Source organism: Leuciscus leuciscus (assembly GCF_965113295.1).
Source record: "Leuciscus leuciscus genome assembly, chromosome: 2".
Classification (NCBI taxonomy): Eukaryota; Metazoa; Chordata; class Actinopteri; order Cypriniformes; family Leuciscidae; genus Leuciscus; species Leuciscus leuciscus.
Window position 1 is genome coordinate 48,769,186 of NC_138726.1, and position 576,716 is coordinate 49,345,901.

The 576,716-nt window shown below is 37.4% G+C and overlaps 10 protein-coding genes and 2 long non-coding RNA genes across 36 annotated transcripts; 8 read left to right on the forward strand and 4 right to left on the reverse strand.

Moving 5' to 3' along the window:
- The first annotated feature begins 37,825 nt into the window (after positions 1-37,825).
- ntrk3b (neurotrophic tyrosine kinase, receptor, type 3b) lies at positions 37,826-162,693 on the forward strand. Of its 4 annotated transcripts, XM_082157497.1 has the most exons (18): positions 37,828-38,376; positions 55,254-55,328; positions 64,069-64,140; positions 92,257-92,325; positions 101,322-101,476; positions 102,350-102,492; positions 102,580-102,721; positions 107,872-108,177; positions 108,886-108,900; positions 110,277-110,326; positions 110,420-110,522; positions 137,319-137,507; positions 146,158-146,288; positions 149,563-149,735; positions 152,678-152,921; positions 157,352-157,390; positions 159,065-159,223; positions 161,012-162,692. In XM_082157497.1, the coding sequence occupies exons 1-18, from the start codon at positions 38,129-38,131 to the stop codon at positions 161,195-161,197; spliced, it is 2,499 nt and encodes an 832-aa protein (XP_082013623.1). In that variant the 5' UTR covers positions 37,828-38,128; the 3' UTR covers positions 161,198-162,692. The 4 variants fall into 4 exon arrangements, with proteins under 4 accessions (XP_082013624.1, XP_082013623.1, XP_082013626.1 ...); XM_082157498.1 differs by lacking the exon at positions 108,886-108,900 and having other exon boundaries at positions 37,826-38,376; positions 107,872-108,192; positions 161,012-162,693; XM_082157499.1 differs by lacking the exon at positions 157,352-157,390 and having other exon boundaries at positions 37,833-38,376; positions 161,012-162,688.
- On the forward strand, positions 85,386-344,857 carry mespaa (mesoderm posterior aa). 2 transcript variants are annotated; one of them, XM_082157730.1, is made up of 3 exons: positions 85,386-85,397; positions 341,316-342,294; positions 342,916-344,857. In XM_082157730.1, the coding sequence occupies exons 2-3, from the start codon at positions 341,683-341,685 to the stop codon at positions 343,006-343,008; spliced, it is 705 nt and encodes a 234-aa protein (XP_082013856.1). In that variant the 5' UTR covers positions 85,386-85,397; positions 341,316-341,682; the 3' UTR covers positions 343,009-344,857. The 2 variants fall into 2 exon arrangements, with proteins under 2 accessions (XP_082013856.1, XP_082013855.1); XM_082157729.1 differs by lacking the exon at positions 85,386-85,397 and having other exon boundaries at positions 341,109-342,294.
- On the reverse strand, positions 219,369-292,243 carry LOC309488859 (uncharacterized protein). 9 transcript variants are annotated; one of them, XR_014202288.1, is made up of 39 exons: positions 292,103-292,243; positions 280,280-280,323; positions 277,300-277,456; positions 272,923-273,210; positions 269,831-270,014; positions 268,285-268,480; positions 265,633-267,442; positions 264,497-264,579; positions 253,032-253,095; positions 249,991-250,112; positions 247,646-247,917; positions 246,717-246,764; positions 246,047-246,106; positions 244,519-244,705; positions 243,236-243,338; positions 242,024-242,063; positions 241,829-241,937; positions 239,744-239,906; positions 238,392-238,459; positions 238,233-238,284; positions 238,006-238,150; positions 237,411-237,559; positions 236,914-237,060; positions 235,951-236,198; positions 234,434-234,559; positions 234,229-234,346; positions 232,633-232,884; positions 231,693-231,769; positions 230,448-230,629; positions 230,153-230,235; positions 229,332-229,508; positions 228,991-229,143; positions 227,906-227,967; positions 226,490-226,534; positions 226,243-226,293; positions 224,764-225,201; positions 221,736-222,027; positions 221,296-221,413; positions 219,369-219,997 (listed from the first exon to the last, which is right to left on the reverse strand). XR_014202288.1 is itself a non-coding variant. In XM_082157280.1 (38 exons), exons 2-38 carry the CDS (start codon positions 280,310-280,312, stop codon positions 221,355-221,357), a joined length of 6,798 nt encoding a protein of 2,265 aa, XP_082013406.1. In that variant the 5' UTR covers positions 280,313-280,323; positions 292,103-292,243; the 3' UTR covers positions 219,369-221,354. The 9 variants fall into 9 exon arrangements, 8 of the variants coding, with proteins under 8 accessions (XP_082013406.1, XP_082013405.1, XP_082013401.1 ...); XM_082157280.1 differs by having other exon boundaries at positions 219,369-221,413; positions 237,411-237,514; XM_082157279.1 differs by having other exon boundaries at positions 219,369-221,413; positions 226,243-226,290.
- Positions 292,317-315,823, forward strand: sv2ba (synaptic vesicle glycoprotein 2Ba). Its single transcript, XM_082157565.1, has 15 exons — positions 292,317-292,360; positions 292,951-293,056; positions 300,028-300,273; positions 304,288-304,968; positions 306,704-306,884; positions 307,610-307,761; positions 307,931-308,064; positions 309,251-309,340; positions 309,528-309,641; positions 310,070-310,158; positions 310,631-310,795; positions 311,430-311,563; positions 311,683-311,886; positions 312,724-312,883; positions 314,653-315,823. Exons 4-15 carry the CDS (start codon positions 304,506-304,508, stop codon positions 314,834-314,836), a joined length of 2,070 nt encoding a protein of 689 aa, XP_082013691.1. The 5' UTR covers positions 292,317-292,360; positions 292,951-293,056; positions 300,028-300,273; positions 304,288-304,505; the 3' UTR covers positions 314,837-315,823.
- On the reverse strand, positions 332,936-334,736 carry LOC309491477 (serine/threonine-protein kinase pim-3-like). The gene is made up of 6 exons (XM_082160832.1): positions 334,578-334,736; positions 334,393-334,487; positions 334,119-334,169; positions 333,656-334,031; positions 333,359-333,535; positions 332,936-333,168 (listed from the first exon to the last, which is right to left on the reverse strand). The coding sequence occupies exons 1-6, from the start codon at positions 334,588-334,590 to the stop codon at positions 333,080-333,082; spliced, it is 801 nt and encodes a 266-aa protein (XP_082016958.1). The 5' UTR covers positions 334,591-334,736; the 3' UTR covers positions 332,936-333,079.
- A 78-nt stretch (positions 344,858-344,935) lies between the features above and the next one.
- LOC309483411 (uncharacterized protein) lies at positions 344,936-385,553 on the reverse strand. Its single transcript, XM_082149241.1, has 40 exons — positions 385,413-385,553; positions 381,717-382,449; positions 380,465-380,607; positions 375,184-375,323; positions 374,966-375,092; positions 374,741-374,895; positions 374,550-374,663; positions 373,250-373,393; positions 371,978-372,043; positions 371,800-371,865; positions 371,542-371,717; positions 371,375-371,451; positions 369,609-369,742; positions 369,468-369,523; positions 368,622-368,769; positions 368,456-368,547; positions 368,254-368,364; positions 366,003-366,170; positions 364,463-364,603; positions 364,277-364,358; positions 364,005-364,153; positions 359,763-360,425; positions 358,715-358,857; positions 356,277-356,416; positions 356,015-356,141; positions 355,738-355,892; positions 355,531-355,644; positions 352,054-352,197; positions 351,886-351,951; positions 351,712-351,777; positions 351,424-351,602; positions 351,130-351,337; positions 350,953-351,008; positions 350,710-350,857; positions 350,475-350,566; positions 347,795-348,021; positions 347,371-347,758; positions 346,169-346,309; positions 346,009-346,087; positions 344,936-345,424 (listed from the first exon to the last, which is right to left on the reverse strand). The coding sequence occupies exons 2-40, from the start codon at positions 382,304-382,306 to the stop codon at positions 345,272-345,274; spliced, it is 6,168 nt and encodes a 2,055-aa protein (XP_082005367.1). The 5' UTR covers positions 382,307-382,449; positions 385,413-385,553; the 3' UTR covers positions 344,936-345,271.
- Positions 385,554-408,282: 22,729 nt separating this feature from the next.
- igf1rb (insulin-like growth factor 1b receptor) lies at positions 408,283-495,274 on the forward strand. Of its 2 annotated transcripts, none has more exons than XM_082157372.1 (21): positions 408,283-409,287; positions 413,820-414,374; positions 463,353-463,653; positions 464,944-465,083; positions 465,163-465,307; positions 467,596-467,804; positions 467,911-468,037; positions 468,140-468,393; positions 469,760-469,927; positions 470,321-470,525; positions 474,896-475,176; positions 475,269-475,402; positions 477,355-477,520; positions 477,620-477,719; positions 477,930-478,000; positions 478,100-478,329; positions 478,450-478,557; positions 479,482-479,641; positions 480,690-480,819; positions 485,204-485,338; positions 491,356-495,274. In XM_082157372.1, exons 1-21 carry the CDS (start codon positions 409,206-409,208, stop codon positions 491,822-491,824), a joined length of 4,170 nt encoding a protein of 1,389 aa, XP_082013498.1. In that variant the 5' UTR covers positions 408,283-409,205; the 3' UTR covers positions 491,825-495,274. The 2 variants fall into 2 exon arrangements, with proteins under 2 accessions (XP_082013498.1, XP_082013499.1); XM_082157373.1 differs by having other exon boundaries at positions 464,947-465,083.
- LOC309489229 lies at positions 450,853-453,600 on the forward strand. The gene is made up of 2 exons (XR_014202369.1): positions 450,853-450,982; positions 451,973-453,600. It is a non-coding gene; the product is annotated as an uncharacterized lncRNA (long non-coding RNA).
- Positions 495,275-495,986: 712 nt separating the features above from the next.
- lrrc28 (leucine rich repeat containing 28) lies at positions 495,987-509,395 on the forward strand. Its single transcript, XM_082157674.1, has 10 exons — positions 495,987-496,109; positions 496,639-496,863; positions 496,981-497,021; positions 497,351-497,388; positions 497,480-497,617; positions 499,605-499,811; positions 500,632-500,734; positions 502,646-502,815; positions 503,351-503,510; positions 508,099-509,395. The coding sequence occupies exons 2-10, from the start codon at positions 496,696-496,698 to the stop codon at positions 508,166-508,168; spliced, it is 1,095 nt and encodes a 364-aa protein (XP_082013800.1). The 5' UTR covers positions 495,987-496,109; positions 496,639-496,695; the 3' UTR covers positions 508,169-509,395.
- A 1,387-nt stretch (positions 509,396-510,782) lies between these two features.
- mef2ab (myocyte enhancer factor 2ab) lies at positions 510,783-539,960 on the forward strand. Of its 5 annotated transcripts, XR_014203095.1 has the most exons (13): positions 510,790-510,990; positions 519,313-519,458; positions 520,106-520,290; positions 524,134-524,337; positions 529,517-529,651; positions 532,258-532,435; positions 532,723-532,782; positions 533,746-533,888; positions 533,996-534,022; positions 534,829-534,946; positions 535,061-535,187; positions 538,608-539,109; positions 539,149-539,960. XR_014203095.1 is itself a non-coding variant. In XM_082160825.1 (12 exons), exons 3-12 carry the CDS (start codon positions 520,237-520,239, stop codon positions 538,915-538,917), a joined length of 1,305 nt encoding a protein of 434 aa, XP_082016951.1. In that variant the 5' UTR covers positions 510,783-510,990; positions 519,313-519,458; positions 520,106-520,236; the 3' UTR covers positions 538,918-539,960. The 5 variants fall into 5 exon arrangements, 4 of the variants coding, with proteins under 4 accessions (XP_082016951.1, XP_082016948.1, XP_082016949.1 ...); XM_082160825.1 differs by having other exon boundaries at positions 510,783-510,990; positions 538,659-539,960; XM_082160822.1 differs by having other exon boundaries at positions 519,295-519,458; positions 538,608-539,960.
- Positions 539,961-541,259: 1,299 nt separating this feature from the next.
- Positions 541,260-565,616, forward strand: mctp2b (multiple C2 domains, transmembrane 2b). Of its 8 annotated transcripts, none has more exons than XM_082157405.1 (22): positions 541,260-541,415; positions 548,075-548,602; positions 549,791-549,853; positions 550,656-550,776; positions 555,210-555,352; positions 555,457-555,533; positions 555,614-555,734; positions 556,617-556,784; positions 556,922-557,052; positions 558,614-558,794; positions 558,942-559,035; positions 559,141-559,243; positions 559,625-559,727; positions 559,850-559,951; positions 561,003-561,077; positions 561,177-561,296; positions 562,290-562,403; positions 562,694-562,735; positions 562,854-562,963; positions 563,334-563,443; positions 563,603-563,700; positions 564,698-565,616. In XM_082157405.1, exons 2-22 carry the CDS (start codon positions 548,159-548,161, stop codon positions 564,764-564,766), a joined length of 2,589 nt encoding a protein of 862 aa, XP_082013531.1. In that variant the 5' UTR covers positions 541,260-541,415; positions 548,075-548,158; the 3' UTR covers positions 564,767-565,616. The 8 variants fall into 8 exon arrangements, with proteins under 8 accessions (XP_082013531.1, XP_082013534.1, XP_082013532.1 ...); XM_082157408.1 differs by having other exon boundaries at positions 563,334-563,418; XM_082157406.1 differs by having other exon boundaries at positions 558,614-558,785.
- Positions 565,179-566,845, reverse strand: LOC309489206. The gene is made up of 2 exons (XR_014202365.1): positions 566,149-566,845; positions 565,179-566,026 (listed from the first exon to the last, which is right to left on the reverse strand). It is a non-coding gene; the product is annotated as an uncharacterized lncRNA (long non-coding RNA).
- Between the last annotated feature and the right edge of the window lie 9,871 nt (positions 566,846-576,716).

The following is a 576,716-nucleotide window of genomic DNA, read 5'->3' on the forward strand; positions in this document are numbered from 1 at the left end:
CACGACGGCGGAAACGTGTAACCAATGGATTTCTCTCCAAAGACTCACCACCCAAAGGTGTGTGGTAAGCCACTGTAGCCGCCACACAAACCTTTAAGGTAATGGGGGATAACCCTGCAGAAAACTGTTCCGGCAGGAACTCTAGCACTTTACCAAACGGGCAGTTAACTGAGTCCAACTGATGATTCTCACACAATGAAGTGAATACTCTCCACTTCAGCGTGAAAAGTTTTCTTCGTGGAGGAAGATCTGAAGTGAAGTATGGTGTCCACAACCTCAGTTGAGAGACCCAAGTCTATGTGGCCAAACACACAGCTTCCACAACTCTGGGCAGGGGTGAAAGATTAAGCCCCCCGCCTAAGACAGAAGGTCCCTCCTGATCGAAATCTCCATAGGAGAGAGGAGGGTATTATGGTCAGAGAACCAAACTTGGGCTGGCCAGAACGGGACTACTAGCAACAGACGGGCCCCGTCCCAATGGATTCTCTCCAGAACTCTGGGGAGCAGAGCGGTCAGTGAAAAAGTGTACAGACGTAACCTCGGCCACGTCTGCACCATGGCATCTAACCCTAGAGGAGCTGAATGTATGAGGGAGAACCAGAGTGGACAGTGAGTCGTTTCTTGAGACACAAAGAGGTCCCTCCATATCTGCTCCACCAACACAGTGTGGAGATCGGGAAAAAATGATAGGCCCTGACATGGAGGTTGAGATTTTACTGGCAGGAAGCATTCATCCAGTTTGCTTTTAGGAACATCCTGCCTCTCTGCCAGCCAGTCAATATTTAACTTGGCCACGGCAGTAGTTATAACCTCCACAAGCTCCTCGTAGGCAGGAAAGTGAGGTGGCAAATCCTCAACTTCTCCTGCAGTGATACTGAGCACATCCAACTCCTCAGAGCAGGACAGCTGCAGCACCGGGCTCTCACTCCACTGTGCTTCAGCAACAGTGTGACCCGAACCACGAGGACTGCGAGCTTAGGCGCTCTCCTCGAATAGCACCACTCCAAAACAAACAATGGACAAATTGTTTGTATCCCCACCTGTAATGTATAGAGGGCAGGGAGAAACAAACGATTTAAACTGTTGTTTGCTTGCCATACTCCAAGTGCTTGGACAGACAACAATAAATAGACAAGGACAATTAAACACAGAGCGCTTGCTGAAGGCACAGAAGCTGACATTATTTGGTATGGGCGCTCTTTGTAGCTTCCTGGTCATGGCGTCACCCCGCCTGTGACGTCCCGCCATTCCATTGGACTGATTTCACATGTGCTTCAAAAAGCAATCATGCAGAGGCATCCCCACAGCCTCGCTACTGTGACGCAGAGCGATTTCCCTCGAAAGGGAACTGCTTTCTCTGGATCAGCGGTAGCACAAACGTAACGTGTGCAGCTCTAAGTTGTGTTCCTTTGCACTTTAATCTGTTTGAATAATTTGTTTACGTTATACAATTTTGTGTACAGTTTTATTGTTAAAGGTCCGTTTTGTCATTTCAAAAAGTTACTAAACTTGTTATTAAAAGGACAACACTGTATTTCATTGTATATCTTTTCAACCTGTTTTAGCGTAATACAATACTGTGATAAAAGCCCCTATCCCCACACTTACGTTTGTATTAAATTCAATATAATGACATAAATATTTTAAGGTATTACTATTGCACCGGTACACGTTTCATGTACAGTAAGCTAAAATATGGCATTTTGCGACTGGCAAATTGCAAAATGTGATTTTCACAGCGATACCATAGAAGACCAGGTTCCCCAAAGAACTTTTCAGTGAACAGTTCTTAAAAAAAAGTTTCATTAGTGTGAAGAACGTTTTAAAAAATCTGAAGATTTTTTTTTAATGTTCTTCACACTAATGAAACTTTTTTGAAGACCACTATGAAGAACCTTTTGTGTAATGTAAAAGTTTCCATGATGTCCCAAGGTTCTTCATGGAACCACAAATGCTCATAAAGAACCTTTGTTTTTAAGAGTGCATGTACTATTATGAGAATGATGAAAAATAATAATAATAAAAAATAATAATAATATATATATATACATATATAAATTATATATATATATATATATATATATATATATATATATATATTTATTATATATAACTAGATGATTAGATATGTAGCCGAGTAAGGTGTACCTGTGAATGCAAAGAAATGGTAATCTCCTCTTGGGCCGAATGGCACTCCCAAATGGTATTCAGTATTTCTCCCTGCACAAAATGTGCTGCTTCTTTGACTGTATAGTGACAGAGGGTTGATTTCTGTCTGCTCAGCACTTCAATAACATTTCCATTCAGTGGTTTAACACTTAAGAACTGCAGTTTGCCTTCAATCAGGCATTTCCACCATAGACATTTCGTGACCTTAACCTGCACAAAGGAATGTTTTATTCCCTGCAGGCTCTGCCATGGCTATACTTGCCCTGTGTAAGATGTTACCTCTACATGTCTGTGTAAAACCAGAGATACACTGCTCATACAATTATATTCCCTCTTAATATAGGGCACCAGATAATCAGGGTTCAGAGCTAATGAAATAGTCACGTCAATATTTGCTATATTTCTCAGACACTGAATCAAATGTTAGAGATGACTCATAGAGACATCAAAAATGGACAGAGTGGCTGCTTCCTCTCTTTTATGTCAATTGATTGTATCTTCACTGCAAATGGAGTGACAATATTTCCCTTTCATCGTCTTGGCTGAGCGACAGGAAGTTGCTCAATACAAGGCTTTGCTGTGTATGACGCATTTTCACAGTAACGCAGCAGAACTGAATGGAGTCCTTGAAGGTGTCGTGAAAACAGTTCGTGAGTGTCAGGGGAAAAGTCAGCAGCGCTCTGTGACTACTTGATGACTGTCAAGGCCTCTGAAACACCTGTGAAATTAAACACAAGCCAGGGCCTCTGACTCATCCACATGTAGACAACAAGACACAGCATTCGTTCATTTAATGAATGACCAAAAAAAATATTTTTTTTGAGAGGCCACCATTGCCAGTCTTGCACCCTGGGAAAAATAAGATAACCAAGTAGTTTTTCTTAATGTAAGACATGCTTGTCAAAAGGGTTTTTTCTTCTTCTTTCAATTAATGTATAAGGTAACCTGGGTTCAAATCCTGACCTCTTCAAAAATAAACTGAGCAAAACTGGGAGGGTGGATGTTGGCAAAATTTTGACTTTAAAGCCAGTGATTAAATCAATTGGAAGGTCTAAATTTAGGCCTGGTTTCACAGACAGGGCTTAGATTAAGCCAGGATTAGGCCTTAATTCAATTAGGACTGTTACACTGGAGGTTGCAGCAGAGACAAAACTGGATCTAAGTGCAGCAGTCTTTCATTAAATAAAAAAAAACTCTTTACCAAATGGAATGTCAGGGTCTGGAACAAGAACAAAATCAGGAACAGAGCAACCAACAAAATGCAACTTTAAAGGGATAGTTCACCCAAAAATGAAAATTCTGTCAGTAATTACTCACCCTCATGTTGTTCCAACCCCGTAAGACTTTCGTTCATTTTCGAACACAAATTAAGATATTTTTGATTAAATCTGAGAGCTGTCATACCCTTCCATAGGTTTCTAAGGGATTGAAACTTGCCAGCCCTATTAAAGTTATTAAAATAGTCCAAGTGACTACAGTGGCTCAATCTTAAGTTTATCAAGTGACGAGAATACTTTTTGTGCGCAAAAAGTAAACAAAAATAACGACTTTATTCCACTATTCATTTCCTTCTCTGTGGGCCTCGAGTGAGTTCACGTAGTGTAATAGCGCAGCGCTTCTGTGTTGTACGTAAATCATCACACACATGACCAGCGTCGGCCAATAGTGAGCCTACGTGTGACGTACAACACAGAAGCGCTGCGCAGTATATTTAGTATATTTTAGCAAGTTGCTTTTAGTTAAAACTGCTTAAACTTGCATTTTAGTCTGGGACTAGACTTAAAGCTTGTCTGTGAAACGGGGGGCTAGACTTTTAAACATGAATGAGTGATTTCTGCATACACTTGTCCAAGGTTATTCTGCCTAAATTATCCAAGATAAAATGTATTGGGAGTTGCATTTAAAATCCACATGACTCCAAAAATGACTTAAAAAAAATAATAATCATAGTTCATCTTTATTTCTCTCTTCTATGTTTGCTGTTGGAAAAAAGCACAGTATTTTCTGTAAAATGGAACAATGTAGAGTAACCAGCAATGCCACATTCTTGTGGCTGTAAATATGCTTTCAGCGATGAGGAAAATCTTTTGCAGCTCCAATGTTTGACAATGGCAAACTTTTCAGATGCTCATTTATGCAGGACCACAAGTTTTTTTTTTTCAGCTGAATGGAAAAAAAAATGCATGTGAGAAACATTTGGAAGCTTGACTGCCAATCTTTATTTACTTATTTATTTAAAAGAACTGCACTGTAGAATCATACTGCACAAACAAGATTGACCAATGCTATTGTCATTCTAAAGTGACTGGATGTGGTTATAAACATAGCTACTAAGCACAACTGTGAAACACAGTGATGAAAAATACAACGTTTAGTCTAATTCAAGTTGAAAAAATATATATATAATTAGCACACAATGATGGTGTGTCACATGGCTTAATGCGTAAAACATCTAACTTAAGCTCAGAAGATTGCAGGTTTAAGGTTGCCACAGCGACAGTTTAGCAATACTTTCTACTGTATATCACATTATAAAATCACATTATAAACAGGAGTGAGAGTGCCATAATTATTGCCAAATGTGATTTTCTGCCTTATGAAACCTTTTGTACTCCTATTTATTGAACATTTGCTCATCCACAATATGTAGCAGCAGTGATGATATTTCTAATTTTGTGACAACACTATATATAATGTGAAAATATTTGTGAGATTGTGCTTGTGTAAAAAAGTAATATAACTTGTAAATTAAAAAAAGTGTCACAAACTGCTCTGAGACAAGAAGGTTGAGGATCCAAACTCAGTGTTTATTAGACAGGGTAATCCAAAGGTGTAATCCAAATCAGGGCAAGGGTCACACACAAACAAGCAATCCAAACAATAACAGAAAAGGGCTGCCTGAGGCAAGGAGAGAAATCCGAGGGAACAGGCAGAGAATCAAGGTAACCAGGACACAAACACGCTCAGAATTGCAGTACAAACACTAAACAAGAAATAGTGATGTTACATTTGACACTGAAGCTTCAAAGCTCGTATCGAGTAGCCTACGCAGCGCAATTTCTCATGAAGCTCCGTGTCGGAGCGCGTATTGTTTTCAAAGAAACACGTGATCAACGAAAAACTAAGCCTCACTTTCTTTCCAGTCATGTGAATGCTTCACTTTGCGTGTCGGAATGTTTGAACCCAGATCACTACTCTACAGGTTTTTGGAAGTTTAAGTCCATTTACTAACATTTTTTTAAATATATATAAATAAGCCTACAGCCTATGTTACGTTATATTCTGACACTTAAACAGCATAGAAACCATAAAATAATTAGACCAACATTTACTTGCATCAAGCAACTCTGTTGGTGTTTTTATAATTAGTATTAATATAATTGTTACATTTATTTTATTGCTACACTTTAATATGTGAATTATATTATCAGAAAACTGAACATTTAGCATTGTCAGACTTTTATTTGTAAATAAAACAACAGCGCTGCGCACTCAGCTGCTCATAAACATGGCTGCAATCAATTTGACCTGCCACAAAATGGCGCTTTTTCGACACTCTTGATGCTTCGAATCTTTTCCAGAAACATCCAGGAGAAAACGTACTCGGTTACTAACGTAACCTCGGTTCTCTCTAGAGAGGAAACGAGTACTGCGTAATATCTTACGCTAGGGGAAATCTCTTTTCCGCGAGATACTGAAGCCAAAAAATTATCCTTAATTTTGAAATAATGTAAAACGCGTTGCGGCAGCATGCAGACATAGGCGAGACAGCTCGCGCGCCTATTGGCTGCCCTGCGGCAACTGCAGCAGCCTATCGATAAGGCCCTATCGTGACGTCATCACCAATGGGGGCGCTTCGCGCCCCATACGTCACGTCCCGCCGAAACGGGCGTGGCCTGGGGCTATAAATATAGCATCGAAAGGCTAGCTTACCGGTTTTTCATCGCCGGAGCGAACCGGAGCGTGCGCAGGCACGGCAAGATACGCAGTACTCGTTTCCTCTCTAGAGAGAACCGAGGTTACGTTAGTAACCGAGTACGTTCTCTTACGAGAGGTACTCTCGTACTGCGTAATATCTTACGCTAGGGGAAACAGTGTAAAACGCCGTGCATGCTATGATCCAGCACCAAAGTCCCAAGGGCAGGTGCCCGGGCTCATGTAGTACATGATCATAAGTGACTCACAGAGAGCCCAGGAAGAGTGGCTAGAATAGCATCATTCCTGTAATGCAGCATCCTATAAGAACAGTTATAGTGATGGTATTTACTCAGTCAGGGCGACCCCGGCCTGGACTGATGAATATAGTGGGTCTTACACATTGCCCGTAGAGCTGCGCGATCTAAACGAGCGTTGCTCGCGCTATTTTGGTATTCTGGGCCGGACGTACTCGGGGCAGACAGTACCGATTTCTAGACTGAAAGCAGCTTAGCTTGCAGAGCGGGAACCTCTAGGTTATAAAACCTTATAAATGTAGACGGGGAGGCCCAGCCTGCCGCCATACAGATATCTTGCAAGGCAATCCCACTAGACCAAGCCCACGACGAGGCCACGCCTCTCGTGGAGTGCGCTCTGACACCCAATGGGCACTGCAAGCCCTTAGAGGTGTAAGCCAGCGCTATAGCATCGACTATCCATCTGGATAGGCTCTGTTTCGAAACGGCGAGTCCCTTAGAACGTCCGTAGAGTGAAACAAAGAGCTGCTCCGTCTGTCTGAAAACAGACGTGCGGGACACATAAGCCCTTAGCGCCCTGACTGGGCAAAAGAAGCTGGCGTCCTTCTCCTCGTTAGAGACCGGCAGGGCAGACAGGGAAATTACCTGGGCCCTGAACGGTGTATTGAGGGATTTTGGAACGTACCCGTGCCTTGGTTTGAGTATGACTTTCGAGTCATTTGGCCCAAACTCCATACACGTCGCGCTCACTGAGAGCGCTTGTAAGTCCCCTATGCGCTTCACTGAAGCGAGAGCCAGAAGAAACACCGTTTTGAAAGACAAGTGTTTGATATCTACTGACTGGATAGGCTCAAATGGGGCACCCTTCATGGCCTCCAAGACCGTAGAAAGGTCCCATATGGGGACTGAGGGAGGTCTGGGAGGATTTAACCTCTTAGCTCCTCTAAGGAACCGAATGACCAGATCGTTCCTTCCTAGTGACTGACCAAGCGTTGGTTTGGAAAACGCTGCTATAGCCGCCACATAGACTTTGAGCGTGGATGGGGCTCTGCCTTCATCCAGTAGCTCTTGTAGGAAGGAGAGAACCTCCGTCACTCCACAGTCCAGGGGTGAAAAGCCGCGTGCTGTGCACCAGCTGGAGAACACTGACCATTTTGAGGAATAGAGCCGTCTCGTAGAGGGAGCTCTAGCCTGCATGATCGTGTTTAACACTCCCTCTGGGATATCAGAGGGTACCCGTTGATGGCCCACGCATGTAGGGACCAAAGCTCCGGGCGAGGATGCCAGATCGAGCCCCTGGCTTGAGAGAGGAGGTCCCTCCTCACTGGTATTGGCCATGGGGCAGTGCTCGTCAGCTGCATAAGAACTGGGAACCAAGCCTGGTTCTTCCAGAACGGAGCAACCAGTAACACTGAGCATCTGCTTTCCCTGATCCGCTCTAATACCTGAGGTATGAGCGTGATGGGGGGAAAGGCATAGAGCGGGCAGCGGGGCCAGACGTGGGCCAGCGCATCCCTGCTCTTTGAGTAAAATTCCGGGCAGTGAGCGTTTTCTTGAGACGCAAACAGGTCTATCTTTGCTCTGCCGAATGTCTGCCACAGCAGTTGGACTGTCTGCGGATGCAGTGACCATTCTCCTGCTGGAACATTGTTCCTGGACAGTCTGTCTGGTCCCACATTCAGGTGGCCAGGCACATGCGCTGCTCTGAGCGAGCGCAAATTGTGCTGAGCCCATACCAGGAGGCGTTTCGCTAACCTGTATAGGTTTCGGGATGTGATGCCTCCCTGGCGATTTATGTAGGCTACCACTGACATGTTGTCCGAGCGGACCAAGACGTGGTGTCCTGCTATTTGGGGACGAAAGCGCCTCAGCGCGTTGTCGACTGCCATCATTTCCAGGCAGTTTATGTGCAGAAGCTTTTCCCGTTCTGACCACTGGCCAAAAAACGGTCTGCCCTCGAGCAGTGCTCCCCATCCCGAGGTGGAGGCGTCCGTGGACACCACCTTCACACTCGAGGAAGTCCCCAGGCTTACACCTGACTGGTACCAGTCGGTCGCTCTCCAGGGTATCAGTGCTGAGACGCATTCCTGATCGACCTTGAGACGAAAGAGACCTGAAGTCCATGCTCGACGCGGTACTTGCGCTTGTAGCCAGAACTGCAGTGGGCGCATGCGAAGCAGACCCAGCTGGAGAACTGTGGATGCTGCTGCCATGAGACCGAGCATCCTTTGAAACTTCTTTAGCGGGACTATAGTGCCGCGGCGGAAGGTTTCTGTCATGCGCTGAATAGTCAATCTGCGCTGTAGCGATATTTGAGCTGTCATTGACAGCGAGTCCAGTTCTGTGCCCAGGAAAGATATTCTCTGACTGGGAGACAGTGAACTTTTCGCCCAGTTGACTTTGAGACCCAGATTCTCGAGATGTTCGAGTAAAATGGTTCTGTGTTCTATGAGCTCCGTATGTGACTGAGCTAGAACCAGCCAATCGTCCAAGTAGTTCAAAACTCGCATTCCCCGAAGTTTCAGGGGAGCGAGGGCTGCGTCCATGCACTTCGTGAATGTACGGGGTGCTAGGGACAGGCCAAACGGTAGGACTGTGTATTGATAAGCCTGGCCCTCGAAGGCGAATCTCAAAAATCGCCTGTGACGTGACGCTATTTGTATTTGGAAATACGCGTCTTTCAGATCTATTGACACAAACCAGTCCCCGTGGCGAATTTGCGCGAGGATTTTCTTGGTTGTGAGCATTCTGAACCTGCGTTTTGAAAGCGCTACGTTCAGTTGTCTTAGATCTAGAATGGGTCTGAGACCCCCGTCTTTTTTCGGAACCAGAAAATATCTGCTGTATAGCCCCCCTTCGCTCTGAGCTTGAGATAAAGGCTCTATTGCCCCTTTGCTCAACAGCTTCGCAATTTCGGTACGAAGTACACTTGCTACTTCCTTTTCTACCGTGGTTTCGACTCGCACCGCACAACGGCGGGGACGTCGAGCGAACTGTAGCGAATAGCCTCTTTTTATAATGTTCAGCACCCATTCTGATACACCGGGAAGCTTTGCCCACGCATGTGCGTGCATAGCTAAGGGTTGAATGAGATTGGAGCTCTGGTCGTGACATAGTGGCGACCGGGGAGCTTCGGTATGCTGTATTATAGACACCGCATTTGCAGCGCTCGAGGCGGGGAGTGTTTTGATCACAGCGGGCGGTTCGCCCGCGCTCGGCTCTCTCACGGCAGGTAGCTGAGAGACGGCGAGCGTGGGGGAAACCGAGGGATTCGTCATGTCTGTGAGTGAATGTGGGCGCAGGACAGCGGGCACATTTGCACTGAAAACACCATCGACCTGAGTCGGTTGTATGTGTGTTGGTTTCGTTTTTACAGAAACCAAGAGACATGCAGCGTGTAGTGTTTGTGGGCACTGGGACGTGGGCACGTTCACTACATTCTGTGCGCAATCGACATGAGTCGATTTTATGTGCGCGAGCCCTGTGGGGCGGGCTGTGTCTGTGTGTAGGAATGGGCACTGGGCAGTGGGCATTTTTACTACACTCATAACACCGTCGGCCGTGGCCGGAATACCAGAAAATACGCTCTTTACAGGATTTATCTGGGTCGCCGTGAAAACGGCGTTTGTGTACAGGCAAGCGGGTAATGCAACCGACTTGTTTACTGCAGAGTACACTGGAACAGTCGCATGTAATGGAACTGGACGAGCGGGAAGTTTTGGTGGAAACCCGGCCGCAGCGGGGCTTGAACACCGTCGTTTTCCTAAGCTGGCTAGGAAGACTTTTAGGCCTCGGGCTTCATCTCAACCTTCGGCCGAGTCCCACGCTGTGGGGGGCGGCGGCCGGCAGAGCGAGAGCGTGGTCTCTGGTCCCGGGCCTGTCGACGCTGTGAAGCGGCGGCGGGGGGCGGTGGCTGCGAGCTGCGAGCAGACGGCTGTTTAGAGCGGCCTGATGCGGAGCTAGAGCGCTTTGGCAAAAAGTGCTTCATGGCCTGCGACGTCTTTTGTACCTCAGCGAATCTGTCCGCGAAATCTTTGACGGACGATCCAAAGAGGCCAGTAGCAGAAACGGGGGCGTCGAGGAACACAGAGCGCTCCGAGTCCGGCATTTCTGAAAGCGTCAGCCAGAGGTGTCTCTCAGCAACGGTGAGAGAGGCCATGTTCCGCCCTATGGCCTGTGCAGCGGATTTCGTAGCGCGGAGTGCGAGGTCCGTAGCGCTCCTTAAATCCGCCACGTTGATTGCTTCCGTGCCTTCCTCGTCCAGCTTTCGGAGAAGGTTAGCTTGGAAGATCTGGAGAGTGGCCATAGTGTGTAGCGCTGATGCAGCCTGCCCAGCGGCGGTGTAAGCGCGACTGTGCAGGGTGGAAGTAGCGCGGCAGGCTTTTGAAGGTAGCGCCGTCTTAGTCCGCCGTCCAGCAGAGGGCGGGCAAAGATGGGCTGCTACCGCCTCCTCCACTAGAGGGAGAGCGAGGTATCCTCTGTCTTTGGCACCGTCCACCACGGAGAATGCCGCCGAAGCAGAGGAACGTAGCCTGGCTGAAAAAGGGGCGCTCCAAGACTTTGCCAGTTCTTCATGAAGCTCAGGAAGAAACGGGGCGGGTCTTGAGGGCGTGGAAACGCGGTCCCCTTGCAGAAAACAGCCGTCCAGACGGTTGCGTGTAGGCTCGGCGGGCGCGGACCACTCGAGGCCGAGGCTCTCTGTGGCCTGTGTGAGCAGACGCATCAGCTCAGCTTCAATGCTGGCCCGTTTTCCTGACGACTCGCGGGCAGAAGAAGGGGCGAGGTCCACAGAGCTCGCCCAATCCTCGCTGTCCGAAGCCAGGATAGAGCAGTTGTCCTCCTCGAAAACTGCCGCTTCTTCCTTGTCATCTCCGCCGGAAGCGGCGGCCAGCGGCGGCCACTGTCCGGGAGTGAGAGACTCGAGAGAAGCAGACGGCGAAGCTGGCAGGCGCACCGGCGAGCTTTTCTCGGTGGGAGGCTCAGGGATCCGCTGAGCACGGCGCTTTTTACGGCGCGGCGTCGAAGCGGGGGGTGCAGGCTCGTGGAAAGTTGCCATGCGAGTCCTCAGAGTCGCCATAGGCATAAGCTCGCAGTGAGGGCATCCGCCGTCAGCGAGCGCTAGAGCCGCATGTCCTTCACCCAGGCAGGAAACGCAGATGACATGGCGGTCCCCGTCGCTGAGTGGGGCTCGGCACGAGCCACAGGATGGACGAGACATCTTGAAAAAGACGCTCTGCTCTTTTAGAAAGGGAGTGTGAGTCGCGGCGGCGAACACACACAAAGCAATGAAAGGATATAACGCCGGATAGCGTAGCAGGAACGGTGGTTGAAGGCGGCGCGGCCAGCGACTCCAGGTACCGAACTCGTCCCGCTGAAATGCTGTTTCCACGGCGCGGCTTCTTCTCTCTGGATCCAGCGATGCGTGAGCTCCGCTGAAGAGATGAAAAATCGGTAAGCTAGCCTTTCGATGCTATATTTATAGCCCCAGGCCACGCCCGTTTCGGCGGGACGTGACGTATGGGGCGCGAAGCGCCCCCATTGGTGATGACGTCACGATAGGGCCTTATCGATAGGCTGCTGCAGTTGCCGCAGGGCAGCCAATAGGCGCGCGAGCTGTCTCGCCTATGTCTGCATGCTGCCGCAACGCGTTTTACATTATTTCAAAATTAAGGATAATTTTTTGGCTTCAGTATCTCGCGGAAAAGAGATTTCCCCTAGCGTAAGATATTACGCAGTACGAGAGTACCTCTCGTAAGAGAACCTCAGTGCTTCACAAGGCTTCATTTGCCCATCCCTAGTGTGAAAACCAGGCTTATATGGGGTGAACTAAACAAGGTAATGACATACAGGTGAATGTGATCATGGCTGATTAGTCTGGGCAAAGGATTATGGGAAATGTAGTTTGTGGATGTGTGGTGATTGTCCGGGTTGGAGTGCCCTCTGATGGTTATCCCGGGCACTCTCACTGGTGATCGTTACAAAAAGAATCAGCTAAGCTAAAAATCAGCAGCAAAAACTGTTTTCAACATTGATACTACTACTACTACTACTACTACCACCACCACTACTACTACTACTACTACTACTACTACTAATAATAATAATTGTTTCTTGAGCAGCACATCAGCATATTAGAATGATTTCTGAAGGATCATGTGACACTGAAGACTGGAGTAATGATGCTGAAAATTCAGCTTTGTCCTCAAAGGAACAAATTCATTTTTTTTATTCTATTAAAATAGAACAATTATTTAAAATTGTAATAATATTTCACAACATTACTGTTTTATTCTGTATTTCTGATGAAATAAATGCAGCCTTGGTGAGCATAAGAGTCTTTAAAAACATTAAAAATATATAAATGTTTACAAACTTTTGACAGGTATTGTAATGAATGGACTTTTTTTCTTTCTTTTTTTGGACAATAGAATGGTTTGAAATGTGTGTATGCTACCCTTTTTGCTGTTTAAAGAGGCCATATTATGCCCCTTTACAAAGTCTTGATTTAGTTTTTTGGGGTCTACTAGAATAGGTTTTCATGCTTGCATTTTCAAAAACATTATTTTTCACATATATTGCATAGTTGCAGCATCTGTCTTCTCAGTCTGTCAGTAACGCTCTGTTTAGTTCCTGTCTAGCCCCTCCTTCCGAAAATCACAATGTTCTCTGATTGGTCAGCTGAACCTGTGTGTTGTGATTGGTTAACATGTTTTGGAAATGTCACATCCCTTACCATGACTTCAAGTTTCAACACCCTACAACTCAACCAGGCCCTGCCGCCTTTATTTTGCATAATCTGGTTTACAATAACAGGGCATTAATAATCATGTAATACCTGAATTAATAGTTACTTCAACATGAACTCATGAACTCATGATAAGTGAAGATATGAACTAATCATGAACCAATGAAGAGTGATCCTTAACTACGACAGGAGTCATATTGATTTATGCATGAATAACAGCAGCCTTAAACATGTTAGTACATGTTTGATAGTTAAGGCATTAATTAACGTTTAGGGGTAAACTGAATCAATCAGGCTCTGTAAGAATAAATAAGAAGTTATCTAAATTTGAATTAAACAGCTTTGTGACAAATAATTGGAATGGCACATGATTATTTAGCCATTAATTACACAGATCCGCCTAGGCCCTAACCAAACGTGGACAATAGGGGGTCAGCCCTATGTTCCCACAGCCCTATGTTCCCACGGCCCTATGTTCCCACATTTCTAAGAATTTTTTTTTTACTGAAAATTTTGAAAATTAGGCCCTATGTTCCCACAGCCTTATGTTCCCACAACCATATGTTCCCACAGCCCTATGTTCCCACCGTCCTATGTTCTCTCATTTAACTATGTCCTCTATGAAGGGTAGGTTTTAGTGCTTGTGCTGGTACACGGATAGCCCAATAACATCCCAGACAAGTCTCCCTCCTGTGAGGGGTAGGTTTAGGTATGTTAGGGTTAGGGTTAGGGTTAAGGCTGTGGGAACATAAGGCTGTGGGAACATAGACATGCTCCTGAAATTCCTTTTAGGCCTATGTTTAGTAATAGCTACTTTTCTTCCTGGAACTACATAATGTAGGGTTTGTTTCTGGTGGGACACTCATTAGTGGCGTACTCGGCGCTCGCTCGGCACATTAGTTGTGCTTCATGGTAATGCTGGCATTTTAATCTCATAAATGTTGACTGCTTTGATTAACAGAATTAATAATTAAAGATATGTTTGCATGTATGTTGTATGTTGTATTTGGGAGTTTTCAGGAGGTTATTTTCAATAATTAACAGTATTTTTAGTTGTTTAAATGTATATGCTTTGATTAGCATCATATGCCCTATTTTACATGTAAACGTGCCTTATGTGTGTCTTTACAGGTATGTTTGGGCTTTTTTTTAAGATGGGGGCACATCATTACTAACCATACACTAACATAAAGTAATGGCTTGTTAATGCATGACTCTGTCATGGCTTTACTTGATGGGGCACATCATAATTAATTCACTATTAACTACTTACCAATTTCAGCTCATGATTTATCATAAAGCTACTATCAAATACACATGTACTACAACTAGTATTCAGCCCAGTTAAGTGATGTTGTGTGGCTTTTCAAAAAGTCAGAGAACGGAGGTACAGTATCATCACGGCCTGCGTTTGGATGGAGAGTGAACTGTACTTATCCCAGCAAACATTGCCCTGACCTTAGTTCATGTTTCCTGTTTGGCTATTTTTCTGGGAACCGATTCCTCTGGAACTGTTGTAAGTCACAGTAGGTTTAGTTTGATGAGAAAAAGAATATCACAAAACAGATTAGGACCTTTTAAGATAAATTATTAGTGTATTTAGTATTTTCTATATTTGATGAGGATCAGTGAAATTAATGACAAACTAATCCTGTGCCTTTCAGTAATGTTTATGATGAAGCTGCTGATGTCAATTCATGGGTTTCATCAGGTCCCTTTCCACAGGTGTATAAAATCAAGCACCTAGATTATGAATGCAGACTGCATTGTGCTTGATTAATACACCTGTGGAAAGGGACCTGATGAAACCCATGAATAGTTTAAATTATGACTAATAAATTGTTTAAATGTATTTCAAAGTCAAAATATATATTTTTTTATTCTTATGGAGCCTGATTGATTTAGTTTACCCCTAAATGTTAATTAATGCATTAACTATCAAATATGTACTAACATGTTTAAGGCTGCTGTTATTCATGCATGAATCATTATGACTCCTGTCCTAGTTAAGGATCGCTCTTCATTGGTTCATGATTAGTTCATATCTTCACTTATCATGAGTTCATGTTGAAGTAACTATTAATTCAGGTATATGTATATGTAAAGTGTTACCCATAATCGTTAATAGTCAAGTCAAGTCAAGTCAAGTTTATTTGTATAGCGCTTTTCACAATACAGATTGTATCAAAGCAGCTTCACAGTATTAAATTAAAATAATACAACAAAGTTTGTTTCAAGAGGAATTTATTGATTGATAAAATTAAATTAAATATCCCCAACTGAGCAAGCCAAAGGCAACAGTGGCAAGGAACCGAAAAACTTCATCAAGTGACCTAATGGTGTCCTAAAACTCCATCAGGTGACCTAATGGAGAAAAAAAAAACCTTGGGAGAACCCAGGCTCAGTCGGGGGCCAGTTCTCCTCTGGCATTTATGAGCTAGAGGCCGGATTGTAGTTTGAACTGTAGGATTATATGAATGCCTGGCTGAAGAGATGCGACTTTAATCTAGTTTTAAACTGGGAGAGCGAGTCTGAGCAACGAACAGTATCAGGAAGACTATTCCAGAGTTTTGGAGCCAAATGTGAGAATGCTCTCCCTCCTTTGGTGGTTCTGGATATCCTAGGTATGACCAAAAGCCTTGAATTTAGTGATCTTAAAGAGCGCGATGGATTATAGGGTGATAGAAGATCCGTTAAATAGACTGGAGCTAAGCCGTTTAGGGCTTTATAGGTCAGTAGCAATACCTTGTAATTAATACGGAACTTTATAGGTAACCAATGCAGTGATGATAAAATCGGTGTTATATGATCATATTTTCTTGATCTAGTAAGAACTCTAGCGGCGGCATTTTGGACTAACTGTAGCTTGTTTATTGAGGATGCAGGACAACCAGCTAGTAAAGCATTACAGTAATCCAGTCTCGAGGTCATGAATGCATGAACTAACTTTTCTGCATCAGAAACTGATAGCATATTACGTAGCTTAGCAATGTTTCTAAGGTGGAAAAATGCTGTTTTTGTAACATATGAAATATGATTTTCAAAAGACAGGTTGCAATCGAGTATGACACCCAGGTCTTTTACTGTAGAGGATAAAGTAACAGGACATCCTATGATGTTAAAGTTGTATTGTGCGAGGTTTTGTGGGCGGTTTTTTGAACCGATAAGTATTACCTCTGTCTTGTCTGGATTTAATAAAAGAAAATTACGGGTCATCCAATCTTTTATATCTTTAACACACTCTGTCAATTTGGAAAATTTTGCGTTTTCATCCGGCCGTGATGAAATATATATTTGAGTGTCATCAGCATAACAATGGAAACTAATTCCATGTTTATTCCAATAGGCAGAAATTATTTAAATGAGGAATATTGTGAAATGCACATTCCCGGAAGAAAACTCAAGGCGTTTCAAGGAGCTCAGAAACTGTGCACTGATATAGAGAAAAACTCCCTTTGAAAATGTAAAAAAGCATAATAGTTCCTATTTAATGTTTTGTACTTCATTGTGGTTTGTTTAAATTTTGCTGAAGATCCAATAAAAAGACTATGGGCTCTATCTTGCACCCAGCGCAATTGACTTTGTACACCAACGCATGTATCATTCCTATTTTGCACCCGCGCACAGCGGACTTTTCCCTCCACAGACGCACGTGGGTAAACTAGCAAATGCATTTGCGCTCCCGGGGCGGTTTAGCGCAAAGAGGAGGCGTGTTCCGGCGCAAACGTTCCCTGGTGCTATTTTGCAGGTTTAGAAAACAATTCCGCCACTAACCAGGAAAAACCTAATCTAAAGTCAGTGGCGCGTTGCGCATGTTATTCATGTGATATTTTAAGGGCGCATGCTTGGCCATAATCAATGTAGCGTGTGCACAACGCGCATACACTTTGCTTATCTCATCTACACACAGACGCAGCAGTTCTCATTTTTAGAAAACCATACATTATTACAAGGAAAAATATTAACACACGAGGGAAATCATTGTTGTGTCCATGAATATGTGAAAAATTAGGCATAAATCTAGCTAACACATTTACCCAAATTATTATACACCTGTTTAACCAAAGCTAATTTGGGTGTGTTTCTCCCATCCCCAATGTCACTTCTCTGTGTTTTACGGCCCTGACGAGAACGTCGGTCTCCCCGGCTGTGAACCGCTCTTGGCGCGCGCCTGGCAAACCCGCCGTTATAATATCAATCCGCCATGGAACAAGTCTTAAAGGGAATGTGAGATGTCGCTCTGATTGGTTTATTTCACGTTACGCCCAAACCACACCTATGAATAATGAAGCTACTTCAGACCAACCCATTTTAGATTTGCGTCGGGCGCAAGAGTCATTTATCCCGCCGGTATAATAGCATAATAATAATAGTATAATAATAGATCGTTAAAATAGGGCCCTATAAATTCTATTCATTATCAGTTTCCCATTGTGACAACCTATATAGCGCAACAGTATGTTCTGCTGTTGAGGAGTCATTATGTTTAATGAACTGTAACTTTTTACCTGGGCAACATGGTGGAAATGGCTTTTTGCCCCTATTTTGTGGATATATGCATACTAATGAGTAAACATGTTTTGCAACATAATGTTTCAGCTATAAGTTTATGGTAAGTAATGTGGTTATGTATAATTGAAAAAGAGTCAGTATACATAATGCATAATGTAGATATGGAAGACTGAGATGAGAGATATTTTCCTCTCTGTTTGTCTCTCTCTGTCTTTACCTTTTCTAAAGTGCAAGAGTTGAGAAAGGTGACAGAAAACATCATTCACACATGGTCTCCAAGCTAACACAGATGCTCTCACCTTCATCACTTCTCTCATACACGTCTCTTCTCTCACATATCTCTCCTTCTTTTAATGCTGTAGATCAGCCCTATCTTCACCCCCACACTATTGCTTTACCATTGTGTGACACACACAATAACTGTGTGAGACGGCACTTTCATCTCTCGTTATTTCCTCTTACTGACAAAAAACACCTGTACCTGATGTTCTTGTGGCAGTTTTTTTATTTCAAAACATGTTCAGAACATGAAATGGGGATTGCAAATAATTATTCTGCTCTTTTTATATGCTTTTCACACATCGTCACTGCCAGCAGCAATATTTATAGCAGTTGTAATTCGAATAGGCATAATTTGAAAGATTAATATTACTTAAAAAAATACTCTATTTGTATATTTTCTGTTGAAATTATGACTGTTTGCTTGTGCAAAACTTGCTAACACAATGCCATTCCAGTGCCTGGTCGCATAAAGCACCTTAAGTTTTTTCCTTAACTTAAGTATGAGACTTAAAGGGATAGTTCACCCTAAAATGAAAATTAAGTCAGAAATTACTCACCCTGGTGTTGTTCTAATGGCGTATGCCCTTCTTTCCTTTATGGACCACAAAAGGAGATTTTTTTTCAAATGTCACACTTGCACTCGTTGTATTTTCCAGGTGTTCTGTACAATATGAAATTTAATGTATTATTTATGGAAAATCCTGACCTTGGCCACTGGTCTTCAATGCATGGCTATGCGACGTGCGCCTTCATGTGACTCTTTTAGTGCCGCAGTTCACTCTGTAAATTTGGGAGAAATCAAGATTTACAACAAATGCGACACAAAATACAATCCATGTACTGTACCTTAATGGTAGTAGAATAGTTTCAAGTGGAGTTACGACCAACAAAATCCCATGGACTTACTTTGCCACTACTTTGCTTAGAAAAGTAACTCTAAAAAGCAAAAGGAGTCAACATATGTCATATGTGATAATAGCACAAATTAAGAAAATATGCTAAATTACATGGCCACAAAACTTTGATTAGTGTTAATGAAAAGGTGTGGATCTCTCTCAAGCATTAAACTGCATATCGGTCGGTGAGCTGGAAGCCTTCCCGCTCTTGGCTAACTGCCTAGATTGCCCATCTCAAATTCTGAGGCCCAAAGTTCAAATCCACCTAGGAGCAACAGCATGATCCACCCCATTAATTATTCTAAATTAAATATAGCATAATGATCACAAAATCGTGCTGGCTTATGACTGAAAACTGAGGTACCTTGTAGTTTTATTTCTCTGGGGAATATTAAAGGTATATGCCATGCCATTTTTCTATCTGACAAATTCTCATTGCATTGCATTTTCAAACTGCACAGCCTCCAGCTTCACTGCTCATATTTATAACTTAACTTATAGCTTATTAACGGTTATTAACTTTAGCAAGTGAAAATCCTTTCCCTTTCAGTCAGTCACGTTCAACGTTACGTCAGAACGGTAGCTGCCGAAATGGGATCTCGCCAGGGAACCCATTCATCTTTGAGTGTAACTAAATGAGCCAATGGACATTGGTGTGCGAGATTTGCACACGCAAGTATAAATACAGAAGTGCTTCACCAGCTACACCATCACTTCAGTGAGGGCGCCCTCTACAAGGCACGTCTACGTTTTGAAGTGGAACCTGTTTGTCGAATGGTGCTCTTCCCACCGAGAAGACCCCCGGAAGTGCCCGAATACAGCTGTGCTGTCCTTCCTGCAAGAAGTGTTGGAGCAAAGTCTGTCTCCCTCCGCCCTGAAAGTGTATGTTGCCGCTATTGCTCACATCACAATGTGGTAGAAGGTAAGTCTGTGGGAAAGCATGACCTGATCATCAAGTTTCTGAGGGGTGTGAGAAGGCTAAATCCTCCTCGCCCTCACCTCGTACCATTGTGGGATCTTTCCCAGGTCTTAGAGGCCGCTGCAGTCAGTAGAGCTTAAAATCCCGTTTCTTAAGACAGTGCTCCTTCACCGCGCTGGCTGCGGTCAAGAGGGTAGGGGACCTGCAGGCGTTTTCGGTTGACGAATCGTACCTGGAATTCAGACCAGCTCATTGTGTTGTGTTTTTACGAAATGCACACTTTGGGCCCTATCTTGCACCCAGCGCAAGTGACTTTGTACACCGACGCATGTATCATTCCTATTTTGCACCCGCGCAAAGCGGACTTTTCCCTCCACAGAAGCACGTCGGTAAGTTAGGAAATACACTTGCACTCCCGGGGGCGGTTCAGCGCAAAGAGGAGGCGTGTTCCGGCGCAAACGTTCCTTCATGCTATTTTGCAGGTTTAGAAAACAATTGCGCCACTAACCAGGAAAAAATAGTTTAAAGTCAGTGGCGCGTTGCGCATGTTATTCATATGCTATTTTAAGGGCGCATGCTTGGCCATAATCAATGTAGCCTGTGCACAACGCGCACTTTGATTCTCTAATCTACACAGAAGCAGCAGTTTTCATTTTTGCAAATCATACATTATTACGATAGATAGATAGATAGATAGATAGATAGATAGATAGATAGATAGATAGATAGATAGATAGATAGATAGATAATTTATTATAAAAGCATACATCTAGCTTACACATTTACCCAAATTATCATACGCGTGTTTAACCGAAGTTAATTTGGGTGGGTTTCTCCATTTCAATGTAACTTCTCTCTTTTACGGCCGTGACGAGAGCGTTGCTCTCCTTGGCTGTGAACCGCTCCTGGCGCGCGTCTGGCAAATCCGCCGTTACAATAGCCATGCGCTATGGAAAAAGCGCCTCTGCTCTTAAAGGGAATGTGAGATGACGCTCTGATTGGTTTATTTCACATTACGCCCAAACCACACCTATGAATAATGAAGCTACTTCAGACCAACCCATTTTAGATTTGCGCCTGGCGCAAGAGGCATTTATCCCGCCGGGAAAATAGCAACAGTGCCGAGACCCGCCCACAAAGTTACTTGCGCTTTGCGCTTTGACACTTGCGTTTCAGATCGTTAAAATAGGGCCCTTTGTCTGTTATGGAGGCCAGCAGAAGGGAAAGGCTGTCTCTAAGCAGAGGTTGGCCCACTGGATAGTGGATGCAAACGTGACTGACTGAAAGGGAATGTCTAGGTTACATATGTAACCCCCGTTCCCTGAAGGAGGGAACAGAGACGTTATGTCCCGCCACTACAGTTGCCTGTACCACCAAAATGAGATCGCACACGCTTACGTATTTATAGCTGCGTTGCGGGGCAGGGCTTGCGATGCAAATCTCGCACCCAATGTCCATTGCTTGTTTAAATACACTCGAAGATGATTGGGCTCCCAGTTCGTCAGTTACCGTTCTAACACCCTTCAGGGAACGGGGGTAACACACGTAACCTAGACGTTTTTCATACTGTACATCAGGGGTGCCCAACCCTGCTACTGCCTATCGACTGTCCTGCACAGTTCATCTCCAACCCTAATCAAACACATCTGCCTTTAATTTTCAAGCGATCCTAAAGACCTTAATTGGTTGCTTCAGGTGTGTTTGATTAGGGTTGGAGATAAACTGTGCAGGACAGTCGATCGGCTGGAGCAGGGTTGGGCACCCATACATTTATTGTAAATAATTACCCTACCTGTCAGGAGACACAGATTGGAGAGATCGGTAAGAATAAACAATCAAACTCTTTATTACACAGTAAGGTGGAGATGGCAGAGTGAGGATCCACACACACACACACACACACACACACACACACACACACACACACACACACACACACACACACACACACACACACACACACACACACACACACACACACACACACACACACACACACACACACACACACACACACACACACACACACACACACACACACACACACACACGTTAAAGGGATAGTTCACTTTGAAATTACATTTTGGTATGTTTTAGCTTACCTCAAGGGCATCCAAGATGTAGGTGTCTTTTTTTCCGCAGTAGTTTCAATTTTGATATTTTTAGGTCAAATAAATATTCTACGGTTTCGTTCCAATGAACTGCAGTAGCCAAGGCGACTTCTATTGTATATATCTATACCCGCCCGCGCTCTCAGATCACTTGGACATGGCTGTGTATAAGAGGTAAAAACGATATAAATACTGTTCATTTTCTCACACAAACTGCTCGTTTCGTGTCTTAGGCCATCAATGTGTACTTACGATGGGGAATTGTTTAATTTGGACGATGGGGAATTGTTTTAATTTGGACTCTGTGCATGCTCTTTGAGACAGTGACCATCGACCTGCATTATATGACTGACAGACAAGAACGGTTTGACCTAAAAATATCAAAATTGAAACTACTGCGGAAAAAAAGACACCTACATCTTGGATGCCCTTGATGTAAGCTAAAACATACCAAAATTTAATTTCAAAGTGAACTATCCCTTTAACAGTCACTGAGGAGCAATGGTAACTTTCCTTGTCTTGCAGGTATTTCAAGTGGGAACTGGGGAACAAGAATGAACAGGAACAAGGAGACTGAAGAGGAGGCAGGAATGAGGAGCAGGACAAAGAGGTAGGTATACTCCAGGTAAGTCACAAGCTAAATGATAGCAGTCTTCGCATTAAATGAGACCAAACAGTGTGTGTATGTGTATGTGTGTGGAGTGTCCTTATATCGAGAGCTGGTGTGATAAGTTGATTGATGACAGCTGGTTATGATTGTCGAATGTGTGCAGGTGGTGGATCAGGAAGAATTCTAGAAGAGGTAGTGCTGAAGGTGACCGGCATGGTGATTGGAGATTTTATTTTAAACCATCTCAAACGTTTAAGCATCTTAAAAAAGGTTAAAACTTCCTTTCATCTAAATTATCGCTTTCAAAGATTACACAAACTTATTCAGAAGAATATTATGAGAGATATAATTCACACATTTTTGTGTGTGAGTTATTTTGATAGTCGTCAACATAGCTATCATTAATTTCATATTCTGGCATCTAGGTCATCCACTTGAAACAAAATCAAAATGCATCCCATCGCACATGGTGTCTGTCACTAATAATAATAACGTATAGGGCTGAACTGAACTCATATGATGCAATTAAATGTCTGAATTGCTGATGATGTATGAAATGCCTGACGATATATAATAATGTCTAATGTGCTGTTGTTGGACAGCTTTTGAAGCTTAGAGAGTTTTTCCTACCTTTCAACTCACTCTTTCTAACTTGTCCTTGAGCTGTATTTTCAGACAAGATCAAACAACTATCAGGATCCAGGATAAAGGTCTTTGATGTGGGAAGAAATAATGAAACTAATGGCACCTTTCTTTGTGAAAGCATAGAATTAAAAAGAATATTCCTTACCTGCATAAAAAATTTACCAAAAAATTCCCCAGGATGTGTCAGTTCAGGTTTTATTTTTAATTTTCGGGAGAAATGTAATTAAGTCATAATCTAATAAAAAAGGAATATTCATTTGTGATTTGTATTTAACTTATGGATAATTTGAGGCAAAAATGTTTCCCAGAAGTTCTCTCTGCGATTTTCCAGTATATTTTTTTAAGGGGAAAAAATATATAGACATGAACAAATGGTGTCATTTCGGAGTGAAACTGTATTCGCAACTGTTCATGTTCAATTAACTTCAGATTGTCTTAAATGACACATATCTGAAATCATTTGAAAACTAACACAGATGCTGTTTTCGAATGTCATTTGCCTCCTCCTGGGTAATGTGGGGATGCTACATATTGTGTTTCTCTATAGATGTCTTCCCTGTGAGAAGGGCAACAAATTAAAGGAGAACTCTGTAACTCTAGCGAACTCTAGTCACTTCTTCGCTGATTTTCCCTTTTGTTGTCGCATGTTTTCCCCACGAGCTCCCCCTACAGCTGTGGGGGGGCGTATATTTCACAACACAGTCGTAAAAAACTCACTTGCGGCGGCCTCCTCCCCCTCTCTACCGCTGCTCATGTGCGTTTGTTTTGATCGGAGCAAGCCAACTGTATCGCGTGGAGCTATGTCTACCGAGGTGAGTAATCTGGTAATACATCATACATGCGTGTGTGTTTATGTCGAATTGCCGTAAAGCAATTTGTGTTTCGCGCTCGTTCTCGTTCTAGTTCTCGCTTCTCACGAGACTTCCAATTTCACTTTGCCGGGACGGCAGTGCGCAAGTTGCAAGGTTGGTTTTCCGCCTGGGAACGCTGGGGGGAGCGGGGAAAGTCACCAATATCACCAGAACAGGTTGTTTAACCATCCAAATGATTTCTAGACAGTTTTATTAAGTTAAAAAAGTTACCAAGTTCTCCTTTAAGTCCAACTTTTTCATTGTGACAAACCTTGTCGGTGATCTTTAGTTGACATGAATGTCGTCAAGTGCTGATCCACTGCAGTTCTGTTGTTTGTGGTTCTGAGAAGTACGCACAGCTTTCTGTTTATTACCCTTGACTGACCCTCTTTTAATGAACAGTTTAGAGACTGTTAGTATCTAATTGGTGGTTATAGAAGATGGGGAAACTCACATATTATGTATGTTGTTTATAGCACTGATGGAAAACAGCATATGTCCAGTACCGTTCAAAAGTTTGTGGTTGGTAAGAACCACAGAGATCAACAGTAAAAACAGTAATATTAAATTAACTGTAATATTAAACCAGTGTTTGGATTTATAGGCAAATGCTTAAGAGTCAATGATTGGATCATTGCTGCAGTGATTATTATGTTTCTAGCATGCATGTTATATGTTTGGCATCAGTTCTTCTAACCCTAACTGATGGAGTGTGTAGCTTTTTATTTCTTAAACAACCATGTAGGAAGACTTATCATGGCCATATTCCAGGATGACAATGTCAAAATTCATCAGGCTCAAACTGTGAAAGAATGGTTAGGAGGGAGCATGAAGACTCATTTTCACGCGTGAATTGGCACATCTGAGTCCAGACCTTAAATTCACTGAAAGTCTTTGGGATGTGTTGGAGGAGACTTTACAGAGTGCTGGACTCTTGCATTGTCAATTCAAGATCTTGACCAAAAATGTATGCAACTTATAACATCATAACATTTATTTTCCATCATAAATTTTTTTTCATGATTCTTTGAAAGTTCAAAAGAACAGCATTTATTTGAAACATAAAACTTTTGTTACATTATAAAGCCTTTACTGTCACTTTTGATCAATTTAATGTGTCCTTGCCGAGTAAAAGTATTTCTCAAAAAAATAAAATAAAAAATAAATCTCATTGATCCCAACCTTTGAATGTGGTCTTGGAAGAATAAATAAACATACATTGAAATACTTTAAGGCAAGTATGACTGGTTTACATATAAAACATATATCGTTTTTTTATAGACCAAAAATATAGTTTCTTCATTAAAGAGGACCTATTATGCTTTTTAACATTTTCAACTTTCTTAGTGTGTAATGTTGTTTGAGCATGACAAATCTGCACATTTACAAAGCACAAAGTCACTCCACAACGGTAAACACCGTTTCTGAACTCCCTGAAACGCCTCAGTTGTAGTTTTGAGTTTTCGTCCGGGAACGTACACGTCACAATATTCCTCATTTGAAAAATTCATGCCTAAAGCATATGCAAAATAAAGGGGGAAAGGACTGGTTGAGTTGCATTAGTAATGTGTTGAAATTCCTGGTTATGGTAGGGAATGTGACATTTCCCAAACATGGTCGAAGCAGTTGACCAATCCCAACACACTGGTCCAGCTGACCAATCAGAACACATTGAGCTTTTTGGAAGGAGGTGACTTCGTAGAGACAGGAACTAAAAAGAGCGTTACCAGGGGGGCAGTGTTTCGGAAAACATTGAAGCTTCCCCGGGCGCCGCCATTGATTAGCGGACCCCCACCTGCTGTTAGCATTCCATTGACTCCCATTCATTTTGGCGTCACTTTGACAGCGAATAACTTTACATCTGAGGCGTTTAAAGACTCCATTTGTCCATTATTTATTTCGAAAGAAACACGAAAATGTCTAAAAGGCTCCATTACCTTGTATCTTACGTTATGGCCCCATAGATGCAGTTTTTGTAAAAATAGGCTAACGATTGCGTCATAACCACGCGACTCTCTGTCACACAGTAGAGAGAGATTACCGTATGGACAGGAGGAGAAGCTCACGGGCAATCGGGGGGACGTGGAGGCAAAATTACAAAATAATTAATCAGAATACTTAGCAAAAGTTTCTCCTGCTCCTAGCTCATGGACACCTCCTACTCACACTCTCCGTCTCTGCAAGTTTCGGAAGGGAATGATTCAGATTTCTCTTGGCACAGCTACTAGAAGACAGACGGGGTGCTCACGTCACATCTACGTCGTCAAGCTCAGTTTGAGTCTGCGCAGTACGCTCGACCATCAGGAAGTTAGTGCTTCTAATTGACTTCACTTTTCTCCGTTGAAACTATGGGGTCGCTGTGTCCAGTTTATATACTGTCTATGAGTGTTACTGACAGGCGCTGCAACAATGAAAATATGTGAAAAATAAGGTGTTTTTTGTGACATTTCACATGCATTGCCACTCATAATTCATCTTGTGCCAACTGTACTTCAGAATTCCATCTGGCTGAACAAAAGGGTTGTTATATAATTTATTATCATAGACACTGGTACGGTGACCTAAAAAACTCAGTCGCTGTCTCTCTCCCCACTTCTGATGAATCCATTTTTAATTAAGGGTGACAGAATAAAGGTCCCCTGATACCATCTTTCCCTACTCACACTTTTGCTTTGTTGCTCTGTGCCTCCAACAGCAGTATGAGCGTAAAAGTTTGCGGTCGAGAGCAGCGATGGTTGTTTTATTAAACTGCTGCTGCGCTGACAGGGGGAATCAAGCCTCCTTCAGTATTGTCTCGCTTGACCATCTGATATATTCTGAGGCTGCGAGACATTGATTCTACAGTGCGCCTAGATCATTAGCTATCTCCCAGTATGACGGAGACTCGTCTCCCAGGGGGAACCTACTGGGAAAAAAGACTGTTTGATGAAGTTCCTGGTAGAGAACTTCATAATGGCATCTGTAATCCCTCAAAAGTTGTCTGACTCATAGGGATTTTTGATTCTTTAGACTAGAGCAACACCTCCCTCCAACCCAATACAAGCTTTTGATGCAATACAAGGCCAAGTCAAAGCGCTATACTCTAACTGATGTTTGATGAAAGTGGGTTTTGCTTCCATTAAATGAAGTTTTTTTCAGAGAGCACATCTTGCCTAAAATAGGCAACTGTATCGCACACTCTAAGTTTTTTTGGCACCTGTGAAAAAGAGTGAACAAGAAAAGCTATCATAGTTCTTAGGGCAAACAAAAGCTCACCCCAATCAAAACAACACATTCTGTGCACGATGATTGCTTTCAACACCTCACCATCCACAATGATCTTGTAATAATCTAACTGTGGAGAACAACAAAGCCAATTTGATTCCCATTAGCAAATTGCATATTTACCTTGGGTCCCACCTGACACTTTCCATGATCAGGGTGAAAAACTGGGCTTCTTTTTCAAACAAGGATGAAAGGAGGTGATAAGCCTTTAGAATGTTTAGTTTGTCTTGTGTTTTGTTTCTTTCATCTTTTCACATTACATGTATGGTTGATAATTTTTTCGTTCAGTAACCTTGGTGACAGGCTTGAATGGTTTTGCTGCCATGCTATAGAAAGGGTCCTGTTGAAGTCACTTTTTTTGAGGATCACATATTTATGGAATACATTTTGTAATGGGACATTCGTTTCAACAGGTTTTATGCCAAAAAAGGCCTTAGTTAAAGATTTATGACTTTAATTGCTTATAAAATTCCCACCCATTTGCATTACACAGTTTTAACATAATAAACTGATATTTGTCATTGCATAAATGAAACAGGTACAGTAAGAACAGAAGATTTCTACACAAAACAAAATCAATAAAAAAAAGCATAGTTTATTATTAACTATTTGCAAATATTTTATTTTATTTAAATATCATTTTATTCATTAAATTACATATTTAAACAAATCATATTTTAATATGTGTGCATAAATCTGTTCATTTTGAAAGTATTACATTTATTCAGTTAATTCTATTATCATTATAAACATTGTTAACCAAGCATTATTCAGTTATATTCAGTTAAACTGGACTTATTTATGATAAATATATAAACCTGGCATTGTGTATTTAAACCAAATTGAATTTATTAGTACTATTACGGAAATTCTACCTGTTTCGTTTATAAATAACTGACAAATATGCATTGCATTAAGTTTATTAGTTCGTTTATGTTAAAACTGTATAATCCAAATGGACAGAAAATGTTGTTGCAGTACAAACAAACAAACAAATAAATTTAGGCTTAAATATTTTGAGTATGTACATCCAAAATATGTTTACTTTAGTTTAATTAAACTAAGTAATATATATATATATATATATATATATATATATATATATATATATATATATATATATATATATATATACATTGATCTGTATCCAATTATTTGTGTAGCATGCTACATATATAGGCTATAAACAATATTTGCAACACGTTTTAGACTGCTTGTTTGATCAGCATTCAAATCACAGTTCAACCAAAGATCAATAAATGTCTCAATTATTAAAAGGGCAAGATCTTTGTGGTTTAAGTCATGTAATTGCAACATCCATTATATGTTGATAAAGGAACATATTGCTGCCTTTTTACCTGAGGCTTAAAATCTGATGCTAATACAGATGGAGATGGTCCTAAAGATTGATTAGATAAACTCTCTGTCAAGACAGAATAGCAGTTTATAATGACAGACAGTCCTCAAACAGGTGATTAGGATGATAATGTCTAAGCCGTAAGACTGCCACATTAAATGGAGAGGCAATAATATATGGCAACATTTATGTTCAGAGAAGGACAAAGGAGGTATGTTTCTTGACAGGTAAATGGAAACTAAAAGGCAGGAGGAGAAATATCTTTCTTTGAAGATGCTAAAAGGAATTAACAATTCAGTTGTGAAAAAGATTTTAAAGCTTTGAGAATGTTGTTCTTGAATCTTTTGAATGTTGTGCTTTGAAATACTTTAATAAGTTTCATTGAATGCACTGCAAGTATGCACCCGCACGCACAAACACACACACACACAGAGAGAGAGAGAGAGAGAGAGAGAGAGAGAGAGAGAGAGAGAGAGAGAGAGAGAGAGAGAGAGAGAGATGGTTTGCAAAGTCACATTTTTAATAGAAAGTTGACTAAATTGAATAGTCATATACTGCACAGCGTAACACAACATTCAGTTATGATTTTGCTGTAGCATCTGGTTCATAAGCATCACTGAAATATTTTCACAAATGAAGGCCCTGTTCTTGGGGATGTTGTCATGAAACAACTTTAAACTGTTATTAAATATCAGATATTGAACTGAATTATTGGCTGAAATCTGCAGTCAGCTCTATGGTTTATTAAATAAGCAGAGTACTTAAATAATTTAAAGACAATCACAGGACAGTTTAAATGTTGCTCATATTGGAGAGACACACTGATCTAAATAGGCAACATTTCTACACTGACATATGTAGCACGTCGTGCTCAGAATTAATCATACCCCTGGTAAATATGATAAAAAATGGCTGTAAAAAATATATCTGCATTGTTTATCCTTTTGATCTTTCATTCAAAAAATTGGCAAAAATCGAACCTTTCATTTAAGTAAAATAATTGAAAGTGGGGGGGGGGAAATCACATTATGAAATAAATGTTTTTCTCCAAAACACGTTGGCCACAATTATTGATACCCCTAGAATTTTTTTATGAATAAACTATCTCTGAAGTATATTTCCATTAATATTTACCTTTTTTTTTTAGCACACCAGGGTGACTAGGAACATGAAATTGTCCAGCTATGACTTCTTGTTTCACAGAAGTTTAAATATAAGGAAACACAAAGGCCAAATTGCCTTAATCATCCGTCACACTGAGTAAAACCAAAGAATATAGTTCTGATGCGCAGCAAAAGATTGTTGAGCTTCACAAATTAGAAAGTGGCTGTAAGAAAATAGCTAAAGAATTGAAAATTCCCATTTTGACCATCAGGGCAATAATTAAGAAGTTATAATCAACTAAAGATGTTACGAATCTGCCAGGAAGAGGACGTGTGTCTATATTGTCTTAATGGACGGTGAGGATGAAAGTTTGAGTGGCCAAAGACTCTTCAATAATCACAGATGGAGAATTGCAGAGATTAGTTGAGTCTTGGGATCAGAAAGCCTATAAAAAAATAAAAAAATAAAACAACCCCCACATCCCCACATGTTGTTTGGGAGGTTTTCAAGAAAAATGTTCCTTGCTCATCCAAAAACAAACTGCAGCATATTCAGTTGTCAGACACGACTGGAATTTCAAACGGCACAGGGTTCTGTGGTCAGATGAAACAAAAAAAAAAACTTTTTCGCAGCAAACACGCTAGATGGGTTTGGTGCACACAAGGATAAAAAGTACCCCATGTGTACAATTTAAAGGCACACTGTGTAGAAATTGTGTTTTTGTCAAACAGCGACCCCTAGAGTCGCTGTGGAATACTTGCACTGTCGTAAATACCCACCCCCACCCTGTACACCGGTACCTGTTCGGTAGGATAGCAGCGTCGGGCATGGAAGAGGCACAGCTAGACTCCAAAGATATTGACCAGGTAATGTTTCACGATTTCATACAAATATTAGGCTACTGCATACTGCATAGTCTACTGAACTAATGATGATTGTAATAGGATAATAATAAGTTTATGTCAAGTGTTAGACTACTTTATAATAATAAAGTAGCCTACCGCATTTGCTGGCTTATAATGTTTTTACATGATTGCAGCTAAATCACAAGTAAATAGTCTATAGTCTAGGCACTGTATAATTTCAATTGTGTTTTTTGATTGTAATGTAAACATTACAAAATGCCAGATGACATCAATAAAGTTAAATGTACGTCGCATTATTTCATAACATTGGCCGTTATGATGTCATTAGACATGATTATTGCAATTTATCATAATAGTTTGCAAATTGTGCTCGCAGGGAGAGGACGAGGAGGACGACGAGGGAGACGCCTTTCAGTTTATCACTCTCCCTTTTCCTCTTCCGAGTCTCCTCTGACAAAACCTTTGACTTCTTGGGTTTCGCTGCTGCTTCAGCCATGACAAAACATACGCACGAAAGCAAACGCTGGTTGGTCTCTCACGTCCGAATTTGAGGAAGTGGTGGGGGAAGTGACGTATGCCGTAAAGCAGTCAAATTTTGTAGTTCTTTTTGTGCTCGGGTTACTACCCGAACCCTGAAGTTACGTAGTGCCAGTAAAAGCAATACAGACCCTGTCAGGCTATGGCAGACGTGTCATTCAACCTATTGTAAGTCGAGGGTCTTGGATATATATTATGAAGGTTGAAAAAATACATAGTGTGCCTTTAATATACCATTGATCTTTAATGTTGTGGGCATATTTTTCTGCTGGAGGTCCTGGACTTCTAATTCAGAAACATGGCATCGTGGATTCTATCAAATATCAACATAATCTTATAATGGGCCGTGGTTGGATCTTCCATCACGACAACGATCCCAAACAAAATCAACATCAAAATCAACACAAAAATCTGTTAGGGAGCACAAAATGAAGCTTCTGCCATGACCGTCCCAGTTCCCTGACCTGATGAGTGGAGTGAACTGAAGAGAAGAAGCGCCAACATGGATCTGGGAATCTGATTAATTCTGAGCACGACTGTATATATATATAGACCGCATACATAAAACACCCTCCTCTGTCTGGTTTATTATTACATCAACAAATTTCATGATGTTCTTTATTATAATATTGCAACGTTCCTTTTTTGCACGACATCTTGTCACTTAAGTATCAAATTAAAGGTGCTCTAAGCGATGTTGGGTGACGTCACTTCTTGTTGACGTTCAAAGTATTGTCAAAGAAAACGGAGGCTAGCTCGACCCTCCCTCCTCCTCATCCCGTCCCCACTCTCCCCCCACCCCCCTCCCTTCCGTGCTTCCTGAAACAGTCATGAACCATTTAGAAAAACCATTTACCCACCTGTCCAGCAAAAACAGAGCCACCTGAATGTCGGATTGGAAGCCCTTCTGCCGGCAGAGTTTTTGCCACCTTTTGAACGCTTTTCCGATGTAAATTTGGGACTTCACGCGTTCCTTCTCCTTTTCCCGATTCTTTGCTATTTGTTCATTGGAACGTTGTCTCTTTGGTCGTGTGTTGGCCATATCAAAATTCTCAAGAATATAAATGTTTAATGTTAGTCATTGTCGTTGTCTAGGACATCTCTCCTCTAGCTAACTTCCCTCTTCATGCTTCTCTCTTCTCCACTCCCCACACCCCCCTTCATGTGCACGCGCACTAACCCCCCAACCCCCACCCCCAAATCATTCTTGTCTGTGATTGGCTGGAACACTATTTGTTATGTTTGGTGGTCCAGGCTGGGCCAGTTTGTTTTTCTTGCCATTTGTGGAGCCTGGGCTGTCTACAGAGACCACGTTTTTTTACATTGTGTTCAGGGGACAGGCAAGCGGATAGTGAGGAGATGTTTGCTGGATGTGACAAAAAAAATGTGGCCTAAAAAAACGTGTGACATCGCTTAGAGCACCTTTAATGTACAATCGATATGAACAATTATTATTTTTTTTTATTTTTTTTTTTTTTTTTTTTTTCTCTCTGGCCATACAAGCCATAAAACAAGAACATACAAACAATTTCATGTAACATGTAACATAACATGTATCAGTATTTAACCAAAAAAGAAAAAAAAGGTTTAGGCTGAAGCTAACAGCTTATAGCGCCTATCCTTCTCACTTAACATAACCAACAGACGTTTAATTTACTCTATAACATCATAGTATAACATAGAGTGCAAACAAACTCATGATTTATTTTACTTGAATCACCCAATAATATACGGCACATATATTAATTATTATGCTTGCTTGCATTTTTCTGTATGCTTTATATAGTGCAGCTTATTGGTATTATTATGATCCCTACTGAGGACAAATCAAGCATGCAGTAATGGCCATTGACAGATCTGAATTCAAACTAATTCAATGTTCACACTGAAAACAGTTAATCATTGATCTTTAAATAATTAGTCTGTATGCACAAATCACTCAAGTATATATAAAAATACATAAAGACATAGAAATGATGTTGTGGTGTTTTGTCAAAACCTGAATGTAGGTAAACTTGACAAGCAACTCATTTTCTTTTTTGTTGTGATATCTGTCTCAGTTGGTTTTGACATATCTATAAGTGGTGGGATGCTGTGCTGACAGGCTTAAAGGCTGAACTGAAAGTGAGCCTTGCCCTTGTTTCAGCAGCCGTTTTGACAGCTCCTCATAATTACCCTCGGGCATTCTGTTTCCTCAGGTATAGCTCTAAAAAACTAATGCACTTACACTGTTGCCTATTTATTCCTCATCAACACTGATATTGTGCACCATGAGGTGTCTTAAAAACCTCTGCCATTTGCTGTCATCACATGATAAGGTAATCATAATATTGCATTTACCACTTTAAACCACAATAATTAATTCAATCTTTTTAAATTCCAAATGTTCACATGTCTTAGTTTTAATTGGTCACACTGTAACCTTGCATGAAAAATTTGTGCATGAATGGTTCAAAATAATGTCAGCTGATTGCTATCAGGTCTTTATAATAAAGGCATATTCAGCAATATCAGTGCTCTTGTTTTGTAATCTTTTATATTGTATTTGTTTCAGTTCCTGTTTCCTGTGCTTTCTAGAGCTGCGTCCGAAAGCTCAGGCTGCTGACTTGTTGCCTCAGGCGGCATTTGAGCATGACGGTACCTTGCTGAAACTGATTTCGGACAGACTTCTGAGAAAGCGTTACGGTTTAATGATCTACAGCAAAATAGAGAGAGCTTTGGTGATAACTAAGCGAATATTGAATTAATACAATAGTGATTTCTCACTAGAAATTGCATCACAAGTGGAAAACATTGGTCAAAAACACACAAACTGTTACAGAATAGAACGCACAGGATAGTGCGATATCAAAAGCAGGGAAGGATACATCTATGCTGCCTTAAAAAATTGATCAGATGAAAGCATCTCAGGAGGAGATATTCTCTTAATTCTCTTAATGAGTAATGGGTGTGTTTTGGGCGTAACGTGCAATAAACCAATCAGAGTCTCATCTCCATGGCGGATTCGCTATTTACATGGCGGAATTTGCAAGCGGAAAAACTGAACGATCCTCTAGCGAGGAAACGGATCTGCTCGTGCGCGAGGTTAAAGCGCGCAAGCAGACCATCTACTGGACAAAGTGTACGCGCGTTGTGGACCCACCTATAGGCGCACATTACTAAAGTCTGGTTCACACGGCAGGATAATTAGGCAGATTTTAGCCCCGATTCACCCCTTCCGACAATCTTAAGGATGCTCCGATTATCGTAAAATAATCTGATCAGATATTCCTGCCGTGTGTGGTGTGTTAAGACTGCTCTCGTCTGCTCGGAAGGACGTCGGGACCGCTCCGATCTCAAATCGGGGATATCCAACATGTTGGATTTTTTTGGCCCGATTTCTCCTGTGGTGTCCCCCGGGGACAAACGAGCACGCAGCTGGATTGTGGCGTGTAGCCAATCAGAAAGCGAGGCGGCGAGGAAGCACCGGGAAACAAAATCAAAACAGCCGGCGGCATGGCGCACCAGAAAGTCCGGTGGACGTCGGAGATTTTCTTTTGATAACGTTTTTTTCCGGTTAAAAACAAACTAAAAACTATCGCCACTGCATCCTCTTCGTCCGCCATAATTGTTTACTCTGAAGTCACGTTTGATCTCGAGGGATTTTGCGAGATTTCCCGTCTGACCTGGGAATGCTCGGGAGTCAAATCGGTTCGTGTGTGATGTGTTGATTTTGCCGTGTGGCTGCGCACCACACACTGTACGACCAAAACTGTTAGACCCGTGATTTTTTATCGCCGTGTGTGGGGTCTCTCAGGTTTGGAAAATCTGCCGACAATTTAAAAATCGTCCTGTGTGAACCAGGCTTAACACGCTCTGTAAATAACAAAAATAATAATACTGCGCCATTGACTTTAGACCGGGTTTCAGTTGGTCAATGGCGCAGTCTATTTCTGGTGCCTCAAAATAGCAACGCACCAACAATGCGCCAGAACACACCTCGTTTTCAGACCAGCACGCCCAGGGGCACAAATGCATTTGCTATTTAAACAACATGGCGCAGGACATGAAAATGATAACTGCATCAGGCTGAAACTAGCAAGAAACACTTGAGTCGCACCTGGCGCTGCATTGTGCCAGGTGTATGATAGGGCCCGTTGAGTTTTAAAAAATTACTGGTGGATCTTTTGGTCCCACGACATAGTGTTTACCCAGACCACGCACACACGCAGACACACACACACACACACACACACACACACACACACACACACACACACACACACACACACACACACACACACACACACACACACACACACACACACACACACACACACACACAAACACGTTATATATATAATATAAAGCCTGTTTTAGTGTATATTATATGACACGAGCTGCAGAAGTCAATTTTCTAGAAAACAAAAATGTCTTTGTGTGTTTCAATTGCTCGTGAGGGCTATTTTTGAACCTGGCTGTTTTAGCATTGATTGCTCTGAATTACTTCTTGGAAGGCAGTGCTTAAAAGTTGTAATGATCGGGATGACCAGGTCACTGATTATATTGACTGTCCTTTTCCTGGATTTTAACATGAAAAGGTTCGGGAAGAGCAGGCCACAACCAGTGTCCTGCTGATCAGATAATGTGCTTTAGTCTAGCTGTGGTTCTCAGACCAGCACCAGTCCGTTTTAGAAGGGGTGTGAATGGATTCAATGATGGGAGGAGGAGGAGGAGGAGGAGGAGGAGGAGGAGGAGGAGGAGGAAGAGGAGGAGGACAGCTTGCGCCAGCGCAGACCCTCTTTTGGCTTTAAAAAACTACTTTTAGGATTTACTAAAGACATGCAGTAAAAAAAATTGAGCTGAAAAGATGTGGACAATTATTTTTGTGGCTGACCTTATTGCATATGCATTTGTAGGAGTATCCCATTCATATGCAAAATGTATGGGAGGAGAGTTTTTTAATGAATCATGCAAGGTGATTTACTAAGGTTTGCGCTAGTCAATTTACAGGTATTTGTGCCATTATTTACAAAAAAAGCACGTCTCTTATACCAAGCGCTAATTTGTGCTGCTCTTGGTAGATTGCGTTGGTCATTATGGAAATGATCCAGCTGTGTCTGTGTTCTTTAATTTGCGCGTTGTAGATCACTTGCAGAACTTTCCACTCCAATCGGCACTTTTTGAAATTGCTCTCTCATGTAGTAAATCTGGCCCTTAAGATCTACAAAACGCATCATGATTCAGGAATGTCAAAATGCTGTAACTTGAAATGCAAGACAATACACCATTAAAACAAAACGAGATCTTAGCTGTGAGAGAAAATTTATCAAGTACTCAAATATTTAGAGGGCAACTCAGAATCCATTTGCCATAACTGTTTATTTGAAAATGTGCGTGAAGGGTTTATTTTAAACTAGGATTTCACTGATGTTGTTATGCATTCAAAAAAGTCTCTTTGGGATTTAAAATGTATTAAAATATGCATTTTCCTTAGACTTGTCTTGCTTGCTCTGTTTACATATAGTCTGAGTAAATGAGGATGGTAACCCATACTTGGAATTTGTCCTACATTTAACCCATCCAGTGCACACACATTATGTTTAGTAAGAAGTCAACAAACACACACTGCAAACCGTGGACACACACCCGGAGCAGTGGGCAGCCATTTTTGTTGTCTCACCCGAGGAGCGACTGGGGGTCAGGTGCCTTGCTCAAGTCATTGAGGCAGTATTGATAATCAAACCCGCAACCTTCGGGTGACCAGTCTGACTCTCTAACCATTAGGCCACAACTGCCCCCTGAAGCTATTTTTACAGAACTAGAAGCTATATATATCTGACTTAAACAATAAAGTGACTTTTATTGATGTATCTCAATAGTCCCGCTGATTCAGTCACATTGTAATAAAAACGTAAAAATATCTGGCCAGCAAATATAGAAAAAAAGACTACCTTTAACATGTGTGTCTACAGTAAAATTGTGTTTCAAAAAAGTTAAAATGTTCCCTGGACTGAAAACAACTTGCAGCTACTTTTAAGACCTTTTAACATTTGTTCTAGTGCAATGACTTTCCATTGCAAGTGCATTAATATTATGATTTATGCTTGTTTGTTTGTTTTTTTATAGATTTAGAGTGCAAATTGTTGTGTGTAGTAATTGACAGCAAGCCTGTAAGCCACATACACAGTTGAACTTTCTTCAACCCGAACACTCCTTGAACCTAAAAAAAAATGTGCTTCATGTAGTAAGCTACCATAGAAATGAACAGTTTTTAAAATATATATATATATATATTTTTAAGAACTATTTGTTTCAACATGTGTGAAACTTCTCTAATGAGGAAAGTATTATTGAATGAACCTTTCAAATATATTTTTAGTTTTCTATTTTTACAGCATATGAAACACAACGTCCACCTGACATTTAGGAAAACATTTAGGAAACCCTTTTTAGAACACAATTCAACCTGGAAGTCAAAATCTCGTTTGAAGTATATGCCAGTGTGGTTTTATAGGTTATATATTATGTCGATATTTAAATAAATAAATGACAACGTCCTCATGTGACAACTAGCCCCGGCCTTCTCTACTTGACAAATCAATTTACTGGGTAGCCTAGTCTGCTACTAAAAATATCAGGGACAGAAAAACAACGGAAACAAGGGAAACCCATCACTAATGAAAGAGGAATAAACTACACTCGATTTATATATTTTTTTTCTGCGCAAGTCTTACATAAAAGCCTTTGTTGGTCGGAAATCGGATTCCTCCTCCTCTTGCAGGTGTCAGTCTTAATTCTGTCCAGTAGGTGGGACTTTATACTCGTCATCCGGAGCATCGCGCTTTCAGCAGTACTTTCCTCCAGCCTGGACACTGAGAGCATCTCTATGATGGACTGTGGAACGGAAAGTCGAGGCGAGTTGTGGCATTTGCTCTTGTTCTTTTGATAAGGCGATTAGATTACGAGCCCAACCTCATATGATGTTCCCAGGCGCGCGCACTCTTATGTAGCCAACGCATTTAGATATTAAACACTCATCAGCGACCTTCATCATCACCATCCTCGTCAGCCCTGGAAGACGTCGAGTCGTTTTGGACCCAAAAGTCATGGATATATGGTTCTGTTCAGCGGTTCCTGTGTTCACCTGGAGGCTTTTCTTTCTTTCAAGCATCTTCCAGGGTTATTGGAGCTCCATGCTCGATTGTCCACCAACATGCAGCTGTTCGCCCACTGAGATCTATTGCAATAAGTCCGACAGTGGAAATTTCTTCCCTTTACTTGCTCTACAAGATCCGGCGGGCAATGGCAGTAACAATAATGACATTGAAGAGCTCTTCAGGAACATCACGTCCATGTAAGTGGGTTTCTGTGCGTCCCTCTCCTATACTGCGCAAAATAGATATATAAATATATATCTCGCCACGACTTCCTCCTAGTAAAACTTGGCTTCTTTATCAAATCTGCATTATTGTTTGAACTTGTATTATGTATTATGTATATTTCAAAACTAATTCGATTATTTAAAGATTCACAATCTAAAGATACCATTTTTTTTTGTCCTTAAAGGTTTTACGAGGTATATCATTTAAGAGCATAGCCTATTATCAAACATTTTGCAATGATGCTATTGCTGTTTTGACATTTTATGTCGTGCTTCTGCATTAATTAATGATCATTGCATGTAAGAACCTGTTTGCTTTCTCATTGATTTAATCAATGCAGCTAAGTCAGTTTTTCATATTATTGAATGAAAAATCCTTAGGAAACGTTCAGTTTGATATGACTGTGTGATTAGTAACCTTAGACATTGGAAATGGTAGCCCATATGTCCACACTTCCCTCATTGCTTAAAATAGATTTTTTGTAAATATTAATATTCAGGTCTAAACATAAATCCATTGTTGTGACATGTATATTATAGAAGAGATTGTAGTGATAATATAACACTAGCGATGAATGGTTTGAAGTGAACAGCAGTGCACCAACAGGTTACAGAGATTTCTTTCATTCAGCACTCTGGACAGCTCCTACAATCTCCATAGTGCTGGGTGATTCTATTTACAACCTTGATCTGTTATAAAACTTCTATATTTATATCAAACATGAGAAAGAGATAGCTGTCTGTTTCTCTAGCTGTCGGTCTTTCTTGCTGTCTGTCTGTTTGTCCTTTTCATGGCTGGCTGTACCGTGATACATGACAGTGTGCGTGTGTTTGCAGTGAACACATGATTTATTTAGTTGCTGTCTCAGAAAATGGAGGGGATCCTTCAAAGTTTCAGTTTTTCAATCAAAGTGTCTGTTTTTCAAATGTGAAATTCAGTATAAGAGTAGGTGTTTCTTTCTTTCTTTCTCACAAAATGCTTTCATTTTATCATTAAGATTGAGTCTGTGATTAAATGAATTTTTTTTTTAATTAATAATATTCAACCTATTTCTAATGCAGCTATTGCAATTATAGGAAGTATTCTCTCAAGTTTAAGCTACCTAATGTATATTTTATTGCCATACATGTATATGAAACACATTTCAGTTTTTTTTTTTTTCAAAAGAGGACACTTTTGTGTCTTTTGTGATATTCTTGTGATAGCATTTGAAACTCATCATATGACTTACAAGCACATCATCAAGTTTTATGAGGCCTTTTTTGTGTTAAGTAGGTCAGGACTGCCATTTGAGAATTAAGAAGAACGTCAGGGTTTGGCTCTTTAATGTGAAGAACCGTAACTATAGAATGGCACTGACACTGTCTCTCCCCTACATGCAGCTCATGAAGTATTCATTGAAGTTGTCCTTTAAAGGAAATTTGTGCTAAATTTTTGTTTGTCTCTCTTGTAATGGTTATAATAGGGATTTTTGTCGGGGAAGCTGATCGTAGAGCCATCTGCGGGGGCCCCACTTTTACTGAGGAATATAAATGAAGTACTTTCCGAGGCAACAATCAAAAGACGCATTGATAACCTGTGGGAGCTAAGGAGGTTCAAAAAGGAAGTGCTTGAGATCTGGAAACGAGGCTCGGGTTGAGTTGTTTGAGCTTTTGAAGTTTGTTTCTAAGGTGATTGTATTTTAATTAGCTTATGATGAATCATGGAGACAAACGATAGTTGTGTTAGACGTACTGTATAGAGAGAGAGAGAGAGAGAGAGAGAGAGAGAGAGAGAAACTGCAGAATTGTTGGTAGCCAGAAGCTGTTTTTCTTCAATATTTCACCACAATCTATCAGACAACTTTGATAAAAGTCTTTGATTTCCAAAGAAATTCATAGTGTATAGAATAATAGTGATTCCATTTCAAATCAGGGGAATCTCATGAGACAGCTCTTCTTTTTTTTGTGCATTATTTTCTGACAATTCTCATTATCGCATTTAAAAAAAAAATTCTTATTACTTTAATGTGAATTTATATATCAGTATGTATTTATCAATGCAATATGTTTTTATACAATATGGTAAAAAGAATTTCTAAGTACACTACAGCAGTAATGAGAATCTAATGAGAATCACTGCTGAGAATAATGATAATTGCACAATTCTTTTTTTTAAATAAATAAAACATCCAGACACATTATGGTAATGATTATTTTGAGGGAAATGTGCTCAATTTTCATGAAAATAATGAAATAATGACACACTGCAAAAAATCTTAATGGTTTTAAAAACTGGCTTCATTTGCTTAATGCAAAATATAATATTTTCCTTTTTCATTTAATATTACGGAAAAATGTGACTGCCCGAAGTTTGCCTCTACCAATTTATACTTGACACTGGAATGTTCAAGGCTCCTTGTTTAAAAAGTGATAATACATGCACAATGACATGGAATATTCCATCCTTACATACCAAATTAATTGAAATGAATGAATAACTTTTAGCTCCTTTTTCTTTCCTAGGCTAGTATAACTAAATATGATGGGAAAGAGTTTAGGATAAGAGGAGAATGCATTGGTGCTCTAGTAACAGTGGGGATTTGTTTCTGAACCGAGCTTATAGTTCTTTTTAAAGTCTGCTTTTTCACTATTATCAGCAAATGTATCCCTCAATGTAATGTAATAAACCGTTGATTTACAATGCTGCTTCTTTAATTGGAAATGTGCCCATGTCAAGCTCTGTCTGTGTGTTAATGTTGAGGTTTCTAGGTCAAAACTAGCTCTGTTCTTTATAATTAGAGAGTCTTCCGATAGCTAAAGTTCATCTGAAGGAGCTGCAGTGCGTAATGCACCATAATGCATAATTATGTTGCATGATATGGATATAGAGAAGCAGAAAGAAACAAGATCTAGATCTTCTGTTCAAATTGAGCTAAGTTAAATCTTATAAATATAAATCTTAAGGCAAAATACGTGAGGCAAAACATGTCTCAATTTGACTTGCCATTCGTTTTGAATATAACAACATTGTTCATTGTTTCTCTAAAGAAATCGTTTTTAAAGAGATTACTGAACTACATTTTTTGAAAATGTTATAATGTTCTTTGAGTTCCACTTATAATGTTAGCTAGATTTGTACATTATAATAATAATAAAAAAAACATCCTAATTTAGAAGTAATAGTCTATTTTCTATCCAGTTTTTGATACTCTCTTTGAAACAATCTGTTTAGATCTGCGTGCCGTATTCAAGACTTGCAAGTAAACACCCACTACTATGATTGATTAACAGTTTTTCATATTAAAATCAATTCCAATGTCTTTGCCATTACCAAAAAGAGGAATATGCGACCCTAAAAAGGACAGAATGCTCAAGCATATCGTTTTTTTCTCGTCATAGTCGTGATGTTGCCATTACAGTTCGGTACAGAACTGTAATGCGCTTCGACGCACTCAACTTACACCAAGCACAGTTATTGCTGGAAGTTCAATGGTTCGCAAAGTCAACGTCCCCAATGCCAGAACTCTCTGTTGTCCTGGAGCAGGGGTAAGGGATTTAATTGCAGCATTTCCTACAATTAACAAGCAACTCCCTAACACAGAATGTTTTGTTATTCATATCGGCTCTGATGACGTCATGGAAAGAAACTCACAGAGTCTAAAGAAAGATTTTATAAATCTACTTGGCCTTATCCAGGAAGCAGGGATACTACCTGTTGTTTCCGGTCCTATTCCTTCTCTTCGTACAGAAGGTGAGAAATTCAGCTGTTTGTGGTCTCTCCATGTGTGGTTACAAAACTACTGTCAAGATAATGGATTTCCCTTTGTGGATCAATTTGATTCTTTCTGGGGAAAATATGAACTTTTTAGTCGTGATAGGTGTCATCCAAATGAAAAAGTGGGACACCCACTGTCTTCTCATATTGACTTCCTTCTGAACACTATCGGATGAAGGGACATTGCTTGGACATCTCAATCAAAGGTGGATATTGACATTATTAGCTGCTCATTAATTAACACATTAATGGTTAGATGTGGTACTACAATTGCTAACACTCCTAATCCTGGGCAAGTAATCCCTACCATCATTTAAAAGCGCTTTTTTTTATAGACCTACAGATACATTTGGGTTTTCTAGTTATGTTAGGCATAATAACCTCATATCAACCTAGTTTGTAAGCACTTGTAATCTGCCTGGCTAGCTCCTTTGCAAACATCATATTGCCCTTCAGATTTTAAAACAAGGCAAGGGCTTGGGTTAATGCACATTAACGTTCAAAGTATCATCCCTAAACTTGACATGCTAGACTTGTGGGTAAATGATTCCAAACCTGACATTTTAGTGTGCTCTGAAACTTGAGAACGTATCCCTCGGTGTTAAACATGCCAATTTGAATGCTAAACGGACCAGGATTAACAAGGAAGATTTGAGTTCTGAAACTTACAGGATATTTTTTATAGTAAAAGGATCTCTTAGATTTCTCAATTCATCATGACCCTTTTAATCATTTCCATCGTAGTTTCTCTTCTGTTGCCTGTTTTGTACCATGGCTCAAGAATCAGTGCAAGGCGAGGACAGAGAGTGAAAAAGATGTGACAGTTCAAATTAAATAAGCAAAATATCTCATTAAATAGATCACATCATCTGGTAACTGAAAAGGAAGAAAAAGGAGGGCACACTTTTTTTTAACTAACTTTTATGATTTTTAGCCCTGGTGTCTGTTTCTCAAGGCAGTACAAAACGAAGTAATCGCCGCAGCACCAGAATGACAGCAGCGCAGTGCCACAATGCCACTCTTTTAGACACCGCACAGATTTCGTCTGCCACCACAAGACTTCTTTCATGGCGGCATTATTCCACCATGAAATATTGAACACTTTGAATCCATGAACAAAATTCCTTTGATCCTCCTTTTCTAGGTCACATAAAATCCTACAAGCCACAAATTCCTTACCAACACAACTATTTTTAGATCCAATTTAATTAATATTTTCTCTCTTTGAAAGCTTAATTTGTGCACACTATGCTAGTAATGATTGTGTTTTAAGCTAATAGGGTAAAGACCTAGTCTGCAAAGTTTTGGATGCGGTCCACAAGACTGTATATTACAGAATGCATCATGGTCCTACCTGCTGCATAACATGCTGGAATAGATTTCAGCTTCAGTGTGGCAAAACCTCAGATGTACAGGTTCATATAATATCATGAAATGGAATCTGTCAGACATTCACGCTTTCCTTTTTTTCCCCAGACTATGAGCCAAGTAGATATGGAGATTGAAATTGAAATACAGCAGAAAGATTTTAAATGGAAAATGTCCTATCCTATTAAAAGTGTGTACAGTTCTTGTCATGTGCAAGATTCTCAGAGGGCTTGGAATATGTGTAAAATAGATGTATGAGAGCGTCGCAGAATCCGATTTGACATATATTACATGAAAAGACTGCTGTCACTGTCACCGTGTTTGATTTTATATAAAATGTCTTCGTTATTATAATCCAGCCTCAAGCACCGTTCTTAGATTACTTATTTTAGTTATGCGTCTGTATACTGACAGGTTTCAAACCTGTCCACTGCCAACTTATAACTGGCAGTGTCCTGACTATAAAGCAACATTGTAAGTAAATAATTTGAAATGCTCTACAAAACAAGCAACTCTTACAAATAGCTCTCCTCACACAAAGTGCACAAGAGACTCACACATGGTTTAAGGTATCACTTTGATACTCCAGTAAGCATACAAATAATGCATAAGAAGCATAAAATTGTGCATAATTATTGGACTTTTTAAAATCATTTTTAAATATAACAAAATGATAATGTAATTATATATATATATATATATATACACACAGTATACAGTGCTGGGTAGATTACTTAGAAATTGTAGTCAGTTACTCACAAAAATTGTAGTTAGTAACATAATCCATTACATTACACATTTAAGGTAGTATAATCAGACTACTTTTTGATTCCTTTTAGATTTCTTTTGAACTAACTCGTGTATCTCAGTTTTCAGTGATCGGCTCATATAGAGGCTGGTCTGTGTGTGCAATTCCTCAAACCTGGAAGACCTTCTGAACGTATATACTGTAAGCATTAGGCTTTTTTAGAAAGGAACATTTCAAAGATAAAAAAAAAAATAGTAGGGAGAATCTATGAATTATGAATAATGTACTGCCATGGTGACAATAATATGTGATCATGTAATCAATAAAAAAAGTTTTTCATAAAAACGTATCCAAAATCTTGGGAATATGATTACGGAATCCAGATTACATGTATATATAGTTGGGTCATTAATGTTAAAAGCACCCATTTTGTAAGACAACCTTTGAAATAAGGCATTTAGCTGTTGACTACAGTATTGTATGTGTTTCCCCTCAATCCAGCTCAAAAGGATCAGTGTAAGCAGACATATATATAAAAAAGGATTAATTCTTGCAGGAAGCTGCTTTTATGTGTCCCACAGGGACCACAATGAAAACGCAACACTTCCGAAACACTGTTGCAAAATGTCTCCCAATGAATATTTGTCCTTACTTCATTTGAATCAGAAGTTAGTTAACACTTGTTGTAAGCGTGGGAAACTAGAGGAAGTCAGTGTAAACTTGTTCGTGCACACACACTACGTTTACTATCCCAGCCGGCGGGCTGCAAATTATGATCAACAGCATGTATGTGCTTGGACCCCAGATGGGATGTGCTTTAAACACTTTATTTTCACAGCCAAAAGTTTCCCAGATTTGCATGCTGTATGTCACTTTGGGCTTCTTGCCAGTACAAAAGGGAACAGTGATCCAGTATTTTATTTAAAAGCTTCTCATACAACAATGGGCTGCTAGAATACTCATCAGGGGATATGCCATGTATTGCTCAACTCAAGACAAGACATATTGAGTGCACAAAAGAAAGCTCTACATGAAATAGTACTAGAAGACTTGTTGACAGACGTACCTGCTCTGAACGCCCTGCTGCTGAAGTTTTGCACCATGGAATCAACAGCAAGCCATTGGCAGCAGTTATTCCAGGATACATATTTTTTTTAATTGTTATTAATGTGGTGGCCAGTGACAATCTAGGGTGACACACAATAAAGACTGTAGCAGTGATAAGGTTAAACCAATTAGTTATAATTTTCACGTCCTGCGCCACGTTGTTTAAATAGCAAATGCAATTGCGCCCATTTGTCACACCTAATGGCGCGAGTGCAACTGGCTTTTAAAGGGAATGGGAGATGAGACTCTTTTTGGTTTATTGCATGTTACGCCCAAAACACACCCATTACTCATTAAAAGAATAGGGACAACCCGTATAGACCGACCATTTTTCCCGTTGTTAAACTTGCGCCGTGCGCTTTAGACCATGCGCTTAGATCGTTAAAGGGGTCATCGGATGCCCATTTTCCACAAGTTGGTATGATTCTTTAGGGTCTTCATGTAAAGTTTGTAACACACTTTGGTTAAAATTCCTCAATGGTTATGTAAAACAACACCCTTTAACCTCCTCAAAAACAGCTCAGTTCACAGCGACCCGTTTCGGTGCATGTCTCTTTAAATGATAATGAGCAACTGCTTACCCCACCCCTCTCTTCCATGGGGGGTGTCGACACAAAGTGCTGCCTTGGCGGACAGTATACAAATGGCAGAAATATGCTAATACGGGACAGTCCGTCAGTGGTTGTGGGCGAAGCATGAACAATATGACATCATATTGATCAGGAAATCCAAACGGCTTGATTATTGAGAGTGTTTAGACTTTTTGAGGATTAGAAAAAATGGAGTGAATGGATTTTTTTTTAATTGGTGGTTGTCCACACACTGCAAAGACACATTAATATGCAAACACCATATAAAAGTGAATTTTGCATCCGATGACCCCTTTAAAATAGGGCCCTAATACACATATTGACAGTCTGTTGGGTAACTTTTAATTTAAAAGTGATGTGCAGCTTTTAAAATCAGCATTTACAGTTTTATAATAACAAATATATATATATTGGTTTATCAGAATGTTGATAACCAAACAGTTTTAGTTCCCTTTGACTTCCATTGTATGGTTAAAAAATAAATAATGGAAGTCGGCAGGAACCGAAACTTTTTGGTTACCAACCTTCTTCAAAACATCCTCTTTTATGTTCCAGAGAAGAAAGTAATACAGGTTTGGAATGACATGAGGGTGAGGAAATGATTTTGGGTGAATGAACAATTTAAAGCCATACTCCAGTTATACAAAAAGTACAGCATGCTCTCATGTACTCATTTATGTTAAATTAGCTGGACACGCTTTTACAATTAATGCTTTGTACTAGTGCATAGATTTGTATGTTATGGCTTCCAGGCTGTAGGGTCCCTAGGAAATTGTTTGGGGCCTCTGTTTAGGTTTGGACACACACACACACACACACACACACACACACACACACACACACACACACACACACACACACACACACACACACACACACACACACACACACACACACACTTAATCACAGGCACACACAGGCACACACACACACACACACACACACACACACACACACACACACACACACACACACACACACACACACACACACACTTATTCACGGACTTAAATACGTAATGTGTTAGACAAAACATGGCAACAAAACCTAGAAAACTCATTTATCCCTAAAAAATAACTCTTTCAGTTCAGTTTGTGACTGTAATATTGTTACCCAGGGAGGGCACCTCAGACAGTCTCACCGGTCTGTTCAAAGACAGTGAAAATAGGTTCTGCCTCTGTGTTTCTGTTTGTTTTCTGCCATGCTGAATGCTACTGTCTCCTGTGTCACACTCTGTGCGTCCCAATGACTTTCTGTCCAGTTTTCCTTACCTTGCCTTTCTCTGGCCTCTTGCAAAACACTCATTGGCTACTTAATTAGGTACAACTTTCTAGTAGTTGGACCCCCTTTTGCCTTCTGAACCGCTTTAATTCTTCGTGGCATAGATTCAACAAGGTGCTGGAAACATTTCTCAAGAGTGTTTGGTCCATATTGTCATGACAGCATCACACAGTTGCTGCTGATTCGTCGGCTGCACATCCATGATGCGAATCTCCCGTTCCAGCAAATCTCAAAGGTGCTCTATTGGATTGAGATCTGGTGACTGTGGAGGACATTTGAGTATAGTGAACTCAGTGTCATGTTCAAGAAACCAGTTTGAGATGATTTGAGCTTTGTGAAACAGTGTATTATCCTGCTGGAAGTAGCCATCAGAAGATGATACACTGTGGTCATAAAGGGATGGACTTAGGTAGGCTGTGGCATTTAAACGATGCTCAACTGGTACTAAGGGGCCCAAAGTGTGTCAAGAAGATATCTCACACACCATTACACCACCAGCAGCCTGAACCATCGATTCAAGGCAGGATGGATCCATGCTTTCATGTTGTTTATGCCAAATTCTGACCCTACCATCTGAATGTTTTACTGTATTTTTGATCAAATAACTGCAGCATTGGGAGACTTCTTTCAAAAACTTTTTTAAAAATCTGACCCCAAACTTTTGAACTGTGTACGGCATGCTTTCAACAACATGCAAAAAACATAATAGTGAGAACATATTTATAGTGTGTAAAATGTCTTCTTTTTAATATGTGCCCGTCTGCGGAGTTGATGACCATCGCTGTGTTTTCTTCATACATTCCCCCCACCAGAGAGCAACATTTTTGCCTGTTTTCCCCTGATAAGTGCAGAAAACCAAAATTGCCCACTACTCTGTGTTAAGGAAGTCATCTCGTGCAGGTTTTCCAAACAAGTGCTCACTGCAGCCTTTGGCATGGCAAGTGACATTGGCATTCCAAAACCAGGAAGATATTGCCGTCCGTGCCATTATTGCTTCTCTGTCTAATGCTCTCTGCCTCATGGGACCTAATTATGCTCATTTTCATTTTGGCTGAAGCTCAGGAGTGGATGAGGGTAGAGATGTGCAGAATGTAGATACAGCACAGAAGGGGTTTTGTTGTGCCTATATTTAGACTGCCAGTTCTGGACATGAATCATGAAGCTGCGAATGCTGCACACAGTTAATCTGAGGCACATTGATACATGGCCTAAATGCATGCCTGCCTAGACACGGTTAGTTTGGGAAAGTTAAGTCTTACGCACATTAGCTTCGATAAGATGCCCGCAGCACTTTGGATCAGAAAAACTTAATATGGAGGAAATCTCCTTGAGAATGTGTAATTGCTCTGTTGCTGGTCAGAGTTAGACGTTTTGGAATGAACACTTTTGGAATAAGGAATAGTTCACCCCAAAATGAAAACTTTTGACCTCTATGTCATTCAAAATCTTTTTTTCTACCATGGAACCCTAAAGGAGAACGTTTTTTTTCTTTTTTTTCCTTCAATACAATTGCAAAAATGGGGACTAAAGCATTCAAAAAGGATGCAAATGCACCATAAAGTCTCATAAAAGTAGTCTATTATAATGTATAGAAAGTAAGTCCAGTCGTATGGAATAAAAAAAAAATGACATGGGTGATTAAGGACAGCAGAATTTTCTTTTTGGGTGAACTTACTGTTAAATTATGGCGCTTGCATTGTCATTTGTGTTTTCTTTTAAAAAGAGCGCTCATTTCTAGGTAAAAAAAAATTGTTCAACATATATTCCGTAAACACACATTTTTCTAAGTGATAAAACGACAACATGTGAAGATGTCAAGAATGTTGAAAGGCATTGCTAATAGGTGTAGTGAATAGGAAAAATGAGGCTGAGACATTTGCACATTTTTAAAGGTCACCGCTATATGGGGAAAGTATAATTGCCCTGTGTATACTAGAGATGAAACATTATCATGATTTTACCTCAATTGAACACCTTTCCAAAGGAAGTCAGACAAATTGATCAGAGAGCTCAATATTTCAATGCTTTTATAAGTCTAATGTGAGCAAAGAAGTCAGTACAGATTTCAATCATTTCCCGTTCTCAAGCCTTTCTCACAATATCTGCCAGTGTCTTCAAAAGGTACTTTTGGCAAGCTACAACCTAATCTTAAGTTAAAATTCTTGTAAATTATGTTTTATAAATAAAAATAAAATATATAACTGTCCAATGATATCATTTATAATTTAATCACAGATATATTTTTGCATCTTAGGAACAACATAGCAGTGGTCTGGCAACCACCTTCAAAACCCTATCACAGGCAAACAACACTCATTTCTTCAGAAAATATAAATGGTTATCACATTATTTTACACAATGTACGTACTATAACAGTAAATTTTAGATGCAACAAATCCTGACCCTATTGTACATGCAGTTAATTATTATTATTATTATTCAGTACTTCTACACTATAACAAGGACACCTTCAAATAAAGTGTAACTTATAAATGCAACTGCTTGTAATTAAAGCCTTTCTTTATCCTGCATACCTCAGCTGCAATGTAACAAATGCTAACAAACCTCAGAAGTGCTGCCTCACATAATGACAAATATTTCTACCATTTAACATGCAAATCAACATCCAGGCACCTACGAATGATTTATAGCTTGTTAGCGGTAAAGGTGAGGCATGTTGTATTTATACATCAGAAGTGTAAATCCTGGATTGAAACCTGAAATCAGCAACAGATGGAGGCCAGCTGTAATTTCATCGACTAGATCCATTAGAAATAAGGCATGTTGTACACCTGTCTCTGAATAATTACATTTATTCAGATGTTATGTGGGTGTAGAAGGAACAGCAGTAAAGAATAAGTGAAGAGTAAAACTGTTTACTGACTCAAGCAGTCATGCTGAAGAGTAGATGTGGTTGCTCTAATTGCTATTACAGTATTTAAAATAGTTCATAATCGTACTCATCAGCAGTCCAGGGCCCTATCATACACCCGTTGCAATGCGGCATCAGACGCAAGTGTTTTTGCTAGTTTCAGCCCGACGCAGTTATAATTTTCACGTCCTGCACCACGTTGTGTAAAGAGCAAATGCATTTGTGCCCATCTGTTCGCCCGTGTGGACACGAGGTGTGTTCAGGCGCATTGTTGGTGCGTTGCTATTTTGAGCTGCTAACTGAAATTTATATTAAACAGAAATAGATTTTTTTGTTTTTTTGTTATTTAAAGGGCGCATTAGTAATATGCTCCAATAGGTGGGTGCACAACACACGTACACTCTGCTTATTACATACACAGGGACGGGCAGCAGCCAAAAAAAAAAAAAAGGATTACAATGTAAAAGATTATTATTGTGTACATAAAGATATGGTGAAATCCGGCTTGTCCAGTAGATGGTCTGCTTACGCGCTTTAACCTCGTGCTCGAGCAGATCCGTTTCCTCTCTGGAGAAGCATTTAGTTTTCCGCTTGCAAAGGGAATGGGAAATTACACTCTGATTGGTTTATTGCACGTTACACCCAAAACACACCCATTACTCATTAAGAGAATAGGGCCAACCCTTTTAGACCATGCACCGGGTGCGCCGACCACTTTTCCCGTCGTTAAACTAGCAAAAGTGGATTTGGCCATAAGTGCACTTGTGCCTTGCGCTTTAGACCATGCGCTTTGATCGTTAAAATAGGGCCCTTGGTTTTTAGCCTTTCAGGGTTCTTTACTCAAAGCCTGGCTCTGAGAAGAAAAGGAAGGTGTCGATCAATGCCTTGAGAGCACACCTGAGACAATCTGCTTTATTAAGTGTTCTTCCATTAAGCTATATGTACTTGTGCTGTAGATCATTTAAACAAAGTCATTAATCATGCCCAGGCATGAGTGTTGAGAAGAATGGAGGGAGAGGAGATTATGGAGAAAACAGCCATGAACTTGCACACAGCCTGAGAGAGGCTTTTCATCACACGCTGAAATGAAATGGGCACAGAGCCTTTGACTGATATTTGAGTGATTCACATGGTTTAGGGTGTGCATCTGTATAAACACTGTGCATAAACTCCAATGCATCTGGATCACAACAATGCCATCCAGACTCAGTTATAGATTTCTATGCATCCAGCTAGAGAGGTCTGATTAACGAACAGAATGTTTTTTGTTTTTTTTAAGGAGTCAGAATTACTGATTTACATATGTAGATGTTAGTCTAACTGATTAATGTATTATTTATAAATTAGTCAACTAAAAGGGATCAATGCGTTTAAACAGTATATGTGTGTGTGTGTGTGTGTGTGTGTATGTATATATATATATATATATATATATGGTAACACTTAACTATAAGGTTTCATTTGTTATGTTAATATATTAATTATCATTAAAGCAATACATTTTTAACTGTATTTGTTCATCTTTGTTAACATTAGTCAATAAATATCCAGCTGTTCATTGTTTGTTCATGTTACTTCACAGTGCATTAACTAATGTTAACAAATACAACTTTGGATTTTAAAATCCTCCTGTTGTCAATAATTGCATCCTTTAAAACTAATCTTTGATCACCAAAATGACATATTTAAAAGTTTTTTTTCTCGTGAAAAAAATTCTTCATGCCTTATAATATCTTGAATGCAACACTACACCTTGCTTGCTTCATTTAATACGCGGGTTTATGAATATGCTAATTAGCCCCGCCTCCACTCGGTCACATCAGTTCAGAGATTCACTTAGCCGAGCCAACTGACTGAGGTAGGCTATAAACGCTGCACAATATCGCTCTTTACAACGTCGGACACATAACGGTAATTAATATGATTGGCCTTTTGCTTGACTATGTTATCAAACAGGTATTAATGTGCTGCTAATGTTACACAAACTATATTCCCGTTCGCCATTTCAGTCTGCCTTTTAACAATCATCACGCTTTGAACAACTCAGAACGTCAGTGGAGAAAGGTATATAGTTCAACATATCAACAAACACAAATACCGGGATAACCTGGCATCTCTCGAGACTCCCCTGCTAGTTCGCTGTTAATGATATGCCAAAGCCCGCCGGCACTTTAACGTGATTGGTTGTTTGCGACATCAGAAACACCAGCGATTTTTCACTGTAGTTTGGAGAAAATACTCAACAGTGCTGTTGACTTGTGAATTTGCACATGGTTTGTCTTAAAGCACATGAAAAACACCACATAGACATATAGCCTACAACATAAAAACTTTATTTTCACCACAGGGGGACTTTTAACAATGTATTAGTAAATGTAGAAATTATTATTAATAGAATAATACATGCTATAGAAGTGCACTTCATTTTAGTTCATGTTAACTATTGAATCTTTATTGTAAAATGTTACATTCATTTTGTTAATTATTTCATCATTTTAAACTGCTTTAAATTGACTAGATTTAAAGGACATCTTTGTAAACTATTTTAATAACAGGTTCACTTGCAGCCAGGATAAAAAACCAGTGATTCTCAACTGGTTTTAGGCATCGTTCAGTGGTGGGCGTCAGCTGTGAAGCCCATCCTCAATCAAAGCTCTTTGTGGAAATGAGTGACCTGAAGACACTGTGTAAAACCAATGGGCAGTAAAGTAGCAGGGCCTCTGTTGTATTACATTAACTGCAGTGCGACTCATTTGTAAAGTGTCACTCTCTCCAATGCTGTAAACAGAAACATTAAATCTACCTGATGGACTGAGTTGGACTGTGCTTCTAGGGGTTTTGTGGCATTGTCAGGGTGTGTGTGGATCTAGAAGCGTGTATTCTTGTTTGCTTTTGTCTGTGGCTGTGTTCTGTCAGCGGCACATCCGTAATTTCTCCTGCTTGGAACATCTTTCACTTCTATCCAGATTCTGTTTGTTTTAGCTGGCAGATAAAAAGCTTGCGGAATAGGAAATAAAGGCAGTGCTGCATGCCCTGGCATTAACTGAATTTAAATGGAAGCATGGTTTCAAGCATATTCTGACACTGATAATGGTGTTTCAGTGACATGGTAGGGGAGGCGAGGGATATTTGTGTAACACCTTTGTTTCACTTAGATTTTAGTATTTATTCAGAAAAGGTTTAGCCTGAACTTGATTGAACTGAATGACACCCCTAGGTTTTATTTTTAATGCAAATTCATTTATCTTGTAAATATCTTTTCTTTCTTTTTTCTTTTTTTTTTACCATTGTTTATTTATTCAAAGTGTTTAAAAAAGATTATAAAATTCCATGTAAACATGGTTTTCCTGCATTGCTGGGTGTTTATAATGTGCCCATTTATGATCATTATCATTGTTGTGCATGAAAACACATTTACTATTGCTAATACTTTGAACAAACCTAACCCTAATATATGAAAATATAACTCATCCTGCACTATACCTCAAATCATGCGGCTTGTTCAGCAGAGGTTTTCTATTACTTTTCCAAGAAATCAATTCTTTTTCCCCCCTGGTGGACAATAATTTATTTATTTGTTTTTTAGATTTATTCAGAAAATGTTTAGCCTAAACTTTTAACATTTTTGCCTCTTTAAAAAAAAGTTTAGTTGTCGTTACAGTTACAATAAGTTTAAACATATCTATGAATTAAAGGGTTAGTTCACCCAAAAATAAATATTATTTCATCATTTACTCACCCTCATGTCATTACAAAGCCGTAAGACTTTCATTCACCTTCAGAACACAAATGAATATCTTTTTGTTGAAATCTCAGAGATTTCTGTACCTTCAGTGACAGCTATGCAACTACCAGTTTCAAGCCCCAGAAAGGTAGTAAAGACATCATAATAGTAATCCATGTGACTCCAGTGGTTTAACCTCAATTTTATGAAGTGACATGATTTGTTTGTGCAGCAAAAGATAATTTATCCACTTTATTTACAAAAGATTAACCTCCAATGCACGTTCACAAGAGGACCAAGACGCATATGTTTTGTGTTGAGCAGACGCTGTTGTGTGAATGCGCATTGGAGACTAATATTTGGTCAATTATGTTAATTTTGCTAAAAAAAAAACACTGGAGTCGCATGGATTACTTTAGTGATGTCTCTACTACCTTCCTGCTTGAAAATAGTAGTTGCGTAGCTGTCTATGGAGGGACAGAAAGCTCTCAGATTTCATCAAAAATATCTTCATTTGTGTTCCGAAGATGAACGAAAGTCTTACGGGTTTGGAACGACACAAGGGTGAGTAATTAATGACAGAATTTTTATTTTAGTGTGAACTCTCCCTCTAAAGTTAGATTCTACTGAACTCAAAATATACCAAGGACCAAGATATACTTATAAAATACTTTCTACGTAGTTGTAACAGAAAAGGTCAAAGCACTAGAATGTGCTTTAAAAAGATTTCTGTGATGGCAAAGCTGAATTTTCAGCATCACAACTCCAGTCTTCAGTGTCACATGCTGATTTGCTGCTCAAGAAACATTTCTTATGATTATCAATGTTGAAAACAGTTGTACTGCTTCATTTGTTTTTGTGGAATTGAGCAATTGAATGAGTCCTTGCTGAATAAAAGTATTTTAAAAAATCTACAGACCCCACATTTTTGAACTGTTTGTGTAAATTATTTTGTAAGAAGAGAGGATTAAATTGTGCTTATTGTGAGTTTTATTACTGACGATACATTTATTTAGTGTTACAATGATCCAAGCTCTCCCATATACAAGTTTACTTGTGTCTGGTAATTCTCATGGTATAGCCTACATGATACTTATCTTTGTGTTTCCCATGTTATATGCATTTGACCTTACAGTCTAGGGTAAAACAAATTGTTTTGCTAATTATTTCACAGTGTGGTTTGCAAGTAATCACACCCTTAGGCCATCTGCGTAACCAACACACTAATGCCTCTGAGAGGAATGTTTCAAGAGTGCTCGCGGACTGTGATACATTTTTCAAAACTCCAGGGACCTTCCGTTGGGTTCCTGTCCAAGCCATCAAGTGGAAAAACACATATATCTTGGTTGAATAAATTGGTGGTAATGGTGCTGTTTTCAATATTTTCTCTCTTTCTTTTGTAGACACATAGAAAATTGGACTGGATTGCAGATTCTTAAGGATGTTGACATGGAACTGTACACAGGACTCCAGAGACTGTGAGTATTCAAAAACAGGTCCCATTGAGGTTACATGCATTTTACACTAAAGTCTGGTGCACACTGCACGATTTGGGTCATCTGAGACATGTTTTGGGAAGATGTCTTTAACCCTTAGGGGTCTAAGGTGTTTTTGGGGTCCTTGAGATGTTTTGACATGCCCTAACATTTGTGCTTTTTTCAGTTGCTTATAAACATATTATTGGCAAAGGTGTCATTACCGTGAACATTTCATGGTAATTGAAAAAACAAGGCCAATCTGAAATAAGGCCACAAAACACATACTAAATATGTGTCCACAAGACTTTTGACTATAATGGACTAATATCTTTTGCTATTTTATTAAATAGTTTTCACATGTAAATCAACAACAATTACAATTTGAACAATATTTCAAGTGCAATCTTTCTTTGTGAAAAGCATACATTTTGTCATACGTATTTCAAAGTTAAGGATTCATTAGTTTGAATTGGAACAAACTCTATTATATCATCTTAATTGATAATTCAATATACCTACTTTATTTTGACAAAACATCCCATACTATATATTTAACTTATGAGCAGAAATTGGCGAACAAAAGCTTATTCGATGTGACAGTAGTCTATTTTACTGTAAAAACTTTATAATCTATCCAAAACTAGAAACGGAATCTTGTCTAAACATTCATATTTCGTCTGTAACATATCGTTTTTATGATATATTAATATAGGGCATATAAATGTTAATTTGAAGTTTAATACGTTGCTTATACAAAGAAATATTATTTTTAACATATTTCAGTCGATTTTACTCATCTCAGTATGGCAATATAGTTTGGGAAAAGCTAAACTAGTAGATGTGTTCATGTTCATGTAAAAATAGCATGTTGTAAGTGCCTGTAATAAACAACAGTGGCATCTGTGCCGTTCATTCACACATGCAATTCAGGATATTGCGATTAGAACAAAGCACTTAATAATAAAGAACTTACTATTCACAATCCTTAGCTGGTTCCGTTGCTCCTCGAAATGAAACCAAAACCAGCACTTCTGAGGTAAATTTTTCCAAGATTATCGTACTATTACGCTATTATTATTCCTCACAGCGTCGCAAGACAATGTAAAGTACATGAATCTGATAAAACTTGATGCGTTTTATCGAGCTGATGTGGGCGTTTACAGGTTTGCATGGATTGCCTCAGATCACTTGCGTTTCAATAGTGCGTGCTCTCAGTAGGCGTGTTCACATTAGCAGATAATAGGCTTGTTCGACTTCATGCAGCTCTGCGCAGACCGATTGGCAGCTGACTTGAAGCAGTGCATGCCGGTTAGAAATTTTGTCTGACTTGATACAGCGCCGACGCCACGTGACTGTACGTATGCCATCAAAGTACCGCGAGAGCGATTTGAGAGCAGCCGCAGGACTCAGCCAGCGCAGCTTCTCGAGAGCGGCTGCACAAGCTCTGATGACACAGCTGTTCCACGATTGGCCGGATTCACCGCATGACAACAATCACGTGTGTTTCGTGTTTATTCTCACGCCTATAGTTCCACTAATGCTCACAAATCAGTTTTTTTATTTATTTTTTTACATATTTTTATTGAAAAACATGGAGCATAACAAGAACATTTCCAAAAAACAAACACAAATCAGTTTTTTTTATAACAGTAAACACTCTTTTCATGTAGTTGCGATGTTATATTGTGTCATGTTCATCAAAATAAAACTGATTAAAAAACGTAGACTCCACTTCATTGATAGTAGCCTAGCTGTTACAGGAGAGGCTTCCTCTCCGCTTCCTCCGGATCACCAGAGGGAGCTCTCACCAGAATACTGACTGTTACTATTTGGACTACAATTCCCATAGGCCCTCATACCTGGGACTGATTACACACACACACCTGCAGTTCATCACACAGACACTATTTCAACACTCCACACACACCCCACCATTGTGAAGTCTTGATTTGCCATGGTGATCATTTCTTAGCGTTTCTACTGTGGACTAATATTCTGTGTTTGGATTGTGGATTGGATTGTGATTGTCAGCTACCTGCCCGGACCTCTTGCCTGTCCTTTTGTACTGTGTATGTTTGCTGCCTACCTCGACCTTGCCTGTACCCAGAGCCGTCGCAATGGGGTAGGCAAGGTAGGCAGCTGCCTAGGGCCCCCAGCTGAAGGGGGCCCCCGATGGCCGCACGGTCGTTTAGGTTGTGTATCTGCCCTCGTCAAACAGTATCAACCACTGTAAACAAACCATCACAGTGAGACAGCGCAATCACTCTCCAGTACTGCTCCGTGAGAGGGGCCCCCCAAACTAGAGGGATTCCTCCTATGCAACGACAAACACTATGAGTGCCCTAATCACTGTAATGTTGAAGTGACATCCACCGTCGCGCACCCCCCATCAGGTCCCCCACTAGCTGTCAGTAACAGCGCTACGCGGGCATTTAAATTTAAAAATGTCATCATGAAGCGCTCATACCCTTCAGGATTTTCCAAAAGACAGAGAAAGAAAGAAGAAAAACGCCAAAGACACAGCGGCAAGTAAACCATTATTATCTCCAAATACAACTGTCTGACGTGTTTTCACATCTCTGCGAACATAAACCTTGACATCAGTGACCAAACACAACGGTATGTGAGGGTGAAAAAGTTCAACTAATAGTCATACACAACTTTGTTCTGTTTGCAGAATTTAAGCATAAAATACACACTAGACAACTTCTCGCCCCTTCACTGTTGTAGCTACAGCGTTCGAAAACTTCCTTTGAGCCAAATCCTCTTGATGCACGAGCCCAGATTACGATCGCATGAGATTTTTTGCCATGTATAAAGGCAAAAGCTAGAGAAGTGTTGTAACTTACTCTTGACGGCTGTCTGCCCGCGGCTGCGGTCACCGGTAAAAACTTTGTCAATTCCAAACAAAATGAGCTGGTCCTATGACTCCCATCCCATGCAGTTAGGTCCAAACAAAATAATCCATCAAGTCCGGTTACATTTTAGGTGTACGCAGGCTATCAATTTCCGTTGGTGATGTTTCTATTCCATCTGGAGAAAAATGCCCTTTTTCCTTCTCGTTTGTCCTTTTATTCTTCTCCATCAACACATCTCAACACTTTGTAGGCTACCGTACGCAACAGGTAGTTTTGCGTATGACGTTACTGTCTGTGGCATTATGGGAAGTGAAGTTCTTTTCCTGTAAAGTAAATATCGAATCCTCCACACTTCACTTTCATGATATGCTATGAGAATAACAATAAACGTATGGCTATTCATTTTTTTTTTTTTTTTTTTTTTTTTTGTTGCTTTATTAGGTGCTTTGCTTAAATTTCTTAAACACTTTGTGTAGGGTACTAGAGAGTAATTCATGACTGAGGATTCGCTGAGTTATAGCTCATTTTCGGACACGTTTCAGAATGGACTTCACTGACAGAGAGTTCATGTCATGTTAATTTTTCTTTATTTGGCAAAAAGCACAACACTTAGTTTTTATTGTGAGTAGACACAAAACAAATAGACACTTAACAGGAGCGAATGATGTATAACACTTATATGTAAGATCAAAATCAACAGAGTATTTTGAGTCTCTTTTGCACTGATAAAAAAAAAAGCGAGCCGACCCCAGGGGGTTAAAGAGAATGGGAGATGAGACTCTGATTGGTTTAACACACGTAAATCCCAAAACACACCCATAACTCATTAAGAGAATAGGGACAACTCTTTTAGACCATTTTTCCCGTCGTTAAACTAGCAAAAGTGGATTCGGACTAAGTGAACTTGCCCTTTACCCCGGAGTATTTAAAGTCTATTTTGCTGCTATGTGAAAAAACCCCTGCAAAAAGCGTTTGTTGACCCCAGAGGGTTAATCTTCAGTTCCCTTTTCAAGGGAACGCGCGCTGTATCAATGACGCTTTGAGAACGCCTCTGTGTGATTGCATCTGAAACAAGTATGTCAAGTAGTCCATTGGCAAGACGGGATGTCATGGCCGGGTAAAGCCAGGATAAAAGCACATCCGGAATGACCGCCGTTAGCTTCTGTGCCTCAGCTTCTGCCAAATATATCTCGACTGGTCCTGCAGATTATATAAAAAAGGTTACAGAATCCATTTTGGTTCTCGTCCACTAGATTCAGTGGGACTCTACTGACGTTAGTACATCCCGAACAGGCTTTGGTGGTGGAACAAGAAGTAAAATCTCTATTAGCGAAGGAAGCTATAAAACGAGTTCACAAAATGTGTAGATGCAGCTCTGGCGCTGCTTCGACTGCAAGGAATTTGCATTTTGAACTATATAGATGACTGGCTTATTCTAGCACAGTCGGAGCACATGGCGGTTCGGCATCGAGATGTCGTTCTCGCTCACATTCAAAAGTTGGGGTTGAGACTGAATGCCAAGAAGAGTGTGCTTTCTCCAGTTCAGAGGACCACTTTCCCTGCTGTGGTATGGGATTCAGTAACGACGCAGGCCGTCCTTTCACCTGCTCGTGTTGCTGCAATCCTCACAGCCTTAAAAGAGATAAAGCTTGGCTAGTCACTCACTGTGAAACAGTTTCAGAGACTGTTGGGTCTGATGGCAGCTGCGTCCAAAGTGATACCTTTTGGCCTGCTGTACATGAACCCTTGCAGTGGTGGCTCAAGATCAAGGGGTTTTCCCCAAGGGGGAACCCACTTCATTTGATCAAGATTATCCACGGCCTTGGTTATATGGAGGAAACCTGGGTTCTTGTCCTAGGCTCCTGTGTTAGGAGCTCATTGTCATCATGTCATGCTCACGACAGATGCTTCTCTCACAGGCTGGGTAGCGGTAATGGAAGGCCGCTCAGCTCAGGGTCTTTGGAGGAGTCATCATCTCTCTTGGCACATAAATTGCCTGGAGATGATCGCTGTCTTCATGGCATTGAAGCACTTCCTTCCAGACCTTAAAGGCCATCATGTGGTTGTCCAAACAGACAACACATCTGAGGTGTCTTACATAAATCACCAGGGGGGTCTGCTTTCGCATCCACTATGCAAACTGGCACACTAGATCCTCCTGTGGTCCCTAGGGATCATGCTCTCTCTGAGGGCAGTATACATCCCGGGGTACCAGAATGTAGGAGCAGATATCCTGCCGAGACAGGGGCTGAGGCCTGGGGAATAGAGACGTCACCTTGAGGTGGTGGAGCGTATATGGGAGGTTTACGGCCAGGCGGAAGTGGATCTGTTTGCGTCTCAGGATACGATGCACTGTCCACTTTGGTTCTCCCTAACACACCCAGCCCCCCTGATTCTGTTCTTGAGGGACCTTCTGTGTCAGGCGGGAGACATGATTGTGTGAAACCTGTGGGTTTGGCCTCTGAGGGGGCCCAGCTCATAGACTAAGGTCTCTCAACTGAGTTTGTTACCATACTTCACTCCAGAGCTCCCTCCATGAGGAAACTTTATGCTTTGAAGTGGAGAGTTTTCACTTCAACAGTGGGATTCAGTAAACTGTCCAATTGGTTCAGTGATGCTATTTTCTTCTGGAAACAAACTTTATTGCATTATTTTCCTGTTATCTCTGTAAAGCTGCTTTGAAACAATCTGTATTGTAAAAAGCGCTATATAAATAAATGTGACTTGACTTGACTTAAAGAGAGTAGATCTTCAGGCCTTGTCGGTATCCCCCACGTGCCATGAGTTTGCACCAGGAAGTATTCCTTTACCCAAAGCCAGGCTTTGTCCCTAAGGTGCCAAACAATGTACCACAGTCTATTGTTTTGCAAGCCTTCAGCCCTCCTCCTTTCGGAGATCAGGACCAGAAAAAGCTTAACCCTTTCTGTGTCCATTGAGAGCACTGGATACTTATGTCCACAGAGCTGCCCTGTGGAGGAAAACCGATCAGCTATTTGTCTGCTTTGGATCACCTAAAAAGGGGTCCCCTGAGTCCAAATAGACAGTTGGCAGATGGATAGTTGAGGCTATTCATCTTGCTTATTCATCTATGCCTTTAGCTGTCAGAGCTCATTTAATTAGGAGTATGGTGGCCTCCAAGGCCTTAATTTCGGGTGTCTCCCTTCAAGACGTTTGTGGTCTTCTCCTCTCACATTCATAAGGTTCTACAACCTGGACCTGGGCGCTGCAGGCTTTTGTAAGCATGGCGTTTGGCTATTATCATTCTCAAAGCGTCATTGATGCAGTGTGAGTTTCCTCGAAAGGGAACGTCTCAGGTAACGTATGCAGCCATAGTGTTTTTATGCTTTCCTGGTCATGACGTCACCCGCCCGTGACGTTCCGTCTCGCCATTGGACGAGTTGACACACACATGCTTCAGGCGCAATCATGCAGAGGTGTTCTCAAAGCTTCACTGACACAGCTTCTCGTTCCCTTCTCAGGGAACTATGGTTACATACGTAACCTGAGACGTTTTGTTTGTTAATGAGGATGTCAAAATATGAGAAGTTTGATCGCACAGTCAACACTGTCTATCGTGACTAATCTTGAGACTAATATCACACAGTCTAACTTACAAGACAGTTGATGTCACACAGAGACCTCGCTGGGGTTGTATCATAAATTTTGTGTTGTAATTTTTTTATATTTTAAACAATGGTGAAAATCACAATTTATACATTTATATTGTAATTGTTTTGTTATTCTGAAAGCTTTAATATCTCATATATGAAGATAATAGATATTAGGTCATATTTAAGTATATGGTATTTTATACTCTTCTGTTTAAAAGTTTTGGGGTCAGAAATACTTTTCTATTATGATTTTCACAAAGGCTGAATTTATTGGATATATATATATGTTACATTTAGTTTTTTCTGTAATTACAAAGCTCAATATATATATTTTTTCTTTTCTATATTACATTGTTCAATGTAACTGTTTTTCAATATCACATGATCCTTTCAGAAATCATTCTAATATGCTGATTTTATTATTATAATTATAATTTATTATTATCATTTTAATTTCTAACTGTATATATATATACACACACACACATATACTTTTTCTATAAGATGAAAAAGTCTGGTGGGATGAAATAGACTAGACATCTGCTGCGAATCCAGACCTCCCACAGTGTTTCATCACTCCTGCTTCTGATCTTCTTCACCTATGCCAAGTCCTCCCATCCTTTTCACCCCATCCTCTTTTCGTCATAACCTCAAGACAGTTTTCCTCTCCAGTCCTCTTGATCCTTCAGTAAGGAAGCCAAGTGGACTATTCCCAGCTTCCCATTTGCATTTTTCTCATTAACATTGCTCTCTCTTCTGCTGATGGTGGGCTCTCCTGGTCCCACCCACTCCTGGGAACAGCACTGATCTACAGGCCTCTACATTACCGTTTGAGGTTTCACTAATGGTCATTCAGCTTAAAGCACAAGCATCGTAGATTACATTGTTGCATAAGCAAACACATGAATGCAAGACATGTCTTTGGAGGTTTTGGTGGGAATTAGTTTAGTTGAGTCATACAACATCTCATCCCACCTGTGGGTTTTGATGGGCTATCTATCTATCTATCTATCTATCTATCTATCTATCTATCTATCTATCTATCTATCTATCTATCTATCTATCTATCTATCTATCTATCTATCTATCTGATTTTTTCCATCCATCCATCCATCCATCCATCCATCCATCCATCCATCCATCCATCCATCCATCCATCCATCCATCCATCCATCCATCCATCCATCCATCCATCCATCCATCCATCCATCCATCCATCCATCCATCCATCCATCCATCCCTTGAAGGGATAGTTTAACCAAAAATAAAAATTGTGTCACCATTTTCCATTCTTATGCAGAACACAAATCTGACCTTTCCAAATATCTATTTTGTGTTCAAATAAACAACATTTGAAGTGCCAGGCTTTTTAAACATTTTAAAAATTCAGCCAAACTTTTCTAGTTCAAGCATTGGTAGGAACCGCTGACCTGCTCGTAAGGATTTCACTAGCGCATGCAGAAGAACCATTGCAGCCTTGCCGAAATGAAATATCTGCCTACACTCGTAATCCCACCCCCACAAGTTCATGGATGTCACGTGAAGGACCATTGTTTTTAGGCTTTTAAGAGCTGAATGGTTAAGAAGAAAAATGGTATAAACACAGCCAACATCCTCCTTATATCTTTCTCATAATAGAGATGGATAATCGTATTCCTAGAAATAGTTTACTATAGAGCCATCATCATAATAAAACTAATTCTGTACTGATTACTGTTCACCGGATAAGGGTGTTGTGAGTGTAATCACTTTTTGCATTAAATTCCTGTAATGAAAAGGATGCAGTCATTACCAATTAATGCCACCCAGACTGTGCACAAAGTCTTTAGGATGCACAATTCATTCCAGCTGCCGCTGCGGCTCAGCGCTATGAAATTGGGGACCCTGATGATACCATTATTCTAATGACACTCTCTGAAGAGATGGGAAAGATGGCAAACTGAGATTGCTTCTGCAGTTTATCATCATAAACGATGTATATCAAGCTGCAAGGCTCTAATGAACTGTTGGCTTTCTCAGGTTTGAATGATCGACTTGCAATGCCAGGTGCAAATGACCAACAACAGGGCCCTCAGTCAAAATTACTGGATGAACCGCGCTGTATGGAGGCTGAAATAAATGTTGGTGGTCTTACCTTGGGAAAATGAATTTGCACTCATCATTGCTGGATTGATGCTGGTCATTTGTGGCCAGCCAATGACACCTATCATTCACAGATGTTTGAGAAGAATTATGCATTTTCATACAGTAGTATCTCTCTCTGTTTTTCAGGACAATAATGAACTGCAATTTACGGACAATCCAGGCGCGTGCATTTGCACAGAACCCTCACCTCCGCTACATGTGAGTAAAATGTCTTCTATAAGTGTGCTTGTGTCATGAAGGAGTTATTGTTACTCTCTGAATGAATCTTTTAAGTGAATTAATCATTCTTGTTTACTTCCATGCATCTGTAAACAGTGTTGAGCAAGCTACATTTGTATTCACACCAGGAAAGTCCGATAGTTCACTTGCTTTGGTCCGGACCAAATACAATGTTGATTTTTTTTGTTTGGTACGGTTCGCTTTCACACTGCTCTTTTTGCAAGTGAACCAAAATTTGTAAACAAAACCACACGTGTGCTAAGGTCGTCCATTCATTGGACAGGAATTCTCAAGCAGGGAAAAGCTGGAAGTGCAAAAACAGGCTCAGCATGGAGATATTTTGTAATGCAATATTTGTTCTTTTACTGATTTGGTGTTATTCTCTACAAATTCAATATGAAGAAACGAATGAGAATCATATGATACAATGTCATCTATACAATGTTGTAATTAGGATTTTGAGAAGACGACGATGTGCTGCAAGACGGTTCCGGCAGAGAGAACATGCTTTTAAACCTTTTAAGCGCGATAAGACAAAAGAGAACGCTCTGTCTATGAATGTCCTGATGCACACACAACGCGCAGAAAGACGCGCAACAGTATCGTGAGCACAGACAGTGCGCCGGAATCGAATTCTCTTTCGTGCTTGAACGAACAATAACACACACCATTATGCCAAAATGTCAGTTTTGTTAAGTATCCTCATAAGAGCAGTCAAATAAAGTCTTAAAGGTGCAGTGCTTTCTGCAATTGGGTCGGTTCATGTTCACACCATAAACAAACTGTACCAGAGTTCGTTTGGAACCGTACCGAGACCACCTCTTCAGCTGGGTCTCGGTTCGGTTGTTTGGTCCGCACCCGAGTGCGATTGCTGTATTCACCCCTGCCCAAAAGATCCGCACCAAGGGAGGAAACAAACTTGAGTTCGGTTCAATCGAACCAAACAAGGCAGGTGTAAATACACCCTAAATGAATCAATGAACAAATCAAAAGTAAAACTCTTTTAGTCTTCTAATATTTTTTGATCATTAAAGGTAGTTCAATTAGAAATCAACTTGATTAGATATTTTTTCCATATTTTACACAATGCTGGAAATAGCATTCCTATCAACCAATCAAAGCATAGCTAGTCATAAAATCAGAGGACAATTATTGGTTACATAGAAACAACAAAGGATGTTGTTCCAGGTCCATGTGTGCTTCTTGCATAAATAATGTTAACCCTTAAATGTATGAATGTTTCGCCAATCATTATTACATATTCGGGTCTTTTGCGACTCGGATCTGTATCTAACATAGATGGATCTCTACCTGTTGCGATAATATAAAACTCTCCTGATGTTAGAGTAACAATTACAGAAGATTGAAATAAAGCATATTTTGTTACCCTTTGGAGCTTGGAAGAGTTCAGTTTTAGCAGATGTTTTATACCCCTGTCACTGTCACTGTCAGAGCTCATTTCCCAGTACATTCAGCATCTGCCAAATATTCGTGATCTCAAACATATTCTCAAAAAATATAACTTTCAATATCTTCAAAATCATTTTGATCGCTGACAGCTTCTTCACCAGATCCACCATCAAGTGAAAGTGACACTAATATTTGATTGTATTCAGTACTTGCTCTGCAGTAAACTGTAAACTAAAAAGTTTCGCTGATGATACATCCTATTCTTTTGTTTTCTGCCTGCGGTAACTATGAATTATACTGATCATTGTGAATCAGACATTGCCACTTTGTGCAACAAAGGCGAATAGCACTTATTCAGTCATCAAAGATTCAATTAATGTTGTGCAGAAAAAAAACATACTTACCTATAACATTTTTACAAACAAATGAATGGGAAAACAGGCATTCTTTTATATATATTTTTTTTTTCTTGTTATATTGTTCATAATGAATTGATTGAGGAATACTAAGGTTGATGTCTAACTTTAAAAAATGACTGAGGGGTATAGTTGTGAATGACATCCCGGGTCACTAAAGACCCGAGGTATGCGTTTAAGGGTTAAAGTTGCGAATGTTATTGATTGGTTGTTGATTGGATGGAGGCAGATTGGCCCGATGAGAGCTAGCAGTCTGTTGTAAGAAATAGGTGAGGTTTAAGTGGACTAAATTATTGGAGAAGTGCAGTATACATCAGCAGAGAGAAGTCTGTTGTTTCACTGGAAAATCAAGCCATTTTGATAAAAAATTACAGAACCATTTTCCTTTTAAAATGAAGCATGCACGGATGAATAGTTCAAAGTTAGATCAATAACCTGCATTTAGAAAAAAGAAGGGTGCATTTTTATTTCACGTCAACTTTCATGTCAAGTTTTCTGCTGATCATTTTTTACTTCTGAAATACAGGTGCCAGTTGGAGGGCATATCTCTTTTGCAGACCACAGCTTTTACTTTTCATGTTAGCTAACATTTATTTTAACCTTTGCACAACTAATGGATGGAGGTGCTTTGTACCATAGCTAGGAGAAACCATCATGATATTCTCATTACTACATTTTTTTTACCATTTGTGACAGTAAGCAAAATATCTAGCTGTGACCTTTGGGGTCTGTGATAGTCTCACAACCAGAGAAATGCATGGATTTCTAGAGTATGCGATAATGGTCTCAATTACAGGCAAGCGAACAGACTAAGGACTTCATGAATGTGCTTAAAGATCCTGTGTTCATCTAAAGCACAAACCGAGCAGATGGACATGCTAATTGTGGGGTCATTAAAAAATATGGTCAGGAACTTCAGTAACAAAGATGTTGACTGCTTATGTCTTATTTAATTGTGGCTCTCAGATGATTGAAGTGGTCGTTTTTGAAGTTGTAATAGCTGATGGAAATAAATCACATTCAGTAATGGGCAGCATTTTCAAAGACAAAACATTGATTAAGGCGATGTGGAGTAAATGAATTACTGTACTGTACTTGAGACGTATGAATGGCAAAGCTCACATATAGCTTTCTGCAGGACTCCGATAATTTTTAATAATAATAATTTCTTTAAAGTCCCTATGAAATCAAAATGGATAATTCTAGTTTTTATGGAATATTGCTGTATTTAATATAAAGGATTTATCTGAGAACATATATATATTTTTCAATTAACGTGTGCTCATAATCTTTAATAAAAATAACTTCCTCTCCCACCTGCAGCAACATCTCTTCTCTGATGATGTGTGAGAGACACCTGCCACTCACATGATACAATAATACGATAATACTCACAGTAATATGACATCTAATATAAAAGAAATATTTTGCATAAAGGAAATTAAGCCTATTTTAGCATTAGCATTATTAGTTTTTTTATTCTTTGTATTAAAATATTATTTTCAAGCCAGCAATTGGTAGTCTTTTTCATTTTTGATTTCGAGGTAAAATTTTTGTGAGATTCATCCCAGAATGAATCTGCAATAACAATATACATTTTAAGTAGGTTATTTTAAATTTGGGTTTGACTGAGAGCACGCTCCTTAATCTCAACCAAATTTCCGTAACAATGAATTCCCCAGCTCCTAAAGAAAAACGCTTGTTAATTCCACACATTGACTTGAATAAACGTTTTGTTTTTTATGTGTCCTAAACGTCCTGTGTGCTGAATGACGGTGCGCCGTCTGGGTGGCCAGACATTGTGTCTCCACAGCCCACATATCAACAGGGGCCTAATAAATTTGAAGGGCCCATTGTAGGGGAGGAGGAAAGGTCATATCCTCTAGGGAGGGCGGAAAGTCTCTTCCTCATTAAGTCTTTCTCCTCTACGTGATTCTCCTGTTCCAAAATGTCACTTTCTTCACCAGACCCCCTCCTCAGACATCTCATTCAATTATAGGGCCAAATATTATGTGCTCATTTTAACATGACTCACATCTGCACAATAATATTTCTAACAAAATGGCTTTACTGTAGGGCTGAGTGATCTTATGTGTGATATACAGCAAGACATTGCAATATTATAATATAATACAGTCCAAATGTTTTTTTGTTTTTTTTTGTCACATTTAATCATACTGTACTTGCTGTTTCAGTACATGCATGTTCTGATTTAGCCGAGTTAGACGCGTTCCAACATTTTGTTGATCCTGGAACAACAATTCCTGTCCGAAAATTTAATCATAACCTTTTTCCCTCCCCCTAAAACTAACCCTACCCATAACTTATCCCTAAAATCAGAGGGAAATTATCAATCACACTGATAGAAGAACCTAACCCTGGTTTTAAGCATAATCTTGACATAAACTGTAAACATGTCCTTCAAATCTGATTGTTTGATTGAAATGTGGTTCAAGGATCAGAAAACGTTGTTTATCCAGGAACATGAAATCAGGTTCGACCCAGTAGTATGTATTTGTGGATTATGTGAAGTATACGTCCAGATTTGTGATACAATGGCATAACTATATATTTTTTTCGATAAGGCAATGTAGGGAAGGCATTGTTATTTTAAGTTGTTGTAAGTTTTTATTTTTTTATGTACAAGTCTGCAAATATGATAATTTAACATAATACTAAAATGTTATTTAAATGAGTGCTTGTTGATGCCTCATTCTTGTGGAAATGTGAACTAAATTTAGAAAACTCTATTGCATATATTCAGTGAGGCTTAAATGATTTATTCTCAGTTTCAAGTTTCTTTCACTTTAACTATAAACATGCATTTTAATTGTTAGACACTAGCTTGTCGCTGAACTAATTATCATGCATTGCACATGCTGCCATGTAAAGCACTCTGGAGCCAACAACGCAAACAGCAAGCAAGTAAAGTTAGAAATATTACATTTAATAGGACAGTTAGATGCATTAGCTACTTCAGAAAGAGGATTAGCCTACATATGCAAAATATAACACACACTATGGAATATTAAAGACAAACAAAGAAGTGGTTTGGCTTGCCAGGACAGCAAAGGGAACTAAAAATACCCCACGCTCAATCCCATTACCAGATTCTGATCCTGATGAATTTGTACAGGAGTCAAAAATGCACATTATACATTAGTTGACATTACATTAACTGCCTAAGAAGGCTCTTTTTTTTTTTATTCATGATGTGAATAAAATGTATGATAACTTTTATGAAATTTTGAAATAGTTTATTACTATTTATGAAAATACTAAAAGTAAGCTGGACAAAATTAATGTTAATTTGAGCAATTTTATCAAATTATAATCTGGTTTATGAAATTTATGACGCCATATGTGATAGTAAATGACCTTAAAATCAGTACTTTCAAGTTGCATTTTCAGTATAAAACCCATGAGATTCCGCACTGATCCTAAAAGCTTTTGCCCAGTGAAGCCTGATTTCTTTTTGTGGTCTTACTTATTTGTTGTTTCTTCTGGCAGATCACTTTACTCCATCCATCACTTACTAACCAGGGAATGACATAACTGCTTTTTTTGGCTCTAAATGTTTTAGTCAGACTAGTCCATTTGGCAGATGCAGCATGTATTGTTCATTGAGACAACAGTGGCGGTAAAACAGTCTATTCTTATTGCATCTATTTACAGTTAGTGCCCATGCATGCTACAGTGTATATCTCAAATACGAGCTGCTGTTTGCTCAAATACTGCAGCTGTGTATGATATGAATGAGGCTTTTATTCTAAACTCCCAGAAGTCAAATATAACATGCCGATCAGATTGGAACTGTTGATTTTGGCTCTTGTCGTTTTTTGTGCAAAATGTGCGTCACAGAATCTACAGATTTGAATGTAGATTTTAGAGGCTGTGAATGTTTTTCAAACATCCCCATAAGATATGCAGAACACATAGCATTTAGCCTATGTGGGGTGATAAGCTAATAGCTGTGGCACAGAGTAAGAATTTAAAGGGGTTTTGCTTTTGCAGACCTTTTGTTTTGTTACACCACATCTGGATAGGCTTGGGAAGCACTTTGTCTTTCTTTGTAATTTTACAACATGTCATTCTTTATTATTTTTCTTTTTAAAGGTCCCGTATTATGCCTCTTTTCACAAGATGTAAAATAAGTCTCTGATGTCCCCAGAGTGTGTATGTGAAGTTTTAGCTCAAAATACCCAACAGATCATTTTTTACAGCATGTTTAAATTGTAATTTTTTGAGGCTCAGAAAAACGCGCTGTTTTAGTGTGTGCCCTTTAAATGCAAATAAGCTGCTGCTGCATGGCACAGGGGGCGGAGCTTCACGAGCTCGCGCTCAGTCTCTCAGGACAATTTCATCTCACGGAATGATGATAATATCAGAAACTCTCAGTAACGGTGTTCATTTCGAGTCGGACAATACAGAGTCAGAGTGCTGTATAGAGATGGAACAATAGTTTAGTAGTTTAATTACGGTTATAACGTATTTGTCATCTGCTTGTATGTATCCATTATTAATAGCCTACAAGTCTGCTGTTTCGGACCAGGTCCGAATGATGATCAAACATATAACGTTACTGATGAGTTTAATAAAGTTTATTGTACATCACACAAAAGATGAAGCGTCAGTTTTACTTCAGAAAATCACCGTAAGAGCTGAGTAAACACAGTAAGTTATAAGAAGTGCGCAAGTACATAAACGAATTTCGGTAGAGTTGAGGGAGCATTTTCTTTGAAAACAAAATAATTCCACCTCGTCTTGGCTGCCTCGGATTTCGGGAGTAAATAGAGAGAGAGCTATGTGGATTAATACATCCAGCCAGCCACACAACACCTACAACGCTTGGGAGACATTCTCGTCAGTGCAGCAGCTGTGAACGCGATCAGGGCGGGTCTATGTTGAAACGGCAGTGTCTGTCAACACTCGTGGGCGGGGCCTGTGCTGTAGTGACATCACTAAAACAGCATTCTGAAAACAGGTTGTTGGGAGACACTGCTGATGATTTATGGGGATTAATAAAAAAGGAGTGAGTGGATTTTTATCACTATTGGCTGGTTGTGTACACACACTGCCAACACACATTTATGTCCAAACAGCGTGCAAAAGTGAATTTTGCATAATAGGGGACCTTTAAATACATTTTATGCATTTTTTATGAATTTATATTTACGATGTTAAGGTCCTTTCACACGAAATGCGATTTTTCAGCACAAATGACAAGCCATACACTGTAAAAAGGTTTTTAATTTTGCAATTGTTATTAAAGAGCCCTTAAGAGTCAAGCTTTTTGTGCATTTTCATTAAATCAAATAATTTTGAAATTTCCATCCTCTAACTGGGCTTACCAAGTATCCAAATGTGTAGTTGCTGTGTAAGAGTGGGTGGATATGCTTTAAGTTTTTCTTTTTCAGATCTGCTAAATTCACAGCAAGCCTTGATAATAATAAACGCTATTTAATAAATATTATATCATTTTAATGAACATTATGTTATGTTATGTTATGTTATGTTATGTTATGTTATGTTATTATGTTATGTTATCATCACAAGAACACACTTTGCCTTTGTAAATTTGTCAATAGAATCCAAAGATGCTTTCTAGCCACTATGATTCCAATATGGCAGGTATATGACACACAAGTCAAAGTTATTGTTGTCTCTGCAGGCTTAAACTAATGTAATTCTTCCCCCAAGATTTCTGTCTTTTAAATAAGATTAGGGCGTATTGCTCCACCCCAGCTCACATGCTTTGCTCTGTCAGCAGGTTGGATTTTGACAGACAGTTTCGGGCTCTCGGCCTGACACTGTGTGTACATAGGTAAAGACAGCCTCTCCAAGCCGCTGTCACTCATTCCAGTCCGAAGCGTTTTATCACAGCCGCGAGCTCAAGCTCATCACTGTCTGCTCAAACTCCAGGGGATTGTAGGAAGATGTCTTCCATTCACACCCTGTTCACTCACGGTTGGGGTCATCTTGCTTTAGCCTGCTTTCTCAACAACTGCTGATAGTTGATTCTGCAGCACACCATAGGATCTGTTTCATCCCAGACGATGAAAAAAAGAAAAGAAAGTTTGTTGGTGCACTGAACATTGTTCAGTCTCAGTTGGATGGCCCGTTTAACATAATTGCAGAAAAATGTGAACAAAAACTGAACTCACAGTGACATTTATTCAAGTTGTTGTTTTTGAGATGTTTCAGGCAGTGAGCTAAGTTGTTTACATGACTGGTTCAGTACAGCAAATTTGCACATATAATTACATTTTTATTTACATCTTCATTTTTTCCCACAGTAACTGTGAGTTTCTCTGCTTATAAGAAACAATCAGGCTTTTATCGAATCATTGGCCGCAGCTGCATTTGTCTTCAGTCTTTCTAAATCATTTCACTTTCTTTAACATGCAAGCTGAAATTTAAGTAATAAATAATAAACTTAAATCTAAAACTGATATTTAAATGTAAATGTGAAGCTGAAACAATGTTGAAGTTGAACCAGAATGATTGTCAGGCTTACTGGTTGCACTAACATTTTCCCGTCCTAATTATATGATATGTTCACACTGTCAGTTTTTGGGATTGACAACCGCATTTACTTACAGTTGTGAATCTCGAAATGTCCCGTTCACACAGCAACTTACAGTAGTGTCTCAAATACTGCAACGGGAGTCAAGCCTGTATTCTTTTACCCATTACCATAGTGACATTGACCAAAGTAATATCAAAGATTTCATGCGAAGTCCATAAAACTGAAAAAGCTTATCACTTTTGACATGAAAAGAGTCCAATCGAGCCGCGAGTTCATCCATCAAATCTTCATAAACCGACAGCCGCTTCTATAGAGTGGAAGTTGCTAAGGCATTTAGCAGAAAGTTTTGATGCAAATCGACCCAAATTCATGTCCGCCTTTAGCCGAACTTGCTCTACTCCCTTTCCCCTATCAGATCGGAAATTTATTTTCAATGAAAAACTACGAAAATATTCTAAAAATGGAAATACATTTTCTAACGTGTGTTTAATTATAAAGTGTTTATCGGTTAGGGGCAGGTGTAGGGAGGACTTTATTGTCCCAATAAGGCGGCTTCCATTTAATAATTTTAATAAGTATAATAATTTACACTCTATGCTATTAGAGTGTAAATTACATAAATTGCATGGTGCAATGAGCAGAAACTGCTCTTTGTAAATAATTGGAATCTGTTTTGGGAGCGTCCTAGGCTTTTCCGTGCTGATGGCTTACACCCAAGCAGATTCGGAGCGGCTCTTCTGTCAGATAACATCTCCAAAATGTTAAATACCCTTTGACTAGTAACCAAAAGTCCAAATCATAGTCTCTGCTGCACCAATTCAACTGATATAAATACTAGTGTAGAACATTGCATAGAAACCGTGTCTATTCCTCGTTTAGTGAGATCAAATAATAAATCTAATGCAGGATCTAGGAAAAATCTAATTGTTATTAAAACAGAAAATGTTGCTATTAGTAAACAAAAACTATTTCTAAAGCTAGGTCTTCTAAACATTAGATCACTCACACCTAAGGCAGTTATTGTAAATGAAATAGTCACAGATAATAGCTTCGATGTACTTTGCCTTACTGAAACCTGGCTTAAACCAAATGATTATTTCGGTATTAATGAGTCTACTCCTCCTGGATACTGTTATAAGCATGAGCCCCGTCTGATTGGTCGTGGCGGAGGTGTTGCAACCATTTATAGAGATATTCTAAATGTTACTCAGAAAACGGGTTATAAGTTTATTTCATTTGAAGTACTTGTACTAAATGTTACGCTCTTAGATGTTAGAAAAACATCCCTATTATCTCTAGCCTTGGCTACCGTATATAGACCGCCAGGGCCTTACGCTGATTTCCTAAAAGAGTTTGCAGATTTTCTCTCAGACCTATTAGTCAATGTCGATAAAGCATTAATTGTTGGAGATTTTAACATACACGTAGAAAATCCAAATGATGCGTTAGGAGCTGCGTTTACAGATTTATTAAATTCATTTGGGGTCAAGCAAAACGTCACCGGACCAACACATCGTCTTAATCATACACTCGATTTAATTATATCACATGGAACCGATCCAACCGATATAGATATCATTCCACAAAGTGATGAAGTCACTGATCACTACATGGTAACTTGCATATTACGTACTGCTGTAATATGTCATGCGGCGTCGCGTTATCAACCAGGCAGATCAATCCTTCCATCCACCATAGATAATTTCTCAAATTGCTTATCTAATCTGTCTCAGCTGCTGCCTGAACCCAAACAAACAGATGAACTAGAAGAACTAACTAGCACTATGAGCACCATTCTCTCTAGAACATTGGATGTGGTTGCACCTATTAAATTAAAAAAGGTCAGAGAGAAAAATAAAGCACCATGGTATAACAATACTATGCATGTTTTAAAGAGAGAACCCCGTATTTTAGAGCGTAAATGGAAACAAACTAATATAGAGGTCTTTAGAATCGCGTGGAAAGACAGTATGTCACGTTATAAAAAGGCCCTAAAAGCGGCCAGGGCTGAGCACCTCCGCAAACTAATAGAAAACAACCAAAACAATCCAAGGTTTTTATTTAACACCGTGGCTAAACTAACAAATAAACAGACGTCACCCGAACAAAATATCCCGTTACAGTTCAGTAGTAATGATTTCATGAACTTCTTCACTGAGAAAATAGAAAGCATCAGAACCACAATTGTAAACGTTCAATCTTCAATCGCGCCTTATAATTCAGCTTCAATTATCACCCTGCAAGAACAATTACAGTGCTTTACAACTATAGAACAAAAAGAGTTAAATAAACTTATCACTTCATCTAAAACAACAACATGTTTATTAGATCCTATACCAACTAAACTACTGAAAGAAGTGTTACCTGTAGTGGAAGAGCCTCTCCTCAATATTATTAACTCGTCTTTATCTCTAGGTCATGTTCCAAGAACATTTAAACTGGCAGTTATAAAACCTCTCATTAAGAAACCACAATTAGATCATAATAATCTAGCAAATTATAGACCCATTTCAAATCTTCCATTTATGTCTAAAATATTAGAAAAAGTGGTGTCTGCTCAACTGGGCTCTTTCTTGCAACAAAATGATATCTATGAAAAGTTTCAGTCTGGATTCAGACCGCATCATAGCACTGAAACTGCGCTCGTTAAAATCACAAATGATTTACTTTTAGCTTCTGACCAAGGCTGTATCTCAATACTAGTTTTACTTGATCTTAGTGCTGCGTTCGATACTATAGATCACACAATACTCTTAGATCGACTACAAAATTATACTGGTGTTCAAGGACAAGCACTAAGCTGGTTCAAATCATACCTATCTGACCGCTACCATTTTGTCTATTTAAATGGAGAAAAATCGATCATAACTCCAGTAAACTATGGAGTGCCGCAGGGATCTGTATTAGGCCCTCTGTTATTCTCAATATATATGATGCCACTTGGAAATATTATAAGGAAACATGGAATTAGTTTCCATTGTTATGCTGATGACACTCAAATATATATTTCATCAAGGCCGGATGAAAACGCTAAATTTTCCAAATTGACAGAGTGTGTTAAAGATAAAAAAGATTGGATGACGCGTAATTTTCTTTTATTAAATCTAGACAAGACAGAGGTAATATTTATCGGTTCAAAAAACCGCCCACAAAACCTCGCACAATACAACTTTAACATCATAGGATGTCCTGTTACTTTATCCTCTACAGTAAAAGACCTGGGTGTTATACTCGATTGCAACCTGTCTTTTGAAAATCATATTTCATATGTTACAAAAACAGCCTTTTTCCACCTTAGAAACATTGCTAAGCTACGTAATATGCTATCAGTTTCTGATGCAGAAAAGTTAGTTCATGCATTCATGACCTCGAGACTGGATTACTGTAATGCCTTATTAGCTGGTTGTCCTGCATCCTCAATAAACAAGCTACAGTTAGTCCAAAATGCCGCCGCTAGAGTTCTTACGAGATCAAGAAAATATGATCATATAACACCGATTTTATCATCACTGCATTGGTTACCTATAAAGTTCCGTATTAATTACAAGGTATTGCTACTGACTTATAAAGCCCTAAACGGCTTAGCTCCAGTCTATTTAACGGATCTTCTATCGCCCTATAATCCATCGCGCTCTTTAAGATCAATAAATTCAAGGCTTTTGGTCATACCTAGGATATCCAGAACCACCAAAGGAGGGAGAGCATTTTCACATTTGGCTCCAAAACTCTGGAATAGTCTTCCTGATACTGTTCGTTGCTCAGACTCGCTCTCCCAGTTTAAAACTAGATTAAAGTCGCATCTCTTCAGCCAGGCATTCATATAATCCCACAGTTCAAAATACAATCCGGCCTCTAGCTCATAAATGCCAGAGGAGAACTGGCCCCCGACTGAGCCTGGGTTCTCCCAAGGTTTTTGTTTTCTCCATTAGGTCACCTGATGGAGTTTTAGGACACCATTAGGTCACTTGATGGAGTTTTTCGGTTCCTTGCCACTGTTGCCTTTGGCTTGCTCAGTTGGGGATATTTTGGGGATATTTAATTTAATTTTATCAATCAATAAATTCCTCTTGAAATAAACTTTGTTGTATTATTTAAATTTAATACTGTGAAGCTGCTTTGATACAATCTGTATTGTGAAAAGCGCTATACAAATAAACTTGACTTGACTTGACTTGACTATTAGTGCATACCGTTTCATGTACAACAACGAGGAATAGTATCTGCCCCTATTTATAAGCATAAATAACATCTAACTACCATTTACACTTATTGCATAGTGTAAATAAAATCTAACACTATTTTCACATAGCATAAAATGGAATATCGCTAAGAAAAGGGTGCTGTTTTCACTTAGTGTAATCTAGTTGCTATTTTCACTTAGTGTAAATAGCATCTATCCTTATTTGTACTTAATGCAAATAGCATCTATTGCTACAGTATTTGCACTTAGGTCAAATAGCTGCTGTCTTTTAAAAATCTTACTAAGCCCAAACTTTTGAATGGTAGTGTATCTTAAGGGCCTGTTTATCAGGTCACTTCATGTGCAGGGTGAAGTGTGAAGGGTCACTTCATGTGTTTTTACTGATCAGATATCTGTCTGATTTATCAAAACGACTCCATTTACACCTGGTCACATAAATGTGTTTTCGCAAAATGGATATAAATCCGATCTTCAATTCCCGCGCTATATGCAGTTCATGGAGTTCAAGTCACATTTTATTGATCATCAGCTAATTTCAAAATCAAAAACCACAATAGAAGAGCGGCAACAGCACTGGTAAGATCATTTTGTTTCTTTATTTTTAATGAAGATGATTGTGTTTTAAGCGTCTACGACTTCCTTTCCCTTTGATTTGCGATAGTTTGTAGCCTGGTTAACGTCAGACCTCTTTCTCATTGAGACGTGGTCTGGGAACCACGTTCATTTTCTCGTATTTGAGGCGTGGCTTACGAATGCCCAGAGCCGTTTATTGGACGCTACGAATGTCTATCAAATGCGCCTGTACGTAGCTCATAGCCAATCGTTTCAATTATACCAGATGACGTATGTAGAGCGACAGAAATTCGACGAGGAAGAAGAGGAAATAAACTTGCGTTCTAAACTACTTAGAACCATGCTTAGAACACTATCTAAGGCTGCATCGAAAGGTAACTTCGCGTCTGCTGCCATGTTAGATCCATAGATATAAACAAACTGCTTCGGTGTGTCGCATAGACGTCGTCATCGTCTTGCTGCTCCCTCCCCGTTCTGTGATTGGTCCCCTCGCTGAGGCGAAAATCTAGTCCATGGAATCCAGGCTGCCTAGCAGCGTGAATAAAATCGCGCTGCGCACAAGGCAGCATGGGGAAACCCAGGCTAGATAGTTTGCACATTGGCTTGATGAATAGATGCATGCATCAGCAGCGCCAGCATATCTGGCTATAACATGACATATAGCCTATAACACGCTCTCACACGTTTATTTCTTAGCATTGTTGGGAGGAGTAAAATTTACATATGTGGTTTCAACAACCAGATGCATTTAGACTTGTCCAGTTTCGTCTGGAATGCGGCCCAGACCACCTCCTGGTGTGGTTTGAGCGATCGGATTTAAATTCGTCTCGAATGCGTTTCAGAGGGCATTTACACCTGGTCTTTTCGCAATCGGATAGCTATCCGATCACAGAAAACGTGTAAACAGCCCCTAACAGTCTAATCCTTTCTGCCATCTCTCGGTCTATACTGTGATACAGCCAAACCCTATTTTGTATCTTCAAATACACTATCATAAGGTCAAAGCTTGTCAGGACAGATACTAGAGGGTCCAGCGAATGACAGAGGTGTGAGGGGCACTAATGAATGCCGAACTGTCACTGTGCCCAGGCCTGGCAGAATGCCGACACCTCACAGCAGCTCAAAGCTGTCATCCACGGAGCTGCCGTGCCCCGACACCTGGGCCCGCCACCTTCAGCTGCTCTGATGAGTTGAGAGACAGGGGCAGATGGCAGTGTTGAACTGGCACAGGGTTACGGTGTTTGGAGCAAAGCTGCACGCCCCTGCAAAACTCAATCAGTGGGCTGCCTTGATCTGGCCGATCCGCTGGAGATTTGGTTTTCCTAACGTAATTGGACCCTCTATATCCTAGAGATCAACCAAAAGCATGGAAACAGATACTTAACACTATACTCTTTATCATGCTCACTAATGTTGCATTTATTTGATCAAACCTACAGTAAAAAAACTAAAAAACAGTAACACTGTAAATATTATTACAATTATACGACGACGAACCAGAACAGGACTGCAAACACAAGGAGAATAAATAGGGAGCAAACAAGGCGGTAACGAGGGAGGACAGGTGGGGCAAATGAACCAATAATCGAGCATTGAACTAGACAGAAGTGACAGAACCCTGACACTTACCATAGTAATAACAGTAAATTATGCATAATTACATGCAACTAACCCTCAACCTGATCCTACCCTAATCCTATAGTAAGTACATGTAGTTGCTTATATTACTCAGTACTCATATATATAATTACACTGTAACAGTGACACCTTAAAATAAAGTGTAACCCTGTTTTCTATTTTAATATATTTTATAATGTAGAAGGCAAAGCTGGATTTTCACCAGCCATTCAAATATGCTGATTTGCAGCTCAAGAAACATGTCATGTTTCATTGTGTTTCCCCTCTGACCTAGTTTTCCCGTGGGTTTGATTTACTCATTAGATTCACCTGTTGCCCATCAATTAGCTGATTAGTTCTTTTTGTTATCTTCGTGTATCTATACCCTGTGTTCTCCCTCATTCTCTGTCCGTTCTCGTCTATGTTATGTTGAGTTAGTGTAAGTTTCCTGTCTGATCTCCAGAGTTTGTCGTTAAATACCATTATTACTCTTCGCCTTCATCTTCATGAGTTTTCACTACCAACCTGTGACAAAACATTTCTTCTTATCATCAATTTTGAAAACGGCTGTGCTGCTTAATATTTTTGTGGAAACCATGATACATTTTCTTCTGCATTTTTTGATGAATAAAAAGTTTTTAAAAAGCCTTTATTTGAAAAATATATATTTTTTAACCCTATAAATGTTGTTGCTGGTTGTTTTGAGTAATTTAATGCATTCTTGCTTAATTTCCTAAAAAAAGAAATACAAAACTCTGTCATGAAACTCTAGATGGCTCATGCTAATAGGTCCTTAACTCGAACTGCTTGCAATCACATCATTCTCTATAGGGCACAGCTGATTGGTTCCTACAGTATTAGTAGCCAGTGAGCTCGCTGCTCAGCCTTCAAATACTTGGTTAGCATTTGCCTTAGCAGTTCACCACGCTTTCAGAAATCCTCCATCTTCCCCAGCTCCACCTGTATAGATCTACTAAGGGTAATTCATGTCTGCTATATTGTACAGCAGCAGCATGCCCTACTTACTCACAGCAGCGTGTCGTGTATGTATTGGCTGTTTCAAGTCCCATACTTGCTTTGCAGTATTAGCAGCGTAGCAGATCTATTCCGCCAAGACCAAATATATCAGCATTGTCATAACCATTTCCGTGCCAAACACTCTGAGAGTTGTCATGTCAGACATTCAGTTATGCTATTGTTCTACTTTGAACAATTTGCAAAAAACAATTTGTTATGGTTATTATTAATACATGTACATGAACATCAGTGTCTTTTCTAAAATAAATAAGACAACTCCATGCAATGTGTTACAGTGATTTCACCACAGTTAAGGTTTAATCTTGGTACAATAACTGTAAAACATGACTTCTCGTGGCTTTACTGCCTGGCAAAAAAAACAAAAACAAAAAAAACAACAACTAGAATTCAGCTGTGGACTATAAGGGCATTGAATAGTGATGGGATATGAAATTATATCACACTGCCCACAGAGTTTCCTGTTTTAGTTATTGGCAACATATCTGCCAAGCTGACCAATATGGTAAAAAAATAAAATATATCTGAGACTTGAAAATGCCAGTGTCCCACTGTCTGAAGCCTAATCTGACAGGAGAACTCTGGCCTGTTAGGCCTCCATGGGCTTAAATTAGATCAGTCAGATGAGCAGATACATGCACAGCATGAGAATAATGTTGTGTATAAAACCTGCACCTTTGGGATGCATAGTACTACATACTGCACATATGTCCAATCCTTTAAGATTTAAATCAAGCTAAACTGTAGTATCCGGTGCAAATTTTAAGAGCAAATTTTTTTAATACAGTAAAAAATATTTTTTAAGTCCTCACTGTGGTGAAAATGTTGTTTATATGTCTATGTGGTGTTTGTTTTTAATGTGCTTTTAAGACATTCATAAGTCAACACCATTGCTGAGTATTAAAAAAAGATGCGAGTTTGAAATCGCTGGTGTTTCTGAAGTTCACAAACTACCTTGTAACCAATCACATCAACATGCCGGCGGGCTTTAGCATATCATTAACAGCGAACTAGCAGGGGAGTCTTGAGAGATGCCAGGTTATCCCAGTATATTTTTTTGTTGATATAAAAAAATCTGGTAGATTTAGCAATATAGCGGGTGTATGTATATTACGGTGTTATGAACTATGTGCTTTTCTCCACTGACGTTGTGAGTTGTTCAAAGCATTTCTGATGATTGTTTGAAGGCAGACTGAAATGGTGAATGGGATAACATAACATTAGCAACACATTATTAGCGGTTTGATAACATGGTCAAGCAAAAGGCTAATCATATTAATTACTGTTATGTGTCAGACATTGTAAAGAGCGATGCCATTGGCGGGGCTAATTAGCATATTCATGGATTCACGTATACTAAATGAAGCAAGGGCGTAGAGTTGCATTCAAGCTATTTTAAGGCATGAAGAATTTTTTCACGGGAAAAAAACTTTTAAATATGTCATTTTGGTGATCAAAGATTAGTTTTAAGGGATACAATTATTGACTACAGGGGGACTTTAAGATATATTCAAAAAAACATCTTATGTTTAGATAGATAGATAGATAGATAGATAGATAGATAGATAGATAGATAGATAGATAGATAGATAGATAGATAGATAGATAGATAGATAGATAGATAGATAGATAGATAGATAGATAGATAGATAGATAGACTGATTGATTGACAGACAGACAGACAGACAGACAGACAGATAGATAGATAGATAGATAGATAGATAGATAGATAGATAGATAGATAGATAGATAGATAGATAGATAGATAGATAGATAGATAGATAGATAGATAGATAGATAGATAGATAGACTGATTGATTGACAGACAGACAGACAGACAGACAGACAGATTGATTCTGCTAGACAGAAAGGTTAGCAGAGAGTTCTTGGTCTTAAAGCATCTGGCTCCTATGTTTTTCTTTGCACTATGATGAAGGAAGTCTTAAATTATAATGATCATTGCACAAAAAGTTTTAGGGGCCAAGAGTCTGTGTACACACCCCAGTTATAATAGCTGCTACACCCCTGGCCTTACTGCCCACCGCTAGTGCAAAAAAAGCAGAAAACATTTTAGCAAAGTGTTGGTTCCTTTGCAGGCCTTCGGGAGCTTGAACATGCAACTCTTATAGACAAGTCGTACTTTTGCTAGTGGTGACGGCTGATGAGACTCTGAATGGATTCACGACTGTAATAGGTGAGCTATTGAAAGAGACAGCAGAGAGGTAGTTTCACCTGCTGGGTGCACAGACCACCTGGAGGAATTGAAACACAAGCGATTATTTGGTCCGGCTGCAGTTGCAGCTTGTCCCAAGTGTTTTTGTTCATGTCCCAAGTGTTCTTGTTCTCTATCCTTCCTTATTTCCCCACCTGGGCTTCTATATTTCCTCTCTTTTCAAGCTTCCCCTGCCAGGATGATGCCTGAAAGCATGATGTCCCATCTCATGAATCTATTTCCTCTACTCATTGTGCAAACACTGAAAACCAGCGTCATCAAAGCCAGGCAATCAAAGGGGACTATAAGCTATTTGTGGGGCAGCACGTCTCATGCAATGCAGCTTTTCCAGTTTTCTAGTTCGAAGACTTGCAATATGTTACATTTAAAGTACCTTTCTTCTTGTTTCTTTTTGTCCAGTGCCACAGAGCATGTAAACACTGATGAGATAATTTGGTTATTTCATAATAGTATACACAACACCGGTGCAAATGACTGATTCAGCCTTTAAAAAAAGGCATTTTCTACAGCAAAGAGCAATTGGACAGCAGTTACACTCAACAAGGCATTAATATAGCCATTTTAAACTATTATTGCACTTGCATGCTTTTCTATGGAACTTCTCAGTAATTAACATGAGCGTGTTGACATGAAAATAACACATTTCTTTAGCAGCACCCACTTGTGTCTGGGAAAATATTTCTGTTTTGGTTCCTGTTGTTACTTACAAGGGTTGAAAACATTTATTCCCTTTAGTCGCTCAATATTAGTGAGTTGTGGCCAGTGTTGGTTGTAATGCTAAGTAATTATTGTAATTTAATGAATTTTCCCTAGAAAAACTAAAGAAAGGGATTACTCTGTAATTTAATTACAGTTATTTCTTATGTAATGACATTGAATACTGTATAGACTTTTGAACAATTCTTTATAAAACAATATTGGCAATTTAACGTCCATTGTCCACAACAATATTTGAAGACCTTACTCGCAATTTCAACCCAAAATAAATATTCTAGAGTTCGGCATAACTAGAATGATGTATATTTGTTTTTAAAATAACTAAGAAATATCTATTTGAATGCTTCTTTTGTATTATTTTAAATAATTTGAAGTAATCTTGAGGCCCCCTTGGAAGTTTGTTAGGGCCCCTGGTTAAGAACCACTGTTTTACAGGAATTTTGAGCACTTTTTAGCTTGGCATTTTTCAGCTACAGTAAATCACCATAAACCAGCTGAGATCAGCAAATCAGTTTAGTTTGATTTAAAGATGTTTTTAGTGCTTGTTGTCACTTTAATGTTTCATGTTTTGAAATTCTGTGAAGTCTGTGAGACTCATTTGATTGCTGCCAAGTTTTCCAAAGTTGCTTCTTAAGAGAAAAGAGGGAAATCTCTGAACGCTGCTCACCCCATAATGTCGTAGACAGTAAAGAGAATCCTTTACTAAACTATAACTGATTAGTATACGCCAAAAATAGAAGTGGCTTATACTTTTTTCTGAAAGCCAAACGTTTTAGGAGTCGTAAGCGGTGTTTTAAATTTAAAGCAGGTATCTGCTGTTGTGAATAATAGACGACAGCGTGACTCAGCCTCGTGCAGAGAGAGAGAGAGAGAGAGAGAGAGAGGAAACTGAACAGGGTGGGCGGCACTGCATCTCCACCACACGGCTTTTAAAAGTTAGCTTTAGCCAAGCCAAAAACAGATATGGCAGAACTCCACCTCAGCCCTTGAACCAGAGCTGAGCAATTAAGCTCCTGGTTGGTATTTTTTCCCTTCAAACATGTCTTTCCAGCGATTTTTTTTTTTTTTTTTTAAACAAAATACAGAAACATTCAGCCAGTCTTTAAATGTGCACAGCTTAACACCGTTTATGACTCAATCTGTGCTTACACGGTCTGTAACCTTTTCATGATAGATTGATTGATTTGAGGAGGTTTGTACAAGGCTTGTAAGGATGTCTTGCTTGCTAGATGTTATAAGGCTGCTTTATGAGAAAAAGAGATAGTCAAATGAATAAAATATTGTGTGTTAGAGGTAGCCTAGATTCAGTATAGGTCTGACAACTTATTTCGCCTACATTGCTTTCCATCTATCATGGTTTAAATAATTTAATTGTAAGCAGGTAGTACAAAGTTTGAATCTGGCTAAGGTTATGTCCCAGTCCTTTTCGCATTGTTTGTTGCTTTACACTGCCATCTCCAATTAAAGGTAAAAAGTCCATGGTATATACAGTATATACTATAAAAGATTATATATAAAATTATAAAAATCAATTGTTATACAATTTTATAGGGTTGTAACAATATATCGTTATATTAAAATTTTAAATTAAAATTGTAATATTTAAAAATATTAAAATGTATCGGTGATGTGAACGATAGGCTATGTATCGAGATATAGAGTTAATTTGATTCAAGAATCAGCTTACTGTATAACCGTACGGTATAGTTCACCCAAAAATGAAAATTCTGTCATACTTACCCTCATGTTGTTTCAAACCAGTGAGATTTTCATTCATCTTCCACAAATGAATATATTTTTATGAAACCTGAGACATTTCTGCCCCTCCATATAAATTCCCCTTAAACTTAAAAGATCCAAAACAGGTCATAAAGGCATCGTTAAAATAATAAATCGAGCAGTTTAATCCAAGTCTTCTGAAGAGACATGATCGCTTTATATGATAAACAGATTTACTGATCAACACACATACTGTAGTAACACACGAATGTTCAAATGTTTGTGCATGTATGTGTTTAACATAATTCAGTATTTTCAGCTTCAGAATAATGAATATTTTTATTCTGGTGTCACTATTTGCCCTGTGCATTGGGGTAAAGGACCAAATCCAATCCTAGCATTTTAATAAACAGTAAATTTTTGTCAACTTTTTACCATATGTCTTAGAAGTTATAATAAAAAACCTTGTCTTTATTTTGGCGTAAAAAGTATCTTGATACGTATCGTGAGTTCAGTATCATGATAGTATAATGGCATGAGTGTATCGTTACACCCCTACAATTTTATACATATATGCATTTTTTGTATTAGTATTCTTTTAGTAATTGTAGTGCTTTTCTTATTATCGTTTAAGTATAATTTTTTTTCTTGTAATATTTAGCTTCATTTCGATTAGCGAAAACAATTTAATAGTTTTAGTTAACAATAACAAGTCTGCTGAACACTCAAAATGTTTGCATATATTTAATATAAATCATTTATTTAAACAATGATTTTTTAATACATGTATGCATTTGTATAATTTTTTTTATAGGCATGTATTATTCAACAAAAGGCAGTAATTATATAACCATGTGTCATTTTAATATTACTTATTATATACTATTGTAGTGTTTATTTTGAATTAGCTTTTATATCTATATTTTCAGTTGAATTTTTGTTTTGTTTTAGTATTTGTAGTGGTTTGTATTTTTTTATATAGCTTTCATTTATTTTTATTACAGTTTTAGTAACTTATTCAACTTATTTTATTTCAGTTAGTTGCCAACATTTCTAATTTTCATTTAAGTATACCTCATTCTTCTAATACAGTATATTAAGCTGAATTTAAATGAACAAAAAACTATTTAATAGTTTTAGTTAACAATAATGAATCTGCTGAACACTAAAAATTATTTATATATATTTCTTATTCTGTTCTTTTGTTTATTTAAACAAGAAAAAAACAAAACAAACTGTAGTTCACAATCATGGCCTCGGTTTCCTGTTTTGAACAGAGTATTCCACCCCCTCAAGCGTGTGGTTCTTGTTATAATCACTGAATCACTGTCCTGCCTCTCAATCCGTGATTAAAGAGCAGTATTGCAATCGTACCCACACTGACCCAGACGTAAACAGTTGCTTCAGAACCAGCAGCAGAAGATCTGTGAGTGGCATTATGATGAATCATAAACGGCCTCTTTATATCACTGATTGTTGAGAGGTTATATACAGTCTTATTTTTCTCTGAATTGCTGTGGGAGTATATTCGTTTATGTATTTTCTTTGCATTAAGAATAATGCTGTGCTCACAATAGTCTGTAGTGTATTTTTCCTTTGTGGCAGTTGTTTACCATTTTAATGTCACATGATATTTTCCCGATACTTCATGTTATTACAGTATACTCTTTATTGTTAGATTTTACATTTGAACCCGTGAATTTGCATGTGCTGACGTTCTGAGATCAATGCTTTTCCGTCAAACGGAAAGAAAAATGTATTTCGCATTAGGAGCGCAGAATTAGAAAATGCAAATGTTCTCACACATAGGCATGATTATTTTGGTATCTCTCTCCTAGACTGCTATTTTAAATTTTTCATAAATTCAGTGTGGCTCTTGCACAACTGGTGCCAAATTAATTTATTTCCTAATTCATTAACTACCATCCGCCCTGTTCAATTTGCACTGACATTTTTCTTCACAGCGCTGAAAGATGACCTTTAAAAGAGCAGCTCCTGAAATATGCAGGTGGCTTTGCACAAAACACCTAAACATTTAGATTTACATTGAAGGCATTTATCAGACTCTTATCTGGTGTTACTTGCAGAAGTGTTCTGGTTTCTTTTGTGAGATTGCTGCTGTGGTCTAAAGAAAACAGGTGAGGAAAAAGTTTTACTTTGTTAAGATTATGTTATTAATGTGTTATGTTGCATCATTAGTAGGCTAGTACACAAATCTAGTAGTAAAATCTTTTTGAAAGAAGTCTCTCTGCTCACCAAGGCTGCATTTATGTGAATAAAAACAGTAATAACAGCAATATTTTGATCGTGAATTATAATTATAGTTTTAAAAATATGGCAAAGCTGAATTTTCAGGATCATTACTCCAGTCTTTATAGTGTCACATTGTCCTTCAGAAATCATTCTGCTCAAGAAACATTTATTATTTTTATTATCAATGTTCAAAATGGTTGTGCTGCTTGATATTTTTGTGGAAACTGTGATACATTTTTCATGATTTGATGCGTTTAATTGAAATATATATTTTTTTTTTATCTAATGTTTAAGTCTTTACTGTCACTTTTGATCAATTTAATACATCCTTGCTGAATATAAGTATGAATTTCTATATAAAAAAAAAACTTTTGAAAAGCAGTTTGCTGTTTATTAGTCTATTTCAAATACTGTTATGAAAAGTATGCGACAAGATTGTGTAACCTTACACCCTAATTTTATTTGAATCAAATTCTGTGGCAGCAATGTAGCCTATGCATTATTCAGCATAAGGAAATCCCAGAATGCATTGCGACAGAAATGTAAATTCTAAATATAGTTAATTGAATACTAAAGAAAAAGTGTACACTTGTAACCACTTGGCTACGTCACCCTGAGTTGTGTTTTTTTTTTTTTTACTTTATCCAGGCATCAATAGAGGGTTCATAGCAGAGGAAATGCATATGAATATCTGTCCTGGTTGAAGATCAGCTGGGCTGCAGCATTCTCCATGTGCTGCAGACATTTTATTGCTTACACTGGGCTGTGGGCCAACAATGAGTTGCAGTAATGAAGATGAGACCAGACTAAGGCCTGTACTGTAGTAAATCTCCTGTCCAACATACAGGAATAGAGATCTAGTGTTTTGAATTCACAGATTTGTCATTATCTTAAAGGGGTCACATGATGAGCAATATCATTTTCCTTGATCCTTTGAAAGAGATTAGTTTGATGTACTATGAGCATATTCACAACTCAAAACTCAGAACTCAAAAACACTGCTTATTAGGGGTGTAATGATACCCTCATGTCATGATTCGATACATACTGTATCATGATACTGAACTCACGATACGATAGTATAGCGATACTCCAAGACATATGGTAAAAGGTTAACAAAGAAATTACTGTTGATCAAAAAACTAAATTTGGTATTACATTGGGGGTGTAAATGAATAGGCGTGGACTTGGTGCTGGTAACCCAATGCACAGGACAATAGTGACACCAGAATAAATATAGTCAAGATTCTGAAGCTGAAAATACAGAATTATTTTAGACGAATAATCTTGCACTGTCTCTGACTAGATATATTTAAAATAATGTAGGCCACATTTGACTGGTAACATTTGGCAAATGACATTTGGCATTTTCAGGACCCACAGATATTCCCCCATTGCATTATTATACATTATATTCAACATTATATAGTACTTTGATGTAGTGCTGATACTAATCACACATTTTTTCCTCACACAGAAATTTTATTTTACACAATACATATTGTCACTATCCACAATACATATTATGATACATTGTGACACGGTATATTGTTACACCCCTATTGCTTATCGAAATTAATCAGCAAAATTGTCTTTTTTGAATTTAGCAACTTTCTGATATCCAACAGGTTTGTCAATGCATGACTGTTCGCAGTTATATGTAAATGTTGATTTGTTGTGCAGACATTTGGCTTGACTGGTCATGGTGAGTTATAAGGAGAAATCAGTAGAGATGTTGTTATTCCTAAACAACGAAAAGTCTGCCAAACCTTGCGCTATTCCTAACTGTGTGTAGCACCTGTTGCTCTGCATATCCTTCTAAACAATCCCATTGTTAGAAACGAGCAGCTGAAGTTTATTTTTAACAAAGTGCTTGATCGTTTCAGTCTGACTTTATCCATTTATGCAGTATATTTCAGCTTGGATTGTTTTGCAATTCTGTCACAATGTGCATGGCTTCCCAAAGAGGCTTTTATTGAAAGATGAGACAGTTAAAAACTATTTTGGATCCAACAGCTGAAAGTAAAGTTTTTCTTAAAGGCACAGCAGCAAAAAACAAACAAACAAACAAACACACACACACACACACACACACTATGGCGCCACAGAGATTCTAGCTTGTGTTAGAATACGAAAAAACATTTTAGCACAAAAAAATGACACTTCAGTAAGCTTCACCTTTAAGTAACACCCACAAAGATGTGCAATTACATAGATTGACTTATGCAACACATTTTAATAAGACTCCATCAGAAGCTCTTGAGGCAGGAACTGAATGGTTGAATTGCTGTGAGTTTAAAATGAAAAACAGACTAATACTCAAAGGCTTCAGAAAGAGTGTAAGTGTGTGTTTTTAAGTGTGTGTTTTTGAGTGTGTGTTGTGGGTGGTGACACTTTAAAGTGCACAGCAGCAACAAAACCCCTCCCCCTGCATCAGAGAGCTTGTTGCTATGGTGACGGGCTTTGGCAGCCAGCAAAGCTTGTTATAAAACTCATAAGAGTTTCAGTGACCCTAAGAATACGCCAGTCGTCTAGTCAAAATAGCTTATTAGAAATTAGTTTATAGACATGCATCCATCACTCCGGCCATCTAACAGCTGTGTGTATCTCTAAAGAGCAGATCTCTGAGGAGAAAAAAAAAAAGCTTTGTGGTTGCTAGGATGTTGCTTACTGGTCCAAGTCAAAAAGAGGCCACACACAAGATGATTTATTTTGTTTCAGTGAAAAACGCTGGCGAATAATGCGCGCCGATATTCGTCCCGGTGTGTACGGGCCTTAAGTCTAAGGGATTTTTTCCTGTTTATGCAATCTGCACAATTTTAGGGATCCGTAGCATATGTCGCATGATCCTTCAGAAATCATTCTAACCTGTGTCCTAAACAGATTCCATGTGATAAGTTTCCAGCGAAGAGAAATTTGTCTGTCCACATCAGACGCGACACGACTATGAAATGACAAAATCAATCTTAAATCACAGCCACTGTATACCCTACGAAATAGATAAGTAATCAATTTCAAAAGTATTATACCACTTTAATACTTATAAAAATACATACTGAGTGACTGAAACAATCATAGAATACACTTGTTTTTTCACCGTTTGTTTCCTTTCATTTATTTTCAAGATCTGATGGCTATTTTCACGGTGGCTTTAAAGGTCACACAAAATGATATTTAAACTCACATCAAGTTTTTTTAGCAATAAATAAAGCGCATAATCAGTAGCTGAGATTATCATTGTCGTACTCCATGCTGTTGTTCCAGCTGGAACATTGCAGAAATAGAAACGGGCCCTAAAATAGAATCGTCACGTATTGCCGTTGCTGCTGGTTAGGATAAAAACTCTGATTAACGTGGAAAAACATACATTTGAACACGTGTTGCGGCGTCAGTCACGTCTGGGTATATACTAATATACTAATTTATTGCTCAAGTAACATTCCATATAATATATCAGTATTGAAAACAGTTGTGCTGCTCAGTTTTTTTGTGGAAACCATGAATTATTATTTATTTTTTTCATGAATAGAAAGTTAAAAAGAACAGCATTTATTTAAAACAGAAATCTTTTGTAACAATATAAAAGTCTTTATTCTCACTTTTGATCAGTTTAATGCATCCTTGTTGAATTAAATAAATAAATCTCATTGGCTACAAACATTTGCACTATAGTTTGCATTTTTGGCAGTCATTTTATCGCTGCTTATTTTAAATGAAAGTACGACTTTTGAATCATTTAGCCAGATGTTTTGTAAAGGATACAAATATATATATATTTTTTTTTTTTTTCACTGAGTTTACCAATAACAAACTTATTAGTTTTCTCTACTTCGGAAAATATAACTGCTATTAGTTCCTTCTGAGTGCTTCCTTCAATGTATTATTTTATATATTTGAGTCAGGCTGAAACATATCATTTATAACCATATTTTGCACAGAATCTTCAAAATATACATTAACACAAATTATTATATTACCAATTTTGGCCAAATATGGATGCTTAATATGATTTAAGTTGAATTACAGACCTTCAAATACTAGTTCTGTGATGTCTGTTCCCTTTTTTTCTTCCATATCATGGATGTCCATCTTTTTTTTAAACCAGTAGATTTATTTTAATACCCCATACCGCATATCATGCCTTCAGCTTTGTTGGTTAAAAGCCATTTACAAGTCCCAGACCACCTCTTTGTATTGAATTTGTTGGCTTTTAAAACCTGCAGTCTTTCATTGCGTCTACTGAATTTGTAGACGGCGAACTGCTCAAGTTCTCTTTATTGATTTGGCTGAGCGGCCCCTGCAGCTGCTCCTTTTCTCTCAGCTCCTCTTGGCAGTGACGGAGGCTCTCTCTGATTTCCTGTTGCATAAAGTCCTTCTCTCTCATGTTAACTCTTTCGTTAATGTCGTGTTTGACAGAGCTTGTTCACTGAATTAGTATTTGTGTAACACGCTCATTAACTATTAAGGTTTGCAGGCTTTTTATTCGAGTGCTTAATTATTTTTAGTATGTAATGTTCAGTATTTGTTAGTATTTTACAATATTCTGTAGAAGTAAGCTGTATTTGTTCAGTTTACTTGAAAAAATGAGCTAAAGCAACACAATTGCTGAACAGTTAGATTAATTTTTTTTTAAAGAAGTCTCTCATGCTCACCAAGGCACGCATTTATTTGCTCGAAATATGTAATTCTTCTGGTTACCATTGTGCTGAAGAGTAGAGTTTGTGCTTACCTGGCCACATGTATGATTCATTACTCAATGAGTAATAGCTGTGCTAATAATAATACTTCTTACTTGCTGTATTTGAATGCAAATGTGCTATGTGAGTAATAGAAACTATATATAAAACATACATAACTGAAACATTAATTAAACACTAAGTTCAACATGTTCAAACGTGTCAAAAATGAATCAACTAATTTCCACTAACTATACTTGCCTTAAATTTTAGTAAATTCTGTTCTATTCTATTCTGTTCTGTTCTGTTCTGTTCTATTCTATTCTATTCTATTCTATTCTATTCTATTCTATTCTATTCTATTCTATTCTATTCTATTCTATTCTATTCTATTCTATTCTATTCTATTCTATTCTATTCTATTCTATTCTATTCTATTCATATTATGTTAAGGTCAATATGCAATCAAATTGACATGCTTCTAGTCTTAATGTATTGATTGCGTGTTGATTGAATTTGCTTCACCTTTCTTTCTTGTCATGAATCGCTGATCTGATCTTTTTCTCAATAAATATCCAGTTTCACTCAGAATTGCCACATTTTATAAGTAAAATGGGTCGTAACCTTATTTCATGTTGATTTGTATTGATTCATGTGTTCACAGGTTAATCGTAAATCACTATCCCTCTTTCTTTTTCTTTTTTTTCCCCCCACAGAAACCTGTCCAGGAACCCTCTGACGACACTCTCTTGGCAGCTTTTTCAGCACCTTCAACTGGTCGAACTGTAAGTTCATCCTGCATTGGTTAACAGCATTTCACCAATGTGAGATAAATCACACACAAATCACTGTATAAACACAGCAAGCAATAATTCCTCAATCTATGATAGATCTCAAAACTCTCTCTGCATAGATTTTCTGTGATAAGCAGCACTCGCCTGCCAAATTGGACGCTGAAATGCAGGCTTGATTATCAATTGCATTGCTGTGTTCATTAGAAATGTTTTCAGCACGTTACTGTTGATTAATTTGTTTGTGCACCCCCTGCTCTCCCCCCTCGAATAGACTTGTGTCTCTGTCAAAGCAAAACTTCTCCAGTGATGAAGCAGAAATACTGTTTATGTCTGCGAACAGTGGAGTTGCTCGTGCTGGTTAATTAAGACATGGCATTGAAATGTATTGGTCTTGTCTGCTGAGAGCCTGACCTCATTTTCTTGTTTGTCATGAATATTTGAGCAATCTACATGTACATAAAGAGATGAGTTTGTTTATTGATTGTGAGCGGCGACGTGGTGCTGTCGCGTTTTGTTTAAAATGATAAAACAATTCAATTATTTTTCATTTGACACGTCCTGTCCTCGTTCTTTGTTGTGGCTGAACACAACTTGCAGAGCCACTGACATATGTCCTGCTTAATTTTTTATTACGCACATTTTTGGCCTTTCATTTCAGAATGTGTTAGGGGATTTCGACTGTGTGCAGTGCTGTCTTTTCCTGTCCTCGCTGATGTGGATATTGTGGATGATGATATAAACAACGCATGTCATTCGTCCAAATCTGTCCTTTGGAAAATTTGAAATTAATTGTAACTGTTACGGTGAATTAGGCATATTTTCCAGGTGGGGTGCTTTAGAGATCATTTCAGCTCAGTTCAGTGCTGAAATGTAAGATTAAATTCAGTACTAAAATATGTGTTCAACTGCATCTAAACATGCCATTTTTTGCCAATATCAAAAGATTAACCTGGCTCATACTGTTTTGTGTAATTCTTTGATTTTGGGTAAATTACAGGAATAATCTATGGAAACTTAAAAGTTATTGCGACTTTTTAATTCACAATTTTGACTTTTTTTCCCCTTGGAATTCTGAGTTTATATCTCACAAGTTTTCCCCAGCGATTCAGATGAAAGGAAAATCATAATTGCAATATAAAAAGTCTGAAGTGCCTTTTTATTTTGTTATTCCATGGTGGAAAAAAACAAAACAATTGTGAATTTCCCAGAAAAAAATTATGTCTGATGTCTGACAGAATAAAAAAAAATAAAAAAATTGTGAGATATTTTTTATTTTATTTTATTCCGTGGCATTAACAAGCTTTCATAGTAGTCTGTAAATGTCAGGGAAATTATAAAATAAAGACCTGGGCCGGGTTTCCCGATAACGATGTATCTTAGCTCTTAAGAACGCTCTCTACGTGCAAGGTTACGAACGCTCGCAGCAATTTCACGAGCGTTTCCCAAAAATGCACTTAACATGAACGCGCGAGAACGCGTTTTACGTGCTACTTACGAGTCGCTGACCATTCGCGAAGTGCTGAAATGTAACCTTATATGGAATCGTATTCTGAACGTTTAGCCTTAATTATTAGATTTAACCTAATAATCGTCATCTGTGGATTAGCAATCAAGACAAGTCTAAAGTCTACATTCAGGCGGAGATAGCCTACTGACAAAATGTATGAACAAAAAAAAACTCCACAAAAACAAGAAAAGATACCTTTCAAAAAAGATAATTTTAGAGGAGATAGAGCGAAACAAATATATTATTTTTAACAGATTTAGGACACCATACAAATAAGGAAAAACAAAACATCTGGGTGGACATTGCAATCTAACTGCAACCCGGGGTGTTCAAAGATCAGGGAAGGTGGTCTGCAAGAAATGCCCAATGCATGGCTGGTTTTCGTGCACGTCAGCAAGTCACTGACAGATTAATTTTTTTATTCATCCATATTTTGCCCAGTCTTTGAAGCATTTTTCCCACATTACTTCGTTCTTTTATGATTTTTTTTTCTTTTTCATTCATTTAATTTAGATGTGTATTTTTTCTTCCTTTTTTTTAAATTTAATTTATACATTAATTTAAACAAAAAACAAGTACAATAAAGTGTACAATAAAAAAAAGTACAATCAAAACCTTATATTTGTACTCACTTTGCAGTGTAATCTGTTAAATCTAGATAAAAGTGTAATCTGCCGGTTGTCTTGCAGGTGACCTCATAAATCTGTCTTCTTACGATGCACTTGGGGATTTACGATTACTCCAGAGCACTCGTAGATCTACAATGATTTTTAAGTGCTACTTAAGTTACGATGCTTTTGGGAAACAGACCGTAATATTAAGATCAGTCGTACGATCGTTTTTACGAACTACTTAGGCTTACGATGCTTTTGGGAAACGCAGCCCTGGACATTTTGTGGAAATCTTAATGGAAATTTCTAGAGTGAATGAAAATCTTTGTAGTTATTCCACTCAGCTCTTTTGTTATTGTTTTAATGAGTGAAATCTCTGGTATTATTAAGAATCTTTATTTATTAATGATGAATGGCGTGAAGTGAGAATTCATAAAGGACATCACTGTTGTAGTGTATACAATACATCATATCTTTACTGTCACAAGCATCTTCAAAACAATGACCGTATACTGACAGCTAAAATTAAACAGGACATATACATATGCTGTTTTTAAGTTTGCAATGTTAAAGGGATAGTTGCAAGACAATAATTACAGATTTTAAAAGGGATAATTCACCCAAAAATGATAATTCTGTCATCATTTACAGACCTACATATTGCTCCAGAAGAAATATAAAATTAAAATGTCTTGGTTGTTGTTTTCCATTTAATGGAAATCAATGGGTCCCAATGTTGTTTAGACCCCAACGTTCTTCAAACTATCTTCTTTTGTGCTCCGCAGCAGAAAGTCTACAGGTTTGGAACAACATGAGGGTGAGTAAACGATGACAGAACTTTTATTTTTGGGTCAACTATCCTTTTAAAAGTCTGGGATTATTAAAACAATATGCATGATGTGTCCATTTGAAATTATGTTTCTGAGTTCTCTTGCTGCTCTGTATTATCTGAGAGTGACATTCACCACTGGCATGATGTGTCATCAAAATGATTGATCATATGGTTAAACTGCACTTAAAATGAAAATGAAAGACTGCATTGCAATATATCCGACAAAGTCATTGTCTTCAAGGACACTTAGTACACAAACATTTGCAGACTTATTTAATTAGCATAAGTTCTTAGTGTCTCCTCTATCAGAGTAAGTACTTCCTTTTTACAAAGGAAGTGACATCAAGATGGGCTGGCGGTTATAAATTATAGCTCACTATTTTTTAGACTTTAGTTTTGACAGCATTACTAGGATGAAATGACAGTTCCTTTTATTAAAAAGTATATGACACAAAATATGTATTTACTTTGCTCAAAGGGTGTGTTTTTTTCCCACTCATTCAGCAAAACATTCATTATTGCCAATTAGATTAAAAAAAAAGTAAAATTCAGAAATGTTTCCATAGATTTTCACTATAATGTAGGAGCAGATGAATATTTATCAAAAACTCCAAAACTAAAACTAAGTTTTAGGCCTGGATATGTGTATATATATATATATATATATACAGTATACACATATCCAGGCCTAAAACTAACTTGTTGCCATACAGACTTAATCAAATTTACCAGCCATAAATATTTTTTACCGGCCATGAAACCGATTTGAAAATAAATGAATGTAAACAAAGTGAAAATAAATGCAATTTATCCAGTTGTTGTTCTTTTCTTTGTCATTTTTTCCATTTTCTTCAATTCCAAAAGCATTTTTATATAAAATATTTTGGATTTATCTATATATATTTATCTATATGTGTATATATATATACACTGAACAAAATTATAAACGCAACATTTTTGTTTTTGCCCCCATTTTTCATGAGCTGAACTCAAAGATCTAAGACTTTTTTTATGTACACAAAAGGCCTATTTCTCTCAAATATTGTTCACAGATCTGTCTAAATCTGTGTTAGTGAGCACTTCTCCTTTGGCCCGAAAACCAGTCAGTATCTGGTGTGACCACCATTTGCCTCACGCAGTGCAACACATCTCCTTCGCATAGAGTTGATCAGGTTGTTGATTGTGGCCTGTGGAATGTTGGTCCACTCCTCTTCAATGGCTGTGCGAAGTTTATGGATATTGTCAGGACCTGGAACACGCTGTTGTATTCGCTGATCCAGAGCATCCCAAATATGCTCAATGGGTGACATGTCCGGTGAGTATGCTGGCCATGCAAGAACTGGGATGTTTTCAGCTTCCAGGAATTGTGTACAGATCCTTGCAACATGGGGCCTTGCATTATCATGCTGCAACATGAGGTGATGGTCGTGGATGAATGGCACAACAACGGGCCTCAGGATCTCGTCACGGTATCTCTGTACATTCAAAATGCCATCAATAAAATGCACCTGTGTTCATTGTCCATAACATACGCCTGCCCATACCATAACCCCACCGCCACCATGGGCCACTCGATCCACAACGATGACATCAGCAAACCGCTCACCCACACGAGGCCATACACGCTGTCTGCCATCTGCCCTGTACAGTGAAAACCGGGATTCATCTGTGAAGAGAACACTTCTCCCAAGTGCCAGAGGCCACTGAATGTGAGCATTTGCCCACTCAAGTCGGTTACGACGACGAACTGCAGTCATGTCGAGACCCCAATAAGGACGATGAGCATGCAGATGAGCTTCCCTGAGACGGTTTCTGACAGTTTGTGCAGAAATTCTTTGGTTATGCAAACCGATTGTTGCAGCAGCTGTCGGGGCGGCAGGTCTCAGACGATCTTGGAGGTGAAGATGCTGGATGTGGAGGTCCTGGGCTGGTGTGGTTACACGTGGTCTCCGGTTGTGAGGCCGGTTGGATTTACTGCCAAATTCTCTGAAATGCCTTTGGAGACAGCTTATGGTAGAGAAATTAATATTCAATTCACGGGCAACAGCTCTGGTGGACATTCCTGCAGTCCGAATGCCAATTGCACGCTCCCTCAAAACTTGCGACATCTGTGGCATTGTGCTATGTGATAAAACTGCACATTTTAGAGTGGCCTTTTATTATGCCCAGCCTAAGGCACACCTGTGCAATAATCATGCTGTCTAATCAGCATCTTGATATGCCACATCTGTGAGGTGGATGGATTATCTCGGCAAAGGAGAAGTGCTCACTAACACAGATTTAGACAGATTTATAAACAATATATGAGAGAAATAGGCCTTTTGTGTACATAGAAAAAGTCTTAGATCTTTGAGTTCAGCTCATGAAAAATGGGGGCAAAAACAAAAGTGTTGCATTTATAATTTTGTTCAGTGTATATACAGGTGCATTTGTATAGGTAAGTTTGAATTTATCCTTATATATACTGTATATATACACTCACCTAAAGGATTATTAGGAACACCATACTAATACTGTGTTTGACCCCCTTTCGCCTTCAGAACTGCCTTAATTCTACGTGGCATTGATTCAACAAGGTGCTGAAAGCATTCTTTAGAAATGTTGGCCCATATTGATAGGATAGCATCTTGCAGTTGATGGAGATTTGTGGGATGCACATCCAGGGCACGAAGCTCCCGTTCCACCACATCCCAAAGATGCTCTATTGGGTTGAGATCTGGTGACTGTGGGGGCCATTTTAGTACAGTGAACTCATTGTCATGTTCAAGAAACCAATTTGAAATGATTCGAGATTTCTGACATGGTGCATTATCCTGCTGGAAGTAGCCATCAGAGGATGGGTACATGGTGGTCATAAAGGGATGGACATGGTCAGAAACAATGCTCAGGTAGGCCGTGGCATTTAAACGATGCCCAATTGGCACTAAGGGGCCTAAAGTGTGCCAAGAAAACATCCCCCACACCATTACACCACCACCACCAGCCTGCACAGTGGTAACAAGGCATGATGGATCCATGTTCTCATTCTGTTTACGCCAAATTCTGACTCTACCATCTGAATGTCTCAACAGAAATCGAGACTCATCCGACCAGGCAACATTTTTCCAGTCTTCAACTGTCCAATTTTGGTGAGCTCGTGCAAATTGTAGCCTCTTTTTCCTATTTGTAGTGGAGATGAGTGGTACCCGGTGGGGTCTTCTGCTGTTGTAGCCCATCCGCCTCAAGGTTGTGCGTGTTGTCGCTTCACAAATGCTTTGCTGCATACCTCGGTTGTAACGAGTGGTTATTTCAGTCAAAGTTGCTCTTCTATCAGTCGGCCCATTCTCCTCTGACCTCTAGCATCAACAAGGCATTTTCGCCCACAGGACTGCCGCATACTGGATGTTTTTCCCTTTTCACACCATTCTTTGTAAACCCTAGAAATGGTTGTGCGTGAAAATCCCAGTAACTGAGCAGATTGTGAAATTCTCAGACCGGCCCGACTGGCACCAACAACCATGGCACGCTCAAAATTGCTTAAATCACCTTTCTTTCCCATTCTGACATTCAGTTTGGAGTTCAGGAGATTGTCTTGACCAGGACCACACCCCTAAATGCATTGAAGCAACTGCCATGTGATTGGTTGATTTGATAATTGCATTAATGAGAAATTGAACAGGTGTTCCTAATAATCCTTTAGGTGAGTGTATATACATACAGTATTATTAACTATTTTATTTAAAAATGCTTTTAAATGAAATGGATGCTTCATCTCTGCAATGGAAGAAAAGGCAAAAAAAAGAACAACTGGATAAATAGCATTTATTTTCACTGAATATCCTTTGTTACCAAACAAATTTGAACTTCACTGAACAAATTGCATGTATTATGGAGAATAATGGAGTAGATTGGTATCAGTTATGTTGCTGTGGTGCTGTAATAATGGTGTAATCTTCAAAGCTTGATGAGATTCACAGGCATTATTGATTTTCAGACCCAGTGAATCCATCCTAACAGTCATTGTAATATCATATCAGCCCATGGGTTTGGAAAAATCATTTAGACTTTATCCTTTAGTACTGGTTCTCAACTAGTGGGTCACAGGTATGGTCTGATGACAGCTGGGGAAATACATTTGAATGTTAATTTTTTTAATAATTTTTTTAAATATTTTATTTTAATTTTGGAAGTATGTTGGGTCTCCACTTAATGCAAAATCTGGATTCTGAAGCAAAACCAGTTTAGACCCGCTGTGTTAGAGCACCTCCGTGTTTTGTTTTATTCTTCAAATGGAAATGATCCCATTAGATTCAGAAGAATTTCTTTGCATTTTACAATTTCATTCCTCAATAGCTTTCAGGTGCACACACACAACTAAACCTCATCAGTGTGCATAATCATGTTATAGGCTGTCAATCATCTTTGATGATAGTCATGCCCCCCCGTTGGCCGCCGCTGGTTTATTCTTGGCAGCGAAAATGATGCCTGAGTTTAAGCTCAAAGCACATATAATTACTTAGAAAAAAAAACACGTCTTTTTTGTTGTAGTTAGACTCAGTTTCACATTTCTCTCAGAAATACATTCTTTACATCACTTTGGCCATTGTAACTGTCGGCTCAATCCATGTCGTACAGATGAATTTCTTCCTGTGGATGACCTGACTCTTGGAGGTTTGCAGAAAGGGATTTGCAAAATAATGAAGGGCTCTGAAAACATACAGTAGTGTATTTCCTAACCCGAGTATACAGATTAATGGACTAAAGTTTCACGCTGAGATCAAAGCCTGTGGGTAATGATATACAGTTCATCACGTTGTGAGCGCCTCATTTTTCTTTCCATTCAGCTACTGCGACTGTGTTTTTCAAGAAGTGAAATGTTGTATTGTTCCAGTAATCTATGTCCGCTCAGCTTTGTCAAATATCACACATACTCATTTGTCAGCATAATGTGCAATTTTTAGAAGAGAAATTCTATTATATATTTTTATAATATATTATATATGTAAATATAAATATTTAATAAATATAGAAACATGCTATGTCAGGTCAATGATTATATTTTCTATGCACATCAAATAATGATGCACCCAGGACTGGAACTATATTTTCACTACCGTAGAAAAGATTGAGTAAATAATTTTTTTTGTAATTTTTTTTTTTTTAAGAAGTCTCTAATGCTCACCAAAGCTGAAAAACAGTAATATTGTGAAATATTATTACAATTTAAAATAACTGTTTTCTATTTGAATATATTTTCAAATGTAATATATTCCTGTGATGGAAAAAGCTGAATTTTCAGCATCATTACTCCAGTCTTCAGTGTCACATGATCCTTCAGAAATTACTCTAATATGCTGATTTGCTGCTCAAGAAAGATTTCTTATTATTAGCAATGCTGAAAACAGTTGTACTGCTTCACATTTTTGTGGAAATCTGAATTGGAATATACTAAAAACAAAACAAACATCTGGAGGCTATTCAAACTTGCCTTCAGAGAATGCCTTTTTTAAATTTTTACTTATTTTTGCTTAAACTTTACTACATTTACTGATCTCATAAATACATAACTGATGTTTTAGTAACAATCTACAATGTCGCTGCTGGGAATGGGAATTCAGATATTTTTGCAGTTGCCAGTTTTACAGCTTTGAAATGTAAATGTCTGTGCTTTGAATGTTGTTTATGTTATGCATCATGTATGTGACATCTAAAAATATGCAGCTGACAAAATGGTTGTGTGCAACGCATGTCATGCAAGGCTAAATAAATAGTCATTTAGCAGGCGCTTTTTTCAAAACAGGCAACAAAACAGTCCCTCTGGAGCAGCCCATGGTTTTGTGTGTTACTCAAGGGATTGATGGGGATTGCTTATGGATCTCCCCAAGTGGGAAGCCTACCTTTTAGTAATCATCCTGGGTTACTATTTCACACCACCCTGGAGATAGTGTCACAAAACTGTTGTTTTCAACCAGGGCAGACAAAGATTGACTGATTTTGCATGCCTAGCTCTGAGTTTGGGGATTGTGTAACTACCGTTAGCTGTGTGTTGTTGACGCAGGAGGTTGGAGGGAGTCGTCTTCGACTGCGGCTGTGAGATTCGATGGATTCAGCTCTGGCAGCTGCGAGGTGAAGCCGGCCTGCACACCCAGCAACTCTACTGCAAGAACGGCGCATACAAGATTCGCCTGAGATCAATGAGCATTGCCCACTGTGGTAAGACATCTTTCTTCATAAATAATACAACTGTAGGCCAAGCATGCAATACGAATTGTTATATAAGATTATATTACTTGTATGATGCAATGCTTATCTAACATTATGATACAGAATTGGGGGGAGTGGGGTAAGGTTTTCGAACAATGTCCTCGTATATTCAAGGAAATTGTAGAAGAGTTTTGTCATGCAAACATATTTGGATACACATCAAAACATCATGCATATTTTTGCTAAAAACATTTGTATGCCAAAAAAACAAAAAAAAAAAAAAAACATGAACTGCCAGGATATAAACCATGCATATTTGGGGGTTAAGGTTCACCCTAAATGATTACAATAAGCATTTTAGTATTACATTATACATTTTTAGTTGTGCTTTTGTAAATTATTATTTGATTAAAACATTTCTATTGATCTTTTATTTATTTTTACTTCTGTTTTAGTCATTTTAGTACCTTAAACCTATTTATTTGCCAAAGTAAGTTTTTCATTGAATTTTAGGAAATTATAGCAACACTGATGTAGATGCTTTTATAACATAGCAGACACCCTACTATTTTACCTTAGAGGAAAACTGAAGTAAAGAGCAGCACAATATAGTATAAATAATAGTATATCATCAAAAAACATGGCATTATCTTACAAATAAATTATATGCTAGCTATAGCTTACAGTACACTAACTGTTACGCTTTGGTATTAACAAACAAAATGTTTACACAATATACCATGTTAATTAGCTAATTATGAACTGGTGGTAAAACATGGTAAAAAAAAAAAGTATGTTGTTGCCGATTTAGTATTTTGCCTTAAACTATTATTTTAAGAAAGCAATGAACGCATAGACTTAAAAGTCCTTGCTCTGATCTAGACCTGCCAGATATCAGCGTTGCCCACAGTAACCTCACTGTGTTGGAGGGCGATAACGTGATGCTCAGCTGTAACGGCTCTGGTTCTCCGTTACCTGAGGTGGACTGGACTGTGAACGGCCTTCACTCCATCAACACGCACCAGGTGAGCGCCATTCATCCCACACCAAACAAACTCTCTAACCTTATTTTCAATCTAACCACAGCATAATGTTTCTCGTCTGCCCTCCAGTCGAATGTCTACTGGCCCAACATTCACTCCATCAACCTGACGCTGGTCAACGTGAGCAGAGACGACAACGGATTTGTTCTGACCTGCATCTCTGAGAATGTGGTTGGGATGACCAATGTGTCCCTTCAGCTGGCTGTGCTATGTACGTATATTTCGCTTGTTACAGGTTTTCATGTCTCATACTTAATGGTGTTTGCTGTTGCTAATACTGAAATATGTTTAATTATGCAGCTTGTTGAGGCAAGAAATGCTGGTACTTTTAGCAATCAGGGACAGGATTCACAAAACATTCATACGAATAAAATTATTTTTAACTGGTATCTCCTTATCTCCCCCCTAGTTAATATAATATTAGTTAATATCTAACTAATTAGATATTACAGTGTAGCGACATATACTGTAATACGTATTAGCACGAGTACAGTGACACCAATCATGGATAATGTAAACAGGGATCGGTCATGATTATGTGCCACAGTGTGACATGACTTTTTTCATGAATCCAGCCCCAGACTTTCACCTGGCAGATGATAAAACATGGCACACCAAAAAACAACAACAACAGATTTAGAGACCAGAAATTATCCACCCTAAATTCTCTAGCCATTCAGAGCACCTTGGCAACTACATTGCAATGCCCTGCCAACCACCCATTGCACACTATCAGCGAGTTTTGTACAGGAAAGCATCACTCAGATTTCCTTCAGAAAATGTGAGGATCTAGTTCTAGCAGGTTTTCATATCTGGTTCTTTTTGTTGAGGTAAAGTGAAACATCAAGGGAAAATAAAATTAAGTTATCTTTTAAAATCTGCTGCAGAATTTATCACTTTCAGCTTTAATAAAACACACTGAAGCTTTTCATATAACCACTGCAAAATAAGTTGAGTGTACTTTATACTAAAATAAAGTGCTAAGAATGGCTTTATTTTATGTACAAAATGAGAAGTCGAAATATCATTAGTGTTTTCTGAATCTACAGCAACTCACCACAAATATATGTATTTTTTTTTACCTAGTTAAGAGCTTGTGAATTATATGCAAAGACTGTTGCAGAGATATAGATGAACACAACTGTTGTTTATTTGTTGTTCTATTGGCTTATTTTAATGAATTACTTTACCTGATTAGCAAATCAGACTGAATCAAACAATAACTGAATCAAGCAATGTTCAAATGCAAATGTATAAGTTTTATGAAACTGAAAGTGCCGCTATTATGCCCTAATTTTGTTTTGGAGGACTCCTACAATAGGTTTACATGCATTCAAGGTCAAAAAAAAAAGAAAAAAATCACCTCTTGCACATCACCTCTTTTCTCGACATGTCTAAAAACAGTTCGTTCGAAGATTCAGTGTCTCTAAACCCCTCCTTTCCGAAAGCCTACTCTGCTCTGATTGGTCAGACGGCCCAGTCTGTTGTGATTGGTCTACCGCTTACAGAGCGTGTTGGAAACCAAATGTCCATTACATATCTGAATTTCAGCTCTGGAGGCTTCCTTAGCACTTGATACACAATGATACGAACAGTAACGATGGCATTGGTTTGATCATATCAATTTGAGTCCTCATCCTTTTGAACGTTCATGCAAAGTGGATTTGCTGCGCAGAAAACAGCATCTCCTCGACATGTCGACAGCACAAGCCAAACTCTTCCAGTCTCAGCTACAGTTTTTGAGGACGGGTCAAAGTAGACGTTGTTCACGGGCAGACAATGAAGACCATACGCTGGCGCAAATTTGTTACAAACCTACATTCACGAACAGCTATATTACACACTACATGAAAGGAAATATTCGAAAAAGCATAATCGGGGCACTTTATATCAAATATTAACACTTTAGTTTATGGTCCAATTCTCACTATTAACTAGTTGCTTATTAGCATGCATATTACTAGGATGTTGGCTGTTTATTATTACTTATAAAGCACATATTATTGCCTTATTCTTCATAACCTTATTCTACATCCCTTAATCCTAGCTAATACCTAAACTTAACAACTATCTTACTAACTATTAATAAGCAGTAATAAGGAGTTTATTGGCAAAAGTCATGTTAGTTAATAGTGAGAATTGGACCCTAATCTAAAGTGTGACCAATCAAACTAGTATTTGGAATTATACAGTTTAGTTTCAGAGTTTTAGTGTACTAAAAGGGTAGCATGTGTAAAATTCTGTAGAAAACACTGAATAATTGTTATTCAAGTGCTTTTAATTTGAATGTAGGCTGTGAATTTTTGTCATGCTTATAAATGCATTTACTGAAATTGTTGCAAACTTTAACGCAGATAACACCATACTCTACTCTGAAAGAAAAAAAAAAACTGTATGGACACATTTAAAATAGAACAAGGTACTAAATGTACTGATACATCAATTAACAGCTATGAACCTGCAAGACTTTGTGTTAATTTAATCAGAGGGTGTGCACATATTTAGGGATTGCGTTAGGTTGTGATGCATAAAAATAGATCTCTTTCCCTGCACCGTGTTAAACTGGGTTAAACAGGTACAAGATGAGAATCAACCAGAGGATAAATGTAATCTACAATATCTCTGCAACTTTTCCTGGTTTTAATAGGAATGGAGGATTTTTCTCGCTGATGCCGTTAATGTTTTAGGACTCAGATATGATCTGACACTCAGGCATCATTATGTTCATTAAACAGCACATGATTTTAAGACATTGAGTAGATGAAAAGCATTACATTTTATCACTCTGCTGACTAATGACTTTGACGTTAAATTGAAATGACAGCAGCAAGATATAAGGCTCTGAGTGGAAAAATTGTCAAGTTTGGTATTAATAATCAAGTACAGGGTCTTGCCTTTATTAAGGAAGTGAAAGGAATGATTTCTGATGGTTTATTATCCCTTTATATAGCTAATTATATTTTATTTATATTCCATTTTATCCTGTTAATTTTTGTTGTCCCATTACATTTTCTAAAGTAGTAAATAGTAATTATGTGTGTGTGTGTGTATATATATATATATATATATATATATATATATATATATTATAATTTGCCATATTTCTTTTGACACATTTATGTATGATATTGAACACCATGTATATGTATATGTATATATATATATATATATATATATATATATATATATATATATATATATATATATATATATAAATAAAAATGTTGTATTTATTAACATTAGTAAATGTACATCCATCCGGTTGTTATCGCAGAATAAACCCTGACAGGGTGATCAGGATCAACACACGAACTGGAGGAGTCTTGCAGGAGTCCTGAAGGTTTATTTTGCGATAACAACCGGCTGGATGTACATTATCCTGCTTATTACGTGGCTACTTGCCACATAAATAATTAGACATGAAATATTGATTTCGAAATATGAGACGAAATATTTTATTAGGTCTTTAAACGCAAAGCTTCCGTGGAGAGAGCAGTTGCTATGTTCAAACTAGACAGACATTTAAGGGATAAGGTACAGTCATACCACTTTTGCCACATAAATAATTATGGGAATGAGAGATATTGATTTAAGATGAAACTTTTTTTTAAATTGTACCTGTTTGTTATCTTATAATCCATTACAGTGTACAAAACAATCATTGCATTGTTATCGGAGAATAAACCCCGACAGCGTGATCAGGTGATCAGAACTATCATGAACAAACAATGAACGACTGTATATTTATTAACAAACATAAACAAAGATTAATAAACGCTGTAACAAATGCATTGCTCATTGTTAGTTCATGTTAGTTAATACATTAACTGATGTTAACAAATAAGACCATATTGTAAAGTGTCACCAGAATAATAAGAATATATATATATATGTATGTATAAGAAATCGCAATTGGGAGCAGTGTCAACAAAGCCAAAAGGTGAAAAGTGCACCAGTTTAATTTTTACATTCCGATCAAAAGCTTTGGAATATGAGATGCACATATGGGATGCACATCCCTCCCGTTCTCTTTCTCTCTCCTGGTGGGATTGCAGCAGGACTCCCTAAATGACAGGCCTCATGCAGTAGTCAGAGCAGACAGGCCGAGAGCAAGGGTGCTGGTGCATGCTGATTCTAAAACACATGTCATCTGTTTAGGCGGGATGTGTGCCGAGCCGCTCTACAGGAGGGATCTATCTCTCGTCTAGTCTCATCATTCAGCCAAGCACAAATCACTTCGGCGAGAGAAGGCAGCTGACAATAATGATGCGTTCTCATTTGAATGACAAACAAACGCGCAGTGTCGGACAAGACATTTGCATGTGGTTTACCTTTGAATAGTGTACAATAATATACAGTCTGTGACAGCAAGATTACGAGATGTCCCTCTGTCAATTTATGCTCTGTCCATTTTTCATTGAAAACCCAATTTATAAACATAAAAGTGGGCCAAGTTTTACTGGTTCTGCTTTTTACTTGACAGCAACTCCATTGTTAAGAAATCTATGCATTTCACACACACACAAAAAAGTCTTTCTTTGAGTCTATTATATAAAAGGAATGGAAACTTACATTAAAGTGGTAGAATTTTTATGATTTACTCACGTCTTTGTTGTTGTAGTCACTTTCATGTTGCATTTATTATTTTATTTTATTTTATCTGTGACTGTGAAACATAAAATAAGATGTTAGGCAGAATGCCTCATTTACTTCTGTTTTCCATACAAGGAAAGTGAATAGAGATTTATACACACAGGCTTCTTATAAGTTGTACTGTACTCTATATTCATCTGAAGTAATTTGTTCACACTGCACCCGATTCTGATCTGTCTTTTTACATCTGACATTATCTGTTCACACTGTAATGAAATTACATGAAACTACAGGTAATGAAATTAGATCAGCTTGGTGCCATAGTGATGATGCCAAAGATATAAGAGAGTCACTGTGAAAAGAAATCTAGCCCCTGCTCATGTCTATAAATGGCATCTCAGCACAGTGTTGAAGTTGGAGGAATAAAATGCATATAAATATGTAAAATATATGTATTTATATAATATTTGTAATTATAGTTATTTATATAATTTATAACTGTTTTCTATTTGAATATAGTTTTTAAATATGTATATATTAATACTGCATATATTACATTTCGGCATAAATAGTGCACATGTAGCATCCTACCTAATAAAAGGCAAAAAAAAAAAAAAAAAAAAAAATTATGTGCATTTCATAACTAGATTGGATGCCTTGTTTTTAGTGTTCTTCCCTTTTTCTGACAGCAGATTACCACAGGTGGGAAATCTGTATTTCACTGATTCTGTTCTGTATCTGTTCCATTTTTTTCTTTTCTCATATCAGTTCCGCCAGTAATCCTGAAGCTGGACGAGCCGGAACGGCGCCATCACACCTGCATCGAGTTCACCGTGAGGGGCTTTCCCCATCCCACACTGCGTTGGTTCCACAAGGATCGTGAGATCCAGCAGAGTGAATATATCCGCATGGAGATGGAGTACTACCAAGATTACTTGGAAGGCTGCTTGACTTTTGAGAACCCGACGCATTACGACAATGGATACTACACCCTAGTAGCCACTAACCCCCTTGGGTCAGTTACCAAAACTGTCCACGGCTATTTCCTTGAGCCACCGTTCAGTGAGGATGACGGTAAGTCTGCACAATGTAATTTATCATTTATCAAGGTTTCATTTATTAAGGTATGAATTTGCTCTGATATTGATTAATTTAATTCTGATACACCCTGATATGTGTATATATACAGTACCTGTCAAAAGTTTGTTTTTGAAAGAAGTCTCTTATGCTCACCCAGGCTGCATTTATTTCATCCAAAATAAAACAGTAATATTGTAAAAAATATTATTACAATTTAAAATAATTGTTTTCTATTTTAACGCGTTTAAAAATGTAATTTATTCCTGTGATCAAAGCTGAATTTTCAGCATCAAAAGATGTCTATTTAATAAATCCTTTAATAAATGTAACACATAAATGTAATAAATGCACTGAAGACGAGTAATTATGCTGAAAATGATCTAAGGGATAATGTAGAGCGGGGCGGTTGTTATAACAATAGCTATAACAACCACCTCGCTCTACATTATCCCGCTTATTACATGGCTACCCACCAAATAAATCAATAATTTGACACAAAATATTGATTTAAAAAGGAGTTTATTGTTATACTTAGCAGCGCTCTGTGATCAAGAAATAACAGACCGCATTCTACATTGGAATTCAACCAAGCCATGTAATAAAAATAAAAAAATAAAAAATAAAATATATATATATATGAACCATTTGTATGTATTTACAACATTTTCTTTATTTTATTTTCTCCTCTTGCTGTTCTTTTAGGAATAATTGAGTACAGTAAGTACCTCTTTTTTTGACATAATACATATAAACAGACAAAAAAAATATTGGTCACATCTCATGTCCTTTATTATGTCAAAACATATATATTTTGTTTCAGATACACTATAATCTATGATCTTAAATACAGCATTGAAGGAATTGATAAGATAAGATACATTTTCAAGAGTTATCTCATACACTAGGTCTTCTCAAGTGCACCCAAAACACAGAACTTATCAAACAAGAATGTATTATGTGCTCGATGGTGTTTTAAGCCCCCAATGGCTCCTTAGAGGCAGCTAACCCTACCCTCAACCTTAAACCTACCCATCCCCTCGCTGCCTGGAAGGCGCCGTTGGGGGCATAAAACACATTGCGTAGTAACGGTGTACCATGCAATACTTGAAGTAAAAAAGGACACCCCTAATGACAGTTCACTGAGATAAACGGAAGAATAGCCATCATGAATTGCATCATGTATTGGACACGTATATATGGTATAATGGTATAATTGTTTTTGAGTTGGAGGACGGCTCATGCTTTGTGTGTATGATGTGAGCCCTGCTGCACCTCTGCCATTACGACAAAACCCTCTCTTACCAAACAATGTAGCTTTCAGGCAGCATCATAAATGTAGCCAAGAAGTGACAGAAAGTTTTCAATATATAGGGGGGAGCAGGGATAGTTGTAATAGAGGGAAATTGTCATTGGGCTGAATAGTTATTGAGTCAAAAGTCTAATTAAATTAGATTTATTTCTTTAAATTAGGATATTACGAAGCTGTGAATCACATTGGGATACATTTCGACGAGAGTACTTTTTATATACAGTATAAAGATTTTATAAACAATTTATTACTTATAATATATATTGGGCAAAACAATGGTTTGATTTTCAGACCACATTTCAAAAGTAAACTAAGAAATATTAAAAATGCAAAAAAGTGTGACAACTAGCCACACTCTCCTCTGCATTAGTGTTATTTTCGTATAATTTAATTAATATTATAGTTTTTAATATTTTGAATCAGCCTTTTTATATATTTATATTTTTAGTTTAATTTTAGTAATTAGTGATTGATTTTAGTGATTTTTTTGTGTGCTTTTGTTGTTTTTTTAGCTTAATATTTCTATTTAGCTTTCTTTTTTTTTCAGTTTTAGTTATAGTAATTTTAGTAGTACAACTTAAAAAAAATTTATTTTCTTTTTTCAGTTGATAAGGCAGCACTTCTAATTTTCATGCAATACTATATTAAATTTAAATTCAGCTTTATTTCAATTAACGAAAACAATTTCGATAGTTTCAGTTTTAGTTAATTTAATAATGCTCTACATGAATGAAAGCATTTTTTGGCCTCCTCAATTGTGCAATGTCATTTCTATGTCCTATAGCTCCAACAGCTGAAGATGAGGCCAAGAGACCTGATGAAGATTCATTCGGAGTAAGATGTTCTTTCTGTTCTCCTATAATTTCGACTGTGCTTTTCAGCAGACGTTGCTGTGTCATTGACTGCTTTATTGCTTTTTTCCTGTAGATGTCGATTGCTGTTGGTCTGGCTGGCTTTGGTTGCGTCTTCCTCATTGTGATTTTCGTCCTCATCAACAAATATAGCCGACGTAACAAATTTGGGATAAAAGGTATGAATAGATTATTCTGGTAGATTTTCTTCATGTTGAAATGCTTCTTGAAGGCAACATTTAAGTCCATATTTTGATGGATATTTACAATGGATTTTTGTCTAGATGTTTTATCCATAGGTAATTTATCCATAGGTAATCCCGATAGTTTCCCTATCGGGATTAATAAAGTTTTCAAATCAATTCAATTGATTGGATCATAAAAATTGTTCTCTATATAAGACCGGTGCTAGGATGGGAGTAATTGAAAAGTAAGAGGTGAAGACGGATGGAAAGGAAAGTCAGTTTAGAGCAAGCTAAAGACAGACATTTGTGTCTTAATGTGTCTTCAAGTAAAAAGGGTCCATTCTGATTTCATGTTGACTTTTATTCCCAGTGGCAAAAAGCAAAAAAAGAACGAAAAATAAAATCACCCCTTCTCGAAGCAGCACAATAGATTTCCTCAGTCTTTCAGTTGTCAATCACCTTGGTAACATAATAGTTCTCGGCTTTGGTTTTGGGCTATGTTTAGTGCCTGCTTTTAAACAGTGGTCTGGCACATCATGAGTCAGATAGGGTTTGGTTTGTGCTGTGTGGGTTTATGTGAATAGAATTTGAGTTGAATGCATCCTCCAGTCTCAGACCTTGGGGAGGCAGTTGGCGGAAATGCCTGTGAGTGTTTCTTTGGTTAGCTCGACTTCCTCTGCTAATATTCTAGTTAATATCACTGTGGTTCAAGTGTTTTCAGAGTTTGTTGTAGGGGTGGGCAGTACCATAAAAATTAAAAAAAGAGAAAAAAAAAGACATATGATGATGTGACAACAAATGGAAGGTACTTTTCTTTGTAACTGAAGTCGAACATAATGTAAAGCTGATTTTGCATTGATGCCAATGGGATTTTTTATATTAATCATATTTTTCAAGTTATGAATCTTAACTTAAATGGATGACTTAGTTCAACCAAAAATACAATTCCTGTCATCATTTACTCACCCTCATGTTGTTCCAAACCTACATAGATATAGGCCTGTGACATAACATTTCAATCATTTTTTGCCATCCAAATAATGGAAATTATATTGCAGTTATATTATATGATATCCAACTATACCATCGCAATTATATTCTTCTCCCAGCATTGACCTCACTTCACTCTGCCTTCCAAATTTCGAATAATGACTGTGTGTCTGAGGCAATATGTCAAAGAGGAAACAAATGACAGAAAATTATTTTATGTTTCCCATCCTCATTGCAGACCTCATATCCATCATCGCTTTTTAAAGATTGTGCCCCTAAACCAATAAAAACACGTTGCTCTATGCATAACCCTCTTGACCCAAGACTCCCTGCTCTTTTCTCATATATGTAAAACAGGAAAATCAATTTTTTTGTGACAGTACTGTGAGAGACAGAGTAGAGGAGCTTCGTTCAATCCGAGAGGAACGGCTAATTTTGTCTCATGCTCATTATTGGCAAGGTTGAAGAGGCATAAAAGGATTGACACTCAAAGGGTGACGTAAATACAAGCCCTTTTCAGAACGCTGGCCCTCCCACAATACACCACTTGTTCTGTTTTTCTCTTCAAATCAGCTGGAGGTCTTAGGCAGCCATTACCTCAGATTGAGCTGTATTGGATTTTTGCCTCACTCAATCATTCTGGAGGCTTTTTTTGCAGTTGGAGTTTGATCACAGACTATTTTGGAGCAGGCAGTAAAATCTGATTTTGTGTCTGTGTGTGTGTGTGTGTGTGTTTTTTCCTTGCTTTCTGTGTTTGGACCTTTAGATTTCTATGAAATCATCAGATCATAAATGGATGTTGTGCTGCACAACGTCTGATTGATTTCGCTTGCCTTTCAGGGCACTTCTGCAATTGGCAAAGCTTTATAATCTGGCTGTCTTCACTTCAGTGTTTGGTTGAAAATGCAAGTTTGTAGAGTGGTAAAATTCGAGAGAGGTATAATTTTTGCGGATTCTTAATTTAATTCTTAAGTTTTCTTAAGTTATTCCTGTATGAAAATGAACCTCATTTGTTCTTGTGGAAGCTCAAACGTGCTGCGTTACAGGAGAGTGAACCTCATTGGTTATTGTGAAGCTCAAACGTGCTGCGTAACAGGAGAATGAACCTCATTGGTTTTTTTGAAGTTTAATTGTGAACTTGTAAGTTTATTTCTATAACATGACCGTATTCCAACATTATGGCAAGAAAGCGCAGCGTTAATGCTTAGCCTGCCAGGCCTGCCTGTTGCTGCCATTGTAATGATCATTTTATAATGATAAGATTTACCTGATAAGATTTTGGCCCTATTGCACTTACAGTAGCAGTGCTCAAAAAGAAGCAAAATTTTACTCAATTTCTCATTTTTCTTTGAAAAAGAAACTCAAATTCTTTGAGTTTGTCGAACCACTGTGATACAAACACAGACTATCGCCTGTAAATGATTCTCACAACCTTGTATTAATCAACAACTGTTGAAATAAGACCTCAATGCCTGCATTTTTTCAGTGTGAGGGGCAACTTGATAACATCTTGTCTATTTGTATTTTTCATACATTTAAAAAGGAAGCTTTGGTCTTTGTTTGAACAATTTCCTGGTTCTGTATAGAGGGAAACTTCTGTTAATCAGTTCCTGTCCTCTATCAATCAAAATGCCAATAAGAAAATAATTGATTTCCATTACCAAGAAGAAAGTACACAGGAAATGTTGTTTCCAAGCATTTCTTTTTACAACGTTTCCGCTGGGGATATTTAAGATGTTTTATTGAATTGAGTTCCATATAATGCATTAATTTCCTGTCTCAGGACATGATTTTTTTTTAAAGAGAGCTTCAGGCTTGTGTCTTTACTGGTCATTGTTTTATCTGAATTATAATCAGACATTTTGTCCAGTCTCAGATCTGTAATTTAATCAGCTTGCTTCATCCATGATATAGAAGTGACATTGCAGATGCATCAGGTCTCATTCACTAACTGCGTACACATATGGTTGTGTGTAAAACCAGTGCGCTATGGATTATTCAGAAATATTGATCCATAAATTAGATTATTAATGTCTAAATAACACAAAAACAACTGACAAAAGAAGAGTAAAAGAACTTTTACGTGTCCTGTTTAAATGGCTAATTTACGTCTCTGAAAAACACAAAATTATGCCAAAATGCCTTTTTTGTCAAGTATAAAGCACAGTTAAATGACTTAAATGAAGTCTTAAATGTATGTAAAGAGTTGTGAGAAAATAAGATGTGCGTCAGATCCGCGACATGTGCCTAACGTCTTAAAGTGTCAGCAGCCTATTAAACCTGCTGCTGTGATGTCTGTCATTAATGATAATCAAAAGGAAAAAAAAGACAGAAAAAAATCTAAGTTTGTAGCTTTAAGAAGTATTAATCTATATTTAATTCAGAATTTATGCAGTGAATACTGTGTTTGAAGTGTTTGATAACTGTATTCCATATCTGTATTTATTACATGGCTTGGTTGAATTCCAACAGAGCGCTGCTAAGTATAACACACCGTTGCCATGAAAAACAGAGCGTTGCTATGGACGCAGGTTTCTAACCGTAGAGACGGAACGGACTATTTTCTTTAGCGGAAGCAATACAATAGTTTTTAAATCAATAAACTCCTTTTTAAATCAATATTTTGTGTCAAATTATTGATTTATTTGGTAGGTAGCCATGTAATAAGCGGGATAATGTAGAGCGAGGCGGTTGTTATAGCGAGTACAACCCCTTCAGGCTGATTCAAGACCTGATCAGCCTGTCGGGGTTGTATTCGCTATAACAACCGCCTCGCTCTACATTATCCCTTACATATCCTACCTGATAGACCTACCTAAAAATCTTAAAGCACTGTTTACAAGGTTACATGGGTCAAAAACAATGAAAACAATAACTTTTTGTGCATTTTTACAGTGTAAGTAAAAATCTGAACTGGTCTGACTGGGCCAATAGAAAAAATTGAGTAATTGTGAACCGTATACACACACACACACACACACACACACACACACACACACACACACACACACACACACACACACACACACACACACACACACACACATAATATATAAATATAATAATATAAAAATACATATCTTATATTAACAAAAACTTGTTAGATACGATTAATCGCAATGAATCGATTAGACAAGAACTAATAAATAATCTTTTTTTGTGAATACTGTATATGTGAATACTGTTTTTTTGTATTATAAGTAATACTTAAGGAACATATTACAATATTATAACAAATGTCATGACCCCTTTAGATTCTAAATAAAAATGCTGCATGCGCTCTAATGCTAGTGCGCATTTTTTAAAGAGCGTAAGGATACATTTTCAGTGAGTGAGTTTGTGCAGAAAGTGCTTATATGTAGATGTTTTGGATGGGTATTATGGTAATTACTAACTGTGGGTATGTGCTACTGCATTAAGAATAATCCGGATTCATCAGGATATGATGCTGTGCTTTAGGGCTTCTGTTTTTAATAAATAATACATCCCAAATAACAAATAATAACACATTTAAAAGTTAAAATATACTTTCACTTTCCTGCAACACTGCAAACCAAAAAGCTTTGATGTCAGGGATGTGTTCATCCTACATTGTACAAATGTACAAATGTTACCTCATTGTAAAGTATAACAAAATTGATTATGCTCACGAAAAGGCAACATTTATTATTTGATAAAAAAAAAACTGTAAAAACAGTAATTCAGTAATAATTGAGAAATATTACAATTTAAAATAACTTTTCATACATTTTAAAATGTAATTTATTCCTGTGATGCAAAGCTGAACTTTCAGGATCATTACTCCTCTCTTCAGTGTCACATGATCCTTCAGAAATCATTCTGCTCAAGAAACATTTATTATTATCAATGTTGAAAACAGTTGTGCTGCTTAATATTTATGTGGAAACCATGATGCATTTTGTTTCAGGGTTGATATAAATTTCATTTATTTGACATGGAAATCTTTTGTAACATGATAATAGTATTAACTGTCACTTGTAAACAATTTAATGCATCCTTGGTGAATAAAACTAATAATTTATTTTACAAAAATCTTACTAAACACAAACTAATTGGTTGGTTACATCCTAATGTCACCATCAGACATCTGAAATGGCATGAGATTTTTGCTTTTTTTTTGCTTTTTTTTTTTAAATTGGGGAGGAAGACTGAGTTATGATGACGTATGATCTTAACATCACTAACTGCATGTGACAGGGTTTATTTTAGCTTCACCGCAAAAACCCTCCCCTTTGCTTCCCCTCCATGCTCTTTGCCCTGATAGCTCACCTGCCTATTAAGATCTTATCATCGCTGTCACAAGGGCTTAAACCTTCCTCGGCTACATTACCGCACTAAGCCAAGGGCTGTTTGGCACACATCATCAAACCCAAAGATTTCACGCCTGACTCACCTTGCCCCAGCGAATGAAGCAGTGAATGGAGCCACACGTAGAACAACAGCTCACATGTAAAGACACCCACAAACATGTCTGAAACAACCCTGAAATGCAGTTTATTTGACAGACGGCTACGTACTGTACAAAACGCACTTTGAAGCTGTCGCTGATATGGAACAATAACCATTTTCTAATGTTGAAACCACACCAAGAAACAGCTGCCCTTTTTTTTACCCATCCTTGAAAGTGAAACAGGGTCATTCAGCTCCATTTTTTTTTAATTCTGAAAAGCACTTCAATCCATTATGATTGAGGTTTAAAATGATACTTTCCCCATTGAAGTAATACACTGTGCTTTTTCAACCACATTTCTGCCCTACCAGCGACCAAACAATTATCTGTAATCACATCATTTTGGTAATAAAAATGAACACATGCCCCTCTTGAGATGGAAAACACCTCTGTTCCAAAAAATCCTTGCTCATCTCGTATTTTATCATTGTTTCAGGTTCATTTGTTGCTTAAGTGATCCCTAGCTCACACAATGCCAATATGAACCCATTATGCCTGACTATAGCAGTGTTTGGTATTGTAAATGGTGTTCGCTAAGGCATTTGAACAAACCTGAAACCCTAAATATTAAACTTTGACACATTACTGATCCTGCACCGTTTGCACTACAGACATGAATGATACCTCAAATTGTGTGGCTTAGTGAGGAAAGATGTGTTATTCCTTTTTTAAGTGATCAGTCTTGCATTATTTTCCATAGCGGACTATAGAACAGGTGAAAAACCCCATAGACTTGCATTGAAGGAGGGGTTTGAGCCATACTGTATATAGAGACCATCATTTGAAATTGGATAGTATGCAACCACCCAAAACATCCTATATGCATCATGGATGTGAGCTGAGCTCTGCATAGACACTCACATGTTTTCCAGAAAATTGTAATTTCAGGGTTGTGCAAAATTCAGAATTGAATAATTGTCTAATTTCAGTTCAGAATATGGAATTTGAATTGAATTGCCACTATACATAGGAAGTTGAACTGGCATTTGAATTGGGTTAGGGTTAACCCTTTCACACGTAAGTTTAAAATATTCTGGCTGACCCCCCAGCGTGAGTTTTTCAAGGCGACCGTAATTTAGAATGTGTCACTTTATGGTTTCCATGGTGACGCGTCATTGCTTGTCACGTGACACACCGCAGCAACAACAGAGCTGAATGAATGATGATCTGCTTTTATGTCATTTTTCCTTTTTTATTCAAAATATTCACAAATTTGTTAGATATGACATGAAATATCTGATATTCCGATTGTCAAATATACTGTATGCAAGTGGAAGTGTTTTGTTTAAACAACTGTATAACGATCGCGTTAGTTGAGCTGTATGCGCGCCGCCATCTTAGTTTGTGTCGCAGACGCAGTTCAGAGAATCGGATCTGTTGGATTTACAACACGTCCACTTCTCCCGAAATACATAAAAGTTAGTGCCTGGTGAACTGGGAGAAGAATAGAGTAAACTTTAAAGTTACTTACACAATGTGTATCTGATATGAATAAAACGTGTCTAATTATAATGGAAAGGATTATTATTGCCTCTTCCTTTGACGTCAGTTTGTATTTTACAAACTCTAAATGTATTGTTTTTTTTAGTACTTAAATGTCTGAAACCTAAAATAAACATTATGTGATTGAAAACACTGAAAAGTTGTGATATATGACCGCTCTGAGCGCGCCTGTCTCTGGCTCAGCGCCAGCCAATGTGCGAAAGCACATTTGAATTTAACAGTTGATCACTTCAGGCACTGACCGTTCTAATCACACCGGTGTGATCGTACTCTCCAGGGACCAGCCTAGACTGATCACACCGGTGTGATCGTACGCTCCAGGGACCAGCCTAGACTGATCACACCGGTGTGATCGTACTCTCCAGGGACCAGCCTAGACTGATCACACCGGTGTGATCGTACTCTCCAGGGACCAGCCTAGACTGATCACACCGGTGTGATCGTACGCTCCAGGGACCAGCCTAGACTGATCACACCGGTGTGATTGTACGCTCCAGGGACCAGCCTAGACTGATCACACCAATGTGATCGTAAGCTCCAGGGACCAGCCTAGACTGATCACACCGGTGTGATCGTACGCTCCAGGGACCAGCCTAGACTGATCACACCGGTGTGATTGTACGCTCCAGGGACCAGCCTAGACTGATCACACCGGTGTGATTGTACGCTCCAGGGACCAGCCTAGACTGATCACACCGGTGTGATCGTACGCTCCAGGGACCAGCCTAGACTGATCACACCGGTGTGATCGTACATGCGAAAGGGTTTTAAACAACAGGAAGAAGAATTAACTGAATTGTTATTCAAAGAAATTCAACACAGGTGATGCATTGTGGGTAATGAAGTGTTCTTCCACTAATGTCTGTCCATCCATCCATCAATCAGTCGTATCAGTTTATCCACATGTCTTTCTATGTCCATCTGTATCCATCCGTCAATCCATCAATCTATAAATATCCATCTATCAGTCTATTCATCTGCATGTCCATATCCATCCGTCAGTCCGTCTATCCATCCATCCATCCGTATCATTCTCTCTGTCCATCCATCTATCACTCTATCTAACTGTCCGTCCATCCATATCATTCTGTCTGTCCATCCGTCCATCAATCTATCCATCTGTCCGTCCGTCCGTCTGTCCATCCACCCACCCACCCATCCATCCATCCATCCATCACTATACAGTATATCTGTCAGAATGAGAGTCGTAGATCCAAGTGCAAGTAAGCAGTTTATTGAAGACAGGTTGAAACAGTGATTATACTCAAAACACCACGTATGGCAGGAGGGCGACCAGGATACAAATACACAGGAAATAAACCAGCGCGGATGCAGACTGATGACTGGATGAAGAGAACTCCAAACGATCTCCAGAAGTCTGGAAACACAGAAGAGATCGAGAAAATAACTCCGTAAGGAACTCAGGCACCGGAACTGGTTAAGAGAGCACAAACAAGAGTGACGAACCGACACCCAGCAATAATCACTCCTGCTAGATATAGGCAGCTAACAACAGAAGTAACTTACTGCAGCTGCGGACTGATTAAGTGATCAGCTGGTTACTAAGCAACAAACAAGCACTACACACTCAGACCCCACACCCACAACAACCAACAGATACACAAAATAAACACATGGATCGATGAACTGTGACAGTACCCCCTCCCCTAAGAGTGGGACAGGTAGTGGGACTGACTCAGGTGCTCCCTCCTGGGTAGCACTGGTGTGCAAGGGGACTGACTCAGGATCACCCTCCTGGGCTGCGCTCTCAGGAACAGCGGACTCGGGAACAGCTTCCTCTGAAGCTGGCTCAGAAACAGCACTCTCTGTAGCAGACTCGGGAACAGCTTCCTCTGAAGCTGGCTCGGAAACAGCGCTCTCTGTAGCAGCTTCAGGAACAGCGCTCTCTGTAGCAGCTTTGGGAACAGCTTCCACTGAAGCTGGCTCGGAAACTGCTCTCTCAGCAGCGGACTCTGGGACTGAGTTCACAGGAGTGGATACTGGGACCCGCTCTCTCAGCAGCGGGCTCTGGGACTGAGTTCACTGGAGTAGGTGCTGTGACCGTTCTCTCAGCAGCGGGCGTGGGGACCGCCTTCACAGCAGCGGGCGCGAGGACCGCCTTCATAGCAGCGGGCTCGCATTCTGTGGTCACAACAGGTTTGGCAGAAATTTCTAGGGACTTGACAAGATTTATAAGACATTCAGAGAAGGCCTCTGGGTCTTGAGGGACAGTGGACGCCTGCTTCCTCCTCCTCCTCCGTCTACGAGACTGCAAGACGGTGGCATCGAGCTTACCGCCTCTGGGGGCGCTACAATCTCTGCCAAGGGCATGGCGGCCATCTTGTCTTGAGACACAGGCGTAGGGTCAGCCATCTTGTCAGGAGACGCAGGCGTAGATTCAGCCATCTTGTTTGGAGACACAGGCGGAACTGGTGTATCCCACTGGCTACGATGATGTAGATGTCTTATGAACCCCCAAAAGTCCAGGATCTCCAGCCCCTTCATCTCCCACCGAGGCAAAGGGTCATCAAGGCAGTCATTAAAAAAATGCTTTAGTGCTGCATCATTATAATCCAGCCCCACAGACATGGTCCAAAAGAATTGGGCAAAACCCCCCACCTCAGAGCCATCCTGGCGAAGAGCAGTGAGACCACGATGACGAGCCATTCTCTCCTGCATGTTAGTAGGTGGCAGGATCTTGATGCTCATTCTGCTGAGTCCTGAACTGGCCAGTACATTCTGCAATTCCCCGTGCTTGCTGGATCCATTGATGGTCGGTTCGTTCTGTCAGAATGAGAGTCGTAGATCCAAATGCAAGCAAGCAGTTTATTGAAGACAGGTTGAAACAGTGATTATACTCAAAACACCACGTATAGCAGGCGGGCGACCTCGATACAAATACACAGGAGAGGATGAGTGATATGAAAAAACCCAGCGCGGATGCCAAACTGGAACTGGATGAAGAGAACTCCAAACGATCTCCAGAAGTCTGGAAACACAGACGAGATCGAGGAAATAACTCCGTAAGGAAACTCAGGCACCGGAACTGGGTAAGAGAGCACAAACAAGAGTGACGAACCGACACGCAGCAATAATCACTCCCGCTAGATATAGGCAGCTAACAACAGAAGTAACTTACTGCAGCTGCGGACTGATTAAGTGATCAGCTGGTTACTAAGCAACAAACAAGCACTACACACTCAGACCCCACACCCACAACAACCAACAGATACACAAAATGAACACATGGATCGATGAACCGTGACAATATCTCTATCTATCACTCTATCCAGCTGTCTGTTTGTCCATCTATCCATCCATCTGCCCGTCCGTCTGTCTGACTATTATTACTTGCTCTGCCTCTGAAACAAGTCTATGTTTTTTAAACTTTTAAAAACTTTCAAACATGATTGACAGAATTTATTTGGTTAAAAAGTTTGTTTTCAATTCAAAATTAATTTCCATTCATTTCAATTCTGTTTCCTTACTTTGGAATTACAATTGTGTGTCCCGTTTGTTTCCTCAATTCAAATTAAATTCAAAGTCAGGAGTTTAAAAAGCATTCTCCTTTCAGTTATGAATTACACATAACCATGGTAAAAATATTTTTTGGTAATATGGTCTGTGTTTGTAGTAACCTGTGGATGCGCTATGCTTCTCTGTGATTGAGCTGCTGTAAAGAACCTCTTTTCCAAACATAAGTACTACATAGTAAAAACACTTAGCCTCTCAGTGCCGTCCACCAGACAGATACTGCCCATCTCAACTCTATTATATAGGGAATAGGGGACATTGATAAACGCCCATTCTCTCCCTCTTAAGGCTGTATGAAATGGAGATGAAGGTGTGTGTCATGCATAGATGAATGGTCATTATCGGCCCCCTAAAGGCAATGCACTAAATCAATTCCATGCCATTGAAATGGCTCAGTTCCTTTTGTCGTAACACCATGTAACATGATAGAAGCTGTCGTGGTCTGGACATGCTTTGATTTGGGGTGAGAACATGTAGATTATACAAAAAATTGTTTGTGTGCCGTTAATTATGAACTGATGAGATGTAATTTTTGCAGAACATTCAGTCCATTTAGTCCAAGGACAGAATTCTAATTACAGACATGTTTCGATTTTTTTTAGGGTTGTGTTTCTGGATCATTCTAGGTGAGGAGAAGTATTCAGCTAAAACTTGGCCCAGAAGAGAAACTTTAGATTAGATTAGAGCAAATACTCCGGAATGAGATCAGTATTTCTAGTTATTGTGCATGTCATTTTAAAACATTAATATTATAGCTTGCTCTGCCTCTGAAACAACTTTCATCACAATCACCTAGCTATATTAGATACAGTGAGAGGTGATCGACTGAAAGGTGTAATGCAATCCAAAGTGTGCTGCAAAATGATATGCATTATAAATAAGAAAAGGCTCTAAAATAGTCTCTGAATAAAATGTGGAGACGTGTTGCAAAAATTCCACAGTGGTCGATCAGATAAAGTGGTCTTCCATGGCAGTTGTGTGCTTTTGAAATATTTGATAGGATGGTTTAATAAGTGTTTCAGCTCAATTATTTTTTAAAATCCTTTAGAAATCATTCTAATTTGGTTCTCATTTCTTAATGTTATCGATGTTGAGGAAACCTTTGAGGAAACAGAGATACATCTTTGATGAATTGAAAGTTAAAAAGAACAGCATTTAATTGAAATATATATGAAATATATATGTAAATATGTACTGTGTGCATTTATCCTGATTATCTACACTCTATATCCTATTCTTCCAAAGACTCTCTGTCTGACCTGTGCAATACGTTTTTGAAAACATGGGGGCATTTTGTGCATTAACTTTAGCGGAACTGTCATCTATAATAGGCAATTTCTGTGATCGTCATGGTGTGTTGTCACGGTTGTCACAGGAGAGGGGGACGTGGTAGTGAAGAGTGCTGTAGGGATGGAGAAATCATTTCTTTTCCACACCGAATCAAGACTGTGTTTCCCCCTCACCAGTGATCTGCGTCCATTGATAGGTCACTTAATTTAATAGAGGCTATACAATGCTTATAACATCACCAGTGTGAACGCAACCGTCGCAGTGCAGAATCATAGAGTCTGTGTTAGTTTACACATCTTAAGCCTTGTTTATTATTTTAGATGTAAAATGTGAAGGTCGATTTGCATTTCTTAAAGGAATCAGATTTCAGTAAACAGATGACAGAAATAAGACCAACTGCAATTCAGAATGCAGATATTAAATAAAAAAATATATTATATTTAAATACTTAATATTCTATCAATATTCAATCAAAGTCACTGGGACATTTTCTAACTTTCTTCTTTACTTTCTTAAAAAGTATACGACTTGTAGTAATTAAATATAGATAAGACATTATAAATTATTTATAATTATAAGTTTGAATGGAGCCTGTGTGTTATGTGGTTCAGGCTGACTTAATAACAGAAATTTAGATCAAAGGAATATGAATACAATGTTTCATTTCAAGCAGTTATATAATACAATGCAACTTAGATGTACATTTTTGACTTGTTTGCACTGAAATATTACTTATTGTTAGCACAAAAAAAATTGTTGTATTGTAGCCATGGGAGGTCATGCATTATTATTGTTTTCTGTTTTTTTTTTTAGGCACAAAACATGTAATTAGCAGCTGTCAAACATAATTTTATGAGCATGCAGACTCCGTTTGGCTGGAAATGAAATTGTCCACGTTCAGAATCACTAGTGTGTACGATGATAAAGTTGTAGCCTCGTTCTCAAGTGCCAGACAGTGATTTTAAAATAAACTAACACTTTTACTTAGTAATTGAGAAAACAACTTTTGTAATTTACACTGTAAGAAAAAAATAAAAATTCACTCAAAAATTCCTTGTAAATTTCACGATTGAAATTAATTAAACATGGAAATTTCAAACTTTGTTTTATTTACAAAGTAATTTTTTACACTGTAGAGAGCTATAGAGAAAATTAAGTCTTGATAATGACAAAACAAGAACAAAATAGCAATAATGTGTGGCATCTAAGGGGTTCCGAAATGAATGACTGTAATTAGTCAGCACCCAAAAGGCCGAAGTTTAGATGAGTGTTCGCTTCTAAAAGACTTCTGTTCTCATGTCACAGCTTTTCTAACTTAATCTGTCGTAATGCTGCTTTTCTGCTCTAGTGGGAACAAATGCAGCCAATTTTTACTCATTGAGCATGATAATTAGCAACAATTGTAAAAGTAATTTCCCAGATTAGGCAACCTCGACAGAGCAAGGCATGCCTATTAGCCTAAAGCCGGGTGCACACTGTATGATTCTTGCCACGTTTTTCTCTTCTGAGACTAAATTTGCTGGTCACATAGTGTGGCATGCTCACCAACGGCTGATTAATTGCCTTTGTGCTGAATCTTGTACATTCTAAGAAGCAATAAGTGTAAAGGACAGTAAAAATTTTTTTTACAAAAAAATCCCCCACTGTGCACCCGGTTTAAACTTAAAAAATGAAGTGCATGGTTGCTCTTCTTGGAATAGGAGTTCATTGAGTTAAGGCCATCTGACCAACGGGTCACCTTCATGGGCATGTGTTGTGTTTATTTCATTAAAGAAAGTGAATTATATTGGAACTTTATCAGTAATACTCTAAATTCCAATTCTGAATGTATTGCTTTCATTGTAGATTATTTCATGGTGGCTGAATGCAAGAATGTTGCTAGTGTGAGCCCTAGAAGATAAGAGCCATAAATTATCACCATTGTGCCTTTGAGTAAAGCACTTAACCCCAGTTGCGCCAAGCTGATTGTTGCTGTAGTAAACATACTGTAGGTTGCTCTGGATAAAAAATCTTCTAAATGAAAATAACGTAATTTTTTGGTCACCAGGGTTAAATTGCTGTCCTGCCAGACTGGATCATTTGCGCAATTTATGGCGTATTGTGATAATATTGCATTGTGGGATCCTTGGCAACTCCCAAACCTTTTTTTTTTTTTTTTTATTATCAACAGGTTCTCTGTTGAAGGCATGCGAAGAATCACGTATCCCAGACATTAGTCAAAGACACTGTCATTCATCCAGTTGATCTGCTGGAGAAACGCTTGTAGCCTTTGACTGTACATCTCAAAAACACCGTCTGCCATGTTCTGAGTACCAGCATCATCCCTCAGAGAATGCGTCATGTTCACTGTAGATGAGTGGGCGAATGCAAATCAGTCTTATTTCCAGCGCTCCAGTGTTTGTTAAACAGCACAGAAATCACTGCACTCTTAGAATCACACACTCCGAAAATAGTCTATAATCGTTTTAATCCCAGATGTGGGAGGAAGTTGCTTTTTTAAAGATCACAATTTGCTTTTGAAAAATGTCAGCACACACTGTGTGTCTGAGAACTTAAAGCTCTCATCTTCCTCTTATGTTGATCAAACAAAAGGAATATTCTTAGTGTCAGGTTTTTTTTTTCTTTCTTTGGCCTCTACCAAAGCAAATTCTAACAATAGGGAACAGTTAAATGTGACCAGGGACGTGCCGAGAGTTGCTCAGTCTATACTGTGTATATATATATATATATATATATATATATATATATATATATATATATATAAAAATGGCAGTTTCTTGACCTAACAGCCTACATTTTACATACTAGGCCTGTAGATGGAGCTTGGACTTAATTTAACCAACTATGATAGTTTCATTAAACACTAAATCAATATGCAGTACATAAATAAATGGAGGAAATTGATCACTAACCATTAATGTGACTTCTAGTGCTGCATGGTTTTGTGGAGAGCTTTGTTTTCAATTCACATCCGATTTTTAATTGACGCAAATCACGCAATTCATTTGTAAAATGAGACTAACTGCAGATCCAGATCTCTCCAAAAATGCAATTTCTGGACTGTAAAGAACGACCCTTGTCTTTTTTCTTTTTAGCTACTTCATCTTTGTAAAAAATAAAATAAAAATGAAAACAGATGTTGGCCATGTAGTTTTCAACCAATTTTTGGATAAGACCAAGTACTTCACATTTTCCAATGAAATTTGAGCATATGCCACATCATGATTAGTTCCTGTAATATACATGACAAACAGCTCATCAATGAATTATGTAATCTTTTTTAAGGGGTCCTATTATGCCCTTTCACGGAGTCTTGATTTTGTTTTAGGGGTGTAATAGAATATGTTTTCATGCTTGATTGTTCAAAAAACAATATTTTTTATATACTTTTTCACATATTACAGTATCTCTCTCCTAGTCAGAACAGGGATGTGTTTCCCGAACAACGACATAACTCGCTGCTTAACTACCATAGTACGATGCATCGTTGAAGAAATCAACTAGCTAGTTACGACTGTTTCCCGAAACCGTATTGTCGCAAAGTGGTCGTTCAACCACGTTGGTTTATGACATCATGCACGTGGTGGAGTAATAACTTCTTTTAATGAATCTGTTTGAGATCGAATTAACGGTAGGTGTTTTGCTATAAATTACAGACATGGCATCTGAGGACTATTTCTCATATTTCTCAGTTATTTTGCTTTATTTCCAGATTCAGTCATAGGCTCGTTCTTACATAGTAGAGCACGTTCACACACATGCACTCTTCAAAAACGCTGCTTTAAATCTCATGACAAACTAAGACGTAAATGGCATTTGTATGTATTCTAAATAAAAGACACAGGTTGTACTGAATGTCAGCTTGCTTATTTTGCTCAAGATAAGGATGTATTAAGTCCACATGTCATGCAAACTAGAAACTATGCTTCTAACCACAGCTCGAGAGCTGTCGTTCCAACCACACAACTTTGCGATGCTGTTTGCGAATGTTCGTTAGAACGATGGTTTCGGGAAACACTGACTCGTTGAACTATGCTGATAACGACGGAACTTGCGAACATAGTTGGCTAATGATGCTTTTGGGAAACGCACCCCAGACCGATTTCGATGAAGCCCTTCCTTCCGAAATACGAAATGTGCTGTGATTGGTTACCTGGCCCAGTGTGTTGTGATTGGCAGCCCTTAGCGCGTGTTCGGGAAATGTCCCACCCCTCCATAACTGCGAGTTCTTCTCTAGTGGAAATATTGAGGATGGCGTCAATTTCAAATCAATTCAAGCCCGATTCAGACCCTGACAATGTTATTGAAAAAGAGGATCGTCCAGAACAAATTTCGTGCACAGACTTTGCAAGCACGGATTTCACAGGACGTTTCAGAGTGGTATGTTTTGTGTAATTTTCGTATACATTATAGATACGATGTTATCCACCATTTAATCATGATATTTGTCGGAAAACTAAGATAATACAAACAGTAATCGATCACTAAACCATGATTAATTCTCCTAAGGAGCGGTGATCCGTCTAACAAAAGTGAGAGCTTACAGAAGCTACAGTAAGCAAGCTGTTCTCCATAAAACGCACACGTTTGGGTTTTAATGTCCAGGAAAAGTGTTTGAAATACATTTTAACTGTCTAAGTTCATCAGCCCTAGGAAGGTCAAACAAAGTTTTGGAAACGGGGTGGACAAAAAACTATTTGACACAACGACAACACTGTCTTCTCTAATGCAGCTCAACCAGGCCTCGTCCCCTTTTTGCATATACCGTGGACGGAGGAACATTATGACTTCATAAGATCCGGAAATATTACGTTGTAGTTCAAACGTGCCGTTTGTTGTAGTTCTTGAAAAGGGGATCCTGTTAAATAAAATATCTTTGAGCTTGGTAAACATGCTTTTTTATGCTCAAACAGCAACATTACACACTTACTAAAGTTGAAAAAGAAGAAAAGCATAATAGAACCCCTTTAATATGTAATATGGGAATTTTGTGAAATGTGAAATGTCGAATTGAATCGACATTAGTATTAACTGAGAGAGCCATACAGTATGGTCCGCATTTCTTGATCGTTTTTGTAAACGGACTGTGTGGCCACAGTTATGAATATGCAAGTACTGACTTAAACATCTTGCAGCCTATTTTATTTTTACCGTGAGCAGAATAATTACAACAGCAACAAAAGAGTGAATAGTGGTTAGCAAGCAAGTGGTGTCAGAATGCCCATCTGTCAGTCAAGTCCAAAAGAAGAAGCAAACCCATAGCGGAACGTTATGGTATTGACATCTCAAGTCATTGACTGACAGATGCGTAAAAATAAAGAGAAATTTTGAGCGATTCGTTAATTTTATATTATGTATTACTTGTCCTATTTGGTCCACACTCTGAGTGAAAATCTAATTGCCCCCTCTGGGACATGAGGTTTCTGGAAATCACTTAAAGAAAAAGCATGAATCATGTTGAATCCTCAAGAACTTGATGAATCAGACTTGTTAGTGTTTGCAGAATGGCAGCAACTTTAAGTGGCACAAAAAAGCTGCCCACTAATGTTAATCACAGGCATTAGCAGACCGTCTTTCTGAAGACTAGTACAGCAATCACAGATGGACACATCCTAAACAAGAGATACAGATGCACCTTTTGATTCGATACTAAATGACTTCAAGGGAAGCATCGCAAAATCAGGAAAAGGTTTGGAACTTCAAAAATGTTCCTATCATTCAGCAGCACACTGGTTACTGGAGGATATTCTGCCTCATGTAGGAAAGAAACCGAAAAGGTTATGGACAGAATTTATTGAAATTCTAACAAGAGCTGTTTGTTTTCTCTCAAACAGTGATAAGCCTCAGGCAGCATTCGGTGCTCCAAAGCCCCCTCATTGAGTATTTATATGGCATCTGAAAGAGCAGGAATTAAGAAAACACAGTGTGAATGTTTGATAACTGTAGGAATGATTTAAATGCATCAGATGCTCTTCCCTTTGACTAAAGCATAACATTGAAGTTTGTCATTAGTGTTGTTTAGAATAGTGCTGCTTCTCATAAAACTGTTATCCTTAAAGAGGTCATATTGTGAAAAACACTTTTTTTTCTCTTGATGCTTTAAACTAAACAGTTTGATGGACCAATTAAAAAGTAAACCTGGCTATGAAAGAAACCTGACTAACATTTGAAGGGCATTTTATATATATATATATATATATATATATATATATATATATATATATATATATATATATATATATAAAATGTGCTTCTTTCTTTTATTTTTTTGCGTTCACACATACGTCACCCGCGCACACTCACACATAGAATGGAGATTGTGCTGCTTACACACAGAAACATTCAGGAGCACAGAAACTTATCAATGCTGTCCCTGCGACTTTAAGTAATTAAATATCTTCGCTACTGAATCGCCACATTATATCTCAGCATCGAGAGGGTAACATCGCTGTTTTTAAGTAATTAAACTCACAGCTTCATTGTTAAAAGAGAGAGAGAGAGAGAGAGAGAGAGAGAGACGCTGAACAGACGTGGGAACAAATCTCTCTCTCAAATAATTAATTCAAATAAATGCTATAATTCATTCTTTGAAATACATGTAATCTTACGCACTACTTTATCTCTATGTCTAATTCAAAGCGGGCAGAATGCTGGATCTAACGAGCCGTAACTGATGAAAATAATCATCAATTTTACCCTTCTGGTCAAATATTGCACTGCAAACATCAAGAACAGCTTTAAGTTGTCAATGCTGGCAAATGACCATGGTATATGCGTGACAATCCACAGATAGCTGTGTATTCAATGGTCGCGGAGGCACCGCAGGTTCTTAATAAATGTTTTATTATATCAATTTCTTCAATAATGTAGCATCTGCAAACATTTGTTACTCCAGTAATTCACTATAAATAGCTACATGAATCTAAATTAAATATTTGTCATATTTGCCTTTGATGAGGAAAAAGAGTGTTGACAGGGGAATCCCTGTGTTCTAGACACCATAACAGGGTCACAGACACGACATGAAAACCAAAATGCTTTTATTTTTTAACAAGTGTTGAATTATTAAATGAAGCGTTTTTTGCACTTTCTCTCTTTTTGTTCTCAGTATGAACTTGTTTATTCCTGTAGAATTGTCACTTTGTTCTTTTGATGTGATTAATACAGCTGCACTATGATTTAAGATTTGCTGTGTGTGTGTGTGTGTGTGTGTGTGTGTGTGTGTGTGTGTGTGTGTGTGTGTGTGTGTTTGAGCGTGTTAATTCCTGTAGAATTGTCACTTTGTTCTTTTGATGGGATTAATACAGCTGCACTATGATTTAAGATTTGCTGTGTGTGTGTGTGTGTGTGTGTGTGTGTGTGTGTGTGTGTGTGTGTGTGTGTGTGTGTGTGTGTGTGTGTGTGTGTGTGTGTGTGTGTGTGTGTGTGTGTGTGTGTGTGTGTGTGTTAGACTTGTGCTCTTGGACTACAGTGGAATTCTACCTAGAATTAAAACTGGAGAGCTAAAAAGAAATGCTGATGTGATGCATGTTACGTAACCGTATGCGACTTGAAGAGAATCAGAACATAATTACATTCTTGCCTCCAGCACAGTGTCTGATTGAAACCATTATGCTAACCCAGATTTTAGGTGACAGTGGCTTACCTCTGTGATTATCTGTACTGCATATTTAAGATTAGCTGTTTTGTACCTCAGCTCTCTGTTTGCCGCGGTTTTCGCAGATGTATTTCCTAGACACTCAGGGTTGTGATTGAACCCACGTTGGTGCTTTGGTCTGGGGAGCTTCAGAAGATTAGAATTGTCAGTGGTTATTGATGTGATTTCCTTTTCATCAGGCCGCATAGATGCAGTGAAGAAACAAACTTGGCACCCTACATTCATTTGTCTGTAAATTCATTTGGATTCACATACAAACTATCCATAGAAGGTTACATGTATTATCTTATTGGGAGCTTTATAATTAATGGTTTTCCATATTAATTCACCAAAATAAATATATGAGTAACAAAATACAGATATTTTATATGTTTTTATATTTAAACAGTTTTAGCAAAATACAGTTCACCCAACACTGGCAAGTACTCCAAAATGTTAAATGTTGGATAAGGTATTTGCTTTAAACCTTTTGTGTCATCAGTTGTTGGCTCTCTTGACTACATTATTGACTGGTGGTTGTGTTCTTGACTAATTGAAGAACCTGATTGAGATTGGTTAAAATAAAAAAAGGCTCCATTTATTGCTGCTGAAAGGTCCAGGTTCTGTCATTTGTCAGATTCTCATAGAAGTTTACATTGATTACCATAGTAGCCAACAATAAACCACACACTCAAGTTAATGCAACCCATAAATTGAGATTGATTATCAGTCTTAACCATTAACAGAAGGTATGGTTATGTTTGGAATCCAATTGTAGCATACTGCACATTATAAAATGGATAGTTCCAGTCCTTTATTCTGATTGGTTGAGCCACGTTCGAAGCATCTGTACAGTAAATTGCTCTACAAACATACAAATGTGACTTCATTCAAATAAATGTTTATGGACAAACCATTTTATAAAAACAATAAGCCCTGTGAAGCCATGGTTTACTGTTTTAGAACAGTTAATATAATGCACAGATAATGTAATATATGCTTTCAATTTGATAAAATTGTATGTGAAACAAAATGCATGGCCATGTTAAATTCAATGAGTGGCATCCAAATTATTTCAGTAATTCAGCAATTTTTTATTTTATGAAATGAGTCAAGAAGGACACAATTATGTTTTATGTAAACATACTTTATCATTAGAAAAATGTAAATAAACCATTAAACACGAAAGTATTTTGTAAGTAAGCCTCCCTGTCAATAATTTTATCCCTTAAAACTCATCTTTGATCACCAAAATGGCATATTTAAATGTTTTTTTTCCTGTGAATTTTTCTTTAATCATGCCTTGAAATAGCTTTGATGTAACTTGCTTCTATGAATATGCAAATGAGCCCCACCTCCACTCACTCATACAGGGTCGTCTACAAGTCGATGTATCAGGATGATAATGCGTTTTGTGTATCGCTCTCTACAATGTCGGACACAGCGGTAATTAGTATGATAATGTATTGCTAATGTTACACAAACAATGTTCCCATTCGCCATCTCAGAGTCAGACAGCTGCCTTTTTTATGCCTTAGAAATGCTTTGAACAATTTAGAACGCCAGTGAATTAAGGCATATAGTTCATAATATCGTAATATACATCATATACATAATTCACTCGCTATATTGCTAAATGTACACAATTTTTCATATCAACAGAAAAATATACCGGGATAACCTGGCTTCTCTTGAGACTCCCCTTTAGACCATAGTTAATGATATGCCAAAGCCCGCTGGCACATTGACGTGATTGGTTACCAGGTAGTTTGTGACGTAAGAAACACTGGCGATTTCAAACCGCGTCTTTTTTTCAGTGCAGTTTTAAGGAGAAAATACTCAGCAATGGTGTTGACTGTTGTATTTGCACATTTGTTGTAAAGCATATTAAAAACACCACAGACATATAAACAAAATTAAAAACTTGTTTTTCACCACATGGGGTCTTAAAAGACATTTCTCCTTGTATAGAACCTTTTTGGCATAAATGGGTTCCTTAAAACTGAGTCAAGAACCCAACCACTGAACCTATTTTTTCTAAGTGTGTAGTCAATGTCACGCCATTAAATGAGTGGTAAATGTGCTATCTAGAATTATACAGAATTATAACAGATATCTACAAAACCTTTAATAGTTTGCTTTATCAGATCATTTGCAGCATTTAGAATCAATATGTTGGCGACATTTGGTCCACATGCAGCCTGTAGCGTCTGCTCATTTGAGTACAGTATGAACTACAGCGCTAACACTGAACAGGTCAAATCTATTTTCGCTGCATCTGGACTTGCCACTGTGTGTTTTGAATATGGCTTGTTGAACTGAGTTCTCTTTGCACTGTTGGATCAGTGAAGTCATGGGGCCTCAACATAGCCTGATCGATAGCAGTCTTACTGTCAGTATCTGAATGATCACATGTTTCTGTGTGCTCCCTGCGACTCTGTAATGAAAGGTAAATAATTAATGGCATCTGTTCAATCGTGGGCCACCACTGACTGCCCAGGATGATGCAACGTTATCCAATTTTATCCCTCCTCCCTCTGTTTAAATGGTTGGAGTCTGACTGATGAAAGTGGCTCTTTATTTTTTCATTGCAGTTCAGTTCAGGAGATTGTGTGCTAGTGTAGGACAGGAATCAAGCTGAGCCAATGCTTGTATGGTGCTTGCTTAGCTTGGTTACATTGTGAATTACTCATGTTGAGTTGTAGTTTTTGTTTCTCAAGTTAGTCACGTCTACTACGATTCTGTTTTTTAGTCTCTTCAATACAGTTGCAGAATGTTCTTGACCATTAAGTTTAGAACATTCTGCAACTTATTTTTGCTTACATTTTGTTTGGGAACTGATGTGGTTGTACAATACCAAGACAAACTAAATTTTCTGCATGTATATTTTTTGTTTCCCATGACAAAGATTCATTCCATTCATTTGTAAGTTAAGCCTTTTTTTGGGACCATTAAGTTTTTTTTTCTTTTTTTTTTCTTTTTTTTTCTCACTTTTATGACAATTAATCCCATTCTTTCAAAATCATTTTAATCATTAATATAATATAATATAATATAATTAATTTAAGAATATGTTGAAGTGAAATATATATTATTATATGAAATATATTATATGAAATAAATATAAAAAATATATAAGATGGGAGGAAAAATTGTTTAGCAATGCTTTTGCGTTCTCTTGCAAATATTTTGCATTCTCCCAAGAAACTTACACAAGTACACAAATGTTTTTGCAAGGGAACGCAAAGGTTTTGCAAGCGAATTCAAAGTTTCTCATGGAATTGGGAATGCAAACATTTTGCGAGCGAAACTTAAAGTTTCTTGGGGGAATACAAAACATTTACGAGAGAGCAAAAGGCATTGACTTATTATTTTTCCTCCCATCTCATAGTTTTTCTCCACCATGCCCCCTTAGGGGCTCAGTAGAAATGTGCTAAATTGTCATGAAAATAATGTCACAAAAATTGTAAGTGGTCTTAAAATGTGCTTAACTTTCTTAATGCAATAAATAAATATTTAAAGTACGCATGTATTTTAAAGGGCAAAATGTGATCTTGATGTTTTGTGAGATGTAGCCCATTAACATCAGTGGCTTAAGACAAAATTTTCTTATAAGATGCATGGTAGGTTTAGCATTCTTGTTGAATAAAATATGCTCCTGCTTGTCTCCCAAAGATGTTTGTACAATCGTAAATAAAATAAATGATCGGCCCAATGGAGAAGTCATACATTTTCTATAGCCTACTTCGAGAAGGACCATCAATAATGGTATTCTGTATTTCTCAGAGTGAGATTTGACTGGGAACACCAAGAGTTACAGTGAAATGTTTAAAATCGAACTCTCAGATTTACTTTGAGCCAAGAAGAAACATTTCTCACTAGGACCCTAAATGTCAAACACAAAGATGTGTGGTTCTGTTCATGGAGTGTGTTTACTTCAACCTACGCGTTCTGTCTCAACATGAGCTAGTGTACACAATGAGTAGAGACTTCATTAATTCAGAGAAATGCAGAAGATTGCACAACTTCATCAATCTGACATTAATGTACATTTACATTTAAAGTCCCCCCTGTAGTCAATAATTGTATCCCTTGAAACTCATCTTTGATTACCAAAATTATATAATTAAACTTTTTTTCCTGTGAAAAAAATGTCCCCTTGCCTTAAAATAGCTTAAATGCAACTCTACACCCTTGATTCATTTAATATACTCGGATCCATGAATATGCTAATAAGCCCCGCCTCCACTCACTCACACCAGCTCAGAAATTCGTGCGGCCAACTTACTTAGGTAAACGCTGCTGGTAAAGGTATCGCTCTTTACACCGTCGGACACATAACGGTAATTAATATGATTAGCCTTTTGCTTGACTATTTTATCAAACAGCTAATAATGTGTTGCTAATGTTACAAAAACCATGTTCCCGTTCGCCATCTCAAGAGTCAGACAGCTGCCTTCTAACAATCAGCATCCTTAGAAACCCTTTGAACAACTCAGAACGTCAGTGGAGAGAGGCATATAGTTCATCATAACATCATAATATACATCATAATGATATGCTAAAGCCCGCCTGCACATTGACGTGATTGGTTACAAGATAGTTTAAGACGAAAGAAACACCAACGATTTCAAACCACGTTTTTGAGACTGTCTTTGGATCACTGCAGTTTTAAAGTCCAACTGAAATCAAAATGGACCCTATTTACTTTGTTAGCGCATATTACTAGTCTTGTGGTGAACAATTAATCCGTGCAAGTTAAAACACAGAAAAACATTTTTTGGCTTCGTAATCTTTAATCAAAATCTGAAAATGCCCCTCCCCTCTGCATTGGAGGACCTTCCCTGATGACGTAGGTTTGACGGCTTGGTTTGGGAAACGCTTAACCACTCCCCTCAAATCGTTAGTCTGTAATGAGCGAGAGATGGAGAGGAGGAGCGCTAGAGTAAAACCATGCCCTCTGTTCAATATTCCTTTTCACTGGGAAATACGTCACAGCACTGGAGAACAGTCGTTTGCAACTTCCGGTTCACGCGGACTTTAAAGATAAAATACTTAGCAATGGTGTTGACATACGTATAAACAACATTTAAAACTTGATTTTCACCACAGGGGGACTTTAAGACATTTAGTAGATACTCTTATCCAGATTGCACATAAGAAACTGTTTTGGTCAAACATACTATAGGGAAAGCTGTCTTTTAAAAACAAACAAGTACTAAGGCTTAAACCTTACGCCTTATAAGGTTTTAGCCCTAGTAAAACCCCCATACAAATAAACAAGCCATGTTACTTGTGAATGTCACTTTCGGTCTGGAGTTTGTGTACTGCCTGTGGCTTTGCTGTTATGGCAAGACTTCACACACCTTGCACCTAGGGTTGTATTTGTGAGGGTTACACCTAGCAAGTCTGGGCAATGCTCCATAACACTGAGACAGTCAAGGTGAGAAATAAAAATACATTTTCAGGTCTCTTCAACTGCTACTGACACAAGAGTTGGTGAGATTTATTGATTCGCAAAAAAAAAAAATATATATATTTCTAATGTTATCCTGTTGAAATTCAGAGGATGTTACAAATTCGGTTGAAAAACCTAGCGAGTTGCCTACATATAAATAATGTAACCTGTTAGCTAATGTAAACAAAAGAACGCTTCAGTGTGCCTGTGTCCTCCCACAGGTTAACAGGTTAAAATAAAAGCATCTTGTGTGTACATAAGGCACTGTGATACTAATAATATCTGTAGTACACATCTTTGTACATCATGGGCACAAAGACTTGAGGGGTCTTTGAAGATAACTTAATTTGACCAATTTGCATCATACTGTATGTATCCTTCAAAGGGAAGGCAATACCAGAATGCATTCTGACTAGCTAAGTGAAATTTACTCCAAGATGACTAGTGGAGGTAAATCTCAATCTTATAAAAAGTGAATATTTTACCCAATATTCTTGTTTTTTTGTGTGTGTGTGTGTGTGTGTGTGTGTGTGTGTGTGTGAGAGAGAGAGAGAGAGAGAGAAGAGTCCTATAGGGATGACATAGTTTTGTTAGCCAAACCAGAAGTTGGCATTACCCTGGTCCCTTGTAAAAAGCCATTGGGATTTTTTTTTCCATTGGCTTTGGGTTATTGCTGAAAACAAGCGATGTGACTAAAAAAGTTTATGATGCTTACACCTTTTGTTTATCAAGAAAATCTTGACAAGTTAACACAGCTTTTACGGATTTTAAAGCCTAAATACATATCGCCAGAATAAAAAAAGCTAAAGTTAGGCTATAAACAAGCTACACCATGATCACGTGACTACAGTGTCACAAACACATCCGGCAACTCTTACTGTCTCTATTTAAAATCTTAAAGTTGGAAAGTTTGAGTTAGAATAGTTTGACTATTAGCGTGATGACGTTTAACGTCCCCGGCACCCCCTGAAGACTCATTTATTTATTAATTTTCATACCTTATTTTTAGGCATTTAACTAAAAACCATTAAAAAAATTTAAAAAACGTTTTACCCATGGCACGATGGAACAGGAAGTTATTTCTGGGTTTTCGCACTCATCCCTGTATACAGCAAGGCAGCTTACTAAGTTTTGTGGTCACACTTTAGATAAGGGTCCAGTTCTCACTATTAACTAACTATTAACTATGACTTTTGCCCCAGTAGCCACCTAATTGCTGCTTATTAATAATTAGTAAGGTAGTTGTTAAGTTTAGGTATTGAGTAGGATTAAGGGTTGTATGGTCATGCATGAATAAGGCATTAATGTGTGCTTTATAAGTACTAATGAACCCGTTTTGCTATTGAGATTTTCATTAGATTTTCAGTATTCCAAGTATTCCGACAAATAGGATTCGGATAATAGAATTTCACATCAAGTATTAACTGACAAGTGCCTAGCTTGGAATTAATTCAGTGAAATAATGCTCATTGGGTGGGTTTACAGATTTTTGTCTTAGTGTTTGAACTACCACATAAAGGTTTTTAAATATTTGAGACCAATGTGAAGTACTTTAGTCACTCTGTATTGATGATTTGCTTGGTTGCCTATGTTCAAACTGATCCCCTGAGTGTGCCTGTGAACAAACAACTGGTTTGAGAAGTCATGTTTTAAGTTGGGCTTCTTGAAAATTGTATGTTTACCGGCAGTTTCCTTATTCTTCAATTGAGCTCAGTGGTTTTCTCCCCCAGGTGGCAAATATCAGATGATTTCAAACCACTGTCAATTTCACAATAAATAAATGTAAACTTGATGAAAGTGTTTAGATGTCTGCGTAGTCAAAGACTGATTTGGATCAAAGCCATGTTGAGGTAGAATATCTTCCCCTCGTGCTTGTACATTTATCATAATTTTTTTCTTGTTCTACAGGTCCAGTGGCAGTCATCAGTGGAGAGGAAGACTCTGCAAGCCCTCTTCATCATGTCAACCATGGTATCGTCACACCTTGCTCTCTCGATGCGGGACCTGACGCAGTCGTAATCGGCATGAGTCGTATTCCTGTCATCGAGAACCCGCAGTACTTTCGACATGGACACAACTGCAACAAACCAACCACCTGTGAGTGCATGTCTCACTACTTGTTGATGTGCTTCATTTGGTTCTAAAAATACAATTCAAAGTTGATGTGAAATCAAATTTGACCCTATTTATACAACCAGTTTGGGGTCAGAAAGATTTATTTTTTATTTTTTATTTTTTTTTAATAAAGAAATTAAAGGAATAGTTCACCCAAAAATGTAAATGATTCCAAAATTGTATTATTATTCCACAAGCCATCCTAGGTGTTATCAACCCGACTCCAATGGGTTAATAAATGCCTTCAGAAGCGAAGCGATTTGGTTTTTGTAAGAAAAATATCCATATTTAACATTTTACAAACAGCCATACGCACGTTCACGAGAGCGGCAGATCCACTGACATTTTTCTTTAAAACGTATTGTTTTAGACTTCTAAATCGTGACCGGTGTTTTGTTTTCCTCTATCTCTATCATCTCCACTTCTGTTTTTGTCAATTCTCACCTAAGCTTACGCTACGCCTACTGTACATTATATCTCTTGGAAATAATGGTGATGGAAATAATTCCTGCGTTTACGAAAGAACGCTAGACTTGACCTTTTAACTAGCCCGCAGTATATCCTCATTATATAGCGCAGTATATGGGTTACTAAGAAGATGTTTGAATAAGCACAAAAGTGTTAAAAATAGAGGACTTTTGTATGCCCTGAGCTTGCACTTATTGCAGAGTGCATGGAAACAAATGCCAACTCCATTGTTTGTATAAATGGCCATGAATGAATACGCAGAGCTCCTGCTAAGATTTATGAGATCTTTTATATATTTATTTGCTATTTTTGGGGCCCGTTGTGACCGAAGAGTTGCGCATTGACAATTACTTTTCTTGGAGCAAATGGTGTCTTAGTTTAGCCCTTTAATGTAATTAATTGGAACAAATATACTTGTCACTTTACATAAGTGTTTTTGTTAGCCAAATTTAGAGGTTAAAAGGGGGCCTGACTGATTTATGGCACGTAGTATCGAATATATGGGGACACAGACTTGCACACATCAACACACACACAGTCTATTTATATTCAAGGCACAAAACAGTGGTCTATTCACAGGGTGCACTGACGGCTATGAAAAGGAATCCAAAAGGCAGAGGACAATCACATTTTGCCCTCATGAATAAATTAACTCTTTATGCATAATGGATGGCATAAAATCTTTATAGCTGTAGATACATAACCATCATGGCCGTGCCCATATCTGATGAGTGTGTGATATTTAAATGACAGTTAGCTGCTTAAGAGAGCGTATATTTTTACTTCACAGACTCTGAGAAAGCTCTGAGCAACTAGAAAGCTCTTTATGTGTTAGCTGTATAAGCTGAATCATTTATATAAAGATACACCTTATAAAAATGGTCCAAGGTTCAGCTCATGATTTTTTTATAGAGAGAACATAAAATAGAAGAGCGATGTGTTTCAGACCAGTTTCACCCAGTTGATACTGGGTTTACATTGGTAGACATGACTTATCACAGTCCACATCTATAAAGAATATGCAGTAATGAAAAAGTTCAGTGGTCCGTGAGAAAGAAATTGAATATGTATAGCATAAATAAGACAATGTCTATTTTATACATTTTCCATTGTGATATTTATCAATGTTGTTAGAATATTTGTAATATCTAATATCATTTTATTTTTATTCAATATTTTTAAATATTTAAATATATTATTTAAACACTAACATTTTATTCTGCATGTTTTAATTCATATATTTGTATTGTTTTAGTTAACTGTTATACATTATATGAGAATCTAATATTAGGAAATACACAAGAACTCAAATGTAAAATGTCTGCACATTGTGGTAATTTGTGGGGAAAAATGTTTTTCCTTGCATGATTACGGTTTTATTTGTAGACTTCTGTATTTGAAAGGATGCTGTTGCACGGTTTCAAGTAAGCAAGACCCTTGAGCCATGACATGCTGACTTTTCAGGAATTCAAAAGATGACTGACTCACAAAAGCAATTTTGCAATTACAATTGAGTTCTGCTGCATTTACTTACTTACCTTTTCAAACCAACATGAGTTTATTCCTGAACTACATACTATAACATCTCAGTTGATGGTTAGGACATAGTTTTGCTTTACCTATATATCCAAGATCCAAGAATAATCTCTAGCATCCCATTTGCACATGGAGACCAAGTGTGGACTTTTCTATGTCTGTTTGAACATTTGTTCAAAAAAAATATGAATGAAACTTTGCGTTTTTTCAAAAAAACGTTGCGTTTTGCCATGTGGATCACATAGAATTATGTTAATAATTATGTTAATAACATAACACATTTTATTTATTTATTTATTTATATAGAGCAAGGAAAATTATCAATTTTGAAGGGGCGGCTTCTTTAGGGCTTGTCATTAAACGGCCTCTGTTATGATTGGCTAACGTCACTGGATAGGAAACATCATCAACGTCCACTCGCTATTACATTTAATGTGCCCTTGTTATTACACATGTTACATGTATTTACTATAGTTATAACTATAAATTACTCACTACAAAAAACTAGACTACACCACTGACTCAATTCCATATAGAAAACTGTCATTTACAGACAAAGCATTATGAAAACATTTACTTTTGTGATGCAGCTGCTGTCAGATCCAATACAGTTGGCTGTTTCATCTTGCCTCGCTTACAAAACAAAATGCTCCGAACTAACATATAATAATCCGACGTGTTCTGGGACACCATTAAAAAAAAAATCCACTTGTTTCTGATGCTGGGATCCTTCTGAAGTCTGTACAGAGACTCAAATGAACTGTTTAAACTGGATGTGACAAAGCGAATGTTCTTTCACTCTTCCATTTGTCTTGTTGATGACAGACTCAAGTGCGTGGAGTACGTCAGAAACTGAACCCAGTATCCAGTGCAGACAGCGTCAGTGATTTTAATAGGCTGAATTTGCAATATGTAGGTAAATGCCAGCAATTAAGTGACTGAATGCAAGTGGGCGGAGCCTATGGTGCGATTTAAGTTTCTGACGTCACAGATCCCTCAATATCAAAACGAGACTTTTTGTACTCTTTTGGGGTACACAAAAGCTAGTACTTTTGGAGCTTTGGAGCTTAAATAAGTGCTTTGCTCATAATGAAGAGGACATTTAGGCTATAAAATTTGCAGGGTGTTTTAATGGTACAAAGACCTCTTATATGTCAAAATAAAGGCAAATTTGATTTCTCATGCCATGGCCCCTTTAATATTGAAATATTTGCTGCTGGGGTTTCTGGCTTAAGTCATGGGAAATACAGCTGGATCGCGTGCAATAGACTGAAGATCATTATTCAGGTAGCAGTATTCCTAGAGGAAGTGAGTGGACTAGCATTTACAATGAGGTCCATGTGTTACAAAGGCTATAAATACACGATCGTGACTGTGCATTGCAAATATATAAGATTGTATATAAGATATACAGAATAAGATGTCCCTCAATTAAAACAAAAATCATAAATGATAAACACATTTGCCTACATAGCTATAACTTAATATGTTGGAAGTTTAAGCGGTCACATATGAATTTGTTGCAAGAGCAAAACTGCAATTATATATACAAGAGTGAAAAGAATGACCTTCCATTTTAAATAGCCTGTCTCAAAGATGCAGTTGAGGAGAGCAATTGTTTTATCGTACTCCTGCAATATCTGTCTATTTCTCCCGCTTCATCAGATTAGCGGCAAGGGCTGCTGATATTTGTATCCTGCAGTGACCGTGTTTTGTGTCCTGTTCATATTGAACTACTCGGGACATCTGGAGAATATATGTCTATGCCGATGTCTCCTGTGTACACCGTCATTGTTCTGGACACAATTACTTCGATTGCATTGTTTCAAGGTAACATTTGATGACAAGCTGAATTTATCAGGCTAAAGTGTGAGAGGACAAAGGCATCCGCTCAGAAAAAGGGCATTGTAAATGAATGCATGCCAGGTTTAATGGAGCTCTGAATGTGCACACCTTCACAAAGATTTTGATTCAAGCGATCTATTGTTACTGCTCATAATTGGACTACCATCTCATCCAGCCTAATTTGAAGTTCAATGAAGGCGGACACGACACAAACCAGGTGCTTGATAACAACTGATCAGCTATATTTGTGAATAGGTGTTTTTGAGAATTTTTTTTTTTATGTTCCTTTTGTAGTTGAAAATGACATTAATTACATTGGTGAACTTTTTTGAGTTTCAGTTAAATGTAATACTACTTTCAAAAAATTTCAAATGTGCATTTAATTTTTTATGTATGCAGTCTTTTTTTAGTTGAAAATCACATTAATTGCATTTGTGAATTTCCTTGAATTTCAGTGTATATTTCAATTTTTACTTCCTTAAAATAAAATGCTCTGCATCTTGTTTTTTCTCAGTTCAAATTCAGGACTTGAATAAGAATTCGAAAAACATTCTCAATTTACTTCTAAATGGTGTTCGGCCCTGGTCCTGATTGATTAACATTTAAATCCTGGCCAAATAGTGTAAATATGGGTGGTCATGTGTTCATGGCTAAACACTACAGTGAGTCTTTTAGAGTAACCTATTTTTTACTGCGCGTTTTGCTATTTGAATTAATGGTTTGCATGGAATAGAGACAAAGTTCTGATTCATGAATGTCAGCATTTGTCTGCACACACTCTCATATTTCAAAATATGAAAGTTTTCACTACTTTCATGACCCCTAGTATATTTTGTTTCTGAACACACTTGAATATGGATAAGTTTCATTAAAAGCAACACAGAAATGGGTTTAAAGGAACACACCGACTTTTTGGGACTTTAGCTTATTCACCGTATCCCCCAGAGTTAGATAAGTCCATACATGCCCTTTTCATATCCGTGCGTTCTGTAACTCTGTCTAACGCACCCACCGCTAGCCTAGCTTTGCACAAATACTGGAGGTAAACGGCTCCAGCTAGCATACTGCTCCCAATAAGTGACAAAATAATGCCAAAATTTTCCTATTTACATGTTGTGATTTGTATAGTCACAGCGTGTACAAATAACAAGGTCACATGAGACATAGCCATCTTCTAACCGTATACATACTGGGAACTATATTCTCAGAAGGCGAAGCACTGCTACTTCTGCAGAGTGATTTGCTCGCAGCACCTGAGAAGCCCCGTGGTGAGGAGCAGAGAGTTGGAATAAATCACCTTTTGTTATTTGTACACACTGTGACTATACAAATCACAGCATGAGAATGTTGGCGTTATTTTGTCACTTATTGGGAGCAGTATGCTAGGTGGAGCCGTTTACCACCAGTCTTTGTGCTAAGCTAGGCTAGCGGTGGGTGAGTCAGACAGAATTACGGCACGCACGGAGATGAAAAGGGTATGTTTGGACTTATCTAACTCTGGAGGATACGATGAATAAGCTTAAGTCCCAAAAAGTCGGTGTGTTCCTTTAAACAAAAAGCGAAGAAAATCGCGTTTTTGTTAAATACTACATCCAGATCGGATTCAGAATGATGATCAAAACATAGATGGCGTAGATCATTAACTCAACCAAAGCTTCCACAGACCTGTACCTCTTCATGGGTTTTTTCATTGGGTAACGTTAAGAAGTTTTGATTTATAAGCTGTTGAATGTTTGATGATCTCGTTAGATCACACGTGCATAAGTAATGCTTCAATCGCTTGTTTCTGCTTCTTCTTCGCCTGTGTATTGATCCAAAGATTCTGGACTCTTTTAGAAGATTCCCCCCGGTTCTTTCACAATCGCTTTCCAGTCGCACCATTTGCACCAACCTAAGGAATGTCTGTCAATGATGGGGAAAGAGTTAATTGACCAATCTTGATGAACAGCACTATTTCTAATCATAGAGTTTTACTGCTGCAAACACACCTGCCTGTGCGTCTTTCCTAATTTCAGCCTTCAGGGTTTGATACATGTTCAGTCAGAATGAGGAATAAATAAATGACAGTGAGTCTTGGGACATTGCCTTTTTAATTCAGAGGCTTTCCACAACAAGATTGGGGTAAATAGGTTATGGGGGGAGCGGGGCTTGCCGGTTGGGTGGGGAGCTGAAGGTTAAGTTAACCCATCCAAAACTCCTGTGGCAGGTGCACATGTAATTGTTCGCTTAGAGGATGGGACAAACCCAGCGGACCACTTAATGAAAGAGCGAGTGAATATAAATGAGTTTTTGGGGACAGGAAAGTGCTCCAGACTTGACCTGATTCTGCTTCAGTCTGCTAGATCCCTGCATCTCAAATCTCCGAGCTTTAATAATGATAGTAGCACCTGATACCTGATACTGTCAGTGGCTCAAGTGTCACTACGATTTTGTTGCCCTTATGGCAAGGTGTTACATTGAATTGAATATTTTCCGTTTCAGTGACAGTTTGTCAATAAATTAAATATTTTAATTAACACAATTTGAAACCGATATGTCTTACAAAAGTATTAATTATCCACATTGTAATGCATCAGAAAAAATGCATTTTTCATTATAATAATTATAAAACCACAATACTTATCTATTAATGCAACAATAACGTTTTAAATGGTCAAACACTGATGTACTTGTTGATCATATGCTGTGATGCATCATTCTCTTTAAATGTTAAACAATAAATGTGCACTAAAAAGTATTATAATGTATTATTGTGCATTAGAAATGATCAGACTATATTAACTCTGGTTACAACTATATAAAAAGAACATTCAGTTGATTATAATGTGCATTTAAAGGCATTTTATTAATGCATTACCTATACACACAGGCACTTCAATTAGCGTTACCAATTTTTCAAATCATTTTCTGCAAGGATCTATGTTTACCCAGAACATGCTGATGAATAAAAACAGGATAAGTACAGGACTACTTGCGCTCTTTTATTGCAGACCACGCTGCTTTGACTCGGAATGGCATGAACTAATGACACAAACATAATATTTATTCACAATATCTCTTGTGTGTGGCTTCACCATAGCAACCACTACAAGTTCACGCAGTCGAAAAAAAGAATTTGAGCAAATGATTTCCTTTAAAAAAAAACTATAACAGCACTATAACAGGCTATTCAATATGATATTTTAACATCATGTGTGAATAATAGTCTATGGTTTCTTTTGTGTAATTCATTCAGAAACATATATCTACATTAACTCTTCACCTTTATCAATGAATTGTTACGTGTAGGCCACTGAGTAGATGTCTTTATGTGAATTTAAAGAATTGGATATAGATTTTTTTTTGGTCTTTTTTTCATGCCTTTTTGTGGTTGAGCATTTTGCTTTTAAGCTACTTTAAATTCACTCAAATAATTGAAAATGACAATGACAATGGCAAAGCATTACAAGTCCCAGGTGAGTTCCAAACAGATGGCAAAAAGAGACCTTTTACAATTGACTCTCATTTGCATCACACTCGTTTTGTTTTGAAAAAGAGAACTCAGAGGAGACAAAAAACATGCAGAAAATATCCAGCTGTGACTGTGAGCAGCAATTCTAGAACACCATCTGCACAGGAACTGACCTTTTACACAATGTGAACAACTCACGATTGAAGCCTTTATTTACACTTGTACACGTACGCGTAAACAACACGCACAACGGGCGCATACAGATAACCTGTCACTCATATTTCATTTGGCTCTGTTTTCCACACTCGTTTTTGCCACCTGTTCCCAAGGGACATTGTCTCTCATGATGATATTATTGGGATAATTGTATGCCTGGACCTTTATCATCATTTTTTTATCATATATTATAGACATTGATGTGCTTCTTTTTTTGTTCATTAAAAAAAAAAAGTAATTTCCAACCCTAATGCTGCTTTCTGCTGAAAACAAGACATACTGTACAACAACTCGTAGTGATCACACCTACAAAAATACACAATAGAAGAACAACAAGTCCATACTATAATGCTATATCCCCATTCTGCCATACGATAGCTTTGTGTGTGATAATAGCATACAGGTTTGGAATGACATGAGAGTGAGTGAATAATGTAAGAATTTTTATTTTTTAATGAACCATTCCCAGTGTTGTACTGGCTAACTAAAACAATTCAAAAAAATTGTATTGAAATGAAGCATAAATAAAATAAATATTAAGTATTAGATGAAAAACTTAAATAAAATAAGTTTAATGGGTTAAGTTCACCCAAAAAAAAAAAATTCTGACATCATTTACTCACCCTCATGTCGTTCCAAACCCATAAGTCTTTCGTTCATCTTTGAAACACAATTTGAAATCTGAAATCTGTCCCTCCATTGACAAGCTACACAACTACCACTTTGACGCTTCAAAAAGTTCATAAAGAGATCGTAAAACTAATCCTTGTGAATTGAGCAGTATAGTCCAAATTTTCTGAAGAGACACGATCACTTCATATGATGAACAGATTTATTTTAGGCTTTTATTCACGTTCATCATTCATCAACTCACACATCTGTTGTGGTAAACGGAAGCTCAAGCATGTTCGCTTGATGTGTAAGGTTCTCCTGCAACAACCAATGAGGCTTGTTCTCGTGCGTCGAGCAGGTTCAGTTGAGGTGACTATTTCTTTAAGGCAGTATCCTTTCGCAATCCATTTTCATATTGCTACACCACTGTGAACTTATGGCCCTGACACACAAAACTTTAATAACCATTATGGTTTTCTCTCTCTTTCTGTATTTCTCTTTCAGATGTGCAGCATATTAAACGAAGGGACATTGTTCTGAAGAGGGAGCTTGGCGAGGGAGCTTTTGGGAAGGTGTTTCTGGCTGAATGTTACAACCTCAGCCCCACCAAAGATAAGATGCTGGTGGCTGTGAAGGTGAGGCATGATTTTGCAGTTAAAAGCACCTTCTTCTGGCTTTTCTTTGCTCTGACTTCTCTAAGAATAGATGCACTTCTCCTGTGCACTATATTCCATTACCAGGAGTGTGCATTATGAAAGTAAATGCACCTTCCTGGCCTTATTGTGCACAATTCATCAAAAAAAAAAAAGTTTGTCTTCAAAATCTTTGATCAAAATGTAAAACTTTTTTCTCTGAAACAGCTGTACGTTCAACTAGGTTTTGTCACACCCACTTTTGACAATCCAGATCTGTTCTCAATAGATAAAATCAAGCACCAGTAGATAAGATCAATCTTTTTCTTGTTTAATCTGAAATAATTGTGAATGCCGTTGTTCGTACACAACCATTTAATTGTGCATAGTCAGGATCAGTGTTTAGGAAACTACTTTGCAGACTTACAAGTGACTCATTTAACCCCATGAAGCCTACTTTATCACATTTGACTTTTCGATGGGTACATTTAAAAAAGAACGATATACTAAAAGTTTTTTGGGGTTTTTTGGGGGTTTTTTGTGCACAGATAACAACGCTGTCATAACGATCCCCATTCAAACTGAACGAAAACACTGTATTATTCATGCCAGGTCAGAAGTTGGCGACGTCACTTTGTAAAAAAAACACTACGCGGCTATAGACTGAACATGTAATATGCATGTGTATGACATCACCGTTTTCACAAATTCAAGTTTGTGTCATTTACACGGTAACAATAAGGGTATTGTTTTCAAAAACTTGCACTTTGAAACATGTTTTCAAAAATGTGCATTTTCAGGCCCCCAAAACGCCATTGTCTTCTAAAAACGTATGGCCCCTAAGGCATCTAAATTGTCAACATGGTCAAAACCTGTTGTACATAGTCTAGTAAATCATTCTGTCATCTGATTGATAGTTTATGGCCTTTTAGTATAATTCTAGTAATGCCCCCCTTCAGGTCGTGGGTCATGTCTGTTTTTTTTGTGTTTTTTTGTGAGAATAACCAAATAGATTTTTAGCAATATTTCAAGATGTACACTTACATGAGGCATTCCAGGAACATATACACTACCGTTCAAAAGTTTGGGGTCAGTAAGATTTTTTTATGTTTTTAAAAGAAGTATCTTCTGCTCACCAAGGCTGCATTTATTTGATAAAAAATATAAATATTGTGAAATATTATGACAATTTAAAATGACTGTTTTCTATTCTGAAAACAGTTTTCTATTTTCTGTTTTCTATTCTGAATTCTATTGTAATATATTTTAAACTGTAATTTATTCCTGTGATCAAAGCTGAATTTTCAGCATCATTACTCCAGTCTTCAGTGTCACATGATCCTTCAGAAATCATTCTAATATGATGATTTGATGCTCAAGAAACATTCATTATTATTATCAATGTTAAAAACAGTTGTGTACACATTTTTTTCAAAATTCTTTGATGAATAGAAAGTTCAAAAGAACAGCATTTATTTAAAATAGAATATTTTCTAACATTATAAATGTCTTTACTGTAACTTTTGATCAGTTTAACTCATCCTTGATGAATAAAAGTATTGATTCAAATAATTCAGCTGTTTTAAATTGGAATAATATTTCACAATATTACTGTTTTTGTTTGTATTTTTAATCAAATAAATGCAGCCTTGGTGAGCAGAAGATACTTCTTTTAAAAACATAAAAAATCTTACTGACCCCAAACTTTTGAACGGTAGTGTACTGTACATCTCTCAATCATCATTTTATTGCACTGCAATTATTTTTTGCCTCCCACAATAAAAACTACAGAGTTTTGATCATAAAACTAAACATTAAATATAATTTGAATAAGACATTGTTGGTAGATATAGAGGGTCAAATTATATTTATATGCCTTTTATGTAAGTAGTCTGCTATGCTGTTATAAATATCTCATTGATTTGCATTATATTCATCTTACTTTTTGCCAATATAAATATAAAAAAAAAAAAAATTTTTTTACTATTATTTCATATCTCAGGCTTTTATATTACTGGGTTAAAGTATTTTCAAAATAAATTAGATCACAGGTTCACTTGCAACAAGGATCGACAAGGTTTGTGTCAAGCACAGTGTGTTTAAAATAAAAAACGAACCATTAAATGAACTTAAATGCTTTATTTTAAGGACATTTTGTTTATTTCAAAACCATCTGAGAACTGGCCTAGAATGACTTAAGGCCAATAATATCATTTAACCACTGGAAAGCAATCTCCACATCTGAACTTGCTCTTCTAATCCAATGTACTGCCTCACCAGAGCCCACTGATACTATTACATCATAAAGATAACTGAAGATACTGTGAAAATGCTTCAGTATCATGGGGATACTTATGAACCCGGGGCTGTCAGGCCAGTTCCCCCAGTAGAACGCTGCGACAGAAAGACAGCACGGGAGGACTGTGTTTAGTGCATGACGCTAACACATCCCCTGACAGAATGAGTGCTTCACCATCTGTGTCATATACGCCATTCTCTGTCGATGTCTCCCTCTGCTTGTGTCAGAGAGATCAGGGGAATTCTGTAATTAAAATCAAATTGCATCATGTGCTGTTCAGGCAAGTTACCATTTAATTGCTAGGAGCAGGACTCACAATGAAAAGGCTAGTAGCGATTTGGAGGGCCTATAAAATTGTTGTTTTTTTGTCATGGGTTAATGAAAATGCAAATAATATCCAGCAAAATAATACATTGGATTATGATATATTTTTCTGTTTGTGTTAATATTTTATTTGAAATGTAAATTGTTAATTCCCCAATGAACTTAGCCCTTAAGGCTGTGACACACCAAGCTAACGTCAAAGAACTAGCGTCGACAACGCCGACTTTGCTGCATTTGGGTTAAAAATCTGCTCTTAGCATGTGCGTTCTGCACGTGTGTGTAAGGAAATAACTGTATATATCAGCAGGTATCAATGGTCTATATTACTAAAACTAGCCTAACAGTGATGGCCCATGTGGATGACCATCGGCTTGGTGTGTCATGGCCCTAAAACATGACACTGTTATGCCAAGTTGTGTCCCTGAACCACTTTTGTTTTGAGAAGTCATGCTATGGCCTTTTGTTGTACATTTTCATCTCATTTCAGTTCATGGCAGACATCCTGAAATGCAATTAGGCATATTAGTCTAACCTTCGTCTCATTTCTCCTTGGCTAGAGGACAACTTGAGTAAAAACGCGGCATCCAGCTCTCCCTCGATGCATTTGTTCTTGTCTTTACATCTCCTACAGTAAAAACACTTTCTATCTCTCAGACTCTCAAAGATCCAACCCTGACTGCCAGAAAAGACTTTCAACGGGAGGCTGAGCTTCTCACCAACCTGCAGCACGAACACATTGTGATGTTCTACGGCGTGTGTGTGGATGGCGACCCTCTCATCATGGTGTTTGAATACATGAAGCATGGAGACCTCAATAAGTTTCTGAGGTAGTTATTTTTCATGTTATATAAAGAACAATGAATGCTAAAGAACTAAGCTTTGTCTCAAAACTCAGATTACCTACCAGGTTAGCTTTTAATGGGAATTATACACCCTAGGTTCATTAGAAAAACATGCCTCTAAGCTCTACCTAAATTTTTACACTCCAAAAGTAAACCTGCACAATACACATACAATTCACTGTAGTTTCCAGCTCAAATGAACATTAGAGGTAGTAAAATGCCAACAACTTTTATTCTTTTTCACTCAAATTATGATTACAGGGACAGATTATAATTTCAAGACTTAATTTTGCGCGGTTCCTTGCACAATACTAGGTTATGATCTTAAAATGCTTTTACCATAGCTAATGATTTGTAAACTAATACATTTTGAGGTTTGTATCACATAACCATTTTCAGATAACACTGATAGTGTTGTGAAACATGCAAGAAGTGACATACAGTAATATTATTTTGCAGAAATGCCGCCACATGCACTCATTTTCAATGACCCTAGGTTGGAATTATAGGTGCACTCTCTAAGCAAAGGCTGTCTGAAATTGTAATTAGTCAAATTATTTTAGCTCCTAAGATACCTAATTTTGGCCAAAATATGTTGGATTATCACATGTATCCTCAATGAATCATCTAATTTCATCATGCGCAGCAACAAGCAATGAAAAATTCCATTTAATATGGACATGCACATGAGACTTAATTGAGTTCTGTTATTGTCTCATATTTCTCTTAAAATCTTTTTCAAGTATTAGGCACATAAGGTTGATAATCATTAAATGATGCAGTTTAATTTCGGTTACAATGCAGTTTATGTAGACAGCTGCATTCAATATTGAAACAGCTCACTAGGTTTTGAAACACAAAAATAGCAGTTTAGGATTGAAGTTCATTGCATGCACGTCGCATGGACTGAGGCCATGCAAATTGTAATTTGCAGGGGAGATCTGTGAAAATATAAAGGCCGACAGAGTTCTGGAGTGAGATGATTGTCTTGTGGGAGCAAAGAGATGGGTGATGATAATAAATTAGTCTTTTGTGCAGTGAGAATTTTTTCTTACACTTATGCAGATGGCCGGACTAGCATTTCAAGAAAATAAAAAAAATGATGAAATTCTTTTCTGAAAAGCTGCAATGATAGAAGTCTGGTTGATTTTCATGGACACTAAAAAGATTTTGGCAGCAGACTCCAGGCTTAATGCAGATGATATGCGTGTTGAATTAAAAAGATTTAGCGAGAACTTCATGTAAAGCATACTAGAAAAGTCAGTGTATATAATTTGGGGAACATTGCATAACAGCTTTGGTTTGGAAAGTTTTTCTTCCTCCATTCATTCGCTCCATAAACATTTCAAAAATATTCTCCAGGAATATGTTTTGATGTAACCAACAAATACTGAATTGAATCCCAACTTGTGATTCAGCTTAGAGTTGGTTGTTTGGTTCATGACTCCCGAGCTTTGATTAAAATAAAGAAGGTAACACTATTTTGATGGTTCACTTTAGACATTTTACTAACTATAAGTAACTTTGCAACTACTTCTCATTAGAGTATTAGTGGACCGTCTGCTTGATATCTGATCAAACTTATTTTGATGCTTCCCCAACAGACATTCTACTGACTATACTTTGCAACAACATGTCAACTTATTTAACTAACCCTAACCATAACCTAACAGTCTACTAACAGTTTACTAATACCCTAATGAGAGTTGACAGCGTAGTTGCAGAGTTACTTGTAGTTAGTTGTAGAATGTCTAAAGTGGACCATTGAAATAAAAAGTAACCTAAAAAAGTATTTGAAATGGTGAAGACTATGTATGTAATTGAATCATAAAGGATGAAACATTATAAAACGAATGACTAAGTTGGTGATTATACACTACCATTCAAAAGTTTGGGATCTGTATGATAAAAAAAAAATATATACTATGTTGATACTAAAAAATATTAATAAATGCTGTTCAAAATAAAAAAAATAAAAAAATAATGTATCATGGTTTCCACAAAAATATCAAGCATCACAACAGTTTTCAACATTGATAATTATAATAATTGTCTTTTTCAGCATATTAGAATGATTTCTGAAGGATCATGTGACACTGACGACTGGAGTAATGATGCTGAAAATTCTGCTTTGCATCACAGGAATAAATTACATTTTGAAATATATTAAAAAAGAAAAGTTAAATACTGTATTTCAAAATCTTACAGATTTGACTTTATTTTGATCAAATACTGCCTTTGTGAGTATGAGAAACATCTTTAAAAATTAAATAAATACAAATTTTCCAAAATGATGTTAAAATCACTCTGACTTAGCCGGCTTAATCACCTCTTTAGAATGTTGTTAAAGTTCTTTATTGAGAAAATGAAAAGGATTCTTTCTCTTTTTTTCCGGAACCAGACTGTTGCATTCTAAAAAAGAGCTCCCACTTGGATTGTTAGCCCCTGATTGTTAGTTCTTCAGACATACAGTTGAAGAGCTCCCTGCTGAAGAGGCACTGACCAGAAGAGAAGCACAAATTACAGTCGAGCCCTTTTCAACATCCACCTTATGCAAATGCTGCTGCAATCAGACAAAAATCATTTTCTCTGAGTGAAGAGAAAATCGAAAAAGTTAACTGAATAGGTGATTTTATTTCTCCACAGTTAAAGTCAAAGCACATCTTTCTTTGCCTTGACTTACTCACTTCAAATCAGACAGCTTTACAGGATTAAAGGATTAGAGGGGGAATTATTTTATGGAGCAATAAGGCGGTGCGTTTGAACATTTCGACCCTTTGCCCTTTTACATTGATCCATAATCAATTTTCCCTGCTCGAATCCTAAATGTAAGTAATTGCAAAAACCTGGACGTAGCTCAGCACTGAAGGACAATTACTGCCAAGACCAACAAGTGTAACCAACATGACTTTCACCCCACATTTCAGAGCCCATGGTCCAGACGCCATGATCCTCGTGGACGGCCAACCGATGCAGTCGAACGGGGAACTTGGTCTCTCGCAGATGCTTCATATCGGTTCACAGATAGCGGCAGGCATGGTCTACCTGTCCTCTCAGCATTTTGTGCACCGCGACCTGGCCACTCGCAACTGTCTCGTGGGTAACGGCCTGCTTGTGAAAATTGGAGACTTCGGGATGTCCAGAGACATATACAGCTCTGATTACTATCGAGTAAGTATCACAACAGTTTAATTACGTTTTAATGTTTGCTGACAAAAACTTTTTATAGCATCATTGCAAGTCCATTTCTGGACTTAAAGTCCACACTTCTGGACTGTCTAGTATAGGAAGTATAGGAATGTCCTGGGTTCTGAATGATCTCTATATTGCCACCGAAAATAATTCTTTTTTTTTTTTCTTTTTCTTTTTTTTTCATTAAGTTAAAAACAAAAACTATGGTCACACTAAGGCACCTTCAAATTAAGTAAAATCCATGTACTTGAAAAAACGCTTTTTGTTAAAACACTTACATAGGGATAGACGCACAAAAATGCACATTGAAAATTCCATCATTTACTTACCCTGATGTCATTTACAGTACAAACCTGTATGACTTTCTTGACTATTTAGAAAAATGTCTGTGTCTCAAAATAACATTGGACCCCATTGATTTTCATTGTATCGACAAAATTAGCGAAAGCATTCTTGCTTTACACGAGTTGAAATATTGTAGCATAACTTTGAAAAGAAAAGCAAGCGATTTTAATCACATTAGTCTCACTTTAACATATAATGTTTACGTTTTGTATATTTGAATGTTTATTGCATTACCTGATAACTTCCATTGTAAGTGTCAAGACTATAACCATCATTTTTGCTTGAATTTTTCTTTTCTATTGATGGATTAGTTTAAATTATTTTCTGTGGTAACATTAACATTAACATTATGACAAGATGCTGTTTATAGAGATTAAACTGAGGCCAGTTGCATAAATCGCTAAGAATAGTCTTACATCTTAGTCATAAAATGTTTTCTTCAAGACTGTTACATAAAAACGTACAGTATAATGGTTTAATTTAATAACGACTGACTGCACCTTGACTAACTGCTATGGTTAGGCATAAACATCCTGGACAGAACATTTTAAGTCTTTGGTAAAATGATGTTCCATTTACAATCCCATCAATAAATAGCACAAACGAGGGAAGATATTTTTTGGAATACCAATAGCCATCTATTAGATCTAGTTAAATGCAAGGACAACAAAATCTCGGAGAGATTGGACTGTGGAGAGTCTTTGCATTCTCACGGAGGCCAGAAACATCTTTATCAGCCGCACATGCGCACACTTATGCACAGTCTGCAATATTGACAAAGCAGAGGGATTATGAAATTATTACTGCATTGGACACGTTCACTGTGTCAAGTGATTATAAATAGCGGATCCTGCCAAGCACGTAATCCACACATGGCGAGTCATATTGACGTTTGTTGTCCTCTGGGGCTCGAGCGTCTGGCCACAGGAACGGAGCATGACTGGAAGAGAGATTGAGGTACTTTCATCAGTGACCAATTCAACCGCCTTCGTCAAGATGTTATAAGTGGCACATCGACTTCCTGCCACCTAATGGCTTGCCGAGTATCTTTTTGCATGAGATGTTTTTGATAACTCTGTTTAGAGCCGCTGATGGTTGTAAACAGATTCAGGGAAAATGACAGCACATGAATAAGCTGCAGATTGTCAACGATTGTGTCTTCACCACAAATAACTGATGACACACAGTAAACAAGTGACATGGACAAGTCACCCTGTCACTTGTTTTTGTTTTGTTTTTTTATAGACAACTAATGTCAGTTTCATCACTTTCATACCCATATTCACACAACATGCCCATATTTTCTTTATGAATTGTAATATCTGTTTCTACTATATATTTAGCCAAGTGTTTTAAAGGGTTGGAGAAATCTTTTATCGGTCATGGATGCATGAGTCTGCTTCCCCTGATACTAAGTATAAAATTGTAAATGCCCAGAGACTAGCTCTAGCAGGGCTGTAATCCATTCTCCAGCATGCTTCTTTGCTCTTCATACCCATAATCCAATCTAGCCCTCTACCACTGAGCCACAGACTAGCCAGTAATCCAGTTTATAAACTACCAAAATAAAGATAAAAACATGTTGCCTTCTTCCTGAAACCCACTCCATGCTGACAGAACGGAAATATGGTCAATCAGCAGAGAGATTATTTTTTTCTCCATTTTCAATCGTGTATTTCCTATTGGGCTTATCAATTTTTTACCATGACAGGCTAATTGCTCTAGTCTCAACCACAAAGCCCAAGGTGATACAGTGAATTGTGGTTTGAATGATTGCTTAACCAATTTCAGTTGCTCATCTTAATGAGGGATTTGAAAGTAATTTGCATTATTTAAGGATCAGGACGTGTGCGTGTCTCCTGTAAGTCTATTATTAAGATCACTGTTACTCGGCTAGTTTAAATTGTGAATCAACAATTCACACGAATATTTCCAGTAACTCTTAATACCATTTGAACTACTAATTATGATGAGATACGTGTATGTCATCACTCATCATGTACTATAACATAGCACAACTTTGTTGTACTGAGGTACATTTTGCTGTACATTTTTCAAATTTAACTCTGAATGGCAAACAACCGTGCAAGACACTAGCCGCGTTTCCATTACAGATTTGCGCAAAACTTTTGCGATATTTTCTAAATGTCGATAAAAAATGACAGCGTTTCCATTAACCGATGTTATGCAACTGAAACGTATTTTTTTTCTCTCGCGATAAGTCGTTCCAATAATTATGGCAACGGATGTTGGTAGGTTTATATATCCCAGCCACCGCACCATTATTTTTAAGTGAAGGAGATGTAGGCATGTTATCCAAGCATTAATAGCAAGGAAAGCCCCTTATACTTGGGAGCGGCCAAGTATGAAGTGTTTCTGGGGGTTTCTCCTTCCTATCTGCTTCAAGGTCTTTGATTGTGGCATTTCCTTGTGGTTTAGAATCCAGTATTCCAGTAATTCTTTGGTATTTTATGAGATTAATAAAGAACTCTGTCTCGTAGTCTGTCCAAACATACCACGCCATATATGTCAGGTGACTTGTAAATGTGCAAAAACGGTTTCCATTGCAGAGTACTGCAATTTACTGACATGAGAAGAATCTGTATAATACAGCTTTTTATTTCACTACGTCACTAGTTTGCTGAATTTTCTTTAAAAGAGAACATATCAGAGCTTAAATGACAAATAGAGCAATGATTACTCATTAAGGCACTCTATTGGATTTCTGTAACAGGACATTCTTTATACAGTATAGGCCTATTGTAAATTAATTTCATACAGTATGTATAGCATGTCTGTCATCTTTTTGTTCATTGACACACACAACCACTCCCAGATACAGTACAAAAGTGTGATTTCACGTGTCATTGCTTTATGGCGTCACTACACAATTCATAACGTGACGCTATTATGTCTTGTTGCAGAGTAACTATTTGACCCTCTTGAGTTACCAGTTTGAGATGTGTAATGTGCTCCAAGAACCAAGTTAGAGTCAGGATCTAGATGCAGATAAAAATGATGTTTAATGGCTCAAAACAGTCATTCATGGCTTGAGCGTAGAACACATGACAAAGAGGCGTAGAGCTTCACCATAGCAATGAACCATGAAGGGCACGTTCACACGAACATTAGCACAAACTAACATTCAAACAATAATCCGTCCAGGTAAGAAAGAACACCGTGGTTAAATAACAGGTCTAATTAGATAACACTGGACACCTGAGGCTAATTAGCAAACAAAACTACAAAAGACCATGAACAGAACTACAAAAGGAACATGAACTGACAATTTTCACAATAAGAGACATAACAAAGCACAGGTTCCTTACATGATGTTACTGCATTAAGAACTTCCAGAAACTTCCTGTTCACCCTATCGTTTCGCATCCTCTCCTGACTAGCACTTGCAATAAGAGCAGTAAAAATACAAATAAACTGACTCAGACCTTTACAGAGCACAGGCTGCAAGGATTCCGATAAGATATTGACTATATGCAGTGGACAGTAGTCACAGGAACCTACTTGGCTAATTTCTAATGTGGCGGTAGACATTCATTTGTCTGCTCTCTGCCAGCCGGAAGTAAGATCAATGTAATGGCAAACAACAGAGGGAATAGTAATTACAAAGAGAACTTCACGCTGAGCTGGAAGGGCTCCAGCAATACCCAGCAGTCTTCACAGGCATTTCATGCCGGCACAACGTGATGAATGTAGTGGAATTGACGTGAATAAGAAATAGATTTGAGAATAAGCCATATTAATCGAAGCTGAGTGCATGCACAATTAATGCATTATTGTTTAGTCAATTTGGCTCAACTAGCGGAGGACTTAAACAAGGACATGAGATCATTATTAAAGCTAATAATACCAATATATTATTTGCTTTAAAAATACTAAGGATTTGTTCTGTTTATTTGTTACACTCTCACATAGAAAAGTGTTACAGAGTGGGTCGGGATAATCGATAAGCTGTTTTGTATTGTTTTTAAGTCTTATTCTGTTACACACTGTAAGAGTTCCACATGAGCAGTGAAGAAGACTTTCTGTCTGTTGCTTTCATTAAGGACCGCTCAGATGGTCTGTCAACTATGGCTGCAGTAAAAGTAAGCGATTTACATTTACATTTACATTTAATCATTTAGCAGACACTTTTACCCAAAGTGACTTACAACTGAGGAGAACAATACAAGCACTCAAACCAACAATAGAGCAACAATATGCAAGTCCTGTGACTAGTCCCAGTTAGTCTAGCACAGTACACATATATAAAGATATAGAATAGTAAATATTAGTATTAATGGGTCAAGTGATTTTGCTTACTGCACCATTAAAAAATTGGAATCAATACCCAAACAAAGATTTTTGTGAATTTGTTAGATGTCTGGTGTGTACGTGTACGTGTACGTGTACGTGTACGTGTATGTGTGTTGAAAACAATATTGTGTTTGTACATAGTCTTGGCTGTGTAAATCGGGTTACGATCAGTCCTTTCGGACCCGCGTTAATGTTGGAAAAACTTTCCAGTTCTGGAGAGACGTTAGAGAGCGGGAATGCCTAAAAAATTGCTCTGATGTGCCAGCTGTGAGGGGTATGTTTCTTTTGGGTAAGGGTTTGTTTGTTTTGGGTGTCGATTCCAAAAATCAACAGTGTTTCTCAGAAATCGCTTACTGCATCTTTAACCCCCTAAGACCAGCTCCCTAGTGGTGAGAACTCCAAAATAGGCGACTACACACAATATAAATATACATGTTTTGCAATCATAAAAAGTTAGGACACAAAGTCTTCTGTCACTTCCCAATAAATTTTGTTTGGGTTTTGAGCACTGAATTTGCTGCATTTAGTCTTGACTATATTTGTACCAAGGTTAGTTATATTTTTGCCACCCAATTTGATAGATTTTTGAGCACAACCTCATCTTTCCAAGTGACATGTGGTAAGATTTGGCTCATAAAAATATAAAGTGTGGCAAAAGTTGAAGCTAAATGTGCACTAAATTTTGAAATATGAACAAAGTAAAAAATAAGTTTTTTTTGCGTTTTGCAGAGCGTTATATATATATATATATATATATACTGTGTATATATATATATATATATATATATATATATATTTACATGCACCTCCGTTTAAAAGTTTGGGGTCGGTAAGATATTCGATTAACTTAAGTCTGAGTTAAGATTGCTTAAAACTGAGTTGCCACTCAAGAAACATTTCTTATTATTATCAATGCTGAAAACAGTTGAGCTGTGCAATATTCTTGTGGAAACAGTGACATTTATTTTCTTGAATAGAATGTTTCAAAGTAGAAATGTATGTAACAATGTAAAATTAATTGTCATTTTTGAGCAATTTAATGCATCCTTGCTGAATAAAAGCATTAATTTCAAACATCTTTTCAACCCCAACTTTTTTAATGGTAGTGTATATTTAGTGTTCATTCGTGTACAGTAGGTGTATGTGCTCTATCATGCCCTCAGTAGGGTCTGCGTAACATACACACACACAAAACAGTGTCTCTCCCCTACTCAACAGTGCATAATCTGCTTGAACTTACTGAAAATATACACAGAGACAGGTAATAAATAATTCGTCACAATGCGTTATTGTGACGTACGTATGTACTGTATCTTGTTTAAGTTATTCAAAAGAGCTTTTCATACCAAGTTAGAGCTAAAGTAGTAGGCTAAGCTGTTAGCTTGATTACATAGAAAGGGAAACGTCATCCATACCACGTAAGATGTGTGTGAGCAATGCTTGATGTGTAATCTGTCTTCTAGGTGGGAGGTCACACCATGCTGCCCATTCGCTGGATGCCTCCGGAGAGCATCATGTACAGGAAGTTCTCCACAGAGAGTGATGTGTGGAGCTTTGGAGTCATTATGTGGGAGATCTTCACCTATGGGAAACAGCCATGGTTTCAGTTATCCAATAATGAGGTAAATGTTCACATGGCGAAAAGGAGCCATTATTAGAACGTCAGTGTGAATATGACATTTTAATATGACATCATGTTAGTGTGATCTTTACTGGAGGGGTGTCATGTCATGCTGTCAGAGATCAGGTTAGCAGCTAACAGTACATCTAGCCACACAATCAGTCGTTTCCTGCTGGTATTAAGAATCGAACCTGTGACCTTTGGGTTACAAGTCCGACTCTCTAACCATTAGGCCACCACTGCCCAAAGTGGTGATTTGTCTCAATTGCATCATCATGTGCTCCTATTGGTTTTTGATTTGACTGTTATCGTGAGAGAGAAGCCGCACTGCATGACTTCTGACACTGGCAGAATTTCGTCTGAGGTAAAAGTTGATCACAATGATAATTAATCATTTGTGGGCGAACTTTAAACAAGCGATCAAAGACTTCACAAAAGGATTCACAAAATTGTCAAATCGTGGCTCAACAGTGTGACCCAGGCTTAACACGGAGGGCACGTTTACACAACAACAATATGCTTAAAACTGAGAAGTTTTTCCTTTGAGTTTTCCGCGTACAGATGACACCATTGTCAAAACGATTCCCACGGATCCGCGAAAACGACTAAAAACCCTGTATTCTGCTGCCAAGCCCATTAGATGACGATGAAACACTATAGACTGAACACGTAATACGCATGTGCATGATGTCATCGTCTTCAGATATTTGCATTTTTGTTGTTTACATGGAGACCCTTTTCAAAAACGTGCACTTTGAAACCCGTTTTCAAAAGTTTGCGTTTTCAGGCACCCAAAACGCTGCTGTCGTGTAAATGAACGGTCAAAACTCATAAAAAGTTTTTAGTTTTTTAGTTGAAAACGGTGTCGTGTAAACAGCCCCTGAATCTATTGGGAGTTTATTGTGTGTGAATTATGGGAATGGTACAAACAAGGACTTTGTCTCAAAAATCTCACCATTGTTTCATAGAATTTTGCTGTATCGGGCTGGGGTGCGTTTCCCAAAAGCATCGTTGGCCAGCTATGGTCGCAACAAGTTCCGTCGTTATCAGCATAGTTCAACAAGTCGTTTTTTACCCAAAACATAGTTCCAACGAACATTCGCAAAAACACATTGCGAACGAAAGCTCTCGAGCTTTGGTTAGAAGTTTACCACAGTGGTAAGAGTTTCTTGTTTGCATGACAAGTAGACTCAAATCCTTATCTTGAGCAAAATAAGCAAGCTGACATTCAGTACAATCTGTATATTTTATTTAGAATACACGTCTTTTAGTTTGTCAAGAGATTTAAAGCGTCGTTTTGAAGAGTGCGCGCGTGTGAACGTGCTCTACTATGTAAGAACGAGCCTATGATTGAATCTGGAAATAAAGCAAAATAACTGAGAAGTATGAGAAATAGTCCTCAGATGCCATGTCCGTAATTTATAGCAAAACTTCTAGCATTAATTTGATCTCAAACAGATTCATTAAAAGAAGTTATTACTCCACCACGTGCGTGATGTCATTAACCAACGTGGTTGAACGACCAATTTGCGACAATGCGGTTTCGGGAAACAGTCGTGACTAGCTACTTGATTTCTTCAACGATGCATCATACTATGGTAGGATTAAGCAGCGAGTTACGTCGTCGTACCGGAAATGCACCCCTGGTCGGGATGCTCAAACAACGAGTCATAGAGTGCAACATTACTAATATTTGACCCTGCATATGAAATAGCATAAACAAATTGCTTGTATCATCTCTAAATCAATTTCAGACATTTGCTCATTTCTGTGTCTCTCTCTTTTGCAGGTCATTGAATGCATTACTCAAGGTCGGGTTCTAGACAGGCCTCGCCTGTGTCCTAAGGAGGTGTACGACCTCATGTTAGGCTGCTGGCAAAGAGAGCCGCAACAACGACTAAACATCAAAGACATTCAGAAAGTCCTTTACGCTCTGGGAAAAGCCACACCTGTCTACTTGGACATCCTTGGCTGAGACTGGTGCAACGCCTCTCACCAGAATCGAACACAATCCAGGAATAACCAAACAAGCCCTTTTCCCGCGTCGGCGCTCCACTGTAAAAACACCAACACGTCGGAGATGGACTTTAAGTGCCTGCAACACTTTTTTCAATACACTGGGTATACATAAAAAAGTAAAAAATATTTAAAAACAAACTTTTACATTTTGTTTACTGGTACAGTATATAGTGTACAGAATTATTCTACAAAGACAGAAAAACGTTTCCTAAAAAGTGGTGGCGAAAGCAGAATGTTGCCTTTGATTGGCAGCACTGTGTTTGAGAAATGATTTTCAGTGTTTCATTTTATAAGCATATATACACATATATGAATATATTTTTATTTATTTTGTTTCATTTCGAAGGTAAAGTATGGGTGCCTGTCACGTTTAGTGCTGTTGATATATTATCTTTTCAAGACGGCTGCTCTTTGGTTCTGCTCTGCTTTAACAGCTGGGATATTGTGAGGAAAGCCTTATTATGTTTTGATTATTTTCCCGCTGCTGCAGTCAGCATCTTTCTCCTTTATTTTTTGGTTCCTGCAACTTTGATTTGATGATCTATTGCTCTTAAGCGGGCGACTTGGAACCTTTAGAACACTAAAGCGTTGATATATTTTCATCGTATGTGATTGTATATACTGTACATTTATATTCTCGTCAACCTGTTAACTTATTTTTATGTGTTTTGATTTCTTTTTTGACACAAGGGTTATTTTGTGACTTACTCTTCAGAAAGGGTCAGCCAGGAGAGAACATAAATATCACACAGTATCTTTAAATGAGCACTTGGCGGCTCATTATTAAAACAGGGTCTCTAATATTGTTTGAGGGAAAACACATCACGGTCTGTAACCATGCTGCCGTACTTTTTCTGATCACCAAAACTGAATGTGGTAAAACAAGAACTAAGCTCGATGTCAAAGGCTCGATGTCACTGAGATCCTAAAAGGACACCTGTTTGAATTAATGTTTCGCAATCTTCATAGCATTTGATAAATGCCATCGCATCTAAAGTTAACGATTTCATGTTGTTGTCTGTAGCTAAACAGTTCTATGTTATTCCAGGGGCTGTTTCTCTGAGATGCTTGTCGATACGACACCAAATCTTGTTGACAGCAGGATTTCGATGTCAACGGATTCTCTTGCCTCTTTGCAGTACCACAGATATTTGCAAACGACATATTCAAATGTATGTTTAGATTAAGTATTAAATAAATATCAGAACCTTGTCAGATGAAGTCTTTTCTGTTCGTTGTGTTTAGGCAGTCCATTGTTTGTTCAAAGATTTGTGACATAACCTAGTTTTGACTCTACCTGTCAAGAAATCCATTGTGACGCCTGGATATGCCTCATCTTCTGCTCTTGAGGCAAAGGAGAGAGGAATTGGTTGTGGCCAATTGAGCATTGGGAAGTGTGAATAACAGCCTTGGTTGGTCCACACAACTGATGTAGTGCCTTGCTGGCTAGCAGTTATCTGAGGGAAAAGCCTGTGGGTGCTAACGTATTTTAATGTGGCCATTTCTTTGAAAGATTTGAATAATTCCTTGTAATAAAACAGACATTTTAAAATACGCAAATTGGGCAAATCATATCATGTATTCAGCAGTGCATTTAGTTTATTCATGTTGAAATTAAGGCCATTCGCAATGGCTGTCAGGCTTAACAATTAAGCACGATCCAACCATTAGATGTAAAATATGCTCGCATGCCTGAGATGGAAAAATTGTATGCTATAAATGTAATGTTGCAAGTTATGCAATTACCATATTTCATTATACTTTATATATGTTAACACTTAATACATAGCAATCCAGGAATATAGCATGTCCATCTACAAATATGCCTAGGTCATATATTTCACTCAAAAATGACAATAAATAAATAAATAATATTTTGCTTTAAAAAAATTAAAATAAGGATATGATTTTTGAAATAGCACTGTAACATTTCATGACAATTAAGCACATGCAACCTCCAATTCTCATTAATATAATGTGGAACATATACATGCAATGCATTTATTCATCATGGTAGTTTGTTATATTGATTTTATTATATTCTGTTAGGGTTTAACCCGAATATATGTGTTTGTGTATAAAATTATTGGAATATCTGCTTGTCATGAAAATGTTACAATGCAGACTATCAATATTGGGTTAATTTTCAGCCTCTTAAGGCTGTAAATAAAAATGTTTTGCATTAAAAATAAAGAAATAATTACTTAGTTTGGTGTGAAATGTGACCTGGACATTTCATTCATGGACATGGACAATATGGAAGGAGCATGACAAAGTGCAAATTAAAGGATAAAGAAAATACTTGTAGTTCCTCATACGGGCTTAGTCTGTAAATATGTTGCATCCTTGTTCTGAAATAATTTAACCATCACAGTTCCCACTGGATAACAAGAGATTACTCTAGCTACTGGATCATTTCTCCATCACAAATGATGATCGTATGGCTTTTAAAGTGATAGAATTTGACACTCTACCCCTAACTGGAACTCTGTATGTATGAGCCACTCAAGCTTAGCTGGATGTGATTGCTTCAGGCAGATGAAGATGTTGCCTGTCAATGGTGTTATCATAATGAAGGATGGGCTTTCAGGGAACATTGTAAACCCTAGCTGTTTCAGTTCCTTAAAGGGATAGTTCAACCAAAAATGAAAATTCTGTCATCATTTAATCACCCTCAAATTGTTCCAAACATGTATGAATTGCATACTGCTGACAACAAAAGAAGATATTTTACAGAATGTCAGTAATCAAACAGTTGATGGACCCCATTGACTTCCCTAGTATTTTTTTCCTACTTTGGAAGTCAATGGGGCCCATCAACTGTCTTGTTACCAACATTCTTTAAAATATCTTCTTTTGTGTTCAGCTAATAAAGAAATTCATACAGGTTTGGAATAAGTAAATGCACAGATTGAGCACTAAACCTACAGGGGTTGGACAATAAAACACTGGCCAATTTAGTGTATGAGTTTACACACCTATATATATGCGCGGCCTGGGGGCCAATCTTCACTTATTTTACATTCCATTAGTTAGAGCAGAGTGTGAAGGTTGATTTAGCAGAGCAATAGCACAGCTGTACATACAATATTGCAATCCACACAACATAATGGGAGACATAGAGTTCAAAATAGGACAAATTGTTGGTGCATGTCCCGCTGGCTCATCTGTGACGGGGACAGCAAGTCTTTGTGGTGTATCGAGGGCTATAGTATCCAGGGTAATTAACGCCATACCACCACACGAGGACGAACCACATCCAACACGCGTAACTGTCAACGCAAGAAGAAGCTTTCTGAAAGGGATGTCCAGGGGCTGACCCGGATTGTATCCAAAAAACATAAAACAACAGCTGCCCAACTCCACCTCGAGTCTCCTGTTTCCATCAAAACTGTTTGTCGGGAGCTCCACAGAGTCAATATTCATGGTCGAGCTGCTGTAGCCAAACCTTTGGTCACTCATGGCAATGCCAAATGCCGGTTTCATTTGTGCCAACAATGCAAATGTTGGGCTGTGGACAATGTGAAACATGTATTGTTCTCTGATGAACCACCTTCACTGTCTTTCTTAATTCCCACATCCGTGAGAGTTACGGAGTGTAGAAGCCCTAAAGAGGCTTAACAGCCAGACTGTGAAGCACAGTGGTGGATCAGTGATGGTTTGGGCTGCAATATCATGGTATTCCCTACTGTGCTTGACTACAGAGCCATTCTGGAGGACCATGTTCACCTAATGGTTCAAACATTGTACCCTGATGGGGGTGTTGTGTATCAGCATGATAATGCACCAAAACACACAGCAAGACTCGTGACAGAATGGTTTGATGAACATGAAAGTGAAGTTGAACATCTCGCATGGCCCTTCACAGTCACTAGATGCAGTATTGGCTTCACAAACGCAACAAAATGTGGATTGTAATACATTTGAGTTATTATTCTACCCTTAGAACACTCTAGAATAGTATTAATGAAATAATAACAGGTATGAAGCCAGTATTGAGGCAGCAATTGGAGGCAGCTCCTTTGACTCGGGCCAATATGCAACTTCTGCACAGTCAAACTCACGTTTTCACCAAAAATGTAATTATGATATGATAGTCAAAAACATTCTGAATCAAGTGTGACAAAGGTAAACACGATATCAAGAAAGATAGCTGACAAGCCTAACAAAATGCTTCTCCATCCAAAATCTCCAAACTGTTTAGCAGCGTTGTAGTTTTCAATTCTTAAAATGTTGACATAAAACATGAGTAATGCTGAAAACTGTCTGCACTTCCACCTCACAATCATTACACCCTTTCATAGGCACAGTGTTAAAAGTTTTAGAGCATAGCATTGGCAGAAGTAACCAGTTGATGCATATCATATGATCATATTTAATGCTTAGTTTGGCAGGTGAAAATTGCTCTCAAGAGAACAACCCCATTTAGAAACAATATATCTAGAGATTAGTGATGATAGAATAGTATGAATTATTGCACACAGTTGCACTGTAATCAAGTGTGAAATTTATTCAGTGTAACTCTTTCTAGAACTGGTAAATAAAGGGGCGGGTCTTGGAATTATTCTTATTTTTCGAATCAAACCAAGCAAAGCCAGTGACTGATCCGAATATGGAAAATGGGAACAAAGGGAAAGTCACGTTGGGGAACTATACGTGTATGTGGTGCTTGCTCATATCACCCCAGAGCAATATCCAATTCCGACGACAGGTGTTGACACCTAGATTAACCTTGGTTTGCAGAGAGTCAGGCTGCCGAGAGCTTATTAGAATGCACTGGGGATGGGAGCTCCACTCCAGGGCTGTAACCCTCAGGGGCTTTGCCTGCTGTGTGTGTCTGACAGCTCGACTACATGTCTGCTCAGTGAGTGTGTACCATCTAAAAGAGGACGTGTGGACTGCGGCAACATCACATTACTGCACGCACAACCATGCACAATCACCTTTTAACCCTGTGTTCCTTACGTGTGCATGCCTTCACTCGTGTGATTTAAAATAAAATATAAAAATGCATTGCTCATTTGCTAACTGATTTGATAAATGGACCCTTTTCACATTTCTGGGGTTCTCAGAAGCGAAAGTCATCATAGTTGGATAAACTTCTGGGGGCGGGGGAATGGGGGGTGGGGGGCATCACTCCCTTACCTGGACTATCTTGCCTCCTTAGTCAAGATGAATGTGAAAATGGATTGTAATGAAGAAATAGAATATAATTTTTTTGACTCTGCTGGGGCAGGCTCTGAAATGACAGCAAATATAACTTTTGTATGCCCTTTGCTCCAACAGCAAAAGTTGAAAAACAGCAACATACATACCATACATACATACATGCATAAATAAACTATAGCATTTCCAGTTGACGCTGTGGTGCTTCCAATTTGGGTTGCTGCCTCGTCTTACATGGCCAATTACCATCTACAAGATCTCACTTTCCCATGCCGAGTGGCTGGAGTGGCTATCATCTACAAAGATGCCTTAGCAGTATAGGCCTGTATGGGAGTCTTTTCTCTGGCTAAATCAAGCCATGTGGATGAGTATACAGTAAATGTGCCAAAGCTAGACTGGAGATGACACTCAAGGAGTCTCGTGACCCCTTTATAAGAAACTTGTTGACCCTAGCAACTGGGAGGACATGGGATCCAGCTCTGGAAGTAGCAGAAGCAAATGCGGCCCTCAGACACCGGGACATTGTGGGGCAAGTCCAATATGGCAGGGGGGACTTGGTTTGGGAACAACAACACCCACATGGCAAAAGGCTACACTATATGAACACCGGCAACTGATGGTGAAGGAGGTGTGCTGCTAGGAGGAAGCAGCCAGATGTGCCAGAGCGGTCTCACAAGCCCAGCAAGGCAGCTGGATGAGGTGGGATGGCATAAAATCACATGGAGTGACCTGTGGAACATGGACACGAACAGGTTAAGTTTCATCATCAGGGCCACACATGCTGTGCTGCCCTCTCCAACACACCTACATCTTTCGAATGGAAAGGATCCAGCCTGTCGCCAGTGTGCAGCTCCAGCAACCCTCAAGCACATCCTTGTGGGTTGTGAGAACAGCTTAACGCAAGGGAGATACACTTGGCGTCATAAACAAGTATTGAGGTGCTTGGCTTCAGCACTAGAGGACAAGAGGGTTTCAATCAGCGCCATTTCCCAAGATGCCCAGACTGCCTTCCCGCAATTAACACCTTTTATCCGGGAAGGAGAGAAACAGTGCACTAAGCCTTGATCTCCTGTCTCTTGCCAGCTGAATATTGCTAGGTACTGGGAAATGTGTGTCGACCTAAACCAGAGACTAACCTTTCCATCTGAAATCATAGTGACCAGTCTGCACCAAAAAAATTTTTTATTTACTACCAAGGTAATATAACAACGTATAGTGTTATCCATGTATTTTTTATATAAGTGGAAATATGAAAAACTTTTCTAGATTTGCAATGTTGATAACTGTGGAAATGCACCAACACAGACTGTGAAAAGGGTCCATTGGAAAACATTGGATTTTCTAACAATGAATTGTACCACCACCACAAGCTTTCTGTTTGCACACAGTGTTTGCTATCACACAATTCACTACATTTTGTGCTGAATGCAATTTGCACAACGCAGTTGATGTTGCTGGTCAGTTCGCAGTCACTCGGCTCTTTAAAATGCTGAACATTTGGATTTGATGCTCGGTTATTGCACTCTTCTCTGTTATTTTGATCTTTTGATGAATTCCCACTGCCATGATCAATAGAAATCGTAAATATTACATTTCATTTACTCCCTGCTTTCCGTGGGCAACAATATGATGCTAATTGCGCTGAGTTCTGTGAATGAGACACGATCATAATGAGCCTAATTAACATAAGATTTGTGTTTGTGCTGAAAAGAATGATGACTTCATTTAAATACTATTTCAGTGCATTTAGCATGTCACAGCCATGAATGTGATTTGCTACTTGCTGTTGATGATTGTTGACTAGCAAGGGGTCAATGTTTTCCCAGGTATTTTGGCCCGCTGGCCCCTGCTGGTAGACGTCCTTATTACATATCTGGCTGAAAAGACCATCGTTTCTCCATTGCACATTGGCCATGTTTTCTGACCAAATAAAGTTGTGCGAACAATATTGCAGATGTCTTTCCAGTGATCAGTTGTTTTTGGAGGGTTCTTAAAAGGGTGAAATAGACTTTCCCTGTCTGCTATAGTGGTTTGGACTGTGTTGCTATTCTGCTTTTCCTACATACATTTTCCTACAATTATTATATGAAGATGTGGCCTGACGGGTTTGGTAACAGTTTTTTTTGCATTCTAGCCCTGGACAATGATGTATTACAGCTTAATTCAGACTGGAAATACAATGATTTGTTGTCAGACAGAAGCATGGTGCCCTTTACATCTGATCTCCACAAACAATTTATACTGACTGTAAATAGCTTAATTGGCCTTTTGATCAGAGCGGAAACCAAACATTCCTTGTCATTTCATCTAAAAGTTCTTCATGGCTATCATGGACTACTTTCCATCAATTACGCACCAAGGATGAATTATGTGCTTAAAAGCTGCACTTTCTTTATTCCATGTTATAAAGCTTTTAAGTCTTCTTCTGCTTTTTTAGTTGAGAATAATATATTATGCTGTAATTGACAGATTGAGTCATTTCAAAAGCTACAAAAACATGTACAGTACTATTTTTTCATATTTCAAAAGGCTGAACATTATGTAACCATTAAATGCATAAAACTAAAACACATCAATAGTTCATGTACAGACATGAGTAAAAAGTTTGAATATACGCTAACTATTTAATAAGAATTATGAGCAATAATATCACTGTAAACCCTAACACTCAAAATAATTAATTGGTTTGAGTAGAGCCAACTTAAATTAAACAAATTAGTTCAAGAAAATTAACTTTTATGAGTATTTAGAACCTTCTTTTTTCTTTTGAGTTCACAAAACTAACATTTTAAGTAATCTAAATTTTGTTTCATTATTTTGAGTTTTATGAACTTGTTTCTTTTAATTTAGACTAACTTAAATTTAACGGAAACTGGGCTGGGATTTCTATTTCCCGTGCATGCTTTCATGGCACTCAAAAGGGAGAGTAAATGCTAAAATTAAGTGTTCTGCTTGCTTAAACTTTGAATTTCTTAACTTAAACATTTTTATGTAACTGATTGCCTCAATTTTTTTTTAGTTCTGGCAACTTAATCATGTTTACAGTTAGCATGCACAAAGTAATGTTTGTTAATTATATATTATAAAGTGTCACATGAGCATCTGAAATATCATAAGCTGTTTTTGCTCCAAAGTAGGATTCTCATTAATATTAAGTAATAGCTCATCTTTAAGAAACTGAACCTTGACATATATTGTCTGTGTCTTTAAACTGTCATTTCAAGATAAAAATACATGCATCGCAGCTTTACATACTCACAGTAACTGCTGCACAAAATGTGTACTATGTATAAATTTACATATACTTATCTAAAGCTGTTTACATTTAAAGCATTAAGCTGATGCTCTTATTCAGAACAGCTTACATAAAGTACTTTATATAAAGTGTGAAAGTGAGCTCACTTCCCCAGTGTATTTCAATAGGCTTCTGTCAGGTATCAGCAACCTGTTTAGCCTCCAGTGCAACCACAATGCTGGATTCCTATGCATGCCCATTATCTATACACGTTCTTCAAACGGCCAGTTCTGTGCTTTATAGAATCCCCGAATGCAGAGTCTCTCACAGGGATGCATAGCAGATTGATCAATGTGCCTGTCACATCCACTGCCTGCACGGATCTATGTTTCTTAATGTAATTAGCTGGGCTTGACTTTATGTTGCCTGTCAATCGCAGGACACCGTGTGAAGGTCAAGTTCTCCTACAGAGGTGGATGCAGACAGACGAGCATGTAAACAACTGCAGTATATGCCTCCAAAACATTTTTCACATTTATTATGCATGTTTTAAAAATTCTGATGCAAGATAAATTGGTTCTTGCCTTCTTCCTTTTTAGACTTAGATTCTTGTTTGAGGTTATGCTGTTTTTTTTTACATTTAAAATCATCAAATATGTATGTTCAGTCTGATTGTAACCATATTTTCTCAAAATGAACCGTAATTTAAATACGATAAAATGACAGCAAAATCCCATGTTCTTATACTGACCCAAAACTACTTAACAACCTAGAGCACCATAAAAACTGCATAGCTATACCCTCACTGTGAAAAAAAGTTGCTGCCTTAAATTTTTAAGTACAATCAACTTGGATGTTTAAGTCATTAAACTGACTGACTTATTTTGATGAGTTAAAGCAATGTAAAAAATGTATGTTATCATAACTTATTGATCATATCATTTTTTACAGTGCTGTGGTGGTTTTATTCATCTAATCTAAAAAATTAGCCACCTCTTATTTTTAACCATTTTGAAAGCAAAATATCACTCACTTAATTTCAGCAATGCAGACAGACAGACTGTAAACATATGCTATAATGTATAATATAATATGTAAACATTAACACATTAATAGGAATGTATGCTATACCAAATTTATTGATAAATTTATCGAAAATTTATTGATAAATTAATAAATGTTTCAGGCATAAATACATCGTAACATCCAGCTAAAATGTTGCTATGTACTATCGTTAAATTGTTTACATAAAAAAAAGGAAAACTACCAGCCAAATAATAATACTTAAAAATATTTTTACATTTGGGGGTAAGCTGATAATGTTAATAGTTGGTACGTTTTTATAATATAATATATTTGGTAATAACAGTGTGACTTTGAAAAAGTCCCCCAAAATAAAATTGTATACAACTTTCCAAATTGTAATTCATTAAATATTTCTTTAATGCAAGAGCAGTTTCATTAAATAATAAAAAATTGACTGAAAATGTGTACTTGAAGCTTATTCTTTCACAAGAGATTCCCACTGAAGCATTCCCTCAGATTTAATGTATATAGCCACTTGCATCCCAGACAAATTTGAAGTTCGTTTCTACATTATTGTCAAACAGCATAACGGTGACTATCAAATGTAATACTAAATATTCACAGTATGTTACACACTTACTCACATTTCAAATACTCAAATAAATAAGAATGCTGTACAAAGTCAGCGGTTTCCTGATCGCCCACTCCTGCGCTAGTGTGAATGACAGCACGTCTTTGGGTGCAAGTCCTTTTAAGCATTTCCTTGGATTTCTGTCAAAGCACTGTATCTTTGACAAACAGAACAGGGCGACGAGCCACAAAGGTTGTTTGGATAACAGAGCAACATCCGATTCCCGTAGATCTTCTCTGTAGCTCACTCTCGGAGCTGTCAGAGGCGGTGAGACGAGTCGGTTCAGCTGGCAGAGGCCTTTCACCTTGAAACTCGAAGGGTCAACGTGCATCACTGTCGTTAGACAACATTAAATGCATTCTTTCATATACACATGCAGTTCTCTCTCGTAAGTCACTTTCATTGTAGCTACTGTGGGAAGATGTGCGTCCTTTGATGGGGTTAAAATAACGGCTTGGAGCTAAAGCACTTTTTCATGTTCTTTCTCAGAGAGAAACCTGAATAAATGATACCGGCACAAAGACATTTCTACTAATAAAAATGTGCTTTTCTATTTTCATCGGAACATGAATAGTAATACGGAGAGCTGCAAATGCATGGTGGCAGTGGAGGTGAGCTAACTTAGCCTTTTAGTAGAAGGGTGTGGGGTGACTAAAGGTAATCGTAGTCTGGAGAAGAATAAAAAAAGTCTAGAAACTTTGATTGTGCATAGATAATGCATTGCATCACCTTGATAATGCATTGTTCATGCATTGCATAATTTGTATCACGTTGATATCAAACAGTATAAGCTGTCGGAGCCGTGTCCTTGTGGTTAGCATGCACATTGAACTGTGTTCATGTTGAAGTTCATGTCTGTTTATGCTGGAGAATTTAATTGAATATATATATATATATAAAAAAAAAAGTAAAATGATTTATTGCCACACAAGCAAGGTCAGAAGATTTCACTTCCATGACTTTCACATGATGTCATCATAAAAGCAGTGCTATGAGTTTATTATAAGTACAATCTCAAGGGATCAGAGTTTGGCTGATTATAATGGTCTTGCTGAAATATGCCATACACTCTCTGGGGGCAAAAACATTTTCTGATTCAATTGTAAGCAGCTTGTATAAATGGTAAGCGTATCATTATTGCATTTCAAATGTTTTGCTAGGGCCCAATTTTCTGGAGGGCTATTAAAAGTGAACTCTTTTTCCCAGTCTGCTGGCTTAGTTGCTAGTGAAGGGGTGTCGTCTATCAATCATTGTCATGACGTCATTAGTCACATGACTTTTACGGCGTGATTATTTTGCCTCCATGCAACGTATTTATTTTTCTGACAGTAACCATTCTGTTGAACTTATTAATTTCTTTGTTTTGAATTGCAAATTTTGATATTACTAATCAAGGTTTTACTAGGCATACTAGAAACTTCCAAGCTGGTCTGTTGAGGCAAGTCAGAGCTAAACTCTGCAGGACAGTGTGCCTAGAACACTTTGCCTAGATTTGATGTCTTTCTTGCTGAAATTTCCACACTGTAATATCTCTTAAACTTATAAGCATAGCAAAATTCTTATGGACTATGATCTTATATTTCTTACTGATTGAGGTTTCCTTTGTTTACCTGTTTTATGGCCTATTTTTCCTTCCCTATTCCTTTTAAGTTCTTTGTATACGCAATAATGTTTCTTCTCTGCAATAAAAATATAATACTAATAATGCCTCCTTAGATACCTCATTTTGACCGAACTCTCATACATCCTTTGAGAAGAAAGCAATCCCAGAATGCATCGCACCAAGCTCAGTGAAAAACAAAAAACAAGATGTTAGAAGAAGCGAGAGAAATTTAAATGACTGTAAATATACAACAGCACTGGGACTTTATTTGTATCACTCCACTTGTGTTTGCATGTTACACACTGTATGTACTGGTATGTGCAATAGTGATGGCGATTACAGTCACTTTTTCTACATGTTACAGTTACATCGTTAGTCTGCATTTGTGAATTATTAATAGAATCATTCACTGAACCGGTTCACTGAGGAAATGAAACATTTCCTGTTGCTTTGTTTGGAAATATCATCGTTGGCAAAAATGTACAAAGTAACTGTGTAGATTGTTTTTAAAATGTTATTTAAATGAATATTAACTTCTGGTTTATTAAATAGTCATATTGGCTATTATGTAAGAATTTGTATGTATTAATCGAAACTTAATTAACTAACGTAACTAATGAGACCTTATTGCAAAGTGTTTCCTATTGTTCTTTTTTCATTCTTTTGCACTTTATTCTGTTTTAAATATTTGTTTACTTAATACATTTTTGTCTATTGCTTGATTGTTTTTAAATGTTCAGTTATTTTTGTTGTAAGGAAAAAAGTTAACACTTTTTTTCAACTTATTTAAAAATCATGATAATACTGTATATTGTGATAAAAGCTAGCAATTATTGCAGTGTGAAAATGTTATACCCTCACATGCCTAAATGCTGCAAAGGTATTTCCAGGTTCTTTTTACTTCTAAGCAAAGAATGAAAAATAACTTTGCCGTGAGTATATGGTGACATTGAATCACGTTCAGTCTCTTGTGCTTTATGTGTGCAGTTCACTTAAAGGTGCTCTGCGCGATCCCGGGAGTCGAAACTTCTTGTTGACATTCGAATTGTTGTCAAACAAAACAGAGGCTAAATAGACGGAGGCTCCTCCTCATCCCGTCTCCTCCCTCCTCCCCTCCCTTCCGGCATAAAGGAAAGTCAAAGTAGTCACAAACAAAGTGAAGTTTTACTGATACTTCATTCAATGTGTAATGTCCCCAAGTTAGATAAAGGGTTTTATATATTGCAGAACAGAATGCAGAAAAAGAGAAACATTATCTTAAAATCGTTTCGCCACCTGAGGTTATAACTATAGCTCCCATACAAGGACGCAATAATAGCAAGATAACGTTAGCTTCGCGTTTCCCAGTGAGCATAAACAACGGCGGCGTCATAAACAAATTTAGTCAAAGTTGTCAACAGCCTATAAATGAACATTCAAATTCATAACAAACAGTGGATGAAAATAACCATTCACACAAATTGTCGCCCTACGTTACTGTGAATTTGCTTGATCATTTACAATAGAGATTGATCGCTAGCTGCTAGAAACATAACGTTATATGTTGTATTCACCAAAGTTAACGCTGACTGCATAGTTCTAGCTAATTGACCTTTCGCCGAGCCCCGCCCCCCTTAGTTACTGTTGCTACGTCCGACAAACAAATGGTCAAACACGACCAGCGCGACAGATTGCCATGACGGAAAAAGGTATACCCGTGCGTGTCAGTGACCTTTTTTGGAGCAATACCTCCGCGATATCCTCCAGATCGAGGCAAAAAGGGTTACAGTATGCAGTGGAGGGATATATTATAATATAAAAATACGCAATGAAGGAGACACGACTACTATCTACGTCTCTATCGAGGCTAATGCTTACCGGTGTTCATATCATTTGTGATTATGACAAAGAACAAGGAAACAAGTGTTTAAAAGCATTGTAAGACACTTACTGTTGTGTTTTTGTGTGAAAGAAAAAACTGTCTCTGAAAATAAAAGTGCTGTCAGCAATAATTTCTTATGTGTGTTTTTTCGCATAACACGACTAAAATTTTAAATGCTGCAAAACACATGGGAGTTATATTCCCGATGCTGTAGTTTATTTGATCAGTCACAGTATATCATTAATCAAGCTTAATTTGACTTTTCAACTACAATTAGGCAGGGAGAACTGAAAGATTTTACAATCTTTTAGCAATAACTTAGGCCTATATCATTGACAAAAGTATGTGGTGCATTTTCTTCCAAAAATGATTTTCTTTCTCAAATTCATGCTTCAAGTTGACAAAGCACAATAAACGAAATCACACAATAACTGTTTAACCAGACATAGCCTTAATTTGCATCTAACGTTAAATAACTTTCATTGATTGTCTTTCATAATTCACTTACCATAATATTTATTAGGGGGACAACAGATCACAAAAATCGCGGTTGAGACCATAATATTTATTAGTGGGGCAACGGATCATAAAACTCGCGGTTCAGACAATATTATGTTTTTTGAGTTACAGATAGGATCGTTTTTCAGATCAGAAAAACAAAACAAAGTAGCCATCGATACCACAGCCAGCAGACGTATTTATGCTTCGTAATGTTCGACACATTTAACTGGGAGTGGGGCCGTCCACACTGTTTTATCCATTGTAGGCACCGCTCACGTTGTGTTTTCGGCTTTGGGAATGGAAAGAACACAACTCCTCCAGACAATCTCTCGGGGTATGTAGTGTCCGATTTACAAACGCCATGGGCGCACGCTTCACAATCTTGCTAATGTTTGTCGGACCTGCTCACATAGTAACGGTTGCTATGATGTGTGATTGGACAATGGCCGTTTTGGGGGAGGGGCCGGCGAAAGGTCAATTACATCCTTGTGTTGGTTTGGCGAACATGAACGTCAGTTTAGAAAGAAAGATGGATTTACCTGTTCTGCAAAAACAGAGCAACTGAATGTCGGATCGGAAGCCCTTGTGCCGCCGGAGTTCTCGCCACCTTCAAAAGGTTTTTCCGATGTAAATTCGGTACTTCGTGCGTTCCTTATCCTTGTCCCTCTTCTTTGCAATTTGTTCATCAGAACATCGTCTCTTTGGTCGCGTGTCGGCCATAATTCAAACTTCCCTCTTCATGCTTCTCTCTCCTCCACACACCCCCTTCATGTGTACGCGCACTAACCCCCCAAACCCCACCCTCAAATACTTTTTGTCTGTGATTGGCTGGAGCACTGTTTGTTGTGTTTCGTGGTGAGGGTGAGCCCAGTTTGTTTTTGTTGCCGTTTGTGGAGCCTGTGGTGTCTAGAGAGACCGCGTTTTTTTACAGTGTGTTCAGGGGACAGGCAGCTAGCGGATAGTGAGGAGATGTTTGCTGTATGTGACAAAAAATGTTTTGGCCTAAAAAATGCGTGGCATCGCTTAGAGCACCTTTAACAACCACTGGTTTCACTAATAACAAGGTTTCTGAATTCTAATAGCCCCTTTAAAGCAATATCACACTTGCAATATCACACTCTCTCTCAAAAAAAGCCTGAAAACAAAAATACACTTATGTATAATCTCTTACCATGGCCAGTTTAGTGTCTCTGAACCTCCTTATGGAACTCAACTCAATTAAACGTTGATATACGACTTCAGACATGCAGCATTTTCCCGGACATATAAGTGTTACTGTAATGTGTTGGAAATCAGTATTCAGAAAAGCACCCCTGGTTGACTCTCTTAATTAGACCAGTGGCTGAATCCTAGTGTTTCCTTCGCACAGTCAATATCTCACAGTCATCTGTTACCAACCAATCGGTCACCCGAGCCACCACACTGTAACTAATTGACTAAATATCTTTAATGTCAAACAGGTACTCAACTAATTGACCTGTGGTGGATTCATCAGCGATTACATTTTTTCCACTAATTTCACACCAAGATGAGCACAAGAGAAATGAAAGTGTATTTTTTGGCTTAATCCAATTTTGCAGATTAGTCATGTCTCTTTCCAGTGTGTCAGAGGCCACAGAAGGCCCGTCTCAACAGGTAAATAGAATGAAATGTCTAACATTTTAGGAATACTTTAAGCAACTACTCATGACACACAACAAAAAATGCACCCGGAACAGATACAGTATGTTGGATGGGTGATTTATATGCGAGACACTAGCGTTCTGTCAAGAGGGAATGTGAGCATCTCGCATATAATTAACCCATCCAACGTATCTGTTCCGGGTGCAGAAACAAGCCTGAAGCCATATTTAGAATTTTGTGTTTGAACTATTTAAGCAGTTCTGTATATTTCAGTGGCATTGTTGGTGGAGAGTAATTAGCTGGTGAAGTGGATTTACATATTGCAGAGTTAATGAAAGTTATTATGATTGTAATGTTTGAAGCGGATGTCAAAAGATTTAAAGGGAAGATTTAAAAACGAGCGGTCGGAAGAGAGAAAGATGTCAATTTTACCGTCACTCCAACAGGCGCTGTATCAGAAAAACCCTCACAGCAGCATTAACAATTTTTTTTTGTAATATGATGCAAAGGTAATATAATACCAAGTTATAAATGTACATTGCACTATGAAAGTTGGAAAGGATGAGTAAAAGATTAAGTGTGCTTAATCTAATCTGATACCCCATCACACCTTAGTTAATCTGATGGCTTCAATCATTCAAAAAGTTTAAAAAGTAGAAATTCATGATACATCACCCACTTTCACATATTTGATTGCACTGATATAAGGAAAAACAGCCCTAAATCTATGTTCTTACTGTGGCAAAAAAAAAAAAAAAGGTTTGTCTAGGTAATATTAATCAAAGTCAGTGTATTTGTTCAAACTCACTCATCAACTAAAGTGGACACTCATCATCCTCACCACAATGTTCCTGGAAAGTTCAAATACATTGTGAAAACTCCATCTGCATATACAAGACCTTATCTCTCTCTCTCTCTCTCTCTCTCTCTCTCTCTCTAACATTTTTTACATTTTCTTTCTCAGATGTGCATTTTATCATGTGCATGTCCATAAGTTAAAAAGGCTGACATTTTCATCATGTGGAATGTTTTTGTCCCTGCAAAATTGCACATTGCTTTAAGATCAGAGTTAGAATTGCGATCACTCAAACTTTGACACGCTGACGGAGAAATAAATTACAAGGAACTAGAGAAAGATTTTTTCCAAGCACAAATGACTAAAACATATCTTGATAAATGCATTTAATCTTAAAATACTCCATGGTTAGATGAGAAAGTTCTGAACTGAACCAAGAGTTTTTGAAACGTGTCACTCACTCAACCAACCAACCAATCAGTTAATCAATCAATCAGACTGTCTTACCATTTTAGGGGACGTTTACACGACACCATTTTCAACTAAAAACAGGAAACTTTTTATGCATTTTAACCGTTCATTTACACAACAAAAGCGTTTTGGGGGCCTGAAAACACAAACTTTTGAAAACAGGTTTTTAAAGTGCATCGTCTCCGTGTGAACAAAAACGCAAAATCGGAAAACTTACGTGTTCAGTATAGTCTTATAGTGTATAGCTTCTTTTCAAAGCAACATCGCCAACATCGACTACTGGCCTGGCATACAGAATACAGCGTTTTTAATTGTTTTCGTGAGTCCATGTGAACTGGGATCATTTTGACATCTTTGTCGTCAGTACACGGCATTAACATTGAAATCAGAGACATCTGAGTGACACTGTGTAAACACAGAGTTACCCAAAGAGCACCTTGCACCGGTAACCTCTAATGGTTCTTCAGCCTCTATGTCTTCAATAAGTTATACTAAAGTGGTTGTGTAGCTCAGAATACACGGGCATCTCTCTCATCTGGGTAAATATATAATTCAAAGCAGACATACCACAGAGTACATAGTGAGGGGGGAAAAGTTTAGTGAACTTCATATCTGTTTTTCAAAAAATAGAAAAAAAAAAAATATATACACATATCCATATACACACACATACATATATATATATATATATATATATATATATATATATATATACTGGGACAAATCCTGTGGTGTGGTTGTGTAACAGTATGATGTTAGTAGCAAATGTGTTTCAACAAACACTGGGTGGGTATTTCTGCATGCCCTAAAAACTGTACAATTAGATGAACACCTCATGAAGAAAAGGATTATCAAGGGTAAATGTTAACCAATAAGTTGTCTTATGGGAGTTACTCTAGCAGTATATAGAGGATGCAAAAAATAGATAAACTGACAGTGGCTCAATATACAATGTACTAAAAGTAAGACTGAAGATCAAGAATTTCAACAGTCTAGTTGCCAGAGCACATCTCTAATTAATACTTGCATAATCACATTGACAAATGAATGTAAATTTAAATCAATTTACAGTGCATTAATTGCAAGTACAGTGTCATGGGGTTAAGTGACTGACTGAAGGGCATAATATTCTTTACAGTGTAAATATGATTGAATTTCCTGCACTTATTAACCTTAACCTGTGTTTAAAAATGCAACCCAAGCCCTTAACCGTTATTAGCATCTGATTTCAAGTGTGATTTACACCAAAAGTGGGGCTAGAGCAACAAAAACAACAACAAAAACCCAGCATTGAAAATCTAATAGACTTTTAATCAGTCATTAAATTATTGTTTTTGTTTGAAAACATTTGCACTCATGTTGCCTTTCATGTTCATTCAGACATGCATTTGGAAGTCATAATTATAACATGACGTGCATTCACATGAATTTCGTTGGAATTAAAGAGGCTGACTGTAATTTCATTTAAATGACTATTTCTGAAAGTTACATGACTGGAATGATTAGTTCAAAAACAGATTATTTCAGACAGGAAAGTGTTCAAGTGACCTGTAAGTGTTCAAGTGAGCATGAAGTGTTTTTAAATCAGTGTTTTTGAACGAATCATGTTTTTTAATCACTGATTCATTCAAGGAACAGAACAAACAAGAGTCTTCATGAGTGAATCATTGAATCATTCACTCAAACAATTTGTTCAAAAACACAGATTCATACAGGAATGAAAGTGACTGACTATTCTTCAGTTTTATGAAATCAGTTTGTAAGACTAGTAATCTTCAAGTCTTCCCCTTTCGCTAGCACAGAAATATTATGCCAGGTTTAAAGACATTGATGTCAAACCATATGTTCTTGAATGTTTTGTAACAGCACGATATTCCAGTTCAGGAATGTGGAATGCTTCAAGTTCTCACACAAAGCTATTATTTAGCTTCAGAAGACTTAACATAGCAGAGGAGTAGACTACATTTAAAGTATTTTTATTATCTGAACTGTCCTTGTATGAGGACTCTTCAAAATATTGAAGTTTTTGCTCCACGGAAGAAGTATCTCACATGTTATACTCACATGAGAGAGGCTAAATAGTCTTCTTTTTTTGGGCTTAACTTTAAGTTCTGCATTCCAATCATTTGTGAAAGACAGACTCCATACCCTCAAACAGACTGTGTTTTCACACTACACTGAATCTGCTAAATAAGTCCCAGTGTGTCTTGTTAGCAGTGCTGCACACCTGGAGACATTACCACAGTGATGAGGGGTTAGCGTAGCACTGCAGAGCCTCAAAACGTGGTGACCTCATTACAATGTTTATGATAAAACATCACGTTTTTCACAGCCGCTAATACTATGTGGTCTTTTTATGTCATTAATTGAATGCAATTTGTTTTGTTTTTTATTATGCAAGAGTGTGTTGCACTTTAATTAATCAAAATGTAGTCCCTATGTGGTACTTATGAGTAATAGTAGAAAACCACCTTTTTAAAAGCGCATATTTTAAAGGTGCTTAGAAAGGAACTAAAATAAATTGTGGCACGAGGTCAACTGTTCCCTGGTGGTCCTATAAAGTTTGAGTGTGAAAAGCAGTGTGCTACTGTCTTAATGTCAATAAAAAAATTGGGATAAGGGGTTGTCAATGAAGTGGAACAATTCCATATGTATTTTGAACTCAACCCTTTGGCAAAACCACCTGACTGGAGCTTTTCATTATATATGACTGCTATAGAAGTTGTTTTTTTTTGTTTTTTTTTGCAATACCTTTCACCCTCAGGCACTGCAGATGACAGGGCCTTCTATATTGGCCGTAGGCAGTGCTAGAATAAATGACTCTATGTGGCAGCCCATGAAGTCTCGAGGACTATGGAAGCTGTAGTACATACAGTTGTGCCAGAATCCTCAGCTCTGACTCAACTGCCATTCTGATCAATCAAGCAATGCCACAGGGTTAGACACCTGGTTATGTACAGTAACTCTACCACAATTCCTACCACATGAGGAATCCAATTCAATTTCCTCAGGCAACTCATACTTTGTCTTCTATTTTCTTTAAAAAAAACATTCTTCTCTACTACTGAAAGGCACACTATGCAGTTTCCGTTTTTGTCAAACAGCGACCCCTAGAGTCGCTGTGGAGTACTTGTATTAAACGTTACTGTCGTAAATGCCGCTCACGCAGAGCCGTCTCTGCACTTTTCCGACCGCACTTACTTCGTTTTCTTCGTCGACTCTGCCATGATTCACGTCTGAAATGCGTGCTAGTGTCTTCCATAGAGGCTGCTTCATATGTTGTTGATGTATGTGACGTCGTGCCGTAAAGCAAGTCGTGATTCTCGCGAGATTTGTTGGGGTGGCGCGCCACTGCCAGCGGCGTCATCAAAATGCCCATCTTGGCAAGAATCCTTGTTATCATATCAGTTATGTCTTAGATCAGGGGTCGGCAAGTAACTTTGGCCGCGGGCCAATATTTTTTTTAGCCATTAGATAGCGGGCCAGCTATACGGAGTATTATTATTTATTCGGGACACACACATACACACCTAAGGTTTAAGGAGGTTTAAGTTTTTTTTTTCGTTCCGCTCCCACAAGGTTCTATTCAGCAACCGGCTTAAAATACACTCTGTAATGAAGTAGGCTATTTTCTGCCAAACTATTTCAAACATCCTTGCAAAAAAAGAATGTTGTTGACTGACAATGGTTTCAGTACCAAACAGCTCCTCAGAGCTAGGTGTACAGGTGGTCAGAATGAAGTGCGGATACACTGTCAAAAGATGTCGGGAGTGGGCTATTGTCAGTCAGACCGCCCGCTCCGTCCATAGTATAGGTACACCAGAGTTCCGACCGCTACCGTCTTTATACTTTAAAATTTAATCCCGCGACGCATGATTCCTTATGGGCGTTTCACACAGTATGCGGCAGTGAACCGTTTGTCTAAATCCGTTATTCATTTTTTCTATTTTTGATCTGAGCGCACAATCAGAAAATCGGAAAACGAGTCGTTATTCGTTTTTTCATTTTAGTTCAAGAAATAAATAAATGGAAAAACAAGTCGTTTTTTATTTTTTATTTTAATTTGAAAAAACGATTGAATGAATGATACACCATTGATACTATTTGTAAACCGTTATTTAAAATAAAAATAGGCTAAAAAAAAAAAAAAGGACTTCCAAAATAATCCGGCGGGCCCGAAAATATTGCTGGCGGGCCAGTTTTGGCCCGCGGGCCGCCTTTTGCCGACCCCTGTCTTAGATGAACGTAAACAGTTGAGAAATAAAACGCATCTGTAACAGCATATTGGATCAGTACATTAGCTCTTAAAGTGACAGCAGCCTAATAAACCTGCTGCTGTCTGTGTCTATTGCTGTTTGATTAAGATTAAAAACAAAGTACAATTACTCATAGTTACAAATGTTATTGAGTCAAGAGCAATAAGGATTAATCTACATTTCATGACTGGTTAAAAAAAAAAAAATTCTTGCTGGCAAATGTTCTCAAGTCACTGTCCATTGGCAGGTGTGGCAAAAAGTTAGTTTTAGGCCCTGTCAATTAAGTAACAACATCCAGCTTCAAAATCAGAGTATATTCATAATTATAAATTTACTCTGAATACAATAGGCACAAAAAAAACCCCCCAAAAACAACAACTCTAATTTCTATAAATGAGACGAAAACAGTGTTGAACAGCAGTGTACTATTTCACACACACCAAAAAAATATGTAAAATGTCTTGAAGAGATTCCAATGAATCGATGAATCTGGGCTTGTTTTACAAATCGATCAAAAAGCCAAGAACTCAATATGAACTCAGACATGTCACATCAAACTTTAAATTATCTGAGCTATGTCATACAAATTCATGTATACAGCTTTGTACTTCTTGCCCTCCTCAGACAGGTTTTCCCCCGAGGAGGTCAGGTAAATTTGTCTTTCACAGACTTAACTTTGTGATTTTGCTCATTTGAATCACCTTAGCAAAAAAAAAAAAAAAAAAAAAACTCTGAAGCAAATTACCTATTGTTGTTGTTTTGGCAAACTCCCCTGAGGGGTCCTCTGACAATATAACACTGGCGGCATAGAGCATTCTTCCATACTGTATATCAATTTATTTTGACCTAAAATTTATTTTGAACAAAACCTAGTGAACATTTTATTGTGCTGTCTGGTGAACCTTTTGACCTTTTTCCAACATTCTGTGTAAAATAATAGATGGTGGTGCAAGTACTGCTAGCATTCCATCCAATGTCAAAATAAAATAATAGAACAAGCACCTATATAGCAGCATCAGATATGATTTCCCCATTTCCTTCAATTATACACATATATAAATATATAAGTCTTATTTATTTTACTTAACAGACATCTTTTGTTAATAATTGTAACATAAACATTATTTGAAAAATGAATCCTGTCCAAATATTGCCTTGGATTGGGCTGTGTGAAGATCGCTTCCAAATGATCCTGTCCAAAAGCTCTTTCCTTCCTTCTCTCTCTCTCTCTCTCTCACCCACTTCAATGAGGGTGATCAGGGTACCATCCATCTCTCTTAAGCAGCCATAAGGCCTTATTGTCGCTTACTCTGTGTCTCTTGCTCCATTTCTCCCCTTCTCTGCCCCTTTCTGAGCTGATATTGTTTGATGTGGTGTGATAAATCATAGTATTCCACAATCGGGTGTAAAGTGATTCGAGTCACAATCAGAAGGTGTGTAATCAATAATGTGTGCCACACACTGTCTCACGGGGGTCAGCCGTGCAGCTAGAGAGAGCTGAAAACTTCATTTCTGAAGTCTGCACTTAGACTAGCAGTCACTGAAGCGCAAACACATCACTGGATAACCACAACATCAATTTTTGTGTAGTACTCCTGCGTTCAATATAACCACCATTACATCATTTTCTTTTCAGCTTATTTTGTAAGTTACAATACTGATTTAGTGCATAAATAAAATAAATAAAATAAACTTAAAACGCTAACTAAACGTTTTAACTAAACTGTCAGTTTAACCAATTTAGTAACCAAGGTAAAAAAAAATTAAAAAGTGATAAAATCATGCAAAACAATAGACATCTAAAGCCACATTTGTAAAATCAAATATATCAATAGCCTACATTATTGCAAATAAAAAACTTTTTAAATCCTGCATCAAAAACAACTAAAATCTACTTCCTTTGAAAATACTTGCCACACAGACTGGATATTGTTAACCAATGGACAAATTGCGATTTGGAAATTGCTTCAGTTGAAGGCATTTTTAGTTAACACAATCATTTAAAAGTGTCATTTCTCTGCAATACTATATCAAATCTAATAATATATTTGAAACATAAGCCTTAACATTAACCTTTAACCTCTACATTCCAGTCAAAAAGAATCCAATTCTTCCACAATCCACTGCAAAATCATATTCAGGTCTGGCTGTATTCTGGTATGAAACAAATTTCCACAATCCAATGAATGCCCAAAAGAATAAAAAAAAAATCATTTATTTCTCATTGATTCTCCTATTTCACTTGGAAACATATCACATTATTAAATGGGTTGGCCAAGGTCAGGGTGATGCATGATGAATGGCTAAGAAAACGGTCATAACACTGAAGAGCAGAAATTACATTCTATGACTTATTTACTCAAATATTATCTGATGTCATGCTGGTTCAGAGTGCTGCCATACAGTGCCATAGAGTGCGTTTTGTAACACTAAAGTCAAGTCAAGTCAAATGTATTTATATAGTGCTTTTCACAATACACATCATTTCAAAACAGCTTTACAGAAAATCATAATGTTAATAATATCTAAATATCTTCGTGCCTTAAAGTCACATTTGCCAGATTGCTGGGCGATAATATAGTTTACATTTTGTTTATATACAGTATATTCGCATAGCAAATTTTAACTGCTTGATTGCTTGTGTTGTATGTATGTGGATAAAGTTGTAGATAATTCATATCCAACTTTATATGAAGAGCAGGGTGGTGATACATTTTACAATGAGATAAAACTTTTTTTTTTTTAAATCAGGCAGTTGATATTTGCTTCACTCCATTCTATGGAAATGATAAACATTTGTAATTATGATTCACAGTGTTATGTTAAACTGTCACTTTATTAGTATGGTTACCACATGCACTTTATAGTTTCTTGAAACTTAATGAAGCACTCAGTCTTGATAGACACTAACAAGACAATGAGAATTGTTGAGAAGACAATTGTTTTCTTAAGAAATATGATGTTACATTAGAGTTTATTATACGTAACCCCGATGTTCTGTCAGCTGTCATGTACTTTTGCACGTTTGGAGACAAGGAAAGCAAAACATGCAATAAATGTTGTGGGTGAGCGTGGTTGCTCAAAGCGTTGTCAGCTACTCATCTGTATGACTTCATGCTACACAGTCTGCCACCTCTTTGGCAAGATCCATCAAAATAAAGCGCCGGCACCTCTTTTGACATCTAGAAATGAAGGTAATGTTCTGTCTGTGCCTCCCTTGGAAACACATGGCATGGTATTACGGGTGATTTGTCATTGTTGGCAGGTGTTTTATGCAGCACTCAGTGGACCCGTAGAGCACCATGTTCTCTGACACACGCCAGGCAGCGCCTCAACGCTCAACTTGTTCTTCGTCTCTTGTTCTGTGCCAAAGCATTTCAGACCCCGTTTGACGAAATTCTCTCAGTGCAGTGGCCCCGGAAAATGGTGCCCTGAGAGATGGGACTGTGTCTGTGGTAGCTTGATCCTTTACGCTTCTGTTGTCTCTTTTGGAGTGAATAATTCATCTAAATCTTACAAGTGATTCTTGATCTGTTGACAAACCAGGACAGTGGAAAGATTTCGGTTTCTCCAAAGTTCCAAAGATAACATAGATAAGTCATTACTTGTCACAGCATTTGTATATTGTTGCCCTATTCTTGATTTGACTGAAAAAAGCATCTGCTAAATGTAAATGTAGAAATCAAATATGTAAATAATTGTTTCATATTGTTTAGCATATTACTTCAAGATAATATTAATTTGTAGTTTGATTTCTTAGGATTTTCTGTGCAATAACAAGTTCACACATTGTGTTTGATGGTCAATGTCAAATTTGTGTCCTGAAGCAAAACCATAAAACATCACTGTGCATAATTTAAATACATTATGCATAATTGCATATTATAATATTTATTAAAAATGAGTGTCACAATTACTTTGAAATCCAACCGAAGGGCAAAAAAAAAAAAGACAGACATGTTTGACTTGACTTATTTTTTTAATAATTTAAAAGGTCAAGACTTATAACACGCAATGTATTCACAATTTTGTCTTTGATGTGCATTTGAATTATGCCACCATCTTTCCATGGACAAAAAATACATATTATTCAGAGCCTTTTTGCTTAATGAGGTTTCAGAAATGTTGACCTAAACTTTGACCCAAAGCCCTAGTGCTTCCAATTACGAAGTGTTTGCTTCTGGTTTAGATTGTTGAAAATGATGCGTGATGCGACTAATGAGCCATTTGGAAAGAGTTTGTCATTAAAGAAAATATGAATAAAAAGCCTCGCTGCTGAATAATATGAACGAGATAACCATTCACTGCCAACCAATCGCTGTCAATCTCAATATTTTAATATGGTAATCTGTTCTATTTTGGCAAGATGCACTTCTGAATACAGTTTAAAGCCACGAGAGGCTAAAACATGCTAAGCTGCAACACAGTTTAATGAAATGGAAATCGTATTCATATTTCATTGTGTTGAACTACGTGAGGAGCAGAATACATTTCGTGACCTCTTTAAAGGCAGGATTTTAGATCCGTCACTGACCTTTGATGTCTTATTAGTAAAGCCTCAGATTCTCTCTCTGATTTACACAATGACATCTTACAGCTTTTCAAAGCATAGAGAAATTATAATGCAGAGAATATATTTGAAAACACAGAGACCATAATACAACAGGAGAGTATCCGACCTGGGAAAAATTTGTTTCTTGTTGTACGTATGAGAGACTCTACCTTCGTATCGAGCAAAAAACAAAAAGAAAAGCCTACAAACAGTGACTTAATTCCTCATCTTTATTCCAATCTTTATTCTGTCTAATTTGTGAAATACGCGTGACACCCAAAGATTGTGTAGATTTCTGGTACTGTGATCTGCTTTGACATTTGTTGTAAACATCACTGGACTGTGGACTCGAGGGTATTTGCATGCATCTTTGCATATTACATAATAGATGATGCATCACACATTCACACACAAAAATGTAATCAGACACCATGAGACAATGGAAAACATGAAATGGCAACATAATGTGATGTATTCATGAGTGAAACTGACTGTGAAAAGTTTTCTTTCCTGAATCCTGCCGCTGTCTTGGGAAAGGATTAAAAAGGTATCTGTTTGGGAGAATGTTTTGAAGAGGACTGGTGGGCGGGTAGCCTAGAAATCTAGACGCACCCTAGCGGCAGCAAAATTTATTTTGCTTCCAAGGTAGTCTAGCAACTCTCCGTTGACTTTCGAGCTGGAAAAACCAAACTCTGGTCTGGCCAGGCCAATCACATCGTGTATAGAGTCGGTGGGCGGGCTAAACATAATGACGACAGAGTTGTGACGGTTCTATGTGAATTCCCTGCTACTTGAAAACAAAGAATGGCTGATGACGAACAGCAGTCTTTTGAATCAGCTTTGGCCGCTACTCTGGAGGACTTGGAGTTAAGCTTTTCTTTGAGAAAATAACAAAGAACGGCACTTAAGTCATTCTTAAAAAAGGAAGATGTGTTCGTAGTTTTGACGGCCAGATATGGCAAAAGTTGAATCTATCAACTAACGTTAGCTCCGCTGTTGGGAAAACGCTCTTGGTTGAACGAAGCCAAAGTCCTTTTAGGCAAGTCGTGCCACTCGGCCGCCATCTTGGCAACGCCTCCGGGCAGCTATTTCGGACTAACAAGACCAGGCTCCTATCTAAATGAATGGGCAGAGAGTCAGAACTGCACTTTCACTGGTCACCGGGACATAAAAACTGCATGTATAGAAACAGCAGTAAAATATGATCAAAATCGCTGAAAAAGTTTGATGACTTTGCCCCAAAATAAGGTTTAAAACGCCTTTTCCCCCACAGGTTATACTTTACTACGCATGCGCAAGGGTTCACGACACCAACTTCATTTACGTCTCTATCCAGAATGCCGGTGTTGTACAATATTCAATGTCAATATTGTTCTCCATTATTTAAATATAAGCAGGTTTGCACTTTATCAGTAATAACAATGTATTGTATAGATCAGTTGTTTTAACTATTCATTAAAATGAATCGGTTCAAAGGAGTCATTAGTTCGCGAATTGGACGTGTCATACGGTTGTGTGATTATCCCAGCAGTTAGGACATGGACATCCCACAAGGTTAGTGTCAACACAGAAAACATTACATCACTGGATAGGTTTTTTCGTTTATTTAGAGAGTAATTTTATGTCAGCTGAATGTGCGGAACGCATTTCAGAGAAGATAAGGCAACGTATTTTAGCACAATTCACACCCAGCGGTAATTCAGGAAAAAATGTCTCCGAATGCTCCACATGAAACTTTGGTCTTCCGACCTTTTACCATCATGTTGTTTTATTTTGATTAATATGTGCGAGGGAGAGAGAGCAAGACAGCGCTTAATTTGGAGACGGTGAAATTGTTTACACTTTCGCCTGGCTCCGGAGAGAGAGAGTGCGCGCGCGCGACCGGGGCTCTCTCTCTCTCTGCTTGTTCTTTCAGTTAAATATGCGCCCTGTCAGTGTCACAAGCGCAGCAGTTCATCTACATTACTCACCGATCAAATAAGACATATTTTGTGTCTTTTACTTAGAATGTAAGGTAACATATTTGTGGTCGATATAAAATGCTTTATTTTCGCGTTGTTATCACTCTCTTCCATGTGGATTCCATCTGATCTTGTACACACCACAACTCGCTGTCGTCAAATCGTCTCCGCTGTCGCAAAACCTCAACTGTGCGCATGCGTCAGTGGAACCAGACGATAGGCTTAAATGTTTCCCGGCTTGACTGTTAAATAAAGCAGATGATTGGCTTTTCAGCGGGATGGGCGGGACATGTGCATACAACCGCCATCTTTGCCGTTACGGGTTTTCCTTATATAGTTGTATTGAGGATTGAGGAAGTGGCATGTCTCTTATATAAATTGTCTCTGACGAAGCATACCACTTTTAGCATAGCTTAGCATAGATCATTGAATCGGACAGGACCATTAGCATCTCTCTCAAAAAAATTACCAAAGAGTTTCAATATTTTTCCTATTTAAAACTTGACTCTTCTGTAGTTACATCGTGTACTAAGACCGACGGAAAATGAAAAGTTGCGATTTTCTAGGCTGATATGGCTACAAACTACTCTCATTCCTGCGTAATAATCAAGAAACTTTGCTGCCGTACCATGAGTCCAGCAGGCATAATGATATGACGCAGCGCCTGAAAATAGTCGACCCTACATGATCCTTCAGAAATCATTCTAATATGCTTGTAACAAGGTTAGATGTTATGGGAAGAAGGAGGCGGAACCGGCAAACATTTAACAGCTCTAATAACAAAATAAACAAATACTAAACAAAAGTAAAAGACAGCGGTCCCTCACGGATGACTACTGTCACATAAAAAAAAAACATAAACATCAAATAAAATAGTCCAGGCCTGGCCTCTCTTGCTCTTCACTGTCGTTCCTCCTTTTATGCCACCGGCCTCGCTCCCATAGACATAATAAATACATAGACGCCCTATCGTACAGCAACGACGCCGTCATATTGCGGAGGGCAACTTTAAAGGGATACTCCACTTTTTTTGGAAATCGGCTCGATTTACAACTCACCCAAGAGTTAAACAGTTGAGTTTTACCGTTTTCGAATCCCTTCAGCCGATCTCCGGGTCTAGTGGTACCACTTTTAGCATAGCTTAGCATGAAAATAGTCCCCAGCTCGGTAGACTATGATTCATGTGACACTGAAGACTGGAGTAACTATGCTGAAAATTCAGCTTTGCATCACAGAAATACATTTCTATTTTAATATATTTTAAAGTATATTAAAATAGAAAACCATCATTTTAAATAGTAATATTTCAGAATATTACTGTTTTTTTTCCCCGTATTTTTGATAAATTACATTCAGGCTTGATGAGCATTAGAGACTTTTCAAAAGTGTGTGTGTGTGTGTCAGACAAAAAGTGTTACCTCTCGCTCTGTAACATTTGAAAAGCAGTGTGTGTGTGTATATGTACATGTACATGTACATGTATATATATATATATATATATACACACACACACATTCATTCATTCATTCATTCTAATAACACAATTCTAAAATATGTCCCTTTGTTCCCCATCCAGAAATATTTTCTTTAAAACCTACAAGCTGTGCAGGGATAATTGACAGAAGTGCATTAGTGAGGGGAAGTAAACATGTTTAATGGTTTTTTTTTTCCCTATTTACTTGGAACCAATCACATTTTCTTCACATTCACTGTGGGGATTTTTTTTTACTGTAACATTTGTTTAATCTATTTCAGCTTAATATGTAGAGTGTAACACTGTGACATTGCTCTGTTTGAGCATCCCAGCATTGGCTCAACTAATGACGTGGTCTTAAGATGGTCTTCATTTCTGCAGAATACCGTGGTCGAAGACGCACTTTGAAGCGAAACATAGCATTTAAGCATAGCCTATACATTTTTACATATAGACAACATTTAAACCTATAAAAAAATTCTCACAATTGCGAGTTTATACCACAATTCTGAGGGGGGACAAAAGGCTTAATTTTGAAATATAAACTCGAAATGACCTTTTTTCTTTTATTCCGTGGCTTCCACAGACTTATGTTGCAGAACTGTCCATGTACAGGCTTCGCCCACAAAACTCATCAGCGCTGTTTGCAAACACCCAAATGGTCTGTTTGTTTCAGTGTTGTGTAGGCAATCAGCACTGTGATTGACATGACCAATACAATCTTCAGAGGCAGCTGCAGGGCCTCAGAGCGAAACGAGAGACATGAAAGAGCGATTACACGGACGAGCAGGTATTCGATTCACCCAGATGAGTCGATTCAAGTCGCTTTAGATAAAAGCATCTGATAAATGAAGAAATGAAGAAAAAATGCTGCAATTGACCGATCAGCATAGAGTATTCCAGAGAGCTGTGTAATAGGCTAAGTCATATCCTAATCTTAAGGCGTATGCATGTCAAGGTAAGTGTCATTTTCATTTCAAAAGATAACATGTCTCAAATAAGGAATGCCAAAAACCTGGTGGTAAGGTGGTATGATTAGATGAACCATCACAACTTCACACAAAATGAGTCACATGGTCATAGATTTTGTTCAGTAACTCGATAAAATGAATGTGATGAGCTCATGTAACCGCCTCCACTTTGGATGAACCCGTTTGCCTCTACCTGTTTGTGCTCAATATGACTGCTATAAACTTACAAAACTGTCAGTCCCAATTCTTTTGTGAAATAGTTTCCCAAACTGCCATATATTGACAAATATTGTGCTTTGAACTGTAATATGTAGCAGCAGCAATATGAGATGTAAAATGTTTGTCATATCAAGGCTAAAAGAACAAATGCAAACTCAGCGAAAAAAAAAATTCTTAGAACGTTTAGCTAACATGCTCATTACGTTATGAAAAAGTTATTTCTTAATGTTCAAAACATTGTAAATGTTTTTTGTTTTTTAAGTTTTACAATTGTTAAGGGAACATTACATTTTATGATTTTGCAAACAATATGGGCACGCTACTTTTAATGTTCTCTGAACGTTCTGGAACAATAAAAAAAAAAAATATATATATATATATATATATATTATATATATATTATATATATATATATATATATATTTTTTTTTTTATGTTAGACGAACATTCAACCAAAACATTTCAGGTCCGATAAAAGGTTCCATAAAAAAATTATAGATAATGTTTTGAAAACATTATTAAAGACCAGATAACACTATAAACACTATTGTAAAATACATATTAGACAAAATACAGTACCTTGGGTAACTCCTGATATTTTACAGCTCCTAAAAAAGAAGGCCTCTTCCTTGAAAGCCTACAGATTATTAAAAACACCTGAAGCTAAGCTTATTTTCACACAGTTTAGAAATAAGTGTAATTTTGAATTATACAAAGCAAAACAGTCTTATTATGAAAATCAAATTAGTCGAACAGTTTCCAACCCAAGAACATTATGGCGAACATTGAAATCAATGACTGGTGAAAATAAAATTAAAAATAATAATAGTTTACAAATATCCATAAATGGTACTCTTCTTACTGATCATGGTAAAATTGCTAATTCTTTTAATGAGTATTTTATTGCATCTGTACAAGAATTATCCTCTAAGTTTACTATTCCTCTGTTTCTCACATCAGTACCAGCATTATCTCAGCAATTCTCTTTTTCTGAAATCGTACAAAATGATACAACTAATATCTTGTGTTCTCTGAAAGCTTCTCATGCTTGTGATATAAATAATTTAAACATGATTTTTCTTAAAACTCATGCCAGTACTCTTATACCACTTTTTCATCATTTAGTTAATCTGTGTATTAGACAATCAGTATTTCCTGCCATGTGGAAAACGGCCCAGATCACCCCGATGTTTAAATCTGATGATCCAACTAATATTTCCAACTACCGTCCAATTGCAATTCTCCCAACCATTTCCAAGTTGCTTGAAAAAATATTATATAATCAACTAATTAACCACCTTGAAAATAATAACCTGCTCAGTGATTGCCAGCATGGCTTTCGACCCTTGCGGTCAACTATGTCGGCTTTGCTGCTTCTCACTGAGCAAATACGTGCGTCTCTAAACAAGGGTCAGATTACTGGAGTTATATATATCGATTTTCAGAAAGCTTTCGATACAGTCAATCATCAAATTCTGTTAAACAAACTTCTTTCTTTTCATTTGTCATCTTCCGCAATAGATATGTTTACATCATATTTAAGTGACAGATCTCAGACTGTAAGAATCGGCACAGTAACATCACAGCCACGAGTGTGTTCTATGGGAGTTCCACAGGGCAGTATTTTAGGTCCTTTACTTTTCCTTATGTATATTAATGATCTTCCTTGTGTTTTGAATTTTTCTAGTTCTTTGCTATATGCTGATGACACTGTTATTTTTCTTTCTGGTTCTAATATCGACACAATCAATTACAAACTTAACACAGATCTGCAATATTTACATAACTGGCTGCAAGATAATCATTTAACACTTAATGTCAAGAAAACACAATGCATGTATTTTTATTCATCTAGGAGACAGCTATCCATATCCAATCCTATCACTTTTTTTAATCAAACACTTTCAATTGTATCAGCATATAAGTATTTGGGAGTCTATCTTGACTCACATCTTACTTATCAAGAACATGTTCAAACCCTAACCAGAAAGTTAAACCAAAAGTTATATGTTTATAGCAAAATTAGACCATACTTGTTGCTTTTTGTTTCAAAAACCTTTCTTCATGCCATCATTCTGTCTACTTTGTCGTATTGTTTACCTGTTTGGTCACTAACAACAAATGAGATTATTGAACCAGTAATAAGACTTTATAATAGAGCTCATAAGATCCATGTCAGGCTTCCAGGCTGGACTCACCACTGTACTGCACTATCTTTGTGTAATGCCTTGACATTTCAGAACTATAAAATAAGCCATGGGATAAACCTGTTTTATCAAATCTCAAATGGACACACTGTAACTGCTCTAACCGAATTGGTTCCGAAACTTAGCTCAACGTCTGAGCGCACTACGAGATCTTTTACAAATGGACTTTTGCCTTTACCGGCTTATAGAAACTGTTATGGACAGAGATCTTTTTTATGTGCTCACTAAAACCTGGAATGAGATCCCACAGCACATCAGAACTATCACATCAAGAAGACTATTTAAAATAACATTTGCTCGCCATTTAATGGACAGGTATGTCTGTGACCATTGAGACGGCTTTATAGCCCCTCCTGTTGCCCAATATCTTGGTTTGTGTGTCTGTTGTTGTCTCTAGCTGTCTAGTGTGTGAGCGTTGTTTTGTATGTGGTTTTTATGTTCTGCAGAGCAGGAACCTGCTGAAAATCAGTTTTATACTGAGCCAGGCCCGATTGTCCTTAATCTTTTCCTGTTTTAAAAATATAAATAAATAAAAATAAATTAACGTTGTAAGAATGTTTGTTCATGACTTTGAGAGAACCTTGCCATGCAGAACATTAGCTAAAGTTATGTTAGAACATTCCCTCTTAGATGGGTAAAATCCCATTGACTTATTTAATTACTGTAACAATGGTCTTCTGTCCAGAATGCAATTATTATGCTTTTTTTATTTAAAATGTGTGGCCCTAGCCCTGTACTGGTTAAAGAATCCTGAATGATCTATATAGGCTTGCTAATAGAATTCCTAGATGAATTTTGGAACCAATTCTAAAGGAATCTAATAGGATCAAATAAGGATCTTCTAAGAATCCACAAAGAATCAAATAAAATCCTACTATTTTTTTCAGTTGTGAATTATTACAGAGCTATTTTGCCTTGACACTAAATGTGAAATAAATGGGTTCAACCTCCCCAGGAGGATTGGAAATGTGCAGCCATGAGGTGTCAACTGAAGTCAATTGAATTTGGTTGTACGGAAGCCAAAGACGGAAAGATTCCATAAAGATGCATTGATAGAATAGACCATGACAATATAAAAGATCTTGCACAGATGCACACTGGACACCCTCAGTTCCATACCTAAGATGCCATGTTATTTTACAGTCCCCATACTAATGAAAACAACACTGATTATCTGTTTGATCTGTAACTATTTAACTTCACATAACATGAAACCCCTACATATGTTCTTTTGATTTTCTGTGCTGATTTTGAGCAATTCATTTAAAGGGGTGGTAAAATGCCCTTTTCACAAGATGTAAAATAAGTCTTTGATGTCCCCAGAGGGTGTATGTGAAGTTGTAGCTCAAAATACCCCACAGATATTTTTATATAGCATGTTAAAGTTGTCACTTTTTGAGGGTGAGCAAAAACGCACCGTTTTGTGTCTGTTCCTTTAAATGCAAATGAGCTGCTGCTCCTGGCTCAAGAGCTTGTGCTTTTACCTCACACAAACATGCACTGGAAATTTTTGCCTTCAAATCGAAGTCAGAAAGATGGAGAGACTCAAGGTGAACTGACAACATGTAGACAACATTTCTGAATGGTTAGTTGGTGAATTTATGTAGCTTATGTGTAGTTATCTTCTAGTCACTGATTAGCATATTCTGCCTTGATAATCTATAAATAGTGTTCAGGGGGCGGGGTTTATGTAAATGTTAGGGTTAGTGATGTCACTAACCCGGGAGGAATGTCGTGTAGCCCCTACCAGCCTTTTGTTGTAGCCCTTAAAAAGCAATTTCTTTAATAGCAAATATCTCCCTTTGCTTTGAACTTTGAGTGTTGTAACTTTGCAGATGTTGTTTATGCTCAAACAGCAACATTACACACTAACTAAAGTTAGAAAAGTTAAATCATATTCAACCACCCCTCTAAACATTATCAAATTTGTTAAATGCAGTAATGTTGAATGTTACTTTAAGTAAATGCCCTATAGACTGCATATGATGTCAAGCCTACTGTATCATATTTGATACGCTAATTTCTAAGGTGTCTTTTTGCTGTGAAATTTTTACTGAGTTTTGTAAAGTTAACTCAAGTATAACTTACAGTATATTGTTAGGAATATTTCAAGACGAACATTTTCTAAACTGAAGCAACTTAGTTTTGCTTGATTATCCATGCATAATGTTTTAAAAATAAACATGTTAAAATGTGAGTATTAAACATGATACATCAGGCTTTTGAGGAATGTATATTTCTACATCTCTTAATAATCATCGTGTTGCATTGCAGTGCATTATATGTTTTGCTCCCCACAATTAAAAACGTCTTGGTTACTAGCGTAACCTCTGTTCCCTGATGGAGGGAACGGGTCGTTGTGTCGAATGGTGACTAAGAGGTTGGACTTGGGAGCCCCAATCACCTCTGGCGAGTTGTGAATGGAATTTGCATGCCACTCCCTGCTACACAGGTATAAATAGTGGCCTGCAAGCCACTCACACCAGGTTCGTGCTGAGGAGCCGAGAGCTGGGCAAGCTCATTCGCGAGACGTGCTGTCATTGTGACCGAGTCCAACCGAGAAAAGAGATGCTCTGCACTGGGGAGAGCTTGCTTTTTTCCCAGTTGACCTGAAGCCCCAACTGGCTGAGGTGACTGAGGACCAGGTCCCCGTGTGCACACAAATCTTGATAGCGAGCTAGAATCAGCCAGTCATCGAGATCATTGAGAATGCGAATGCCCACCTCCCTTAGCGAGTCTTCCGTAAAGACGCGAGGAGACAGGGACAGCAGGGAGGACATTGTCCAGATATGCCCTCGAAGGCAAATCAAAGAAATGGCCTGTGTTGAGGCAAAATAGAGACATGACAGTATGCCTCCTTTAGGTATATCGCAGCGATCCAATCCCGTTGGCGAACGCATGATAGAATGCACTTCTGCGTCAACATCCTGAACGAGAGCCTGTGCAGAGCCCGATTCAGGACTCTGATCTATGACTGGTCGCATCCCATCGCCTTTTTTTCAAGACGATGAAGTACGGGGTGTAAAACCCGTTCTTCATCTCGGCTGGAAGGACAGGCTCTGTTGCATCCTTCACCAAGAGGACAGCAATTTCCGCATACAGAACAGGGGTGTCTTTGCCTGCCACTGAGGTAAAGAGTACGCTGTAGAACCTGGGCGGGCGCCTGGCGAACTGAATCCCATAGCGGAGTCTGATTGTCCTGATGAGACACTGTGACGGGCTGGGAAGAGCTAAACGGGCCCCTAAACTCCATGCAAGGGGTATCAATGATACAACCATCTTTGACGTACCCACGGTGGGGCAGCGATGCGAGCATCAGCCGTCATGTCAGGAGGCTGTGCGTCCCAAACTTGTGGCTGATAATGTGGTGAAACGCATACCTTGCTCTGTGAAACCCCATAGGAACTGGATGGCGGCAAGTGAAGAGGCCTTGCATCTTCAGAATTGTGCTGACCTGTAAGGGATTGAGAGAATGCTGCGGCCGGGCACGAGGAGATGAGAGACTCGTGTCCAACATGCCCAGGATGGCAGCTGTGTGACCCAGGGAAAGTGGAAACTGCTCTTTCTTTGAAATGTTGGGTATCGCTGGCAACTGCCTCTGTACAGCAGTTCTCGGCTGTAAAGAAGCAGACAAAGTCCTCAACAGTGTCGCCGAAGAGGCCTCCTTGGAAGACGGGGGCATTGAAAAAGGTCAACCAATTACCAAGCAATGCTTAATTTTGTTCAAAATTTTTGGTCCCAAATTTGTATACATTTTACTGGTTGTCCACTGTATGAAGAATTGTTGGGTATATATACAGTATATGTCACAGTTTACTTTATTTTGCCATCCTCACTTACATAAATGAACTATAGTGTCCTGCACCCACTAGTAAAAAAATAAAAAAATAATTATATCTGGTGTCTGAAAAACCTTTCTAAAGATTCAGTAAACTGTTCCATTAAAAAAATATATATGTATATATATATTTTTCTTAATATTTCATATTTGTATATTTACAGGGTTAATCATCTCAGATTATAATCCACATCTATGTAAGGCAGATGAACCATGACATCCTTTTTGCTTGTTTTGTTCCTTTTTAAGATTTACTCCACACTATTCTGCAAGCCCTCTCTAAGCAACATGCCAGCACGTGTGACCCGTCATCTCTTTTTGGCACATTTCTCAGGTTAAACTGTCAGCCCGGAGCACTCTACGGGTTTGTCTGCCATCTTTAAGTCTGGCTGGCGCCCATGGCACCTCGCTGCAGGTAGAGCTGCAGGGGCAGTGCCAGGGCATGGAGGCATGATGAATAACAGATGTTTCCTGATTGGCTGTGCCATTTGTCATACACCTGCCTCGCCTCAGCCGCAGAGAGCTCCCCAATATGTCACTGTCGCTGGGCGGACGCCCCCAATGCATCACCCCATCTCAGCAATGCTCAGCTCTCCAGATCATTCTGCTTTTATAGTCATTTCTCTTTCCAGCACTAAATAAAAGAAAACTGGACAGCTCATGTTTTTCTTTCTTCTTTCCGCAGCATGGTCTTAGCTCAGGGGTAAGGTCAAATTGACACAGTTTTTTTTTGTTTATGTAATAGCACTAGGCTGGGACTGCATTAGCAAAGCTGGCATATGTTAAAACAGTGAGAAAGCCTTTAAAGGGGACCTGTAATGCCTTTTTATGAAGTCTTGGTTTAGTTTTTGGGGTCTAGTAGAATAGGTTTTCATGTTTGAATGTTCAAAAAACACAATTTATCACCTTATTTGACATTGTTGCAGCATTGTCCCAGTCTGTCAGTAACACTCTGTTTAGTTCATGTCTATATTAAGCCCCTCCTTCTGAAAAGCGCAATGTGCCCTGATTGGTCGGCTGGACCAGTGTGTTGTGATTGGTCAAACTCACCACGAGTTTCAAAACACTACTAAATCGCTACTCAACCAGGCCTCAATATGTTTGTTTTTCCAATAAAATGTGGATTATGTGATTTCAATCTCAATGATTAGTGGTGTTATTAATAGTGCAATATTATAATTTCTTATATTATTATATACTTTAAGGTTAATCTCATTAACATTATTAAATGAATTAGGATAGGTATGATAAAATAAAGTAAAATCAGTTTACAACATGTTCTAATCATTGATTATACATATACTGATACTTTAAATTACATAAATTAATATTAAAGTATTATGAAAAATGTAAAAAATGTATTGTTTGTTGTTAGTTCATGACAGGGTTGTTCTTGTTAAATATAATATTACAATAATTTATAACTTAACATTTTTATATTTAATATAATTTAATAAATGTAATAAATTAAGATGAAATCAAATAGAAATATAAGATAGAAAATAGAAATATTAAATAGAAAATTAGAAATGCTGCCTTAACTAACTGACATAATAAGTTTAAGTTAAGCTAAGCTAAAACTGAAATAAAAATAAATGAAAGGTAAATTGAAATATTTAAATAAAAAAATTAAAAAACTCAAACTTAAGCTAAAATTAAAAGCTGAAAATAAAACAAAAGCTAATTTATAATATTAGTCATGCCTCAAGTCATATGACTTGTAGAGAGGTGAGCTATTACTTTTGTAAGTGATCAGATAACATTTTACTTTTCTAACAATAAACAGACAGGAAAAATATCCAATTGATGTTTTAATAAAAGGAGATACCTATAGTCATACTCCATCTACGAATCAGCAGGACCTGACATTCCAATCAACCAATCAGATTGGAGTGACAATTTTACAGTTTATGTCAAGTTTAGACTTACAACCAGGGTTAAGCCGGGTGCACACTGTACGATTTTGGCCGCGATTTGGCCGTCTGAGACTAATTTTGCAAATCCTAAAAGATTCCTCTGATCCTAGGCTAAAAATCTGAAGTCTTTGATCGTTAGTTTGACGTTCACCTACAGCCGATTAAATGACCGTTGCGATCGAATTTTACCTCAGACGAAATTCTGGCAGTGTCAGAAGATTTGACTCACAGTCCTGCAGTGTGACTTCTCCTACGACGACCATCTAATTGTCTTCGTTTTTCAAGACTAGCCATGACCAAAATTAACGTTAGAGATTTCTTTGTAGCCATCATGTCAATCCCGCGTTTAATGCAGCTTCACTGTCACCGAACGTGTCATGATGATGTAAAACTCTGGACGAGTTTTCTTGTGTGTGTCCGTTTTTAGTGCGTCTTGACTGTCGTATAGTATGACATCAATGAAAACTGAGATCTTACAGTGTGACATGGCTTACAGCGAGGATCATGTTCATACAGTCTGACAAGCAACAATCGTAAAGGACGATAATAAATCGCACAGTGTGCACCCAGCTTTAGGTGCATCTGCCTCTGATTTTAAGAATAAGTAATGGGTAGATTATGTTTAGGGGTAGGACTAAATTTTCAGAAAGAAATGTTGTTCATGTAAGACCCAAGCAACACATACGCACAGTAAGAAGCTAACAAGAAAAACTCAGAACATTCTATTGTTGCGTTTCATTCCAGAGACTGTGTTGGTCTCATGCATGACTAGTAATGAGCTGCTTAATCTAATCAAGAATAGTGCGTTTTAAATGGCAAATGTGAAGACAAACCAGGGAAATCAATTATCAATAAAAGAAACGAACAAACAATGAAAAAAAAAAATATATATAAATAAATAAAAACCCTGCTAAAACCTGAGAGAGCTTTTCCAAGGCAAGTCTGAGATCAGAGGAAAATAAAATAAATCATAAAGGGAAAGCCTGTAGAAGGCTTTGGTTTTTTGAAGTTTTGATCTTTTGATCTTCTAGTATCACTTCTGCTTTTACAATCTATGGATGAAACCCTGATCTCTGACCGTCGTCTGACATGACATGATGAATATGCTGATTGTCTGGTGTTGAATCTTCACACTTTCCTCTACAAGAGTAACCTGGCTGACATTGTGATGTAGAGCCCATTTTAATGCGAACATCTTATGTATTTGTATGGCGAGCTGCTGCATTTTCAACCTCGGCCTTGACAGAGGAAAAGTCCTTTGTTTACTCACTCCAGTTACTGTATCAGTAAACACACTTCTGACCTCCCTGAGCAATTGTGATCAGAAGGAACACAGACACTTTTTTTTTTATTTTTTTTTTTACATTTTCTCATAGTTATATCTACGATTTCCCCACCGCATTATAATCTCTCTCTCTCAGCCATGAATAATAGAAGAGAACATGTTTTCTCGTTCCATGTCTTATTCTGTACCTCATATACAGGGATTATTCATGCTTGAATCTTTAATGCTGTGATACTTGAATGGAGTGGTGCTTTTGTCTCTATCTGATCAGCTTACATCAAATAAAAGGCTGCAGGATTACGCGCTTCGCATTTCTTAGACGGCTCGGATGAACGTTATTAACACTCAATTGCAGACATTTGTGATGATAGCAAAGTTAATGTACTTGAACAGCTTTTTCTAAGGATTTATTTGAAGTATTTTTCCCTGTCAAGTAACAGACTATTACTTGATTCCAGTCATTTCCCTTTTCTTTTTTTTTTTTTTTTTTAAGGTAAATGGTCAGACAATTGTCACCTGGCAACTCCCATAAACTTACACTTACACATATTTAGGGACAGAATATTGTAAAATATTCTAGAGACTTGGACTATTTTTCCTGAGCCAGGCAGGAGTCATAAACCTGTAGAAAGCTATCTACTGTATTAATGTTAACATTCTCAATCAGAAGACAAAAGGAAAATATTATCCGAAGTCTATTTCACAAATATAATATAATATAATATAATATAATATAATATAATATAATATAATATAATATAATATAATATAATATAATATAATATAGGAATCGCTTGAAAAAAATTTTTTTGTCAGCATACTGAATAAATGTAGTATATGATTTATTTTCACTCAAATTTCATATATAATTATAAAGAAATGGCAGGTAAAACTGAATTAAAATGTGACATTCTGAAGTAGGAAGACTAGGAATCATTTTTAGCAGTGTACACACTTCACAGTTATTTTTTAAATGTCCATTAAGTGTTAAGAACAAGAAGGTGCAGTTACAATGTCTACCAGTGGGGGCTAGCTAATCATCGCTAACCAGCCAACCCTTAAAGGGGTGGTTCAGGATTTTCGACAATGGACCTCATTTTCAAGTGAGCCTGGTTGTTATTCATCAGTGGAGACAGTTTTCAAAAAAAAATTCATCCAGTCCTTACTTTTGGATAGTTCGCCGGTGCTAGGCTAGCGCGAGTCAACGGTGCACGTTAGCCTGCCATTAAAAACAGTTTTACCCACTCCACAGTACACCAAAAGCAAATAAATTATATAACGCCAGACTATGATGTAAATGTCTGTTGAGAGAATAATGTTAGAAATCAAACTACCCTTTCATCACATTGCATTAGTTATAATTTGTTCCCTGTATTTATAAGCAGTCTACAGCAGAGGCGGAGTTATATTTGGTTACCTAGGAAACCGAGAGAGCCGGTCCACATAACAATCACACAAGTGTATTTACCTGCCGCTGACACTCATCACTAAAGTTACAGAGTATCTACATAGGACTAGGGCCACGTTTGTCTCAACAGACATTTACATCATAGTCTGGCGTTATAATTTATTTGCTTTTGGTGTACTGTGGAGTGGGTAAAACTGTTTTAATGGCAGGCTAACGTGCACCGTTGACTCGCGCTAGCCTAGCACCGGCGAACTATCCAAAAGTAAGGACTGGATGAATTTTTTTGAAAACTGTCTCCACTGATGAATAACAACCAGGCTCACTTGAAAATGAGGTCCGATGTCGAAAATCCTGAACCACCCCTTTAACCCTAAAGACCAAAGTATACTTCGAAAACAAAGTATACTTCGAAAACAAAGTATACTTCAAAAACAAAGTATACTTCAAAAACAAAGTATACTTCAAAAACAAAGTATACTAAGTATACTTGAAGGTATACGTTGAAAACAAAGTATACTTCGAAAACAAGGTATACTTCGAAAAGGCTATACCTTTGACTACGCATGTAGCCTTTCAAAGAATACTCCATCTGATAGCGTGCAAGAATGCAGTGGACACATGCACTCTCCAGAATTTTTTCTCCAGAAGCCATCTCATGACACCATCACACAAGTGCTTCTGTCTGTTGTGGGCATCTGTTGTTGTGGCAGTCTCTGGCATTTTGTTGTCAAATTCAATAAGAATGGGCGAGCTGTACGTGCAAAGTATTGGTTATAAAAATCGGGCAGAGCATGTACTATTCAGCTTGATGCTGTATTCACGTGCTATCGGAATTATCATAAATAAGAGTTTCCTAGTTAAAAATTGGACATGAACGCCCCCTCAAGTCGTGTTTACCACTGGGAAGCTTGGGGATAATTTTGATACCCAAGTTCTTGAGTTGGGCCATAAATATTAAACATGGTGGAGGGGAGAACGATGCTGTTGTGACTGCTATTCTTTATTTTTTCCACCACAGCTACATTGCCTTATCTTGTTGTTGAAGTAGTGCATACTTACATATATGAATAACCATTTGAAGCATATTATATGGTTAAGACACAGCAAAAACAGCCTGTATTTGACCGAAATTCCAGATTCGGCAGCAAGCTGACTATTGTGTTCTTTATCATACAACATCAATTAAAGCACACAAGATTTTTTGCATGAGCATTTTAAAAAGAGCTTGTACTTGTCTCAAGTAGCTTTCTAGAAGAAAACGCCTGCTCGAGCTGGATTTTTCTGCAGTAATGGTTCTTCTGGTGGAGAGGGATTTATTTTACTCTCTTCTCACCGTTTAATATCTGATTGGACACAGTGATATATAAGATGTGATTGTTAAGTGCTGTATGTGGGTTTGAGATAACAGCGTCCAAAGGGGATGAACTGCTCAACAGCATTCATTCAGGTCACCACCTGATGAGGGAAGCACATTAAACATGTCTCATTAGGATCTCTGCTGATCTATTTTGTGCCACTTTATGAACTCACTTGTTCAGGGTTTTCAGAGCAGTTTTTGCTAAGATACAGGGGAAAAATATTTTACTTTAGAACACCATTTTAAAACAGTTTAGTTAAATGATGGGGAATTTGACTGGGAGACCAGAATAGTATGATTTAAGGATAATATTTGTGTTACAAGATGCTGATTTAATTTAGCTAAAATGTAGATGTAAATGCAATGTAGATAACATACACCAATAGTTAATGTTCATTATTCAGTGCTTGAAAAATCATCATTATTCAAGGGCTGATGGATAAGAGCACCTTTTATGACCATGTTTTTCATCTCCTCCAACAGTTCAAAGGCTGCAATAAAGAATGCATTTCCATAATTTCCAAAAACATTGTGTTATTTTTATACAATTGTTTGTTATTAGATGGAAATATTCAAATTTAATGAAAAATATGACAAGTTAATATTATAGAAAAGTGGTGCAATTTATATGAATACAATACACTATTTAACTATTAAATAATTAATAATAAAAAAATTATGTGCAATTATGCAATTAATCATTACCCCAAACCAGTACACTTTTTAAAAAGTCGGACTGCCAAACATAAAAAGAATCTTAAAAATGTTGCCTTTGCGGAGTGAGATGCTAAAAATATATATATATTATTTTGTGTCCATCCACATTGTATCTGATCAGTAACTTCTCATTATTGAGTTCACAAATAGGTGGCAGGAGGGTGAAATGTGGACTTCTTTTTTCGAACCCTCTTTCCTTTTTCAAATTTGGACTATTTGGTCTATGAACTTTTGGTCTAAAACTTCATTTTACTTTAATTTCAGAATTATTGCATGTTTGCATGAACAAGCATGCAGTCCCAGTGTGAAAAAAGGCTAAATGTATTTTAAAGAAGTAACAAATATTGTAATTAATAGATGTAATAAAAAATGTAATGTGTAAAGCCACAGTTCACCTGCGGATCAAAATGCACCCAAATGCAAAAGGTGTAACAGTTTGGTTTAAATCTCTTTCTTACATGTCTTAAAAAAAATAAAAAAAATTGTGATGTGTAATTTGACAGTTTTAACACAAATCCAAAGTTAAATTTTCTTAAAAAAATAAATAAAAATAAAATAAATAAAAAAGAGTAGGCTATACGTACCAGGTCAAAATGGACGCAAATGCATTAGGAGGGGCAAAATGCCACTTTTTTTTACATCTATTGTACGTTTTACTCTTCTGTCATCTACTCGGAAGCAAGAACATCTGCATAGTGACTTAACTGACTGTGTTAATACCCATCTTAATAAATGTGATTCAATTGTGTGTCTTTATACTGCATTGATATGAAAAGCATATTTGGCCAAATGAAATAAGAAAATAATAATACAAAATTCTGCAAGCCCTTAGGAAACAAAAAGGTAAACACAATATTTCGTCTCCTCTGAGGACAGCTGAGAAACTTGGAACGAGATTAAAGATTAATCTTCTCTCTCCCTGCTGAAGCTGCTTTGGCAACAATTCAGAGGTAACTGCACTAAATTTTGAGCTTGTTCTATGGACTGAAGATCCAGAGGAACTCATTTGTAGTCGCTATATATACTGTTGTATGGCATCCGGAGAACTAAAGATCAACCCCCTGCTACATTATAAAACCTATTAGATGAAATGGTGACCACTAAGCATGTTTGACAATAAAATAGACTGAATTCATGTAAGAGAGTTACATTTAATTTGTATACTATGAACAAAACTGTAAACTAAGCTGTTTGCAAAGGCTAGCAAATAACAACAGGAGTCAATCACATGTAAAAGTCTAAAAGTGCAGCATACTTCCTGCACGAACCGAAATAGGTTTGCAACAAATTTGCATGATGCCAGCCTATTTTGTTCATTGGATGCCTGCGAACAACGTCTACTTTGACCCGTCGACGACGCGGTTTTTTGAGCTGCCAAAGCAAATCCACTTTGCACTTCCATATACTACAGGATGAGTACTCGGACTCAAATTGATATGGTAAAACCGACGCCATCATTCGTATCACTGCGTATCAAGTGCTGAGGAAGATTCAGAGCCGAAATACGGTAATGGGTATTTCCAACGTTTCCAACATGCACTGTAAGCAGTAGACCAATCACAACAGACTGGGCCGTCTGACCAATCAGAGCAGAGTAGGATCTCGGAAAGAAGGGGTATAGAGAGATTGAATCCTTGATTGAAGCATTTCAGACACTGTGAGAAAAGAGGTGAGGTGCAATGCAATGTCTATTATGAGAACATTTAAGTGATCTTGACCTTGGATGCGTGTAAACCTACTGTAGGAGACCTCCAAAACAAAATTAGGAACCCTAAAAATAGCATAGGGGCACTTTAAAATATAAAACTTCATCATAAAAAGATGAATTAGTGAACAATGATAGTCTAAATGAACATATAAACAAACCATTCCAATATTTAGTGTGAAAATGATTTCAGTTCACCCTTCTTATTTGTCTCGGCTTTAACAAACATACACGCATGTGAAAGAAAACAAGTCTTCCCATCAGTGGCCACTGTTTGCCAGCTCAGGCTTTAGATCCTGTGCCGATTCTGCTCAATGGCCAGAGAGAAGCGAGAGATGAAAGACTCAAACAAGAAGAGGCAGTCAAATATTTATGAAAGCACACATTCTTCTCACAGACAAGAGAGAGAGCGAGTGTGAGGTGCTGTCAAGGTGTTTGATCGATGTAATGGAGTCCGTTTAAGAAGCAGTGGGTGCGTGGCTGATTCCCTGGAGCAGAGAGAGCGAGTTTGATATGATAATGCACCTCGTGCCAGTTCTGTGCGCCATATGCCCATCCTTTCATTGGGGAGATCGGTGCAGATGGTCGGGCTCACTGCTAATAAGGGGAATAGAGCAGGATGGGAAAAGAGGAGAAGGGATGCCTGGTGCAACACTAATGACAAGCCCACTGACAACACCTTCAGTCTAGAACAGCAGGGTCAACTTGTCCAGGCTTCTTCCAAAAAAGAAAAAAAAAAGAAAAAAGAAATTAGTCTTGTTGACTACAGGCTAAATTCCTCCTTGATTCTTGAATCTTCAACGTGAGTGTGCAACTGCAGTGCTATGAGCAAACGGTTCCAAAAGACATTCCCAGAGTGACAGCTTACATTTGATGGTTTTTAATTTGAATAATTATGTCTTTTCTTCGTTTTTTGTTATTAGTTATGTACATTAGCGTTTAATGTTAATTTAAAGTGGTCATGAAATGGATTTTTTTTTTTCTTTTCTTTTTTTTCTTGAGGTTCACTTAATGTATATGTGGGAAAAAAAAGATATTCAACCTTAATTCTGACCCTCCTTTAAGGCTCGTCAGTAAGCAGCCACTGTAATGATTGGCTAATATCTTTGCGTATAAACTATCAATGTCCACTCGCTATTGCACGTGAGTGTTTTGAATACATTATCCATTAACTGACAAAGCATTATGAAATCATTTGTTTGCCGTTTGTGATGCAGCTGCAGCTGTCAGATCCAATACTTCATCTTTCAAGAAAAGTTTCTTTGTGAACTCTCCAATTACACTGTGCCTCGTTTACAAAACAAAATGCTCCGAACAAACATATCATCTGACCCAATCCAGGACGCCATTCAAATAAAGTACACTTGTTTTCGACTCTGGGATTCTTGTTTAGTCTGTAAAAAGATGCAAACGAGCGGTTTAAACAACGCATCAAAGCGAATGTTTTTTACTCTATAATTTCTCCTGTTGTCGCCAGACTCAAGTGCGTGGAGTATTTCAGAAACTGAACGCGCATCTGTATACTATCCAGTGTAGACAGCGTCAGTGGTTATAATGGGTTCTGTTTGCTTTTGACACGACGCTCACATCCAGTTTAGGCAAATGTCCGCCGTTAAGTAACTGAATGCCAGTGGGCAAGAATGCCAGTAACCTAACTATTCATCAATGTCTTGCTTTGGAGGCAGTTATATGCAAATGTATTTAACTGTGTGATGTCACAGATCCCCCAATATCAAAACGAGCTGTTTTTGGAGCTTGATTAAATAAATGCTTTGCTTATAATGGAGTATGACGATTTAAGCTATGAAACTTGCAGGATGTTTTAATGGTACAAAAACCTCTTGTATGTCAATAAATCAAGGCAAATTTGATTTTAATTATTATTGCATTATTTTTTAGTGTCGTGTGTTACCATGATGATGTTTTTTTATTTGTGTGTATGACACTGACTGTGCACCTTTATTTATTAGCATTTACCTCAACTTGTGGAAAAGCTATTTGTGTGGAAAAGCTACTCGAGCCGTGAATGACTGCCTGGCTTGTTTTCAAACCAAAGAAAGGTTTGAAGGAAGGTCTACACGGCACAACATCAATTTGAAACTGACCGGCGACTGCATCAATAAACAAATCATTTCTTTATGAGATAAAGAGATTCAGTATACAATTCCTTTATGAGCAGTGAGGTCAGAACACAGGAAATTACTGATGGACAGTTTAAAGCCTTAGGGTCTGTCCCTTTCATCTCAGTCTCTGCTGATATTCCCATGCTTGTTTTCTCACTGTCAGTGGCCATCTGCTGTGCCAAAGTGTAAGCAGTGTTAAGTTATGGCAGTGTGGCAGAGCTGTGGGGAACCATGGGTAAAGATTATTTCTCTCGGACTGGCATACAGTACGTCAACAACACAATGTGCTGGCTTTAATACCAGGATAATATATATATTATCTGCAAGAGACTATTCACCCAAAAATGCAATGAATGAATTAAGAAACGAAGCTCTAAACTGTGTTCTAATTGGCAAACAATTAGTAAAAAATTAAAGGTGTCCTGATCCAATACTCCACAAAAAAGGGTCAAGTCTGAAATACAATAGTAATCAATCATCACAAGATGAATGTCTGAGAGTGAAGTGGATACAGTATGTTGCCATTATTCTGTATCAAAAGGAAAATCATAATACTGGTCCTCAATAGCCATGTTTCCCATATATTATAGAAGATAAGATACAAATATACCTTCTCGTCAGAAACAGTGTTTGTTAAGGCATGCATCACTGTGACTATTGCTCATGGCTCAAGTATTAAACTTTGGCTTATAACTCATTCTGTTCATTCTAGTCATGAATGATGCCTCAAATCAATGAGCTTACAGAGGAGAGGTGTGCTATTACTTTTCTATCTGACTTCTGAGGCTGATAAAAAAATCCCATACACTGATGGCAGGTTCAGACTCCGAACCCCTTGAGGTCCCAGCCATATCTAGACATGTCAGAAAAAGAAGTGGATATAGACAAACAGATATAGTATCTCTTACAGCGTTTCAGTGTTTAAAATTCTCCAGTCATGTAACAACATGCAGATGATGTGCTTACAGAATCATAATGCCTCAAGAGCGTACTAGTGGACATATTTTGTATATTTTGAAAACACAAACCCTGCTATCATTTGAATTCAAAATCCAACATTATTATAATTTCAATTTAAGATAAAGAGACAATGGTCATGCGATACAATTGTTTTGTATTAGAATTTTTCTGAAATGTCATGTTTAAATATGCAAATGATAATCTAATTAAATATTCTCATTTTGTAAATAATTTACATACAGAACAGAAATCTGAACATTGGATAAAGCCAGGTTCATAATTCTCATTTGATGACAAAGTTAGAAGTTTTTTAAGAAGAGGGAATTTTGGATATCTGTTTGTATCACTTCATAAATCAGAAAATACAGACGCAAGAGATAAAGAGTAAAAGTCAACATTTGAATGTACATTTTTGGTGTTTTCTATAAAGTCTGAAAGCTCAATTCATAGTGTGCTCACACACAAACTTAAGTTTTATGGGAGCAGAGTTTTTTTTTATACATATTGATTGAAACAAAATAGCCCAAAATCTCAAAAGCAATGGTTTTGCATGCACTTTGAAATGTTCATTCAGAAAACTGCTAGTAAATTTCAAAGAAACAACAACACAATTAAATGCTAAATATTCAAGTAGAAAGACTGAAATAGTATTTTCTTGTAAAATTTCAATCTTTTTTTAATAAAAAAAAAAATGACAGTGTGAAGTGTCTTGCCTTAATTTTTTCTGACACTGTATTTACACTGAGAGCTATCTATAGTATCTAACACCCATTAACTTCAAAACAATGCCTTAAACTCAAATGTTAGTAGAATACATACTTTGCATTGCCATAAATAGTGCACCCCTCACCAGAGTTGGGGAAAGTCACTTTTAAAAGTAATGCGTTTAAATATTGTGTTACTCCCTAAAAAGAAATTAATTCTGTTACTTGGTTACGTTATTTTTGCATTACTTTTTCCTCACCTCGGCTGGGCTTGCTTGTTTGTTTATTTTTTAATAACACAAAAATGTAAATGGAAAGGCCCTTTCACACCAAAAGCTAAATGAATAAGCCTCAGGCTGAAGGAAATGCACATTCACGCTGTACAGTAGAAAACAAACCTTTCAGCTGTGCTGACATTCTGGATCGCAGAAGAATAGGATACAGGAGAACAAAGTTCAAGACTTATTTCAGCAATAAAAATAAAAAAAGTAACAAAAATGATGTTTAACTAAAGTCATTTTTGCTTTAGTATGGTTGAATTGGATCATCAAAGGTCAGCAACAAAGACATTGGTTAATAAAGTGAGATTAAACAAGTTGTATTATCTAACATTTAATTATTGCGGGTTTGCATAATATTCGGAGTTTGCATTTGATTTTCATTCATTTAGAGCAATACTGAGTCTGTTTTATTTATTTTTTGTAAGTGAGGTGAGTGCTCACATTTAGTCTAGAACTACAATAACCATCATGTTTACACAGCACACACACAACACCTCTGCACTTACTCAAGATTTATCTCAACATGGGGACAGGAGAGCTGTCAGTCAATATTAACGGGAAAACAAAGTATTTTGTTTTACTTATTTGAAAAAGTAAATCAGATATTTTGTTGTAAATTAAAAAGAAATGCATTACTAGTTACTTCAAAAAAGTAATCTGACTACGTTACTCACATTACTTGTAATGCATCATCCCCAACACTTCCCATCAGCAACAAAGGCTAAGTCCTGACAATATAAATTCACCATTTTTATTTTCATTTTATACCTGAATTGCACAGTGCATGGCAGGGCAGAATCAATTTGATCATGCAAAGATGTTATTAAGCTCTCCACAAACACTCTTGTGTTAGCGCTCTGTTTGGAAATGCAGCCAACAGCAACTGGCACCGCAGGGTTCTAATGCGCACAAGTCAGATATCAAATGTATGAGCTGAAAACCTTGGTGTAATGCTTCCAGCTACAGATTCTAGAATAAAACTGCATTTTTAGTTTCTGAATAGAGCAAAAACCAACCAGCATCCCCGTGGTGCAAAATGGTACATGTGTAGAAGCACTACACCTCTATTGTGTGCAATCCGATGTAAGAAAAGTGGTAACTTTGCCTTATTTTTCGACAATGATTTTCATCATTTTTTAAAATGTATAGATACTTCTTACAATCCTAGAGATACTCAATGCACCAAACTGACTTCCATTCATTTTTTTTTTTAAAGAAGTCTCTTATGCTTTCCAAAGCTGCATTTATTTAATCATAAAAAAAATTCAATTTTTTTTTTCAAATTCTGTCTTTTGTTTGCATTATCCTATCAGGGAAAGATAGATGTTTAATCTCGCTAATTGCATTATAAACAAATGCAAAGCTCATCAAAAGGTTTTGTGGTTTATATAATGTTGTTGTTGTCCAATATTAGAGCAACAGTGGGGATGGTTTGTTTCCCTGAAAGTTTTTAGATTTTTCCATTACCAGTTTTTTAACATGGATAAGAGATGTGAAAGAATAAGACACTTATATTTGCATTTATTTTATAGGAACAAGGTACAAACAGTCAACATTACACTGTCATAATATGCCAGAACTCGCTCTGTGATTTGAGACGAGGCCTAACCCTTGTCCTCAGATCTGTGCAAGAAGCCAAATGTCTTATAGTGAGCCAAAAAGAGGCCAATGAATACCAAGTCAGTGAATATTCAGAAATGCAATATGAAACTATAACACTTGACAGCTTTATCTATTTCCTTCTACTTAAGGGGTTTTCAGATGGTAAGTCTGTTTAAAATTCAAAATGCAGTTTTTATGTTTATTTAGTTATGAGATACAGTGGAAGTGATATTCAAACATTCATGCCTATACAGATGTGAAATAATTGCTCATATACTTCATATGAGGTTTGTATGGCTACAAGCAGACCATACGTACATGAAAGCATTTTCATTTTATCCATGAACATTATTTTTTACAATATATATGAACCTCTGCTGGGTGTGTTGAATGAAACTCTATTGGGTCATTAGCTCTATATCATTAGAGAGCTTCTGGGGAAATTGTTTGCTTCTCAATAACTACAGTACCTTAGTGTATCATCACATGTACAACACATAAAAGCTCTAAATACGTAAACAATCCATTTTTATCATTGGCTTCTTGATGATATATCCTATGTCTCATTAACTGCATTCATTAGCTTGAAATTGTCACACTAGCCGTGATTCAAATGCTTCAAAGAGCAGCTGAAGTCAAGAGCACCTCGTGGCATCAGAAAAACGCAAAAATATGACAGATGTCAGAGAAGTTGCCTGGGCAACAGGGATTTTTGTTCCATGATTGATTCCCCGCAGTCACTAGCTAGACATTACAAATGAGTCAGAGAAATGAGTCCCCTGGAATTATTAATGCTGACCAATCTATTGACTGCGGCTCAGCTGAGAAGAATGAAGATGAGGAACTGTCAAAACAGCCTATCCGTGTGAAAGGCTCTGCTCCATCTTGAGGAGGCCACATGGTGCATTTTATTCTGGGAAATACACATATAAATAATGTTAGATAAGATTTCCGGTTAAACTCTTAATTCTTATTTATTTTATTGTTATCTAATCCAAAATAAAAGATCATATTCAGACAGTGTTTTAGTATTAATTATATACTATAATATTATTTATTAATATACAAAATAAAAGCTCATTTAATATTTTCAGGGGGTTTTTTTGTATTTGTTTTTAATATTTATCTTTAATTTAGTTTCATTTCACTTTTAGTTTTAGTAATTGAAGTACTTGAACATTTTATTTCTAATACATTTTTTTTTATATATGAAAAACATTAGACAAATTATGTTTATTTTATTTAAGCCTTATCTCAATTAACAAAATATTCCGCTCCTCATACTGTCCTCAAGTCAAAGCAAAATGGAGCTTTTCTTACAGGGGATAATTTCACCAAGCGACGCAAGGCAGTTCAGCTCCTAACAAATATCGACGTACAATACATCTTAGCTCCATAATAGAAATAACTTGAATTTACTGATATAATGGGAAGAAAAGTGAAGGCTTTCTGTTGCCGGTGGGAAGCAGAGAAATTGAGTTTGGTAGTAATGAGCGAGTTAGTAAATGAGTCATTTCACTGGCGGTGGAGGAAATGATTTCATAGAGCTAGAAAGTGGATTGACTGAAATAGTATCTAAACCCACTCAATATACAACACGCTGCAGCTCTATTGAGAGTTTCACTCTGCACTGTTTAAATAGCTTATAAAAGTAATTGCTTAACTAAACCCATTTAATTATAATATTCGGCAAAGGTTTTGACAGGGTTTCTGTTTCTCGTGGGAATAGATATCTTTTGATTAGAAATGGCAAGTGGATTTGAGGCAAAACATGCTGTTCTAGTAGTTATAAGAAAATAAAAATCAATGATCAGCTAAGGACAAAAAAAAAGACAGAACCCTATTTTTCCTCCAGTTACACTACTACTACTACTACTACTACTACTACCACCACTACCACACTACTACTACTACAAATTAAATCAATAAATATTACAACTGCAATACAAACTAGTATTTAAAAATGTGCAAATAATACGTTTTTACAGAACAACAGTAAAATTACAATGGATATACACTCACCTAAAGGATTAGGAACACCGGTTCAATTTCTCATTAATGCAATTATCTAATCAACCAATCACATGGCAGTTGCTTCAATGCATTTAGGGGTGTGGTCCTGGTCAAGACAATCTCCTGAACTCCAAACTGAATGTCAGAATGGGAAAAAAAGGTCATTTAAGCAATTTTGAGCGTGGCATGGTTGTTGGTGGCAGACTGGCCGGTCTGAGTATTTCACAATCTGCTCAGTTACTGGGATTTTCACGCACAACCATTTCTAGGGTTTACAAAGAATGGTGTGAAAAGGGAAAAACATCCAGTATGCGGCAGTCCTGTGCGAAAATGCCTTGTTGATGCTAGAGGTCAGAGGAGAATGGGCCAACTGATTCAAGCTGATAGAAGAGCAACTTTGACTGAAATAACCACTCGTTACAACCGAGGTATGCAGCAAAGCATTTGTGAAGCCACAGCACGCACAACCTTGAGGCGGATGGGCTACAACAGCAGAAGACCCCCACCGGGTACCACTCATCTCCACTACAAATAGGAAAAAGAGGCTACAATTTGCACGAGCTCACCAAAATTGGACAGCTGAAGACTGGAAAAAAGTTGCCTGGTCTGATGAGTCTCGATTTCTGTTGAGACATTCAGATGGTAGAGTCAGAATTTGGCGTAAACAGAATGAGAACATGGATCCATCATGCCTTGTTACCACTGTGCAGGCTGGTGGTGGTGGTGTAATGGTGTGGGGGATGTTTTCTTGGCACACTTTAGGCCCCTTAGTGCCAATTGGGCATCGTTTAAATGCCACGGCCTACCTGAGCATTGTTTCTGACCATTTCCATCCCTTTATGACCACCAAATACCCATCCTCTGATGGCTACTTCCAGCAGGATATTGTCACAAAGCTCGAATCATTTCAAATTGGTTTCTTGAACATGACAATGAGTTCACTGTACTAAAATGGCCCCCACAGTCACCAGATCTCAACCCAATAGAGCATCTTTGGGATGTGGTGGAACGGGAGCTTCGTGCCCTGGATGTGCATCCCACAAATCTCCATCAACTGCAAGATGCTATCCTATCAATATGGGCCAACATTTCTAAAGAATGCTTTCAGCACCTTGTTGAATCAATGCCACGTAGAATTAAGGCAGTTCTGAAGGCGAAAGGGGTCAAACACAGTATTAGTATGGTGTTCCTAATAATCCTTTAGGTGAGTGTATTTATGTCAGTCTTATTTCCTTTGCTTTCAAACATTAAAATCATGAGCTCTTATTTTGGTGGGAAACTCAAGGGAGACCAAAGTGTCCCAAACTCACACCACTAGAAGAGATGGAGTAATGCTGCCTTCACGTGCTATCAGAAATGTCCTACTTCCCACATCTGTAGTCGCGATTACAAGCTTGTCACGTTCAAATGCTTTGCTGTTGAAAAAGAAAAGCAATCACGGAGGACACCAGGTTTATTCTTGCCTATTTATTTGGAAAATCATACTGAAGCCAAAATTATATTTAGCATCCCATTCATAGACAACCATATAAACATTAATGACTAGATAGTCACCTTGCTGCCAATTTTGGAATTTCAGTCAAATACATGTCCAGTTTTTACTAGGAAACTTATACTTTACGATAATTCCGATAGCATGTGAAGGCAGCATAGTGTGGAGCCACATTTACTAGACATAGACACTGAAAACAAAAACGGATCATGCGCTACTTGTGTAAAAGAACCCAGTAATGCACTTCACTCTGAAACATGAGGCGTGTCAGAATAAATATTTATAATTAAATCTCTTTTAGAGCCACTCAGTGTCATTTCACTCTTTAGCAATGGCAAGGAAACGCATGGCAACACCTTGGCAACCACCTGCTACATCACCCAAGCGCTGTGGTGGGAGAAAGGGATCTTCACAAGACTCAAAATGAAAAAAGCACTCAACCCCACAACTGAATCATCACATTTATCCTGTAGGCTAAAATAAGCAATGTACATTGCTGTTGAACTTTGAGTGTGATCCTACACTCAGGCTTTGAAGAGTGGAGTTTGGAGAGGTGTTTGTCTTTGACTTCTAATGACAGTGATTAGGCACACAAGTCAATGACGGAAATTCTGAGAAACACTTAGACCCTTACCACCCACCGCGATGAACTCAATTAAGTCTGAACCAACCCGTTTCGGTTTATGCAAATAGGACCTGTAAAGTTTTAATAAATGCAGGTTCATGCGAGCTCCATTGCCCCAAGGACACTTGTTCCAAAGGCCACACTTGAGTGAAAAGTTAGAGAATGACACAGCTTGAGGAGGAGAATGGATCTGCAATTAATTCAAGTAGACCCCACTGTCTCATATTAAGAAAATGTATTTATCCTCATTAAAGACTAAATTGTATTAATACACTGGACGAAATAACAAATCTATTTATAGTATTACAAATAAAAAATAAAAATAAAAATCACACAATGTATATGATATTAAATGTGAACATTTTGATATAAATAAGTTATGGAAAAATAATACATTCCTGTCCTCAAAGCTGAAGTGTGTATTTTTTCCCAATTGTTAAAGTTATATAATAATTTATTAGGGCTGTATACGATATTGGAAAAAACATACATTGTGATATTTTGTTTTTATTGTTTTTATTATATAAAAACAATTTCAACAGATGATTTGAATAGCCCTATTTGAAAATAATGAATCATTCTAGAATGATTAATGCTTTGCATTTCCAGTTGATGCTGGTGCGTACTTCACCTTTAAAAGCTCCAAGAAAACAGTAGCATTTAATAAATTTTTTTAAAGCATTGAGTGACATCAGAATGCTTTTAGGCCAGCGCTTCTTTTATCAAATTATGATATTGTCAGTGTATTGATATTGATCAATATTGTTTCTCCACAAAAGCTTTTCACATCCTGAAATGCAATTATAGATCTGCATTATTTTATGCGTTACTGGTACAGTGCTGATGACTGATAAACTAGAAATGATCTCCATCAGTGATGTAACATTCAAACAAGTTCACTTCTAAAAGCAAAGATTTTCTCTCCGCTATTGATAATGCTTCTAATAATTTGATATAATTTTTCCATAAAAGTTATCAATATAACTGTTTCCTTAACCTATTTTGACATTTTTGCCTTTTAGACAAAAATAAATAAATAATCTAGTTTAAGTAACTGCGATTTTTTTTTATCCCACAATTCTGACCTCTTCTTGCAATTGCAAGTTTACATCTGGCATCTTCTGACTTCAGAATTGCAAGAAAAACAGTCAGAGAATTGTAAACTCCTTGGCAGAAACAAGCTTCCATGTTTCACACAAAAATATCACATCACGGTTGCAAACACTTTTCACACCGACTTGAGCTCCAAGCCCCATTAACAACAGCACATTCTTAACAATAAAGTAGTAGGGGTAACTATTATACACCAACCTATTTATCACATTTTCTAAGAACCCAGTGCCCAGAAGCCTCAAACAGAATCGAAGCAATCTAGCCCAAAAATTTATACACACACAAATACACGAATACATGACTGACCCAGTTGTGAAAATACAGCCTGTTGCCTTTAACCTAACTCTTAGTGGGTTGTAGCAAAAATCTCTTAGACTAAAAATCACTCATTCAATAAATCTTGATGACATCCAATGATCCCTGAATGCATGCACTCACTCACTCTCCTCATGCAATATAGTCTACTTAGACTGTTTGTTACCTTAGCAACAGGTTTCACTTTCACAGCATTGCAAGCAACAGTTGGAACCCTGCATCACTGCCACAGAGCTAATGGCTGTAGGAAACACACACACACACACACACACACACACACACACACACCGGACACAGGATGTGGAGGAGCATTTACACAGTCTGACAATGGACTTTGTCATCAATGCCTTAATGAGGTGAATGTGCATGCTAATTGCACATTAAGCATTTCAAATGCCTAAAAGCATTCAAAAACATATTTTGCCCTACAAACATTTCAATACTAGAAAATTTTGTTTTTAAAAAAAAAGGTAATTCAAATTCATTCATTACCTAGTCAGACTCAGTTAAAAGAAATAAACCAGGGACAAAATATTTAATGCTGGAAAAAATTTGACAAACAGTACAAGTGTAAACATAATAATAACACAGTAAAAATAACTTTGTAAACTGTACGTTAGTTTTTGTCTCTTTTTGTTGTACTGTGTGTGGCCACCCATGGTGGCCACTCGCACTGGTGGCATATGTGTCTCAACCGTTCCCCGCTGACCAACGCGCGCCATTTCTTTCGATTATGCAATGACCTTGCATGACACAATGTCATGAAATATGACCGTTTTTGGAGCACAGAATGACGTTGACAGTGGTATAAATTAAGTTTAACAGTCATAAAAGGACAATAAGCTATTCATTGTGGAAGGGACATGATGAAGTAAAAACTTACCTTGGGGGGAAAAAACGTTTGCCGATTTATAGAGAGACTCAAGTCTTTCAAATTTCCCACGGTCAAAGAGAGCGCGAATACGCACGTGCGAAGCTTGCTTCCTGTGCACGTTCAGTTATTCAGTTATTTAAGGTGTTTCAACCACAGACATAATATGATTTCAGCTGTACACATGTCCCAAATGTAGGCTACTCAGTCTACTACACTGTACAGCTGATTTGGAGTGAAACAATACCACAGAACTACACAAATCCATGTTGTTTTCCCTCCAAATGATGTCACTTCCTGGATCACGATGCCATTTTGGAATTGTGATTCTGCCAATGTTACACACTATTTGAGCTTTAAAGACTTTTATTATTATTATTATTGGCATTGTTTTTTCATTCTTTATACAAGTTAGACAAACAACATTTTTAAAAATGGTATTATTATATTTTCCCTAAATTAAACCTGAATCAAACTCACTTCTAATACAATTTTGCTTCGTAAAAGAACAAATCAACATCATTCTTAAATATTATGACGAAATATTTAAAACAGGAGCTTTCCTTTTTTATCTGTAGCCGATGTTTTTGTAAGAATACATTTTTGTATATTATCTTATAGCCTAGTTCATGTTAAAGATTTTTTTCTCTTTTCTGCGTGCTTTTCTTCATATTTTGGTATTTTCTTGAAAATTTTCTTGAAACTGTTTTAAGTCATGTTGTTTATTATTATTTAAAAAAGGATATAACAGAATATAGATACAGAACCCAGGAACATGACAAAAATGGCAACTTCTGCTCAAACCTTCTCAAATCCAAATGTATCCCCATGTTATCTCAACTGTGAAACAAATTACTTCTTTAAAATTGAGTTCAATATTTTTCTCTCTCAGTATATTAAGGCATATGATGATGTTGGTGATGATGGGGGACATACTGATGATGGGGGAAAATACTGGCAAGTAAAAAATGACCCACATCATATCTAATTTTTGGCCAACAACGACATATAGTGTCGTTGGAATTTGATTTATCCGATTTTTATTTTCTAAGCAAACTGCATGAAATAGATCAAAGGCTCGGTTTATATGCGAGTCTTTATACAGTGGCAATTTCTTAAATGCTTTAATCTTTTTAAAAGCAAAAGCTAACCCTGATCTGTTTCACTTATGAATTTGAATGAAACATACAATAACCTCCAGTTCAATTAACAGATTAAAAACGAGGGGAAAAAAACAATACACACCAGAAAATTTGCAATAGCTTTTAATGTGAGGAAAACAATGTGTCTTCTGCTTCAAGACAAGGAGATCGATGATAAATAAAGCATTACGTCTCAAACACATCTTACAAAATAAATCACAAATTAAACGTTTTCAGAATTTTACATTTAAACATGTTACACAAAATATTTACATAATATTAATTCTTCCTTTTTTTTTATTTAGCAAGAAAACGTATGTACCTTAATGTACAAATGAAAGCTTACTGTCAAAACAAAGATGAAAGAAAAGAAACTATACTCCTGAGAAAATGCTGGGTTATATTTTAGTGCACACCATCATTTCTTTAAGGCTAAACAACTTCAATTTACATTTATGTATGAGACATGTCAATAATATACTGCCTGAATTGAGTTTTCCCTGTCGCTTTGTTCCTGAGGACAAAAGTGTCACTGAAAGTTCTGTAAGGCCATAGGCACCGTTTTCCTTAAATTATGAAACAATAATTCCCTTTGTGCATGTGAAGAAATAATTCCTGCATTGTGTCACTGTGTCTCCTCTGACATCAAGTTATGTAAATCCATAGAGGAGCTTTCGTTTATAAAATGCTTCTCTGCTGCCCCCTCATGGTGGAGTTAAGTCAGCGCAGGTGAAAACTGCAAAGCAAATGGGACTTTAAGAGCATGTACTGCTTTTATAAAATAATTATAATAATAAAAATAACAAATGTTCTTGGACCAATAAATAACTCATAAAAAAAAAAAATCAGACCAACAGAAATTCTAGATGCACAAAAGCCTGTATGCTTGTAGGTTGAATATTCTTAAGCTGAAATAAGTGGACACTTTGAGTGCAAAAGCGGGGTGTTAAAAATATTATTATTGACATTTAGATATGACACGGCGCATGATAAGGGTGAACGTATAGGCTACGTACACTATCCAGTGTGGATGTTTATCTCCATTACCTGTCCAGCAGGTAGCTTTAAATATCCACCAGTATTTACAGCTCATCCGTCCTGCTAAAGTCATGAAGTATTAAACGCAGTAGGATAAGAGAAACTCAAACTAGCACGAAATGGCCCCCAAAAAACTGTCCTTAGGGCATTATCTTTGGAATGCTAATGAAAAATTGATTTATCAACTTCGGGGTAACGTGTGAATGGTGTTAAAGTGCTCAGTGGCATTTCAAAGACGGGACTACTTCGAGACCCTAAAATAGAAGAAAACCACCTCTCTCCCCTAATCCGTTTAAATGTTAAAACTGTGATTCAATTTTAAATTGTCGTTCTTGTGTGCAATAAGCCGAAATGATTTCTCTTCCTAAAAAGTTGGCCAATAAGGGAAGTTACAATTGTTTACAGTTTTTGCGTTTTCTAAAACTTTTGGTGGAACAATTGATTTGTAAATGAGTGCCGACAATTGAGACGCTGAAATTCAGACAATCTGTGTATTTTAGCAATGTAAGGAAAGATGGACATTAGATGTGTCTTAGATTTGGGTCTACAAATTTTAAAATGATCTACAATTTGGGTCACTCTTACAGAAAACATGCCCACGTCACATTTATCCCCAAAATAAAATAATAATTATTTGTAAAAAGAAAAAGAAAAACCACATAATAATATAAATATTACTTTATTACAGCAAAGAAAATACTGTAATAAAATACTACAGGTATATAACAGCAGTAAAACATTTACCATGCTATTTAAATACAACTCAAATAATATATTATTACTGTTTTTACATTACTGTAATAAGAATTTGGGGGTAAATGTGCTAAATTGTTATTAAAACAATGTAATTATAAAAACAAAACAATCCTAAAATAGGCTTCATTTTGTTAAATTATTTTTTATTTTGGGGTGTAACATGACATGGATATGTTTTGTGTGATTTAAAACATTTTAAAAATGTAAGATGAACCATAACGGCGGTATGCTGCTTCCTACATGATTTGATAGAAAGTCCATGAGAGGGAATGATTTGAACAGAAGGGATGATGGGTAAATCAGCAGAAGAAGATCTCTCCGTCCATAGAAGGCTCCGCCAGGGGCAACAGATGTGATGCTGGAGACAAAAAAAACCAGCAGGATTTGAGAAGTTATATCTACACTGAACCACAAAAAATACAGGCATCATTCTCAGTGTAACGAACATCTGAGATCAATATATTCACTTATTCAGTATGTGCAAAGACATCCTAATGCAAACCCCTTCCTCCTGACGAATCATTTTACAATTTAAATGGAAATGTGCAATGTTTTGCATCAGAGACTTTGTTACCAATTCCAGTCAGAACGGATATGGAGGTTGTGGTTTGCAGACTAACTGAATTAATTATGTTTCATTATCTCTATTGAATTAGTGCATGAGAGTTTACTGTGTTCACCTGCATCCTGAGGCTGGCTTTTGCCCTTCTTCTTCTTTTTGTCCTTTTTGTCCTTGGATGTCGCCAGCTGTAGCAGTCGTGTAGGCATTTGGTTTTGACCCTCTAAGCTCTGAGTTTTGCTGCCCAGGGAGAAGAGGCTGCGACCCTTCTGTTTGGAGTCAATCCTGGACAAAGAGTTCTTCCTGGGGCTGGACGATAACTCGCCCTCCCAGATCTCTCGCTCTATAGAGCTGCTGCTCTGGAGCTTTAGGGAGTCCTCCGATGTGCTGGAAGGGGTGCGCTGAAGCCGAGCCTGTGGAATGATAAATGATATGTTATTATGAGTTAAAACTCAAATCAGAACGGGATCAGAAAATGACAAGTTCAATCACAAGCATCACAGGTCGACGTGTCAAAGCATGCATGCTATTTGCTAGATAGACTGTCTGGAAGGAAAGCGCTCAAAACCGCAAACTTCAAACTAATTGACTGGCTTTACATTACTTCTGTTAGTCAGAGCGCAGATTTCTTTTAAGCCTGCCAGGAAAAAGTCATGTTTACGAAAAAAATTTTTTAAAGTCGGCATGAAACGGAAAGTTGAGATTGTCATTTTTTCCTTGTTGTGATGTATATCGGAGTGAAACGCCTTCTGAAATTAGAAAAAAATTTAGGGCGGGGCTTGATTTCATCCATCGGGAATTGATTGGATCGTTGGAGGTTGGGCGTTGCAAACAAAATGGAGGCAGATTTGAATGCCAGTTTACATTCAGTTGTGGAGGATTTCTCTCCACCGGACTCCCCCGCCGTTACCCTCCCATGAAGGATTTTTTATTGAGGAGCCCGGCGACGAGAACGAAGACGAGTAGCTACATTTTCAGGCAGGAATCAGCCCATTTTTATATGAGCCTCCCGCGAAACGAGACAGACACCGATAGCCGCACCCTCATCGGCTCTGGCCGCACCCTTTCGCCATGGCACGTGACCGAAAGAGAAGAGAGGTCGTTTCGAGGGGGGAGGGAAGGGTAATGTATTTGATTAAAGATTATAAGGGTACATGAATTTAAAAAAAAATAATGAAGTGTACAGATAAATCATTTATAATAAACACTACAACATTACATATAAAAATAAGATTTGTCAAATTTGATTTCATGCTGACTTTAAGGTACAAAAAGAACTTTTAATTATTCATAATACATTTTCTCACTATTATAAAATGTTTGGAAGATACAATCATTATTTTCATGTTACAAATATCATGTTACAAACATTTTCAAGTTTGTCTAAATTAAAAATAATATTATATATATATATATATATATATATATATATATATATATATATATATACACTTGGGGTCGGTTAGCTTTTTTCTAAAATAAATTATTACTTTTCCCAGCAAGGAGGGACTAAATTGATCAAAAGTGACAGTTTAAATCGATATAATGTAGTTATTTGAAATCTATATAATATTGCACTATTACTGCCTTTATGGTAATTTTGATCAAATAAATATAATTTATTATATTTATATAAAAAATAATAATAATTGCATGTGTGTGTGCGCGTGCTTGTATGCAAACTTTAAACAGATAAAAAAAAAATCTCAATGTTAAAATAGGGGAAGGAGCATGCACAATTATATATCCAATATCAGCATATACACAATGCAACATATGTACTGTAATAACTGGCCGATAATAACTGATATGGTACCAGTATATTCTGCTTCTGTAATTTGTAGTGTTTTCTAGGATACATATTTTTAACTACAATAAACAAAATGCTTTGTGAACAAGACATTAGTCAAAATTTGTCAATGTGAGAATGGTTCATTTTTAAATCTTCATTCATCCAATCATGCACACGGTTAAAGGAGAACTCCGGGCAATTTTTAAGTTAATCTTGATCGTTAGACCTTTGTGAGTACTGTCTATAGAAAAAAAAACGAACCGGATCGGTGCTTGCAACACGGAGCTACTACAGCTAATGTCCAGAGCTCCCACTCAGCTATAACGGCAGTTATGGGGGCATAAACCTAAAGAGTGTCTTTGTGCCTCTTAACAGACACAAAATGCAATTAAAATGTCTGTCCAACATGAACAGGGCCCTTACATGACAACAAGATGCGTTTAGCAACTTAGTCATTGTTTAAACTCACCTAAATAGTGTTTTAGACGGCTAGCTGTAGTCTCGCGCTGAAGTCCCGTGGGAACTCAGTTGTAGCCGGAAAAAGGTAAACAACAGTGTGCAGGTGGGAGGAGCGTCGTGTGTGTGAAGAGTGATGATCGGAGTGGCTCACAAGTGAAGAAGAAATGGTTCGCGTTTGTGCCGTTCCGAATTGTGGCAACAGAATGTGAAAATACAAGAATTTACATTTTCATCGTCTTCCTTTCCATGACCTCGAGATTCTGCAGTTGTGGCTAGTTGTACTTCAACTTGATGTGCAAACTCCCATAAGAGTACTACGCGCTAAAGATTACCGCATTTGCAGCGAACACTTTGAAAAAGATGACTACACAGACACAACACAGCGGGGCCGGTTGAAGAAAAATGTCATTCCGTGGACGAAGACACGTGCAACAACTGTGGAGGTAAAGTAAACACGGGACTTCAGCGTGAGACTACAGCTAGCTGTCTAAAACACTATTTAGGTGAATTTAAACAATGGCAAAGTTGCTAAACGCATCTTGTTGTCATGTAAGGGCCCTGTTCATGTTGGACAGACATTTTAATTGCATTTTGTGTCTGTTAAGAGGCACAAAGACACCCTTTATGTTTATGCCCCCATAACTGCCGTTATAGCTGAATGGGAGCTCTGGGCATTAACTGTAACAGCTCCGTGTTGCAAGCACCAATCCGGTTCGTTCTTTTTTCTATAGACAGTATTCACAAAGGTCTAACGATCAAGATTAACTTAAAAATTGAAAAACTTAAAGAATTTTCAATAACACACTGCAGAAAGAAATATGATGACCAGATCTTTATTCGGAGTGAATTATTATTATAAATAATGACTGATGTAATTAATGTGCAGTTCAAGCCTCACCTCCATCTCCCGGAGGTGCTCCACTCTCTCCAGCTCCCTCTGAATCTGCTCCCTCTCCCTCTCCAGCCTCCTCTGAGCGTCCCTCAGTCTCTCTAGATCCCTCTGATATTCCTCCTTCCTTCCCAGCAGCTCCTGCTGAGCATCCTCCAACTCCTTGTTCCTCCTCCGCATCTCCTCCTCCCTCACGTGCACCAGCACCTCCCGGTCCGTCAGCTCCCGTTCCTTCACTTCCCACTCCTTCTCCTTGCGCCGCTTGTCTTCGGCGTGGGCGGCTTGCTGGCGCTGCAGAGCGGTGGCTTCCTGGCGGTGTCGCTCCAAGCTGCGCTGTTTCTCCTGCTCCACCAGCGAGGGGGGGCGAGAGGAGGAACGGGACGGGGCGCGCTCGCTCAGGGCCTGACGCTGGTCCTCGATGAAAGTGTCCTGCTGCAGCACCACGGCCTGTGAACACAAATCATGTAGAAACCATTTAAAACAAGATATTATCTATAAACACACACTTGTGTCCGTTATATCACACTGGAATAACCTATTCATTAAAATTATTACTGTACCTGTTTACACTACTATATCTATACATCTATATATCTATATATCTATATATGTAGCTGGGTTTTTTTCCTCTCCTTTTTCCCCTCTATGTGTACTTGTGTGTATATGTCATTGGTCTATTACTTTGTATATGCAGCTATGTCTTGTTAATAAAAATAAAATAAAATACAGCTAGTATGAGGATACAAGTATGTACAAATTTATAAATATATTCATATTCAAATTTATAAACATACATTCAAGTTTTGTACAGAAACAATTTTATACAGAATCATGTAGAACAGCATCAATATACCGTAACAGGATAACTTTTTCCTGTTAAATTTAGCAAAAAAAATTTAAATATTATAAATTATAATAAATAAATACATTTTATATATATATATATATATATATATATATATATATATATATATATATAATTTATTTATTCAATTGAATTTAACAGGAAAAAAGTTAAATCCAGTATAATATACAATATAGACCTATATGACATCTATATTAATAGAAATTCATTAAAAAGTTCATGATCAGATAGTAACTGTTACACACATGTAGTATATATAATGTTTATTATATATATATATATATTTATATCTATATATTTATTTATTATTAGGTATGTTCAACTGCTCGTAAAGCAAATATCTAATCAGCCAATCAAAAGGCAGCAACTCAATGCATTAAGGCATGTAGACATGGTTTTATTATCATATTAATATTATAACATTGTTAACTTATAGATAGATAGATAGATAGATAGATAGATAGATAGATAGATAGATAGATAGATAGATAGATAGATAGATAGATAGATAGATAGATAGATAGATAGATAGATAGATAGATAGATAGATAGATAAAGTTAAGATGTCAGTTAATAATTTTTTGGTACAACGGCATATATAATACTGTTTTCGAAATACACACCTGAAGTGAGGTCAGGAGGTCATGAAGGTGAGTGACACTACTCAGGACCTGCTGTCAGGAAATACAAGTCAGTAAGAAATATATAAATGTAATTCAAGGATGTCATAGGAAACAGTTGTTATCTTCTCGACATGTTATCCAAGTCCACTGATACTTTGCCAGAAAGCTAAAAACATCATCCACAACCCCAAGAAGCACTGAAGGATTACACCCTGAACCCTAAAAGAAGCATGATCTTCTGTCTTACCTCGCTGTTTTTCTTCAGCAGGAGCAGCAGGTTGGCATTTCCTCCCTGTGGAGCAGACAAGCAGAGACTGCAGCTTTACTGAACCCAGCTGAGAGTGTTTAATCAGCCCAGCACTAGGCCTGAGCCCAGCACACCGCTACTCATTACGCACATTAAGGGAGTCAGGCCATGCTGGCCGCTCATAATGGACACTTATTCATTTTTCCACCCTCCACTGAGCTCCCACTGCACTAATGACTGCCATTAGCTACCAAACCTGACAGGATATAATCACACTGCATGTGTGTGTAGTAAACACTAAATGACACTAGGGGGCAGTATGGGTAATATGGTTCAGTTTATTTAGTCAGATAGAATGCATACGTTTCATTATGATGACTATTTTTGGGAAATAGTCAAACTATTATTTCAATTTGACAAGTTGTCAGCAAATATGCGGCTTAACGAGTGACCGTTAAAATTGACATAACTAAATAATATTCATGAATAATATAATGTGCGCATTTTTCAATCCACATTTGACGGGATTCCGAGCTACAATAAGATCTTACCAAAAAGATTAAAAAAGCTCAATACTTGAAATTAATTTGCTGTGCATCCAAAAAAGGATCACACGCCGAGATCCTAGCAATCTTCTTTTCATTACAAGTGCAAAAAAATAAAGTGCTTAGTGCATTTAAAAATCAACAAATGTTTCGGTTATGCAGGATTTTTTCAGTGTTCCTTTTTGGATACACAGCAAATTCATTTCAAGAATTGCGTTTTTTGAGCACTTAATGACTATTTCTTTATTTAATATTTAATGCACTTGTTGCACGTTGTTGGAATAAGGAATGTAATATATTTTTCCTTTATATTTTTATATATTAATATGGTACAATATTTTCCTATTCAAATCAATGTGATAATCGAGTTAGGTCAAAAGTAATCAGATTACGTGTATTGTAATGGATTAAGTTACTAACTACATTTTTTGTCATGTAATTTAGAATCAGTAACCAACTACAATTTGTAAGTAATCTACCCAGCATTGAGACATTTTTTTAAGTTAATGTGTCCTTACTGAATAAATGTATAAAATTCTGTCAATAAAAAATAAAAAATAAATCTTACAACCCCCAAGCTGAACGGTTTATAAATATGAACACATTCTAGTTTAAATATTCAGATTTACAACTACTGTATGTTTACAGACTCGCATATTTTGAAACTCTATATGTAATCTAAATGATTTTTTTATTGATTTACAGCAATATACTCAAGATTGACATCTGTATATTTGAATAATGAAACTACATTTTCAGGATTTATATTTATACATTCAGATTAGAACATAAAGTGAGATGCTGACTGGGAAAAATAGTGTTAGCTTAGACAAAAGATAATTTCCTATTGGCTGGAGCACAGGCCTTTTACCTTCTTTAGCACACTGTCAGATTCTGTCCTCCGAAGATCTTCGGCTTCCTCTTTGTCTCCATCTACAGACACACAAACACAATAACTAAGCAGGATCCAATCAGCAATCAATCATGCTTTATATAAAAAAGATTTATAGTTAACATGAACTAACAATTAACAATACTTCTGCATTTATTAACCTTAGTTAAACTAATCTCAACGTTTATTGATGCATTATTAAGATAAACGTTACTGTGAACATGAACATTATTAACTAACATTAACAGGTAATACATGCTCCAAAAATATATTGCTAATTGTAATTGTTAGATAAAGGAGAGCTACTATGCTTTTTTACATTTTCAGCTTTCTTTAGTGTGTAATGTTGCTGTTTGAACATGAAGGTGGTCTGCAAAGTTACAAAGCACAAAGTCACTCAAAAGGGAGTTATTCTCTATATCAGAAACGCCTCAATTGTCGTCTTGAGTTTTCTTCCAGGAACGAACACGTCACAATATTCCTCATTTAAATAATTCCCTCCCATACGCAAAATAAAGGAGCGAGACCTGGTTGAGTTGTGTTTGCAGTGTGTTGAAACTCATTGTTATGGTAACGGCTGTGACATTTCCCAAACATGCTCGAGGCGGCTGACCAATCACAACACACTGGACCAGCTGACCAATCAGAACACATTGCACTTTTTGGAACGAGGGGCTTCATAAAGACAAAAACGATACTGACAGACTGGGAAGAGAGGTGCTGCATCAATGTAAAATATGTGAAAAATATGTGTTTTGAACATTCAAGCATGAAAACCTTATTCTAGTAGACCCCAAAAACACAATCAAGACTTTTATTAAAGGGGACGTATTATGCCCTTTTTTAATGTTGTATAAATATATTACTCATTGTTAGTTCATATTAGTTAAAACATTAACTAATGTTAACAAATGAGACCTTACTGTAAAGAGTTCCCGTTTTCTTAATTAAACAAAATCTTGTAGTAAATTAGATACAAGAAGTTTGTTTGCAAGTAGTCATCCAAACAATTATTAATGTGACATAAAAATGACATTTCCTGACCAGTACATTAAATGTCTCACGTTTGCAGATGTTCATCTGGTGGCTGTCAAATCCTCCGAAGGTCTCGGCTCTGCGTGGCAGACACACGGGCCCCACGTTCCCCTGAGCGCAGGCCACCTGCTGCCCGACCGCCCCTCCCAGAGTGCTGTTCACCAGCGCCTGCAACATCTCCACTGTGCAAACACACACATGCACGTCACTAACCGCATTACATTAAGTGAGTTACTAGTCCTGGAAGAACATTAGAGCTGGAAATGAGATGCTGCCACAGCTGCCACCAAACACAAATAAGTCACAAATAACACATCAGTTTTAAGAAGACAGGTGGAGAACAGCTGAAGACGCTGGTTGTGTTTCTTACCCTCTCTGAGGGCGTCTATCATGATGGGTTCCCCCTTGGTAACGTCCTCGCTGTTGGCCCTGAAGAGCATTTTGACAGCCGAAGCCGTGTCGTCGGACGAACCGCACATGTCATGGAAAAGCTTCATCTTCTCCATCAGGAGTGAAACGATCTGTTCATCTTTCCTCTGGAGCATGTCTGAAAAGAGCGTTGTCATTTGCAGATTAAGGATTTGGAAAAATTAAAACCCTCTTTCCTGCACCATTATTTGTGTTTTTTTCACTGCTACAGTATGAAATGAACAGCACAACGTCAAAAGAAATTATAGTGCAGATTTATTTAACTTAAAGTCTAAACTGAATGTAATGAGAGAACTGTGAATTAAGATTCATGATAACTAATTGTGCATGTTACTTGCTGATTGAATGCAACAACATACATTGCAACAAAAAAAAAAAGATATAAGAAAATGACTCGTCTGGATCATTTTAACAAAATGGTCAAAAACACTTACAAATCAGTCTCAAACAATTGAGTTTTATTGAGTGTCTTCAATGCTTGCACTATCATAAAAATAAAAATACGTTTTTCAAAAGATATTGTTTTTGATTAGTAGTCCTGCCCTAAACTCTTTTGTTTTCATAGATATAAATTGGCACATTAAAATATTTATTTATTAAAAATAAATGGATAACATAAAATTAGATATTGAATCAATATATGTATATATGTGCGTTTGCAAATATATGAAAAATATTTTAAAAAACTACTTTCATTTTAAAAAAAAAAAAAAAAGACAAAGCGGTATTGTAATGTAAGCTTACAGAGAGAAAGCTGCTCACCTCTCATTTCTTTACTTTTAGTTTCGAGAAGCTTCTTGTCTTCCTCCGTTTCACTTGGGATCCCTTCATCATCGTCCTTTTCTCTGTGAACCCACAAGAAGCTGTCAAATACACTTTCATTGCCTTTGCACCTTTATGAATATTCCTTTCCTCCGGAAAACACCAACCATCCACCACTCCATTTGTTCAATCATTTAATTGAATTATGACATACTTAATTGTGTGATACGTTTTAAATAAATCAATATTTGAATGTCTCGATGGAGAGGGATGGCTCAGAATATCTGGTACTCACATTGAGTGCATGGCGTCCTGAATGAGCTGCATCCAGGTGTTGCGTTCCTCTCGGGAACTGGCGTGAACCTCCACCATTTCGGGGTTTGCGATGCCGGCCGTGATGAGGAAGAGGCCACGTTCCTCGTGGGCCACCTCACGCACGATCAGCTTCTGCAGGGAGATAGCGGTGGCTCGCTGGTCCTGTTGATGAGAAAAGCAAGCGCCAGACACAGAATGAGGAGGGCGGAGTGAAGGAGAATGAACATGCAGAGAGAGCGATCAGAGAGATGGAAAGAGAGGAGGAGGGAAAAACAGAGCAAAAAAAATAGTAATCATCTAATTGAACTGAACATCAACATTTAATATACAGACATTTTACACTGGAAACAAACTACAGTCATCCATTGTGTTTTTGCTAATCTGAACAAATATCTAAACCTAAGTATTAAACTTAATGTTAAGGATATCTAATATAATCTAATAATGGCTTGATGAGGAGGCCAGCTTTTCACGTTATATTCCCATTCTCGATATATCCCCAGTCATATGGACACATTTTACAATTAACACACTTTTTCTTAAGAAATTAGGTCATATTAAACATGTATTCTTTACCAAATGCAAAGCATATGTCTATTTAGACAAAATTAATCCGAAATAACAATGGATGATACTTTCTGTACAGAGTGTGAAATTTCCTAGTTTTCAAAGAAAACGGTTTGTAAAAACATCATGAACAAAGATTAAGATTAAGTAATGCACAATGGACTAACATGAATAAATTGTACTTCTATTAACTAACATGAATAAATATTTTTAAAAATGCTGTAAAAAATATAGTGCTAATTGATAGGTCATAGTTCTTTTAATGCATTAAAGGTGCCAGTTATCCTTTTGTGTCGGAATGTCTGTTTTTGTTTTGGTCTGTGTGATCCCGCCCACTGCCAATTTACCCAATAGTTTTTCAACACCCCTGGGTTACCAGTTCGGCGGAAAACACAGCGTATTGCAGCCATGGACGCAAGCAACGAACTGTGTCAGAGACCGCAGATTCAACCCACCCTAAACAGCCTTAGCATCCATCTGTCCGATTCTTGTTGCGTGTCATCAATCTGGCAACCCACGTGAGGGCAGGGGAAACAACTCTCTCCAATATTTTAAATTTGGACTGCAGTATCCATTTCAACCGCTAGCTGTCCATATTACATACTGCACCTTTAACCAATGTTAATACATGAGAAGGACATCAAATCCAATCACTCACCAGAGACGCAAAAACATATTTCTGATCTTTTTCTTGAAGGAACACAAAGACATCAGAGAGAAGAAGTGCGTGGACATCTAGGGATCAAAAAAACAAAGACGATGCTGCTGTTACAGTAGATATTCAATTTAAACAAAATGATAGCACTTTAGTTTAGGGTTCAATCTTCACCATTAACTAGTTGCTTGTTAGCATGCATATTACTAGGATATTGTCTGTTTATTAGTACTTGTAAAGCACATATTAATGCCTTATTCTGCATGACCATATTCTACATCCCTTAATCCTATTCAATAACTAAACAAACTATCATACTAACTATTAATTAGCAGTAATTAGAAGTTTACTGAAGCAAAATTTGTAGTTAATAGTGAGAATTGTACCCTAAACTAAATATATATAAAAAATTAGAGCCACAAATAATGATGCAATACTATTTATGTGGACATGTGCAATAAAATAAAATTAAATTAAATTAAATTGAAATAAGAAAAATGTAATGCTCATGTTCTAATAATAATAATGATGGGTTCACACCATGTCGTAATTACCGTAATTTTGAAACGACAACACATGACAATCTACTCTGTTGTTGACGTCATCGGACTAGGAATTATGTGTTTCTATGTCATGATGTGACATGATGTGAACGCACCTTAATTCAATATTAACTGAAAACTAGCTAATAGTAGCTATTATTATTTTAATCTGTCATTACAATCATACAACATTACCAACAGACTCTCAAAAATTAATTTGGAGGTGATCAAGATGATCAGATTTCAGCACATGAGATCTTTAATACAGTATAGTTTGAAGAAATTTCATTTTTCAAAATGGAAGAATCACCCATATATATAACGGTTTTCCTTTTCACCCATATTGTTGAATAAATGAGGTCTACAACGAGATTTACAATAACAACATTAAAGAGTTTTACCCTTTAGTCGTCCAGCAGCGTTTTTCAGCTGCAGAGGACCATCATGGAGAAGCTTCCGACAGCGAAGCAGGTCCTCTCGGGCAAACATCTGGCCGTTCTTCATGCGCGTGATGGACTTGCTGTCCGTACGGCCGTAGATCTCTTTCAACTTTTTCTTCTTCTCATGTTCATTTACTTTATTGTCCACTGAAGCAATTATGTCTTTCACCAGCTGAAGCGCCTGCGTCAAGTCCTCAAAATCCTCCTCGTTCTCTGCACAAACACACACACAGACAGACACACAGGTTTATATGATATTGAATTGTAATAAATTCCTATAAACAATCAACAAGTCCATTTAGTTTCATTATAGTATTAGACTGGCAGGATAAAACCCTCTTGAGAGCTATAAGCTCCTTCTCAAATTGCCCCTGAAAGGATATTTGTTATACTTGATGCTCTAATTCATTTTAAAAATCTCTTTGTTGGGAACGTGACCAAAAAGCCTTTCAGGCTGGCTGTGCAACAGTTGGAAGTGATTTGCGGTAAATGTGGAATGTTTACACATTATGGGCTCATGTGTGCGGCGGAGGGCCCATCCGTAAGACAAGCGTGTTTACCGAGAGTGAAATATTGGTGTGCTATTCAAACACTGACGGGCGAGTCGGTTTGGAGAACTGAGGCTTGACTTTGCTTACTGCCAACATCTTTGGCTCAAGTCCAATTTCATAGTGTCTGTTTGTCTCATTTTTGTCTTGTTTTGTTATCTCATCATATCTGTGTATTTGTAAATGACACTAAGCACAACAAAATCAGAGTAGTTCACAACCTTTGAAAGTGGCTGTGAGGTCTCAAATCTATGGTATACAGCACCTGCAAAAGAAGCCCTTTTTATATATATATATTACGCTACAGTTCAAAAGTTTGGGGTCGGTAATATTTTTTTATTATAATATATATATTATATAATCCATTCTTTTATTATAAGGCTGCATTTATTTGATTAAAAAAAATAGTAGAATTGTGAATTATTACAATTTAAAATAGTTTTTTTCTATTTGAATATATTTTAAAATGTAATTTATTCCTGTGATGTAAAGCTGAATTTTACCCATCATTACTCCAGTCATCAGTGTCACATGATCCTTCAGAAATCATTCTGATATGCTAATTTGCAGCTCAGGAAACATTTCTTATTATCATCAGTAATAATTAATATTACTTATTAATATAAATAGTTGTGCTGCTTAATTGTTTTGTGGAAATATTGGATGGTTTTTTGATGAAGAGAAAAGCATTTTTTAAAACACTGTCACTTGTGATCAATTTAATGCATCCTTGCTAAATAAAAGTATTATTTTCTTAAAAAAATAATAAATCTTACTGACTTTGTCTTACTGTGTGTGTTTTTTGTTGTTGTTGTTGTTGTTTTTTTGTCTATTTACAGGACAATAATTGGGTAGGGGTGAATTAGAGCTCCCACGAAATATGCATTTTATGCTGGAATATCCATTTAGTCCGAACACTATTGCTCAGAACTGACTGATTGATTTCTTTAAGAAAGATTTAAAACTAAAATCGCAGCTCATGACTGCAACTGGTCAAAGTAAATCTCACCTTTTGTGTTCTGCAGGATTCTCTGTAAAAGCACAGGGTACTTTGTTATTCGCTGAGTAACCAGCAAAATGCACTCTGGGATGCCCATCCGCCGGACAACACTGCTGCTCATTTTTTTCTGGAAACAAGACCACATTGAGGACCGTTAGGTATCTTCTTGCATATATTGGGAAGAATGTCCAACATAATGAATTGAAGAATTTACCCTGATGAATGCCTGGAAGCGTTTGTCTCTGGCATGCAGCTCCTTGTAGAAGTTCACTGCTTCACTGTGTCGACTGCAAAATTTGCCATAGATTTTCTTCATGCTTTCTGCATTAGAGCCTGAGAACTGAAGCACATCATGTGGTAAATTATTACAGGAGCTAGGATATGAACAATGAATCTGCTGATAATTCATATTGACGTATGCACATAACAAATACAATATATTTTTTTACAAAGTTTTTTATTTTTACTTTATATTTTGAAATTATTTATTATTATTTTTATATTATTATTATTATTGTTATATTTATGTGATTTGATTAATTTAGTTTTTTTTTATCAATTCACAAACTGCAGTTTGAGGATGTTTACACGACAACAATGTACTAAAAATGGAAACGTTTTCCTTTCTTTTTTAAAATGTTTTGCGTACAGACGACAACGTTGCCAAAACGATCATCGTTCACAAGGATCAATGAAAACGACTATAAACGCTGTATTATGCTGCCAGGCCAGTAGTTGGCGATGTCACTTTGTAAAGAAACATTACGTGCTTGTGCACAAACGCATTTCTTCTACATCTGTAAATAATGCGTCTCCGCTGGCACTAGTAGTGGTGTAGTAAATCTACACTTTGCAGGAGGAACGTTAATAAACTTGAGCAGCACACACACACACAGTTCTGTAGTCTGCCATTGTTGTTTTGGTTGTTAAAGGAACCGTATGTAAGATTGTGGCCAAAACTGGTACTGCAATCACTTTCAAATTACTGTAGAGCGGTGTATGCCCTCCCCCTCCCCCCTGACTCGAGGTTGCCAGATAGGCTGGCATTTTTTATCCGACACGTTTGTAGCTGCAGCTGTGGTAACTAGAGCAGAGCTGGCATCCCGGATGCCGAAACACTACTGACTTCGTGATTGGTAGATAGGTGGAGGGTGGTGCATCAGGCCAAAACACAACATGAAAACATCAACATCAGTTGAAGGCTGCAACTTCACTTTTAAATGACAATATCCTGGCCGGACTACTGTTGTCAGGGATATAAGTATTTGAAATGAACATGATTTCTTAATGTCTAGTGACATATCAGGGCCATTTTATGATAAATTGAAATACATTTCTTACATACGGTTCCTTTAAGCAATCAAAATCAGAGTACTCGTGCATGCCTATAGACTGAAGAGGTAATGCACATGCGCATGACAACACTGTTTTCACAAATTCACATTTTTGTAGTTTACACAGAGAAGATAATGGCATCGTTTTCATCAACGATCATCAACGAGTGGATCTCTGAGCTGGTGTGAGTGAGTGGAGGCGGGGCTAATTTGCATATTCTTAAAATCGCATATACTAATTGAGGCACAATTGAGTTACATTAAAGCTATTTATGGCATGAAGATTTTTTTTCAAGGAAAAAACATTTAAATATGTCATTTTGGTGATCAAATATGAGTTTTAAGGGATAAAATGATTGACTACAGGGGGACTTTAAGTAAAATCAAACACCCTCACCTGGTTGACCAGCACATCTCCTATTCTGTTGATTATAAAGCCGTTCGTTCCATCAAGGCTGGCTTCCTTTTTCCTCTCCAGCAGTGCACTGAAAAAGAATGAGTGGAGATCCAGGAGCTCCTCCAGCATGGGGAACATCTTCTCTACCATCTGGACCTCCAACTGGAGATCTGTCAGCACGCCCTTACTGTACACATCAGACATGATCCGTAACGTCCGCAGGTGATGCATCTCCGTCTGGATCAGCTCTGGATTGATAAAGGAAGGAAATGTTTATATCCAGACATCTGGGAAAGCAGCAGTTACCACTCTTATTGCTTTTGGGCCAGACATCAAAGAAATGTCGACTCTTTGAACAGCAAGAGATTCCCATGTTAAAGTTGCCAGTTACTTCAAAACAATTCACTTTAATTGTAAACTAGCATCTAAATGAATTTATTTATCAAATTGTCAACAATCGTGTTATTTGTAAATTTGTACCTATTGTTAACCAAAAGAACCAAGAGTAATTGCTTCAAGTTAAGGTCAACAACACTGCTGCAAAAATTATTGCATGCGATTTTTGATGCATTATTATAGTTTTTTTTTATTTATATTTGTATATTTTGAATTTGGTTTTTATTTTTGTATTTTTAGTTTCCATTTTAGTTTTAGTAATTTTGTTGAGTTTTTGTAATTTGTATACGTTTACACACACATATATATATATATATATAAAAATAAACGTATACAAATATTAATTTCCTTTATTAATTTCTATTTCATCTTTAATCTTTTTTTAATGCATTGTATATTGTCTTGATTCTATGCTGGTCTTCCTGCAAAACCAATTGCCCTTCAGGAACATTTCCCTGGACGAAATGTGCAATCATTTAGTCAGTGTTTGTAAACAAAAGCTCAGAACAGCAAATGCTTTTGGCCGTAAAGAAAATAAAAACGTATTCAATTGTAACATGGACTTACCATAGATGACGTCTTGCCTCTTAACGATGTCCTTCTTGAGATGCTTCAGACATTTCTTGTCTACAGTAATGCTCCAAGAGTCAGCCTCCAGTTCTTTAACATCTGCTTCAAACTCTCCCATCAGCCGGCTGTCAACCATCTCAGTTCCTTTAGAAACCAACAAAATGTTTATTCATACATTACTAGAAAACCTGTGCAAATGATAAAAAACTAGTGAAAGTGAATAATGAAGGAAATGACTGAGTAGAAGGGGAAGAAAAAGGACAAGAGGCCAGATTCAAAACTAGGCCTCCCATGAAGCCACAGCTCTGACAATTAATTACTTGTTTTTAAAAGGATAAGGACTAATTCTTTCTAATTCATGCTGAAAAGGGAACATGCTGGATAGTCATTTTTTCCCTGAAAGATTTTAGGTTGGGCCCTCTTTTAGATGCTTTTGAAAGTGCAGGAAATTGCATCTGGTACAGTATAATACAGGAAGAAATATGTCTGCTCACCTTCATCTAGAGACTCATTGGACGCTGTGACCTTATTGGGTTTGTGGAGGGAGTCTGTGGATTGAGAGAGATATCGCATTCCTCTCAGAGGTATATCGTCAAACCTGCAGGAAGGGATGAGGTTGGGATGAGGGATGACGTCAAGTGTCCTACAGGCAAATTCATTGGCTTTAGGTATCAGAAGCTAGAGTCAGCAGTTAAGTTGTACGTTGAGAATGGCGTACTGCCATATTACCCGTGCTGGGTAGAAACTGATTATACGCATGTAATCTGCATTACATAATCAGATTGCAAAAATTAAGTACTTTTTAAAATACTGATAATCAGACTATAGTTACTTTTTTTTATTGATTCCATGATTGCATATTACTCACACAATGGCACAATGGTTTTAGTCATTTCAGTATTTTATCTTTTTTTTCAGCTTTATTTCAATTAACGAAATATTTTTTGTCGATAGTTTTAGTAATCAATAACAACACTGCTACTGTGTAGTATGCAGTATAGTTGCATTCCATTCTGAACATACTCAGTAACTACATTTTCAGTTGAATCTTGATAATACTTGTTGGTGTGTGTGTGTTTAGGCACTAACATTGAAATATTGTTGATGGACATGCTTTTCGAGAGGTTGCTGCTGTGGAAGGGCATAATACTGGTGGGTCGTCTGGAAGGAAGAATCACAGAATGTTCCTCTGGAGAAAAGATAGCAGACCAGGGACGCTCCCGCAGTGTGGACGCTACACACAAAAATACGCCATTAAGATCAGCTGACATGAAAAAAAAATCATAGAATGAAAAGAGAGAGACCTACAAACCCACATTTTGTTCGTAGAGTGACGACAGGCATAGTGGTGGACTCTGGTATTGCAAACTGTTGTTTATGTAACAGAAAAGAAGGAACAGATTGTTTTTAACAACACAATGCCGACACGAGTAACTGAAAGAATTGGCACATTTTAGAATGAAAACAACTCAAACCTTCATTCTGCTTTTGGGACACATGGGGAGGGTTTCTCTACAGCTCTTGTGAACTCTCACATTGCAATCTGAAAAAATAAACATCACAAATAAAAACATTAGCAAAGTACTCATTTGCAATTCACTTCTTTGATAAAGATGCTATATTGTGAATGCTGCAAGTGTAAGGTATAGGTTTGTGCTTTTATAATTTTTTTAAATATGTATATTTAGCTTTAATTTATTTTTATTTCCGTCAAGTTTCAAGTATTTTAGTACTTTAACTTGAACTTATTTTAGTTAGTTGCCAAGGTATTATGTCTAATTTTAGAGTTGTTTAAAGTTTAAGTTGGAGCAATGAAGGGAGGATTGTGTTTGTTTGTGTTGATTTCAACTATCAATAGTGTTTCTCAGAAATTGCTTACTGCACCTTTACATTTTCAATCTTTCAATTCTTTGATAGAGATGCATCATTATTTGTTACCAAAGCATAAACACAGCCTTTTCTGTTAGCAGATTTCACCTCTATGACCAAACATAAGGGTTTAATCATGCACCCATACCGGAAGTCATTGTTTTTTCTATTCTGGCTTATGGTCAAAGTGGTAAAGACAGTTGGGCTTAGGGTTAGGAATTCCTTCCAGTCAGGAAACTCCACCAAGCTCACAAATGAAATCCCAGAAACGTGCCAACAAGCACTAGTAATGCAGATCTTTTGTAAAGAACAGACTCTGAATATATATAATATCATTGTTTCTTATTACTTTTTTTTTTTTTTTATAGTTTTATTATTATTTCTATATAGATTTATATTATATTTTTCTATTACTACCAATGGGCTGGGCAATGAGGCTACAGAAAGATGGACTGAAAAATAGACTCAATGGGAAGTTTAAAGTTTATTTACAGTAAATTGGAATGAGATTAAAATATAAAAAAAATAATAATGAGGGAGAAAACATTTTCTCCCTGAATGAAAACTATTTTCTCTTCAGCGCTCCATGAGGAAGTGAATGATGTTACCAGAACTGCTTCCTATTTTTGAGCAATGAGTCTTTTGAAATCCATGACACAACAGTTCAGACATATTTAAATCACCCTTCAATTTTAAGTGTTTTTCTATTCTATCGCCATTACATTCCATCACCTTAAATACATGTCAACTTATTGTAGGAGACTTCCAAAATCAATATTAGGAGCCTTTGAAATTACTTAAGGGAACAAAAATATTTTCTATTATGTATTTGTCCTGTACATACTAGAGGTTCTGTAAAAACCCAGTGTCTTTTCATGTGAGACCTAGTATTAGGAGTAAATAAATCAAATGGATGTTAAGTAGTACCTGTAACCTTAAATGAGGAACTGATTCTTACTTGTGCAGTTGACAGCATCTTTAGTGTTAAGGGTTTTGTTGCATTGCTGGCACAAAGCCGAATGCAGCAAACTCGACGTGCTGAACAGGTGTCCATTCACAGATTTCTTCTCTCTCTCTTTTGCCTCTCTGTCTTTCTCCCGATTTTTTTCCTTGTCTTTTTCCTGTGCCAGAAGAGGTATAAGAAATATTACAATAGGTGACAGCTGTTAACACTTGCAGAGCACTGTAATGGCCCGTCGTAGCTACTTCAGTTTAAACCCATTAACTTATATTGCTCATCATTTTCTTTAATGGCATTTCTGCAAAGTAATTTAGTATGCCACCCTGTCTTCAAATTCCTTGTGCGAACAAAACAAGGTGCTTGTTTGCCAATATTAAAATTATGGGACAAAATTTGTATGGATGAGTGCTACAGGATCCAGAGCTAATGAGTATGCTAATCAAAAAGAGGACCTTAGTGGGCAGCCCTATTGTCCCTATGAAAAATGTCATTTCAAACTGAGGACATTATCACTGTGATTCAGACAATTGTGCACAAACATCCTCTAAATTGTTGTCAAGTTCTGCTGTAACAAAGTTCAGCTTCCTACTTGTAAATATAGGCCTCAATTTAAGCAACTGTTTAGAAACAGCAACCGTTTTTTTTTTTTTGGTAATAAAAAGCTAACGTAACAAATATTATCAGGCTTATTCTAAACATGAAATATTCAATAATGTATAGTTGAATCATCATAAATCAAACACACTGCTGTCAACAAAGTGCCAGTTGTGGATGAAATACACTAAAAGACAATCAACATGACAACTAAACAATGAGCAAGTCATTGGATTCCATTGTTAAGCAACTAAGGAGTTAACAAATTCAGAAACAGTGAACATCAAGAAGTGAGAAGAGAAAAAGAAGTACAAGATAAACCAGCACAAAAAGTGAACAGACCCCAGGGGCAAAACATCACTTTCCTTAAACGAGACAGTGATTGAGATTCGGCCTACCTCTTCTCCCTTCAAGCTCTTTATCTTCTGATAGCGGCCTTGAACCTCGCAAAACTTTCTATATAACATAACTGTGGGAGGCAGAGCCTTTGCAAGACACTCGACCGAGACAAAAAGTTTAGCATCACCTCAGATTCAGGAGGAAGTGATCCAGCTCAAGCTGGGAGGTGCTGTGACTCTTACTTCCTCTTTTTATTGCACTGTCGTTGCTGGTGTCAGAACAGCAAAGTGCTGATGAAATCTAAACATTTTGGTGTAAAAACACCCATTTGAAAACTTTTATAGTAAATCAGTAGCTCTGCAAAAGTTTCAGACTATAGATTTAATGTTTTTAACTACAAAGTTCCCAGTGTGTGGAAGCTTGATTCATTTTAATGGTTAGTTTTAACAGTTAAACTAGGTCCATAAAATCTTGAAATTAGAGTCTTGAATGACTTTCAAGAAGTTTAGAGTTTTAATACGAGGCCAATTCAGAAATAATGTATGTACTGAAGCCCTAAAGTTTATTTAAGCCACAAAAAATATATGAATTTCATTGCATTCAAAAAAAGAACATATCAAAGTGGCATCAGCAAAAAAAAAATTCAGTATTTAGTTGCTAAAATTACAAGTAACTAGCCCTAACCTTAACCGTAACTCTATTGTACATGCAATTAATGAATATTAATCAGTACTTATTTGAGTATGTACTATGTAACTACATCACCTTAAAATAAAGTGCAACCACACTGTTTATTTCAAGGTTTCCTGGGAACCCTACTACTTTAGGTCTCTGTAGTTTGTAAATAAAGTACTGGTCCTTTAAATGGGTAAAATGCTGAGCTAACTGTAAAGAATGAAACATTATCGTGCCTCTTCTTACCGTCATATTTCCTCTAGTGCTCAGAAAGTCTCTTCCAACCCCTCACACAATCTACTTCTCCATTCATTTCAGTACAAAGGTAAATTCCTGTCTTCGATTTAATTGACAGTGTGATAATTCGCACTCAGTCATCAGTATGAATGAAACAGATGAGCTAATCTACAAATACACTCTTGGTGGACAGGAAATTACTTGGTGAAAAAATGACAAACAAAAATGTTGACTTACTCTCGCTTTCTTGTACATTTTGTTCTTTAGATAGCTGAAAGTCCGGCTCACTTTGGTGGTACTTTTTTCAAAATCTCCTCTTAAAGGTCCAGGTTCCTCCTCTGTAATGCTAAAAAAAAAAGCAAGATATACTGTAAAGACATGCATTATATGAGTGTTTCCAGAAATGAATTGAGATATGCATGGGCATCGTACCTGTATCCCATTGAACTGGAGTTACTGAATGATGTCATGCCTACAAGTACAATGATGGAGTCAAATTACCATCACTAATAACAAACAGCCTCCATCAACAGAGCCTGATTTACATCCACATGCAAAATTGTCTGTCTGTAAAAGAGTATGTGATTTGTCTAGATATTCAACTAGATTAAAATGACACACTGTGCCATGAACATGCTAGGGGCAAGACCATTTTAATCAATACTGAGTTTTTGAAGTTATAATGCTGGCATGAAATCATATTTAGTTATTATTGTAAGAAATGTCCATGTATTCGCCACTGAATCTCAAAGAAGTACAAAAAACATGCAGCCATAAATATGAATGTAACCACAGACGAATGGAGTAGTAAAACGGTTCAGAACGTGACCTCCTCTTAACTAAATGTATGGCAAAAAGAACACTATATTACAGGGTTAATTCACCTAAAAATTAAAATGAGTGACCAGCAACTTTCAAACTCCAAAAAGGACATAAGTACCATTAGGGATGGTCAACATATAGATAAAAATATGAATGACGCCATTCAGTATGAATGAAAATACATGATCTAGATGCAAAGTTACATCTAGAAAGAAAGTGGTTCCCTAATTTTATATCACAAGTAAAGATATCGCAATAATAAAGGGCTCTACTCTATATTAGGGTCAGGGTTCAAAAGTGGCTAGCATATTTTAGATCATCTACTGTGAGTCACATGACATCATCTAGGGACAAAACACTAAGGGGTTACTATGCTGAAGATGCCATTATCCAGCTCCTACTGCAACTTACTTATGGAGTCCTCCTCATCACTAGATGAAGAGGTGACAGTAAAGACAGTTTTAGATTTGGGGAGGATCGGTGAGAGGTTGAAGGTAAAAGAGATCCGTCTCTTTCGCCGAGTTCTTCCTATCGCTGGGCGGTTGCATTGGGGATTGAAAAGTCAGAGCAAGTACTTATTAAACCAGATGATTTAGGGGCCTGAGAACTGGGTGGAGGACAACTAACACAAACCAGATGAAGAAAACAAACTACATTATACTGGTACAACCTGCACGTGCACAACCTCTCAAACAAGGAATTAATTAGAAATATCTGGTATTCTGAAAGCAAAAGATGTTTCTAACACAAAATCCATTTCATTATCAATCTATAGCAGCCAGAAACTGAAAGAAGAGATGGAAATCAAGCAGCTTAACTCACCATCTATGTCCCGTTGGCTGATGGAAAGCATAGAGACTGATTTCTTGAGGGGGAGAGTCACAGATTGACCGCTGTGTCTAAACTGATGATACTTCCTTGATTTCTGAAATTGCAAACTTAGATGCTCAGTGCTGTTTTAAAGTCATGTTATAAAGAAAAGTGACTTGATTAAGAGGTGGAAATAACACATGATGGGCACAGAATGAAAAAAAAAACAAAAAAACTGTGAGACATTTACAGGTGTAACTATGAAACAATTTGCATAAATATTTCGCTTTTATATCTCAGTTTAAATGTTTCTATTATATATTATATTATTCTATATTAGTTTAAATGCTTCAATTAGTTTTTTTGTTGTTGTTGTTTTCATTTCATTTCTTTATTTTTATTAGGCCAATAAATAATTTATCTCAAAAGGGGAATTCATGAACAATAAATAAACATTTAATTTTGATGTTTTAATGCTGTCTTGTAGTCCTTAATTGACCATACAAAAACTATATTATATTATATTATATTATATTATATTATATTATATTATATCATTTAACTGTTCTGACTTCTGAGTGAAAAATGTTTAATGAATTTTTTATAAAATTCCTTGGTAAAGGAATACCATTTAATACCACTAAGTTATATCAAGGGTCAAATCAAACATAAATAGCACATTCAAATTAAAAGTGCATGATGTAACCACTTTTTGTGTGTACGCTGTACAGGTCTGGTATAAAACAAATAAAAATAAATTCTCAGGTGGTCAAAATGTCTGCCCAATACAAAAAAGGCTTGCTCGGCGAGAAAATTATTTAATTTTTTTTGGAGGGAACCTCCACAGTCTTAAGTGTATTTTTCTACCCAAAGTTACTTCAGGAAAAACACCACATTATGGAAGTACAAAAAGAAAGAAAGAAAGAAAGAAAGAAAGAAAGAAAGAAAGAAAGAAAGAAAGAAAGAAAGAAAGAAAGAAAGAAAGAAAGAAAGAAAGAAAGAAAGAAAGAAAGAAAGAAAGAAAGAAAGAAAGAAAGAAAGAAAGAAAGAAAGAAAGAAAGAAAGAAAGAAAGAAAGAAAGAAAGAAAGAAAAGGTGTGTGTGTCAACCATTTTTGAGAAATGGTTAAAATTGTATACAAATTTGGGTGGCAGCTTCATGACCATGGGAAAATGTGGGTCCAATGGCCAAATCAGCTGGGAACCACTGGCTTGGGCCGCTTCAAGTGACCTTTTCAAATAGTTTCTCTATTTTAGCCCAAACGTCATGATTTGGGGAAGTCAACTCTCATCTCACCTGACCAGCTGGACTGCTGCAGTCTCCCAAATCAAATTCAGGACCTTCTTCTGTGAGAGACATGAGTGAGCCCCTCTCTTCACCTTCCTGCCCCTGCACTCCTCCCGGATCCTTGGATGGGCCTCCAGACTGCGGTATCCAACGTTTGCCATCCTCAATTCCAGCTGCTAGACCCTCCAAACTATAACTTAAAAATAGAACACATCGCTAACAACTCAGCTCAGCAAGAAAAAAAACAAACAAAAAGTAAATAAATCAATAAATCTGTCCCACACAACTTTTTAAGTCACATCAAATGAATGATGGTGTCTACATGGTTTCCTATACACCCAAAAAGGTGTCCCCATGTGTCTGTGTGTGGTGTACTACTGACCAACCAGATGCAAAATATGCAAAGTGGATGTTCATATTACACTACACCCAACACAGAAGTATACACACTCAAAAAATGATTAGACCTTAATTGTTATACAATAATATAACAATTGGAATTAAATTATGATGTATTTCAGTGCAACTACTAAAGTAAAAAAAAAAAAAAAAAAAAAAAACCTTTACACAATAAAAAAGTACTAAAAGTGCAGTATTAAAATGTAGTTGGATGGTTTTGGGACTATGCAAAGCTGACTCTTTGGACAGTCTAGATATGAACACAGTGAATTTCAACAGAATGGCTGCTGTGAGAGTATGAGACATCAGGTCTGATCTTAGAGGCGACGCCATAGACATACGGTACAAGCTCAAAGCAGCACAATGAAAAGCACAACCTGAGGCTACATGAGAAGTGTTTTGGGATGCTAATATATATGCGAGCATGCATTCGACATTCAATCCTCAAAACAAATACAAACATACTAGCCAAACAGAAAAAGAATCAAAACTACACTGTGAGAAGTGAAGACAGGAGCAACTACATATCACACTATATATTAGATAAATGAGGGTCTTGTTTTAAAGGTGACTAGAACATTTCCAGACTTTCCATATATGAATTATATAGAGATCTCAATTATATTAAACCTCAAATCAACTTATAAGGTTTAAAAAGTTAAAATGTAAATTATTTCTAAATGACATGACACGTAAGAATTACTTGAATTGGTATAACCTACTGTAGTCAAATTGGTAATATTAAATTATATTTTACATTTTGTTGCAACAGTATGAACAATTCATAACAAACTTCCTCTTACCTGACATTCGGGCCAGATACGAGAACAACAATATCAGTCATCATGCAACCGCCCAAAAAAAAAAAAAAAAAACTACAACAGCTACACAGCAAAATGCAGTAAGTATCTCTGCAGCAACACTTCTAACTTTTAAAAGCCATCATTTATCCAAGCTGTATCAAGGCTGAACGGGGTAGCAAAAATAAAAAGGCCTAAACACACGCCTCACTTTGCTCTCAGACAAACAGGTAATGCAAATGATGATGCAAAAAGCTCTTTGTGCAAGTCAAAGGGGTTGGCGCTTCGGTTGGATTTACAGGAAGCTTGCACACAACGCGTTCACACACTCTCTGTACCTGATGAGCTCTCTAATTTCTTCCAGCTCTCGACATGGCTCACTGGGGCACCAGCTCAGACTGGGCAAAAAAAAATAGGGGGCACCAGTGGGCACAAACCAGTTAGAGGGGTAGTAGAGTAGAAAAAACAAGCATTTCTTTAGTAAACGGTTTGTTTGGGTTGATTATTGTGCTCCACTCTTAGAAGAAAAGGTTTTATAAAGAACCTTAAAGGGGTTTAGATGATTGGAACTGTTTAGGGGTTCCAATAATGGGATAATGTTATGAATTTTTTTATTTTGAATATTTTAAATTCTATGAATGAAACAGCATGTAAACGCTTTGTCATGAACATAAAACCATGAATGTATTATGCAACCATTTAAAACTTACTTATAACCTTTTTGGCATAAAGCCTTCTTTAAAAGTTAGTCAAGAACCCTAATGTTCTATACAGAACCCCACTGAACCTTTTTTTCTAAGAGTGATATAAGAGTGCAACAGTAGGGTTCCAGAAGTAAAAATGATATTCATCTTCATCACATACATTTTTTATACATACCAAAATTGTGTTAAATTGCCAAATTCCCAGTACTGTAATTTGCTAGCATTAAAATGGGAATCACTGTTGCACTCCCTAGGAATTTCAGATCTCAAATACTTGGATATAAAAATATATATATATATATACCTTCTTCTGTAAAAGACAGGTCTGTTGTCTCCTGTACTTCGAACAGAACTGGAAATGGAAAGATGATGAGAGGTATGAGATGACATGGAAATATGAGAGATCTTTAGTAACTATTATGACTTAAAATATCTGTATAATAAGAGTCTTGGAAGGGTAAAAATGAAACTAGTAAAGCATGGAATTACTTCTAGAAAAAGAGTGAATGCAAACCAGTAACAAAGAGAAGAGCGAGGTGAGAATGACTAGAGCATGCAAAGGCTTGAGGATGTCACATGATCAAGAAGTGTGAGTGATGTCATTCTCAGAGCATGTCTTGTTTTGGTGTGTCTGTTTGAGGTGTTGATGCATTATAATTCAGTGTGTTCTGAGTAGGAGCGTATTCAGCGTTTCAAAACCTAAAAACCCAAATACATTTTGAGCAAATTGGTGTCTGTGATTAGATATAAATTTTCATCATATTCCTTTTTTCAACATATACATTATTAATTATTTTATTTAGCAAGGATGCGTTAAACTGATCAAATGTGACAGTAAAGACATGTATAATGTTATATGTTTCTTGAGTTGCATATTAGAATAATTTCTGAAGGATCATGTGACACTGAATACTGGAGTAATGATGCTGAAAATTCCGCTTTGCATCACAGGAATAAAATACATTTTAAAATATATTAAAATAGAAAGCAGTTATCATATTTCATTAGAAAAAAGAAGCCTATGTTAGGACCATTAAGATTTCTTACATTGCAATATCATCATGACAACTAAGCAGACTCCAATCCATAATTCATATTACATTAATGCAAAAAAAAAATCTGGACAAATTTTTCTTTATTTAATATTAATTTAGATTATTTTAATTTTTGTATTACTACTGAGAAGCACTTTTTCACAAAGAGCCTAAGCTTCCCTTCAGTGTAAGCACGTACCTGCGCTGGTTCATTTCTTCTTCTCCTCCCTGGTTCTTCCCAGGACCCCAGCTGTGTCTGCGGAACGGAGAGAGCGAGCGCACGGTGGAGCGGAAGAGAGAGGCGGGGAGCGGCACCTCGGTTAGCCTGTCTTTGGCCTCCTCTTCTTGCCGTACCTCCTCAGAGCTCTCGGCCGATGAGCTGGGATGGCCCACGCTGGCTGTGTCGTCTGTGGAGGAGCAGGAGACGGACACCTCGCTCGTGCTGTCACCTCCACCTACTGCCTCCTGACCCTGAGCAAGAAACACCAGTCAAACTCAAGTTAACCGACAGACAGATGAAACATTATTCAGCACAACAAAGTACTACATATAAAGATTGGCTACATCTTATCAATGATAAATGGAAAGTGTGCAAAAGGAAAATGGTTCAACATGAACTCGAACATAAATGCTATTAAAAAGGTATTTGACCAAGTATATAATAAAAAAAATAAAAAAATCGTGATGGGGAAAACAAAATTCAAAAAAAGTTTTTATCTTCTGTTTTTGTAGATATAGTGTTTGCAAAGTAGCATTGTGTTGATTTTCTTTAAACATTCTATATTGGCCAGTGTTATTTTAGTATTATTTATATACTATTAATACTTTTTTTTTTTTATATACAGTTTTAGTTGAATAATTTTAGTACTTTGACTTCAGTTAGTTTCCATAGCAACATTTAAAAAAAATTTGTTAAAGTTTACATTTTTCATCTAATATTTATATTTATTTCAGCTTTATTGAAATTTTTTATAGTTTTAGTTATCAATAACAACACTGATCCTGACCTCATGGCATTGAACAGATTTGCCAAAATAACAAACAGGTTTCACCCCAAACAATGCCCTTATTTGTCATTGGTCGGTCAATCAGAAAGTCCCGCCCCCAAGCTCACGCCATTGGTTGAGCCGGTTAGGATGCTCAAATTATTTTAGGGTTAAATTAATTTAATTAATTTAATTTAATTAATTTTAGGTGAACATCCATGGGCTAATTAGAAGAAAGTATTTAAACATCGAACAATAACACACTTCACTTCATGTCTATTGTTGATTACATTTTAAATTACATATGAAATGTAATACTTTAGAAATAGACTAAAGACTAAAGTTTAAAAAGCTTGCCATGAGAAAAAGTGTTCATCATTCAACATTTAACGGACAGCAATGACATTATCATAGTATTTGCATTTTTTATTGTTTTTAGAGTTTTTTCCCTCAAATTGAATCTAATAATCAATTATCTTATTTGACTCCTACTTACACTCCACTGTAAAAATGTCTGAACTGTAAGAGTTAGTTTATCTCAGACTTGCATGCATCTAAGACTGACTCACTCACTCACTCACTCACAAACTTGAAGCAGTCGTGAGGTTTCTTGGTATGAGGTTTTGATGAGTGTATTGTGCCGAGCACTGGTGGCGTGAGACAAGGTGAAGAGGATTTGAGCTTTTGACACACATTGAGGTTTTTGTTGGTGCTCTGGGTGGGGGATGAAAGCCCTCTATTCATGTGCCACTGAAATAGCTTCTATTGGGCATGTGTGCAAGGAAGCAGAGGGGGTGGTTTATAAGCGTGTGTGTACGAGGTTTAAAAGGTTTCTAGAGAACTTATAACCACGTGGAAAAAATCAAAACCTCTGGTGGATTTTAACATTTAGGTGTCCTAAAATAAGAAATAAAAAAACAGAACTGTAGTCACATGATCACATTAAATGGCCAATTCTGAGACCAAATGATTTACATGCATCATAGCGCAGGTGAAAAACCATGACATTAAATCACAATTATTTCATCCTATTGACAGCCATTGTTTTATATTTAATCTACCAGTGCTCAAATGTTTGAAAATCCCTGTGCTAAGGCTTTTAGCCTTAAATTGTATGATTCCTCATACTTCGGTTAAGGATTTTTTAAAACACTTAACCCTCATTAATAAACTTGTATCCAGCATGTTGTGCTACAGACATGAATTAACCCTTGAGCAGACTAACAATTTTGCCAGCTGGATGATAACATTGAAAAAAAATTCTAAATAAATAAATAATTAAAAAATACATTATAAAAATAAATTATAAAATATACTATACAGTTATAAAAATGATAAATTAAAAATAACTTACTAATTAAATAACTAACTAAATATATAAATACGGAGACAGCCAAGCCATATCTAGAGACAAAAAAAAAAAAATCTAACACTTGGCCAGTGAGCAACCATCCACAAAAGGAACCACTCATGGCAACCACAAAATGTCCAATGTGGCAAAAAAAAAAACCACTCATATTTTCTTCAGAAAATGTAGTCTGTTTTTTCTTTCTCTTACCTTTCTGAAGACATTGTCCTCTCCAGTGTCAGGACTGAGAAATCCATCTGTGTCGCTGCCTGAGTCTCGAAATGTGACTGTTTCTGAATTGCAAGTGTGAAACTCTGGATACTGTGAACTCTCTGCAACAAACACACACACAAACACGCATTTACACAATGACAGACCAATTTAAAGCTGTGTGCTAAAAGTCTCTAAATAAGTTATCTTACTCAAGCCCAATTTTTAAACAAAATGTGCGATTTCCCTTTCAGAACAGATCTTTGTACAACAGCACATGTATTCACTACAGCAAAGTCTGACAAACCTGGTGCGGTACTGACAGATGCTTCAAAATTGTACCATAGCGTGGATAAAACCATATCACGTGGGAGAGGAAACCATCATGAGAAACCTCAACAGATTCCATCACCTAGAAAAAAATACCGCCTGTTTCCTTTGCTCTCTCTCGCTTTCACTTTCTACTGGGTTTTTTTAAGTGCAACACATTCTCTATATGCGCTTAGTGTAAGTGAACAGGATCTGGGATCAACACTAGTAGATCTGTCACAAGAGTGTGAGCTTTGTCAGCTGTCTAACTGCCCACAGGTGGCTCCATGTCTTGGGAAGTGAAGGAGGGGTCTCGCTAAAACCACTACAGCTGCCCGTTCTCAATGTGTGTGTGTGTGTGTGTGTGTGTGCGCTCTTAATGAACCAATGCTCTGGTAAAAGCAAACGTCATTACAAACAACTGAAAACATAAGCACAGGCCACGACAGGCCTCTGAGAAGAACGGCAGCATTTAGTATCTATATATCACAGTTTCGTTTCAATGACAAAAATATTGTCTGAATGTTCTTGACATGATTCATTTGATGAAGATGATGTGTCATTTTTTAGAAGTAAAAAAAAAAAACCTGTCCCACTACCTGGAAATTGAAACATTGGGGCTCTGTGTTTGCTTCTTAACATTGTTAAGCACTAAACATTAAAGCACACTAGAGTGAAAACCATGTAAATGCTTTCCATATTTTGTCAAATGTGACAAAATACAAAATTATCCACAAATAATGCTTTTTTTCTCTGAAAAACTGAGGTGCATCAGCTCAGATCAATGAGGCCTACGATCAATCCGTTCCAAAAAGAGATACAAAACCTGTGCTAATTGAAAGAAAACAAGTTGACAAAAAGATTGACTCCAATAGTTGGTGAAATTATAGCATAACGAGCGATTTACAAGCAATTTTTAAAAGGCTGTAAAACCTAACTTTATTTCAGCATGGTTTTCAAAGCATTGTACTGTGATGAAACTGCAACGCTGTTAAATGCTGTAAAAAGGTGTCATGCTTACAAGGAAGTAATCAATAAATATCATCCTGCTTCCTGCACTTATAACAATATCGCAGTGATTCCAACTAAGTTGTGTGTTGAAGACAATCCAGTCAGGGGAGTCTAACTGGGAAAAAGAAAGCTATAGGTCACTACATATTTCACAACAGGACAAACAAATCATTCTGTATGGTTGAAACACACTTTTCATTAAACAGGAGATCTCTCTTTTCAGCACTGCATCATATGTTTGTGGTTTTAATGTATGTTTTTTTTTATATCAGCCACTGCTTGTGTACTGAAGCTGAATACACTGAAGGTACAAGTAAAGATAAAGTCATCATGCTCCTCTATACAAGCATCAAGCATACTATCTTCTGTTCCATGCTTCATTTGAGAACTAAGAGTTCAATCTCTGTAGACACACTCCAACAACGCAACTTCACATCGCAAAGTTCCCGCCTTCCTGAGAAACTAGCAAACTATACATATTGTATAGAAGCCTCAAAGGGACAAAAGTCAAAACAACCTGTTCAATTCTAAGGGTCAGAGAGAGGGTGGAAATGTTTTTGCTACAAGAAAGAAACTATGACTAACTTTACAGCTTGACTATCCTGTCTAACAGACAGCATCCCGACAGTCATGGACCCTCATAAGTGAGCACACATGCCACATTAAATAGAGCTCATCACATGAAGTGCATGAGCAATGTGACTCACGAATGATTCAAATAGAAAATTGTTAACATGTTGCTAAGCTTACTTCATAAGCATAAAAAAAAAGCATAAACATTCCCAGGAACAGTTTAAGATCATACAATTAGACTGTTTTAAGAGCCAAAACTTTTTAGTATAATATATAAAACATACATTACTGTTCAAAGGTTTTGAATTATTACGACTTTTTAATGTTTTTGAAAGAAGTATCTTATGCTCAGCAAGGCTGCATTTATTCGATCAAAAATACAACTAGTTAACTATTATTACAATTTAAGTTAAGTTTTATGCTTTAAAATGTAACTAATGTAGTTAATGAATTCCTATGATGGTAAATGGAAATAATTCTAATAGGCTGATTTGCTGAAACATTTGCAAGAAACATTTCTTATTATTATAAATAGTATAAATATTAAGTAATATTATAAAGAAAAATTATGATTTCCACATTATTAAGTAGCAAAAACTGTTTTCAACATATATAATAATAACAACCATTATTAATAATTGAGATTCAATAATAATTTTTTATAATTGAGCAGCAAATCAACAAATTAGAATGACTTCTGAAGGATCATGTGACAATGAAGACTGGAGTAATCATGCTGAAAATGTTGCTTTGCCATCACAGGAATAAATTATATATTAAAATATATTAAAATAGAAAGCAGAACTATTTCAGAATATGCTGTTTTTGCTCTATTTTTAATCAAATAAATGCAGCCTTGCTGAGCATAAAGACAACTTTCAAAAACAACAACAAATGATATCAAACTTTTAAATGATGGTGTTTATTTAGAGTTCATATTTCTCTGGACTCAGTGCTGACTTATTTAACCAATTACTGTACTGTAACATTACCTACAGGGTTAAATATACCTGCAACTTAAAATATGATCATCTGTGTAATTTGTATAATTCCATATGAAGCCATAAGACAAAATAAGACCCAACTAGGTAAACAATAGCATTGATTAACGTCATCGACAACATGATAGCAGGGATGTGTGATCTTACCTGTGGACAGGCTGTGTCTCTTCTGAGAAACACTGGAACACAATGTGTCTTTGTCTCTGTGGATCTGGAGACAGAAAGAGGAAGATATGGTTTTATGCATGTGACTGTCTAACTGGAAAGAATTGCTTGACATACTGAAAAAAAATAAAAATAAACATCAGATGAATGACAATATGAATGTTTTTTTCTAATTGCTGAAACGGTCAGTGAAAATGAGGGTTGCTAACAAAAGCATAGGCAACAGGGAAACAGAAGCAGCAGCTTCGCTCACATATGCTCAGAGACTGCAGCGTACATGAAGTTTGAGCTCAGTCTGCGGTTTGTGGAGCCCATAACAGCTGCATCTCACTCATCACAGACCACACACCACCTCACACCAGCCCTGAGGGACAACGGAGGCTTCAGCAATCAGGATCCAATGATGAGATGGGTCCCCACAAGCCAGACATCCAAACAAACTATACTGCTGGCTGGATTCAATCCAATTACATAGAAGACACAAAGGCTGCAAAGGTAAAAACAGGATCTAAAACAGATTCAGCTCAAATATGATAAGCTATGTTTGTGTGTGAAGAAAAGGTGTGCGCTACAGTAAATACCCTGTCTTAATCCATAGTTACATTTAAGAAAATATATATATTTTTTTTTTTTATTACTAGTCTTGGAAGTATCAGTATAAATGTGTTGAAAACTACACTTTTTGTCCTTAGTTACCAGCAAAAGCGTGTTTATGAATATATGGAGCTAAAAGAGAAAACATTAGCATGTAGGCTAACCATAGGCTTAAAAACTGCCATAGTAATATGAAGTTCACAGGTGTGCACTTTTTTGAAAAGCTTCGATTGTTGCTCATTTTTAATAATAGCCTATAAACATACCTGTGGCAACACATTAGTTGAATTGTGCAATATGTTAATACCAAGTGTGCCTCAAGTCCTGAAAAGTGAAGCCAGAACGTTTGATCGCCCCCAGGTGGTTGGATGCAGTATAGGTTATAAACCCCACACTCTCCATGTAATCTAATGGGACGCAAGACAAACTAAACTAATCAAATTGAAATTACAAGTCAAATAATTTTTTTCCAAAGATGGTTTCTGTCCTTTTAGGAAGTTTTTATCATGCTGATGTAAATTCAAGTGTTCTTTTTTAAATAAGTTTGGTTTTAGTTAGTTATTTGATGCTATAAAAAAAGAGTGTGACTTCATGACTGACAGCTGTGATTGACAGCTTCTCTGAGGGAAGTAGTCACTGAGGCACCAATGGACTTTTTTCGGGATTTTCGAGAGGAGATTGAAGCTTCAACTTTAATTTCTACATTTCCATAACTGTTTATTTCGCACAACATAATGAGTTGTTCTGCAAGTAAACTGTACTAACTGATTCTGAGGGAGTGTGGGCGGGGCTCCAAGATGTCAGCACCATATTTGGACATTGGCTGCTTCACTTCTCTACTATGGAAGAGATTGAAGGTGGTAGTCTGTATTTTTTACAGAGTATGGTTATTACACCTAGTTGCACAGCAACCACACACTAGTGAACTACAAGTAGGGGACGTTTACACAACACCGTTTTACAACTAAAAACTGGAAACTTTTGATGGGTTTTGACCGTTCATTTACGCAACAAGGGCGTTTGGGTGCCTGAAAATGCAAACTTTTGAAAGTCGTGTTAACAACTTTGTCGCCTGTATGCGAAACACACCAAGTAAGAACTGTTGAGTTTTCAGTATGTCGCTGTTGTGTAGACGTACCCTAAGGCAGAACCATTTATTGCAATTATTATAGTAGTAAATACTATTTATTATATGCTACCGGTCAAAAATTTGGGGTCATTTGGGGTCAGTATTTACTTTTATTCAGCAAGGACACATTTAAAAGATGTTACGAAATATTTATATTTCAATAAAAATGCTGTTCTTTATATTCATTAAACACACGAAGAATATTCCACAAAAATATTCAGCTAAAGTATTATTATTTTTTAACATTACATTTTTATAAAATGTCAAAAAAGAAAAACATTATTTTAAATTGTAATAATATTTGGAAATATTACCGTTTTACAGTATTTTTGATCAAGTAAATGTAGCCCTTGTGAGTATAAGATACTTCTTTTAAAAACATTTCAAAATCTTATATTGTTTTATGTACATAAACGTAATTCGTCTTTTATCACATTGCTGATGTCAACATAAAATAGCACTATAGAATGAGTGTGTTTTGCCATACCTAATTTATTTTAAGCAAACTTACTTAGTCACATATATCTTGGAACTAAAAAGCATTAAAGTCATGGAGTATTAGCATTTCTTGTGTATCTTGTATACTGTACTTCCTTTTTCAAAGACCAGTTTCAGTGTGTATTAAGAGGTCCAAACACTGCCATGCCTGATTGCGTACTATATGTCAGCTTTTGATCTGAGGCACTGAAAGGGTGAATACATACAGTCTATTGGAAATGTTTACACAGATCTCATGTTACGGGCAGTACTGGTACTGAACAGCAACCTGTACAAAGCTCCCACAATAGAAAGCCTGTATTAAAGCGACCTGCACAGCTGATGGTTATTCACTCGGCTGGAAAGCACAGTGAAAAGCTCTTTCGCCTTTGTTGTAATCCAGCTACAGGGTCACACAGGTGATTCAAGATGGGACGGGGGAGAAAGATGGTCAGCAAAGGATACCAAGAGGGAGGGAATACAGGAGAAAAACGTGAAGAAAAAGGATGAACGAGAGACATCGCTTCTGATTTGACCCAGGAGCAGCTCACATTTCCATCCTGGCCAGGGAATAATTATGTTCACACCCTTTGAGCTTGTCAAAAAGCAAGTAGCTATGCACAGTTTTAAAGCAATTAACAATGCACAACACTCCATTGATGAGCACATCCATGCCAGGGCTCTGACTATCGACTGTGTTCCTCTGGGAAGGAGAACACTGCTGTCTGTTGTCCCGAGCACAGACCCTGCCTACAGACAGGCCACAAAACACAAGCACACACTCTTTGGGTTATTTGTAGCAGTTCCCATCATAGTGTGATGGTATCTCACATCCACTGTCGCTGAAAAACAAATACCCTGATGTTAAAAAGATTATAAATGAAAAGAGCTGGGGTTTTTTTGCCATAGGTGTCTAGTACAATAACAGCGGTGGAACTCTAAATGAGATCTACAGTTGTCAGTTTGTGACCGGGTAAACTGAGGGTTTGTGTAATCGCAAAGTGTATGAGATGCTTTCATTGGATAAATTGATCCTTTTGGGATTTTATTTTTAAGATTTGATCACACTAAAATCAGTTGTCCAGGGGGGAGAAGACAGCCTGTAGAGAAATTAAATGTGGACTCTGAGATGATTTGAGAAAAAAAAAAATAATGCACAAAACAATTACAGCCATTTATCATACACTACCATTCATAAGTTTGTGGCGGGTAAGATTTTTAATCTTTTTGAAAGAAGTCTTTCTTTTCTTGTCTATTCTAATATGTTTTAAAATTTAATTTATTTCTCTGTTCATTTTAAAGCTGAGTTTCAGCATCATTCAGTCTTCCAGTGTCACATGATCCTTCAGAAATCATTCTAATATGCTGATTCTGTCACCCAGTTTAATAATTATATCTTTGCTGAATATATACATCTCAGTTTTTTCTGTTTCTTCATTTAATCCCAGATGGACCATGTGGAGATACCGACTATTGTCAGATTCCTTGTGTATATATATATATATATATATATATATATATATATATATATATTTATTTATTTATTTATTATATACACAGTACAGGCAAAAAGTTTGGAAACATTACTATTTTTAATGTTTTTGAAAGAAGTTTCTTCTGCTCATCAAGCCTGCATTTATTTGATCAAAAATACAGAAAAAAAAGAAGTAATATTGTGATATATTATTACAATTTAAAATAACTGGTTTTCAATTTATTATACTTTAAATTATCATTTATTTTTGTGATGCAAAGCTGAATTTTCAGGATCATTACTCCAGTCTATCACATGATCCTTTAGAAATCATTCTAATATGATGATTCATTATCAAAGTTGGAAACAGTTCTGCTGCTTAATATTTTTTAATAACCTGTGATACTTTTTTAGGATACTTTGATGAATAAAAAGTTTTTAAAAAAGAAAAGAAAAAAAAGAAAAAAGAAGTAAATGTTTTAAAAATAGAATATACATATAATAATAGAATATACAATAATATACACTACTGGTCAGTAATTTGGGGTCAGTAATTTTTTTTCTTTCTTTTTTTGAAATAAATCAATACTTTTATTCAGCAAGGATGTGTTAAATTGATAAAAAGTGATAGTAAAGAAGATTTATATTATTAGAAAATATTTTTTTATTTTGAATAAATGCAGTTCTTTTTAACCTTTTATTCATCAAATATATTAGGCAGCAGAACTGTTTCCAACACTCATAATAAATCAGAATATTAGAATGATTTCTAAAGGATCATGTGATAGACTGGATGTCACATGTGACACTGAAGACTGGAGTAATGATCCTGAAAATTCAGCTTTGCATCACAGAAATAAATGATAATTTAAAGTATAATAAATTGAAAACCAATTATTTTACATTGTAATAATATATCACAATATTATTTATTTTTTCTGTATTTTTGATCAAATAAATGCAGGCTTGATGAGCAGAAGAAACTACTTTCAAAAACATTAAAAATAGTAATGTGTCCAAACTTTTGGCCTGTACTGTATATATGTATGTATGTATGCATGCATGCATGCATGCATGTATGTATGTATGTATGTATGTATGTATGTATGTATGTATGTATGTATGTATGTATGTATGTATGCATGTCTGCGTGTGTGCGTGTGTGTGTGTGTGTGTGCACACACTTTTGAGTGGCATTGATGGTTTCATGAAGAACCTTTACTTTACAACAAAAGGCAAACATGCAGAGCTATTGTCCAGCAGTTAGCACACATGCTCCTGACACTTTGAGCTGTGATGCTCATGCAGGCAATACAGGTTTGAGGCATTTCCTCTTTCTCCAATCTGATAAAGGAGAAAAAGCACATTGTAACATCAAATAGAAAACTGCATTATTAACTGCATGTCAACCCCTATATTATATGATGCTCTAAATACTGCACATATCTCTGCAGTTTCAAACCACTCTCCATAACACAGGCCCAAACCCTGAAGTCTGTTCAGAGCCAAACATGGCCCAATGTCCCTTTCCAGGATCTGGCACCACTGCCGTTCTCACTGCATATTTGCGGCGCTAGGAGAGAGACCAAAAAGGCAGTGCCAGCAGACTCCGTTGAACACAGAGAATTCAGAAGTGTACCCAATAAAAACACATCTGGTTTGAAAGTGCACAGACTGTGCGCTGGCTCTCGATGCATGCAGCGGGAACAAAAGCTGTGATACAAAAGCAATTGCTTTGGGAATAAATTTATGGCACGATAAGAACACGTTAATCAGTAAGTTGGACATTTTGAATCAAATTTTTGTGCCTGACGTTGCTATGTTCCTACAGGACCATTTCTGTTTCCAAGATCGCGGTGTTTAATCTGTGCAAAGCTCCAAAATGTCCAGTTAGTGCTGATTGTAAAGATGGTGATTTTTAGTTGCAGTACAGCGCTATGTAGTCACTTGGCCGGCGGCCCGTTTCCATCATTCTCTCCAGGCTAAGAGCCAAAGGAAACCGTTAGGATTTGAGCAGCGGCTCCCAGACTGTCACCAAACTGAACCGCCCCTTCGACTCACGCAGTTCTTGACCTCCACATGCATGCGCAAACACACACACTCATGCACAAACTCCATTTACAGTCAAAACATTGTATCTGAGCTTTCCCAGAGGCATTGCTCCAACCCAACAGCCATCCAGACTTTAGGAGTCATTAAGAATGGAAGGTTCTTAAATCCATCTAGAGAAATGTACTGAATCAAATGTGCTAGATTGAAGAAGTCATTAAGGAACAGTATTTGCAATCTATTTTACTTCTGAAATACAGTAGAGTTTAAAAGTTTGGGGACAGTAGGTTTTTTTAAAAAGGAAATTAATACTTGGGTGGATGCATTAAGTGACAAAATAAATCTTTTGAACTTTCTATTCATCAAAAAAATCATGATAAAACTGTATCATGTTTCCATAAATATATTAAGCAGCACGGCCGTTTTCAACATTGATAATAATAAGAATTGTTTCTTCAGCAGCAAATCAGCATATTAGAAGGATTTCTGAAGGATCATGTGACACTGAAGACTGGAGTAATGATGCTGAAAATTCAGCTTTGCATCACAGGAATAAATTACATTTTCAAATAAATTCAAAGAGAAAACCATTATTTTAAATGGTAATGATATTTCAGAATATTACAATTCTCACCGTATTTTTGATAAAGTAAATGCATCCTTGGTGAGGCAATCTTACAGACTCCAAACATTTGAATGGTAGTGTATGAAGTATTTCTGAGTGGAAAACCCATATTCAATGAGAAAAAAAAAATTTGTGGTGTGGGACTTAATTTATCAATCAGGAATTAACTTGATTTTGGAAAGTGGACTATGACAAAAGGTTGAAAAATAAGAGTGATTGATCAACTCAAAAGGAAAGTAGTTGACATTTTTACAAAGACATGTATTGTACTTCTTAAGAATAATGTGCAATGATGAATCATTTACAATAAAACTGAATTCTATTTATGTTGCCTTAAGTGTATTGAATCAACTGTGCTGAATCAAATTAATTGCCATGTGAGAGAGCAGTTACATTTGAGATACACAAAAGCTTTATGCTGGTAACATTGAACACATACAGTTCAATAGCTTATTGAGAACTTAAGGATTTGAGGCTGGAAAGAAGTGACATCTGTGCTAATGGCTGTAAAGACAGTGCCTGATCAAACTGGCAGATCAGTGCTTCAGGGTATTTGTCTGTTGAACCAAATTAAACGGCTGAAAACAAGCCGCACCTTGTGCACACACACACACACTTTTCAGACTGTATGACATGAAGTGTGAATGCCAGATGTCTCAACCCAACAAAAGAGCTATGAATCAACAAATAAGACATGACACTGTTTGGGCACACAGAAAGAACAGCTGACTGCAGAGATTCCTGAATGGGACGCCAAAGAGCATGTCTATCACATTTGGCAAAAACAGACGCTTTCTAAGCAGAAACTTAACCTTAGCTTGGAAAAACACTGCAAGTTATTGATAATCTTTGACTCCTATGAAAAACATACACCATTCAGTACATACAGTATATAGGAACGATCATAAAGCTTGCGATCTGTTCTGAAACTCTAGTGAGACGATTTCAACGTGAACTCAAACATTTCTCATCACAATCTTCCAAGATCAACGTATCTAATGGTTGATGTTTGAGGTTTTATAACACTGTATTCTTACAACATATCTCTCAACTTTGCTATTTTATGCTATTATCAAAATACAAAATGTACAACTACTGATATACTCAACTAATATAGATATGTTAAGCATTGTAATGCTTGCTAATGAATTATAAAACAACATTACCGCACAAGACTTGTGCTGTGGACTTCAAGTTTAAAACCTACAAGTTATATTATATAAAGTCCCAATGCAACAGCACTGAATGCCAACATTTCAGATCTCCTTACCTTGATCAAAACTACATCCACAGTTCTCTCTCCTTTGGCACACAAACTATACCTCCGCTTGTATCGTTCGTACATCTTTCCAACACACGCAAGGAGAAACTGTGACAATGAACAAAGCTTATTTCCCACATGAGGTCCTGACAGGCACAATCTCCATGGCTCAAGCGTTTGGAAAAATGAGACGCTCCTAATCTTTCACATCTGTGTGAAGGGCCGGCCCCTTTCCCTCGCTCATCCCCCACTCCCCTCTTCTCTCCCTCTCTCTCCCTCTCTCTCTCTCACACACAGACAGTCGCATATGCAAACAGTCGCTTTTCCTCTTTCGTTGCGCCTACCACACCATCCCAACCCTATGGGCTCTTTCTCACACATCTGCACATGGGTCATTCCTGCTATGCAGTGCATTTTCCCCATGTGCTTTAATATATTGGATCAACTATTATTTACACAATTTATATAGTTTGGTTCACAATTAAGTGACCATGAATTTAAACTCATTTCCTTGAGGAGCAGATGTTTATATTCACAGTGCATCTTCTCTGCAAAGAAATTAGTTTAAATTCATGGTCACTTAATTGTGAACCAAACTATATAAATTGTGAATATAATATTTGATTGTTGCCATGCTGCACCAACTAATATAAAAAACATTATTTAAAAAAATGTATTTCTCTGATCAAAGATCAATCTATAGCAGGGTTGTTATCATTAACTATCTATCTATCTATCTATCTATCTATCTATCTATCTATCTACACATATACACACACAAACACACAGGTGAAAGTATAGCAATAAAAAGCATATCAACTTTCCCTGCTCTTAGTTTTTTAATTTCCCAAAACTAACAAAAGCCAGTTCCTTGATGATATCATCCTCCAGGAAGTGACATCATTTGGCTAAGAAAACAACAGTGCTAGTATCAGCAAGAATTAGAAATGGATTTGAGGAATTGCTTTTTTTTTTCTTTTCTTTTTTGGTGAAACAAAACAAGCTGACAAGCAAGTTAACTGTCAATAGCTCAATGAGGAAATTGCTAACTTTAGCTCTTAATGTTGTATCCTGTTAATTGAGTTGCCATTGTATAAATAATCAAGTAATTCAAGTATCTTAGCTTGACAAGAGTATACTTCTGATATACCCTTTTATAGAAATACTTCCTTGTTAGCATTTTTACCAAGTTAGAAAAAAATACCGCAGAACAAAAATGACCCAAATAGTCACCTTTCTCTCTCTGTCACGGTTCTCCTTCCTTCTCTGAATCGAATGATCCCTGCAGGAAAGCCTGTCCGGTGGGACACACTGATAACAGCCCTGATGCCTTTCTGATTGACACCACCATTGAAACGTTGTCAAAGCTTCTCAGTGTTTCGCGCACCATGTATATACACAATCACAAACACACCCTCTGCCCAGAGGAAACGAGGCAGAGCAACACCTACTAGTGATTTCTTCCATCTGCTCATGATCTCAGTCCAGAGGTGAACGAAGCAGAAACCGTGGCTTCGTGTTTGCCAGGATGGGGCTGGTTATAATTACCAGGAAAAGGCCTTCAGCACTTGTGGTTCACATAAAAGGGTAACCCCAGCCCCCCATTCCCCCAAACAGTTATAAAGAAACCTGTGGATGAACAGCTGGCCCAGAGGTCACGACATAAAACTGTCAACATCCAACAGGAGAACGGATAATCAACAGCTTTTTTTTTCTTTTCTTTTTTTTTTACAGATCAAACCAAAGCACAGTGACAGCGTTACTTTTTGCCAACTGCTTTTTTTTTTAAACACACTATATTTTTCACCCATTTATTGAAAGCATTCAAAAGTTTGGGTCATTAAGATTTTCTTGTTCGTTTTTTTGTTAAAGAAATTATTTCTTTTATTCAGCAAGGACACATTACACTGATCGAAAGCGGTCCAGTTCCAGTAACACCTTTTAAAGACCCCCTGTGGTGTGTGTTTATACAGTATGTCTATGTGGTGTTTTTAATATGCTTTAAGACAAACCATGTGCATAAATTAACTATTTTAATAATTTCTACAGTTAGCTGTATCCTCTAATATTTTTATCTAGAGCCAAATGTGCTTCATTCAAGCCTTTTCTGTTCTGAGCGCATTGCCTCTCTCTTCCGCTAAAGCGCCACATTAAGAGCTGCAGATGTCGCGGTTATATTAACCACAGTAGAAAAAACAGTGAACAGCAAAATCGATTGATACTTTCACTGAAACACTGCAGAAAATGAGTGTACAGCAAATACCGTTTATTTTATCTGTCATGTAATTTACTCATACTATTTTGACTACTGCTGCTCAGATGGAAATTTATAACTATTCCAAAAAAGTATTGTCTGTGAAAGAAATATAGAGACTGGACATCTTGGAACTTTAATTGAATACCCTTGACATGGAGAATACCTGAACCACACACACACACACACACACACACACACACACACACACACACACACACACACACACACACACACACACACACACAGTTTGCAGCCATCTCTACTCTCTGTTCCAGTCCTCTAATTTGAACTCTCACAAAATAAACAAGTCCACATTGCTTCTGGACTTCACGCCTCAACGCTACCACATCTAGTGTTTCTGTGACCACAGACACAAAAGCAACTCTTTTACCTTGAATAACAGCAGCACAATCATGTTACGCTGTGTATGAAGAACTTCAGAGCAAACCAACAAAAATGAAGCCGAAAATAATGTCATCTGGTTGCATATACACGGCTGTTCAAAAGTTTGGGGTAGGTAAAGAAATGTTATGTTTTTGAAAGAAGTCTCTTATGCTCACCAAGGCTGCATTTATTTAATTTTAAAAAAGTCAAAATAAATAGCAATATTGTAAACATTTTTACAATTTAAAATAACCATCTTCAATTTGAATACGTTTTAAAATGTAATTTATTCCTGTGATGCAAAGCTGAATTTTCAGCATCATTGCTCCAGTCTTCAGTGTCACATGATCCTTCAGAAATCATTATAATATGCTTGTCTTGTAAGAAACATTTCTTATTATTATTGTCAATGTTGAAACCAGTTGTGCTGCTTAATGTTTTTGTGGAAATCGTGATACATTTTTACATTATTTGTTTATTTTTTCTGTCACTTTGGATCAATTTAGTCCATCTTTGCTATATCAAAATATTAATTTCTTTTTTTTAAATCATCTTACTGACCCCAACGTTTAGAAACGGTGCTGTATTTCTGTTCTTTAATCTGCACTGGCTATATACATACCAAGATATTACTGCTTTATGTAACACGTACGGCTAAAGATGAAAGGAGAGGACCACATCTGTTATCAGTTACACGTGGGCCCGACACCATGGGGACTCGACCAAAATGCAGCCGAGTAACAGGACATTAAGTTTTGTTTTTCATAGAAATATCGCCCCTATTTGGAGCTCGGTGCTCAAAATGATTTACTTCAAAGCAACTGTAAATACTGACTCCTTGCTGAATGTTAGGAACTTGCTGAAGGGATCATAACAAAAAAGTATGAGCTTATTTTGGTTTAAAAAAAAAAAAGGTTTGACTTGTCTTGTTGGGTTTGCCAAGCATCATTAAACAACTTTATAAACAAACGTGGCACATAACATAACAGCCCAGCGTAACAACAGTCATAAGCATCCATCAAAATAAAACTAAATATTGACAGTAAAAAAACACTTGGCAGCCCTAGAAGTTTTGCAACCCAACAATCATGGGATGTCATTTAGTCATGTCACAACATACACCCACAACATATTTCATAAGTTAAGTGTGGAAAATTAAATATATAGTCTAAAAAACACTATATTTTTAGTACTAACCAGTGGTGCATCTTTTTTGTCCATGATATCTGGCCACATTGTCTTCTGAAAGTCCATCTGATCCTCCAAATGTGCATCTGACTCTGTAAGAGAACATTTAGCATTTACAACATTTAGCAAAAAAGTAAAAGAATAGTACAACAGTTCTTCATGAAAATAAAGATTTTTTAAAAATAATTGATAACTCTTTTTTTTTTTTTACGTTCACTCAAGAATGGAAAATATGAGTCACTTTTTATTAAGTGATGAATGAACTAAAAACATGTCCTGCACCAACAAATACACGAACCAAACAGGGATATTTCTGGAAATGATAAGTCTGGCTATTTCGGTTCAGTTACGTAACTCCACTAAGATAACAATACCCCTTTAAAAACATGGGTGTACCAAATGTACTTTTTCAGTCACTGTGAGAACAGAGAAAAAAGGTCAGGAAATGGATGCTGACCTCATCTTGTAACTTCACTTCCCTGGACATCCCATAATGACATCACCTGTTGCTAAGCTACATTTTGTTGTGTACATATATCATGATGAATACGCCCTGTTCTCTCAGGCGTGTGTGTGATGGAGGCACACAGACTACTTACAATTATTCTGTTGGATCTGAAAGGTATAATTACTTAATTTTGGTTTATTATGGAAGGCGGGTGCTTTTATAGAGACTGTTACGCAATCACACTGCAATATTCGATCAGTGATGAAATTCAACTTGGATCCTGGCAATGGATTTTAGTACATTTCTCCTTGATTCAGAACATTTCATGTTTTGGACCAGCAATACTGTTGGAGCAACAATAAATATATATGTCATCAAATGCATATTTTCTGTAATGTATGTCACATATTTGTTATCATCTGAAACGTGCTGCGACTTATATTCCAAAGTACTTATATAATGCATGGCATGCACAAAGTTCAAACAGAGGTTTAGCTGAAGTTTAGTGTTTATAAAAGTTTCATTTTATATTCTGGTATTTTACAAATATGAACGTAATCAAATGTGACTTTTACACTGATGCAACTTGTGTTCTCTCAATGCAATTTTGACCCGGTGCAACTTAATCATGTGCCTACTTATTTTCCAGAAAATAGGGTATATCATAAATATATCTATTTTTTATCATTCAACTCACCTTCCAGTAGGTCTTCTTCACCAACTGGTTGCCCAACCTCATGCACTGCAGATTCTACGACTTGAGACATTGGATCTAAGCTTTCCTGGGCTTGTTCGGGACATACAGTAGAATCTATAATGTCATTCTTATCAAGTGCCTTAGAGACATGTAAGGCACCATCTACATGGTCACTGTGCACCAAAACACTCATCAGATCTTCTGTATTGGCTGCCAGGCTTTCCTCAGAGATTCCAGACTCATTTGACTTAAATACAACAGGTATGTCTGAGGGATCAACTAGGACACCTTGATCTCCAGATTTATTTGTATTTACAAAAACTATGTCTGCATTTCCTTCTGAAGACTCGATTTCTGATGTGCCCTGCGTGACCTCATTGTTTGAGGTCATACTCTGCCTGGGATCCTGAGAAGAGTCATCTCGGAGATTCACTTCCTCCATATCTGCAGGAATCGCGGACTCAAGAACTTCCTCCATTGTTGCCTGAGCTTCAAAAATGGGTTTGTTCTCCTGGTTCTCTTGGACGTTCTCCATCCCCTCACAGCAGGAACCTAAAATCACCTCAAGATCTTCAGGTTCTAATGTGTCCTCACTAGTTGCTGTAGGAGATCCAAGTTCTGGTCCAGGCTCAGTTTGCGATATATCAAAAGAACTTAACAGTCTCTGTCCGTCAACCTCACTTCCTTCTTCCACTGCATCTTCAATAATAGAAAGAATTGGATTTTCTTCAGGCAACAGCTCTCGATTTACTTCATGCAGGCATGAAACACCCTCATGTTCAGCAACTGAAGTCCTCGAGGTTGTATCACTAAGTTCCTCCTTCTGTTGGTCGGCATCTGTTTCCGAGTATGGCATTTCTAGAGTCTCCTGAAACTCTTCACTGGCATCTTCTTGATCAGAAGTTCTTGAAGAATCAAGATGGTCTTGATTACCTTCCAAATTACACCTGATATTCTCACAAACGCCTCCCACAGATCCCTCCAGCGTATAAATTCCTGGGTCACCAGTTTTATCGCAAACGTCTCGGCAAACGTGAATTTCATTTTCAAACCAATTTTGGTTCAAGCAATCTAGAGGTGCATCTTCATCTGGATTTACTTTCGGTAGTTCCTTGCTTTCTTCTCGCACTTCCACTGGTTCTATGGGTTCTCTGTACCCATCCTCTTCCTCATCATCAGTCTCAGCACCCTGAGAAGAAGATTCAACATCTGAGCTTTCCGGAGTGTCCAAAGACTGAGTAATTCCCATATCTCCTGCTTCAGCGGTGGGGTTACGCTCAGATAGCTCTTTCTCCTCCAATGCTTTCTCCTCTACAGAGTTGTGTCCTTTTTCCTGACTTTCCCCCGGTGTTTCACAGATTAAGTCGTCCGCTTTATCAGCTTCCTCTTTCTGTTGTCCGCAGGAAGAGGTTCTGTAGGCTATGTTCACAGAATTGCTCTGCAAACCATCACCACTATCTCCAATGTCCCCGGTACTAACTACACCAGCAGTGGAGCTCTCCTCTTGCGCTCTGCAATCAGCCTCACTGTTTTCACAAGCACACGCCCGCTTATCTTCACTATTGCCATTGCGTAGGAGAGCCGTGGCAGTCTCACAGCTGAGCGAGGGACCTCCGTCACCGTAATGATCCAGGCGGTCATTACATTCTCCTTTGTTTTCTTCTGTGCTAAAAGGAGTGAACCCTCGTTCTCTCGTACCAAGGGAGTCGTGCGGTGCCTCTTCACAAAAGCAAACTCTAGTCTCCAGGCCATGATCACATTCTTGGGCAATGTGCGGAGAATCTGAGCTCTGCTGAAACGCAACTCCTCCCTGAACATGAACAGAGAACAACAGCTTTAGCGTTTTCTATCTTTCAAGCAATTCTCTAACTCTACAGTTATGTCAATGCAATGAATAGTAGATCTACAGTTGTTGGAGACTATTTCTGGTGGAGGTTGAAATCTGAGGGATATTTCTTGGCAAACAAGTTCCCCTCTGTTGCCTGCATAATAGTATGCATTCATTTAGCAGACATTTCCAAAAAATCCAACAAATGAGGAAGACAACACAGCGATTCATCCTAAAGAGGCAGTAACATGAGAAGTACAATGTTGTTCAGAGTACAGGCTAAAATCTATAAATAATGAAAAGTGATATATATATTTATATATATAGTTTTTAGTGTGTAATGGAAAAACATTGTTTTTCATCAGACTTTTTTGCCTATTTGCACTTCACAAATAGGAAACATTACATTTTAATGGGTTTGATAGAATAAAGCCATTGAATACTACCTAAACTTTGCATTTATTTATATGAATGTGTATTGTTACTATTATTTTCTCTAAAAATATAATGTTGAAAAGAATTAAACTTTGTCTTGCACTTTCAATCATATTAAGCTGTGACAATTCCAATTAAAATTAACAATAATGTTTTTTATGAGTTGATCTTTTTAATATCACATTTTTAACCACATGGTTCAAACTGAAGTAACGTTTCCCTTACAGTTGCATTATTCTGTCTTTATCAATCTATTTTAATCATTATTCTTCACATTTGCACATATTGTCCTTATTTCTGGAGATGTTCATCACTAACCAAAAACTGACTACAGAACTGAAAAAAGTAAGATTTGCCAACATCTGGAAAAAAAAACTGATCTGACTCACGTTCCCCTGACAATGGCAAATGATCAGCCTGCGCAGTGCCAGGATGTCAGCCTGCAGGTTGGGTGATGCACCGCCCGGCTCAGTGCCCACAGAGAGGGTGTAGGTGTTCAGAGAGGAGTGGTGCTGTACCACGTGACCGCCCGAGGAGGAGATCTGTCTGAGCGTCTCAACGCCATCGTCTGTATCCAAATCCTCCCTAAATCAAAACAAGCCTTCGGATGAACAGGATATGCCCAGACAGTTTCATTACAACTTCAAACAGAATAACACTCTGCTGTAATCAAGAAACTCAATTTAATTTATAGTTCTTATGGATGTACTTGCTTTGATTTATCTGTTCAAGAGGCAGTGGAGGATGATCCAAATACACAAATCAAGTTATTATACAGCTACATGCATATTTTGTACTCTTTTGCCAACTCAAGTGTGTAATAAGAGGTAATGATTAAAATCTGGGCCTGGAGCATTGACTAATGCTGGGTGGAGTGATTTGTGTCAACCAGGTCACAGGAAAGCAACTGTCACTGCTCTCTGAAGCAGCATGCTTAAGATTAAAGAACAATACCCAATTAGATCGCTTTTATGTCTCAGCAATGAGATTAATAGAGAGCTAATGGAGACATCCTGCTTCTCAGATGTTTCTTGTGTGGAAACAATGCCTCTCTATTAGATTCTAAGATGATTTTAGATGTCTCGTACTGTGTTCAGTATTTACTCTTATTATATCAGAGATTGTTATAAAAAAAAATTTTTTTTTAGAATTAATCCAAATATAAATTATCTGATAGGCACATTAAAATGTTATAAATTGACAACTTCATTTCTAATTTTTAAGAGAAACAGTGTTATTTGATTAGCATTGATATACTATTATAGTTTTTATTTTTATAATTTTTGTTTTCATTTTAATGTTAGCTTGTTTTAGTAATTTTGTTGTGTTTTTGTCATTTTTATTAGTTTATTTTTTATTTTTGGTTTATTCATTTTTATTGCAGTTTTGGTTATAGTTAAACTAAACGGAAATGAGAAATGCTGCCTAGCCAACTAGCTAAAATATGTTTACATTTTTTATATTCTATAAAAAAATATATATAAATATATTTCTGTAAATGTCTATTTTATTTCAAACGACAACATAACTGTTACTCATCAATAAAATATAAAAAAAAATCTTACTCGGTTGTACAATGAAAATGCAAACATGATTTTATTTGTTAAGCTATTAACAGCACACCCAAAAAGTGAATCCTTCAATAAGCCTAGAGTTACTGACAATGACATTGTTGTTGATTTTTAAAATGAATAATAAAGTGGTATAAAATAGTCAGTAAGTGTTTAAACTGTAAGCATCAGACAATTTCTAACCATCATAACCGCATTAACAGTTCACTTAGTATACAAACACTCATATTTTTTACTATTTAACAGTGTGAGGACAATTATTCAACAGTAGATTCCCATTCACTCCTGTTCCTCCATCAGTACAGATTGATGTTGTTTTCATGTGAGTAACAGGCTGTGTATGTACTGTAAGTGCATTACTCACTGGCTGAAGAGCTCCAGTAGTGCAGTGTGTCCTCGGCTCTCAGCGATGACCACCGGTGTGGCCCCCTGTTTGTTACACAGGTTGAGGGCCTGTCGGGCCCCTGGCTGCTTGATGAGAAAACTGGCCACTTTGAGGAGCCCACGACGGGCTGCAAAGTGTAGAAGGGTCTCTTGAGGTTCCAGTCCTGAAAGACAAAAACAAGAGTGTTCAGAATGAAAAATGGATGAACATAAACCAGACCTGGATCAGTGTTTGTCTTATCAATACATATCAAAAGTATATCAATAATAACCAATAACTTTATTTGAAGTGTTTTGACACACACACTTTACTTAGCTATGCAAATAAGGACATTCCATATACTTAAATTGTTTTTATATACAGCTAGTTATAAATACTATAACCTAGTGTTGTCATGATACTGGAATTTCTAACTTTGATACGATACCTTGAAAAATACAGATATTCTATACCATTTTTGATACCACAGGGAAAACTTCAATATATATATTTTTTTATTATTATCTCAATTTTTTTTGTTGATAATTTGGGTAATTTTGTTAAAATATCTTACAGCCCATGGAGGCATTATTTGAAACTTTGAACTAAAGTAAACGGTCAGTAATAAAATAACAAATAGCAAACAATAGCACAAGTAAATACAATAGAATAAAGAGACAAATGAAATAAACATGGCTTTAAGTTTTTGAAATAAAGTTATCAAATGTAAAAACACTGGATAGTCTCCATTGTAAAAATTAAATACAGATTCATTTGCATACAATTAAAGTTACAAAAGGTATTCAGTCAAGAACAGAGAGTGATTTTCTTTGTCTTTTGTTCTCAGATTAACACGACAGCGAATCAGGTTTATTAGGCTGCTGTCACTTTAAGAGCTTATGCACGGATCCAATATACTGTTACACAACAAGCGTTTTCTTTCTCAACTATTATGTTCCAAAACTGACTGTGTTTAACTGAATACCCGCCAAGCCGGGCATCTTGACATAAGTTTGTGTGTATTTGACCATTTAAGCACGAGTCACGAAAAAGAGCTCAACACGGCATTTACACTCTGTTTGAGAGGTGACTTTATGTGCGTGAGCTTTTGAGCAGGTGCAAGCGTGAAACCTGGGGGAATGAGTAAAATTATGCGCTATACTCGTATCAATATGTATATGTAACACTAAGCCTAACCTACACCTTAACCCTAACAGTAAACCTTCTGTATTTTTACAATAAATAAAAAAAAGTGACTAATACAGCAACATACAGCACATAAACCCCATTAGGGCTTATTAATTATTTTTATTATTAAATTACAAAATATCAAACCAAAGTGGTGCTTATTACAGAAAAATGAAAGCAGCAACATTTTTAAGCATAATAAAAACCCATCAGACAAGTTTAAGACAAGGACTGTCTTGTACTGTGATTCAGCAGAGAAGAACCAGGCCAAAACAATGGCAGTTAATTAAATATTTAAAAAGATCTGGCAGCTGTAATTAACGTCAAACTGTAACTGACCTGTCAACGGTCATGTGACCGCAGTGAACTCAAAGGAACTGTTCTGATTACTTGGAACCTGATCTGGAATGCCATTTAGGGACGTTTATTTGGCTGCTGATCCGTGCTCGAGAATATCATCCAGTACATTCTCTTCTACATTGCTCGGAAAAATATGGACCAAGCCCAAAAATGTCTAAACACCAAGCTTTTAATTGTCTTAACAACAAATTATTGGTCAGGAAATTAGCTAAATTTAAGCAAATCCACAACTTAAAAAGCTATTGTTGTCTCAGAAAAACATCAAAGGCAGAATGAAGTATTTGGCAGAATATGGGAAGTTGTGTGTGGAGTGATGAATCACAATGAAACACGAGTTGCATGTTGAGAAATATAATAATAAATGCATCTCTACCATTGTGAAGCATGGAGGAAGAGTGTCATTGTGTGGGAAGCTTTTTTAGCTGCTGGTATTGTTGAGCTATTTTACTGGGAAAAGTCATTTAATGCTTAGGAGTACAGGAGAATATTGCTTCCCACAAATGAACATTTCTCATCTAAAAAAGAATGATCAGATGTTATTTTTAAACGCTCCTGTCCAAATTGCAAAGACAAACAAGAAGTGGCTTGAGAACAAGTCCACCAGGCTCATGTTTAGCCAGCTCAGAGTCTAGATTTGAACCCTTTTAGTGAATATTTGGTCTCATATTAAACACAAACGAACTGGGAGATATTTTTCGACTACTCAAGAACAGTTTGAAGTCATTAACATTGAGTGGAACAACACTGACTCTTCTTCCTGTAGAAAGCTGTCTGCAAGTTGGGGAAGGCTATTCCGTGCTAAGTTACTTCATCTACAGTATTTGTGCAATTCTTAAATACTGTAAATTGGTTAAGACCATTAAAAGACCACTAAATATTTTGCCATTTTATTTTGTTTTGTTTTATTTACCAGGAGTCTACACATGTAATGAAACAAAAAAGAACCAGATTAAATGAGAAAATGGAGACAAAATAAGTAATAGGTCAAGAACAACAAAGAATTATAAGCTCTCCAAAATGTAGCAGTTTATATTTTTATATAATAATACATAATATATTATAATATATAAAAGTTTATATTAAATATGGCAGTACATTTTTTTTTTTTTTTGGTTTTGTTAACAAATCAAGAATAAGCCTGATGAACTACACCAATGCTAATGCTTAGATGCCCCCTACAGGACCACATCAGAACTATTGCTGAGACAATCCTCCCATTTGATAATGTAGATAATCTCCTATTGGATGATGTACACAGACAACTTCTTAAAACAAAGGTACTTAGCTTATGAAATCAAAACTGTAACGAATGCAAAGGGCTGCAAGTTACATAAACAGTCCTCTGACCTAAACACCAAATGTTCGTCATGATCAGTTAAAGGACAAAATATTATGATGATTTTAGCTCTTTTTAATGACTACTTGCCTTACTACTTACTTATAGTCTTTGCTCATTGTGTATCAGACAATAATACTTCATGGATTGAACCTACAACCCTATTTGAACCAGATTTAACAACTAGCCTCCATTAAGCTGCACTCACGTGTGTTGTTCCCCAGCAGGCTCCAGCCCGGGGGTAGCGTGAGATGTCTGAGGGCCAGGGACAGACTCTGGTCCAGCTTTTCGCACTCCTGCAGTGGGATCTGATGCTCGTCCAGTAGTAGAGCCTCTTCCAGTATGTCCGTCTGCCCCACCGTACTCACCAGGAACTGGGCCATGTCGAAGGCCAGGTCCTGCATGAAGTTCAGGTGCTCGGTGGCCAGAGTATGAACGTAACCGTCCCGTCCCGCTGAGCACAGGGTGACCAGCACTGACTCACAGCAGTTATGAGCTGCACAGAGAGGCAAAGATCACATCATGACATCATTCAAACACATTCATGACAGATTACTAATGCTGATGACTAATAATGTGAAAAGTCAAAAGGATATGGAGGGGAAAAAGCACAGCAAAAATGGTGTCATTATCAGACATTTTAGTCATTTAGCTGACGTGTGCATAAATATAAATAAATTAAAAAAAATTAAAATTAAAACAATTTTCAGGTTGGGTACAACTGTCAGTCAGTACAGGCATACAACTCATGACTGGTTTGTTTGCACAATTTACTGTTAAATGCAATATCTCATTCCTGGCGGTTATAAAAACAATGAGTCTTTACTGCAGTGACAGCCAGAGCCGATCAGCCCAATACGCACACTACGCAAGGTGCGTAGGGCCCCGCAAATTACTCAAGGCCCCGCCTCCCCCTCGTGTCAAAGCGCGTCAATCAATGTTTACTATATCGATGAGAAAATGAAGCGGAACTATCCTTCTGGTCACGAAAAGAGAGAGAAAAAAACACCATAAGAGTTCATTGCAGGAACAGTTATCAGGTAGACTTGTGACTCTCCTCTCAAAGTTTGATGTCAGCAAAGAACAGTAGGCTAAAGTTAAGTTGATGTGAGTTGATTTATTATGTTTAATAAACGACAAAGGACAACGGTGTTTGTTTATAAACTGCAGCTCGGAAAAGATAACCGCGTCGCGCGTTAACATGCGATCATATCATATGCACGTGCATGAAATGAAACGCACACTTTCCAGCAGAAACATCTGTTGTGAGTCGGGACCAGTACAATACGGGCGTGATGGCACTCCTCATTATAGTTTTAAAACAAGACGATGATTATCTAGTCGCTCAGTCAAGGTTTAGTTACAACTCTGCCCAAATGCAATATGGAAAGCAATGTATTGACATTGACTATTGATAGGCTCCATTGAATTTAAAATGTTGATTGGCTGGAGATTCTGGTCAATATGGATGCACATCCCTCAGTAAATAATAACCATCAAGAATCAAGAGTATCAAGAATTACTTTTATCATTTAAAACACAGTGACATGCTATGGCGCCATTTTAGCTTTTATTCATTCACAGGATAATTATGCATTTTTGATATCAATAATTAAATTTGTACTATTTAAAATGTGAATTCTTGATATTAAGAATGAACTTTTTACTTGTAACAATGTCTTCTGATATCAGGAATTACATTTTCACTACAACTAGTTAAAGGAGGGATTGTAGTGGGAACACTGGGGTGTCAGGTGTGACTGTGTGGCAATGGCAAATGGTTCATGGCTCACGGGTCAGGTATGAGGGCCCCTAAACAGAATTTTGCTTAGGGCCCCAGGGAGGTCAGGATCGGCTCTGGTGACAGCTCATACTAAGAGAATAATTATTGTGGCTGAAGCCTGTGGTACATATAAAAATGACAGCCAGGTCTCACCACACAAAGTGGCACATGGTCAACCTCCTGGGAAAAGAGACAAACCCATATTTATGTGCAACAACATTCCCAAGAATTCCAAACATCCTCCCAGTGGTCTGGACTTCTGTAATGTGTATACCAATCTCTGAATAGTTACTAAAATAACATTCACACTAACATAAAATAATTCAAATAATGCTTAAAATAAAAATAATGCTATGCAAAATTACTGCTGTTTGTAATGCACAAGACTTTATAATACCTAAACTACCTGACAAAACTGACCTTGACCTTGGATGCATGTAAACCTATTGTAGAAGACCTCTGAAACAAAATTAGGAACCTTTAAAATAGCATAATAGGATTTTTTTTAGGAATATTGTCGACTGATAAACTGTTTCAATTAAGATCTAGTACAGTAATCAACATTTGAAGTGGATCAAAACCTTTCATCAAAGTCATACATGAGTTTTGAACAATACCCGTTCAGGACAACTTTGATTAACTTTTTTTGATCCACTTCAAATGTTGACTACTGTATAACTATAAAGTAAAAGGTCCATTTTGATCTCATATTGAAAACAGGCCAAACATAAACACTATAACTGGATTCACAAGTGCCAAACAGGCCTAGTGTTTCTCCCAGTAATCTCCCTCCATCAGCGGATCATCCCTTCACTGACTGCTGAGGCATTACACCTGACATTGAACAGAATGACTGAAACACAAGACTAAGCATTACTGCACTCAATTCCGTTCATTCAAGCTGAGTGAGCATCTCTATAGTGAGATGGCTTGTTTCAGCCGCCAAACAGCCCGAAAAGACAATAAAAACAAATATCAGTAAAAAAAGGGGAAAAAAAGAAATAGCATATTGATATTATAATGATCTATAATGATAACAGGCTGATAGGCATGCCTAAATGTATGCAACAAACACACAGAAGATCAATTTTCTCCACTGAAGTCTTTCTATGGGGATGAAATACACCATTTTCAGTTTGACTCAATCCCTTAAGAGGATCCGGTCAGCATGCAAACATGTTTTGTTGACAGGACCAAGTGCTGCCACCTCGTGCAGCCAAAAGCTTTTCGCATTGAGAATTTACATTAGGATTAATTCATATAATGTGAGCTTTGATGGGAAACTACATCTTAAAAACCAGATTATCTATATGTGACCCTGGACCACAAAACCAGTCACATGGGTCAATTTTTTTTTTGAGCTTTATATTGAAAATCTTATATTCATATTGAAAATCTGGAATCTGAGGGTGCAAAAAAAATCAAAACAGTTCGCGATTGTGCTGCATTCACTCACAAAAATAAATGTTTAATATATTTATGGTAGGAAATTTACAAAACATCTTCATAGAACATGATCTTTACTTAATATCCTAATGATTTTTGGCATAAGAGAGAAAAAGATCATTTTTGACCCATTCAATGTATTGTTGGCTATTGCCACAAATATACCCGTGCGATTTGTGAATGGTTTTGTGATCCAGGGTCACATATGTACATGAGAAACGTAAGTACAGAGAGGTGCTCATGTTTCTCAGCAAATAGTGATTTCTTAGAAAAAGGACAGAGGGCAGCATGTTCACCCAATCCATCTTCCCCCAACTGAGTAAACAAAACAAAGGCAAAAAGTCCCAAAATACACAGTCAGAAGAACATAGACAGTTAAACATTCATCTCTAGATCTCACAGTGACACTCAGAACAAACACATTCCTCAACTTTAATATCTGGCAATAAGTTAATGTGAAACTTATTTTCTGTAATCGATCCGAAATTTGGTGAGTATCATCTTTCAATGCTAAAATAATTTAGCGTGTCCCAGTTTATGCAGAGAAAAGTAGCCTGATTTGTAGCCTGAATTTCATGTAAAGTGATTTTAAAACTTTGACCTTGCAGCCAGATAGAGTAAGCAGAGACACATAATATATCAGCACCATATTTATTATTGGCTGACGTTATTTTTTTATTTTTTTATCAGTATCGCCTGATATTGGATATTTAAATGTTTCTGCCTATTTTATAATTTCAAGATTTAGCTCATCATCTAGCACTCAATAAAATGATAGCTAAAAATTATGGTTCCATATGGTTCCAAAATGTGAGGCCATTTATATGACACCATTTTCAACTTAAAACTGGAAACTTTTTATATGTTTTGGTATTTAAACAACAACAGCGTTTTGGGGGCCTGAAAATGCAAACTTTTGAAAACAAGTTTCAAAGTGCAAATTTTAGAAAACGATAATGTTATCTTCTTCGTGTAAACTACAAATACACGAATTTGTGAAAACATTGATGTCATGAACATGCGTATTTATATATATATATATATATATATATATATATATATATATATATATATATATATTTTTTTTTTTTTTTACAATACTGACCGTTTATTGGAGATTAGCTATCTAATCGCAATATCAATATTTGTGCATTCATAATAATAACTTTGGCTCGGCTCGGCATGTTATCTTAGTAATGTTAGTTACTACTAGAGCACCAAATCACAATTTTATAGTAAACTATTCTAAGGCAGGGATTCACAAACTTTTTTGTCAGCCGACAAAAGGTCAAAGGTTGCAGTTGGGATGCAGTTGACTATGACGTCACAGATCTACGGGCCCAATAATGCGCTCACCTGGACACACAGCCTGAAGGGTGCCATGGTTAAGCTTCAGTGTGCTGGTTAGATGTCTCTGAGAGGAGCCAGTGAACAACAGGAAGAACTGCACCTCCCCCTGTTCTCCTTCACGGAGCGCCTCATCGCAAAGATGAACTGTTAGCACACACTTGCCCTGCCACAGAAAAACAGAGTTTGAGTTTGAAATACAAGATTATGTGCTTATGAATATAACTAAATATATTATCGTCCAAAAAGCACAATGCTAAAATGATCCAATCCATCACATATTAGAAGTCACTTGAATTAACCTGTTAATGTGCATTTTCAGCCAACTTGATCATAAAAAATGTACATGATTTATTAGACACGAGCACTGTATGTGTGTAAAATTTGTTTTTAAATGGAATTTGCTATTCTTTCTTTTAAAAGGAAGCCTTCATAAATTGTTAACGCAAGAACTCAAAGTCAAATGTAATGAGAAATAACTGAAGTTGTGGTTGCAACAGGATATCACACACACGTGCTGGTCTGCACAGATTAACACAGATAGCAGTTTGAATTTAACAGCCCTCGTCTAGGTTCTCAGAGAGAGGCTCGTCTCCTCCCATCACACTTTCACAGATTAATACACTCAAAAAAATGCATCTATACTTAAAATTCAAACAATATGCTCACTGTTCTGCACAGCAGCCAATGGAACCACCACTGCAAAGGCCATGATTAATTTAAACTGGGATTTTATCACATTTCCTATTAGAATAAAAATGTATTTCCAATATAAACAGGACCAATTGTATATGAAAATGTCGAATAAAGAAAAAATTGAAGCATACTTCTATTCAGATTATACACATTATATTTACCAAAAGTGACAGTAAAGACATTTAATATTATTTTGAACTTTCTATTTTTCAAAGAATCCTGAAAAAAATTAAAATAAATTCATGACAGTTTCTAAAAAAAAATATTAAGCACAACTGTTTTCAACATTGATAATAATAATACTAATAAATGTTACTTGAGCATCAAATCATTGGAATGATTTCTGAAGTAAGTAATAATGATTTAGCTTTGGCATCACAGGAATGAATTTTATTTTATTATAATATTTCAAAATGTTGCTGTTTTTACCATGTTATTTTGACCAAATGAATGGAGCCTTGGTGAGCATATGATACTTCTTTCAAAAACAATATAAATCTTACGACCCCAAACATTTAAATAAAGTGTATATGACCGTAACGATAAAAAACAAAAGTCCCATTTGAATTTCATGGCAACTTTGAAGAAATAATCAATAAAAAAAAAATAAAAAAAAATAAAAAAATCACTTTAACCATGAAAAACGATTACAATGGTGCTTTGAAGAATGCAGAAGTCAATGTGCCAATCTTAAGAATCAATAATAAAACTAAGAAGTTTCTCTCCAAAACATTTAAGAACATAAATCTATAAAAAACCATAAAATAATCGACTCAAGAACCCGATTAAGCGGTTATGCTGAACTTAAAGTCCTACAAAGAACCATTAAAGAACATTGGTTTCATGGTTAAGTTCTTGCTCATAATGCGTTAAAGCGACAGAAAGGTATTTCAGGAGTTTCGATGGAGGCTGTACTATGGCATGATTGACAATCGGGTAGAATTGGAGAAATCTGAGCCCCATACTGACTTCTGAAATTATTTCAGGAGAGGAAAGATGTCTATGGGAATAAAGACGCAATAAGGGGTGACACACATACTTCTGTACTCAAAACCAGCCTAATCCATCCTCTATCACTATCACCATTGTGTCGATTTATCTCAGTCCTCTGGATAATCTAATATCGTTTCAGCAGTTAATTACAGACGTTAACACAAAGATAAGTGTCTTTGAACCCTCATCAGATTTCACAGCACAGGAGGGAAAATCCCTTCTCTTTGTTGACTGTACTCCTACGTGAGATGGGCTTCTTGTGATAGTAACACAATATCAGTCATACATCCTTCCCATTGCTCTACACATTTTCTGTTCTTGTAAGGTGCTGACAGTCATATTCCCAGGGAAGAATTCAAACTGGGGTCACCACCAGTCTTCCTGAATGAGAATTTTATTGACTTTTCCAGATCCAAATTTTCCAGAAATGCGGTTGTGAGTCCTGAATATGTACGGGGTGTAAGTTCAGTTACAGAATGCGGTTGTCACTCCCGTAAATAACCGAACTGTGAGTGAACGTAACGATACAGGACAGAAAACTGTATTCTGCTGCTGTGTGAACGTGGCCAACAAACATGCGCTAGTCAGAAACGTTTGACCACTGCGCTTGTGTCTCGCTTCTTTTGCATTGTCTCCATTGTGACAGCCATTCCTGAAAACACAAAGTTCAACTTCCAGCAACAACGTGTCTCTAGAGCTTGCGTTATTTTTCATTAATCTGCGCTGCGGCACGTTTTTCCATTTAAACGCAGGCTAGTCTAATGAATACAATTGCAAGCAATAGAGAGCTTTTGCATTTTTAAACGCAAAAAGGGGTAGTTTTTGTATACAAAGTATACTTTGGTTTTTACGCGTACACTAGGGTACACGGTGCACGTGATGTAAATTGTCATCAGCATAGTATGAGCATATTGTACACACAGAGCAAACTTTCTAACCAGGTACTCAGAGTTCAGCTCGCAAATGCACCTGCTTTTTGTTGTTGTTGTTTTCTGCACCAATTCGTTGGTCCACAAGGTGGCAACACTGACTCTGGCCTTTATTTCACAATAAATGAAATATACGGAAGAACAACAAACAACTGGACAAGGCAACAACAACAGATTCATGCAACTCTAGTTTAAACGAATCAATTCTAGACACTAGAAATTATAATGAAACTTTATTGTGCGCATGTGTCTAGCGCCTGTGTGAGTCTGAGATGTGATAATATTTGCTGAAATTGCAGCTGGCTAACATTGCAAACTGATTTGACTGAGCAAATAAAGAGGAATGAAAAATAAGCTTGGAGGATACTTACATATAACGGGGCTTGACAAGGACTAAGTTTCATGACTCTGGACACTGAAAAGATACACACACAAAAAAAAACAGTATGAGGTCAATGCAAACGAACAGTAGATTATCAATCAACCACAATACTGATTCTTCTTTGGGCCCAATAATAAAAGAAGGTTTATGACTCGATAGGTTTAAGCATGAAAATACCCTCAGCAAATGTGGAAAAAATTTAAATTAGCACCTCTACTGAGAGTACAACAGCTGTTTGTTAAATAGCACTTAAGGCCGAAAAAATATTCATGAGTGTGAGTCACACCATCAGACTCAGTGAAAGCAAGACATGTTAAAATACACTGCTAATTCTCAGGCCTGCAATTAGCAGAAAAGTGATGTGTTTAAATGTTTACGGGAACACCAAATTCATGGGTGAATCTCACGAAACATGTCAAGACAATGATCTGGTCATAATTCACTTAAACCAAAATAATTCAAAGAAAGAAATTATAATTCTGAACTACAAAAATGCCCTGATGTGTTTCTGTAATCATGAGTTGGTATGGAAATGTGCTTAATTTTCATTAATATAATGCCACAATAAATTAAAATAAATCTTTATGTTCCTAAGAATAGGCTTGATTTTCTTCATGCTAACTACCTTTTTTGTTTCGTTTTTTGGGGTGGAACCAAAGAAACCCACAAGCTGATGTGCAATCCACTGGCCATCCATTCTTTTAATGCATTTTCAGTGCACACTGGTAAATAAAAGCAGCGCTGTTAGATTTAAGGAGGATCAGGTGAAAGGATAAACAGATGAATCTAATAATACCCGTCCTAATCCTCTTCTCCAGCGCTCAGTTTGCTCTACCTTCTCTCTTCAAACAACCAAAAAAGAAAGAGTAGAGTCACTGTACGCACACTTTTTACCTTTAACATCTCATTCTGCAAATCACTTGATTTTTCTGTAAACTTGTTTTCAAGTAGAAAATATATCAAAATACATTTACTTGAGGAGCAAAATTGGGTACGTCTTTAGAAAACTCATCTTGAATTAAATTTCATTTTCGTACTGCATTGACAGATTGCTGTTTAGTCTTGTTGTAAGTATAAAACTAACCAAATTTGGTGAGGTTTATCCTAAAAACATGAACAAATATTTTTCCAATACGGTAAGCAGCAGTTTCGCGGGGTTAGCAAGTAGCAAGCTAGCTTTGAAAGCATAAGATCCCACCCTCCCTTCAGAACGCTCTCTACAAAACATGAACACGCACCAGCCAGAGCAGAGTCTGCAAACCGTCACAAGAGAGAGACAGCATTAAATTACCTCAGGTCTCAAAGCACATAACATTACATTTATAATGAACGTAAATACATTCCTGAGCTCGGACTTGTACCACCTGACTGCTGCAGATTAAATTCGACAGTGATAATGTTGACATAGTAAAGCATAAATCCGAGTCTGAGGATGTGAACAGCTCAGAGTAGAACGTCACAGGTTGTCATCTCGTAATTACAATATTTACGACAAGGCGTGAACGCAGCATAAGCTCGTTGTTTTGGTTCAGGAGGAACTGTAAAGATGGCTGCAGTGTGTTTGCTATGTTCGGTGACTGTCTCATTTCGAAAGCCATTTGTCGGCCGTATACTTCATCAAAGATATCTACTTTCAGAAAAGTAACCATTTTATGACTCTGGAATGTAATGGTTACTGAAATGAGGCAGCCTCAACGACGTATGCGGGCGACAAATGCAACCTACAGAGGGTGAAATGAGACAGTAGGCCTGTCCGAATACCCACACTTGCAATCTTTGTTCCTGACCAAGTGTCTACTTAAATGATGCATTTCCTGTATTTAGCCCAAGTGTTCGAGTGGGTGTGAAGACAGCAACTTTTGATTACCTGTAGGACACACTTATAGTGTTGTGAAAACGCAAGTGTTTCCAGAGCTTTGTTTTGATTTTCAATACTTTACATTTTAAAATAAACTTCAAAATGTCTGTTCAGTAGTAGTAACAGACAGCACTATTTAGTAATTGTGGTGCTTCTAAATAAAAGATAAAAAGAAGTTGCAAATGTTGTAAAACACTATGCTTACTACCAAATTATATGTAATATCTAATTAATTGAACTTAAAGTGAAATGTTTTTCTCAACATCTCACGATTTCGGGGCACACGAATTCCAGAACATGATGCATGATGGGATATGCTTTAGTCTCAAATACAGCTCCAATAGTGGCTGGATCCCAAATGGCACACTCCGGCCTTGTGGACCTTCTTGGTGACGTCAGGAAGTGCAGACCTAAGGGGCGCTGGCCTCGAGTCCACAAGGGCATGCGAGAGTGTATTTTGGGACAGTCTTGATATCATCAAGCCACCGAAAGTCAAACAGCCACGAAACTCCTCCCCTCATTTATCTGACTGGGCGCTCGCAATGATTCCTGGGTAGGTATCCCGTGTGGAGGGTGCGAAAGTGGGGGTTCGCCGTAGTCTGCATCGAGGGCACAAAGGCGGCGCTCGCGAGCACACTTTGAGTGCAGAAATGCCGAATGGGACACTCTACGGACTCGTACACTTGGCGAGCACGCGTAATTTAAGGCCACGAGATCACGAATCCACATGAAGTGTGCAATTTGGGATCCAGCCAGTGTGGGTTTAGTGTGCGTTAAGGGCACTGACCTGGGAAAGTTATACGCACTTACTTCCTGTTACGCGCACCCACTCTCAAGTGGCCAAGACTGCAAGTGTGGGTATTTGGACAGGCCCAGTGTCTGTCTACAACGCTGCATAGCCTCATGGAACACGCTGATGAACACGATATGATGTCTGCGAGAGCAAGGTATTATCCTATTATTACATTCGGACCGAATGCAATGATTGGACGAACATTTTTGGTCCTGAGACTTCCACAGAAGATATAGCCCATGTACATGTTTTAACATTTAGACCACTTCAATTTTTGATTGCTATCAGGATGTGAAGGGTTTCAAACAGTATAACAAAAAGTGTTTATGAAAAATATTGCATAACCTAGCTTTAATTCAGGAACACATCTAAAAGTTTAAACTTTTTAAAATATTTTGGTTCCAAATTAAATGCCTCTTCCTTTAAGTCTGTTTAGATATTTTACTGGAAAACAACACAAGGAATCTCAATTACTAACCATGCATAATATGCATGAATTTAAGCATGAAATCGTCAATAACTTAGCACTAAAATGTATTGTATTTTACAGGGGAAAATAATTTCTTCTAAACATGTATCTAAATCTAAATATGTACATGCTCCTTCATAATACTCCAAATTCCTAACATTAGAATGAGTTTAAGAACAAAGTATGTATACACATACTTTAGGCAGATCAAAATTTGACAAGTTCTTTAACGCACTTAAATATAATAATTCCATGCAATGACTAGTTTATGAGACCAATAATATTAAGAAAAAGTTTTTGCTGTGAGGGTCAACTGTAGCATTCTTCTCCATGGAATGAGACAGAAACCTGAATGCATTAAGGCAGCGAAACTGCCTTAAAGTTGTCTAACATTTCACTAAAATACACCTGTGCTGTAAGCTGATATATACCTTTACAAGCTTATACCTCAAATACTTGGCAATGCACGGAGTTCATCTACACCCATCAGAACATCAAAGGAGAAACTGAACTTCCCACCTTGAGGTGTGGCTCTTCTGGTGTCCTTTCATAATGTTCTATTTCAAAAAGTGCACAACAGCACAAAGAGCAATGCCAGCAACAATTTAAAAGGGGAAGCTGTTTCATCACTCATAGGCCCTGAAACACTTTGCTGAACATGTGTGACAAGCACAAAGATTAAATATAGATTTCCTCCCAGCTGAAATGATCACGGAAACCTCTTTTTCTGACACCTGCTTTTATATAGTAATGAACAATAGCAATAGTACTGACTTTATGAGGGCGGAAGGAAATAAGTAGACCTGGAGATATGTCAAACAGCAACGTTTACCCTACAGCACGGACATTTATGCACAAACTGAGAGCTGGGCAATGTGAACATACTGTACATCACCGCAACAGTACCACGAAGGACTGCTTTATGTTATTTTCATTTGAGAGCAACAAGAAACATGCAAAAATATATAGAGGGACCTTTCCCAAAATCGAGGGTCAATGTAAGACACAACATAAAAGATACGTTTAATTAATAAACAGAAATAGTTTCAAATAAAAGGAAAAATATTTAAATAACCATTATGTGATATAAAATAGTGATACTGGGAGATTTTGTTCATACCACCCACTCCTAGGATGAGGGTATCATTTCTAATAGAGACGTGCAGGGATGACGTATTTCTGTAGGCCAACTCAGAAGTTAACATTAACCTGGTTCCCTTTTTGTGAACTTTTTGGAAAAGGGGATTTTTCCAGAAAATAAGCTCTAAACTGAACAGCTTTTATGAGTTTGAAGCCTAAATACAATCACCATGAGTAAAAAGCTAAAGCTACTATAGGCTATTAACCAACTATAGCACGGTCACATGACTTCACCGTCACCACCATTAAGCTTTTGTCAGCTCTTTCAATCTTCATGTTAAAAAGTGTGAATTAGACTAGGTTGTAAGAGTATGATTATAAAAACTACAATGAGGCTGTAAACTAATGAGATGAGTTTATCCATTCAGCATGATGACATTTAATGTCCCAACAACCGCTGTAGTTCCATTTAGCTATTTTTTTGGCATTATAGCAACCACCTTTTTCACGACACGTAAAAACTTTACTGATTTAAAAAAGCATTGGCTTATTTACGGGTTTTAGGACTCATTCCTGCAGAACTCTAAATATCAATATAATAAGATGGATTCTTTTTAAATTCATTCAAATCATTTGTAAACCATTAAAAGCCAAATACAATCAATAAGTGTCATTTTTAGCTTCATTAATAAGTCATGCTATTCTGGTGAGACTTAGACTCCGTTTACACCTGGTGATTGGTACACCAACAATTCAAAACACATTCTGCTGTAGTTGAAAACGTGACTAGAGATGAACCAATCAACCGGACGGTCAGTCTCACGTGACGTCTTTCCAATTCCGTGGCAGTCTGTTTTGTTGCCAATGGTGCAGGCAATAACATCAGCTGCGTGTTCTCGCTCTCTTCTTTCCGACGACGAATTGACACGCACCCCCGCCTCCTCTCCCTCACTCATCTCATTCGCTCCGTTTAAATAGTGCTTGTAATTATATTGCGCATTAAGTTTACTAATTCTCATAGATTTCGAGCTCACACCAAAAGCGCGCGCACCACTGATCTATATAAGTAGTGCACACATAAAGCCGCCTCTCAAACAGCTTGTGAGACGCGAGTACCAACATGAGTGGCTTACTGCGCTTAAACGATCAAATACACACAAAATATGTCAAAATGGCCGTCTTGCATCCTGCAGAAGGGTTAAATTTTGACTTAGGAGAAAATAATTATTCATTTTGAAAATCTGGAAAAGCACATACACTGTAGGTATAAATGATGCACAATATTCAATCCCAAAATCAGAGACTCGCTCATACAAATCACATCACAAGTGGTCAGAAAGCATTTGTGATGCTACTAGCTGGTGCAATCCGTCTCGGCTGACTGACCACTTGTCACTGGATCACCAATGGCCAATGTTAATACCAAGAGTAAACAGGGTAAAAGATCTGTATTGATAACTGAAAGAATCAATTCATGAGCAACCACTAGGTTCATGCACATTTCTTATGCATCTGATGTATGGTGTTTTTTTGTGGTTAAATGCACTACTGTTCAAAATTTGGGGTTCATTAAGATTTTTTTTTTAAAGAAATGAATATATTTAACTTAGCATGGATACATTAAATTAATCAAAACTGACAGGGATTACATTATAAAAGATTTCTGACAATCCTTTCAAAAACATTTCAAATAATTTTCAAGCCTAAACTTTTGAATAGTAATGTAACTGGCCTTGTACTGCAAATAATAATAAAGTTAAATCCCAAGCTTGAGCTCTAGATAATTACAGAGAAAAGCCAGCACGTTTCACCCTCGAGCGAGGGACTTGATCGCGTGATGATCAATGAGGACCCTGCAATTAATGTCTTTAAGGCCTTTTCTATACAAGCGACTGCAAAATGACAAATTATAATAATTTGATCTAACCTAATAATCGGGGCAGCTTATCTGAATTATGAGATAACTATCATGTGTCAAGACTCTAAATGGAGGCCACAAGAAAATTATGGGGCCTTTGATTTTTGCATAACCCTCAGAATGATCAGCATTGTGCAATTTTCTTCTGGACTTTTGTGGGGCAAATAAAGCACAGGCAATGTTTAAAACAGGCAATAACGTGTCCAGGTACTGGCCTTGGTGTAGAAATAATCAGGGCTGCATTAGTCCCTCAGGTGTGAAGATTTAATTAGAGGAAGTCTAAAATATGGCTGAAGTAGCAGCTGCTTTTGTTTTGCTGACACAAAATAAAGCATATTTTTGTTTTACAGTATATGTCTTTTAAACAAAGCAGAGAAATTATGTAATTTCATAAACAAACCACACTATACATGTATGAGACTCCAAAAAGAATTCTAGATAGTTGGATGAATATCAATTATTATAAACACTAGTGGATTCTGATATGATATAACAGTGGTTCTCAGTTGCTGGGTTAAATCCCCAAAAATAGGTTTGACCAGCATAGGATTTTAGACAACTGGGAAAAAAATGCTAAATGCAAATAATTGAATACAACAAAATACAGATTCTGCATAAACGTCAGACATTGTTATTGGAAACATGCTGAAAGTCGCTTCAGAAACGAGGTTGTGTTGTTGCAAAGTGCCGGACAAGCAGAAAATGACAATTAAAAGGATACATGTTTTGAGACAGAACGTAATAAAGCCACATACCAGCCTCTTACGTTTCTGCCACTGCCTTTGGAGTTTTGGAGTGACAGTGATGTGAACATAGCCAAAAGTACCGCAATGCCGAATTGAAAGCATACAGAGCTTTATTTACGGTAATTAGGCTAAAACATGCTGTGAACGCAGCATCATATCAGATATTGCTACTTTAGCATTATTTTTGGTCAGAGTGAAGTGCGTCCACACTGATGACGTTTACCTGTTGTAGCTTATACACATTGTGTACATGAAATAGATGCTTAAAGTGCATCAGCTATGCGCTAATTAAGCATCACTCACTGTTCTGATCAATGATTTCGGCCTTCCAAAATGTTTTTTTGCCGTTTCAGATGACTATTTTTAGTTGCTGAAATTTCAGTGCATCACTATGCATTTGTAAAGTGTTGTGATATTGCATACAGTTACCATGATATTAAAATATTGGCCATACGACCCAGAGTATGAATAGCCAGATAAAAAATGTTTAGAATGGGTAGGATATAACTTTGTGGGTTTTAGGCATTATTTGGAATGATAAAACTAAGGATGCACTGAAACATACACCATATGACTAAGTTCAATGCGATCCCCAATTTTGAAAACTGCACAACATCAGGTAAATACCACTGTTTGTTGTGGTGTGACAGTGTTCAAGCACATGGAACAAGAGCACTCAATCGTGACTTGATACTGGTGTCCCTTACTGACACCTGATCATGAAGATACTGTCGGGCAAGGCAGAGCATACTGTTAGAAAAGACTTGGTAAGATCCGTCTTTATACACATTGAAATAAATATAGCTTAACTAAATAAAAAAAAAAGATTTGTCAATCTCATTAGAACAATATTATGTCAACAACAAACCTATGTCACGAATGCAAAAGTATAAAATGTCCTTCTGGGTGTGGAAACTGAGTGTTATTAAATGTCAATTGAAACATAAATCTTGTTTTATTACTCTGACCTGAAAAGACCACACCTTCTGATCAATGCACGTTTTGAAGTGGTTCCTGATGTACTGCAGTTCAAAAGAAAGACGATGATCCTCTGAATTTGTGACTGTTTATAGTCTATATAATTCTCCAGAGAGCCGCATTAGTAATGCTTGAGTGAGTGAGCCTTTATGTGTGTTTTGGGGGAGGGTCACAGCTGAAAGGTGTGGAGGTGGAGCTTGATGTTTAACTACTTGCTTTGTTTGAATCTCCATAGCAACAATGACTGACACTTCAAAGCGTGAGGGCCACCATTCTATCCAAAACCATACTATCCAAGAGTTACGGCGGGGAAACCGCAGGATATTTATCTCTAAAATATCAATCTATCTAACCACTGAAAACTATCTGTTTGAATCAGATCTCTACCTGCCAAGACAAGTTCCACTATTATTCCTCATACACTTACTGTTCAAAAGTTTGGGATCAGTATGTTTTTTTTAAAGGGTTAGTTCCCCCAACAATAAAAATTCTGCCATTATTTACTTACCCTCATGTCGATGAAAGTTCATAAAGAGATCGTAAAACTAATCTATATGAATTGAGTGGTTTAGTCCACATTTTCTGAAGAGTCTTGTTCGCTTTATATGATGAAAAGATTTAATTTAGGCATTTATGCACAAAGAAACATTGATCAGTGAACACAAACAGAAGCTCCGAACCTGCTTGAAGCGCGAGAATGAACCTCATTGGTTCTTGCTGAAGCTCAAACGTGCTGCGTAACACGATAATGAACCTCATTGGTTCTTGCTGAAGCTCAAACGTGCTGCGTAACACGATAATGAACCTCATTGGTTCTTGCTGAAGCTCAAACGTGCTGCGTAACACGATAATGAACCTCATTGGTTCTTGCTGAAGCTCAAACGTGCTGCAAAACACAAGAATGAACCTCATTGGTTCCTGCTGAAGCTCAAACGTGCTGCAAAACACAAGAATGAACCTCATTGGTTCCTGCTGAAGCTCAAACGTTCTGCAAAACACAAGAATGAACCTCATTGGTTCTTGCTGAAGCTCAAACGTGCTGCGTAACAAGAATGAACCTCATTGGTTCCTGCTGAAGCTCAAATATTCTGCGAAACACGAGAATGAACCTCATCGGTTCTTGCTGAAGCTCAAACGTGCTGCGTAACACAAGAATGAACCTCGTTAGTTCTTGCTGAAGCTCAAACGAGCTGCGTAACACAGGAGAATGAACGTCATTGGTTCTTGCTGAAGCTCAAACATGCTGCGTAACACAAGAATGAACCTCATTGGTTCTTGCTGAAGCTCAAACGTGCTGCGTAACACGAGAATGAACCTCATTGGTTCTTGCTGAAGCTCAAACGTGCTGCGTAACACAGGAGAATGAACGTCATTGGTTCCTGCTGAAGCTCAAACATTCTGCGAAACACGAGAATGAACCTCATTGGTTCTCACACATCAAGCGAACATGCTTGAGCTTCCGTTTTCCACAACTGATGTGTGAGTTGATGAATGTTTATATGTGAATAAAAGTTCAACTCAATCAGTTCATCATATAAAGTGATCATGTCTCTTCAGAAAATTTTGACTAAACTGCTCAATTCATATGGATTAGTCTATGAACTTTTTAAAGTGTCAAAGTGGTAGTTGCATAGCTGTCAATAGAGGGACAGAAAGCTCTCCGATTTGATCAAAAAGATCTTAATTTGTGTTCCAAAGATGAACGAAAAGTCTTACGGGTTTGGAAAGACATGAGGGTGAGTAAATGATGACAGAATTTTGGGTGAACTATCCCTTTAAGAAAATGTATAATTTCATTCAGAAATGATGCATCAGCTTGATCAAAAGTGACTGTTGTGTTACATTTTTATTTAAAAAAAATGCTGTTCTTTTGAACTTTCAACTAAACAAAGTATCTCAAGTGTTTCTTGAGCATTTGAATAAATATGCTGCTATAATAATAAAAGTTTTGCTATCAGAGGAATAAATTACCTTTTATAATAGAATCAAGTAGAAAACAGCTATTTTATATTGTAATAATATTCCACAAATTTTTACAGTATTTTCAAATAAATTCTGCATTGGTGAGCATGAACCTATAATATTAAAATGTCTAAATGACCCCAAACTTTTGGAAGTAGTTCTAGCCTGTTGGCTCCCTCCTATAGGTAACGCTTTCTGTGACATATGACAGTATGACGTAACTTTAAAGATCAGTTAAAAATCTAAAACATTTAAACTACAGAAAAAAAAAATATCTAAAACTGTGTGTCTGCTGCCAGTCACACAGCACAATTTGCTCTTTCATTGCCTCAGAACTCATGCCACAAGTTTTTAATACATAGGCTATATTTTATATGCATTTCTCCTTTAGTTCCTCACATTTTAACAAACACCTTGGATGACATCTTACCTCAGGTCTTGAGAACTCCACGCTGAATCCAGCGGAGCTCATAGATCCATTATTTCAGAATATTACGTGAATCAAACGTACCAAAAAGCACACCTGAATCTTCATGCATCTCCAGTGCATGGCAGGTTAGGTCACAGCGCTGATTACTGCGAGCTAAATGCGGCTTTGTGTCTGGCAGCAGATAAGAGGCGTGTGATGTCATGGGTGGGGGAGGATGAGGAGGCTGTGGCTCAGGTGTCTGTTTCCAAGAGCACTTGAGTAACAGAGGCCACTGCTCTTCGTGGGTCTGATGCCTGTCTGGTTAATGTTCTCCTACCTGATGCTCTCAAAACCTGCTGTCATTGCGGTTTGTTCCTGCTGCTTTACTCCACAAGGGAAAGGTCACCCTTTTTATGGGTCAGTATTTACCTGTATTGCCTTACTGATGTCACAAAGAGGGAAACATGCCAAGAAACAATAAAAAGAACAAACACAACTAACTGATACAAATAATCAATTGGCCAATACTAGAGATTGAGAAACTACAATAATCTTTAAGGAGAAGGTTTAATGTTAAGCGCATTAGTTGTCTGACATGAATTTAACATGTTAAGCTCAAATTAAAGCAATTATTTTCTGATATTACAATACATGAGCTAAATAAATAAATAAATATAATAGGACTTTAAATGGGGAGATATTTTTTGTGTTGCACTGAAAGCTTCTAACACGGATTTAAAAATGGTAAAGATAAAAAATACTGATGAAATGTAGAACTTAGTATATTATGCAATACCTTAAAAGTTTAGTAGTTCAACCAAAAATGAAAAATAACCCATCATTTAAATGAAGGAACAGAAATCTCAGGTTTCATAAAAAATATCTTCATTTTTCTTTGGAAGTTGAATGACATTTCATAGGTTGGACATGAGGGTGAGTAGCCTACATGATGACAGAATTTACATATTTGGGTGATTATACCTTAAAAATACAGTAAGCTGAGACTTAGATCAAACTAACTATATCGCGAATCATATCAACATCAACGATACATCGTGGCATACATCGTGAGTAAATTATGGGATAATATTCATTTTTTGGTGAACCCTTAATTTAAAATTCTGAAGTAAAGCATAAAACACTCAGTGGATATAGTCAAATAAATAAGCAAAAAAGCTAACTGACTAACTTCCTTCAAATTTAAGCCTAAGTTTTAGATATTGAAAACATTAAAAACTAAATTAAGATAGACAAAAATAAGAATAAAACAGAAAGAAAAACTGATTCAATCTGTAGGGATAAATGGTTGATTGGAATCTTCTTGCCATTGAGATGTGTTTAAATACAATGGTCGGTTTGAACACCTGCTGTTGACTTTCTAACGAAATTAAGTCAAATTTAATTTCCTTATATTAAATAAGCCGTGCCTTAACCATGAGAACATAAACCCTGTTTTGTTGTTTGACGTGTTAATTGCACGTCCATAATATTACACGTCAGGTGTATCCATAAAGTACAACTAAACAAAAGCTGTCAAGCACATTCACACACACGCGCCGAGCTATATTTCTCTAAGTACACATGAAATAAACCACTTACCTCTAACTAAACACGTCTACCGCCGTAGTTTCCCTTATGGACACACGAGGGTACAAACTACAAATAAACTGGAAACAGGTCAGATGAAATCTATGTTTCATTATACTCTTTGAGGAAACATATTAACCGTGATCTTAAACCAGTGGGAGGTAAATGTTGATGACTAAAAACTTTCCTATCCGTTTTTTCTTCTTCTTCTTCTTCCAGGTGGTGGCCCAGATACCCGAATCTACCATTGGGACGCATTGAAATCTTAGGGTCGTTTTTTCCCTTACTACTTGTGTTTGTTCACTAAAAGTTTAATCATTTATATCTGCTATTTATAAGGAATAGTACCTGACACTCAAACAGAAATCCGCTGCCGTAATCTCTATAGAATTGCCATTAAATAACACATTATTCTATAATCACAAACGAATATGATTGGTCCATCTTGATCAGCGCTGAAAAAATTATCAGGTATCAGGTGACATCAATGTCCATGGACTCCGTCGAAACGGGTGTGGATAATAATTTACACATGGGTAATGAGACTAATATACATTTATACACATTGATTTGAAAATAGTAATACATAGTAAATAATTTAATTAGAAAAATTATTATTTAGACCCATCGTACCTTGACCAATCAAAGACAACCTCCGGGCCGTCTAAGCCACGCCCTTATCATTTCTTCGTGAATAAAACCAAATATCAGTTTGATGTGCGTCTCTACTAGAGACATTTCAGTAGTTTGATTTCTAATGCAGGATAAATTAAAACTATATAACTGATCATACTTTTTTGTTTAAGGATGTTAAAACTGAATATTTTCAATAAGATTTCTCATCTGCTGGTGTTTTATAGTTTGTTGTGCCAGTCAACAGTCAACTGTCTACCAACAATCTTTACAATATCTTCTTTTGTGTTCAAAAGAAGAAAGAAACTCATATAAGTTTGGAACAACTTGAGGGTGAGTAAATGATGACAGAATAAAAAATTGTGGGTGAACTATCCTATCCCTTTAAGCTGTTGGCTAAGTGGGAAACAGTCGATCATATTGACAAAACAAATAGTGTTATAACGAATATGCTTCTAATTATATAAGCATTCTGTTAACGTTAATAATGTGCCTCATTAAACTATTTTGAATGAAATTTGAGATTTTTTATTATTCTTTTTTTTAATGCATTTTAGGGCTACCATAATTAATGTGTGCACTTAAGATAGGCACATTTTTTATTTTATTTTATTTAATATTAATTTAGTTTTTTTACATTCACTAGATGTAATTATTCCATTGTCCTGAATCAAGACATTAATGCTATTATTTTATATATTTTATTATTCTCATAATTTGTTCTTTTTAATATATAAAAAAAATTTAAAAAAAAATTAAGTGTTAATCTCACCTTAATTAAAAGTTTTTAAAAAATCCAAATAATATTTTAACCATTTGTTTTAGTTAAATGACAATGTAATAGCCAAATATTTAATTTTGGAAACAACTTTATTTTATAATTTAATATTTTCCTCATGCTGTATGGATTTATGCACAATAAAATATAAAGCTGCCTTTGTTTTTATTAACAGGGTTGTATTTGGGGGGTCTTTAGCATCAAAAAGTATATCAAATAATCCAAAATATCCATCCAGCTCTTCTTGCACTGGAACAATGACAGTCTAACAAAAAGTTTAGTGTGATACATATGACACTATTAACCCTTTGAAAACAAATAATATTTCCAAAACACATAATTTGCATATTTATTGTGAGGCGCTGCTTGTGTGTGTTGTGAATGGAAGTTCAAGGGTCTCTGAATAATGAGCTTCATGATCCCCAGTGAACTGTCTCAGTGTATTCAGAAAGCCCCAGGCCACCATCCTCTCCCCCCAGCAGAGTTCTGCTGTTAGATAAATAAGGAAATAGTGAAAGAAAAGACTCTTCTCTCTGTGTCACGCTGAGTTGCACTTCAACGCATTCGCGATAGCAGCCAGAGTAGGGGAAAACGTGAAGTGAATTTCAATATGTCGTCTGCAATCCGTCGTTCTCAGTTGGACACCAATGAAGAGAGATGGGAAACAAGCTTGACACAATGAAGTACATTGCCAGTTTTGTTCCGTCACAAAAGCTGTTTTGTACGTTGAAGGGCTTGCGGTGACAGGGTGGGCTGTCATCTATGTCAAAGTTGATTCATGCTTAGTTGGGGAAGTTTTATGGTGGTCAAGGAAATTGTTGTGTTTTCCTCTTCTGAAGATTTTTAAATAAATTATTGGTTATACATTTACATTTACATTTACATTTAGTCATTTAGCAGACGCTTTTGTCCAAAGCGACTTACAAATTGGGACTAAATTAAGCAAGTCATCGTGAAGAGGCAAAAAAACAACGCAAGAAGTGCTCAAAATACGAAGTTCAGGCATTATTCAGAGTAGCATAAGCCCGATAAGAGAGAATTTACAGGAAAATATATATATATATATATATATATATACACTTTTTAATTTAACTTTTTTTTTTTTTATGAGGTTAAGTGCTCACGGAAGAGAAGAGTTTTCAGCTCTTTTTTGAATGTTGTCATGGATTCTGCATTCCAGATGCCGGTGGGGAGATCATTCCACCAGCATGGAACTGTGAATGAGAATGTTCTGGAGAGTGATTTTTTGGCTCTCTGTGATGGGACCACGAGACGTCGCTCGTTGACCGATCGAAGGCTTCTGGTAGGGATGTAGACTTGAAGGAGTGAGTGAAAGTAGGAGGGAGCTGAGCCTGTGACAGATCTGTAAGCAAGCGTCAGTGCCTTGAACTTGATGCGAGCAGAGAGAGGTAGCCAGTGCAGTGAGATGAACAAAGGAGTGACGTGGGCCCTCTTGGGCTCGTTGAAGACAAGACGAGCTGCAGCGTTCTGAATCATTGTAGAGGTTTAGTTGCACATGATGGAAGTCCAGCCAGAAGAGCATTGCAGTAGTCAAGCCTAGAGATGACCAGGGCCTGGACGAGAAGTTGTGTTGCATGCTCAGTTAGAAAAGGCCTGATCTTCCTGATGTTGTGCAGTGCAAACCTGCATGATCGAGCTGTCTTTGAAATGTGATCTGTGAATGTCAGCTGGTCATCAACTGATACTCCAAGATTTCTGACCGACCTTGATGGGGTGATTGATGATGAGTCTAGCTGGATAGTGAAGTCGTGTTGCAGAGACGGATTGGCAGGGAGGACGAGAAGCTCAGTCTTTGCCAGGTTGAGCTGCAGGTGATGTTCCTTCATCCATGTCGAGATGTCCGCCAGACAGCTTGAGATCCGTGCAGCTACTGTGGGATCATCTGGTTGAAATGAGAGGAAGAGCTGTGTGTCATCAGCATAGCAGTGGTAGGAGAAACCATGTGCCTGTATGATGTGTCCCTGTGATGTGGTGTAGATGGAGAAGAGGAGGGGCCCAAGAACTGAACCCTGAGGAACCCCTGTGGTCAGATGATGTGCTTTGGATACCTCGCCTCTCCATGCGACCCTGAAGGACCTACCTGTGAGATAGGACTCAAACCAGTGGAGGGAGGTTCCTGTGATGCCCAGTGCTGAGAGGCTGGACATAAGGATCTGATGATTCACAGTGTCGAAGGCAGCAGACAGATCCAGAAGAATGAGAACTGAGGATTTGGAAGCAGCTTTTGCGATCCGTAGGGCTTCTGTGACCGACAGTAATGCAGTCTCAGTTGAGTGTCCTTTCTTGAAGCCGGATTGGTTGGCGTCCAGCTGGTTGTTCAGAGACAAGAATGATGTTACTTGGTTGAAAACAGCTCTTTCAAGTGTTTTTGCAATGAATGGTAGGAGAGAGATAGGTCTGTAATTGTCTACAAATGATGTGTTAAGCAGTGGGGTTACCCGAGCCTGCTTGAATGCAGTAGGGAAAGTGCCAGTATGGAGGGATGAGTTGATGATGTGTGTGAGTGCTGGTAGGAGTGTGGGAGAGATGGCTTGTAGAAGGTGTGAGGGGATAGGGTCTAGAGGGCAGGTGGTAGGATGACTGGACATAATAAGTTTAGATACTTCTTCCTTGGTTAGCAGAGAGAAGGTGGAGAGAAGGTTATTGGCTGTGGGAGAGGTTGGTCTGGGTTCCTGTGTGTGTGGAGCTGAGAACTGACTGCTGATAGTTGTTGTTTTGTCGGTGAAGAAGTTAGCAAAATCGTCAGCAGTTAAAGAGGAGGTTGGTGGTGGTGGGGGTGGACAGAGGAGAGAGTTGAATGTCTTGAAGAGTGATCGTGAGTTAGAGGCGCTTTTGATCTTGTTGTGGAAGTGGGAAGATTTTGCAGCATGAACATCAACAGAAAATGAAGAGAGGAAAGATTGATACATACTCAGGTCAGATGTGTCTTTTGATTTGCGCCATTTCCTCTCTGCTGCCCTGAGTTCGGTCCGATGTTCACGAAGAACCTCAGATAACCAGGGGTTAGAGGGAGTAGCGCGTGCAGGCCTGGAGGAGAGAGGGCAGATTTTGTCTAGAGAAGAGGTTAGAGTGGAGAATAAGGTATCCGTTGCGGTATTCACATCCAGAGATGAGAATTGTGAGGGAAGAGAAGATGACACGGTAGAGGAGAGATTGGCGGGAGAAAGTGAGCGCAGGTTTCGTCTGAAAGTGACTGGTGGGAGGATTGGTGGTGCAGGGGTAGAGAGTTGTAGACTGAAAGTTATGAGGAAATGATCTGAAACATGGAGAGGTGTCACCAAAATGTTGTCTGTGATACAGTTGCGTCTGTAAACCAGGTCCAGTTGGTTGCCTGATTTGTGAGTACCTGTGGTGATGAGCCGTTTGAGATCGAAAGAGGCTAGGAGAGAAATGAAGTCTGTTGCATGTGGCTTTTCAAGATGAATGTTGAAGTCACCAAAGACTACAAGTGGGGTGCCGTCCTCAGGAAAAGAGGACAGCAGCACATCCAGCTTCTCTACGAAGTTACCCAGCTGACCTGGGGGTCGAAATGACTATAAAATTGATCTTAATGGGAGTTGTAAGTGTAATAGCGTGATATTCAAATGAGTTGTTGTTGCATAGAGAAGAGAGATGAGAAACCCTGTACCCCCACCCCTCCCAGACTGGCGAGGGGAAGTTATAGATAAAGGCCTGGTTTCACAGACAGGAGGAGTAGGCCTTAGTTCATGGATTTTTTGCTTTTGTAAACGTGAATTAGAAGAAAAACATTACTGGTGTGCATCTTGAGACATAAGATATTATATTATTATTATCCATATTTTATCAAGTTGCTTTCAGTTCAGACAGCTCAAACATGCATTTTAGTCTGGCAATGGTCTGTGAAACCGGGCATATCTAGGCTTCATACAATTAAACAACTAAACAGATTTAATCTACTGTAAATTGTCGAAAGTCATTTTCAGAATGTATGTCCCATTTACTCATTACTGATATAATTCATAATGCTGTAAGGATACTGAACTTATATTAATATAATATTAATATTTGACAGATTTAACTCTATTTAAATACAAATTCAATCTCTATGCTCAATATCTATATTCTGTGATATTACTCTCTTTTGAAAATTATGCTTTGATCTTTGACATATGAACATTTACTAATTAATTAATTAATATATATATATATTTATTTTATTGGGGTCTGTGAGTTTCTTATACTCACCAAGGCTGCACTTATTACAGTAAAAACAGTAATACTGTGAAATATTATTACATTTTTAAAAATCCATTTGAATATCTTTTCAAATGCATTTTGTTCCTGAATTTTCAGCATCATTACTCCAGTCTTCAGTGTCACATGATCCGTTAGAAATCATTCTAATATGCTGATTTGGGGCTCAAGAATATATATATATATATATATATATATATATATATATATATACACACACACTGTATATTTGAAATTATTATTATAGCCGATATATTAATTGTGAAAAATTTTGAGATGTGTAGTTTAATATTTTTGTGGAAATTGTGATGCATTTTTTTTCAGGCTGTATAGTAGGTTGTATAAAGCATAAATAGTAAGATAATATTCCATTCCTTAGTTGCTATTGTTCTTCCTCAAACAAACACTAGATGGCGACTTTATCTTTCACTATAGAGTAGATTTGAGGATCAAGTCAATTTCACAAAGCTTTAAGAATTTTCCCATCAGTGGCATTTCAATGCATCATAACTGCGAATGTTTATCATTATGCAAGCATTATCTTAAGAAATCAAATACTTGGGTTTATCAGGTAGGCTACTTATTAGGCCTACGTATTTAGAGGCTTTCGTGTCTGTCAGTCAGGTGACTGGAACTGCAGTCACGCTCCAATCAGCTTTGAAGGTTTTGATAGGGTCAGTTTGGTTGTGTGTGCTTTACCCTACCGTGACCGTCTTTCCTTCCCACCTCCATTCCCTTACTAATGTGGGATTACGCTAGCAGACTTCTGGCCTTTGGAAAACAAGATCGACTGAACAAAACTGACTGAGTTTATCTGACACCAACACAAAGGGTCAAATGCTCTGTCATTCAGTGGAAGATATGTTTCCTAATTCCTGAAATAATTTAGATACAGTTGACCCCTATTATATATATATATATATATATATATATATATATATATATATATATGTGTGTGTGTGTGTGTTTTTTGTTGTTGTTGTTATTGTTAATTACAAAATGACAGATTTCTATGAAATTTGGGCACACAATCCAAGAAGATTATTTAAATTCATTGTATACTGTTTTCCAAGATTTTAATCAGGATTTTTAGAGGAAATACCTGTGAGTTAATAAGTTAATTTACAAAGTTATACGACAGTATAGGCCTACATAAGTATTTGGTCTAATGTAGCTAGCGAACAGTTGGCTAATGCAGTTTCTTTGCCCAAAATGCCTGCCTTATTTTCAATGACATAAAAATAAAACTGCATGTATTGATTGGTTAAGACAGGACATTGAATGTGGTCTGCAATTTTTGTTTTAAAGTGGTCTGCCACCTGACAAGGTAGTCGTGTTAAACCAAGGATTTGTGGACGTGAAGCTGGTTTTTGCCCACTAGGAAAGTTTAGTTGAATTTGTGGGAGGGGAAAGTAAAGAGGCGGAGAGTGGAGAAAACACAGGGAATGTATGTGATCTAAAAATAGCCAATGGTTCTGTTGGGGTGGAGCTAATCCTCTTTGCAGCAGAATTACTGGCTGTGGGATTAGGCAGCTTTACTTTGTGCAAGACATCTACCCACTATAATACCGTCCCATAGCAGGCCGTACAAACTAACTCTGTGCGTAGCCGGAAATGAGCATTTTACTTCAGCTAGTTAAGCCGTAATGTGTCGTTGAGGTCAGTTTGAGAAGGAAATGTCAGCATCCTTCTGTGTGTCCTGAAAGAACATATTGACTATTCTTATTTTTTATGGATTAATGCAGTATTTATTATAAATCTGTGCACATCATTATTATTATTTTTTAATTCATGTGCCCATAATCTTTAACCAAAATAATGTCCCCCTCCCACTTGCAACATGATATTTACTGGCACAAGAGCGGGACAACCTGTCACTCACATGAGATCGACCAATAGCAAACCACAACCATCCAATCAATTCCTGATGGACAAAATCATGTCCCGCCCAACATTTTTTTTTTTTGTTCGAAAAGCGTTTCACTCGGATATACGTCACAATGGGGAAGAAAAGACTATCGCAACTTCTGTTTAATGCAGACTTTACAAAAAGAGTTTTGAAAGATATTGCGCTTTGGGGGAAGCAAACATTTCAGGCCGTGAAGGCTAAAATTTGGCAATTTAATTGCAATAAATTGTACTTTAAGTAAAAACTAATTGAAGGGGGTCATCATTTCTCATTCAATAATAACTTCTCAGTGATTATTTAGCATCAGTGGCATAAGCATGTCTAAGTAAAATCATTATGTATTGTAACAGTATTCCCCTCCGGTTTGGTCTATTGTTGCAGCATGTGTTCATTAAACTGGATGTGGACTCTACCATTTGGTCTGGCAGCATCAAGCGTAGGGAGATTCCATCTGGATGAGCCGGAGGCGCTGATCATGAGGTCGACCCATAATCCCCTGGTCTGCCCATCAGACTCCTGTTAAGGTGACATGTAGGGCTTGCCTTCTGAAACTCTGCCAGGATTTTCCTTTGGATTTTTTAGCAATTTATATCGAACGCCATAATACATAAAGGAAAAGTAATTCTGGTGAGTCAATTTTATTTCATTTCATTTAAACGTTAAGGTATTTTAAAACTGCTTTTAAATTATACCTGAAAGAGGATTGCATTTGGTGAATGCTTTACATTCAACTTTAAATGTCTGTAGTCCTACAAAAAAATGACAGATCACAATATTTGACTTTGCCCGTTTCGATCACAATTGTGAAATGATAACCATAAACAGAGATTGGATTTACACTTTGAAAGTACTAGTATTTTGCAGATCTATAAAGCTGATGAAAAAGTTCCACCCTACATCATGACATGTTGCCTTTCGTTATGTACAACAGATTGTTTATTGACTTTTAGCCATTGACATTTTGGGTCCTATGTGTCCCCCAATGAGGTTATAATCATAAAATGACAACAGCTCTAAAAAGAAAATAACTACTGAAAATAATATATATTTACCCTTACATTTTGCTTTAGAAGAAACTGAAGTCTGCTATACCATTATATATTATAACATTGTGTAATTTTCTTCTAAAAAAGAAAAAGAAAAAAAGAAATATGATCCAAATGTAAAGCTTTAGAGTGATTTTTAGTAAGCATACATGTATCTAGAAAATAAGGAAAAATAAGTAAACAAGTTTAAATATTATTCACCTGTTGTTTTAAAAACAACATCAATGGCAAATAATGACCACAAATAATTAAAATGTCCAAACATATCCAAATTATTATATAGAAAGTATGTTGATACAGAAATAAAGGCGCATAATTGTCATTGTCCAGAGGCTTCTCTGTAGTTTTACAGGTGACATGCGTGCCCTTCAGACTTGCCCTCCATTAGCTGGCGTCTCCTCCCAGTGACATCACTAAAGACCCGCCCACACCATGTGCACATTCAGCCATATATAGATATATCGCCTGAAGCAGAGGATGTCACCAATGAATTTAAGTGTGAAGATTCTCTATAAACACCTAATTACTGTATTTCAGTTTAGCTTTCGGACGTCAGATCATAATCTACTACTGTAGTGTTGGTTCGTACTTTAAGTTTTTGTATTATTAGTAGTAGTTTTAGATGCAGAATAGCATGTCAGAGTGTAGGAAAATGTTGCCACTGCTTACGTTCATGTCATCTATTCATAATCATTTAAATAATGCACCAGTACATGTGTATATATATCTGTGCATGCGCATACCAGTTTTATATGCACATTAAAACAATAGAACATGGATGTAAAAGGATGAATATCATGATCTGTTCCCATAACAGTCCCTGTAGACTTAATGCATTTGCTGGAACATTTGTTTTAGCTTATTTGGTCACAGTACATGTCTGAAGTTACGTAATGCCCATCTGGGACCATCAGATCACGATGACCAGGCCGAGACAGGATACTCAGTGAATGTAAATGGATTCACTCAGTAATCTCTTTTCAACTGCTTTTAATGTTTTCGCGAGGGACCATTGTCAGTGTTAAGGGATGCATGGGTTGTATTTTCTGTATTAATAAAAGCATACATTTTCTTTGCAAACATTTTAATTTGTACAATTTGTACATTTTCTTTGTACAATTAACTGATTTGCTCTTTATTGTTCTTTATTATTCATTGCTCTTGTTTATTATACTCCTAGCATTTGATTATTTCATCAAGAAGAGGGTGTTCATCACCCTCCAAATTTAATCTGGCCTTCTGGGAATGAATAAAATTCGCCTGGTTTTAAGCTGGATTAAATCATAGCTCTCACTTGGAAAGCAGGAGAAAATATGGCACATGTCCGGGCACAAGAAAAGCATTCCGCCTTTATAGTATATACACATTTTGTGTCACATTTTGGTCCACTGCTAAACAGACACACACACACAGGAACATGTGTGCATGGTCATTAAAATGATATTTAACCGCTGGAGAGATGAATGTGTATTTAAATTGGGTCATTTATGTTGTAGAAATGTGAAATTATTTTAGAAGTTGGTGCCTTCTAGACTGAGAAAAGCTGAAAGACAACAACTGAAAGACAACAACTCCCAGAATGCACTTGCTTCGCTGCCCTACGAGGCCACTCCCAAGCCACGCCTACCGGTTACAAAGGGCAGTATCGGAAGAAATGATATAACTAGGCTACTAGTTGACTCGAAACTGAAAAGACGCCGTTTTATCGTGAGATCCCCCTATGGGTGGGTTGAAAACATGCAGAACGAGCTCCTACTACTGGCTGTAGTCTCTAGCCTCTGGCCAAAAAAGACTCAGATGACGCAAAATTACGATTTTTGCGTCATCGAATGTTTTTTTTCCAGACACACAATACAGAAATCTCTTGTCTCAGGGGGACATGAGGGAGGGAAGATCGAAAATACTACCGGGTTTCTACTGATAGAAAGCTTAATGCTAATCGGTGAAGTATCCCTTTAAAGCTGCCTCATTTTAATATTCATAATATCAGTATATAACATGCTCAAATACATTACTGTTCTATATAAAATACTTCAATTTGCATACAGTGAGCAGGATGTCTTGCGTCTAGCGTGGTCAGATCAAATGCCTTGGGCTGGATAAGTAGGGGCTTATAATGAGGTCTAGTCTTGACCAGTATTATCATCTTGTATTACACACTCTAATGGCAGCAGGAGACAAGAGGAAGTTACAGTTGTTTGTAACCATCTCATTTATAGCTCCTCTTAACAAAAAAAGTTATTGACAGCGCATACACAGTTTGCTAAAGTGTCACCAAAAAGTATTTGGACACTCAAGTCAATGTTTGACAACCACAGAGTGGCCAATTTCTTGTTTTCATTTTGAACAGTATAAGCAATTCACTGTTTCTGATAAACTTTTAATAAAACAATTTTTGTATGACGTATTCTTTATGTGTCACTTGAACATTTATTTTACTCCTCTATGTTATGTGATCATATTGATAGCCTAACTACTGTATATTGAGCTTAGTCGGGGGTAGACGCAATGGTTAAAGACGCCCGTCTAGCGCGTGTTTACATTGAAAAACAATTGAAAAGTAGCGCAGTGTAATGGAAAAAAACATTCTGTTAGAACGGCCCCATACTTCACTTCTGAATCAACAGCACGAAAGTAACAATGTGAATAGTGAAGTCCAATTACAGAAAGAATGACTCAAATGAGCTGATTCTTTTCAGTGAATCATACAGCGTGAAAAGCGTAGTCTGATTCCAAAACGAATGACTAAAGTCGGTTATTTTTAGAGAATCAACATACAGGTGACAAGTGTATTGTGATTCTCAAACGAATGACTAATGAGTCGGTTCTTTTCAGTGAATCAAACATAGGCTACAGAGCGACCAGTGTGCGATTCTCAACCAAACAGCACAACCAGTGCAGTGCAACTTTCAAACGAATGACTAATGAGTCGGTTCTTTCAATAAATCAAACATACGGTATACAGCGCCACCAGTGGTGTAGTGCAATTCCCAAATGAATGACTGTGGCTGCATCCGAAAAAGGTACTTATTTTGAATAAGTAATTACTTCACGACCACTAAAAAAGTACGTTCTGTATAGTATAAGTGTGTAGTATGAATGCAATTTGGACGTACTACATTTGCCATGTTGTCATTATCATGTGACCTACCAGTGTTAGTTGTGTCACTTCACTGCCTTTTATAAATCCTCTCCTGTGACCTCATTGGATAGTAAAGTGTCCATCGTATGCACACTTTATAATCTCGCCTGAAGAAGTAGGTCATCCGGGTACTTTTTGCCTGCTCTTTTATGAGTACTGTGAATTCAAACATACTTCTTTTGTCACATACTGTTTTTCACCTACTATATTGTATGGAAGTATGCGATTTCGGATGCAGCCTATGCGTCGCTTATTTTTAGTGAATCAAACTCACACGCAAAAAAAAGTACAAAGTCATTAGTGTGTGTAAACACCTTTTGTAAGATTTAAAAAAGAAAAACCAATGCAATGAAATTTACCTCTCAGCCTCGTTTTCATTCATGTCAAATTAAACCATGAATAAGGTTGATTCAAAACAATAACTTTTTCTAACTAATGTTCTTTTTATTTCAGGTGCAGCATGTGGCCTTGTGTAGAACCAATCAAAGGGAAATAACTCACTGCTATCATAAATACTGAGGCCTTAACTTACCTGAGGTGCAATTTATTTTATTAAGAGCTTTTTGGATTTGGAACTGTCACCAGAGACTCCAAGAGATTTCTGAGGAATATGTTAATTTAGCTATTTTTGTCTCCAAGAATATATATATATATAACAAATTCAAGCCAAAATGGATGACCCTTACCAAAACAACATAAACCAGCCGGGAGAAACGTATCCCACATATGGAGAAGGAGGACAGTACAATTACCCTTATCAGACAGACTTCCCTCCTCGGGAGGAGGATGATGCTGCTAGTGATGCCACCGAGGGGCATGATGAAGATGAGCAGATGTATGAGGGAGAGTACCAAGGCATCCCTCATCCGGACGAGATCAAGGAGGCACGGAGAGCCGCGCGGAGGGAGGCCCGTGCGAAGGCCAGGATGGCAGCTGAGGTCGAGGAGGAAACGTTGCCAGAGCAATACGAGAGCATCATGGAAGACTGCGGGCACGGACGCTTCCAGTGGACCCTCTTCACGGTGCTGGGTCTGGCCCTGATGGCTGATGGCGTGGAGTGCTTCGTTGTGAGTTTCGCCCTGCCCAGTGCTGAGAAGGACATGTGCCTGTCGAATGCTGACAAGGGCATGCTGGGTGAGTGAAGGAGTGGGGTTCAGAATCAGCTTCATTTCTGATCAGACAAAAATCTATTTGATAAGACTTTGTTTATAAGAAAGCCCTGTCAAAGAATTAGACTATTTGTAATGTGGTTCAACACAGTTTTCAGAACTAAAAACTAAATGTGAAGTTGGGCTGGGAAATAATAGCAAAAATAAATTATCTTTACATGCTTTTGAAGAAGAAAGATCTACACTGTGGTGCTCCTAGATGTCCCAGAGAGTTTTATATTTGTCAAATCAACATCCTAAACCATTTTACCTTGATACATGCATAATTTAAAAAGTAAAATGTTATTCCACAAATGAAATCCTATTTTTTCCATCTAATTTCTTATTCAATTTCAATAATATTTGTATATAGTTATTATTAAGCTATTATTATTCATTTTCCTGTTATTTCTTATTAATGAAATATATTATCATTGTTGTTATAATTATGTTTTGCAAGGAGTATTATTATTACTATTACATGTGTTACTTTTCCATTTTTAAAAAGTTTGGGGTCAGTAAGATGATGCTATTTTTAAATAGCCCTGTGACAGAGTGAGAGCACAGGTTAAATGGGAATATTTCCTAGATTGCGTGCAATAGTGAGGGAGAAGCAGGAAAAGTTTTAGTGAGGGATGAAAGTTGCCGCTGTCTAGAGTGGTGTGTAATCCACGTCGAGGTTCACAATCCTTGCCACGTGCCTGATAATCACTTATCCCAGTCTAATTAGCTGTGTGTGACTGTGTGCGTGCGTGCGTGCGTGCGTGCGTGCGTGTGTGTGTGTGTGTGTGTGTGTGTGTGGCAGAGCATTGATGAAGGCAAGAGAGAGACATAGATGGGATGTTGTTTGATATTCTGATGCTTCTGTTAAAAATTATCCACTTGATTGTGATAAAGATCACAGTTAATTTCTCCAAAATAATAAATAGCTATACTGTACCTTAAAGTTGACATGAAACTGAAGTTGCGATATTTCTTTTTTCCCCAACCCATTGTGACGTATATCTGAGGGAAACAGCTTCTTGAACAAGAAAAAAATGTAGGGCAGGACTTGACTTTGTCCATAGGGATTTGATTGGATGGTTGTGGTTTGCTACTGGTGGATCTCATGTGAGTGACAGGTTGTCCCGCCCTCACGCCAGTAAACACATCATCAGAGAAGAGAAGAGATGTCGCTGCAAGAGGGAGGGGAAGTTATTTTGATTAAAGATTACGAGGGCACATGAATTTAAAAAATAATGATGTGCACAACTAAATCATTTATAATAAATACTGCAACATTCCATAAAAAAAGAATAGTCAATTTTGATTTCAAGGAGACTTTAAAAGGATATTTCACCCACAATTAAAATTCTGTCAGAATTAAAATCATTTATTCATCCTCATATCGTTCAAAACCCATATGACCTTCTTTATTCTGCGGGACACACACACACACACACACTGAAGAATATCCTATAGACTTAATGGAGACTTTTTCAGTATAATGAAAGTGAATGAGGCTTGAGTCTTTATAAAGCATGAACTTGCTAATGATTTTAATTAACAATATAATGTCTGTAAATGACCTACTGCATAATTTTGCTGGAAATGCTGGAAACTGTTGCCTGAAATATTTGTTTTTTAAATGTTGCACGAGTAGCAGATAGTTTTACTATTATATGTTGTTATTCTTCCTCAGCATCTAACTGTCTGGCTCTGTGTTTTGTCTCTGTGTTCAGGTTTAATAGTGTACGTGGGCATGATGATCGGTGCTGTCGTGTGGGGGGGTCTGGCTGATAAACTGGGCAGACGACAGTGTTTACTCTACGCACTGGCCATCAACTGCATCTTCTCCTTCCTGTCTTGTTTCGCTCAGAGCTACGGCTTCTTTATCTTCTTCAGGCTCTGCTCGGGAATTGGGTGAGACTCACAGAAAGCAGCAGGAATTTATTTATACATCTACACTATCGTTCAAAAAGTCTGGGGTCAGTAAGATTGTTTTATGTTTCTGAAAGATGTCTCTTGTGTTCACCAGGACTGCATTTAATGAATCAAAAATACAGTAAAAACTGTAATATTGGGAAATATTGTTATTACAATTTAAAACTGGCTATTTATTGCTGGCAAAGCTGAGTTTTCAGCATCATCACTCCAGTCTTCAGTTTCACATGATCCTTCTGAAATCATTCTTATTTGCTACACAAACATTTCTTATTAATATCAATATTGAAAACAGTTGTGCTGCCTAATATGTTTGTGCAAACCATGATACATCTTTTCATGATTATTTGATGAATAGAAAGTTCAAAAGAACAGCATTTATTTGAAATATAAATCTTTTGTAACATCATAAATGTATTTACTGCCATTTACATTTGATCAATTAAATGCATCCATGCCAAAAAAAGTATTAATTTCTATAAAAAAGAATCGAACTGACCTAACTTTTGAACGGTAGTGTATCATATAGTTCTTGTATGATTTCATATTTCACATTTTTTTACATAGACACATTTACCAGAGTCTAATGGTTGCATATTGCAGCTTAATTAACTGATGGAATCACTTACTGGCTTTATGGTGGAATTGTATTTTATCTGTCCAATAAATTATCTCAAGAAACAGTTTCTGATGATCTCCTGCAGGATCGGAGGATCAATCCCTGTTGTGTACACGTACTTTGCTGAGTTCCTGCAGATAGATAAGAGAGGAGAACATCTCAGCTGGCTGTGTTTGTTCTGGATGCTCGGAGGACTGTACGCTTCCTTCACCGCATGGGGAATCATCCCACATTATGGTAATTCATTGTAAATCCGTACAATGTTTCTTATAATGGCAATTACTACACGTGTAAGAGCAGACTTTAAGAATCAATATTAGTTGTCTGGAAGTTGTTGGACATAAAACCACTTTTCAAGATCCAGGTTTCTGAGAGTTTTTTTTTTTTGTTTTTTTTTTTGTTGCAGGCTGGGGTTTCAGTATGGGGACAGAGTTTCAGTTCCATAGTTGGAGGGTGTTTGTGCTGGTTTGTTTCCTTCCCTCTGTGGCTGCTCTCGCTGGGCTTGTGTTCATGCCAGAAAGTCCCCGTTTCCTCCTGGAGGTATAGTGTATGATGCTTTATCTATAAATAAAAACATTAAAATACATTATTTATTTATTTAGTTCGTTTTTCTCTTCTCAAAATTCTGAATTTTATAGGTATTTCTTTTTATACTGTAAATAGGCATATTGTGGAAAATATTGCATTTTAAAGGTGCAGTAAGCGATTTTCGAGAATCATTGTTGAATGCTGTTGATATTTGAAATCAGCCCAAACATACACCCCTCCGCCCTTCATTGCTCCACCTCTAAAATGCACAAACTCACAATGCAAGAGTGGAAGTCTCTTTGTTGAGCAGAAGCAAAGCAAAATAAATCTTTGCAAAGATGACGAACAGCACACCAGCTCCAGACAAACAAAGACACTCAAAACTGTTCTGTTACTAGAGCTAACATTACAACAACAGCATGTCTTGGTTCTGTGAAACATAGCAAAACCAATGTTACTCACGTGTGGAGCAACAATAACCTCAGGATCCGTTTTCAGGCCTTACCGCATCGGTCCCTCTAGCGCTGGAAAGCTTTTCTAATATAAACGAAGGCTGATCATAACCCTTCCTTTTTCAGTAATATTCCTCTTACCTTTTCTCTTTTGTAATGTCTCTCAGCCACCTCTCTTTCTACTGTCTTTCTTCAAATCTCCCTCCCTCACTCTCTCTCCTCCCTCATCATGAGTGGACACGCCCCCTACTGCTGATTGGCTACAAGTGTGTTGTGCTGCTCGGTCTGATCCGCTTTCAACAGCGTTTCTCAGAAATTGCTTACTGCACCTTTAAGGCATAAATTACTTTTCTTTATTGTATAAAATATAGTTGGCAGACACCCAGTGCTACACCAAATTAATGATCTCCCTTCTGGGTTATTATCATTAACTAAAACTATTAAAAGCATTTCTGTTAATTGAAATACAGTTGAAGTAAAATAAAATATAAATATTAGTTGAAAAATTTGAAATGTTGCCTTGGCAATAAAATTTGTTAAACTAACTAAAATTGAAACACATACAAATAAATTAAACCTAAATGGCAATATTTAAAAATATAAACTAATTAAAATGATAGAAGCACATAACAAAATGACTGAAAATGTAACAAAAATTAACATCGAAGATAAAAAACAGAAAAATATAAGCTAACTTGAAATATTAATAAAAACTAAAATAACACTGTCTCTTTTGTGAATTTCAGTCTGCAAGACACGATGAGGCCTGGATGGTCTTGCGGCAAGTCCATGACACCAACTGGAGGGCAAAGGGAGAGCCAGAAAGAGTGTTTCAAGTAAAGCTGTCCATTTTAAACTTCTATACCACTAAATAACAGCAAAGCAGCAGAATTAACCCTAGATCTGCATCTACGATGAGTTTACTGAGTAAAGTCTTGAATTTATTAGTAACTGCATTGGCGACACTTGATAAATGGCTCATCTCACATGGTCTTAATTATGAAATATATCCCTCTCTTTCAGGTTTCGCAGCTTAAAATACCCGAAACACAAGATGACGAGTTCATAGAGATTCAGAGTGAAACTGGAACTGCCTTTCAGAGATTCATGGTCAGACACCTGACCCTGGTTAAACAGGTATGCTAACATAATCCAACTCCAGAGGTTTATCTTTTTTACAATTTATAGTACAATCAGTATCTGCCACCATCTTCTTTCTCGTCCTGCATCATTTGAGCTTCAGACCTGAATGATAGCTAAAAGTGTGAGGCTTGTTGAGTGGAGAGCTGTGAGGTTACCTTTCTAAGCGAGTGGAATTACAGTTTTTGTCTGGCAAATGATAAAAAGATTGAAACGTGGAATAAAAATCATTAAAAACACTCAAAACACGTTTGCAACTGCATAGCAAACTCCTGGCAACAACTCTTGCATGGCAAGTACCACCTACATTTTGTACAGAAAATAGAAAAATAGTAATTTTTGCAATTTTTCATTTGCAGATTGGATCTCAAGATTCTTGTTTTGCTAACACAAATGAAGTGATTGTTTCGTTTGTTCCCCAAAAGGTCATGAAGAACATGATGTCACTGGCTGCACCTGATCTCAGAATCCATAGTTTGTTCATTGCCATTGTGTGGTTTACGATGTCCTTCAGGTGAGCAGCTCTTGATAGAAAAGCTTCAAATGTTGAAAATTGTTGTGCTACTTAAAGTGTGGAAGTGTTTTTTTTTTGAGGAATTAAAAGTTCAAAAGAACAGCATTAATTTGAAATAAATATTTTGTAGCATTATGAATGTCTGTGTTGTCATGCTTGATAAATTGAATGTTCACAGAATTCTTTCACACACACACAAAAAAAGAAAATAATTTTGAGGTTAATGTTTGTGCCTATATGTTTATGCCTAATTGCATAGCACTCTCTTATTTAATAAATTATTCATTAAGAGATATTTTCTATGTAGAATGAGTTTTAAGTATATTTAAAAAATAAATTCAACATTTTCAACAATCAAGATTTTTCTTGGTTCACAAAGGACTTTCATTTCTTTTTTTCTTTTGACTACATGTGCATTGTGGAACTCAACTCAGTACTAAATAATAGTATTAATCAATCTTCCACCACACAGCTATTATGGCCTGGGAGCGTGGTTTCCTGACCAGATCAAGTACCTCCAGTTTGAGGAGTACGAGACCAACGTCAAGACCTTCCATCGTGAGAAAGTGGAACGCTTTCATTTTAACTTCACTCTGCAAAATCAGGTCCACAAAGAGGGAGAGTATATCCATGACAGGTACATTTACTTCATTATTCACTTACATAATAGTACAATGTCAGATTATCAGCTTAACTGTCCCTCTGTCTCTGTATATAATGTATGATGTTTTATAGAATAAAGGACTAATGCAGGTACATATTGTTCAAAGATTAAGATTTTTTAATTTTGAAATAATGTGAAAGACTCTTATGCTCACAGAGGCTGCATTTATTTGATCAAAATTACAGTAAAAACAGTAATTTTGTGAAATAGTTTTCTACTGTTTTCTATTTTAATATATTTAAAAATGTAATTTATTCCTGTCATGCAAAGCTGAATTTTCAGCATCATTACTCCAGTCTTCAGTGTCACATGATCCTTCAGAAATCATTCTGATTTGCTGCACAATAAACATTTTTTATTATTATAAATATTGATAACCATGATCATTTGTTTCAGGGTTCTCTGATGAATAGAATTTTCAAATGAACAGCATTTATTTAAAATGGATATCTTCTGTAACAGTATAAATGTCTTTACCGTCACTTTTGATTCATTTAATGCATCTTTGCTGAATAAAGCATTAATTAAAAAAATATATATACTGATCCCAAACTTTTGCACGGTTGTGTATTGGTTGAGCAGTCAGTTGTATTTACTTTACACACAGTTTTATCAACATAGAAATAAGAAACGTGAAGTTTGAGGAATCCCTGTTTGAGAACTGTTATTTTGAGGACATCAGATCAACAGAGACCTTCTTTGAGAACTGCACCCTCAAAAACACAGTCTTCTACAATACTGGTATGCAATTCATATTTACTTTATATATTAACCTTCATCCTATTAGATTTTTGAATGATTATTTGGGTTTTCCTTTCATTAATGGTAATTTTCCTATATTTTTGTCTTGTTCCTTACAGACCTGTGGAAAGATTCCAAGTTTTTTAACTGTAAGCTGGAAAATACCACATTTTTGCACCCCAAAAAAGGCTGCCATCTGAATTTCCAAGAGGAAAATGACATCGTGATCTATCTAGTCTGCTTCCTGGGCAGTTTATCTGTGATACCTGGCAACATCGTAGCAGGTCTATTAATGGATAAAATAGGACGAATTAAAATTATAGGTGAGTGGTTACATGCAATAGCTTGCCCCTATTATGCTTTTTCGAATTTTACCTTTAATGCAGTGTGTGATAGAGCTGTTTGTGAATGTAAAATGCCTGCAAAGTTTTAAAGATCAAAGTGCACCCCAAAGTTATTGTCTCCTACATGAAAGAAGCGATTCTGAACTGCCTGAAATGAGTCGTCATTAATTCCAGTTTCACTTCCGTAACATATCTACGTAGGTTTGTAACAAATTTGCATAATGCAAGCCTATGGTCTTCATTGGCTGCCCGTGAACAATGTCGACTTTGCCCCGCCCTCAAACACTGTAGTTATAGCTGAGATTGGAAGAGTTTGGTTTGTGTTGAGAAAATGCTGTTTTCTGTGCTGCGGATCTACTTTGCATGCACTTCAAAATAAGGAGGACTCGCACTAGAATTGATACAGTAAAACCAACGCCATTGTTAGTGTTCGTATCACTGTGTATCAAGCGCTGAAGAAGATCCGGAGTTGAAATTCAGATATGGTAATGGGCGTTTCGTTTCCAATATACACTGTAAGAAGCGATAGACCAATCACAACAGACTGGGCCATCTGACCAATCAGAGCAGAGTAGGCTCTCAGAAAGGAGGAGTTTATAGACTGAATCTTTTATCGAGCCGTTTCAGACACTGTGAGAAAATTAAAGTGTTATTGACTTTGGATGCATGCAAATCTATTGTAGGAGACCTCCAAAACAAAATTAGGAACCTTTAAAATAGCATAATAGGAGCACTGTAACAGTTACGGCTTTATCAATAACTTTCAAAGTGTTGATAGTATGTAAATGAATTCTTCTTGTGTATCTTTGTTTGCAGCGGCATCCATGTTAGGCTCCGCTGTCTGCACGTTCTTCCTGCTCCTGTGCTTCAGTCAGGGGGCTGTCGTCCTGTTCCAGTGCCTGTACTTCGCAGCCAGTGCGGCAGCTTGGAATGGCATCGAGGTCATCACTGTGGAGCTCTTTCCTGCCTCGAAAAGGTACAAAAAGATCCATCAGCAAAAGACATCTCTGATAAGTAGAATTAATATAAGGCAGCTGCTTTTCAACCTTTTTACATTTGCTTAACATTTTCGTGGAATCTGTGAAATGTTTTTTCAGGATTCTTTGATGAATAAAAAGGTCAAAAGCATTTATTTAAAACCAAAATCTTTTGTAACATTATTAATATCTCTTTACTGTCGCTTTTGATCAATTTAATGCATCCTTAATGAATTAAAGTATTAATTTCTTCCAAAATTGAATAGTAGTGTAAATCCTTTTGCTACTGTTGTCAACATTTAAAGCAACATATTTGTACTTTTAGCAATAGACCTTTGTTTGAGCTGACGCAATATGTATTTGAGACCAATTAAATTAAGAGAAATATATAAAATAATGTAAGAGATAAAAGTATGCTCAATATGTTATTCTATCTTAAGGGTTAGTTCACCCAAAAATGAAATGATCCCATTATTTACTCCATCCTAGGTGTAGGCCTATATTCTTTCAGCCAAACATAATCTGAGTTATATTAAACAATATCCTGGCTCTTCCAAGCTTTACAATGGGAGTGATTAAAGCCTAAGTTTTTGAAACTCCAAAAAGCGCATCCATCAATCATAAAAGTAATCCATACGGCACCAGGGGGTTAATAAAGGACTTATGGAGCGAAGCAATGCGTTTTTGTGGGAAATTATCCATAATTATATAAAAACTGCAATCACTAGCTTCTGGTAAGGTCCTTCCGTGCGTTCGTGAGAATCTAGTTCCAGCGGAAATGTGACCTCTGACCCGACGCATGATGTAGGATGTAGGAGTAACGTAGGCTTCGGTGAGAGTAGATGCCTTTACGGTTCAAAATGGCTGGGCAACAAACTCAAGCTCTTCTGACATTTCTCTTTAAAAATTCTCGTTTTAGACTTTTAATTGGTGAACAGTGTTTTGTTTTGTTTTGCTCTATCCTCTGCGCTTCTGCATTCGTCAATACGTCATGCGTCGGATCAGAGGTCACTCTTCCACCGGAACTAGACCCGCATATGGCTGTTACCGGAAGCCAGTGATTATAGTTTATAAAGTTATAAATATGGGTATTTTTCGAACAAAATCACATTGCTTCGCTTCAGAAGGCTTTTATTAACTCCCTGGAGCCGTATGGATTACTTTTATGATGGATGGATGCACTTTTTTGGGCTACAAAATCTAAGGTACCATTCACTCCCATTATGAAGCTTTGAAGAGCCAGGATCATTTTTTACATAACTCCGATTGTGTTTGGCTGAAAGAGGAAAGTCATATACACTTGAGGTTGAGTAAATTATGTGATAATTATCATTTTTGGGGTTAACGAACCCTTTAAGGTTTTTTCAATGTTTTTGTCTGGAAATTTGTAAAGATGATCTTTTTTTTTTTTTTATAAAAACATTTTTACAATGTTTTCATTAAACATATTAACATATTAAACACATAAACAACATATTAAAGGCTGGACTTCTATGTCTCAAAGCCTCAATTATTCCATACACTCTTACAAAAATAAAGGTTGTTTAATGGCACAGATAATTCCATAAAGAAGCGTTAACATCCATAGAACTTTATCATTTCACTTAACATAGAAAAGATTAAATAAATTAAGAAAAACATAGTTCTTTTAATAACTAGTCCCTGAAATGTTCTTTGGGGAACCACAAATAGTTTTGGAACCTTTGTTTTTAAGAGTGTAAAGTATGTACTTATTCTTCCATACTTAATCCATCTCTTGTTTCCTCAGAGCCACAGCTTTTGGTGTGCTGAATGGCACATGTAAACTGGCAGCTATCATTAGCACATTCATCTTTGGCAAGTTTATCGGCATCACCAAGATTATCCCCATCATCCTGTCCTTCTCAGCGCTAGTGTGCGGAGGACTGCTAGCATTTAAGCTACCTGAGACTCGGGAGGTCATTCTTCAATGAAAAAGCCAAACTCCTCAAGGCCTCAGCGTTTGGTCCAGCTGAACACTGGATGACCGCATGCTTAGACTGATGAACACTGACAGGAAAAGGGCTGAATCATGTGAAGCTGAAACAGTGTTATGTTAGAACCACTGTACTGTAGTATTACCGTACTTTCATAGTATTACTTTTAAAGATGTAGATGTTTATGTTGTTCACAGTGGCTGTATTTTGAGTAAGAAATCCAAAATTTGGAAATATGGGGCAATATCTTTGCTACAAAATGATTTAGAGGCGAGTAGTGATATCAAATTCCCTTTTTTATATTGGAACAAATAACAACTTTGACTGCAAGTTCAATCTTTTAATGAGATCTCTGCATTTTACTTTTATTTAATATGTAAAGATTGAGTTTTGCATCTCCAACTTCACCCGCTCACCAACTTTTGGTCATCAGCTAGTTTTTGTTGTGTTGTATTTGTTAACTACTGTGGTATATATTTATTTCACATTATACAATTACATTTCCACTGTGTTTTAATTCTAACGTTCTTGGATTCCCATCTTTTCAACTATTATTTGTCATGCCTTTCATTAGAAGACGATCACGCTACATCAAAATTACATTGTTTGTATGAAAATAGACATTTTTAAAATGGACTTATATGTGAAGTATGTATAATGCTCATTTCCTGTGAGAAAATATGTAGATTATGTGATTTTGATTTTATTTGTCTCTGTTTTAAAAGTGTGTGAATACTAAATATGTAGGTATGGCTCACAAATTATACTTTCTACTCTTTTTTTCCCCCCACTTTTGACCACAGAAAAAGGCTATTCAAATATACTCTTATACATCTCTACATCAAACACTGATTAAATGCTACAACAACTCCTAACAGCTTTATGTCAAGAGAAATCTAAAAGAAAATCTTTTTATATGTTCATGTTCAAATAAGAAAAGATCAGTTTACCTTTTTGTTTTGTTTGTCCTGGTTTGTGATGGTGTAACAATAAAATTTAAATAAAACATTATAATTTTGCTCTCCAGTGCTTCATGTTCTTTCCCACCACAATATATTGAAATGGGAAAACCACAGTATTTTGGTCTTGGATGAAGTTCCCATGCTTTTCTGTGAGTATGGGCACATGGAAAGGCACTTGTGAAAACAAGGCCAGGGCACACGTGTGAATCAGTCACACCTCTTGTGATGGTCATTTATTTATGCAAAGGTGTGAAACAAAAATCTAGATAAGTCTTCCACCAGATTTACTATTAATTGCTGTGCATTATATGCAACTCTTATTTTTTTCTATTATTCATTTTCTTTTGAATTTCCTAAATAAAACACTGTTTTTGGCTGCATAATGTTACCCTCTTAGCACAGCTCCATTTATTTCTTTAGGCAACCATCATCAGCATTATTTTCAGTGATTCAATACAAGGAATTTGCTTGTGCAATGACAGTTTTATTCATGCACAATGTGTTTCTTGGTTTATATCAACCCTGTGATTAAATTGCTTGTCACATTTCATACCAATGGTGTGAACGGCGTCACTTTGCTACACCAGGGCACAGTAAAAATCAAAGCATGGTAACATGCAAATTGCCAAATGTGCAAATGCATTATCATATATGGTGCCCCTGCAAAAAAGCACAAGGAATATATATTTTAGTTGAGTTTCTGTGGGAGTTTGATTTGAAGAAAGTGAAAAGACACACACAGATGCCAGCTTCACTCATTCTTCTGCAGTGAGGAGGTGCCAAATCTAACACGCTGCTCATTCACTCTCACAGAGAGGGTGGCCTGGAGGTCACAGTGCTGGTTACAGAGGTCATCAGAGAATTAGTTCTCAAGAAATGGATCCTGAAAATGGTACCTGGTAACATTATAGCTAGGATGGCAAACAAATCAAAACTATTAAATGATAATTCGTATCATTTAAAAAACCAAGGGTGGTTGACATGATAACATCTTTGGAAATTTCATTATTATGGCTAATATGGATAAGCTGTTCGGTGAGACTGATTTAGTCGTGTGATTTTATTCACACACATCCAGGACAGTCCCGTAGAGTCAAAGTGGCATCGAATATAGCCTACTCGCCGCTCATTTATTGTTCATAATCTGGTCTTTTGATATTTAGTTTTTGTTGAGAGTCTTTGGGCTAATACGTTTTCTTTTGAAAATGCATATTTTTTTCTCCGGTTTGGCCTTCCGTCCACACTGAGACGGTGTTTTTATGATTGAAAACGAAGCTTTTTGAAAACGTTCTCCAAAGTGGATTTGAAAAAGTTGTAGTGTGGACTGTGAAAACAGAGGTATTTTAAAATGATGACGCATATTGGACCAATAGATATTCATGTTTATGGACGGTATTGTGCCTGTTATGCGCTATTCACTTTCACACAGTTGCTAAAATATGTTACTTTGCACATTCTTCATTTCACAGTCCTGCAAAGATGACAGAAAAGTTACTTAGTTAGCCTAGCCCATTTTCAGCGCTGTGTTTTCTGTCTTCAGGTTTATTTCCACAGCATGAAGGTAAGATCTTACGGATTAATGAATGAACCGCTTGTTTTAAAATGTTACCGGTCTATTGACATTTGTTATGACATCCTTCAAACCGTACAATGTTGATTATTTACAAAATTCTAAATATGGCTTCACGCTTGTTTCTCTCATTCTCTGGCGCATAATGTCTTAGGCTACATACTTTATTTTTCTGCGTCGATGTTCAAGCAGTCTCGCGACCACTAACGCCGTCGCTATGACACACATTCTACCAGGTGTTATGGATCAACTGCAGATCATGTTAACTGGGGACATGCGGGCTTCTGCACATTGAATTGTCTGGCATTCCTGTTTCGACATGCGTTCAAGGGTCTCCAGTAGTTTCATACGGAATCAAAACAGTAAGTAAACGCCTAGCATTTACCTCAACAATCATGCAGAACACCCTAGCAACCACATGGCAACAGGCTAACAAGCACACGCCAGGGTACTATATTCTATAAACTCATTCTGAGACACCGTGTAGGCTATTCTATGTTAAATAAATGAGTACTTTTATTCAGCAATGATGCATTCAATCGATAAGGTGACAATAAAGACATTTAGGCTATAATACTACAAAATATTTTTGTTTCCAATAAATGTTGCTCTTTTGAACTTTCTGTTAATCATAGAACCCTAAAAAAATTTATCAGGATTTCATGATTAAATTAAAATATTTAACTGAACTTTTTTTTTTTTGCACTAAACCTAAATAGATTAAATCTAAATAATTAAAATATCCAATCTATTGTAATCTAAATAAATACATTAAACTAAACTTGTGCTCAGTCAGTGCTCAATATTAGAATGATTTCTGAAGGATTAATTTAAACAGTTGTGAATTGTAATATTTCACAATATAACTGTTTTTACCTATTTTTAATAAAAATATGCAGTGAGCATAAGAGACTTCTTTCAAAGACTGTAAAAAAATCTTACAGACCTCACATTTTTTGAACGGCAGTCTGCATATTATAAATTAATGTTATATTTTCACATTAATTTTATTTAAAATATAAAATGAGTTGGTTTCATAAAATGAAATAAACTATATAAATACAATTATTTTATAAAAAAGGTTATTTCTTACTCTACACTGATAAATCAATTATATATATATTTTTCTCATTATCACTTTGAATCTCTGAATGACTATCACGACCACTAAACTGCAAAACTGGTCGCCAGTTTGTGTGAATGTCACACCTCAAGTGCAATCTGCTAATGGAGTTTATTAAGCATCATTAAGCATCAAGGTCAGTTACTCTGCTTAACTCTTTGAAATACAACCCCATACAGACAATTAGCAGCGGTTTTGAATTATTGGGTTGAGGAGTGGGACTGTATCTTAAATATAATATATAAAAGGCTGCTTACTTTAGTGGAATTTATCAAATGACTCAGCTCAAATGTTTTACCTTTCTAGTTTGACCTAAAACTAAACATATAAAATTACTATTGAAACATTGTTACTTACCGTTGAAAAGTTTAGGGTTGGTATGATTTTTTTTTTAAATGTTTTTGAAAGAAGTCTCTTATGCTCACCAAGGCTGCATTTATTTGATCAAAAACTGATCATTACTTCAGTCTTCAGTGTCACATGATCCTTCAGCAATCCTTCTGATATGCTGATTTGCTGCTCAAGAAACATTTCATATCAGTATCAATGTTGAAAACAGTATTTTTGTGGAAACAAAGCAGCATTTGTTTTAGGAATCTTTAATGAATAGAAAGTTTTAAAAAAACAGCATTTATTTGAAGTATAGCCTAAATATTTTGCCTTTACTGTAACTTTCCATTAATTTAATGCTTGCTAAATAAAATGATTAATTTCTTAAAAATTTTAACATTAGATGTTTATTGGTGTGATTGCTGTATTTTTTGCTTTATGACAGATTTGTATGTGAGACAGTGCTTTTTACACATACAGAATTTTATATTTTTTGGGTGATTTATCAGAGATGAATTTCATAGATACATTACAATAGATTAAAGAGAAACCATACATTGTTTGGTCAGATGTACAAGATCAGTTCACTGGAAGAATAGCTGCACTGGTTTGTTGTTTTGAAGAGGAGTCAAAATTCACACCTCTGCTCCTGTGGCCTCTCCAAGCCTTTCCCAGACAGATCCAGGCCGAGTCCTGTGGTCTGAGAGACAGCGATGGCTACCGTAAGCCTGCAGAGGTGTCACCTCGCACCTCTTGAGTCCCACATATAAACCTCCAGCCCTCAGTCCAGCCTTCATTCACACTCAGAGTCACAATATGGAAAGCCACAGCCAGCAGAACCAGTGGATCTACTCAAGCTCGGAGTCGGAGTTCTACAGCGTTTCCTCTCCGGACACCGTCTCGACAGACCAGGGCTTCTCCCCATCCCACCGGACCCAGCCTGCATGCTCCAAATCAGTAAAATCGACATGTGTCGACAAGAGAAAGCGCAGGTTAAGGCTGAAGAACCCAAGCGAGCAACGGCAGAACGCCAGTGAGAAGGAGAAGTTGAGGATGAGGGATCTGACCAAAGCCCTCCACCATCTCAGGACGTACCTGCCTCCGTCCGTGGCTCCCGTGGGCCAAACCCTGACCAAGATTGAGACGCTACGGCTCACCATAGGCTACATCTCGTTTCTGTCAGCTCAGCTGGGTCTGAGTGAAGAAGAAGTGACCCACAGGAAGCACGACTCAAGCGGCTGCTCATATTCGCCAGAGATCGTTGGCTATTTTCAGTGCAGGTCTATGGCTGGAGATTGTGTCGGGCCGGGACAGAGTTGCGGTCACTGGGATGGACAGTATGAGGGCAACTCAAGTCATACAGTGCAATGTGTGGATCAGCATCCACAGCAACATTTAACAGACCAAAACGTCTCTGCGAATATAGACGGCTTCCTCCAGTCACAACAGTGTGCTCAATCAACACAGACATACCAGGTATGTAAATAATACTTTAATAATGTATATTTTTAAATTGTAGATGTATTGTAGTATAATAGTTTTTTAAATTTTTTATTGTAGGCCAATATGTACCTGGCCTATACTCTATTAAAAACAGTAATATTGTGAAATATTATTATAGTTTAAAACAACTGTTTTCTATTTGAATATGTTTTAAAATTGAATTTTAAAGTTTAACATTATATTGTATTATTTATTTTTTTAGATGTGCGATGTCTCAAGCAATTCTCTATCCTCTATTTCAGGTTTATGGGAGAAACTTAGGCTATCATCTTGTTCCTCAAGCTTACTGGAGCTGACAGCAGAAACCTCTCCATCACATCCAAAGCAAAAATGATACCTACTACTGTTTTGTGTACAGTAAATTGATGTGGATGTTTTGGCATCCTATCTTGTGAAAGCAATAAATGTGAACCCGAGTTAATCCTGATATTGTTATAATTTAAGTTGTATGTGTTATCCATGTCTGTTCTCTGTAAATACAAAACTATATTTGATATGCATTTATAATAAAACATGTATTATTAAAATACTTTCTTTTGTTCTTGTCATTTTTGGACATTGGCTAAAGTAGGCCTACTATGTTTTGCATAATTTCTAATACTTTTTCAAAACAATCACTTCAGCAAAGTGTGTACTATTTTCTGTTTATTTAACCCTTAATCACTCTTAAAAAAGGATAACACTTAAGATCTTTGGGGTCAGATTGACCCCAAACTTTTAAAGAGCGATTGCATAAGGAAATATACATTTTTTATATGGAAATTTTTTTTCAGATTTATGCCAGTTTAGTTGATTTTATTTGCCAATTTCTATAAAAATGCTATCTGTTGTAGTGACATACATGTGTGTGTTTGTGTATGTGTGTGTGTGTGTGTATGAGAGAGAAAGTTCGTTCCACTTTATGTTTATGCTCTAGGACCAGACCTTGATTTAAATGTAATTTTTTTTCGATTTATGCCAGTTTTGTTTATTTTATTTGCCAATTTCTGTAAAAATGCTCTCTGTTGCAGTCACATACATTTGTGTGTGTGTGTGTGTGTGTGTGTGTGTGTGTGTGTGTGTGTGTGTGTGTGTGTGTGTGTGTGTGTGTGTGTGTGTGTGTGTGTGTGTGTGTGTGTGTGTGTGTGTGTATGAGATTGAAAGTTCGTTCTACTTTTTATTTATGCTCTAGGACCAGACCTTGGTTTATTTGTAGAAATTTTCAGATTTATAATGGATTTATTTTAATTTTTTTGACAAACAAACAAAAAAAAAGTCATTTTTAAAATTTTCCCATTCATTTTCAATGTGGGGTCATTTTGACCCCAAACACCTTAAAAGGTAAATTTTTGTTTACACACCTTTAGAACAACCAAATCAAGCCCAGTTTTTTTGTGCATGTTTAGATAGATTATGTAGGAAAAGTCACAGTGTTTCATGCCTCTGAAATGAAGGTAACATTTTTAAAAAATGAAGGAAAAGTCCATTGGGGCCTGACCCCAAAGAGTGATTAAGGGTTAATAAAGAAAATATAAAAATAAATATAAAAAAAAAGATTCTTCTAAGACATTATAACTTGCTGGCCCAGAAAATGCATTAAAGAGATCGTTAATATAGTCCAAGTAACTACAGTGGCTCAATCTTAAGTTTATAAAGCGACGAGAATACTTTTTGTGCGCAAAAAACAACAAAAATAACGACTTTATTCCACTATTAATTTCCTTCTCTCTGGGCCTCGAGTTTTTTCACGTATTGTAACTGCATAGCGCTTCTGTGTTGCACGTCACACACATGACCAGCGTCGGACAATAGTGAGCATACGTGTGACGTACAACACAGACGCGCTGCGCTAAAACACTACGTGAACTAACTCGAGGCCCAGAGAGAAGGAAATGAATAGTGGAATAAAGTCGTTATTTTTTTATTTTTTTTGCGCACAAAAAGTATTCTCGTCGCTTTATAAACTTAAGATTGAGCCAATGTAGTCACTTGCACTATATTAACGATGTCTTTAATGCATTTTCTGGGCCAGCAAGTTATAGTGTCTTAGAAGCCTATGGAGGAGTGAGATATAGCTCTCAGATTTAATCAAAAATATCTTAATTTGTGTTCCGAAGATGAACGGTCTTACGGGGTTGGAACAACATGAGGGTGAGTAATTACTGACAGAATTTTCATTTTTGGGTGAACTAACCCTTTAACAAGCTTTTGAAAAGTACTGGGAGCGTTTTTCATCCCGGAAGCCATCACCCTATAATTAAGAAATGCATCAGGAGTCACGAAAGCTGAAATGTATGTAGCACGTTCTGTCAGTTCTTGCCAGTACCCCTTTAATAGATCGAGCTTTGAGACGTATACAGCAGAACCCACCCGATCCACGCAGTCATCCACTCTTGGCAATGGATAACAGTCAGTTTTCGTGACAGCATTTACACGCCGGTAATCAGTACAAAAACGGTAAGTGCCGTCAGATTTACCAACGAGCAAACATTGCGAACTCCAGGAGCTGGAGCTAGGCTCCGCAATGTCTTTGTCTAACATATACTGCACCTCTTTCTTGTTTTTCCTGTGAGGTAACAAACAATTCAGATAAATTAGGATTTGCAATGAACGTATCACATAAATCCACCTCATCTGAAATCAGAGTATCAGCAGATTTGGCCATAGAGCGTGTAACTGCGCGTGTAACTGCGCATGCTGAGAAAACCTCAGGATACTTCTGAACACAGTCATCAGTAGGAGCAACCAGTGGCACAAATACAACTTCAGGTAGCACATTAGGACAACTCCACACACTACTTCCAGCTGAATCATTTAGCTGAATGAACCTAAAACGAAGGTTACATCAGGGATTGGAAGAGATGGACGAACACCCACCATCACATCACCCGCTACTAATTCAGTTCAAATACTAAACTTAATGTAACGCAACCTCCATAATTCCCCATTTCAAAACCACAGATTAAAGCAGCACTACTGGTAGCGGTCTGCTCAGACAATGGCAGTAACTCCTCTAATATACACTCACCTAAAGGATTATTAGGAACACCATACTAATACTGTGTTTGACCCCCTTTCGCCTTCAGAACTGCCTTAATTCTACGTGGCATTGATTCAACAAGGTGCTGAAAGCATTCTTTAGAAATGTTGGCCCATATTGATAGGATAGCATCTCGCAGTTGATGGAGATTTGTGGGATGCACATCCAGGGCACGAAGCTCCCGTTCCACCACATCCCAAAGATGCTCTATTGGGTTGAGATCTGGTGACTGTGGGGGCCATTTTAGTACAGTGAACTCATTGTCATGTTCAAGAAACCAATTTACCGTTGTTACATCTAAAAGGCGGGATTGGTGCTCGTTTTCTGTGTCCCCTGTTCCCCTGAATCATTTCTCCTAAATCATCGTTTCGTTTGATGATAGAGTTTGTTTTTATTGTAAGACTGCCGATCATTTGATTGCAAACTGTCCTGTTCTGGAAAGACAGGTTGTCTTTGGGTTGTTTGTTGATTTCGGGTGGCTTCTGTTCAAAACCTAATGGTAATACTTCTGACGGCGTTATTCACCCCGAGAAGACTGGATATGGACCTTTCCTGCATAGTGGAACTGTGTCTGTTCCTAGACAGGGTAAGCCTGTGCCCATTCGTATTATCCGTGATACTGGTGCCGCTCTATCATTTAGACTCACCTAAAGGATTATTAGGAACACCTGTTCAATTTCTCATTAATGCAATTATCTAATCAACCAATCACATGGCAGTTGCTTCAATGCATTTAGGGGTGTGGTCCTGGTCAAGACAATCTCCTGAACTCCAAACTGAATGTCAGAATGGGAAAGAAAGGTGATTCACCCCGAGAGGTGATTCACCCCCACGCTCAATTTTGAGCGTGGCATGGTTGTTGGTGCCAGACGGGCCGGTCTGAGTATTTCACAATCTGCTCAGTTACTGGGATTTTCACGCACAACCATTTCTAGGGTTTACACCTGGCACAGCCTCTTTTTCCCATTTGTAGTGGAGATGAGTGGTACCCGGTGGGGTCTTCTGCTGTTGTAGCCCATCCGCCTCAAGGTTGTGCGTGTTGTGGCTTCACAAATGCTTTGCTGCATACCTCGGTTGTAACGAGTGGTTATTTCAGTCAAAGTTGCTCTTCTATCAGCTTGAATCAGTCGGCCCATTCTCCTCTGACCTCTAGCATCAACAAGGCATTTTTGCCCACAGGACTGCCGCATACTGGATGTTTTTCCCTTTTCACACCATTCTTTGTAAACCCTAGAAATGGTTGTGTGTGAAAATCCCAGTAACTGAGCAGATTGTGAAATACTCAGACCGGCCCGTCTGGCACCAACAACCATGCCACGCTCAAAATTGCTTAAATCACCTTTCTTTCCCATTCTGACATTCAGTTTGGAGTTCAGGAGATTGTCTTGACCAGGACCACACCCCTAAATGCATTGAAGCAACTGCCATGTGATTGGTTGATTAGTAGGGGTGGGCGATATAGCCTCAAAATTATATCACGATATTTCAAGAATATTTGCGATAATGATATTTATGACGATATAAAAAAGGAGACAATTTTTTAAATTACATTTATCTCACCTAAATGTTTGCTCACTCATTGTGTTTTTACAATTGGGTAATGTTGTTTTTAAGAGTTTACACAACACAAGGAAGCTTGATTTCAGTCTTTGAATTAAATTGAAAAAAAGTAGCAAAAAATATATACAAAATAATAAAGATACAAATAAAGAGAAAAGTTTTTGGGTAGGTCTAACACTATTCAGAAATACTACAGAAACTGAATAAGGTAATCAAATGTAAAATAACACTAGTCCTGAGTCCTGACTAAATTAAATACATAGGCTATTCATTCTGATTCCTTACAATGAAAGCTATCTTTTGTTGTTTTGATGACAACATTAAAGGGATACTTCAGGATTTAGCATTAAGCTTTATATTAGTAGAAAACCTGTAGTATTTTCGAATTACCTTGCTTTCCACCCTCATATCCCCTTACGACAAGAGATTTATGTATTTTTTGTCTGGAAAAAATCCTCCGATGACGCAAAAATCGTCTTTTTGCGTCATCGGAGGATTTTCTGGCCAGAGGCTAAAGACTACAGCCAGTAGAAGGCGTTGTTACGCATGTTTTCAACCCGCCCATAGAGGGTGGGATCTCACTCACAGAATGTATACACAGTGTCAGCCGTCTTTCTTTGGAAGCTAAGCTAGCAGGCTTTTGTTCTGTGAAGAAAGCTGAGTAGTAGGAGAAAGCTGAGTAGTAGGGGTTACCATCCTCTTTTTCCCGGTCCGGCGGGCGAGATCGTTCAAAATGTCCGGGATTCGGCTTTTGCTTTCTGCAGTCGCCATTCATTGTTTACATGCACACCTTTTGTTTCAATCTAACTGAATTCATTCCAATTGGTGAATCTGAATGTAGTGTTTACATGAGCACTAAACAAGTGATCGGTTGATGTGCGTTTTACCATTGCTAAGAAAATTCCCGCTCCTCCGTGAGAGATGCGAGACCGGCGCGTCTCAGTAATGACGCCACCGGCCTCGCGCCATTCTCCCGCGGCCGTCAGCCTCGTCCTGCTCGCCACAGTAAACATGATGAATGGCGACTGTAGAACGCAAAAGCCGAATCCCGGACATTTTGGGCGATCTCGAAATCCCTGGCAAACTCATCACGGAGTCTCAAATAGTAGCCAAGCCTTGTTTTCAACTGCGCTCTCTTACCGGTAGGCGTGGCTTGGGAGTGGCCTCCTAGGGCAGCGAAGCAAGTGCATTCTGGGAGTTGTTGTCTTTCATCCACATAAGCCAAAAATACATTTTCTGGCTTTTCTCAGTCTAGAAAGCTCCAAATTAAAAAATTTCTTCACATTTCTTCTACAGACACATATATGGCTGCTGTCACTTTTAGAGCTAGTGCCCGGATCCATTACTGTTATACTGTCTGTAGGGTTGGGTACCGAAACCCGGTTCCAATAGGGAACCGGTTCCGACGTAAACGGTAGTATCGAGACCTAATAAGAACGCAACTTTTGGTGCCTGATTTCGGTGCCTGACTTTTTTCAGCGCCCCCTATAAAACATCTCGCGGCAAGAATGATCCAATAACAAAACATCTAAACAACATTAAGTGATCAAAGTGCTCTTTGCCGCTGCGATCAGTGGCGCGGATACAGTGTTTTCTCTTGTGGCTCGCGCACACCGCACTTTCTTCACTCAGATGAGTATGTGCGCGAGTTTGTGTGTGTGTGCTCGCGTCTCAGATGAGTATGTGCGCAAGTTTGTGTGTGTGTGTACAGTGTGTGTGCTCGTGTCTCAGATGAGTATGTGCGCGAGTTTGTGTGTGTGCTCGCGTCTCAGATGAGTATGTGCGCGGAGAGTTCCACGCGTCTCGTGTGTAGGGTTGGGTATTGGTTGGGTTTTATCCGATACCAGTACCTACTCGGTATTTTTCAAACGGTTCCGGTGCTTAAACGGTTCTTAAACCGATACTTAAGAAAATGAAACCGCACACACTTTATAAAAAAAATAATACCTGTGTGTGTTTTCTGAAAAAGATTTTCTGATTTCTGATTAAATTAAAAATTGTGCCGTTTAAAAGGCTACTGATGTAGCCGAAAACACTTAAGTTAAGATCAAAATTTTGTCTTCTCATATTATTTATTTATATTATATATATATATATATATATATATATATATATTATATTACGTATTATATATTATAGACTTTTACAAAACAGAGAAATATCTGACACTGAGCAGAAATATTTAACACACATAGTATAGCCTCATATAAATATACTTGATATACTTCATACTTGATATGCAAGATTTGCAGTTGGCATTAAAATACTAGACTTACCCGAAGAGGAACACTGCAGCTGAACTTGAACTTTAGTCAAGAGTGTCAGAGGTTGCCTATTTATACTTCTGCGTCGAACTGCCGCCGTAGCTACGTCGTAGGCTGTGTGTAGCGCGCGTACCCTTCGGCGTACCCTGACGTGCACCTCTCCAAAAATGTAACAACGCGTCAATTCTACGCGGACGCAAGCGCTGTGATTGGTCTGCCAGAACCCGTCCCTCGAGGTTTCACATGCTCCCTAGGTGCGCGTCAACGCGGACAACAACGCAGAAGTATAAATTAAAACCAACACGTTGCCTACGGCGTATAGGCTCCAGCGTAGGTCCGACGCAGAAGTATAATGAGGCCTTTAAATCGAACTTCATTCACGCACACATAAAACGCTTGCATACACATATACTAAAGCCTGTTTTATGCTTCTGCGTCGAATCGACGGCGTACCCCCGCAGACCCCTCTGCGTCGCCGCGAACCCCTCTCCGACCCCTCCGCCGTAGCTCGACGTTCACCTCCAAAAAATGTTAACTACGCGTCTACGTTTCGAGACGACGCAAGGGCTGTGATTGGTCAGATTATACATCATTTCCGGAGTGTAGCTTTTCCGGTTTGGATTGGCGAATTTGTTATGGTTGTTCAACCGTTCGATAGCGGGAGGGGGAAACCGGAAAAGCTACACTCCGGAAATGATGTATAATCTGACCAATCACAGCCCTTGCGTCGTCTCGAAGCGTAAACGCGTAGTTACAATTTTTTGGAGGTGAACGTCGAGCTACGGCGGAGGGGTCGGAGAGGGGTTCGCGGCGACGCAGAGGGGTCTGCGGGGGTACGCCGTCGATTCGACGCAGAAGCATAAAACAGGCTTTAGTATATGTGTATGCAAGCGTTTTATGTGTGCGTGAATGAAGTTCGATTTAAAGGCCTCATTATACTTCTGCGTCGGACCTACGCTGGAGCCTATACGCCGTAGGCAACGTGTTGGTTTTAATTTATACTTCTGCGTTGTTGTCCGCGTTGACGCGCACCTAGGGAGCATGTGAAACCTCGAGGGACGGGTTCTGGCAGACCAATCACAGCGCTTGCGTCCGCGTAGAATTGACGCGTTGTTACATTTTTGGAGAGGTGCACGTCAGGGTACGCCGAAGGGTACGCGCGCTACACACAGCCTACGACGTAGCTACGGCGGCAGTTCAACGCAGAAGTATAGGCAACCTCTGACACTCTTGACTAAAGTTCAAGTTCAGCTGCAGTGTTCCTCTTCGGGTAAGTCTAGTATTTTAATGCCAACTGCAAATCTTGCATATCAAGTATGAAGTATATCAAGTATATTTATATGAGGCTATACTATGTGTGTTAAATATTTCTGCTCAGTGTCAGATATTTCTCTGTTTTGTAAAAGTCTATAATATATAATACGTAATATAATATATATATATATATATATATATAATATATATAAATAATATGAGAAGACAAAATTTTGATCTTAACTTAAGTGTTTTCGGCTACATCAGTAGCCTTTTAAACGGCACAATTTTTAATTTAATCAGAAAATCTTTTTCAGAAAACACACACAGGTATTATTTTTTTTTATAAAGTGTGTGCGGTTTCATTTTCTTAAGTACCGGTTTAAGAACCGTTTAAGCACCGGAACCGTTTGAAAAATACCTAGTAGGTACTGGTATCGGATAAAACCCAACCAATACCCAACCCTACACACGAGACGCGCGGAACTCTCCGCGCACATACTCATCTGAGACGCGAGCACACACACAAACTCGCGCACATACTCATCTGAGACACGAGCGCACACACACACACACACACACAAACTTGCGCACATACTCATCTGAGACGCGAGCACACACACACAAACTCGCGCACATACTCATCTGAGACGCGAGCACACACACACACAAACTCGCGCACATACTCATCTGAGACGCGGGCACGCACACACAAACTCTCCGCACACATACTCATATAGACGACGCCTCATAAATAGATCGATCTCTGCAACGTATTGAAGCGCGCGTCCGAGTGAAGAAAGTGCGGTGTGCGCGAGCCACAAGAGAAAACACTGTATCCGCGCCACTGATCGCAGCGGCAAAGAGCACTTTGATCACTTAATGTTGTTTAGATGTTTTGTTATTGGATCATTCGTGCCGCGAGATGTTTTATAGGGGGCGGTGAAAAAAGTCAGGCACCGAAATCAGGCACCAAAAGTTGCGTTCTTATTCGGTCTCGATACTACCGTTTACGTCGGAACCGGTTCCCTATTGGAACCGGGTTTCGGTACCCAACCCTACAGACAGTATAACAGTAATGGATCCGGGCACTAGCTCTAAAAGTGACAGCAACCATATATGTGTCTGTAGAAGAAATGTGAAGACATTTTTGAATTTGGAGCTTTCTAGACTGAGAAAAGCCAGAAAATGTATTTTTGGCTTATGTGGATGAAAGACAACAACTCCCAGAATGCACTTGCTTCGCTGCCCTAGGAGGCCACTCCCAAGCCACGCCTACCGGTAAGAGAGCGCAGTTGAAAACAAGGCTTGGCTACTATTTGAGACTCCGTGATGAGTTTGCCAGGGATTTCGAGATCGCCCAAAATGTCCGGGATTCGGCTTTTGCGTTCTACAGTCGCCATTCATCATGTTTACTGTGGCGAGCAGGACGAGGCTGACGGCCGCGGGAGAATGGCGCGAGGCCGGTGGCGTCATTACTGAGACGCGCCGGTCTCGCATCTCTCACGGAGGAGCGGGAATTTTCTTAGCAATGGTAAAACGCACATCAACCGATCACTTGTTTAGCGTTCATGTAAACACTACATTCAGATTCACCAATTGGAATGAATTCAGTTAGATTGAAACAAAAGGTGTGCATGTAAACAATGAATGGCGACTGCAGAAAGCAAAAGCCGAATCCCGGACATTTTGAACGATCTCGCCCGCCGGACCGGGAAAAAGAGGATGGTAACCCCTACTACTCAGCTTTCTCCTACTACTCAGCTTTCTTCACAGAACAAAAGCCTGCTAGCTTAGCTTCCAAAGAAAGACGGCTGACACTGTGTGTACATTCTGTGAGTGAGATCCCACCCTCTATGGGCGGGTTGAAAACATGCGTAACAACGCCTTCTACTGGCTGTAGTCTTTAGCCTCTGCCCAGAAAATCCTCCGATGACGCAAAAAGACGATTTTTGCGTCATCGGAGGATTTTTTCCAGACAAAAAATACATAAATCTCTTGTCTTAGGGGGATATGAGGGTGGAAAGCAAGGTAATTCGAAAATACTACAGGTTTTCTACTAATCTTAATGCTAAATCCTGAAGTATCCCTTTAATGTTGTCATCAAAACAACAAAAGATAGCTTTCATTGTAAGGAATCAGAATGAATAGCCTATGTATTTAATTTAGTCAGGACTCAGGACTAGTGTTATTTTACATTTGATTACCTTATTCAGTTTCTGTAGTATTTCTGAATAGTGTTAGACCTACCCAAAAAGTTTTCTCTTTATTTGTATCTTTATTATTTTGTATATATTTTTTGCTACTTTTTTTCAATTTAATTCAAAGACTGAAATCAAGCTTCCTTGTGTTGTGTAAACTCTTAAAAACAACATTACCCAATTGTAAAAACACAATGAGTGAGCAAACGTTTAGGTGAGATAAATGTAATTAAAAAAATTGTCTCCTTTTTTTATATCGTCATAAATATCATTATCGCAAATATTCTTGAAATATCGTGATATAATTTTGAGGCTATATCGCCCACCCCTACTAATCAACCAATCACATGGCAGTTGCTTCAATGCATTTAGGGGTGTGGTCCTGGTCAAGACAATCTCCTGAACTCCAAACTGAATGTCAGAATGGGAAAGAAAGGTGATTTAAGCAATTTTGAGCGTGGCATGGTTGTTGGTGCCAGACGGGCCGGTCTGAGTATTTCACAATCTGCTCAGTTACTGGGATTTTCACACACAACCATTTCTAGGGTTTACAAAGAATGGTGTGAAAAGGGAAAAACATCCAGTATGCGGCAGTCCTGTGGGCAAAAATGCCTTGTTGATGCTAGAGGTCAGAGGAGAATGGGCCGACTGATTCAAGCTGATAGAAGAGCAACTTTGACTGAAATAACCACTCGTTACAACCGAGGTATGCAGCAAAGCATTTGTGAAGCCACAACACGGTACCCCACCGGGTACCACTCATCTCCACTACAAATGGGAAAAAGAGGCTGTGCCAGGTGTAAACCCTAGAAATGGTTGTGCGTGAAAATCCCAGTAACTGAGCAGATTGTGAAATACTCAGACCGGCCCGTCTGGCACCAACAACCATGCCACGCTCAAAATTGCTTAAATCACCTTTCTTTCCCATTCTGACATTCAGTTTGGAGTTCAGGAGATTGTCTTGACCAGGACCACACCCCTAAATGCATTGAAGCAACTGCCATGTGATTGGTTGATTAGATAATTGCATTAATGAGAAATTGAACAGGTGTTCCTAATAATCCTTTAGGTGAGTCTAAATGATAGAGCGGCACCAGTATCACGGATAATACGAACGGGCACAGGCTTACCCTGTCTAGGAACAGACACAGTTCCACTATGCAGGAAAGGTCTATATCCAGTCTTCTCGGGGTGAATAACGCCAGACACTTTGATATATCTGTGAGGGTAAAAAAGATTCAGCTTTAAAAACTACCAGTGATACATGGTTGTTGATTTATATTAATGCTCAATTCCTTATTAAAAAAAATTGCATCTGTGTCTCATATTATAGTGATACACTATTTGTTCAAGCTTTTGTTATCAACCTTAATGTAAGATTAAAGGTTAAAAACCTTGTGGTTGGGACGGTGTGGGGTGTGAACAATGTGGAGCCTCTTCTGCCGCTGCAATATGGAGTCCAACATGCTGGCTCCTCTTCATCCACATCTTCATGATCTGACTGGTCACAAACAGGTGAAGTGTCTGATCACACAATGGTATATTACATAATGAAATCAAAAAGTTAGATATTAGTTATATTATTATTATTATTATTTTTTTGTCTATATTTTTCTGGGGATGTCCCGATTGGATCGGGAAGTATCGAATCGAATCTAACTCCGATCATTTACGGCAGTAAATTCTACACCATTCTAAGTAGAAGTTGATTATATATGAGTTTTACAAAAATACTAGCTTCACTAAGTTAAATATATTAAGCTGAAGTTACTTTTTTTACTTAGTTATTTTTGTAAACAAAAAAATGGTGTGCAGCTCTATTATCTAGGCAAATATCTATTTGCTTGGTCTTATGTTTAAGCAAACATTAGATAGGTATTAGTTGCTTATGATTTAGCAATAACATGAACTAGATATACCTTTACTTGCTGAATGCTGAAGTGCAGATGATGGGGCCTCATCCTCTCCAGGTTTGTCACCAAGTAAAGTCCCTAGGAAAAGACAGCCGTTCAAAATATCTTAATGCAGGTAAATATATAATTTTAAAAATATATTTGAATACTTATCCAAAATGAATGACCAAGTTAATACATGTTAGTTATTCCTAGATATCAAAGAAAATGCTGGCATACATTGTGGTGATATATTCAGTACAGTTAAACCTCCTAGTTTTTTTTATTTATTTTTTTTACCTTTTCATTTGTCCTATTGCCTTTATCTGTCTGTTGGTCCCTGAATAAATAGTAATGCATTTTTCTCAGATAATGTTACTTAGTCAAGTCACAAAATGTGCTACCCCTCTGGCCCCGCCCCTGTCAGAGTCCAGTCGATTCAGTCCGCCGGACACACAGCTGAACCGACACTTCTGGAGTGACTGTGACCAATCTTACACCTGGAACAAATAAAAACAACCAAAAAAAAAAAAAAAAGTTTTTAGCCCATGGCTCGGGATACTTAAAACCATTTGTGTAGAATAATCCTGTGCAGCTCAAGCCGACGCTCTGGCTTCTGCTGCAGAAGGGAGCAGATCAATTGGCAGCATTCTGTGAGAAAGATGGAGAGACGTCTGATTATTACCGTAAACTTTACATCCGCTCTACTTTCATCATTCTAAGCTGTAAGATCTTCAGGTCAGACACCCGGGACAAATTCCTGCATTATCCATACAGCCACCTCCTTTAAAGCCTATGAAGTTTTGCATTAGAATTGTACTTGAAGTAATAAACAAATCACCTTCTGTCAAGCCAGGTTTGTACCAGGTGTTCATATTGGTCCTGTAGAGGTCGAAAGTATCTGGAAAGTCTCCACACACCATTCTGAACAAGAGGATCCCCAGAGCCCAGACCGTCGCCGGCTTTCCGTGAAACTCGCCCTTCATTCTGTACTCGGGAGGGCAGTACAAATCTGTGCCTGGAGGAAAGAGTGTTTGTCTGATGTGTAAGTCTCTAGCACAGCATGTCTTCTCAGCATCCATTAGCATACAAGTGTTGAGTTAACTGATTCACAAGAGTTTTGAGAACTAATACACACCTGAGTATGTCGTGTAGGCAGATCCTGTCAGGAGCTCGCTGCATCCAAAGTCAATGAGTTTGACACTGCCGTTATTAACGTTTATCAGCAGGTTCTCTAATTTGATATCTCCATGGTAAACTCCACGGCGACAGCACGCATCAGTGGCTAGTGTTGCCGACCACATGATGTGCTTCGCAAACTCCTCGTCAATGCAGCCGCTGCGTTCCACAAAGCAGTACACATCCATGCAGTCAGAGACATACTCGAGGACCATGACGAAGAAGTCCTGCTGGTCCTGCCAGTCCAGCAGCTTGATGATGTCCATTGCTGGACCATTTTTACTGGCCAGGATTGTCAGAGCGACTTCTTTGGGAAGGGGTTTGGGATGATCAGGCTGGAAGAAAGAAACATTATATGATGTCAGATGGTTTTAAATAGGGATTTAACTCAGTTTGTCTGCTGAAAAATCACTACTACTCACAATGCTGATACATTCTGTGCTTTCTGTCTTTTGGATAAATTTCACTACCACCTGATGGACAAAACAAAAACCAATTAATGTGTGTAGAGATCATATCATAAATTTCAAGCAAAAATTGAAATCCTAAAAGGTCAAGAAGAGCCTTAAATAGTAAATATATGACACAGTAAGATGTCTTGCATAGGATAAAGTGAGATATCAAAGGATGAGAAATAATTCAGATCAAAAACAATTTGCTAAACTAGTAGTGGTAAGTTAAAAAAAAAAGTCGAACCTTTTGGCCATCCGCCAAACGAGTGCCTTCATAGACGTCACCAAATCTACCTTTCCCCAGCTTACGGCCAATTGCATATCGGCAGCAAATGTCGTCTGTTAAAAGATGAAGAGAAGAAGACAATGTTTAGTGGTGCTTTGCAGATATTGTGAGATTATTGTTGGGGACTGTGGCAAGAAACTCACCCTCAGGTCTCATGTTCACTTGATTACGGAGAGGAGACGTTTCACGTGCTGTCAGACGGACTGGAGCAAAGTGGACTTGAGTTTGAAGCTTACGGAGATGAGGCGTTTCACGTGCTGTCGTCCGGACTGGAGCGCAGTGGACTCGAGTTTGAAGCTTACGGAGAGGAGGCGTTTCACGTGCTGTCGGACGGACTGGAGTGCAGTGGACTCGAGTTTGAAGCTTACGGAGAGGAGGCGTTTCACATGCTGTCGGACGGACTGGAGTGCAGTGGACTCGAGTTTGAAGCTTACGGAGAGGAGGCGTTTCACGTGCTGTCGGACGGACTGGAGTGCAGTGGACTCGAGTTTGAAGCTTACGGAGAGGAGGCGTTTCACGTGCTGTCGGACGGACTGGACCGTAGTGGACTCGAGTTTGAAGCTCTTCTTGCACCAGAGGCTCAGCAGCGGGAAGGACTTCAGGATCATCGACAGGAGGTTCCTTCAGGTCAATGACCTCTACAGATCTAGAGATGGACTGTAGAGACTTTTGATCTAAAGAGGAGAATATCAGCACAAGTTAGCTAACAGTCCACTAACTGAAAAAAAAAATATATATATATATATATATATATATATATAGCCTATATATAAATAAAACTGATTTATTAGGAAAAGCAATTCTTTGATATTAAAGTAAATTACTAATTGTTCACCTTTTAAAGTAGGATTTTTTTCCCGCTGCTGAACCAGAGGCTCAGCCAGAAGGACTTCAAGATCATCGACAGGAGGTTCCTTCAGGTCAATGACCTCTACAGATCTAGAGATGGACTGTAGAGACTTTTGATCTAAAGAGGAGAATATCAGCACAAGTTAGCTAACAGTCCACTAACTGAAAAAAAATAAATAAATATATATATATATATACATATATAGCCTATATATAAATAAAACTGATTTATTAGGAAAAGCGATTCTTTGATATTAAAGTAAATTACTAATTGTTCACCTTTTAAAGTAGGATTTTTTTCCCGCTGCTGAACCAGAGGCTCAGCCAGAAGGACTTCAGGATCGTCGACAGGAGGTTCCTTCAGGTCAATGACCTCTACAGATCTAGAGATGGACTGTAGAGACTTTTGATCTAAAGAGGAGAATATCAGCACAAGTTAGCTAACAGTCCACTAACTGGTAAAAAAAAAAAAAAAATATATATATATATATATATATATATATATAGCCTATATATAAATAAAACTGATTTATTAGGAAAAGCGATTCTTTGATATTAAAGTCAATTACTAATTGTTCACCTTTTAAAGTAGGATTTTTAAAGTACAGAGTATAATATTACTCAGTTTTACACTTTTGAGGTTAGCCTACTTAGCCTAATTATTTTATTATAGAGAGAGAAAAAAGTCTGTTTAGAACCAGCCTACAGGGCAGAAAAGTTTCCATTCCTCATTTAGGTATAAATTATGAAGTGACTTTTTCATGTAGCATATTAAATATATATTCTCATAACATGGTTGTCATTTACCGTCGGTAACGTTACTTCTGGATGTTTCCGTCTCTTGATCCTTCATCATCTCGCCCTGATCTGAGCTCTTGTTTTTGATGGATTCTAAATAGAGACTCTTAAAGAGGATGAAGTCTTTCTTGTTGACCAATTCCTTTTTGTTCATCTTCAGATGAGAGATGGGAAGCTGGTCTGTCTCTCCCTCAGGATTCTTCTCGTCGGGCCGACGAGGAAGATGTTTCTCCGCCGTGCTGCAGGGGTTTGAGCCTGGTCTGCGGTCACGGTGATGGAGGTCGCGATCCTGTTCGCTATCCTTTAACGGTTGTAATCGTGAACTTCTGTGTCCCATAATGAATCGCTGTTGTGTATCAATCACACTAAAGCAACTACAAACTCAGCAAATGAGTAAAGTGTGGAGAGTTACGCGCGACGTTATAAAATAATCGAACTCTTTTATGACGTCATACTGTCTATGGCGTCACTGACATAGAAAGAATGTCTGTTATGTTGTGTAGGCTATTGTTTCCTTTAAATATTAGGCTATATTAAAATGTTATGGTATCCTCGTGCTTATAATTACTTCTGAATGACTGTACAATTTCTTTAAAAAGGTTATTCAACTGTTTACAGTTAATAAAATGCCTACAAACGGCTAAATAGTTATAAACATTGTAGTAATGTTGCAAACATATGTTTATTAAAAATAAATATAAAGTATAATTTCTGCTAAATACATTTTGTATTATTAACATTTTAACAGTTTTATAAAATTACATTTGCTATAACAAAACGTAGCGGCAACTGCAGCAGCAAGAAAATAGTAGCCTAACAAAGTTTTCTGTTGTGTATTTAATCATATAAATATATTAATATTTATTTAGCTATTTTATGTATTTTCAAAGACACGAGCTGCCAACTCTCGCGCATTCAGCGCTCTCGCACCACACGTCCATTTTCTCATGCAGTGAAAAAAACATCACGGAGCAAAGAGGACACAATCACAAAAGCCTCAGCTTTCTTGTTTTTTTTTATTTTATTTTTTTATTACGAAATTCAAACAATATCGTTTTGGCGCTTTCAATATGGCGTGACATCGCTGCCTCAGATGAAGTGAAGCGGGAGCGCGCTCATTCTCCAGGGAACTTGTAAGTTGCACGTGCCATCCTGAAACTTACGCTCTGCAAGCGAACGTCGTCTTGTGGTGCCATCTCAAAGAGGCACAAAATCTCTTTCTCGGACCTTTACCATGACTGTTCCCTGCTGGTGGAATGATCTGCCAAACTCAACCAGAGCTGCTGAGTCCGTATTCAAGAAACGGCTGAAGACGCATGGTATCTTTTTCGGCAGCCCTTGATCCAGTAATACTAACACTTTCTCTTCTATTCTATCTATTTATAAAATAAAAAATAAAAATAAAACAACTGCTTAAGTTAGTTTAACTGCTTATTGTTCTCATTTGTAAGTCGCTTTGGATAAAAGCGTCTGCTAAATGAATAAATGTAAATAAATAAAATGTACATTATAGTGGTCAATTATATATTTATAGAAGCCATAATACCGTCACTCAGCTATAATATGACACAAATAGTATTTTGTCACTAGGGTTTCTACCACCTAAATGTAGTAAAGAGAGAGGAGTAAGTTAATATATGGCACATATTTGGCATAAAGCAAACAAATACACATCAGTAGCTAACATGAAAATGTCTAACGTGCTTGGAAAACTATAGCCTACATTTCCCAACATGCTCCTCAACTACTCCCGTGTTCAGGATTAATTTGATAAATCCAAGGATAATCCAAAAACCTGCCACTAGATGTCAGTAACGTCTTCGTGTGTAAAAGAACAGCAGCAGGCTACTTGTATTCAAAAGCAAAAAAGTAAACATTTTCATCCGCGTTGTTTCACGCGTGAATATTATAGCCTAGTTATAGTTTGTAGATTTATGACTGTTTTGTGACAATTTTGTTGTAAGACTATGGATATTTTTACCACACTATTACTATGGTAATACCATGTTTTTTGGACATACACCTCATACTTTTATTTTGCAAGGATGCATTAAATTGATCGATAGTGACAGTAAAGACCTTTACACTGACAAAAACACAAATGTTGTACTCTATTTAAAATAAATGCTGTTCTTTTGAAGAAAGAATCAGGCAAAAGAAAAAAGATTTTCATCATTTCATCAGAAGAAATGTTTCTTGAGCAGCAAATCGGCATATTAGAATGATTTCTGAAGGATCATGTGACACAGAAGAGAATACTGGAGTAATGATGCAAAAAAATAAAATAAAAAATCAGTGGACATCACCGAAATAGATTACATTTTAAAATATTTTAAAACAGAAAAAATATATATATTTGTAAATTAATATATTTCAGACACATTCAAAAATCGTACCAACCCCAAACCTTAGCATAATATAGTAGTGTATATAATGGCAAGGTTTCTGGACATGTACGCCAGTTGGTGTTCTTCAGTGTTCTCTATGTCCATTGGAGCGCTGTAAATACTATGGTAATCATTCAGAACCATGGTATATATATCAAAATATTACCCTATGATACACAACTGTACCATGGTACTGCCAAAGTAAGTTATTCTAAGCACTAATACATTCCCCAACATTCAGGCTCCCTCAGAAAACAATACAAGTTAAGAGCAGAACTAAAGTATTGGGGAAAAACGGTTCATAATGGATTTGTACCAGTTTTTAGACTATATTTCACCCTCATTAGATGTTTTCACATCTGTTTCCCTGTTTAAAATGCTTTGCAACCAGAGAATGTCTGATATGTTCTGTTTCAATGAATCCTGTAAATGCAAAGCTATTGAATCTGGCACAGGGCTGCATCATAATAAGCGAAGCAAATGTGACACATCCTGGATGATTTAACTAAAACAATAACCAGAAAGGAAAATATTTTGTGTGTTGTAGTATATTCCATCAAAGCACCAGGCATGATCTTCAGATGTGATGTGTATTCAGATGGTGACAAGTGAAGCTTATTGTTGCTAATGAAGTTCAACTGCATGTGAAAAGCCATTCACGCCACCAAGTCTAGCCACAAATCTAGCTTTTCAAACCCCCCTCACGTTAAGTAATGTGAGTGAGTTGCATTTTAAATGCATAGAACAGTTGTGTGTGAATTACAGTATGTTGTGGAATTAGCCCACAAAGTTTATTTTGGCAGCTAATAAGGGATATTTGATGTGCAAATCCCAATGTCAAATACACACATTCAGCTCTTTCATCTTGGAAGGCAAATACACAATTAAAATGTGTGAATGTGTAACAATCACGTGTTAATCGGCTCATAATCACATGGGTGTTAAACTAAGTTAGAGGAAATCCCCCAAATTAGGTTAGAAATGACACCCTCTCATTCTGGTAGGTTAGTCGGGTTTATCACATTTATTACATTTTAATGCCATATCTGCAATCTACACTCTTAGAAAAAAAGGTTTCATGGGGTTCTATACATAAAATGATCCCATGATGGGAACCCCTCAAATGTTCTATATATGAAGCACCAGACAGAACCCTTAATGGTTCTATATAGAACTTTTTCTTCTAATAGTGTTTACAGGGCAGTGATGTACTAAAAACTGAAATGTTTTTTCTTTGCATACTAGACGACCCCGTTGTCCAAACGATCCCCATTAGTTGAAAAACGACTAAACGCTGTATTATTCACTTCAGTCCAGTTGTTGGCGATGCCACTTTGTAAAGAAAAACTATGCGCCTATAGACTGAACGTGTAATACTCATGTGCATGATGTCACCGTTTCCACAAATTTGCATTTTTTAGTTTACACAGTGATGATAACGGTATAGTTTTCAAAAACTTGCACTTTGAATCCTGTTTTCAAAAGTTTGTGTTTTCAGGCCCCCAAAACGCTGTTGTCGTGTAGACTAAATGAACGACCAAAACAATTAAGTTTAGTTTTTTTTTTTTTGCTAAAAACCAGAATGCCTGTCAGGAATAATGCTGAAATACATGAGAACTTGGATTCCTGTAATCATTTCTGAGGTGTAACTTCACACCTGTAATTGAGAAACTACACATTGAGAAACTATCTTAAATCTAGTTAAAATTGACATTTAAAATCATTTAAAAGCATAAATTGTGGTCACATTTTTTGAGCACATCGCTAAAACCTTTTAGATAACATTAAAATGCATATAATTGTGTGTATGTGTGTCTCTGTTGATGCAGGAGTCAAATGCGACACTTCTGTTTGTGGGAACTGCGGTCACTGATCTCGTCCACCACCATCATCTGCTTCATCACTACAGGAGCCCTAAGAAGGTGTCATATTCAGACCCCTGAGGTCAAAATTTCATGTCTAGCTAAGAATGCAATCAAAGTGGTGTTAATCATGTTAACTTGAAGGAATGGCTGTGATTTGATTGTGTTTTTCTCATGGTCCTCTCCACACATATTTTGATAGAAGCCAGATCAACTATGTTTTATCTGTTGGTAGAGCTACTGTGTTTGTCAGTCAGTGGAGGATTTGGATTTGTTATCTGAATCAAACATGCTATCCGCACTGACCTCGAAATATCCAGATACTCTGGACTGTTCATGAGGCAAATACACATACGCACAGATATAAGTTCTTCATTATGGCTGGTCAGCTTCAGAGAGAGTGCTACACTAAAGCAAAACTTCTCTGAAAATGCTGCATAGATGCGCCTAAAGCACTGTTCTGCATTTAACAATTCAACACTTTGTACTAGGTGGGATAGTTCACCCCAAAAAAATTTTTTTGTCATCATTTACTCACAATCATTTACTGTATGAGTTTCTTTCTTCTGTTAAACACAAAAGAAGATATTTTAAAGTAACCAGACAGTTAGTAACCAGGACGGTACCCATAGTATTTTTTTTCTACTATGGAAGTCATTGGGTGCTGTCAACTTTCTGATTACCAACATTCTTTAAAATATTTTCTTTGTGTTCAACTCATACAGGTTTGAAACAACTTGAGGTTAAGTAATGACAAAATGTTCATTTTTGGGTGAACTATCCCTTTAACAAATCACCTGGGCATCAGGATGTAGGTTCAGATGTTTATCTATAAGGGAAAGTGATGTAACTGGTCAGTATTTCTTATATGTTTTTCAGTATTTTCAGTTTACCACATTTTAGCTTTCTTTTGGTCCTCTTATAATTTTCCGGTGTGACAAATGAATTTGAAGTACAAATTTTCAGTGTAGTTGCTCTACTATAGTATCTATCTATCTATCTATCTATCTATCTATCTATCTATCTATCTATCTATCTATCTATCTATCTATCTATCTATCTATCTATCTATCTATCTATCTATCTATCTATCTATCTATCTATCTATCTATCTATCTATCTATCATTTAAACTTTCAAGGGTTGTGTGCTCGGGCTGTTTCTGGACGTCACACCTCAGATCTGAGGCTGGAGAAGCTGCTCTTTCCCACAGACCCCCTACTTCTGGTGTCACTTCTCCTCTCAAGTACTGACTGGAATCCTCAGAGGTGCCAACTCGCACCTCACGGAGGATATATACAGGAAGAACATGGTCCACCAGCAAACACAACCTCATTCAGCAACTCTACAGCCATGGATATCTCCAGTTCTGCTCTTCAGCTCCAAGACAACAGCGCTTTCCTTTTTGGCTGCGAGAACATTCTGGATCCGAGCTACAGGGTATCAGATGCGGGCTACTACAGTGCCGGCAGCAGCCTGTCTCCAACCTCTTCCATAGACTCCTGTGGCTTCTCCCCTCCAGCATACACTTGCGGAGCGGGACACGACATCCTTCAGGTCTTCCCACTCGACAGCAGCACCACCCAGGAGAAGAACAAGGGCCAGCCACCCAAAAGAACCGGGCGGCCAAGGTCAAAATTCCCTGGAGTGAAGCGGGAAACCGCAAGTGAACGGGAGAAGCTGAGGATGAGGGATCTGACCAAAGCTCTTCAGCATCTCAGGACATACCTTCCTCCATCAGTGGCTCCTGCCGGAAAAACCCTGACCAAGATTGAGACGCTACGGCTCACTATCCAGTACATCTCCAGTCTGTCTGCTCAGCTTGAATTCAGTGAAGACGAGGCAAATCGTGGAAACCAGGCCGAGGTCGTCACCGCATCAACCATGTTTGGCAACTTCAGTGCGGCTCCTTCGGTTCCTCAAAGTTTACCAGCTCAGCAGTTCCCATCTATGACCTGTTATCAGGTATGTACAGTACATGTTACTTAAATACTATTTTTATGCTATAAAGTACTATTATTATTACTACTACTACTATTTATTATTAACTATTTAAATATGAAGTAAATTTAAACTTTATAGGCAATATTGTACTTTAATTGTTGTCGATGTTATTTTAGTTTCGTTGAGATACTATTATCTTTTTTATTCAAAGTTTAAATTAATAACAATTTAAATATATTTTACATTTTATCTTTTTTGTCTATATTAATTTTATTTTAGTTGTATTTATTTTACTACAAGTTAAACTAATTGAAAATGAGAAATGTTTCCTTAACAATAATAATAAAAAAAAAATATAAGTGTAAGTTTTTGTAAATATTTTATTTTTAGTTAAGATTTATTTTATTTCAAGGTACAATGTTTTTTTTTTAATGTTTTTAGTTTTGGTTTTAGCTTTAGTTTACTACAATAATCTTGGTTGTTGTACTGTGTAAAAAGAATTTACTTAAAGTTGACCATATTTTAATTTTAATAGTAATAACAATTTAATAATTAATAATAATTTAAAACAATAAAAATAAGGTACATATGAAAAATGCTCCTGTTCTTTTTCTTAACCTGATCTGCATTTTATTTTTCCAGACTCAGAATCCAGTCGAAGGCGATTTCCTTTCATTCCCAGCTCAGGATTTTTGGATTCCCCAGCAACACAATTTCTTCCATGGACAGTGCTGATCTGATTAAAACAGACTGAAATGTAAAACCTGAATGCAAAAATGAATCAGTGCAATGTCTGTAAGATAATGAAAATGAAAGACTTTATTTTTTTATATGTTTGTATAGCTATTTATATTTTTGTGTGTGAAAAATATATTAATATTTATGAATTGTATTTTTTCCCCCCGGCAAATAAAGCCATCACTAGCAATCTTACATCACTTGTTTGAGTCGTTTTTACCTTTACATACAAATGCCTTCAATAGTGTGCCCTTTATTCAACACAAACCATAAAGCAGCATCCTAATGAGAGGCAGCTGGGTGATGGTCATTCCTCGTTGTAATTCACATGTTTAAGGAAACCCTCCTGCAGAGCGAGCATTAATGTGGGCAGGATAGTAAACTAACTCTCACAGGTGAGATCCTTTAATACCCCTCAGATTGTAAACAAAGCTCTGTGGGGCTCTTCCTCTGAAATGCAAGAGTCTGATACCTCTTATAAGCAGTTCTGCATTTGCCTGTAAATAGTCACATGTTTCTTAATGCAACATAGGCCTATTATATCTTAAAGTCACCATGAAATCAAAGTGAACAATTCTTATTTTTTATGGAATATTGCAGCATTTATTATAAATTATTTATCTGAGTGTCCACATATATTTTTTAAAATTCATGTGCCATTGTAATCTTTCATTAAAATAACTTCCCCTCCCTCTTGCAGCGTCATCTCTTCTCTGATAACGTGTTTGCTGGCGCGAGGGCGGGACAACCTGTCACTCACATGATATCCACCAATAGCAAACCACAACCATCCAATCAAATCCCGATGGACAAAAGTAAGTCCACAGTCTACATTGTAAGTCTAAATTATACAAGATAATCGCAACTACCGTTTCATGCCGACTTTAAGTACCCATGGTGCCAGCAACAAGGCGGTGTGTTGAGTATCTCAGGATGCCACATACATATCAGTTTGCACAGCAAAAAAGCCTTGCTGTGATTTGTTAAAGATATGAATAGCACCATTAGTGACGTGTGTGACAGCTGTTCTTCAATGTCCATTTATGTCGTAAGAGTCTTAAAGGTGACAAGTCTGCAGCTGCTTTCAGACCCCATAATAATGAATGACTTCCTCACCCTCCCTTCCTCCCATTTGTGCAGTCTTGTCTACTTCCTCTGTTGAGTCCCTAATGACACAGAAGAATTAACCACGTTTATCTACTCACAGAATCAAAAAGTCCTATCATGCTTTAATGTGCTGTTACATCTTGGCCTGTGTTATGTGTGATCCATTCCACCATTAACTTTTCAAGTTGTATGTGCAAAATAAGTATGTTTCCCATTAATTTCCTCCATAGATGTTTTAGAAACAACACCACCTACACACACACACACACACACACACACACACACTGATATTTCTATCATTATGAGGACACTCCATAGACGTAATACAATTTTTTTTTACTGTACAAACTGTATATGCTAATCCTAAACCCACCATCACAGAACATTTTCAGCATTTTTACATTTTCAGAAAACAATTTCATTTGATTCATAAGCTGTTTTCCTCATGGAGACCAAAAATATCCCTCAAGGTAAAAAATGAATGGTATTACTACCATACTTGTGGGATACCATACCATACTATACCATAACGTAGGGTTTACCAGGCACACACACATTGGGTTTTCATGTTATATGGGGACCTTCCATAGATATGATTTTTATACTGTACAAACTTGATATTCTATTCCCTAACCCCAAACACAACTCTCACAGAAAACGTTCTACATTTTTACATTTTCGGAGACCAAAACATGTCCCCCACAAGAACAAGGATTTCGGATCTTTGTGGGGACATTTCCCCCCCCCCCCCACACACACACACACACACACACACGCACACACACACACACACACACAAACACACAAAACAATTAAATGAAAAATTAAAAACTTTTTTATTTGAAGTTGACATTCACAGTATAAGACTAGAGATTATGAGCATAAAAATATTTGATATTTATTGCAAAACAATTTGAGTAAACACTGACTTCAGAATTATAAATGAGTAATAAAATACCACAAAATATTTTAATTATCTAATTTGTTCAGAGGCACAGAACAGCAGATAATTAGACTTTATTAGATAAAGTCTCTATTAATTTTCAGGGGGAACATATATATATATATATATATATATATATATATATTGTAAAAGAGTCAAATATGAAAATATTGTACACAAATATAAAGAATATTCATATTGACACTGCGTTTAGACTGACTGTTCAATCAGCCAATTCATCACGTGCACTTTGTTTTTAGATACCCATTTAAAGTTGGCTTTAGTCTGCTCAATGGCCTGTTCTATTGCATACGAGCCAGTATCAAAACTGCTCGCTGCAATGTCCTCTTTGAATCGGTGTAACTGTGATTTGCCAAAGAAACAGAGAGAAAGAAAGAGATAAATACACACATTTTCATATTTTCAGCAAGATACGTGTTATGTCTACGACACATCTCAAGAAAAAAAGTCAAGAAAAATAGATTACAGCATAACAACAGACCATTAATTTTAAGTATACATTACATAGTAACTACTGTTCAAGTTTGGGGTCAGTATTTTTTTTAAATTAACTTTAGAAATAATTAGCAATAAATACCTTTATTTAGCAAGGATGTATTACATTTGATCAAATAATTCATTTTATATTTGTCAAATACATTTGAACATTTTTCAAATAAATGTTATTTTGAACTTGTGATTATTAATTAAATAATAACAGGAATAAATAGTATTTTAAAAAACAATAGAACATTTTAAAATTGTAATAATAATTTACAATATTGTTGTTTTTTACTATATTTTTGATCAAATAAATTAAGTCTTAGTAAGCACAAAGAGAGAGTGAAAAAAGCATACCAATCTTAAACGTTTGAACGGCATTGTATTAATGTTTGTTTTGTATTTGACCCATCCCCAAAGCAACCTCTTATTAAAATAGCACAAACCTTTTGCAGTTCAAATTCTGTAGAAAACGTTTTTGTGATGCCATGAATCAAACTGTAAAATGAGGATCTTGTTTCGTAACTATGGAGATCAAGTAACAGAAAAAGTCAGTAGAGAGTAAATACTGCATGTTTTGTTGAAGGAAGGAAATGCACCACTTACTCTTTAATTATATATTCCCAGTTGGCTCTGACGAAGTCCCAAGCCAACGGCTGCCCTATTACATTGCCCGCAACATACACAATAGTGAAGATAACGTCCTGCTTCCTAATCAGGTTTGGATCTGTTGTGTATTCCAGGTACCTTTAAAAAACAAAAGGCAATTACTTGAGTAGGCTACATATTAAATCTACAAATTGACTTGAGCTAGCTTTGAAAGCATAATATCCCACCCTCCCTTCTTCAGAGTAAGCAAAAGCCATGCCTCCTCCAAAACCTCATTGAACAATCAGTCTAAACGCAGTGTCAATATGAATATTCTATATATTTGTGTGCAATATTTTCATATTTGACTCTTTTACAATATATATATATATGTTCCCCGAAATACCCTAAGTTTTTTAGCTTTTAGTATGAATATGTTAGCCTCAAGGTTATAAATAAGCTGGTGTGTTCCAAAACAATAACAAAATTCACATTTAGGAGACTTACAGTCTCTCACTTCCGCTAAAATGGATCACGGATTTTTATGACATCACTGCGGACTTCAGCTTCTCATCATATCTTCTGTCCATTTAAATGATCAGAATCTAAAGCGTCCCGCCCCCAATGCTATAAATACCATGTGGTCAAAGCGCCCTTTGACACGTCACGGAGCAATATGGGTTGGAGATGTGTGTTCGGTTAATCAAACGCTCGAGTTTTATTCCGTTTTCCAACTGCACGTTGGTTAAGACTGAAATGGCTAGAATTTATTCATACAATCCAACGTATCATCAGCGCTCGGATTCGCTTCCATGGTGCAGTCAAGTACGACTTGCAGCCTGTGAGGTAAACTAAACGCTATTGGCTATTTGAAAAGGGGGAGGAGCCATTCAATATTTCCCGCCTTAGCTTCCTGTTTCAGTGGAAATTACGTCAACGCATCATACAAAGCTGCATGTTCCAAGGCACTTCAGTGGCGTTTAAAACAAATTAATTGAAATAAACAGACTTCTATCTATCTCGCATACATGCTACACTGTTCAAAAGGTTAGGGTCAGTAAGATTTTTTAAATGTTTTTAAAGTCTCTAATGCTCATCAAGGCTGCATTTATTTGAAACATTGAGATATAAATCTTTTGAAACAACCCCGCCAAAAAACAAAAACAAAAAACATTTGAACAATAGTTTATGTTCTAGGATGCCGTATATATAGGGCTCACCTGTTTAACAGCCAGGTCTCTTTAGTGCATGATAGACCAAATAACAGTTTCTCTGCCTCTGCAGCAATAGTACTGTTCTTGAACATCTTCCATCCAAAATTCCACTCCTCCTCACCACCAGCTGCAATGGCATTACAGTACACCGTCCGCTTCAGATTTGGGGGAATTCTTGAGTAAAAAAAATAAAAAAAATATTGAAATGAACTGAACAGAACCGAAACAGTAAGAGCTAAAGTGATCTGACTTGAATTGAAGTGATCAATACTTGAATGAACAGAACTAGAAATAACTGAACTAGTTTGAACTGAATTCTGACTTGAATTGTCAATAGTGTGAATAGACCTAGAAAGAGCTGAACTAGCTACAGAGTAGAACTGAATTGAATTGAATTACACTCCCATGAACAGAATTCAACCTGTCTGGCTTGAATTGAATCTCTGAACTGAACTGAATTCAAGTGAATTAGCAGAAGCAGACAAAGCTGAACTGGCATGTACTATATTTAGATTTCGGGCTGAGAGAAGCGGGTTACTGTCATACGGGTTACTGTCAGGGTTCTTCATCCATTGTCTGTACCACATCCTAGTGAGCTCTGAACATCCTTTCACTCCAGTTTTGCAGGCCATTGAAATAGCATTCAGTTGGTTGTGTCTATAAACAGAATTCACACAAATCAGACAATATTTCAGTAACCTCCATCACTAATATTTATGAAACAGAAGTGATATAATCTGTGTTCCAATTCAGAGGCTGCATCCTTCGAAGGCTGCCGCTAAGTTCGGATGGAGTGTTGTAAAATGGGACGGTCTAGCCTATGGAGGACTGTTCTTGTTGTCTAGCAAATCTAAAAGCTGCCATTGACGAGCGGCAGTAACGTTTGTACTGGACTTAAAAAAATATATATATATATTCAACTGTCTGAAAACAAAACTGTCTAAATATGTTCACCTTGGTACATTTCTGTACATAATAAATAAAGAGTATAAACTATATAAAATCATGTCTTAGTAATACAAGTCAACATTTAAACTGCTTTTTTATATATATTTCTATTTTTACATTTGTATCATTACGTATTTGAGTAAATTGAAACCCACTACTTAAAGGTATAGCGGAGGATTTTCCCGAATTTTAGAAAAGAACCGCCCTCTCCACTTTTTGAAAAAATGCACATGCGCAACACTCTACCTGCTCCCGAGAGGGAACGCCTATTAAACGCTAGAATCGCTAATCATAGCTTACATTAACTTTTACTAGCAGTGATTTTAAATGGATTTCTCCAAATAGCATGCCAAACTGTACCTGTTGAGTAGAAACTTCGCGACTGAGGCATCAGTGGGAAGACCAACCTGTGCTTTTAGCGCACGCCAGCGTGTGAAATATTCTCCCAAAAACACTGGTCTTGTTTCTTTCTTCAGAGGCCTTTCTCTTCTTGTCATACAATTCGTAGACACTTTTTCTCTTGCGACCCTCAGACATTTTGAAAAAACCCGGTGAGAACGGCGAGCTTCAATGAATGGCTGAAACCCTAGCTCACCACACAAATACACCTGAAAGTGCGCATGCGCAGAAAGGACGAGCACGGACAACGGCCTTACGTAAACATGTCACCAGAATGATTTACACTTAGGTGGACCAATAGTATAGGCTACCCACCCGGAAAAAGAAAATCCTCCGCTATACCTTTAAGTGTAATCAGGCAATTTCTCTCAAAAAATCCTGTTGTCACCGGTGCACAATGAATTCTGGGGTTGGGTAGACCGCGAAGGGTCCATCTGTTGTATCCTTCATTGCCCGGGAAATAAAGGCAGATTTCGAGGCCACATTTGAAGGAGCTTTCGAATTGGGACAGTACTCGTCACGCCACTGTGGCACAATCGGCTTAAAAGGATGCAATCTCTGAATTGGGACGCAGCTTTATTTTAAAGTGGTCATTTCATATTTTCAATTTTTTATCATTTTATTTCCACTGTGGTCTACGTAAAGTGTCAGTAATGGTTTTGGACCAAAAATAACAGTAATAATTTAATTTTATATGACCATATTCCACTCCGATGCCTGTTTTTTGCATTTGTGCCTAGGCTATAGTTTTTATGTAAACATCATCTTTGCATGCAAAATTACCAATGGGTTTGCACAAGATTTTACAGATTTCCTCACATCTTATTCATATTTACCACATTGTTCTTGTAATAGTATATATTTCCTCATTTCCTCAATATGTTCATGTCTTTTTGTGGTCTGTCTGTTGTCAATACAGAACGAGTTGCTTAGTTTCAATAAATGTTCCTTTTTTACCGAGGAGGAAGTTTTCATAGTACGTTTAACTTAGGGGTGTCCAAACTCAGTCTCGGAAGGGCCGCTGTCCTGCAGAGTTTATCTCTAAACTTGCCTTAACACATCTGCCTGGAAGTTTCTAGTATGCCTAGTAGGGATGTGCCCGAAGCCTAATTCCATATCCGGAAAGGCACGGAAAATGAATATCACATGCTAAAGGGACATGACTAGGCTTGCTGTGGTAGTCTGTTACATTATAGTACATCAGATTTCACTTATCACATGAAGATAGTAGGGAGGATTACTGACAGGACAATGTCAGAGGATTTGGTGTGCAACAGATCCTGAGCCTCCTTGACAAATATCTTATCTTCCATGCCAGAGACGGCGGTTTAAATCCCGCTCTGAGAGGGTCGAGTCGAGTAGGATCAGAGGAGGTTATACATGGATTGGCACTTCGAATTCTACCCGGAAATAGTTGACCATCTGGGTACCTTTGGAATACTCATTTCAACATACTACGATTTGAGTCGCACCAATTTTAATTTGTTTATGATGGATAGTGTGCGAATTGAGACAAAGCACTTGATTAGTTGGTTCAGGTGTGTTTAATTGGGGTTGGTGCTGAACTCTGCACGACAGCGGTCCTTCAGGATTGGACACCCCTGGTTTAACACTTTTATCTCCAAAGATCAAGAACAATTTGATTTCCCATGATGTGACCCCTTTAAATTATTTTGTGGTCATAGTTAAAGTTATAGCTGATGTGTTGTGTTACTAAAAGTATTATTTAGAATAAACTGTGAAAGAGGGAATCTTGTATTTACTGGTCTGTGTATCTTGGGGGTGTCTGAGTCCAGTTTGATGTGATAACTTTGAAGTGGTCAAAAAGAGGTTGCACCTTTCTCCGCATGTAAGTCTGGAGTGTTTTAAAGAAATAGATAAACAAACACATTTCGTACTGTACAGTCCTGAATAAACATTCTCTGACTCTGGGTATTGAAAATTATAAATAATGTAGAATGCATGTGTATATAAATATAATTATGTATATATGTATACCTGCAAAGGTCCATAAACTTCTGATTGCTCAAACATGAGGAAAAAGTAGTCCATATTTCTTATTGCAGCTTCCCATGGTATGTATTCCTTCTCCTCAGAGAGATACTTGGTTGTTCTCAGAGCCAGGGTTACGTTGATTAACTCAGCCCTTTGAATGATCAGATTCAGATGAAAATCACTTTTATTATTTTGAGGAAATTAAATATGTCCATTGATTAAATGTCTCTGGAGAAGAGAGCTTACCTCGCCAAATTAAATGCATCATCGATGATCTGGCCCCTGTTAAGAACTGAAATAACCTATGTGTATAGAAGGAAATATATATATATATATATATATATATATATATATATATATATATATATATATATATTGAATATGCTGAATGTTTTAACTTAATTAAATGTATGAGATACTCACTTTATGATCTGAAGTCAGTTGTGTAAAAAGACGTTCCCAATTGTGGGAGTCATAATTAACCCTGTAGAATCCTGTGACATTCAGGTTGGCCAATACCCAGTCAGTATCTGTCTTCATGGACTCATATGAAGCAGTTTTAGTAAGCAGCCAGTGCTGACCCATGTTGCTACCACTCTTCATCCAGGTGATTGGCACAAACCATTCGTAACTGCAATTATTTTAGAAGATACACACAGTACAAGTTCTGAAACAATAGGACATGAATCCGAACAAATGTTGTCAGGGTAAACATACTAGTAGTCAGATGCCATGATGCTGCCTGCTGTCTCTGGGTCTATCAGGAAGTGCTGCTGAGAGATAGTTCCTGTTTGTGTGTCAATAGTTACTACAGGGAAACCCATCTGAAGAATCCAGCGATTCATAATTTCATTTATTGAGGCTGGTAGCTGGATTCTTGAATCTGCGTCTACAACCTAAAAAAAAGATTTTATACAAATCAAATTATAATAAAAATTATGGCTTAAAAATAAACACACTTACGCTAATATTTAAGGAATACATTGCATCAATTTTGTAACTTACATGCTGCAGTTTTTCCCAAAGATCTGTGTACACAGTGTTGCTGTATGCATTCTCTTTCAAGTAGTTCTGTGGAAATCGTGTGAAAGTGTTATTCTAAGAAAAAGTCACTCAGTCGTACAAATGTATCATAAAAGCTCAAACTTTAGAACATCAAACCCTTTAAAATACACATACATGAAGTCCTTTAGTAAAGACAGGCTCCGTCAGAAATTCAGACAGCATTCTCAGTATTGCAGCCCCCTGCAACAACGAAAATGTATCCTTATTCGTTAAATAAAAACAATGCAATATAACACTGCTTAATAGTGTTATTTCAAATTGTATTTAGCACATGATGGAAACCTTGCTATACGTGATTTCATCAAATAGCATATTGATTTGATCCGGTGTATTGACATCATACTCTCTTGAAGACAGCGGGTGTGAGGAAACAAAAGCGTCGGCTTCAAATGCACTCTGAACCTGCTGCTGCACCATCAGATCTTTCTTCAAGAGAGAAAGAGAGAGAGAGAAAGAGAGAGAGAAAACAGCTATCTTGTTACATCTTCATTCATTCATTATATATTTAAAAAATATATCTTTTAAGCATTATTTGTTAATGTTATTAAAATTACTTTTAATGTGTTAACAGTAACTTCTATAAAGAGAGCATAAACGATTGTAACTTTTCTCATGATTATTAATTATGTTATGTGACGTTCGCCCCATAGCCCACACATTTATGGTAGGGTGAAAGGAAGACGCACTCTGCTAATCTGGCAAAGTTACAATGAATGAATTTTGATTGAGCTACTTCACTTTAAATCACTGTGGCATCATGAGAGATAGGGTTTCACCAAAGTGTGGGTTGCTTCACAAATCGAGGCCGTTTTAAACTTTTTTTGTGTTTTGGCCGTTCATTTACGTTGTGGGGGCCTGAAAATGCTAACTTTTGAAAACAGTTTTCAAAGAGCAAGTTTTTCAAAACGATACACTTATTGTCACCTTGTAAACCATATTAAACTACAAAAACACGAATATTTGAAAACGGCCACGTCATGCACATGCATATTACGTGTTCAGTCTATTGGCGCGTAGTGATTCTCTGCAAAGTGACCTTGCCAACTACTAGCCTGACATGCATAATACAGCATTTTTAAAGCTACACTGTGTAATATTTTAATTTGATTTTTAGCAAAAAACACTTTGTTCTTTCAAAATTATACATTCGCATTAATGTGTAATCACTTCAACCAACTAATTAAGTATTCTCGTAAGTGTATAATCTGCAATTTAGAATACATACGAGCGAGTCGCTCGAATGGCGGAAGCCATGTTGCACATCCATCTTGAAAATACATTAGACAAAGAGGGACATACCTAGAAATTCAAGCCTCGCCTTTCGCGTTTTTACACTCAGTGGCACCGTGAAGAATGCGAGGGGGAGATTACTCATGACTGCCGGCAGATTTGAAATAATACGGCCACCGTAAGAGTTAAAACGCCCTCGGAATGGGACGGGCTAGAAAGTAATATTCAGTTGGTAGTCATATACAATTTCACCGCTAGATGGGAGAAAATCCTACACAGTGTAGCTTTAAAAAAATTTTTGTGGATCCGTGTGAAGGGGATTGTATTGACAATGTTTTTGTCTCTACGTGAAAAATGCAAAGGAAAAACGTTTCCGTTTTTACTACATAATGTTCGTGTAGGCCTAAACATACATGAAAAAAGAAAATACCAGAACGATTTCCTTTCGCTCTACACCGCCAGAGGCAGTGCTGAAAGCACTGGTGGAAAATCCCTCGCGCTTGAGAGAATCAAATAACGAAGATGTCATCTCGTGAGAGACAAATGTAAGCTTGCCCCAAAGCAGTCGACCAGTTTTATAGGTCTTGGCCTCAGCTCTGTCACGATGTTGGTGGTTCCAACTCCAGAGAGAATAAGGTCAATTCTGAGGACTGTAAGTCATCTTCAGGTTGGCCGTATTCAGAAGTAAATTTCTCTCCTGAGACTCTTGGTTAAAGCTCACATCAGCATCTACAATAGTACCACTGGCTCAGACCTTTCCAACGATGGCTCGTTCAAAAACGTCTGTGTCCAATACGAGACAAATGCGAGAAAATAAGTCACACATTGTTGCATGCAAGCCCTAGCACCTTGGTCACAGGAGTTTCTTGTCAGAGGATTACTACTGTGACCTCCACCCGCACAGCGCACATCAAAGTCCTAGAGTTGACAGCGGTGTTTCTTACCCTTCACCTTCAAACTGTTCAATTTCAAACATATTTTGATGTGCACAGACAACAAGGTGACCATTTTTTATATCAACCATTGAGGCACAGCCACAAGGTCACAGAGTGCGCTTCAGGTAGAGCACAACCTGCTTGTGAGCTACACTCTGTCACAAGACTGGACTCTACACCCAGAACTGGTGCAAGTGAAATGGAGGACGTATGGGACCGCGGCAGTAAATGTGATCGCGGACAGTCAGACGTCTCACTACCTTCACTGGTTTTCCCTGATGGATGAACAGGGATCTCTGGGTCTGGATGCACTAGCCTACGACTGGCCAGACACGACACTATATGCTTTCCCCCCTGTCACCACTGATTTGGAGGACTCTGTGTCATGTGTGCGACTGCGGCCACCGTCTGCTTTTCACTGATAATAGGACCACCTTGTCGTCTGCCCAACAGACCAAGCCTTCTGAGTCAGCTAGAAGGAAGAGTTTGGCACATCTAGATCGATTGAAACTGTGGGTGTGGCCATTGGGCCCACCAGGCCTCTTTTGGAGTGTTCAGTGAGGACCAGGGACATTGTTTTAAATGCATGTGCGGTATCTACGCGAAAGTTGTATGCTTGTAAATGGAAAGTGTTCTCTGACTGGTGTTCTAGCCGTGATCCATTACACTGCTCAGTGGGATGTATTTTGGATTTTCTGCAACATCTTTTGGAACTTGGGCATTCTACATCGACACTAAAGGTGCATGTGGTGGCTTAAGCAGCTCACCGATCAGAGTTTAGTGACTCTTCACTTGGGTCTGACCAGCTGATTTTTTCTTTCTTGAAAGGAGCTAATCATCTGTGTCCTCCACGGGGCATGCGGAGTCCGACATGGGACTTGGGTATGGTTCTCAATTCTTTGTGTCACCCCCCATTTGATCCAATGTTAGAGTCTGACATGAAATGGCTGTCATTTAAGACTGCATTTCTCTTGGTCATTACAACAGCAAAGTGTGTGAGTGCACTCCATGTGTTATCAGCAAGTTCCCCTGTTTGCGCTGGAGTAGTGGATTCAGTAGTGTTTCATTGTGGCCCAATCCGGCATTTATACCCAAGATTTTGTCTCCACTGTTTTATGAACCAGCCTATTGTGTTGGCTGCACTGGCACCAGATCAAGCTGACATACGGTTGGAGCTATGTCCAGTTAGGTCTTTGAAGGCTTACATTGATAAGACAGCAGCCTGGCGTAAGACTGATCAATTGTTTGTCTGTTTTAGTGATACACGCAGAGATGCTACATTTTCTAAACAGAGACTGGCGCACTGGGTGACGCAGGTAATTTCTCATGCGTACGAGTCTGTGGGACAGTTTACGCCCTCATCTATTCACTGTCATTCTTCACGTGCTTTGGCAACATCTTGGGCAGCGTTCAGAGGAGAATCAGTTTCTAGGTATCTTCCACTAGTGCTTTCAGCACTGCCTCTGGCAGTCTGGAGCGAAAGGAATGCTGGTTACGAATTCCTAGTGTATTCTTATTGTGTTTGCTACTATTTTGTGAACATAAAAATTATCTTCCTAAACTAAGTTGGGAAATATAGTGAATACAAACTTACAATATTCCAGGTGGGCTCAGCAAATTCCGCTCCAAGAACTGACACATAACTCGCAAAGCCTTCGTTGAGCCACAGGTCGTTCCACCATCTCATGGTCACAAGGTTCCCAAACCACTAAATTAATTTATTGTCATTAGTTGAATTGATTAGATAATTAAAGCTGTTTAAAAAGACCACTATTAGAAACATACCACATAGTCCACATACCATGTGTGCAAGTTCATGTGTGATTACAGTGATCACCCATTCTTTATCTTTATCGGAGGACACTTTAGGGTCGTAGAAAAGAGATTTTTCTCTGTATGTGACCAGACCCCAGTTTTCCATTGCTCCAGCTGCGAAATTAGGCAGTGCGATTTGATCTAGGGATAAGAAAGTAATAGTCTGACTGGTTTTCCCACCAATGGCCCGGCCCCTAAGTGTTTATGTATGTAACAGATTGAGAAATGAAGTTTGGAAAGAACTTGCTTGTTTAAACTCTCACCTGATTTGGCTAGAGGGTATTTGATGTTGTAATAGTTTTCGAAATACTTCAAAATAGGGAATGTCACATTAAGGGCGTAATCTCCCTGTCCGGTCTCAATGGCTTCTCTACGTCCCCAGATTCTGATCTAAAAAAAAGGAGTTTTTTATGCATTTGGTGGAAAAATACATGAATACATTTAATACCCATTTTTATTTTGTTGTCTGCATTTAAAAGATTTGTATAAAAGGAAAGAAGAGAGCAAGAGAGTAAGAATATCTACCAAAACATTGGCCTCTGGTGGGGATTGTATGTTGATAAATTCACTGACGACGAAGGCCAACAGATATGTTGACATTTTTTCAGTTGGCTCAAATCTGGTCTGTAAAACCTCTTGATTATCTATAGTGATTCTTTCAGCGCCTAGAAACGTGAGAACATGAGTGAAGAATTCAAATGTCTACAGATAAATCCATGCAATACCATTCAATGGTTGGGGGTTAATTCGATTCTTGTGTGTTTTTAAAGAAGTCTCTTATGCTAGCCTATCAGGCTGCATTTATTTGATCAAAAATACAGTAAAAAGAGTGCAATTGTGGAAAAAAAATATTTAAATTTAAAATAAATGTTTTCTATTTTAATATATTTTAAAAATCACATGTGTCACATGTGTCACATATCCAATTTGGTGCTCAAGAAACATTTCTTATTATTATCAGTGTTGAAAACAGTTAAAACAGCCATTCATATTTTGTGGAAACCTTGATAGTAAAAGACCTTGATATAGAACAGCATCTATTTTAAATAGATTTTTTTGTAATATTAAAAATGTATTTTCTGTCACTTTTGATCAATTTAATGCATCCTTGCTGAATCAAAGTAATACTTTCTTCTTCTTTTTAAAAAAAAATCTTACTAACCCCAAGCAGTTATAGGAATACATTTTTTTTTTTAAATAATTGTTCGGAATGTTAAATGTAAAACCTGTCAGTGCTTATATAACACTGTTAAAGGGATACTCCACTTTTTGGGGGAAATAGGCTCATTTTACAACTCCCCCAGAGTTAAACAGTTGAGTTTTACCGTTTTCGAATCCATTCAGCCGATCTCCGGGTCTGGCGGTACCACTTTTAGCATAGCTTAGCATAGATCATTGAATCGGACAGGACCATTAGCATCTCTCTAAAAAAAAATGACCAAAGATTTTTGATATTTTTCCTATTTCAAAGTTGACTCTTCTGTAGTTACATCGTGTACTAAGACCGACGGAAAATGAAAAGTTGCGATTTTCTTGGCTGATATGGCTAGGAACTATACTCTCATTCCTGCGTAATAATCAAGAAACTTTGCTGCCGTACCATGAGTCCAGCAGGCTAATGATATGACACAGCACCTGAAAATAGGTCTAATAGGTTAAACAAACTTAGTCCCGGTCACGTTGGAAGTTACCGAGCTGGGGACTATTTTCAGGCGCTGCGTCATATCATTACGCCTGCTGGACTCATGGTACGGCAGCAAAGTTTCTTGATTATTACGCAGGAATGAGAGTATAATTCCTAGCCATATCAGCCTAGAAAATCGCAACTTTTCATTTTCCGTCGGTCTTAGTACACGATTTAACTACAGAAGAGTCAAGTTTTAAATAGTCTCGCATAGCCAGACCTTCAGACTGACGGCAGAAGGTCTGGACTCTATCGCAGCATTTCTTGGCCAAGGACCGCCCAAGAGGACGTTTGACTGACATGTAACACAACCAATCACAGTTTGTTTTGTACCGCGTCATATTTAGGGGCGTGACAATATAATGTTGATGTCCCTACAATAACAGACCGGCGTGCATCTAATAAATTATTCGTTCAAGAACCTTGTGCAAGTTTACTGCATCAATGGAGCCGCGAACTTCACATACTTTTGAAAATACAGCGTTTAGTTGATCGTGGTAAGCGCTCTTTGTCTCAGTTGTAAAAACAACGGCTTTCTTCTTCCACGAGGGGTTTTGGCGTCATGACATTTGTTTCCCGGCGGACCGAAAATAAACGCGACACTCGTGCCCCCCGGAAATCCGATAAAATTCAACCAATCAGATGACGACTTCGACATTCCTGAAGTGTTTCCAGTTAAGTGTACCATATGCATCAGACGTTTAGCCAACGTTCCGTGGGCGTGACGTCTGAGGCTGAGACTAAGTTTTAAATATCGAAACTCTTTGGTCATTTTTTTGAGAGAGATGCTAATGGTCCTGTCCGATTCAATGATCTATGCTAAGCTATGCTAAAAGTGGTACCGCCAGACCCGGAGATCGGCTGAATGGATTCGAAAACGGTAAGACTCAACTGTTTAACTCTGGGGGAGTTGTAAAATGAGCCTATTTCCAAAAAAAGTGGAGTATCCCTTTAATGGGGAAAAAATATGTGTCTCATTGAAGTATCAAGAAGCATATGCTTAATGTCAAAAATTATAGGATTTTCATAATTTATATGATATTTATTTCAGAAAGGTATTTCAATTGTGAAAATTGTTTAATTATTGTATCAGTCAACACAATCAAACCCTCAGTATAGAAGCATATGCAAATGGCCTCTATGATAATGTCGAGCTTTGTTTAAACTGAAAAGGGAATATTGTCAGTATTGTCTAATATTTTCTAGTATTATTAATAGAAAATACTATCTTGCCCTCAATAGGGTACCTATTACATTTGTCACTGATGTGTGCACTAACCCAGCTCCATGCCGTTAGCAAGGGCCACAGTTCCAGGAGGGTGTAGGAGAGTCAGGTGGAACACGGCCTTCATTGACGGCTCATCAAAGCAGGGGAAAGTTTTCCGGGCGGAAGTGGGCTGCATTTGAGTTGTGGCAACAACTCTGCCGAAATGAAAGTTATATTAGTTAAGTTTGTAAGAACTAGCTGTGTGATTTAGCTAGTCTTCACAAATGTCTTGTTCAATAATACGAGGGAATTAATTGGGAAACATTTAGTAATTCAATAACAATGTAAATATACAGCAGTGACTTGTGGTGTGAGATTTCTAGAGCTATTTTAAACATGTTTAAAATGTAAACATTAAGGCCTGTTTTTACAGACAGGGTTTATATTAAGCCAGGATTGGACTTTAGTCAAATTAGGACATTTAAGTAACTTTATAAATGTGCCTTTGAAAAAAACAAACATGAAAAATGCATCTTGAGACAAAACAATGACAATGACAAGATCTGTCAGTACAAGTCTCTCTCAGATAGAACAGCTTAAACATGCATTTTAGTCTGAGACTAGGATAAAGCCTTGTCTTTGAAACCGGGGGTAAAATTCTGTCATGACCTGATAGTATTTGAGATACATAATATATATATATATATTTTCATTTTAAAATGACATTTTAAATTAAATGCGTCACAGGACAATGTAAATGAAAAAAAAAAAAATAGAAGTTGATAAAAATTTGTGGAAAAAAACATACTGTATAAGAAATGGTGATCTGTTACAGGACCTAAAATACCTGTACCTTATACATAAATATACTAAATTAAAAAGGTTGAATAAAAATAATTGTCAACTACCTACTTAAATACAGGGATTATATAAAAAATAAAATGTTTTGTTATAAATCATTTTATACTTATGAAATAATTATTATATTATATATTTTTTATGAGAATTAGTGTAAGTGATTACCTTGATGGTGATTACATAAGCGGTTAAAATTCAAACGTTTCAATTTCTTCTTTCTTACCAGTCATTTCAGCAGTAATTATAGCTTTACACGTCTTACTTTTTCACGCCATTTTCTACGTATTCGCTTCTGTAAAATCCTCCGAGGTCATCTGATAGCTCTCCACGGAATTCTGTGTAGAGCCAATAGGATTTTCCAACTTGTAGTTTTTCTTCCAGATGAATCACCATAAACTGTGTTTTTGTTTGAAACCAGGTTTTCAGTATGGCCGGAGCGCTTGTCCCTCCCAAATCCATCAGTTTCGCATGGTGCATCTCCGACGTCAAGGTGAAGTTCAGTTTATTGGAATGCATGATGATCAGGTTGGTCTCCTTCACGCACTTGAATGCCACTCCAGATTTCCCAGTGAAAATGTACATCCCATGCTTGTCCGTCACCAACCGAGGCCAAAGCGTCACATTGTAGTACTCAGGACTAAGGCTGTCAGGCAGTCTGTACTTGTCCCAGGGTTCTGAGTTGTTGGAGGTTTCTGAGGTGCTGTAGGGTTTTGTTGTCGTCTCCACTCCAGTCTCGTCTATGCTATTTACCTCGTTTTTCCGTTTCTCTTGAGCGTAGAGCACTGATAAAGCAAGGATGGTGAGCACGGCGCCAACGCTCAGCCCAAGTAGCACAAACCCTATGGGCTTACTGATGTAGCCTTTCCCCATGACTGCTGAGTTAGAATGAAGTCTCAGGAGATGTTGTGAGGGACGATACAGGAGTTAATGATGGGGCCAGGACACACTCAAGTCTATCTGGACAGTGTTGATGTGTGTGTGAGTGTGTGATTAAATAGTGCTGACTGATGAATCATACTGCTGTTGCTCTATACCACTTCTGTGAAAAATAGTTACACAAGTTCTAAATGTTAGCATATGTTGCAAACAATGACAAATATGTCTTTGTTGTTTGCATTTGACTTGACTTTGCATGCAACTTTTGTTTGCCAAGTAAAAGTGGGTTGCAGGGCTTATTAGGGATCGCTTCAGAGTTATTACATTACTGATGAAATCGCTTTAAGCCTGTTCCAAGTTAATATTTCAAACATTACGAGCAGCCTCATGGCTTTCATTTTACTTGTGGTCATGATCGTGGATGACATGAAAATGATCCAGCGGAGGTCAACAAGCGTGTATGCTTTATTATAGGGTTACATGTTAATATGTCATTATGACAAGTTCATACAGAAAAGAAGAATGCACACTAAAAATATACAGACCCAGTCATACAGCTTGAAAAAATTATGATCTCAAGAAGTTCCCACACCTTGATTATTTATTCATGAGGGGAAAAAAACAGATGTATAAGTATCATGTAACAAAAGATGTCTTAAAAAAATGTTTGTACAACGTCTACCGCAACCATTCAAATGCTGGGGTTAGTAAGATTGTTTTTGAAAGAAGTCTCTTATGCCTATCAAGACTGCATTTATTTGGTCAGAAATACAGTAAAATGTAATGTATTCCTGTGATGCAAAGCTGAATTTTCAGCATAATTAATCCAGTCTTCAGTGTCACATGATCCTTCAGAAATCATTATAATATGCTAATTTGATGTTCAATAAACATTTCATATTATGATTCTTTTTTTTCAGGATACTTTAATGAACAGGGAGTTCAAACAAACCACTTATGTGAACTATAAGCACCACCCCCCACCCACACACCCACACACACACACAAAAAAAGCATGTCTGTACTGTTTCATGTCAGCATCAATGATTAATATGTCAATAATAGCAAGATAACAATACAAAGATAAAAATAATTTTAATAACAAAATACGAGTGGCAGTTGCCCAGAAACAATTGGTGTTGTGTGTGGTTGACTGTACAGATGCTGGGGTGTTCTGGGTGTTTGCAAGGATGCTACTTACTCATATCAAAAGAACAAGTTTTACGGGGCCTAGATATAGCTAGGATCATTATGTAAGTCTATAGGATTTTTTTATTCTTCGCCTAAGTCCAAACACTAGAAAAGTAGCACACATCTCTTAAACAACATGCATGATTTGAGTTATCATTTATGATCATAGCAGATTTGGTGCAGGATGAGTCAATGTATTAAATGTGCTTTGTGTAATATTTAGGAGGATCTGTTGACAGAAATGCAATATCATATACATAACTATGTTTTCAGTGGTGTATAAAGACCTCACATAATGAACCGTTATGTTTTTATTAGAACGAGCCGTTTCTATCTACATACACCGCGGGTCCCCTTACATTGAAATAGCCATTTTGCGCCGACATGTTTCTACAGTATCCCTAAACGGACAAACTACTACAGAGCGAGTTTCGTCACTATAAAAAAGCTAGCTAAAGTCAGCGAATAAAACACTGACACAATGATGAACAAGTAACAATAATATTTGCAAAAACATATCGTTTTGCTGAATAATTAAGTAAAGATAATTTCTTAATTGATCTTTGTAAAGAAACCTCATTGCTTAACTGGCTACTCTCTGCTGTCTCGGATGACGACATATTTTCCTGTCGGCCACCGTAACTTCTGTTGGTTGCAATTCGTAACCTCACCACTAGATGCCGCTAAAAATCACACACTGCACCTTTAAATACATAGGATCGGGACTTTAAAAAAAATCCCTAGCACTAAGTATTAGCAATAATAATAGTGATGCTTGACTTGGCAACACCAGTAATTATACACTAATTCTGAAACAGGTTCCCTGCTTTTTCAATACTGATTGATCTATTGTCAGTGTATTTTGTATAGTCTTTTATGTAACTTTATCCTCATTTGCATCAGAGTGATGTTATGTAGGCCTAGTGGTTAAATATCTGAGCTGGTAACTAAATCACTTAGGGGAGCGCTCCATGAACTATCACTCTGTTCTTGAGCAAGACATTTCTCAGAAAGGCTGTCCTGATATAGAGTAAATGCTCCTAAAAATATTCTGCCAAAATGCTGTTAACATCTGTCCATTTTAATTCACTCAGGACGATGAATTCATGCGAGGCTGGAACCGCAAAACACACACACACGCACGCACACACACACACACACACACACACACACACACACACACACACACACACACACACACACACACGCACACACACACACACACACACACACACACACACACACACACACACACACACGGTTGGTTTTCATGGTTTATGGGGACTTTCCATTGACAATACTTTTTATACTGTATAAACTATATTCTTTTCTTTCTTTTTTTTTATATATCGTTTTTTTTTTTTTTGATTTTTGCCTTTTATTGTGACAGGACAGTATAGAGTTGACTGGAATCGAGGTGGGAGAGAGACGGGGGAGGGGATCGGGAAAGGTCCACAAGCTGGGACTCGAACTTGCTGACCACGAGGCCATCGGCGCCGACCATAAACTATATTCTATCCTCTAACCTTAAACATACCCATCACAGGAAACTTTGAGCATTTTTACATTTTCAAAAAACATAATTTAATGTGATGTATTTGCTGTTTTCCACAAGGACAAGGATTTCAGATATTGCCATCTTTGTCCTCATAACGTAGGGTTTACATGAACACACACACAAAGAAATTTGATAAGATCTTACATTAACAGTTCACAGATTTATTTTTTTAATTCTAACATATACACTACTGTTCAGCAGTTGGTAAGATGGTAAGATCTTTAGTGAAAGTAAAGAAATCTTGAGAAATATGAATGCAATTTAAAATAACTTTTTTTCTGTTTTATTTATTTTATATGTAATTTATCCCTGTGACGCAAAGCTGAATTTTTAGCATTATTATACTCAGTGTCACATGATCCTTCAGAAATAATTCGAATCATTCTATAATGATTTGCTGCTCAAGAAACATTTCTTATTATTGTTATCAATATTGAAAACCGTTGTGCTGCTTGATATTTTTGTGGAAACCGTGATAGATTAGACAACAACAACAAAATCTTACCAACCCCAAACTTTTGAATGGTAGTGTATTTTCATTTTGAGTAAATAACAGCTTAAATATCAGCTCTTGCTCACACCAAGCTACCTTATGGCTTCATAAGACTTTTATAATATTTTATTGGTGCTTTTAATGGACATTTCTGGATCTTGATTGCAGCGATCATTCCCATTCACCTTTATTATACAGAGAAGAACACCCAGGATATTGAAACATGCTCCTTTTATGATTAACGAAGGTCATACAGATTTGGCCGACAAGAGAGTGAGTAAAGGATGATAGAATTATCATTTCTGAATTTTAGTGCATCCAGTTGAAATAACTCAAGTAATACTTGAACTGACTCTGATCTCATGGCATGTAGATGTGAAGTTTACTCTGATTCTGAGGTGAACCACTGCAGCACCGGTTCCTTGTTTTCTGCCAGCCACTTAATCTTGGCTGTTGTCTTCTCGATGGCCTGCTGCAGTGCTTGAGTTCCCGAGCCGAATCCGATCTCAGCGTTGTCCTTTTTGAACTGTTTCAACTGAACAAAGACAGCAAGGATTTAACACTTACGTCAGGTCCGTTTTTATCACCGTTTTATAATCCTCTCACAGTGCATGGAATAGATTTTTGCCATTTGGTTCTAAGGTCAAAGTTCACATACCTGACTGAGTTCAAATGGTGTGGAGAATCTACTGGTAATGTCACCAATTAATCTGGAGAATGTGAATGATCCAGTGCCGTACCTGTTGAGTAAAACCAACATGTATACTTTCACATATTTTTTTTCTTTTGCTCGATCTGTGTGTAAGTGAGTGTGTTTGTGTGTTATGGTGTTTGCCACACTTACACTTTGAAGAAATAGAGATAGTTTGCCCGGAAAAAGTCCCATGCCAAAGGTTGGCCAATAATATTACTGTTAATGTACCCAATGGTGGAAGCGGCATCCTGCTTGCGTATCTTTTCTGGATCCATGGTATATTGCAGGTACCTCAATAAAACATTAAACAATTTACACATTATACTTTGCATTTCCAACAGTATTACCATGTGTGTACACAAACTGTCCTTGTGTTCAAAAATACATAAAAAAAAAAATGCAATTCATATGCAGGCACTGACTTGAGCACCATTTCTGTAATGAACATTCATTGATTTTTGAATTAAAGTTCATTCTGATATTTGTTTTGTGGGGCTTAACCCCCTTGTGCTCTTTGACCGAAAAATGTTACATTTAGTTTTTTGTTTTCTCTCAAATTTTTTACATTATCAGAAACTTGGTAAATGCTTTTGGCACTTGCTCTGTGAACACACAAACACACAAATCATGAGCATGATTCGGAAAGTTTAAATGGTTAAAAAGAGTTGAACTTGAGCTCCTTGCAGTCAAAAATGGGAACAGATTTCATCTAGTGGAATCTTTTGGTACTGCGCCCCACCAAAATTGGAAGCTCTTTTTTTTTTTTAAATGTAAAAAAAATAATGTTTCAAGCTTAAATTTGGAACACAACTTGTTTAGATTTATGGCTTTGATTTTCTCACAGTTTTAGAGTAAAATGTGTTTTGCAAGATATACATCTCATATAAAAAAAAGAAAGTATTTTTGTGCATTTTTCATAACAATAAACGTAAAATTCTATAACTTTAAGTTGACTTTTTGGGGAAAAAAATGCCACTTCAGCAATAATCTGCCAAGTGTCGTCTTTAAAAAGAGACCAACTAAAGTCTGTGCTCCAAAGCATTCAAAATTTATGACAGTTTAAGTTGGAAATCCAGAGAGTTAAATAAATAAAAAAGTCTGGGTGCTTTAATTGTCCTGAGAGTCACTTAGAAAGTGCAATTAAAAGGCTGAAATCCTCACACACAAAAAAACTTTCCTCCATAATCTTTTGATGTAACACCTAAAAAAGCATACTGCATAATAAGCATATGAATATATTCAGCTATATTAATATGTGAAAAATGTTTGACTGCTAAATCAAAGTCATTGTTGTGGAAACACATTTTGTAGTAATCTTATAAGAAAAATATAAAACTGGAAATGATGATGTATAGTGATATAAAAATAGGATTATCAAAACATTTGTCCTGAAAAGTCACCATAAAATCCCCCCAAAAAATGTACTGAATGTTGCAGTATTTGTCATTCAGAAAATTATCATTTTCTTTTTTTTTTTTTTTATCATTTCCTTTTTTTTTCTCCCTTTTTCTCAGATAAACATTACACTTCAATCAGATGTACATCAGATACTTTATATCAAATATCTGCATATCAAAAACATACACACACACAGCATACAAATATATGCCCATATATACACAACACAGTCGTGTTTCATCATTTCAGGCATCCTTATTTGTCTTTGAGCCTTGTGCTTTCCCATAGCTACCTGTTCAGTAACCAGGGCACTTTGGTGCAGGCCAGAGCCGATCTCAGTTTGACAGCTTCAGCTGCAACGGTGGCCTTCTGGAACATCTGCCAGCCAAAGTTCCATTCTTCTGCACCGCCCGCAGCGATGGCGTCACAGTACACCGTGGACCTCAGGTTAGGATGAATCCTGAAAGGTATGAGAAAAAGAACGACCATCTGACCAATTCCAGGGTGAGAATTATGAGGTGTGTGTGTGTGGGGGGCATCGGTCCTCTCTAAGGCTTGTTGTCCCTGCTAGTTCCCTGTTAATGATAAGCTAAAGCCCTCCGGCACGTTGACGTGATTGGTTACAAGGTAGTTTGTGACGTAAGAAACACCAGCGATTTAAAACCACGTTTTTGAGACTGTCTTTGGTTCACTGCCGTTTTAAAGAGAAAATACTCAGCAATAGTGTTGACTTATGAATTGGTTGTCTTAAAGCATAGGTAATTAATATGACCAGCCTTTTGATTGACTACGTTATCAAACAGCTAATAATGTGTTGCTAATGTTACACAAACCATTTTCCCGTTCGCCATCTCAGTCTGCCTTCTAACAATCATCAGAAACGCTTTGAACAAATCAGAATGTCAGTGGAGAAAGGCATGTAGTTCATAATAACATTATAATATCGACCCGTTATATTGCTAAATCTACCCAATTTTTCATATAAACAGACAAATAAACAAGCTACAGTTAGTCCAAAATGCCGCCACTAGAGTTCTTACGAGATCAAGAAAATATGATCATATAACACCGATTTTATCATCACTGCATTGGTTACCTATAAAGTTCCGTATTAATTACAAGGTATTGCTACTGACTTATAAAGCCCTAAACGGCTTAGCTCCAGTCTATTTAACGGATCTTCTATCGCCCTATAATCCATCGCGCTCTTTAAGATCACTAAATTCAAGGCTTTTGGTCATACCTAGGATATTCAGAACCACCAAAGGAGGGAGAGCATTTTCACATTTGGCTCCAAAACTCTGGAATAGTCTTCCTGATACTGTTCGTTGCTCAGACTCGCTCTCCCAGTTTAAAACTAGATTAAAGTCGCATCTCTTCAGCCAGGCATTCATATAATCCCACAGTTCAAACTACAATCCGGCCTCTAGCTCATAAATGCCAGAGGAGAACTGGCCCCCGACTGAGCCTGGGTTCTCCCAAGGTTTTTTTTCTCCATTAGGTCACCTGATGGAGTTTTAGGACACCATTAGGTCACTTGATGGAGTTTTTCGGTTCCTTGCCACTGTTGCCTTTGGCTTGCTCAGTTGGGGATATTTAATTTAATTTTATCAATCAATAAATTCCTCTTGAAACAAACTTTGTTGTATTATTTAAATTGAATACTGTGAAGCTGCTTTGATACAATCTGTATTGTGAAAAGCGCTATACAAATAAACTTGACTTGACTTGACTTGACAAATATACCGGAATAACCTGGCTTCTCTTGAGACTCCCTGCTTTACAGCATAGTTAATGATATGTTAAAGCCCGCCGGCACGCTAACGTGATTGGTTACAAGGTACAACCACATTTTGAGACTGTCTTTAGATCACTGCAGTTTTAAAGAGAAACTACTCAGCAATGGTGTTGACTTATGAATTTGCACATGGTTTGTCTTAAAGCTTATTAAAAACACCAAAAAACATCTGTTTGTTTAACAGCAGAGGCTGTTCTTTCTTTTAATGTTGCATGTTCATAAATAAATGTATTGTTCAGCGGTGGCTGGCAACTCTTTTTAAAAAATGCTGGCAGGGACAGAGTTAATATTTTACTAAAAAGTATTGTATTCTCTATGTATTGTCTAACTAATCAAGATGTAGGCTAATAATTTGCTTTAACTCTGAAATGACTTTTCTTTACAGATGAGGTGACGAATCCCTCTTTCCAACCCGTCCCCTCATATAATAAAATGATGATGATCAAACAAGCACTAGAAACTTGTAAAACACACACACACACACACAAACAAACACACACAAACACACACAAACAAACACAAACACACACACAAACACACACACAAACACACACACAAACACACACACACACACACACACACACACACACACACACACACACACACACACACACACACACACATGATGCACCATTCTGAAGAACTGGCAAAGTAGATCATTTCTATATTGCTCCACATAGGAAATTGCTCAACTTGAACAATGCGGTTTGCAATGAGCAACTTGAGCAGTGCAGTTTGCACTCACACATTGACATGATGATTCTGCATCCATCTTTTGAACCAGCTCTTGGTTAGTTCTCTGCATCCCTCCACGCCGGTACTGCAGGCTAGTGAGAGTGCAATGATCTGTGTAAACCTGAGAATAAAAAATAGCACATTATTAAACATAACTTAATATTATTCTAATAGGGTCTGGGAAGTGTGTGACATAAAAGATTTATTCTTACTGATCGGTGTGGCCAGAGGGAACTGTTGTCCAGTTTGAGCTGATAGTGCCAAAATTTTCAAACAGAGGTTTGACTTGTTTCTTGAGATAAGCCTGAAAGAAATACATACAGCAGTTCATGTAATCTATCTGTTTTACTCTGATTATAAAGACGAGGTTTAACCAACCTGCAAGGCACCGTAAACTTCACTGCGGCCGAACAACTGGAAAAAGTAGTTCAGATTCCGAAGCGCTGCCTCCCATGGAATGTATTCCCGCTCATGAATGAGATATTTAGTTGTCCTCAAAGCGAGTGTTATGTTAATAATGGATGCTCTGGAAAAATAAACAAAACATGACAGTTTTACAAGGAATACAAGACCCTTCCCCTTTTGTCTCAAAATGTATTGTGCCCCTCTCTGATAAATGTAAATAATATTAATTATTATTATAAATATTATAATAAATAACTATTACTAGTCTGGTCACTAGATGTCGCCTTAAAGACATTCGTTCCAATGAACTGCCGTAGACAAGGCGACATCTAGTGTATATATCTATGCACCAGTCTGCGTACACGTCAGATCAGATCACTTGGACATGGCTGTGTATAAGCGGTAAAAACGATATAAATACTGTTCGTTTTCTCACACAAACCGTTCGTTTCGTGTCTTAGGCCATCAATGTGTACTTACGATGGGGAATTGTTTAATTTGGACGACGGGGAATTGTTTTAATTTGGACTCTGTGCATGCTCTTTGAGACAGTGACCATAGACCTGCATTATATGACTGACAGACAAGAACGGTTTGACCTAAAAATATCAAAATTGAAACTACTGCGGAAAAAAAGACACCTACATCTTGGATGCCCTTGAGGTAAGCTAAAACATACCAAAAATTAATTTCAAAGTGAACTATCCCTTTAATTTTTGCAAGAAGAAAAAAAAACATACTCACCCCAAACTTTTGAACAGTAGGCTAGTGTACATGGAATGTGCAACTGAATTTACATGCATCTCATGTAACACTCACCGTGCTAGATTAAATGCGTCATCCAGGATCTGAGCTCTGTTCACCACAGGAATCATCTATGTAAAGGAAAGATATAAATGATAGTTTTATGTCTTTTTGGCATTTTCGTGACTGTTTTTTCTTATCATTTTCATGCAGGACCTGGTGATTTGACTCCAGTTGGCTGAGGAGTCGCTCCCAGTTGCCAAGGTCGTAGTTCACTCTGAAGTATCCTGACACATGAAGGTTGGCCAGCACCCATTCGCTTTTGCTGACTTTCATGGGTTTGTGAATAGCTTAGAGCAGATAAAATAAGGTCAATTTCATGTAGTATCTTCAAGCAAGGAGAAAGCATTTCATTTGACAGTAAATTGCCATTTTAATTGACAGGCGTATGACCTGTCATACTGTAGCTAGCAATAATTAGTAATAATAAGTAATAATTAATTATTACACTACTGTTCAAATGTTTAGGGGTCAGTAATGCTTTTATTCAGCAAGGACGCATTACATTGATCAAAAGTGACAATAAAGACATTTACAATGTTACAAAATATTTCTATTTCAAATAAATTCTGTTCTATTGGAAGTTTCTGTTCATCAAAGTATCCTAAAAAAATGTATCACTGTTTCCTAAAAAACATTAAGCAGCACAATTGTTTTCAACATTGATAATAATGATAAATGTTTCTTGAGCATCAAATCAGCATAATAGAATGATTTCTGATGGATCATGTCATGTGACACTGAAGACTGGAGTAATGATGCTGAAAATTCAGCTTTGCATTACGGGAATAAATTACATTTTTAATATTATTAAAATGAAAATACATGTTATTTCAATTCCAATTATATTTCAAAATATTACTGTCTTTCAAAAACATAATTCTTAAAAAAAAGAAGAAACTTTTGAACAGTAGTGTATTTTCAAATTAAAACGAGCCAAACAATATTTCAGAATTATAAACTTGAATTAATTAGAAAAAGCTGCTTGCTCAAATGGAACCTTTTCACAGACTGATGACGCATTTTAAAGGTCATCAGCATCGTAAATCCTGCAAGGTTTTTATTTTTTTCATAAAAAAAAAAAAAATGTGTGTAAATTTGTAACATTTTTTATTATATTACCTTTGCATCAAATGGCAAAAAAATTGTTAACGCTGCTGTGAGGGTGTTTCTAATACAGCGGTTATTTTTTTCTTTTTTGAAAGTTGTGAAAACACTATTGTGGAGTTTTTCTTTTGCTATTTGAGCAAATGGGAACACAAAAAATATATATTTAATGTAGTCTCTCATTCACCGCTATAGAATTTTACCCAACTATGACGCCTTCCGCTTCTGAGAAACCCGGAAATATGAAAAGGGCCAATTACTGTAAATAGTGCATTACTAAAATATTTGAACTAAACTAAAAATGACATAGAAAAACTATTACTTTTATAAGCAATCAGGTGAAAGTCTGACAACCCAGAGCAGCCTTTAATAACCATTCAGAACATTCTGGCAACTACAGAGCAACATGTTAACAATTTCTCAGAGTATCTTAGCAACACCCTGGCAACCACCCAAAACATCCTGGCATCGTGATTGCAAGTTTTGCACAGGGAAAACTTTTTAAAAATGTCTTCAGTAAAAGTAAAAAATGTATGCTATGCAAGCATGCCCTCAAGGCTTTCTTTCGAGCCAAAATAGTCTTGTAAGCTTCACTCCCTTTTCTTCCCAAAATATATTCATGCATGTCCTGCCCCTGTAGAATAAGGAGTAACATTTGACTCTTTGCCTACTACAGATTGGCCCTTGCTGTGGAGTGCAGAAACCCATAACAACAAGAACCTAGTGATCTGCATCTAAGACCTGTTGCAAGACTTTGAGGTAGATAAAGTGTATAAGTAGATAAAGGTACATTGACTTTAGAAGGTTTAATGTACCTGATTTCTGTAGAAGCCACAGCTGATCCTGCACCTGGTCTCTTTTCATCCATTTGATGGGCACAAACCATTCATAACTGAGGTTTAACACAGCAGTTAGACTTATAGGAAGGGTTTTCAAATGATCTAGAAATAAGATATTGCAATGAAGATGCTTGACAACATACTTAAATTCAGATTTCCTATCCACCACTGCATCCTTTTCCAGGAGAAAGTGCTTTTGGCTGACGTTCCCAGTTCTAGTGTCAATGGTGACTACTGGGAAACCCATCTGTAGTATCCAGCGGTTCATGATCTCGTGAACACTATATGGTAGTTTCAACCCTGGAGTTTGGTCCACTGCCTGGTTGAGATGTGAAAACGAGCACAACATTGAATTCCAGCATGTCTCACAGAGATAAATCTCAAACAGTTTAATATCCCACCTTTTGGAGATGATCCCAGAGGTCTGAATAGACCGAGCTTCCGAAAGCAAACTGGTTCAGATAGTTCTGTGGGAAAGGAACAACACAATCTCTTTTCACTGGTCGTGAAGTATGGAGTAAAAGTTGCATGAAGTTGCTTCAACTTGTTCAAAAAACTTGAGGCTACAGTAAGACTTACACTGAGTCCCTTGGCAAACACAGGCTCTGTCAGGAATTCTGAGAGCATTTTAAGCACTGCAGCTCCCTGTAATGACAAACATATGTAATGCCTTTATCTCTGACTGGACTGAAACTACCCTGACTGCTTTATGACTGTATTTGTAGCCCCTCAAGGAATGGTGCTTTTTGGTGGTCTTCCGGCATGACACATTATCAGTGCTGAAGCTGAAACCCAACATGGATCATCCAACATTAGAGCCAAAAATGTTTTCATTGTAATCAATGCTAATGTTACGGGTGGTTGCCAGGACGTTTCTAGGTTGTCGTTAAGGTGTTCTGAATAAATATTAGCACATGTTCTGAGTGTCATTGTGGTTAGATGGTTCTGAATGGTTGTTAGTCCATTGCTATCCATTTGCTAGTGTGTTTTTAATGGTTGCTAGGGTATTGTGGGTAGTTGCTACAGTATTCTGAGTGTTCTTAGTGTTTTTTTTTTCTTGTTGGTGGCTAGGGCATCACTAAATTTCTAGGTCTCATTATAATGTGGTTTTTCAAAGTTGTAATCAGTACTGGATGTTAAACAGATGTCCAGTTGCTACAGTAGGTGTTTTTTTTATGGTTGCGAGGGTGTTGTGGGTGGTTGCTATGTTATTCTGAGTGTTCTTAGTGTTTTTCAGCTCTTGTTGGTTACTAGGGCGTCACTAAATTTCTAGGTTTCACGATAATGCGGTTTTTCAAAGTTGTAATCAGTACTGGATGTAGAACTGCTACAATGTTGCGGGTGGTTGCCAGGGTGTTGCTTGGTGATCGTTAAGGTGCTCTGAGTGGTTATTAGCACATTGAAATCCTGTTTCTACTGTAGTCTGAGTGGCCTTTATCCTATTTTCTATCCAGTTTCTAGTTCTTGGGGGTCACAAGGGTTTGTGGATGGTTGCCAGGGTGTTGCTAGATGGTTGTTAAGATGTTCTGAGTAGTACTTAGTGTGTCACTATCTGGTTGCTGTGTTACACCATCTTGTGCTGGGATATGCTGAATGGTTGTTTTGCATAGTGTGACTGTGCATTTCTATCCCTTTGCTGGGGTTTTAATTATGGTTGCCAGGGCGTTGTAATGTGGTCGTTAAGATGTTATTTGTGTCGCTGTCTGGTAGCTAGGAGATTGTGGGTGGTTGCTATGGTATTCTGAATGTTCTTAGCATTTTTTCAGTCCAGTTGCTAAAGTGTTCTATTGGATGCTAGGCATTGCTAAGTTTCTAGGTCTTACTATATGATAATGCAGTAGATTTTTTTACCTTGCTGTAGGATATGGTGCTGAACATTTCACTAATTTCTGATGGAGTGTTGACCTCTTCCTCCTTTCGGGAGAGAGGGTGAGAGGAAGTCAAGCTATCCACAGAAAACGCTCTTTGCAGGTCGTACAGAATGATCTGGTCTTTCTGGTGAGGGACAGAGTTGATCATCAATTAAGTGTTACAAGGTGTGTCTCTTCTAAACATTTCGCTGCACTGCAACATGCAATTCTGCATCATGCTCTCTCAAAGGTGAAGTGTGTAATTTCTGCACCACTAATTGCTTAGTATAAACGAAACTGCAAAAATAATAATAAAGATTTCCAGTTACCTTTCTTACCAAGAAGAATTTATTTATTTATTTTAGACTCTAGCATCCCTGCGACTACATAGGACAAGTGATTTGGACTATGGATGGATGGGTGGATTCCATTCATCCATCATCCACCTATCCATTCATCCATCATCCATCCATCCATCCATCCATCAATCCATCATTCGTCCATCCATTCATCCATCATCCACCTATCCATTCATCCATCATCCATCCATCCATCCATCCATCCATCCATCCATCAATCCATCATTCGTCCATCCATCCATTCATCCATCATCCACCTATCCATTCATCCATCATCCATCCATCCATCCATCCATCAATCCATCATTCGTCCATCCATCCATTCATCCATCCATCCATCATCCATCCATCCATTTATCCATTTATCCATCATCCACCATCCACCTATTCATTCATCCGTCATCCATCCATCCATCAATCCATCCATTCATCCATCCAACCATCATCCATTCATTCATCATCCGTCCATGTCCATCCATACATCCATCCATCCATCCATCCATCCATCCATCCATCCATCCATCCATCCATCCATCCATCCATTCAGTCACAAGGCTAGCTTAATGAATTCATTAAATACAGGCTCTTTTTCAGGTTTAGCAAGACTTTTTGGCCCTCTCCAACCGCAGGAACTAACTGAACCATGCAAACCAATCAAACTTTGACCCCTTCCCTTAAACAAACAGACACCAATGTTTTGAAAGCACCATAGAGCCACAGTGTTAACACTCCTCAGGAAATCAGCCTAAAAAATTCCTTATAATCGGTTCATTTAAATTGAAATGTGGAAAGTACACTTCACCTTTAAATACAGGCAAGTTTTTCTGCATTAAGTGCCTTGATAATTATTTAATAATATGAGCATATGATTATCTAGTGGACATCTTAAAAGCACCTCAAAGAAAGGGACTATTTCACAAATCCTTTGAATGATGTTCTTACAATGTTCCAGGAAGGCTCAGCATGATCAGCGCCCAGATACTCCACGTATGAAGCGAACCCCTCGTTCAGCCAGAGATCATTCCACCATTTCAGCGTCACGAGGTTTCCAAACCACTGGAAGACATAAATCACATGGCAAACTGTGTGAAGCAAAAAGTACTCCGAGTCCCCTTTACTGGGCCTAGACGTACCATGTGAGCCAGTTCGTGAGAAACCACAGTCGCAATCCTCTGCTTGTTGCCATTGGCAGACGTCTCCGGGTCGTATAGAAGCGCAGTCTCTCTGTAAGTGACAAGACCCCAGTTTTCCATGGCTCCCGATTCAAAGTCAGGCAGCGCAATCTGATCTAAGAAAAGAGGAGGATAAATTTGCATTCTTCTGTACTTTGAAGGTTTTCTTAATGAAATTGGTCGTACCTGACTTAGAAAGCGGATAGCTAGTGTTGTAATATTTCTCAAAGAACTCCAGTATTGGCTGAGTGATACGGAGCGCATAATCTCCTTGCCCGTCTTCAATGGCTTTTCTCCGTGCCCATATTCTTACCTGTGACAATACAAACAAACATAATTTACCTTCATGTCTGTAAAAAACTCTTCACAGAGTTTAGATTAATAAATTGGCATGGAGGTACTACCAAAACACCCTTGTCGTCTGCAGCACTGATGTAGGTAAAATCACTGACGAGAAATGCAACAAGGTATGTTGACATCCTCTTTGTGGGTTCAAATATCGTCCTGGTAACGGCCGTTCCATCAATTTGTACATTTTCTGTCTCTAAGATGAAAAAATAAGAAACCACAGTCAGAGCTGTTTGTTTATAAAAAATATTTTGAAAAGTATTTTGAGTAAAATTAAATATGTACCTTGCATTTACTTTATGAATTTGGCAGATGCTTTTGTTTAAAACCAATTACTTTGCTTTTAAAGAGATAGTCCACCAAAAAAATTAAAATTCTGTAATGTCCTCGTCCTAATATCATTCCAAACCTATATGACTTTCTTTGTTTTGTGGAACATAAAGAGATATTTAAAAAAAAAAATTGGTAACAGTTTCAGTTCCCACTGACTTACATTATATGGACAAAAATATAATCAATGGGATACAAAACAGTTTGGTCACCAACATTCTTCAAAATATACTTTTTTGTGTTTGGCAAAAGAAAGAAATGCATTCAGGTTTGAAACAACATGAGGATGAGTAAATAATGACAGAATTTTCATTATCCGGTGGACTGTCTGTTTAAGGTATATCATTTATCAGTTCATGCATTCCCTGGGATTCAAACCTGTGACTTTAGCATAGATAGTGCCATGCTGTACTGTTTGAGCTATACAAATTCCTTTAATTATGACAATTAGTTAATCAAATGGCAGTTAATTAATCATGTACATTTATAACAAAATTACCCATAATTTTTTTTAACAGTTTTTCTCAATTGCTAAAACACTAAAACCCATTGGCTGAACAAAGTTCTCAGTTGCCTGAACTCATTTAGCTAATTGTGCAGTCTGTTGTCAATACCTTAAACCTTTTCACATAGTAAAACACAATTTGCAGATCTCACTTTAGAGTAACACACTCTAAACACATTCTCATTCTCAAAACACATTCTGCACTGTAATGCACATGTCATCCATACTGGTAAACACAAGTGGCAACAATCAAATACAAATAGAAATAGAGAACATGTCATTGATTGAACACTACACCACTCAAAATTGATTTAACCTGTTTCAAATGATGTGACACAACCAATATAAGCCAGTTCAGAAAGCAAACAGGTTGTTGAAGGTGGGAAGGAGAAAGTCTGAGAATGGATAGAAGAAACAATGTGAGAGGACGAGGATGAGTGCGTATGCGAGGTGAGCGACGAGGAGGGCAAGAAAGAGAAAGAGGAGGAGGGCAAGAAAGAGGAAGAGAGGATGAGGGCAAGAAAGGAAGAGGATGAGAAGGCCAAGAAAGAGGAAGAGGAGGAGGAGGGCAAGAAAGAGGAAGAGGAAGAGGAGGAGGAGGGCAAGAAAGAGGAAGAGGAGGAGGAGGAGGGCAAGAAAGAGGAAGAGGAGGAGGAGGAGGGCAAGAAAGGGGAAGACAAAGAGTGGAAATATCTGATGAAATTCGGGCAACAGTCATAGACCATGTTCTTGTCCATGGACTGACAATGAGGGAAGCAGGACTTAGAGTGCAACCCAAATTTGAGCCGATTTTCTTTTTCCACCATAGTAAGGACATTCAGATAAGAGAACAGATACAGTATACTACTGTATTTTTGTGATTGCAAATTTACTGTACTACACTATATGCAGCTGTTTCAATAGACATTTGTAAAGTTCATCACTGTATGTATAGTACTGCATGAATATTTTTTGTAACTGCACATCTACTTTTTGTAGAATTGCAAGGCTGCCACATGCAGGTGGAAGGACAGCTATATTCACTCGGGAGCAAGAGGCCTTTAGTGGGCATGGTCCTTCAAGATTCAGAGAATTCCAGGAACGAGTGATACAAGACAACACACACTTCCAGGGAATCGACAGTGTGAGCATTTCCACAATTGACCGTGTCCTCAATCGTAACAGGATGCGAATGAAACCAGTATACAGGGTACCTTTGAGCGCAACTCACCAAAGGTGAAAGAACTGTGAGCTCAGTATGTGCAAGTAAGTGTACATTCAGAAACATTTACTGTAATCCAGATTGTCTACAGTACTAGCACATACTATGTGAATGACATTACTCTTCAGTACATACAATGTATGTGAATCAGAAGTGCATACAGTAGGCCTAATTGTACTCTACAGTATAGCACTGTCTCTGTACGACTTACAAAATTCTAAATACAGTATATTGTATTTCTACACAGACAATATTTGACTTGGAATCCCATGAGTTCATCTTTGTCGATGAAGCAGGCTTCAATCTAACAAAGAGGAGAAGGAGAGGCCGAAACATGATTGGACAGCGGGCCATTGTTTAAGTCCCTGGTCAACGAGGTGGCAATGTCACAATCTGTGCTGCTATCAGCAACCATGGTGTTCTACATCACCATGTTACACTCGGGCCATGTAACACCAAGCACCTTCTAAGATTTATTGCCAATCTAAAGCCCCTTTCACACAGAGATTCCGGAAAATACACGGATAAAGTGACCCGGGATTTGACCCGGGTTCGTTTGATTTTGGTTCATTCACACTGCCAGTGATTTTCCGGAATCAGAGAGTGCGTTCACACACAACCCGTAAAAATGCCGTAAAGACACGTGACATCGATGTGACTTGTAATCTCAGCAGCGTCTTAAGTTTGCTTATGAGTTGCGAAACCACGCTTGTGCATTTTTTTCTCTGATTCGATCATAAAATTGCGCTTTACGTACCGTTTCACAGCTGACGAACGATCCCGCGCTTCAGCGTCATCACTACGACACGGCATTATTACGGCTTTTGTTCACACAGCGCGCGTTCCGGTACTGAACACGGCAATGTTACTAGGTCCCGACCTGGCATCGATCCCGGCATAAATCCCGGGTCGAGTTTGCGTTCACACAGAAGGCGCTCTGGCAATTTGCTGGCAATTTGCCGGGTTCAAAGCGCTGTGTGAAAGGGGCTTATGAGATATTTTATTTGAGCAGCAGGGTCAAGAGCAAAATGACAATCCCATTCCCACCTATGTGATAGTGTGGGACAATGTCAGTTTCCACAGAGCTGCTCAGGTAAGGGAATGGTTTAACATTAATGAGCAGTTTATGAACTTGTACCTCCCTCCATACTCGCCTGAATCCGATTGAGGAGTTTTTCTCCTCTTATATATAAATAAATAAACGAACGAAACGATCATGTCAGGGCTGGATACGGCACACAAGAGGCTTCTTCCCCCGTTGCCTCAGGAGGGACAATATTGCTTGTGATGTTGACAAAGTGCTCTGGCCTGACCCAGCCCAAAGACAAGAAGAAGCACATTGATCACATGTTTACTCCTTTGATTTTTGTCCCTTTTAGTATTGTATACTGTAGTACAGTGCATTGTAGGCTGTAGACTGTACAATGAACACATTGTATGGCCCTGAACATTGTCCTTTCCATTTGTTAACAGCACTGACTGCTCAATAGATTTTGACTGGTTGCAGGTTTATATCAACAAAGAACAAGAATTACAGTATCACAGAGATAAAGGACAAGTTTGTGAGATGCAGGGTAGGCTACAGTACTGTAAAAATAGGGGTACAAGGATGAGGAAGAACAAAAAAAAAATTGCAAAGAGCAAAGCAGAGTTGTAATTTCTGATCAAGTTTGAGCTACTATGATAGAACATGTTTTCGTTGATCAAAAGACAATGACGGAAAAATATGAAATTTGTTTTGAGATTAAAAATGTACTTCTGCCTGAGAACTATATGTTTTGAACAATGTGTTTTCTATTTTTTTGGTGTATTGTTTACTGACTGCTTGATAGTGTATATCATTTTGATCACTTTGTTTATGATTTGAGAGCAGCGTTTGATTTTGAACACAGGTAATAACTGTTTTGAGGCAAAAGTTTCATTTTGCGAGAGGAGTCAGAGGTTTTATAAATAGTGCTTGAAAATGAGGTTTTGTGTTTAATGTTTTCAGAAAATGGAGCAAGGTTTCAGAAATTGTGTTTTAGCAATTGAGAAAAACTGTGAGTGGTTTTAGAAGTCAATATATTGTTAATTTTATTTACACATTTTTAAATGCAAGTCTGTAACCACAGTCTGACTGCAGCAATACATTTTGCGTTTGAAAAACATTTACCCATATCCCATAAAACTGGGATATATTAGAAAATCTTGACAGGATTTAACTAATTGGACACAGAAACATTGTTTTGATGTGAAATTGGCCCTGCAAGCAAAACATGATTTGAGGCAAAAGTTTGCCTGGTTTGCTTATGTTCAGATAGTCAAGATTAGGTTTGAAGCTGATGGCAGTTAAGGGAATAAATTCAAGGAAAACAAACAGAGCTGAAGTGAATGCCAACATCGGGAGGACAGATGTTGCTGAATGACACATAACCAGCAGACTACCATGACTCCGAAAGTGCAAAGTTTGCATGTTGTGTGTGGTTTTTAAGGAATTAGTCATTTCCTTCATGTTGTTATAAACCTATGAAGTATTTTTAAAGGGACAGTCCATCCAAAAATGAAAATTCTTTAATTAATTGCTCACTCTCATGTCGTTCCAAACCCGTAAGACTTTTGTTCATCTTCGGAACACAAATAATGATATTTTTAATTAAATCTGAGAGCTTTTTGTTCCTCCATTGACAGCTACGCAACTACCACAATCAAGCCCCAGAAAGGTAGTAAAGACATCATTAAAGTAATCCATGTGACTCCAGTGGTTTAACTTCAATTTTATGAAGCAATATGAGTGCTATGTTTGCATAAAAAACATAAATTACCACTTGTTTTACAAAATATGAATGTCTCCAACGCACGTTCACGAGAGCACCACGACACATGCATGATGTGTTTTAGGTTTTTGATATTGTTGATCATTTATTTTGATTATTGTATTTTTTAATAATATATATATTTTTTTCTTCTTTAAAGTAGAATTGGCAGGTGACAGAATAATTAAATTTTAAAATGCCCAGTGGACCTTATAAAAAAAATTAAAAATATTGCTGCAGGATTAGCCTTAGTTCAATTAGGGCATTTAAATAGCTTTTATAAATGTGCCTTAGAAAAAAAATAAATAAAAAAACTTTACTGGTGTGCATCTTGAGATAAAAACAATGGCACTGATGTATTTTAAGATATGTCAGTGCAAGTTGCTTTCAGTTCAGACAGCAAAAACATGCATTTTAGTCTGGGACTAAATTAATAGTTTGTGAAAAGGCCATCAGTCTTTCAGTGAGCACAAATGAGATTAGTGAAAGCGATGGATTGATTGTCTTACTCATTTCCTGGCTGTTGGACAGTGCTGTAGTTCCCAGGTCATGGATAAGAGTGATGTGAAACACAGCTTTCATGCCGGGTTCATCGAAACACGGGAAAGCTTTTCTAGCGTAAGTGGCCTGCATCTGACTGATGGCAATGATTCTGGAAAACATGAGAAAAGTGTTTGATCACAACACTATAAAGTCAACTAGTTTTGAACAAATGGCAACGGTTTGAGTTGTGCTTTACTTATCAATAGATTCGATTACTATTCGAATAGATTCATTCATTCATTTAGGTTCGATTACTTTTTGTTTGTCAGTAAGATGTCATATTTCTACATTTAAATGATCTATAATGTATATAACAAACAACATCAAGGAAAATACTTTCAGTAGTTTAAGTAACAGTTAAAAATGTCTTGATTTGCATTACATACAAAATGTCTTGATTTGCAAAAATATCAAACCAAGTGACTTTTAAAATATAGCACAAGCACACTTTTGAAAAACATTTCAGAAAAATAAGTTTGATAGATTTTTTAAATATAAAATAATAGATAGCATATTGTTCATAAGTTTGGGTTTGGTAAGATTTAAGTCTCTTATGCTCACCAAGGCTGCGCTTATTTGTTTAAACAATATTATTACAATTTAAAATAACAGTTTTCTATTTTAATAGATTTAAAAATGTAATTTATTCCTGTGATCAAAGCTGAATTTTCGCCATCATTACTCCAGTCTTCAGTGTCACATGATCCTTTACAAATCATTCTATGATGATTTGCTGTTCAAGAAACATTGTTAAAACAGTGGTTCCTTAATATTTTAGTGGAAACCATAATACATTTTGTCTAGGTAGAATAGAAAGATAAAAAATAAACAGAATTTATTTGAAATATAAATCTTTTGTAACATTATAAATGTCTTTGCTGTCACTTTTGGTTGATTTACTTCCGGAATGAAGCATTTAAAAAATTTTTTTACAGACCTCAAACTTTTCGACAGTAATGTGTACTGTTCCAAATAAACAAATATTTCGACAAAAGTATTTCGACATTTTATGATTGCTGAACATAACAGGAAATACATGTGGTTAGTCTGCTAGAACTGAAACATTTGAAATGTGCCACATCATCTGTTTTGCAACCAGGTGCCACTTGGTTTGATAGGTTGTGTGTAATGCAATAACATTCAGACATATTCAGCTGGTTTAGTGTCCGTATACTTTTTGGGGAAATCATATTATCACAAAGATGTGCAAAATCTCACTTTTTTTCACCATCTTCCATGTATTCACTCCTGTAGAAACCTTTCAGATCATCAGCAAGCTCTCCTCTTAACTCTGTATAGAGCCAGTAGGACTTCCCAGGCTTCAGTTTTCCTTCCAGTTGAATCACCAAGTACTGTGTTTCGGTCTGAAACCAGGTGGTCTTTATTGCCGGAGCTGTTACGCCGCTCAGACCCGTGAGTTTTGCATGGTGCCCCTTGAACAGGGTTAAGTTCAGTTTGTTGGAGTGAATCAATATCAGGTCTGTCGTCTTCACACAAGTAAACATCACTCCCGAGTTCCCAGTGAAAATATACGTCCCATTGGCGTTCATCACCAAACGAGGCCAAAGAGTCACGTTGTAGTACTGTGGAGACAGAGTATCGGGCAGTCTGTATTTGTCCCAGGGTTCGTTCGAAGTCTTGGGGGTGGGAGGTACTGGTGATGTGGTTGAATTAGTGAACTTTGCTGCGTTTCTGGACTTTTCTCGATTATAAACGACTGATAATGCAATGATGGTCACCAAGGCTATTGCAGCCAGTACCATGGCTGCGGTGGCCATATGTTTGCTGATGTAATATCCTTTCCCCATTGTTCACTGCGGTTTGAGATGAGAAAATGGTGCTGTCGACTATGTGCGTTTTTCTTCTTTGTTGTGTTGTTGAGATGATCCTAGCATGACATTGCGTTTAACAAAAACAAATAGATGGTTTCCATCTTCTGTGATATAAATACCTAGAAGAAACAATGTTTCATTAACGATTCAAGCAAAATAATTGTAATAAAGGAATAGTTCATCCAAATATGTAGTTTCAAATGGAAAAACGTTCTTTCTAGAACACAAGATGTTAGGCAGAATATTCACGCAATTTTTTTCCAAACAATGAAAGTGAGTTGGGCTCCGTCACATTATATTTTTGATTCTGTTTCATTTTCATGGGCTTTTAGTTTGTTTCCTTTGTTCCTATGTTCCCGCTTGTCCTTGGCTGTCATGGTTATTCATTGTTTGATTGATTTCTTACACCTGTTTCTTAGTTAGGGGCTGTTTACATGACACCATTTTCAACTAAATACTGAAAACGTTTTATCCGTCTGGCCATTCCATTACATGACAACAGCATTTGGTGGGCCTGAAAACACAAGCTTTTGAAAATGGGTTTTTCCCACAAGTTTTTGCCATTATCGTCTCCATGTAAACTACAAAAATGTATAACTACTTTTTTCACGGACAGACAACAACGTTGTCAAACCGATCCCCGTGTTAGTTTTCATTGTTAGTTTTAGTATTTTTTTTACGTGCTCTTGTCATTTTTATTAGTCATCGTTATCTTTTTTATAGACTGTTTATTTCTACAGTATATAGCTTTAATTTTTTGGTTTAGTAATTTTAGTACTTCAACTTTAACTTATTAATTTCCTTTAGTTGCCAAGTCATCACTTTTAAGTTTTTCTTGTAATATTTATATTTGAATTTATTTCAGCTTTTTTGCAGTTACTGACTAACTATTTATATTTGTTTTAGTTTTAGCAAACAATAACAACACTTTCAACATTCAAATATGACACACACAACCAGTTTATTTTACTCACGAGTCACACAGCTAATGAATGTTTTGCAAGTATTGAATTATAATGCACAAGTCATATCGACATCTTTTTTAGTACTTTTTTATTGTATTTTTATCGAGAGTCTCTATTCACTTTCATTGTACGGAAATTAACAGCTTGGACAAACTAAAAAAATAAAATAAAAAAAAAGATAAAATATGAACTCATTCATATGAGTTAAACATAAATGTGGCGTTTTAGCAATTTGCTGGCAAAATCTGCACTTTTGTTCTGTGGTGAAGAATGAAAAAATCTAACTCTGTTAACCTTAGTCTAAGCATTAGGTATAGCTATTTAGTGTTAGTACAAAAAGTCCTATAATGCACATCTGGAATAATCCAATGCACTAAATCATTGTGTGCTCTTTCTCACAGGTGCTTCCTCTTGATGGCTTGCGTCATTTACCATCTTCTTGTTATCATGTGAGTTCAATCAACAAACACATGCACATATTTTAACACTTAACGGCTGCTTATGTGTTAGGAAGAAGAAATATGCACAAAAGTGAACAAGCCTGTAAGTTTAAACGTTTTTTAAGTGTAGACTCATTTTGGGCCATTTTCATTGGTGCTCTATGCAAGGGCGGCAGGATAGAATGGGATGGAATGCTCTCCCTGTCCCGATGATTCATTCTCAATTAAACCTATGGCTAACGTGAGCTGTCTTTTCAAACGAAGAATAATTTTGTGCTTGTAAGTGAGAGATGTATGTGAAAGTTCAACTTGCAGATGTGTTTGCATAGGGGAAAAAAAAACTGCACTGGTCACATAAGGGGGCAATGAAAATATAATCATCATTACACCAATAAGGTTGGTGAAAAAACAGAAATGATCTTATATTTCCCCCTTTTTTTATGTTTAAAATGCTATATTAAATGCTTTTTAAAAACACCCCAAACTTTTGAACGTGCGTGTATGTGGTTTATATTACATTGTGGGCACCAAATGTCCCCATAAGGATTGTAAAACCTGAGATAGCCTACATTGTGGGGACCAGCCAGCGGTCCCCATGGGTACAAAAGCTTATAAATCATACAGAATGAGTTTTTTGCAGTGTAAAAATGCAGAAAGTTGTGTGTGATTGGTAGGTTTTGGGGTTGGGTTAGTGTAAGGGGACAGAATATACAGTTTGGACAGTATAAAAAACATCACATCTATGGAGAGTCCCAACAAAGATATCAAACCAGACTCTATGTGTGTGTGTGCGTTTGGTTTACATTACATTGTGGGAACCAAATGTCCCCACAAGGATAGTAAAACCTGAAATCACCTCCATTGTGGGGACCAGCCAGCGGTCCCCATGAGGGAAATGGGTTATTAAACATACTAAATTATATTTTTCTGAAAATGTAAAAATGCAGAAAGTTTTCTGTGATGGGTAGGTTTAGGGGTAGGGTTAGTGTAAGGGGACAGAATATACAGTTTGTACAGTATAAAAACCATTAAGTCTATGGAGAGTCCCCACAAAGATAGTGAACCAGACATGTGTGTGTGTCGGTGTGTGTGTGAACCGTTCAACAGTTTAGGGTATTTTTAAGTAGCATTTAACATAGCATTTTAAAATGCTGAATCATGGACAAACAAGTCTTCCAACTGGATCAGCTCGAGCCAGAATAAACCAAACCAGTATGGAAATTCACGCTCGTCTCAACTGATCTTAACAGGTATGCTAAAGCCCTTATTGCAAATTATAGTTTTGCATATACAAGTTCATGCGATCACTGATCATGTAAAATCATCTTGCTTAAACTATATTTTTGTGTCTTATACAGTCTGACAGCTTTATGCATTTCATTCTACTGTTTTAACCATTTCCATCTGGAAGTTATTTGAGGTAAGTAAATATGAACTATGCTACTCTACAATATTAAACACCCACATTGCAAAGAGTCACATCTCATCCGTTGACCATATGCTAAATCACTCTGTCTGGAAAGCCATGTAACAGCGCAGGAACACAGAAATCTTGCAGCAGTTTTCTTTCTTTTGAAAAGACGACTTCTTAGTTCTTGTGTGAGATTAAAGTCAAATCAAATAGAGACACACGCATGATCGACTAAGATGAAAAGAAGAGAGTAAAAGTACACATACCAAGTGTCCATAGGGAAATTCACAGAAGTGTGATAGTTGCGTGTATGATGAGGTTGATGGGAAAAACAAACTCTCTCTCTCTCTTTCTCTCTCTCTCTCACACACACACACACACACACACACACTCCTTCCCAGTTGGGAGGAGGGGCAAAACGAAGCTTACACATATACACACCCCAAACAGACAAATACACCCACGTATACACACAGACTGAGAATTCTCTAACAACTCTTTGTCAGGGGTTTTAAGGGTAAAAATTACTCTGAAGTTACATTTATTGCATGTCTTTCATAGCTTATGTGTGATGTGCACAGTTTGAGACACAAAAGTGTTTTTTTTTTCTCAGGAGAAAAAGATCCAGATTTAAAATGTCTTTACTTTGGCTATATTTTGTACTATTGAACAAAATGCAAAAATAGAAGGCTAATTATGCAGCCATTATACTGTTTATCATCAGCATGTGATGAACCTCCATGATCTTGAAAGGTGGTTTGATTACACTAAAGTCTCCCAACAGAGTTTATCTTACCTTTAGGTAATCATCAATATGCCAAAGTACGTACAGTACATATGTATGTATGTATGTATGTATATATGTATGTATGTATGTATGTATATATATATATTAAAATGTAATTTATTCTTGTGATGCAAAGCTGAATTTCAGTCTTCAGTGTCACATGATCCTTCAGAAACCATGCTTGTATGATTCTTTGCTGTTCAATAAACATTTCTTCTTATTATTAGTATTGAGCTGCTTAATATCTTTGTGGAAACCATGATCCAGGTCATCATTTATACTCCTACCAAAAATCTTTGGTGGCAGTATAAATGTCTTTAATGTCACTTTTGATCAATTTAATGCATACTTGCTGAATAAAAGTATTAATTTATTTTTTATTTTTTAAGTATATTTTGATGAATTACTTGTAATGTTCCTCATTTGTAAGTTGCATCTGCTACATGAATAAATGCAACAAAAATCTGTGCAGCATTTATGGCTTAAAAACAAAGGAGAAATTTAACAAACCGTATGAAATTCATAGAAACTCATCTGTTCTCAGTATGCAAGTGATAGTCTTTTGCACACAGGATAGAATAAACCATTTCAGCTGAGATGCAGCGCACAGGGAATGCCACACAGATAGAGAGAAAGTCTTGATGGAAATGTTCACAACCAGAAGTGATCCTCATATTATTTCAGCTATTATTTCAAGAGATGATTCAAACAAGTTATAATAACTTTAACCCAGAATCTGATGAAAATTGTCTAAGTTTTGAAGTGTGAGTATGTGTCGTTGCACATATTAAAGTGTTGCCCCTGATAAAGGTTAGAGATCTTATTCCACCTCTGTAGAGCTGTAAAGCATCACCGAGATATGGCCTGCAAAGATAAGCAATTTCCTGCAAGAACAGCTGTTATGTGTTTCAAACAGCAATAACCAGAAAATCACAGCTTTAAGACACTCTTTAGGTGGCTAAAATGAAAGTACATTTTGCATCAAATACACACATAAGATAAGGCTTGAAAAGATACTACATGCAGACAACTAATACTCAGTTTATTTTAAACTCAGGTTATGTGGGAAACACATTCAGGTGTTTGAGGGTCACTCTGAGGTACTTTTAACTGTTCTCATAAAATCTTCCTCTTTTTAGTTAAATCTTGCAATAAATCATGCGTTTCATGAATTCATGATCTATTTCATGCATACCTTTAGAAGAAAAGGTGCTGAATAAAACCTTACAGAGTCTGTCAGGTGTGTCGTATGTAGAACCTTTTCTACAAAGGGATCATCATGGGATCATTTAATGGGTTAAATTTTAATGAATTAATAAAATTTTATTTTGATTGATTTTTTTTATTGAATTCTATGAATTAAACAGCTCATAAACATACTTTGTTGCTAGAAAAAAAGAACCCATTAAACATGAAAATATTATTCAATTATTTAAGACATTTCTCCTTAACAGGGGAAAATTTACATGCGATGATACTTTGTTTAAGGGGCCATTTACACGACACTGTGTTTTGGGGGCCTGAAAACGAACGCTTTTGAAAATGGGTTTCAAAGTGCAAGGTTTGGAAACTATTTGAAACACGAATTTGTGAAAAGGGTGACATCATATTACGTGTTGTCTATAGGCATGTAGTGTTTCTTTACAAAGTTTTCACGAATCCATGTGTATGGGGATTGTTTTGACAATGGTGTCGTCTGTATGCAAAAAAACGAACAAAAACTTTTCTGTGTTTAGTACATCGTTGTCGTGTAAACGTACCATGAAATTGAGTCAAGAAACTCATGGTTTTTCGCCATGATGCCATTTCCCAAAGAATCTTTCAGTGAACAGTTCTTAAAAGAACCATTTTCCCCATTTGAATCATCTAAAGAACCTTTTGTGGAATGTTAAATGTTCTTCATGAAACCATCAATGCCAATAAAGAACCTTTACTTTTAAGACTGCATGAAATCAAACTGTTTTGACTGTAGAAAATAAATGTGCTGAATGTGAGAGAATTGAACTGGTGATAATTCTATTAGTTCCACAAAAGAATTTCACCACTGTCAGGAAAATGTAGGACATGTTGGTCTTTGTGGTTCAAGGTGGTTAAGTTCAAATACCTTGGCCTCAAAACACATGAATCTCATTTCCTGTGTGAAAATGAATGCAAGATGGCCATTTGGACCCTTAGAATACATCACTTGATGTGTTAACCTCTTTAGAGCAGAGTACATCTTTCTCTGTCTGAAGTTATTGACTTCTGCCACTGTGTCTGTTATTGCGTATTATGTAACCTCTTTAGCCCAGGGATTTTTCTCAGAGAGATACAGCTTCAAGCGTCCGGGCAGTTGTGAGAAGTTTGGTAAATATCATTTCTAACTGGTGTAAATGAGGGCATGGACAGCTGGTGATCATTGTCTTGTCTTTCAAGTGCTGTTGTTTATTGTGGTGGTCTTTATTTTGGATTGTGTGCACTCTATGCCAATTATGAGTGCAGAGCTTTGCGTTTATAAACATTTCTCTTCTGTTTTTCATTATTAATTTAATCCATTAGTATTGGCACGAATCGATTCCCATGTGCTAGACAAAACTCCTGTGAATCATAGAGCAAAGTAGGTGGCAACTAATAGCTTGTATACCTTTTATAATAATATAATTATCAACAGGCCTTGCTTATACCTTAATTGTTGCTTTGCTTAGTTCTGTTACTCCTTGCAAATTGTTTATTGTAGTGTTTTTATCCATTCACTTCAAATTCAATTAGTAAATATTTGTATTTCATTATGTTTTCTAAACTTTTTTCTAAGTCTTATTTAACAACATTTTTTAGACACTGGAGAAAATATCCATTTTGTACAAAAGGTGTAAAGTGTTATTATCAAATGCTGTCAACTAAATAAAAAGTAAATATTTTTCAGATATTTTAACAATGTGTGTGTATATATATATATATACATATATATATATATATATATATACATACAGTATGTATTGTACAGTATATGCATGTTTGTGTATACATGCAAATTGCTAAAATTGTCACACCTATTCTGTTTGTCCATAGTGTCGTTTTCATTGACTTTCAGTTTGTTTTCTTTCATCACATGTAATTCCTTTGTTCTAATTTCCGGCCACTCATCAGTAACCATGGAAATTCATTCATCACAGCTATTCATCATTTAGTTCATCGCCATAATTTATATTAGTTCCTCCCTGTGCACTGTTTGTCGGTCTATGTTTGTGTTTGCGTTTGTTGCACGCACGCACTGTAACATCTTCTGTCTGTACTGGAACCTATTATCATCATCTTCTTCTTCATCACTGTGACAGATCGACCGACCTTAATGGATTATTATGCATCGCAATTTGCGGTTTTGGCTTGTGAGAGCCTTGATTTTTTTCGTTTTCACCAAAAACTTCTGTCGTCTTGCCGTCACCAGGCCCCCCGACGACGAGACCCTGAAGTCTTTGTTCTGGATCAGGGCTAACTACCAACATCCCATAGACCTCCCAGACACCTCTGGACTTAACTGGAGGGACGCCATCATCCGGTGTCTGGAGAGTGTCTACCTCCAGTCCAGAACACAGCCGGACCCAGAGCCTGTATCACCACCTTCGACCACGGAGAAATCGTGTGAGCCTCGAGCTACCACCCACCACAACATCTGTTTGTTCGGAATCCTCATCACTGTTTCTAGACAGAACCATAAATTATTTGGACCGTGATTTATAAGTTTGCTCTGAACTTTATTTGCTGTTTCTAGACAGCACAATGGACTATTTCTTACCTTCGATCTCCTTGGGTCTCCATCTGCCTCCGTCGCCGCCCTGCTCAGCCAGTCCTCCATTTTGCAGCCCTTCGCCATCTCCTGTGATGGCCTCTGATCACGGCCTCTGATCACCTCGCTCCGTCGCAGGCCGTTGACCTGTCTGCTCCGCCTTGACTCCTCCCACCTTCAGGTCCACCAGACACCCTCGGCCTTTCGACTCCAACGGGTTCCCATCTTCCATTACACTCCGTTCTTCCACCCTTACTGCTGCAGCAGGCTCCTCCTTCCCTTCAGGTATGCTTCGGTCCTCCATCACACCGGCATCGCCTCAGTCCTCGGGCACTCTGGCTCCACCTCATGTAACAGACTTAGGTCAGTGAGAGCTGTGCGTGTAAACCTCACTCCCCACTCCGCCTCCTTGTTAGAGCGCTTGCCTCCCATGCGGACAGCCCCGGGTTCGCGTCCCACTTAGAGCGGGCGGTGCAAACTAGAGGGGCTACAGTGGTGCCGTGACCCAGATGGGATTGAGGTTAAGGGGGGTGAGTGTAACAGACGTAGACTAGTGAGAGCTGGGCGTGTAAACCTCGCTCCCCTAATCTCAAGAGGCACTCTAGCGACTGACGCTAGAGACTGCAGTCTTTAGCGCCCTTGTTAGAGCGCCCACCTCCCATGCTGACGGGCCCGGGTTCGCGTCCCACATAGACGGGCGGTGCGAACTGGAGGAGCTACACTTAGACGCTCGCCGCCACAGGAGTTGCTCTGCTCCATCGGCTCTCCATCTGCGGCCTGAGATCCTGAGATTTTTTCACCCAAAAAAATGGTTTTAAGAAAGTTATTTATATCTTTTGCTGTAGTGTGTCAGTAGAAAATATCAGTTTACATTTCCAAACATTCCTTTTGCCTTTGTTATAATTGTAATAATCCAGTGACATTTTTGTATGCACAAGCAGTCTGACAACAGCTGGTATGATCTGATCTCACCATCATCGAGTCTGTCTGATTACATGAAGAAACAGAAATAAATGAGGCAGACTAAATCCAGAAGACGACGCTTGAAGAAACATGTAAGAAAAGTATAATTACTTAGTTGAAGCACCTTTACAGCCTCAAGTATTTTGGGGTCTGATGCAACAAGCTTTGCATTTTTGCGATTTTCTGCCATTCTTCTCAAGTTCTGCCAATATCAAATTCTGTCAGGTTGGATGGGGACCAGACAGTCATTGACTGTTTATTTTTTTTCCTTCAATGGATGTCAATGGCGACCGTCAACCTTCTGGTTACCGACATTCTTCCAAATGTCTTCTTTTGTGTTCAAAAGAAGAAAGAAACTCATACGAGTTTGGAACAATTTTAGCAAATGAAAACTTTAAACAATCATTTAGCAAATGATGACAGAATTCCTTTAATATAAGGCAACAACATAAAATGTGAAAAAAATGGTACAAATACTTATGTTTACTTTAAGTTCATTAAAGTAAATGTGCATTATTAATAAAAAGAGCTTCCACTGAGGAAACTGATTTGTTATTGGCTGATAATCACACAATGGCTAAAACCCATCACTGCGTGACATGTCAGAGCTCATGCACTGCTTGGCAGACCATGTCTCCAACAGTTTCCTTTATATAGTGAATATCCAAACTAGAGCTTGATTCACAGGCTGATGGCATTGATGCTTTACAGCTGTGAAGTTCAAAGCCCAACTGTGGCAGGGACACCAGCCTCCTGTAGAGCTCACACAAAGCCCAGCAGTGGTGGGTGGCCCTGGACAGCCGACTGCTGTTCTGAGATCAAGTGCCTTGTCGCAATGAATGCATGGCTGTTATGCTTTTCAGGAGATCTGAGGAGCAAAAGCAGGTTCACTTGGCCTTCGGTGACCTTCATTACAGGAAGTGTTTAGATAAAGTGCTGTCAAATAGAGGTTCAGCCTCAGACGGTACACCCATGGACCGCCCAAGTCTGTTGACAGGCCGGCTGATGCATATTGTACACAAAAATGGCAAGAGCTTTCTCAAAATGGTAAACTTTAAACTAACTGACTGGCTGCAAAGCAATTACGGGAATTGTACTGAGCTGAACACTTCTGAGAAAGAAATATATGTAAAATATTTTTTAAATATTGCTAACAATTTACATTAAGTAATCATTTGTTAACATTAGTTAATGCATTAACAAACATGATCTAGCAATGAGCAATATACTTTTACAGAATTTATTAACCTTTGTTTATGTTACTTAGGCCCTGTCCTAAATGGAACCCTGGTTGCTTCTCAATTCTCAAATTGAGGATTTCTCGTTTCTCGTGACCCGGAAACCGATCATACTCAGTCATCTTGAAGGACATCTCAATTCTCTGATTGCACCGCAAGGAAGTGAAGAACGAGGAGTGAGGAAGCTTCCTAAGGAGTCATGAGCGAGGATACACAGATGTATATTTCCCTCGCATCCTAAGAGAGTGGAGCTAAGACGAGCGGAAAGGAAGCAAGGAAAGGTAACAAAGAAGCACAAATAAGAAATGAGAAGTTTCCAAACATTATTAGTTTCCGAACACTAAGCTCTTACAAACTTTCGTGACTTAATGCCGCTTTGACTGTTGGGAAGAAGGCTCGGCAAAAGTGTGCATTGAGGACGCATTTCGACCACAAAGAGGGCGCTCATGAGCACCCTTCTGAAACCTAAAATGACTGCACATGAAGAGTGTAATTTGGAAGATGGCCTTTATAGAAATATACAGTTCACAGTGCATTAGCTGACGTTAACAGATAAAACTTTTGGTCTTAAAAATATATTAGTAAATGTTGAGATTAATATTAGCTATTAATAAATACTGTAGATGTATTATGACTCATTATTTATTTCTATAAATGACATGCTTTTGTGTGAGAGCTACTTTTTTGTTTAACCATTCAGAGAGAGTGGCCCATCATATTAAGTAGTTATTTTCATGTCAGTGTTTTACTTTGACATTTGTCAATTAAACATTTTCTAAACATTAAAATAAAAAATGTTTCAGGTCTTTATCAGGCAAACGTTGCATTTTTAATAAATTAATCTTTGGAAGCAGCAGTGGTAGTGTGCTGATTTTTGTTTAATGTTCAATGAAGTGCTTTATTTGATTGCGCACCTGCCGTAAGTTTTTGGATGTGCGTATATTACTACTTAAAAAATTCAGCTTTGCCATCACAAGAATAAATTACATTTTTAAATATTCAAATAGAAAACTATATTTTTTTTTTATTGTAATATTACTTTACAATTTACTTTACAAATAGAGTGTCTGCAGCAGACGCTCAACAACGAGGATGGAAAGCGAAAGTCTATCCGGTTGAAGTAGGATGTACAGGTTTTGTCGCTTCTTCCATTATCAAACTGCTGAAAGACCTTGGCATCCATGGACAGGCTCTGCGACAGACAATTAGATCAGTCTCTGAAGTGGCCGAAAGAAGCAGCCAGTGGATATGGATTAAGCGGAAGGACCCTTGCGGGGCTCCAAGAGCATCAACATGACCCGCTCACTAATCCACCCCATACCCCACTTGAGAACCCAGGTTACAACCCTCCAGGAGGAGGGTGAACAAGGTATGCAGTCAGCTCTAGGCTTGACTCAGGGAAGAGGATGCCCCCTGCCTGGCATAGTCCCGTGGGCTGCGCCATTTAAACAACCAGGCAATTCTCATGACTGGGCATGGGACACAAGCTCAGATTTGATCACCCTGTAACTGGCCACATTTGATGAGGGTGTCTAGTGTTGAAAGGCCGAAACACCCCCTGATTCAAAGGTACACTACTGATGATGTGTCCTGAAATTTACATCTTTCCCATGTCTGAGATACAGCTCTCACGCCACTCTCAACATCAAGGCAAACCTCATTGTGGCGAGGGGGGCGTGGCTCCGCGAGGTCTGTAGCGGGAGAGAGAGAAGGGAGACGAGCAGCGCGTAAGTGGGTCAAGTGCAAATGATGAACACCTGTGTCTTGTTGCAGTAATCGGCGTAGAGAGACCGGATATAAGCCGCCGGGGAGTGAGAGAGAGAGAGAGAGGAGGACTGAGGACTCGTACGCAGCGTCACAGTGACGAGAAAGCTGATGACAGCGGGAAGAGTTTATGTGAACCAGAGAAAGCTGGTGACAGCGGGAAGAGTTTATGTTAACCAAAGAAAGCTGATGCAGTGGAAAGAGCTTGTGTGAACTGCCACTTAATTTTCTGTGCTGTAGTAAAAACCTACGGTGAACGCGCAGTGGGCGCACCTTTTGTTTATTTTTCTTTTACTTTGAATAAAAGCCGTACGAGTCCCAGTCAAGCCGACCCTGTCTTCTTCCTTCACACACACTGAGCCTCATCACACTCATGTGCATGCCATCCATTGGCACAATGGACAGTTTACTATCACGTCCCGTGCTTCATGATTCTGAGTATCTGGACTTGTCCAGTGACCGCTGTGAAAGGACAGCTGACAACATAGGAAAGTCTGTGTGACAGCTTGGAGATACAGCTGACTGGAGGGAATAGTCCCCACTGGGGCTGTCATGGGCTAGCTACCCATGGCGGCAGTCTCTGACGCTGCTTCAGTTTGTTGGAGACACCCGCCAAATGCTACAGAAAGTGAACAAAGGAACATATCCCTAGAGCCTGCGAGAGCGGGGGTGCAAGATGGCTCGATGACTGACAGCATGGCTATAGACCCAGGAACGGACATGACTACGAGCAAGAACACGGCACATGAGGCAACCACAGCAGCAGCAGGACACTCACTTCAAGAATGCACCTGTGGCTGGGCGAAAATAACATCATTCAGGAGGTTCAGGACCCACCAAGGAAAGAGGGTGCTTGAGAGAGCAGAGATAAGGGCCTCGCATTGACCAGCACTTCTAACGAAGCAACCAGTCAAATCAGTCGATTGAAGCACAGCGACTGGATAAAAACCAAAGTTCGCAGAGCATCAGCACCCCTGTCACTGAGGAGGATAATACAAGCACAGAAATGCCAGTGGAGGAACCCACCCAACCACAGAGACCTCCTAAGGAGGAAAAGATCAAAGGGCAAAGACCGAGTGTGAAGTGGCCCAAAGCTGTTGAAAAGAGAGAGAGGGAAATAGTCAACAACGACCTGACAAAAATCCTGGAGCAAGAAGTGGGCACAACAGAGAAAAAGCTGGAAAGGATGGGCCACATCGTTTACCACTACGGAGAAGAGCATTGTGGAGTGAACACAAGGAGAAGCGACAAAGCAACACCAGCACCAGCCAAATCCAGGAGGCAGCAAGAGATCGAAAGGCTGGTCAGAGAGAGAAGGCAGCTGAGAAAGCAGTGGAAGAAGGCCTCTGATGCAGAGAGAGAGGGTCTCATGCTACTCCAGGGGGACATCAAGTGTCGGTTGGCAACCTTGCGAAGAGCAGAGAACCTGAGGAAACTTCGCAAGAAGAAGGAACACACAAGAACACGGTTCTACAAAATGGAAATGGACACCATCTGATGCGGTGCAGCAAGCTACGTCAGCCCTGAGGCACAGCGACATTGTAGGGCACGTCCAGTTGGGAAGAGGAGGCCTTGGCCTTACAGCAAGTATGCCAATTTGGCATAAGGCCTCAACATCAGAGAGGAGGAAAATGGTGGTCGAGGAGGTGTGCTATCAGGAGGAGGCGGAAAGAAGCGCAAAGGCTGTCTCTCTTGCCAAGCAGGGACAATGGATGAGGTGGGAAGGTCTGGAGAGGCCTGCTCAGCTGGAGGGAGCTCTGGAAAATGGAGGCAAGCAACATCAGCTTCATCATCAGAGCCACCTATGATGTGCTCCCATCTTCAAAAAACCTACACCAGTGGTGTGGCGAGGACCCAACCTGTGCCCTCTGCCCAACTCCAGCGACTCTCAAAGACATCTTGACCGGTTGTAAGACCAGCCTCACACAAGGCCGCTACACCTTTTGTCTATATAATTTGGAAGGTATAATGTAAATAAGGCACTGACCCTCAGCATCCAAATATAATTCAATTCACATTTATTTGTATAGCGCTTTTCACAATACATCTCATTTCAAAGCAGCTTTAAAAAAAAAATGCATGTGTCTACATTACAATTTAGAGTGATCTGTTATCAGAGGTGACTGTGTCTGAGTTATGCATTTCAGAAATATACATATACAAATCACGCAGTTAGCTAACAATGTATTAAAGGCAATGCATAGGTGTGTTTTAATTTTTTTCCCTTTATATTTTCTTTCTCCATTCTGACCTAGCTTTTCCTTCTAGTGTCATAGCTGAAATCCAGATATCCTGTCCAGAGAGTCTGAAAATTCCCCTTACACTCTTCACATTCCTTGCTCATGCTGAATTCATTAATATCACTATCTCATGTGCTGATAATTTCTTATCCAGAATTGTGACATTTGGTTGAATTTATTGAACATTTGTATCGCTGAACTTACAGATTAAAAAAAAAAAATCATAAAACCATCAATATTATTTACATGGCTAGAATACAAGAAATGCATTACAGTGTCTTTTTATGAGCTTCTTGTCTATACAGTTTATAGGATGGTTATGGTAGAATGGTGGTTAACATGAGCATTATTTCATTACAGCAATGACCACTTGCAACATGATGAGATCACCACCTCTTTTTTACATTTTTTAAATCAATGTGAGTGTGGCAAGGGGGGCGTGGTTCATCGAGGTCTGTGACGGAAGAGAGAGAAAGGAGACGAGCGGGTAAGTGGGTCAAGTGCAAATGACAAACACCTGTGTCTCGTTTCAGTAATTGCGTGAAGAGACCGGAAAAAAGCCACCTGGGAGACGTGAAGCGGCAGAGAGGGACTGCCTGAGACTCGTGAGCAAAAGCCAGTGGGAAGAGTTGGACTGTTTTAAAGCTCTGAAGAGCGCTGGTGTATAGAGTTATTGACTGTACTTTGAGAAGTGCCTGCAGCGCGGATTTGTGTTATTTTGTGATCTACTGTTCCTTAAATAAAATCACCAGTCTCAGACAAGCCGACCCCGTCTTCTTCCTTCACCAATTAGACAAATCTTACCACAGTGGTGCCGAAACCCGGGATGGAAGAAGCAGCCGCCGCCATGCAATCTCTGTCAGGGACGCCACTTGCGGATGTCATCTCATCCCTCGCGGTCCTCCATCAAGAATAACACCAAGCCTTACTGGATCTGAGGACCGATCAGGAACGTCAGTTCCAGGCCAAACAGAAGGACTATGAGAAGTTCCGGAGCTGGATCGACCGGGAGGTTCGGCCACAGCGCGCCAGATCGCTCCCGCCCACCTGCCGTTGAATAAGATGGAGGCCCAGGACGAGGCCAAGGTTTTTTTTAGACCTATTCAAGAAGACGGCAGAGGCAGGTGTGTGCCCACTGGACCAATGGCCGGTGCACCTCATCCCTCTTCTGTCTGACGAGGTGCAAGTAGCTGCCCAACAACTGCCTGTCCAGAGCCTCCTGGTCTTCGACGACCTGAAATGGGCCATCTTACAGTGGGTCGGCCGGAGCACAGAGCAACATCGCCAGCGGTTCCGTTCCCTGGGTCTGGGCGAAAGCGGCTGACCCTTCGAGATGGCCCAACAGCTCCGGGACTCCTGCAGCAAATTCCTGGAAGTGACTTCGAGGGAATCATCGACCACGTGGTACTGGAACAATTCATAACTCGCCTGCCCAGGAACACCACAGAATGGGTCCAGTGCCATCGCCTGACGTCGCTGGACTCAGCCATACAGCTGGCAGAGGATCACATGGTGGCATGCCCAGGGGTCGGCGAACCCCTCCCAGCAGTCTCTCTCTCTCCTTCTTTTCTTTCTCCCTCTTCCCCTCGACCCGTTCCTCTCCTCAGGTCTCGTCCTCCAGGCCCGCCGAGAGTTCCACGTCCTCGGGGTGGGTCCGGCCTGGACTACGCTGGTGGCCCGCGAGCTCCGTCCGCTGACCTCTGCCGGGAGCAATGCAGCTTCATCTCCCCTGCTCTCTTCACGCCAATCACTTGAGCCACTTCCTACCACTAGAGTCTGCGCCGGCCTGTTCTCGATGAGTCATTAAAACAGGCGTTTGAACAGGTCCGTTCTATCGATGGTCAACTCCTCCAACCTGCTCGTCCGCTCTCCTATCCATATTTTGCTATTTTAAAAGATTGGCTGTATCGAGTGACACAAGACACTCAGACCAAACAAAATACAACCCAGTAATTAGTACCAAAAACTAATACTCATTGTAATCCCATGGCGGGACACTTGGGACAAACAACAACATTAAATCGTCTCATGGTTTGTTTTTTTTGGCCGGGCATTCACGAGAACGTACGCAGATAGTGCACGTCTTGTCGTGAATGTCAGCTGGTAAATCCGCCGGCCTCCCCAAAAGCACCTTTGCGCCCCCTTCCATTAATGCAGGTCCCCTTCGAAAGAATTGGCACGGACCTCATCGGGCCATTAGAACGATCTGCACGGGGGCATCGCTTTGCATTAGTGATAGTGGACTATGCAACGCGATACCCAGAAGCTGTGGTGCTCCGCAACATCTCCGCCAAGAGTGTTGCGGACGCACTGTTTTGTTTGATCTCCCGAGTGGGGATCCCGAAAGATCCTCACTGATCAAGGCACGGCGTTTGTGTCACGTACGTTACACAACATGGTGGGCATTAAATCGATTCTAACCAGCGTTTATCACCCACAAACGGACGGCCTGGTTAGTAAAGAACATGATTCGTAAGTTTGTTCATGAAGACGCCAAAAATTTTAATAAGTGGTTGGAACCTCCCTTGTTTGCGGTACACGAGGTCCCACAAGCCTCCCGGGGTTTTCCCCCTTCGAGCTACTTTATGGATGCCGGGTGCTAGACGTCCTGAAGGAAACTTGGGAGGAGGGACCTTCGGAAAATCTAAATGAAATTCAGTATGTCCTGGACCTGAGAACAAAACTCCACACATTCTTTTATAATTTGAGTGAGTGACTTGAGTGGGCAAATGGTCACATTAAATGGCGTCTGGCACTTTGGAGAGGTGTTCTCTTCACGGATGAATCCCGGTTTTCACTGTACAGGGCAAATGGCAAACAGCGTGTATGGCGTTGTGTGGGTGAGCAGTTTGCTGATGTCAACGTTGTGAATCGAGTGGCCCATGGTGGCGGTGGGGTTATGGTATGGGTTTGTGTACATAGAAAAAGTATTAGATCTTTGAGTACAGCTCATGAAAAATGGGGACAAAAACAAAAGTGTTGCGGTTATAATTTTGTTCAGTGTATATACAAGCTTTTGTTAGATGCAATTAATTGCGATTAATCTATTTGACAGTACTAGAAAATAGAAAATATATAATAGTGATATGCATTTTCTTTAATGTGCTACCATTGGCAGTTTTTTCTTTTTTCTCTCTCTCTCTCTCTCTTTTTTTTTTTTGACACAAGTAATAACAAATAACAACAAAATACCAAGACAGAAGCTCTGGAAAATTACATTTAAAATTTAAAGGAATTTTTGTAACCAAACGGTTGACGGTAGCCACTGACTTCATGGGGGGAAAAAATACTATGGAAGTCATGATGCCTCACAACTGTTTGGCTACAAACATTCTTCAAAATATCTTCTTTTTGTGTTCAACAGAAGAAAGAAACTCATACAAGTTTGGAACAACTTTAGGGTGAGTAAAACATGACAGAATTTTCCGTTTTGTGTAAACTAACCCTTTAAAATAACATCCAACTAAACTCTGTAGGCTAATTGTATTTGTTTAAAATATTTTTTTTTCCACAAGTTTCTTATTTATTTTAAATATTGTTTCATAATTATTTTAAGTCAGACGTCATCTCAAATTTGCATCCAGGATTGCGTTTCCCAAACACATCACTTCGATCAAATTAGCTCACGATGCTTTTTTGAGAAGGGCAGCCCACTTCAGTTGTTTTGGTCCAGTGATGAGAGCGGTAAATTGGTTTTCTGGTGCCCTCTGCTGGTCAGATTAACAAATCAACTTAGTCAAGTCTCTACACAAATATTTTGGATGCATTGTCATTTATTACATTGGACTAGTAAGATGATATTTAATTAGTTCCAGAATGATTTTTATAAAACCTTTTTGGGTTAGAAAGGACTCTATTCCAGTGCTTTGGTTTGTCATCATGCCAGTTGGCCTATTATGAATCACTCCTTGCTGCAGACAGAGTTGGCTAAATTGCTTTAGTGTAATGCAGTCTGACTGTCTGAAGTGTAATATATACATCCATTCAACATAATAATTGTTGGCCCAACTATTGTACAGTCCATCTTACTAAAAGTACAGTGTAGTGCCTTAACTGTTTTTATGAAGGGAACCCTTGATTACAAGCCAATGATTTCCAGATGACTCACTCAATTTTGAGACGACTTGCGCAATAACTAAAATAGCAACGTCCTTTTTAGCCAACATTCAGTCAGTCTGGTTATCTATTCTTCAGAAATGGCAGATTACAAATTTTTGTCTTAGTCAGCCACGGTCCGAATGCTCGCTTGATTCCTGGAATCATTTTTAAAAAGATTATAAATAAGCCGTAAGCACATGGACTGAACCTTTCCATAAATCTCAGATGTATAGGCCTACACTATATAAAAATAAATGTTCCAAGAATGAGTATTCGCAGCAATGCCATAAAAAGGCCTGATCATAACTTTATGGCACCAACATACCAACACATGATAACGTTGAACGTTTTGTTTAAGTGCACGTACAGATCTGTGGTCTACTGCTTAAATGCTCGGTACATTATGTAACTTTTGGACCTCTAGCGGTTAAAAAACAAAACTGCATTGAATTTTACAGAAGAAAAAAGTTTCGGCTCTCCATGACTGTGCAGATGAATATGGTTCTTTTGATTATCCCACTGCTCATAAAACCGTTAGGTTTAAGAGATATAACCTGTTTAGATGGAAAGGATCTCAAACTGACTAGCTTAAGACGTTACTGTTGCTTTACCCATTAATACATGATACTTTCTTTGAAAATAAATTCTAGCACAGCGTTACAACAACCATAATAAAACTGACCCTTCACAATTGATAATGAAAAATTATACATGTGCCTGAATCCAAATATCTCATTTTAAACTTAAAGGGATAGTTCACCAAAAAATTATAATTCTGTCATTAATTACTCACCCTCATGTCTTTCCCAACCTGTAAGACTTTCGTGCATCTTCGTAACACAAATGAAGATCTTTTTGATAAAATCTGAGAACTTTCTGTCATTCCGTTGACTAATTCATCTGAATTGAGTGGACACAATCACTTTATATGATGAACTGATTGAATTTAGGCTTTTATTCACATATAAACATTCTTCAATGACACATCAGTTGTGGTAAAGTTGTGGCATGTTCGTTTGACGTGCGAGAAACAAAGAGGTTCATTCTTGTATTACGCAGCACGTTTGCACTTCAGCAAGAACCAATGAGGTTCATTCTCGTGCGTCAAGCAGATTCAGTTGAGCTTCTGTTTATGTTCGCTGAACAATTTTTAATTGTTAAATGTTTAATGTGAATAAAAGCCTTAATGAAAATTGTTCAGTTCATTTGAATTACGAGTTTTTCTCGTGTAATGCAGCACGTTTGCGGTTCAGCAAGAACCAATGAGGTTCATTATCGCATTACGCAGCACGTTTGAGCCTCAGCAAGAACTAATGAGGTTCATTCTCTTGTGTTATGCAGCACGTTTGAGCCTCAGTAAGAACCAATGAGGTTCATTCTCTTGTGTTACGCAGCACGTTTGAGCTTTCAGCAAAAAACAATGAGGTTCATTCTCGTGTTATGCAGCACGTTTGACCTTCACCAAGAACCAATGAGGTTCATTCTCGTGTTACGCTGCACGTTTGAGCCTCAGCAAGAACCAATGAGGTTCATTCTCGTGTGTTACGCACCACGTTTGAGGTTCAGCAAGAACCAATGAGGTTCATTCTCGTGTTACACTGCATGTTTGAGCCTTAGTAAGAACCAATGAGGTTCATTCTCTTGTGTTACACAGCACGTTTGAGGTTCAGCAAGAACCAATCAGGTTAATTCTCGTGTTATGCAGCACGTTTGACCTTCAACAAGAACCAATGAGGTTCAGTCTCTTGTTATGCAGCATGTTTGAGCTACAGCAGGAACCAATGAGGTTCATTCTCGTGTTACGCAGCACGTTTGAGCTTCAGCAAGAACCAATCAGGTTCATTCTCGTGCGTCAAGCAGGTTCAGTTGAGCTTCTGTTTATGTTCGTTGAACAATGTTTAATTGTTAAATGTTTAATGTGAATAAAAGCCTTAATGAAAACTGTTCAGTTCATTTGAATTACGAGTTTTTCTCGTGTAATGCAGCACGTTTGCGGTTCAGCAAGAACCAATGAGGTTCATTCTCGTGTGTTAAGGCCATTGCACACTGAGTCCGAAATTCGCATCCGAAATTTTCGCACGTTAAAAAAAAAATTCGACCTCACGTTATGTCAATCACGCTTGCACACTGTCTACGAAACTTTCGTCCGTGATAAAAAAATTCGGATCGGGTTCGATTTTCTGCGTTTTTCGCATCCACAGCCAGTATTTTGAGAGGTTTTTTCACAATTCAGAGCCACCGTACAACTAAAAGCGAACGACAAGATCCACAATGGATTTAGCAGCCAATTCGATCACTAATCATGTATTATTTGGGTATAAAATATAACCTGTATACAGCTGTTCTGTCTGCCCAGCGCTTCCGCCGCCCGCTTGCGTGTGTGTGTGTGCCCATACCTTAGACATACTGCCAGTCTCTGTTCAGGATCGATTGGTTCACGGAAATTGGTGGTCTTGTTTTTAATATGTGGCTCCAGTATCGCTAGCAAAGCATCAAACTGTTCCACTGACATTCTGAGGTAAATTTTGAATCGCTCGGGATAATTTCGCAACTCCTTGATAAGGAGTTGAAACTCTCCTTCCTCTCGGCGCAATCTCAGTATTGGGTGGACCCAATATTTCCTCTTTCTTTTTCTCTTTTTAAGAAAAAAGAGGGCAACAAAATCATCCCCACTGCTACCCTTGACGAATACATTTTGTATTTTTTGCGTTTTTTTCCGCAAAGGTTTAATAAATACGCATCGGACTCAGTGTGCAAGGTTTCTGTGCGTGACGAATTTTAAGGCTGACGAACACGAAAAAACGGATACGAAAATTTCGGACTCGGTGTGCAATGGCCTTTACACAGCACGTTTGAGCCTCAGCAAGAACCAGTCAGGTTTATTATCGCATTACGCAGCACGTTTGAGCCTCAGCAAGAACCAATGAGGTTCATTCTCTTGTGTTACGCAGCACGTTTGAGCCTCAGTAAGAACCAATGAGGTTCATTCTCTTGTGTTACGCAGCACGTTTGAGCCTCAGTAAGAAACAATGAGGTTCATTCTCTTGTGTTACGCAGCACGTTTGAGCTTTCAGCAAAAAACAATCAGGTTCATTCTCGTGTTATGCAGCACGTTTGACCTTCACCAAGAACCAATGAGGTTCATTCTCGTGTTACGCAGCACGTTTGAGCCTCAGCAAGAACCAATGAGGTTCATTCTCGTGTGTTACGTTTGAGGTTCAGCAAGAACCAATGAGGTTCATTCTCGTGTTACACTGCATGTTTGAGCCTTAGTAAGAACCAATGAGGTTCATTCTCTTGTGTTACGCAGCACGTTTGAGGTTCAGCAAGAACCAATCAGGTTAATTCTCGTGTTATGCAGCACGTTTGACCTTCAACAAGAACCAATGAGGTTCAGTCTCTTGTTATGCAGCATGTTTGAGCTACAGCAGGAACCAATGAGGTTCATTCTCGTGCGTCAAGCAGGTTCAGTTGAGCTTCTGTTTATGTTCATTGAACAATGTTTAATTGTTAAATGTTTAATGTGAATAAAAGCCTTAATGAAAACTGTTCAGTTCATTTGAATTAGTTTTACGAGTTTTTATCGTGTTATGCAGCACGTTTGAGGTTCAGCAAGAACCAATGAGGTTAATTCTCGTGTGTTACACAGCACGTTTGAGCCTCAGCAAGAACCAATCAGGTTCATTCTCATGTGTTACACAGCACGTTTGAGCCTCAGCAAGAACCAATCAGGTTAATTATCGCATTACGCAGCACGTTTGAGCCTCAGCAAGAACCAATGAGGTTCATTCTCGTGTGTTACACAGCACGTTTGAGCCTCAGCAAGAACCAATGAGGTTCATTCTCGTGTTACGCAGCACGTTTGAGGTTCAGCAAGAACCAATCAGGTTCACTCTCGTGTTACGCAGCACGTTTGAGGTTCAGCAAGAACCAATCAGGTTCACTCTCGTGTTACGCAGCACGTTTGAGCCTCAGCAAGAACTAATGAGGTTCATTCTCGTGTTACGCAGCACGTTTGAGGTTCAGCAAGAACCAATCAGGTTCACTCTCGTGTTACGCAGCATGTTTGAGGTTCAGCAAGAACCAATGAGGTTCATTCTCGTGTGTTACGCAGCGCGTTTGAGGTTCAGCAAGAACCAATCAGGTTAATTCTCGTGTTACACAGCACGTTTGAGCTTCAGCAAGAACCAATGAGGTTCATTCTCGTGTTACGCAGCACGTTTGAGGTTCAGCAAGAACCAATGAGGTTCATTCTCGTGTTACGCAGCACCTTTGAGCCTCAGTAAGAACCAATGAGGTTCATTCTCGTGTGTTACGCAGCACGTTTGAGCCTCAGCAAGAACCAATGAGGTTCATTCTCGTGTATTACGCACCTGGTTTGCGGTTCAGCAAGAACCAATGAGGTTCATTCTCGTGTTATGCAGAACGTTTGAGGTTCAGCAAGAACCAATGAGGTTCATTCTCATGTTACGCAGCACGTTTGAGCCTCAGCAAGAACCAATCAAGTTCATTCTCGTGTGTTACGCAGCGCGTTTGAGGTTCAGCAAGAACCAATCAGATTAATTCTCGTGTTACACAGCACGTTTGAGCTTCAGCAAGAACCAATGAGGTTCATTCTCGTGTTACGCAGCACGTTTGAGCTTCAGGAAGAACCAATGAGGTTCATTCTCGTGTTAAACTGCATGTTTGAACCTCAGCAAGAACCAATGAGGTTCCTTCTCGTGTGTTATGCAGCACGTTTGAGGTTCAGCAAGAACCAATGAGGTTAATTCTCGTGTGTTACGCACCTGGTTTGCGGTTCAGCAAGAACCAATGAGGTTCATTCTCGTGTTATGCAGCACGTTTGAGGTTCAGCAAGAACCAATGAGGTTCATTCTCGTGTTACGCAGCACCTTTGAGCCTCAGTAAGAACCAATGAGGTTCATTCTCGTGTGTTACGCAGCACGTTTGAGCCTCAGCAAGAACCAATGAGGTTCATTCTCGTGTATTACGCACCTGGTTTGCGGTTCAGCAAGAACCAATGAGGTTCATTCTCGTGTTATGCAGAACGTTTGAGGTTCAGCAAGAACCAATGAGGTTCATTCTCATGTTACGCAGCACGTTTGAGCCTCAGCAAGAACCAATCAAGTTCATTCTTGTGTGTTACACAGCACGTTTGAGCCTCAGCAAGAACCAATCAGGTTAATTATCGCATTACGCAGCACGTTTGAGCCTCAGCAAGAACCAATGAGGTTCATTCTCGTGTGTTACACAGCACGTTTGAGCCTCAGCAAGAACCAATGAGGTTCATTCTCGTGTTACGCAGCACGTTTGAGGTTCAGCAAGAACCAATCAGGTTCACTCTCGTGTTACGCAGCACGTTTGAGGTTCAGCAAGAACCAATCAGGTTCACTCTCGTGTTACGCAGCACGTTTGAGCCTCAGCAAGAACCAATGAGGTTCATTCTCGTGTTACGCAGCACGTTTGAGGTTCAGCAAGAACCAATGAGGTTCATTCTCGTGTTACACTGCACGTTTGAACCTCAGCAAGAACCAATGAGGTTCATTCTCGTGTGTTACGCAGCACGTTTGAGCCTCAGCAAGAACCAATGAGGTTCATTCTCGTGTTACACAGCACTTTTGAGCCTCAGTAAGAACCAATGAGGTTCATTCTCGTGTTATGCAGCACGTTTGAGGTTCAGCAAGAACCAATGAGGTTCATTCTCGTGTTACGCTGCACATTTGAACCTCAGCAAGAACCAATGAGGTTCATTCTCATGTGTTACGCACCTGGTTTGCGGTTCAGCAAGAACCAATGAGGTTCATTCTAGTGTTATGCAGCACGTTTGAGCCTCAGTAAGAACCAATGAGGTTCATTCTCTTGTGTTATGCAGCACGTTTGAGCTTCAGCAAGAACCAATGAGGTTAATTCTCATGTTACGCAGCACGTTTGAGGTTCAGCAAGAACCAATCAGGTTCATTCTCGTGTGTCAAGCAGGTTCAGTTGAGCTTCTGTTTATGTTCGCTGAACAATGCTTAATTGTTAATTGTTTCATGTTTAATGTGAATAAAAGCCTTAATGAAAACTGTTCAATTCATATGAATTAGTTTTACTATCTCTTTATCAACCTTTTGAAGTGTCAAAGTGGTAGTTGCATAGCTGTCAATGGAGGGAAAGAAATCACTCAGATTTCATGAAAAAGATCTTCATTTGTTTTCCGTAAATGAATGAAAGTGTCACGGATTTGGTTCGACATGAGGGTGATGACAGAATTTTCATTTTTTGGTGAACTAACCCTTTAAGTTTTAAAGTGTAAAGATATATTTGGATTCACGCACTTATATAATTTTTCCCCTCTCATCCCGAATTCCGTTCCTCCTCAAAAACAAACAGTCGCTCATTAGCATGTGTGACCCGCTGGTGGTAAGCACTTATTTCCACTTGAGCGCAGAGAGAGAATTAAACCAACAAGAGGCGCTCGAGGTAGGTGGGCTATATGGCGTCTTTATGGGGACGGTTTATGAGGATTTAACAAATGCAAGAAGACAGGCAAAACATTCAGCGGGTAGAAAGGGGAGGGGGAGATCGGAAGGGCACGTTGGTACAGTTTGTGCTCGTTCAAGGCTGGTTTGCAGTAGTTGTAGTCTTGGGTGGCCATGGATGTACAGTCCATTGTTTAATGGGTGTATGTGTGCTCTCTCCCTATAATTTTCTAAATGTGACAGGAGCTTAAATGTGTGTGCCAGGATCGAGTTATTTGTGCCGCGTTAACACAGTTCTTTTGTGCTCTCCTCTTTGGGCCGAAAGAGCTCTGTAATTATGCTGATAATCAAGACTGTCACAGATTATACTTCAGCAAAAAAGCTTTTCTTGTTTCATTAGAGAAAGGACCACCAACATCCAAACAAACCCTGAGCTTGTTGCACTGTCTATATCCCGTTTGCTTGAAAACGGATTGTATCAGCCACACGGTTAAATTATGATATCCAGCATTGGAAGGGAGATATATTCTAATCTCTAGAATATCTAAAATGTCTCAAATATGTGAATTCATAGATTTTTGACCTGAATTGACTGAGTTCAACCTGAACCAAAAACTGAAAACTAAACCAAAATCTCTTTAAAGGACTTTATGACCACCACATTAACTATAAAAATGTCTTAGTCTGTAAACTCCTTGTATAGACAGGGTATGAGTAGATGGTGTGTCATTCGTTTATAGAGTCTTCTATTTTGCAGTGTCTCATAGAAAACAAGTGTGATAGCCTACTTGAACTATTCATTTTGATGTTTTAACTCATAATATATCAGTGTTAAATGTATATAATTTGTAGAGCAGTCCAAAGCAATTGCTCTTGGTTTTGATTTAATATTGCTTTCAGGAACCTGACATCAACCTGAACCAAAGATCGAAAACTAAATCAAAATCTATTTAAATCAAAATCTATTTAAAGGACATAATGACCAATATAAACCATGTAAACTAGTTTATATAAACAATGTAACATTTATCTTGGAAATATAATTTTTTTATTTCTTTCATTATAATCTTTCATTTGGTTTATATTTTAATCTGAAATATTTTAAGAATTATATTTTTGATGCAATGTTTATGGATTTCAACATGAATAGTTAAGTGCCAAACGTGGGAGCCATTAATTTATGTGATAATCCAATAAATAGTATTATTTTAACAATAAAACACTACTAATATATGTTTGGTTTTACTGCAAAAAAACATGAAACATGCAAAATCGGGCTGTGTCAATTTACACTAATTATGGATGAAACAATGATGTCATATTATGACATCATATTACATGAGTGTTTTCCTACCGGCAGAACACAGAGTCCTTTGTGAGACAAAATTACAGTGAGACTAAATTACACGTGTTGCATCTTCCCAAAAGAGGCCTGACAATAAACTTGCTGTGTTTACTGTTTGAGACTGTAGTAGCAATTTTAGGAAAAAATCCTTTTGAATATATGATAATATGTTATTGTTTGATTGTAATATAAATAAATAAGTAACATTATATAATACATGTTTTTTTGTTGTTGTTTTTTTGTGTGCAGTTGTAGGCTAATTTAAATAAATAAACGTATAATAAATATTTATTTTTATTAACTGCATAACTTACTTGTCTTGTGAATTGCAATAAATAAGTAGGCTAAATAAATATTTCACCTGACAAAAGTGCAGCACCTATGACATCGCCAGTAGCAGTGTTTTTCTCCAAATCCTTTTTGCGTGTGTGTGATCCAGCCCGGTTTTTCCCTCACACCTTTATCCAACGTAACGTTAGCCTACTATGCGTTTGAGTGCATGAGTGTGTGAGGGAGATCGAGCCTTGTTTACAGCGTCAATTCAACGGAGAGAGACTACATGATCTACTCCACATCCTTCACATCTCTTAAATGAAAACAGATCCGATCCTTCAAAAATCATATGTGCCCTCCATACTCCGCTTCTTGAAGAGAAAAATCAAGCTTTGAAATCTCAGACTGAAGATGGTGGGAGGCTGAGAGAGACCATTTTAAAGCCTGGATGAATATTATTTGGCATCTTTCTGAGTTTCTTCACCGATTTTAGGCCTTTAAAAACGCTGGATGAGAAGTACAGGGCATCTTGCAGCTGATGAAGATCACACACACTTACACACACTCGTCCAGACTGTTTTAGCCAGCGGACCTGAGCGGGTTTCACTCAACTACAGCGAAAACCAGCCTGCGAGGAGACCTGCAACGTGTTTTCCCCATTTTTCCCACGCCATGGAGCAGGGAATTGCGGATTATCAAGCCGTTACGTGTTTTTCTTGGTTATTTTCACATAAATCGACAAGGAGAAGCAGTAAAAAATAATTTCAAAAACGTTTAAGGAGCCCGAGAATCAGTGCGGTTGAATCCGCCTCATGGTGTGGGCATAACGGGCTGAGTCTGCTGGAGAATCTCGCTGGGGTGTCTGGAGGGTCATTTATCCCAGCAAAACACCATGAAGATGGAAGAAATTGGTTTTCTTTGATTATTTCCAGCTCATGTTTATCTATATTTTTGTTTTCACCCCCTCCATAAGGAGGCACTAAGCTGGATAAACCAACTTTGATCATATTTTTGTACTGAGAAGACTTCAAGAGTCAAGCATCATCTACTTTGAAGGGTTGAGCTGCCTCCCCTATTTTGTAATATATATTTTTTAAAACAAGTGTTTGCCTTGTTTTTGTACAGGAATGAGGTCTAGCAGACAGAGGCGATATTGGACCATGTTTTGTGGTCTGGTGCTGGCCCTCTCCACACTCTGTCATGGAGAAAGTAAGTTATAGTGAATGCATATGGATTAGAGCAACATATAGCCTAATTGTTGCTGGTCTAAGAAAACCTTCACTTTCATTTTTTTTTTGCTTTGTGATTTCACATGTGTAATGAATGATGTTTTAAGCTTTCATTTGTGACGTATGACAAGAAAACTGTTTCAAATTTCAGACCAACCTGTTACTTTTCACTTAAATGCACGTGTTCCCTGCTTTCCTTGATTTACATGTTTCATAATAGTAAAGACATGGGAACAGGCTTATATTACGCATCACAGAAGTGTCACAGAGTGTTTTGATTATGCAAAGTCAAAAAAGACAACTAAGTCTGGTCACCACTGCCATTTAAATGGTCGTTTCATAGGTATTTTACTTCTATATATATATCAAATAATTCTGGAATATAGTGTCTAATTGTGTTTTTACAAGTGCCATCATGTGCACCTGTAGATATAGATATATACTTTAGCAGGAGTATGAAAGTCAGACTTGAGTTATCATGACCATGTTATAGCAGCATGGGAGATTTTGTTGACAGTATCTGTTTAAAGTAATTAAACCAACAGGTTCTTTAATAGACTAGAAGTTAAATGCATTAGTGTTATTTCCATGCTAACAAAAATATGTTCTAACTAAGGACGTTTTGCTAATGTTACCGTAAAGTTATAAAAACATTATTTCTGAATATTCAACATTCAGTTTTTTAAATGCTTTAAAAATGTTATGTGAACGTTAGAGAAAACATGAGGGGAAGGCTTCTCATTTTGAAAAATGTTATGGGAACCTTACTTTTGAATGTTTTCTGACTCATCTAGGCAGTGGTATCGCTTAAAAAACAGTAGACTAACATCCAACTGAAATGTTTCAGGAAAATGTTCCATGAATGAATACAATTTTTGTGCTACTGTTTTGATAACGTTAAAGACCAGATAACTTTAAACGATCATTAATGTTACTGGAAGAATGTTTGTTTATATCTTTGCGAGAAACTTGCCAGAATGTTAGGGAAGTTCTGAGAGCGTTCACTGTTAGCCTGGTTATCCATAAGCCAGTCCTTGAAACAATAATAATGTTTATTTCATATAAGATACTCTGGAAATCAGACTTTAAAACTCAGTAATGTTAAAACAAGTAATGTTTTGACCTTCTTGCTTTCTCTTTGCAAGCGTTTGATCTTCCTAAATAGTTTTAATTTGTTTTATGTACAACTTCAGTAGTCTCACAACTGTTTAATGTAGAGTTTGATAAATCACATACATGTCACTAACTATTAGGCTGTCTGTTAAGTGCTGGCAAAATTGGCCACAGATTATCATTTGTTTTCTTTGGTTAACGTAACTAACAGATAATATTGATATAAGCGTGGTTGGTTACAGTTTGTGCGATTGCTGTCAGGAAAGGGCTGGTCTCTGTTAGGTTAGTAGGATACATTGGACGCTGTGATGTGGTTGCCAGTAAATGAAAGTGATTTTCGAAGAGAAAAAAACATGACATGCTCTGTATGGGCGTGTTTGTTTACTTGTTACTGTATGTCTCATGTTGTTCATGCTGTGTTGGGTTTGGAAAATTAACTATTGCATGCAAACATGCTGGAAGAAATTAGTCATTTTTATAATTAGCTTAATAATAAAATGGGCTATGCAAATTTGCTTCTGTTTTTCCAAGCCACAATGTCTTGCGTTCATCAATTATACTAAAATTGTCCCCATACGTATGTGAAAAACATGCAAGATATTTTTGTCTCTTTAAAATCAATAACCCTGTAAGTTCTTACAAAAAAAAGCAATTTTTTGCTTCCCCTTAATGTTTGACCACCACAAAATTTCCATGTTTCCAAGTAAACTGCAAATAAAGACCCCCTGATTCATCCGATTCATCGAGAGAGAGGGAGGGAAAAAAATCAGTTTTTAAAATAGAACATGCAAAAACACCCGCTCTAGCAAAACAGACCCGGTTTTGTTGATTGGAAGAGTGAGGAGTTTGTGAAGTCTGTGTAATTGGGTTTTACTTTTAACCCCAGTGGTTGCAGGGCAGCGAGGTAGTGAGGCAGAGGAGGTTCTTAGTGGAAATCCTAAGTATAACCTGTCTCTCTTGGCACAGGACGGTTAGAGATTCCCAGTGGGGCATAAATGTGGTTCCGGTTTAACTGGTTGATTTATCTCGAGATCAAACGATTTGTTTATTAGTTGATCTGCATTTTTGGTTGGGTTAAAGCAGTTTTGCTTCTTTCTTTAAATACACAGAGTGATTCTCGTACATCCACTTGTCAGTTTAAAATTAATTTAGTTATTTTTTGGAATCAATATTTTAATAGCAATATCTGTAATTTTATCAAACAGGATGGAATGTTTTAGAGTTCCAAAAAAGCATCACATAACTCATCAAATGAATTGCTGATACTAATGTTTGTAATGTTGTTTTAGTTCTAAAAAATGATGTCATTTCTTAGAGGTTGATGTCATAAAAGATGCTGTTGTTTTAGTTCTAAAAATGATGTCATTTCTTAGAGGTTGATGTCATAAAATAATTTGCTTTTGTTAGTGATTTTAGAAAAGACTAAAAAGTGATATTAAGGAAAACCTACGAATTGATTCCAAGTTTAAAACGATATCCCCAATATGCTTAGTTTAGAGAAAAATAAATATAAAGAAGCACCTTTAATGTTTATTTAAAGCCATTTTGTTGTGGATATTTAAAATTCACACCATGTTAATTTATTTGTTTTTGTGATTTAAATGAATAGTTAGTTCACTTAAAAGGAAAATTCTGTCATCATTTACCCACCCTCAAGTTGTTTCTTTCTTCTGCTAAACACAAAATAAGATATTTTGAAGAATGTCTGTAACCAAACAGTTGATGGACCACATTGACTATTTTTTTTCCTACTTTGGAAGTCAATGGGGTCCATCAACTGTCTGGTTCCAGACATTCTCAAAATATCTTCCTTTGTGTTCAGCATACAGGTTTGAAACAACTTGAGGGTGTGTAAGTGATGACAGAATTTTCATTTTTAAGTGAGCTGTTCCTTTAACTAATATGATTGCTATTTTTAAAAGTTAAATATTTTTTTACCCCAGTTTATTAAGACATATTTGATGGGACAAATGTAAACAATTGTAGAAATATATTTGGAATGTATGCAAGATACAAACATTTGATGTCAGTATTGAAATGATGAGCAGAGAAAGTACCGTCTGAACTTCTGTTAGCAAAAATATGAGGCCTTCTTGTTTTTTGGTTTCGTATCCCATTTCCATATGAACGCATTCTGTTGTGATCTGTTTTGTTGTAGAATTTGAAGTGTTAGGATTTACTAGCTTTGGTTAAAAGCTCTCCCCCCCCCCCTCCCCCCCCCCCCCCCCCCGCTTCATTTCTAAACAGTGACATCAGTTTATGACCTAATTTCCAAATGCCTCCACTCTGCTACCTTTGAGAGTTCGCTATGGTGGGCTGGAATTGGGTTATCAAATGTAAACATGAGATTTGGAGAGCCATCAAAGCAATAAAGATAGCACTGTTTACTCAGCAGTGTGAAAATGTTAGAGTCCGCAGACAGACTGGGTGCTGTCTGTCTTCCAGCGTGGTGAAAGATGCTTGTTTTTGCCAAAGCTTAATTCTGTTTTCTAGCATAATGAATATAATACAGCAATGCACACTTGTTAGAATCAGAATTTAAGGATGACTATAAAAGAAAGGACATTCAAGAGGAAGGAATGGGCCTTATCTCTCTGAGATCATCTAAGATTTAAAGGGTTATAAACTTTTGGTAATGTTATCTTTTAAAGTTTCATTTAAGCTCTGTAATTCAAGAGCTCTATAATTATCTTATTGCATTTTCCAGGGTTCATTTTTTTTAGCTCGGCCTAAATGGTTTAGCATCTTTCTTTGTGTTTTGCCTGTGGGCAAATCACGGCGTGGAAAATAAACAGCATAAAGGGTGGTAGTGAAAGCAGAGATGTCTGTCTCAGGATACCTGTCATAAAAACACAAAAATCTATCTTATAAAGGCTCCCTCATGGCTCATGGCAGTGTGTCAGTAGCAGAAGAAAAACTGCAGTTGGTTGAAACTTCTCACACGTCTCTGGCTTGACAGTCAGTAAATAAGTGTTAGTTTTTTTTGCCTTAATCATTCGACTTGTGTTTATTTAGCACTTGGTAAATGCTTTTGTGTACCTACATTTTGTCGTCATTTACTCACTCTCAAACCTATATGCAATATTATTCTTCAGTGAAACATAAAATATTTTAAGGAACATTCAGGTGCGAACAACATTGGAGCCCAGGATATCTTCAAAATGTATTCTTTTGCATTTCACTGAAGAATGAAAGTCACACAGGTTTGAAATGACTCATTTAAGTAAATTGACAAATTATGATGGAACATTTCCATGAATCAATCTATTCATTCAAATATTCAAGGTCAGTTTTTAGCATCATTAAAATCTCTCGAGAGCATTGCTACCTGTGACTGTTGAATATTACTGTTGAATTGCATTGATTATCTTCTGAATATTTCTGTTTTCCTCCTTCCAGTCTGTGGTCCAGGCATTGACATTGGCAATGACATCAGTAATTTCAAGCGTCTGGAGAACTGTACAGTGGTTGAGGGACACCTGCAGATCCTCCTCATCGGAGGCAAAAACAATAACAACCAGGAGATCTTCCGCACCCTCAGTTTCCCCAAACTGACCATGATTACGGATTACCTTCTCCTGTTCCGTGTATCCGGGCTGGACAGCCTCAGCACCCTCTTTCCTAATCTCGCTGTGATCCGGGGCCGTAACTTGTTCTACAACTACGCCCTGGTCATATTTGAGCTGACCAGCCTGAAGGACATCGGCCTCTACAACCTGCGGAACATCACACGGGGTGCGATACGAATTGAGAAGAATCCTGAGCTCTGCTACTTAGATTCTGTGGACTGGTCTCTCATAATGAATGCCGAATTGAACATTGATGGAAATAAACAGTCCAAGGAGTGTGGAGATGTTTGCCCGGGAATCATGGAGGACAACCCTCAGTGTATCAAGACCAACTTCAACGGCAATGACAATTACAGATGCTGGACCTCCAACCATTGCCAGAAAGGTGAGTTACTGGGTTTCTTTGTCTTTATGTTTTGCAGGCCATTTTTTGCCATTGTTGAGAGATCTGATCCACTTTTTCAGACAGCAAAGTCAGTATCTGATGTGTTGACGTTGGATGGTATAGTGATGACGTAGTAGTTTGCGATATGAGGAAAAAGTCAGCAAATACTTGTGAATTCTGACATGGCTCCTGACGATATTGAATTTTTTATGATGTTATACATGTTGTCCCAACTGTAATTTGGAAAAGGTTTGTAAACATCAGATTTTTTATTTATAATATATATATTTTTTTGTTCTTCAGACTAACGGCAAAAAATCTGAAAAGTCTGAGCAAAACCAAAGGGGGGGCGTTAGAATTAGCTTTAAATGCCTGTTAAACCAAATGTGTCATTGTTTGGGTCTTTACGTTAACAATTTTCCTAGTGCAAATCTTTTCAAACTGTTGCTTTGCTATGATAGTTGTCGACCTGGGATGTTTCCCTGCTTTAACCATCATGCATCGATGGTTAGCTAGCTATTCTCGCCTGTTTCCCAAAACCATCTTTCGAACCATGTTGATTTAACTTTATAGAACCGTTGTTAAAGGCATTACACACGTGGTTAATTTTGGCTAATTAATTGTTTCGAGATTGATTTATTGCCAGATTATTGCTGTGAATAACAAACATGGCATTTGAGAACTACTACACTATTTTTTCGGTCCTCGTTCGCCATTGTTTTGCTTTATTTACACAGGTTTGATTCAATCATGCATTTAATGACCCTTTAATATCATACTGAATAAAGGACATATGCTCACTCTTCAAAAATGGTCGTTTGAAAGATATAGATTGTACTGCTTATTAACTTGCTTATTTTGCTCTGTTTAAGTACACATCATACTAACAAGAACCTCTGCTTTTAACCACAGATCGAGACTAGTTTCAACCACACAACTTTGCAATGCTGGGGTGTGTTCGCCATACAACGACGTAACTCGCTGCTTAAAGCAGGGCTCAGTAGTTTCGGGATTTCTTCGCTGTATTCTTGCTTTTTGCTCGCAGGTTTCTCTCTAGAGCTCCCCCCACAGCTTCAGAATAGATATTTGACAACACTGTTGTAAAAACTCGTTGGCGATTCTCAGACACCATGGCTAGTAGATCAACGAAATCAAAGCAGATGGGACATTCTTTAAAACGTCTTCTTCATTCGGGTTCGAACAGCGTGAGGGAGCGCAATAATGACAGCATTTTAGCAGATTTCTTTTGGCCGTAAAGCAATTGTTTACATCGCAAGACCTGATATCACGCGATACTTCCTGACGCGGCGGCCGGCGGCCCGCCGGCTCAAAGTTGCAACTGCGGATTTTCCGCTCACGGGCACCAGGGGGGTGCGAAACGACCACCATTCAACCCGAAATAAGTAATATAACCATTCCAATGACTCCAAAGCTGTTCAGTTAAGGTAAAAATGTTACTTAGAGCACCTTTAAAGGGTTAGTTCACCCAAAAATGAAAATTCTGTCAGTAATTACTCACCCTCATGTTGTTCCAACCGCGTAAGACCTTCGTTCATCTTCGGAACACAAATTAAGATATTTTTGATGAAGTCTGAGAGCTGATCACTTCTCCATAGGATGCTAGGTGGCCCAAACTTGCTGGCCCAGAAAAGTTATTAAAGAGATCGTTAATATAGTCCAAGTGACTACAGTGGCTCAATCTTAAGTATATCAAGCGACGAGAATACTTTTTGTGCGCAAAAACAAACAAAAATAACGACTTTATTCCACTATTCATTTCCTTCTCTCTGGGCCTCGTAGTGTTTTTGCGCTGCGCGTCTGTGTTATACGTTATACTGCGCAAAAACACTACGAGGCCCAGAGAGAAGGAAATGAATAGTGGAATAAAGTCATTATTTTTGTTTGTTTTTGCGCACAAAAAGTATTCTCGTCGCTTGATATACTTAAGATTGAGCCACTGTAGTCACTTGGACTATATTAACGATCTCTTTAATAACTTTTCTGGGCCAGCAAGTTTGGGCCACCTAGCATCCTATGGAGAAGTGATCAGCTCTCAGATTTCATAAAAAATATCTTAATTTGTGTTCCGAAGATGAACGAAGGTCTTACGCGGTTGGAACAACATGAGGGTGAGTAATTACTGACAGAATTTTCATTTTTGGGTGAACTAACCCTTTAACTACCATAGCAAAATGCATCATTGAAGAAAACAACTAGCTAGTCACGACTTTTTCCCTATACCGTATCGTCGCAAATTGGTCGTTCAACCACGTCGGTTAATGATGTCACGCAGGTGGTGGAGTAATAACTACTTTTAATGATGTTTTTTTTAATAATGTTTGAGATCGAATTAATGCTAGATGTTTTGCTATAAATTACGGACATGGCATCTGAGGACTATTTCTCATACTTCTCAGTTATTTTGCTTTATTTTCAGATTCAATCATAGGCTCGTTCTTACGTTGTAGAGCACGTTCACACACACGCACTCTTCAAAACGACGCTTTAAATCTCTTGACAAACTAAAAGACGTAAATGACGCGTATGTATTCTAAATAAAAGTCAGCTTGCTTATTTTGCTCAAGATAAGGATTTGAGTCTGCATGTCATACAAACAAGAAACTATGCTTCTAACCACAGGTCGAGAGCTGTCGTTCCAACCACACAACTTTGCGATGCTGTTTGCGAATGTTCGGTGGAGCTATGGTTTAAGGAAACACGACTCATTGAACTATGCTGATAACGACGGAACTTGCGACCATAGTTGGCCAACGATGCTTTCGGGAAACACACCCTGGTTTGGTTTCGGGAAACGGCAATATTGAACTATGTTGGTAAAAACAGAACTTGTAGTTGGCTAATGATGCTTTTGGGAAAAACACCTCTTAAAGAGAAATTAAAATGTACAGTGTGTGCTAATGGACTCTATAGTACCTCTTGTGGTAATGCTGAGAATAGTTGTTATAAATTGCTGCATTTTCGCAAATGTTTATGTAGAGGATCATGTTTTGTGCTGTTTCTGTCTGTCAGTGATCTCCTTACATCCAGGCATCTATCAACAACACAAAGCTTTTCTCCAGTTGTTATCATTTAAGAAGAGCGGGGTCATCCAGCATTCGTTCTTTACCTATAGTAGGCTTCATATCTTTGCTGGTTTATGTATTACAGTGAAGAGAAGAAGAAAGTGCAAATTTGCTACAGGGCATATTCTAGTATTTTTGGTTCTTCTTTGACTTAGGCTACTTTCACAATGAAAAATGAAGTCTGATCATTGCAGGGGGTTTCATATGTGCTAGACTTTTAAGATAATGGCCTAGTCTACAGGAAAGTTTGTGTCCGGAAGCGTCCTTGAAATATCGAAATCCTGACAGTGGTAGTGAACCGGATAAAAACAAGCAAATTCGTTAGAGAAATATAACTTTTTTTTTTCTTCATCAAGATGAGAAAAACGAGGTGAAAGAAAGATCCAGAAAGCCACTATAAACTTGAAATACATGCAGATAGCATGCATGGTCTGGTTGTAGTCTTCCACTATTGTGGTTTTTTTGGACAGAAGGATGCTGCAGTGGCAGACAAAGCGCCTCTCTCTGAAGGCAAAATACTTTAGCAGTTCCTCCCACTTTCCATATAATTACCTTGTTTTCCTTTAACACAGATGTTTCTTCAAGGGCTGGTAGTGGTTTCCAGTCAGTCTGCCTTGCCTTTTTTCTTCCCAGCTCTTTAATTACCCAGTCAGGACTTGTTGTTCACCAGCCTTGTACTTTGCATTTCAGCTACATTTAGAGTAGACAGAGCTTACTGCAAATGTCTACACACAGGAAAGAGCCCACATCAGATAGACTACTTAACAGTTCAAGTTGACTTGAGTTGCAAAATATTCAGCAGATCTGGAACAGTTATCATCTTGTTGCTGAGAAAATATTCAGCAGATCTGGAACAGTTATCATCTTGTTGCTGCGCAAAACTCTTTTCGCTACGATGTTGGGGTGTTATATGCGGTGGCTAAGGGATAGTTCACCTACATTTTTATTCTGTAATCATTTACTCACCCTCAAGTTGTTCCAAACCTGTATATATTTCTTTGTTCTGCTGAACACAAAGGAAGATATTTTGAAGAATGTTTGAATTCCATCGTATGAAAAAAAAAAATACTATGGAAGTCAATGGTGCCCCAACAACCGTTTGGTTACAAACATAAAACAAATACAGACTCTCAAGCACCATTATGACTTTTGTTGTATTTTCCAAATCTTTTGAAGCCATATAGTCATAAATGTAAGTATTAATGGAAGATCTTGACATTAGCCCTTTCTCTCCATGGTGAGAGTAGCAGCGATGTCTGATTCCTCAAAGAATCGTTTGTTTCAGTCATATCTTTTCAATAAATCACTTGGTCTGGTTTCAAATCTAAATGATTTGTACAAGAATCACTTCATTTTGCTGACTCAATGATTTGTTTTGTTTGAATATCAAATACAATTTTAGTCTTTCTCACACAAATTACTTCAAATGACTTGGAATATAGTGTCGTATGGGCTCTTATGCTACTTTTGTGTGCTTTTTGAATGTGAAGAATTCAGATTTACTTTGCAATTTTTGTATATTTTTCTTCAGAAAAAGTTTGACTCATCAGAAAGAGATCCTGTAAAAGACAGCAAGGCGAGGTGATTACATAACAGAAACTAGCAAACCCAAACATGACCTTTTCAATACCTTGTTAGCTACAGTTTGATCATAACACTAACCTTGAAGCTGTAAATGTCATACGTATTGGATATTTATCGCAGTAACAGATGCATCGGTCAGTGCAATATGATGCCTTATGGGGGTGTTTTCCTTTGCAGCACAAAATCTGCATCAGGCAATAGGTCATAAAAAATTAAGCAAAAGTTTCGATGTTAGATTGAAATCTAAATTATACTTTGTTTGGATCACACTACGTGTTGTTTGTTAGCCATTTTCTGTGTTTGCGAAGAGCTTTGCTGTTGTCTGTTGGCGTCTTTGTTTATTTTACAGGTTAGAAGTATCTTATAAGTTGTTTGTGGAAAATAAATTGCCCAGACCAGAACGGCAGCTCTGGAACGTGTCTTTTGAAGATGCAAATAAGGAATTTTGGCCGTCTGGTTTGCCGTGATGTTCTTTGGGACGGCAGTAGAAGTGAGTTGGATGTCTGCTATGAGATTTGATGAAGTAGTGAGATTTTGGAGTGTGTTTTTACAGGTGACAGGTGAATGCTTTCTTTCATCTCTCTGCTGACCACTGTTGGGTGGAGACCAAGCGAAAATGTCACTGAAATGTCAAGCGCTTTAGCCGAATAGATTACAATGTCTTATGACTCAGAACTGGAGATTTCTTCTTTGCTCTGAATACCACAAGGTATTAGGCAGTTTTTAATTTGCCGTGTAGTTGGTTCTCCCATTTTCTTTTTGCAAACACTAAGTCAAAAGGTGTGCGCTAATAGATTCCGATCCATAAAACGCTGACAGGAAAGAGCACCAATAAGCAAAAACAAGTTTGCTTATTAAATTGGTCTATAATCTTATGTGGCCTGTGTTGTTAGGCATGTCTTACATTTTTTTTTAATTCTGAAGTACTCACTGCCACAAAGCTAGGGTGGTTGCTAGGGTGTTGCTATGCAGTTGCAAAAGAATTCTCGGATGTTCAGTTGAAGGAGTTCATTTTCCAGCAAAGCTGTTTTCATCAATGCAGTAAAACCTAATTATTGTTCAAGTACAAATCTAAGCAATTATTTACAGTAAATTAGCTATTTTAAGAAGAGTGTATGTATAACAATACATATTTAAAATAAACCAAAAAATACATATTAAGATACATACATTTGATGTGTATATAAATGATGTAAAACTACAAAATGTAGAGTTGTTTTGTGGTCGAATATATAAAATATGTATTTAGACATCATATTTGATACTAATAAATTATGTAAAAATTACAATGTATAAAACCTTTTTTTTTTAGGTGGAACGAGTGAAATTATTGGACGTTCGGTTCAAATAAAAAAATTAGATATGAGCTGCACGATTTGAGGTATTTTGTGAGATTGTGATATTTTGTTACACAACAAAGTTTAATATTTGTTAGGGTTTTGTAGTAACTTTTGCAGTCGGGTTTTGTAGTTTTTTTGTAATCTCTAACATCAAGAGTTAGCAGCAGCTGTAATGTGTCGCTTGCCTTGGTAAACACCACAAAAAAAAAAGTACACGTTTGTCAATGCTTTCTGACAAATGGCCAGTGTAAAGAACCGAAGGCGAAAACGTTTGTTTTGATTTCAAATGTAGACGTTTAACTACTACCAATGTGGCTGACTAAGTTACGAGCACAGTCTCTGTTATCTAGCCGAAGAACGAGCCGCGGCGCCCCGCGGGAGGGAAAGCACTCATCACTTAATGAGCTGCCTCTGAGTGATCTCATCCGCTCTGCACCACGGCCGGAAACATTCAGCCCCCGACAAACGCTTGGGGGACTCTCTCAAAACGGCCGACCGGAGAATGGGGGCCTTGTTTTAATTACCGTCCGTTTATCTTGCCCACATGTAAAGGCTGGGTTTCTGCCTGGCCAGGCAGCACAATAGTGTGACTTCCTCTTTGTGTTCTGCCTCTCCCACATACTTCATTAACCTCGGTGGACAGTATAACTCTTTCACCGGAGCATTGTGTCTTCGCTAGAACGGCTCAATGCCGGAGTCACTGTCAAAGACACAGTCTGCCCTTGATAGTGTCATGCAGAATAGTCTTGGCTGTCATCAAGGTTACATCATGTTTGTCAAACTTTGTTGTGTGGCCAACAACAGTTTGTTTTAGACAAGAACTGCATGTGACGGTTGAGTTCAGTGGAATAGCTGCATGCTAGTGTGTAATTTATGGATGTCTGGAATGGATAATCTTTTCTTGCCCCAAAAATAAAAACGTATAAAATGTTTTAAATAGGGCTGGGTTAAATATATCGATTTCTCAATTTTAATCGATTCTTATTTTGAAGAATCAATATGTGACCCTGGACCCTGGTCTTTTTCTTTAAATTGTGATGTATAGGAATAAATAAGCTTTCCATTGATGTGTGGTTTGTTAGGATTGGACAATATTTGGCAGAGATACAACTATTTGAAAATCTGGAATCTGAGGGTGCAAAAAAATCGAAATATTGAGAAAATTGCCTTTAAAGTTGTCAATTTCTGTTGGCGATTGTGCTGCATTCACTCACAAAAATAATTTTTTTATATATTTATGGTAGGAAACTTACAAGATATCTTCATAGAACATGATCTTTACTTAATATCCTAATCATTTTTGGCATAAAAGAAAAATCGATAATTTTGACCCATACAATGTATTGTTGGCAATTGCCACAAATATACCTGTGCGACTTATGACTGGTTTTGTGGTCCAGGGTCACAAATCGATTCCTAAATACCAAGAATCGATCTTTCAGATTTCTATGCTGTTTTTAATTTGATGAATGAAAAAAGCTTTGTAGCGTGCCTTCAAAATAAATCGCAATAAGCTTTGTGCTTTATTACTGTTGTTGATGTGAAACAAAGTCTCAGCTTTCGAATTCTGTCAATTTTTTTTACAACGAAATTCAAACAATAAATATTGTTTTGGTTTTCTTTAATGTGGTGCCACTGAATAGATGGAATTTATTGCATATTCATTGTATTTTTACTTAAATTCTTCAATACTTCGGTTCTTCAATATTTAATGCATTTTTGAATAAATACATCATGTTTTTATGATAGCCACCATATAAATGTTTATATAAAATAAAAACAGTAGAAACATTGTCCTTATGTATTACAAATGTATTATAGCATTATTATTATTATTATTATAAAAACTTCCTTTTGTGTAATTTAAATGTAGCCTACAAATCAGTTATTTTAACCTTTAATATTATAGTGATGTACCAACTTGTGTTCCCTGAATAGTACAGTTTCCTGTTCTGTACCCGGGAGGCCCTAATTAATCTGTCTAATTTAATCGAATCAGAATCGAATCACAAGCTTGTGAATCGCATCGTGCAATTTGTTTCGATGCCCAGCTCTAATACACAATGAAATAAATACTCCCAAGCCTATCATTTCAAATGACAAAAATTCTCATTATTATAATGCGAAAAGAAAAAATTTTAAAGTGCGATTGTACACCATCATAGTACTTGTTGTATTGCCTTCAAATTGTGTTGATTTTAATTTAAAAAATTGTCCAATATTGTTCATTATTATGTAAAGAAAATTATTATTATTAAATTTTTTTTTTATAGAGATTTTGGGGAGAATCATGTCTAACATGATGTTAAAGGGATAGTTCACCCAAAAATGAAAATTGTCATCACAACAATTTGAACTAAATTTTCTTTTTTGGGTGAACTAGGCTATCCCTTCAAGATGCAAACGTAACTTGCATAGAATGGCGTTTTTTTTTTTTTTTTTGCTATTTTATTTTGTTATTTTAAATTTATTTGATTAATTGTATATTATTATTATTTTTTATTTTAGATTTTTTGATTTTGGGGTGAAACATGACCTAGACCCACCATTGTAGCATTATACAGGCTTGTACATTGAGTCCCGTTTGTCATTTAAGTGCACACTTCATATAGGCCAACTCTCTTAGTCGGATTCTTGCAGCGTCTGCTCAGGCATGCCGAAACATCCGTTATCAGATTGTCTGTGTGTGGCGTCGGTGGAGCAAACGGGAAGAGAGGAATCTGTCCCTTTAAGTGGGCATATAATTAGGCAGGAATTCCAGCTGGCTTAGTCACCGCTGTATGGGGAGGATAAAGGGGAAAACCATCGCTCTCAGCCGTTGCAGGGACCACTGGCTCGCTCTATCATTCTGCAAGAATGTGTGTGAAAATCATGGGGGCAGGGGTGGGGTTGCTGTGGTGATAGCAGGGGTTGCTTTGCAAGGGCAGTCTGGGGTTGTGTGATTTTGGCACCGCTTGTTTAACTTCCAGGCTTTTGCCCAAACACGTTAGGAATGATCTAAGTTTGGGCATAGGTGATGGCTTCAAGGAAGGCTTATCTTTTCCTTTTGTCTGTCGCTAGCCTTTTGTTTAGGAAAGCGGCTGGAAATACTTAATAAAAGGCCATTGCACAACTTTTGCGCTTTAAAAAAATGCTTTTAAAGACAACATGAATCACACTTGCCGAAATGGTGGTACCTCATCCCACATCGTTTGTGCTACAGACATGAAAGATGAATCATGCTGCTTATTGAAGAGATCCATGTCTAGAGACCAAAATATATCTCAGAGACTTGGATGTGGACTTTTTGTCTTTGGCCAGTAAGAAGCAACCAAACAGCAAGTTTTGGCATCTGAATTAAATCTGATTACATAAAACAAATATGTAAATGTTCACTACCATTCAAAAGTTTGGGATTTGTATGATTTTGAAAGAAGTCTGTTATTCTCACTAATGCTGCATTTATTTGATCAAAACAGTAATGTTGTGAAATATTATTACAATTTAAAATAACTATTTTCTATTTTAAAATGTAGTTTTTTATTTATTCCTGTGATTGTAAAGCTGAATTGTCAGCTTTAACTTCAGTGTCACATGATCCTTCAGAAATCATGCTAATATGCTGATTTGCTGCTCATGAAACATTTCATATTATTATCAATGTTGAAAACAGCTTTGCTGCTTAATACATACAACTTTTTTTTTTATCAGGATTCTTTGATAAATGGAAAGAACCGCATTTATTTTAAATAGAGTAATAGAATGGAATATAATATTTTGACATCAGAAATATCTACTGTCACTTTTGATCAATTTAATGCATTTTTTCAAAACAAAACTTAATAAAAATAAAAATAAATAAAACCTGAAAATCGTATCTTACACCAGACTTTTGAACAGGAGTAATGAAGAATTTTTTTTTCCTGTTGAGTTTGTCCTTAGAGTCTGCAAAGAAAATACCTTCTGTGTTGTCTTTTAAGGTTAAGTTTAGTGCTAAAAGGCTTATTGCTTATGAAAAGATGCAACCTTCTGACATTTCTAGTGGCATTTGAATTGGTCTGATTTGAATGACCCTCTTTGTTAATAAAATTTCTGTGTGGATTAGATTAGCACATCCTCCCCGCTATCTCTGCAGTTTGTTTTCAGACTCTTTTTTTTTTTTGGGCTTGATGGTAGGACCAATCCAGTGAGACTCCTCCACCACATGAACAAGTGCAGGAAGTGGAGTAAGCGGAGATCATTTGGATCCGTCTGTTTCTTCCTCTTGTGCGACTGAAGCATATGAAGGGGAAATTGGGCCTCGTGTGCCATGCGTGGAGAGAGTTTCCTGCAGATTTACAGGGAGGCTGTGATTCATCCCACACACTCAGTGTCTCATTCACAGAAACGCTAGCGTGATGTCGCTTCCTGTTTCATACGCTGCCTCGGTTGTAGATTACCCGCAGTCAGAGTGTGATGCCAGAAACGATGTCATTTCATTTGTCACCGTCACATTTTGTGTCCTTTTTTCTTCTTCTTAGTTAATAAGACTAAAGATTCGTTTTTAGATTTTCCCAAAAATGACCTTGAAAGCCACTGGATTATTAGTTGAATCCTCCTTTCCTTGGGTGATTTAAGATGGAATGATGTTGCTGCTGATGTTGGCGCATGTCAAAATATTTGTGTTGTCAACTTGGTTCAACGTAGGGCTTATTCTTGTCTTTAAGGGCTTCATCTTCGCTTGTGACGCTGATGTGTTTCCCTTCCCGTCCTGGAGCAGACAGTTAGACTTAATCCAGGGCCTCATTACGGTTGTCAGCGCTGTCCCTAATGGCCACAGGTAGCTGGGAGCGCCCTGTCGAGCTGTCTTCCTGTCTGTCTCTTCTGGAACACCCGGCTTTACTTGTCCGTTAGCTATAACGAATGATTTACAGCTAGTCACTCATTAAAGTTCGCCAGATATTTCTGTGGCGTAATTGTTTGTAAGCCACTGCAAGAAACCAAGCCTGAATCTGGAAAACTTGTTTTTGACCGTCTCTAATGGCGATTCATTAGACCATCTTAAAATACAGCAATAATGAGTTGACAAACAGTTATTTTTCCACAGCTTTGGGGTTTTCTTAAGCATAACAAGTTTGAGTGTTTTTAAAAGACGGGGATGGGAATCATAAGGATTTGGGGATCTTAATTTAATGACTTGCTTTTCAGTAAGTGTTTTTAATTCACTAAAGGCCCGATATACTCAGCAAAGTAATTTTTCGTACTTCGCTTAGGGGTCAAAAGAAGTTTGAAATATGTGACCAGCGATATACTGTTAGCAGCATTTATATGAATATGTAAATATATAATGTGGGCTTTCCTTTCAACAACAAAATACACAACAAAAATGACTGTGGTGAAAAACTGAATCTGATTGTAGCGATGTCTGTATGTTTGCACAAGTTCTACTATTCGGCGCTTCAGTAAAGTCACGTCACATTTATTTATTTATTTATTTAACACTTTATACAATAGATTGTTTAAAAGCAAGCAGCTTTATTCATACTCAAGTGTATGCTTTTACCCATGGATGTCTGACCTTGATGGACTGAACAGAAGAAATGAAATTAACTGAAAAAGATTTCCACGACAAAGAAGGCGGATCTTCAGAGCCACACGCACACCTACTTATGTAATCGCCATGGACCAATGGTAGTTTGAAGGTGTTTACCAGCCGGAACAAACTTTTCTGGAATCTTTGCTTTGGCAAGCTGTTTTGAACTCATGAAACGAACACAATGAATTTTGTTTTTGCCTGATTTTGTTCGAAATGACACCAGTTCTTTCTTCGTATAGGCTAGTGTATATATACTGTACGTGTATGTACGCCTTAAGAATCGGCTCATGAGGCACATGCTTGTTTAGTTTTTCAATGTATTTATTAATTATTCACTAACATAGATTCTCATAAGGAGTCATTTGTCGAGAATCGGCCGCTGCATGTATTTGATTCACTAAAAAGTACTGGCTCATAAGAGTCAATTATTTGGGATTTGGACAATGCAATTTATACTGCAGGTATTAATTTGTTTTTTTATGTATTTGTTATTTACTAACGAGGCTTCTCATAAAGAGTCAAGCTGCACTGGTTGTGTATTGATTCATAAGGAACCAGCTCATAAGAATCATTTGTTTAAATTTCTTACTATGGCAGTCATGCACTTTTTATTTTGTTATTTGTGTGTCTTTATGCCCTAACAAACCTCCTCCTAAGGATTCATTTGTTTGTCAGTTGAACTACTTTGGTCGTGCTGTAGGCAATGTTTTTGATTCACCAAAGAACCAGCCCATTAGTCATTTGATTTGAATTTGTACAATGCATATTGAGCTGTTTTCATTTGTTTTATTTATTACGCTTCTTTATAAGGAGTTGTTTGATTGGGAATTGGATTACACTGGTCTGTTTTTGATTCACTAAAAAAGAAGTGTCTCATAAGACAAAGACAAGTCAATTAGAATGTTGTTCTGTACTAAATCATTTTGGGATTTGAAACTCTTACCCCAAGTATGAGCAATACTAATAATGATAAACCACTAATAAACTATTCTTCCACCAAATTAATCATAGGTGATATTGTAGCATTCACGTTTTTCAACATTTTAATATATTATGATGTCTCAAAGGTGGCTCATCCAGACATTATCATTTATGCATTTTAAGTGACAAATATCATTGCTATTCCATCGTTGTTTCCTTATTGCTTGACCAGGATCTCTGTTATGCATACAGAAGCGCAACCTGGCAGTTAAGGCATTGTTATTCAGAAACTTCCTCTGGAAGTAGGTGAGAGGGTGTAGGAGCTGTTCTCAGCCAGGTAAGTGGCCTAATGTCTGAGCCGAGATAGTCCACAGGTGAAAGCGAACACTCGTGACACTAAGACGGATGTGTGAGCAGATATGGCTGCTGTCTTGCTCCAGTAATGTCAGAGATTAAAAGAGGATAAGTATGAAGTGTTTTACGGTTTCATCATCAGATAATATGGACTTAGTACGGGTTATATATAGCCTAGTGGAACACACGGTGTACCTTAATACCAATTAAAAACTGTTCCTTATGAAATGACCTGGCAAGGGCAAAAAGCGCAGATTACTTGTGAAGCTCTGCACTTTGCATGGGCGCGTTTGTGGTCCGGTGAACCACTGTATCATGGGCTGCACGCGTGTGGGTAAACCGTGCCAGTTTGGAGCCAGTAGCACATATAGGGTCATTCCGTGTCAACTCAACACGAGGTCCCCCGTCTCAAATTTGTGATTTTGTTCAGATTTTTTTCTGGAGAACGACAAACATAAAAAATGATGAAAGCCAAAATATGAAATGTCACAGATGTATATTTACTGAGTAATCCACTAATTTGTAGACGGGGGTCAAAATGACATTTTTCACCTGAGATTTGGAGCCAAATTAGAGGGGTGTAAAAATAACTTTAGAAAGATGGCAGCATCATTATTTTGTTTTTACTCAGAGATTGGTAGGTTTATTAGTCAAATCTGTTGACATAAGCAATCTTTGTTTCATTATAAGTTGACTTTTAATATGTTGTTTTTCATCGCCATTTATGTTTGTCTTTGGACAGAAAACATAGTTTCGGGGAAGTTTCTGAAATTTGGTTCATTTGACAGGGATTTTTTGCAGAGGCCTAAATATACCTCAACACGGGTTCATTTGGATGCCACTTAGGTCTGGGTCATATCTATATATAATATCGAGATGTGATATGCATGTTAGGTTGAGTTTATGTTTATGTTCGCTGATCAATGGTTGTATACAAATAAAAGCCTAAATTCAATCTGTTCATCATATAAAGCGATCGTGTGTCTTCAGAAAATTGACTAAACTGCTCAATTCATATGGATTAGTTTTACAATCTCCTTATGAATTTTTTGAAGCGTCAAATTAGTAGCTGTCAATAGAGGAACAGAAAGCTCTCAGATTTCATCAAAAAGATGTTAATGTTTGTTCCGAAGATGAACGAAAGTCTTAGGGGTTTGGAACGGACATGAGGGTGAGTACATGATGACCGAATTTTCGTTTTTGGGTGAACTGTGCCTTTAAATCACAAAACAAAGAATCCCCAAAAAATGAAATGGAAAACACACAATTTAGGGAACATTTTAATGGATTTGGTGGGGCCCTAAATTAAAGGTAAGCTACTCTGTGGAGTTTATATGTGAACAAACAAGTTTCCACGATTACATTCATTCTAAAGGACTAACAAATATGTGGAGAGCATTTCCTTACTCATTAATGGTATGGGAATATTGTGGTAAATAGCTATATCGTATGATATGGAAAAAAATATCCTGACAATATTGTTGACCACATCGCCCATCCCTAAAAAGTAAGTGGAGATGTGTAAGAACGTATCTTTTGTACCCGTGGAGATAAGCAGCACCCTCATGACCCCCCGCTCAGTGTTGGTGTATATCCAGCTTAGAGTGTGTTTACACGTGTCTGTTTAATAGCTCACCACCTCTCCGCTCACCCCTGCTAATGTGCTCACTCGACTGAGCTGTGGACACAGTTGATGGAAAGTTACCGAGTTCACTGTTGTGCGTTATAGTTGCCCTTTCACCTCTTCACCCCGTTTGAAATATTGGTCTTTTAACATCTTGTCCTCAGGGCATCAGTTAAACCAATGAAGACAAGAAGGTTTAATGTGTTTTATAATGTGTATAATGCTCTTCTTGAAGTCAACATGAAATCAACATTGAATGCTATTCCTGCTGTTACTGTACTCATCAGTACATGTCCTATATCTGAAATTACTCTTGTAATGTTACAAAAGATTTCCATTTCAAATAAATGCTGTTCTTTTGAACTTTCGTTTCATCAAAGTATCCTAAAAAAATATGTATCATGGTTTCCACAAAAATATGAAGCAGCACAACTGTTTTCAGTATGGATAATAATAGGAAATGTTTTTTGAGCAAAAAATCTGCATATTAGAATGATTGCTGAAGGATCATGTGACACTGAAGACTGGAGTAATGATGCTGAGAATTCAGCTTTGCATCACAGGAATAAATTACATTTTAAATTGTAATATTTCACAATATTACTTTTTTTTTCCAATGTTTTTTTTTTTTACTGTATTTTGATTAAATAATTGCAGCCTTGGTAGCATAAAATACTTTTCAAAAACATTAAAAAAATTGTACAGACCTCAAACTTTTAAACAGTTGTGTACATTTAGGACTAGATGAATAGAATAGAATAGAGTGCTTGAATTTATTTTCATCTCTACGAGATGTCATCATGGCACTATGGTCATACTACAGGGACAAATCAGCTTCCCTCAAGAGCACAATCAAGTCTCGCTTCTTACAGGGATCGAACCTGCAACGTTGCGTTCAGACTGTTATCTTTAGCATTTACTAGCTCACGGTAAAATCAGTGCTTTGCTTTTGCCTTTTGTTGTGACATTAGAACAGTATATTAATCCATATAGCCAGGCCACAGTCTACACTGTACATTGTTGTTCAGTGTCGTATGGAACAAACACGGGCCAAGTGCAGCTGTAGCTGAGTATATACGGCCCATGTGACCCTCTGTGCTCTCTCTTCCTCTACCTTCTTCCTCTCCAGCTCTCACAGCTGTTTCTGAGCAGGTGATGCAGGTGCTAAAGTTCCCAGACCGCTCTCTGGAATGGAGAATTGCTGTTCGCTCTGACATGGGAAGATATCACGGAGGCTCGGCATAGCACCGCATACTGTGTGCAGCAATAAATCAGGACTTGCCATTGTTCATGCTGTCCATTGTCTTGACCTTGCGAGAGACTAGATTTGTTTGCGTAAGGCGTTTTGCATTTATATTTGCTTATTGAACACCGCAACCAACGTCTGATTATTCATGTCTGGCCAAACAATCTAATGTCTGTTGTTTATTGCTTGCCACCTGGTGTTCTTTTATAGACATTTGAGATGGCTAGGTGCTTGGATTGGTACGTTAGTGAATATATAAAGCGAAAAGGGGAAAACGGGGACATTGTGGCCTTTTTTTTTTTACATTTAAAGTCCACATGAAATTAAAATTGACCATATTTACTTTATTACATCTTCCTTTTATTGTTGCATTGATTTAATCAAAATGTAATTACTTATTCTGCCTCTAAACTGACTTTCATTTCAGTAGACATCACCAAACCTCTTATTTTTCAGCCCATTACCTTTTTTCCTTGGTTAATATCCTGTTAAATATCGCTTGGGGGAAAAACATCAGATATGTAGGTCAAATGTTTGCGAACGCATATCATGTTGACTTTAAAGTGTCTCAAGTGGTAGATTGTAAGTGTGAGGGTTAAATCTGTTCTGGAACTGGAAGTCTCCTCTTTCAGATGGTGAAGAAGTGGTATGCGAAACAGCCAGGATGGCATGATTAGCACTTGGCCGTTGAGTGACGAAACCGAACACAATGTTTTACTGGACTGCTCGCCGCAAAAGTAAACAAACTCGGGAACTCTAGGGGGGTTGTAACGCCCACACCAGACATATGACCGGTGAAATTCGCATGTAGATGTCCTCTTCCAGTAAACACATTTGAGTTTACAGCTGTGTCTGGGGAGAAAAAAAAAGTATTGCAGTGATTGCAAGTATTGTTGTGAGTAATGCAAGCATCTCAGAGCAGAGAGATGGAGGATCAGAGGATGGTTCATCTTGTTGCTTTCGTTGTCACGAATTTGCATGAACATAAAACACGAGCTATTAAATATGGTAAAATTCTTTCCGATAGCTGAAGCACTGGGGAAAGAGGAGAAACTGTGCTGCTCAGGAACTGATTCTGCTGCTTTGTGAACACATTCCTGGGAATCGCCAGAGATTCTGGTGTGGTATCAGTGGGTTTTAAGTACATCCAAGTAATTTCACAACAGAATGTCTGAAACTTTATTACACATCAGACCCCTGACCTGACTTTGTCTATGTTCAAAGATTGCTTGTTTTATAAGCAGCTGAATACGTTAAGCAGCGTTCACACCTGGAATGCGCGTCGTAGACATTCATTTCTTGAATCTGAATTTTCATTTGAATTGAGGTAGCAAACAGGATGCAACATTGCAAATTAAAAATTACATTTTAACTAGAAAACTCAATTTGACAAGACAAGCTTGCCTTGAAGTTAGAAGGGTTTATAGGTTTTATAGGCAATTTATGGACAATTTTATGGACAATTAATTATGTAGACAGAGAGACTGAATGTTGGCTGGGTGGATGGACGGATGAACGAACAGTTGGATGGATGCATGGATACAGTGACTACCAATGGGAATTGAGTGGGAATTCTTACTAGCAACCAGAAGGACGTACCTTGGTGACTTCTAGCTATTTAATTGCGATTTAGATTGTGTCAGCGCTGCTTTAATCCTTTTTCTATGCGACTGTCTGATTTGTAGCTACAGTATAATGGCCTCTTTGCTTTTCATTTCCCTTTAATCAAAGCAATTACAGTAATTTCCAGTTCTCTACTGCTTTTATCATCCACTATTTGTGTAATATGCGACAGACGCAGGCCTTTGATAAAATGTATTTTTAGTGAAAATGAAGAATTCTCTTTGGCTCTTCACATTACACTGTCAGACTTCATCTATAAAGTCAATCGGTTTAGTTTATTGTGAAAATTGCTGTGGATTCTCAAAGCTTTCGCTATATTGAATTTGCTGATTGGGCATTAACAAAGGAATACTCATTGTATGACCCACACGCCTTCTCCTTGGTTACCTATATCCACTTGTTCCTGCTTTCATCACTGTCTTTGCTCTCACATATTTGAGTGAAAGGGTTTAAGGAGTGCTGGTGCCCTCACATCTATAATTTACAGTGAATGTAAGAGGTCAGCGTGATCTCAGGACTTCAGGAATGCAGCATGTATAGTTGATGTCTTTTTTGTTTTCCCATATCCTCCCTTTTGTGATGACGTGCATCATTGCATCAAAATAAATAAATAAATGGCAGTATGATAAATAATATATGGTACTAACTTGTTTTTATGAGAACAATGTGACAGAGTTTGACGTTAACATGTTGCTAAGCGATGGTGGCATGGCTCAAATAAGCATACAAATCAAATTATTGAAGTATTATTGAATTAAGTTTTTCATATATTCTTTTACTTTACAATTTATTTTAAAATTGTATTTATTTACACAAACTTTTACACAAACTTTTTTTTTTACAGTAGAAAATAGAAAAGAAAAAAGTGTAATGAACATTGAGTCACTGTATCACAGGTAGTTTCAGATGGAGAAGCAAAGTTTCAAATACAGCTTTAATTTACATACTGACTCATAAAAATAAAAAAAACGTACACTAAGGAACAGTAATGACCTCAATCAGAGGTTTTGGATCAAGTTTATTATTAATAATATTCCCATACGTCATATCTCAAAACAGATTATTGAACCAGAGCCAAAATTCTGTGTAAACTACATTTGTGGTGTATTTAGTTTGAGTTATGACAGTACAAATGTCTTTGTTTTGTGTTTTCTGAACGCAGTGTTCCCCCACTGGGACCTCAGTTGAGGAATTTATAGAATTTGCTTGTGTTTGAGTAACCGGATCCATCAAGTGAACAACAGATAATGATGTTTATTCAGTGAACCCATGTTTTATGTCCTTAAATAAAACATAAAAAAAAAATGTTTTGTAAGAACATAGTTATTAGTAAGTTTGTGATTTATTTTATTTTATTTTATTTTTATAGTCATATATTGTAGCTAAGTTTTAACTGGCAGGAGTTTGTACTTGATGACCTTGCAACATACCTACAAACTAGTCACTTATTGACAAAATTCAAATTTTTTTAATCAAATTATGTCATTTATGTGATTCGTGAGGCCGTAGACGTTTCTCAAGCTCTTGCCATCTCTCCAATATTTGGTGCAGCACCAAGATTAGGGTATAGTCGTCTTTTCCCATGGTCAACTTTTCGCGGTACTATACTACAACAATTCTGAGGTAAGTTTGCTGCCAATGATGTAATGCTTGTGAACTAACTTAACATTAGTTAACTAGTTACAGTAACGTCAACTTGCCAAATCAAGTTTAGTCTGTTAGTAAGTCAAGAAAGTTTGTCGTGAGAAATTTTTCCTAACATTACATCATACAAGTAAGAGTAATACATAATTCGAAACTGTAACTACTTTTATTTGTGTAAACTCACAATAACAAGAAAACGCTGTGCCTGTGTAAAATAAAGAAAACAAACAGGATGCACTTTCTGCCATCTCGGTTTCCGTGTGAACTGAAACGCACGCACGCACGCACACACACACACACTCAAGCTTGAAATGTTTAAATGAACCAATAAAAATACTCTCTGCTTATGTAATCCGTATGAAAGGTGCATTTCTCTATAGGCTTTACTGCGGAGATGGCGAGTCAGCATCATCAACTTCCATCTTTTTAGCCGGCACTGACAGAAAACACTAGTTTATTAATAAATAATTAAAATGTCACCTTGCTATTTTTTCCTGACACATTCATAATCAATACGTTTGCCGGTGCTTTGCGGCAAGATTTATTTAAGATTTAAGTAGGCTAATTGAATTAATATAAATGTGCGATTAGTCGTTTAATGCATGGCTTAAATGAACGACTACTAGTCGACTAGAAAAATCCTTAGTTGGGGGGCAGCCCTATTGGTTACATTGTTTTTTTTTTATGACTATATGAGCCTGTTAGACTTGCGCTATAATCCCAGAAACTCATTCCGTGCCTCATGTTTTCCCCTCAGTGGATGCTATATGTAACTCTCACAGGAAGTACCCGACCACTGTACCCTGCTCTGGGCTGCTTTCCCGTTAGAATAATGCCCATAAAAAAGCGGCATGTTCTCTCAGCTTTTTTAAGAGCCTCATATTTCTTCCCTGTCCAGACATCTTGCACATTTTGACCACTTTTGTTGTGCTACTCTAAACTGAAGAGCATCTACTCTTGGATCCAACAATGTATGTTTGTTCCAAATATTGTGCCTTCCTCTCATTTTGAAGGTAGTTAAGATGAACCCTTCTTGCCTCATATCCTGCACTGATGGTTTCTTCCTGTTCTCCTCCTGGATAATACCTTGCACAGCCCTTTAAGTGGGATTTATAGCTCTTGCCCATTCTGTAATTACCATCATGAAGCTCTCATACTCTTTATTAAAACCCCTGTCTCAGGCTCGGGAAGCCTCAGGGAAACACTTAGGTTTAAGTGAAGATCCCTTTGAAGTACTTCAGGAGAACTGGTCTTATTTTCTGCTTCCTACTTACACCTGTGACTTATTGCTAACATCTGGGTTCGTACTGTGAGTCCTCAGGCTTTGATACCATCAACACATCAAAGATGCATTGGGTTTTATTTGTGCTTGACTAAAATAGGTTTTTCAATGGCCAGTGCTGATATCTAGAGAGCAGAGAGGCCCATATATATATATATATATATATATATATATATGAAATATTTTAATATGTAATAAAACATAAAATTGCTTGAATTTAATGAAGGCTTTTTTTTCCCTAAATCAGTCTTTTTTTTTAAACATGTTGCGTCTTTGGACTTGACTGACTGCCATTTTGACGATGCAAGCGTCAAGCTTTCTAACCTTAAATCCACTTTTTTCCCCTTTATATTGCAATTAATCTGCTTATTGTAGTTTATATCGGTAGTCCGATATTCACATATATCAGAGAGAGAGAGAGACTGTATCTTATTACTAGACTATGTGTGTGTGTGTGTGGGCCTAAAAATATAATTACTGTAGTAGTAGAAGTTATATTGAAATCACTCCATAGTGATATATGCCCCTTTTTTACATTTGAGCCCCTGAGAAACTCTCTGCACATCCTGCAATATTGGATTGATTTTAATAACTTTATTGTAGAGAACAGAGTGAGCATCAAACACTAAGAAAATACAAGTATCGGATTGGGACTCTGTATTGGCAGATACTCAATATTCAATGACTTATCAGGGGCACAAAAATAAATAAATATATTATTGGTAAATATTGCCAGTATTCAGCATTTCAGAATTTATTTTAATATAAGCACTGATTTCTAATTCAAAGAATATTTGTCAATATTGTCTAAATGCCTAATCATTTGCTTTCTATTAAATTTTAGTTTGTGTTTTAATAATTTTTGTAGTATAGCTTTATGGGGCAGTCATGGCCTAGTGGTTAGGGAGTTGAACTGGTAACCCAAAGGTTGCTGGTTCGATTCCAGAGCCGGTGGGAAATGACTGAGGTGCCCTTGAGCAAGGCACCTAACCCCTAATCGCTCCCCGGGCGCCACACACAGGCTGCCCGCTGCTCTGGGTGTGTGTATCCACGTTTGCAGTGTGTGTGTGTGTGTTAACTACTCACTACTCTGCTCCTAATGTGTGTGCATTAACTTGGATGGGTTAAATGCAGAGGTCAAATTCCAAGTATGGGTTACCATACTTGGCCGTCACGTGTCACTTCACTTCACTTCACTTCACTTCACTTCACTTCACTTCACTAAAATCAGTCATTTATCAGCTTTTAGACAAAAAAATTTAATAAAACAAATACCAGCTTATCAGATTCTATTGCAATGGGTTTGTTGCTGTAAAGGTTGATGCAACCACTTAAGCTGCATGTACAAGTAGCTTCCAAAATGATCCCTCCTTAAGCTCCAAATGAGTGTAAATAATTGCCATTGGCGAGTAAATAAAATAAACTTTCTTGCAACGTAATACATGGTTTAAATTGCAATGTCAGAACGTCTGACCCTCACCAATTTCTTTATTTTATTGTTAAAAAAAGGACAGACAGTTAGATGATTCCGATGTGTCTTGGCATGGCCTTTTTGTCCTTATAAAGATCGCAAAATCACATTCCTAACGCTTTACAACCATCCTCTCCCTCTCTGTTCTTTGGATGCTCCTAAGGCTTTTCTTTAACTGGGTGTCTGCATTCACTCAGTGGCCTCATACAGGTATGAACTGTTTGTAGTCGGCCTGTGGAATTTGCTAGGAGTGTGTAGCCATGGCTTTGCCAGATAGTGGGTGGAGAGAAGAGGTTATTTGGGTGCTTTGCTGTCTCCCTTCCATTCCTCTTCCCATAAGCCCCTCACCTTTCTGACAAACACTGTGGCCTAGTTTCTCAGCACACAGGCCGACCTGTGCAGCTCCAGCATGGAGTTCCCACAAAGACCCTGGAACTCGACTCGTTTTCCGGCCTTTTGAAAAAGCTTTTTGTGTTGGTCCTGTTCTGCCGGTCTTCTCGGTAGCCTTGCTTCACCATCAACACACACACACACACACGCATACACGTACAAGCTCTATGTTGCCCGATGTCTGTGCCCCCTCACCATAATTAGCAGCTAAAATATTTATACTGCTGCATGAAAGCTCCCATGTGTGTGAATTTGTGAGTATGCTCTGTGCACATAGCGAAACCCTCATAACACCTCGAGCAGGCTCAAACACAACTAAAAGTAACGACAACATTTTTGTAAACTCTATTCTTAAGTATTTGACTTGCAGAATTGAATAAGGATGATCCGCTGGTCCGGGGATCATGAGGTTCAATTGAGCTTTCTTGATGATGGTAGTACTAACAATGGGTTGAAAATGGCAAATCAAGCAGTAATGTCTTGCCATGTGTGCCAATGTAATTTCTCCAGAAACCATGACTTCCTTAGAGTTTCTGTTTAATTATGTTGTAATTCCTTGCTAGTATTGCAAATATTCTTCTTAAAGACAACGTAACATTTTATAAATTTTATGTCAAAAGTGTTAAGACATAAAATGTATCATTTTAAATGTATAATTAAATATATGTAAAAAAAAAAGTGTGTGAAATAAATATATATTTTTTTGGTATAAATAATTTTTTTTTTTTTTTCACTCATTCGTATATCATGTCTATTTAAATTATACATTAAAATAAGAAATTGGAAATTATGAATGTACATACAGTATAAAAATTATTAATTTAAAATATTTTTTTATCTGGACCACTAACATCGAAGATTTAGGGATGCTCTTTTGTCTGGGGCCAGAATGTAAAAAAGTGTTATTTACATTTATTATATAAAATTTCTATACACGTGTAAAACTTGTGTAAAAAATATGTGAGAAAATTAAATGATTGTTTATGAAAGTAAATTGATTTTTTTTATTAAATATGTAAAATTTTCTTAAAGGTGCATTAAGCAACTTTTTCATGTTAAAAATACCCGTTTTCTAACCCATAGGCCTACATGCTTAAACAATTGCCTGATGGGCTGAATGAGCCCTTCTCTGATCACTGAGATTGTCTCTATAATCCTGTAAAGTAAAATAAATAAGAGGGATTCGGGCCGGAATTTTAGACTGGGCGTGACGTCATGCGCGTTCACGGCACGCTCACCTGGCTGTCTGGCAGGTTTGTGTATTCGCCGCCATTCTCCGTAGAAGATGGATTCTAAGAGACCTGCTTGTAGTTCATTTCAAACACCAACGCAAACTCCACGTAAGATAAAAAAAAAAGAAAACTTTTGTCCGTGAGCGTGCACACTTCTGGCTGCAGTTTCGCTTGCCGCCAGAGGGGGCATAGTTCTGCAAAAACTCAGAGACTTGCGCAATGCACCTTTAAATGGTATAAAATCATATTAAAATAATATTTAAATTTGAATGTAACATTTAAATGTAAGAAAATAAAAAATTAAATCTAAAAAAATTGTTCAAACTAAATTGTTTAAACCAAACCAAAACTTTAAACTCTGACATCACCCTCAAGTTGTTCCAAACCTGTATGAGTTTAAGTACGAGACCCCGGGCGAAAACATCCCATAAACTTACATGGACAAGCCCAAGCAACCACCCTAAAATTGCCTGGCAACCATTCATAACACCTTAGCAACCACATAGCAACATCCTAGCAACTACTAGTGCACAACTAGTGGTGCAAAAATTACGTTCATCAAGTGTCGTCTTGCCTAGTAGTAGTAGTAGTAGTGATGTTATTTTCTTTCCTAGATCTGAATAGGCTTTCTTGTTTTCATATCCCACTGGCACATCTGTTCCTGTAGGCCTTATAAAATGTTGAACTGGCCTCTTTGGTACCTTTTTACACGTTTTGTCTTCCCTGAAATGAGAGGTGTAACATAAGGCCCATGCTGTTATCAAAGCATCATTGTTGAATAAGGCGGAGAGGCCTGAAAAAAAGTTTTAACAGGATATGAGATTTAGGCACATTAGGGTTTTATAACGCCATGTTTACCGAAAAAGAACATGCCCTGAACAACTGCGAAAACATGCTGCGTTTGCTCCCCTCTCCACTTTATCTATGAATTCGACGTCAGCTGCTGTAACAGCCATTTAATGAATAAGGGGAAGACGTATGAAAAGAAAACGAATTGAGCTGGATTGATGACACTACTTTCTTCTGTAGAGCTGCTTTATCGCTAAATCGACTTTTTCATAATTAAAGAATATTGCAACATTGACACTGTAATTGAACTGAATTGAATCAACATTGAAGTGAACTAAGCTGAATAATTACAATATTGTCTTCTGTAGGGCTGCTTATAGCTGAATTGAACTTGTTTAGGGGCAGTCGTGTCCTAATGGTTAGAGAATCGAACTTGTAACCTAAGGTTGCGGGTTTGATTCTCAATACCGGCAGGAAACTACTGAGGTGCCCTTGAGCAAGGCACATAACCCCCAATCGCCCCTGGGCGCCGCAGTGAATGGCTGACCCCTGCTCCGGGTGTGTGTGTCAACAGTTTTTTGTGTGTGTGCGTGTGTGTGTTCACTACTCACTTCTCCTAATGTGTGTTTGCACTAACTTGGATGGGTTAAATGCAGAGGACAAATTCTGAATATTGGTTACCATACTTGGCCTTCACGTCACGTCACTTCATAATTGATGATCTTTACACAGTTATTGAACTGAATCAACGCTGAACTGATTTGATCTAATGTATTCAGTACTATTGAATTTGTCTCATATTTGATGAAGTCTGCATCATTGTTTATTTTCCTGTTTATTACTGTGAAGCTGTCAAAAGAACCGACTTCGGTACCAAATTTAAAAAATGTGACTATATCAGCCTTTTACCAGCCAATCTATAATTTTGAGCGCTGTTGAATGGATTCTTAAAAACCTCTGTTTGGCCATTGTGTTCATGCGCTCAACATATGTCTCTGATTGGCTACAAGGATCAATGCTTCGAAAACATGTTGTACATAGACGCTCTTCACCGAGCGCTTACACAGATACACATGGGAGCATTACGGTTTGAAAGCATGCGCACGGATCCACTGATAGCCTGCTTTCAAACGCGCCCGTGTGTGTATGCGCTCATTGACGTATATTTACAACATGTTTTTGAAGCCTTGATCATTGTAGCCAATCACAGACATATACAGTATGTTGAGCGCGTCAACACATTGGCCAATCTGAGTTGTTTAAGAATCCGTTCAACAGCGCTCAAAATGCTAGAGGGAAATGCTGGTATCATCACATTTTTAAAATGTCATTACTGATTTGATACAGAATTCGGTTCTTTTGACAACACTAGCTGCTGTGAAACAATCTGTATTGTATAAATCGCTAGGCCTATTTAAATAAAGGTGACGTGAAGAAGGACGAGAGAATTTGTTTTGAAATTCTGTCAAAAGTGTTATGTTTACATTAATAATTAAAAAAATCTCATTTTAAATATATAATAAAAAAGCAAGTAAACATTTGATGAAAGAAATTTGTGTGAAATATATATTTTTATATATATATAATTTATTATTTATAAAAAAAATTTATTGTTAAATTGTAATGTTTTTCACACATACATTTTTATATTTAAATTATGCATTTAAATTAGAAATTGTGAATGTAAATATAAAATAATGAATTTACAATCAAAATAATTGTATTTATTTATTTATCATTAAATCTGGACCCCTGAAGACAGAAAATGAACTGAAGATGTGAAGTTACAGCTCCTCACTGCATGTGATTTCTCTGGATAGGGGTGGAGTCAAGACCGGTGACCTTTTTTGTTTGTTTTCGCTATGGCCGTTTTAGTCTGCGTTTAGTGTGTAGCCTATATCCGTGTTTCTGTTCTCCAGCACAGTCAGCCTGTTATGACTTCACACCCTTTATCAAATCATGGCGCCAGTTGAGGACAAACACATCCTTGTTCACTGCCTATTCATCAACGTTTTTTGGGAAAATGAACTCAAAACTTGTTTACTTTATCCAACTTGTTTTGCTTTCTTATGAAGTAATCAGGGTTTTCTTTCTAACAGGGAAATTTGAGCTCCTGCCAAGCGGAAGAGAAATGCTTCCGATTTTGATCAATAAAGTTAATAAAAGCCACAGAAGTCAATAGTCTGCCTGTGTTAACTGTGTGTTACGGACTGTGGCATGCAATCAAATAATGCAGATTGTCAGATCTATGCCGCAGAGGTTAGTGGATGTGGTCTAGACTGTAGTTGACAGAAAATGGTCTGTAAAAGAGAAACTATATAGCGAAATGAGTTCTTTTTCGCTGCTTATTGCATGTCAACGGTTTAAAATCACTTGTTTTTGATTATGATTTCACTTTTCCAACTTTAGATAGTGTGTTATGTTGCTGTTTGAGCATTAACAACATTTCAAGCAATGTTTTACTTACATTTTACAGAAATTGCTTTTCAAGTACTACAACAAACCGCTCGTAGGGACTACAATGAGCTTCTTCACGGGTTAGTGACGTCACTAACCCTAACATTTACATAAACTCCATCCCCGGGAACACGATTTAAAGTTTATCATGACAGAATATGCTAATAAATGACTAGAAGATAGTTAACTCCACATCAGCTACATAAATTAATCAATTAACCATTCAGAAACGTCCTGTTGCATTCTACATGTTGTCACGTCTTTTTGAGTCTCTCCATCTTTATCCGACTCCGGTTTGAACATAAAAGGCTAAACGTTTTTGACATTTTCAGTGTGTCTGTGTGAGGTAATCGGAGCTGCAAACACACACGAGCTCTTGAAGCTCCGCCCTCTGTGCCAGGAGCAGCAGCTCATTTGCATTTAAAGGGACACACAAAAACAGCACGTTTTTGCTCACCCTCAAAAAGTGACAATTTTAACATGCTATAAAAAATATCTGTGGGGTATTTTGGGCTAAAACCTCAGAGACTTATTTTACATCTTGTGAAAAGGGCATTATAGGACCACTTTAAAAACACATGCAAATGATAATACTTAACCTCTAAAGAGACGATAGTTCAAAATCTCTACCGGTTGACTAATTTCTACCTGTTTATTCTGTCTACAGGTATATCGCCCACCCCTAGTTTATGTTTATATCTTATACATAATTATGTTATGTGTATATCTTGTGAATATATATATATATACTGTGAAATGTTTTCCACATTTTAGCAACTGCATTCAGAGAGTAAACTTAAATTAAGATTAAAGTAAATGATCTGCAAAGGCCTCATATTTGGCTGGCATCAGCATAGTATTTAACAGGAAGTGCTCCGTCTGCTCACCCTGTTGCATCTGTCCCTGTGGTGACAGCATGTGCTTCTACTGTAGTTCGCGTCGTGAATCCCGCGTCAGTGTGTCCCACTGCTCCGATCTGTCCACATGCCAAATATGTGATTATTAATGACGGCGGCGGGTGGTGATGCATGTCTTTTATCAGACTTCATTTGAGGGATGACGACATCCATTCCTAACACTCACCCCAGTGATCTGGTCTTCATTGAGTCATTTTGTGCAGTAGGAAGATTTTCAGATGAGCCATCACGCGCTATTGAACAGAGCCCTCAAGCGTTCCCAGATAGGCCGGTTATGAGACTCACAATTTCCAGCTTATTCATGATGAGAATATTTTCTGTTTAGCTTTATATTTCTAACTCTGTAAATGGTTTTCGTTTTTCCAGCTGTTGCTCCTTGACACTTGCTTCGTTACTCCCCTGATTGAGGCCAGATATCGTTCATTTGAATGCTAATGCTAAAGCTAAGTGGCTTTTCTCAGAGGATGTGCAGGATTCGCTGCTCGAAAAAACATTTCTTATTATTATCAATGTTGAAAACAGTTGTGTACAACTGTTTTCAAGATTCTTTGATGAATTCAAAAGAACATTTATCTGAAATAGAAAGCTTTTGTAGCATTATAAATGTCTTTGTCACTTTTGATCAATTTAATACATCCTTGTAGCCTGGGAAAACCCAGACAAACTTCCGGCAAATTTAGATTTGCTCTGCAAGTAGTCTGGCAAAGAGCCCATTCAAGCCGATTTCTAATCCGTCCAAATTGCGCCCAGAGGCATTTGAGCGACGTCCGTTGGTGATGCCCCCTTGGAAATGAGTTATTAATGAAGCTTTGCCAGACCATAACTCAGTTACTACTGAGAATGGTCTGGTTTTAACCAGGCTAACATTCTTGCTGAATAAAAATAAATAAATAAAAAGTCTTACCGATCCCAAACTTTTCAGTTATTTATATATATATATATATATATATATATATATATATATATATATATATTAGGGGTGGAACGGTACACAGAAGTCACGGTTCGGTTCATACCTCGGTTCAGACATCACGGTTCGGTGTGAGTTCGGTACAATGGAGGGAAAAGCAAAACAAAAATGTAGAAGGCAATTTTTTTTATTTTTTTTATTGTGTATGTCTGTAGGCTGTTCCACCAAAGGAAAATAAATGTCTTAAGCCTTGTATTTTTTAAATAAGTTTTATTAATAAAGTAAAGGCATAGAACCAGTTTATTTGTAGTGCATTGCCAATAGTTTTATATAATTAGTTTATTAATTAAATTAATGAAAAGACAAAAAGACCTTGAGATATGTTTGGTAATTGTACCTGAATGAATTTAAAATTAATTTGCTATATTCAGATCAATATTTGTATTTGTTTTCCTTAAAATTTTAATTAACACTAACTTTATTCTCATCTGAATTATAATTTATTTCTGTATAAAATAATACTACCATTAAAAACAAATTTTCTTTTAATCAATGTAGAATGTGTAACTTACTGTGTTGGGTGACAGTTACGGTTACAGTTTGACAAGAGTTTACAGTTTGACAAAAGCACAATGTTGTGTTTTATTGCGAGTGTACACAAATATAAGTAATCACTTTGCAGTTTGAATTATGTCCTATGAACAAAATGGCGGAGTATGTTTATGTTTCCACTGTTCGATCGCGCCCGCGCCTCTCTGAACACACACGCACGCACGCACGCACGCACGCACGCACGCACGCACGCACGCACAACATATTCCAGCATTGCAAACTTGACATCGCAGCCTGTCTGTCTATGATTATAGCTTCAAAGCTAAGGCGGAGCTACAGATTAGGTGTCCCTAAAGAACCCGCGTATCTAACAGTAGTTCCGCATTAAATTAATTAATTAATTTATTTTTATACCGTGTATTCTCCGTGTGTATTCATGCACCGAACCGTGACGCCCGTACCGTCTCGGTTCAATACGAATACATGTACCGTTCCACCCCTAATATATATATATATATATATATATATATATATATATATATATATATATATATATATATATATATATAGTTAAAATGGTCTAATGTTATTGCTATTTAGTGCCATTTTCATGATTTTTTTTTAATGTACCATGAATCACAAGAAAACAATTTGATTAAACTATTTAATAAAAAAAAACAATTATTATCTGTTTTAGTTCATTTTAGTTTCAGTTTTCATTTTTTAAATTTCACTTAACTAAAATATTTTCATTTAGTTTTCCTTAACACTGAGATGAATAACAACCTATATTACTGATTAATCAGTCTTACGGCCGAGTGAAGACATAAGCCAGTATTTTTCTGTTTTGTTTTTTAAGGATGCTGGGATAATTTCAGGCTGTTAATTTGTCTTGCACTTTGCATTAGTCAAATTTGTCTGGCTTTGAAAGTACAACCCCAACAGTGATGTATGAAGAATCAGCGCGACGTTTGTTGTCCTAAGCAATAGTTCAATGTGGTTTTGACTAAGTGCTTTGTGTGGAAATGTGGAAATAGAGGTCACTGAAGTATTGCACTGGCCTTTAGTTCTGATCTTATCTACTCACTCTCACATTACTGTGTCATGTCTATTCTGCCAATTCCCTCCAGCGATAAAGAAACCGAGTCGTGTGAAAGAGACAGGTTCAGTCGGTGCATGTTAGTCCTGCTGTATTATTTCTGCAGCAGTGCCCTAGTGAAGCCACCTGCTGTCATGTCTGGCAATCTTTTTGTTAGCGGGGATTGTGGCAGACAGTGAAGATAGACACAGACACAGATGTCACTGAGGCCTTGTGCTCGTCGCCAGACTTTCAGAAACTTTGAATTTGAAGGACTTATACTTTAATGCTGTTTTTCCTCCTTAACCTGATTATCCTATAATGTGAGTTTAGACATAAGCAAAGCTCTGTGAAAATGTAGAGAATTGACCTTTTCTTGCACCTAGATGAGCAAGAGTTTTATTTTATTTATTTATTTAAAATATTTATTTACTGGTTTGCTTTGTGATAGCTAAACTTTAGAGTGTTTTCTTCCCCAGCCATGCATGTTTAGCTCAGGTAATGTTTTAATCATTAAAGGAATATTCTGGGCTCAATACAAATTTAAGCTCATTCAACAGGACTTTTGCCAAGTTAATTCAAATTTTTATGGCCATTTCTTATGGATTAAAAGCAGAAATGTGTACATTATAATTTTATAAAAGCACTTACATATACTCTCCTGTTAACTTTTTGACATTATTATTTGAGCTATAAATATTATACATATACAGTATATATACAGTATTATTTATGTGGTCATTTTTGGAAGGTTTCATAGAAGAAATGTGAAGTGTAAAATTTTATAAAGACTTCTAAAATCTGTTAAAATGTGTACAATTATGTGAGCTCCAAAATTCAAATTTGTATGGTTTTTAGACGTTATGTTGTCATTGCAAATAAATTGTAAAATTGGACATAGCTACACTTTCCATACTAAAATCTTATTTACATCTTGTTGCTTCTATTGAAACTACTTGTAATTCTACTGAAACAGTATATTGATGTTTACAAATATCAAATAAGCTTGAACTGAAACCGGAAATATTCCTTCAAGATTTTCCCAAGACTTTTAGATTATTATTGACCAAACTGATCTCAAAGTACATTTACTAGCGACGTTTTGTCGCAGGAGTGTGCAAAGTCTGTCGGAAAATCGGGACCATTAGTATAATGCAGCAAGTAGAAAGTGCTTGCACAGGTGAGTTCCCACAGTTAAGAGAGATGTAGGTATCAGATAGTAGAGGATTGTGTGTGTGTAGTGTGAGTAGGTGAAATATAGTAGGACACCTTAGATTTCTTCTGTTCTTTGTATTATACTGTTCACCTCTGGGAGAACATCCAAAACTGATAGAGAACTCCTTCTATTCCCCTTTTGTCTTGGAAAGGTTAGCCGATCTAAGAGCGGAACGCCTTCTCTCTCTTTTTTTTTTCTGGCAGTGTAAGGTGTTCTGTTTTCCCTCAAGCATGTCTTTCAACAGAGTCAACAAAGGCATGATGTTATAAAGCCTAGGTATGCATTTAAATGTGTTGCCGGTGGGCCCCAGGAGCTCCTAGATTTATTCACTCCGAAACATGAATGAAACGACGGCGGATTTGTGGTCCCAGAAGTCCGTCGATCCATTGTACTCGTGTCTCAACAAGTAGTCGCTGAGTTTTTGGTTATTTCCTTTCTTGGAAGTCAGCGTGAAGAGCTTATTTGTTGATTAGATAAGCTTTGCGGTCTATAGGATTGCTGACGCTAGTATGCGCTTTTCTTTGTCTGTGACTGTAGGTGGGGATGGCTGTTCTAGGAAATGTGAACGCTGTCAAATTTTGCTTTGCCAGCATGCGTTATAGCATAAGGGTGAGAGCGGAAACTTTGGACAGGGAGAGGTATAGATTCCAGTTGTGGAACGTCAGCACGAGGCCGCAGAAGCCTCGCAAACAACCAATCCCCCAAGAACGGCCAGAGACAGGCTGAGGACGAAAACAAATCAATCGTCTGGGAAATTAAAGCGCCATGTTCACACCCTGCTGAGTGTGTTAAGTATCAAACCTCGGACATCAGGGTATTTCTCCCTGACACATCTTGAGAGTGTGCACTGCTGCCTAGTCAAGTGCTAAGGAGGTTCTTCTAAGAACTGTCTATAGGTTGAGTATCAATGCAGATATTTTTTATTTTATTTTTTTGGAGTCCGATTTACAAGCTATTGATTCAGTTCAGATTTTGATTCTGATTTAAAATGACTTCCATATATATATATATATATATATATGTGTGTGTGTGTGTGTGTGTGTGTGTGTGTGTGTGTGTGTGTGTGTGTGTGTGTGTGTGTGTGTGTGTGTGTGTGTGTATGTGTGTATATATATATTAGGGCTGTCAAAGTTAACGCGTTAATAACGCGTTAACGCAAAATCATATTAACGGCACTAATTTTTTTAACGCGCGATTAACGCCGCGCGTATTTTCTGTTTGACCCGTGGCCCAACCTCTAGTTGGAGAAATGGAGATACACAGTGTTGCCAACTTAGCGACATTGTAGACCCTTTTAGCGATTTTTTTCCCTTCAACAAAGCGCCCAAACCTTATTTAGTTTCTGAGAATCTACCGGTACTGCTGTCTCAGCGCGCGCGCGCACCTCTCGCTCTCTCTCTCTGCGTCTCGCGCGGAGGAGCAGCGCTTTAATTCAGTTAAGCACAGATATTATGTTGCTTCACTAATTTTACAGGTATAGCCGAAATCAGAGCACAGATATTGTCTTTATCTTATGTGAATTTGATTTCACCAGACGACGGCTCGATTACCAGAATTGTTGTGCAGATTAACTTAACATCTTAGAAGGGAGAGCTGGTTATGTCTTAATGGGTCGCGTTTCAGTCACCATTTCAAATTCATTCCGTTGTTTGACAACAGAAACAGTAAAATATACCAATGAAAACAGTTTTATTGAGAATTTAGCTTCATCAGAATGGGCACAGAGAGAGACAAACTACAATGTAATAATACATAATAAATGTACATTTAGCATTTTCAGAAGAGCTGCCCTGTCATGCAAAAATCTAAACATGTTTGTGTTAGTAAATTGCTCAGTGCAAAGAAAGAGAATAATGGTAACCTGGCATTTTTTTTGTTCTTTCTACATGTGTCTAATAGACATGAACAAGTTCTTTGAAAAACATCTATGACCTTTGAAACATGTCTCGTCCTTATGCTCTATATTGACTATGGTTTCAATAATAAACATACATTTGCATAAAGCATCTATATTTATCCATGCCCACGTTGGTTAGAGTATTACAAACTTGAAAAGTATTAATTTAAGGTACATTTAGAACAAATAAAAAAATGTGCGATTAATCGCGAGTTAACTCATGACAATCATGCGATTAATCGCGATTAAAAATGTTAATCGATTGACAGCCCTAATATATATATATATATATATATATATATATATATATATATATATATATATATATATATATATATGGTCTGCATGACCAAAAATTATTTTAAGTTGTTATCAGGAAAAAATGCAAGTGATCATGCCGGCGACTCCATGTCATGCTCGCTATACTTCAGCTTCCACAAACACTTTGATATGAGCCTAATAATAGTGCACAAGTAAAGTTGCTACAACTTACAGTAGATGTTTCAAATGATAAGTCAAATTTGAGGTCGATGGATGATAGGCGAATGTTTGGATTTCCTGCCCGGCCTACTTTTTTTTTTTTTTTTTTGACTAACCGACTGATGAAATGTTAGCCTCTTCTTGTCGACTAACGTTTAGTCGACTATGAGGGGCAACAAAGAGTCATTTGTTGTGTGTGAATCAGTTTAAAAGTGTAATTTGTTCTTGAATCGGACTGCTCTGCTGTACTGTATGCTGAAGTCATTGCGTGAAGCCTGCGAGGCCAATTGAAAGAAGAGTTTTCTTGCCATTATTTTAAGGCACACTGTTTTATTTTCTTGTCACATTCAATTTGGGCTCAAAACGACTTCTTTAAAACCAATATTTTGGTAGTTGTGGTTTTATTTTGTATTTTAACTTTAATTTATTTAAATCTTTCTCTGGGTTTTAGCTGATAATTTGTGGTACATATCTTAGAGTTGTTTATGCCTTTTACTGACGTTTTGGTTTTATTTGTCACTTATAATAATTTGTTACATTTATATAGCGCTTTTCTGGGTACTCGCTTTACATGGAAGGGGGAATCTCCTCAACCACCACCAATGTGCAGCATCCTCTTGGATGATGTGACGGCAGCCATATTGCGCCAGAACTCCCACAACACACCAGCGTACTGGTGGAGAGGAGACAGAGCGATGAAGCCAATCAGTACATTGGGATGATTAGGAGGCCATGATGGATTGAGGCCAAGGGGCAAATTTGGCCAGGATGCCGGGGTTAAACCCCTACTCTTTTTCGAAGAGTATTTTTCTTTTTCTTTTAATGACCACAGAGAGTCAGGACCTCAGTTTTACATCTCATCCGAAGGACGGTGCTCTTTTGTGTGTCCCCGTCACTATACTGGGGTGTTAGGACCCACACAGACCACAGGGTGAGCACCCCCTGCTGGCCTCACTAACACCTCTTCCAGCAGCAACCTAGTTTTCTCAGGAGGTCTCCCATCCAGGTACTAACCAGGCTCAGCCCTGCTGAGTGGGCAACCAGTCTTGGGCTACACGGTGATATGGCGGCTGACAACATGCAGTTAAAAACACATCTGACAACAGTGAAAAACAACACAACACTAACATTCAAGACAGTTGTACTACTGATCTGTTTAGACCAGTTTTTGCTGTAACAGCTGGGACGATTTCATTCTTCTTGTTTTTATTTACAGCATTACACACACACATCAGCGTGCTGTTTTCTGCTCGAATGCGTTCGATCCCGTGTCTGGCTAAGTACAGTAAGGCGCCTGTTCCACACACCTTTGTCCGTTGGCTATCGCTTAATGTGGCCATGCGGAGGCCCAGCGTCACACCGTTGCTCTCAAAACTTGGTGGAATAGAGTAAGCATTGTCTTGTCTACCGCAGTCAACCCCTGTCGACCACCCCTCCCACCGCGGACAGCATTTCACTCCCTCATAATCTACCCGGCCAAGCTAATCCTCCTGGCCCGTAGCAGACTGCCTGACTCAGTGAGCACACACCCTGTGAGGGCAGGAACAGGACACCTGTCTGGTACAGGGATCAATCCCTATGATTCAGACCTGCCTAAGCCTGCTGCTGTTTACCGGCTGCCGCTACATCCCTCGTTGTTATTCCCGTTCTCCACACGGCTGTGGCACGTGTGACACCTCCTAAACTCCCATCGCTGGTGCTGAGCAAGCAAGCTAGTGAAGTGCGTCACTACCTGATTATGATCAGGTGGATATACAGAATAAGACTCTTATCTAGTACATCTGATTCCGACTTTGCTTCATCTGACCAAGTGGAAAGACTAGGATTAAGTTTGATAGGTTTAGCTCACTGGCATTGTTCATTAGGTTGGTCATTAGGTCATGAATCAGTATCCGGATTTATCTTTGCAGTGGACTAAGGGTGGGCGATATACCGGTAGACATGATTAACCGGTAGAAATTTGTCAACCAGTAGAGATTCTTGACAATTTTTTTGCCATTCTGTGCCGTCTTAAAAGCTTATCGTTTGAATGCCTTGTATCGTTTTTAAGCCTTGTGGTTAAAAAAAATGTATTTTAAACCATTCAAGCGCAGTAAGCAGCGAAAGAGGACTCATTTCGGTATATATGCGCACTATCTGAGAGACTGTTTTTGAGCACGCGCACACATAAAGCCACTGCTCATACGGTGCGTGAGTAAACTTAGTGCCTAGAGTTCTATTTAACACCTTACTGGGCTTGAACAGTCAAATAAACACACTTATATCAAAATTCCCGCCTTTGCGAGTATCCTCATAAACACATTTGTTTATGTCTGAAGTGAACATAAATGGTTGAGAAAGAACATGCATGTCTATCAGTATATTAGATCAGTGCATTCGCTCTTAAAGTGACGGCAGCCTAATAAACCTGCTTTGTTCTATTGTCGTTTTTTATTTCTAATGCCTAAAGTTTTTCAGGTAGGTCTATTTCATATGTCTTTGTTCTATTGCAGTTTTTTGTCCTATTGCTTGTAATTATTTTCTTTATTCTAGCTGATGCTTATAAGCTGTTAAATATTTTCATGTTTTTTTTTTTTTATGGTCTGAAAACCAGTCATTTGCTGATATTAAATGCTATACTATTTAGGCAAACAATAAATATTTTAAATGTATTTGTATTTTATACGTTTATATTTATTGCTTATATTTTATTTGTTTATTTTCTCTTTATTTTTGAATAATAATAATAATTATTATTATTACTATTATTATTATTATAATTTATTATTATTATTATTTTAAAACATTTAATTTATTATATATACTCTGCATGGTGTTTCATTGTAATCAAGCTGAAAAGCTATAGAAATTAAAGATCCTTGACCGATGATCTACAAAATGTGTTCTGTATGTGAACAAATAGTTTTTTTTATTATTATTCAAAAATAATTGATCTACTTAGTATATTCTTTTCACTGTAATCCAGTGGTTCTCAAACTTTTCCGGTAATTCCCCACTTTGGACAAGGGGGAATTTTCAAGCCCCACCTGCCCCCATCGCCCCAACATGCTAAAGAAATAAAATGTTCAAATTTATTGAATTAACAAGTAGTATCAGTATAGTAACAAGTTATATCTAAATACAAACTAACTCTCTACATCAAATAGCAGCAAGTTCAAAAATAAATAAAAGTGCAGCTGTGTCATAATTTGCATGAAATTCAAAAATAGAGAAAAAAAAAGTGCAGCTGTGTCATAATTTGCATGAAATTAAAAAATAGAGAAAATAAAAGTGCAGCTGTGTCAAAATTTGTATCAAGTTCAAAAATAGAAAAGCAATAAAAGTGGCACTTTGCAATCTGTAAAAAAAAAAAAAGAAGATAAATCCATTTGGCAAGACAGGTCTATTTATCCCTGAATTAGTGGCTGCAATGAGCCTGTTTTGCATTGCACAATTAATTTATTGCCCACACTAGCCTGCTACCCATCGGCACGAAACATAGATATAGCTGCTACACATATATCCATGGGCGCGAAAGTTTGTTCCGCTAATATTAATATGCCTTTATAGTCACACAAACACACACACACACGCGCGCGCAGTCACTCCCTAGTGCGCGATTCCGGGAGATTGGATCTCATTTGCGGGCGTCAAGGAGCCACTATCAATATGTGGGAGACTCCCGGAACTTCCGGGACAGTTGGGATGTCTGGATAAAGATATAAAGGCATAAAAAGGAAAATTTCCTCCCGTTTGGCGCGCCCCACCTTTCACGTCTCTATTCCCCACCAGTGGGGCGCGCCCCACACTTTGAGAACCACTGCTGTAATCAGTGAGTCTTTTTTAATTTATTATTATTCAAAAATAATTGATCTACTTAGTATATTCTTTTCACTGTAATCAGTGAGTCTTTTTTAATTTATTATTATTCAAAAATAATTTATCTACTTAGTATATTCTTTTCACTGTAATCAGTGAGTCTTTTTTAATTTAGCATGTTTCATTTTTATTTGTTTAAGATTTCCAATGTTTTTTTAAACAAAAAAAGATTAATTAATTGGCTAATGTATTTTAATTTAGATGAAATGTGTGTAATGAATCAAATCTAAACTGGACTGAATTAATTGGTTTGACAATGAAACTGTCAGCAGATCTCCATTTACAAATGCTACACAATTAGTTTCTTATTGGTAGGCTGTCATGGTCAAATGTGCCCATGGTTTAGGCTATAATAAGAATTGACTTGCTTGAAATAGTGCCAGTTACTGAATTTTACATCCACATGTGCTAGTGTTTCTGGGAATGACCAGCTCAATATAAGATGGATATAGTAGAAGTTTATTTAGAGAGTAATCCCTGTGGAACTGTGGATCATCCACATTCCCATCAAACACGTTTACGGTTTTTATTTGGTGTTACTTGAAATAGATGCTAGAGAAATAATAGTACAAGGAGGTTAAACTCAGTAAGCCTAAATATGCTTTGTTTAATTGTTTAAATTAGTTGCATGCTACGTGAAGCTGAAATTGATTGATCTACCCTCTCAATACAGTTACAGTATGAAATATTAGGAGTGTCCCTGTTATAGGGTGTCTGGCCTCTTTTGGTTTGTTCCTCCAGAGGCTTGACACCCTCCCGTCCCCCACCATCTGGAGCAGTGCCCTGCTCTCTCACCTTTCACTGACGACACCACTAGATGGGATTTCATGTTTTTGTGTTGTGCCCCTTCCAAAGGGCCCACCGTCAACTGACCGTGTGTGTTTATTGAGAAAACTAACCTTACGCCAGAGCACCAGTCTTATCCCCGTTTCTATATTTGATTATCTTTTCCCTTATATTATATTATATTTATTATATGTGACCCGTGCTGGCAAAATGTCGCAATGAGCAAATTTTCAAAAAAGAGTTATCGTTATTTTCGCATTCTAATTCTAAAAATAGCCTTCAAAATGATGTATGATTTGTTGGAATCAGCCTAGAAATGAATGAGCTACACCTGTTTCAAGTCGATAGAGTCAGCAAAGTCAGTTTAGAGAATAATTGAGTAAAAGTTTTCTGAAGGTTCCAAAACAAAATCACCTAGCAACCAAACCTTAAAATCCCTGGTAATAACACCAAATTTGGCACACACCAAGTCAAAACCCATATCTATAGAATAAATACATATTCAACTTTTTTTTTTCATGATACCACAATTGTTTGATTAACATTTAGACAGACCGCCTATATATTTAAGACCTACTGTACCGCACGGATCTAATATAATGTTACACATCAGATGTTTTTTCCACAACAGTTTAACCAAACCTTCATTTAAGACATAACAAATCATGCTTGTTTGAAAACTTGCGTACTGTAATTCTGTGTATGTGTATATCGGGATTGCGCGCTGTCTGAGAGTCTTTATGCGCACGCTTTGGATGTGTCAGTCAAGCGCGAGTAAGATCGTTTTGTTTACATTAGCATTAGTTTGAAAATTACATTTTATTGTTTCGGACTCATGTCATTGAGAATTCGCTATGAGTATTCACAAAGTTGGAATGCTGCGCTTTACAACGATACTAAAGTTGTGCTGAGGGCAAGCACCAGTCGTCCAGAAGCGAGTAGAGAAAAACAAAATTTTTCATGGACAAAGGAAAGGTACTCCTCTCAGAAAACGTACCAAAAAAAGATACTTTTAGATGTTTAATTGCAATTTGGAGCATTGGGATCATTAGACGAGGGTACTAATGAACTTATTTTTGTCAAAACCTCAAATTCAACCAAAATTAAAAATGTTTTGCCTGCAGCACGTGATGAACCTGTGCGCATGCCGACTCATTTTGTCAGCTCGGGTCTTATAATATAATATAATATAATATAATATAATATAATATAATATAATATAATATAATATAATATAATATAATATAATATATTATAATATATTATATTATATTATATTATTAATTATATTATATTATTAATTATATTACATTATTAAAATATGCTATAATTTATAAAATACGTTTTATATACAAAGCATCTTGTATAAGACAATCATATTGTGGGCTGAATTTGTAACAGATATTTAATGTCTGGTATTTAAAACGCAGATTGTAACTAGGAGAGGTAGCAAAGACACTGGAAGTGCTTGGAAGCTTAGGCTCAGTGAGTAAAAAAGCCTGCCACCGCAGGATGGCCTGTACTGCCAGCACCTTTGGCCTCCGTAGAGCACGAAGACAGGAGGAAACAAAGCAGAGGTGACTGTACAAGCCAAGCCGGGTCTCTTGTGCCAGCTAGCCGGGCATATCCTGCACCATGCCATCCGAAACATCACAAGACCTCAAACGCCCACGAGTGCAGTGAGCCCTGTACACCCCACCAGCCTTTCCAGAGTCAAACCGCAGACCTGTGACGGGAATACGCTTTCAAAAGAGTTACTTATTCCTGTCATTCAGATGCTGTCCTTAATTTATGTCTACATCACCGTTGGGCTGCAGCCCTGCTTTGAGTGCTGTTTTTATTACGCGTGCAGCACTGTCTTTAGAGGATTTTAAAAGTTCACAATGTTTACGTTGATTTTTTCCCTATTTTTTTGTGTTGGATCACAGGCGTTGAACCATCAACATATTAGTCCCTCGGGCTGTCTGGATGAGGACTCTGTTATTAGCGCTAGTCGCTCTTTGTGAGTCAATCTTAGTGAAGAGAACAGGCTAAATACTATTCATGAACAAGTCAAAAACAGCCACTCTTTTGCAAGGCACATGGGGAAAATGGCCCCTGAACACTTCATGTATTTAGGTCTAAAAATCTGGAAATTGTTAGGCAATGTTATGGTAGACTGTTACCTAGCCAACTGTCTGATTTGTAATAACTGTTCAGCCCTCCATCTGCAAGCTGGGATTGAGTACAGTAAATGTAAGATTTTGGGCTTATTAAAGAGGTTTTACGGGGTGCGGGTCCTATTATGTGAGACCAGACAGGTATGAGACACTCTAATATTGTCAGGTAAAACGGCTTTTACTAGTTTCGCCAGATTTGAGTGGGAGACTAATAAGGACGTTAGAGAAAATGTCAGTGTTAGTCACCGACAGGGGAGAACATTGGACGGTGTCTCCTATTAAAGTCTAATTGATTTTTGTTTCAATTCAAAAAGTAATTTGTGTGTTTATTCGTTTATCCAGCGCAGACATAGTCTGATCATTGGTAGCTTCAGCCCGTCCCTCTTTATTGTTGTTCTGTTATAATGCCATCATATCATCCGCTCACACCATTCACGTCATATTGACATGTTTTTGTAACCCGAAGGTTGCGGATTCGATTCTCAATACCGGCAGGAAAATGTAGGTGGGCGAGTGAATGAACAGCGTGCTCTTCCACCCTCAATACCCACGACTCACTTCTCACTACTTCTAATGTGTGTGCACTAACTGGGATGGGTTAAAGGGGTCATGAACTGCATTTTTTTATTGTATAATGTTTCCCGAGGGTCAATTATAATGTTAGTATGATTTTTACATCCAAAATAGTCATAATTTAGAAATAAATGTAGTGTAAGTATACTGTCTGCTTAATATCTGCTAACACTTTGTTTTGATGGTCTCCCACAGACATTCTACTGACACTAAGTACATGTCAACTTATTCTACTAACCCAGTTTTAGGCTTAAAGGGATAGTTCACTTTGAAATTTAATTTTGGGATGTTTTAGCTTACCTCAAGGGCATCCAAGATGTAGGTGTCTTTGTTTCCGCAGTAGTTTCAATTTTTATATTTTTAAGTCAAACCGTTCTTGTCTGTCAGTCATATAATGCAGGTCTATGGTCACTGTCTCAAAGAGCATGCACAGAGTCCAAATTAAAACAATTCCCCATCGTAAGTACACATTGATGGCCTAAGACACGAAACGAGCGGTTTGTGTGAGAAAACGAACAGTATTTATATCGGTTTTACCTCTTGTACACTTTCCAGCGCTTGCGCAGACTAAGCCAGAACGCGCGCGCACGTCACACACCAGGAAGCGCGCGCGCCCTCAGATCACTTGGACATGGCTGTGTATAAGAGGTAAAAACGATATAAGTACTGTTCGTTTTCTCACACAAACCGCTCGTTTCGTGTCTTAGGCCATCAATGTGTACTTACGATGGGGAATTGTTTAATTTGGATTTCTCTGTGCATGCTCTTTGAGACAGTGACCATAGACCTGCATTATATGACTGACAGACAAGAACGGTTTGACTTAAAAATATCAAAATTGAAACTACTGCGGAAACAAAGACACCTACATCTTGGATGCCCTTGAGGTAAGCTAAAACATACCAAAATGTAATTTCAAAGTGAACTATCCCTTTAAAGTCTACAGTCTACTAGTACTCTAATGACTGATATTTGAGATGTAGTTGAAAAGTTACTTATAGTTAGTAGGATGTCTAAAGTGTAACCCCTTTTTCTTCTGCAGAACTCAAAAGATATTTTGAAAGTCATTGACTCAGGCCTGACTCAGGAAACTGTGCTGAATTTTGTTTTTATCGTACCCAAGCGTATTGCAAGTGATATTTGCCATCTTATATGATAGTGAAACTCTATCAGGTGTCACTCTTGAACAGGTGTCACAGCTAGAGCAGTGATGCGCTGTCCAGCTCGAGCCCTTTAACGTCACTACTAGTGCTTGATGAACGTTATGATCTGGATTTGTTTCTTATATTGGAGAAACATGAGAGGTGTCACAATTTCTAGCTTAACAAATCAGTAACCACATTCATCCTTGGTAATAGATAACAGATGATGCTGTGGTATCGTTTTCTGTGATGTTTTTTTGTTGTTGCATTGAATGGGTTTTATTAACCAGAATTATTCATTTTTATGCATGAATATTACATATTATAATCAGAGATAATGTAAAATATCAGTAAATTAAAAAAAAGTTTATAAACACATATTTTCTTTCTCTCAGATTTGCGACCATTAAAAAAAGTGTGTACGGTAGTATGAATGTAATCCGGACTTACTCCATTCGCCATGTTGACATCATCATCATGTGTCCATCGTATACACACTTCAGAATCTCACCGGAAGTAGTAGGTCGTCCGGGTACTTTTTGCCTACTGCTTTATCAGAGTTAGTGAATTCGGACACGCTTCTTTTATCACATACTGTTTTTCACCTATATTGTAGGGAAGTATGTGATTTCGAATGCAGCCTTGGTTTAATGGCACAGATGTTTGAAGGGAATTCGATCACGGTTGGTTACTGCTTCACATTCGCATCTCTGAGACATATCTCGATAGATTTGTTGGAGTAAAACTTGGGTCTAAATCCCGCATCTTAAAATATAACTGCACCTACACACGTCAGCGACGTTCTCGAGGAAGAAACATAATTTCATCCTCCACAAATTTTCATCACTACCACACATAAGGCTATATGTGACCTTGAGGTATTAGATTAGATGTCTTTGAGACTTAATAATACAGAACTATTCATGAGAACTAGGAGCCATACATTCCTATTGGTCTCCATCCCACTGGGGGACGAAAGGAAGATTTCGGGGTGGATGTTACACCTTATTCTTTGCACGTTATCTGCTGGTGTCCTCTCGCGCACTCTCACTCTGATGGAGAGCGAGAGGGAACACACTGTGCCAGCGCATGCAACCTGTTTTTCTCAGACATGCTGGTTTGTGGCAGCCAAGATCAGCGGTGATGAAAAGACCTCAGATGAACTTGGAGAGTTTCCTGAATTAATAAGGAAGAGGGGCTGAGGTGACGATGTTGACTAAAAATAAAAAAGCCTGAGGCATCCTTTCTGTGCCTCGACTGTCAGCGCCATGATGGTGAATACAGGGAGTCTCTGAGGGGGTCTTCTGTGAGAGCCGGCTTAATTTAACAGGGCTTGGCATACCCCCCCCCCCCCCCCCCCCCCCCACACACACACACACACACCTTTAATAGTAATTCATTAAAGGAATAGTTCAGCCAAAAATGACAATTCCTCGTGTCTTTCCGAATGCCTTTTTTGGTTTCTGAGACGCCTAAAATATTAGGTTTAAGTTATTCCCTGAAAATCAGAAAGTAACATCTAAACATTTTTCATCACACAAAGCTATAGCTTCAGACTCAGAATAAAGTGCAAAAGTTGTACGTGTATTACTTTTTATGGTGTTTCTTTTCATGTGCTACTGTTGAATGAAATTCATACAGGTTTGCTTTGATGCAAGTAACTACATGATATGCAAATCTGAACAGGAATGCAACCAACTGTTTTTTTTTTTTCAGCCCATTTTATTTTAGTTACATTTATTTAAGTTTTGTGCCCTGTATTTATTTCACAAATTATTTTTTTTTCAAAAGCAATTATTGGAATCAGTTTAGTTTAGTTATACCTATACAGATTTGGAACAACATGAGGGTGAGTAAATTATGTCAGAATTTTCATTTTTGTCAGAACTATCCATTTAATAATGGGCAGGTAAAACAAATGTTATACTTTATGAAACAAAAGATTTGTAAAAAAAAAAAAAAAAAGCAGCTTGTTCTTCTTCAGCATAATGTAACAAAACAATGTAGATTATGGTTTGGCCCGACGGGGTTAGACGTATGTCGGCGTTTCGGTGAACACAGTGTGGATGGCTTTAGCAGGGCTAGCTCAAGAAAAGGTTTAATTACAATAGTGTGGTTGCTATAAAAAGCTGTGAATCTTTGATCGGTTGTAATGTCAGCATTACTATTTGTTCTTGTGGAAATTAGCTTCATTAGAATATCAGTAGGAAGTGCAAGCATTTAGGGGTGGTTTTGCTTCATTACAAGGCGTCTTATGTAAATGGGTTTGATTTTATATTATAGACAAATAGAACTTTATTTTTTATTTAATTAAATTTTTTTACTCCTGATTGTTTTGAAATGTTCCGAAAACATTTATCGCGATCTGTTTAGTCATGTAGTCCAATTTTCCTTTGAATATATACAAAAAGCCATGTGTTGTTGACATGGAAAACTGCACAGCTGGCTGGTCCCACAACTGCAAATCAGCGTTGTTGACCAGTAGGAATCACTGCTTGCTAAACGTCCCTGCAGCTGGATGCAAAGAAACGAACCATGCAAATGAACACATCGTTTCAGATTCAGACTGAGACAAATCCAGACCTAAGTATTTTAAAAGCATGTTTTTTTTTTGTTGTTGTTTTTTTTTTTTAGATACTAAAAGCTTAAAATAATGTCTTTGAGAACTTCTCTGTGACACTTATTGTTGTATTAAAAAAAAATAATAATACTTGTAGTTGTTAATTGTTAATATTTGAAATGCAACATTTTGTTAAATGTTTTTCTCTGCAATTTCGTCATGTTCAATACTTAGGTCCTAACCTAAAATACTTCTCATTACTTCAATTGATTTTCCTCCAGCTATTAATAATCATAAAAAGGGAGAGAAAAAATGTGAGTCTAGCTTATTTCCTGAGGGCCCAGGTGTTCATGTTGGATATGTTGTTGTGTATGAAGACAGAAAGTAATCTAATAGTTGATCAGCTCCCGGATGGAGAGAGAACATCCAAGATTTCCTTAGCCAGGTGTTCATTATCATTCACCTGTAGCACACGAGGGGTTTTCAGAATCCACACGGTCCAAGAGTAAAAATGTAGTCTTCATTGCTTTCCTCTATGCTACAGTAATGATGTTTTGAAACATTAAAAAGGGCTATTGATTGACTATACATTACTATTCAAATGTTTTGGCTCAGTAAGATTTTTATTTAAAGAAATTAATACTTTTATTCAGCATGGATGCATCAAAAGTAGCCGTAAATACATTTATATACAATTTACAAAGATTTATATTTTAAAGAAACTGGAACAAGTTCCAAATTGTTCTCTGGAACTTTCTATTCATATTACAAAAAATATTACAAAAAAATCCATAAAATATTAAGCAGCACAACTGTTGTCAACAATGATGATGATAATAAGAATTGTTTCTTGAGCAGCATATTATAATTATTTCTGAAGGATCATGTGACACTGAAGACTGAGTAATGGCTGTTAAAATGTAATAATATTCCAGTTTTCACTGTATTTTTGGTCAAATAAATGGTCACATTAGCATATGTGATTTCTTTCAAAAACATGAAAAAAATCTTACCAGTAAAAAAGTTTTTTTCACATCATTTCATATTTATGTACAATGTTGTGGTTTACTGGTAAACAACTAATTTAGCAACTGAAACGCTGTAGGTTTGAGCCTATCAAAAAAAGAGCCAATCCATGAATGATCACATTGTGCCCTTGAGAATAAGTGTACATTATCTATCGGTAATAATGTGCATCAAAATAGTGTTAGATATTCTATTTAAAGATGATTTCTGAGCCTAAACTTGTTGGTAAAGGATGTAGAAACGCCCTCTCTATCTTCCCTGACAAAGGCTCTCAGTCAAGGGTGTCTGGTTCTGGTTTGTTTTTTTCCGTGTTTAGACTAACAGAGATTCCAGCATGGTGGCCTTGTGAATACTCCACCATAAGTGTCATCAGCTGAAGACGGGATATCTCAGTCGGACCAAATTAGCTGGGTTGTCTTCGTTCCGACCTGATGATAGCTAAAATGGTGCTTTGCATGAACTGTATGCAAAACAGATATTTGTGTTTTAACTATAGGTGTCCTAAACTGAACGGCTGACTCGTTTGTCAAGAATTTGCTCTTTGAACACGGCTCGTGATGAACGATAACTCTCTCAGATACACATTAAACCTCAGGCTAGTGTTCTTAACATACATTTACACCAAAGCGTTATGATTTAACTCTTATTTGCTATAGCGTCCTCCAGGACAACTGTTGCATGTAAATTACAGCTTGAATGTTTCCCTGTTTTTCTCTCCCTATTCTCTCTGTAAGGTTATCTGAATTCATACGCTCACGGGAGACCCTCCCTAAAAACCATCAGACCTTTGCCGCCGTGGAAAGGCCAACATTTAAAAATGAAACCAAATAGTCTTTCTGTGGCTTTTGTGAGATATGTGAGATGTCTACCCATAGTCATTTGTACAGTGAGTTTCCTGCGTTCCAGGCTGTAGAAAGAAAGAGCGCGTAAGGAAAGATCGGGCAGCTGAGTTTCTCTGTTCTAAATGTAGGCCATTCTTGTACTAAAGCTGGTGTTTTCCTTGCTGGTGCTCTGACCTGAATCAGTTTTTCCTCTCCCCTGTTACAATGCGCTCTTATTTAGAATGATAGCAGAGGACTCTGGTCGAATTATACATAGTCTCGGTCGGATGGAATATGCGGACTGGATTTGTTTGTAAAGTGGGCCTGGAGTTAACACTGAATGTATCGCCTGTATATGCCATATGAGAATAGGGGAAAAGAGAGATGACTACAGGAAAACACACTGTTTATGCGTGACTGTGTGTCTTGCAAGATCACAAATGTAGTTTTTTTTCCCCATTAAGTGGCAATATTTCCATCCTGAAATTATTTTTCTGGGGGATTTAATAACTTTTATGTTGGATTTAGTGGTAACGCTTTTTCTATCATGTGTTAACATTAGTTAATGTATTAGCTAACATGAACGAACAATGAGAAATACATTTGTTACTGTGTTTATTAATCTTCGTTAATGTTAAAATCCAGCTGTTCATGTTAGTTCACAGTGGATTAACTAATGTGAAGAAATACAACATTTGACTTTCTAATAATGTATCAGTAAATGTTGAAATTAAGATGAATAAATCTGTAGAAGTAATGTTAATTCTTAGTTCATTCTAACTAATGAAACCTTAAAGTGTTATCAATTTAGTCTAGTTTGTTTGGAAGGGTAATATTTTTCCCCTGTAATTTTTTTCATGAACATTTATTAACAAATGTGATGAATTATTTTTTCTTACCATTTATTTATTTATTTATTTTAGTTTATAATCCCCAATATTTCTATATTTGCCCCCCTGAAATTATTTTCCAGAGGTGTTTATTATATATTTTTCCCCTAATATTTATTTATTCATTCCCTATGGAATCATCTATTAACGTCTTAATGTCTTAATATTTAGTTAGTTATTAGTTTATTTGGAAGGTATAATACAGAATAATTAATGTCATGCAACCAGATGCTCTGTATATTGGCTTCTAGATCATTTGCAGCCTCGGTTAGATTTTCGAACAAAAATTATGAAAAATAAGAAATTTAAATGAGAATGCATTGTTGACAATCAGTATGCTTTCCAAAACTTCAGTTGAATCAATTAGCATAATTAAATTATTTCACAAAATAAACAATGTTGCATATAAAATGTATGTTGTTTATTTTTATTTTTTTAAGGTACTTCCTTAACTTTTTTTTATTGTACTATTGTGTTTTGCCTCAAGTTAACACTGGATAATAATGTAGTCTGTCTCAACATGCCAATGCGTTTAATGGTGATTTGGTCATTTGTTTTGATAGTTTTTTTGGCAAAAGGAAATGTATACATGAAGGTGAAGGTACTTTGACTGTGATGAAGTATGTGCCTATACTTGTTTGTGAACTGTACAGCATTGTATCCTTGAGGCTGTTTGCAGTAACCTTTATCAGTCAAGCTTGAAAGACAGAGGTCAAGAAGAAACAGACAGTAATGGAGAGAGGACGTGCGATCACATGTCCCTGACCCAGAGCTGCAAACCGCTTGGGCTTAAGCCAGGCTTTTTGCCTCACAGCCGGGTTATGAAATTAACTTTTTTTTGAGCTTGCATGACTTGACTTCCTGAATGTTGTAATCTAGTTCAAATAAGGTGAGGATCTGAAAGAAGTATGCGAAACAGATAGGTCTAATTTTACCCATTACTCTCTGTGTATCTCTTTTCTCATTTTTATTAGTCTCTGGAAAAAAAAAGTGTAGCTCACTGCAAAGAAAAACTATTTATAAAAATTATTTTAGACTATTTTTACATTTTTCCAACCAAATTCTAGGTACTGTAATGCAAATGTGTATATTATTTCAAGGTATATTGTGTATTGTTTATTTTTAAATTATGGTAGCATTGATTGTACTTATATGATTAATATAATACAATTTAATCACCGTTCTTTAATTTTAAAATCATTACTCAAACATGATGATTTCTGTATGAGAATGAGAACACTTTTTTTGTGGTCGAATATGACATTTCTTTGTGAGAATGACAATAATATCTAACAAAAGTAAATGATAGACACCTTCTGATATTATAAGAGACTATGGAGCAGTTTATCTCTAATGTTGTAAAATCAAACTTAATGGTCTGAGGGTGTTTTTGAACTTGATGGATTCATAAACTGTTTTCTTCACAAATACATTTCAAGTTTTTAATTGAATGTAGTTTTCTTGACACAAATCCAGAAAATATTCATTTCAACATCTTCCACCCTGTGTTTCCCTCCAGTTTGTCCGAAGACATGTGGACAGCGGGCGTGTACTGATTCGGGCGAGTGCTGTCACCCCCAGTGTCTGGGCAGCTGCACCGTGCCCGACAGCGACAGGGCCTGTGCCGCCTGCCAGCACTACTACTACGAGGGCCGGTGCGTGGAGGACTGTCCGCACAACACGTACAAGTTTGAGGGCTGGCGTTGCATCACCATGGACTTCTGCTCCAAGGTCCACCTGCCTGATTATGACCGTTTCGTGATCCACGGAGGAGAGTGCATGTCTGACTGCCCACCCGGCTTCACGCGTGAGAACCGGAGGTACAAAGACTTTCTCTGCATTCAACTTTTTATTTTGAAAGTGTGCATCTGATAAATGGTTATATTTTTTAGTGAAAATGAGTAAATCAAAACATATCTGTGATTGTGAATTTTTGTTTCTGTTTTTAGATTATATTTCATTTGTTTCAAATGTGTTCTGTTATATTTTAACGTTTTAGTTTGTTTTACTTTCCAACATCCTTTTTGAGTTTGAATAACATGAATATCCTGCACTGACAAAGTTTTACAAATCATTCATATCATTATTTGATCTTTTTTTATTATTATTTTATTTCTATTATATCATCCTGTAAGTGTATAGTGCAAAGTTTGGGTTCTGTAAAAAAAAAAAAATATTATTAGGTTTTCTTTTTGTTTGTTTTTTTGTTTGTTTTTGGAAAGAAATTAATACTTTTATGTATTAAATTTAAATGTATGCATGTTTTATGCAAATTATGCATTACATTTATCAAAAGTGACAGTAAAAAGCTATAATGGCCCTTACAAATTTGATTATACTTTCATCTACCAGTAAGACTGTAGTGTTAAAATCCAATAAAGAATACAGCAAATTTTCCCTCACAATCAGTGCCTGAAAAACCTGGCAAAAGTGTTCAGATCCTGTACACCCACAAAGCAATCGGACTAACCCAAACGAAAAATGTTTTCTGGTTAAACCAAAGACTATACAGATATATGCAGAAAGACGGTGCACTACTATGAATGGGAGAAAGTGCAACGCGCAATATGGCGGAATAAGTCCCGTCTTCTAAGGAAAATAGCCAATAGCCGATTAGTAAAGTCATTGCGTCACTGCAGCTGCAGTTAGAAGCTCCTGCTCCCATAGAAACAGTCAGTCTTCTGAGACGCGCGCTTAGGACTGCGCATGTGCATTATGAGATAGTTGTTGTCAGATTTCATTGGTGATTTCAAATATGAAATTTAATTGTAAGCTTGGCGAACAGTTTTGGAGAATATTTCCCCATTCAAAGAGATAGGAGCTACACTTGCATGCCTGAGAGGTGTTTCAAATATGGCCGCCGAGTGAAATGACTTGTCTTAAAGAGACTGGTTAAACCCATAAATAACAGTTCTAATTAACTCAGAACAAACCAATCATGTTCTTCTTTTGGGGGGGAAAGATCGAAAAAAAGTTTAGTTGCATTCAAACTTTAGCTTGCCTTTCACTGAACTGAAGGTCACGTGATAATGTGAAAGTGAGATATTTGGTTATCAGTGTTGGTTTTGCGGTGACACATTTTGATCGTCCTTTTGTCCCATTGTGTCTAGCAGCATGATCTGCACTGCCTGTAACGGCCCATGTGACAAGATCTGTGATGAAAAGGTCATTGACTCTGTGGACGCGGCTCAGTCCCTCAAGGGCTGCACCGTTATCAAAGGAAACCTGCATATCAACATCCGCCGTGGCAGTGAGTATCTGCGGCTCAGCAGCTTCTGTTACTGACTTTCCACCGCACTGCTCACTGACACTCTTTTCCATCTCTCTAGCCAACATCGCCTCGGAGTTGGAGAACTTCCTGGGACTCATCAAGACGGTGACGGGATACATTAAGATACGTTCATCGCACACCCTGAGCTCGCTCTCCTTCCTCAAGAGTCTGAGATACATCCATGGAGATGACCTCTGGGACGAGTAAGATGTGAATTTAACACTTTGCACCATGTCCCAACAGGGTTTGTCTGTCTTCGCCAATTTTAAAAACGCTTTGTATTTTAAAAACGCTTTGTGTGTCGGTAGTATATGTAAATGAACAATGTTTACTCATTCTCCATGTTACCTGGACCGTCCGGTCGACTGAGGGTTATTAACAGAACAGTTATTACAAGGGTTGGTTCATCATTAGTCAGGTAGCACCGATTTCATTTTTTCTTTTCACCTTTTTACTGTATAGGCAGCCAAGTTTTATTGAAAGCCAGTTTTTCCAGCGATGAAGTACCTCTTTAATGCAAAACTGCTCAAAATGGGGCAAATCACAGCCAATCAGAAGATATATAATATTTCATGAATAGTAATGATGGTAGGATAGTGGACCAATGAGATTTTATAGTGGGTGGGGCTACTCAGTGCAACACCACATCGTCATTTAAAAAAATAACAAAAAGTTTAGAATTGATTTTGTACGGTATTTTTACTGTTTAAGTTATTAAACATTTGACATTTAAAAGCAGGAGTTAGGCGTTGTTGGTTTATAAGGGTTCCATACGGAATTAACGGAATTAGACTGAATGGGTCCTGTGCGTCATAGAAGAAATGTGTAATTTAATTCAATCCCTGTTTGTTTACTGTTATCCCATTTCCAAAACAGATCAAAACATCCCTCTCTGTGCAAAGTTGTTACGAAATACTAAATTGAGCTCTGGGAACGCTTTTAGAGACAGAAACAAACAAACAAGCCCTCCATCCACATTTAACATTTATAAGTCTGTTCCTTTAACATTCCCTTAAACATGAATCATCAAACAAACGTCAGAACAGTAATGTACCTGTTTGATAAATGCAGCAAATAGAGCATTTGTAATACAGTATATTGACTTGACTGATAAATATAAGCATGTTAGTGTGCCACTTGCAAAAGTGGCAAAACATGCGTCAGACTAAAGCTTTCAAGTGTGCTGTAGGGTCAAGGGAAACACTTGCTTTTAATGCACATGAAGTGCTTACATTCCAAAGCTAGCTTTTACTGATGCTGTTTATCTTTTATGATCATTTACGTCAATTCTGGTGAATCATCAGCTTATATGTCCTGTAAAGTAATGGCCACAAGGCCCTGCAGCAACATACACACAGAGTTTGGGTGTTTATGGAAGTGACAATCATCTGAATCCACTCCTCAAAGTTTCACGTAGTGAAATCTGCATTTTTCTTTAAATCTACATAGTGTGTGCATAACCAGACTAGTTGTTAATGAAAAGATAGAGGTATGTGTATTGACTAATGATTCACTGTAGTTTTATACACCAACCTTGTGGTTAATGAGTAAACTATGTTACAGTCCAGAGAAAACACACTGTGTCAAAGGACATTGTTTCCTTAATCAGGAAAAATCTGGAAATATAAGGGAATTTGGAAATTGTGACTACTAGGACTGGAAAAGCCATGAAATAATCTAAAAACCACTTTAGTAAAAGAAAATATATTTTCAATCTGTTTCTAGTGCTCAGCTCTAAAATATTTCATAAGCTAGAAATAGCTTTGTGTAAGTACAATCTATATTAAATTATTGTTTTGTAGACTCAAAGGGATAGTTCACCCCAAAATAAAAAAATTGTTTTAAAATTGTAAAAATTAATGTTTTTAGAGATCAAATTTGTTTGAGATTGAAAGCAATTTCTAGCCTATAAAACATTTTAAAGCTGAGCAATAATTTATAATGTCTTGGAAAATCATGGAAATTTCATTGAAATGCGTTGGTAAAAAAAGTTGTGGAAACCCTGAAAGAACCATCTTAATTTGGCATCTCTATTGTCAGATGATAATATGCCTCCAGTCACTAATATTTAGTTGAAAAATAACTCAAATCAAATTAGTTAAACTGTTGCTATTTTTCTTATTATTGCTGCATGTTGATAAGAAGTGTAGCTATTATTGTCAATATATCAATTGAGTTTTAGACACACACAACATTAGTCCTGCATTTAAAGGCATGGTTCACCCAAAAATGAAAATTCTGTCATCACTAACCCTAAAGTTTTTTAAAAACCTGTATGAGTTTCTTTCTTCTGTTATTTTAAATGAAAAAAGTTTGCTAATCAAACAGTTGACGGTAAAAAAACTACTTTTGTGTTCAACAGAAGAAAGAAACTCATACAGGTTTTGAACAACTTGAGGGTGAACTAACCCTTTAAATTTCCTGATGATGCATATTTGATTGTTTTATCTGTTTTGCCACTTATTCATTGTTATTGTTATGTTGTCTTCAGGACATATGCCTTTGCAGCTTTGGATAACCAGCATCTCCAAATTCTGTGGGACTGGTCCCAGCACAATCTCACAATAAATACTGGAAAACTGTACTTCCGCCTGAACCCCAAACTCTGCATGTCCGAGATCCGCAAAATGTGGTCGAAAACAGGAATTAAGGAGAAGTTTTTGGAAGGAGATTTCCGCAACAACGGAGACCGTGCAAGCTGTAATTATTATTTGTTCTCAATTGATAGAATTTAAAATGCAGTTAAACTCTATATGCATATTCAATTTCCATTTTTATATGTGTAAATTTGTTTTTGTTTTCTCAGGTGGGAGTAAAATTCTTAACTTCTTATCGAATAGCACGAAGAGTAATAGAATCGAGTTGACATGGGAACTTTATCGACCCCCCGATTCCAGAGACCTCGTCAGTTTTATTGTATACTACAAAGATACGTAAGTCTTGTGGACATTTTATTCAGATATTTTGAGCAGCCTTTCTCAATACCATTAAAATGTTTAAGCAGTTTTGTAAATATCTTTCATGTTCTCTCTTAGGCCTTTCCAGAACATTACAGAGTTTGATGGTCAGGACGGTTGCGGATCAGACAGCTGGAACATGGTTGACGTGGACTTACCGGAGGACCAAACCCAAAATCCTAGTGTTACCCTGTCCATGCTGAAGCCCTGGACTCAGTATGCCATCTTTGTTAAAGCTGTAACGTTAGTTGTGGAGGACAAGGACAGGGACAAGGACAGACAGCATCTTGGGGCGAAGAGTGAAGTGGTGTATGTTTGGACTAAACCATCAGGTAATGAACTAGATTCAGGTCAATCATCAATTTAAGTGAAGTCATTTTTTTTTCCACAGAAATCAGTACCCTTATCCTGTTTTTTGATTTTTTGAAAAAAGATTTATTAACCGATTAAGTTGCAAAAGAAATGTAAAGAATCCATGCGATGACTACCATTCTTCTTAGTGTTATTTCTCTTTTTGTGTAACAGCAAGTTTCTTTTAGGGCCGTGGCATATCAAGCCACACACCTTTTTGAATGACGAATATAGACTATTAATACCTGCTGGTATAGACAGTTATTTCCTTACACACACATGCTAGTTGGCAGCCTGCTGTAGTCTTTTTGGTGTGTTCAAGTGCAGCTTTTTGGCCCAGATTCAGACGACGCAAGGCAACAACACAAATCGGCTTTTAGTCGGCTTGGTGTGTCACAGCCTTTAGGAGTACACTAGATTCAGGCTCAGATCTAACAGACATAGAATACAAGCCACAAATCTCTCATTTTGATTTAAGTAAGGGTGTTTGCTCTGATGTTTTGATTTGGTTATGATTATTTTGAATGTGACATTTTGGCTTAATGTGAATATTTTGATTTGATTCGCTAAAATTAATGTTGAAGGTACAAATATAGATCTGTGGTTTTATGAGTGTAAAAAGAGGTAAGTATATTGTGGAAATAACTTTGTCTTGTTCTATTGCCATGTTTTTTTTTCTATGTTAATAGACTTGCAAATACTATAAAACACTTATACTACATATATCTCAATCTCTCTATATATACACTACTATTTAAATGTTTGGGGTCAGTAAGATTTTTTTTTTTCTTAACTTTTATTAAGCAGTCAAAATTTTATGTGATTAATTGTATTAAATTATTAAAGTAAAGACTTTTAAATTGTAAAAAAAAAAAATCTATTTCAAATAAATGCTGTTCTTTTGAACTTTCTATTCATCAAAGAATCCTGAAAACAATTTTTTACATAACTGTTTTCAACATTGATAATAATAAACATTTCTTGAGCAGCAAATTGTCATATTAGAATGATTTCTGAAAGATCATGTGACACTGAAGCTTTAAAATATATTTATGAAATCATACAGAGCCCAAACTTTTGAATGATATGCAGTTTTGCTTTTTAAGTAAATTTATCTTGTTTTAAAGAACATTTCAATACTTTAGATGCTGATTAGGAATAGGATTTTTAGCAGTGTCAACTTATTCCATGCAGGATGTTGCGGCTTACTGGTTTAAAATCTAGTAACTCAATGGTTGTGTGCTCAACCCCCAGAAGGGATGATTCATGACTTTCCATGGGTTGCACCAAGGGGATTCACTCTGAAGTCAACATTTGTTTGCTACATTTTTTATTTTATTTTTTCAGCACCCTCAATGCCTGTAGACATTCGTGCGTACTCTAACTCTTCATCAAACCTGGTGGTGCGGTGGTCTCCACCTGTGGCCCCGAATGGAAACAACACCTACTACCTGCTCCGCTGGAAGCAGCAGGCCGAGGACCATGAGCTCTACCAGCACAACTACTGCTCCAAAGGTCTGGTCTGAATTACACACTCAAACTGAGCACCATTTTCCCCAACAGCAATTCAAACTTTTAACCATGAAACAGATAAACATATTATTGAGAACATCTGAAGCATCCAGTGTCGGCGCATCTAGGGTAACTAGATCAAATTCAATTTGAAAACTCTCCAAAATGTATGAAGCTTTGTCATAATAAAATAATGTGCAGCATATTCAAACCATTCAACTCTGTCTGTATATTGTTAGTGCTGCTCTCTAAGCCTACTATTACTCATACTTTGATTTAATTTGTTTTTTTTCTTGCTTTTCTGTGGCGCTTTCAGAATTTACATTTTGAGCATATTGAAATGATACCAGATCACTGCAGGAAAAATGTAACCATGTTTATGTTGTTTCCTGACAGAACTGAAGATCCCCGTCAGGATTTCAGCCACGGGTTTGACAGAAACCGAAGACACCAAACCCACCAATCCTGAAACAGGGGGGAGGGACAAAGTCCCCTGTTGTCCATGCCCTAAAACAGAGAAGGATCTGAAGCAAATCGAGGACGATATCTACATCGCTAAAGCCTTTGAGAATTTCCTTCATAATGCCGTATTCACCCCCAGGTAAACCCAGGAGTTTGATCACAAATATAATTGTTACTTTCTCCAGAAATAGTACTTAAAATGTTTTTTGAAAGAAGTCTTGTACGCTCACCAAGTCTGCATTTATGTCATAATAATATATATATCATTAATACAATTTAAATTGTAATACAATTCCCTTTTTTTTGTTTTTGTTTTTTACAGTAAATATATAATTTATGTACAAAGGGGGGGGGGGGGGAGGGTATATTTAAATTGATATTTAAATTTGTTTGGATATATTATAATTAATTTTCTAATACTTTTCAGTAATTTTCATTTGAGTTTTCTTATAACTGATTATCGGCCAGAATTACCAACTTAGTATCATAATCACCGTATCGGTCAACTTCTATTGTAAATGTCACTTTTGATCAATTTAATGTGTCCTTGCTGAATAAAAGTATTAATAAAAAAAAAAAAAATCGTACTGACCATAAAATACCACTTTTACGGTACTTTTATTTTGCTATAAACTGTATTTTAACAAAAAAAGGATTAAAAAGAGTCTCCTTTTGTATTTCTCATGCTACTTATTTGTAATGACATAAGCATTAACTAATACTTAAATTGGCAAGAACTTTAAAGTTAATGTCAGAGTTGAAGCCTCGAAAAACATGTGACCTCATCCTCGTTCAAGTTTTGATGCGTCAGCCAGTACAAAACATCCATTTAACTTCAAATTAAAATCTGTAATAGTAAATAAATCCATGTTAACCTTTTGTGATCTCAAAGATGAAGATTGAAAGGGACTGTTGATGTCTCTGGATGTTAGCATTTGTAATGGCTCTTTGTTTCTCGTCTGAGAGGTTGTTTTGGAACATTTTCAGCGTTCCCTTAGTAATTGTTTCCCTCCGGCGCTGGTGTTGGTAATTGTGTGGTACGGGCTCTTGGGTCTGGATCCAAATAACACGGGAGACCATGCAAAGCAAATGTAAATGACTATGTAAGCCTCGTTTTCTCTCTGATCTCAAAGGTGTAACGCATTAAGTGTTATGTGCTAAAATGAGGACCGACATCTGTATCCTATTATCATCCATCATCGGGCTGGGCGGTGCATGTGTCCTGCCGAGCGAGCCAAAATCGCTGTATACCTGAGCAGACTTGTATTAAAATCAATGTAGTTTTGAATTCGAGTTTCAGGCGATGCAGGACATCAAAATGGCATTGATTCTCCATCCTGGCCTGCGTGTTTCAGGGCTTGGATTATCCTGCTCTGTCTGATCCACTTTTTTTTTCTTTTTTTTTCTCTGCGTGTTTGTCATTGCTTGGCTGTCGACGAAAGCAACGGTGCCAGAACTATGTCAGGCAGCTGAGAAGTATGTCTGTACCCTGGCCAGCACAACCTGTTTTTATTGAAAACCGAGATATTGAGGGAAGTGCCTCGAGTTCCCTCGAAGTTCAGGATTTGGAGAGAGCCAGAGGAAGGGGGGAACGAGAAGGAGAGGAAATCATATCCATTCAGTTTGCCATTCCCCCCTCAAACCGCTCTGCTGCCAGGAAATGCACAGTAATTCCATCTGGAATACCAATGAAATAAAGGGAAGTTCCCCTCCAGCCGGAGAGCACACAGATCAATGAATGCCGCTCTGCACGGAGGGAGCTACAGAAAGAAGATTGAGAGAGAATGAAAAAGCTGTTTCAGGGGCATGTGGGAACAGAAGGGACAGAGATTACTAGGGAAAGTCGCTTGGTTTAGAGATGGGGAATGTTCAGAATGGCATACTAACTAACACTACTCTTACTATTTTTAGTGGTACTTACTAAAAAGCTGTGTGGTCATATTAAGGTTTAAGGGTTTTATTTGATACCTCAAACCATGTGGATTTTTAAATTGTTTGGATTTGCTATTTTTATTTATTTATTGCTTGAGCCCATAAAAAATAAGTGGCTTTTGCATAATATCCATTCCATCATTAAAGTAACTACCGTTTACATGTTGTTGTTTTTTGGGGGGAAATAAATGAATAGTTTATCCATCAAGGATGCATTAAATTGATCGGTAGTGACAGTATTTTTAGGAAAATTATTAAAATATTTATTGTTTACTAATAAATGCTTTTCTTTTGAACTTTCTTGAGCAAATCAGCATCATAGAATAATTTCTGAAGGATCATGTGACACTGAAGACTGGAGTAATGATGCTTTGACATCACAGGAATAAATTACATTTTAAAATATATTCTAATAGAAAAGTTATTTTAAATTGTAATAATATTTCACAATATTACTGTTTTTACTGTATATTTGATCAGATAAATACAGCTTTGGTGAGCATAAGAGACTTCTTTCAAAAGCTTTTTTTCTTTTTTTTTCTTTTCAAGTTGTTGTGACACACAAATATTTGAATGGTACATATCAATTAAATGTGTTGTTAATTAATGGAGGGAGTTACGTCATGTGACAAGTTTTGTTTTTTGCGATGGAACATTTGCTTTATTTCAAACGTGAAGACAACAGTGTTTTTACTGACTATTTTTATACGCATGATCGCATACTGCTACTAATAACTATTTGAGCGGCACGTTTCAGCATGGACTGACTGTGAACATGTACTGTACACTATAATGCATGCTTTACTCTTTGGAAAGAGAATGTTGACTTTGCAAAAACTAAATTATTGCTTCTTTCGATGCAGAAACCTTGTCTGACCTTATAAGTGAACCTCAGGGAAAAAATACAGATAAAAATAGGATGTAGTGTATGCAGCTTATATACTAATATGTACAGTACTGTTCAAAAGTAAAAAAAAATTCAAAATTTGTTCAAAAATACAGAAGAAGCTGTAATATTGTGAAATATTGCAATTTAAAGTAACAGTTTTTTATTTGAATATATTTTAAAATATAATTTACTTCAGTCATATCATTACTTCAGTCTTCAGTGTCACATGATCCTTCAGAAATATTTCTAATACGTTGATTTGATGATTTCTTATTATCAATGTTGAAAACAGTTGTGCTGCTTAATATTTCTGTGAAAACCGTGATGCATTTTTTTCAGGATTCTTTGATGAATAGAAATTTGAAAAGAACAGCATTTATAAAAAAAATAAATAAAAAAAATAACATTATAAATGTATTTTCTGTCACAAAAAAAAACCCCTCACTGACAGATTGCATTATGCAATAGACAATAGGCCAGAGATTAGGCAAGACGGGGCTTGGGCCAGAATATCCAGTGTGCATCAGATACAGACAGAGATGTATAGCTTCATATCACGTCTCTCTGGCCACATGCTCTGTCAAACTCAACCCATCTGTGGTGCTAGGATGTGTGTTTCTAGCAGGCAGAGGAAGGACTTGCAACTTGTTGAGAGTTGAGTGACAAACTGCTCCAGTGTGTGAGTGTTAGCAGGCCGAGGAATGGAGACCAGCTGTGGTGTGTGTGAGTGTGTGTGAAAGGATTCAGGGGGGATGGAGTCGTTGCCAGATCATCTGAGGACAGAAAACGTGATTGCTTTGGCATGGACGAGAATAACTTGCTCATGTGGTCGTTACCCCACACGTTCACAAATGGGGTTAAAAATGGTCTCCTCAGTATTGAGGAAAAAGCTTCTCTTGAAGTGTCAATAAGCACAGAACATTTTAACTTAACCCACTAGTAATCTACTAATCATTGTTTTATTGTAGGTTCAATAACTGTTTTTTTCTAATTTAGTTATAATCATCATATGTTGACCAGAAAAGGCTTTGATAATGTAAGGAGAGATCCTGAAAAATAATTAAAACCAATATTAATTCTAAGTGGTGATTATGTATAAATGGAAATGGATTTTATACTATGTGCTTTTTATTGTGTGTAAGTTAACTTTGTGCTTTCTTTCCTCTACTCTATATAGTATATCTGTGTTAAAAATACATTTTTATACAAGATACAATTTAAGGTAGATTAATTGTAATATTAATTAAATAAATACATAAATATTGATTTGTTTGTCAGTTTGCAAAACAAATAACAAACACATATATAGTACATACACAGATATTGTACATATAAATGCACTTACAGTACATAGGAAGTCAGACGAAAGTCATTACACTGTATTAAATTAATATTAAAACATATACAGTTTCAAAAGTATAACCACAAAACTTAAACATTTCATGTGTGGACATATTACTTGAAGTTATTCTGCCTAAAAGACGAATTTGGACAACTATACAGCTCAAATAGCACATTTTATTGTATATGAAATAACAGAGGTGTTAACAGAGCTCAATTGTGCAGATACTTTTTTAAATAAATGAACATTTCTATAAAAGTTGTAAATATATCCGTTTCTGCAGCACCAGAAGTTGCGCGTGAAGTTTTACTGTTTCCTCCAATTTATCTCATCTTTCTGGTTCCAGACCTCCCGACAGGCGAAAGCGAGATCTGTTTGGCGTGGCCAATGCAACTTCCATCCACACTCTGCTGTCAGGAAACTGGAACCTGACTGAAGGAAACTTCTCAGATGATGAGCCGCCTAGACGGATATTTTCTTTTCTGGAGAGGAAGGTGAAGGAGCGAACTGCTGACATCAGTGGCCTGCAGCCCTTTACCGTTTACCGCATCGACGTGCACGCCTGCAACGAAGAGGTTCGACACTGCAGCGCGGCCGCCTTTGTCTTTTCCCGCACCAAACCGGCAGGTAAGATCAGGACATGTACATGGAATTGGTGGTGAAGCACTATATTCAAAAATATCAATGACAAACCTTTTGGTTTCTTCGTTTTCTTGTAGAAAGAGCCGATGACATTCCTGGCTCAGTGACCTGGGAAGGTATGGAGGATTCGGTGTTCCTGAAGTGGCCTGAACCGCATAAACCCAACGGCCTGATCCTGCTGTATGAGATTCAGTATCGTCTTGGGACAGAGGTGCCTCTTGCATTTTAACCATCAAATCAGTGTCTAGTGTTTAAGCAAGGTTTTATAAAATCTCCAACAAAATTTTGATTTTAACATTCAAGTCTTTCAAAAAATGGTACAAACTTTAGTACTTAAATGACTTAATTAAAAGTCTACTTTAAGTAGTTTGGCACATTATTATTATAAATATTTGTATTTGGCAAATTTTTTATTTAGCCTTATAATCAGTTACATTTTACCACAATAGCCGCGTTTCCACTGTCGGGCCAGGGCCGGGCCAGGGCTTTAAACGGGCCGTGCCGGGCTAATAGCCTCGGGCCAATAGCACCGGGCATGCGTTTCCACTGTCGGGCCAGAAGCTCCACAGCGCTTCACTAAAACACCCCCGTAACACGCCTCTCTGGGACAACGTCACACTAACCCATCATTTCACCAACAAATGGAAGTTTTATAAGAAAACTAATCAGAAATCACTGGAAACAGCGTTGAAAACAAACACGATAAAAGCGGCCGTTTGCTAGCTTTTTTTTGTTTGTTTGTTTAGCAGCTACTTGAATATTTAAAACCCAAGCATCGATGTTTTACCACAGGTTTACAATAAAAAGTGATACATTGATCATAATGAATTAATTTATGTAAAAATGGCACATTAGTCACTCAGAAATAAATTACCGTTAGGTCTATTTCACAAAAGAAAGAGGACACACTTACTTTTTCAGTCGCGTCTGTTTCTTTATCTGGTAACTTAGTTACAGGACATATTTACATCACATTTAGAAAAAATGATAATTTCTACAAATATATGCCATACGACCGAGGAGCTTTAGCACTCTCTCGACTCCCATACAGATATTTTCAGTCAGAGAAACAGAGGAAGCTCCCGAAAAAAAAAAGTTACTTTATTTTTTGATAGTCCGGTTTAAAGAGACGAGACGTAGGCTATGACAGATAAAATAAAAACATGACTGTGATAGCCTTTGGTCTGATTTCTTCAAGCGTTCGCTATGTTGTTTTTTTTACTATGCGTATCTTCAAGCGTTTACTATGTTTACTATGGTAACGGCTAGCGCGCATAGTCTTTTGCATCACAAACAGAAGGCATTCAAACATGAACGCAATTTAAATTATTTTATTTTTAAGTCTTTAATGCTGACAGAATCATCCGGCGCTGCCGTCTCCCAACGGTAACTCCTCCTCTGTTGGTTACCACTCCTCTAGCCCGAGCTGGCCCGCTTTGGCCCAAGGTATTCGACGGGCCAGAAATCCTGGCCGTTGGCCCCGAGTAAGCCCCGATCAAGCCCCGGAAGTGACAGTGGAAACGCGACTGGCCCTGGCACGCACTAGCACGGCCCGGCCCTGGCCCGACAGTGGAAACGCGGCTAATAGCTAATATTGTTGATATTGCTGATTTAATGCCCCACCACACCTATATAGGTGTAATTATATAACAATATAATTTATAACAATATGCTGTCAATTGATTACAACTAATTAATATATATATGTATTTGTATGTATAATATATATATATATATATATATATATATATAATATTGTATACCAATATGCTGTCAATTGATTACAAAAAATTTACTAGTTAATCTGACATATTTCTGTAATTAATCACAATTAATTCATTTTAATTACAATTAATACATTTTTTCCACATTCAATCTTCGTTTAATGGCGTCTTTTTTGAGTAGTTTGAATGAAGACCAGAATCAACAATAATGCTACTGATTTCTTTGTTTAAGTGGCTTTTTTCTCAATTTCTGGGGATGAAATGATAATTATGCGAGGATTGATCAACATCAGTATCGCAAGTATTTAGACAATCATGATACTGATCAAAACTTTGCACATCGTGCCTATCAGCCTCCCTAAGAGAAGCACATGTAGTTGAATTATTATAGTTACTAAATAATATTTGACAATATTTTTTTTCTTTTTTCCTTTTACAGTCTGAGAAGCATGAGTGTGTATCCCGTCAACACTACAGGGAGCACAAAGGGGTAAAACTCTCCAATTTGGGACCTGGGAACTATTCTGCCCGTGTGCGGGCTACGTCTCTCGCCGGAAACGGGTCGTGGACTCAACCCATAGCTTTCTATGTGATTCAGGTTGAACGTAGGTTTACCATGATTTTCATCACTTTCAATTCCAAAAGTATTAGAATTTCAAAAAGAAATTGACACGTTTTGACTTTTTTTTTCTTGCACACTCAAGAAACACATTATGAACACTTCCTGTACTTCATGATTATCCCGATCATCCTGATTTTCGCCGCCTTCGCTGCAGTGGCTTTCATCTTGGTGAACAAGAAACGGTACTAGTTTTAACACATCTATACTCTCCAAATTCTCATAATTGATTTGAACAACATAGGCCCCTCTGGATGAAATGTACCTATCTGAGAATTCCAGATTCTGTAATATATACAAAAAAGTGATATAGAAACTTGAGAATATTTCCCACTTGTTCTCTATTACATGCTGAGTGCTGTTTTTGCTAAATAAGTGCTTTCTGGAATCCACAGAAACAGTGACAGGCTTGGAAATGGAGTCCTTTACGCATCCGTTAACCCAGAGTACTTCAGCGCAGCAGAGAGTGAGTATTCAATCAAGGGCAGGATCGACTCCACTTAAACAGTTTTTGTAAATATTCAGTGTATTTGTGACTAACTTCTATTGTAATTTATGCTTGCAGTGTATGTGCCGGATGAATGGGAAGTGGAGCGAGAGAAAATCACCATGTGCCGAGAGCTTGGACAAGGATCTTTTGGTATGGTGTATGAGGGCATCGCGAAAGGTGTTGTCAAAGATGAGCCGGAAACCAGGGTGGCCATCAAAACGGTCAACGAATCGGCTAGCTTGCATGAACGCATTGAGTTCCTTAATGAAGCCTCTGTGATGAAGGAGTTCAATTGTCACCATGTGGTTAGTCAAAGAACTCATGACAAATCTCATCTTATACTCGCAGTATTGGTGTATAGTAGCCTTAAAACTGTTAAATAATGTTGACTTGGGACCCTGTGATGTCTTTTGTGATTGGTTTAGGTGCGTCTACTGGGTGTGGTCTCGCAGGGTCAGCCCACACTGGTGATCATGGAGCTGATGACACGAGGAGATCTGAAGAGTTACCTACGCTCGCTTCGATCCGCTGAGGTGAATACAGGCACACATGAGACATCTTCGCATCGTTGATCAAATATTTGGCTAATCAGACTGATTTTTTCCGAACCGTTCTGAATTCCAGCAAGTTAAAGACTGCCACCTGGAATTGTGGTGGAATTATGATGCGTAATTGAGCGATTTTCCATTAATCAAAATTAATCTTCCATTCACAAATGTCTTTCCCTAAATGGACTGCTCACTGCAGTGCGCTCCTGGGATGCAGCCTCTAGTCTATAAGCCCCTCCAATTCAGTTGCTTGATCTCTATTCCCAAACCTAGTGAGCTTAGCTTACCTTACTTTCTAAGGCTTCATCCTTAATGAAAAATGTAACCTCGAGAGTGACTGATTTGAAATGTTCTTCTCAGGCAGCAATTCTGCATACACACATTCATCGGCCAAGGATCGCTCAAGAGGACATCTGACCGACATATAAAGAAACCAATCACAGTTCGTTTTGTTCTGCGTCATGCTTATGGCCGTGAAAATGTAATGTCAATGTTCCTACGATAGCAGACCGTGCATCTAATGAATTATTCATTAAGTTTCAAGTTTACTGCAAATTTCACATATTTTTTGAAAATCCAGCGTTTAGTTTATCCTGAAAAGTGCTCGTTGTCACAGTTGTAAACACGACTGCATTCTTCTTCCATGAGGTGGTTTGGCTTTATCTCATTTTTGTTTCCAGGCGGACCATTAAAGAATGTGACACACAAATCTCCCGTAAATCCCGTAGAATTCAACCAATCAGATGACGACTTTGAAGTGTTTCCCATTTAATGTTGCTTATGCATCAGACGTTCAGCCAACGGTCTGAGGCTGAGACTAATTTGCATGATGCAAAGTTTCAGCAAGACTCACTGGGTTTTGGAACATAGCTTGAGAGTGTCATTCTCCTCTTCCTCGTCCTTCCTCAGAACACCTCCAGCTTGCCTTTGCCACCACTGAAGAAGATGATTCAGATGGCAGGAGAGATAGCGGATGGCATGGCTTACCTCAACGCCAACAAGTTTGTTCACAGAGACTTGGCAGCAAGGAATTGCATGGTGGCAGAGGATTTTGCAGTCAAAATTGGTGGTATGTGATGAGAAAAAATGTATTTGCTTTTCTCAACTATGTGCAATATGAATGACTATTTAAGACTCATTAAAATATGGATTTTTTTCATTTAGCTTTATTATGTTTTAGTAGCAAAATTAATTTTGAGACGCTGCTTCTCTGAGAGGGTTTTAGCATATTTTAATTACCTTAAGCTAGGGGCATTTCACAATAATTATTGATCATTTCACAGTTATTAAATTGAAAAATATTGCATTGACAAATTACACCCCAGATTTAACACCTTTTGACATTTTGCACTATTGCTCATTGTTTCATAACAAAATTAAATACTAAATAATACAGATATTTAATAATAGATTTTAAATGTTTAATTGTTTTCGTTATTTTAAAGTTGGCATGAAATGGAAATCTATTTTATAAATGCATGTTATTGATCTGGCTGTAAATGATTCATCTATGCATGATCCAGTAAAAAAAAACAAAAAAACATCGTTTTTTATAAACAATGAAAAATTCAATCTTCGGGTGAAATTTCATCTGCTTAAATTGCGCCCCTTTCTTTCAGTCGACTGCAAACTCGTATTCAGATCTGCCTCTATCCAATCAACAACCTACTGAATTAAGTCCCTGCCCTACATTTTTATTATTTTTGATAATCCATTGCACTTGGTTGTACGTTGCAATACCTGCAATAGGATCTGTTGCTACTTCCATTACATAGCTACTTTATGATTTTTATTACTTAACTATCATGTACTTTAGTTCTAAATTAAAAAAATAATGGCAAACATTTCAACAGATTTATACATCTTTCATACTTTCAATTTTATTTCCGTTACATTGCTATATTGCATTCATTATGCCTATATATTCATTTGTAGCATGAAAAATATTTATTTTAGCTTTTAGTTATAGTATCCCTGAATCGCCATTTTTATTATTCCATAATGAATAAATAATGAGTCGCTGAAAATGCTGTAAATGTTCTTCATTTTGTTTGGCTAAATCTCCAGGAAAACTATAGAACCGTAGTAATTTCACTTCATTTATCCTCAATCTGTAGACTTTGGCATGACGCGGGACATTTATGAGACGGATTACTACAGAAAAGGAGGCAAGGGACTACTGCCTGTGCGCTGGATGTCCCCCGAGTCCCTCAAAGATGGAGTATTTACCACAATGTCTGATGTCTGGTAAGCTTTCATGTATTCTACAGACAATCAGCGTGTGCATGTTTATATGATGTTAAAAACACATCGAGAAATCATCTGAGACGTATAGTGCACAACATAGCGGGGTGCATCAGTCTAGTCACCGTAGCTGTGGAACGACATCTTGTGTCCATTACAGTTCCTCCGCTAGCTAGACGAGAAATGAAAACCACGCTCGCGCAGCTCAACACACATTTTCCATTACATAGTGCATACGTTAATGCGGTAGGCAATGAGGAGAAACATCTTTCCATATATTTCAAATGAAGCTGGCAATCAAGCCTCATCAGCCCTCATATGAGCTAGAAACATTTCCCTCATATGCTAGTCTCATTTAACAAACTTTCAAAGAAAACCTCGGGGAGTCTAGACCGCGCTTTTCCGGAAACTACAACAGCTGTGGCTGATATGTGTGGCATTCCAGAGCCTCAAGGAATCTTTGGTCGAGTCGTCCTCCCATGTCATGATAAGTAGCTCTTTGGACTCGCTGGGAGGTTCACACTTAAATCTTTTGTTAAGGATCAGAATCAAGCACTCCCTGTTCAGGAAGAGATTTGAACTTAATTACAATGTTCTCAAGTTTCCTTCCAGGTGTTTGGAGAGTCTGCCCTAACAGTTCACCTTTCATGTCTGACCAGGGTCACCGACACGCCTTGATAATAATGAATGTCTGTCTGGTAAACTTTACACAAGGATCAGACATAGGAGTGGAGTAGTGTTTCGCCAGTAATCACAAATGTACCATGTGAAAAAAAATTCTGCGACAGTGGTTGAGATCAGAATTTGAATATAATGGCTGCATCTTAAAGGTTATGTGTGTAATGGACCTTTTTCACGGACTCTGATGACGCGCTTCCTCACTTATTAAAAAATTTCACTAAATTGCAAATCTAGTAAAGTTTTTGGTAACACTTTACAATAAGGTTTCATTAGTTCACTACTTTAGTTAACATGAATTAAGAATGAAAAATACTTCTACAGCACTAATTAATCTAAATTAATGTTAATTTCAACATTTACTAATGAATTAAAATAAAAGGTTTTATTTGTTTACATTAGTTAATAGTTGCATAGTTGCACAGTTGTAGTTAATAGTTGCATAGTTGCACTGTGAACTAAAATGTACAAACATTGAATGACTATTTTTATTAACTAACATTAACAAAGAATAAAAAATACTGTAACAAATGTTTTATTCATTGTTAGTTCATGTTAGTTAATGCATTAACTTATTTTAACTAATGAAACCTTATTGTAAAGTGGTGTTTCCAATACTACGGCTGAGGGAGTGACGGCAAATTTGACATCATTCTTTCTTCTGACTGCTGGAATCAATCTCTCTGGGGTTTTTTCACTCTTTTGGAAAGTTGTGGAAATGCTATTGCTGATTTTTTTGCTTTTAGAACAAATGCAAAAACATTTGATCGGTTGTTGTCTCCCATTCACCACTAAAGAAGTTTACCCAATTATAACTACTTCCACTTCTAAAAAAACCCAGAAATGTAAAAAGGGCCCATTTTTACGCCACCAAACGGAAGTGCAAAATAATGAATGATGACTCATTTTAAAATAATGAATAATTTCAGACAGATTTCCTGGACATTGTTCTATCGTTCCATTGTCAATCGGTGAGCATTAAACCTAAAAATGGCTTACTTATAGTTTCCTCTGCTTATTAGGAATAAAAGTGTTAGTATTCAGGCTCTGTTCTAAATCTTGTAATACTCTGCTTTAGCCGAATTGGTATGCAGCATCACAATTCCTTGCACTGCATATGCATTACAATGAGCACAATAAAAATCGAATTGTATTTTTATTTTTTATTTAGCACAATATCCAAGTTTTTATCCTTTTTTTTCCCCCCATTTAATTTAATTTCAATCCATCCAGGGTGTTTCCCTGCTTCAGCCCGAGACACTAGATAATTAAGTGTGAAAAAAAAAAAAATCTCGCTCAATATTTAAATGTGCTTCGCAACATGTTAACGTCAGCTATATTGCAGTCAGTGTTAGTCAAGCCTGGTGAGAAATGCTATAGTGTGTAGTCAGTCACATCTGTTCTTTGTGTAAAAGGCAATGGCAGAATGCATTAATCCAATATGGTGAACGGCGCGAGAGAAATGTGGATTACAAAGGAACATTTTATTCAGTACTGTGAAGTATTGATGCAAATAGTTCAGTGCAATTAAAATGTATTATTTCATTCAATAGTTGTGTTTTATGAGTTGCTGCCTAATGTAAAGCATTTCCAATATTTATGCAGTTGTAAACCACAAAGCAGCTCATTCGGTTTTTGGAACAGAGCCTATATTTATTTGTTGCAAGCTTTGAAGCACTTTTGTATTAATTTAGATGTACAACATTTATAGAAGAATAAGAAGAACCAAAAGAAAGATTACTCGAGTGAAGCACGACTGAAGGTATTTTTGTTATGTGCTTTACTAGCTTTATTATCAACAGACCACATTATATTATATCGTTTGTCAGAGCGGCTGACTCATTATAATGACAACTTGCTCCCATTTGAAAGTTTTAGGTAAGTAGAACACACATCTCTCATTCTCAGTAAAAATAAGTTCTTTTTACGAGCGAGTAGCTTTCAACTGAACTTACTCCGATATTAAACAGAAAATCAGTAACTTGAAGGCGCTTGAAACGAACACTTTGTTCGCTATAATTAGGTATGCTAATGATTAATCAATGAGAGATTTTATTGTCGATAATAATTTAATTGTTAAAGCGTATCGATGGTCATAAGTAGAGTGCGTAGTTTTGAGGTGTGTGTGTGTGTGTGTGTCTGAGGCGCAAAACACGTGCAGCAGACAAATTAGTGAAAATGAAGTGAGCGCGAGGTAGTTGCGTATTCAAAATATATGTCAAGCCATCCAATGGATTAGGAAACTTTGAAACATAATTAACCAAAAGACCCTCCAAACAAGTGATTTTACTGTACATAAGAACTACTTGCATGTGTAAACCCCACAATAAAAGTACATAGAATAAACAACAAGTGAAGATCTTGGTTTTATGAGTGATGATCTTCCAGGCTGTTTCAGCTGTGCGCTTCTATTCTGTAGCGCATGGTGAATTAAGACCTGTCAATCTGAGCAATCAAATCAATCTAAGTGTGCTCTAGCTGGGAAACGGTGTGCGATTGGTCTCTACACATCGTCCATACCCACCCCCCCACACCGGAGATCCAGTATCCATTGATTGAGTTTTCAAATGACGTTAGTTGGTGTTGGAAATCACTGGATTGGAAGCCATATATAGCTTTAGCCAAGCTGCATGTCATGTCACTCCGTGATCTACGCATTTCTTATGTTGTGTTTGGGCTCGTTCGAGATCACCTGCTCTAAATGAAGATATGTGATCTACTATGGTTCACAATTGTTTTGCTAAGTTACAAACAAAAATGTGTCACAAAAGCGTCATATGTGTACTGTTTAAATGTGCTTCACTTTTTCATACTACTTCAAATACTTTGTGTAGTTTGGTCTCTGTGAAACAAATATGCTTGTTTTTTTCTACTAGTCGACGATATATGATGCGTCCATCTGTTAATGTACAATGATTTTACAGATCAAATTTAAAGCATTTATTTTTTCACGCTATGGAAAATGATCACTTCTAATATGTCAGCAAATTTAAAAGTACTTGTTAAGAGATGGTCATATTCCCTATATTCACCGCTTCGGATACAAGAGGTTAGCGATTATTTGATCGTTCATTTAAAGGGTAGTTCACCCATAAAATTCTGTCATTATTTACTCACCCTCATGTCGTTCCAAACCGGTAAGACTTTCATTATCTTCGAACACAAATAAAGATCTTTGTGATGAAATCTGAGAGCTTTCTGTCCCTCTATTGACAGCTACACAACTACCATTTTGACGCTTCAAAACTGTCATAAAGAGATCGTAAAACGAATGAATTGAGTGGTTTAGTCAAAATTTTCTGAAGATACTCAATCCCTTTATATGTGAACAGATTGAATTTAGTCTTTTATTCACATATAAACATTGATAAGCGGACAAACTCAAACGTGCTGCGTAACACATGAGAACAAACCTCATTGGTTCTTGCCCGTCAAGCCAACATCGTTGAGCTTCCATTTACCACAACTGATGTGTGAGCTGTTTATATCATCAAAAAGATCTTCATTTGTGTCTTAACGAAAAGATCTTAACGAAAGTCTTACGGGTTTGGAACGACGTTAGGGTGAGTAATTACTGACATAATTTTCATCTTTGGGTGAACTATCCCTTTAAACATTGACCGATTATGGGAATTTATGTAAACTGAAATTCCTAGTCGCTATCAATGTAGATCTATTCTAACTGTTCTCGTCTGTTCTCTTCTTGCAGGTCCTTTGGGGTGGTGTTGTGGGAAATAGCCACCCTGGCTGAGCAACCCTATCAGGGCATGTCCAATGAGCAGGTACTGCGGTTTGTCATGGAGGGAGGACTACTGGACAAACCAGACAACTGCCCTGATATGCTGTAAGTCACTTCATTCAATTCATCATCTTTCACTCACTTTATGCATTTATTTGACTTCAATGGAACACAATAATTTAAAAAAGCTTGATGCTGTTTTTTAAGCAGACAGTTATCAGAGGATCTCAAGCTCCAAAAAGGACAAAAACATGAAAGTGATCCATAAACTGTAACTCTTGCACTATATTCTAAGTCTTTTTAATGTATATTATATTTTTATGTGAGAAACAGACCAAAATTCAATATCACTTTTCTTTCTATCCTAGTTAGGTTTCATTGATGTCAAACCTTGGTGCAACATCTTGTTGTGGCACTTTTGAAATTGCTCAATATGAATTTTCATATAGGTTTGGAAGGACATGATGGTAAATAGATGATGATGATGAATTTTCATTTTTAGGTGAACAATCCTTTTAAAAAGTAGAAAGTCTGCCACCTACTGTATGATTCAGGTGGTAATGTCACAAAGCTGAAACCAAGAATTGACCAAAAAAATCTAGATTAGCTGGAGAATCAATGGTATTTAACAAACAGTTTTTGACTTCGGCTATTATTTGTTTTGGATTTTAAAACGGCTAAGTCTAATGCTCTTCCAGTGGGTGCTGTGCGCTAAATTTAAGTATAATTTGTTTATCTATGTGAGCCTCCAAGCTCTGGGTTTTCTTTGGCGTGGTTTGAGTGAGGTTGCGTCTGGCTTCAAGTCCGTGTTTTATCTAAAGTGTGAGAGCTGGCAGTGAAATACGAGCACTCGGAGCAATACGAGGATGCCACATTTTTAATAATAGAACATTATATCAGGAAAGTTGGTAGATAGATATGTGTTTTGGGAAGAAAGTGGTACAAACAATGGAAAGCTAGTTTTGGATGTCAGAGATGGCTTCCGTTCACATTTGGCCATTTAACACCAATATTTTTTTGTCAGCCACATCTTGTGTTTTTAATCTAATAAATGGCCAAATTAATCTGTTAAATTAGGGTGATATAGCTCAAATAAAAAATTTCAGCCAATTTAAATGTTATATCTATATATGCATTTCTAAATATTTATCAATTTTAAAAAGCTACATATTATATATACGTGTGTGTGTATATATATAATATTCAATTCAAATAAAAATATATTTCATTAAATATGATTGAGATATTTTTCTGATTTTTTATATATATATATATATATATATATATATAATTAATATGAAAAACAGTATTAATAATATAAAATATATATATAATATTTATGAAATTAATATGAAAATATTATGTTGCATAGGCCTTTTAGATTTGAGTTATTTTTTAAAGACATAAAATAAAAAGGAAACTTCACAAGCCATGCTTATTGGTGAAACAAATGAACAATGATGTGTTGTTTCACTGTCCATTGACGGGAAGTGCACAATAGTTTGCGTTGGCCTGTGCCTCATTTTCATCTCAAGGCGGTCTGGTTTAGGGTCTTTGTTGTGGTTGGCCGACGTTTGGCACCTTTTAACACTTTTTCAGAGAAGTGCCGGGAAGGATGAAGTGGTCTTTAAAGCTGCCAGAACAGGAGTGGAGGAGGAGGGCATGTGGGAGGCTTTCAGGCTGGTACATGCTTCTAACAGTGACAACGGGTCACCCAAGTTAAACCTCAAAGGAAGTCCAGATATTAGATTAAAAGTGGAAATTATGTGCAGTGTAGCGATTGGAACAAAGGCTTTGAGCGATGGTGCTCATGCAGCTGATGTGATATTGTTAATAAAATTGCCACAAAAAAAAGCAAAAGCCACTGCCTCCTACTAGGAAAACATTTGGACTGTACTGAAATTTAGATTCTGTAATACTTTGTAACCATTCATCAAAATAAAAGAATGGTAACACTTTACTTAAAGCCCTTCTTTATAATGCATTATAAAAGTATTTATGGTGCACGTTATAATTCAATACATCTTTTTTATATATATATAAAAAATTGTAGCCAAATTTAAAATGCATTTTAATATTTGCAGATTCCTTGTTACATCTGAAATTGGTTATGTGTTTTAATGCATTTTACTTTCTAAAGGTGTGTTCAGTGAATAGATAAGCTTAATAATGTATTATTACGGTGGTTACAATTATTCATCAGACCATACAATGCATTGTAAGGTGCATTACAAGCAGTAATAATGAATGCATTAAAAATACTTTTCTAATGCATTATATATACAGTACAGGCTTTAAGTAAAGTGTTATCAAAAGAACTTGCTCCGCCTCCGAAATGATTTTCTTTTTCGGCTTACATCATTTTTCAATCCCTTTTTACCTTCCGCCTGTTTCCTTTTTGGTACGTGCACTTTTCCAATCTATTTCTGATGTATGAAATCAAGTCCTTCCTTACATTCTTTCTAGTTATTTCTAGTTACTAATATCCCGTTTCTCACAGAAGTAAAATGTTGACTTCTGCCTTGAAAATGTAATTGATATTTTACCCACAACATGGCCAGCTATTTTGTTTATTTTTGCTCTAGCATATATCTATATATATATACATATACATAATCTATATATATATTTGTATATAATGTATTATATAATAAATTATACATTGAGACCGCTGTAATAGCAAGGTCAGTCATTTAAAAAAAATAAAAAAATATTAAAAGCTGAAGTTACTCAGGTCAAATTGCATTACCTTAAGAAAAAATTATATTTACCTTGAAAATGTTTGAAATTGTTTTGAAAGTAAAGATAAAAAATAACTACTTTTTGCTTTATGGTTACTTAATTTAGCCTTTTAACAACGTTATTTAACAAAATACACACACGGATGGATGGATGGTTGGTTGGTTTGTTGGATGGTTGGATGGTTGGTTGGTTGGTTGGTTGGATGGATAGATGATAGATAGATAGATAGATAGATAGATAGATAGATAGATAGATAGATAGATAGATAGATAGATAGATAGATAGATAGATAGATAGATAGATAGATAGATAGATAGATAGATAGATAGAATATTTAAATTTTTATGTAGTATTGTATTTATTTCCCAAAAGTGTGAAACCAACATGAATGCATTAAAACAATTCTAAGATCTTCTCACTTGCATTTTGAATTGGATTTTTCATCATATCTCTGAAAAAAAATCCATATATTGTTGTTGGCCCTAAAACATTCAGACTCTCTAAGGTTACTGCAGGCTTTAGTCTAGTTCCTATAGCAATTTTAACACTGGAGGTGCTAAAATCCGACTGAACCTCCCCATCAATGGAAACTTCATTTAGTGCTGTGCAGGAAAAACAAGCTGGAGACTGAGGGCAGTGAGTCCAATCCCTCTGTCTCACAGCTGGAGAGCCAAAAGCCCCAGTCGGTGTGTGTGTGTGTGTGTGTGTGTGTGTGTGTGTGTGTGTGTGTGTGTGTGTGTGTGTGTGTGTGTGTGTGTGTGTGTGTGTGTGAAACGATATGCTGGTGTGAATGTTTGTGTATGTGGTGCACGGGTATTTGTAACTGTCAGCTGATGTTTGCGCTAGCTGTGTGTGGGTGTGTAGCCGGCGCTGGTGTTTGTAAGACTAATGGTGTGTGTTACTCCACTAGTGTGTGAGCTGGCACAGGGATCCGAGTATTTTTTTTCAGCGGACTCCTCTGGTATTCTTAGTCTGTTTGTGTATAATTAAAATGGTGAACTGGAATGCTCAAGTGTCAGCGAGATCGTAGTCTTATTTTCTTTTTTTTCTCTCCGTAATTGTAGCAGTTCCCCTTTCGCTGTCGCTCTCGGGCCTCCTTTACAGCTCTCCCCAGCTTTGCAGTGTGATTTCATCACAGTTCTGTGTTTGCTGTGTAGTAAAGAGGTCACAGCATTCACCATGAGCTCACTGCAGCTGTGTTTAGGACGTAACCGCTGATAGCATGCATGTTTATGTTACTGATTCGTCACACTGCCACCTGTTGTTCAGAGCTGCGCAAAGTAGGCGTGGACGGTATAAACGATATGTTGAGTGATTTTATGACAATCATGTTAAATAGTACAATGTTTAGTAATGCTATATGAATGTATGTAAATATACATGGTTGCGTTTTATCCATGCAATTTAGCATTGTCAAATTTTGTGGCTAATGTAACCTTTGGTGTGCATACATGCATACATACATACATACATACATACATACATACATATATATATATATATATACACTCACCTAAAGGATTATTAGGAACACCATACTAATACTGTGTTTGACCCCCTTTCGCCTTCAGAACTGCCTTAATTCTACGTGGCAATGATTCAACAAGGTGCTGAAAGCATTCTTTAGAAATGTTGGCCCATATATTGATAGGATAGCATCTTGCAGTTGATGGAGATTTGTGGGATGCACATCTAGGGCACGAAGCTCCCGTTCCACCACATCCCAAAGATGCTCTATTGGGTTGAGATCTGGTGACTGTGGGGGCCATTTTAGTACAGTGAACTCATTGTCATGTTCAAGAAACCAATTTGAAATGATTCGAGCTTTGTGACATGGTGCATTATCCTGCTGGAAGTAGCCACCAGAGGATGGGTACATGGTGGTCATAAAGGGATGGACATGGTCAGAAACAATGCTCAGGTAGGCCGTGGCATTTAAACGATGCCCAATTGGCACTAAGGGGCCTAAAGTGTGCCAAGAAAACATCCCCCACACCATTACACCTCCACCACCAGCCTGCACAGTGGTAACAAGGCATGATGGATCCATGTTCTCATTCTGTTTACGCCAAATTCTGACTCTACCATCTGAATGTCTCAACAGAAATCGAGACTCATCAGACCAGGCAACATTTTTCCAGTCTTCAACTGTCCAATTTTGGTGAGCTTGTGCAAATTGTAGCCTCTTTTTCCTATTTGTAGTGGAGATGAGTGGTACCCGGTGGGGTCTTCTGCTGTTGTAGCCCATCCGCCTCAAGGTTGTGCGTGTTGTGGCTTCACAAATGCTTTGCTGCATACCTCGGTTGTAACGAGTGGTTATTTCAGTCAAAGTTGCTCTTCTATCAGCTTGAATCAGTCGGCCCATTCTCCTCTGACCTCTAGCATCAACAAGGCATTTTCGCCCACAGGACTGCCGCATACTGGATGTTTTTCCCTTTTCACACCATTCTTTGTAAACCCTAGAAATGGTTGTTCGTGAAAATCCCAGTAACTGAGCAGATTGTGAAATACTCAGACCGGCCCGTTTGGCACCAACAACCATGCCACGCTCAAAATTGCTTAAATCACCTTTCTTTCCCATTCTGACATTCAGTTTGGAGTTCAGGAGATTGTCTTGACCAGGACCACACCCCTAAATGCATTGAAGCAATAGATAATTGCGTTAATGAGAAATTGAACAGGTGTTCCTAATAATCCTTTAGGTGAGTGTATATGTGTGTGTGTATATATATATATATATATATATATATATATACACATACATACATATACATATATATATATATATATATATATATATATGTATGTATGTGTGTATATATATATATATGTATGTGTGTGTATGTATGTATGTATGTGTATATATATATATATATATATATATATATATACACACACATACATATATATATATATATATATATATATATATATGTATGGATATATGTATGTGTGTGTATATGTATGTATGTATGTATGTATATAGATATATATATATATATACACACACACAGAGTACATTTTATATTTTTAAAGGGGCATCTCTATATATTATATACATTTTAAATTGGAAATTGACTTTTTTAAACAACACAAAGTATGAGGTGAAATTATTAGAAATATTTTCAGTACAAATTAACAATAGTGTTTTAATATAACATTCCCTAAAAGTCATATATAAATTCCTAAAAAAAAAAATATATATATATATATATATATATATATAATTTATTTATTTTGTGCTGACTTCAACTCTTCTGTTTATCAGACTGAATGTCATCGGATGCTGATAATCTCAACATGGCCAAATATCAGCCGGTCATTTCTGATGTTTTCTTGAAGATTGTGTCGCTTAGCTTCTCTTTGTTTTGATCTTCCAGGTTTGAGCTGATGCGCATGTGCTGGCAGTTCAACCCCAAAATGCGTCCGTCCTTCCTGGAGATCATCAGCAGCCTCAAGGACGACCTGGAGGAGGGCTTCAAGGAGATGAGCTTCTTCTACAGCGAGGAGAACAAACCTCCCGACACGGAAGAGCTGGACATGGAGAACGTGGGAACCATGGAGAACGTTCCTCTGGAGCCGTCCTCCAGCCTGCAGCCCCTCGCCCCCTCTTTAGCCTCCCCTCAACAGTGTTCCCCTGCGCCCCAGTGCTCCGCCACTCCGGCCGGCCCGTCGTCACCGCCTTCCTCCCCCAGCTCCCCGGACAAGCACCCGCTCCCCGCATCGGCGGCAAACGGGCCCTCCATGGTTCTCCGGAGCCCGTTTGACGAGTCCCAGCCTTACGCTCACATGAACGGGGGGCGTAAGAACGAGCGTGCCTTGCCTCTGCCCCAGTCGTCGGCTTGCTGATCAGCGGCCCGACCCCGTTTCCGAAAACATGGACGTGTCTCTGTCTGTCAAGCCACTGTGTGGTCTCCTGAGAAGAAATATTAAAATAAAGAGACAAGGAAAGAAAGAAAAAACGGTATAAACTGAGAGTCCAGGCAATCAATTTTTTCAATCATACCTCAACGGACAAAGTTTGAATTTTCTTTGTTTTTTGTGTATTTCGATTGAATCGTTGAATTGATTGACATGAACTCATTTGTTATTTCCGCAGACTGGATCACTGACTGGAAAAACCATGACCTTCACTCTCGCACTCGATAGGCTGACTGTTTTTTGTTACGTTTTGTTACTTTTCTAAACTTCCAAAACTGGTTTGAAGGTCTATCAGAGCCAGTAGTGGTACGGTGGCATTATTACGAAACGCTCTGCATATCTCCAAGCGAATCCTACATCGAAGCGCTTGCTCTTGTCTTTGTTCCCAAAGACGTGCGTCTAGATTAGAGAAAGGTGTGAGAGTTCCTCTTCCGCCCATCTTAGAAGTAAGACCCAACTCCAATCTAGATACGGAGATCTTTGGATTCCACTCTCTCTCCGAATTATCTGGCTGTGCAACATAGTGAAGAAATTCACGAATCTGCCAAATCTCTTTTTTATGTTGCCAAATTGTATACTGTTGTACAATTCCCCAAAATATGCAAAAATGTCCGCATATGTTTTTTTTTTACACTGGTGATCCAAAGCATCTTTTACTTTAAAACACAATCAATAGAGTGACATTTCCCTGATTCTCACTTTTCTGTCTTCTCGCTTTGGGTTTTTTGCATTTCGGATGAAATAATGCAAAAGTGGAAGAACAAATGCAGCAGATATTACAAAAAAAAAGAAACAAAAAAAAAGAAAAAGAAAAGGGAATTGGGTCAAAAAGAAGCTCAAAAAGATTTAAAATTGTGGCATTTGAAATCTTCACAACAATTCTCTCGTTTGGTCGTTCAGTCGTACTTCGGACCACAGAGCGTGTGCGTCGTTTGTCGGTCACTTTTGTACCTTTTTTACAGTTCAGATTGATCATTTATATGTCTGTGCTGAAAAAAGCTGCTATTTTATTCTTGTTTTTTCTTTTGTGGTTGTAAAATTGTAAAGAGATTCTTCAGGTGTAATCCTTTGCCTTTCCACTACAGTCCATTTTATGATGCTTATAGTTCTGCAAAACGAGAAAAAAACAAAAAAAAAAACAATAGAAGGTTCAATCTAACAGTTGAGTTTTCCAATGTAAAGTTGTTTAATGCCTTCTTTTTTTGATAGCGAAACCGGCAATAGAACACACTTCTTTCTTCATGCCATTAACGGCGGCACCTCGTTCGACGCGATTCTATAACAGCTGAACACTGTGTCTCTCATCACATTAATGCGCAACAAATACTCTCAGGTCAAACTCCTCAATGTTTCGGTCTCAGAATCCAATGTTTTGTTCTCTCATTATTCATTCCTCTGTAACCGACAAGATATGACAAAAAATGTGGCAAAGTTTGAATTCGTTTCATCGCTTGCCTTGAAGATAGACTCGTCTCATAGTTTGGATTGATTGTTCAGCCTTATTTGTGACTGATCCTGCCGCCCTTTGTAAATGTTATAAACTCTGCGTTTCCTTTCTTCCGAGCAGAGCCTGATAAACACCAATTATACAGATATGATTCAGCATATCTCTATGCAGAAGTTGTGTTTGTAACATAGATCACTTATATACATTTAAGATACAGGTTTGACTATGAGCGCCAGTTTTTGGGACTTTTGTTTTTATTATTTTTTGGAAGGATTTTTCAAAGGAAAAACTGTCACCTTTTATGTTTTTCCCCACATCCTGACATTTTATTTTCATTATTTATTTTCTTTCTTTTTTTCCTCTCTCTTGTTTATGTGATATGTTTAATAATCACTGTAACCCCCCCCCCCCCTTGATTAAGTGCAACATTTTAGATATTTTTATATGCTTTTTTTCATGACATTGGGACTTTTTTTTTCTTTTTTTTTTAGACATTTATCTACCTCACTCTTTTTTTATGTACCTGTATATAAAGTACATCTGACCTTTTTCATGAAAAGGACAATATTACTGCTCTCTGTATCTGGGTAAAACCTCATAAACGCTACAAACCACAATCTCGGAGTGGAGAAATTACCGAATTACGGACATTTTGTATGACTAGCTGCTTTCTTTCCTATCGGATCTCGCTTAAATTTGTTTATTATTTATTAAAACAAGAACAGATCTGACAATTGACTCCAAATGTGCTGGAATGTTGTTGATGTTTAATTTATCCATCTTTTAACTTGAGGGCAAAAGTCAATGGATGGAATAATTCGAATGGAGTTATTTTTGAGGATATAATGGTTCTGATCTCCTCTCCCTTTCATGTCTCTGAATCCCACTGTTATTATTTTTAAGTTTTCATTATACATTCATTGGAATACTGTTATTGTATCAGAAACCAAATGTTCATTGAAACTAAAAATGGATTTATGTACGTTCCCTCTGTAAGTTTTTTGCTGTTTGTCAGGTGCATCAAATGTATATAAGTTTTGTGCTGGCTTTGAAAAAAAAAATATATTCTCAGCCCAAGCAAAAGATCAACACAAACATTTTAGCGTAATTTAAAAAAAAAATTGAGCAGATGCAATATAAAGGTAAATGGTTGGAGAAGCTTGTTAGCTGAAATGACTGGTTTATAAGCCAATAGCTTTTTCCCCATGTCGTATTTCATAGCAGTTTAACAAAAATTACTCGTGGGCTGATTAAATATGCATTTTATAAATCCAGATTCAAGATATTCTTGTAAATTTTCACTAAAGCATTTTTATAAAAGGGAAATGTTTAAATTGGCGAAATTCGCCAGATTTGTTTGTCCAATTTGGAAAAAATAATTACAAATCCAACAACAATTAAATAGCAATACCAACATCACGCCCTCCTCCACAGCCTTCGTATCTATGGTCATTTTTTCAGCATTTTTCATAATTCAGATTTTTTAAATCAACAATTGTCCAAGATCACCATCCTAATGCTCTCTTCTGACCATCTCAGACCAATGGTTGATTTGTCAGTACAGATCTGTTGCCTATGGGCTAGATCTTCTCAGGGCTGAAGGTTCAAGTGGGCGTCAACGGGACAGGAAGTGACCCGTTCCTCGACGCTCACTCTACCCTGCTGCTGAAAACTGCTGCTCGGAGGTGTTCGTGATCTGATGGCGCCATCTACAACCTGGAGAAGGGATGTGTTGTGTATTTCACTCCCTGATGCTGGTGGAGCAAAAATGTTTGGTTGTTCAGTGAACTGTTGAGATGTTAGATATGTGTGTGTTGGTTATATAAAGGGGTTACAGATCCAGAACGGGGAGGGGAGAATGGAAAAAGTTTTGTGGTCCAAGTCTGTTCAAACCTGGCTGTTCTGATTAAAAAAGGCACTTATTAACTTTATTTGTGTTGTTTTCTTTTGTATACATTTGAAGAAAAATAAAATGCGTCCCAGGAGTGTAGATGGAGAAGATTAACATATTGTATTTATGGTGGCACATTGCTCAAAAATACTTATAATAAATCCAGTTGAATAGCTTTGTGATGTCTGTTTTTGCATTTTAAGTAGGATTGAATGAATGATTACGAAAGAACTGTAAACTCAATTCTGTAAGTATAGTTGATGCATAAGACAGGCAGACAGCATATTAAATGATATTTTCACCTGCATTGGCTACAAATAGCATGTCAGGGAGAAATTTTGTGTCAGTGATGTCATGTGAATAATTAAGCATTATTATAAATAACTTCATCAATATTGGTAGTAGTAGCTTTTAATAATAACATGTCAGTGATAAGCTATTTTGTGTAGTAGTGGACTCAAAAAAGCATCAAAAACATTCAAAAGAATCAGAGTTGTCATTCATAAGTTTAATTAAACTACTTTTCAATATATTAGGCCTACTTATTAATATATTATTATGACAAATAACTTTATTTAATATGAAATTAAAATGAATTGTATTGTATTTAAATGGCTATTTTGACATTTCTCTTAAGTAAAATAACCTTTATAGTAAAATATTTGTATAATTATTATATATAACATTACATTATTATGCAATGGATGTGTCTCTAGCGGCTTTGATGTAAGGAAAACTACATTACCCATGATGCTCTCTGTCTGTATCCATTGACGCGTATTCTCTCAGACGGAAGACCAGTGCGGCACATAAACAACTCCAGAGGTTTAAACAGGGACCATTTCCATTTCATTACTACAGGGATGTAATTGTAAGTTGCAATTCATCAATGATAATTTATTGCTGTGTTGTGTATTTCATATGTCCATTTTTTTTTTCACGCTTTCAAAGAGCTAGCCAGCAATTAATATTGATTAGATTTCTGCAGAGACTTAAAGTTACGTTTATATTTACACTCGTGTGTTATCAGACTGACTAACAGCACAGTACAGTACAGTACAATATCTGAGCTCGTATTGGTTCATACTGTTAGTGTAACGTCATTTGGTATTTGACATTACATAATGCTTTTATACTAGCTAACGTTACTACTAGTAAACATCAGTTCATAAGTAACGTTAACTTCATAGTGTATGTGTGGGTTTTACTACTAGCATATTTTATTGCAAATTCTGTACATTACCTTTGGTCCATTAAAATCAATATTAAGATTAGTGAGAGATCCAATATTACTACTATTATTATTTTATTAATTATATCTGTCATTTGATTTTGGGGTGAATATGACTGATTATCAACATGATTGATTTACTTGCTAATTTATTTTTTATTTTTTCAGATTAGAAAAGTAGAAGTCGAAAGAGGGATAAACTCTCTCAACCAAAGACGGTTCTCACCGCCATGGCCGCAGAACTCCATGCAGCAATTTTTATGGCCAAACAAGAGCGACACAAGAATCTTTTCCTGAACTACAGAAACCTCAACAACTTCCCTGTGGAGCTGCTCAGAGATGAAGGGATGCAGTTCCTGGAGCGTCTCTTCATGAAGAGAAACTCCCTCACATCCCTTGTAAGATCTCGGTCCCAGTGCTGTTAGTCTTCAGTTTTGATTCAGCCCTGTATTGAAATATTGTAATTACATATAGCCTATGCCTATATTATCCTAATACTGTTTTCCTCCTGTCAGCCAGAGAATTTGGCTCAGAAGCTTCCCAACCTGATTGAATTGTGAGTGTTTATCTTTGTTGTACTCTTGTGACTTTGGTTTATGCTGTTATTATAACAATGGACAGTAAGTTTTGCACAACTGTAATATTACTGTTGCCCAGTAGATGTCCCTGAGTCATTGTGATGTTTTACCACCCATACATAAATAACTAGATGACTGGATGGGCAAAGAGTTTGGTTGAATTAAATTATTTTAGTTACATTTTTTAACATTAGTTTTACATTTTTACTCCATCTGATGAAAAACGAGATTATGAAATGTAATCTTTTCTTTTTTTTCCCCTTCTTCCTTCTTCCTTCTTCCTCTTTTTTTTTTTTTTTTTTTAAAGATACCTGCACTCAAACAATATTGCAATAATTCCTCAAGGTAATTTAATTTGAGAATTATATACATCAGTATTTTGATGTCAGACACAAGATGCATTGCATGATACATGATGATGTTCTTGTTGTTCCAGCAATTGGCAACCTTGTGAAGCTGCAGTCACTGGACCTGAGTGACAACGCTCTTCAAATCATCTGCCCAGAGATTGGTCAACTGCGCTCATTACGACATCTGCGATTGGCCAACAATCAACTGAAATTCCTCCCGCAAGGTGAGTCGTGCACATTTATCTAAAACACTGAGAATGATTGAGCTGCTGCAACTGATTATATTGATTATCAATTCCTCTATGCATTGAAATATCTATCTAATAATAGAATAATAATCATTTTATAACAAAAACATGAATTGCTGTGTATTTAGTTTTATTGCTTTACCTGTGTTACCCAGCATTAAAATAATATTTCGGATTACATAGAAAATAATACATGCATTTTGCATTTAACCTGAAATATTCCAAAGGTTGAATGAAGTCCTTGTTTTGAAGGATTCGAGCCGAATTAATTGCAGAAAAAGAGGAAAGTCAGTACGGTGCTGCAACTTTGTAATTAAATTTTTTTCTAGGTAAACAGCCCCTTTATTCTGTCATGGACATTATTTGTAACACAAGATATTTTTTCTTGTGTAATTGAGCAGCTTTAACTGCATCAAATAATGTCTTCGCCCGCCAGCTGAGTGTGAGGACACTGCATCACCAGAAGCTTTTAAACTTCAGTACATGTTGCAGTTATTAAACTTCATTTAATGAAGAGATTTTTGTGCTCAGCATGACACTTAAATGGTTCTGAGGAGAAAAACTTCATAAAGAGACTGTGGGAAAATGACTTAGCTCTTTGACACTCTCTTTAATTGCTTTGCTTCAAAACACGCTGTTGTTTTATATCAGTCTTTTTATTGTTCTTTTCCATTTTAATTGGGTAATGTTTCATCTGAAGCCGAGACTGTTCATGGCTTTAATTTATCATATGTGAATTGTTCCAAACTAAGTGTTATACAGTGAATTTTTACAACAGTTTCTAGCATATTTTATCTAGTGACATGCATTGCACACATGTTTGAAAGAAGTGTGATTTTTGTATTTACACAATTATAGTTCCTTTTCAGTATTACATAATGTATCATCTTGTATTTTTTTTTTCCAGAAGAAGCCATAAAGACACTCCCTATGGTTATAATTATTGCTGTTAATCGATTAAATTTTTCTGTAATTAATCACGCTAACATTAAAGTTTTTATTATATTTTTATGTTGTAATAATTTCACATTTAATCTCCAAAATATTGTAGAAACAACATAAAGACTATTTTAAATATTTGATCTAACAGATAGGAAATATACTGAAATTTAATTAAGTTATCAAAGTCTTCACTGTATAAATTAAAAATGAAATGTTTAATATTTATTAAAGCTACAAAAGTTATTCAGTCAAGAGCAGTGAGTTATTTTTCTCGGTTTCATTTGTTCTCTGATTGATTAACCCTTCACGTGTTGGTCAAAAATGCCATTTATTTTTTATTTCAATGAAATTATTGTACTATATTTTAGTTCGATAATGTCCATTTATTCACTTTTTGAGAATGGATGAGTGAATAAGAATAAGAGGATTATCATATAATGTAACAATAGCTAAAGGATGACAGGGAAAAAAAATGGATGCTGCGTAAATTGTGTTAAATATATATTTTTTCAGTTAAACTGAAAAAAATAATCGCATGCGTTGACGCGTTAATTTTGACAGCCCTAGTTATAAAAGCCTGTTATTACCTGATTCTTACTTGAAACTTTACAGTCAGCATGGAAAAAATAGACAATTCAGATTTTTTATGGAATATTAAAGTATTTATTATGAATGATTTATCTGTGCGTGCACATCATTATTTGTTTTAATTCATGTGCCATTGTAATCTTTAATCAAAATAACTTCCCCTCCCTCTTGCAACTACATCTCTTCTCTGATGATGTGTTTACTGGCGTGAGGGCGGGGCAACCTGTCACTCACATGAGATCGACCAATAGCAAATCAATTTTAATCAATTCCCCATAGACAAAATCAAGTCCTGTCCTACATTTTTTCGTTTTGTTTGTTTGTTAGAGAAGCCATTTCACTCCGATGTAAGTCATAATAGGGGAGAAAAAACAACCGCAACTTCTGTTTCATGCCAATTTGAACATAAATGTATATTGACTTGTATTGGTAGAGCTGGGAGATCTCCGAGAGCTGGAGACTCTGGACGTGTCCATGAACCTCCTGAGGACTCTTCCAGAGCGTCTGCACAAGTGTCTGTCCCTGCAGTGTTTGACAGCAGACCGAAACATGCTGCAGTGCCTCCCTCGCCAGCTCTGTCTGCTGCCTAACCTCAATGAGCTCTCCATGGCTGCCAACTGCCTGACATCACTGCCCCTGGGTGAGCAGATCAAGACATAACATTTACAATACATTTACATTTGTGCATTTGGCAGACCCAAAGAAACAGTGTATTCGAGTCACTACCGTTCAAAAGTTTGGGGTCAGTTCTTTTTTAAAAGAAATTAATACCTTTATTTAGAAAGAAAGAATGCAAATGAATCCAAAGTGACAGTAAAACATGTTACAAAAGATTTCTGTTTCAAATAAAATGCTATTATTTTATAAATAAAATATAAAAAATTAAGAATAAGAATTGTCTTCAGCAGCAAATCAGCATATTAGAATGATTTCTGAAGGATCATGTGACTGAAGTAATGCCTGCTGAAAATTCTGAAATAAAGTAGATTTTTAAAGTGTTTTTAAATTGTTATAATATTTCAGTTTTTCCTGTATTTATGATCAAATAAATGCAGTGTTGTTGAGCATAACGTTTTTCAAAAACATTCGAAAAATCCTACCCCAAAAACTTTGAACGAGAGTTTCCATAGTCTAGTTAGGTTATTAAAGCAATAAGACTCATGAGGCCGTGGTTTACGGTGAATTTAGAAAAGCTAATATAAATTCACTGTAAATCACAGCTTCAATTTATAAAATGGCTATAATAATAATACTGTATAACATTATACTGGTGTAATAAGGTCACAGGTTTATGTTTGTAGAGTGAACGGGACTCAACCGATCATTATAATAATAATTTTATCATTTTTGAGAGCAACAGTTAAGGGGAAGGTTACACAGCTCTTTTATGACTCCAGAGGACTATATTTCACGAGTACTGATGTTGTTGCCGATATACTGATGCTTTATATTTCTGTCAGATATGGGGCGTTCCATGGAGCTGCAGTTTGTCTTTGTGGACAACAACACTCATCTGAAGGCTCTCCCATCGTATCTTTATAACAAAGTCATCGGCTGCAGTGGGTGAGCTCTTCTCTGTCGTTGTAGTATGCTATCACTTCACTTCCACTTTATACTTTTATTGTCCCCTGGGGGAAATTTGTTGTGGACTCAAAAGTGCTTAGTGCCATTGCTGCCTTTACAAACAATAAATACACATAGAAAATAGAAATAATACACAACTACATATACACAAATATAGATAGCTAAGGTTAAAAATTAATAAAAAGTACAGCACACAAGATTATTGCACATACCTCCGGCCTATCTCATACAAATCATCACACAACTTCTAATTTAGATTTTGATTTAAAATTTTGGTGGAAACTGGTACGAAGGAGTATTTAAACCGGTTCAGTCTAGTTTTTGGTATTCTGTACCTTCTACCAGACGGCAAGAGTTCATATTCCTTTCGAAGAATGTGGGACGGGTCCGACAGAACTCTCTGCACCTGTTTAAGTACAGACTGCTCATAAATGGAAATCATATCAAAATCACAACTTTTATGTTTTAAAAATTTCTATAAAGTATGGCTGTCGTCGATCGATTAATTTTTTTTTACTAATTAATTGCACTGATTTTTGTAATTAATTGTGATTAATCACACCTAACATTTGAAAGCTGAAAAATTACAAAACATTGAATTCAGTTCACATTTATTTGAATAGCGCTTTTCACAATACATATCGTTTCAAAGCAGCTTTAAAGTAAACACATGTTTCTACATTACAGTCTAGAGTAATACAGTATATTATTAAAGGTGAGTGTGTCACAGAGAGCAGGCGGTTCTATATTTCAGGATGTACAGTTCTAAGATAATACAAATCATGCAGTTAGATAACATCATGTATTAATTTAGGCAGAAACAAGCTCATTAAAGCAGTTATTGCAAGTTGTGATCATAATAATTACAATATATTAGTGCTGTCGAATCGATTAATCACAGGTAATTGCATCTAACATAAAAGTTTGTAAATATAATATATATATATATATACAAACTTTTATGTTAGATGCAATTAATAATCAAGTTGATAATCAATTTGATAGAACTACAATTTATAGAATTTTTTTATATAGAAACATTAAAAATATAATACATTTTTATTTAAGTGAACCTTTTACATAAACCCATTATACTAAATGTCAGATTTAGCGGTGCCTTTTATACAGTGTATTTGGTGATGTTTCACTCTCTGTCAATACTATATAGTGGTACGTTTATTTCCCCCCCACTTTAAAGTTTGTTTAAATTGACAGAAATAAATGTTATTTTTCCCAGCCGAACTATAAAGACGTAAAGAAACAAATAGATTCAGCACAAGAGAATTAGAGTTAATTTCCTTTTTCTGTTACCTTATGCCTTTTTTTTTATGTATTAATGTGACATTATGGCTAGTTAAATCTGAAATAGATGATTTGACATGATTATAGATGGGCATTCAACAAAGTGGAGCTTATTGAGATTGTGGCACTCCAGACCCTGTCAGCTACTGGACAAACGGTGCAGCAGAAACTAGTGGAAAATGTGTGTCGAGTCTTTGGTCAGATTTTCCGTCCATCTGAAAGTAAACAACATTGATTTTTTTCACACATGTAAGAGTTTACTTGCCTCACACAGACATCAAAACTCAAGATTCACTTTGGTAAATCTCACAAAAAGTTCTTCTATAAACTATAAACTTGAAACATTTTTCCGAAGAGAGATTCTCAGATGTTCCAGCCGTGCACCGACTCTGGCACAATAATCTGCACCATTTCAGTAACAATGTCTGGGTGGGAAAATGCAAGAGTTTTCTGACATTTTAAGTGGTGATTTGGCTATATATTGCTTCTCATGATATTTGGTGTGATTGATCCCTGGCTGTTTCAGACGGACACCTGGTCTAATGTGTCGATGTTCATGCAAGGTTATTTATCTGTGTGCACGCACAGATGTGGTCTAGCTGGTCAGGTCTCTGACGTGAAACAGCTCTGCTTGACCCTCGGAGATGTGTCTGTTCCTCTGCCCTCTGAAGTGAAGGCCATCGGCTCCGAGACTGACAGTGTGTTGCCTCTGGAAGAGCTGGCTTGCAGAGTCCTACATGCAGCCCACAACTGGACCGGTAAGTGTAAAAGTCGCAAACAAACCTACGACAATTGCATCGGGTTCCTTCACATTTACCAACCCACATTTTTTGACTACTAAAACATGTCTTGTTCAGACTGTCAGTCCAAATCTGATTTTCGTGCATATCCGATTGGAATCCAATCCTATGTAGCAAGTGTGAACGTAAAAAAAAATCACATGAAATACGATTTTTACAAATTCGTTTCGTGCTATATTCACAATTTTAATCACATTTCTGGAAATCTGTTTCAGTCTGACCTCTCTACGTAATTTTTCTAGCTAAGTCACTTTCTTATGCCACATAAAACAAACATCTGATGTTGGAAACATGCTGAAAATCATTGCAGAAACAAGGTTGTGCTGTTTGTTTCTGTTGAGTTTCGGCCGCTGCCTCATAAGTCGTAGTAATTCAGCGCCACAGCTACACGTTGTCCTGTTGTAAAACATCATCTGTATTGTAAACCCCTCCATGTTGCTGCTGTTGTGGTCTTTTAGTGTAGATAAACCAACACAACATGTCTTATGTGCAGATGTGAAGTTCCTGACTCCGTTCCTGTTGCCCAAGAGTCTGCTGGAAGTCGTCCGGTGTCCTCTGGGTCACTGTCACCGCTGCAGTCAGCCCATGTTCACCATCGTCTACACCAAACTGTTCCCGCTCAGAGAGACTGCGCTCGCAGGGGTGCACAAGAGGTACTGATGCTGTAGTAACATCATATCACAAGTGTGTGTTTTGGAATTCCACTTTACACCGTGTCCTAAGCTGGCAGACGCGATACAATAAGATAAGATTCCAATGACAAGCAGTTTGTACTAGACGCGACTACGAGACGCGACAAAAACAACCAAAAATCACAGCCAATCGGATGAGTGTGTGGGCGGAGTCTCTCTGCAAGTGCACTGCACTCGCAAACAAAATGGATTATCAAATTCATAGATATTAGATTGTTTTCACATAATTGAAAATACATACTGAATGACTGAAACAGTCTTCGTCATAGAATACATTTGTTTGTTCACATTGAGTTCACAGTTTGAACGTTCTTGTTTCCTTTCATTTATTTTCAAGATCTGAGGTGAATTATCCATTGTCACTTTCAGTATGGCTATAAATGTCCCACAAAATGAAATTGCAACTCACATTAAATTCTTTTAACATTGAAGCTAACATAGGCAATGTTTTTTTTAAACACTTTTAGTTATACTGGTTCTAAAAATGTATATATAGGTGTGTTCAACTTGAAGCGGCGCTGCGCAGACCGACATCAAAGTCCCACGAGAGCAGGCGGTTCTGTATGATTGAATGATTTCTGTGAATGATCATGTGACACTGAAGACTGGAGTAATGATGCTGAAAATTCACAGGGATATATAAAAACAGAAACAGTTCTTTTAAAATAGAAACAACTTCTTTTATATTGTAATAATATTTCACAATGTTACGATTTTTCTGTATTTTGCTTTCATCATATAAATGCAGCCTTGGTGAGCATAAAACGTACCAAACTTGAACAGATGTCCCCTTTAAATCCACATGCATTCTGGGATTGAGTAGGTCAATAGTCAAGTCACATTTATTTATAAGCGCTTTTTACAATACAGATTGTTTCAAAGCAGCTTTACGGTGATAACAGGAAAATAATGCAACAAAGTTTGTTTCCAGAAGAAAATAGCGTCACAGTCAAGCTTAAGTAAGTTCATTGTTTTGTTGTGAAAAAGTTTTTATTTTAGTTTTTTTATATATATATATATAGCCACTCTGGAGAAAAACGTGATGTCATCGTCCAGCTCAGTTCAGTTCTCATATAATGGTGTCAATGCAGGCTGATCAATATTATTGTTGAATATTAAATGTTCAATATTAAATAACATGCATGCGCATTTTCTGTTATGTGCATATTAATTTACCAAAAACATACTCTTTCAAATATCTCATATATCTTGCATTCAGAAAACTCTCTCTCTCACACACACACACACACACACACACACACACACACACACACTCTCTGACCCCTCTCACTTCCCCTATCTCCTCATCTTCCTGCTTGTTTGATTGGTTGAATTGAGCTATGCTTGCTCTGATACCCGTCATGTTCCATCTGTAATGCAATGCTGTGGTTTTGGTATCAACATCCAGTAGCGTAACCGAATCAGCCTGCTGGACTGCTGCTCTCAGCTACTTCACGTGCATTAAGAGATCTAATCCACTCGCCAATTACCTCTTACCCTGAGTGTTCGACGGTCGTTTGCAGACCAGCGCTGGTCGAAAGAAAGAGAGGGAAGCTATTTGTTTAAGGGAATTCTTTTCCATTTGCTTCTTTTTCACCTTTTATACTCTCCGTTTTCAATCGCAGGTCATCAGGTTAGCGTGTATTGTGTGTATTAAAGGAGAAGTTCACTTTTGAAAAAACTTTTGCTGATAATTTACTCACCCCCATGTCATCCAAGATGTCCATGTCTTTCTTTCTTCAGTCGAAAAGAAATTAAGGTTTTTGATGAAAACATTCCAGGATTTTTCCACATATTATGGATTCCATTGGGACCCAAACGGTTCAAGGTCCAAATGACAGTTTCATTGCCGCTTCAAAGGGCTTTAAACGATACCAGACGATGAATAAGGGTCTTATCTAGCGAAACGATCGGTCATTTCAAAAATAAAATAAAAAGTTGACGTTTTATAAGCACAAATGTTCGCCTTGCTCTGTTCTGTGATGCGCGTTCGTGACGTCACGTAATACGCAATTACGTTGAAAAGGTCAAGTTTGATGTGTTTACAAATGTGCGGAAGGAGGACCATATAAACATTTTCAAATGTATTTGTGTCAGTTTATCGTTTAAAATGCCCATTTCGTGTGCGCATCCTGAGTGTTTTAATATTAAAAAGCCAAAAAGAACATTTTCTTCAATTTTTCAAGCGTGACCTTTTCAACGTAATTGCGTATTACGTGACGTCACGAACGCGCATCACAGAACAGAGCAAGCCGAACATTTGTGCTTATAAAACGTCAACTTTTTATTTTATTTTTGAAATGACCGATCGTTTCGCTAGATAAGACCCTTATTCATCGTCTGGTATCGTTTAAAGCCCTTTGAAGCGGCAATGAAACTGTCATTTGGACCTTGAACCGTTTGGGTCCCAATGGAATCCATAATATGTGAAAAAATCCTGGAATGTTTTCATCAAAAACCTTAATTTCTTTTCGACTGAAGAAAGAAAGACATGGACATCTTGGATGACATGGGGGTGAGTAAATTATCAGCAAAAGTTTTTTTAAAAGTGAACTTCTCCTTTAAGTGAAAATATACCAGGAAACCCCCGCTGTTTCAATATCACTTCATCAACATGCTTATGAAAGCATGTTGTGGGAGTAAAATAACCTCCCTTATATGTGCATACATTAATCTGCATATTTTGAGTGCTCAGGGATGAAAGCTCATAAAAATTATTTTAAAACATCATCTCTTTCCCTGTGAGATTGCTTCACTTGATCTAATCATACCAGAAATTTGCAAACTTTTGCATTTGACCTGTGTTTTTGATACTGTATTGGTTTTTGGTAAGGTGAGAATCTTACTTGGTTGTTTATTTCTTTATTTGATTCAGCTGCTCGTTAATGCAAATATCTAATCAGGCAATCACAGGGCAGCAACTCGATGCATGTAGACATGGTCAAGATAATCTGATTAAGTGATTTAAGTGACTTTGAAAGTGGCATGGTTTACATTGGTTGTTGGTGCTGGACGGACTTGTCTTGAGTATTTCAGAAACTGCCGATCTACTGAAATTCTCATGCACAACCATCTCTAGAGAGAATGGTCCAGAAAAGAGAAATTCTGCGGGCAAAAATGCCTTGTTGATGCCAGAAGTCAGAGGAGAATGGCTGGTTCGAGCTGATAGAAAGGCAACAGTAACTCAAATAAGCACTCATGACTCGTTACAATCCGAGGTCTGTGGAAGAGCATCTCTGAACACACAACATGTCAAACCAAAAGCAGACGAGCTACAGCAGAAGACACACACCGGTGACACTCCTGTCAGCTGAGAACAGGAAACTTGAGGCTATAATTCACACAGGCTCACCAAAACTGGACAATAGAAGATTGTAAAAAAACATTGCCTGGTTTGATGAGTCTCAAAATCTGCTGCGACATTCAGATGGTAGGGTCAGAATTTGGCATAAAGAACATGAAAGCATGGATCCATCCTGCCTTGAATCGATGGTTCAGGCTGCTGGTGGTGTAATGGTGTGTGAGATATCTTCTTGACACACTTTGGGCCCCTTAGTACCAGTTGAGCATCGTTTAAATGCCACAGCCTACCTAAGTCCATCCCTTTATGACCACAGTGTATCATCCTCTGATGGCTACTTCCAGCAGGATAATACACTGTCACAAAGCTCAAATCATCTCAAACTGGTTTCTTGAACATGACAATGAGTTCACTATACTCAAATGTCCTCCACAGTCACCAGATCTCAATCCAATAGAGCACCTTTGGGATTTGGTGGAACGGGAGATTCGCATCATGGATGTGCAGCCGACGAATCAGCAGCAACTGTGTGATGCTGTCATGACAATATGGACTAAAACCTCTTGAGAAATGTTTCCAGCACCTTATTGAATCTATGCCACGAAGAATAAAGGTAGATCTAAAGGCAAAAGATCCATTCTGGGGACCAATTAGCAAGGTGTAACTTATAAAGTGGCCAGTGACTGTGTAAGATATCGCTATTGGCCCAAAAAAAAAAAGCTTTATTAGTTAACCAAAAAATCTCATAGATTTTGCATTGAAGAAGGGACCTTCATCTAATGTTCTACATTTCTTAAGTTAATTTCTGAAGATTAAAAAAATGTGTGTGTGGTCACGTCTTTACAAAAACTCATATTCTGATTAATGCAAAAGTTCATACAATATACGTCAAATTATAGCATTGTCTTTTATTCGAAGTTTTGAAAGTTTGTACATATCAAGTGTTTTCATTTAGGTTTTTTTAAGCACAAACTCAAAATGTATTGGCCTGGTTTCACAGACAGGGCTTAGATTAAGCCAGGATTAGGCCTTAGTTCAAGTAGGACATTTAAGTTGCTTTTATAAACATGCCTTTGAAAACAATGGCACTGACATATTTTAAAAAGTGTCAGTGCAAGTTGCGTTCAGTTAAAACAGCTCAAACATGCATTTTAGTCTGGGATTATCTTAAGCTTTGTCTGTGAAACCGGAGGAGAATGTTCTAAGTGCAAATTGTTTTAAGTAGATTTTGTCTGTTTTCTTCCACAGAACCACAGTAAGTTTTGTAGCGTACTGCTGCTCTAGCCAGTGTCTGAGGACGTTTGACCTGCAGGGCTGACGTCTTACACACGATAACCTCACAGCGCTGCTCATGGTGCTTTCATCTTCACAAAGGACATCGCAAGAGACTTTCTGTGGAACTGAGACCTTTCTGAGCTTCAGGAACATTTGACAGCCCACCGTCCCGAAGACATTAAAGTATGTCCTCCTGTCTTGAGTGTAGCATCTTTTAAGAAAACCAGCAGTTGGTTAAACCTGATTACATTTCACAAATGAATGTAGAATGAGAAGAACTGAAGCAATCGATCAATAAAGTATTGTTTGTGTTGGGATTGTTACGGTTTGCTGTAACCGAAAAGGATGAAGGTTTCTTGAGAATCTTAACATTTATTCTGTTTTAAAGATTACCAGCCTATATAAATTTAAAACTAACGACTTTTAAGTGAGATATGGATATTTTTGTTTTCAGTTGAAAGGAAAATAGAATTGTTGTTTTTTTTAGAGCTGTTTACTGAAAGTATTACTGAAATATCATATTTCTTTAAATAGTACTTAAAGACCATGACCCAATTCTTTCCTTTTTAAATATAACCGTGTGTCAGTTTAATCTGAGGCTCATAATCCAAGTGTATAAGTGACCAGGATTCAGCTCTTTTAAAGCACAATCACATGTGTGTTGTTTTGTGTTACGAGTCTTTCGTGAAGCTTTGACTACAGACCGCTATAAAAGTGCCAATTGACTTTAATGAAAACATGAAATTGATTGTTCTCATTGAAGGCAGCTTCAAGGGATTGTTCTCGAATAGTACTATTTTTGTGTAAGAGAATATTTTCAAAAGACTGAGACATGAATTGTGAGATTTGCTGTTACTACACTACAGCCGTCAGTCATTGTGCCGATACAGCAGCAAAACACCAACATTGTTCAGCTTACTAAGTTAATGTATAGATGTTACTTTTACAGTTCTTTATTTTCTCTGAAGAGTTTGTTCAGCCTAACTTTTTACTATGTTGTTGTTTCATGTTGCCATTTATATGTAATTGTGCTGTTGTTCGAATGTTTGGCAATACTAACAATGTTTAAAACATCTCTTGTAGGTTTTCTAATTTCAATTTCAATTTCATTCATATTGAGCACCGTTTTAACTGTGAATGTAACCGTTATGGCAGCACTGAAGCTGCATCTGTGCATTATACAGTGTTCAGCATAAATACACAGAATCATGACATTGTTTTGTGTTTGAATGTTGATTCTTTCAAGCTGTTGATTAAATAGCAATGGCAATTTTTTTTTTTAAATAAGACAACTCTGATGTGCCTCAGAGCTGGTAACTGGCTTTTATATGACATGTATGTATGTCATATGGTTTTACATGGACATATATGGCTTACTGCGTCTTTAAACAGAATTTAGAAACACGTGAACTCTACTTTTAGATGCTTGGGAACAATATTGCTTGTGATATTTCTATGTACATCATCTGGAAATACTCCGAAAACAGAGTTGAATGAAATGTCTGCTCTGTGGATCTGAGAATTGAAATACGATCTTTAAGGGTATTATTTACAGTATTTTTCTCTTCCATGATCACAACTGCTCGGACATGAAGAAACTATTGCATCCAGTACTGTGCTTTCTGAAAATTAGACCTTTTTGCTTTGACTTTGTTTATATATATTCCAAAACTATTGGGGGTCTGTGCATTTTACTTGGGAGTGGTTAATGATCATTCTAATGATATGTAAATATATGCAAATATAATCATGTCTAACTGCTTTTGCAAATGGAAAATTTGGTATACACTATTTGAGCAGAAACTGATTATTTTATAATTTTGAATAATCATTTTATAACAGAAAGTATGGACAGATTTCATGAGATCTTCATCAGAGATTCACTTCATTCAAACTATCATCAGTTTTTCAGCCCATCTCAGGAGCAAGACTTTTTCTTCCTTAGTGCTGTCTGCATAATTTTACATAAATTAAGATGCAAATACTTCAGCGCCTGTTATATTACTTATTACCTTAGTAATTGTGAAATGTATGATTTTATACTAGGTGATTTTATTCTATTTTTTTGTTCCTCAGCTCCAGTGCTGCATTGTCACTGACTTCACGGAGACCGTTAACATCCAAGCCTCTGTCCTAAGACATCTCATAAATCACCCTGGATGAAACATGTATTGTAATATATTTAGCTGTCCCTGACACTATTCCCTGTGACAGACCAACAGATGTCTCTCCATGCCTGCTCTTCATCTTCTCACTAAAACTAATGACATTTAGTCATCTACAGTTCAGTGGATTCATAGTAGTTTACTGTAACATTTCCTTTATCAGTTTTACTTTATCTTCAAGTGTGTGTGTGTGTGTGTGTGTGTGTGTGTGTGTGTGTGTGTGTGTGTGTGTGTGCGCGCGCGCGCGCGCAAATTTCCTCAGAATAATTCATTTATTTGCACAGATGTTATTTATTTCGTATGTGTCCTCACACAATTCTTAATTTATGCACAAATATGTTTTCTGCTGATAGATAGATAGATAGATAGATAGATAGATAGATAGATAGATAGATAGATAGATAGATAGATAGATAGATAGATAGATAGATATGAATATTGTACTTGTGAATACACTGTACTGCAGCAGGCTCGTGTAATGTATCATGTTATGTGGTGCCCGGTGTGTGTGTGTGTGTGTGTGTGTGTGTGTGTAAGGTGGAGTGGAAGGTCTCTGAAGGACACACTGATGTAGAGGGAGGAGCAGCGAGCAGCGCGTGCACGAGTCCAACAATGACTCGGGATTATACAGTGTACATGATTCCTGCTTTTACATTCGCTCGGTTTGCGCTCCTTTTGTCTTTCTCCAACTCGACTGAAGGTGAGAACTCAACTGCTCTCTGATGTAGCGATGTGGATTTAAACGCTTGTTGGTGAATTAATAAGTAGCATTAAGTAACGTAATTACACATTGATTTAATTCGCTAACTAATTTCGTTGATAACCGTTGCCTACTTCAGTTACGAGCAAGTGTGTGACGTCAGCATTCGTCGCTTTTACGTGTTTTTGTTGTTGAACGTGTGTGTCAGTGATGTTGGGCTTGATGGAAGATAGAAAGTAGTTGCTGCCACTTTGGTTTATTAAAAAGGGTTCATTAAACTGCACTGTAGTCGTATGCTATTTGTGATAAATTCTTGAAAATTCTTTCTTTTTTTTTACATTTACTTTTGTTTATTAAGAGTTCTTTGATGTAGGCATAATGTATCACCTTGTGATGGTTTACATAAATAATCCAAATTCACTTATACAAATATTCACAAAGAATGTGTAACTTATACACTACAAGTGTATGTGAGTTTTGATGTCAGTTTACAGCATATGAGCCAATTTTGGAGCATTAAAATAAATAGACACTTAAAGCCACGCTTAATAATATCAATGCATTATAAGAAAATATCAAGTGGCATTTATTTATTTATTTATTACTGTTCAAAATGATGGCAAACATTTCTGAATATTAAATGTTATTAGAGCATGTCCATTGTTAATTCCATTGCCTACTGTGTGAACACTAAAAATCTAATTGACATCAGTTGATGCAATTAATGCTAAATTAATAGCAAAATGGTTCAGAAGAAAAGCTCTACTTAACTTCACAAGTTTAACTGTTTATTGACATTGATGTAGCCACAGAAAAATTTACTTCAAATATTCGGACTACAATGCTGTGTTATGATGTTAAAAGTCAATGCATCAAGTTGATTGTTGTAAGAGGCGAGTATCAATGTCATTGCATTGATTCTCTTTCTGTAGCTCATCTGCATTTGACCACTTCAGATTGTCAGAATTTAATGTACCCTAAGCCAACGCTTTAGCTAGATATTTACCTACTTATAGTGGCTATTTCAAACTAATGCTTGTTGTTTTTCTACATGTAATTTTATATTTAATCCATTACATTTGATTAACAGCATATCTAACCTATCATATGCATGTTTTTTTTTTATATATATATATATCATACCATTTCACATCTTTATGTGTTTTTGAGCTGTCTGTACTGCAGAAGAATTGACTTCATTCTCATGTGGGGTCTGTTCCAACAACACAGCCTTAGACCTCTGGCTGCCTTCTGTCTGACCGCCGCTCCACATGTTTGAAACTAAAAAGAGTTACCATCCTTTAGAAATTATACTCGATAAATACAGAAATCAAATATAATTGTCTCTAAATATTAGCTCCCCAGTCTGGCTTCCTGCAGACCCAAGAAGCTTTCTTTTGTGAAGTGGAAATAGAAACGTCTTCGCCTTGCCAAATCAAACTGTATATTAGATTTGAGGAAGGAGCGTGAGTGCGCTTTATTAGACAGACTGTTAAGATTTAGTGATCGCAGCCAAACCTGAGGGCTTGAGGGGGGTTGGCGCTGTGCCTCTGGGACAGGACTGCCAACTACTCCAGGCTTTATTAAACTGTCTGGCAATGTGTAAAATACAGTATAATACAGAATACAATTCTGTTGTGAACATGGCATATTGTTTCATTGCGCTAAACTACATCTCTAGCAAAGGTTTAGAAGTATAAGTAATAAGTTGCACATTGTTGTATCTTCTCATAAAATGGTGTAAGAAACAATTAGTTTCAAGGTTAGTTTGTGAGAATTGGGATGACAATTTTTAGGGGGATTTTTGAAGAATAGTATGTTATTCTTGAGAATTTTTTTCTATTATTACATGGCTCTCTCGTGGCATTCTGCAGTTTAATCATTTTCACATAAAGCCGCTGTTAACAATTTAGTTTTTGAAGGGAAACGTTTTTTTTGTTTTGTTTTTATGATGATGATGATGACTTTTACACAGGTTAAGGAAAGAAAGAAAGAAAGAAAGAAAGAAAGAAAGAAAGAAAGAAAGAAAGAAAGAAAGAAAGAAAGAAAGAAAGAAAGAAAAAGAAAGAAAGAAAATGAAAATTCTTATCCAACTGATTGACTTGAGAAGGATGAAAAAAAATATGTTCTTAAAAGATGTGCCTGAAAATAAGTGGAAGGATAGAGGATATTTTATATGTAATGCAAGTATAATCTCATCAATTAAAAAAAGTTGTGTGCATATGGTTGGAAGACAAGGGATCTTAAAGTCCCCCTGTGATGAAAAATATTGTTTATATGTCTATGTGGTGTTTTTAATATGCTTTAAGACAAACCATGTGCAAATTAGTATTTTCTCTTTAAAACTGCAGTGAACCAAAGACAGTCTCAATAACGCGGTTTGAAATTGCTGGTGTTTCTGACGTCACAAACTACCTTGTAACCAATCACGTCAACATGTGATCGTCAACGAGTGGATCTCTGAGCTGGTGTGAGTGAGTGGAGGCGGGGCTAATTTGCATATTCATAGCACCGCATATACTAAATGAGTCAGACTCAGGAGTGTTATATTCAAGCTATTTTAAAAGCATGAAGATTTTTTTTCAAGGAAAAAACACTTAAATATGTCATTTTGGTGATCAAATATGAGTTTTAAGGGATACAATTATTGACTACAGGGGACTTTAAGAGAGAGAGAGAAATTGTTTAACTAGTTTATTTTCTCGCATCACTCTTTCTTCTAATGTTATAAAACAATTTACATTCAAAAGAGTATTTGATAAATAACCATCTAATAAGCATACAAGTACTGTCACTGAATAAGTGATAATGACCAACTGACTGACATTTACAATCAGATCAGAATCAATCAGAATCAATTAAAATCTGATTCACTGAAGTGCAGTACTTTCATCTGCCTTAAGAACATCAGGTTTGTCTTTTTTCCTTTCCGTTCACTCTTTTGACCTATAGTCAATATGGAGGGTGAGGTTTCCTGATCTAATTGGAGTTGGCTAAGTCTTCTTTTAATCTGATTACTCAAAGCAATCCTCTCTAGATCTGTTAAGGATCTTTGGTGTCACCTTTGACCCTGTAAAGGTAGAATTGCATAGTGGTTCACATATTATGGGCCTGACAAGTAGATTTCTGCAGGTACAGGGAGATTAGATTGTCTCTGTAAAATAAACAGAATTGTGTGCCAGGATTTTTATATTTTATAGAAGGAATTGTTCTTGTAATATTTGCTTCTTCATAGGGTTGAGGGTTTGTTGTAATATGTAATTTGTTAGCAATTATTTCCATCCAGGATGTATTTTGCACAATCTGGGCTTTGTTCACGCAGTTAGTACTTCAGATTTGGTTTCAAGTCTTATTTTTAGGACTGAATATCCGCACTTAGACGAGTCACGCAATTGACATTGTTCTCATGCTCTCTCACCACACGTCCATATTCTCACACAGTGAGAGCAAAGAGGACACGGACAATGTGCTTTTGATATGAAACAAAGTCTCAGCTTTTACATTTTGTACGTTTAATTACGGAATTCAAACAATAAATACCGTTTTGGCGCTCTTAATGTGGCGTGACAAATCGCTGTATCCTCAGTTCAAGCAAAGCCGCAGCGTTGGGCGTACGTCAACTGGTCATCTCTTCCGCTTACTGCTAGTTATAGCACGAAATAAACATGTAGGAACATAGGAATGGTATGTCAAAAGAACATCTCAGTTACGTAACCCTCGTTCCCTGAAGGAGAGAACGGAGACGTTACGTCAATTCCTCGGTCAGTTCCGACGTAACATCGAATGTGACCGACTGAAAGGGAACCAGTATGACTTACTGAAATGTATCATGTCTCATGTAATCGCTCAAAAAGTGTTTCAGCTGCGGATAAAATAGTTTGTAAACAATGTCATGTAACGTTACATTTACTTCAGAAAAACCATTCAATGTCCATAAACTGCATAGTAAGCAGAAAAATGTACTCTAGAGTGATATGTTTTTTCAAAAACAAAAAAACTGCACTATATTAGTCATTATATTTTGACTCTAATACCATTAAAAAGTTAGCATTATAAAAACGACCTTAATTGCAATTGTATACAAATCAGTTGTTAATTTACATTTTTAAAAGTCCCCCTGTGGTGAAAATCAAGTTTTAAATGTTGTTTATATGCCTATGGTGTTTTTAATATGCTTTAAGCCTAACCATGTGCAAATTCAATGTCAACACCATTGCTGAGTATTTTCTCCTTAAAACGGCAGTGAACCAAAGACAGTCTGGAAATCGCTGGTGTTTCTGACGTCACAAACTACCTTGTAACCAATCACGTCAACGAGTGGATCTCTGAGCTGGTGTGAGTGAGTGGAAGTGGGGCTAATTTGCATATTCATAGAATAGTGTATACTAAATAAGGCAAGGGTGTAGAGTTACATTCAAGCTATTTAAAGGCATGAAGATTTTGTTTTCAAGGACAAAATGCTTAAATATGTCATTTTGGTGATCAAAGGTGAGTTTTAAGGGATAAAATGATTGACTACAGGGGGACTTTAATAATAATGTACCAGCTGACAGGGTTCCCTGTATAGTTTACAACATTAGTTAAGAATGTTTTTTTTTCTTTTTCTTCAGAGTACCACTATAAATACATGTATCTATCCAAATTAATTGATATTGAATCAAGATCGAGATCAAATCTAGGCTCATTAATTCTCACTCCAAGCTGAACTCAAAAGTTGGCAGCCCTGTTCATACGATGTAGTCAATATTTGGTATATCTACATCAGTTGCTATTGTGATGGCTAAGACTTGACTTTCTTCTGCAACAACTCAGGACAGAAAACTGGTTATTTTGCCCCTGCTCACATTGCATGCATTCATTCATATGCTGTTTTTGACCAGATTAACCAAATAAAGAAATGGTTTCAGGTCGAGACATTCCTAATTCAGAGACAACATGAGATTAACGTACATTAGTTCTCAGTGTGAGCTTTATGATATCATGAACAAGCACAGCAGGATGGAGTCTGTCGGTAGCTCTTACGTCTGGGACTCAGCAGGGATTCTTTGGTTGTGTGTGCTTAAGTCGTACCATAAATAGGAAATGTTCTATTTGCTGAAAGGGCAGAATATTAACGAAAGAGTAAAAACAAATCTGAGGAGTTGATATTCTTGCAAAAACACTTTGAGAAGCCTGGAAGGAAAAGGAGTCTGGGGATATCTGGCAGATCTTATTAAATGTGTTTTGGACGGACCAGTCAATGTACAGCGATTGAGCTCTTTCTTCTAGATGCAAGATGAGGTTGATTGGGCTTTATTTGATGACTGTTATAAATGAATTCATTTAATCAGTGATTTGTGCCTTGCTTTTTCTGCAGGATGATCTCTTTTATTTTATTTGGTACTGTGTACATATTTTTTTTCGCAATGTGATTATATATCTCACAATTGCAACTTCATCTCTCTATGCTGTGACTTATTACTGTGACTTTTTATCTCACAATTGTTAGGTTATTATTTCTCACAGGAATGTTATTTCTCTGCAACTAATTGTTCATTTGATTGTGACTTTAATCTCTCAAAGTTAATTCATATTTTACAATTGCGATGTCACAGTAAAAGGACACTTCCATAAACTTTTTTTTTCTTCTCAAAAATATTAAAATAATACTTTATTCAGCAAGGGTGCACTTCAAAAGTCAATCAAACGTGATAGTAAAGACATTTATAATGTTACAAAATATTTCAAGTTCAAATAAATGCCTTTTTTGTAAACCTTAATTCTATTAATCAAAGTATCCTGAAAAAATGTGTCACAGTTTTCACAAAATACACTTTTTACTGTATTTTTTTATCAAATAAATGCAGCCTTGCACTGTAAAAAAATGTATACGATCAATAAGTTGACAATGTGTGTTTTTACATTGCTTTAACTCATCAAAATAAGTTCAATTTTCTACTTTTTTTAAGTTATACAAGATTTAACTAATTTTTAAGTCAGTTTAATGTAATTTAAGTTGAAATTACTTAAACATCCAAGTTAATTGTACTCAATTTTTATTTTATTTTTTTTACAGTATGGTGAGCATAAGAGACTTCTTTCAAAAACCGACCCCAAACATCTGAATGGTAGTGTATCTATGAATACTAATGGGATCATATTGAAATTTGCTGTAAACGTCATTGTTTTTGGACTACTCCAAACTGATTATACAGTTACAGAAGTTCTTCAGGTAGTTGTGAGTTTTAAATAAACCCGTCCAGAACTTGTACAATTAAACCCTGATTACATTTCCAAAAACTCAAGAAACTCAGTATTGTTTTGTAAAGCCATCCGTCTGAATACTTCTACAAACATTCATGCAATAAAACAATCTAGTTAAATTACATCATAATAGAAATAACTACATATGCAGATCTCTTTGAATAGCAAAAACAAGGATATACAGTAATAAAATGTTCAACAACAAAAGAAATAAGACATGAGACCCCTGAAGCCAGATGTTTTGCAGAACGTATCTGTGTCAGCCTGCATTTATTATGGAAATGGAAACAATCCCACAACTCTTAATTAACAGATGCAGTCATCCTCATATAAGACCACAGGGTATAATGCAGTGTTCATGTTTTGTGTAATGCATTATTAAGAAGGATTTATGTAAGGAGGCCAGACATGTACTCAGCTCCAGAGCAAGGCTATAAGTAAGATTGTGTCATGTCTGTGTGCTGTGTGACAATGCCAGTGGTGTTTCTGACTGAATCGTATTGGTCTGCTGGAAACATTCATCCATCTGAGTCACTCATTTTAAATGATGTTTTTTTATTTTTTTATCTGAAAGTGGAGCATTGAATCTTTCAGGTTCTTTTATGACAATGGGTCTCAAATTAGTGACGTTTGGTTTGAGTCGGTTATTTCTAGGGATTCAGTCAAACCGGTTCAATTGGCAACAACATTTAACATCATTTATGATAATATCTAACTTGATGAAAAACATGTGATATACAGTATATATATATATCAATATATATATATATATATATATCAATATATATATATATATATATATATATATATATATATATATATATATATATATATATATATATATATATATATATATTTGGATGGCTAGATAGATAGATAGATAGATAGATAGATAGATAGATAGATAGATAGATAGATAGATAGATAGATAGATAGATGATAAATAGATGACAGATAGATACTGTAGATAGATAGATAGATAGATAGATAGATAGAGATAGATAGATAGATAGATAGATAGATAGATAGATAGATAGATAGATAGATAGATAGATAGATAGATAGATAGATAGATAGATGATAAATAGATGACAGATAGATACTGTAGATAGATAGATAGATAGATAGAGATAGATAGATAGATAGATAGATAGAGAGATAGATAGATAGATAGATAGATAGATAGATAGAGATAGATAGATAGATAGATAGATAGATGATAAATAGATGACAGATAGATACTGTAGATAGATAGATAGATAGATAGATAGATAGATAGATAGATAGATAGATAGATAGATAGATAGATAGATAGATAGAGATAGATAGATAGATAGATAGATAGATAGATAGATAGATGATAAATAGATGACAGATAGATACTGTAGATAGATAGATAGATAGATAGATAGATAGATAGATAGATAGATAGATAGATAGATAGATAGATAGATAGATAGATAGATAGATGATAAATAGATGATAGATAGATAGATACTGTAGATAGATGGATAGATAGATAGATAGATAGATAGATAGATAGATAGATAGATAGATAGATAGATAGATAGATAGATAGATAGATAGATAGATAGATAGATAGATAGATAGATAGATAGATAGATAGATAGGAATAAGGATGGATGGATTGGATGCACTTTTCCCTCATGAAAAGTGGTGTTTTATTAACCACAGATGCAAACCCTCTTAAACAAGTGAAAGTACCACTATGCAAACTACATTAATGCAAAACCTGGGCGGCAGAAGAGTCACAAAGTGTATCTCGTTGCTGTACCCGTTGCTGTGAAATTCACTTATATATTTGCATGATGAATCTCTTAGCATTTGAATAGCATATCATTCCCACATGCATTTCATCTGTTAGGTAAATAATTCACAATAAAAAAAAAGTTACAACTTTTGTCTTGTGAAGTAAGATATGGCACTTTGTATAACACCATATTTTTATTTTTATTCACATGAAATCCAAACTTACACTCTTATTAAACATGGCTGAAATATACAGTGATATATATCGCATTGGTTCCTTCTTTTAAACAGGCTTCTCTTTGCACTTAGAGTTGATGGATCATATGTAAGGCATCTCGTTGGTTGCCCTGGTAACGGTGGAGCTGAGCGGGAAGGTGTGAAAGTGCAGGAATACGGGTGTTGTTCCTTTGTCTTCCATCAGATCTCAAGATCCGCTCCTTCACTGGGAACATCAGGTAGGAATTCTCTACAAACAGGTTTCCGAAGGACCCGCTTTAAAAAAAGTCCTTGTAGACAGTTTTTAGATCTTAAGAACTCCATAAACAGTTGGAGTGATCTTGTCTTATATTTCTTGGGAAGCATTCTGAGTGAGGAATAAATACAAGCAAAAGTAAGACCTTCATGTAATGTTTTTTATCTCTCTCTTGGGCTTGGATGTTTATTGTACAGTTCTGGAAGGAAACAACAACATGCGCTGTAAATTAAAGTGATGATGGATGGTTTTCTTTCAGGATTCCCCAGATTACATGTTGTAATTTTAGATGTATGAGGGATTGTGGTAGATTACGTGCACTAGTAGCTGTATGATGTGGTTTTAATGGGAAATAAAATGGCTTGAATTCAGGTTAATGATAAACAATGTTGACAGGGACTTTTCCTGCTCGTATAATCCAGTGTGTTTAGGATAATACTGCTGTTGTTTACACCAGCCAGCAAATCAGATTACAAGAGAGATCTCTAAAAATGGACACGTTCGAAAATCTGTTTGGTTATGCTACAGGTGTCATTGAAATGTTGCTTGCAAATTTTTATGTCATCAGTGACTCTTATTTGTTCGTGTGAATTCTGTACAGTGCCTAACATCTCCTTGCATCTCTTGCAGGTTCTGTTGTGGTGAAGAATGCAGAGAGGAGGTGTTTTCTTACGATGCAGTAAAACCTAAACATAAACTACCATAACCACGGGAGAGAAAAGAAGATTTCCATTAGCAAAAAGAAAGAAAGGGAAGTGACAATGGGCCGAAAGAAGATACAGATTACCCGCATAATGGATGAGAGAAACAGACAGGTAAGATGAGGACGTCTGCTTTACAAATCCTGTAGGAAAAAATGTGTCCGGTGTTTTCCAAGTCTATATAGATCTGACATAAGAAAGCTTTGAGTTGCTACTTCACCAGACTAATGTATTCGCCATACTTTGCCAAATATAAGTGAATCAGTTCTTAAATCTACAAAGAGCCTTGCACATGTTCTGTTATAGATAAATATTGTGTTGATAAATGTCCATTTCAGTCATTTGCAAAAATTATGTTGGCTATATACACAACCATTCAAAAGTTTGGGGTCAGTAGATTTTTTAAAGAAATTAATACTTCCTGTATATTCAGCAGGGATGTGTTAAATTAACCAAAAGTGACAGTTAAGACTTCTAGTTACAAAATATTTCGGTTTCATTCATTCAACTATCAATTCATTAAAGAATCATGAAGAAAATGTATCATGGTTTTCAGATCATGTGACACTGAAGACTGGAGTAATGATGCTAAAATGTCAGCTTTGTCTTCACATGAACAATATTACTGTTGCTGGTCTCTAGATATCAACCGTAAGATTTGGAATCAAGAACCAGTTCCATTTTTTTAATTTCCTTGCTGGTTGCACACAACAACAGAGACCAGTACAATCTGGTTCATGAGCAGATTACTAGTATTATGAACTTTTTACTGACTCATTTACTAAATCATTCAGAACGTTTCTTCACTAAACCACAGTTATTAAGAAATCTGACCATTAAAATCCTTACAATTCCCATTTATTCCCACTTTAATGAACAGCATCAGATGCAGCCAAATGTATCATCATAAGCTCAATCTGTTTAGATGCCTTTTTTAAAAAAAGATTTCTTACAAACCCCTTCATCTCTGTAGACCATTGGAGCACCAGGAACGCCCCACACCTTCAATCCTAACATATGTGATTTATTTCTGTTCAAATGACCGCTCAGGAGTGCCCCATGTATCATAAGCGTGTTTAATGAATGCACAGGTCAGACTCCATGCTTCTGCACACAGGAGCTCTTGTGTGTGTTCCCCAGCGGACTGCAGTCCCAGTGGTGTGGTCGCAGTAATGAGAGCAGTTCAGGGCTCCACATCTCTCATTAGAAGACTAGTCAGTCTGAGGGCTTGTACAGTCTCTCTCTCTCTCTCTCTCTCTCTGCCCCTGATGGCCATCACTCACAGCAAAACCACAGAGACAAGCCTGAATTTACCAAGTCTGCACTGTGATCTACATTTATAATACTAACCAGCTCCACAGACCCTATCTTGTCTGAGCGCTCTTTTTCGGAAGATTATTTTTGGTACACACAGTGTGTTCTATAAGTGATTTACAAAGTTTTTTTTACACACACACACACACACACACACACACACACACACACACACACACACACACACACACACACACACACACACATATATATATATATAATTTTTTTTTTTTTTTACATATACATATAAATATATTCCTGTGTAAATGAATAATTCCTCTGTACTGTATGAATTGATTTTGGTGTTTGTTTTATACAGTATTATTAGAAATTCAATATCAGCAAGTTTATTTAAGGCTTCATTTATTTAAGTCTGATGTAAAAAGCCTAAACTGGGGTGGGACCCTACGGAAGCGTATTGCATTCACTTGAGAAAAAAAAATCTACTCTGTTTTTCTGAATTAATGAGTTAATTATCTCAGAATTACGAGATAATTTTTCATGAAAAAAAAGTTTTTGCTCTGTTTTTCTGAATTAACGAGTTAATTATCTCAGAATTACGAGATAATTTTTCATGAATAAAACGTTTTTGCTCTGTTTTTCTGAATTAATGACTTAATTATCTCAAAATTATGAGATAATTTTTTCTTTAAATAAAAATATTTGCTGTTTTTCTGAATTAATGACTTAATTATCTCAGAATTATGAGATCATTTTTCATTTAAAAAAATTTGCTCTGTTTTTCTGAATTAATGACTTAATTATCTCAGAATTCTGAGATAATTAAGTCATTAATTCAGAAAAACAGAGCAAAAACTTTTATTCATGAAAAATTATCTCGTAATTCTGAGATAATTAACTCGTTAATTCAGAAAAACTGAATAAAAAAATTTTTTATGAAAAATTATCTCATAATTCTGAGATAATTAAGTCATTAATTCAGAAAAACAGAGCAAAAACTTTTTATTCATGAAAAATTATCTCGTAATTCTGAGATAATTAACTCGTTAATTCAGAAAAACAGAATAAAAAATTTTTTTATGAAAAATTATCTAGTAATTCTGAGATAATTAACTCGTTAATTCAGAAAAACAGAGTAGATTTTTTTTTCTCAAGTGAATGCAATACGCTTCCGTAGGACCCTTTCAAAAGGTACTAATATATGCATTTAAGGTACTAATATGTACACTTCAGGTAATAATATGTGCATTTAAGGTACTAATGTGCACCCTAAATAAAGTACAATGGTGTACCTTTTGAAAAGGTACTGCCCCAGTGACAGTGTTTGTACTTTATTTTATATGAGAGTGATAGAAAAGCTCATCTCTTATGCTCATCAAGGCTGTATTTATTTGATCAAAAATAACGTAAAAACAGTAATATTGTGAAATATTTTCTTATAGTTAAAAAAAAATTGTTTTCTATTTTAAAATATTTTAAATGCTATTTATTCCTGTGATGATAAAGCTGAATTTTCAGCATCATTAGTCCAGTTTTCAGTGTTTCATTCTGTCCCACGTTGTAAATAATTTTTTTCTTTTACTATCCAAAAGTGCTAATTATTCCTCATTCATCTCTGGAACTATGCTAAAGCTTTTTCAAATGTGATTATACACTCTGACATTGACAGCAAACATTGAAGGAGTTTGTTCTCAGTGTTTCATGCACTGTTGTAAGAATGTGTCCCTCAGCTGTGAAATGGTAGCGATGCTTGGGATTCCTCAGGGAGGGTGATAATTGGCAGGAAACATGAGAAGATCTGGCAACTCTGACAGCTGGGTCCCATCAGATGGCCGTGAAGAATGACTTCTTCTGATACTATTAATGAACACACTTAGAAAAGAAAAACAGCACAGAATCACAGTACTTGCTGTATGAGTATTAAAAGCTTGGAGTTGTTATTTAATTTTATTTACACTACCGTTTAAAAGTTTGGTGTCGGTAAGATTTTCTTAAATGTTTTTTAAAGAAGTGTCTTATGCTCACCAACACTGCATTTATTTAAAATAAAATGTATTCATTAAAATATACAGTAAAACAGAAATATTTTGAAATTTTATTACAATTTAAAATAAGTGTTTTCTGTTTTTTTAATAATTAAAAAAATATATATATATATTTATTCCTGTGATGTTGAAGCTGAATTTTCATCCAGTCTTCAGTGTCACATGATCCTTCAGAAATCATTCTAACATGCTGATTTGCTGCTCAAGAAACATTTCTTATGATTATCAATGTTAAAACAGTTGAATAGAAAGTTCAAAAGGACAGCATTTGTTTTTATTTTATTGTTAATTTTATTTTATTATTTTTATCATATATGTTGTTACTCTCACTTTAAACCAATTTAATGCATCCTTGCTGAATAAAAGTATTAATTTCTTAATAAATAGTGTCGTGCAGAGGTAGACATTAAAGTTCAATATTTGTTTCTACATCCATAATTTACAGTTTTCTCTGTTTTTAGACATAGCTTTTTTCAGATGTATCTTTTGGTTTGTGCAAAAACCACATCAGTCAACAGTGAACAGATCTCTTCAAGTTACTTGAACTCTTTATTTGATATCTATGACATGGATGATAATATATACACCTTTAAGGAGATTGCTCTGATTTCCGCTGTTTCTCCTATAATTTTCATAGGTGACGTTCACGAAGAGGAAGTTTGGTCTGATGAAGAAGGCGTATGAGCTCAGTGTTCTCTGCGACTGTGAAATAGCCCTGATTATCTTCAACAGCTCCAATAAGCTCTTCCAGTACGCCAGCACGGATATGGACAAAGTCTTGCTGAAATACACAGAATACAATGAACCACACGAGAGCAGAACCAACTCTGACATTGTGGAAGTGAGTGGCTACACAGTTCAAAAGTAAATCTCAGTTATGATTTGTTCTGATTTAATTAACAGTTTGAAATTGATTGAAAAAGATAAAAGATTTTAAAGTCGCCATGAAATGGAATTTGCGGTAGTCTTTTCTTCCCTATTGTGAAGTATATCTGAGTGAATCAGCTTCTCAAACAAGAAAAAAATTAGGGCGGGACTTGATTTTGTCCATTGAGAATTGATTGGCTGGTTTGCTATTGGTGGTTCTCATGTGAGTGACAGGTTGTACCGCCCTCACGCCAGTAAACACATCATCAGAGAAGAGAAGAGGAAGAGACATTTTTTTAAAACAAAGATTACGAGGGCACATGAATAATAATGTGCACGGATAAATCATTTACAATAAACTCTGCAATATTCCATAAAAAAAACAAGAATTAAGAATTAAGATATACAGATTGCATATACAACCCATTTAATGTGCTTCCCTACACAGATATCTATTTTAGTAGTGGTTGATTTCTTCTGAATCTTATGACCAGTGGTTAAAGTTGGATTTGGCAGGTGGGGGAACCCTAAAATTTTGTGTAGGTGCAACAGGGAAAAATGACTCACCGTGGGACAACATATTGAGTATTGTGGTATAGCAATACTTTTTGGGACAAGAGTGTCACTGTGGCATCAAGTATCACAATACTTATTTACTTGAAATTGTAATGTTTTTATTTTGGTCCATCTACATCTACACTGATATGATGGCGATACTATGTTAAAATTGCTGAACACCACAATATGGAACACAACCTTGTATTATTTACACCATGTGTAAATTCAAACATAAAAATGGCTTAAGACAACTATAACAGAAATAAATTACAACCACAATTATGTAAATTTGACATTAGCCTACTTCCCCTTTGACTTTTAACTCCACTGCAACATCTACTTGCTCTGGCTAGAACAGCAACTGTCAGGGGCGGACTGGGACTAAAATTCAGCCCTGGCACTATAGCCACACCAGCCCACATTAAGCACATTAAACTTTGGTGTCCGTTCCGGAGTCGTTGGTGTCAGTTCCGGAGACATTGATGTCCGTGCCAGAGACATTGGTGTCTGTGTGGTGTCCGTGCCAGTGTCTGTGCTGGAGACGTTGGTGTCCGTGCCGGTGTCCGTGCCTGAGACATTGGTGTCTGTGTGGTGTCCGTGCCAGTGTCCGTGCTGGAGACGTTGGTGTCCGTGCCGGAGACGACGGTGTCTGTGCCGGTGTCCGTGCCGGAGACGGCGGTGTCCGTGCCGGAGACGGCGGTGTCCTTGCCGGAGACGTTGGTGTCCGTGCCGGAGACGGTGGTGTCCGTGCCGGAGACGATGGTGTCCGTTCCGGAGACGCTGGTGTCCGCGCCGGTGTCCATGCCGGAGACGATGGTGTCTGTGCCGGAGACGGTGGTGTCCTTGCCGGAGATGGTGGTGTCCGTGCCGGAGATGGTGGTGTCCGTGCCGGTGTCCGTGGCGGAGACGATGGCGTCCATTCCGGAGACGTTGGTGTCCGTGCCGAAGACAGTGGTGTCCATGCCGGAGTCGATGGTGTCCGTTCCGGAGACGATGGTGTCCGTGCCGGAGACTTTGGTGTTCCTGCCGGAGACGTTGGTGTCCTTGCCGGAGACGTTGGTGTCCGTGCCGGAGACGATGGTGTCCGTGCCGGAGACTTTGGTGTTCCTGCCGGAGACGTTGGTGTCCGTGCCGGAGACGGTGGTATCCGTCCCGGAGACCCTGGTGTCCGTGCCGGTGTCCGTGCCGGAGATGTTGGTGTCCCTGTCGGAGACTTTGGTGTTCCTGCCGGAAACGTTGGTGTCTGTGCCGGAGACGGTGGTGTCCGTGCCGGAGACTTTGGTGTTCCTGCCGGAGACGTTGGTGTCCGTGCCAGAGACGGTGGTGTCCTTGCCGGAGACGTTGGTGTCCGTGCCGGAGACGATGGTGTCCGTGCCGGAGACTTTGGTGTTCCTGCCGGAGACGTTGGTGTCCGTGCCGGAGACGGTGGTATCCGTACCGGAGACCCTGGTGTCCGCGCCGGTGTCCGTGCCGAAGATGTTGGTGTCCGTGTCGGAGACTTTGGTGTTCCTGCCGGAAACGTTGGTGTCTGTGCCGGAGACGATGGTGTCCATTCCAGAGATGGTGGTGTCCGTGCCGGAGACGTTGGTCAATTTAAAATTTAAACACTCTTCGATACAAAAACATACCCTCTGTGAGTTCCTGTGTTTAATGTTGATCACATTAATCGAATATCCACACGATTGCAAATATGACATTGATTTTATACAATAGTTCAACAAATGGAAGGTATTAATATTAAGTGATGTTAATTTTAAACACAGTATTGTCAGTATTTTTTTCAACACAATAATAGCTCCACAAAAGCCACAGCAGAACAGCAGAACACAGCAGTGGTTGTGAATGAATCTGTGGCTTTGAACAAATCGTGAGAGTCAATGCTTCAATGATTCATTCATAATTACAGCCACTTGCTTTGTTACTGAATAAATGACTCGATGACTCACTCAGAAAGACAGTGACTTGCCGCCACCGCTTTGTTTTTTACCATCATTGCATATTTGTCAATTTAACTTTTTTTTTTTATTTAAAGCATTATTTATATTATAAAGTAATTTGTAAAGGTAAAAAATGCACTGGTAAAATCGATTTAAGGGGGCAAATATTGCCCCTTACTGAAAAAGGTGTTACTATTGTGTTCTCATTTGATGCATTAGAACGAAGTGTGAAGAAAACAAAAAAATTCGTTTTGAAGACAAAAACGAGAACACAAACGATCTGACCAGGGCTGCGTTCAGCCCCGACAAAAAGCTTCAAAACGTTTTTTAAACGAAAAACGGTGGTGCGTTGAACACCCTGTTCTGATGACGCAATTGTTGCAACTATGGCAGCTGAGAAGGCCATTCTTTGTGTTCATTTTGAAGAATTTTCAGAGCCTAATGAAATCGGTATAAATAATACGTGTTTAATACTGCAAAATACGCTCGATGTTACAGTCACTTCCCTTGTCGTCCAGAATAAAAGAGAACATCCCAATCGAGTGAAGGGATTTGTGGAAACTGACAAAACAAAAACAAACAAACTAATAAATAAATAAACAAGGAGGCGTTTCTCTGACTGGATGTTTTTTCTCCATTTTTGACCTATACTGGCGCTAAAAGAGGAGTATGGGAAATCCCATTCTCATTAATATTCATAAACTCATTACCGTAGCTATTCTTACCTGTAAAAATTACATTTCTGGATATCTGTAATACTATTTTCACTAGTTAAAAATGCTAATTCTTGATATCAATAATTGAATTTCAACTAGTAAAAACTATAATTCTTGATATCTGTAATTGTATTTTCACTACTATAACCCATATCGGATCTGACTAGGATCTCACAGAAGGGCCTTTAACAGATTACGCAAAAGCACCTTGTAGCAGTAGCATCTGGAGATGAGGGCTGCGTTTACCGTTGTTGTAATGCAGTTAACAAACAGTTGTGTCTGCATCTCGAGCATGCAGGCTGGAGTAATTATAGATCTCGGTCTTCTGTGAGGCATGTGCTCAAATTACATCTTCATTGTCACATGCATTTGCTCCATTTACAATTAACATGTGAAGCTAGCCAAGGCTGTTCTGTGCTTTTCCTTTTGCCAAGGTATATAAGCAATTATGAATCTGTGTTAAGATTTATTCATAGAAGCTTTCATCCAAAGCGACTCATACACTACCAGTAAAAAAGTTTGGAATAATTCAATTTTTTATATATATTTTTGAGGGTCTCTTATGCTCACCAAGGCTGCATTTATTTGAACCAAAATACAGTAAAAACATTATTGTGAAATATTATTAAAATTTTAAAGAATTGTTTTCTATTTTAATATATTTTAACATGAATTTTCAGTATCATTACTCCAGTCTTCAGTGTCATTTTTTTTTTTTCAGGATTCTTTGAATGAACAGCATTTATTTGAAATAGTAGACACCATAAGTTTTTTTTTACATTATACATGTATTTACTGTCACTTTTGTCTTTTGATAGGAGACTTCTTTAAAAAAAAAAAATCTTAATTATTAATTTATTGTAATATTTGTTGTGATTGTGAGACTATTTTCTGTTGAGATGCATGATTTAAAGTGAATGTTCAGCGTCTAGCTATCTGTAGCTAAATGCTGGTGCTGAAGTCATGTGAACAGATTTTCTGCGAGTGGTGCTAATTGGTTGTAGCTAAAAATAAAGATCCAGTCTAATCCAACATTCATACCGAGGAAACCTGAGATACTATCAGTCAAGGACGTGGCACTTTTGGCAAGCGCTGCACTCGTTAGCGTCTATTAATCACAAATCGCTGGCGTCTACCGGGAATGCATTTCTGAATCAAAGTTATGTGTGCTGGTCTCACATTAGCATACCCTACCTTGTTTTAAATGTAAGAATTTTGCTTTTGCCTCCTGCTTTTCATGTGTCTCCGCTATAGTATTCAAAAAAGAAATTGTGCGCACATCCAAAAGACTTGGCAGGTGCTCGATCAAATGAAGCATCAAACTCAAAATAAACAAGAATCTCTTCTATAGTATACCAGAAGATTTAATTCCAATTTCTCAGTGATTATTGTGTAATTTTTGTATTTATCAACTTTTATTGGAGGTCTATCATTGGAGGACCCTTTCACATTGATTACTCAATGACTAGACCGAAAGTGGTCATGCAATGCATTAACTTCTCCAACATCCTATAGCCATCATACCTAGACGGCCTTGAGTCGGTGATGATGATGATTTGTTCAGGGCAGATCCTGTCAAATCAGTCATTGCATATCTTTTTGGTTTTGGTTTTATTTACTAATAAAGCGTAGATTTGTTTTCCAGATTAATAGAGAGTCAGAATCTCTTAGGTGAACTCTTGAAGTCATTGGTGTAAAATAAGCCCAGTTATAACATTAAAGCACAGAGTTACAGCATTACAGACACCTTAAGATGAGATAAGCTTAATGAGATGAGATAACTCTCCTGCACTTACACTTTTGCTTTAGCACTGTAATGTTCTGTAACAGGTCTGAAAATATTCTGCATCGACTGAATACCTGCACTCAGTTTGACCTTTCATTTCCAATGTGATGTAGATTTGTAATCCCATCATACATCATTCTTTGCTGCTCCCTACAGGTGCTGAGCAAGAAGGAACACAGAGGTTGTGACAGCCCAGATCCAGAATCTTCATATGTCCTCACGCCTCACTCGGAGGAGAAATATCAGAAGATTAATGAAGAGTTTGACAATATGATGAGAAATCATAAAATTGTAAGCAAAGTGTGATACGCGGTTTGTTTTTGTTTTTCGTGGCATCTCTGTTATGTACACTACCTTCCAAAAGTTTTGGGGTATTAAAAATGTTGTTCATTTCAATGTTTTTGAAAGTCTTATTGAAGTCTTATGAAGCCTGTCTTAGTTCCAACCATCAAGAACATCCTAGAAACCACATACGGTATGTAGCGACCCACTAAAAAGCGACCCCCCTTCATAGGAATCACGGCCCCTTTAGTGCCGGTCCTGCATCCAGAAAGTCATAGCAACTAAAATGTTTTTATTATTATTATCGTGATTCTAATTTGGGAAACATTTGAAATGTTTTCTTGTTTAAAGGCACAATATGTAGGATTTTTGGAGTAAAATATCCAAAAACCAAACAATGTTATCTATTTTGTTGACTTGTGTACTTACATTATTCCAAATGTTTCCAACAATGTTTAAAGTCCCCCTGTAGTCCATAATTTTAGTCTTTAAAACTCATATTTGATCACAAAAATGGCATATTTAAAAGTTTTTTCCTTAATAAAAAATTTGTCATGCATTAAAATAGCTTGAATGTAACTCTACACCCTTGCCTCATTTAGTATAAATATTCTATGAATATGTAAATTAGCCCCGCCTCCACTCTCTTACACCAGCTCAGAGATCCACTCGTTGACGATCACACTTTGACGTGATTGGTTACAAGGTAGTTTGTGACGTCAGAAACACCAGCAATTTCAAACCAAGTTTTTGAGACTGACTTTGGTTCACTGCAGTTTTAAAGAGAAAATACTCAGCAATAGTTTTGACTTATGAATTTGCAGATGGTTTGTCTTAAAGGAGAACTCCGGTGAATTTTTAAGTTAATCTTGATCGTTAGACCTTTGTGAGTACTGTCTATAGAAAAAAAAACGAACCGGATTGGTGCTTGCAACGCGGAGCTGTTACAGTTAATGCCCAGAGCTCCCATTCAGCTAAAACGGCAGTTATGGGGGCATAAACCTAAAGAGTGTCTTTGTGCCTCTTAACAGACACACAATGCAATTAAAATGTCTGTCCAACATGAACAGGGCCCTTACATGACAACAAGATGCGTTTAGCAACTTAGCCATTGTTTAAACTCACCTAAATAGTGTTTTAGACAGCTAGCTGTAGTCTCGCGCTGAAGTCCCGTGGGAACTCAGTTGTAGCCGGAAAAAAGGTAAATAGTAAGTGCGCGTGATTTTTTTCCCCCAAACCACTTCAGCGGAAATCCCGCCCTGCAGCTGATTCTAAGGTTTTCATTGGTCATGTCAATTACAGATTGCCTACACCAAACACTGATCCCTAAACCTACCCGTCACTGTAACCTAAACCAATGAAATCAGCTGCAGGGCGGGATTTCCGCTGAAGTGGTTTGGGGGAAAAAATCGTGCACATAGTGCAGGTGGGAGGAGCGTCGTGTTCCAGCTACAACTGAGTTCCCACGGGACTTCAGCACGAGACTACAGCTAGCCGTCTAAAACACTATTTAGGTGAGTTTAAACAATGGCTGAGTTGCTAAACGCATCTTGTTGTCATGTAAGGGCCCTGTTCATGTTGGACAGACATTTTAATTGCATTGTGTGTCTGTTAAGAGGCACAAAGACACTCTTTAGGTTTATGCCCTCATAACTGCCGTTTTAGCTGAATGGGAGCTCTGGGCATTAACTGTAACAGCTCCGCGTTGCAAGCACCAATCCGGTTCATTTTTTTTTCTATAGACAGTACTCACAAAGGTAAAACCATCAAGATTAACTTAAAAATTCACCGGAGTTCTCCTTTCTCACATTAAAAACACCACATAGACATATAAACAACATTAGAAGCTTGATTTTCACCACAGGGGGACTTTAAATTCAGATAAATCAGCTATTTTAACCAGTGTAACGGCCCGTGTCAATGTCGCCTGTCAATGACGTCATTGATTTCCAAGAAAACAACAAAGAGCTGGTGTCTCATAGCAGCCACTGAGTGAACGCACAGAGTAATTTTCAACACACTCAAATGTATTTTAGTATGATTGTTTTGACCAAGTAAAACAGCCCTGCGTTGATGTATAATTCATCAAATAAAGTGACTTGTATGACTAGTAATTCAGCACTTGCGGCTGTTTCATTAGAATGAGCTAAAATAATGTGAATTTAAGTGATTAAACGTAACTGTAACAATGTTCTAGTACAGGGAAGAAGGAGACGGACATTAAACATAACTGCAATAATCATAAAAACACACATAAACAACAATACAAAAGGAGCAGCAGCGACCGACTGCAGCATAAGCATAATAAAGACAGCAACGTAAAATGTCCCAGACTCTTGGCTCCGCCCTGCTTCACACCACAGTAATGCTAATAAAACTTTAATACATTAGCTCACCCATGAACATCATTTCTGCCTGAGTCCTGTCAGATGTTTCCATCGGCTGTGGAGAAAAAGACTACAACTCGTGATTCCACGCTCACGGTGTCATCAAGCCACGCCTTTGTTATTGTTTTGAATAAGCGACCTCTAGTTGTGAAACTTACAAACTGTGCCTTTAATCGAACGCATCCCTGGACGTCTCTCTTAATATTGTCTCTTCTCTGTCTCCATCAGCCGGCTGCTTTGGGTCACCAGAGTTACTCCATGCCTTTGACTATGCCCGTCACCAACCCTGCCACCCTTCCCTACAGTACAGACAGCTCACTGGACACCCCAGTGTCCCTCAGCGGGGCGAACATACTGTCTCTGTCCTCCAACGGCTTCCAGAGCACCAACAGCACTGCTGTCATAGGTCAGGATCTACATCATTACCATACATTTTTCAACGCAATACCATCATAATGCTGTGGTATTCAATGCTAATTCCAGTGAGGTTTTGAGGTAGTCTTAAATGCCAATGGTTGATGAATATGATAATCATTCATTTCCATGGTAAATATCAAAATTGCTTTGGTTCATAGTGTTTATGTCTTTAAGGAATCGGTCTCATACATTTTGAAATGAAACATTAATTTATATCTCTTAGGTTTAAGTGTCTTTAACAGAAGGTTTTTGTTTCTTTGATTAATTTATGTCCAGATGGTATACCAGGTTCCTCAGACGTCCCACATCCAAATGGTGTGCACTCCAGTCATGTGGGTAGGTGCTTTTTTGGTTAACTTATACAACGTGTCTGACCGTGATGATAAAGTTCCACTAAGTAACAATTTGTTTAAAGAATACTTAATTTATTTCTAAGCTTGCTCTGTAATTCTATTTACATTCAAACCATCCACAAATCAGATAAATGTTTCTTAAAGAGCAGGATTTGTATTTTGTAGACAGATTTACTGTATTATCAGCATGAAGCCATCAGATTTTCACTATACTGTACTGCACATACTGTACTTGTTGTTCTAAACCCTCTATGAAAGTATCTGATTGTCAGAGATACCGTGTGTGTTTCTGTGTGTTAATACCTTGTGTGGGCAGGATGTGAGGTCACGACCTCAGGGAAGTTGATTTCTTTATCCACTAGTTCTTCCTGTGTTCCTGAAGGCCCTTTTTCTGTGTTAATGAAATACTCCAGTTTAAAGACAAGTGAAGCTCTATATATGCTGTCAATTACCATAAAAAACAAATCAGATTATTATAATTTTTTTGTTCTTTTATTCAGCAATGATTCATCAAAGTAAAGACATTTATAATGTTACGAAAGAATTTTATTTAAAATAAATGCTGTTTTTTTTTTTTTTTTTTTTTTATCAAAGGATGCAGCAAATCAGCATATTAGAATGATCTCTGAAGGATCATGTGACACTGAAGACTGGAGTAATGATGCTGAAAATTCAGCTTTGCATCACAGGAATAATAAAAAATAAAATAAAAATAAAATATAAAACACTTATTTTATATTGTAATAATATTTCACATCAATTTAGCTGTTTTTACTGTATTTTTGCTCAAATAAATGCAGCCTTGGTAAACATAAGAGACTTCTTTAAAAAATAATAAAACATCATCTGACTACCTTACTGCATTAACTATGCTAACCTATGACTATGTTAACCTACACCTCACCCAAACTTGTAATAATCTCCCTTTTTATTGTGCCCTATTCAGCCAATGGCTTCGTCAGTGGCTCGGAAGGAAGTAGAATGGGAAAAGTCGTTTCTGCAAAACCTCAAGCCTCGTCCACAGTGGGACGCAAACCTGATCTGAGAGTGCTCATTCCTCCTGCGTGCAAGAGCAGCGCTTCTTCACTGGTGAGAGCAGCTTTATCTGCCATGTGTCAGAGAAACATCCTGAAATCATTAGACAATGAGAGAGTATTGACCTGCCTGAAACGCCCATTCAATATTTTTCTTGCAAGCTGCCAGAAGAAGGAGAGGAGCATTTGGTAAGGAGTATTTGATCATGTTTTATTCAGAAAAGCTTTTCAACAATGACCCATTATCTAGGTCATGAAAATTTTAAGAAAATCACTTTTATTACAGCTGCCTAGTGTTCAACATATACATGCTTTGAGGCCATCTAGTGGTTCTTTGACACATTACAGTCAAAGCTTTAATATAAACCACAGATTATTTGGACACTTTAGACACATCCATCCATATTTCTTTCCATCCTTCCATCCATCCACCCATCCATCTGTCTGTCTATCCATCCATCCATTTGTCTATCTACTCCATCCACCCATCTGTCTGTCCATCCATCTATTTGTATGTCTATTCATTCATCCATCCATCTATCCATCTATCTATCTATCTATCTATCTATCTATCTATCTATCTATCTATCTATCTATCTATCTATCTATCTATCTATCTATCTATCTATCTATCTATCTATCTATCCATCTGTCTGTCTGTCCGTCCCTCCGTCCATCTGTCTTTCTACTCGATCCATCCATCCATTTGTCTGTCTATCTACTCCATCCATCCATCATCCACCTGTCCGTCCGATCCATCCGATCCATACTCGATCCATCCATCCATCTGATAATGTTTTATTCAGAAAAACTCCAACTCTCTGCATTGTTTTGCAAAACAGTGATGTGTGATGAATAGTGATGTATGATAAACAATGAATAGTGAGTATAGATTGAATATAATTTTGTTGTTGTCTGTAAATTCCTTTTTTTTGCCCATTTATCTCCACACAAATCAACCCCTGTTGTTTCCACTATTTCTATTTAAACCTCAGAGAATAGACAATTCTCAGTCCAGCCAATCACTGACTACTCCTGTGGTATCCATGGCAACCCCCAGTCTGCATCCCCAGGGCTTTGTGTACTCAGCCATGACCTCATCATTCAGTACAGGTATATCAGTGACCTAAACATAATAAATCATCTAATAACACCAGGCTCTGTTCCCCTGGACCTCATGTCACTACGAAAGACTATTTTACTATTTAACTCTTTCATTCCTTACAGATTTTGCCTTGAGCAGTGCAGAGGCCAGTTCTTTACACGGCTTCAGTTCATCAGACGATGTCACATCCGGCCCAGGGTCTTCATGGAAACACAACCAACATAGTCAGCCAGGGTTCAGTGCTCAGAGGTGAGAACATGACATAGAGGTGTGATGCCACATTGTGGTTCATTTTGAGCATTAATTTCCTTCATTCACCCAAAGTGTTAAAGGGCACCTATTATGCTACTTTTTACAAGATGTAAAATAAGTCTCTGATGTCCCTAGGCCTAGAGTGTGAATGTGAAGTTTTAGCCCAAAATACTCCACAGATAATTTTTTATAATTTTTTGGGGGGTGAGCAAAAACGCACCTTTTCTGTGTGTGTCCCTTTTAATGCAAATGAGCTGCTGCTCCCAGCCCCCTTTCAAGAAGAGGGCGGAGCTTCAAGAGCTCATGCTCCGGTGGCAACAAATAAGGACAATCTCACACTATAAAATGTCAGAAACCTAAACTAGCGGTGTTCAGTTTGAACCGGGTTCGGACAATAATGCCTACAGAGCCAGATAACATGTGCTGCATGGAGATAGAACAGGTATAAGTTTAGTTTGATTTCGGTTGTAACTTATGCTGTCACCTTGCTTTTATCCACTACAAGCCTGTTGTAGCGAACCCCGTCCGAATGATGGCCAAAACGTTAAAGTTTATTGTACATCACACAAAAGACGAAGTGTCCAATTTCACTCCAGAAAATCACTGTTAGAGATGAATAAATCACAACACAAGAAGTGTGCAAAAAGTCTTATCCATAAACTCTCTCTCTCTCCCTTGCATTATCATCAACATACACAGTGAATTACACAAAACACTCATTACAACTAACAGTAAACAAATACACTCACCTAAAGGATTATTAGGAACACCTGTTCAATTTCTCATTAATGCAATTATCTAATCAACCAATCACATGGCAGTTGCTTCAACGCATTTAGGGGTGTGGTCCTGGTCAAGACAATCTCCTGAACTCCAAACTGAATGTCAGAATGGGAAAGAAAGGTGATTTAAGCAATTTTGAGCGTGGCATGGTTGTTGGTGCCAGACGGGCCGGTCTGAGTATTTCACAATCTGCTCAGTTACTGGGATTTTCACGCACAACCATTTCTAGGGTTTACAAAGAATGGTGTGAAAAGGGAAAAACATCCAGTATGTGGCAGTCCTGTGGGCGAAAATGCCTTGTTGATGCTAGAGGTCAGAGGAGAATGGGCCGACTGATTCAAGCTGATAGAAGAGCAACTTTGACTGAAATAACCACTCGTTACAACCGAGGTCTGCAGCAAAGCATTTGTGAAGCCACAACACGCACAACCTTGAGGCGGATGGGCTACAACAGCAGAAGACCCCACCGGGTACCATTCATCTCCACTACAAATAGGAAAAAGAGGCTACAATTTGCACGAGCTCACCAAAATTGGACAGTTGAAGACTGGAAAAATGTTGCCTGGTCTGATGAGTCTCGATTTCTGTTGAGACATTCAGATGGTAGAGTCAGAATTTGGCGTAAACAGAATGAGAACATGGATCCATCATGCCTTGTTACCACTGTGCAGGCTGGTGGTGGTGGTGTAATGGTGTGGGGGATGTTTTCTTGGCACACTTTAGGCCCCTTAGTGCCAATTGGGCATCGTTTAAATGCCACGGCCTACCTGAGCATTGTTTCTGACCATGTCCATCCCTTTATGACCACCATGTACCCATCCTCTGATGGCTACTTCCAGCAGGATAATGCACCATGTCACAAAGCTTGAATCATTTCAAATTGGTTTCTTGAACATGACAATGAGTTCACTGTACTAAAAGTTCACTGCCCCCACAGTCACCAGATCTCAACCCAATAGAGCATCTTTGGGATGTGGTGGAACGGGAGCTTCGTGCCCTGGATGTGCATCCCACAAATCTCCATCAACTGCAAGATGCTATCCTATCAATATGGGCCAACATTTCAAAAGAATGCTTTCAGCACCTTGTTGAATCAATGCCACGTAGAATTAAGGCAGTTCTGAAGGCGAAAGGGGGTCAAACACAGTATTAGTATGGTGTTCCTAATAATCCTTTAGGTGAGTGTATAATACAGACTTATGACTTTTCGGGGGGTGCTTAATTAACTGGTCAACGTTATATCCGTAAAACAACTCCTATGAACTGTAATAAAGCTCGCGCTCTCCCATTCATTACTGCCGTGACCAGTATCGCTCCGGAGACTGGAAGCTGGATCACGAACAGTTGGTAATGATCCATCCTCGAGTAACAACTTTTTAGCAAAGCCTGTGTTTTGTATTTTCCCTTTGTATTGACCCTCGTTCACAAAGCAGTCTGGAGTAAAATGATTTGCGCAGACATAAACGAGTTTAGGTATATTTTGCGGTGCATTACCTTCAAAAATAAAACGAATCCACTGCGTCCTCAGTGGCTCGAGTCGGATGATGGGAGAAAATGAAGACTCTTATGTTCACTCTTACATCCAACAACAGAACATTGGTATTGCTTACGAGGTATTGTCGCCACAGCTGCTCGAGCATGGTGAAAATGTCGGCTAGCGTAAAACTCGCTGAGGGTGGAAACTATGGTAATGCAGGACTGTCAGTCAGCGACCGTGGGCGGGGCCTTAGCAGTGTGATGTCACACCGAACGGCATGTCTAATGAGACTGCTTTGGTTTAATGGGGATTTAAAAAAAAAAGAGATTTTTATCATTGTAGGGTGATTGTGTTCACACACTGCCAACTGACATTTGTGTCCAAACACCATGTAAAAGTGGATTTTGCATAATAGGTGCCCTTTAAAGCAAATACTTTCAGTTTTTTGTCATTCAAGAGAAGAGTTGAAAAAAAGAAAAACTTTTGTTTGAAAGTGAAAGAGTAGTTATTTCATCTGTTCCGACTTGTAAAACCAGTTTAAGCAGTTTTATAGCATTCTTTCAGAAGCAACTTTCTTTTTCCCTTTTATTCAAAAGTGAAAAAAGCTTGACCCATCTCAAACTGGTCGGTAAGATTTTTTAATGTGAAAGAAGTCTCACCAAGAATGCTCATCAAGGCTGCATTTATTTGATCAAAAATATAGTAAAATTGTGAAATATTATTACAATTTAAAGTAACTGTTTTCTATTGGAATGTATTTTAAAATGTAATTAATTCCTGTGATCAAAGCTGAATTTTCAGCATCATTACTCCAGTCTTCAGTGTCACATGATCCTTTAGAAATCATTCTAATATGATGATTTGCTGCTCAGGAAAAATAAATCGTATTATTATCAGTATTGAAAACACTGCAGTATGTTTGTGGAAACAGTGATACATTTCTTCAGGATTCTTTGATGAATTGAAAGAAAATTTGAAATCGAAATGTTTTTGTAACATTACAAATGTCTTTACTGTCACTTTCTATCGATTGAATACATTCTTGCTTAATAAAAGTTTTAATTTCTTTAAAAAAAAAAATAAGAAAAGAAAACTGCCGAAACTTTTTGAATGGTAGTGTAAATACTGATAACCGTCCTCGTCCTTGTTATTTCTAGACCCACACAACCTCAAGTTCAGGCCTCTGACTCTTCCACCGTCTCCATCAGCATCAAATCAGAGCCCGTCTCCCCACCCAGACACCCGGCGTACCCCACCATCCACACCAGGCCGCGGCCCAACTCCACACAGGACCGTTCTCCTGCCGACAGCTTCAGCTCTTCTGGGAGCTCGTATGAGGGCAGTGACCGTGAGGACCAGCGGCTGGACTCTCACACGGCCGCCGCTATATCAGCACAGGGCACTAGATCATCGCCCGAGATGGAGAACTCAGTCAAACGCATGCGCACCGACAGCTGGGACACTTGACAGTGAATGGCTCTTTAAACAAGTCAAATTTCTGTCGACAGATATGCAGACTGCTGCTCTATCTCGTTTTGTGCTACAAACAATGTGAAGACGCCTTTAAAGCAGCAGTGAAAGTTCTTGTAAATGTGTGCAGGTGTTTGTATTGTTTTAAAATTTACATTTTCATATTGTTAAAGATCTAAGTTATGAAGTGTCTTACACTTATTATTTTTTTTGTCAATTGAGGATTAGCCTTGCTGCATTATTTGCAGTATATTATTTTTAAAAGTGTGGTTTTTTTTATCTTTTGTGTTTTTATCTGAATCCTCAATCAAAAGCATATAAATATTGATTGGGAGTTGCTTAAACTTAAAACAAAAAACCTCTGTGGAGTGTGTCTGTCAAGTTTTAGATGAATCTCAGGTATCTGCATTTCAATCATCAACAGTTAGTCAAATGACACTTTCAGATATCTCAAGATTTGTGGAGAAAAGATGATAAAATGTCCCACCAAGGCCTATTAACACCCCTAGAGGATGATAAAATGAGCTAAAAATCATGAAATTGCCTTTCTTAACCACAAATCCCTCTGTAAGAGAACGCAGTTTAAAAATGTCAGTTTTGCAGATAATTCGAAAACGAATTTGTGAATTAGATGTTTAATATAATTGATATGATGTAAATACTGTTACTTTAAAAACCCTGTATTTAACAAGCATTTAAAAATATATACAGTATATTTAAATATGTTTTTATCCTTTATTCAGACTCTGCTGACTGTAAAGGAACAGTTGAGCTTTAAGTCCTTTTACTAGTTGTTATGTGAACATTGAGCCCACTGTCTCCCATGAGATGATGTTTAGATTTTTGCGGCTCGATTTTTTCCTCTTTACTGATTTAGTAAATATTCTTACATGCCATACAAAATCATTTCACACTTGATGTCAATGCAATCTATGGAACTCCTACTACTGGTTGTCTTAATTTTGTTCACAAATCAAGATGCTGACCCCTTTATAGTTTGTACACCATGATAAATGGCAATAAACATCATGTTAATCAGCTCTGTCGCTTTAATACTTTTCATGTATATAATGATTAACTAGGTTGTTTACTTCTGTAGAAGGTTGTTTAACAGGATGTGAACTCTTTGATGATGTTTGAGGTTTTTCCCTCATCACCACAGAAGCAAGCAGGGCTCAGATTGTTCCTACTGTTTTCTCATTTGTTTTGCACTAAACAGTTTTTTTTTTTTTTTAAGTACCACATAGCCTACTGTAACTCCACTATTTTTTTTTTTTTTTGAGTGATCAGAGCAAACTACCTTTGCATAATACATGTGCATTTATTTCTGCAAGAATGTATACAGTAATGCTTTTAGTTACATTTACTATACATAAATATGCATTCAGTCATTGATGTATTGCATTAGTAGTTGCAAAGGAGATAAAGTCAAACTAATTTGTCTTTTATCTAAGGCTTCTTACAAATATGCTTATTCAAGTGATAAATCTGGATCAACCTGAAGGCCAAGTGCCCGAAAATATATAATGATGACCTAGTGTACTATCAATTAATCCATAAAAACAAACTAAACTAAGTTTATATATCCATTATTCCTTACTTGAGGCAATTTTTGTTTGCAGATTTTAAGCACAGAGACAGATTTTTATGGTCAGCATAGAGAAAACATGCAAAAAGTCTGTTTATATCCCACAACTGGAAAAGATTGACAGCAGCCAGACTCTTGTGAGACACTCTAAGGATTACAATCTGAACCATGTGACAGATTACAGTAGCCTTGAATTATATGGGCCAAAGAACGACCACGTTGAGCGGCAAATACCTATTTCAAAGGGACAATAAGTCTTTGTTCCTCCAGGGGGCGCTTGGTGGCTCAGCACGGCGAATTCTCCATTGAGACCCATTCAAATCTCAGTAGCATTTTTATCTTTTCTTGAGAAATTTATACTCTGACAATTATAATCGTTTCAACTTCGCTTTAAATTTATACATGGCTCAAAACTTAAAACGCATGTCATCAATCTCTATAAAATAGTTAAGTCATTGATCACAAACAACTGTGATTGGTCCATCCTGACAGAGCTGAGAAAAGTAACAGGTGTCGCGTGACAACACTGTCAACATGCTGGCAAAGACTTTAAAGGGACTTTGGTGCTAGTTGATCAGAGGTCCGGGTATTAAATGTATAACTACGTAATGGCACTGAGAAACGTTTATATTAATTAAATACGCAATTAATAGTTATTTTAACGTATTCATATTTTAGACCTAGCCATCCTGACCAATTATGGACTTCTTCCGGGCACATGTTGATGCATGATAATTGCCGTTCTACTCACTTGTTGTATTTCTGTGACTCATCAGTGAAGTGTTGCCGCTTTACTCATGTTACTCTTACTAGAGTCGGAAGTTAGTGAAAGTACTGCTGTGAACCCATGAGATTTGGTCCCAAATGTCTTTGGTTTAATGGAAATGGATTAAACGCTGCAACTCAGGTAGGAATAATTCTGATATAGCCTAGTGATTTATTCAAATTATTATTTATACATTCAAATGAATGAACGAAATGTTTGAATGTTGGACCATCTACCTGTTGGGAATAGTAAATCTGCATGCATTTGATTGATTTCAATTTATTTTATGACACTTGAAATGTCTTTTTTGAGCACTTTTGTGACAGACAGATATAACTCAGTTTGATGCATGCGCTTCATTTAAAGGCTATCTGTTTGCTTCATAACAATGGCATTCTGCACATTTTTGGTTGTGACTTTGTAGACAGTAATATATCCTCCACATATTTTGAGTTGTGGGAGGGACATTGTATTATTATCATGTTAAGTTGTCATCAGTACGAGAAAATAATGTTGTGCTATGTGACATTCAGCTTTCTTTCTTACCTTTTCTTGTTTTTGTGAGTTAAAAAAATCTTGTTACTTTCCTTTTACATAGGCTAACATGTAAAGTCACTGAACATCCAGGGACATCCATTTGGTCTAAATGTGTGAGAACCAAATAGATGGATAGACAGACAGATATATTAAATAGAATATTTTTGCAATTACACATCAATTGTGGATTTGGGCCTGAATTCAGATTTCTTTCGCATTATGTTATTCCCATTATTTACAAATTGTCTAAAAATGAGGCCCAAAATATAAACATAGCAACCATATTGGGAGGAAACTAAACAAACTCAGGTGTATACAGATGGGTTGTACATATCATAAAGCAAATCATCTGACAGCTGTACAGCTGGGACGGAGCTTGACTGTACAACTGAATGAAATGATGTCCATTGAACCAAGTGGACGCCATTTGGATCGATCCACCATAATTGTTAGCTTAAACCTAACTTTACAACCAGCTTTGTTTACTTAATAGTTAATGATTATATTATGCAGTTTGAGTAAACGGTTGTAGCCTATCTCACGCCCAATTTGGTTGATGTCGGTGTGTCAGAGGCTGCACCCGAAATCGCGTACTTCCCTACTTATGAAGTAGGCAAAAAACCCGCATGTGACAAAAGAAGCATGACCGAGTTCACAGTACTCATAAAAGAGTAGGCAAAAAGTACCCGGATGACCTATTACTTCCCGCGGGATTCTGAAGTGTGAATACGATGGACACTTTATTATCCCATGAGGCCACTGGAGAGGATTTATGAATGGCAGTGAAGCGAGGCAACTGACTGTAGATGACATGATAATGACTACATGGCGAATGTAGTCTGTCTGGATTACATTCATACTACACACATATAGACCTTACTTTCTTTTCCTTTTTTGCGTTTTTTGTTGTTGTTGTTTTTTTTGTTTTTTGTTTTTGGTCGAAGAGATTTTACATTTTAGTTAAGGTTATGCTATAATTACATTTATTCATTGAGCACACGCTTTTATCCAAAGCGACTTACAAATTAGGACTAAATTAAGCGAGTCATCGTGAAGAGGGAAAAACAATGCAAGAAGTGCTCAAAATACAAAGTGCGGGCATTGCTCAGAGTAGCATAAGCCCGATAAGGAAGGATTAAAGGAAAAGGAAAGATATATATGTTGTTGTTTTTTAAGAGGTTAATTGCTCACGGAAGAGATGGGTTTTCAGTTGTCTTTTGAATGTTGTCAGGGATTCTGCATTCCGGATGAGGGTGGGGACTCGGGAGATCATTCCACCAGCATGGAACCGTGAATGAGAATGTTCTGGAGAGTGATTTTGTGGCTTTCTGTGAAGGAACCACGAGACATAGCTCACTGACTGATAGTAGGGTTCTGGTAGATAATTAACTGCAAAGTGAAAGTATTCATGAAATTTGGTGACTTTTGCAATAGGCTATTGGATTTTTTCTGAAATTCTATTGTAAAATATTGTAGTTACTGGAGGTTATAGTTCCTCAAGTAATTGTAAAAGTAAAAGTAATATATTAATAGTTCCTCAAAGTTTCTTCTATTGTGTAATATAAATTCAGTATAACATAAACATACAGAACAGACTCAAATCTTGCTAGCTAAACCTAAACCTAAAGCTAAACCTTTTTAGCACAAGAGTTTTGAAATGATTTTCACAGTACAATAACTATCTGTGGTATGACTCAACCTCAACGGTGATATTTACCCGGCCGTTTCCTCAAAATGCTTAATTTGCTGTAATCCAGTCCCTGACAATGTCTGAGATTGATCCCAGGCAAATCAAGATTGGCTGTCGAGTTGAATGCATTTGCAATTTTGCATCCATGACAGAGTTTGAGGTTTTTTTTGGCATGTGAGCATGATATCCTGCAACTTTAAACTTTAATCTCGAGTTCATGTTCACAGTATTTAAACCCTTAAGAGCATTATGCAGCTTTTGCCTTTAGGCATAATAATTCATACACCTACTCTACCGTTCAAAAGTTTATAGGCTCTGTAATATTTTTGTTATGTTTTTGAAAGAAGTCTCTTATGCTCACCAAGGCTGCATTCTTTGATCAAAAATATATTTTTTTGTGAAATATTATTGCAAATTAAAATAACTGTTTTCTATTTGAATACATTTCAAAATGTAATTTATTTCTGTGATGCAAAGCTGAATTTCCAGCATCATTACTCCAGTCTTCAGTGTCACATGATCCTTCAGAAATCATTCTAATATGCTGATTTGCAGCAAGAAACTTTTATTATTATTATTATTAATGTTGAAAACAGTTGTGCTGCTTAATATGCTTTTCCATTTTTGCATGAAGCTTTTTTCCAGGATTCCTTGATTAATAGAAAGTTCAAAAGAACAGCGTTTGTTTGATATAGATTTTTTAAATGTCTTTACTGTTACTTTGATCAATTTAATACATCCTTGCTAAATAAAAATGTTAGATACTTTAAAATATATAGATATGAAGACTTCAGATGCAAAAGCCTCTAAGTCCGTCTAACGTTTTTCTTTAATATTAACATTTTTATCAGGCTCCTATGAATAGGTTTCTACCTAAGTACCGACATGTCTGATTGGGCTGAAGCTGGGATTTATTGAGTTTGAAGTGAAATCAACGTATACTATGTGCAGAGAGCATTCACTCAATATTATTATCTCATTTTTGACATAGGTGGCTTTTAGAGGCTTTTGCATCAGAGGTCTTCATATATATAAAATCTTACTGACACCATACTTTTGAACAGCTGCAGTGTACATTTAACGTATATTATTTTTATTAAGAATTTATTTCTATGAAATCGTAAAAAAATCATAATAGGAAGGTCAACAACAACAACAACAACAACAATAATAATAATAATAATGACAAACAAAATTACCAGAAATTGCTGTTCTCCAAAAATCTAGATATCACTTTCTGTCTTTTTATGACTCACACACATGTCCTATTTAAGTGCAGCTTAAAGGATTATTTTTCAACAATTCATACTCTCTAGTCTCTTTCCCGAGTGTTTGTACATGTCCTGGAATGGTATTACGTGGTTATAGGGTGTTCTGGATGGCCAGGCAAAAATCATGATGCAGATGACATCAAAAAAGTTGAATATTTACTTGGGTCGGGTCAGAGGTTTGTTCATAAAATCAAACCTACGTGTGAGCAATAATAATAGTGAAGCTTGACTTAGCAAACACCTGTCTCACCTGTCTCTTTTTCATTATCACTGGTGTGTGAAAAAAACCTGATGTGTAGCTGTAAAGTCGAATGATGCATCCACACAAAGACACAGGGATGAGCTCGTGGCTTGAATTACACCCACAACGTGTTAGGCCAGTTTAGAACAAATGAAATTAAATCAGTCCTTGACACTGACACTGTGAACCATGCACAGACAGTGCAGATTGATGGGAGTCTCGAACTTGTATGTTCTTCATTGATTTTTTTTTCTCGCAACTAAAAAAGGAATGGAAAAAAATCAATATGAAGGTACAGCAAATGTTTGGTCACTTGTAGATGATTAATATATTTTCCGTTGTTTTAGAATAGGCTTCCCTGAGCCTCTAACAAATGTAATTTATTTATATATATATATATATATATAGTAGTAGCCTATATAGTATTTGGGTAGATTTTGGAAAGTTGACATGTTCTGTGGTGTGACAATATTCTCCATGTAAATGTATTTTTAAACAGCATTTTGCTACAAATATTTTATAGTTATGCATGCAGATGTAATGAAATCCTGTATGCTTGTTTGAATTGAGAAGCTACACGGAATATTTGTACATTCATCTGTGTCACAGCACAGGGACATTTAAAGGGAACTAGTGAAGACAAAGGGTTGTTGAAATGGGTATTCAAACTTATAAACAATGGTAAACACTAAACTTTACAGGATGTGAAGTGAGACTATTAATAATTATAACTATTACCAAATAATTACCACTCTCTGCTCGCATCAAGTTCAAGGCATTGAGATCTACAACAGGCTCAGCTCCCTCCTACTTTCACTCGCTCCTACTAGTCTAAATCCCTACCAGAAGCCTTCGATCGGTCAACGAGTGACGACTCGTGGTTCCTTCACAGAGAGCCACAAAATCACTTTCCAGAACATTCTCATTCACGGTTCCATCCTGGTAGAATGATCTCCCCACCCTCATCCGGAATGCAGAATTCCTGACAACATTCAAAGGACAACTTAAAACTCATCTCTTCCGTGAGCAATTAACCTCATTAAAAAAAAATCTTTCTTTTTCTTTTAATCCTTCCTTATCGGGCTTATGCTACTCTGAGCAATGCCTGAACTTCGTATTTTGAGCACTTCTTGCGTTGTTTTTGCCTCTTCACGATGACTTAATTTAGTCCTAAATTGAACGTTTCTTTGGACAAAAGTGTCTGCTAAATGACTAAATGTATTAAAAGTACATGAAAATTTATCAGAAACTGAAAAATGTTGCATTGTGCCTTTGCTTGAATAGCAAGTCAAGTTATATAAATGAACAAGCAGATTGACATGTCAGTATTAAAAGGGTTTTTGTAATATTACAACAGACTTTGCAGTTTGCACTTTATTTGTGGTCATTCGACAACGATTTTCCATGAGTGAAAGTAAACATTTTTCATAGTCATGCACATTCATAAACTCACTGCAGTTAGGCCTAATACAAGCAAGCAGTGCATGTAAGCCTATAGAGCCATTTTTTCTTTATGTTCAGCATTATGATTTTAACACAGTACAAGAAATTGGTATGAACAATCAAACTGCCTGGCTAAAGTCAGTGCAAATGTTATATTTATTATGATTTTATTTTCTCTGGAATTATGTGCACTGATGAATTGTTCTGAAATCCTTTCATTTAATTCAAAATCTCAAAAAATAAATAAACTGTTTTGTAACAAATTTTTTATTTGAACCAACAATAAACTGGAAATAGGTGTGGTATCATAAATTTGGCTTCTTATCATTGTTTTTTTCTGGATTCCCCGGTTAATGTGCATTCTTAGGCAACAGGCAACACCTCCATAAAAAAGACGATTTGACTCTTTTTAACAGAATGGCGGGATTTTCATTCCTGCCACAAACCCGATCAATAAAACACCTTCACCACTGAAGAGCTACGTTATATTTTTCAGCAAGGATTTGCTAACATCACTTTTTTAAAGGGAATTAAATTCACCGCTTCACTGTTAATAGAGAAACGCGGTACAGACTGAGGTAATTATCTGAGCTAAAAATCTCTCTCTAGAAACAAGAAGATAGAAATGGGTACAGATTTACCCATTAGGCCATCAATAGGCCGATTTACCCATTAGATATTAATAGGCCTACTCTGTTTTTAGCCACAGTTAAATCCAGAATACTCATTGACTTTCATTTTTATAGTTCCATGGATGATGTTATCACATTTAAAATTAAATGGTGTAAGAATGAGACTCTGTGCTCTGTCATTGATGGAAAAAATTTTTTTCTCTACTAATGTAGGAAAGTGATTTGTTTTGTTTTGTGATTCTTTGTGGTATAAAAGGTAAATGTAAAATGGTAAATGTTAGACTCTCTCTCTCTCTCTCTCTCTCTTGCTCTCAGGGGGGCCGTAAATGAACAGAGTATTGAGCACAGACTATAAAAGTGTAGCCTACTACACTTTCTTTGAATAGAATAACGAACTGGAGATCACTAAACTGCAAGCTTACCGGTGTTTTCAGAAAGCCAGTGCTTGGCCAGGTTGAGAAAAATAAGTAAAACGAGTGTGAAGCTCTAATTAAGGGGATTATGTCTCTTGTTATCAGGCAACTTCAGTTGTGCTCCTCTGCGGGACAGATTAAAACTTGTTAAACCTATATATATTCTATGCTATTCATTAATTTCAGCACATTTCCACTCCGTTTATTAAGCGCGGTCCACTGCTGTGCACGTGCTGCAGAATCGATACGTCATCGCTATCGATACTTGTATGTGACGATACATCAAACACAGCCCTTGAGTGGTGCACTTTTACGGTGTTTTTTCATCCGTTGTAAAATCAGGAACATGTGCAACAAAAGTAAATTGGGTCCGTTTTCATTTCATGTTGATTTTAAACTGAAACTGCGAGTGTGAACGCCTGCTTTCATCATGCCATTGCCAAATCCAATGTGTGCGCAAATATTTACCATGAAGCAAACCCTGCAAATGAGAGGGTCTAATGCTAGGAAAATATATTGACAGTTTGTGACTTTTTTTTGTGTTTAATTTAATTTCTCGTATTGTCCTTGCAGGTCTAAGCCAGCTCTAGTGTGTGAGAGAGAGGCCTTTACGACTGACCTGCGAAATTCACCTAAACACCCTCTTACGCCCTTCTCATGGAGGACAAAAAGTCTATAATGGGCACCTTACGCAGAAAAGCCAAACTCTTGCGATCCTCGCGGCTTGGCAACAAAAACTCCAATAAGTCAGGGGTCAGGGACGATAGCGTGTTGGAGGAGCAGATGAGCGTTTCTGTGGCAGACCTCCTCAAGCGGAGTCGGGCTACCTCCCTAATAAACCTCTCCCACCAGCAGCCAGCTGAAGTCCGGCCATCCTCCCTCTGCATCAACAGCCCAACAACAGCCCTCAGCATGAGTCTGCGAAACATAGGGGGAGGAACCGGGCTGACCGAGCTGGTGGACTCGAAAGACTGGCCTTCGCAGGAGTCAGTCACTGATTCCCCGTGTGAGGAGCACAACATCTCCAACTCCACAGATGAGATGGATCAGGTGCTGCGCTTGAGGGACACACAGAATCCTTCATCAGAGAGCTTTGCAGAGGTAATAAAGCGTGTCCGCGTTCTTGATCTTTCAGTTGGGTTAATCATCACGGGTGGGAGGAAGTTTTCTAATTTTTGTGGACACCATCTGTGTTACACAAACCTGTTTGTATTTGATTCTTTTGGTGAACTTAGTACTTCCTCATAATTTTTTTTTTTTTCTTAATTTTTTTACAAACTGATAATAAAACTTTTTCTGTTGGAATGTAGGCCTATAACATTTGCATGCTTTTCCTAGCTTTCACTGCTTTGGCATGCTGTCAACATTTTCATTTAACCTTAGGTAGATTGCAAAGGATCTCTCTATTGTGAAATGCAGTTCCTCTGAACATGAGCAAGTCATTACTACTGCAGGAACTTGTGATAACAGTAGCCCTAAAATGTGGTAACGCACATTTAGAGCAGGTCGGTGCTTCTCCATTTGTTTAAAATGCAAATGATCACCCGGGAAGTGTCATGCTACCTTTACGGTACTGAACGGCACCAAAAATAAACACAAACGGAGATCTTTAATGGTCAGGTGGGGTAGACGTTTTGTTTGTTATGTAACGCCGCTTCCTTTTGCATCGGTGATCTTTCTATTCTATTGTAGTGGAGTTATCATACTGTATGCTTCATATGGGCACCGCTTTCGTGGATAGGATTGCGAGAATGTTTGTTTTTACGGGTGAGTCAGCTGCTAAGTTTTCAAGGTAGTTCAGAGAGTGTGCAAGACCTTAAACATTGAATCACCTGACCTTAAAAGTTGAATTTGGGATTTTCAGTAAAGAAGGAAAACCCTACACTTTGCTTTGTTCGTCAAAGAACCTTAAAAGCTTTTCAGTTAAGTGTAAATTAATTTACAAGTGTTGATGCTTTTGTAATGTGAATCCTTGACTGCTTTTTTTTCTAGATTCCTTAGCCCCAGGGAACATAACTGTTAAGCCAGTAATGCCAGCATTAAACATGCAACAAAGAACTTGAGGAATTAAAATGTTTCCACTGCTAAGGATTTTTTAATAAACTTATTAAGACAGATGATCTTCTGTTATTCTAGAAATATGTGCAGGACAGAGTAAATTCTTTTTATCACTGTTGACTTCAAGAGATGGTCTGTGAAAAAAATAGGAAGTATATTCACATCAGTGGTTTGTGAATTTGTGGCTTTTTTGATCATTTCACTCTTCCGTTTGCTGTGTTTGGGAAACAGAAGCCGCATTACAACAGAAATGATTCAGAAACATACTCCATACATGACAACGAGCACAATAGTGTAAGTATTAGTGTGTGTGTGTGTGTGTGTGTGTGTGTGTGTGTGTGTGTGTGTGTGTGTGTGTGTGTGTGTGTGTGTGTGTGTGTGTGTGTGTGTGTGTGTGTGTGTGTGTGTGTGTGTTTTGTTGTTTAGTCTACTATTAGATGATATTAAAGGACATGAAGTAGGGTTCATGCAGCTGACACTGTACTTTAAATGCCCATGGAAATGGACCATACTGTGCATCACAGTGTTCTTCTCCTGAGCTGACATCGAAGACTCAAGGTTTGCTTCCTCACCTTGTTGAAGTTGAATAAAACATTTTACCATGGTAGCTGATGGTGCTCTTTCGTCATGAGAATTTGCAATGTAAATATTATTAATTGAAATTTGGTACTCAAAAAGTTTGGTGTCAGTAATATTTGTATTTTTGTAAAAGAAATTAATACTTGTATTTAACAACAATGGATTATATTGATCAGTGAAAGTTATTTATAATTGTATAAAAGATTTCAATTTCAAATAAATGCTGTTCTTTTAAACTTTTTGTTCACCAAAGAATCCTGAAAAAAAAAAAAAGCGTCACAGTTTCCTATTAAATTAAGCAGAACAACTGTTTTCAACATTGATAATAATAAGAAATGTTTTTTGAGTCACAAATCATCACATTATAATGATTTCTATTGGATCATGTGACACTGAAGACCGGAGAATTGATTTCATGTCAACTATCCAGATGGAGTATAGCGTTCGAATGACCCATATTAAAGCTTTCCGTGAAAGGTTCTCTCATTTATTTTAGAATTTTTTATTTTTCAATCAGATTCTGGACATGAGGACAGAGACAGCTGGAGTTAGTGAGCATCAGAGGGAAACTCAGAGAACATATCTGCTCACTCTATGCCTAAAGGAGGGACGTGGACTGGTCATTAGAGACCGCTGCGGTGAGTGTCAAATATCTGTGTATAAACACAACACACCCTGAAGCATTACACACATCCTACATTTCAATAACAATCAGTGTTTTTTTGTATTGGTGCTTATTTGTTAAGTGGGAGGTATCGAAGCCCAGCATTATGGGATTGTAGTGTAGATGCGTTAAGGTGGTGTGTGGTTTGTCATTAAAATGCTTCTTCCTTCCGGAGTTTGTATAGAGACAAATGTAAATAAGCTTTCAAAACATTGCTCTGTTTGTTTGAGTGGTCTGACATGTCTACTTTCTGACGTAACCAGTGGCGTGAGTCTGGGGCAGCACTGTTTCTAATAAGCCATTTTGCAGGGAATTTACTTACTGTATTTGTCTGAACAGACAGGGGTTAGAAACTCATTATTTTCAAATCATTATTTTTGCAATTCCCTTGAGTGCTAGTGATGACATAGAAATTACACTCCTGACCTTTAAAGGCGCATTAAGCAATTTCTGAGCAACACTTGATATTTGAAATCGACACCCAAACAAACACTTCCATCCCTTAATTGCCCCGCCCCCAAAATAGTCAACATGCTATGCAACTCAGCTAAAGCCTTGTTAACACTGTCAGTCCAAATCTGATTTTTGTGCATATCCAATTGGAATCTGATCATATTTAGCAAGTGTGAACAAGTATGAAATGCGATTTTTACAAATGCACTTTGAGATATATGTTCGTTGAAATCGCATTAATGGAAATCCTTTTCAGTCTGACCGCTCTAATTCTGATTTTGCATGATTTATATCACTTTCTCACGTAAAAGGTAAATATGTCTGACCTGGTTATAGAAAACATGCCGAAAGTCACTGCAGAAACAAGGTTGTGTTACGCTGTACCGGTCAAGCAGAAAATTACAATATAATGGAGACATGTTAAATTTTGAGAAGCCTCCTACCCTTCTGCCTCAGAGGACGTAGTAGTTTAACACGCCGGATACATACTGTCATGTTGTAAAATAAGACATCTGTATTGCAAACCCCTCCACGTTGCTGTTGTTGTCGTTTTGGCATATGCTTACCAACCATTGCCATAGAAACCAATGCTGATATTCCGGAAAACGAAAGAGCGCCACGGCCCACGGGACACACAAATCGGATCTGAATAGTTGCGATGCTCAGTGTGGACAGTCAACAATGTAGATCAGATTCCAATCGGATAAACAAATAATCAGATTTGGACTGACAGTGTGAAGATAGCTTATGCTGGTTCATCAGACACTCTCACAATCAGCTGTGATTCAACAACAGCAGCAAACAACAGCATATTTTGGTTCTGTGAAGTATAGCAAAAACCAACGCGACTAACATATCGAATCAACGACAACAAACAGCGTGCGTTTTCAGGCCTTCCCACTATCTAACGTCTCACCAGTGCTTTTTCCAAACGATATTCCTCTGACCTATTCCTCTTCGGTAATATCTCAGCTAGTGTTTCCCAGAGAATTTTGTGAGACTGTGGTGAGGGGTAAGACCATTTTGGACATTTTAACCCTAAATTATCCTTGGGGACAAATGTGGGCAAAATTTCGTTAATCTTAGCAGTACAAGATTTGGATACTTTTCCATAGTTTGCCACCTGAACACAGAAAAAAGTTGGAATTGATTCAACAATGTTAAGTGGTTAAACAAAATCCTTAATTGGTCCTTCGTGGACAAAAGTGGGCACCCATAGGAAATTAATGGGTGAGACTATAATTCAGAGCAAATTTTTTCCAATAAAATCATTAAATCCAACACAATGCAGATCATACATACACATAAATGAAGTGGTGAGCCTGTACAACAATCTCAATGTGGCAAGCACTCACACTCACACACACACACACACACACACACACACACACACACACTCACACTCACACACACACACAGTGTGTTTTTCGTTTTTCTTTTCTTTTTTTTTGGTCAAATAAAAAACAGTCACTCACACATAGACAAACAATGAATTGAATGAGCCAATAACTGAGAATTATTTTTGTAAATGTGCCAGTCAGCCATTGTGCAACACACACACACACACACAGCGAAAACAGACTATATGCTTATTTAATCAAATAGCAGTCTTTTGCAATTTGGTAAGGGCACAAAGCCATGTCGCACTTTCAATTTTAGTTACATTAGTTTGACAGATACTTTGCCAAAGCAATGGTGCAAAACAATGTTATAGACCTTTTATGTTATTATTACGTTTTTTTTTATTTTACGGTTATTGTGAAACCGTGGCAGGACAGATTAGACCATGGCGGGCCGCCACCGTATAGGTAAATAAAGGGAAACTCGGTCTCAGCCATCTCTCTTTCTACAGTCCCGCTTTCACTCTCTCTTTCCTCCCCCAACATGTGTGATTTTCTACAAGAGTGTTGAGGTGCTCTGTGGATCGGTCCATTCCACCTTGTTTTTTCTCCCATCTACACTGGAATATGTACATAATATTGTTGAACGCGTGCATTGCTTTCATACATCAGACAACATTCCTCACAGCACATTCATACCTGTCTGCACTGTCTACAGCCACACCTGAAAGGCACACCTTTGACTATTGACTTTACTGGCACACGAGACACTCATTTAAGACATGTAAAAACAGACAGAAAGGTGGGAACTAGGATAGGCATGGGCAGACTTCCTTTTATTTACTGCTGTTTAATGCTTCTGCATTGATACGTGGCTCATTGATGAAGCTCTTTTCCCGTTTACCAGTCTGTGTATTTTGCTTTAATTTCATGATTTGTGGTCATAGGCCTGTCAAGCTTTTTCAGAGCTATCCTGTTGCCGTGTTTTCTCAAGAATGTGAAACCGATCTTTATTGTTCCTCCTTTACCAGAGTTTAGAAAACCCTTTTCCCACCATTTGTTTATTGGCGTATACAGTACGTGTCTTTTATACGATAGAGCACCTTGAGGTTTTACAGTCGGTATTTGCATATTATAGTCAGTGTTTGCACACATGCACTTATTGTTGATGATATCATAGTGTTGTTTTAAAGTCAACATGTATTGCTGATTACGACACATTTTACTTCTGTACAGAATATTCAGCAAACAGGACATTTCAAATACACATTACTGTTCAAATGTTTGTTTTGCGGTAGTTAATGTTTTGAAAGAAGTCTCATGCTCACTAAGGCTGCATTTATTTGAATAAAAATACTCTAAAAACAGTAATATTGTGAAATATTATTACGTTTTCTACTTTAATATTAGTGTACTTGATTCCTGTGATGGCAAATCTGAATTTTCACCATCATTCTTCAGTGTCACATGATCCTTCAGAAATCATTCTAATATGCTGATTTGGTGGTCAAGAAACATTTCTTAGTATTACCTATGTTGAAAATTTGCTTAATATTTTTCAGGATTCTTTGATGAATAGAAAGTTCAAAAGAACACCATTTTTATTTATTTTTTCAGAATGTATCTTTACTGTCACTATTGATTATTGTAATGTGTCTGCTAAATAAAAGTATTTTAAACAAAAAACTTTTCCACAATAAGACCAGGAACTTTAAAGCTGACTTTGATGAAGGGGGTAAATATTGGAGCAACTGAGGACCAGTCTTTTAAACAAAAAACATACTAAATGCTGCCCTCTACTGGTGCACCAGGGTATCAGGCAGCTAGGCAGAGTGCTTAGTATTTTTTAAACTGCCTTATTGAAGCCCCTTTTTTTATCCATCATTTTTATAGCAGCTGACCCTACCAGAGGTAGTTGCATTGCGTGCAAACTTTTTTTTCTCTTTCAAAATGATATTCTTCACGGAAGCGGGCTGGTTTTGCTTCATGCACTGATGTTGCACTTAAGTATTAACCACATCCTTGTCAGACTCAGAAGCAAACCCACACATATGACTAAACTAACTGAATGCACTGCACATGTCATCTGATTGAAGGGAAAACAATTGGGAGTGCACTTGCATGAAGTTTTCAGATTCCACTAAAAGGTTAAGAAAAATATTTTGACTGTACCTACTATCTTTTCAAATCACCATAAAGAAACACTAAGGCCACATATTTATGTCACTGACAATTTACTATGTCTGAGTTGGCAGATACAAATGTTCCAAGTTTGTCATCTTTGGTTTCATAGATTTTTGACAGATTTTGATTAAATGTCAATGCTAACAAATGTCAAGTAAAATGAAAGTAAAATCACATTTATTTACACACTGAATACACAGGTGTATGCATCCTATTTTTATAAAGGTTTTCAAACATTTTTTTAAGGTAAGACACATTTTTGTATTCATTTCTTAATCGTGCATATGAAGAAAAAAACCCAACTAACCTGAACTTACTTAATTTGACATTACCATATCACGAGGGTCTACAGGGGTTTTCTCTGTAATGTAACTATAGCTCAGAAATTTCAGGTGGTCAATAAAAAACATAAAAACTTCTGTCTCCATAGGCACAAGTGATCCATATGTGAAATTCAAACTGGATGGGAAGACCTTGTACAAAAGTAAAGTGGTGTATAAGAATCTCAACCCTATCTGGAACGAGTCCTTCTCCTTCCCGATCCGCAACCTGGACCAGAAACTCTTCATCAAGGTACTTGTTTACTTTTGCTGTGGCATAAATCCATTAACTTTCACATTATGCTGTGATATGTACAGTATAGGTACATTAAGCAGTCCCATCCATCGATTATTCAGGTTTACGATCGAGATCTGACATCGGATGACTTCATGGGGTCCCACGGAGTTGTGCTGAATACACTGGAACTTGAAAAGTAGGTCAATCTGAAATGTTTGTGTTCAAGGTCAAACCAAGAGTGTGGTTTCTGATGCTTTTGTTCTGTCTGTTCTACAGGACCAGCGAGATGGTGCTTCCACTGGACGACCCCAACAGCCTGGAGGATGATATGGGTGTCATAGTCATCGATATCACTTTATCTGTGAGGGACGGCAAAAACAAAAAACGTTTAGCCAAGGTAATTCATTTAAAGACCTGCTTAGGCAAGCTAATGACTAACTCACTCCACTAACTCTACGTTTGTGTTCACGTTATTTGTTTCTGTTAAGAAGAGATGGGTCCAGAGAGAAAAAAAGAGCTCTACGGTGAGAAGGTTTAGTTTTAAATTGCCTCTAATCTGTTTCAAATCGTATCTTGATTCTTGAGTGGTCGTGTCACCGCTCTCTCATGGATTTATTCAAATACTTCCTGGCAATATATTCGAAGCAAATTGTCCCACAAACAATGATGTCTGTATGTTAATGTGCATGCAAAGAGAATGAAGATTAAAACAAGCTAAATTCACAACCAATATAACAGTGGTTCTCAACTTGATTTTATTTATTTATTTTGCACATCAAATGGTGACCAAAATATTTTTTGAATTATGACGGTTTCCTGCTCTCGGCAGCCAAAAATTGACCACAGAAAGCACATTGTGGTTGGCACAAACCATGTTTATTGCAAATAATTTGTAATGATATTAGTCTGGGTTATATCTTGTGTATTATTTTTCATGGTTTTTGAAAATGAGGCCATGCCGCACAACCTAACCATGCTGACATCAGCCTAACTTGACTTGCTTTTAGCAAGTGACAGAAATACAGTAGAGTTTGATCGGGTGCACACTGCATGCCCTTTGATGTCATCAACAAAAGATAAATGGTGTTTTTTTCCCTCAATTTTAAAAGTTAAGTCTATTTATGTAGCGTGATTAACTATATCATGCATTTTATTGTTTGCATTTACAGTACAATTTTTTTTTCCTGCATCCCACTAGTTCAGAACCACTGCGATAATATCCAGAAACTTTGCATAAGAGATCTCAATATCACATCCCAGTATTTGTATTGATCCTCAGGGAAGTACAATCGAGCATAACAGACGTCTCACAGAGTCTATGAAGAAGAGTCAACTCTGGACCGGCATCTTTACCATCACTCTGGTGGAGGGGCGGAACTTACCTCTGGATGGACAGGGCGAAGTGTTTGTTCGCTTCAAACTGGGAGATCAGAAATACAAAAGCAAGGTACATACTGGGGAACGTCTGTATGACCTGTTCAGCTCTTCGCTGATGTAGTTACAAACGCCTTAACTTCATATAAACATTCAAATTTAAAAAGGATTAGCAAGAATTAGGCTTTAAGTTTGCCTTCATTTTCACAGAGTCAAATCAAGAAGGTCAACACACTGTGGAGAGAAAAGTTTGACTTCAACCAGTTCCCTAACGGATCCAGTATTCTAGAGATTGAAGTGGTGGGAAAAGAGGGACGGAAAAATGAAGAATGTTACGGACAGTGAGTTAAAAAAATAAACTAAGCTCTTTTGACTGAAGTTGGCATAATATCAATTACATCTGAAAAAATCTTGTATTTTCACAGTTTATAGTAAGTCACTGGAAGTGGAACCAATGGGCAAATACATAAGTGTTCAAATACATACTCTTTGTAAAGTTTATCCTCAAGACTTTGTACATTGTGGCATGAGACTATGTCCAATATTTCAACTCCTGCCATGACTAAATGAAACCAGATGATGCTCATTGCAAGGATTCAAGGATATTTTTTACATTAAAATATAACTATTGTAAATACTTAACTAGTAGTTATATACATACACTACTATTCTAAAATGTTTACATTTATTCAGCAAGGATGCATTAAATTGATTAGGAGTGACAGTTAAGACTTTAACGTTGTGACAATTTATATTTTAAATTATCATTGTTCTTTTAACCTTTCTATTTAAAGAATCCTGGGGAGAAACATATATCAAGATTTCCACTGTTTTCAACATTGATCATAACAGGGTTCGTACAAGGTGCTTAAAGTGCTTGAAGTACTTGAATTTGACTTTTTGAAATTTAAGTCCTGGAAAACAGCCATATTTCTGATGAGGTACTTGAATTATTAAACATAGGGATGCACTGATACCGAGTTCATGTACTCGTACTCGTAAAAATGCTCCGATACCAACAACCGATAGGCCTACTAGAGGCAGCGTGTGTATAGTAACACATAGCTGTGGTGCGCGAGCTGATAAGAGAAAAACGTGCAGTGCACATCCATTTAAACAGACATCAGTGGAAAGTTTGTAGTTCAGTCGGATGTCAATGGCAAAGAAAATAAAACGAGGCATGTAGCTTATTAACATTAACTGACGAGAGAGAGAGAGAGAGAGAGAGAGTGCGCACTTCTGTTGAATGCTCTTGATTGTTGATCGTTCACTCAGTACGTGTTATTGTCCTTGTCCTTGAGTTCGAAATTTTCATCATTTATCAAAATTGGATTAAATAATTGGTAATTCACTGGTGTCTAAACATTTGTACCACTGACCCAATCCTCAGCACTGAGCCCCGCTGGAGCTGCTCTAGTCTAAATATGTGCTGTGCTATTAAATGAAAGATGAAATATGATAGGGCAATAGAATGAACAGTGAAAGTAATAGAAGCTCATACAGTGCATTTTAGCAGGCTTAATTAAGCATGAAAATAACTGAAAGAAATATATATATTTGATGAACAAATTAAGCCAACTAATATGATTTATATATCTATAATAATTTCAAATAATATTCTTCATAATTAATCTAAGTAGTAACACATTTTTGCTTATAAACCTTTGGAATGCATGAACCTGTTTACATTTGTAATAATATAATATATATATTTTTTTCAATTAAAAACAAAATGAAAAACCGAAACAAGTTTGAAATGTTTGCCACAAATGCTGTCGATCGAGCTTAACTTGAATTAGTCACAGAACATTAAACTCAAAAGACTTTCTTAGGGAATGAAATTCCTCCTTGTAAAGACTGGTTTTGTGTTTAAGGCCTTTTGTGTCTGTGTGCAAACTGCAGGTGTGAGATCAACTTGTCCGGGCTGCCCTTGAATCAGTCCACATTGTTTACAAGTGAGCTTGACTCGGGCAAGCTGGTGTTCCTCGTCTGTCCCACTCCCTGCTCTGGAGTATCCATCACGGATCTCGTCGCCCCTCCACTGGAAGAGCCTCATGAGAGGGACAATATGCTGGTTAAATACGTATGTTAAACCGCCCTCTTTACCGCAGTACTTCTTTATGCATAGTACACAGTGTATACTGCATACTATGGTATAAAAAAAAAAAGGTGTATAACAAAAAATCCTGATCTCCCTTAAAAATCTTTTCTTTTTTTCCCGTCTTGGCAGAGTTTCAAGAACTCTCTGAAGGACATAGGAGATGTTGGTTTTCTTCAGGTTAAAGTGATTAAGGCCACTGACCTCATGGCTGCTGATCTGAATGGTATTATTTATTATTTGTTGATTACACAAAGAGCCTTTTTTGGTTGAGAGCATGGGTGTGAGCATGTCAACAACCACATTCATCGGACCTTCTGTATATTTTTAGGAAAGAGTGACCCATTTTGTGTCCTGGAATTGGGAAACAACCGGCTGCAGACCCACACCATATACAAAACCCTCAACCCTGAGTGGAATAAAGTCTTCACCTTGTTAGTATCACTATAACTATTCAAAACTTTAGGGTCAGTAAGATTTTTTTTTTTTTTTTACTTTTATTCTGCAAGGATGCATTAAAAAAAAGAAGAAAAAAAGAAAGACATTTATAATGTTACAGAACTTTAATATTTCAAATAAATTTGAATATATTCAATTAGAAGACTTAAATTGTAATAACATTTCACAATATTACTGTTACTACTGTATTTTTTTATTATCAAATGCATGCAGCGTGGGTGAGCATATGAGACTTATCAAAAAAAAAAAAAAAAAAATCTTATAGACCACAAACTTTTGAACGGTCAATGTCAACTCTATATTTACAGGTATATCAAAATAATAGTGAGATTTATTCAATTTCTCTTTATGACCAGCCCAGTAAAAGACATCCATGAAGTTCTGGAAGTGACTGTGTTTGATGAGGATGGCGACAAAGCCCCAGATTTCCTGGGGAAGGTGGTCCTTCCTTTACTTTCAGTAAGTGCAGAATATTGACATTCTTCTTTACATTGAAAGCAATGGTGTGCAAAACATCTTAATTTATTAGAATTGATATAATAATATGTTTGAATGTAGTTTAATGTTTCTTATTGCAACAGATACGTAACAGTCAGCAGGTTGCTTGTCCTCTGAGGAAAGAGAACTTAGGAGGACTATCTAAAGGAAGCATATTGCTGGAACTGGAAGTCATCTACAATTCTGTGAGTCTTGACAGATGACAACAGAGAGATTATGCCTTTAAAGGTAGGGTTGGCAATTCTGGAGAGGCTAGCAATAGCAAGCTAGCTTTGAAAGCATAAGATCCCACCTTCCCTTCAGAGCGTCTCCAAAGCCATGCCTCCTTCAAAAACATGTATGTGTCTCCAAGGTGTAATGAGAGACAGCATTAAATTACCTCATGTCTCAAAGCACATAACATTACAATAATAATGAACATAAACAACTTACAGAGTTCCTACTTGTACCACATGACTGCTGCAGAATAATTTAGGCATTGATAGTGTTGACGTCACGGTTTGCCATCTCATAATTGCGGGTATTGTATAGCGTGAACGCAGCATAAGCTTGTTGTTTTGGTTCAGGAGGAACTGTAAAAGGTGGCGCTCAGTGACTGATGTCTGTTGGAGGTATAGAAATACATATGTTGACAGGGACTTGAAGGGGTTGAATGTACTTTTTTTTTCTTTTTTCTAGACTACTTCTATTAATAATTACTATCAGGATATGAAGAGAGTTTCAACCAGTATAACAAACCTAACCTAGAATCCTACCCTACCTTTAATAGTTCAATATAATCTTTCTTAGTACTTCACTCAGCCAGCCAAAGACTATTTTAAATTAAGTTTAACTATTAATAACCTTGAATGATCTACAATGCATGCACTATAACACACTACCTCATAAACCTTGCCATATGCCTTCAGTGGCTTTATGTGCAATATATACATTTCAAAGTACTATATTCACATACATTTAAATGTGCAATATACATATTCTATGTGTAATACATACTTCTAAGTTATCATTTTATTAATAAATGTTAGGCAATATACTGTATTTATGCATAATATTGTAGATATGCATGTATTGTGTGTGTATACTGTACTTTTAATTCTTTATTTCTCTCTCTGAGTGTTTCCACTCTAGATTTGTATTGTGTACAGTGACAATAAATCATCTTACCTAAATTTCATATGCTTAGATATTGGACATTTTTTTAGTGTTTGTTTGTTTGTTCAATGTCTTGACCAGGTCAAAGCGAGCATTAGGACCTTCACGCCTAGAGAACAGAAGTTTCTTGAGGACAATGTCAAGTTTTCTAAGAAGGTATGAGTTGGGTAACATTCACACTGAAAAGTCTTCTGAGGTTTTCAGTAGTAGCCTATCTTTATGAAAAATATGAGCTGGGAATTGTTATATCAACAGGTTCTTTCCAGGAATGTTGTCCGCGTGAGGAACCTTTATCGTGCAGTGTGCCTCGTCCACCAGTTCATCAAAAGCTGTTTCCAGTGGGAAAGCGTGCAGAGGAGCATCATAGCATTTATGGTGAGACACTTTTTTCGTCAATCTCGTTCATTATTAATTTTTGTTGTTTTGTGCTGTATGATTTAGTAATGAATCATATAATTGCTGGGTTACCATTTTATAGCAGCAGTCTTACAGTTAAGACTTATGGTTCCAGATGGTACTAATTCAGTACCATGGTATCATTATATTCATATACTCTTGTATTTGGATAGTATTGGTAAAATGTATTTCAAAGAATACAATGGTAGTGCCACGGTACCATATCCAGTAAAATGTTAGTGCTTTTTTGTACTTTTCTGTTATGTAGTGAAACATTTTGGGTAACACTTAATTTTGATGATCCCCTTTAGACATTCTGTTGGCTATTAGTAACACTGCAACTACATGTCAAATAACTCTCATTAGAGTATTTGTAAACCATCTGCTTACGTTTTATTTTAATGCTTCACAACAGACATTATACTGACTATAAGTAACTGTGCAAGTACATATCAACTTATTCTACTAACCCCGTCCCTAACAGTCTACTATTACTCTTAGTTGACATGCATGTGCAACATTACTTATAGTCTATAAAATGTAATTAATCGTGTAACTTCAGGGAAAGTTCACCCAAAAATGAAAATTGTCATCATTTACTCACCCTCATGTTGTTCCAAACCTTGTATGAGTTTCTTTCTTCTGCTGCTCACAAAAGAAGATATTTTAAAGAATGTTGGTAACCAGACAGTTGACCGTGGCTACTGTTTCCTACTATGGAAGTCAATGGCAACCGTCAAGTATTTAATTACCAACACATTCTTTAAAATACCTTCTTATGTGTTCAACAGAAGAAAGAAACTCATAGAGGTTTGGGTGACATGAGGGTGAGTAAATTATGACAGAATTTTCACTTTTGGGTGAATTATCCTTTTAAGAGAAGCATTGGGATTATGTAAATACATGATGAATATGTGACCCTTGATTAGTTCCAGTCTTCATGAAACCTAAATCTTCTGTGTTCTCCTGCAGCTCTTTGTTCTTACAGTGTGGTACTGGGATTTCTACATGCTGCCCATGTTCATGGTCCTTCTCATCATATGGAACTATCTCCAGATCGCTTCTGAGAGAGTCAACAGAGACCTAGTGGGTGATTTTTGGCTTAATTGCACAGTTTAGTGAGACTCCAGACAACCAGCTTGTGTTGTCTCTTATTATAGAATATCAAAAGGAGTGGACCGTCTCAGCTGGGAATTTAGTTTAGCATTTGTTTTAGTGGTTTGGAAAATGATTGTAAATGTGACAGGCTGACATGAATGAGCGCAGTTTGACTTCCTCCGATATGTATTGTCATCTGATAAAATTTAAAAGCTATCTCTTAAGACCTTGTTAACTTTCATTTTAAAATGATTAAAAATAAGGCCTTCCTCTTGCAGGACACCATAGAGTTAAATGAAGAGGAAGATGAAGATGAAAAGGTATAATTCTTTCCAATTCACACATTTCCTTACATTCATTGATTCCAGTGAATAAGCATGGCATTTAGTGTCCTACAGAAGGGTCTTTTGTTTAGATTTCAAATGTGTCTTCTTGCAGGAATCTGAGAGAAAAGGTTTGATGGAGAAAATTCACATGGTTCAAGAGATTGTCATTACAGTCCAGAATCTTCTGGAGGAGATAGCGTGCTTTGGTGAAAGAATAAAGAAGTATGTGTTTTGTGTCTGCTATCACACACAGCATTATATTAGTAAATTTGTAATGGATATTGAGAGAATAGAGGTAATTGCATAATATACTCACTACCTTTTAAATTTTTGGGGTCAGTTAGATTTTATTTTAAATGGTTTTTGAAAGAAGTCTCTAATTTTCACTAAGGCTGCATTAAATAAATATTCAAAAGAATGCATGGATACATTTTCATTTATTTAGAAAACTAGCACATTTCCATTGACCCAGAAGCTTGTCATGAATGAATATAATGAAATTATTATTTTTGAGGGCATCAAAAGAGTGCCAAAATAGTTAAAATATTCTTTGTAAAACTTCAAAATGTCTTTATTTTTTCCTTCTCCTCAGTACATTCAACTGGTCAGTGCCGTTCTTGTCTAATTTGGCCTTCGTGGTTCTCGTTATGGCAACAGTAATCACTTACTTTATTCCAGTACGCTACATTATTTTATTATGGGGTAAGATTACAGCTGTGTTATTGTCTAACAGTGGAATATGGTTTTTATTTTTTCAAATCAGTAAAACCATTGAACTCAAATACAGAAGTTCTTTAGACTGTGATGTGAAATTTGAGTTGTCAGTACCAGAGATTCTTCAGCGTTGTTCATTTTTTTTAGGTATACATAAATTCACAAAGAAACTGCGCAATCCTTATGCCATTGAAAACAATGAGGTGATGGATTTCCTCTCCAGAGTGCCTTCAGATGTCCAAATGGTAATTACCACAGAATTTACAAAAAAAATAATTATCCTGTACGGATAAGATCATTGATGTCCATTTATCAATACAATGTCTTGAAGGTATAAATATGTCGATATAATTGAAAGCTCCTGGCAAGTTTTTCCACTAAAGTTTAATATCTAAAAAACGAGTATTTTTTATGACCATGACCATTCATGTAACCCATCCTACAATTTAACACCATAATAAACAAACTTCTCTTAATTTAGACTGACAAAGAGTCTTGTTTCTGCCACTGAAAAAAAAGAGTAAAAAAGTAAATTGCGACTTTCAATTCTGACTTTATTTCTCAAACTTCTGAGTTTATATCTCACAATTCTAACTTTTTCTCAGAATTGTGAGACAAAATCGCAAGTGCGATTAAAAAGTCTATATTATATTACATTTCTAGTTTATATATTTTTTTCTCACAATTGTCTTTTTTCTCAGAATTGTGAGATATAAACTTGCAATTGCAAGAAAAATTCAGAATTGTGTGATTTTAAACTTGCAATTGGTAGAAATAGTCAGAATTTTGAGAGAAACTTCGAGTTTACATCTTTATTTCTCACAATTTCAAGTTTATAACTCATAATTCTGCCCTTTTTTTCTCAGAATTGAGACAAACTCACAATTGTGAGGGAAACAATTTCAGAATTGTGAGATATTTACTTGCATTTCTGTTTTTTTTATTTTATTTTTTTTATTGTGAGATATTTACTTGCATTTCTGTATTATAATTTTTTCCAGAATTGTGAGATATTTACTTGCATTTCTGTATTTTTTCCACCTCAGAATTAAGATATACACACGCAGTTACGAGTTATAAAGTCAGAATTGTGATATATAAACACAATTATGAGGAAAAAAAGTTGCAATGATCTTTAAATTTTTTTATTTATTTCTTAGATGACTATATTTCTCTGCCTTTTCTCAGTTTGCTCATTTGTCTGGAAGCTTCTCGCATCTTGAATTGTTCTTTTTCATTCAGGCGCAGTACACCGAACTGAGCAGCTGTAATCTTCACAGTCCGGTTAAGAGAAAGAGAACATCACCGTAGACACTATTGTGGGAAACGTTGGTCTCCTGAGAACAGTCTGTGTGAAGAACCTTTGAAGTTGCTTGGACACGACGGCCAGGGAATGATTTGAACTTTGTGCTTATTTTATTCGAGTGAACTGAAATCATCCCGGATGGTCCGGTCTTTACTGCTGGGTCGTGCTGAAGCACCTTGGTTAATAACACAGACACATATTAACACTCTATACAGCAGCAGCTCTGTTGTATTGAGTGATGCAAAAATGTAACTTGATAAAATGAATGTTAAAAGTATAGAATACACCACATTGGGCCTTAAATATGCATCTATAGATGCAATGCCTGAACGACACATCATGAACAGTATGAGTGCAATACAATGTAATGCTTTGATTTTATATTTTATATTTCTTTATTAATTTTTTTTTTGTGTGTGTCTTATCAGACTTGTAAAATATGTTTTAAGGAGTTTGTAAAGTCTCATTCTATATGAGCCACATTTTTTTCTTGAATGTACATAAACAGAACTGAACTTATATTGTAACAAAAATGTTCATGTGGTTTATTCTTTTGAACTTGTTTTTATTGTAACAAAATGTTCCATGTGGTTTAGTTCTTTTGAACTTGTTTTTATTATGTAAACACATTGTTTTAATGTATTTTTAATCTTTTATTTACATCTTAATTATTGCATGGAAAAACTCGCTTGAAAATGAGTACATTGAAAGTGCCTTTGACAAACTCTGGTTGTGAAAACTGATTTTTAACTACACTCCCTTGAAATTTTTTATTTTAGTGCAATATAAGGTTCTAGATGTTGTTTTGGATCTCAAGTGGTACAGTAATTGTACATAAAAAAGCCTGCAAGTACACTTCTGATTTGTATTTGTGACTGATGTATTTTCCAGTCTTTTCTTCTGCTCAGGTGGATATTATATGCGATATATCACAGATGTTGTGGAACAATTATTTTGGTACTCTTTTATACTAGCCTTCTATATTGACAATATTTCCATTTTGTATAATCATTTAACAGTAAACATTAACTATACTCAAATACACTCTCAGAAAAAAAGGTACAAAAGCTGTCACTGTCGTGGTACCTTTTCAAAAGGTACACCTTTGTACCTAAAGAGTGCATATTAGTCCCTCAAAGGTACTCACATATTAGTACCTAAATGGTACATATAGAACCCTTTTGAAGGATAGGCTACTGTCCCAGTGACAACTTTTGTACCTTTTGTTCTGAGTGTACACAGATGGCTTGGTGTGTAGGCTACTTCTCATGAGTTTTTATAGATCTCATATTACATTTAATCAGGGACACATTGGTGTCTCACAGTGGATTCGAACCCGGGTCTCTCACACCAAAGGTATGTGTCTTATCCATTGCGCCACCACCACCCAACCATATTACAAAATAAGCACAATAATTATGGCCACAGTAATCACTTACTTTATTCCAGTACGCTACATTATTTTATTATGGGGTAAGATTACAGCTGTGTTACTGTCTAATAATGGAATATGTTTTGGTTTTTTTCAAATCAGTAAAACCATTGAACTCAAATACAGAAGTTCTTTAGACTGTGATGTGAAATTTGAGTTGTCAGTACCAGAGATTGTTCAGCACTGTTAATTTTTTTTAGGTAATATACATAAATTCACAAAGAAACTGCGCAATATGCCATTGAAAACAATGAGGTGATGGATTTCCTCTCCAGAGTGCCAGATGTCCAAATGGTAATTACCACAGAATTTACAAAAAAAAAAATAAGGACTGTAAACTTTTCAGCTTTTTTTATTGTAATGGTGTTTTCTGTACGGATAAGATCATTGATGTCCATTTATCAATACAATGTCTTGAAGGTAAATATATCAATATAATTGAAAGCTCCTGGCAAGTTTTTCCACTAAAGTATAACATCTAAAAAACTAGTAGGCCTAGTTTTTATGACCATGACCATTCATGTAACCCATCCTACAGTTTAACACCATAATAAACAAACATTTTTAAGGAACGAATTACTAATGGTTGTTTGAGAATATTCAGCCACATAGTGGCAGTGTTTTCCTTTAATGGGAACCTATCCTGCAGTTCATCTTTCGCGCTACTGAAAAAGCTGAATATCTTTCTATCTATTCAAGAAAAGCTTTGATGGATAATTCAACCAAAAAATAAAAGCAATTTTAGCACATTCCGTTAAATCGTCTTGAAGTAAATTTTTTCAAATGGGTTTTTGGTTAAATGCCATTATGCCAATGGTTTACACAAGCTCAAGGTATTTTCACGTTTTATTATTCGACATAAAATACAAGAATGCCCCCTTGTGATTTTCTGGTGTCTTGAAAAAGGCGGTTGCTAAGAAGTGGCTAAATGGGACATCATAACAACGAACAGGTAAACTCATCTAGGCTAGCAACTTCTCCTACTAACTTTCCTCAGCCTCTCTGTGTTTACTCGCGCTCTTGCAAACTATTCTAGAATTTCTAACTGGAACTTTTTAAAAGTTTTTTTAAAATAAAGACTGAAAGAGTTGTCTGACGTTTAGTAGGCTAGCTAATGGTGACGTTGAACTCGTGCAACCGTGGCTTTTTTATTTCTGTCGATTTTTATTAAGGCTATAAAATTCATAAAGGTTGTGTTCATCTGTGAAGATTATCATGACGAACAAAACGTGTTAGAATCACTAATGACTATATCATTCGTGGTTAGAATCATAAACCGAGATTATGTTATACGTCATCCTAGCAGGAATCTACTTATCCTCATTAAAACGTCTTTTGTATTCCACAGAAAAAAAGGTCAACAATAATAATAATGGTAAATAATGACAGATCTTTCGTTTTTAAGTGAGGCAGCATGAATCTCATTCTCAACAGTTTGAAATCCTGAATGTATCGCTTTCACCCTATAGTGAAATACACTGAATACTTTTTGAACCAGCACACTGAAGCACTCAATTTCAGTGAAAATTTGGCTTTCTTAACACCATGTAATTGGCCCATTTTAGAACTATTTTCAGTTTTAAACACTCCCTCTCGTTTTGTATAATGAGAGGGCTGTTAAAGAGTAGAACTAAGAAAGAAAGTCCCAAATAGTACAGAGATGTGCAAATGGGACACAACAGACTGGGTAGAAACATTTATTTTTACCCTGGCTGAGCCCTTATTCCTTCTCAGTCCTTTCTTCACACAGAAAACGAGTCCTAATTAGCTCCTGTGAGCATTTAGCCATTAGCAGAAGAATAACATCATGTCTGGCCACAAAGATGGAGCCCCAATGGATCACCAAAAGATCAAAATGAGTTATGTGATAACAAGATCATAACTATCATGCCCCTAGACTTCATTCCAATTCATAGCCAGGGCAGTTGTCTGAAACAGCACGGTTAATTGTGCGAGGAGCAGCAAAGACTGGAAGTCAGTAGTTTGATTGAATTTTCCATGAGTCTGCTCATGATTAACCCTAAAAAACCTGAGCTCATACTCAAAGTGGAAAAAACACCTCCGTTTTACATACCCAAAATGAGCAAAATATGCTATGCAATATGGTGCACTTGCAAAAAGTAAGATGGAATTCTGATATCTTGTCATGTAAATCAGTGAGATCTTTAAAACAATATGGGAGACTATTCGCATAAAATGCATATATTATTGGAAGACATAGAGTGACAATTGATATTTATGTCTTAGTAAGGTGATATTGCTCAGTCCTATGATCCAACTTAGTTTTTATCGTGGGGGTAAAAACAATGCAATTCAATGATGGTTGAGACAGAGATGTACAAAATAAATAAATGTTCCTCAAGAGCCTGATGTATCATATTTGTACGGATAATCAAATAAATTTAAGTTACTTCATGTGTTAATTTTGAAATATAACAATACAAAATGTATTCTTCCATTAACCACAACAATAAGACACAATGTTTTTACAATTACCTTTTACTTGCTAAAAAAGTATAAACTATCAATCTCATTAAACAAGGTATTAGGCTGTGGAACAGGTTTTTCAGCAAAGTTTTGATCATGCTGATTATTTTAGGACCTTATAAATTTGTTTAGACCCTTTATAGTGTCTAAACATCCGTTTATGTGTAGATAAGAGTCAACCAAACTATTATAGTGAACAAGATATCATGAGGAGAGTCATAGAGAGTAAAAAACAAACTAAGGAAAGATTTCATCATCTGTCTCCATATAAAGGGAGCTCCAAAGTGGCCCCTATTAAGAGCTCAGAAACAGCCTCCTTTCTTCTGTTTCCTCACAAGACACACTGTGTAGCAGATGGGGCTTCATTCCCTGAGGAGGAAGAGAAGCGGGGAGAGGATGATGGGGGAAAGGAGGGGTCCAAACACCTACAGCATTCTCCTCTCCTATGCCCTTCTCCAAGCTAAAGGAATCTAGGCCAGACACACTGTAGAAAGAGAGATGGACAAGGCCTTTTCAGGGCATTGTGGGAATGAAGATATTACGCCAGAGGCAGACGAATCATTTCGGGCTGACTTAGTGATCCAGATAATTCAATTTGACAATCAGTAGTTCTATTGAACTCTACCTGAAAACTATACCAACTAATGCTTTTGTTGACTCTATGCAGACCAGTGATAAGAAAGCTACTTGAAAAATTGCAGTTTGCCAAGCAGTGAAATTACAGTCACTATTTTGAGAAAAGTAGACAACTACACTACAACCTACTAACAACTATTAAGCTATTTAAGCAGTAGATTTTAAAATATACTAGCCCACTGTAATATATTATCAGAGTTTAAAGCTACATGTAACATAGGATCATAAAATGTTCGCCCAATCATTGTGATATCCTTCCTGCTTGTCAACGGCTGCACTATATAGTAGATGAAAACAGTATGTAACAAAAGAAGTATGTCCGAATTCACAGTACTCATAAAAGAGTAGGCAAAAAGTACCCGGATGACCTACTTCTTCCGGCGAGATTCTGAAGTGTGAATGTGATGGACACTTTAATATCCCATGAGGCCACGGGAGAGGATTTGTGAATGACAGTGAAGAAAAGAGAGCTGATGCTGGTAGGTCACATGATAATGACAACATGGCAGAAGTAGTACGTACGGATTACATTTATACTAAACACACATTCATATAGAATTACTTTTTTAGCGGTCGTGAAGCAATTATTTATTCAAAACAAGTACCTACTCAAGAGAGTATGCGATTTCGGACCCAGTCAATGTATTTTCAACCTCCATACACCCTGCTCGCACAGACATCATACATCATCAGCTATCCATGCTATGCAGAGACACACGTAAGTCACACGTCAGATTAGACACACGTCAGTCACTGAGTGCCGCAAACAAACCTATGCTGCGTTCACGCCATAACTACTGTAATTTGGTAGAGATGGAAACCCGTGACGTTATACTCGGAGCGGTTCGTGACTCGAATTTATGAGTTTCAATAGCAAAACTATCAACGGCGAAATGAATCTGCAGCAGTCAGGTGGTACAGGTCAGTGCTCTTTAAGTTATTATTGTAATGTTATCTGCTTTGAGACATGAGGTAGATTAACGCCGTCTCTCGTCTCATGGCGTTTTGCAGACTCTGCTCTGGCTGTGTGCGTTCATGTGTTTTGGAGGAGGAGTGGCTTTGGAGACGCTCTGAAGGGAGGGTGGGATCTCATTCTTTCGAAGCTATAGCTTGCTATTGCTAACCTCTCCTACATTTAAGCTGAATGGTTGTCTTAGCAAATAAAAAAACAAAAAAAACAAGGATCATTAAAAATGGCAAAAATCCAGGGAATCGGACATATAAATAATGGTTTCTATTTTCTTACAACTGGCTGTAAGAAAGCAGAAACCATTATTTATTTGTCCATTCGCTCAGATAAGATATCCCAAATAATGCATGTGTACACCAGTGCTTCGGACCATATTCATCCATGTAGATGAGCCGAACTACAACCAAAATAATGTTTTGTACAACCAAATTTAACCGATAGAGGACCAAAAGTAAAAAAGTTGGATAGTTTATCTTTTAATCAGCTGCTTATGCAGGTTTTTGAATGAATTAATCTTAATGGACAGCATCGTTTATATTTTGTTATAAGACAGTCACCAAAGGCATTCCACAGAGTTTGCATATGGCAAAATAATATATAATTTTCTTAGGGCGCTTTCACACTGTCAGTTTAGTGCGGACCGGGGCACGGTTTGCATGAAAAATCGCTAATGTGAACGCTGTCATCGGACCCGGGTGCGCACTAGAGTACCGAACCCGAGACTACCTGGAGGAGGTGGTCTGAGCTCGGTTGCTCCCGAACCGTGGCGCGGTTCGCGTTAATGTGCAAGCAACACGGACTCGGGTGCGCGCTTGTTCAGGAAGTATAGTATCCCGCGCATGCGTATCATTGTCGATATCATTGTTTCCTCACACACGACAACCATGAGTGGCAGGGGAACGTTGTGGGACACTGAAGAGGTGATGTCTCTCACTATGTTGTGCATAATAGCACCAAAAAAACATACAAATTACAGCTATGCTCAGTCGAGTTGTATTATCCATGCATTTTCCGTGTGCGTTTGCGATGACGTAAGATCACTGCAAACGCACCTGGGTTCGATACAACTAATTGAGTGTGAAACCAGACCAACGCTGCGGGGGGCGCCGGGAACGAGCGCACTCGGGTTCGGACCGCAGCAAACGAACCCAGTGGAAAAACGCCCTTAGTGTCTTGTCTATTTTTCCAGTTAAAACATACTGATATCAAGCTACCTTGACTTGACATAATGACATAATGGCCGGCAAGTTTCAATAACATAGAAGCCTATGGAGGAGTGAGCCAGCTCTCAGATTTCATCAAAAATATCTTAATTTGTGTTCCGAAGATGAACGAAAGTCTTACGGGGTTTGAACAACATGAGGGTGAGTAATTACTGACAGAATTTTCATTTTTGGGTGAACTAACCCTTTAAATAAACAGATCATGAGTTGCCACTTTGTTGCACACCAGCCTTTTATTATGGTGTCTATTTCATATTTACGCACACCTAAGAGGAGCATTAAAAACAGACCGTGGCTCATCACTTTACAGGCCAGTCCCGTCCTGTGTAAGCTGTAAACTCCATGACCACATTATGTTGCCAATTACGCATACACCTCATTCTCTGCTTTACAAAATGATGGAGACACACGCATGTCAACTAACCTGAACATTAAGTCAACCTTCTCCTATTCAAAACCTCCTGACTTTATTCCAGTTACATTTCCTTGCAGGACATTGATGGTAGTTAAACTCTGAGAGGATTAGACTTAACCCCTTTAGTTATAGGCCAGTGAGCAATCATTTGAAGTGGAGTGTTCTTGCATTTCTGCATTTAATGTTTGACAGGGCATTCCTGTGATGTGTTCTGTGCCTGAGACACAGATAATCCTGTGCACTTTGACTATAGAGCGTTGGCCTTTGGTCTCTACTGCTGAGTGGAGGTGGGAAAGATCAGAGATGCTCCTGAAGGACAGTGCTATGTCCTTCTTGTCCACTTACAAATCCAAATCAATTCACTGTTCAAACTTAGGATTAGTGGTTTGGACAAACCGACAGATACCAAAACAGCTTCCAAGTGCACATACTGTACCTGCTGAGGATACAAATTCAAGATTATGGATTACTAAACAAAATGGATTGCAATATTATAATAGTAATGTTTGAAATCAACCCAAACAAACACACCCCCTTCCTTCATTGCTCCGCCCCCAAAATGCCCAAAGAATTGATGTCTCTTTATCATAGCTGAAGCAAAGCAAAATAAAGCGAAGATGACGAACGAACAAGGAAGAACAAAAAATGTACACAAGCAAGAGTTGGTTGTTAGTCGCCAGCAGAAGCACACCAGCTCCAGACTAAAAATAACTCAAAACTGTCCTGTTACTAGAGCTAACATTACTACAACAACAGCATGTCTTGGTTCTGTGAAACATAGCAAAACCAGTGTTACTCACGTGTGGAGTAACAATAACCTCGGCATCCATTTTCTGGCCTTCCCTCTTGGGTCTCTCCAGCGCTGGAAAGCTTTTCTAATATTAATGCTGGTCCTAAAGCTCTTGCCTGATCATAACCCTTCCTTTTCCAGTAATATTCGTCTGACCTTTTCTCTTTTGTAATGTCTCTCAGCCACCTCTCTTTCTACAGTCTTTCTTCAAATCTCCCTCTTGCTCACTCTCTCTCCTCCCCCATCATGAGTGGACACGCCCCCTACTGCTGATTGGCTATAAGTGTGTTGTGCTGCTTGGTCTGATCCGCTTTCAACAGCTTTCTCAGAAATCTTTTATGTGATGATTATACATGGGACTTTTTTTTTTTTTTTTACTTTAAAGTGTATGGTCCAATGCAGTTCTAAATCATTATCTATCATTTCCACCATTTTATACTTTTAACTATTCCAACAAGTGTGCTAAAATTGAGAGGTTCTACTTAAATGCGCTTTTACTGAAACAAAAATACAACAAAAAAACTTTCTTTTCACATTACTTTACGGGGCAGTCATGGCCTAGTGGTTAGGGAGTTGAACTGGTAACCCAAAGGTTGCTGGTTCGATTCCAGAGCCGGTGGGAAATGACTGAGGTGCCCTTGAGCAAGGCACCTAACCCCTAATTGCTCCCCGGGCGCCACACAAAGGCTGCCCGCTGCTCTGGGTGTGTGTATCCACGTTTGCAGTGTGTGTGTGTGTTAACTACTCACTACTCTGCTCCTAATGTGTGTGCATTAACTTGGATGGGTTAAATGCAGAGGTCAAATTCCAAGTATGGGTTACCATACTTGGCCGTCACTGTCACTGTCACTTTAATGAAGACAGCTCATCCGTTTCTGTATCATTACAATTGTATAAATTCACAAGAAGTGCCAAGACACTGTCTTAAATGTCATGTATGATGAGACAGTCAGAATCCTGACAATGAAATGCATTGCAGCTCTATTTGTTTGGGATGCACACAGATCATTAGTGGCTGAGGATACAGTGATACACTTAACAGTGTCTTTAATGCCACTGAAGCGTAGGGACAGTTTGTTCCCTTCACACCCCTTCATTAGCCGAATGCCTGTCGACCGTGGCCTCAATTCTGCAGAAATTGTCTGTACCGTGTGGCATAGATGGTCATATTTCACTCATTTTAACACAAACATACAATCTTAGAAATAAAGCTTCTTTTTTTGGCATCAATGGTTTCATGAAGATCCATCCATGGAATCTTTCCATTCCACAAAAGTTTCTTTATAGTGGAAAATGGTTCTTTAGATTTTTAAAATGTTCTTTACACACACACACACACAAAAAAGGTTATTTTAGGAACTGTTCACTGAAAATGGGATGCATGGGAGGACTAACGGATAGCTTTCTCCACTATCATACTCTTCAGAGGTCATCTTAGATAAAGAAGTGTATATTTTAGTAGCATGCTGTCCAGAATTCAACTCCCTTACAGAGTTATATAGTTATCTCACAAAGTTAACGCAACGTCTTTATATATCTTCTGCAGCTGTAGTAAGAAATACCTCAATACACATAGGACGCTTTGGAGTTTTGTGTGTGTGTGTCTGCCATATGACTGAGCCTTTCTGTGTCCTGAGAGGCTGTGAGAATGCAGACGTCTCCCATGCTGTATGGCTTAATGCCTGGGGGGCACAGGGACACCGGGGCCCCTGGCAGCTGGAGCTCAGAGGCTCAGATGGGGCCCGTCTAAGCAGTCACTCTGGGACAAGAGATAGAGAAGCCAGAGAGAGGAGACAACACCTTGAGAGGAAACTGGCAGACGAAAAGAACAGCTAGAGTATTCCCAAGACACACAGACAAACGTATTTAAAGACAGATGCATTTGTGATATAAACATATGGATGTACAGTGTTTACATGATATAAGTACAAACTAAGCGACCCATATTGGGCAGTGGAGATGGAAAAATATGCAAATATATTAAATACAGATTTACCACATTGTTGTCCTCGCTATCTATTTTCACTTTTAGGTCTAGTTGAAATAAAATAATGGAATGGGGCTGAACTCCAAAAATCACAATAAAAATAACTCATGTAGGCTTCTAGTCGTAAATCTTTTAAAGTCATACAATAGCTTTGTGACCAATTATTATTGAATAGATTATTATAAGTTAATACGATGCATCTTATGAGGTTCTTTTTTGGTCATTTTTGGACTTAAAGTCCCCCTGTGGTGAAAATTAAACAAAATGTTTTAAATTTTAACATGGTTATATGTCTATGATGTGTTTTTAATATTCTTTAAGACAAACAATATCTCATGACCAATTCGTACGAGTGAGTACAAGGTGGCTAATTCATATGAATTTGTACGATTTGTCTAAACCCCAGTGATGGGTAGGTTTAGGGGCGGGGTCAGGGGTAGGTCATTCATACGAATTGGGCAACTCATAAAATATGTAGGATTTAACAAAAATCGTATGAATTTGTATGAATTAGCCTGCTTGTAAAATACGTTTGAATTGCCGTGAGATCGGGTTGTTATTTTCTTCTTAAAGGGATACTCCACTTTTTTTGGAAATAGGCTCATTTTACAACTCCCCCAGAGTTAAACAGTTGAGTCTTACCGTTTTCGAATCCATTCAGCCGATCTCTGGGTCTGGCGGTACCACTTTTAGCATAGCTTAGCATAGATCATTGAATCGGACAGGACCATTAGCATCTCTCTCAAAAAAATGACCAGAGAGTTTCGATATTTTTCCTATTTAAAACTTGACTCTTCTGTAGTTACATCGTGTACTAAGACCGACGGAAAATGAAAAGTTGCGATTTTCTAGGCTGATATGGCTAGGAACTATACTCTCATTCCTGCGTAATAATCAAGAAACTTTGCTGCCATACCATGGGTGCAGCAGGCGTAATGATATGACGCAGCCCCTGAAAATAGGTCTAATAGGTTAGACAAACTTAGTCCCGGTCACGTTGGAAGTTACCGAGCTGGGTACTATTTTCAGGCGCTGCGTCATATCATTACGCCTGCTGGACTCATGGTACGGCAGCAAAGTTTCTTGATTATTACGCAGGAATGAGAGTATAGTTCCTAGCCATATCAGCCTAGAAAATCGCAACTTTTCATTTTCCGTAGGTCTTAGTACACGATGTAACTGAAGAGTCAAGTTTTAAATAGGAAAAATATCGAAACTCTCTGGTAATTTTTTTGAGAGAGATGCTAATGGTCCTGTCCGATTCAATGATCTATGCTAAGCTATGCTAAAAGTGGTACCGCCAGACCCAGAGATCGGCTGAATGGATTCGAAAACGGTAAGACTCAACTGTTTAACTCTGGGGGAGTTGTAAAATGAGCCTATTTCCAAAAAAAGTGGAGTATCCCTTCAAAACTGCATTGATCTAAAGACTCTCAAAAATGCGGTTTGAAATCGCTGGTGTTTCTGACGTCACAAACTACCTTGTAACCAATCACGTCAACGAGTGGATCTCTGAGCTGGTGTGAGTGTAGGCGGGACTAATTTGCATATTCATAGAACCGCGTATACTAAATAAGGCAAGGGTCCAAGCTATTTTAAAGCATTAAGAATTTTTTCTTAATAGGAATTTTTTTTTCAATATGTATTTTTGGTGATCAAAGATAAGTTTTAAGGGATATAATCATTGACTACAGGGGGACTTTAACAGCACCCGTCCCCATCAACTTCCAGGTAAACTGCTCCTTTAAACAGTTCTAACTTGTTTAATTTTATTTACATCATGTGAGGGTTTGGAGAAGACACAAGGTCTTCAGGGAGGGACTGATTCAAGCCCTCTAGGTCTCTGAGGAAAAGGAAAGAGAAAGACACAAGAGAAACAAGGATCCCCAAGGCTGAACGTATTTTTTAAGTCCTAAAGGAATCTGGGTTCTCTCCTGGGACAAGACCATCAACTTAACCTCATTTATAAAAACATAGGCACAGATGTTTGGTGTATAGTCACATGTACTGGAGAA

What these genes read in the sequence shown, in the direction of transcription:
- ntrk3b (XM_082157498.1), top strand. Translation starts at nt 38,129, where the DNA reads ATGGATATATGGTTCTGTTCAGCGGTTCCTGTGTTCACCTGGAGGCTT. An exon ending in TGACGGTAAGTCTGCACAAT is followed by an intron (nt 108,193 to 110,276) that starts GTAATTTATCAT and finishes TATGTCCTATAG; the next exon opens with CTCCAACAGCTGAAGATGAG. An exon ending in CTGCAACAAACCAACCACCT is followed by an intron (nt 137,508 to 146,157) that starts GTGAGTGCATGT and finishes TTTCTCTTTCAG; the next exon opens with ATGTGCAGCATATTAAACGA.
- LOC309488859 (XM_082157275.1), bottom strand. Translation starts at nt 280,312, where the DNA reads ATGAAACTTAGTCCTTGTCAAGCCCCGTTATAT. An exon ending in CTACTGGAGCTCTTCAGCCA is followed by an intron (nt 268,481 to 269,830) that starts GTGAGTAATGCA and finishes GTTTTGATTTAG; the next exon opens with GGAGGATTTGGATACAGACG. An exon ending in AATATGTTTTTGCGTCTCTG is followed by an intron (nt 230,630 to 231,692) that starts GTGAGTGATTGG and finishes TCTCATCAACAG; the next exon opens with GACCAGCGAGCCACCGCTAT.
- sv2ba (XM_082157565.1), top strand. Translation starts at nt 304,506, where the DNA reads ATGGATGACCCTTACCAAAACAACATAAACCAGCCGGGAGAAACGTAT. An exon ending in AGCCAGAAAGAGTGTTTCAA is followed by an intron (nt 309,341 to 309,527) that starts GTAAAGCTGTCC and finishes CCTCTCTTTCAG; the next exon opens with GTTTCGCAGCTTAAAATACC. An exon ending in CACAGTCTTCTACAATACTG is followed by an intron (nt 311,564 to 311,682) that starts GTATGCAATTCA and finishes TGTTCCTTACAG; the next exon opens with ACCTGTGGAAAGATTCCAAG.
- LOC309491477 (XM_082160832.1), bottom strand. An exon ending in GTTTGGCGGATGGCCAAAAG is followed by an intron (nt 334,170 to 334,392) that starts GTTCGACTTTTT and finishes TTTGTCCATCAG; the next exon opens with GTGGTAGTGAAATTTATCCA. An exon ending in CAAACCTGGCTTGACAGAAG is followed by an intron (nt 333,169 to 333,358) that starts GTGATTTGTTTA and finishes TCTTTCTCACAG; the next exon opens with AATGCTGCCAATTGATCTGC.
- mespaa (XM_082157730.1), top strand. Translation starts at nt 341,683, where the DNA reads ATGGATATCTCCAGTTCTGCTCTTCAGCTCCAAGACAACAGCGCTTTC. An exon ending in CATCTATGACCTGTTATCAG is followed by an intron (nt 342,295 to 342,915) that starts GTATGTACAGTA and finishes TTATTTTTCCAG; the next exon opens with ACTCAGAATCCAGTCGAAGG.
- LOC309483411 (XM_082149241.1), bottom strand. Translation starts at nt 382,306, where the DNA reads ATGGGGAAAGGATATTACATCAGCAAACATATGGCCACCGCAGCCATG. An exon ending in TGTTTGCCAAGGGACTCAGT is followed by an intron (nt 371,866 to 371,977) that starts GTAAGTCTTACT and finishes CCTTTCCCACAG; the next exon opens with AACTATCTGAACCAGTTTGC. An exon ending in AAGTTTATGGACCTTTGCAG is followed by an intron (nt 350,567 to 350,709) that starts GTATACATATAT and finishes AAAACACTCCAG; the next exon opens with ACTTACATGCGGAGAAAGGT.
- igf1rb (XM_082157372.1), top strand. Translation starts at nt 409,206, where the DNA reads ATGAGGTCTAGCAGACAGAGGCGATATTGGACCATGTTTTGTGGTCTG. An exon ending in TTCACGCGTGAGAACCGGAG is followed by an intron (nt 463,654 to 464,943) that starts GTACAAAGACTT and finishes CATTGTGTCTAG; the next exon opens with CAGCATGATCTGCACTGCCT. An exon ending in CTATGTGATTCAGGTTGAAC is followed by an intron (nt 477,521 to 477,619) that starts GTAGGTTTACCA and finishes TGCACACTCAAG; the next exon opens with AAACACATTATGAACACTTC.
- lrrc28 (XM_082157674.1), top strand. Translation starts at nt 496,696, where the DNA reads ATGGCCGCAGAACTCCATGCAGCAATTTTTATGGCCAAACAAGAGCGA. An exon ending in ACTGAAATTCCTCCCGCAAG is followed by an intron (nt 497,618 to 499,604) that starts GTGAGTCGTGCA and finishes TTGTATTGGTAG; the next exon opens with AGCTGGGAGATCTCCGAGAG. An exon ending in TGCAGCCCACAACTGGACCG is followed by an intron (nt 502,816 to 503,350) that starts GTAAGTGTAAAA and finishes TCTTATGTGCAG; the next exon opens with ATGTGAAGTTCCTGACTCCG.
- mef2ab (XM_082160822.1), top strand. Translation starts at nt 520,237, where the DNA reads ATGGGCCGAAAGAAGATACAGATTACCCGCATAATGGATGAGAGAAAC. An exon ending in CAACAGCACTGCTGTCATAG is followed by an intron (nt 532,436 to 532,722) that starts GTCAGGATCTAC and finishes ATTTATGTCCAG; the next exon opens with ATGGTATACCAGGTTCCTCA. An exon ending in AGAGCAGCGCTTCTTCACTG is followed by an intron (nt 533,889 to 533,995) that starts GTGAGAGCAGCT and finishes TTTTCTTGCAAG; the next exon opens with CTGCCAGAAGAAGGAGAGGA.
- mctp2b (XM_082157405.1), top strand. Translation starts at nt 548,159, where the DNA reads ATGGAGGACAAAAAGTCTATAATGGGCACCTTACGCAGAAAAGCCAAA. An exon ending in AGAGAGTCAACAGAGACCTA is followed by an intron (nt 562,404 to 562,693) that starts GTGGGTGATTTT and finishes TTCCTCTTGCAG; the next exon opens with GACACCATAGAGTTAAATGA. An exon ending in TTTGGTGAAAGAATAAAGAA is followed by an intron (nt 562,964 to 563,333) that starts GTATGTGTTTTG and finishes CCTTCTCCTCAG; the next exon opens with TACATTCAACTGGTCAGTGC.